This window comes from Aquarana catesbeiana, linkage group LG01 (genome assembly GCF_042186555.1).
Source record: "Aquarana catesbeiana isolate 2022-GZ linkage group LG01, ASM4218655v1, whole genome shotgun sequence".
Lineage (NCBI taxonomy): Eukaryota > Metazoa > Chordata > Amphibia > Anura > Ranidae > Aquarana > Aquarana catesbeiana.
In genome coordinates, this window is record NC_133324.1 from 627,184,986 (window position 1) to 627,761,701 (window position 576,716).

The window sequence follows — 576,716 nt, forward strand, 5'->3', positions numbered from 1 at the left end:
GTGCTGCTACACTCAGGTGAACGTGGCTAAAAGCGGTACATAAGTTTACCAGATCAAATTTAAATGTGAATCCGGCCATAGAGTAGTTGAAAACCAAACGTTCTGTCAATTGAAAAATGAAGCATACGATTGTGCCATTATTTGTTTTGTTTTTCTTTAAAAAATCCATCATGTTGGTTCGGGGACTTTTGATTGCGATGCGAAAATCGCATGTCGCAGCTGATGTGAAAAATGAACGACCTAACAATCGGCAAGAATTTTCATTCAGTTTTCGACTTGTCTATGGCCTACATAACAGTAGCTGTAAGAAAAAGGAACCCCTGCCTGCTGTTACAAAGGTGGGGGGGGGGTACTATGCTTGAACATGTTACACCCTAAATATAGTTATAAGGTATCTTGTTCTAAAAGGTGAATATATCCTCTACTACTAATGCCAGTGCCACATGGTGTGGGATCAAGGAGTAATAAGCATTAAAGTGGTTGTTAACCCACTTTTAATAAATGCTGTCATCCTCTCTGCACCATTATAATAATTGTCCCTGTGTCTGTGTTCTGTAAAAAAAAACAACTGCACGATTGTACCTGTATGAGCTCCGCTCCTGGCGCTCAGCTGATTCCTCTCCTCCCTTGTCTCTCCGGCTAACAGCTGCAGTGGGCGGGGCCCAGTCCTCCCACTGACGACAGCCAGGAAGGAGGAGGAGAGAGGAGAGAGAGAGCGCCAAGCCGCCGACAATCAGCTGAGCATTGAGAGCGGAGCTCATACAGGTACAATCGTGCATTTTTTTTAAAAACTATTTTTTAAAAATGTTGGCGTGGAGTTCCACTTAAAATCTATACCAGACCCAAAGGGCCTGGTATGGATTTTGGGGGAACCCCATAACATTTTCTTTCTTAATTCTGTAAAAGGGTTCCCCTTAACCACTTCAATACATTGTATTATATACTGTACACTGACTGCACTGTATATATATTTTACACTGACTGTATGTATATATATATATATATATATATATATATATATATATATATATATATATATATAAATATATATATATACACTCTAGACTGCTTGCACTGTATATATAGTCTAGAATGAATGCACTGTGTGTGTATATATATATATATATATATATATATATATTATTAATACACAGCCTGCACTGTATATATATTCTACAGTGTCTGTCTGTGTGTGTATATATATATATATATATATATATATATATATATATATATATATATATATATATATATATATATATATACACACACACACACACACACACATACACTAAACACGCCACTAACTAACTTGCCTAATCTAGCTCACGTTCTCTCATGGCGGCCATATGTTATGTGATATCTCCACGTTATCACACTACATATGGCCGCCATGTAAGCAGCCTTATATAGTGTTGGGCGTGGACTTAGCCCCCTGAGCCATGATTGGCCAAAGGCACCCTGCCTTTGGCCGATCATGGTTCTCACAGCAGATCGCGCTGTGATTGGCCAAAGCATGCAGGTCAGGTGCATGCTTTGGCCAATCAGCAGCCGCCAATGCACTGCGATCTCGCAGTACATTATGGGGCGCCAAATTCTCTCCATCCCTAGCTAATACATGGGGTGGTCAGAGGAGTTTTTTATCTTTGCAGAAAATAATCCTTACAAAGAATCTATTTGCTGGTATGGTCGCTATATTGACGACCTGTTGATTGTATAGGATGAAGATGGGAAGCATACATTTGCGAATCACCTGAATAATAATGACTTGATAATGCATTTCTCATTTGAATGGGCTAATAAGACCATTAATTTTTTTGGACATGACACAGATGAATTAAGTGGAAACAGGTCAGGTTTCCACCACCACTTTTCGGAAATCATGTGTTGGCAATCTTTAACTCTAATGCCGCGTACACACGGTCGGACTTTTCGTCTACAAAAGTCCAACGGACGCTGACGGACTAAAGCTGGCTGGTAATCCGATCGTGTGTGGGCTTCTCCGGACTTTCAACTGACTTTTTTAGCCTCAAATCCGACGGACTTTAGATTTGAAACATGCTTCAAATCTTTACGTCGTAAGTACGACGGACCCCGAAATCCGCTCGTCTGTGTGCTAGTCCGACGGACAAAAACCCATGCTAGGGCAGCTATTGGCTACTGGCTATGAACTTCCTTATTTTAGTCCGGTGTACGTCATCACGTACGAATCCGTCGGACTTTTGTGTGGTCGTGTGTAGGCAAGTCCGTTCGTAAGAAAGTCTGCCGCAAGTCCGCCGAAGGTACGTCGGAAGTATGTCGGACAGGCTGTCGGACTTTTGTAGACGAAAAGTCCGACCGTGTGTACGCGGCATAATAGCCTCAAGCTGTCATTCAACACACACTAAAACATCTATACCTGTTGACGAGTTTATACGAGCTAGCTCAAGTCTGAATATATGCAGTGGCGGCTGGTGCTCAAAAATTTTTTTTTTTGGGGGGGGGGGGGGGCGCAAACAAACTGAAAAATTCAGAAAAATACTGAAAAAAAAGCATCAATTGCAGCCTCACTGTGCCCATCAAATGCAGCCACTGTGCCACCAAATGCAGCCACTGTGCCCCATCAAATGCAGCCACAGTACCCCATCAAATGCAGCCACAGTGCCCCATCAAATGCAGCCACAGTGCCCCATCAAATGCAGCCTCTGTGCCCCATCAAATGCAGCCACTGTGCCCCATCAATTGCAGCCACTGTGCCCCATCAAATGCAGCCACTGTGCCCCATCAAATGCAGCCACTGTGCCCATCAAATGCAGCCTCTGTGCCCCATCAAATGCAGCCACTGTGCCCCATCAATTGCAGCCACTGTGCCCCATCAAATGCAGCCACTGTGCCCCATCAATTGCAGCCACTGTGCCCCATCAAATGCAGCCACTGTGCCCCATCAAATGCAGCCACCGTGCCCATCATATGCAGCCGCTGTGCCCATCAAATTCAGCCACTGTGCCCATCATATGCAGCCACTGTGTCCATCATATGCAGCCACTGTGCCCATCAAATTCAGCCACTGTGCCCATCATATGCAGCCACTGTGCCTATCATATGCAGCCACTGTGCCCATCAAATGCAGCCACTGTGCCCATCAAAAGCAGCCACTGGGGCTATCATATGCAGCCACTGTACCCCATCAAATGCAGCCACTGTGCCAATGAAATGCAGCCACTGTGCCCATCAAATGCAGCCACTGTGCCTCATCAAATGCAGCCACTGTGCCCCATCAAATACAGCCACTGTGCCTCATCAAATGCAGCCACTGTGCCCCATCAAATGCAGCCTCACTGTGATCCCCCTGCTCGCTGTCTGACCGGGACTTACCCCATCTTGGTGGCGGGTCAGGTAGCGGGTGACAACAGTGAACTATGGGGCGGGCAAGGCTCCTGTGTCCTCTGTGCTTCCCTTCTGCTAGGCGTCCAATAGGATCGTCTGTGCCTTCAGCCAATCAGGTGACGGGTATTAGACCCACGCTTCCTGATTAGCGGAGAAGCGATTCAGTGTTAAAAAAACAAATATTCATTTGCTTTTCTAACACAACTTAGAGTCCACCTTTTTTGAAGCCTATTAGAGCCTATGGCTCTAAACAGGTGCTTCAAAAAACACCCCACAGCTGTAATTCAGAAGCCTGGCGTTCTGAAAAGGGGCTGGATGCCTGAATAGGGAGTGGCCACGGCCGCCATGGATAGATGCAATGCATGAAACTTTCCATTATGCATATAGGGGGGTGGGGTGATAGAGGGGGCGGCGCCCTAATGGACGGGCCTCCCCTGAATATATGGTAATACAGGAAAGATTGGAAGCAAGTGGTTATTCTGACTGGTTCATAGAAAGGGGAAAATGTATCTAATACAGACAGAGGCAGTCTTTTGAATAACAGTAAAACAAATGACAAGCCCTGACTAAAACATAATATAGAGCAGGGGTCTCCAAACTTTTCGAACAAAGGGCCGGTTTATTGTCCTTTAGATTTTAGGGGGGGGGGGGGGCAGATTGTGGCCATTGGGGGTAGAAAATGTCCAGAGTCCAGCATCAGTGAAAATCAACTTGTCCTCCGGGTTGATGTTCAGTAGGGGTAAGGGTAGTGCCCCACCATTGGTATAAGTGGGAAGAAATAGTCCACCATTGTTGGTGTCAATGGAATAAATAATGCTTCATATCATTGGGAGGAATAGTGCCCCAAGGGCCAAATAAAGGCTAGCAAAGGGCTAACCCTCAGCCCTCAGGCCGCAGATTGGAGACCCCTGATATAGAGCACCATGTCACTTTTGTGACTACCTTTTCTGCTGCGTTTTGTGACATCACTAATATTGTTCATCTACTGACTCTTTATAATGACAAACAACTTTTTAATATCTTGAAAAATTGCTGTTGCTTTTCCAGCAGGAGGGTTCCCACTATAAGAACATTATTATTCCCCAGTTACTACAGATCAAAGATAGGGTTAAAAAGACTTAGCTAATTGTCAGTGTTCATATCGTTGTGGCTTTACCACTTAGATATTGAAAAGTACATAATAAAAGCAAAATGATTACTGGGAAAAAAAATCCCTATGCAATACAATAATACAATAATTGCAACACCAACAATGTAATCTATGTTACAGTGTTGGATGTGCTCTTTGTAATATGTCCGCTGTACCCTTAGGGGTGAAAGTGAGAAAATATTTTTGTTATGGAATGAAACTGAAGGTCTCATTCCCACGTTTTTTGGCAAATGTGTTTCCTTGTTGAGTTTGGGATGCCATGAACAAGTCATATTTTTCACTCATTCTGGGAACATGCACTGAAACATGAACTTTTGCACACACTCCTGGAATGCGCAAATGCCAATAAATCCTAAAGTCTAATCTCTTCAAACACTTTAAAGGATACGTTTCATTTTTCATAATAAATATGTAGCACCCTAAAGTTTAGGGAGGGTTGCTCCTAAATTTAGCTTCCAGGTGTAGTTACCTTGGCTCATTGTTAGGGATCAATTGAGTTCTCCCTAAGTCTGGAACTGCTGCACTACTTTCTTCTGCCACTAGGTGGCCAGGTACCTGGTGACATTAGATAAGACAAGAGCAAAGCAAAATTGGGAGTATATGGGGTATCTCAGGAAATGGGCAGGGGTTTTCTTCAATCCCTTGGCCTGCTGGGAGAACCTATACATTTGGGTGGAGTCAGGTGATCAGGGTTCTGTGCCACCTGGACGGCTGCCTGGGTGAACGTGTGTTGTACTGCCTGGGGCTGCTAGGTCTGAGTTTGGGCCTATCCTGGGCTCATCTGGCTGCTAGGCTGTCTGAGGGCCTATCCAGAAACAGGAGAGCAGCGTAGGGTTGGGACTGGGGCTTGCAGTCCAACCAGAAGTCATGGTTCTGCCGGCCGGAGAACCTGTCGTGGTCGGAGGTAGAGGGGAAGTTGTTGCCACTAAGGGACCAACCACCCTATTACCAGGGATCACAGTGAGTAACTGAAGCAAGTATCGGAGCAGTATTCTCACCAACCACGAACAGTGAAGAATTGGGAAACTTCAGCAGGTGTCAAGCCAGGGACCCAGCCAGCAGAGGTGATGCTTGCAGAGCAGCCTTGTGTGCCAAGCCAGGGACCGAGCAGGCCAGTGGGGTGAAGCTTGAGAAGTATCTGGAATGTCAAGCTAGTGACCCAGCAGAGAAGCAGGGTGACGCTTGAGGAAGATACTAAAGTGAAGATTGGAAGAGCTCAAGGGATTCAGTGGCAGTAAATCAGCAAGTCTATATAGAGAGAGACTGGGAGCTCAGTGGGTTGAGAACCTGCAAGAAGTGATTGTAGAAAAAGTAAAGGAATTCGTTACAACTTGTGTTAGGAACTGTTCTAAGACTGTTGCCATAGGAGACAGCATTCCTACATATGCAGATGTGGTGTCTTGCTGGATGCCTTTCCCTGCATGGCTGTCTATATGTAGAAGTCTTGGAGTCTGCCAATTAACATTGCAACTACCTAAGGGTGTCCTGGCCCTAAACACTCTCTCTCATAGTTCTGTACAAGAGAAATAAAATCTATTTGCATTCAAGAAGTGTCTGGCGCCCATGAATCTACCTTGCATTACACCCACTATGCCCTACAACCTACTCTACACAGAAGGATGTCAGCAACTCTTGGCCCTGGAAATTCTCATTAGACTAAAGGAGGCCTGGGATCTTTCTACAAATAGAAGCGTTTTCCAATGCCATTTCTGGCTTGGTCATCCCAATGTGCTTTTCTCTCACTTACCTTATCCACAGGAGGTTTAAAATCTTGTCAGTTTATTTTTAAAATGATTTTCAGATTCCATCACTTCCTGCAGGTCGTCTCTCAGCATTCACTTTCTGAAGGCCATCTCCAAGAAGCCTTAACTTCCTTGTTGCATCACAGAAGAGGGTGTGATAGAGAGTGTTCACCACTCTGGACCACACCTCCCTCATTACAATACTACCTTCCACCTACTTCCTATATCAATCTGATTGTACAATCTCCTTTAGGCCCCTTTCACACTGGGGCGGTAGGGGGCGTCGGCGGTAAAACAGCGCTAAAAATAGCGCTGTTTTACCGTGGTATTCGGCCGCTAGCGGTGCGGTTTTAACCCCCCGCTGGCGGCCGAAAAAGGGTTAAATCCACTCGTACAGCGCGGCTATAGCCGCGGTATTGCCACGGTATAGCCGCGCTGTCCCATTGATTTCAATGGGCAGGAGTGGTTTAGGAGCGGTGAATACACCAATAACGCCTGCAAACAGCCCCAGTGTGAAAGGGGTCTTAGATCTCCCATCAGCTATTTAGTACAGGGGCCTGTCTGATTTGATACGAATTGAATAGATTGTTCAGGTGTGTCCCCCAAAGCACGGTTAAATCTAAAGGAAATTTTTCACAGATTGTACAATCAACTATCTTTATACAAGTACTTAAGAGGGAGTGGACAGAGACACTCTGTTGTCAGGCCTATTCACATCTCCACGTAGCGAAAGCTTCCATTCCATCCGGCATGCATTTGTTTTGGGTGTTTTGGAGCAATTTCACTCGTCACGTATAGGGCAGCCAATTCACTTTAATGGACTGCCCTACACGCAACAATCGCCCCAGAGAAGCTCCAGAACCTTTTTTTGAAGCTAAACATGGTGCGTTACCGCAGTTTTCAGTGTGTTTGCTGCACTTGGGGTGTCTTTAACATGTAATGACAACACAAGCACAATGCACATTTGCAGGGTTTCCGAAACACATTGAAAAGTGTGCATTTTCTGTGTGGTTTGCCATGCGTTTGGAAACACACAGATGTGAATGGAGCTTCATTGTTGTTGTGTGAAAACACCAATTTCACATTCAGGCCCCATTCAAACCTAAAGTAGTGGAAGTGCATGTTTTTTGGCTAGTTTTTTTTAGTAACATACATAGGGCACTCGCAGCTCTTTCCCCTCCTCCTGGCAATCTCACTCTGGGAAATGCAGTTCAAAATCCCTCGTAGTCTCGTCTGGACTACAGTTCTCACAGTGCAATGCTGATTGACTCACTCTATTGAACTCTTCCTGTTCAGCAGCTTCCTCCTCTTGCTAATGTAGCTGTTAACCAGTTTGGCACCACAGGGCAACAGCTACAGAGAGCAGCTGCAGCTAGTGTTTCTTCACTCTTCATTCTTAGCCAAGCACCTGGCTATACACCCCCCCCACCAGATAATCTTTGGTCCGCAAAGAAGGAGCAGAGTCCATAACTTTAACAATGCGCAGCATGGCTCGCGCATGTGCAATGGACACTGGGCTGTGAAGCCGCAAGGTGTCCACCATTGAGATGCTGGCGCTGTGGACAGAAGATCGAGGGAAGGAATGGCTCGGGTGATCCTGGGACAGGTGAGTGTCTGTTTATTGAAAGTCAGAAGCTACAGTTTTTGTAGCTGACTTTAAATAAACACAAAAATGCCGTAGCTCCTCTTTAAGTTAAAATTTACACAAAACCAAATGATTTACATTTGCAGAGCCTCCCATCTGTCATAAGGGACAAGGTTGTCTTGTCCACCAGCCACCGATATTGGGATGGCCCATCTAAAGCTGCTGTAGTCAGTGTTTCTCTTACTCTCCATTCTTAGCCAAGCACTTGGCTACATTAAAACGGGATTCCAGCCAGGAAAAAAAATGTTTTAAAGTCAGCAGCTACAAACACTGTAGCTGCTGACTTTAAATAAGTACACTTACCTGTCCTGGGTGCCCGCGATGTCGGCCGCCCGAGGCCGACCCGTCCCTCGGCTCTCGGGTCCCAGCACCGTCATCCTAACTAAGGGAAACAGGCAGTGAAGCCTTGCAGCTTCACGGCCAGTTTCCTACTGCGCACGTGCGAGTGGCGTAGCATGGCGCTCTGTGAATGGCCCTGTGGTTTTCTGGGAACACACACAGTTTCCAGAAGGCAATGGGGCCGCTTACCGAGAAGCAAGACACGCCGCGGAATAGGAAGAGGCAGATTAGGAAGACTGCCTAGCAACAAGGGTTCAGGTAAGTTTACATTTTTTTTTTTTTCAAATGTTTTTTTTAAATTTTCTTTAGGATTTTTCATGCTATTTTTTATTTCAGGGTGGCCCTCCACTTTAAAAAATACTTTATAATGTTGGGCAGGATTCAGTATACTGAATAAATACACTTGGGTTGATTTGCTAAAGCAAATGGTCTTAGTGAAGGTGGTGAAATACCCAATCATTTTGCTTGCACATGACTGGATAATGAAAGTGAGCAGAGTTTCACCTCATTTACTAAACTAGGGGAAAATTCCCAAGCAAAGTGAACTGTCTATTTACCTTTTATAAACTAACCCCATTGAATTAAAGTGTAACTAAATGCAAAACTTGAAGAGTGGAGATGGATTAGAACACCTAGTTTTTATTACTGTCTGTGCCCCGATTAATTCTCCCTCTCTATTTGTCCTGTTTACCATTATCATTGAAAGTAAAAAATAAAATAAAATCCCATCAGAACAGAAATAGAAGCATATGTGTACGCATGGGGCGTACCTGGTGTGCCTGGGCATTTCCTAATCACCCTGTGCGACGCAGATTCCCCCTGCTGAAGGCAGAAAAAAGAAAATTGTAAAAAACAATAACAAATTAGCAATAATAAAAATAAAATAATAATAATAAAAATAAAAAAATTACTGTCACCATTCTCTGCCCTACTGACACCAATCTCTGCCCTACTGACACCAATCTCTGCCCTACTGACAAAGTCCACTGCCCTACTGACACTGTTCACTGCTCTACCGACTGACACATCCACTGTCCTAGTGACATCAGCCTCTTTCCTACTGACACGTCCACTGCTCTACTGACACCATCCATGGGTGACACTAGTTCTGGTGACCCTGGTGCCATCCAGGGATTTCCTCACTTTGGAAAGATTTCCTCTCACTTCTTGTTTTGGCTGTGGGGCAGGAAGTGAAAAGAAATCTCCCCTATGGGTCACCTATAGTTCTACTTTAATATTCTTATAGGAAATATGACTACATTTCAGCTTTGTTAAGGGCCATAATATTGCTTTGTGCCTATAAAGTTAGGGCAACACATGTATGTTGTTAACCAGTTTCACTTCACACATAGGCTACAAATGGCCATTTATTTGCTTTTACCTTCACCCCCTCCCCTCTTTTTTCCAGCTTCTTTAAATGAATGAAGGTTATTTGCCCTGTTGCCTAGTAATCATCCTAACAAACAATCTCTGCCTCCCCCATAAAGAGTCATAGTAAGCAGGCAATAAAGTGATAGGAGAGCATGTAGTCACACTCAATATGTACTATGGACAAAATTGGGAACTGAAAAAAAGACAAACAGAAAGAGAGGCCAGAGGTTAATTCAATTTACGGCTGCAGCACATGCATGTTCAGATGTGCAACGATTGCAACCGCAAAATCTATCAAGCTGATATCCTTGTTCTGCAAAACTAATCCATACTCATCCACTACCTAATGACCCTGTAATCTATTTTTCAAGAAATTGTTCTATACGCTGGTTATAAATACACATAGAATTTCGGCCGTTTGCAGTGCTAATGACTATTTGTTGCTCAATAGCGACTTGTCCACTAACTGACAAAATAAAATCATTTCCATGATGGAAAGTGATCAGTCAATAACAATAGCAACATACACTATATTGTCAAAAGTATTGGGACACCTGCCTTTACACACACACCTTGAACTTTAATGGCATCCCAGTCTAAGGCTCGATTCACAACTATGCATGTTGCTTTTGAGCGTTTTTGGAGGTTTTTTTTTCATGCTTGCCACGTTTTTGAGCAGCGTTTTTGTGGCGTTTTTGCCGCGATTTGCGTTTTTTTTTTTTTTTTTACAGTTTTTTTTTACAGTCTAAAAAAAAATTAGAAAAAAAAAAAAAAAAAAACCGGCAAAAACGCATCAAAAACGCTGCAAAAATGGTGCACTTGCGTTTTTGATGCTTGTCCATTGAATTCTATTACATGCAAAACACTGCATTTTGCATGAAAAAAAGTCCCTGACCCTTTCCAAAAATGCAGAGAAACAAAAAGGCATTGATGTGAACATGTTCCATAGGAACCCATGTTAAAAAATTCCCGTGCATTTCTGCAAAATGCAAAATGCATCAAAAGACGCGCTAGTGTGAATGGAGCCTTATGGCCCGTACACACGATCCGAAAAATACCGCTTTCGACGTGATTGTACGATAATCCGATTGTTACTACACAGCTTTCGAGAGCCGATCACGACAGTTCATCCGATATTATTCAATCAGACAATCACGAAAATTTTCCTCGTACGATACCAGATCGTAACGATTTTCATTTAGTCAGTACAGTTGTCGTCCAAAAATACAATACAAATACACATGACATCACTTCCAATGTTTCTTTCTGTCGTATGAGAATTTTCGTGACTTTAGTAACCTATTCAACTTCTACTTGCTACTAGTAAGCGAAAAAAGTCGGACAATCTGTCGTCCGATTTTCGGGTCGTGTGTACGGGGCATTAGTCTGTAGGGTTTAATATTGTGTTGGCCCACCCTGTGCAGCTATAACAGCTTCATCTCTTCTGGGAAGACTGCCCACAAGATTTAGGAGTGTGTCTATGGGAATGTTTGACTGTCGAATGTGGATTGCTCTTCAGAGACCAAAGCTAGTGTGAAGGAGCCCTTAGTTAGAGGAAGGAAGTGATTGTTAGAGGGGGTGAACCCCTGAGAGATGAGGCTATGGAGACACCTCTGAAAGGAGCTGTACACAAGTCCAGGAGGGAGGTGCAGTGCCATTGTTAGAGGGGGTGACACCCCTGAGAGAGGAGGCTATGGGGACACCTCTGGAAGGAGCTTTACACAAGTCCAGGAGGGAGGTGCAGTGCCATTGTTAGAGGGGGTGACACCCCTGAGAGTTGAGGCTATGGAGACACTTCTGGAAGGAGTAAGTCCACGAGGGAGGTGCAGTGGCATTGTTAGAGGGGGTGACACCCCTGAGAGATGAGGCTATGGAGACACCCCTGGAAGGAATAAGCCCAGGAGGGAGGTGCAGTGGCATTGTTAGAGGGGATGACACTCCTGAGAGATGAGGCTATGGAGACACCTCTGGAAGGAGCTGTACACAAGTCCAGGAAGGAGGTGCAATGCCATTGTTAAAGGGGATGACACCCCTGAGAGATGAGGCTATGGAGACACCCCTGGAAGGAATAAGTCCAGGAGGGAGGTGCAGTGGCATTGTTAGAGGGGGTGACACCCCTGAGAGATGAGGCTATGGAGACACCCCTGGAAGGATTAAGTCCAGGAGGGAGGTGCAGTGGCATTGTTAGAGGGGATGACACCTCTAGAAGGAGCTGTACACAAGTCCAGGAAGGAGGTGCAGTGCCATTGTTAGAGGGGGTGACACCCCTGAGAGATGAGGCTATGGAGACACCCCTGGAAGGATTAAGTCCAGGAGGGAGGTGCAGTGGCATTGTTAGAGGGGATGACACCTCTAGAAGGAGCTGTACACAAGTCCAGGAAGGAGGTGCAGTGCCATTGTTAGAAGGGGTGACACCCCTGAGAGATGAGGCTTTGGAGACACCTCTGGAAGGAGCTGTACACAAGTCCAGGAAGGAGGTGCAGTGCCATTGCAAGAAGGGGTGACCCCCCTGAGAGATGAGGCTATGGAGACACCTCTGGAAGGAGTTGTATACAAGTCCAGGAGGGAGGTGCAGTGCCATTGTTAGAAGGGGTGACACCCCTGAGAGATGAGGCTATGGGGACACCTCTGGAAGGGGCTGTACACAAGTCCAGGAGGGAGGTGCAGTGCCATTGTTAAAGGGGGTGACACCCCTGAGAGATGAGGCTATGGAGACACCCCTGGAAGGAGTAAGTCCAGGAGGGAGGTGCAGTGGCATTGTTAGAGGGGGTGACACCCCTGAGAGATGAGGCTATGGAGACACCCCTGGAAGGAATAAGCCCAGGAGGGAGGTGCAGTGGCATTGTTAGAGGGGATGACACTCCTGAGAGATGAGGCTATGGAGACACCTCTAGAAGGAGCTGTACACAAGTCCAGGAAGGAGGTGCAGTGCCATTGTTAGAAGGGGTGACACCCCTGAGAGATGAGGCTATGGAGACACCTCTGGAAGGAGCTGTACACAAGTCCAGGAAGGAAGTGCAGTGCCATTGCAAGAAGGGGTGACCCCCCTGAGAGATGAGGCTATGGGGACACCTCTGGAAGGAGCTGTACACAAGTCCAGGAGGGAGGTGCAGTGCCATTGTTAGAGGGGGTGAACCCCTGAGAGATGAGGCTATGGAGACACCTCTGAAAGGAGCTGTACACAAGTCCAGGAGGGAGGTGCAGTGCCATTGTTAGAGGGGGTGACACCCCTGAGAGAGGAGGCTATGGGGACACCTCTGGAAGGAGCTGTACACAAGTCCAGGAGGGAGGTGCAGTGCCATTGTTAGCGGGCGTGACACCCCTGAGAGTTGAGGCTATGGAGACACTTCTGGAAGGAGTAAGTCCACGAGGGAGGTGCAGTGGCATTGTTAGAGGGGATGACACTCCTGAGAGATGAGGCTATGGAGGCACCTCTGGAAGGAGTTGTACACAAGTCCAGGAAGGAGGTGCAGTGCCATTGTTAAAGGGGATGACACCCCTGAGAGATGAGGCTATGGAGACACCCCTGGAAGGAGTAAGTCCAGGAGGGAGGTGCAGTGGCATTGTTAGAGGGGGTGACACCCCTGAGAGATGAGGCTATGGAGACACCCCTGGAAGGATTAAGTCCAGGAGGGAGGTGCAGTGGCATTGTTAGAGGGGATGACACCTCTAGAAGGAGCTGTACACAAGTCCAGGAAGGAGGTGCAGTGCCATTGTTAGAGGGGGTGACACCCCTGAGAGATGAGGCTATGGAGACACCCCTGGAAGGATTAAGTCCAGGAGGGAGGTGCAGTGGCATTGTTAGAGGGGATGACACCTCTAGAAGGAGCTGTACACAAGTCCAGGAAGGAGGTGCAGTGCCATTGTTAGAGGGGGTGACACCCCTGAGAGATGAGGCTATGGAGACACCCCTGGAAGGATTAAGTCCAGGAAGGAGGTGCAGTGCCATTGTTAGAAGGGGTGACACCCCTGAGAGATGAGGCTATGGAGACACCTCTGGAAGGAGCTGTACACAAGTCCAGGAAGGAGGTGCAGTGCCATTGCAAGAAGGGGTGACCCCCCTGAGAGATGAGGCTATGGAGACACCTCTGGAAGGAGCTGTACACAAGTCCAGGAGGGAGGTGCAGTGCCATTGTTAGAAGGGGTGACACCCCTGAGAGATGAGGCTATGGGGACACCTCTGGAAGGGGCTGTACACAAGTCCAGGAGGGAGGTGCAGTGCCATTGTTAAAGAGGTGACACCCCTGAGAGATAAGGCTATGGAGACACCCCTGGAAGGAGTAAGTCCAGGAGGGAGGTGCAGTGGCATTGTTAGAGGGGGTGACACCCCTGAGAGATGAGGCTATGGAGACACCCCTGGAAGGAGTAAGTTCAGGAGGGAGGTGCAGTGGCATTGTTAGAGGGGATGACACTCCTGAGAGATGAGGCTATGGAGACGCTTCTGGAAGGAGTAAGTCCACGAGGGAGGTGCAGTGGCATTGTTAGAGGGGGTGACACCCCTGATAGATGAGGCTATGGAGACACCCCTGGAAGGAATAAGCCCAGGAGGGAGGTGCAGTGGCATTGTTAGAGGGGATGACACTCCTGAGAGATGAGGCTATGGAGACACCCCTGGAAGGAGTAAGTTCAGGAGGGAGGTGCAGTGGCATTGTTAGAGGGGGTGACACCCCTGATAGATGAGGCTATGGAGACACCCCTGGAAGGAGTAAGTTCAGGAGGGAGGTGCAGTGGCATTGTTAGAGGGGATGACACTCCTGAGAGATGAGGCTATGGAGACACCTCTAGAAGGAGCTGTACACAAGTCCAGGAAGGAGGTGCAGTGCCATTGTTAGAGGGGATGACACTCCTGAGAGATGAGGCTATGGAGACACCTCTAGAAGGAGCTGTACACAAGTCCAGGAAGGAGGTGCAGTGCCATTGTTAGAAGGGGGTGACACCCCTGAGAGATGAGACTATGGAGACACCTCTGGAAGGAGCTGTACACAAGTCCAGGAAGGAAGTGCAGTGCCATTGCAAGAAGGGGTGACCCCCCTGAGAGATGAGGCTATGGGGACACCTCTGGAAGGAGCTGTACACAAGTCCAGGAGGGAGGTGCAGTGCCATTGTTAGAAGGGGTGACACCCCTGAGAGATGAGGCTATGGGGACATCTCTGGAAGGAGCTGTACACAAGTCCAGGAAGGAGGTGCAGTGCCATTGTTAGAGGGGGGTGACACCCCTGAGAGTTGAGGCGGCTATGGAGACACTTCTGGAAGGAGTAAGTCCACTAGGGAGGTGCAGTGGCATTGTTAGAGGGGGTGACACCCCTGAGAGATGAGGCTATGGGGACACCCCTGGAAGGAATAAGCCCAGGAGGGAGGTGCAGTGGCATTGTTAGAGGGGATGACACTCCTGAGAGATGAGGCTATGGAGACACCTCTGGAAGGACCTGTACACAAGTCCAGGAAGGAGGTGCAGTGCCATTGTTAGAAGGGGTGACACCCCTGAGAGATGAGGCTATGGGGACACCTCTGGAAGGAGCTGTACAAAAGTCCAGGAGGGAGGTGCATTGCCATTGTTAGAGGGGGTGACACCCCTGAGAGTTGAGGCTATGGAGACACTTCTGGAAGGAGTAAGTCCAGGGGGAGGTGCAGTGACATTGTTGCCAAGCACAGTGCTCAGCCTTTTCCTGCATAACTCTTCTGTGGGAGAGGAAGGAAGTGATTGTTAGAGGGGGTGACACCCCTGAGAGATGGTTACGGAGACACCTCTGTGATCTTCTGGAAGGAGTTGCAGACCAAGTCCAGGAGGGAGGTGCAGTGGCATTGTTGCCAAGCACAGTGCTCAGCCTTTTCCTGGATAACGGGTCTGTGTGAGAGGAAGGAGGGCGGGATCATAGAGGGAAAGTCCCAGAAAAGTCCATGGATAAAAGTTGGAGCTAAGATGGCTGCTGGGGAGAGAAGAGGATGGTGAACCCCAGCCGTGTGAAGCCCCAGCCGCCCCCCGATCTGGACGGAGAGGAGAAGAAGAAGAGAAGGAAAGGCGATCTTGAGATGAAGACGGCGCCGTCCTCCTCCTCCTCGCCCAGCCTCCCTGCCCGGGTCATGTTAGAGATGGACGCTCTCCCCAGACAAGAGGCGCCCCCCGGAGGGTCCACCCCGTCCCCGCTCTCCTCCTGTTCTCGCCAGGCATGGAGCCGTGACAACCCGGGCTTCGAGGCGGAGGAGGACGGCATGGAGGAAGAGGAGGAGGACGGGGAGGAGGGCACGGTGGTGGAGATGGATGTGGAATGGCATCCCTCTGCTGGACATGCCCGGAGGTCTTCTTCTCTGGTCTCCTCTAGTAGTGGGGGCAGTACTGGTCTGGTGGGGTATCACCCCAATAATATGGGGGGACAGGGGCAGAGAGGGGGGAGGAGGAGGAGAGGGGAGCCTGGCACTACAGCGGGCACTGCCACCCATGGAGCTGAGCGCACTCAGGAGCTGGAAGGCTGGGGGAAGATCCTGCACACCCTCCGAGGTAACTACCTACAGTACACTCAGCTGACACATAGCTAATATATACTGTATAACCACTTCACCCCCAGGCCTCTTCTTCCACTCATTGTTTACATGTAACAATTAGCATTTTTTTGCTAAAAAATTACTTTGAACCCCCAAACATTATATATTTTTTTTTAAAGCAGGGGCCCTAGAGAATAAAAGAGTGGGCATTGCAATCTTTAGATCACACGGTATTTGCGCAGCAGTTGTTCAAACGTGTTTTGTTTAGGAAAAAATACACTTTTTTGAATTGTAACGCAAAAAAACACAATACATAACCCAGTTGTTTTTGTAAAATCTAAAAGATGATGTCACATCGAGTGACTAGATACCAAACATGTCATGCTTTAAAACTGCACCCCCCCCCCCCATGCAGCAGCGACAAATGGCGTAAAGTTTACTATCCATAGGCAATGTTTTAAAAGCCTTTAGGCTCGGTTCACACTGGGGCAACACGACTTCAGCGCGACTTTGCACGGCGACTTCGACGCGACTTCGACGCGACTTCGACGCGACTTCGACGCGACTTTAGCAAATTACAAGGCGACTTGAAGTCGCCTGCATGACAGGCGACTTTGCCTGTGGCCAATCAGCTCTCTAGGAGGGAGGGGGGGAGGGAGGGGTTTTCCCTGCAAAGTCGCTTGACTTTACAGAGAGATCCGACTTGGAGGCGACTTCCATTGATTTCTATGGTACAGGTCGCCTACCAAGTCGGATCCAAGTAGTACAGGGAGTACGCTCTGAAGTCGGAGCGACTTCAGTAGTGTCATTTAAGACGCTCCCATTCACTCTCATGTGAATCTCTTTCTGGGGCGACTTGGGGCGACTTGAGGGGCGACAAGTCGGATCCCAAGTCGTCCCAGTGTGAACCGAGCCTTACAGGTTACCACTTTAGATTTACAGAGGAGGTCTGGTGCTAGAATAAAGGCCCATACACACGATCAGACTTTTTGACAACAAACATGCAAATTAGCTGTTTTAAGGCAATATCCGACCATGTGTATGCTCCATCAGACAATCTTTTTAGTTTTTCATCGGACAAATGTTGGCTGTGCGAACAGACAAACTTGGCGGCAACAAAAGTCCTACGTCGGCTAGTCCGATCGTGTGTACACAAAACCATCGGACTTAAGTCCAAAGTACAAACACGCATGCTCAGAACCAGTTCAAAAGGTCAGACAACAATACAGAAGTTGACCAACGGGTGGCGCCAGAGAATTGAACTTCCTCTTTTGAAGTGTTGTCAGTACTTTGAAACGTCACTACGTTTGTGTTTGTTGCCTAAAAAGTCCTGCGGTGTGTATGCAATACAAGTTCACGACCACCACCCTTTGGACAGAAATTCACGGAAAAGTTTGTTTAAAGTCCGATCATGTGTGCGAGGCTTTACTGCTCATGATCTGATGTTTGTGGTGATATCTCACATATGTGGGGTGATCGCTGTTTGCGTGCGTGCAGAACAACACGCATGTTAAGCTTTGCGTGTGAGCATGGGGGCAGTTAAATTTTTCCTTCTAATTAATTTGTTTTATTTTTACACTGTCGCTTTAATTTTTTTTTTTTTATCACTTTTATTGCTGTCAGAAGGAATGTAAACATCCCTTGTGACAGCAATAGGCATGTGACAGGTCATCTTTATGATCCCTCCTCTGCCCTTAATAGCATTCAAAACACCAAGATCGGTGAGATCAAATGCTTTAAATTTGAAAATGGTGGCGTCTACTTCCAAGGAAACCAGAAGTGAAATAAGTTTATCTTGTCCAAGCTCCTATATCATAGAGATGATCAAAGCTTTTCCGGCCTTTGATTGCCTCTATGATCAGTCAGTGGAAGCGCCGGCTGATCGATTGGGACTCCTGGTAATATGGGAGATCCCGGTAAAGCCACAGGAGGAGGGGGGCGTCCCCTACCGCTGCTTGTAAAAGCAATTCAGCGGCTAGTTAGCCACTAGGATTGCTTTGATTGCTTTTACAAGAGACCAAACTGTTGACTCTAAAAAAACGGTACCAGGGTGATGCCTGCAGCTGTAGGCATCATCCCCGTGCAACCACTTGAATTCCAGCAACGTACGGTACATTGCTGGTTGGCAAGTGGATACTCTATACAGTATATATTTCTTTTTTTTAAACAATAGTTTTTATTAATAGTTTTACATGTTTACATACAACCATACTTAGAAAAAAAAGGAAAAGAGGTAGAATGAAATGTGGCGCATAGTACACCAGTAAACAATTCACATGTTACTTATATCGTACATATAGTATCTCACAAAAGTGAGTACACCACTCACACTTTTGTAAATATTTTATTTATATTTTTTCATGTGGCAACACTGAAGAAATGACACTTTGTTACAATGTAAAGTAGTGAGTGTACAGCTTGTATAACAGTGTAAATTTGCTGTCCCTTCAAAATAACTCAACACACAGCCATTAATGTCTAAACCGCTGGCAACAAAAGTGAGTACACCCCAAGTGAAACTGTCCAAATTGGGCCCGAAGTGTCAATATCCTTTACCCTCTTGGGCATGGAGCTCACCAGAGCTTCACAGGTTGCCACTGGAGTCCTCTTCCACTCCTCCATGACAACATGACAGGGCTGGTGGATGTTAGAGACCTTGCGCTCCTCCATCTTCTGTTTGAGGATGCTGCACAGATGCTCAATCTTGTTTAGGTCTGGAGACATGCTTGGCCAGTCCATCACCTTTATCCTCAGCTTCTTTAGCAAGGCAGTAGTCGTCTTGGAGGTGTGTTTTGGGTCGTTATGTTGGAATACTGCCCTGCGGCCCAGTCTCCAAAGGGAGGGGATCATGCTCTGCTTCAGTATGTCACAGTACATGTTGGCATTCATGGTTCCCTCAATGAACTGTAGCTTCCCAGTGCCGGCAGCGCTCATGCAGCCTCAGACCATGACACTCCCACCACCATGCTTGACTGTAGGCAAGGCACACTTGTCTTTGTACTCCTCACCTGGTTGCCGCCACACACACTTGACACCATCTTAACCAATAAGTTTATCTTGGTCTCATCAGACCACAGGACATGGTTCCAGTAATCCATGTCCTTAGTCTGCTTGTCTTCAGCAAACTGTTTGCGGACTTTCTTGTGCATCATCTTTAGAAGAGGCTTCCTTCTGGGACGACAGCCATGTAGACCAATTTGATGCAGTGTGCGGCATATGGTCTGAGCACTGACAGGCTGACCCCGCACCCCTTCAACCTCTGCAGCAATGCTGGCAGCAATCATACGTCTATTTCCCAAAGATACCCTCTGGATATGACACCGAGCACGTGCACTTACCTTCTTTGGTCGACCATGGCGAGTCCTGTTCTGAGTGGAACCTGTTAAACCGCTGTATGGTCTTGGTCTTTATGTAGAGTAACAATTCTTTTTTTCAGATCCACAGAGAGTTCTTTGCCATGAGGTGCCATGTTGAACTTCCAGTCACCAGTATGAGAGAGTGAGAGCGATAACACCAAATTTAACACCTGCTCCCCATTCACACCTGGGACCTTGTAACACTAATGAGTCACATGACACCTGGGAGGGAAAATGGCTAACTGTGCCCAATTTGGACATTTTCACTTAGGGGTGTACTCACTTTTCACTTTTGTTGCCAGCGGTTTAGACATTAATGGCTGTGTGTTGAGTTATTTTGTGGGGACAGCAAATTCACACTGCTATACAAGCTGTACACTTACTACTTTACTACTTTACATTTATAAAAATTTCAGGGGTGTACACACTCTGTTGTGAGATACTGTGTATATGTGTGTGTGTGTGCTCTACTGAAGCACATTATCTATACTTTCAATCGAATATGCATTAACCTGAAAAGACATAAGTAGGTGTTCACTATAATACTTGTTTAGGCATCTACACATCAGACATACTAGAAACAAAATGCCTCGAGAAGCAGCGGCCCTGCTACCTAAACATTTTTAAAGCATTTCGCCTCAGCTCTTAGTTGTGAGCAAACTTCTTGTAATGTATATAATCACCATGAGTTTACCTGTCTACCAGGGTAAAAGATTACACACACGTCTTTATACATTAATATGTATCCGCATATGTGCAGGCTCGACAACAATGTTAGCTATTTTGCAGTATTGTGAGGGACATCAATAAAAATGGGGCCAGACCAGGCACCGCCAGCTATGGTTACCATAATTTGTAAAATGTATTCGGTGTGCTCCTAGTTTGGTAGGCTTGTTGTTCTTTCAGGAGGTTGTCGTTTACCTGAATACGCCATTCCTCAAATGATGGTGGACTCGGCAATAACCATTTAATAGCAATAAGTTTACGTGCTATGAACAATAGCCTGGTAATGGGTGTTAATATCTCCAGCGGATATGCCTCCTCATCCATGCATCCCAACAAGGATACTCTGGAATCCAGGGCAACATGAGTAGAAAAAGCCCCATTAATGGTATTCACTAGCACATGCCAGTATCTGACCAGCTTGGGACACTTCTATAGCATGCGAAGCAGATCCGCATGACATTGTTGGCAATAGGGGCTCTCCCGAGTGTCCCTTCTGCCCCATTTAAACAGCTTCTCTGGAGTCCTATACGTTCTGTGTATGATGAACAATTGAGTCAGATGCTGTGCAGATGACAAGGATACAGAAGGCACTCCTAGAATGGTTTGCCAATCATCATCTGATATATCACCTAGGTATTTCTCCCACCCTCGTCTGCCCAAGCATTTGGAGGTATCTTGGGCCTTGACCATCAATTGGCCATACAAAAATGAAATGAGACCTTTCCTCTCAGAAACTTTGGCCAAAGAGGTTAGAAGTGGCATAGGACTGACATCTAATTTGACACTTCTACCCTGAGTCTGCAATGCATGATGTATTTGTAGATATTTAAAGAAATCATGGCAGGGGAGTTGGAATGCCTCCTTAAGATCCTGAAAGGATCTCAGTATATTATGTGTGTAAAGTTGTGCTACATATTGAATCCCCTGGGAGCTCCATCGTTCAAACCCCTCCAATTTACACATCTCCGTATGTTACCTGTTCCCCCACAGTTGTGTATATTCAAAGGCCCCTTCTTATTTCATTATATGTTTTATTTCTTGCCAAACTTCATCCATAAGTGTTAGGTTGGGGCCATTATGACAATGAGCAAAAGCTCCCAATTCTAGTTGCGCCAATAGATGATAATAGGAGTCGTGGCTTAGCGGCAAAGCCTGTATAGGATCCGCCCAATTCATTTCTTACCAACCAGCAAAATGCTGTAGTTGTGCAGCCATGAATTACAGCCTCGACTAAGGCAACGCCATTCCTCTCCCCGCCTTGGTTAGTTGGAGAGTAGAGAGTTTGATCCTAGGATTTCAACCTCTCCATAGTAGTATGCGGAATATCGCTTATATTTGCTTAAACCATTTTAGGGGAATCCATATGAATGAATTGTGAAGGACATATAGTATTTGAGGGGTCAAAATAATTTTTATGAGGTTCGCGCAACCAACTACGGATAGGGGCAGCTTCGTCCACACAGTACTTTTAAGTTTGAATAGTCCTCTACCTTGGGATGTATCCAAATGCCCAGATATTTAAAGGAGGACACAACTTTAATTTGCTGAGCCTCCTGTGGTACAGACAACTGGAAGTCATCGAGGCGAAACAGAACAGACTTATCCCAATTGCTAACGAAGCCCAAAAACAAGCCGAATGTTTGTATAAACGACATAAGGGAAATCAAAAACTGGTCTGCATCTACTAGAAGTAATAAAGCGTCGTCCGCATAAAGTAAGATTTTTTCACACCTGGTTCTCCTGTTAAAGCCACAGATGACATTGGATTGCCTTATAGCCTCAGCTAGGGGTTCGATTGCCAAGGCAAATAGCAATGGGGAGAGGGGGCACCCCTGCTGAGTACCCCTGAATAGTGGGAAGAAATCTGAGACTGAGCCATTTATTTGCATACGTGCCCTTGGGGGCGAGTAATGTAACTTGACCCAACATATACATTTTTTACCTAATCCAAATGACCCCAGTGCTTCCCATAGATATGTCCACTTGACGCTATTGAATGCTTTCGCAGCGTCGGGTGACAGTACGCCTCGCCTCCCTGGGTTATCCGATGGTATCTGCATGTTTAAGAACAGTCTCCTTAAATTTATCGTCATAGACATAGTGGGGATAAAGCCGGACTGGTCTGGGTGAATCAAATCTATGTATATTTCTATCTGCATATCCAGTATTATGCCTTGTACATACGATAGGATTTTTCGACAACAAAATCCTGGCTTTATTTCCGACGGATGTTGGCTCAAACTTGTCCTGCATACACACGGTTACACAAATGTTGTCGGAAATTCCGAAAGTCAAGAGCGCGTTGACGTACGATGAGCCGAGAAAAATGAAGTTCAATAGCCAGTTCAATAGCTCTTCTGCTTGATTCCGAGCATGTGTGGAATTTTGTGCTTCAGAATTGTTTACACACGATCGGAATTTCCCACAACGGATTTTGTTGTCCGAAATTCCGACGGAAAATGTACGATGGAGTCTACACGCGGTCGGAATTTCCGACAACAAGCTCCCATCGAACATTTGTTGTCGGAAAATCCTATCGCGTGTACAGGGCATTAGGGTTAATTCTAATGCTCCATGATTATGGAGGAAGGGGTGATTTAAAAGGAAGGGGTGCACCCAAAGAGTCTCTGTGGAGCGGAGTATAGTTTTCTTTATTAAAGCCCCATTTACTCTTGGGGATTGGCAAATCGTGTAGCAATTGGTGCAAATTGTGCATTTGGGTCCTATTCATTCTAAATGGCACCCACAAATGGAGTGCAATTTTGTTGTGATCATCGTGTGACAGAATCGTGCTGCAATCACAGCAAAACACGTCTTTAAAAAGTGCATCAAGCTTGTCACTCAAAAAGGATCAGGAGCTTGTTTTGGGTGACAAATGTGCATAGGGCAGCCCTATGCGTGACACGTGGAATCGCACAAAAATCTTATGCAGGAACCCAAGGTGGGAATCGAGCCTTAGGGCCAGTTCACACTGGAAAATCACACAGGAACCAGCTTTGCATTCCTGTGTGTGTCACGTGCAGTCCGCTGCGATTTCAGGCCATACATTTTGAATGAGCTGAAATTGCACCGCACCAAGTGTAGTGCTTACACTACTTTTGGAAACTCACTGTACTTCTGTACCCTGCGATCCAGTGCGAGGGAACGCATTGCGTTTGTGGCATCCTTAACCTCATATTGACACCCGCTGCAGATCACAACTGCAGTGCGTTTTAAACGCAGTGCGGAAAGCGTACACGGAACTTGGGCTTTCTGCACCCTGCTCTGGTGGGAACCAGCTCTTCTACTCCAGGCCTAATGGGATGAGCTGGGTTCAGATCCAACCCAGTTTTGCCCAAATCCCTAGGAAGCTGTCACATGATCACATCCATGCCAATTCAATGAGCTGTATGCAAGAGATTCCCCGCCCAGCAGCTACACCTAACAAAGGACTGGGGATGCTTATGACATCATTGACCTACTATGGCCATATTAGGTCAGTGATGTCATGAGCATCCCCGTCCATTTGTTACATGCAGCTGCCGGGCGAGGAATCTCCCACCTGCATTGTTTGGCAGGGATGCAGTGTCATTGTCTCAATATGGGAGTGTGTCCTTATTAGGTAAATTATGTCAAAGCATCCCGACCCTTTGTATACATGCAGAGCAGGGAATCTCCCACCCGAATTACATCAAGCAGCTGCGGGGCAGGGTTTCCCACCCACGTCTTAAGCTGGCCATAGATCGAAAAATGTCATATTGGGCTTTACCTCCACCAAACATTCCATGGGTTGCTAGGATGCTGACAGCCACCAGCATCTTAGCAACCAATAACATACTACATCATAGGTTTGTGACAGTCATGGACACTTCATCAATCACAAGGCAGGTGGACCTGATGAAAAACTAGTCTCTCAGCATCACCCATCTAGCTCCACCCACTGTCAATCTAAAGGGAAGGTGGACCTGATGGGAAACTAGTGTCTTAATTAATCCATCAGATATTGTCCACCCGTCTGGTGGACCTTCTAGTCACTGAAGAGGTTTGGCAGCTGTGCCTTTCTATGGGACAGGCACAGTGGCCAGACAGAGAGCTCAATAATGCTGAGTCTGTGATTTGTCAGCTTTGAAGTTAGGGCCCGGCTTGATCAGATGTGCAGCAGCCCTTGCTGCCACTCTGAAAAAGTAAAAAAAAAAACATGGCTAATCCTCATTTATGAGCATTTTGAGCCATAAGCTTTTATGGGAGTATAGTTTTGCTAAAAAAAAAAAAATCTAAAAATGCTGCAAAACTAATTTTACAGCTACAGCTTTCGACTGCTAACCCTACTGGCATTTTATAACATCCAGTGTGCATCAGGCCTTAAGGACCCCTAAGCAGGTTAATGGGCAAAAGCTGTGAAGCATAACTGTGTGTAACCCTGTGTCGTGCATCTGTAAAGATACACATCAGGGCTACATAAGAGAAGGGGTTTTGTCGTAGAAAATAAAGCTCTTTTTTTTTTTTGTTAAAAAAAGTGGCCCCTAACTTTTTTTCTTCTGCAGAGCCTCCCCTTACATCAGAGTCCGCAGAGCCCCCCCTTACATCAGAGTCCACAGAGCCCCCCCTTACATCAGAGTCTGCAGAGCCCCCCCTTACATCAGAGTCTACAGAGATCCCTCTTACATCAGAGTCTGCAGAGCCCCCCCTTACATCAGAGTCCGCAGAGCCCCCCTTACATCAGAGTCCGCAGAGCCCCCCTTACATCAGAGTCCGCAGAGCCCCCCTTACATCAGAGTCCGCAGAGCCCCCCCTTACATCAGAGTCCGCAGAGCCCCCCCCCGCCCCCCATACATCAGAGTCTGCGAAGATCCCCCCCCCCTTACATCAGGGCCCGGTCGCAAGTGCGACCCTGGTAGTTTCGCCCCTGCCTGGTGCCAACAGTGAATGGGCTGACAAAAGCCCAGGCACCAGGATGCAATTTCTAGTCACCATGGCAACCTGGCGCCTGGTATTTATTGAATCCTGCATTATGGCACCATTGCGTTAAGCCAGCCCCTTCAAAAATTCCATAACGCATGAAAAAGGTGCATGCGCTATTTTTAGCAACCAATTGCACCATAATGTATGGTGGTGCATTAGCATTTGTTGTGCACTGCAATACAGGTGCGTTGGGGTGCTGTTAAAAATGAATTGACCTGCAAAGCAGCAAAGGCTGAATATGCTTTTTGCCACACATTTAAGTACTTTAATCCAGCCTTAGAACAGTTCTTAGATGTAGTGGCTGTGATTTTTTTTTTTTTTTTTTTTATTTATTCTTTCTTTCCACCTGGTGATTATGCCAGTAACACCCTTCCTGTCTTAGGGTGACAATGCTAACCTGTGAAGGAGCAGCGATGTCACCTTAGGCTGCTCATTACTTATTTGCACTATAGAACACCTTCTCCTCTCCTCTTTTTATAACATAGTGGGGACATGTTCTGTAGTGTCACAGGCAAACTAAGCAGAGCTAATAACCCTGCTTGGGATTTCAGTGCAGAAGAGGAACGGCGTTGTCAGCCCACTAAAGAAAGTTATGAGCTCTCTGGATTTCTGGCAGGGTGAACATGTATTTTTCTCAAAAAGATCTAACAAAATGTTTTCCAAGGTAGATTTAACTGGCCAAAAAGGAGCAAATATGAGAAGTTCTTTAGGGTTAGGGTTCACATATACTTTAAGTGTTAATTATTTAATATATTTTCTTTGCATTCCTGTATAGGTCTTTGGGGTACAAGATACACAGAAGACCGCATAACTACCAGAGAGAAATACCTGAAGAGTGTGCTCCGCGAGCTTGTCACCTACGTGGGGTTTCTGATTATCTTATGTATTCGTAAGTATAAAGTTCCTGTATTCCTAAAAACAGTGTTACTAAACCTAAAAAATGTTTTCAGTGTCCCTGTGCCCCCTCTTTCCTGTGTGAAGGGAAAGAGGGGAGAAGAGATCAGTGCTGTGCAGGGCTGAATCTTTTCTCCCCTTACTTCCACCTTACACGGCATTTGAGCAGCAGCAGGAACTATTGGCTCTTGCTGCTGTCAATCAGAGGAAGTGGGGGGCGGGCCTAAGTCCCGCTGTGTAAGTCTATGGAGCGCAGCTCCGTAGACACACAGCTCGGGAGGGCGGAGACTACTTCTCCCCATAGCCAGCGGCTGGCTATGGTAGTCCCGCAGAAGATTTGTACTTTTTAGGCATAAAAATTAAAATTCAGCATTTTTAGGCATACAAACTTGTTTTAATGGTCTAAATGTAGCCCATTGTTTTCAATGTGCCTGTACACACACGCACGTAAACATGCGTTGTGTATAGATGAGTGAAAAAAACCTGCAAAGTACCCTTAATCAATAAAAGGTCCAATATTCATTTAACCTGGATGTGCTCAACCCATGGCCTGAGCCCTTTGATGTGGCCTGAGACCACAAACCAGGGAAGTGCATGCCCATGGTCTGGGATGGCAGCTCGGCAATCCCAGATCATGATCAATGGGTTGCCGACCCGCCATCCCAGAGCATTAGAGTGCATGAAGCTGATGCCAGCAGCGGAGGTAGCGGGGCAGCTGCAGAGGGCGCAGGAGCCCCATAAGCCGATTTTTCCTCTGTAGCGTTGGCTCCTGTCCCAGGGGGAGTGATACCAAGTGCACTTCGCCTGGGACCTTTCTAACAGCCTAGAGAGCAATGCCAGCAGAAGCTGGAAGAGGAAAAGGTCAGTGTATTAAACATCACATATACTGCACTTTTGCAATGGGCATATTAACACTTATAAAAAAGTTTTACACTGATCCCCAGGTGCTGAACAGTGCACCTGTGGTTTTCATGCAGGTTAGCTGCACTGAGCCATAGACCTCTATTATATCTTGCGAGTAACTCCTGAATATACAAACAGAAGAGAAGAGTGCACAGGCTCTGGTGCAATACTTTTTATTTTTGTAATAAAAACTAGATAAAAATGCACTCACAAGCACAAGATAAATTGGAGCTTATCAGATCTAAACACATCTCCCTACCATGCGCCCTTAAGGCTCCATTCACACTTGTAGGACTGGACTTAGGCGTGCAACTTTGGATGGGATGCGATTTGGATGTGATTTGCTGTCCCTCTGCAAAGTCGGACCCACTGATGCACCATTGTTGTATGTAAAACATTCAGGTATGCCTTTCATGCAACTTTTGAGGGTTAATATTGAAGTCTATGGCCCTCAAGTTGCATGAAAGTCGGACCAAGTAGTGCATAAACTACTCTGAGTTTGCTGCAACTTTAAATCGCACATATATGAGTGCTTATCATTGGAAAACATGGATTACAACTTGTAATGCGGCTTTGATGTCCAAAGTCGCACAAGTGTAAATGGGGTGTGATAGGAGCTCCAGCTGACAGGATATGACAGCAGCCCTGGACCGAATGCAGCTGCCGCTATGTTTGCTCACATATGCGCTGACAGTTTACATACACAGGAAGCCTCCCCGGCCCCAGACAAGCCAGCGCTGTGCTTGGGGTCACATGATGTGAGCAGCTGGCTGCTGTTGGGGTGTGTGAACTCCACCTTTACCAAAACTCCTGAATGCAAGCTATGGCTCAGTGCAGGTAAACCGCAGCTCATTAGTGTGAAAGCAGCCTTATAGTGGGCTCAGGACAGTAAGGGCTTGTTTACCTTTGCAGTTTGGGGGACAGTAAAAACCCCATAGTTTATTGTGGCCCGTGATGGTTACCAAATCACTTAATCATGGTTACCAAATTGGCCCTCGTTCTTCATAAGGTTGAGCACCCCTGATTTAACCTATTATTGTATTATGATTGTATACAATGGTAGGAGTTCTTCTACTGGACACTTCACTATTTTGTGTAAATCACAATACTCTGCTGGTATGTTATCCATGGAAACTCTGCAAGAGATGCATTCACTGCTGTTTATGGAGGTTTTTATACAATCAATGTCACTACAAGAATGCCATAAAAGAAACCTTTCTCCACAGAACAGCAGTAGTCAGCATCTCCCCTTCCAGATGTTCATGGAGTGTGAAAATGTGGATGCTTGTGTCATTTTTACACTGAATCTAATGTGTTTTTTTTATATGTATCTCGTATAAATAGTGCTCATCAATCGGGTGTAAAGATTTTCAGGAAAGGATTTCAGATGACAACCACAATTTGTGGTCAATTTATACAAACTCCTAATATACTGTATCTGAGTTTCAATGGACCTGATAGAATAGAAATCGGCAATAACTGATGTGCATAAATGCATCGTACAAATCAGCCTTATGTCATCTTTTGGGAACTGGGAAATAAATCGCAAAGCTATTCTGTGTGACTTTAGACGTGCGTTGGAAATTAAACTACTCAACTCCTTGTGTTTTTAGACATACATAAATATACATTTGATATCAGGCATGACTTTTTTTACAGCAGCATGTTTTTAACCACTTCCCACCCGTAGGACGCCATATGACGTCCTTGGGTTGAAGTGGTTATACCGGGATGAGGCTTGCACCCGCAGGCATCATCTCGGTATAAACATTTTCAGCTGGCAATTCCCTCTTCAGCAGAAGTGATTTAAAGCAGTAGTAAACCACTAAAAAAAATAAAAAATCAAACCCTGCAAGACAATAGCATAATGTGCTAGTCTGCATTGCAGACTAGCACAATATGAATTACCTTAGAACGAGGCCCCCCCAGCGCGTCCAGTCACCGTGAGGGAGCTGACATGTTCCCTCTGCGTTTTTTCTGGGATCGCTGGCTCTGGCGCTGTGAGTGGCCGGAGCCTTGATGGTGTTACGGCGCATGTCTGCGGAAGTCCTCCGTCCTGGTAAGGAGCTCTGAATTTCCGGCACGATTTGCCGGACCTTCAGAGCGCGTGCGCCTGCAGGTTTAGCAGATATTCATTTTACCTACAGGTAAGTTTTATTATAGACTTACCTGTAGGTAAAAATGACCAAGTGGGGGATACAACCACTTTAAGGGGCTGAACATCCATTCCATTCTGCGAGCAGCGGAAGGAGGGCCCCCGCCGCTGTCATCATCCTGAGCTCTGCCATCCAATCAGGGAGCAACTGGTGGTGACGGCGGCACTACAGAGAGAGAGAGATGGAGGAACTGATGTTGTTCCTTCCTTTCTGTGACCCTGGTAACCGGAAGCAACGATGATTTGGTCACTTCTTTTTCAGCTCTTTATTTACCTGGCCAGAGGAGAGATTTAGGGTCCAAATCTCTTAATTAAAATGAATTAATGTTAAAGGTGGCTAGCATTAACGCACTTTTAGACGTGCTTAAACGCGGTAGTCTTGAATTTTTTATGTAATATAACGTTTCGTTTTTTCATAGGCAGGTATGAAAATAAGTACACTGAGATGTTCTTGCAATAGCTGTCCCTTTTGAAGAAATGTGTTCTTTACAGGTCTTCCATGCTTTGCCATACATCCCTAATGGAGTAATGGGAAGCATGTTCTGAGCTGAACTGCTATCTAAAACAGTTCTCTTGCAAAGACCCCCCACGATTTCACTTAGTCTGTGCTCTCCTACTGAGCTGGTTAGTGTTTTACTACATAACAATATTAATAAGTCACTCAGGTGAAGCCCTGGAGACTTGGCATTGTTGGTCTGCCTACAAAGACTTCTCTAATCAGGGATGGGTGAGCTAAAGCATTTTTGTGGCTTTTTAGAGCAATGAACTGTATGTGAGAATGTGTTGTGTTTACCATAGATAAAAGATCAGAAGGGACAATTACAGCATGAGTCTACCTAAAAGTGGGATTTCAGTTTCGGGTAGATGGAGGTGTGGTGAACCACCCGCTTGGCTTTTTGTATGTCTCCATTCTATGACAGCAAGGTTTCTCCATGTGAGTTTCTGTGTCCTCCAACCTGTCACAGCCATTACAATGAGGTTTTATGAGATTGTAGTACACACCCATCCACACCAACACTCACTCCAGGTATAACCAAATAAATAAACCTAACTAAACTTTGGCAAATAATGGCCGTGGCACAAGAAAAACAAAATAACCATAAATTATTTATCAGCAAAACATCATAACTTTAATGATACCAAAACTTATAACTGCTTAGTTTTCAGAACTCAAGCAGCATTACCTCATTTTAATCATGTAAATAAAACGCCCCACCAGCCGGGCTTGAGCAAGACCGTGGTACTGGTCCGGCCCCACCCCAATACCGCGGCCTGTTCGATCCCATACTGTAAACCTACGTTGAAAATGTTGAGACCCACATCTGAGAGGTGGACTCCATCTTGCCTGTACAACCCTTGAATACCAGCTTCCAAATCTTCGTGTCGGTACGACAAACCACCAATTGTAGGCATGAATTTTTCCATGGCTCTATTCGTTTTCTCATTTTTTCCATGATTCTCCTCTGCACAGAGGACAGCCAGGAAAGGTGAGGAACAATTTCAGAAAATACTATGATCGTACCTGGAGAAGTAAGAGTGAAACGATATAAATCCCTCTTTATCATAAAAAGCAAATCCAATGTTTTGAAATTCCCCAAATCATTCCCTCCCAAATGTAATAACAAAACATGGGGCATAGGCCAAAACTGAGATAACCTGGATAACTGAAAATAAAGTTGGTGCGACTGTAGGCCTCTCACTCCCTTCCAGGGTACCTGAACGGATTCTGGATGCAGAGACAAATTCGTGGAATAATTACGTAGAGACCCTCTTTTATGCACCCAATAAATAAAGGAATGTCCCAGAATCCATATTGTTCGGGGCAGACCAGAGGGATTTAAACAAACAAATTAGGCCTAACATATAACTTAAAAAAATTGGATTTCCACCTCCCCATTTCTTTAATAGCCGCTTCTCCCAAACCATTCCTGGCCGCCTCTAATGTTGCTTCTATTCCAAAGGAATGGGAAGAGAACTTAAATGTATGTAGACCCAAACGCCTAAGGCATTTATGCAGGACCGCATCAAATTGATATTTGGTGAGGGGGGCCGCATTTTGATGTACCAAAAAATGCCCTTTGCCTGAGGGCCTAGCCCTAAAAAATTGCCGGACATAACAACTTATTATCCTGGGCCTTTAAGGTAATTCCAACGCCTCTCCCTAAGACATCCGTTTTGGAGTGCCCGATCCAGATGTGAACCTCCGAATTATCCATCACCACTTGCTCATAAAAAAACACCCGAACCACCCGTTTTAGATCCCAGAAGCAGCTCTGAAATACGCAAAGCCCCATGAAAAGTGATGACAAACGCAGTTTTAAACAACAGGGATTCCAATTCAGAGAAGCATACTGCCGACGTTACTTCGCAAAGCCTGCATAAAAGTTCAAACGATATCGGTCTCCACAAATGTTACCCTCTTGTACCCCTTCAAAGCCTGCTTTACTGAAAATATGGCGTGCAAGAAGGACTACCCCTTAAACGGCAGAAAAAAGAAACACCTGCCAGCGTTTTCATCACATGGCTGTATGAGAAAACGCTGCTGCATAAGTGAAGCCACAAACGCCAAATTGTCCCTTCAGACAGACTTCTGTCACCAGCCCTTACTGTGACTGCGAAAGATAACCAGCTCTTCCAGGCAGCTGAATAACTCGCCCAGGTCTTAGGAGCGACCGAACCTTGGATAGCTCTCGTTACAATATTCAGATCACGTTCCACAGGTATTCCGGACAACGAATTCCTTCCATATCTGCTTCCGGCAGCAGCTGGCGAAAACGATCCATCTGAAACCAAGATAATGAATCGGCTATGTTATTTTGAGCTCCCGGAGTGTACTTGGCTTTGAGCCATACGTTAAACTTTAAACCCCTTTATTGTCCGTCTCTACCAAAATTCTCCTGTTTGCAAATCCAGATCCCCGAAGTTCCATTGCCACCAATATTGGGAACAGTTCCAGCAGAACTACATTCTTAGTTACCTCTCGATCAACCCATTCCTCAGGCCAGGCTGCACAACACCAATGCGTTTCCCAAATTGCAGCGAAAACCTTTCGAACCTGCCGCATCTGTGAACAACCTAAAGTCCAGTGCAAATATAAAGTCTTTCTGAAAAAAGGAATGGCCATTGTAGATCTCAAGGAACCTATCCCAAACCAACAGATCCTCTTTAAGAGAACTTGTCAATGTGATGTGGGCGAACGGCGACTGTACGCCCAAGATAGCCAGATAAAGGCGACGCGAAAAAATATGGCCTACAGGCAAAATCCTGCAAGCAAAAGTCAATATGCCCAAAAGAGATTGCATGTCTTTTAGAAGCACTTTCTTCTTTATCATAAATAACCCCAGCAAGGCTTTCATTTTCAATAATTTAGCCTCTGGCAAACGGAATTCCATCCTACATGTATCAATGTGAATCCCCAAGAATTCCAAAGACGTGGTGGGTAAACACATCTTCTCTTCTGCCAGTGGAACTCCAAAGTGCTGAGAAATTTCCCTAAAAGCCTGTAACACATTATTACAAAGATTATTTGTAGGACTCTGGAGGTCCTACAAATAAAAAATCATCCAAGTAGTGAACCACGCTATTACTTCCTGAATGACAACAAACCGCCCAGTGTAGAAAAGAAGAAAATGTTTCAAAATATGAGCACAACACCAAAGACCCCATGGGAAGACATTTGTCAAAAAAATAGGCCTCTTCAAAATAAAACCCTAATGCCCTGTACACACAACCGGTTTTCCCGTCGGAATAAACTCTGAAGGTTTTTCCAATGGAATTCCGCTCAAGCTGTCTTGCATACACACGGTCACACCAAATTCCGACCGTCCAGATTGCAGTGACATACAACACGTAGGACGGGACTAGAAAATGGAAGTTCAATAGCCAGTAGCCAATAGCTTCCGTCTCGTACTTGCTTCAGAGCATGCGTCGCTTTTGGTACGTGGGAACAGCATACAGACGAGTGGTTTTCCCGATAGGAATTGGTTCCGTCGAAAAAATTTAGAACATGTTCTCTTTCTAGGTCCGTCAGAATTTTCGACATGGAAAGTCCGATGGGGCATACACATGATTGGAATATGCGATGAAAAGCTCCCGTCGGACTTTTTCTGTCGGGCATTCCGCTCGTGTGTACATAGCATAAAGAATTGAAAGCTAAAGGCGAAATTGGCAAAAGCCTAAAGGCTGATTTTATATTGGCCTTTGCCAACAACGCTCTAGGCCCAAATTCCCGTATCCTAAAAATCGCCTCTTCAAATGTCGCATATGAAACTGAGCAGAGCGCATCGTCAGTTTTCATCATTAAGAGAATTCCCTTTAGGAAAAGAGGGTACCACTTTTTTGGGTACCACTCCCAAAGGGGATATACGGAAATTAACAAAAGGAGGGTGCTCAAAAGGGCCAGCAATGCACCCCTCTTGAATTTCTTTGAAAACTTTCTCTCTAACAATCTGCGGAAAACTCTCTACCGATTTAAAATTTTTCACCATCTTGCACCCTACCCCTGAAAAAGAGGGGAGAGGGAAACCAAAAAAAAACCTATTAATGAGAAAATGCGCCTTCTCCTGGTTTGGATACCTGTCCAGCCATGGGCGCATTCTTTCCAGCCTCACTGGCGTGCAGGCTTTTTTGAAAAATATCCCTCTGACTTTGACTAACCCCAGCACTCGCATTTTTTTTATAGCACTTAACTACAAGGTGCACTCCCGCGCAATAGGCACATTCGTGCCTGAGAAGAAAAGAGCAGCGCCGCTCTAAGGGTAATAATGTGTATAAAACAAAAGCTTTAATAGTGTTTAAATTTGCACTCACATTTGACAGATAAAAACAGGCATGTAGTGGTACTCCTAAACATCATGAAGTCACATCCGGTAGTCCGCTGGGTTGTGGAGGAGTCAGACCCCGGCTGCTTCCGGTGGCGTCCGAAACTCCGAGGTATGGGTTTCCCTCAGTCAGTGCGTCAGCTGGTCCGTAGGTGGAGACGTCAGATGTTGGAGAGCCGGGGGGCGTGGCTTGTAGCGCTTGCGTTCGGAGCATGCATGCTCCCTCATCAGACGTGCCTATACTTACAAGCCCCATTCCAATGGCACTGGCTGTCATTAAAAACAAAACAGCAGCCTCGCCTGTACGCAGTCCTAGAAGGGTTAACAAGGCTTAGGCGCAACTTGTCTTTGGGGGTCAAGCAGATTGAGCCATAGCCCTAAGTCTTTCATTCCCCCAACTCAACGAGGGGTGAACTGATAACTTCTGTCGTAACGACTTGTCATAATAATGCTTGCCTATACCCCCAAAGCTTTTTTGCGCCTCCAGAATGAGGTCTAAATGCTGAAACAAACCCCCGCACCATTCAGGTTGTTTTTCCGCCATCACTCCTGCAAAGATGCAATAAGCTTGCAACCAATTTTTGAATGACCTAGGGATAGGTCTATGTCTCTCCTCATCTTGTTTCTCATCCCCTCTTTTCTCTATCTTCCCCATGAAGTCCTTATGCGAGGGTAATAGGGATAGGATATCTATAAAATCCCCCCTCCATATTTTTTCTTTAACTGTTAAGCTGAAATGGTAACCCAGGGGAGGCATTTTACATGGCATGACTTCCTTCATGCATGATTCCGGAACATTGACTCCTGCCAAAGGAACATTCCCATCACCCAACATACCCCCATGGCAACAGGGCTGTGATTTTGGGATAAAATGCCAGCAAAATGAGACCCATAGACAGGGGAAGGGGTGCGCATAGCAGCAGACACAGAGTTGAGTTGCCAGAAGAAACAACAGCAGGAAGCATGGGTGACAGTGTTTTCACTAAAATGGAGCACACTCACCCACTGCTGGAGGTTGTGCAGCCTCTTGCTGAACAGCTTCCTCCAGCAGCAAATCGTGACCTTGCACCTGACTGTGAAGCAGTGCCTGCGGCACTATTATTATTTTATTATTATTATTATTATTTTAATATTATTATTAAACTGTTATGAATAGGGTGGCCACAATCCCAAGTAAGTGGGCTCATATTGAGCCACTTTTCCATTCTCTGTTATGTTACACAGGATCCTGCAAGAGGAGTGCAACATTTTGCAGGTTTGGGCTGAGATGGGATTCCTACTAACAGGAGCTGTTAGGCCTCATTCCCACCAGCATTTTAAAACCTGCATTATTATGCATTTAGAGAACATTTCTAAACTCGTATAAATGCATGTAATGATTTTTCACTGGTACCATTCACACTGAGCATTTACCTGTGTTTAGGTGCAGTCAATTTAGCTGAGTTTTGAGAAAATAGGATTCTTTGTATCCTGGATCTGATTAGACACTCTAAACGCTTGTAAGCATGTTGAAATGTATTTTAACCTGCTTTAACCACTTCAATACAGGGCACTTATACACCTTCCTGCCCAGGCCAATTTTCAGCTTTCTGAGCTGTTGCAGTTTGAATAATTGCGCGGTCATACAACACTGTACCCAAACTAAATTTTTATCATTTTGTTCCCACAAATAGAGCTTTCTTTTGGTGGTATTTGATCACTTCTGTGTTTTTTATTTGTTGCTAAACAAATAAAAAAAGACAATTTTGAAGAAAATAAAAGTTTTGCTTTTGTTTCTGTTATAAAATTTTGTAAATACGTAAGTTTTCTCTTTCACTGATGGGCACTGATAAGGCGGCACTGACAGGCACTGATAAGGCAGCACCGATGAGGTGGCACCAATGAGCGGCACTGACGATGGGCACTGATGGGTGGCACTGATATGCAGCACTGATGGGCATTGATAGGCGGCACTGATGGGCACTCTTGGGTGGCACAGGTGGGCACTGAAAGGCTGCAAAGATGGGTTTTATGGGTGGCACTGATAGGCGGCACTGATGGCCACTGATAGGCGGCACTGCTGGGCACTAATGACCACTGATAGGCGGCACTGCTGGGTACTGATAGGCGGCACTGCTGGGCACTGATGGGCATTGATACGTGGCACTGATGGGCACTGATATGAGGCACTGATAGGCATCCCTGGTGGCACTGGCAGTGGTAGGCATTGTGAGTGGGCACTGATTGGCAGCTGCCTGTGCATTGATTGGCAGCTGCCTGGGCACAGATTAGTATTTCCCTTGGGGTCTAGGGGGGGCATACCTGGTGGTCCAGTGTGGATGGCCATCCTGATGGTCCTGGGCGGGTTCCGAGGGGGGGCTGTGCTGATAAACAATCAGCACAGACCCCCCCCCCTGTCAGGAGAGCAGCCGATCGGCTCTCCTCTACTCGCGTCTGTCAGTCTTCGGCCGATCACTGACACACCGCAACAACGATCGCCTGCTGGGGGCGCGCAGCGGCTTAATATCCTGAGGACGTCATATGTCGCCCAGTCAGGGTGTTAAAACCACGTTGCCGCCATCATTCTGCTATATGGCGGGCGGCAAGTGGTTAAAGTGATATTAAAGTCTTGTGTTTTTTTTTTTTTTTTTTTGTTTTTGTTTTTTTTAAATAAACATGTTATACTTACCTGTTCTGTGCAGTGGATTTGTACAGAGCAGCCCTGATCCTTCTCTTCTCGGGTCCTTCACCAGCACTCCTGGCCCCTCCCTCCTGCCAAGTGCCCTCACAGCATGCAGCTTGCTATGGGGGCACCCGAGCCAAACCGTTGCGCGCTCTCTCTCTCTCTCTCTCTCTCTCTCTCTCTCTCTCTCTCTCCTCATTGGCTCACTGACTTTGACATCAGCGGGAGCCAATGGTGCCCGCTACTGCCTCAGCCAATGAAGAGGGAGAGTCCCGGTCACCCGAGGGTCTCGTGTAACATCGCTGGATCGAGATGGGACTCAGGTATGTATGGGGGGACTGAGGGAGGCTGCTGCACACAGAAGGTTTTTTTATCTTAATGCATAGAATGCATTAAAGTGATTGTAAAGCCTTGTTTTTTGTTTTGTTTTTTAATAACAAACATGTTATACTTACCTGCTCTGTTGCAGCGTCATCCACTGCAGAGAGCAGCCTGGATCCTCCTCTTCTCGGGTCTCTCTTTGCTGCTCCTGGCCCCTCCCTCCTGTCTGAGCCCTCACAGCAAGCAGCTTGCTATGGGGGCACCCGAGGCGAGCTGCAGCTCTGTGTGTCCATTCAGACACGGAGCTGCCCTTCGCCCCACTCCCTCTCTCCCCTAATTGGCTAAATGACTTTGATTGATAGCCATGGGAGCCAATGGCGCCACTGCTGTGTCTCAGCCAATCAGGGGGAGAGTCCCAGATGGCTGATGGACTCGTGGATAGAGATGGGGCTTGGGTAAGTATTAGGGGGCTGCTACACACAGAAGGCTTTTTATCTTAATGCATAGAATGCATTAAGATAAAAAGGCTTCTGCCTTTAGAACCACTTTAAAGCAGGAACATCTAAAAGCAGGAAAAAATTATCTAGGAAAAATAAGGACTCACACAGGCACTAAGACCTTTAAAGGTTATATTATTATTAGTAATAATCATCTTATTATTATTATTCATATTATTATTATTTGATATATTGGTTTTATTATTGAAATTATGTTAACTTTTTCATGCAACCTTCAGAGAATGCAAATTAATTTTTTGCTGTCCTTGTATAAGAAAAAACAAAAACATACAAAACTCTTTTGTAAAATATATATCTGAAAAAGTATGTGAACCTCTTTAAATGAATTAGTTTTCTGCAGTAGTTTGCCATAAAATGTGATCTGATCCTCATCTAAGTAGCGATAGACTAACACAATGTGCTTAAAGGGGTTGTAAACCCTCATTTTTTTTTCACCTTAATACATCCTATGCAACTTCTGTCACTAACCGCCCCCCAGCCCCCCCTCGTTTTACTCACCTGAGTCCTGTATTCCCCCGCTGGAGACGCACTCTTCCTCTGTGCCCGGGGTTCTCGGCTCTTGATTGGATAGTTTGGATATACTCGAGTCGAAACATGTTCCAAATCTAAAGCCCGTCTGATTTTCAACAGAAAAGGTCCGATGAAGCCCACACACGGTCGCATTGTCGGACCAGTCCGGTCGAAAAGTCCGGTCGTGTGTGCACGGCATTACAATCACTTTAAGCTGATAACACACAAACAATTCTAATTTCTCATGTCTTTATTGAACATACCTACTAAACAGTCACAGTGCTGCAGGACAAAGTAAGTGAACCCTTGGAGTTAATAGCTGGTTGAACCTCCTTTGGCAGCAATGACTTCAAGCAAGTGGTTTCACAAGCTCTGGATCAGACCTGCACAATGTTTAGGAGGAATTTTTGACCATTTCTTTTTACAAAACTGCTTCAGCTCAGACACATTTGTAGGGTGTCTGGTGTGAACAGCTCTCTTGAGGTCATTCCACAGCATCTCTATGGGGTTAAAGGATAAGTTCACCTTTTGACAAAAACATAATAAATGCACATTTTTTTGCAGGTAAAAAATTGCGCATTTATTATTTTTTTTGTTGCAGGAGCCTGTAAAGCATTGGACCAGCAATCAGCAGATCACTGATGCCATGCAGGTCTCCTGCAGACCTGTCAGTGCATCTGTGTGCTCCTACCACAGGAAGAATCATTGAACTACCACAGTGTTCACAGAGGCCCTTTGATCAGCTGTGTCCAGTGACGCTGGCTTTGTGTGAGTATAGGAGAGCTGATAACTGGCAAGTCTGACAGGGCACGGTGAGTACATTGTATACACTGATAATCAGGACACTGATCAGTGCAGCCTAATCAGTGCCCTTCATTGCAGCCTCATCGGTGCCCTTCAGTGCAGCCTCATCAGTGCGCTTCAGTGCAGCCTCATCAGTGCGCTTCAGTGCAGCCTCATCAGTGCACTTCAGTGCAGCCTCATCGGTGCCCTTCAGTGCAGCCTCATCAGCGCACATTAGTGCAATAAAAATTACCCATTTGCAAAATGTTATAACAGAAACTAAGAAACGTTTTTTTTTTCAAAACTTTTTGGTCTTTTTTTCATTTGTTTAGCAAAAAATAAAAACCCCAGTGGTGATTAAATACCACCAAAAGATAAGCTCTATTTATGTGAAAAAACAATAACTTTCATATGGGTACAGTGTTGCATGACCGCAAATTGTCATTCAAAGTGGGAGAGCGCTGGAGGCAGAAAATTGGCCTGGGCAGGAAAGCTTTTGTTAAGCTTTGACAAAAAAAAACTGGAAGTTCATTGGTTTCCATGCAGAGGTGCACCAGATTTAGCATTCTCCAGTTTAGTAAATCAACTCCATTGTGTTTGTCTGTTGTGACAAAGATGAGGATCTGATCACATTTTATGGCAAATTACTGCAAAAAAACAGTTAATTCCAAAGGGTTAACATACTTTTTCTTGCCACTATATATAGTTTTTATTGCAACTGAAATTTCCTTGTATATTTTTTATACAATGACAAGTCTTATAAATATATTCATATTTATTTATTTTTACGTATGTATTTCTTTGTAGTATCATATGGGATGGTGTCTTCCAGCATGTTTTACTATACAAAGGCAATGACCCAGCAATTTCTGGATACACCTGTTTCAAAGTCTGAGAGGACAAATTTCAAAACCTTGATGACAAAGGAGGACTTTTGGAAGGTAAGGTACTGAATAGTATATGAAAGTCAAGTTAGATTTATACTATAGGCATGTAATTGCATGTGGTTAAAAAGGTACAGTCATTTCGGTCAATAATGAAAACCGGGAGAGTGCTGACATTGTTTTTACACTTTTTAACACCGTTCTTCTCATGCTGCTCTCAGAAACCATCCTTCCTAGTTATAAATATCAAGCCACTCATTACTTTATCCCCTTATTTTCTGAGAAGGGTTGGAGTTATTTTAAGCTAGGATCTTGTACATCTGCAGGAGGTATTTTAGGACAGCTTCTTGCACACATGTAAAAATTAGCAGTATTAGTGAGAAAAGTCAGTGATGGCAGATGCTGAGCTGGTACATACAGTACATACAAACCTTAAACCGGGTACTGAAAACCTCAACATTTTTCAAATATAAAAATATTCTAGAAATGTGAGAATATTTTTTTCTTTTGCTGAAAGAAGAACATTTCTTTACTAGATATGATTATCTGATTATTGGATACAGCATGTTTCAGAAAAAAATGTATTGGGGATTTGCTTAGCTGTGAAGTCCTCACCCAATCTTTACTTATATTTAAATTGTACTTCCAGGCAAAGCTAAAATACATATGCAGTATATCTCTGCAATACATGTACATTTCCCCATATTTTATCCCTTTAAAAGGTCCTACAAAAGGGTCCTACACTGGCAACTGCATGTGAATCGTACAAGAACGATGTGCGATTCACATGCAGTTCTGTGCAGTGCGATTTCAGCCCCATTAATTTTGAATGGGCTGAAATCGTACCACGTAGAATGTATGCTACACAGGCATATCAAAAATTACTGCACCTATGTCCTATGACTTTAAATATAGCAAAAGAGATAAATTGAGGCACTGTAAACTTTCATGGTAAGGTATGAACATATTATTATTATTATTATTATTATTCAGGATTTATATAGCGCCAACAGTTTACGCAGCGCTTTACAATATAAAAGGGAGACAATACAGTTATAATATAATACAATACAATACAATACAATAGGATTAAGAGGGCCCTGCTCAGAAGAGCTTACAATCTAATAGGACATATGACACAATGGTTTGGTTAAAAAAATTTACAAATATTTATTCAATTCATAGTGTTAAAACTTCACACAATTAGGGTAGAGAAAGACACAAAAAGTTTTTGTCCATTCAAGGACCACACAGCAATACAAATACACCGTAAAATCCTCTACTGTAAATTGGACATTAATCTCACACGCTACATGTTTCGCAGGGATACCCGCTTCTTCAGGAGTTTTGCTCAAGAGGAATGAAAATCTGAAATAAAGAATACAAACCAATAATAATATACAGGATAGAGAACATATAACTTTAACCAAAAAATAGGATACATATATAAGTGCAATAAGGCACACATACACATAATATTGACAAACCATTGCAATATACAGACCCTGAACCAATCAATACACCAGTCACAAAAAGATACAGGTATGACAACCTATCACTCCATAGGACACCAAACCGCAACCCACAGAACCGCAACGCCTGGAGAGGCAGTACCCTGGGGGAGTGTGGGAATCAGGTGAGAGATAAATATAGGTGGAAGTTGATAAACATAAACAAATACAGGTTTGTATAGGGGACTCTATCCAGGTCCACAGCACCGGGGGTACATAGGATGTAAACCCCCTACAGGCATATATCTATAGGACATGGTTAAACCATACACACCCAAAAAGGTTTTCTTTAACAGGATAACAGGGGTGGCTGGTCAACCGTGAGGCTATAGACAGAGATGGGTGTTACAGTTGAATATTTACCCAATTGAGCCTACAGATACTTAAATGAGGATAATCAGAAACCATCTGGATGACTAAATGTATAAAGAAAAACATCAATGATGAATTATGGAGCCTCACCTGCGCAGATGTGATATAGCTCATCAGAGAATGCTTATAACAGAAAGGTCCAAAACCACTGGGATTGCCAATAAAGTGGTAACTCATATGGTATTGAAGTGTTTCAAAAAGAGTCAACCCAGGGTCTACCTATAAATATATAAGGAAAGGATCAAAGGGAGTAATAACTCTGATAAGCATGTGTTAGAAACAAACGTTCAAGCAAAGAGAGATCTCACCTTGTGCAAACCCAACCGCCAGAAGGCTGTCAGATTGTTTGCAGAGGCTCACATCAGCCAGACCAGACATCCAGAAAGAAACCCAATCACCAATGCATCAACAGCAGAGGTTCAAAGAGGGTAAGAGGTAATAGATCTAATGAGGAAAACACAAACACGGCTCTAAGAACGTACATCAAAAGAACCAGCATCCCTATTAGGGCATGGATCGATGTCTGGCGCTCACCTCCACCCTGTCATAAATGGCATTGCCGGTCATTCACAAGAATTGGGAGGTAATGGCCTCCCATTAAATACACTTGGGTCCTGTTCGGCTGTCATTGTCATCAAATCTCGACCACAGCCGGCGGATGACGTCACTGGACCCAATTACGGACAGCTGTCAAGCGGCGTCCAACGGGCAGTAGATATCGCTCCCCACGGAGGCCCCTTGGCGATCTTGGTATACCAAGGCATCACCATCCCGAGGATGGAGAGGGAAGGACAACCGAGGCAACACAAGAAAGGAAATCACACACACTCGTCCTTGAGACACAGAAACACAGCCCATAGGCGGCAGAAAACGGCTGCCAGGCCCATAAAAGAATCCGAATGGGAGAGCCCAGAACAGGCCAAAAAAGAAGAAAACACACACACATATCATGAAAAAAGAAGAAACCGATATATACTGTACCAACCACACAAACAGATATAATCTACATGAAAAAGTTTCCAATTTTTTAAACAAAGCGCAAGATATAACCAGTGATATCTACGACGGTCAATGGCATAGCCACAAATGGATCTCATATTGACATATGGTCGAATTGATGGGGTAGCGAAAAACCAGAACCAGTTCTCGGTATTGTCCCAACCAGCACAAGGTTGAGTAGGGGACAAGGTCCAGATCCGAGTCCCAACAGCGCAGAGAAATGGCTTATAAGAATTGATCTTGCTAATCCCTGGGGGAGTAGTGGCCGGTCATTTTTCAATCCATAAGGTTTCGGACCTCAAAATCCGATTTATCCCAGTCCCCACCTCTTGGATCAGGAGGGACCACTTCTAAAACAAAAAGGGATATTAATGAATTGTCAAATCTATGGTGAAAGCCTATATGCCTGGCCTATATACCTTCCTATTGCCAGAGTAATAAACATGATCCCTGATTCTTTTACCAAACTTGCGAATTGTTTTGCCTATATAGAAGGCGTGGCAATTACAGATCATTAAAAATATCACACCCTGAGTTTTACAATCTGCGAATTGTCATGATTGATGCCATTGGCCATTGGGTAGGTGAATACCTCTCCCCTCAGTTACCCAGGGACAGCGGCTACAGTGGCCTCAACAATACATACCTCTGAGTGTAGTGATAGAGTTTTGCACGTTCCGGTAGTGACTTGATGTTAAGGTATCACGTAGGGAAGTAGCATGCCTGAAAACTAATTTGGGGGTTGGCTGCACATATTTAGATAGTGTGTAGTCCTCTGACAATAAATGCCAGTGTCGAGAAACACTAATGAGAGCAGAGATTGTTCATGTGCCGAATAACGGGTAATAAACTTAACAGTGCTTACATTAGTTTCAGAATTGCTCCCAAATAGTAATTCAGGTCTTGACCGTGCCTTGGCTCGATTAAATGCTTTCCTCAAAAGGGATTTAGAATAACCCCGGGCAAGTAATCTTAGTTGCAGTAGATTAGATCGGTTTGTGAAATCCTCCTCCGATGAACAGTTCCTACGAATACGCAGATACGGTATACTCCTAATAGGCGTCGCATTTCTGTGGGTTGCAGTTGGGTGTCCTATGGTGAGGTAGCTTGTCATATCTGTATCTTTCTCTGACTGGTGTATTGATTGGTTCAGGGTCTGTATATCCCAATGGTTTGTCAATATTATGTGTATGTGTGCCTTATTGCACTTATATATGTATACTATTTTTTGGTTAAAGTTATGTTCTCTATTCTGCATATTATTATTGGTTTGTATTCTTCATTTCAGATTTTCATTCCTCTTGAGCAAAACTCCTGAAGAAGCGGGTATCCCGCGAAACATGTAGAGTGTGAGATTGGAACTGTGTAGAGAGAGGTCCCTCAAGACTGGGTGGACACTACTTAATGTCCAATTTACAGTAGAGGATTTTACAGTGTATTTGTATTGCTGTGTGGTCCTTGAATGGACTAAAACTTTTTTAGTTTTAACACTATGAATTTAATAAATATTTGTATATTCTTTTAAACAAACCATTGTGTCATACCGTGCCATAAAAATCCTCAGTGCCTCAATTCATCAGTTTTTTTGCTATATTTGAAACCGCATCGCACCAAAAGTAGTGCATGCGCTACTTTTGGAAATGCATCGCAAACCAGATTGCAATTCAGTGATTCAGTGCAGGCCAACGCACTGCGTTTGCGACCTGCTTTTGCGGTGTCGTTAACTTTGCACTGACACCCACTGCAGATCGCAAGGGCAGTGCAATTGGAATGCGGTGGCACTGGAACTGGCACGGAACGATGGTTTCCCGCACAGCATTCTAGTGTGAACAGGCCCCAAAAACTCTGCAAGTAAGAAAAAAAAATACCTGTTGATCCTCCAGAAATGTACTCCGCTCCTAATTTCTCTTGATATCTTAACAGTTGTAGAAGTGGTATAAAATGGTCCTATTTTATTGTTAAGCAGTGCAATATTGTCCAGTACATTTTTTTTTTTTTTTAATATGTGTCTCAAATATTTACTTATATCTGCTCACAGCTGCTGGCTCCACATCCTCAGCACTGCTTCCCCTGAACTTCCAGGTAGTGGAGTGGATTCCCTGTGCCCTTCACATACACAGTAAAGCAGGGACAGCACAGGCTCCAGCCATGGTCAAGCATCAGCTTGAGGAAGGAGGAGGGAAGTGGCTTGCCACGGGGTCTATGAGATTCAGTGGACGTTAGAAAACTCATCCATGTAGCCAGGCAGCAGTGTGCACATAAGTGTGACTCCGTGGGTCCCTGTAGTGAGACAGTCACCCTAAGACAGGAACCAGAGAGGAGAATTTGGAAGCAGGTGCAGTGTCCATAGGAGATTGGACATGTAAACAAGACAAGTGAGGCTCTCAGCAGCCTGCTGAGAGGCTAAGCCAGGTGTCGGTCCAGGCAAATGGGTGCATCCCAACCATATGGTCAGGAACTTTTCAGAACCTGCGCTGGCTCTGTGATGTCAACCGACAGCGGGCTTTAGCCTCGGCTGAAAATGGGTCACAGGAGTGCAGAACAAACTGAACATCACTTCTGTGATCCATAAGAAAAGTATAGCCAAAAGAGCTTTGGCTTTACTTCTCCTTTTAATCTTCCTCTAATATTCTTACATTCCTCACTGAAATGCTCCATCAGTCGAGCAGTTTTCTCTTACGTTCGTTGATGGACACAGCTGCTTCTTCTTTATCCATGACCAGACAGGGTTTTGTAGCCCCACCTACAGAGGTAGGACACCACTACTAAAGAAGAAGCAGCTGTGTCCATCAATGAACATAGAGAAAGGGATTTTACAGTGAGTAGCGAAACAAAATCCCTTTTTTTTCTGGCTCTTGTAAAGTGTCCCACAGGAATGGACTTTTTAGTGTGATTTGGATGGCAGCTACTTGCCAACAATATAACATTACCAATAATGTCGGGATCCGCCCAGATGCCTGACCAGCAGCTGGCTCTGCCTCACAGCGCGCCGCTGAGAGCCGGAGCCAGCTGCTCCCGCTCCGTTCACAGCCTGGCACTCCAGCAAGTGAAGGGGCAGAGCAGAGAGCTGGGGACTGACGGTCACTGGCAGACTGAATACCGAGAACTGATCGATCGGTTTTAGAGGCAATGGGGGAACAGATGCAGTATCCACCTAGGAGAGTATGATTGTTTTTATGAAATCTTGCACTTTTTTAAGCAGGGAGTTTGCACATGGTTAGATCATAGACCGAGGTCCTGCTAATGGTTAAAGCATGTCTAACCTTGAAAATAAAAAGGTAATATATTGGAGCTTATCAGTCTTTATATGTGGTGGCCACATTAGCTATCTTTTTAAAATGAATTCTCCCTACTATATCGGGACAACAGAAACAGGATAGGAATACAGGACTGCGCCATTATCCTACTGTCTATATAGCATGAGATAGTTGAGAAATATAAATATATATATATATATATATATATATATATATATATATATATATATATCTCTCAGTATCTCACAAACGTGAGTACACCCCGCACGTTTTTGTACATATTTTATTATATCTTTTCACGTGGCAACACTAAAGAAATGACACTTTGCTACAATGTAAAGTAGTGAGTGTACAGCTTGTATAACAATGTAAATTTGCTGTCCCCTCAAAATAACTCAACACACAGCCATTAATATCTAAACCGCTAGCAACAAAAGTGAGTACACCCCTAAGTGAAAATGTCCAAATTGGGACCAAAGTGTCAATATTTTGTGTGGTCACCATTATTTTCCAGCACTGCCTTAACCCTCTTGGGCATGGAGTTCACCAGAGCTTCACAGGTTGCCACTGGAGTCGTTCTACACTCCTCCATGACGATATCACAGAGCTGGTGGATGTTAGAGACCTTGCGCTCCTCCACCTTCAGTTTGAGGATGCCCCACAGATGATCAATAGGATTTAGGTCTGGAGACATGCTTGGCCAGTCCATCACCTTTACCCTCAGCTTCTTCAGCAAGGCAGTGGTCGTCTTGGAGGTGTGTTTGGGGTCATTATCATGTTGGAATTCTGCCCTGTGGCTCAGACTCCGAAGGGAGGGGATCATGCTCCTCTTCAGTATGTCACAGTACATGTTGGCATTCATGGTTCCCTCAATGAACTGTAGCTCCCCAGTGTCGGCAGCACTCGTGCAGCCCCAGACCATGACACTCCCACCACCATGCTTGACTGTAGGCCAGACACACTTGTCTTTGTACTCCTCACCTGGTTGCCGCCACACACGCTTGACACCATCTGAACCAAATAAGTTTATCTTGGTCTCATCAGACCACAGGACATGGTTCCAGTAATCCATGTCCTTAGTCTGCTTGTCTTCAGCAAACTGTTTGCAGGCTTTCTTGTGCATCATTTTTAGAAGAGGCTTCCTTCTGGGATGACAGCCATGCAGACCAATTTGATGCAGTGTGCGGCGTATGGTCTGAGCACTGAAAGGCTGACCCCCCACCCCTTCAACCTCTGCAGCAATGCTGGCAGCACTCATCTATTTCCCAAAGACAACCTCTGGATATGACGCTGAGCATGTGCACGCAACTCCTTTGGTCAACCATGGCGAGGCCTGTTTTGAGTGGAACCTGTCCTGTTAAACCACTGTATGGTCTTGGCCACCGTGCTGCAGCTCAGTTTCAGGGTCTTGGCAATCTTCTTATAGCCTAGGCCATGTTTATGTAGAGCAACAATTCTTTTTTTCAGATCCTCAGAGAGTTCTTTGTCACGAGGTGTCATGTTGAACTTCCAGTGACCAGTATGAGAGAGTGAAAGCGACAACACCAAATTTAACACTCCTGCTCCCCATTCACACATGAGACCTTGTAACACTAATGAGTCACATGACACCGGGGAGGGAAAATGGTTAATTGGGCCCAATTTGGACATTTTCACTTAGGGGTGTACTCACTTTTGTTGCCAGCGGTTTAGACATTAATGGCTGTGTGTTGAGTTATTTTGAGGGGACAGCAAATTTACACTGTTATATAAGCTGTACACTCACTACTTTACATTGTAGAAAAGTGTCATTTCTTAAGTGTTGTCACATGAAAAGATAGAATAAAATATTTACAAAAATGTGAGGGGTGTACTCACTTTTGTGAGATACTGTGTGTGTGTATATAGATATAGATATATATATATATATATATATATATATATATATATATATATATATATATATATATATATATATATATATATATATATATATATATTCACGTTCAAAATGAAAATGATTTAAAGATAAATGCTGGAATAATTAATAAAAATATGTGCTTATTACATGATCGATTCCCATTGCACGAGTTGTGGTGGTATCCCAGATATCTGTCTGTTATCATGTTGTGCTCCAGGTTATCTGGTGAAACATGCTTTTTAAGTTTTAGATTAGGTTTGTTGATACCTTGCACACCTTACTAATTTACAAATAACTTTGCTTTCATAGTAAGTATGCAGTGGTATGGTTTTCATCTTATATGTTTACATGAAAAATCTGGCTAAAGTATAATCCTTTTATCAGTAAGAGACATTTGAGGTACATAAAAAACAAACATAAATACTCACCTTCATGCTGCAGCATCCATGTGACGCTACAGCTGTCCCACGCTGGCTCTAAAACCAGTAACTGAGCAATCACATGACCGTAGATCAGTCTGCAGAGAACAGTAACTGTCAATCACTGCACACCTCTCCACTCCCCCAGCACTCATGAGAGCGTTAGGCTGGGGAGGGGGCAGGGGTGCTGGGTCCAGTGCTCGGCAGCGCCTGAAAGTCAGAGCCAGCTGTCAATCAGGCAGCTGGATGAATCCCGACAATATTGTCAGGATCCTTCCTGTACTTGGCACAGCTCTACCCCATCAGCTGATAACAGGGACTATCCCACTATCATTTGACTCTTGGTCACAGGAGACCATACTTTTCTTTTCAGCTGCATATCGTCACATTATTTTGTAACCTATATCAGTTACACGCATTTTATACATTTTTACTCTACCTCATTTAGGTGTACTTTCTGTGGGTAGTATGATTTTGTTCTTACTATATGTTTTTGATTCAGAAATTTCCTCTAATTACAGTTTGCAGAGGGCCCACTATTGGATGGCCTATATTGGGACATTTGGTTCAACAACCGTACAATGACAGAAAACCAAAGCTTTATCTATTTTGAGAACATGCTACTTGGTGTTCCTCGTCTCCGTCAACTTAAAGTGAGGAATGGGTCCTGCACTGTGCCAGAAGATTTAAAAGATGACATCAAAGACTGCTATGATATGTATTCTGTGAGGAGTGAAGATACTGCCCCCTTTGGGCTACGAAATGGAACAGCGTATGTATCTCTGACAGTGACTTATTTTTTTTCAGTAAAACTGCTTCCTATTCATGGTTAATGGTTCCTTGAAATAAAACGCATATATGTGTCCGTTACTCATTAGTAGTTTGATATCATTGTTTTATAGTGTATATAGAGGAAAAAAGCTACAGGACTTTAAAGTAAAATATTACGTGTTTTTATTTATATGGTTCGAAGTAGTGAAGGTATTATTTTCAATACTTCTAATATGAATAAAAACACGTGATTTAACGTACCCATTTTATGACTTGGTACCTTTTTAAAGTCCTGTAGCTTTTTTTCTGTTAGGGTTTTTATATATACATACATACATATATATATATATATATATATATATATATATATATATATATACAGTAGGGATCGAAAGTTTGGGCACCCCGGGTAAAGGAAGATCTTGCTTTAACTTCCACTGTTCCTGATGACTGCCATTTCTTAATTACATTCCGAACAAAGGATATGGACATCTGAAAACGCTTTGCTATCTTCTTATAGCCTTCTCCAGCTTTGTGAGCGTCAACTATTTTCAGTTTCAGTTTTCTAGACAACTGCTTAAAAGAACCCATGGTGCTGATTGTTGGCAAGGTCAGATGAGTCTGGCCATTTAAAACCTTTGAGATTGACATCACCTGGTCTTCCCAGACAATGATTGAGAAATGATTGACATATTATAAGAATGTCTAATCTGTAATTTGATGCCATTTGGAGATTTTTCCATCTTTCCTTGGCTTCGTTATGCACATTAATACACATTTTTACCTGGGGTGCCCAAACTTTTGATCCCCACTGTGTATATGTGTATATATATATATATATATATATATATATATATATATATATATATATATTCAATTTAGGATGTGGTACCTTTTAATAACATTATAGTTATATATCCCCCCCCTTGTTTAGGATAACCTATTGTGTAATAGTGACAGTTTTCCTTCTCAAACATGTTATACAACCCTGCTCTGTGCAAGGGTTTTGCACAGAGCCGTCCCTCCCCTCCTCTTCTGGTGTGGGCTCTTCCGCCGACGCTTCTGGTCCCTCCCCTCCATTGCGTGCCCCCACGAAGAGCCGCTTTCCCTGGGGGCATGCGTGTGGGTTTGTTCCTGAGTCTCACTTCTGCGTCTATTGTCACAGACAGCGGGACTCAGCCCCCCCCCGCTTCCGTGTACTGTATTTGATTGACAGCAGCGGAAGGCAATGGCTCCCGCTGCTATCAATCTGTCCAATGATGAGAGAGACATCGGCTGAAGCCGCTAGGCTCCTGCCCATCGCTGGAACGGATCAGGTAAGTAAAAAGGGGGCTCTTTGGGGGCAGCTGCAGCAAAAAAGTTTTTTCACCTTAATGCATAGAATGCTTTAAGGTGAAAAACCCTGAGACTTTACAACCCCTTTAATCCTTAGAATTCATAAAGAGCATCTTAGACACTCATTGGAAATCTGTCTCTTGCCCGTGCAACAAATGGCGCAACATGCAGTCGATTCATGTACTCTTGGTAAGGTATAAATGAATCAGTTGCATATTTGCCTCAGAAACAAGGAAGACATGTTTGACATGGAAGAGGTCTTATTTACCTCCACTTTTCTTATTACCAATAAGACAGTATTAATGAATTTGTAAGAATGTACAAGTGTTGCATGTAAGAACTACCTCAATTTGTAACATGCTTTGGAATTATCAAGAACACTGTCACTTGGCTTTCATGAATTTGGCACATGATTTTCTACTTCCGTCATAACACCAGAAAAACGCTTTATTGAATCGCCCCCTTACTGTGTGACCCAAGGTTCCACAGAATGTGATGCGTAATTACAGAAATGACTAAAACTAAAAAAATTGAAAGTCAGCAGCTACCTCCTAAAAACAAGATACTTGCCAGTTCTCGGAGTCCAGCGATTTCTTCCTTTAGCCGGTTTTGCTCACCGCCATTCCCCAGCACCGCTATCATGGATTTGGGAGATGGCTGTGATTTCCTGAAGAATCGCAGCCAGCTCCCCACTGCACATGTGCGAGAACGCGTGGTGCAGGGAGACTGGTCCTATGGCCTCCTAAGCTGTGTGATGTGTCCCAAGAGGCTGTGGGCAGGAATGGGGTGAGTGATGTATTTCTTGCCTGGGGAAGAAATCACAAAATGGGCACTGGTGCCTGTCGAAAAAGGTACCCACTCCCCATAAATTTATTAAAAAGTGTTAGGGGAGGGGGTGGAAGGAGGATATGCGTCAGTTTTATTTGTAAGTGAAGGACAGTTTTACCAGGTTCATCCTTCCTTGGTAGAGGAAGTCAAGATTTCTTCTACTACTAGGAAAACTGTAACCTGTTAGATGAGTAGAATAAGGCAACTGTTCTATTATTGATTTCTAGAGTGGCCATGCATCGGTTTGCTTTGTAGCAGTGTGTCCAGTTTTTAAACAGTATCTTCTTTGTGCTGGTACTCATTGATAAAAGATGAGGTAACGGGTAGGAGATAACAAGAGTTGGCTCTGAATGGGAAAGGGAGTCACAAGTTTTTTTTTTTTCCAAACCTCTATTTAGCTAACTTACACTCCGAATTTTTTATTTATTTTTTTGAAAACTCGGAAATGTTTTGGCTAGAGCTCCATTTTAGCTTTGGGACATTTGGTAGGCTAATTTTTGTAGAGCAACCAGATAGGTGCTTGCATAAAACATGACACCCTGAAAGTGGCCCCTTGCATACCTATAGACATAAAAGAAAGTCATCTGACACACAGCTGATAACAGTTGGATTGGGAAATGATCTAATGTCTGTGCACTTGCTGCTAGTCTCTGTCTTTGACTGATTTGAAAAGAAAAGACCAGTGTTTCAACTGTTTTTTCATGATTATTGTCAAAGGACTGTGTAAAGTGGATCAGTGGGGTTTCCAGTATATTTTACTGTAGAGCTAGGGCATGTTGATCTTTCTAGGATCCTTGCACATTATGGATCATATAGAATCCTAGCAATATTTTATACCATGAGAATATTGTTCTGAAGATATTATGATAATACAACTGTTTTCTGTATTTCTGATTCCTTTTAGCTGGACGTACACCAAAGAAAAGGACTTGAATGGCAGTAGCCAGTGGGGCCTCATTGCCATATATAGTGGATCTGGTTATTATTTGGACCTATCCAGGGAGAGAGAAGAGGCAGCTGCGCAAGTTGCAACTTTAAAGAAAAACATGTGGTTGGACAGAGGCACCCGAGCAGTGTTTATTGATTTCTCTGTTTACAATGCAAATATTAACCTATTCTGTATTGTGAGGTATGTTTCTTAATGCAAATGTTAAATGGGGTGTCAGGCAAAAATACAAAGATGTTAACTTGTGGAAATTTATCTAAAAGTGAATGTGAGCCTGGATGAAAAAGGAAACTCATAAAAAATGTATTCCTGGCTTTTATTTGCAGTATTATACTAAATAATGCAAAGTGCCCAACTGAAAATGAACTGGCTGCATGAAATCCGATCCACAGCAGCTCACCGCTGCCCTTTGCAAAACTGTTCTCTACTACAGGGGTCTCCAAACTACAACCTGTTAGATTACCCGGTCTGCAGCACTTGTCCTGTCTTTGTGTTATATGTTTCCATAGTGCAGCCGGGCCGGCCACCAGCACCAAAACAACCAATGATGCTGCTCCAGGTTGGCAACCTCCAGGACTGCCCCAGCATTTAGAACAGGACCTGCTCCACCTCCTGTCCTCAGGTGAAAACAAACCTGCTCAGCCTCCCACCCTGTGCCATGCTGCTCCTGTGGTGCAGGTTGTAAGGTAGAGCAAGACTCTATGTGAAAGGAGGACTCTAATGTGAAAAAGGGGCTCTGATGTGAAAGAGGCGGGTTGGGGGGGGTGGTTGGGGTCTGTGGAATGAAACAAGGCATCTGGTGTGGTGGGGGGACTTCTGATGTGAAGTTATTTCTTTTGAGCAGGTTTGTTCATTCGTTTATAACTTTTTTTTTTTCAGACCCAGAGTATTTCTAAAATATATGACGTGTCCCTCGTATTATAACGTTTGGAGGCCCGTGCTTTACACTATCTGGATTGTCTTTTTGAAGTCTGTCTTTTAGAGCAGTGGTCATCAACTCCTGTCCTCATGGCCCACTAACAGGCCAGGTTTGCAAGATAACTGAAATACATCACAGGTGATATCATTTGCTGCTCAGTGATTGCAGTATTCTAGTCTGCATCTCCCCAAGGTAATACATAAAACCTGGCCTGTTAGTGGGCCCTGAGGACAGGAGTTGATGACCACTGCTTTACAGTATTTTCCTGCTGAGTGTATTCTATAAGTCGAGTGGCTGACAGACATGGAGAGCTGTCACAATACTGTACAGACGTGCACCACTAAAAGATACACTAGTCTTTGGCTGTAATGTTAACCCTCAACAATTTTCTGGGATTCATTTTATATTTAGATTACACAACTCAAATGATTTGTAATGTTGCATATGGATTTTAATGGCTTGGCAGAGGACACCTATTTCTGTCTGTCCCTCTTCCTGTCCATAGTCTAAGTCTCTTTCTAAATAACATATGATACCAGAAATGTATCTGTGTATAATTAGCTGTGCCTTTTTTACAAAAAATCTTATTTTGGTTAAATTCTTGAAAAGCAAATGGCATTTTTTATCTTTCTGATGTAAGAAATCTCGTCACAGAACTGTTTCATATTATTTGTTGAATAGAGCTAATATGATACCAATAACCTTTTTGTCATATAGGCTCTTGGTGGAATTCCCAGCTACCGGTGGCCTGGTCACATCTTGGCATTTTCAGACCGTGAAGTTAATCCATTACATTTCCACATTTGACTATTTCCTGGCTGCCTGTGAGATCGCTTTCTGTCTCTTTATACTTTATTACATGGTGGAGGAGTTCCTAGAGATCCGCATTCACCGCCTGCACTACTTCCGAAGCCTTTGGAACTGTCTTGATGTTGTGATTATTGTGGTAGGTACAACAGCTGACTGGCTAGAGAGTTCTTGAGACTTTTCTTTACACATATGCAAATAAATTGGTTGCAGAGATGTAAAGATGCATTGATTGTCACCTGACATTTTATGATTTTTGTCCTGTGACATAACTGCAGTATTTCTTGGCTGCTATGAAATAGGAACACACATGTGCACTATATTTAAAGACCAGGTTACCAGATCTGACACTTTAACAGAGGGTTTCTCAACCAGGGTTTCATAGAACCCTTGGGTTCCTCCAGAGGTTGCTAGGGGTTTCCTTAGCAATGAGCTATTTCTGCCTCTCAAATAAGTTCCCGTTGACACCATTGATCGTTCTAGCTATGTGTAAGGGGGTGATTCTTTGCAATGTCCATAAGTGTAATGTCACGTACACACGACCGTTTTTTCCGTCAGAATAAACTCTGACAGTTTTTTCGACGGAGTTCCAGTGAAACAGACTTGCCTACACACGATCACACCAAAGTCCGATCATTTAGAATGCGATGACGTACGACGGGACTAGAAAAAGGAAGTTCAATAGCCAGTAGCCAATAGCTGCCCTTGCGTCGTTTTTGGTCCGTCGGAACAGCATACAGATGACCGGTTTTCCCGATAGGAATTGATTCCGTCGGAGAGATTTAAAACATGTTCTATTTCTAGGTCCGTCAGAATTTTCGAAAGGAAAAAGTCTGATGAAGCTCACACACGATCGGAATATCCGATGGAATGATTACGTTGGACCTTTTCTGCCGGAAAGTCCGGTCGTGTGTACGCGGCATTAGGAGTATTCTTCTCACTGACCATCACACCAATGCATCATGAGTTGTAAATATAGTAAATTTTAGCAGGGGTTCCCCGAGACCGGAAAGTTATTTTAGGGATTTCTCTGTGTTGACAAGGTTGAGAAAGGCTGCTTTATTACATGAGGCCATCATATATTGAACAGGAACAAGATCTTACATTTCTGTCTGTCTATTCATATGTCTCCCTAAGAGCTAAGCATGACCTATACTTATCATTTCTGTCTCACCTGCAGTTCTCCTTGGTGGCAGTGGCAATCCGCTTATACAGAATGACATCTGTGGAAGGACCGCTCAATAAACTCCTGGCAGACATGAATTCATTTCCGAACTTTGAATCTCTGGCTTACTGGCAAAATCAGTTCAACAGTATTGTTGCTGTGACTGTGTTCTTTGCTTGGGTTAAGGTAAATCTAAATATATGCTTTACTTGTGGTCTAAATTCATTAAATAAAAAATAAAACCTCTGTAAATATAAATGATATATTAAAAAAATGTAAATGTATTTTTAAATGCAGCTGTGTCTGTAGCTTCCTGTAATGCATTCTACAATGCTGTCACTCAAATACTGTGAGCTGGCTTTCAAGAAGAGTGATGACCTGCTGCTATTCCTTTATTGCAGTGTTTCTCAACTCCAGTCCTCAAGGCGCCCCAACAGGTCATGTTTTCAGGCTTCCCATTATTTTGCACAGGTGATTTGATCAGTTTCACTGCCTTAGTAATTTAAAATAACGTAAAATAAGGGTACTAATGCGCAAACCAACAATGAAAAAAGGAGAGACTAATGAGTAGCTGCCAACATATAAGTTGTTCCCACGCTACAATAAATATAAAAGAAGAATAATGTAGAGCTTACTCTGTGCTAATAAACAATACTAACTATAATATGCAAGTTTAATATAAAGTGCAATATTCAAGGAAGAAAATCGGCATAAAAAAGTGCAAATATGCACTAACATCAAAGTAAATATAAAAAATAAAGTCAAAAGTGATAATAGTGCAAAAATCGTGTCCAATCATAAAATTCAGATAAACAGTTCATGAAGTAAAGTGCGTGTGCAAAAAACAAAAAGATCCAATTCCTCCAAGTGTTTCCACCATCCGCTGTGCCCTAATAGTTTGTCCCAGCCTCTCACCTCATACGGAGACCCCTAAGGTCAATTTAAGCCTCTATGTGGATGGAGTACTGATTCCACAGCGATCGATTCATTTCCAGAGGTATCCAAGAAAAGACGACACCAGTATAAGGATCAGTTTCCAGGCTCATCAAATGCAGATTACATGCAAAAAAAGAGGGGGAGCTCCATGGTATAGTAATCCAGTGCAATTTATTAAAAAGACAAGTAATAACTTACAGTTAAAATAGTTCAATACAGCTTCACGAACGAAGGGACTTCCGATCTCGGCCACGACCGGAAGTAACGACACTCGGCTCCTCACTGACGCGTTGCGTCACTGAACACGTGACTTCATCAAAGTACTTACCACTGCTGTTTTATCTGAGGGAAATCCTGCAAACATGACCTTTTGGGGCGCCATGAGGATTGGAGTTGAGAAACACTGGTTTATTGTGTAGTCAGCAAGCTTTGCGGGTATGTTGTGAATGGACCTTACTGATTACCCATTGCGGGGGGAAAAAGTGCTATGCGCTGTAGCAGGAGTGCTTGCATGCATGTAATCCCCGGAATTCAGCTTTAAGAAGACCAATTTAAAACAATTCCTTAAGCACGGGGAGCAGATTCAACTAAGGCCTGCCTTTAAAAGAAGAAGGTTATTACATTTTTGTAATAAAATTCTGCCATGATGTTGACCTCCAGTTGCTGCAGGTGTCTGACATTTCCCAGTGCATGAAATGCTTGCTTGCCTGCCGGCTAATCTATCCTGTAGTGACGTTCAGTGCATTCAATCTCCCCATCAAGTGTCTTTAAAAATAAAGCCTTATTAGGAGGATAACAAATGTGCCTGGCTATGTGTCTTCAGCATTATGAAATGAGATAAAGCACAGTTGGGTTACCTGCTTATTTCAGGCACTTAGGGGGTTATTTATTAAAACTAGATAGTGTAAAATATGGTGCAGTTGTGCATAGAAACGAATCAGTTCCCAGGTTTTATTGCCAAAGCTTAATTGAACAAGCTGAAGTTAGAAGCTGATTGGCTACCATGCACAGCTGCACTAGTTTCTGAGTGCTCCAGTTTTAGTAAATCCCCCCTTAATGTCTAGTGATGTGTGTTTTTAGAGTGTAACAGCATGTCTATAACGGATTCTTCTATTCTGACAGCTCTTCAAGTTTGTGAACTTCAACAGAACCATGACCCAATTGTCTACCACTATGTCTCGCTGTGCCAAGGATATCTTGGGCTTTTCCATTATGTTTTTCATCATATTTTTGGCATATGCCCAATTTGCCTACCTTGTGTTTGGTACTCAGGTTGATGACTTCAGTACTTTCCAGGACTGTATGTAAGTAATTTACGGGACGATTTGTGTGTCTATACGCAATCATAATTTGCCGCAAATTGTGAAAAGTGAAAAAATGCCACTCATGAATGTCTACAGTTTCTTATGCTGACCATATGCATTTACAGTCTGATTGTACAATCTCATTTTAGGACTACCAACAACTATATAGAGCAAGGCCCTGCCTACTTGAATTTAAAGCGTAACTCCACTTTTGTTGAGAAAAAAACATTCCCCTCTGGGTGATCTATGTACATTGCAAGGATTATAACAATCTTTGTTGCAGATTCCTACCTCTTGTTAGTCTGAAGAAGGCCCTCTGTGTTTCTCTGTATCCATGTGGGAAAATGAGTCTAATGAGAGGGGTTTCATAATGATCAATCAGCTGCTGCAACTACAGAGCACTAATGAGGAAAGCTGCTGGGTCTGCATCCCTTTAGACATGTTCCTATTGGGAAAATCTCACCAAAAATGACATTTTTGTTGCAGGGGATGCCTGAAATCTGACTTGTATGTTAGTGTAGACTTCTGGGAAAATAGGTGAGCCAATCACACAAGCAGGAAATTATGTTTCTGGGGGGTGGGCAGTACACATTCTGTGTACAGAACACCTCCAGGTAGCCATATTGCACTGCATTTTCAGAAAATTACAGCGGCTGCAAAATTGAAAGTGTGTTGCAATTGTATACACATTTTTTTCTTTATTTGCTATTGTTTTTCCCCACGAAAGTGGAGTGACCCTTTAACCTCCCTGGTGGTTTTCCCGAGTGTGGCTCGGGGTTAAATTTCAGTACCATTAGCGGTAACCTCGAGCCACACTCGGGATTGCATTGCAGGATCCTGGTGCGGTGTACTTACCTTGTCCCCAGGATCCTGCGATGTCCCCCCGCTGTGTCCGTGGGCTCTGTCCTCCGCTCAAAGCCTCTCTGTGCCGGGCTTCGTTCCCTGCGAGCGTCGCGACGCGCGGGGGCGGAGCCCGGCGGCAAATTAAAAAAATGTCAAGATCATAACACATACAGTACACTGTAATCTTACAGATTACATTACTGTGTGAAATCAATTCACATCCCTTTTATCCTCAGTGCTTTGTCCAATACCCTGCATGCAGTTTTATATGATATATACCGTTCTTTCTGCCTGGAAACTGGAGATTGTCCATAGCAACCAAAAAGTGTCCCTTTACGTCAAAAGTCGTTTTAGACCAGCTAGAAAACAGCGATAGTAAATTAGAACACTTGCAGAATTGAGCGATAGTGAATCGTAGGGAAATTTATTTTATTATTATTGTTATTATATTAATATTTATAATTATTTATAGTTATTTATTATATTATAATTTATGATTTTGTTTGGACAGATTTAAGTGTGTTATTGCTAAGAATTACAGGCCTACAATATAAAAGGCCAAATTTCTATGCAAAATAATTGTACCGCTTTGAGCCGCAAAAATCTGACATAATCATACCACCAGGGAGGCTACATTGAATGGATTGTTTGCATAGGCTTTAAAAAAAACATTGTTTTAATAATGCCTGGCACACACTGCAAGGTTTTTTTTTGGGTTGAACAAAACTGTACTAACCATCTGAAAGGCTGAGAGCGCTGATCAGGAGTCGGTCAGCTGCTGCATTTCCAGCATGCTTATCTGACAGAAGCCACCCGAACAGACCTACATACACATGGGCTGAATGTCTCCCGACATTCGGCCTGTGTGTACGGGGCTTTAATATAAAAGAAACTGTACACTTAGATTGTACCATGTTGGTCATCTTTATAATTCTGTTTTTTTTGCCTCCTTGTGGTGTTTTTACGTGTGTTTGTAGAGCTGTAAAAGTGATTAGTACAGATGCCTGTATAATTCCAAACTCCTAGATTTGAAGCCTGCAGATGGTACTGCTAAATCCTAGTGCACACAAGCCAAATATTGGGCGCCATTGGCTGGTTCAATAGAAACCAGCCAACATTCGGCCTGTGTGTACTGGAGTTGGTCCGACAGAAGCCGGCCAAATGGCTGGCTTCTGTCGAAAAGGCATAAATGAAAGAGGTCTGCTGAGTGGTTCCCAGCCAATGGCTGAGAGCGCTGACTGGAGTGTTCTGGCGGGGCCTTCCCTCTATCAGAACACAATAGCACAGCAGGAGAGATCGCTGTAGTAATGTCGGATTGTTACAACGGCTCCTTCTGAGCTGTCAGGTTTTTTTTTTCATTCAGCCTGCTGGGTTGAAAGAAAAAACTACTATTGTGTACCAGGCTTAAAAATGAGCATCTATGACCTCATTCACCCTTTAGATCTCATTGCTGTTTCAGTCTTGGAAGACAATAGGGGTTATTTACTAAAGGCAAATCCACTTTGCACTACAAGTGCACTTGGAAGTGCAGTCGCTGTAGATCCGATGGGAACATGCTAGGGCTGGGGAAAAAAATCGATTTAAATCTGGAATCAAGTTGAGAGGTCAAATCGGTTCAAAATTTAAGCAAATCGATTTTTTATTTTTTTTTCACCGCGCCGGTCCTGAGGAGGTGCGGGCAGGAGTTTTTAGGCGAGGCCGCAGCTTCAGCCTAGTCCGTGGCTTCAGCCTAGTCCGCAAGGCCGGACGCCGCGGACTAGGCCAGAGCCGCGGCCTTGCCTAAAAACTCCTGCCCGCAGCTCCTCAGGACCGGCGTGTGTCCAAAAAAAAAAAAAACTTGATTCGAATTGTGAATCGAGTTCTTTTTAAGAAAATCGCAGATTTTTTTTTTTTTTTTAGAAAATCTCCCAGCCCTAGGACATGCAAGTAAAATAAAAAACAGAATTTTAGCTTGCACATGATTGGATGATAAAATCAGCAGAGCTTCCCCTCATTTCAGATCTACCCCTCAGATTTACAGCGACTGCACTTCCAAGTGCACTTTGCACTTGTAGTTTGCACTTGTAGTGCAAAGTGGATTTGCCTTTCGTAAATAACCCCCAGTATCTACTAAAATCACCTCTAACCAGGTCTTTAAATATGACGATAGGATGCCAACTCACCCCATAATATGGTGTGGGGGATATGATCCAAATACCTGTACAAAAATATTATGAGTCCTAGGAAATGAGAACCCAGGAACACAAAAGTGATCTATCACTCCCCACGTAGCTTTTAAAAGTGATATGTTAAAAGCCACGTGGGGAGTGATCGATCGTTTTTGTGTTCCTGGGTTCTCTTTTCCTAGGACTCTTCTATTATTTTTGGAAGACCGTATTCCTAAACCGCTGCCAGCTAAAAGACAAATTCCAATCATTTGGAAATGATGATTCCAGCATTCATAGATAAAGCAGTAAATTATGACTTATTAATGTACTGTACAGGTTATGAAAAAAAAAAAAAAATCTTAGTATAGAGAAGAAAACTACTTTATGATTTGTAGCAGCAGTAAAAATGGTAATTCGGGGAAAACAAAATGTGCAGCCAAATGTGTTTCGTGGAAGCATATGGAAGTAAACAAGCGATTAGCTTGGGTTCGTGCTGTGCATATAAGCTGCAATATTGTGGTTGGGGGTTCATCACTATTAGTCTGTGTGTGGGATCTGTGTGTGGGATCACATTCACAGCACAAATAGGAAGTGTTGTGTGACAGAAGAAAGCCGTAACTCATCCAGTTTGGTTATTTTCATTGCCTAAACTGAATGCCGATAAGTGTTTGAGTCATCTTTCAATAACAACCTGCATGTTTTTTGTACGTTGTTTTTTTCTCTGTTTTTTAATTCCCAGTCAAGTCAAGTTTACATCATGTTGCAAAAGTTGCCAAATAATTTCCAGTGTGATATTGTAAATGGTATGTACAGTTTTAAAATATATTGTGTCCATTCAATCCTATGGATCTGTGTTGCTGCGAATGTGGCAATGCAAACTCGTTAGTGTGACCTGGTACATAGCTTTAGTTTCTGAAGTGAATAGATGTACACCAGACATGTAGAAACTAATTTCATTTCCACTTGAAATGCGCATATTTCTGCAGGAAAATGAACAAAGGTTAATAGGCCCAATTGGTCCTATAAAAAATCCAGGAATGTCAGGCATGTTTGAAAAAAAAAAATTTTTACTGCCCTTTTAAGAGTGGTCTTCAAGGACCAGTTCAACTGTTTTTTTTTTCTGTTTATTTAATGTGTAACTGAATGCAAACTTTTTTGTTTTAGATATAGTGGAAATGGTTTAGAATCCCTGTGAGATTTTTACTGCTGTCTATGCCCCCACTAAAGAGATTCACCCTCCTAAATGTTGATGGTCATCAGAACAGGAATAGAGGGGAAATCTCAGTTCTAGTGAGTCTTCCAGGGATCCTCTCACTTCCTGCTGAGGCTTTGGGTCAGGAAGTGTAGGGGAATCTTCCCAATAGGCATCAAAACTGACAGTGGTTATAACCCTCCCCTACTACGGTATATCGAGAATGAAAAAAAAAGTTTTCTACTATACTATATGAGCGCTCCTGTTTAGAATGTATGTGCAAAAAAATTACTGCGTTACCAGTGCTAAAAAAAATAAAAGCCACCAGCACTAAACAATAAGACCAATTGTAAACAAAAATGTGAGAAAATAAGTGCAGCGCTATACCTGTGTACTATATCCAGAACTTAACCCGGATAAACCAAAACTCAGTGATAAACACATTATGAGTGATAAACAATATTGTGAACAGTGTGAATCGAATACTAATGAAGTGCCCTAAAAACAATATAGATCAAATACTAAGTGCCCTAAAAATTTGTGCAATAATGAGATGCCAAAAAAAGTCAGTGTCTTGAACATCAGATGGTTGTAATACAACCATCTCCCCAGATCTCCCCTGACCAGCCTTGCATTCCGCATGCAGCATCTGTGGCGGGATTAATAATGAGCAGCAGGGCCAGGATTGGGGGGGGGGAGGGCAGAGTGGGCACTTGCCTCGGGGCGCTGTGTTGGGGGGGGGGGGGTGGCACTGCCAAGTTTGCTGATAGCTGCTGCTGGAGGGAGGATTCGGCTTCCTCCTACTTACAGCCTGCAGGAGGTGGAAAAGAGCCTGCGCTCAGACGGGGAGCTGTCCTCAGGGCGCACGCCAATCCATGGCCCTTTTTAAATCAAATGCAGGCTTCCCTATCATTACGCTTGTGTGGCTGCACCTTTTCAAGTTTGGGCGCACGCCAGCACAGGCTCCTAGGAAACTCAGGAGGATGACCAGTAAGAGGAGAGCTAGGATATGACATTACTTACGTCATATCGTCATATTCCTGCCACCCCTAAATCTACCCCACTGCCACCAGGCACCAGCAGGTAAGGGCAGACTAAATGTCTGTCCCCTGTCTGAAAAACAATACAATAAATAGTAAAAACATTTAAGGTGATAGTACATCCAGACTCCCAGCAAAGCAAAAATAATTGTATTAAAACTATTATTTGTTAATTAAACAGAGGGTCATCACTAAAAATAAAGTTTATGGCAGTAGATTTATTACAATATTGTATATCTCTCTTTGCCTTATATCACTACACTCAGAGTACATCATTCCTTCCTATTCCTTCTTTATTGAACTGTATTGTAATTGTACTGCCCCCCTTTATATTGTAAAGCACTGCGTAAACAGTTTGGCGCTATATAAATTCTGTATAATAATAACTATGAATGAAAATTTGCAGTAAAAGGGTACACAATTCAGAACAACATATGTTGCCGTAAAGGTGGAACTCGGCATATATAATTAAATAGTACCAGTAATGGCGTAACACACAGTCTGAGTTACACACAAATCAAGAAAAAAATACAAACAGAAGTCACACCCAGCCATACACACACACACACGTGCCTCCCCTCTTCCCCCAAGTACATTCCAAAATCCAAGAAACACCTGGAAACGGTACTTGAGGAAGTTACATCCAAAGAGGGCACCTCTTGAGTAAAGCCCGTTTCACATGGATGTTCTGCTCAGGCCTGCCTGAAAAACGGATCGGAACCCCCATTCTTCTCTATGAAGCGGCCATTTACACCTGCCTACATCCAATCCCATCCGCCAAAAAGTTCCACTTTTGTCCAGCGGATCGGATTGGAAGTCAGTTGGGTGTAAATGAACAGGCGGTCCGTTTACATCTGGCTGCCCATAGCGAGCGGTCTGTGTCTGTGTCCGCTCTGCATAAGAAGAGCAGACACAGACCTGTCATCTGCCTGCTCAGCAGAGATCCGTGGACAGAACCCCCACTGAGCAAGCGGATCTCAGCTGCAGTCTGTGAAAGGGGCCTTAGAGGCCATAGAGCAGGGATATGCAATTGGTGGACCTCCAGCTGTTGCAGAACTACAACTCCCATGAGGCATAGCAAGACTCTGACAGCCACAAGCATGACACCCAGAGACAGAGGCATGATGGGACTTGTAGTTCTGCAACAGCTGGAGGTCCGCTAATTGCATATCCCTGCCATAGAGGATTCCAGCCATGGATTAAAGATTTTCTGACATTTTTGGGGGGTATGCACCTTCTAACTGAGTCTTTGAATGGATCTCTGAGAATTACATACTGACACACACACCTAGAGCATTGAGCCACAATGAGAGATGTCTTACATATGATTTAGAGGTCTAGATGTGAGGTTAGCATGATAAAGAGAGCACAGCTTGATGGTGACATGATATTAAGAGAAGGGCTTTTCTGCACAGAATGTGGTTTGTGAATAAGAGTGTCCACTGGGCTGATTCATAATTATGTTGGTTTAGAGCCCCATAAAAGATTGAACACTTAGACTTATTATTTCACTATTTACACACGTGTTTAATTACTTGTTTTCAAGCTTTCTCATGACAAAATATATTTATATGAAATTTGAAGTAGAACCAACTAGTAATTTTTTTTTTTTTCCTTTTTTTTAGCTTTACCCAGTTCCGTCTTATTCTGGGAGATTTCGACTTTACCAAGGTTGAGGAAGCAGATCGAATATTGGGGCCCATCTATTTTTCATCATTTGTCTTTTTTATCTTCTTCATACTTTTGGTATGTGTAATAATCTCTAGGTTTGATCTGTTGTTCAACTACTTCATATCCGGAGCAATTTTTTTCATTTTTGCATACACATGGTCACATGCTAGAAAATTACCTAAAACCCCCAAAACAATTATATAGTTTCTGAAAACAGAGGCCTTGTAGAATAAAAAAAAAGTGGTTGTTGCAATTTTTTATGTTGCACAATATTTGTGATAAAATATGGGATTGCACGAGTAAACAGATGGCAAATAACTTTTAAGCCTTTAAAATTGTGTGTACCTGTGAAATGGTGAAAACCTACAGTACACAAAGTTGTCCATAGGTGATGCTTTAAAAGCCTTTACAGCTCACTCAATTTAGAGTTTACTGTGAAGAATGGTCCTAAAATGATTGATCTCACTACAACATTCATGTTGATATGTGGCACAATCACCATGTGGCACCGTCAAACCCTATTCACACGTTTGCATTTGTGTGTGTATGTGTGTTCAAGGCAAAAGGGTTGCTTTTAATTATTTACATTTTTTTTCATTAAACTTTATTGCTATCACAAGGGAGCTAACAAGTGTCCTATGTGATAGTAAGGGCAGGTGACAGGGTGTCTTCATGGAGACACGAGAGATCTGTTAGACCCCTATTGTCTCCTGTGCCACAGCCAATCATAAAAGAGGGGAAAAAAGCCACCCAGGACATGTGTAGACTGGCTCCATTGAAAGCCGGTCACACTCACATGTTGTGCAAATTGGATACGGTTAAAAACACATCCAATTGACATATATGTGAACCCAGCCTTTCTCTACACACAAGCTCTTGGTGGGCAGGGCAGCAGCAGTTTGTGGGGAAAGAAATCCGTGTATGTATGTAGAGAGAGAGAGGGTGGGGATAGATGGCGTTCTATAGTCTCACAGACAGCAGTGACAACCATTGATGAGATTTCAGTGAAGCAAGGCCCTGTGTTGTCAGCCAAAACAGAAAGCTCAGGATCCACTGGATTGCTAGCTGGATATTTTGCTGTAGTTGTAGCATTTTTAAAGGGATAAAACATGAGGAAATATACACGTCACTTTTATTTTAGTGCAATGGTACTGTTTGCTCAAAATTTGAAGATCAATAAAAACCTATTGAACAAAAACACTAGGAAATGTGCATGTATTGGAAGGATTTACTGAGTATACTTGTGGGGTTTTTTTTTTTTTCTTATCGATTTAGCCTGACATACACATTTTGGGGGTTTAGTTTAGAGATTGGGCCCACGATAGGCATAAGGTTCCGGGGTGGGTTTGAGTTAAGGATTATGTTTTGGGGGTTGCGTTTGTTAGAAGTTAGTTTAGTTTAAGTGTTTGGTTTATATTACAGTTCAGGTTTAGGGCTGGTTTTATTTGTTATAGTAATTTTATTCTCAATCACCTGATTTTTTTTTTTCCAACAGAACATGTTTTTAGCCATCATCAGCGACACATATTCAGAAGTGAAAACAGATATGGCTCAGCAAAAAACTGAAATGGAATTGGCTGATCTTATAAAAAAGGTAGGTTGTTGAAATTTTTTTAGAAGACATATTTGTACCCTGCATATATCTGAGTTAACCTCTTTGTGCCGGCGATATGCATATATGCGGCCTTTCGGCGGGTGGGCCTTAACCCAGAGAGGTTGCATGTATGCGTACCAGAATGTAAACAAAGATGTGCCGAGAGCATGCGCCCTGGGCGCTCTCCTCACAGTTACCAGCGGCTAACAAAAAGCACCCGATCTCTACTTCGGAATCTTTCCGATCATGTGACCCCTGTGACATCCAATCATGACGGTCACATGATCAGAAACCCAACCCCACCTCCCGACACCAGAAACCTCCTTAAAGGGTCAGGAGGTGCCGACGTTAAGGGGTTAACATACATCTCCTTGATGATGTATACACATAGATTTATATACAGTGTATATATGGTTATTTCTCTCTTTCACCTTCACTTAACTGTGGTTAAGAGGAATTGAAAACTTTCTCATCCTAGGACAAGCAGAAAGAATGGGCATCATCACAAAAGGCCACCTATTGTTTGTCATTTATGTGTATCACAACCTTTGTGTCACTTGTATGAATAACGTTCAGGAGGATATTTTTGTACACTATGAAGCTAAGATCAAGAGACATGCCCTCACTAGCAGGAGGAAAGTTCAAAGCTAACCTTAAAAAAAAAATTATATATATAGATAGATAGATAGATAGATAGATATATAGATAGATAGATAGATAGATAGATAGATAGATAAGTGTGTGTATATATCTATATCACTGGGTCTCTTTTATGCCATCATACTTCTACTATATGTTGTATTTTTTGCCTGGCCATTGATTGCAAATAAATGTTCTTATACATGGTATATTTTATTTCTTGCTAACACTAGCTAAGAGAAGCCATATCTAGCTTTGGTCCAGGTATGGGTGTTAGTTCATTGTGGTCACACAGTCTTGCGTAGTGAGGCTATGGGGTTGATTTACTAAAGGCAAATAGACTGTACACTTTGGAAGTGCAGTTATACTTTGGAAATGGCATTTGCTCTGTTGGCGTGGGAAGCGGGGAAGGAGGAACAGTTTTCCACCACCTGGACCTCGTGGTCAATGTTTCAATACTCTGATGACTTTTCTGTATGGGTCAGAGATGCCCCATCATCATCCACTGGCTAGCCATGCTGCCACCTTCTTCATCATCCCCTATTTCTTTTCACACTATCATTCATTTGCTTACTTTTCTCTATGTACTGAATCAGTCACTCAAACATATGAATAAAGGTCATATACCCAGAATAGTTCAACGACTTCAATACCTATTATAAGTAAATAAAAGATCCCGACAGCATATCATCCTGAATTGGAGGATCCCTCTGATAATACCAACACGCAAACCCATAAGAGTAAACATATGTTGGATCCCACACATATGTTATACTTCTCTTTTGTCTAAAGGCTTTTATATACAATACGATATTTCGTTGTTTCACCAGAGATTATATGTCAAATTGTATACACCTGTTCATCTATAGTAAAGGTTAATTTCATTATTCTTTGCATAATGTATGTTATATTCTATTGTAGAGATCTTTCTTCTTCTGTTATACTTTTATTTTGAAATAAACTAAGATTGAAAAGAAATGGCATTTGCTCCAGAACTTAGTAAATGAGGAGGAGCTTTACTACCATTATTACCAGTCGTGCAAGCAAAAATGCATTTTTTTTTCCTTGCATGAGTTTGGGTATTCTTTGCAATATGAAGCTTCACCTCATTTACTAAGCTCTAGGGCAAATGCCCTTACAGAGTGTAACTGCACCTGCAAAGTGCACAGTGTGTCTGTTTGCCTTTAGTAAATCAATCCCTATATGTACCTCTGCCAAATATTAAGAGATATAAATTAAGGACCTCTTCACCCCATAATGCTTCATGTCTAAATATCCTGTTCAGTATTTGTAGGGGGAATACTTGGCTGGTGGTTCAGTACTCACATCTGCATTTGTTGGGTACCACACAGCTTCCAGCTAATTTTGGGCCATGAACAGTAATTGACTTCCATCATTTCTTTTGGGAGAGCTTTGCATATATGAGAGGAGCGCAGTACAGGTACTAGATGTTTTGCCTGTACATCTGGTGCCCACAGAGATTACGTTTATAGAGCTGCATTTCTGCTGCAAGTGTCGCTCTCTGATTGAGATATATATAATTTAATATTTTTATTCACTTACATAAATGTGATTTCTGGTGATTTTAATGTCTGACATTTAGTACAATTCTATATTCATTCTTGGTTACACTATGGTTATTGGGGGGAAAATGAACACGGGAAGTAAAATAGTATTTTAGTTTCTTCCTTAGTTCCAGGTTAAAATAGAGATGTGATGTTTAAAATATAAAAGATAATGTTAGGTAGTAGAGGTGGTTATAGGTGAGCAGTTAGGAGATCTGTGCAGTCGGCTGCCTGTCATTGATTTGAACAGGCTGCCTGCAAGTTGCTGCACTATAGACCTGTGCGGGTAAAAATGGTATACACTGGGCACATGCTGAGTCACCAGAACCGTTTTCCCCTCTCCGCCTATTAATATTGTACCTGATTTATACACACAGGCCGGTTAGCTGATAGGGTGAAATCCTTTGTAGTTTTATCTCTCTTTCCACGACAAGAATTGTCAAACTCATTTCATTTAAATGTGCTAGCAGAACTTTGCAATTTGACTTTACCCATTGGGTGTTTTAAAATGACTGTGTCACCACAAAAAGCATGGAAACAGACGCACCTGCACAAACCCTCACCACTCTGCTCCCATCACCAACCTTCAAACCGATGTTCCCAGCCCTGATCTTACCACTGCACCTTAAAAAAAAATGGACGCTTCCCACCCTGCGCTCACCGCCACACTTGCAAACGGATGCTTCCCACAGCTGCACAAATGCTCCTCACTACTCTTTCACCACCTCACCTACAAACAACTGCTACCTACCCTGCTCTCATTACTGCACCTGCAAACAGCCACTCCCCACTCTGACCAACATACCTGCAAACAACCACTCCCTATTCTGACCAACATACCTGCAAACAACCACTCCCTATTCTGACCAACATACCTTCAAACAACCACTCCCCACTCTGACCAACATACCTGCAAACAACCACTCCCCACTCTGACCAACATACCTGCAAACAACCACTCCCTATTCTGACCAACATACCTGCAAACAACCACTCCCCACTCTGACCAACATACCTGCAAACAACCACTCCCACTCTGACCAACATACCTGCAAACAACCACTCCCTATTCTGACCAACATACCTGCAAACAACCACTCCCCACTCTGACCAACATACCTGCAAACAACCACTCCCACTCTGACCAACATACCTGCAAACAACCACTCCCTATTCTGACCAACATACCTGCAAACAACCACTCCCCACTCTGACCAACATACCTGCAAACAACCACTCCCCACTCTGACCAACATACCTGCAAACAACCACTCCCCACTCTGACCAACATACCTGCAAACAACCACTCCCCACTCTGACCAACATACCTGCAAACAACCACTCCCCACTCTGACCAACATACCTGCAAACAACCACTCCCCACTCTGACCAACATACCTGCAAACAACCACTCCCCACTCTGACCAACATACCTGCAAACAACCACTCCCCACTCTGACCAACATACCTGCAAACAACCACTCCCTATTCTGACCAACATACCTGCAAACAACCACTCCCTATTCTGACCAACATACCTGCAAACAACCACTCCCCACTCTGACCAACATACCTGCAAACAACCACTCCCCACTCTGACCAACATACCTTCAAACCACCACTCCCCACTCTGACCAACATACCTGCAAACAACCACTCCCCACTCTGACCAACATACCTGCAAACAACCACTCCCCACTCTGACCAACATACCTGCAAACAACCACTCCCTATTCTGACCAACATACCTGCAACTCTGACCAACATACCTGCAAACAACCACACCCCACTCTGACCAACATACCTGCAAACAACCACTCCCCACTCTGACCAACATACCTGCAAACAACCATTCCCTATTCTGACCAACATACCTGCAAACAACCACACCCCACTCTGACCAACATACCTGCAAACAACCACTCCCCACTCTGACCAACATACCTGCAAACAACCACTCCCCACTCTGACCAACATACCTGCAAACAACCACTCCCCACTCTGACCAACATACCTGCAAACAACCACTCCCTATTCTGACCAACATACCTGCAAACAACCACTCCCTATTCTGACCAACATACCTGCAAACAACCACTCCCCACTCTGACCAACATACCTGCAAACAACCACTCCCCATTCTGACCAACATACCTTCAAACAACCACTCCCCACTCTGACCAACATACCTGCAAACAACCACTCCCCACTCTGACCAACATACCTGCAAACAACCACTCCCTATTCTGATCAACATACCTGCAAACAACCACTCCCTATTCTGACCAACATACCTGCAAACAACCACTCCCTATTCTGACCAACATACCTTCAAACCACCACTCCCCACTCTGACCAACACACCTGCAAACAACCACTCCCCACTCTGACCAACATACCTGCAAACAACCACTCCCTATTCTGACCAACATACCTGCAAAAAACCACTCCCCACTCTGACCAACATACCTGCAAACAACCACACCCCACTCTGACCAACATACCTGCAAACAACCACTCCCCACTCTGACCAACATACCTGCAAACAACCACTCCCCACTCTGACCAACATACCTGCAAACAACCACTCCCTATTCTGACCAACATACCTGCACACAACCACTCCCTATTCTGACCAACATACCTGCAAAAAACCACTCCCTATTCTGACCAACATACCTGCACACAACCACTCCCCACTCTGACCAACATACCTGCAAACAACCACTCCCTATTCTGACCAACATACCTGCACACAACCACTCCCTATTCTGACCAACATACCTGCAAAAAACCACTCCCTATTCTGACCAACATACCTGCACACAACCACTCCCAACCTTCCTTTCAGCACCATAACTGCACAAATGCTCCATACCCTGCTCTCACTACCTCACCTGCACACAACCGCTCCTTAAGCCTCATACACACAATCAGATTTTCCGACGGGAAATGTTGGATGACAGGCTGTTGGCGGAAAATCCGACCGTGTGTATGCTCCATTGGACAATTGTTGTCGGATTTTCCACGGACAAATGTTGGATAGCAGGTTTTAAAATTTTCCACGGACAAATGTCTGTTGTGGGATTTTTCAAGTGTGTGTATGCAAGTCCGTCAGACAAAAGTCCAAAGTACAAACAAGCATGCTCGGAAGCAAGGACGAGCCGGAAGTGGTCGGTCTTGTAAACTAGCGTTCGTAATGGAGAATTAACATTCGTGACGTGGCAAATTATGAAATCTCGAAATGCAGCGCACATTCTCTTCTTCTTTAATGGGATAATAATGAAGCTGCTTTGCTGGTGATACTGAGGGAGTTATTGGAAACTAATTTTCAAAGGCTTTTTTTTTCTAGTGATATCAAGAATAATATTTTTTTTTTGGGGGGGGAAATTACCACAACACCATTATCCCGTAGTTTTTAAGATCAAAAATACTACTATGTTGGTGTCCCTTGTTAATTTTACATTGTATTTTTTTAAGTGTAACTGCCTACTCCCAAATTGTCATTTGAAGTAAAACACATAGCCCAGTATTAGTCTCCACAATTTTTTTTATTGTGCATTAAAAAAAGAAAACAAATCAAATTAGACATGCTATCTGCCAATAGAACTTAACCAAAAAGTACATTCTGTACATCCAAAAATATAACAAATCATTATTATTGAACCAAAAAAATAATGTCAAAGCAATAACTCCAAGGCCAATAATAAATAACACGTTATCTCCTCCGATTCCGCAACATGTCTGCTTGATGAACAGCCGCTCAGAAACGAAATGAAAAGCACAAAATGAAAAGCACGAATCAAAACTCACCAAACTTCTACTAACACGAAATTAGGAGAAGGAGCCCAAAGGGTGGCACTAAAGAGCTGGAAAACCATGTAGTGCGTCACTACGTTTGTGATTGTTGGCCAACAATTGTGTGCCGTGTGTATGCAAGACAAGTTTGGGCCAACGCCCTTCGGACAAATGTCCACAGTTTTGTTGGCCAACAATCTGATCGTGTTTACGAGGCTTTATCCTGCTGTCACCACTGCTCCTGCCCATGACCGCTACCCATCCCGCTTTCATCACCACACCTGCACACAAATGCTCCCCACTGTGCTCTCACCACTTCATCTGCACACAACCACTTTCTACCCCCTTTTACCACAAGATCTGCATGATTACCTATGCTCTACTGGACTGAAAAATACTTGTTCCCTCACTGTCATTGCACCAATGTGCACTTTGCACTTATTCACTTGCCATTACTGCATCAACATACACTCATTCACAGCACTGATGTGTACCAATTCACTTGCTGGCATTGTACTGATATGCGATTATTTACTCACCAGCACTAAACTGACTGGCACTTACTCGCTGCCACAGCATCAGTGTGCACTTACTCACTTGCCGCCACTGCACCAACATGCACTTCTGTTTTCAGCCTGTTCAATGAACAGGCACTCTTTTGCTAGCCTGGAATTTTAAAGAGTAACCTAAAATGCAAGTTAAGCAAAAATTAAAATAAAGTGTTACATTTCTCTAGGGCTGTAGCAAAGCATTGGTGAAGCTTAAACTAAGGAAGACTACGGTGGATGACATTTCAGAGAGTCTCCGGCAAGGAGGAGGAAAGCTGAACTTTGATGAGCTAAGACAAGACCTAAAAGGGTAAAATCACGGTTCACAGGAGGGGGGGGGGGGGGTGGCAATACTTGAGTGATATTCACACATTATTATATCTCTATGTTTGTACAGTAAATGTGTAACAGAAATCACAGCATGTATATTTAAAGTGTCTGTCAAGCCAAAAGTTCTTTTTTTAGTTTTTTATAGTGGTAAAGGATTAGAACTCCTCCTGGATTTTTACTGCTGTCTAGGATTCTATTAGAGAGAGTCTTCTTTTCTTTTGACAGCCTTTTCACCATACAAGAAGCAAGGGAGAATCTGCAACAGGGAGATAAATAAAAACCTGGCAGGGATCCTAGCCTTACCCTTCTGTGTTAAAGAATGTTTTTTTTTTTTTTTTGTCTGAGTTTCTGCTTTACATCACTTCCTGTCTGGTAAAACCATGTGTCAGCAGGATGGGACGAGAGGGGAAATTTCAGAGCCCTGGATAGCTGTACAAACCTGACAGAGGTTCTAAACCTTTCCTTTCCCAAAACTAAGAAACTGTTTTGGCTGTACATTTTAATTAGACGCTGTAATTTGCAAATATGGCTACTGCTATGTACAAAAAGTGACTGTGGGCGGGCATCTTCTCCCGCTGTCACTGTTTGGAAATAACATGGCCATGCAGGGCTCCGCCACCACGGCCATGTCATTCATTCACAGTTCTCTATGAATGGGAAACTACAAGTCAAAATTATTATTATTATTATACAGGATTTATATAGCGCCGACAGTTTACGCAGCGCTTTACAACATTAGGGCAGACAGTATAGCCTTTGAGGCTGTCAGCTTGTAGTTTCAGTGGACTACCATGGTGTGGTGCTGTTGAGCGCTCTAGTAGTTAATTCATTCTTCCTGTCCATGTGTATCTGTCTGCCTCTAGGAGGTAAGAGCAGACAGGTACAATGACAAGTCTGCAGGACTCCTGCAGAGATTAAAGCATGCAATGCTTTCCAGGCACCAAGTAAAAAGAGTAATAACTGCACATTGTTTTACCTACAAAACTATGGGGGTTTATTTACTAAAGGCAAATCCACTTTGCACTGCAAGTGCACTTGGAAGTGCAATCGCTGTAGATCTGAGGGGGACATGCAAGGAAAATAAAAAACAGCATTTTAGCTTGCACATGATTGGATGATAAAATCAGCAGAGCTTCCCCTCATTTCAGATCTTCCCCTCAGATTTAGAGCGACTGCACTTCCAAGTGCACTTGCATTGCAAAGTGGATTTACCTTTCGTAAATAACCCCCTATGTGTATTTATCTTTATTTTTTTTTACAAAAGTGAACTTATCCTTTAAATTGAAACTAGGCAAAACTTTTATTTGAGTAAGGGAGGGTTATAACCCCTGTCAGTTTTTTTTTTGCCATCTGTGTCCTATTGGGAAGATTTTTCCCTTTACTTCCTGTCCCATAGCCAAAACAGGAAGTAAGAGGAAATCCCTGCAAATTAAGGGAACCCCCCATGTCACCAGAACTAATGTCCCCATTGGAAGATTTCCCATCTAATACTTTTCTGGGCACACCCCAAAAATTGGGTTTTTATTTTATTTTCACTTTCAATAATAATAGTAAACTGGACAAATAGAGGGAGTGAGCCTCCCTACTGGAGGCATTCTAATCCCTCTCCCCTCTATCCAAAACTGAAGAAAAAGTTTTGCCTTTAGTTGTACTTTAACATTTTTTAATACAATTATTTGCAATAAGCCTATTTTTGCAACTTTTATATTGTATAGTCTGCCTGATGATGAATTTGATCTGAATTTTTTATTGAATTTTTTTTTCTACAGGAAAGGCCACACAGATGCAGAAATCGAGGCCATTTTTGCTAAGTATGACCAAGATGGAGACCAGGAACTTACTGAACATGAACATCAGCAGATGAGGGATGATCTGGAGAAAGAGAGGGTGAATAACCTAAAAGTTGGATTTACACCTCTGCGTTGTAGTAATCACCATGTGGTAATGCACTATGTGTGTGTTGTGGCACCCATTATTTTGAATGCCACCCCAATGCACTAAGAAATGTACTTGTATTGCAGCACAGGTTCATTTTTTGGTCCATTGTGGTGCATTGGCATTTAAATGGATGAGGTGCCTTAACACAACGCATGTTGACACACTGGACCACACAGATGGGACCTTAACCCCTTCATGCCTAAGCTTTTTTTCTGACACTTGTTGCTTACAAGTTAAAATCAGTATTTTTTGCTAGAAAATTACTTAGAACCCACAAACATTATATATATATTTTTAGTAGAGACCCTAGAGAATAAAATGACAATCGTTGCAATATTTTATGTCACACTGTATTTGCGCAGCAGTCTTTCAAATGCAATTTTTTTCAATATCTCTAGCTTTTTTTTACCAGTAAATGTGTCATAAAAAAGGTGCAAGTGTAAGTTCTTTGCATTTTTAGATGTGTTCGTTGAAATCTTTTACATTTTGCTTGTTGCCTTGGGTAGATGCATATAAAACTGTGCGTAGGGTATGTAGCAGAATTTAGAAATTGTACTCCTTGTGGGTTTCAGCATGCTTGGACATGGTCTTCATTAATTTTGCAGCTACATGGCAACAAGGAAAAATTCTCATTGGGTACAGTGGATAATTTTAGTGCGATAAAAGGGAGGGGAGAAAGGGCGCTCAGAGCTAAAGGGTTAAACAATGCAATGTCTCTGTATGACACAAAAAGTCCAATACTAGTGCCATTGACCATGATGAGGGTGATGATTATGATGTATCTTCAACACTTAGGGCTACGACTTACAGACAAAGCAATCTATATGAAATACAAACAGAAGAAAGGGCGCCTCTAAGTGCAGAAGTATAACAATTTAATAGTCCCCAGCGGGATTAAAAACACTTACAAGATAAAAGAATCAAACGAGCATATCATGAAGGATGGTGGTGTGGAGGGGTTCAGCATCAGGAGTGTTGACGGTGGGAGGCAGTCCCAAAGCTGTGCCTGTGTTATCCCATCAAATCCAGTGGAATCAGCAGCGGTGTGTTGCGTAGCTGGAGACGCCAGTAGAAGAGAGTGAGTCCGAGACCAGGAAGGGAATCACACGGAGATGACATCAGTGCTGTGGGACAGCAAACCAGCCTGAACCACAACCGGATGTCATAACATTTATCCTTCATGATATGCTCGTTTGATTCTTTTATCTTGTAAGTGTTTTTAATCCCGCTGGGGACTATTAAATTGTTATACTTCTGCACTTAGAGGTGCCTTTTCTTCTGTTTAATTTTAGTGTGAACCTATCATTAATGTATAATAATTGTGTTGCGCTTAAAGGGTTGTAAACCCTTGGGTTTTTTTTAAATAACAAACATGCCTATACTTACCTGCTCTGTGCAATCATTTTGCATAGAGCAGCCCCGATCCTCTTCTGGGGTACCCTGCCGGCGCTCCATGCCCCTCCTCTTCATTGGGTGCCCCTATGGAGAGCCGCTTTCCATGGCAGCACACGTGCAGGCTCGATCTTGAGACCCAATGCTGCGTCCATTGACACAGACAGCGAGACTCGACCCCATCCCCTGCTCCCGTGTCTCTGGATTTGATTGACTGCAGCGAGATACAATGGCTCCTGCTGCTATGAAGCTGTCCAATGAGGAGAGAGACAGCAGCTGGAGCCACTGGGCTCGTGCACATCGCTGGATCAAATCAGGCTCAGGTAAGAAAAGGGGGGGGGGGGGGGGCACAGAAGGTTTACAACCACTTTAATAACTAAGTGGTATATGATCAAATTCAAAACATTACAGTAATAAATCGAATAAGCATGACATTACATACATCAAAGTGATATTTCAATGCATCAGATAGTGAATAACGTTCGATTTGTGCCACATCAATGTGTGCACTACCCTGTGGTGAAACCTCTGTAACTGTATACCATGGTTTGTTGATCAGCTGCTGTTATTCAGCATACCTTTTTGACTTTGCACTTTGTAAATGCTCATGGAAACAATTGCAGGGCACTTCTCGGTCACTAAGGTGAATTCACAGTCGGGAGTTTGCTTATTACCTTTCGCATTTATAGGGCACATTTGACCCACTGGTCATTACGATTTAATTGCTTTAGGTTTAGTGTCCTTCTTTGGGACCATAGTCTTCCTTTTGTTGTTTTTTTTTTTTTGTGGTAATGAAATTCCAAGCACTAATTATGTCAATTGCTGTACTTACACTCATAAAACAAGCTAATGACTAATTCAAAATATGTGGAATAACACACCTAAATATTATCTTATCTTCTTATCGTTCCCTTTCTTCAGGGAGTATTAAGGATGAATTTTTATCTGCATGCTTTTTTCTCCACACTTGCAAAATGTATTCAGACTAGATGTTACCTCTACTGTGCTTGTTCATGTGTTAGATACTGTACTACACATAATATACAAAAAAAGTACAAAAAGTTCTTTTTTTTTTTTAAATCGGGAAGAGTTTTATTAAAAAGAAGGAAGAAAAAAACAGCAATTCCAGAACAGATCAGTATCCATAGTGAGAGCCAACCCTTTCATGTACAGAGCCAAAATCAGTTAATGATACAAACTTGGCAAATCATAGCAAAGACCACCGAGTTTATCATAAACCATGCCAGCTGCACAGTGAATTAAAGACATTATACAGCATAAGTAACTTCCTTTGTTATCCAGCCACTCAGCTAAAACCAGTAACCAGAAGGGGTATACATTAAGCTACCGGGAGACTATTCAAGACTGGGTCAAGCAGGCTCATTCTCTGGATGTCCAACCATGGTCCCCAAAGGCTATCATATTTACAGGGGCATCCCCAATGTTGGTACACTCCAGCCTTTTCGCCCATACACTGTAACCATTCCTAATGGGAAGAGGGATCAGGTGATTTCTAATGCCGTAAAATAACTGTCCGTGTTTGAAAAAGGGCTCTAGCCACTGCTTCTCTAGTGAGGGCACAAAAAGTTCTTTAGCTGCATTCCTACCCCACTGTTAGGGTGTTGTCTACACTAGGTGCTGCTGTTTGATTAGAATAGTGAGTTATGACTGTACAGCATGTGAACCACAGTAGAAAACATTATCTCTGCAGTTGATGTCAAACTAGAAAAGCATAGTGTATGTTGCCTACCTAACACTGAATTCTCTGTGTTAATTGAAATGTTCGACTTAAAAAAAATATTGAAAACAATATAGAGACAGGTAGATTGCTGGAAACAAGTCATTTGCTAATAAACCCAGTTCACAGTGTTCTCACCAGACCTCCAATCAGGCATCTTTAATTAATCTTTTTCTTATAGATCAATATAGAAACATGTCTCTTACTAACGTAAACTCTTGAAGACTTCGCGGGCAGTGACATGTTGTACCAGATGTTCTTTGAGAATCAAGTGCTCTCTATCACAGATGCTTATAATTAACATATTTGCGTACTTTAGTCCTAACACTATCATAAAATTCATTGATTTTCATTTAAAGCAAACAACAATCCTAATGCCGGCCATAGACGGTTCGACTCTCGGCCAGTTCAGAGGCGAACGGCCAAGATTCAAACCATGTATGGACAGGCTGAATGTACCCAAGTTGATCGATCAATCAACTTGTGTACAATCAGCCTGTTGGATTTTACATGCAATTATTGCTGGCGGCTATTATTATAGCCGCTAGCCATAATCACCATGTTCTCCAGGCGGGGACTGGAGAACACAATGGCTCCATAGGAGGCATTCCCCCATCAACACTGACTGTGTTGATGGGAGAAGCAAGTGATTTAATTTTCTGCAGCCTGTGGTTGCAAGGAAGAAAATCGCTCCATCTATGGCCGTCTTTGGTCAATACAAAAATGACCGCACACTAATGACGTCAAAGCTCCAAAAGTTTATTCAGGATGTGCAAACTACATTAGCCACAACCCATTTGGAGGATTGACGTCATTAGTGTGTGGGCACTTTTGCTTGGACTTGTGATATGTTGGAGCAAGGACAGACTCCCGCAGCCAGCACCTTTTTATCCTTCAGGCTGAGGGGCTGAGCGGAGGTTGGAGTGGCTCCCCACACAAAGTAACTTGTAAAAGTTACAGTCCTTGTTATATTTCACTTTCCTCATATTCTCATTTAATCCAAGTCACTTTTGTTTATTCTTTTTTGCTGATTTCTGTTGCAGAAAGGATATAATAATAGGTAGTGATGATGGCACGTTATAGACAAGCCGATATGCTAAACAACAAAGCTAAGAGAAATGCATTACTTACTGTCACTGTAAATGTCATGGGACTGTGAGATTGTCTTTATCTCTCATGATCAGCAATCAGTAGCTGCATGTTTGTTTCCCACAAGGAGGACCTGGAGCTGGATCGTGGCTCTCTACCTCGTCCCATGAGCGGTCGCAGCTTTCCACGTAGCTTGGATGACTCAGAAGAGGATGATGATGAGGACAGTGGTCACAGCTCTCGCCGCAGGGGCAGCAGCTCCAGTGGTGTTTCTTATGAAGAGTTCCAAGTGTAAGTACTCAAGCTATGGGGTGGAAAGCTTTTGTCCCTTTAGAATCAGTTAAAAGATACCACACTTAGATGCAACCATTCACCCGTTTTCAGTGGTACAAAAAAGCTTTTTTTGACAAAGTGGTTGAATAGCAGGGCTTTGATTGGATTAAGCCCTGTCCTTCCTGGACAGTCTGCAAGTGAAGTTGAAAAATCTTACAGTTTACGTTTATGAATTACAATGAACACTACATACTTCATTTTACGGTTTTAAAAATGTGCACCTTTCTGATTTTAGTTTTACCTTTTTTTTTACTGGAGCTTGGAATACAGACTCACTTTACAGTAGAATTATAGGCACAACTTTTTTTCCCATTTTGGATAGAGCAAAGAAGAGTTATAACCCCTCAGTTTTTTCCTCATCTGTGTCCCATTGGGGAGATTTGCCTTCACTTCCTGTCCCATTTCCAAAACAGGAAGTGAGAGGAAATCCCTGCAAATTAAAAGAGAAGTATGGGATTTTATTTTATCCCAGATTTATACTTGCTTAGGTGGTTGCAGCATCGGTCCGATGCTGCATCTGTCCCCCGCTGCCTCTTCACTGAGAACTGAGCCACCAAACACCGCCAATGGCTCGGTTCTCTCACTTCCCTGAGCGAAGAGCTGCTGCCTGTCATTCAGCATCTCTCCTGCTCTGCTCCTCCATACTCACTGGAGCGCTGAGCTGTGGAGGGGCAGGGAGCGGCCATCTCAGCGGCTCGCTAAGAGGCTGAGACACTTATCAGTCCAGGCACCTGGCGGATCCAGACTTCTGAAGTTGGAATGACGTGGTGCCTGGACTAATCCTGGTGATGTCGCCAGAGAGCAGACTGCAGACCGCTCTCTGCTGAAAACGGGTCACAGAAGTGCAAAATAAATTGCACTCCTGTGAACCTTAGGAGAAGCCCAGCCAAACAAGCTCAGGCTGGACTTCTCCTTTTAAGGGAATTCCTTGGGGCCTCCCTGGACAGCAGAACTAGTGTCTCTATTATAAGATTTCCTTTCTATTACTTTTATGGGACAATTCAAAATTTGGGATTTTCTGTTACTTTCAATGATAACAGTAAACAGGACAAATAGAGAGGAAGAATCTCCCCAATGGGGGCACAAACAGCAATAAAAACTCAACAGGGGTTCTAAACTCTCTCCACTCCATCCAAAACTAAACAAAAAGTGTTGCCTTTAGTTATGCTTTAAATTTACGTAAAATGCTTTGGATATGTCACTCAAGAATGCGAATTCTCAACTGCTATAAATTAGGAACTATAACTATATGTCAGATATTAACAGGCTAGGTGTATTGAGAAGGTTAGGCTAAGACACAGATAAGGAGGCTGTACTAGGACCATATGAATTGTTGATTGTGTCCACCATAATAAATTGCTGAATTCAAATTCTTGTATAATTGGCACTTTTCAGAAAAGGATGGTGGTAGGTTATGACAGCATCTGAAAGCTCCAGTAATATTCACCTTTTTAAGGCGTTTTAACTTTGACTTGTTCCAACATTTATAATACATTGCTACTATTCTCATGTTGGTATTTTACAGTCCTCGTACCATCGTTAAATTACACAAACTTCTTGGATTTAGTATTCCAAAACATGTTTCTACTATACAAATCCATAATTTTTAAGCCATTGCACTGGGAAACTGTTTCTTTTCTAGGCTTGTGAGAAGAGTGGATCGGATGGAGCATTCTATTGGGAGTATTGTGTCCAAAATAGATGCTGTGATTGTTAAATTGGAAGCCATGGAGAGAGCCAAAGTGAAGCGCAGAGAGGTCCTGGCAAGACTTTTGGATGGAGTCACTGAGGTACATATTCAACTTAGGGGGGGGGCTCTGAACAGAGTACAAACATGAAATGTTCTTGTTTCTTATAGCAAATAATAGGGCTTTTAATTGGTTTCTATGTGGTACAATATTTTTTTTCTAGCATCGTTTTATTTATCCAATTAATGCTAAATTTGACAGGCCAGATCCTGATGGCCTTTGATTGGCATTGATATAAGCAACCTGGCTGGTCCTGCTGTGTAAAAACATATAGGAGAGGAAAGTGCCACTACCCAAGTGTAGGATTTATTAAAGCATATTTCTGAAATGAAAAACAATTAATACAGTATGCGCTCACATTTACAAGGTATTAAAAGGCGTATCAATAAGTCTCCAGCAGGTGGCATCCTTCCAGATGGTCAGTGGTGAGAAAGCCCCTCCAGGTGAATGTGATGTAATGTGCTTGGAACCAGGAAGTAAACTAGGGAGACACCAGGAAGAGCCAACAGAAGCAGCTGTGTCTGTGTGTATCACATGTACGGTATATATGGATGGAACGCTAGACTAAAAAAGTCCAAATTCATTTATTGATGTTGTGTTAAAAGACAGCCAACGCGTATGGGGGGTCAATGCGTTGGCTGTCTTTTTTTTATTTTTATTTTTTTATCCTTTATTGGTATGTGTCAAAATAATACAATGTATTTTAATACAACATCAATAAATGAATTTGGACTCTTGTTTTTTAGTCTGGCGCTCCTTCCATATATGCACGTCTTTTTCCTGGTAACCTGCTGGTGTACCCACAGTAGGGTAGCCTTGTCTGTTGTGAGCAGCCTAACTTGAGCCAGTGGGCTCTTCGGATGTTTCTTACACTCTCACTACCTTGGTTAAACTCATATCAAAGTCCCATTGCCTCTTGGATGCCCCTTTTTTCCATTGTGTGTATAACATTGATGAGAACCACTGTGGACAGCAAGGAAGTGTTGTAGGCTCACAAGTTGAACGTGAAGATTACATGTTTCTGGCTGTAGCTACCTTTGTAGTGGCTGGTCCTATTACTTGCGTGTATCTCATGTAGTGCTATACTGTTTAAAAAGGAATAACTAGTAGTAATGTTTTCACCTGCAGCATAATACCTTAATACGTGTTGAGACTGTAATCCCTTTATTGAGATTAATATATACTATATTGTCAAAAGTATTGGGGTATTGGGACGCCTGCCTTTACACACACATGAACTTTAATGGCATCCCATTCTTAGTCCGTAGGGTTCAATATTGGGTTGGCCCATCCTTTGTAGGTATAACAGCTTCAACTCTTCTGGGAAGGCTGTCCACAAAATTTTAGGTTACCGCTTTTGGTTCTGGAATTCCACCCCCAAGCCACACTCGGGAATACCGCCAGGGAGGTTAAAGTTCATGTGTGTGTAAAGGCAGGTGTCCTAATACTTTTGCCAATATAGTGTATATCTACTGTATGTAGCCAGCATATATCTAAACATTATCAAAGTTAAACTTTAATTTAAGCTGTATATTTCCTCCCTAGGATGAACGGCTTGGCCGGGACAATGAGATGCACAAAGAACAAATGGAGCGGCTAGTGAGGGAGGAGTTGGAACGATGGGAATCTGATGACACAGCTTCCCAAATGAGCCACAGACTGGGGACTCCTAGCGGAACGAATTGTCAACCACGCTCCAAGACATCACGGCCTCCCTCTTCCCAGTCTACAGAGGGGCTGGATGGGGGAGGAGTGGCTACCAGTCTCTCCAATAGCCAGGTGTAATTATCAACAGCGTAATAAAAGTTGAAAGTGCACTAGAGTCTTGTGTAGGTAGCCTGTGGCTCTCTAGCAGAAGGAACTGGAGATTTCGTAAGGCTATGCCAGAAATCCTCCACCTGAGAGCCACATGTAGCCTAACAGGGACCTAGATTTTGCCTGTACAATGAAAGGTCAAGTGTTCTCCAACATAAGATCAAGAAACCCTTATTTTAAATATTTTAAATATTTAATTTTGTCATCTTTTATACTGGATATTTTTGGGTCTGAAATTTAGCCAAAAACTATTAAGAGGCTGGTCTCAAAATGTAGCATTTAGCAAGATCTGACATCATAGTCATTTTCAAAGTAAAACCTTTTATGAGAAAATTGTGGGCTGCCATTGCAGACCTTCTCCTGACAAGAGCAGTTCACTGGCTGTATTGATAATTACTAGCTTTAATGCTTTCAGTCACTTTCCCAGAACAAGAACGCAGATTAGGATAACCAGCCTATATTTCAGGGCAAGTGACTCAAAGGGGTTGATCTACTAAAGGTCAATTTTCAAGTGAATCTTTGCAAGAGAATTTTGCCTCAGCTTAGTAAATGTTGTGAAAACTCACTTTGCAAAGAATACCCAATCACTTGCAAGAAATATAAAAAAAAAAAACTATTTTTGCTTGCTCACAATTAGATGATGGAGGTGAGCAGAGCTTTCACATCATTCACTTAGCTAAGGGAAATTTTCTTTGCAAAGTGAACAGCCTATTTGCCTTTAATAATGCAACCTCAAAGTGCTGAAGCAAAAGGGTCAGCGTGACAACCAGGCAACTAGCATTTTCAAGAGGAGAAGCAAGCAAGGCAGATTTAATTTAAAGAAAACATTTTCAGAGGTCTGCTAATGCAATTTAAATGATTTAAACCAGACAACCAGAACATGTTAAGATCGGTACTTAGTCTGTCTTTAATAAGCAGTATTGTGCTGCATATTCATAACTGTACCATTGACAGCTATGACACAACGCTACAGAAGAGGAGGGAACACACAGTTCCTGTTTTGTTGGTTTTTATTCTTCCACATATGTTGTGATTGATGGTCGCATGAAAATCTTATAAACAGTAATTGCTACAATAAGGCCTTTTTCACACGGCCAGGTAGCTGCAGCCACTGGATTCCTGCGGCAAGAATTGGCAGACTCTTGTTGCTGGAATGACTGGGTTATTGAATCAGCAGCAGCATTTCAGCCCGTTTAAACTAATGGTGGTCTGACAGCAGCCGCTGCTGATTGCATAACCCGGTCATTCCAGCAACAAGAGTCCACCAATTCTTGCAAGTATCCATGAGCCGCAGCTACCTGTCCTTGGGAAAGGAGCCTAACTTTCGAGGTATGCTATAATGTTAGTTTATATGCAGAGAATGCTTAATTGAGTTGTTCTTTAATCAGAATTACATGTCAGTAATAACCCTACTGTTCAGGGAGGAAATTCAAAACTCGGCTTACATTTGTAGACCTGAACTCAGGCCTTACATGCCAGGTCCTAACGAGCCCACAGCCCCACCTCATGAGCCACACCACAGAGAACAGGGACTTTGTGCTTCCAAATGACTCCACTGATCATTGTTCGGTCACCAAGTTAACATTTAACCAGCACTTAAAACTCAGTTGTGTTCCAGGTTAGCTGAATCAACCTGTTCTACTATAATCTGATGATCTAATACCAACCAATTTTCCAACAGCGTTTTCTCGCTTTTTGACATTAATATAAGATTAGACTAATACTAGGCATACATCCCTTTAATAAACACCACCAACTGACATAAGAGCAAATATATGTTCATATTTAAATTTGTGCACTTATACAAACAGAACATTTGATAACTGAGGACAGTATTAGATCTTTGATCACTCATTTTAGAAAGTATTAAAGTGGTTGTAAAGGCAGTAGTTTTTTTTTTTTTTTTTTAATCTTAATGCATTCCTTCTGTGTGTATCAGCCCCCCTAATATGTACCTGAGCCCATCTCCATCCAGCGATGTTGTACGAGAGACTCGGCTTTGTGGGACTCTCCCTCATTGAGACAGCAGTGAAGCGCCATTGGCTCCTGCTGCTGTCAAAGTCAGTGAGCCAATAAGAAGAGAGAGGGGGCTGGGCCGTGGCTCCGTGTCTGAATGAACACACAGAGCTGCGTATCGACTCGGGTACCCCTATAGAAAGCTACTTGCTGTGGGGGCACGCAAAACAGGAGGGAGGGGCCAGAAGCTCCGAAGAGGGATCCAAGCTGCTCTGTGCAAAACCACTGCACAGAAGAGATAAATTTAACATGTTTGTTTTTTTGTTTTTTTTTACCAAAAAAAAAAAACTAGACTTTAGTATCACTTTAAAGATATTTTAAAGTGGTTGTACACACTGTACAACCACTTTTACCTACAGGTAAGCCTATATTAAAGCTTGCCTGTAGGGGCTTGAAACATCTCCTAAACCTCCACGGTTTAGCAGATATTTACAAAAGACCCGAGCGCATGCACACTTTAGAAAGGGCACGTCGTGCCGTTTCTGATAGGGGTCATGACGTGACTGGCGGCTCCCGCACGCATGCAAGGGAGTGACGTTGCGCGGCTCCGGCCAGTCAGAGCCGGAGTTCGTGGCCCCGGAAGGGAGAGGGGTGAAGATGGACGCTCCCTGCTAGTGGGGACAACAGTGACATCTCAGGCTTCGGTTTCAAGTAAGTGACACATAATGGGCTACTATGCAATGCATAGTAGCCCATTATGCTTTACCTTTGCAGGGAAATAAAGGGGAAGTAAATCCCATCAGGGTTTATTTCCTCCTTTATGTACAGATTGTGTATCCATCTGCAGTGATAATTTTTTTACCAACCCAAAATAATAAAAAATAACGTACACTGAAAAGGTAATCTATTTGTAGACTTGGATATGATTTGTAGCCTTTCTAGCCAGCCGTAATACCAATGGTGGTTAGCTGCTGCAAGTATAATGACATATACTGTATGTGCATAATTGGACGCTTTGCTCTGCAAGAATCCATTCTGAGCACTGTGAATGGAAAATCCTGACATTACATCTGCTGGAGCCCAATAGTAGCCAAGCAAATGACAGGAAGTAAAAAGTCAGTAAACGTTTGCGGATTATTTATTTGGTCATCATTACGGCTATTATGATTAGCAAACTTTCAGTGTACATAGAGAAATAAGGCACCAGAAAAAAATCTTCTAGTACATTGGTGCCCGGTAAGTGCATCAGCCCATACTAATTGTTACACTGAATATTTCCATTGCAGTAATGATTGTATTGGCAAATACATATTACTGAAATGCAGATTTTCTCAGTATACCAAGTGGTGGCATGGAATTACAAATCCATACCACATTCCAAAGATGATACAAAAACTAGAGAAAGAAACACAGTAAATATTTTCTCTTTTTATATTGTGCACTATGGTATATTAGCTGTTTAGATTAGTTACAATTAATGGTACACTTAATACATAGCACATTTTTTTGTCCGTTTTCAGTAATATTCACCATTTATAAGCAACATCATTTTTGGCTGTCTTTACAGCAGGTATTTTTTTTTCAGAGTATATATTGGCAGAAGCAGACTCGTCGTTTCGAGTTCTTTGTGCGATACTATCATAATGTAGATTTTGGCACATTCATAATTTTAGATTGTTTTGTAGGTACCTTTTACAGACACCAGTTAATGCAATTAGTATATTGGGAAGTTAGGGACAAAGGAGGTGAGTGTTGTAACTGATGTTAAGCTGGCCATTCACAATACAGTGTGGATGGACAAATCTGCAGTGCCAACTATGGTATTTTGATAGATAGCCGGCACCCTTGGCTTTCAGAATGCGCAAACAGTGCTTGCATCTGATTGGGTGCAGGACTGTTTAGTCAAGAATTTTCCATCTGGCTGCTTTGACAAAAGTCAGTTGAAGAATTGACTTTTATCAAGCTAGGTGATGCAGACACAGCCACACACAAAATACATTTTGGAGGGCTCGGCTAAAATGCAATCTGTGTGTGGCCTGCTTTAGTAACTTCGAATTTTATTTGGACTTTTATCCAGAGAATAGTACAGCGGAAGCTTTGGAATTGTATCAAAGGTATGCTTTAGAAGACATACCAGTATCTACTTGGTAGGATACATGTTTGGCTGCAGCAGGTAAAAAGAAACTTTGACTTGAGAAAGGAATGAAATTGAGATACTTATGGTAGAGTTTAAAGCAGGGGTTAGCAACCTTTTTCCACTTAAGGGCCGGATTCAATGTATGTGAATGCATGGAGGGCCGCATTCACCTGGTAATAAATGAAGATAATAATAATCCTAACATAGTAAATATAACGGTACAGGTTTACCTCACTTTAAGGTGCTTCACTAATACAAAGCCAGTCCACCCTGAGGTAGCATGTGGCAGGGAATTTGGATTTTACAGCCCCCTCCCCCATCCTGGCACCCAAGGGTGGCTGACACCAGCCTTGCCAGCCAGCATGGTCTGGAGATGGGGGTTCCTGTCCCTAGGGGAGATGGGGTCCCTGTCTCCAGGGGAGAAAGGGTCCCTGTCCCCAGGGGAGAAGGGGTCCCTGTCCCCAAGTGAGAAGGGGTCCCTGTCCCCAGGGGTAATGGGGTCCCTGTCCCCAGGGGTGATGGGGTCCCTCTGCCCCATAATATCGTCTGCCCCATAGTGTCCTATGTCCTCTGTCCCCATAGTGTCATCTGTCCTCTGCCCCCATACTGTCCTCTGCCCCCATAGTGTCGTCTATCCTCTGCACCCCACGGACACAAAAACACACACTGTGTAGGTAGGACTCTCCTAGCTTACACAGGTGTAGAGCACAGCAGAGAGCGGCTGGTATCACAGGGTTGGATGGGGGCGGGAACCGCTGAAGTAAATTTTTTACATCAACAGGCTGGTGGTTGGTTGCTAGGACTGCCCAGCAACCAATCACTTGCTGTTTAATGTAAAAAGTTAACTTCAGCGGTTCCTGCCCCCATCCAGCCACTTGCCGCTGTCCAATGGAGAGGACAGCGGCAAACATGTCCGCGGGACGGGTGGTCATGAATTAATCACGGGCACTGATGGGCTGGACAATTAGCGATGGCGGCCTGGGTGTGGGTCTCGGGTTGCCGATTCCTAGTTTAAAGCGACCCCGTCACCCAGGTATTCATTTGACTTTTCTGTGTATTTACCTATAATTTTGTAAGTTGGAGACATGGTCTCATTAAGTGTAATTCCATCCAAACTTTTTTTTGTAGTATTGGGGAGAGGGTCAGATCTTCTTTCAGTTTTTTGTTACTTTTGGCCTTGGGAATATTTACCACCACGTTCTGTCCCAGTGACAATGTTGTGAAGGAAATCTAAGATGGCCTTCGCCCACTGTACCAGAAATGTTTTTTCCTTCTGTTGGTGAGACTTCCCCCATCTTTTTGTTTTAGTGACAACTTGGCTCTGGAACAGGAAGTGTAGAGAAATCCCTACAACAAGCGCACTCAGTATTAACGCATTTAAACAAAACCAACATTTTGTCTGGGACTCTAATTGAAGGAAGCAGCGCAAATTCTAAATAAGACCAATTTGTAATCCCTATAAGACACCTAAGATTACAAAATAGATCAAATGTCAATCAACTTGTAAATAATGTAACACGTTGTTACGGTTTTATTATGTTAACAAACTTCATCTTGAAGTGCTACAAGTTTCATGGATATCCGTGTAAGTTTTATGATTGTGTTCAAGCACAACGACTATGGGTTACATATATATTTTAATATCATAGTATTAGCTGAACTTGTAATTTTTTGTATCACACAATATGCCTTGTTTTATATAGCAGTGTTTGTTTTTTGTAATCGTATAATCTACTAAATTCACACTATGCATTTTGTTGATCTGACAAAACACAAATTAGCATTATTCCTATGGAGTGGATTTTACTAAAAAGTGTTGCAGTTAGTAATGTGTTTTGCAACCAAAGTGAATGTCAATTTTTTTTTCTCCAACACAACAAATGAAATTGTAGATCAGAGGGACATGCTAGAACCTAAAGGAACATTATGTTACACCAAGCACTTTAAAAAAAATAAAGAATTTGTATCTTTTTGAAAATAGCTGTGTCTTGCTTGTTATGTCATTGTCTAAATTAGACCTAAGCCAGTAATGGACAATTTAGTAAATCTAGGGGTCTCAAGTGTGGTACTTGACATGTCTGGAGGACCATACCATAGTCTAATTTTCATAAAAGTGTTGTAATTAGTACAATGCATGGTAATGCACCCAGAAAAAATATTTGTTTTTGTAAAATATTACTGAATGGTCTTATTCAATTCTGGTAAGCCTTCCTCTGTTAATGTGGAATCATTGGGGTTATTTACTAAAACTGGAGTGCAAAATCTGGTGCAGCTCTTCATAGCAACCAATCAGCTTCCAGCTTTTTTTTTTTTTTTTCTCGTCAAAGCTTAAAGGGGTTGTAAACCCTCATGTTTTTTCACCTTACTGCATTCTATGCAGTAAGGTGAAAACATTTCTGAATATAGAAAAATGCTGCTCTAAACCCAATAAATGAAAATGAGAAACAGCAAAATCAGCTAGCACACAAACAAACCAAGTCCCATAAAGATGCAAATAAAGTGCAGCGCTAAGAATATCTAGCATGTACTCGATATACCGTATTTATCGGCATATAACACGCACTTTTTTCCCCTGAAAATCAGGGGAAAATCGTGGGTGCGTGTTATAGGCCGATCCCCGCCGATTTTGTGTTATCAGAGCGATCGCGGCAATTGCCGCGGTCGCCGCCGACATACCCAGCCGTGCGTAGATTCAAATATGGCGCAGAGACTGCAGGGATTCGTCGGAGCCGAGATACACATACCCGAGAACACTCGGGTATGTGTATTTCGGCTCCGACGAATCCCTGCAGTCTCGGCGCCATATTTGAATCTAATCTATCACAAAGCTGCACTGACATGGCTGGACTGGGGCAAAGCTGCACTAACAAAGCTGCACTGGGGCAAGGCTGCACTGGGGCAAGGCTGCACTGGGACAAAGCTGCACTGACAAGGCTGCACTGACAAGACTGCACTGGGGCAAGGCTGCACTGACACTGAAAAGCCTGCAGATGGACAGATAAGGCTGCATTAATGGGCATTTTAATGTAAGTTTTTTTTCCTTAAAATTCTCTCCTAAACTTGGGGTGCGTGTTATACGCCGGCGCCTGTTATACGCCGATAAATACGGTATATATGTAAAAAATTATGATACTGAATACACATGTGTAAAAGTGAGTATAACAGCAAACAAATGTGCGGAGCCGGCAGTGAAACCTGCTAAGATTAATCAAAGTGTCTGTAGTGAAATATGGAACAGCAAAAAGTGGAAGTCCATAAGATGTGGGGTAAAAGGGATGTCTTCTCCAATAAAAAGGGTACCATCAACCGGGAGGTATATGAGCACTCAAATGGGAAGGCGACCACAGATACCAAGGCACACAGATCTTCAATGGAAATAAATGGATACCCTTACCAGATCCGTAGGACGCACATGCCGTATAGCAGTGCGTCAAATAGGCATGGGGGGATGGTCTCCCGTGATGTGAAACCGAATGATGTCCTATAGGCCACGGTCACCGGTGAGGGGTAGTTGTCACAGGCGGAAGTTGAACCACTGTCACACACGTTCTCTGATTCCGGAACGGAATGGTCAGGAGGAAACAGTTCAAAATGGAGCCATGGAAAAAGGAAGCTCCACATGGTGTAGGTCAAAACATGGGATTTATTGGATAAAAACCATACAAAGTAAAAGTGATCACAAGCAGGTAAAAAATGGCAATGTGGGAAGCTTGAAAATGCTATCCCTACGCGACTGAACAGTCTTCAACAGGGGCAACTGACCCTCCTGACCATTCCGTTCCAGAATCGGAGAACGTGTGTGACAGTGGTTCAACTTCCGCCTGTGACAACTACCCTTCACTGGTGACTGTGGCCTATAGGACATCATTCGGTTGGACATCACGGGAGACCATCCCCCCATGCCTATTTGACTCACTGCTATACGGCATGTGCGTCTTACGGATCTGGTAAGGGTATCCATTTATTTCCATTGAAGATCTGTGTGCCTTGGTATCTGTGGTCGCCTTCCCATTTGAGTGCTCATATACCTCCCGGTTGATGGTACCCTCTTATTGGAGAAGACATCCCTTTTACCCCACATCTTATGGACTTCCACTTTTTGCTGTTCCATATTTCACTACAGACACTTTGATTAATCTTAGCAGGTTTCACTGCCGGCTCCTCACATTTGTTTGCTGTTATACTCACTTTTTCACATGTGTATTCAGTATCATAATTTTTTCACATATATATCGAGTACATGCTAGATATTCTTAGCGCTGCACTTTATTTGCATTTCAAAAAATTTCTGACACTGACCAGCCCCCTAGCCCCCCCGTTTTACTCACCTGAAGCTTGTTCGTTCCCTCGGCGGAGACGCGCTTTTCCTCTTTGCCCGTTATCTCGGCTCTTGATAGGATAGATTGATAGCAGCACAGCCATTGGCTCCCGCTGCTGTCAATCAAATCCAAAGATGCGGGGGCGGGGCTGAGTCCTGCATTCTGTATGAATGTACAAAGATGCAGGACTCGGGAGCACGCCCGCACAGGTGTCCACCTTAGGAGAGCCTTCTCCAATGTGGACACTCGATGCGGGGAGGAGCTACCAGCACCGCCGGGGGACCCCAGAAGTCGAGGATTGTTAGTATGCAGCAGCAACTTAACCATGAGATATATTCACAGTAATTCCAAATTTAAAAACAACAAAAAAAGCTGCGCTGAATGCAAAAAAAGGGGGTGAAATAAATATTCAATAAAACATAATTTCACATTATTAGATAAAGTCCACATGAAAAAATGATAATTATTGAAGAAATCTTCTGAAAAAGTTCATTAGGAAATCCGACACCAAGAATAATGAGAGTTCCTCCTGTGAAAACCACCATAGGAACGCTTACCAGATCCTATTGACTTTCTATCTCTAGAGAGGTCAAACAAGCTATGATCTTAACCATCTATGGCAGTGGTCATCAACCCTGTCCTCAGGGCCCACTAACAGGCCAGGTTTTAAGTATTACCTTGGGGAGATGCAGACTAGAATACTGCAATCATTGAGCAGTAAAGGATATCACCTGTGATGTATTTCAGTTATCTTAAACCTGGCCTGTTAGTGGGCCCTGAGGACAGGTTTGATGACCACTTATCTATGGTATGTTGTAGGTAGAAGTACACCTCTATTGAACATGACTCACACTGCTTGTCTCCAGACCAGCCACGTCAATAGCCATGGATCAAATTATATAGTGTAAAATCGCTTACTCGCTTTATTTAAAATTGCACTTACATCTGTATGCAGTAAATACGCCAATTTGTACAATCTCTTTTGCCGGCAAACAGTACACCCGCGCTTCCAAGATCAGTGTAAATGCGATGACATAAGCACCGCCCTACATGTTTCATCATAAATGACGTCTTCTAGGGCACAGGCGCCATCGCCATTTATAGATGAGTGAAATGACCAAGCCTCACTTTGATGTGTTGTCATATTATTGCTTAGCCAAGCCTCGTTTTGAATCCCAGCTCTAATATTCGACCTTAGTTAAATCCAAACAAACTAAGAACTATCTATGAAAATTATATATATGTGTACTACCTACATCCGGTAGTGAATAAAAGTTAAGAACTACAGAACGACCAGGAAAGAATTTCAGTTTCAGGTATTGCATGTAGTTATCTCTTAAAGCGTGATTCCACTTTTGTTGAGAAAAAAAACATTCCCCTCTGGGTGATCTATGTACATTGCAAGGATTATAACAACCTTTGTTACAGACTCCTACCTTTTTGTTATTCTGAAGAAATCCATGTGTGTTTGACGGTGCCTCTGTTCTGAGTGGGTCTAATGGGAGTGGTTTCATAATTAACTGTCAGGTGTGGAGCTACAGGGCACTAATGAGGAAATCTGCTGGGCCTGCATCCCTTTAGATGTGTTCCCATTAAAAGTATCTCTCAAAAAATGACATTTTTGTTGCAGGGGATGCCTGAAATCTGACTTGTATCTTAGGCAGACTTCTGGGAAAATTAGTGAGCCAATCACGCAAGCAGGAAATTATGTTTCTGGGAAGTGGTCAGTACACACTCTGTGTATAGAACAACCCCAGGTAACCATATTGCAATGTATTCTCAGAAAATTATATTGGCTGCAGATTGAAAAGGAAAGGTAATTTTTAATAACATTCAATTACAAAATGATTAGTGTCGCAATCATATGTGCTATATTCGTTTTTTCTTTATTTGCTATTTTTTTTCCCCACGAAAGTGGAGTTACCCTTTTAAGGAATTAATTTATCCCAGTGTCTGCCATCTTGTGGTTAAAAAGCAATATGGCATCCAAAAATCATTAAAGTGGAAGTCCAGTCAAAAATATTTTTTTCCTATTAATAGTATGTTAAATATCTTTATCTTTGATATTATTCATTTTCCGGCTAGCTGATTGTGTCGTTTAGAAAGTCTAATCTAAGATAGACAATCAGCTTTTCCCTGTTCTTCACTGACAACGCTATCTCCCTTTATCTGGATTTGCTAAACTGTCTTTCACTTCCTGAAAAGGTTGTCAGTCGTTCTTAGACAGGCATGCCTAGACCTGCCTAGACCTGCCCAGCCCTGCCCCCCTCCTATCCTTCACAGAACATGATCTCCTGTCTTCATTGCTTTGTTTTGGCCAGCAGCTTCTCCTGAAAGAGAGAGAAGGGGAGGGCAGGCTTAAGTATTTTATGTTTGTTAGATTACAATGCAACATGCTGCAGATTTTCTAAAGTGTAGAACCACTTGGTTGTTTCTGCATGGCACTGTAATGGCACTGTGTGCATGGTGTGGCACACGCCCAGCTGAGGGAGCTACATGTGAGTAATGGGTTTAAAGCTCCCTTTCCACTAGTGCGATTTGTCATGCGGCTTTGGACACAAAAAGTTGCATCACAAGTCACAGCTTATTGATTTCAATGGCAAACGTTCCCATCTATGCGCCTTTTAAAATCAGCGACTTTGAAAAGGTGCCTGCACTACTTTGATGCTACTTTGATCCAGAGTATAAAGTTGCACTCAGAGTCACACTAAATCGCAGAGCTTTGGAGTCGCACTAGGGGAAACATAGCCTAAGGCTAGAGTGTGACTTTGGAGTGTGAGTTTGAGTGCAGCTTTGATACAACTTTACACTCTCTGGATCAAAGTCGCATCAAAGCATTGCAGGTACCCTTTCAAAGTCCCTGATTTTCAAAGTCGCATATATGGGAATGGATGACATTGAAATCAATGGGCTGTGACTTGTCATGCGACTTTGTGTCCAAAGTCGCATGATAAGTCATATGTGGAAACAAAGCCTTAGGCTTCATGCACACTAGGAGCAGAAAAAACGTCAGTGTTTCAGCTTTAAAAACGTGGCATAAAAGGCGCGAATTGAGAGCATACTGCACAAAGTTTAGGCAAGTCTATGAGAGTTTAAGAGTATTTTAGTTTATAGGCGGTTTTTTTTTTTTTGCACTACACTCCCCTCTGCAAAAGTTTTACTCTCAAAATAAGCATTTCACAGCCTTTTTTTGCTGAGTGCCATTTTGAACAAAAAGAGCAAAGGATATTGTGAGCAGAGATTCCTGAGCCATCAACAGCCATGCCACTCTACTCTTCAATTCTACTCTTCCGAATACTCAGGGTGCTCCAGTTCCCGCTATCTCCTCCCGGGATGAATATTTTATAATTCTGTCTTTATTATCTGTGTGAGATTTATCCCAGAGGTTGGCATGTCCTTGCACAGCTGCAATCAACTGATGTTGTGTGACCTCCCTCCTGGTCATGTCTGAATGTGTTGCTCTCTCAAAGAAAGATGGAGAAGATGGGCAGGGTCAAAAGATACTTCCTGTAAAGCCAGGAAATGTTGTACATTGACAACACACCTTTTTTTAAAATAAAAAAACGTTGAAACTTGACGTTTAGAAGAGATTAGAGGAGTTTAGGAGAGACTGACGTTTTTACAGGTCCTAAACTTCTCCAGAAAACACGATAGAGAAGGATTTTTTTTTTGCTGCCTGTGAATGTCCTTTTCAGAAAACGCCTGTAGTAGTCATAATGTGCAAAGACACATAGAACATAATAGAAGTGCTTCTAGAGGCAGGCGAAAAAAAACGTCAAACGCCTGTAGAATCAACGTTTTTTTAAGTCCAGTGTGCATGGAACCTTAGTCTACGTTTCCACTATTGCGACCCCAAAGTTGCACGATTTAGAGTGCAGCTTTGATCCAACTTTACACTCTCTGGATCAAAGTCGCATCAAAGAATTGCAGGTACCTTTTCAAAGTCACTGATTTTCAAAGTTGCATAGATGGGAACGGGTACCATTAAAATCAATGGGCTGTGACTTGTCATGCGACTTTGGACACATAGTCGCATGACAAGTCACGTTTCCACTATTGCGACCCCAACGTTGCGCGATTTAGAGTGCGACTTTGAGTGCAGCTTTGATCCAACTTTACAATAGCATCAAAGCATTGCAGGTGGTGTGACTTATCATACTTTATGCGTCCAAAGTCGCCTGACAAGTCGCACTAGTGGGAACAGAGCTTTAGTGTGTTTGCCTGTCCTATGATCTTTGTAGATTGTGAGCTGAGACCCCAGAGCTCTTCCAGCTACACTGACATTCTCTACCCCCTGGGTCCTGTGTGGATGGGGCTTTTTATTTCTTAATTTTCTCATGAATTATAATGTACAATGAGGGACCATTGGGCAGGAACCTATGATTAGCTCCTCCCATCCTGTATGCGCCCACTGGCAACACAGGAACAGTGTCCCTTCCTGGAAGTCATGTCACTAGCTTTCTGTACCCACACCCACTGGCTGCTTTTACACTCAGAAGGAAGTAGAATTGAAGTCATGTGACAGCACTGGATACTGAAAAATAAAGGTTGAAAAACTGAGATTTTTTCATTTTGAGGCATAAGGCTGAACTGAGCTCACATTAATGATTACACGGGAGAATTTAAGTGTTGTGCCCCGTACACACAGTCGGATTTTCCGTCGGAAAATGTTCGATGGGAGCTTGTTGTTGGAAATTGCAACCCTGTGTAGGCTCCATCGGACATTTTCCATCGGAATTTCCGTCACACAAAATTTGAGATCTGGATCTCAAATTTTCCGACAACAAAATCCGTTGTTGTAAATTACGATAGCGTGTACACAATTCCGATGCACAAAGTTCCACGCATGCTCGGAATTAAGCAGAAGAGCCGCACTGGCTATTGAACTTCATTGTTCTCGGCTCGTCGTACGTCACCGGGTTCTTGACGTTCGGAATTTCCAACAAGATTTGCGTGACCGTGTGTATGCAAGACAAGTTTGAGCCAACATCCGTCGGAAAAAATCCATGGATTTTGTTGTCGGAATGTGCGATCGTGTGTATGGGGCATTAGGGTGGACTTCCACTCGGTTTTGATCATTCCAAACCTTTTTAACAATATAGTAAATATATGAAAGGTAAATACAAATGACAGATTCCGCTAAGAGAATTAATCCGCTAGAATTATAAAATAATTATAAAATTGAAAATGAAGATAAAAGGGTCACCACCTATCCTAAATGGAGAGTTTTGAGGCAGTATATGTATACAATTTTTAAATTATTTAAACCCGATGTCTGCCATCTAGTGGTTAGGGAGCAGGATGACATCCAAAATTTATTTTACTAAATTCGGCTTGGTCAATTCCAAACCTGTTATACAATATAGTGGATATATAAAATAATCACCATAACACATTTTCCCCTATAAGATAAGTATAAATAACGTATTCCTCTAAAAAAAAAAAAAAAGACTCAGGATAATAAGTGTCTTATTTTATTTTTGATTTTCAGTTTTCATGATTCAAGCGGATTACATTTTTTTAGAGGAATATATTATTTATACTTACCTTCTATTACATAGTTACATAGTTACATAGTAGGTGAGGTTGAAAAAAGACACAAATCCATCAAGTCCAACCTATGTGTGTGATTATATGTCAATATTACATTATATATCCCTGTATGTTGCAATCGTTCAGGTGCTTATCTAATAGTTTTTTTAAACTATCTATGCCCCCCGCTGAAACCACCGCCTGTGGAAGGGAATTCCACATCCTTGCCACTCTTACAGTAAAGAACCCTCTACGTAGTTTAAGGTTAACCCTCTTTTCTTCTAATTTTAATGAGTGGCCACGTGTCTTCTTAAACTCCCTGAGAAGAAGGTGTCACCAGCACACCAGGATCTGCAAAATTGGGTCCAAAATTTTAATCACATAGTATCACATGTTGGTCACATGCCTGATGAAGGGGTCCTGCGTGGCTCCGAAACTTCGCTTCTATTTATTTTTTTGATACTATGTGATTAACATTTTGGACCCAATTTTGGAGATCCTGGTGTGCTAGTGACACTTCCTTCTCATGATTGCAGTCGGTTCCAGCCGTTGGTCATTTCAGCACCCAATTTAAGATACAGCCTTTTGTGCAGGTACGTGTGCGTTGGGAGTATTGCATTGGAGGTTATTAAACTCCCTTCCGCAAAGAAGTTTTATCCCTATTGTGGGGTCACCGGTATGGTATTTGTAAATCAAAATCATATCCCCTCTCAAGCGTCTCTTCTCCAGAGAGAATAAGTTCAGTGCTTGCAACCTTTCTTCATGACTAATGTCCTCCAGTTCCTTTATTAGCTTTGTTGCCCTTCTCTGTATTCGCTCTATTTCCAGTACATCCTTCCTGAGACTGGTGCCCAGAACTGGACAGCATACTCCAGAAGAGGCCGGACCAGAGTCTTGTAGATTGGGAGAATTATTGCTTTATCTCTGGAGTTAATCCCCTTTTAATGCATGCCAATATTCTGTTTGCTTTTTTAGCAGTAGCTTGGCATTGCATGCCATTGCTGAGCCTATCATCTACTAGGACCCCCAGGTCCTTTTCCATCTTAGATTCCCCCAGAGGTTCTCCCCCTAGTGAGTACATTCTTATTTTTCCCACCCAAATGAATTATTTTACATTTTTTTACATTAAACCTCATTTGCCATATAGTCACCCACCCCATTAATCTGTTCAGGTCTTCTTGCAAGGTTTCCACATCCCGCGGAGAAGTTATTGCCCTGCTTAGCTTAGTATCGTCCGCAAATACAGATATTGAACTGTTTACCCCATCCTCCAGGTCGTTTATGAACAAATTAAATAGGATTGGTCCCAGCACAGAACCCTGGAGGACCCCACTTCCCACCCCTGACCATTCCGAGTACTCCCCATTTATCACCACCCTCTGAACTTGCCCTTGTAGCCAGTTTTCCATCCGTGTACTCACCCTATGGCCTGCGCCAACGGACCTTACTTTGTACAGTAAACATTTATGGGGAACTGTGCCAATTGCTTTTGCAAAATCCAGATACATCACGTTTATGGGCCTTTCTTTATCTAGATGGCAGATCACCTCCTCATAGAAGTTTAATAGATTGGTTTGGTAAGAAAGATTCTTCATGAATCCATGCCGATTACTGCTAATGATACCGTTTTCATTACTAAAATCTTGTATATAGTCCCTTATCATCCCCTCCAAGAGCTTGTATACTATTGATGTAAGGCTAACTGGTCTGTAATTGCCAGGGATGTATTTTGGCCCTTTATTTAAATATTGGTGCTACATTGGCTTTTCTCCAATCAGCTGGTACCATTCCAGTCAGTAGACTCTCAGTAAAAATTAGGAACAATGGTCTGGCAATTACTTGACTGAGTTCCCTAGGGTGCAAGCCATCTGGTCCCGGTGATTTATTAATGTTTCCCAAGTCTATTTCTAATTCTGTCCTGTGATGTATCATAAAGATAAACATTGCAGTTTTGGTTACTGAAGCCACCCGATTCCCTCGTGAAGACTTAGGAGAAGAATCAATTCAATACCTTCGCCATTTCCCCATTCTTGGTAACCAGATGTCCTTCCTCATTCTTTATGGGGCCAATATGGTCCATCCTCACTTTTTTACTGTTTATATACTTAAAGAAATTCTTGGGATTTTTTTTCTCTCCTCTGCTATGTGTCTTTCGTGTTCTATCTTAGCCGCTCTAATTGCACCCTTACATTTCTTATTTCATTCTTTGTAAAGTCTGAATTCTGATGATGATCCCTCAGCCTTGTATTTTTTGAAGGCCTTCTCCTTTGCTTTTATATGCATTTTTACATTGGAGTTAGGCCATCCAGGACTTTTGTTCCTTATAGGGGATATTTTATATATCCACTATATTGTATAACAGGTTTGGAATGGACCACGCCGAATGTAGAACATTTTTTTTTGGATGTCATCCTACATTCTAACCACTAAATGGCAGACATTAGGTTTAAAGATTTTTTTTTTTATTTATTAAGAGATACTTACATATACTGTCTCAAAACTCTCCATTGAGGATAACTGGTGCCCCTTTTATTTTCATTTTATAATTCTAGCGGATTATTTCTTTTAGAGGAAAATGTCATTTGTATTTACCTTGTAGATGAAAATATGTGACGGTTGTTAGTTTCATATATCTGCTATATTGTTAAAAAGGTTTGGAATGATCTAAGCAGAGTTTAGTGATTTTTTTGAGTTTTAATTTATTGCTTTTTAACCACAAGATGACATCAATTACTTAAGAGATAACTACATGCACATACATTTGAAACTGGAATTCTTTCCTGGTTGTTCTGTAGTTCTTAACTTTTATTGGCTACCGGATATAGGTAGTACACATAAATCTAATTGTCATATAGTTTTGTTTGGATTTAACGGTCTTTTAGCCTGGGTTCACACTATAGCAATGCAGGAACCAGCACGATTCCAGTGCCGATTTCGCATCGCATTTCTCCCGCAGGCAGTTAATACTGCCCTCTGCGAACCGCTGCGGGTGTCAATACAATGTTAATGACACCCCCAGATCGGTTCACAGATTGCAGTGCGAACTGTGGATTTGGACAGGAATCAGATCGCATGGGTGAGAACACCCATGCAATCCGATTCCAGTGCAGGAAAATAAAGTCCCTGCACCTTTTTTATGCAAATCCAATGCAAGTTCAGCCATACAACTGTATGGCTGAACTCGCATTGCATATGATCGGCACAGCAGTGCGGGTGTGAATCACTTGCGATGTCTGTGTTCGCAATAGTGGGAACCCAGGTTAAAGGTCGAATATTAGGGCTGGGATTCAAAAGGAAGCCTCGCTAAGCAATAATATGGCCGCGAATCAAAGCAAGGCTTGGTCATTCCACTCATCTATATATGGGAAAATAGAACATTGGGAGGAAGGCCTCAGTAAGAGACCCTCAAATGATAGGCCATCTAGGTCTGGTAACTCATCCTGGATGATATACAAAATGGTGGGCCCTAACAAACTAAATATAAGGACTGTACCGCTATTATTATTATTATACAGGATTTATATAGCACCAACAGTTTGCGCAGCGCTTTACAATGTAGGGAGACACTACACCAACAGTACAATTCAAAACAAGAGGGTTAGAGGAGCCCTTCTCCTGTGAGCTTACAATCTAAGAGGGGCTGGTGAAACAAAAGGTAGGGACTGTGAGGGATGAACTGATGAGGGGAGTAGAAGATTTGGTTATTAGCTGGAGGCAGGATAGGCGACCCTTAAGAGATGAGTTTTCAGGGATCACCTAAAAGTGGACAGAGTAGGAGATAGCCGGACAGAATGGGGTAGTGAGTTCCAGAGGATGGGAGAGGCTCTGGAGAAGTCCTGGAGATGAGAATGGGAGGGGGAGACAAGGGAGCTAGAGAGCAGAAGGTCTTGGGAGGAGAGGAGAGGACAGGACAGTTTGGGTGATATTTGGAGATAAGATTGGTGATAGCTCGGGGCAGAATTGTGAATGGCTTTGTATGTTATTGTTAGTGTTTTGAATTTTATTCATTGGGCAATGGGAAGCCAGTGGAGGGATTGGCAAAGAGGAGCGTCGGACACTGAACGGCTGGTAAGGTGGATGAGTCTGGCAGCGGCATACATGATATAGTCCTTATATTTCATTTGTTGTGGGCCCACCATTTTGTATATCATCTATAAATGGCGCCCGTGCCTCGGAAGACGTCATCTATGAGGAAACGTGTAGGGCGGTGTTGACATCAACGCGTTTACACTGATCCTGGAAGCGCGGGTGTACTGTTTGCCGGCAAAAGAGATTGTACAATTTGGCGTATTTACTGCATACAGATGTAAGTGCAATTTTAAATGTTTTAAATAAAGCAAGTAAGTGATTTTACACTATATAATTTGAAGAGGTGTTAAAGATCATGTGTCCACTCTGTAGCAGTACACCACAAAAATAAAACCTGGAGGACAAAGGAAATATGTTGCTCTGCTTTGCAATCTGATTAAACTGAACAGAACACTGAAGATGGGTCATGGATGGGTATTCCAGCATGACAATGACCCAAAACACACGGCCAAGGCAACAAAGGAGTGGCTCAAAAAGAAGCACATTAAGATCCTGGAGTGGCCTAGCCAGTCCCCAGACCTTAATCCCATAGAAAATATGTGGAGGGAGCTGAAGGTTCGAGTTACCAAATGTCAGCCTCAAAACCTTAATGACTTGGAGAGGATCTGCAAAGTGGGACAAAATCCCTCCTGAGATGTGTGCAAACCTGGTGGCCAACTACAAGAAACATCTGACCTCTGTGATTGCCAACAAGGGTTTTGCCACCAAGTACTAAGTCATGTTTTGTGAAGGGGTCACTCATTAAAATGCAAATCAATTTACAACTTTTTTTTAAATGCGTTTTTCTGGATATTTTTGTTGATATTCTCTCTCTCACTGTTAAAATAAACCTACCATTAAAATGATAAACTAATCACTTCTTTGTCAGTGGGCGAACGTACAAAATCAGCAGGGGATCAAATACTTTTTTCCTCTCACTGTACCAACATGTATATAACACATTATATGTCAGTGTACTAATAAAAAAAATTCCTTCATATACCAATACATAATGAACAAATAAACCATCAGTGAATAACAAATATAAATATAGCAGTTTTAATGCTACGGGGCGGCGGTTGTGCGCAGGATCGCGTATATATATATATATATATATATATATATATATACATGACCCTACACTTTCAGGTCGTGGGCTTACTACGAGAGCTAAACAGTAGGTACCATGGACTTGATGTCCGCTGGCACCCACCGATCATTTAGTACAGAGGCAGAACAGCAGTCTGCCTATGTAAACAAGCCAGATTGCCGCTTCTCAGGCTAGAGTGTATACTAACGATTGTCTCTCTGAGCCATTCCCACTGAGTTGGGGTATGAGACAGGGTTGTCCCCTGTCTCGAGGCCTGTTCGCCCTGGCCATAGAGCCTCTGGCCGCCCTCATTAGAGCGGATGCTGAGGTACGGGGTATTCAAGTTGTGACTATCCATGAAAAAATTTCTCTATATGCAGACGATGCCCTACTGTATTTGGCTGACTCATCCACCTCCCTTCGGAAAGTACTGGCCATATTTAACCTTTTTGAACTGCTCTCACTCCATCCCTCCACAACCAAACCTAACTCCCAGATGCAGCTTAAGTGGGTGGAGGAAATCAAATACTTGAGGATAAAGATCACAGCAGACTTAGGGGAATACACGGCCCGGAACCTCCAGCCCCTTGTGCAGCAGGTCACTACCAAATGTACAGCTTGGTGCTCGCTCCCCCTGACACCCGTAGGTATGGTCAACCTGCAGAAAATGGTGCTCCTACCCAAGTTTCTATATTTTTTCAGAAACACCCCGATCCATATTCCCAGGGCTTTCTCCAGGAGACTGGAGGGGCAGCTGGGGACCTTTGCCTGGGCGGGGAGACCTCCCAGAGTGGCAAAGCAGATACTACACCTACCCCTTTCCAGCGGTGGATTGGCGCTTCCCAATTTTCAAATTTATTATTGGGCAGCCGTCTTGGTCACAGTTCGAAGGTGGTTCTCCCAGCCCAAACAGAACCCGGCGGTTATATTGAAAGCGGCCATAATGGGGTCATATGCCGCTCTTAGCAACCTCGCATTCAGGGGAAGACAGGCTGACCCCTCAGTTACGACCCCCATGAAAACCACAATAAGGGCCTGGCAGGAAGCTAGGGAGATATATGCAAAACCCTTTCACATATCCCCTCACACGCCCTTATGGGGTAATCCTCTTCTGACTCATTTCAACTCCTTGCCAGATCAGAGTGGGCAAAGAAAGGGATAACGACTCTAAAACATATAGTTAAAGACAGTAAACTTATCTCTTTCCAGGACATGAAATCCCTGTATTCGCTACTAGCGAAGTGGACATTCCGATACTGGCAACTGAGCCATGCTTTCAGGGCCCAATTTCCAGAGAAAATAACACTGGAGTCAGACTCAATGGAGCGACTCTTGACCTCCAGCACAATGGGACAACCTCTCTCCTCCCTCTACCTGTATCTGACAGTGTGGTTACGACAGCTGACCCGATCCTTTGACAAGTGGAAGGCTGACATACACACCCTAGATGACAAGAAATGGGAGAAGTGTGTCTCCACATACATCCCGTCATTGATAGCAGCAAGGGCCAGATTCATACAGCTCAAATTTCTACACAGGGCCTACTTCACCCCACAAAGATTAGCCCGGATATTTCCCCAAAGGGATCCACTCTGCCCCAGGTGTAGTCGGGAAATAGGCTCATTTTGGCACATGGTCTGGACATGCCCCAAGACCCAGCCCTACTGGAAGCAAATAGCTGACACCTTGAGCGATGTGTCCAGAACTCGGGTCCCACTGGACCCCCTAACCCTTCTTCTGAGTCACTTGGAGAGGAGGTTCAGGGTGACAGATACACCAAACTATTCCTGACATTCTCCCTGTTTTATGCCAAAAGAGAAATTCTCCTCAAATGAAAGTCAGTGGAACCACCCAGGCGGGAGTCCTGGAGCCTTTCTATAAACACTGTACTATCCCTATACAGGCTTACATATGAGAGTAGACAATGCCCTGCAAAATTTGACAAAATATGGTCGGGGTAGATTGATGCCAATGGCTGAGTATGTCTAGAGCTGAACCCAGGAAGTACTCCTGGATATGTACTTAATAGCAGGGCCGGATTAAGAACATCATAGGCCTGATGCTGAGGATTATGGTGGGGCTTTTTATTTAAAAAAATAAATAAATAAAATAATTAAAAATGCAAACAATTTTTTGTTATAACGAATTAAATTAAATAGAGAGAGGGAGGATGAGAGAGAAAGGGGATAAGAGAGGGGTGAGGGGTAAGGGAGGGAGGATGAGAGATAGAGGGGGGATTAGAGAGAGAGGATGCGAATGAGCATGCATGGAAGTGACAGCAACACAGCTCCGCCAAGGCAAGTGACCGAAGGCACAGAACCCGGAAGGAAAACAGGGTGAAGATGGAACAAAAGTGTGCCCATTCTAGAGCTGGTAACATTGAGGATATTCAATATCATTTTAAAGAACTGTTTTTGTGTGTAAGAGGCATAGGGGAGGAGTATGGATGGTATAAAAGTGGGAAGTATGTGCAGGTGAGGGAGAAGAATGTGGAGGGTATAACAGTGGGCACTATGTACAGGAGAGGAGTGTGGAGGGTATGCCAGTGGGCAGTATGTACAGGAGAGGAGTGTGGAGGGTATGATGGGGGCAGTATATACAGGAGAGGAGTGTGGAGGGTATGATAGGGGCAGTATGTACAGGAGGGGAGTGTGGAAGGTATTATGAGGGTGGTATGTACAGGAGAGGAATGTGGAGAGAAATATAGTTGGCAGTATCTACAGGAGAGGAGTGTGGAGGGTATGACAGTGAGCAGTATGCACAGGAGAGGAGTGTGGATGGTATGACAGTGGGCAGTATGTACAGGAGAGGAGTGTGGAGGGTATGACAGTGGACAGTATGTACAGGAGAGGAGTGTGGAGGGTATGACAGTGGGCAGTATGTACAGGAAAGGAGTGTGGAGGGTGTGACCGTGGGCAGTATGTACAGGAGAGGAGTGTGGAGGGTATCATAGTAAGCAGTATGTACAGGAGAAGAATGTGAAGGGTATGACAGTGAGCAGTATGTACAGGAGAGGAGTGTGGAGGGTATGACAGTGGGCACTATGTATAGGAGAGGAGTGTAGATGGTATGACAGTGGGAACTATGTACAGGTGAGGAGGATGTAGGAATCTGGGGAGGAAAAATTTAAAGGTTTGTGGAAGGATGTTTAGGGACTGCGTAGTGGTTAAGCGGGCCATACATGAATTGAAATTAAGCCAATTAAGCAGAGACCAGCTATAGTCGATCTATGTATGGGCTAACTGGTTGTACACAAGTCAATCTATTGAGTACAACCAGCCTATCTGGTTTTTCCCAAAACAGTCAATGCTGCCAGCTATAGTTAGCAACACTGATCATTGTATTCTGTTGGTTGGGAAGGCTCCCCACTGGCAGAACACAATAACACTGCGGGACCCTCTTAACCCTCTTGGGCATGGAGTTCACCATAGCTTCACAGGTTGCCACTGGAGTCCTCTTTCACTCCTCCATGACAACATCACGGAGCTGGTGGATGTTAGAGACCTTGCGCTCCTCCACCTTCTGTTTGAGGATGCCCCACAGATGCTTAATAGGGTTTAGGTTTGGAGACATGCTTGGCCAGTCCATCACCTTTACCCTCAGCTTCTTGAGCAAGGCAGTGGTCATCTTGGAGGTGTGTTTGGGGTCGTTATTATGTTGGAATACTGCCCTGAGGCCCAGTCTCCAAAGGGAGGGGATCAAGCTCTGCTTCAGTATGTCACAGTACATGTTGGCATTCATGGTTCCCTCAATGAACTGTAGCTCCCCAGTGCCGGCAGCACTCATGCAGCCCCAGACCATGACGCTCCCATCACCATGCTTGACTGTAGGCAAGACACACTTGTCTTTGTACTCCTCACCTGGTTGCTACCACACACGCTTGACACCATCTGAACTAAATAAGTGTATCTTGGTCTCATCAGACCACAGGACATGGTTCCAGTAATCCATGTACTCAGTGCTTTTTTTTCTCAGATTACAGGTGCAGGAACTCCCCCCTTATGAGTCACCGTTCATCTCTGCCCCCCTACCCACCTCTGAGCACTCTCTCTTGGCTCCACCCCCTACCCACCTCCCAGTACGGCTCCTTTTAGAGAGTACAGAACCAAGTATCATTTTGTGCTACTAAATTGTATGGAATTTGATAGACCCAACCCAAGCAGCAACATACCCCACCACAGCAACAATAGATCCCCCACACACGACAGACCTCCCCCCACCAACAATAGACCCCCTGCAACAAAATACCATCCCAGCAACAATAGACCCCTACAAAAAATAGATCCCCCAGCAGTCAGTATCAATTGACCCTCCAGCACACCTTGCCATAGAATACATTCAGTGCTGGAGGTGCCAGAACTGCGTTCCCCCGTGTTCCCGCTGAAAAAAAGCCCTGCATGTACTTAGTCTGCTTGTCTTCAGCAAACTGTTTGCGGGCTTTCTTGTGCATCATCTTTAGAAGAGGCTTCCTTATGGGATGGCAGCCATGCAGACCAATTTGATGCAGTGTGCGGTGTATGGTCTGAGCACTGACAGGCTAACCCCCCACCCCTTTAACCTCTGCAGCAATGCTGGCAGCACTCATACGTCTATTTCCCAAAGACAACTTTTGGATATGACACTGAGCACGTGCACTCAACTACTTTGGTCGACCATGGCGAGGCCTGTTCTAAATGGAACTTATCCTGTTAAACCACTGTATGGTCTTGGCCACCAGCCTGCAGCTCAGTTTCAGGGTCTTGGCAATCTTCTTATAGCCATGGCCATCGTTATGTAGAGCAACAATTCTTTTTTGCAGATCCTCAGAGAGTTCTTTGCCATGAGGTGCCATGTTGAGCTTCCAGTGACCAGTATGAGAGAGTGAGAGCGATAACACCAAATTTAACACACCTGCTCCCCATTCACACCTGAGACCTTGTAACACTAATGAGACACAAGACATCGGGGAGGGAAAATGGCTAATTGGGCCCAATTTGGACATTTTTACTTAGGGATGTACTCACTTTTGTTGCCAGCAGTTTAGACATTAATGGCTGTGTGTTGAGTTATTTTGAGGGGACAGCAAATTTACACTGTTATACAAGCTGTACACTCACTACTTTACATTGGAGCAAAGTGTCATTACTTCAGTGTTGTCACATGAAAATATATAATAAAATATTTACAAAAATGTGAGGGGTGTACTCACTTTTGTGAGATACTGTATATATATATCTATATATATATCTATATATAGATATATATATATATATTGTACAATAACGTTGATGTGTATATTTCAAATATTTTAATATGGACTTTTGTGGTGAAAAAAGGGAATATCAAGTGAACTAAAATACACAAGAAGCCCTTGAGTTTAATATGAGATTAGGGAGCATTTCCTATGAAATTTATTTACAGTACCAATTATTATTATATTTGATATTGTGATTCTTTGATCAACATTCTTTAAAAAAAAGTTTTAATTATAGAAGAAGAACAGTTTTGAACCCTTTAGTCTTAATTTATATTTTAATGCTCCATTTCCTAAAAATGTCTCTTAGAATTCCTCTCGTGACTCTTGGTATATACAGTTAGGTCCATATATATTTGGACACAGGCACAGTTTTCATACTTTTGGCTTTGTATGCCACGAGAATAAAACAAAACAATCCAAATGAATTTGAAGTGCAGACTTTCAGCTTTAATTCAAGGGGTTGAACATAAATATTAAGTACACATTTTAGGAACTACAACCATTTTTATACACAGTATCCCCATTTTTAAGGGCTCAAAAGTAACTGGACAAATTAAAATAATCATAAACAAAATGTTAATTTTTAATATTTTGTTGAGAATCCTTTACTGGCAATGACTGCCTGAAGTGTGGAACCCATGGACATTACCAAAGACTGGGTTTCCTCCTTTCTGATGCTTTGCCAGACTCTAACTGCAGCTGTCTTCAGTTGTTCTTAGTTTGTGGGTCTTTCTGCCTTTAGTTTTGCCTTCAGCAAGTGAAATGCATGCTCAGGTGATTGACTTGGCCATTGCATAATATTCCACTTATTTTCCTTCAAAAGCTCCTGGGTTGTTTTTGCAGTGTGTTTTGGATCATTGTCCATCTGTACTGTGAAGTGCCGTCCAATCAACTTTGCTCCATTTGGCTGAATCTGGGCTGACAATATATCTCTAAACACTGCAGAATTAATCCGGCTGCTTCTGTCACATCATTAATAGACACCAATGATCAGTGCCACGGAAAGCCATGCATGCCTGTGTCATCAAACTGCCTCCACCATGTTTTACAGATGACGTGTGCTTTAAATAATGAGCTGTTCTAAGCCTTCTCCACACATTTTTTTTTCCCGTCATTCTGGTACAGATTAATCTCATTTCATCCATCCAAACAAAAGAATGCTTTTCCAGAAATAGTCTGGCTTTTTAGATGTTTTTTTGGCAAAGTCTAACCTGGCTTTTCTATTCTTCAGACTTATGAATGGTTTGCACCTAGTGGTGAATCCTCTGTATGTGCTCTCATGAAGTCTTCTCTTGATTGTAGACTTTGACAACGATACACCCACCTCCTGAAGAGTGTCCTTCAATTGTCTGGATGTTGTGAATGGGTTTTTCTTTACCATAGAGAGGATCCTGCGATCATCCACCACTGCTGTCTTCCGTGGACGTCCAGGCCCTTTTATGTTGCTGAGCTCACCAGTGCTTTCTTCTTTCCTCAGAATGTACAAAACTGTTGATTTGGCCGCTCCTAATGTTACTGCTATCTCTCTGATAGATTGGTTTGGTTTTTAAACTCTTACAATGGCCTGTTCACAGCAATAAATTCCAAATGCAAATACTACACTTAAGCCCCATTTTCTTCAGTTTTTTGTCTTCAGATTTACCATATACATATAACATGAGGTCAAACCTTAAGAGTTTCAATTTATATGCAATCAGGCAGGCCCTTGCAGTACATGGTTTTGATAAATCTGAATACAAAAATCTGCAGAAAATCTAATAGTGTGTATGGGGTCTTAGAATCAACCTGCAGACCTTTTACCTGCTTAATTGATGAAGAAATAATGAAGGTGTAGCCCACACCTGGCCATGAAACAGCTTTTGATTCAATTGTCCAATTACTTTTGCTATTCTTAAGAGCTGTAATTCCTAAACCCTTCCTCCGATTTGGATTTACATACCCTCAAAATAAACCTGAGAGTGTGCTCTTTCAGCCCATTATATAACTATAGCTTGAATATGTTTTGGTAAATACCTGAAAAAACTAAAATTGTGCCTGTGTCCAAGTATACTGTATATGGACCTAACTGTATATTGTATAGTACAGTATAAATTAGTTATTGGTTCTCCCCTTAAGATGACACACGCATGGCGTGCACGGCTTCACGCATGTGTCATGATGTCATTTTGCATGGCGCACGCAGACGTCATACACGATGGCCATCTTTATATCCATTTCAAGCACATGGCCCACAATGTACCGTTGTTTGTCTCTGATGCAGCCGGCTGGAGCCAGAGAAGCCGGTTCAGCAGGATTTTAGCCATTTTGCTCACATTACTATCCGGAATGTGGAGCTATGATGTGGATATAGTACCAGAAATTGGGGACTGATAAGTATACTTTACATTTCTTACAAATATCTTGGAAACTGGCTATATCCTTAAAATGTTACTAAACCCACAACTGTAAAATTAGTCTGTATATGCAGTAAAGCATGCTTATTATACTCACTGTGGAACCCAATGGGTTATCCTGTGCATTGTGTAAAAGGGCTGTTTGATCCTGTTCTCTCTGATCCTCCACAGTCCCCAATCCATCTCTTCATAGTACAGAGACTTGGGGACACTCTGCACAATTTTTTTCTTTGGAGGGTGCATGTGATCAGCACAGGGCCAATCAGCACTGTTCAGATAGAGGGTCAGGGGTCATGCAGCCTCATAGGACAGTCAGAAAAGAATGAAAACTCCTCCTACAAGCTTTAACCGATGCTCGGTCGGACCCTAATAGAAGTCACAAAACTACTATATACTGCTGATGAGAAAAGGTATTTAGCAGTTTATATTTACTAAAATAATTGAATTTCCATGTTCTGTGTACTGTGGGAGACCAAATATATGGAATGCAGGGTCCTGGGTTTAGTAACACTTTAAGGGATCCGTGTTGAGTGATGCAGTATTATGGACACACAACATGTTCATCGAGTCCATGCATTTCTTTTTTCTCTATAGCTGATACCATGACTGAAGTGCGAGAGAGGTTGAATATGGCTGTTAATTATATCATCATCCCAAGTGAAGGACATCACAAATGCTCACAATAACAGCCGGATCACCTCCTCTGGACCACAGTGACGGTTTATATTTAGGAAATCTTCCTGGATGCCTAAACAGCCATATTATTACAATATTCTCTGGATGATTTGTGGATTTATTATTTTCTTCATGATTTGCACTTTGTCGCATAATACATCTTTTCATGGTGGCTGTAATATATCATGTCTAATGCGAGGGAGGTTGATCAAAGCTGCCATCTATACCAGTGGTTCTCAACCTCAGTCCTCAAGTACCCCCAACAGGCCATGTTTTGGGAATTTCTCTTAAATAAAATAGCTGTCCAAAATACCAAGCCATTACTCCAGGTGATTGCTAAGATCATTAAGACTCGTGTTCCTTATGATCCTAAATATTGTCTGCTAGGGCTGGTGGAACAACTGTCAATGCTCAGAGCCAGGAAAATACTCATATCCCTGCTATTGTACTATGCTCGTAAGGTCGTTATGATGGAACTGGAAACAATCGTCTTCCCCCACTGTCAGATTCTGGAAAAGCTTAGTGAATGCCAGTTTACCCCTGTATAAAGCCACCTACTCGGGCAGGGGTTGTTCACAAAAATTTGAAAAGGTATGGACCTGTTGGCTAGAGGATAATACCACGGCAACTGATGCAGTAACCACTTCCTATATTAACACTATATCTCTAGTCTGTTAGTATATTGACCCCAACTACTCTCATGTTGCATTATCCTGTTGGTACCAATTTGAGCACAGATTCTCCTGAACTGAACCTCTCCCCACATTGGGGTTATAGTATAAGTTAGTTTGTTTATGTTGTATGTTGTGCCCTGTTGCCGCAGCAGAAGAACTGCCCCTGCGTGGGCTAATTTTGCATGCCAATGAAAAATTTAATAAAAAAGATTTTGCAAAAAAAAAATACCAAGCCATTGACTGATTTAAAGCACCCGTGCAAGATAAAAAAAAAACCTGCAAACATGGCCTGTTGGGGGTACTTGAGGACTGAGGTTGAGAACCACTGATCTATACCATCATCTCATGTGAATGGACTTGACTTTGAGGATAAACTTTGATAGCAGCCATTTCTCCTCCTCTTGACCACAGGGACACTCTGTATGCATTGTCCTATTAAAAGTGGAGTTCCACACAAAAATAGAACTGCTTTTCGTAATCCTCCCCCCCTCTGGTGTCACAATTGGCACCTTTCGGGGGGGGGGGGGAGCAGATACCTGTCTAATACAGGTATTTTGCTCCAACTTCTGGGCATAGATACCCGCGGGTATCTATGCCACTAGCCACACTCCCCCCCGCTGTCTTCTGGGAGACAGACGGGTCCCAGGAGACAGCAGGGACAGTGGGAACGTGCAGCAGGGAACCTGATTCCCTTACCGAAGATGGCGGCAGCAGCACTCGAGAGCCGAGGGACAGATCGACTTCGGGTGCCGACATCACGGGCGCCCTGGACAGGTAAGTCTCTATATTTTAAAAGTCAGCAGCTGCAGTATTTGTAGCTGCTGACTTTAAAAAAAAAAAACAAAAAAAAAAAACAAAACGGCGGAACTCCGCTTTAACTATTTATCAACCACACAACCAGGACACCCTGAATGCATGGTGGATCCTTTAATGCATATTTATAGATTAGTGAGTCATTTGAGGAATCTAATGGTGATGCACAATTGATCCTAGGATTTTTTTAATCCCTTGATATTTTCTCTAAGCTCCAATCATATTCTGGGAATATATATATATATATATATATATATATATATATATATATATATATATATATATATATATATATATATATATATATATAGATAGATAGATAGATAGATAGATAGATAGATAGATAGATAGAGAGAGAGAGATTAAAGCGCTTTGGAGCAATTAAGGGCATTTGGCATGGATTTAAATGTGTGCTTTTGGGTTTTGTTCCACTTTTGTATGCAATAAAAGGTTTTGGAACAATATCTGCCAGGACAAGTTTGGCTTATTAGATATGCACCATTTGAAGACATAACATCCTCACGGGTAGTAGGTAGAGCAATCAATCCATATTTTATTATTATTCAATATATTTTTTGTGGATAGCTCTCCTTCCTATGGTGGATGTTGATCTGAGTAAATAAAATCCAGTAATTAATCTAGGACCTGGAGGATGTTTTTTAGGTGAGCCTTGGTTAGAAGACAAATTTACTTTAGTGGCTACAAAGCACAGCTGAGGGTAGATGCTGTAGTACAACTCTCCAAAACACAACAGGCAAACAGTGGGGTTTATTACTAAGGGAGTAAAAATTGTTATCTTTACTAAGGTGTAAATATGTTCAGTTTGAACACCCAAACACATAGGTGAAATCAGAAGCTTGCACATGACCGGGTATTCAGAGTGAGCACAGCTTTATGCAGGCCCTACACGGAGCAAATTTTACTTTCCTGTAACCACGGGTTGCAGGAAAGAAATCGTAACCATTGTATTCTACCACCGTAAGAAGATTGAGATGATTGCGTGTAAAATGTAAATAAATCGCATGTAAAATCCGGCAGGCTGGTTGTACCCAAGTTAATCAATCGATCAACTTGGTACATTCAGCCTGCCCATAAATGGCTTGAATCTCGGCCGATTCCTGCTGAACTGGCCGAGATTCAAACCATCTATGGTCAGCCTTAGTTTGCTTAAAGACATTCCTTTTGTAAATCCACTCAACATTCCTTTAAAAAGGTAAGAGTCCTACCACACCCGTTGGCAAATAATCTTCACATTGCCCAGTGCAAACAGACTCCACCAGAACAGTTATTCATAGGCCTGCCTCAAAAAGACCTACAGACATGAGATTCTCTCTGCAAACAACCAGATCAGGAACAGTTAGCATGTGTCTATGGTTATATCATTACATTCTACACAAGTTTACTACACTTAAGCCAGGTCCACACTTTTTTTTTATGCAACCCCGCGGGTTACACGAAAAAAAACTGACTGCTCTGGTCGAGAGCCGCTGTACTAACCATGCGAGGTTAGTCCAGCGATCTCCCTCGCTGAGCTGTTGTGTTCTGGCAGGGGGACGCCCCCCCGCCAGAAAACTCTGATCAGCGCTCTCTGGCTGAGAGCGCTAATCGGGAGTCAGTCAGCTGCTGGTTTTGCAGCATGGAAAAATTGCCGGCTTCTGGCAGACAGACCGACATACACAGGGCAGAATGCTGGCCAGTATTTTTTGTAACGGTAAATGTCTGCCAGTACTTTTGGTACAGGCAAATGTCTCCCGAAATTCTGCCCATGTGCACGGGGCTTAAGGCCCCTTTTACATGGGCTAGATCCAGTTTTGCTCAGCAGGAGATCTGTCTGCTGATTCCCTGCTAAGCTGAGCAGAGCACTGGGCTGTTGTGTTCTGACAGGGAATGGCCCCCTCGTCAGAACACTCTGATCAGCGCTCTCTGCCATTGGCTAAGAGCACTGATCAGGAGTTGTTCGGCTGATGGTTTTCCAGCATGCACGTCCAACGTTCACAGGGCAGAATGTCGGCCAGTATTTTTTGTACTGGCAAATGTCTCCCGACATTCTGCCTGTGTGTACGGGGTTTAAGGTCCCTTTCACATGGGCCAGATCCAGTTTTGCTCAGCAAGGGATTTGTCCACTGATCCCCTGCTGAGCAGAATGGCCAGATAACGGGTTCGTGCCCATTCTGCATATGCAGAGCGACACGGACACACAAACACAGCCCTATCTGCTCTAAGGGCAGACGAATCAGCTGTCCGTTTAGACCCGACTGCCCTCCGATCCGGCCAGATGGGAATGGATCCCCTTCTGTTTTCTTTTCCCAGATTGGATCAGATCCGAAGGTAGCCAGGTGTAAACAGACACAAGTTTGTTTACATCCGGCACTCCATAGAGGAGAATGGAGGGTCCAATCAGGTCCGAAAAACAGCCAGCCAGACCCAATCGGACCTCTCACGTGAAAGGGGCCTTGGTACCATTGGCGTTTCTTTCTACAGGTTGGACATACATACAAATATGCATACATTCTAGGACTGTGTGTAAAAACCCATTGGTAGTTTCCACACTCTACAGGACTGTGAAAAGGGGCATGCATTTTCACTGAAACTGGAAAACCTCTTTAAATACAATAACTACATACAAACTGAAAAAGACTGTTTAAATAAAATAGACATAGGACTCTATATGGAAAAAGTTTTATTTCCATTTTTAGCATTTTATCGAAAATGGCAATTTTTTTTTTAGGCGAAATACCATTTGACAAAATAATGGCTGTCACAAAATATACTCAATCTACCATTATTATAGTGGTTACCAAAAGAGAAAATTTTAGTGGCCTGAACAAACATAACAATATTAAAAATTAGAACATTAATACAGCATGTTATAAACAATTTTGCCATAAATAAATCTTAACATTTACACCATGTAAAAGAACACTTATTACATGAAACACAGTAAAGATAAGCATTTCTTTTATATACACAAAACAGCCAAGTATCTGGTATACCAAAATGGCATTGAGCAATACCTTATAATCAAATAATCCTATAAAGAGAACGCAGATGCTTGTGCAGTCATTTGGCATATCGACTTCTAGTTGCCTCAAAAGAGTAATAACATTCAAACCAAACCCCCATTACAGATTCAGTAGTGCATCTTCAGTAACATGGAAATTATAATATATAATGGTTTTTTTGTTATCTTTACTGTGTTTCACACATTCAGATTAAGAGGTCACTTGGTGATTCAACCTATAGAACATATTTACATATACACATCTACAAGCAATGACAATGTAAAGTGCAGGTCTGCTCATGTTTAGGTTAGCTTCTTCATAAAACTCAACTTCAGGTAGGCGATTGTGAGAAATATAAGTGTCATTATAGCCAATGCCAGATGGTTCTGCCATAAGCCCCAGGCATCGTATGCGATACCTTGATTTTTAAGATGGTCATTGCCAGTCGTTCTGGAAAAAAAAGAATATTTTTAAAAGTAGGTAAATACAAGACGGTCTGACATGAAAAGTTCACCACTATATTACATGAGGATAAAGAGGAGGTAGATAATTTATTTTTTCACATTCATATGCTTTTCCGGAAGTGTGGTTGTAAAGTTTACCCATATGTTTGAGCAACACCACATTTGTGAGGGACTTACCCCTTAAACATCATAAAAAACAAAACAAAAAAACAAAAACAAAAAAAACCACATAATTTCATAACTTACATCACTAGCCAAAAAGTTTTAGAGAACTTCTGTCAGGTCTTTATTACTATCCATTGTAGGGGATTTAATCTTACTTCCAGACCAAATTACTATGATGTCGCCAAGACAGAATTCTCCAGGGACACCTAAAACACTTTTCTGTTACCCAAGGGAAAAAACTAAAACCCCTGTCAGTTGTTTTTTGGCTCCTAATTGCAATTCAAACCTGACAAGAGTCAAAAACTTCCCAAATCTATCCAACAATTTAAAAGAAAGAAATGGCTGAAGTTACACTTTAAAAAAAAAAAAAATCAGTGTGTGTATCTTCAATAGACTTGAATACTGCACAACGCTTCTGAAAAATGTAAGCTTACAATTGTCTACTGAACATTATCTTTAGTGACTGATTGTATATCTTTTTGATGAAGTGAACCACTATCATGTGAACCAGGTTGAATGTTGCGTAAACAGTATACTTACATGAGGAAGGGGCTGGTTGCATTGCAAGGATAGAAGGTGGTGTTAGAGCAAAACAGTTGTCCTGGGAATTCGTTGGCTTGCAGAGCCTAATTTTGGAAGAGAGATCGAGAGATAAAAGATGAGCCTTCCGGTTTGTTTTCTCGGACCCAAGAAGTCTACATAATGTAGCAAGACAGAGGAGTACTGCTATGCTTTACTACAATTTAAGAAAAAAATACTTCAAAAGCACTGAAATTTGCAAAACCATTACACAGAGCAGGTAAGTATGACAAGTTTGTTATTTAAAAACACTTTAAATGTAAACCCTCAAAAAAGGGCTTAAATATACCTCACATCTTAAAAAGTTTTTTTTTTATTGTGTGTTTTAAGTCAAAATACTCCATACCTCAATAGATATTTCCAACCCCAGTGAAAATACTTAAAAATAATAAATGTCTGGCACCTGCACCTCCCTCTTCCTTGCAAAGCATTGAATCCCACACACAAAATATTCAAGCCTCAATGAATATTTCAAACCCCAGTGAAAATACTCTATGTGAATGACCGACTCTCACATGTTGTGAACTGGAACCAAGGGTGCTGCACAGCTCGCCTGTGGGACTCAGTAACATGCACTAATCTGGAATATTGCTGCACTCCTTAGTATCTTTATTGAAGCATATATGAGGTTTGAGTAAGCACTGAATTTAGCGCTAAACACGTCACCTTTTAAGGTTTCTGTCTTACCTGTGATGTAATTTTAATGCTTCAATAAAGATACCAAGAAGTGCAGCAATATTCCGGAATTGTGCATGTTACTATACCACCTTTTATTGCGCTCCCTGCACTCCTTTGTGCTACACACTCACCAATATTTGTGGATTCCTTAATTCAATAAGCAGGTCTATAAGCGCTTTAACAAGCATTCCTCTTACTTAATTTCTTTTGCTAAAATCATTTAAGTTAATTTTTTTTCCTCATTAATGTACACACAGCACCCCATATTGACAGAAAAACACAGAATTGATGACATTTTTGCAGATTTATTAAAAAAGAAAAACTGAAATATCACATGGTCCCAAGTATTCAGAACCTTGCTGTGACACTCATATATTTAGCTCAGGTGCTGTCCATTTCTTCTGATCATCATTAAGATGGTTCTACACCTTCATTTGAGTCCAGCTGTGTTTGATTATACTGATTGGACTTGATTAGGAAAGCCACACACCTGTCTATACAAGACCTTACAGCTCACAGTGCATGTCAGAGCAAATGAGAATCATGAGGTCAAAAGGAACTGCCTGAAGAGCTCAGAGACAGAATTGTGGCAAGGCACAGATCTGGCCAAGGTTACAAAAAAAATTTCTGCTGCACTTAAGGTTCCTAAGAGCACAGTGGCCTCCATAATCCTTAAATGGAAGACATTTGGGACGACCAGAACCCTTCCTAGAGCTGGCCGTCCGGCCAAACTGAGCTATCGGGGGAGAAGAGCCTTGGTGAGAGAGGTAAAGATGAACCCAAAGATCACTGTGGCTGAGCTCCAGAGATGCAGTCGGGAGATGGGAGAAAGTTGTAGAAAGTCAACCATCACTGCAGCCCTCCACCAATCGGGGCATTATGGCAGAGTGGCCCGACGGAAGCCTCTCCTCAGTGCAAGACACATGAAAGCCCGCATAGAGTTTGCTAAAAAAAACACCTGAAGGACTCCAAGATGGTTAGAAATAAGATTCTTTGGTCTGATGAGACCAAGATAGACTTTTTTGGCCTTAATTCTAAGAGGTATGTGTGGAGAAAACCAGGCACTGCTCATCACCTGTCCAATACAGTCCCAACAGTGAAGCATGGTGGTGGCAGCATCATGTTGTGGGGGTGTTTTTCAGCTGCAGGGACAGGACGACTGGTTGCAATCGGGGGAAAGATGAATGCGGCCAAGTATAGGGATATCCTGGGAGAAAACCTTCTCCAGAGTGCTCAGGACCTCAGACTGGGCCGAAGGTTTACCTTCCAACAAGACAATGACTCTAAGCACACAGCTAAAATAACGGGAGTGGCTTCACAACAACTCCGTGACTGTTCTTGAATGGCCCAGCCAGAGCCCTGACTTAAACCCAATTGAGCATCTCTGGAGAGACCTAAAATGGCTGTCCACCAACGTTTACCATCCAACCTGACAGAACTGGAGAGGATCTACAAGGAGGAATGGCAGAGGATACCCAAATCCAGGTGTGAAAAACTTGTTGCATCTTTCCCAAAAAGACTCATGGCTGTATTAGATCAAAAGGGTGCTTCTACTAAATACTGAGCAAAGGGTCTGAATACATAGCACCCTGTGATATTTCAGTTTTTCTTTTTTAATAAACCTGCAAAAATGTCAACAATTCTGTGTTTTTCTGTCAATATGGGGTGCTGTGTGTACATGAGGAAAAAAACGAACTTAAATGATTTTAGTAAATGGCTGCAATATAACAGAGTGAAAAATTGAAGGGGGTCTGAATACTTTCCGTCCCTACTGTATATGCCACAGGTTAGTCTCTCCAAACACGTTTTGTGTTCATTCACACACCATTCCTATGGCTGTCCCTGATGCTGTCCGACAATGACAAAATCCATTTACATATGGTTAATCTGGATTGGAGAAGAGGAGATTTTTGCCATTTGGAGTACCCTTTGTAAATAAAGAAATAACTGGCTTTGCTAACCCTGGAGAATGGTAGTCAAGAAGAGAACTGGAGTAAGAAGAGGCCTTGGATACCACTTGTAGACCTGATTACTGAATTAAGGGATCTAAAAATATTGGTGAGTGTGTGGCATAATGCTCCTTTTACATTAGCGCACTTTCCAGTACGACTTTGGAGTGTGACTTTTGGTGCAACTTTGATCTGACTTTACATTCTCTGGACCAAAGTAGCATCAAAAGCCGGACCAAAGTAGTGCAGGAACCTTTTCTGAAGTGGCAGTGAATTCTGTAGTGTGAGTAGGAATGGCTCTCATAGAAATACATTGAATTTCACATGTCCACTCCTAAAGCAGAGTGCGGGGAGGGCAATATAAGGCGACGGAGCATGTATCGGACGAAAAGATACTTACAAACATGAACTGTCATGTGAACTTCGGAATGAAGTTAGATTTGGTCAGCATAACAGGCAATTGTTTTGAAAGAGGAATAAAAGTACAAATATTCAGCTGTATACCCATCCGGGGACTGTGCAATATTTATATGCTAACAACGTACCTTATACAAGCCCACAAATTTATGCAAGGATTTAAAACATACACATTCAGCCAACTTTGATACACATACTTCTATAGTGTGTTGTACAATCTTTTCAACATTGGTTTCCCTGCAGTATTCACCACAGCCAGATCACCAGATAAGCTGGGCAGGAGACTAAAGCCTAGTACACACTATTAGTCTTTTATCATTCCCAGCGGACTGAATGAAAAAAAAAAAAAATTGAAGAGCTCGGGAGGAGCAGCTGCACTATGTGTTGTTAGTACAGCGCTCTCCCCTGCTGAGCTACTGTGTTCTGACAGAACACACCAGTCAGTGCTCTTAGCTCTCAATGGAGGGGAGTAAACATGCCTGGGGCCCACATTCTGCTTTAATCAAGCTCTGCCCCTCAAAGTTTCAGTCAATGGGATATTCTTCTCTGCACATTTGAAATGTCAGATAACATTGGTCAGAAGTGCTAAACTGTGCTGCAAATAAGCACCCCTATTCCCAACCACTACAATATGTTTAGTAACAAGAGGAACTATCCTGCCTACCACCTCTCAGGTGGGAAGATACCCTTTCAGTGCAACAGTGTTACTTTCGTCAAAATTTTCGTCAGCTGCATTTTTACGGTGACGAAAGCTAAATGAAAAGTACACCACATTTTCGTCCACTGACAAACTATGACAAAATTCAATAACGTTTTCGTTAACAAAAGGAAATTGTGAGACAGGGATGTTTATGTACTTTGGATGGAAGAGAAGCAGAGCTATCTTAAGTGCAGTATGTGAAGCAAAAAGGAACCTTTATTAGGTTTTGCACTTACAGGAGAAGATCAAGTACATGGTATGTAAAAGATACCAAGCAGCTGGGTTCTGCGGGGTCCCACGTAGTCGGCCACGCAGGTGGTTTTCAGTGCTCCAGGGCAGTGAGCGGAGAGCGAGTATCACCAGGGAGACAGAGAGACTACGGTGGGTGTGGGTGTGGCGCGCTGTCAGAGCATGTGTGCTCCTTCCTCAGGCCTCTGGAGTGGCCATCTCAGCAGAGGTTAAATGGGGCAGCGGTGCCGGTGGACAGCAAGGCTTAGCACACCAGACTGCAGCTATAACCCCACAGAAAGAGCACAGCGAGTGGCAGCCGCCGGAACATGCCAGTGGTGTAATACAATAAATAAATGGTGGTTCATTCATGACACAAACAGCAAGGAATTATATTATAAAAGCAGAAGATCAAAAAGTGAAAAATATATAGAAGTAAAAGATAATGTCATACAATTATCTATCCATAATAAAACGGAGTAAAAAATAGGATAAAAAATAGAATAATAAAAATAAAAAACAATAGATGGGGTCTAAAAAGGTCAGCTCTCCATCCAGAGGGACTTTATTGCTTGGTCTCTTTTACATGACATGTACTTGGTCTTATCCTGTAAGTGAAATACCTAATAAATGTTCCTTTTTGCTTCACATAATGCACTTAGATTGCCGCTGCTGCTCTCCCATCCTCTTTACCTACAGAGCCACTTCTTACTCTGATGGCTGGCTGTCTATTCAATAACACATTCGATTTTAGTTGACTAAAATTATTTTATTCGACTTAAATTTACTGAAGATTTTAGTCAACTAAAATACAACTAAAATCATTGCAGATGACTTAAATAGGACTAAAACTAATATGGCATTTTAATCAAAAGAATAGAACTAAAAATAAAATCAAAATTCGATGCCAAAATTAACACTGCAGTGCAACCAATCCAATAAACACTTTTTTACTATTACAGAAGCTCAGCGAAAAGAAAATGCACAGACAATTATGTAATTCACTCACAGTCAGGCCATATCGAGGAATACTGAAGTACTTCAGCCAGGATATCCAATCCATTATAGAAGTCACATTCACCAGCAAGCCTGAAAATATCTAAATAAATAAATAAAACATTAGCAAATGTTTAAAACATAGAGGTCCACTAATGAACATCTATCTGAATGATTCAGAGGAGAACTGGGTGAAAGTGTTGTGGTCAGATAAGACCAAAATCAAGCTGTTTGGCATCAACTCAACTCACCATGTTTGGAGGAGGAGGAATGCTGCCTATGACCCCAAGAACACCATCTCAACCGTCAAATATGGAGGTAGAAATATTATGTTTTGGGGGTGTTTTTCTGCTAATGGGACAGGACAACTTCCCCGCATCAAAAGGGATGATGGACGGGGCCATGTACCGTCAAATCATGGGCGAGCTCCTCCTTCCCTCAGCCAGGGCATTGAAAATGGGTTGTGTATTCCAGCATGACAATGACCCAAAACACACGGCCAAGGCAACAAAGGAGTGGCTCAAGAAGTAGCACATTAAGGTCCTGGAGTGGCCTAGCCAGTCTCCAGACCTTAATCCCATAGAAAATATGTGGAGGGACTTAAAGGTTCGAGTTACCAAACGTCAGCCTCAAAACCTTAATGACTTGGAGAGGATCTGCAAAGAGGAGTGGGACAAAATCCCTCCTGAGATGTGTGCAAACCTGGTGGCCAACTACAAGAAAAGTCTGACCTCTGTTATGGCCAGCAAGAGTTTTGCCACCAAAGACTAAGTCATGTTTTGCCAAGGGGTCAAATACCTTATTCACTCATTAAATTGCAAATCAATTTATAACTTTTTTTAAATTGCGTTTTTCTGGATATTTTGTTATTCCGTCTCTCACTGTTAAAATGAATCTACCATAAACCTTATAGACTGATAATTTTTTTGTAAGTGGGCAAACGTACAAAATCAGCAGGGGATCAAATACTTTTTGCCCTCACTGTATCTATGGAGAAGCGGAAGTCAGTAGACACATGCCCGCTGACACCCGACGCCATCTGATCCGATCCTTTCCTCCAAAAACAGACGAATGGGGGACCTATTCCCCATCCAACTGACAGATCGGATGGAAACGAACTGGCGGCCTGTTTCCATCTTCCATAGAAGAGAGCGGGCTGTGTCTGTTCGCTCTGCATATCGGAGTGGACACGGACCCGTCATCGGCCTGCTCAGCGGGGATCAGCGGAGAGATCCCCCGCTGAGCAAGCGGATCAAGCTTCACGGAGGCGCCTGTGTGAAAGAGACCTTAACAACTTCCCGCCTAGTCTATAGCAGAATGATGGCCGGGCAATGGTTCAGTTATCCTGACTGGACGTCACATGACCTGTTTCAGGATAACAAGCCGGCACTTGCCTGTGGGGCGATCGGTGGTGCTGTGTGTCAGTCTGACACACCACATCTCCAATCATGGTAAGGAGCCTCTGACGGAGGCTCCTTACCACATGGTTAGCTGTGACAAATCACATTTGATCACAGCATGAACCAGGAAGTGCCGGTAAACGACTTTCCTCGGTTCGGGCTGACAGGGAGAGCCGATCGGTGGCTCTCCCTGTCGGGGTGGGTCTGCGCTGATAATTAGCACATTGATTATCAGCTTAGCTCCCTTCAGAGGTGCCACAACAAGGCCAATAAGTGCCCATCAGCTGCCAGTCAGTGCCCCATCAGTAACACCTGTCAGTGCACATAAAAGTGCCAATCAGTGCCCCATCAGTAATGCTGGTCAGTGCCCTTCAGATGCCCATCAGTAATGCCTTTGAATGCCCATTAGTCAGTACCTCCTCATTAGTGCTGCCTATCAGTGCCATCTATCAGTGCCCATCAGTGATGCATATCAGTGCCGCCTATCGGTATCCATCAGTGCTGCACATCAGTGCCCATCAGTGCCACCTTTTCAGTGCCATCTCATCAGTGCCCATTAGTGAAGCCTCATCAAAATGTTATAACAGACGAAGAAAAACCTTTTTTCTTTTTCAAAAATTTGTCTTTTTTTAGTTTTTTTTGCCAAAAATAAAAAATCCAGTGGTGATCAAATAACACAAAAAGAAAGCTCTATTTGTGGGGAGAAAATGATAAAAATGTAGTTTGGGTACAGTGTTGTATAACTGTGCAATTGTCATTCAAAGTGTGACAGCGCTGAAAGCTTAAAATTGTCTTGGGCAGGAGTGGTTAAAATGTTACTGCTATGAGGTAGTTGCCAGTGACACCACTCTTACCGATGACAACTCCTGGATACATTAAGAAAAGCAAATTGCAATATTCACCATGTTTTCTACATCATGAACACAAGCTGAAATGTGATGGCACCAAATTCCCTTTCTGGTAAACTGTGATGGACAGGCTGACATAATCTCATCACCCAAAAGACCATCAGCTAATTTGGCTTTTAAGAGCCTTTCCAGGAGGACTGTATAGTAAATCAAGCACAAATAAAAATAGCGATACTCTGGTAACACTTACAATCATGAAGACGAAACTTATGGTCATGAGCAGGTTAGCTACAGCAACAACATCTTGACCAGCGGCGATTGCCAGAGCCATGGATGTAGCAGTGTAAGAGATCATCATCAAGGTGAACATCATAATGAAGAAACATTCTGCTGTACGTTTAAATCCTGCAAAATGAAAATGTAAAGTCGATGAAGGCGAAAAATCAGACTTTAGGATTCCAGAAAATTTCATCAAAAATCTGTATGGGAAAAGCAGCAAGATAAACTGCTCAAGTCAAACATTTTTATTTCCTACTTAGAAGCATTCAACAAAACCTCAATAGAATAGATCACCCCCCCCCCAAAATAACCTTACCAATCATAAAGTAGATAACACAGGTAAAAATAATGCTTGGCAAGGTCCTCATGGGAATCAGATCTGCCATCAACTTGGAGAAAAAGTACGCTGATAATCTGTAGTAGCCGCTGATGTATTCATGTCTGAAACAAACAAAACATACATTTATACTCACATGGATAAGTATATAAAATATACTATACTAGATTACCATTAACATTTTGTGCTTGGAATCATAAAATAAAGCATTTGTGGAAAAACTAACTGTTAGAAAACTAACTTAAATCATCTCAGATCAAGTTTCTCACACATGTTTTATTATAACAACCTGCAACTTGTAAGACAATATGGGCCATATACACTGATCAGCCATAACTGTATGACCACTGACAGGTTAAGTGAATAACAGTGATTTTCTCATTACTATGGCATTAGAAAGTCAGAGGGATATATTCGGCAACAAGTAAACATCTTGTCTTTGAAGTTGAAGTGTTGAAAGCAATAAAAAATGGCTATTGCAGTTTGTTGTGTATGGGGCTGTGTAGCTACAGATGGGTCAGCATTGGCATCCTGACCAATGTGCACAGCCAAAAGGTGCCTACAATGGGAACATGAGCATCAGAACTGGACCACGGAGCAATATAGAAGGTAGGCTGGTCTGGTGAATCATGTTTTCGTTTACATCATGTGGATGGCTGGGTGCGTCGCTGAGGAAGAGAGGGCACCAGAAAGCAGTATGGGAAGAAGGCAAGCTGGCGAAGGCAGTGTTTTGCTTTGGGCAATGTTCTGCTGGGAAACCTTGGGTCTAGCCAGTCATGTGGATGTTACTTTGACACATACCACCTACCTAAACATTGTTGCTGACCAAATACACCCCTTCAAGGAAACTGTATTCCGTGATGGCAGTGGCCTCTTTCAGCAGGATAATATGCCCTGCCACACTGCAAAAATGGTTCACGAATGGTTTGTGTAACACAAGTTTGAGGTGTTGACTTGGCTTCCCAATTCTCCAAAACTCATTCCGATTGAGCATCTGTGGGATATTCTGGAAAAAACAAGTTTGATTCATGGAGGACCCACCTCACAACTTACAGGACTTAAAAGGCTATGCTACTGACTGGTGCCAGATACCACAGCATACCTTCAGAGGTTTAGTGGAGTCCATGCCTTGATGGGTCAGGGCTGTTTTGGTGGCACAAGGGTGACCTACTCAGTATTTGGCAAGTAGTTATAAAACGGCTGATTGATGTATGGCTACTGAGCATGTTCTATATACTACAGACCATTTATAAGACTACTACAGGCTACAAACAGGATATTTATAGGTTTTACAAGATTTTTTTTATACTACCATAGTAAATCATGCAAGCATGCATTATGAATATGGTACACATTTTAAAGGACATTATACAGGCCCCTTGGAGAAGTCTTCAAGTGTTCTAATCCCTGCGTTTACATATGATAAAAATAAAAATGACAGACTGTCTTTTTTGAGGGAGAAATCTCAGGTGTGGTAATGTAAAAGGCTTTGGAAGGGTCTGTATGGTAGTGTATTACCTTATTAAAATATACAAGAAAGAATATTCCATTTAGGTAAACATGCTACACAAGAAACCAGAGAATGTAATCATATCAAAGGTTCTGAATAGTGATCGCAATTCTCCCACTCACACTTGACTGCATTAGAAGGTAGGGTCTGCTTTATTAAAGCTGCATTATGTGCATTCTGGAAGTGGCATATCATGTGATGCTACCAAGTGATATAGCTTGATTCACCAAGGGGAATAGATTAATAATGCATGGAATTTATAAGTATAGTCTAAGTATAACATGGCCCAGCATTTATAACAGAAGCACTGCTAGTCTCTCTCCTTTAATTTTCCCCCGCTTTATTTATTTTATCATTCTTAAACAACTATCCCATACTGGGCTCCCCATCCTTAAAGCGGATGTAAAGGCAGGTTCTTTTTTATCTTAATGCATTCTATGCATTAAGACAAAAAGCCTTCTGTGTGCAGCAGCCCCACTCAGCCCCCCCTAACACTTACCTGAGGTCCCTCTCTGTCCTGCGATGTCCACGAGTGTCTCAGCCAACCAAGATTCTTCCTCCTGATTGGCTGAGGCAGAGCCATTGGCTGCCGCCAATCAAAGTCAACTAGCCAATCAGGGGAGAGAGGGGGTGGGGCCGGGTCGGGGCTCCGTGCCTGAATGGACACAGGGAGCTGAGACCCGGCTGGGGTGCCCCCATAGCAAACTGCTGGCTGTGGGGGCACTGAACAGGAGGGAGGGGCAGGAGCACAGAAGAGGGACCTGAGAAAAGGAGGACCCGGGCTGCTCTGTGCAAATCCACTGCACAGAGGTGGTAAGTATAACCACCCCTTACTGAGGAAGTCAACGCTCTGACGACATGTAATCTTATCTCACACAGCAGGGAAAGTAACAATCATTCTACCACTGGAAATTAGCAGCAGTAAAGACAGTCACTCACATAAATATCTTCTTCTCCACAATGAAGAGTTCAATTGCTGACACACTGCTGAAACACTGATTTGTAGTTATAAAGAACAAGGCTCCAACTCTGAAAAAAAAACACAATATCATTGTAAATAAGCAAAGAAATCTGGCGTTTCCACCTACATTGTTGTTTGAAATAACATCACTTTTGTGCAAAATAACCACCTATAAACTAATACTGTTAAGACGCTATGGAGAGGAATGCAATAAAACTGCTGCAACACTTTTCTGGCATTAATTCCTCTTGTTAATGTATTACACCAAATCCAGCAAGCATCTGCAACGTTTTTGGTTCTACCAGCGACTCGTGCACCAAATTCAGGTAGTTATAAAACGTGCCACTTTTACACTGTGGTGCAATGAATGCGCCAAATTCAAAATAAAATACTGACAGTTCATATCTTACGCAAGTGGAGCTAATTAAGACCAACTCTCTTTTGGCGTACAGTGAGAAACTGGCGCAGACAGGTTTTAGGAAAAGTGCCTCACGTGCCTTCTAAAAGCGGCGCAGCATGCTCCAAATTCAAGTACAAGTTCTAGACCGGTACATAAAATTTGGGGCATGCTACATCACATCACTTTTAGAATGCACGATACTTTTGCAAATTCTGTCTGTGTCAGTATGAATTCCAGAGTATATCTTTCCTAGCTTTGGGCAAGTTTAACCCTCCTGGCGGTATTCCCGAGTGTGGCTCGGAGTTAAATTTCAGTACCATTAGTGGTAACCCTGAGCCACACTTGGGATTGCGTTGCAGAATCCTGGTTCAGGTTGCTTACCTTGTCCCTAGGATCCTGCGATGTCCCTCCGCTGTGTCCCCGCTGGATCATCCGCCCGATGCTCTGTGTTCTGGGCTCCGTTCCCTGCGACTGTCGTGACGCATGGGGGCAAAGCCCGGTGGCAAATTCAAAAAGTACAAAAAACATAACACATACAGTAATGTAATCTTTAAGATTATAGTGTACTGTATCAAATCATTTCACATCCCTTTTGTCCCAAGTGCTTTGTCCAGTGCCCTGCATGCAGTTTTATATTATATATACACACTGTTCTTTCTGTCTGGAAACCAAAAAGTGTCCCTTTACGTCAAAAGTGGTTTTAGACCAGCTAGAAAACAGCGATAGTAAATTAGAACACTTGCAGATTTGAGCGATAGTGATTCGTGGGGAAATTAATTTTATTATTATTATTTTTTATAATTATTTGTTATTTATTATATTATAATTTATGATTTCGTGTTTCAAACTTTATCATACCCGGGATGTCTTCTAGACTCTTGTTTTGACAGATTTAAGTGTGTTATTACTAAGAATTACAGGGCTACAATATAAAATGCCAAATTTCTATGCAAAACAATGTACCGCTTTGAGATTAAAAAATCTGACAATCATACCGCCAGGGAGGCTACAGCCCAAGTGAGTGTCAGCACTGTTAACTGAAACAGTTAACTGAAGAGCAAGTGCTAGCCATCTGGCTGCTGCACTCTGTGCAAAGAAGCAAATTTATCTCTTCAGCTTGCCACTAGCAAATGAAGAAATGAGACAGATCACTGCTCCAAGTGAGTATAGTAATCCACCAAAAAGGAAGGGCTGGGTGCTAGCTCTGGCTTGCAATCGTGAACATGTAGACCAAGTGAGAAAAATTTGCTGCACAACAACAACCAAAGGACAAGTTTATATCATTTGAATTTAGTGCTTCCTAACCTCTTTTAGTCAAGGCACCCTTTAAAATTATTAACAATTTTGAGGCAACCCATTCTAAAATGTAAAAAACTGAATTAATCGTTTTTTACATATCACAGCAGCATCCACACACTTGGGCCAACCAACATTAGAGATGATTTATTCCTTCCCCTTTGCATTACGATACTGACTAGTATTCCAGCGTTTCTCTTCTCCCTCAGTTTCTCTTTTTGTCTCTGCTAACGTGACCCCAGTGCAAACAAGGATGCTGTGCAGGTACTTATTATCGTCCTTCTAAAATAAGGACCTTATTGGTTGTTAGGATGCTAGTGGCTGGTCTAAACTATCGCTCAAGGTTGTAATGCTGCACAATAAAAACCTGTGGCTTTGTGTAACAAAAAGGCAGGCTTGATCCACTTGCTGGCTCATTGACAAATTTGGGCAATTTTTACGCATTATGCCAAGGCACCCAGAAGGAACCCTGATTCAAAAACGCTGTTCTAATGCCAACATGGTTTACTTGCAAGCAGCTCCTGGTACTTACAGCTGTGCTCATAAGTTTACATACCCTGGCAGAATTTATGATTTCTTGGCCATTTTTCAGAGAATATGAATGATAACACAAAGACTTTTCTTTCACTCATGGTTAGTGTTTGGCTGAAGCCATTTATTATCAATCAACTGTGTTTACTCTTTTTAAATCATAATGGCAACAGAATCTACCCAAATGACCCTGATCAAAAAAGTTTACATACCCCAGTTCTTAATACCGTGCATTGCCCCCTTTAGCATCAATGACAGCTTGAAGTCTTTTGTGGTATTTGTGGATGAGGCTCTTTATCTTCTCAGTTGGTAAAGCTGCCCATTCCTCTTAGCAAAAAAGAGCCTCCAGTTCCTGTAAATTCTTGGACTGTCTTGTATGAACTGCATGTTTGAGATCTCCCCAGAGTGGCTCAATGATATTGAGGTCAGGAGACTGAGATGGCCATTCCAGAACCTTCAATTTATTCTGCTGTAGCCCATGACAGGTCGACCTGGCCTTGTGTTTTAGATCATTGTCATGTTGTAATGTCCAAGTACGTCCCATGTGCAGCTTCCTGGCTGATAAATGCAAATGTTCCTCCAGTATTTTTTGATAACATACTGCATTCATCTTGCCAACAATTTTGACCAAATTTCCTGTGCCTTTGTAGCTCACACATCCCCAAAACATCAGCGATCCACCTCCTTGTTTCACAGTAGGAATGGTGTACCTTTCATCATAGGCCTTGTTGACTCCTCTCACAATGAAGCATTTATGGTTGTGGCCAAAAAGCTAAATTTTTGTCTCATCACTCCAAATGCCTTTGTGCCAGAAGGTTTGAGGCTTGTCTCTGTGCTGCTTGACGTATTGTAAGCCGGATACTTTGTGGCATTTGCGTAGTAATGCCTTTCTTCTGGCGACTCCACCATGCAGCCCATCCTTCTTCAAGTGCCTCCTTATTGTGCATCTTGAAACAGCCACACCACGTTTTCAGAGAGTCCTGTATTTTACCTGAAGTTATTTGTGGGTTTTTCTTTGCATCCCAAACAATTTTCCCAAAACCCGAGTAATCAGGCGTGAATATAGCTATTGTAGCAGGAATCAAATACCAGCATGAGAGTACCTTGTAGGTGGTTTCAATATCTATCACATTAGGAGACCATTCTGTTTTATCTATAGTTCGATCAGGATCTTTTTCCCCATTTCACCACATAAATAAGATGGTAATTTAACATCTGAACAAGCAATGTGGAGTATATTGTTGATATGAAACCTCTGGCATGAGGGGCTTTCATGCATATGTTTTCAAACTTAGTAAAATCATCTACAGAGTCGTCAATGCTTAGAAAAGGAATACAAAAGTTCTTAGTTTGAAGGTAACAAAATATTTGGGGGAGCCCAAGACTTGAATAAGTCTGGGAAGGGACGGATTATTGTATTTAGGATCATGTGATGTAAACATGTTATACCTACTTTGGACCAAGCCCGAAAAGATCTGGAATAAGTCCATGCTGGATAAAAAGCTGGGTTTTTGAGAAAAGAAAGAAGTGGATTATGTTTGGATTGCAGACCATGAGAGATTTTGAGTCTATCCCAGATAGCTACAGAATGTTTAGTGATTGGGTTTTTTAAAGCTTTACAATCTATGGGACGTAACCATAAAATATTTTGTATGGAGAGAGGGTCACAATCTATTGCTTCGATGGTAACCCACAGGGGAATCTCAGTGTTGGAGTGATATTTTATGGATTGTGCTAGTTGAGCGGCTTTATAATATAGTGAAATGTTTGCAAATCTTGGGCTACCATGGATTTTGGGAAGAAATAAGGTTTCTCTAGATATTCGTGGTTTGAGTTTCCCCTAAGTAAATTTTATAAATTTTTGTTGTATTATTCTAAGGAAATAGGCCGGGATGTGTATTGGAAGAACTCTGAAAAGGTACAGAAATTTAGGAAGTATGGCCATCTTTATTATATTTATTTTCCCAACCCATGAAGTTGGTATAGATGACCATTTTAAAAGCAAGTTTGTAGTTAATTTTAGTAAAGAAGGAAAGTTGGCGGAAAATAAATCCAAGTGGCTGGCAGTGAGCCCATTTAAAGGGTAATGATTCGTGTACAATTAATTTTTCTGCAGTGGTTAACGAAATGTTCAGTACTGTAGATTTTTGAGTATTAACTGTACGGCCTGAGATGATCAAATAGTTTTTTAGTATATTCATAAGGTTAGGAGCTGAAATTTGAGGTGAAGATTAAAAAAAGAAGGATGTCATCTGCAAATAAACATATCTTGTGGTGACAACCTCCCATTTCTAGGCCTGTTATAGAAGGTTCCATTCGTATTCTTTGTGCTAAAGGCTCAATAAGCAAAGCAAATAATAAAGGAGAGAGCGGGCATCCTTGACGTGTGCCCCTTTCTATGTTGAAGGTTTCAGATTTGTAACCTGCGTATTAATGTACGCTTTAGGTTGCCGGTTGGCATTCTCAATTCCTTGGATATCTTTTTATATCCCTTTCCTGTTTTATACAGTACAACTACCTTTTCCCGCAGATCCTTTGACAATTCTTTTGCTTTCCCCATGACTCAGAATCTAGAAACGTCAGTGCAGCACTGGATGAAAGATGCAAGGGTCTGACAGGAGTCCAGAAACTCATTAACCTTTTATACACACACTAATTACAAGAAAACAGATGACAAGTGAGGATGGTTAGCTTTAGCCTCCCTGGCGGTTTTCCCGAGTGTGGCTCGGGGTTAAAATTCAGTACCATTAGCGGTAACCCCGAGCCACACTCGGGATCGCATTGCAGGATCCTGGGGCGGCGTTACTTACCTTGTCCCCGGGATCCTGCGATGTCCCCCGCAGTGTCCGAGGGCTCCGTCCTCCTCCGAAGCCTCTCCGTGCCAGGCTCCGTTCCCTGCGAGCGGCGCGACGCACGGGGGCGGAGCCTGGCGGCAAATTAAAAAAAATGTCAAAATCATAACACAATGATGTGAAATCATTTCATACAGTACTGTAATCTGTAAGATTACAGTACTGTATGAAATGATTTCACATCCCTTTTGTCCCCAGTGCTCTGGCCCATGCCCTGCATGCAGTTTTACATGATATACACTGTTCTTTCTGCCTGGAAACTGGAGATTGTCCATAGCAACCAAAAAGTGTCCCTTTACGTCAAAAGTGGCTTTAGACCAGCTAGAAAACAGCGATAGTAAATTAGAACACTTGCAGAATTGAGCGATAGTGAATTGTGGGGAAATTTATTTTATTACTATTTTTTTTAATTTTTTTTAATTATTTATTTTTATTTATTATATTATAATTTATGTTTTTGTGTTTCAAACTTTATCATACCCGGGATATCTACTAGACTCTGGTTTGGACAGATTTAAGTGTGTTATTGTTAAGATTTACAGACCTACAATATAAAACGCCAAATTTCCATGCAAAATAATTGTACCGCTTTCAGCACCTAAAATCCGAAATAATCATACCGCCAGGGAGGTTAATAACCATTCAAACCCCTTTGTGTCAACGTGTTTGCATGTTATCAGGCCAAAAATCACCAGGGTATGTAAACTTTTGATCAGAGTCATTTGGGTAGTTTCTGTTGCCATTATGATTTAAAAAGAGTAAACACAGTTGATTGATAATAAATGGCTTCAGCCAAATACTAACCATGAGTGAAAAAAAAATGTTTTTGTGTCATCATTCATGTCACGGAACGCCCCACTCTCCGCTTGAGTGCTTCCGTCTGTATACCGCTAAGTTCTGGAACACAAGGCCAATGGATCTGGCTATAAGAACCCCAAGAACTAGACAACACCAGTCTTGGAGTACATCAGAACTCCTTTATTTTGAGATCTCACAGACCTTTATACAGCAGGGATGACTCAAAGCTAACCTAATTAACATGACCTAATTTACTACAAAATGTACCCAGACCAGATGACAGTCTTGTGGGCACCGAGCTTCACACATTAATACAATTAACAATACAAACAACAATCTCCCCCCTCCTCAGCCTAGACCATTCGTCTATTAGCCAGGGCTGGTGGCTAATGTGATCAGCTCTCTCAATTAACATAAACACATGTTTATAACACCAGCATCTCCTCACAGGATGTGTCCCAGCAGAATGAATCAGTCTTATCAGCAGGGGGCTGCTGGAGGAATCCCCCCCTCCCTCTTCAAGGACACAAATATACAGTAAGGAGTCCCCATACAATATATACATGACTGAGTCCGATTAATACAGTTCAGACTGGATTTCTCATTCACCTCAAATGCTAGGGCCCATAATCGGTGGGCAACAGGCTTGCACACAGTCCTCTCCAACAGCCTCCGCTCTGGCCATGCCCGTGACAATTCATATTCTCCGAAAAATGGCCAAGAAATCATAAAATCTGCCAGGGTATGTAACATTATGAGCACAACTGTAAATGTCAGTCTCAATTTCTTGCATATGTTTTCATGTGCAAACAAGTGGTTTCTCTTTCCATATTGGAGTGCAAGTTTCAGTGGTTCGAGGGCGATATGCAAGAGATTGTACCCATTGTGCAGGCATTTGAAGGTGCTTGTTCAGTGTAAGTGGCATTTTGTATAGCCAACTGAAGCCTCACTATTTATTACTGTTTTTTTTGTACATAAGTGCAGCAGCAACGGTTATAATACCCTCTGAGAAAAATTAGCTGCACACCAACATCCATTCAACAGGTTTATTGAAAGACTGCCACAACGGACCAAGGGGTGACGACATTTCACACATACATTGTGCTTCTTCAAAACCCCTTTTTTTGAATTTTTGGGGTTTTGAAGAAGCACAATGTATGTGTGAAACGCAGTGTCGCAGTCCCGCTAAAAATCGCTGATCACTGCCATTACTAGTAAAAAAATAAAAATAATGAAAATGCCATAAATCTATCCTCTATTTTGTAGATGCTATAACTTTTGCGCAAACCAATCAATATATGATTATTGCGATTTTTTCCCCAAAAAATATGTAGAATACATATTGGCCTAAACTGATGAAATTTTTTTTTTGTTGGGATATTTATTATAGCAAAAAGTAAAAAAAATATTGTTTTTATTTTCAAAATTGTCGGTCTTTTTTTGTTTCGTTTATAGTGCACAAAAGCTCTTTTTCGTGGTTAAAAAAATGACGTCAATTTTGTTTGGGTACAGCGTTGCACGACTGCGCAATTATCAGTTAAAGCGACGCAGTGCTGTATCGCTAAAAATGGTCTGGTCATTAAGGGGAAAAATCTTCCGGTCCTTAAGTGGTTAAAGTGTTAATAAACCCACAACAGTAATATCAGTCTGTATATACAGTAAAGCATGCTTGTTATACTCACTGTGGAACTTAAGGGGTTAATCCTCTCATTGTGTAAAAAGGCTGTTTGATCCTGTTTTCTGTTCCTCCCCTTCTTCCACTGTCCCAAATCCATCTCCTGATAGAACAACACCTTGGGGACAAGCTGCACATCCTCAGTTTGGTGTGCATTTCTATTTTTTTTTCTTGGAAGAGTGTATGTGATCAGCACAGGGCCAATCAGCACTATCCAGACAGAGGGTCAGGGGTCCTGCAGCCTTATAGGACAGTCAGAGTAGAATGAAAATTAATCCTACAAGCTTCAACCAGACACTGATAGAAGTCACAAGACTGCTATATTGTGCTGATGAAAAAAATGGTATTTAGCAGTTTATATTTACTGAAACTATTGCATCTCCATGTTCTGTGTACTGTGGGAGACCAGATATGGCGAATACAGGGTCCTGGGATTAGTAACACTTTTAAGTTCACTATTCAGTTGAGCAGATTCTCAGTTCTCATCTACCCACCTGTTTTGTATTCCATTTTGATCATTCTTTGCATCAAAGAAAATAGCACCAACAATCAATGCAAGAACAGCAGTGACCATTATCTGTTAAAAGAAAAAAAAAAAATTTCTCCGATTAGATTTAAAAATTAAACAAAAGTGTATTTTATTACGATAAAAAAGTCAGATTTTAACCTCTTCAAGACTGCGCTACAGCTGAATGATGGCTACTGCGCGGTTGCACATTACCTGGAGGCCATCATATGAAGTCCTCTCATGATCACACTTCACAGCTGATTACAGTGTAAACAGGATTTGCCGGTTATCGACATTCCTCTCCTCATGCTGACAGCACATGAGGAGAGGAGAGACGATAACCAGCAAATCCACACAGGAGACATCTACACTGATAATCAGGACACTGAACAGTGCCCTGATTATCAGTGCTGCCAACCAGTGCCCATTCGTGCCACCTATGAGTGCCCATCTGTGCCGCCTATGAGTTCCACTGATCAGTGCCGCCTCATCAGTGTCACCCCAGAGTGCCCATCTGTGCCAGCTATCAGTGAAGGAGCAAAATTACTTAGTTACAAAATGCTATAACAGAAACTAATAAAAACTTTTTTTTTTTTAATTTTCAGCCTTTTTGTTTGTTTAGCAAACAATCAAAAACCCAGTGGTGATTAAATACCACCAAAAAAAAGCTATGTCAAAAAAAAAAAAAAAAAAAATTCATTAGGGTACAGTGTTGTATGATCGCACAATTGTCAATGTGTGACAACGCTGAACGCTGAAAATTGGCCTGGGCAGGAAGGGGGTAAAAGTGCCAGTAGGCAAGTGGTTAAAAATAAATAAAACACACACATAGAATAAAGAAGCCTAGTTTCACCTACATGGATAATAAATGTATATTAACACACTCTAGTGGATTTACAAAGTAAACTGTAGAATAAATTAGATGACTATTCATGACAAACCCAATCAAATTATTTATCAAAACAAGATTGCACCTTTTTTATTCAATTTATAAAACTAAAAACAGCAAAACAATTTTTAAAGATATTGGTGTTCTAATTTAAAAAACTGCCAACAGGCAATTAAAACTAATATTTAACACTGCTTGTAAAAATTTAAGGCCCGGTTCACACTGATGCGTTGTGATTTTGTTCTGTTTTTTGTCCTTTTTTGAGGTGCAAATTTACCGCGATTTTACCGCGATTTTACCGCAAATTTCAGGAGTTGGATATAGCTGCGATTGATAGTCTAGCCAATGGAATCATAATGTAAAAAAAAAAAAAAAAAAAAAAAGTCTTAACTTCCTTTGTACTTCCTGGTTTTTGTGGAGAGTAGTGTGGTGGAATTCGCACATATGTGAACCATCAATGCGATTCAAGAACGATTTACATTGATGTCTATGGAGACTAAATTCGCAACGCAGTAAACTCGCACAAGACCCTTTTTTTAATCGCATTCGTAGAGGAATCGCAACGCATGTATGTGAACGACCGTCATTGAAAACAATGACTTTAGGGATGACATGCGAATTTAAAGTGTTTTTAATGCATCACATTGGTCATGAGCTCGCATCAGTGTGAACCGGGCCTAAAGGATGAAATGAGTTCTCTTGCTTTATATCCAGCAAAATTAAAACACAAAAGCTATACAGTATTTACTAGTTGTATTTTTGGCATCTGCTGCTAAGCAGATCGTAAAAACTGAAAAAAAATCCAGTATTTGGAAACACTAAGTAAAGCTCACAATAAAAAAAAAAAAAAAGCTTAAGTACTTATTGAACATTTGCTCACAGCAAAGCATGGCCTATTGATGATCAAGTGGCAATGATACAGAGGAACAAAGAAGAAGATTAAGAGATTACATAAAATGATTTGACCTTAGATGCCAACTGGATTGTATAAAAGATTGGTAAAATATTTTAAAATGATTGGTATCAGGCTGATCGTTTAAGTACAAGCTGTAAGGATGAATTAGCTCCTAATTCCCTAATCACTGGGATAAGTGGGACTGTATTACTAAGAACCTGCCGAAAAGATCAAAGGGCACCGATTAGTGAGCCATTAAGCTAACTGTAGTGGAAAACAAGGATCATATCAGAACCAATTTAAGTCGGATAAGATGAAATGGTTTTAATTAACTGTGTACCACGCGTAGAAAGCCTTGAAAATCCTGTGCTAATGAGGTGTCGGGTACATTAAAGAGAGAGATGCAAACAATGCAAAATCAGGCAGGACAATTAACTCCAATATTAGGAGAGCTAATTCTTGTCACAAGGTCCAGGGTGTTCACAGCTCTTTTTTGGGTGAGAGACAGACATCCATTCAGCATCAAAATGCCAATATTCCATTCACCCCAGTGACTGTTGTGAAACATGGCTGTTTGCTGGAAGAAAGAATTACCATTGGAAGGCTTTCTGTGCATGCCCATTAAATTAAACCATTGCTTATATAAACAATCAAGTCATTTAACAGTGGTTGCTGGCTTTGACTCTCACATGCCTCAATTCTGGTTAGGGAGGCTGCCCATCAAAATGATGTTCAAATAGTAAGTCAAGGCATTTTGGCAAGGCTACTTGCCGATTGTGTTTCAGAGTCACATTTTTCAGCAGTCCTGGAATCTATGCCACAAATCAGAATAGATGTAAAGGCACATAAAGTGATGACTATATTTTGTGTCAGATTCTTTTGCTTTCTATGGCCTAAGAAAGGTTCTCTTTAAAAAGGGATACCAGGATGACAGCAACTCGTTCATAAAATCCAAAAATAGCCGATTTTTTCTTTCATGTTAACCTAGTAATCAGCAACACAAGATTAAAGAACTAAAAGCCGTCTTTGGGGCAGACCATTTTTAGATCTGCAGAATACAAGTGTAACTGTAAATGGCAATGGTAGATGTTTGAAACAGATGCTAAACTGAACTGAATTTTCCACTGCGCAGTGTATACAACAGCTAGCCTGGGTCCAGGACCAAGACAAGAAAAGTACTGGGGGATCCCACTCAATGTGGACTGCTCTTGTTAAAATTGTCCGACTTAAAATCATATGATGGAGGTAGTAGTGAGCTGTTGTATTGCTTTTGGCGCCTCTCAAAGTATGAAAGTATATCCCTGTGTCCCAGAGCATGGGGTGCAGGCTTATCCTGATACCAATCCAAAGGGCTAGTTTTTTTTTTTTAACAGAAAGTTTTTATTAATCAAATCAGCATACTCATTAAAAGATATACATGAAGTACATTACAAGTTATCACCAATTAAATCTATGCCACACAAAGTGTATATTATCCTGTGAATTACCATAAAGTCTAAAATGCAAAAATGAAGGTACAAACACATTGAGAACAATAAATCTTGTGGAATGTCCGTATTCAGTAACCCTTACCCAAATAGCAAACAAGTAAGCATTGAGGGATGGTAAATCACTAACGGGGGGAGGAAGCAGACATGGTAAGGACCCACAATGTGGTAAAACTACAGAGAGTGAGGCTATTACAGAAGGTGAGAAGGAAAAGGTGGCCCTCAGGGGAAGACAGCCCTCCCCCACACATTCTCTAGTCTAGCCACAGGCATCAATACATCCAGACCACACTTTGTCGAATTTGCCCAGACACTGCCTGCTCTCGTAGGTGAGTTTATACAGGGGCAACACTGCATTCACCACCCTCGGCCAGAATCGGGAGTAGGCGGCTCAGCCGACTTCCATTTTAGAAGTATTTCGCTTCTGGCATAAAACAGAGAGAGAAGGTTATACATAGCTTAAGATATCTATCTCCCTCAACCTCCTCTAGGTGACTTAGCAAGAGTACCATAGGCTCAAGCGGTATCTGAGTGTCAGAGTTCACTTAAGGACCTTCCCAGTACGGCCAAAGTTTGGGACAGGACCAGGTCATATGCCAAAATGTTCCAATCTCGCTCCTACATCTAGGGCAGGTCGAGTCCAGTCAGGGGTGTATACTGGCCATCCTGTGCGGGGTATAGTATGCCCTGTGCAAGAACTTAAGCTGTATGAACCTGTCTTTGGAGGGAATATAGGTTGAAACACACTCCTCCCACTCCTCATCTCCCAGGGCCGGAATGTCCATCCTCCACTTGTCCAAAATACGAGTAGGTTTAGTTTCATGAGCTATCGGTCAGGTATAAGTACAAAGTGGAAAGGGGCTTCCCCATCACGCTGGAGGTCAGCAGACGCTGACTCAAGAATTATCAAGTCAGCAAACTAAGCCCCATCAGCATGTCGCAGTTGCCAATATCTAAATTCAAAGGATCCATGTAGAGAATATAGATGTCTTAACATCTAAAACGGCACGATTCTGCCATTCAGTATCACATGTTTCAAGGTAGTGATCCCCTGCGCAGCCCATAGTGAGGGGTCTGGAATGTTCAATGAGGCAGCCTTGGATTTCCCCAGAGCAGTATGTGGGGATACATGACTGGGTTTCCTGTAAATTGCCCTAGCATCCTGCCAGACCCGTATTGTAATTCTCATAGGGGCAGTCAGGGAGCGGTGAGCTTTCATCCCCCCCAAAACACCAAATTGCTCAAAGCTGCATAGGAACCTAGAATTGCTGGCTCTAGTGTCACAGCCGGGTTCTGTTTAGGCTGGGAAAACCAGCACCGCACTGTGACAAGGACAGCCACCCAATAATACAGTTGGAAGTTAGGGAGGGCTAGTCCCCCTCCCAATAGGTGAAGATACAGGATTCGTTTCACTACCCTGGGGGGTCTCCCAGCCCAAATAAAAGGAAACAAGCATCCCCTCCAGCCTTCTGAAGAAGGCCTTAGGAATATGTGACTGGGTGTTATTGAAAAAGTACAGAAATTTAGGTAAAAATATCATTTTCAGCAAATTAACTCTGCCTACAAGTGTCAGTGGAAGAGTACGCCAAGCAGTGCATTTTAACCGTGAGCTTTTGACATAAGGGGGTGTACGTTCTTCTCCATGTATTAGTCCATTGTGCCGCTTACCCCAATACCCAGGTAGGTAAATTCATCCACCCACTGGAGAGGAGTACCTGTATCTAGAGGAGGGACTGAGAGGTGCAGCGGAAACAATACCGTCTTTCCCCCAGTTAATACATATTCCCGAGAATCTGCCAAACCGTTCAATTAGTCAGCACATTGTGAAGAGACGAGGAGGCATACTCGAGATAAAGCAGTATGTCGTCTGTGTACAGAGAAACTTTTTCCTCCAACGGACCCACTCCTATACCCTTCACCCCCTTCTCGGCCCCAAGGATGATGGCCAGAGGCTCCAGCGCAAATAATCTCCGGGACAGAGGGCATCCTTGACAACGCCCCAGAGAGACCGTGTCCAATAGGCTGCCGTTGGTGCTGACCCTGGCTCGTGGGTTAGCATAGAGCATTCTCAGCCAGGACATAAATTGAGGACCAAAGCCAAAAACTTAGAAAGAACTCCCCATAAATACCCCCACTCAACAGAGTCAAAGGCCTTCTCTGCGTCCAGAGAGGCCACCACACCCGTCGTGCTCGGTGCGCTCTGGCAACGTGCGTAAATAGTCTATAGTTAATATCCGTAGCGCTCCCCAGCATGAGCCCAGTCTGGTCCGGGTGGATCAGTGCAGATATGTCTGTTGGCCAACAGCTTTGCATCTACATTTAACAGAGATATAGGGCGATTTGAGGAACACAAGGAGGGGTCCTTTCCTGGCAGAAGAGCCTTAGAAGAGGAGAACGACTGTGGGCATTGTGTGTACACTAGTAACTAGATCCTCAGCATACTGTTTGTAAAATTCGAATGGGATGCCGTCAGGGCATGGGGTCTTACTCGTCTGAAGTGTCTTGAGTGCCTTTAAAACTTCCTCCACCGTGATGGGCCCGTCAAGCCTGTTCCGGTATGTGGAAGTCAGAACTGGGATGTCTATGTCCTCTAGATAAGATGTCAACTCCTCCTCGCCATAGATCACCCTGGAGCTATACAGAGATTGATAAAAGGAGACATAGCAGAAATTTATCTCCTCGGGGGCATACAGAAGGTCACCATTAGGGCCAAGGATATGCGGAACACTAATTCCTCCGACTGCTCCCGAGACAGCCAGGCCAGCAATCTCCCTGATCTCCCACCCTGCTCAAATATGCACCGAGACTGAGCCAGTAGTCGTTTGAGTGAGAGAGGTGCGAAGGCTGAGCACCTCCCGAGTCAGGGGCTGTAAACTAGCATAGTGTTGATCTAATATACACCTTCTGAACACTCGCCTCATTCTTGGCCCTGGTCAAGTCTGTCCTTCTTTCTATGCGGATTTTGGCAATAATGGTCTGGTACAGCCCCCTCGTATATGCGTTGAAGGCATCCCACACCACTAGTGTAATAGCCAAGCCGGGATTAACGGCCCAATAGCCCATCATCACTCCCCTATAGAGCACATCCACCGCAGCATCCAATATCCAGAACCTAGAAAGCCTCCAAAAATTATCCGCAGGGACAACAGATAGATCCAGGCTCAGAAGCAACGGTGCATGGTCTGATATACCCCTGGGTAAAAATCTTGATTTCTGTAACTCTAGGCAGGACAACCTTCCCAGAAAAGGTCAGGTCAATCCGAGAAAAGGTACGGTGGGACGCTGAATGACACGTGTAAGCCCGGGACAGAGGATGTCTCCACCTCCACATGTCTGTCAGAACATATGTCTATGCCCACGCTGCCAGTCCAAAATAATTTTGGACCAGCCGCCAACATCCTGTCCATGCCCTAGTCAAGGACCAGGTTAAAATCACTCGTGATCTGGTTCAACAATGCCAGAGAGGCCGGAGGTGGCAGCTATAGACCCACAATAGCCCACTTCAATGAGTGAACTTGTGCATAGGGAATAACATATGTGCCATCCGGGGCCAGAGTCAAGACCAGGAGTATGAAGGGCAGCAATTTTTTGATTAGGTAGAATGCTAGTGGTGTCCTATCCACGTTTTTTTTTAAGAGCTAGAGTTCTACTTCCCACATGGTGGGTCTCCTGTAGCACATATATGTGTGGAGTGTATGACTTAATAAGTTGGAACACCAGAGAATGTTTAACTGGAGAGTTCAGTCCCCTGGTATTCCAGGACAAAATGTTAAGGGAGGAAAGTTATACTTTGGGGAGCATGGGGTATAGGATCATGAGACTGAGTCACCCCTGGACAGACCTGCTGGACCCAGAAGAGAGAGCGTGAGACAGTGCAATGCTGAAAAATTAAACATCATAGGACATAAAATAACCATAAACCATAAAAAAAAACAACCAGCCCCTGTGGGGCAACATTTTCCCCACGCCACCCATCCCCCTGAAACTGAGGAGGGTCTCCAACCCAAACCAGAACAGCACGCCGGCTGCAAAGGGGGGGTCCTGTGCAAGAAGCGAGCCTACCCCCTCCGGATAGTATCTGGGGGGTATGGTAGCAGGCGAATCAGCTCTCCACAGCCCGGGCTTCCGCTGGGGTAATGAAAGTGCTGTGAAGGACATGGGATATCGAGTGAAAAGAAGAAGTAGAAGTAGTTCAATGTCCCAGCAAGAAATACGATCCATCAATAAGATGAAGTAGTAATGTTCCTCTGCATCACCAACAAATAAGGCAAAAGGAAATCTCTTTTGAAATCTCCTGACTTTGTCAGGGGCACATTACTTAGGTCCTTGTTGGCAAGATAACCAGGCACAGCAAAATCCCACCCAGGAACATGAAGGCACAGCGAGTGTATATGAAGCGACCAGCCGGTTGATAGTACCTCGCTAGCGGGCCAGACCAGTGGAAGTTAGTGGCCTAGGCCCCAGGAAAAGTACAACACAAAAGAGGAAGAGAGACTCACACATGCTCAGCGGGTCCTCAACGCTGCTTTTACATGGTCAAACTTTTTCTGGGTCCCCTCCGAGTAGTCTGGGAAGATTAGCAGTTTGTTGTTTTGGAACCGCGCAGGATCTAATCTCTATCCCGAAAGTTGAGCAGGCGGAGGACAAAGGTTCTTGAAGGTGCACCCAGGGGACCAGGCTTAGGTGGGATTTGGTGCACCCTTTCCACCGCATAGTGGGAGAACAGGAGATTTTGCAGCATGTCCTCCACAAAGCCCGTTGGATTGGCTCCCTCCGCTCCCTCAGCTAGGCCCACAGTTCGGAGGTTATTCCTCCTGTTTCTATTGTCTGCATCGTCAGCTCTGTATTCCAGAGCTTTCACCTGTGTTTGGAGAGTGCGGAGGGCAGCACCATGCTCTGTAACTGTATCCTTCGTTTGGCTCCGTTTGGCTGACCCTCGGTCTCTGCAACCCTGGATCTGAGCTTGTCCAGGTCCTGCCTCAGAAGGCAGACATCCAGTTGCATGGCCTTGATTTTGGCCGTGAGGCTGGTTTGGCAGGCAGCTATAGCCGCTATCACCTCTGCTAGCCACGGCGGCCGGGTATCAGCTGCCTCCATGGGGCTCGTTTGTGAGATTGGCGGTGAATCCTCCGGAATCTGTGGGAAGTGGAGTTTTTTTATCCTTACCGATCAATGTTCCTGAAGATCTGCGCTGCATTCAGGTATCTTAGGGGTGTAAATCAGGGAGTAAGGCACTCAGGATCCAGATAGAAGCCAACAGCCCAGCGCTGCTCTAGCAAAGGCAGCCGCTCACCATGCCATCTTGGACACATCCCCAGAGCGTTAGTTATGGCCTGTATACACGATCTGAAAATCGGACGAAAAATACCGCTTTCGAAATGATCGTATGATAATCGGATTGTTAGTACATCGCTTTCGAAAGACGATCACGCCAGTTCATCTGATATTATCCGATCGGATAAAACACAAAAAATTTTCTCGTGTGATACCAGATTGTACGATTTTCGTTTAATCAGTACAGTTGTGGTCCGAAAAGACAATACAAATACACTACAACACTTTACATCACTTCCGATTTTTTATTCTGTCGTACGAGGATTTTCGTAACTTTAGTAACCTCTCCATTTTCGATATGCGACCAGCATGCAAAAAAAAAAAAAAAAAGGACTGTCTGGTGTCTGATTTTCAGATCGCATGTACAGGCCAGAAGTGTAAAAGGGAAAGGATCATCGCTACTCCTGACCAGCCCAGGTGAATAAACGATAAGAAACGGCCTCAGACTACATGTCTGGTCAGGAGTTGCGGTAATCCTTTCCTCTTTACACTTACTAGCCCTCTGGAAATAGTAGTGAGGTTATATAAACTTATGCAGGGACTACATTTCTTCAACAGTTTGTGATCTCTTCAATTACTGCACTGCAGTATACAGTATTATTTACAGGATAGTGGGAACATCTTGAACAATGATGTGGGTATGTTATACACAAAAATAACATGTTCAGAATTGACATTTTTTTTTTTTTTAATGAGGTCAGTCAAAACAATGAAGTTTATGACATCTTTGTTTGCGGGACACAAATATGCAAATAAAGGCTCAGCGAATGCCTAGAGTCCACCATGCTAGTAAGAAAATATATTGTAGCATAGGGTCTGTATTGAACCTGTAAGCTGTCCGAAAAAGCCCATTCATGCCATCACTTTATTCAGGAGGTAGTACAGGACAGTACAAAGTCTTGTCTTTTCCTATATACCTTGTATTAACTACCCAGAGATTTCCAACATTTTTGTTGTGGGTAAATCAGCTTTTAAATGGGGATAAAAAAAGATAATCCACTTATGAGCACAAAGTTCATAAAAATACATATTCTTTTGAGTTTTAAGGCCCAGGTACATAAACGGTCAGTTTTTAATATGCCTGGGTTCACACATGTGCGATGCAAGAACCCGTGCAATTCCAGTGCGGGTTCCCGTATCGCATGTCACCTGCCGGCAGTTCACAATGCCTTATGCGAACCGCTATGTGTGTCAATAGAGAGTTAATGACACCCCAGATTGGTTCACATATTGCAGTGCGAACTGTCAAATGGTGCAGGAATCGGATTGAACACCCATGCAATCCAATTCCAGTGCGGACCAAAAAAAGGGTTCTGCACCATTTTGGTGCGAATGTGATGTGAATTCAGCCATACAATATGTATGGCTGAATTTGCATCGCACAGACATCGCGTGTGATTTGCGCAGCAGTGCGGTGCGAATCCCATACGATGTCAAACATCGCACAAGTGTGAACCCAGCATAAAATGGTGAACCTTTGAAGTGCTTTACATAATTATACATAAAATGGTAGCAAGTAAGCAGTAAAGCTGGGTACACACGGCCGACATTCAGCCTGTGTGTATGTCGGACATGCGTGCTGGAAAACCAGCATCCGACCGACCCCGATCAGCGCTCTCAGCCAATGGCAGAGAGTGCTGATCAAAGTGTTCTGGCAGGGGGCCGTCCCCCTGTCAGAACACAACAGCTCAGTAAAAGAGAAACCGCTGAACTAACCTTGCATGGTTAGTACAGCGGCTCCGACTGGAGCTGACAGTTTGTTTTCATTCAACATGTGAGGTCGAAAAAAAAAAAAATAGTACCAGGCTTGTACCAGACTTAAACCACAAACATTGTACCAAAAATTAATGTGGCACCATTTGTTTATTTTATAACAAAAGGATGGGAGGCTTTTGGGAGGAGACATAATAGGCTTACTTGGGCTACGGATGCTTGTGGATTTCCAAGGAGATTTTTAAAAGTCCTTTTAGAAACCCACTTCAACTGGTGAAAGAATGAAGTGTTATAAGTGATCTGTCTGGTAAAGAAATTGGTCTTCACTTTTTCACCGATAGACATTTTCTCCAACTCTGCCTTGGTGTCTTTGTAATAGCTGGTATTGCAGAAATCCTCAGATAATTTTTCCACAACTGTTTGAGAGCCACCATCATTTACTTCAGTACCTTAAAAAAACAAACAAATAAAAAAAACAAAAAAAACACAATTTTATTTAAAAGGCACCTTTCCTTAAGGCTGGGTTCACACTATTGCGAATTGGATGCGGATTTCCCTGCATCCAATTGGCATAGCAGGAGATTGTCACCGGCTCTCTATGGAGCCGGTTCACACATCTCCGTACCGGACCCCTGCTGTGAGCCGCTGTGTTCTTTAGTGTGAAACCCAGCCTTAAGCAGTGGTGAAGACATCATAATTATTAGTTCAGCAACTATGTAGGCAGGGAATTGAGAACTTTCACTTGATGAAGAGCTCCTTTTTCTTTTTCTACTTGTCAAACAGATTTAATAAAACAACCACTTTTAATGGTACCGTATATACTCGAGTATAAGTCGAATTTTTCAGCCCATTTTTGGGCTGAAAAAAGCCACCTCGACTTATACTCAAGTCAGTGAACAAAAAATGCAAGAAATGGAGGAGAAAAGGGGGCAGGGTCGTGCCGCTGGGTGACGCTCATGTGTTTCCCCTCCCCTAATGCTGTCAGATCACCGTGCATTATGTTTAATCACAGCTGCATAACGATGTCCCCTGTGTTACCCCTCCCTCCCATGCTGTATCAGATCGCCAGCGATGTCCTGCCTCCTCTTGTGACAGATGGCACAGTGTTCCAATGCTAGGAATCACTGTGCCGTATGTGATAGGAGGCGGGACATCGATACCGCGGCTGCACGGTGATCTGACAACAGCGGGATCTCATATGCGGTGAGTGAACTGCTCCACTACAATAAATGTATGACATGTGCAGAAATATACATGTGTAGAAACCAAATACCGATATATGTTATACCAGATAATGTGTGTATTGGGACCAGAGCTATGGTTGGTACAGGTTCCTACCTGTATCAACCATAGCTCTGGTCCCAATACACACATTATCAACAGGAGTATTATGGCCACACAGAATTTTTTACCCCAAGTGTTATTTTATCTTTTACCTATTACCTATTAATTTTTACCCCAAGTGTTATCTTTCTTTCAAAGTGGTACCGGTATTTACGGTAGATGGTTGAGACAAACTGTTTGACATTTACAATGGCTACCATATATATACGGTAATGGGCACTGGCAGGCCGTATATAATTGACACTGGCAGGCCGTATACAATGGACACTGGCAGGCCGTATATAATGGACACTGGCAGGCCGTATATAATGGACACCGGTCCATTATATACCGGTAGCTGCTGCATTTCCCACCCTAGTCTTATACTCAAGTCAATAAGTTTTTCCCATTTTTTTGTGGTAAATTAGAGCCTCAACTTATACTCGGATCGACTTATACTCGAGCATATACGGTATATTTAACAGACTATAATGGAGCAAATAAGAGAAATTTATTGTTAGAGTTTACATACACCTTACGATGCAGAGAGCCATATAAGCAAAGATAAAATCAAATGTTACAGACTGACATTTAATCACTTATGCAGTAAAACAATTCTAAGAAAAATCAAGAGTTTTTCCAGCAATTTGTATTATTGCCGCATCAGAAGTAAGATGCTGTAGCAAAGCTTTCCTAAGATATTTGCCCTCTGAACGGGAAAAAATAAAATATAAATAAAAAAAAGAACCAAAAATTCTGCAAGCAACAAACAATGATAGGCTTGATTATACTTTGGTGGACATTTTTTTTTTTTTACTAAGCTACAACTCAGCTATAACAGGAGCAGGCAAGAAGACTAGTGATGTTTCTTTTTCTCCTACAGCCACTGTATTTTTTACATGAAAACAATTAATTTTGTTTAACACGTGACCTAGGTGCAGGAACTCTTCTCTTCTGAGTCATCCTTTGTCTCTGCTCCCTACCCACCTCTTAGCACTGTCCCTTGGTTCCACCCCCTATCCACCTCCCTGTAAAGCCCCTTTTAGAGAATACAGAACCAAGTATCATTGTGTGTTACTAAGGCAGTCAGTTCGCAAAATATTGGAGAGCGGTACAATAATAAGTGTCTGCACGTAACAGTGAAGTATGGTGGCGATTCCTTGCAAGTTTGGGGCTGCATTTCTGCAAATGGAGTTGGAGATTTGGTCAGGATCAATGGTGTCCTCAATGCTGCGAAATACAGGCAGATACCGTATTTATCGGTGTATAACACGCACTGTTTCCCCCTGAAAATAGGGAGCAAATCGTGTGTGAGTGTTATACGCCAATATTGTACCTGGCTACCTCGGGGGAAGGGGGGACGAGCGCCGCATTACACAAAGTCAGGATCTCCTGTGTACTTGGCGTTCACAGTCACATGCAGTCCCGCCTACTGGACTGGCTTAGGATAAACGTCACATGTCCTGACATTGGACCAGTGTCCTGTCCATTATAAGAGCCGCCCAAGGAGGTGACTGCGAGCGCTGAGTAAACCGGAGATTCCTCTGTGTAATCCGGCACAGATCAGGCTGCATTGATGGGTAGTGGCGAGGCTACATATTGGCACAGATCAGGCTGCACAGATGGGTAATGGCGAGGCTACATATGGGCACAGATCAGGCTGCATTGATGGGCAATGGTGAAGCTGCATATGGGCACAGATCAGACTGCAATGATGGGCAATGGTGAGGCTGCATATGGGCACAGATCAGAATGCAATGGTGTGGCTGCATATGGGCACAGATCAGGCTGCAATAATGGGCAATGGTGAGGTTGCATTAATGGGCACTGGTGAGGCTGCATTGATGGGCACTGACCCTTATTTTGCTTCAAAGTACTTTATTTAAAATGTAAGTTTTTTCCTCTGAAACTTCCCTCATAAAATTAAGGTGAGTGTTATACGCTGATAAATACGGTACTTATCCATCATGCCATACCATCAGGGAGGCATGTGATTGGCCCCAAATTTATTCTGCAGCAGGACAATTACTTCAAACATACAGCCAATGTCAAATAAGAACTATCTCCAGTGTAAAGAAGTACAATGGCTCCTGGAAGTGATGGTTTGGCCCCCACAGAGCCCTAATCTCAACATCGAGTCTGTCTGGGATTACATGAAGAGACGGAAGGATTTGAGACAGCCTACATCTACAGATAATCTGCAATTGGTTCTCCAAGATGTTTGGAAAAACCTACCTGCCGAGATCCTTCAAAAGCTGTGTGCAAGTGTATGTAGAAGAATTGATGCGGTTTTAAAGGCAAGAAGGTAGTCACACCAAAATATTGATATGAATTTCTCTTTTGTTCATTTACATTACAGTTTGTTAATTAATAAAGATATATTAATATAAATATATACAGTATCTCACAAAAGTGAGTACACCCCTCACATTTTTGTAAATATTTTATTATATCTTTTCATGTGATATGTGTTCATGTTACCCTCATCTTCTTTAGCAAGGCAATTTGTAGCTCCCCAATGCCGGCAGCACTCATGCAGCCCCAGACCATGACACTCCCACCACCATGCTTGACTGTAGGCAAGACACACTTGTCTTTGTACTCCTCACACGGTTGCCACCACACACGCTTGACACCATCTGAACCAAATAAGTTTATCTTGGTCTCATCAGACCACAGGACATGGTTCCAGTTATCCATGTACTTAGTCTGCTACTCTTCAGCAAACTGTTTGCCGGCTTTCTTGTGCATCATCTTTAGAAGATGCTTCCTTCTGGGACGACAGCCATGCAGACCAATTTGATGCAGCGTGCGGCGTATGGTCTGAGGACTGACAGGCTGACCCCCCCACCCCCCCCACCCCTTCAACCTCTGGCAGCACTCATACGTCTGTTTCCCACAGACAACCTCTGGATATGATGCTGAGCACGTGCACTCAACTTCTTTGGTCAACAATGGCAAGGTCCTGTTCTGAGTGAAACCTGTCCTGGTAAACCGCGGTATGGTCTTGGCCACCATGCTGCAGCTCAGTTTCAGGCTCTTGGCAATCTTCTTATTGCCTAGGCCAGTGATGGCGAACCTTGGCACCCCAGATGTTTTGGAACTACATTTCGATGCTCAACTACACTGCAGAGTGCATGGGCACCAAGAGAAATGTAGTTCCAAAACATCTGGGGTGCCAAGGTTCGCCATCACTGGCCTAGGCCATCTTTATGTAGAGCAACAATTTATTTTTTCAGATCCTCAGAGAGTTCTTTGCCATGAGGTGCCAAGTATGAGAGAGTGAGAGCGATAACACCAAATTTAACACACCTGCTCCCCATTCACACCTGAGACCTTGTAACACTAACGAGTCACATGACACCGGGGAGCGAAAATGGCTAATTGGGCCCAATTTAGACATTTTCACTTAGGGGTGTACTCAATTTTGTTGCCAGCGGTTTAGACATTAATGGCTGTGTGTTGAGTTATTTTGAGGAGACAGTAAATTTACACTGTTATACAAGCTGTACACTCACTACTTTACATTGTAGCAAAGTGTCATTTACTCAGTGTTGTCAAATGAAAAGATATAATAAAATATTTACAAAACTATGGGGGGTGTACTCACTTTTGTGGGATAATTTTATATATATATATATATATATATATATATATATATATATATATATATATATATATATATATATATATATATATATATATATTTATTATATATATATATATATATATATATATATTATATATATAAAAGAGTGGGGACGGAGTCCTGACTTAAATCCAATTGAGCATCTCTGGAGAGACCTAAAAATGGCTGTCCACCAACGTTTACCATCCAACCTGACAGAACTGGAGAGGATCTGCAAGGAGGAATGGTAGAGGATCCCCAAATCCAGGTGTGAAAAACTTGTTGCATCTTTCCCAAAAAGACTCATGGTTGTATTAGATCAAAAGGGTGCTTCTACTAAATATTGAGCAAAGGGTCTTAGGACCATGTGATATTTCAGTTTTTCTTTTTTAATAAATCTACAAAAATGTCAACAATTCTGTGTTTTTCTGTCAATATGGGGTGCTGTGTGTACATTAATGAGGAAAAAAAATGAACTTAGCTATTTTAGCAAATGGCTGCAATATAACAAAGAGTGAAAAATTTAAGGGGGTCTGAATACATTATATATGCCTGTACGCGCCCTTCTGCCGACAGGCCCACGCCAATATACGTCGGCAGAAGGGCGCGTACAGGCATATTAACGTACCTGTACGTTGCCCTTTAACCACCTCAATACAGTGCACTTATACCCCCTTCCTGCCAAAGCCATTTTTTAGCTTTCAGCGCTGTCACACTTTGAATGACAACTGCACGGTCATGCAACACTGTACCCAGATGAAATTGTTATCATCTTTTTCCCCACAAATAGAGTTTTCTTTTGGTGGTATTTGATCACCTCTGCGGTCCTTATTTTTTGCGCTATAAACAAAAAAAGAAGAGTGACAAGTTTTAAAAAAAAAAAAAAAAACACAATATTTTTTACTTTTTGCTATAATAAATATCCAATTTTTTTTTTAAACAAATTTTTTTCTCAGTTTAGGCCGATATATATTCTTCTACATATTTTTGGTAAGAAAAAAAAAAAAATTGCAATAAGCGTATATTGATTGGTTTGCGCAAAAGTTATAGCATCTACAAACTAGGGGATAGATTTATAGCATTTTAATATTATTATTATTTTTTTTTTTACTAGTAATGGCGGCGATCTGCGTTTATCGTGACTGCGATATTGCGGCGGGCATATCGGACACTTTTGACACATTTTTGGGACCATTTACATAGTGATCCGTGCTATAAAATTGCACGGATTACTGTATAAATGTGACTGGCAGGGAAGGGGTTAACACTAGGGGGTGATCGAGGGGTTAATTATGTTTCCTAGGGAGTGATTCTAACTGTAGGGGGAGGGGGCTCACAAGGGGAGGAGACCGATCGGTGTTCCTCTGTACTGGGAACACACCATCAGTCTCCTCTCCCTTTGTAGGACGTGGATCTGTGTGTTTACACACACAGATCCACGGTACTGCTGTGTTACTGGGCAATCGCGGGTGCCCGGCGGACATTGCGGCAGCCGCATACGCGCATCGGGTCCCCAGTGACACGGCGGGCCGCGCCCCCTGGTGGGCCGGGAAGGCGAGGGCATCATATGACGCCCTCCCAGAAAGAGAGCCGCGCCGCCTGGCCGTCAAATGACAACTGGCGAGCGGCAAGTGGTTAAGAAACGGGTTGCGGGCGCCCGCTGCGAGCTCTGTGACTGTGAGCGCGGGTCCTGCGGACTCGATGTAAACAAGCATTTCCCCGTTCTGCCTAGTGACACTGATCACAGCTCCCTGTAATTGGAAGCGGTGATCAGTGTCATGTCACACATAGCCCATCACCCCCACAGTTAGAATCACTCCCTAGGACACACTTAACCCCTACAGCACCCCCTAGTGGTTAACCACTTCACTGCCAGTCACATTTACACAGTAATTAATGCATTTTTAATCGCACTGATTGCTGTATAAATGTGAATGGTCCCAAAATAGCGCCAAAAGTGTCCGATCTTTCCGCCATAATGTTGCAGTCACGATAAAAAAAAAAATGTATATATATATATATATATATATATATATATATATATATATATATATATATATATATATATTAAATAAAAATGCCATAAAACTATCCCCTATTTTGTAGACACTATAACTTTTGCGCAAACCAATCAATAAATGATAATCGCTAAAATTTCGATTTTTTTACCAAAAATATGTAGAAGAATACGTATCGGCCTAAACTGAGGCAAAAAAAATGTTTTTTTTATATATTTTTTGGGCAAATTTATTATAGCAAAAAGTAAAAAATAATGCTTTTTTTCAAAATTGTCGCTATTGTTTTGTTTATAGCGCAAAAAAATAAAAACCGAGGTGAGCAAATACAACCAAATGAAAGCTCTATTTGTGGGGAAAAAAAGGACGTCAATTTTGTTTGGGAGCCACGTCGCATGACAGCGCAATTGTCAGTTAAAGCGACGCAGTGCCGAATCGCAAAACGTGCTCTGGTCTTTTGCCAGCCACATGGTCCGGGGCTTAAGTGGTTAAAGACAGGTAAAGCAGGGTGTTGACTATATGCAAGGTCCACTAATTCATTGAAGGTCCCCTCCCTCATCCTAACTGGCTGCACGACAAATGTCAAAACACACCCATGCAGGAAAAAAAAAAAAAAAATTACCCTACTTGCCATCTCTCGGCCTCTGTACCACAGAGGGTGATGTCACCATTCCAAGATTACAAAGAAAAAAAATGTGCCCAAAGTTCACAATATGATTCACAGTAGTGTCTTTTACCAACATATGGGCTACTTGCCATTTTTTTGCGATCTCGTCAAAAGCATGGGGACATCACCTTTACCCAAGCACCACGGCAGGGGGTATATTAACTAACTTATGCTTGCTGCAAATGGGTTTTGCATTCTCATACAAGTCTATTATTTTGCAAAGCCAAAACAAGTCACAGGTCGGAAGGAGGTCAAATGCACCGGTCAATTAATTTTGAGCAATTTTAAAAGCATCTCAAACGGATACTATCAACACATGCCCAAAACCAGTCCACACAGATCCTAAAACTTAGCCACAACTTCCTTACCTAGATCAACTTCTTCCATTTTGCTAAGAGCAACAGCTGTTGAATCTCCATTGATGATGTCCAAAAAGAAGTCAGCGGGGTTGTTATGAGATTCACATTCATAACCTAAATTTTCAAAAAAGTACAATACAATAACTAATTAATTTTGCACACATGGCTTTAAGACTATTCAAAGCAGTCGTGAAATACTAAAGTTCTTTGTAGTCTGTATTTTCACATAAAATGGACTAGCGTGATGAGTGATGCAACATTTACTTGGACCTAAGAAAGGCGATGAGATGAACACAATTTCATAGCAGAAAAAGTAGACAACTTGCCACTGGTAAAACCTCTACAGCCTACACTATTATAGGCTGAATGTAACACACACGTGTCTTCATCTTGGATGGTGGGAGGAGAGTTATGTATTTTCTTTGATGTATCTTCGCCATGTGCATCCTTGGATAAGATATATCGATGATGTTTTGGTTATTTGGGGAGGGACTATAGAGGAATTACACCAATTTATCTCAGAACTGAATGCCAATGATAGAAATATTAAGCTTACTTTCACTTCTGATTTTCAAACTTTATCTTTCCTTGATCTGTCTATATCCATTGTCAATTGTAGACTTGTAACCAAGACTTTTAGAAAGCAGACCACTGCCAATACATTACTTCTTGCCTCTAGTCATCATCCTCCATCACTCATCAGGGGAATTCCTATTGTGCAGTTCCTCCGCATCCGTAGGAACTGCTCTAATGAAGTAGCTTACCACATCCTCTATTGGTCTCTAGAAGAGCTAGAAACCGTAGAGACAGTTTGGTCCATTCAGAGTTTGTGCAGACCCCCCCATGACAAAATTGGCTATCAGAACTGCTCCGCCCACACGGTATGTTTCTTTGTGGTCATTGCCACATCTGCCAATTTGTAGAATGTACAGACACCTTTACCAATGCGGATGCTCAAAACATCTATTCTATTAAACATTTCATCAATTGCAGCTCTTTGAGGGTATTATATATCCTCGAATGTCCCTGCAAGAAGTCCTATGTGGGAAAAACTAGGCGTCAACAGCGCATGCACATTAGTGAGCATCTGGCCATTAAGCGCAAGGATAAATCTGAACATACCCCTATTGCTCAACACTTTGAGGAATTCCATGGTTCATCGGTGGAAGAGCTTAAAATTAAGCGCTTTTTTGCCCTCACTCTGTCCAAACGAAAGGGGGACTTTGACATGGTCCTCCTCCGTAAGGAAAAAGAGTGGATATTTTGTTTAAAAACTATGGTGCCCAAGGGGCTCAATGCCAAGCTCAGTCTGCAGGTTTTTCTGGAACATAATATCCTGGTGGTATTTATCATTCATGATATTCCTTCCATATTTGGTTCTTGTCAGAAAAGTATGCTCTGTCTTCTTAATATAACTGAAATGCAACTGTATTTAATTTAGAAATGTATTGTTTTGGGGGGGGGGGCTCTACCCTTGTAGCTCTTCAGTTCATTTGATGGTTCTGCTGTGGAAGTCAATGTCTGTAATGTTATCTTATTTCTTTTATTTTATTTTGTTTGGATGTACGAATATGAGGTCTCAATAATCTAGATAGATAGATAGATAGATAGATAGATAGATAGATAGATAGATAGATAGATAGATAGATAGATAAATATAAAATATCTATCTAGATATAGATATAGAGTGTTATATACCTATATCTATCTTCAGATCTGTACAGCAAGAAATGTAAAGGCTTATTACACACTCATTTTGAATTTCCACATGGCATGGTTCTTTAAAGACTGAGGGAAGTGAGTGGGAGGGTTTTTAGAGAAGGGGAGGTGCTTTTGCTACCCTTTATAAACTCCCGTAATAGACTTCTGCAGTGTCATGACGAAACTCACATGATGTGAGCGAAATGCAGCGACGTCACAGCGTCATGTGACCTGGTTCCTCCATTCCAACAGCGTTTACCATCTGCCATCAGCCGTTCCATCTGACAAGCATCCAACCCGCACAGCATACATTGAGGTTTGGAGGACTTTTCAGGTGACATCAGCGTCATCCATCCACTGACTCCCGTATTCGCCCCACAGCTACCTGGAAATTCTTTGTGGAAATTGAGGAAGTCTATCGAGTAGCAGATTGCTACCACTGTGAATCACCTGTTGGAGGACAGAGCGTCAGCAGGAGATCGGGTGAGATTGTTCTTGGGACGCCATTCCCGATCTCTCATGCTATTATCCTCATGCTGTCACCACCGCCGTGTGGATGTTCCTAGATCCGTGACAAATAGGCTACAGTGATCAAAGTAACATTTCCTCTTTCCACATTCTTGGTTGTCCTTACTGCATGGCGATTAAAATATACCTCTCACCTCCAGCTTGTGCTTACCTGCACTTTACAACGCAGATTTAAAGCGGAAGTATCCCCATCGATTTGATAGTTTCAAACAACAGTTAATATTCCCAGCATGCCGGAAGTGCTAGCTGTCACATTGTTTGTGCTCTTAACCAAACTCTCAAACCATCCAATGACTGGTGTCATAAAGGATCACATGTACAGCATCATAGCAGTTGCAGAGTAAACAGAGGCTAAGATGGCAGCTTCCTTGGCTGAAAACGATAGGAGGGTTTACTTCCACTTTAAGTCCTCAGCATATTGCTGTTCATGGCCCATCTACATGGACTGTTCCTCTAGTGGCTCAATAAGGTCTTTTGATAGTCTCCCATTCACTTTGAACACTAGCCACGGCTGTCTACACCAATTGCTTAATCTTCTATTTGCTTCAGAAGCTAGCTGTATGCTTGTCAGTGGGTAATGAATGAGAGTCCGGGTCTTTTCCTTTAATTTATTCTGACAATGTTGTCACAAATGGTTTTTATCATGGTGTGGTGAAGGTTTTTGGCCTTTTTGTTTGATGAAATTTGATTTTGTACTAATAAACGTTACCATTTTTGGTAGCTACATCGCTGTGCGTTTGCCTTTGGAGTCCCTTCACTTTGGTATTCTTTACCTCAGTTAATTTCTTCCAGTCTGTCTGACTCCAGGATCCCCCACCCCACAATAGGGGCGAGACGGTGATCTGTCACATCTACCTAATTTTTCAAATTATTTTTTTCCCTTTTTTATCCAATTTTTCTCTGAATGTAGCATATAACTGAACCCATGCTCATGTTTAGTACAGAGCTGCATTAAAGCTCAGATAAAGTCAAAGATTTTTTTCTAGTTTTTGATAGCCCTGTGAAGGATTAGTACCTTTGTTGAAATTTAAACGCTGTCTGCTTCCCCTTCTGGGGAGATTTCACCTTGCTTCCTATCCAATTGATGGATTTCCGAAGATGAAAATGGGGGCACAGACACCAATAAAAATTAAGAACCTTCTTACATCTCCCATACTCAAAAAAGAAAAAAAAGGGTTTATTGATGTCCATATCTATAGTGGTGACATTTCCTTTCACATTCTGTTCTGTCTGACACCCATCAAATACACAGTACATTTGACCATACATGGTTTGAATTTCAGCCAATGCCTGGTGAATTGCCCACAATTCAAACTGTGGCCCAGCAAACACCAGCTGGCTCAATTTAATAATCAACTGGGCTGGGTGAAAAAATGAATCGACCAAACAGTGACTGCCTCCTATCAAAAGCAGTCACTGTTTGGGTATTCATGCAGCCATAGGTGCTATAGCTGTTTGAATACAATAGCGAGCAGTGGAGATTTCTCCATCCACACAGTTTAGCATGGATGATGGAATCAATTCACTGTCTCTCGTTCAGCCTGCAGGCTGAACAAAATAAATCTAGCCATGTATGGCTATGAGGAAAAAAAAGGAAGTAGAGAGCAACAGTAAGTTAACAGAAACTTGAATCCTTTCCCTCCACTTCAAACCAAACCTAAAAAAATGAAACAAAAGTTCTGGCTGGAGTCATGCTTCAACTTAACATGTCAATCACCTGAGCAGATTGGAATGTACATACTTTTCGGTCGTGCATTATATTACTTAAAAGCATTTTACAGCTGTTTCAAATCACAGTAGGGAGCAGTGTGGTATGCTCTTCAGAGCATCACACACAGCTTCCCCTTTTTTTGTAAACTTTATTTGAAGTGTACAAAAGTACACTTCATTGATGTCACTGTACAGCAGCATGATAGGCTGTGCTGCACTGCCATGCGATTCTGTACGGCGAACTGCGATAAAATGCAGCATGTCTGCATTTTATTGCAGCAATGAATGGGACACACAGGAAACAACTGTTTTCTGTGTGTCCTTGCTGTGACAGGTGTTTTACAAAAGCAGTGGGTTTGATTTACTAAAACTGGATAGTGCAAAATCGGGTCCAGCTCTGCATGGTAGCCAATCAGCTTCTAACTTCAGCTTGTTTAAATTAAGCTTTGACAAAAATCTTGAAAGCAGATTTTCTTTTGTGCAGAGCTGCACCAGATGTTTTAGTAAATCAAACCCATTATGTCACAGCACTATTTGTGAGTTAGCCCCAAATCACTTTTTGTTTAAACAATAAAAGCCAATGATCAACCCTCCATGCCCCAACCCTCATTAAGATGCTAAATATGAATTGAACACATCTATATGAATCCATGAAGCACCATGTAAGCCCCTTACCCAGCTCTCCAAAGTAATCCAGTGCATGCTGAGCAGGCCCATGAAACAATGCTCTTCCTGCAGCCAGTAGAGTGAGGCTATCAAACAGTCTGAAGATGGAATAACGAGGCTGGTGTATAGAAAATATGATAGTCTTGCCTTGCTTTGACATCCTAACAAATAAAAAAGGCAAAACACTAAAATACTACTCAAGAAAGAGACATACAATTTAATATAGCAAAATAAAAATTTAAAAAATGCTACGCATCAATAAACATGCAGGTTGTTAAGGAGCATAAAAGCCGCTCAAAGCCTGTTATTTTAATTTTCATAAGGAAAAGTGGTGAACATATTCCATTAGGTGCATTGCAGCTGATCAGCCATTTCAGGTAGGCTTCAATGCAACTGTGAATGTCCAATACAGTTTTATTTTTTTCTTCTTAGGCACAATGCAGTGATGACCTGAGACGTGTCTGATTTCAGTTGTTGCCATTTGTGCAGGTTTACAGCAAATGTTATTTTATGATAAAACATTGCATCTAAATAAAATTGTCAGCAATATAAAAGAACGGTTCAAAAATATATGAAAAAGAACACAACAACCACAAAAAAAAAACAAAAAAACAAGAAATTAAACCAATTCTTGTGCCCAGGCAAAAATAATAATCTGATGAGAATTAAAGAACAGGAACAAGTGTCATGTAAAATGCCAGGACTGCAGTGGTAGAAGATCGCAACAAGGTGAAACTTCAGCGTCAGCTAGCATTGGAACAGATAATAAAGACAGAAGTAGCTAAAACGTAGTTGGCTCCTTTACCTTTTTAGCAGCAACAGAACAGCATTGGCAGTGCTGGCATCCAAACCAGTGGTTGGCTCATCCAAGAACAAAACTCCTGGGTCAGTAATGAGCTCCATACCAATATTTGTTCTCTTCCTCTCTCCTCCAGACACACCACGGATCAGCTGAGTGCCAACCTGAAAAACCAAGTACAAGATAAGGATTGTCATTTTACATGCAAGAGAAGAAAACAGCATTCCCGTAGATACTGCAGCTTCAACCCACAGTACCTTTGCGTCAGCCACTTTTGTTAGTCCGAGTTCCCTGATGATCTGATTGATACGTTCATCTTTCTCCTTTTGTTTTAGTGATCTGGGTAACCTCAAAGCTGCAGAAAATTGAAGGTTCTCTCTAACAGTCAATGTACCCATCACAACATCATCCTACAATATAATGGAACATATTTACCAACATGCAGAGACGAAATAGAAAATATCTCCAAAAATATATTTTTATTCTATGTCTATACCAAGCCACAGTAAAAAAAGTGCTACAGTATGTCCAAATTCCACTAGATCTACCTCAATAACTAGAATGTCTAAAATCTAAGAAATAAGCTTAAAGTGGTTGTAAAGTCAGAAGGTTTTTTTATCTTAATGCATTCTATGCATTAAAATAAAAAACCTTCTGTGTGCAACAGCCGGCCCCCAGCACCCCTAATACTTACCTCAGCCAATCAGGAGAAAGAGGGGGTGGGGCTCGACCAGGACTCTGTGTCTGAATGAACACAGGGAGCCGTGACACGGGTGCCCCATAGCAAGCTGCTTGCTGTGGGGGCACTCGACAGGAGGGAGGGGCCAGGAGAGCCAAAGAGGGACCCAAGAAGAGGAGGATCTGGCCTGGCCTGTGCAAAAACCACTGCACAGTCAGTTTAAGGCTCTTGTACTGGGGCTGCCTCTGCACCTAAGAGTTAAAATGCACAGGTCTAGGGGGGTCAAAAGCAGTTTTAGGCCTCTTGCACATGGTAGTGATGTTTGAGCATCTGCTTTTTTAATGCAATTTCAGATGATTGTGTTGCATGTAATCATGTGCACAATACATGCCTAGGAAAAAATCATTAATATTTATGCTCATATGCACATATTTGCGCAAAATATTGACTGGGAACGCAGATTTTCTATTTTTTTCCCCTAAAGAATATGCAGCGATTGTTTACACACTTGTGTGTACAGGCACTTTGTAAACAATGTGCTGTATTTTAGATCTGTAAAAAAAAAAAAAAAAAAGCACTGTACTGAGCTTTTTCAAGCTGCAGTGTGCATGAGGCCCAACTCCCCAATCCAGTTAAACTCTCTAGTTTAACAATCCAATCCTCCACTGCCCCGACAGTTGGCGCTTTCCTCTTATCCCTTACGCTTTAGCAGTGGACTGTCCATCAGCGTCTTTATGTCCAATGCAGGCTTTGGACTCTGCATTGAACTTGATGACATCAGATAACCTGTGACCTCCGGAGCATAGGGGAGAAGAGGCTGCAGGGACTAGTATTACAGCATAGAGGTAGTTTGGGGGAGAGGAGGTTTGGGTAAGTAAAAGTGCTTTTTGCAGCCCTCTAAACTTAAACGAGCAGTTAACCCTTGCTGTGCGGGGGAAGTCCCACTGCAAAGGAGACTTTTTCCTTTCCTTGGAGTTTAGCTTTAAGGGTGACAAACAAGTACTCCCACAAAATGAAGACACTTAACATATGATAATGTGAATAACACAAAATAGGACCATGGACTTTACTGGAACCCCTCTGTATACAGTGTGCTGGAAACCCACAATGAGCACTCACACTGGAGTGTAATAAGGTTTTAAAGCAACCTCAAAAGCTGGGCAAAAGTTAGGCACAGAAAACAATCATATTCTGCCTCTAAAAATAAAAAATCAGTGCACCAAGTATACAGTATACTCAGCACATAGAGGGTTTTTTATGAAACTGGTTGGAAAAAAAAAAAAAAAAAAGTGAAAACCAGATGATCCCCAGCAACCAGATTTTTTTCTTTCATTATTTAAATGTTGTTTGACTGCTTATGGATAAATGCATACAAAGCTTTGCTCTTTACCTAAACAAGGGATATTGACTTTTGTATTCTGAAGTAACTCCCATGTGCCAGGAAAACCTTGTCCCTCCCCCCCAACTAGGTTTTCACAATTCGATCTTTACACTACAACGTTACAGCTACAAAAACACAGCATACAGAACTATGAGCCTAAAGCCTACACACGGTACGATTGTTGGCCAACCAAGCGTCTGATTTTTGTCAAAAAGGCGTGTGCCTGGATCTTGTCTTGCATACTAACGGCATACAATTGTCGGCCAACAAACACGAACGTAGTGACGTACTACGTGGAATTTCAGCTCTTAAGCGCCACCCTTTGGGCACCTTCTGCTACTGTCGTGTTTGGTTAACATTGATTCCGAGTATGCATGTTTGTACTTGTGTGATGGACCTGTGTACAGACGATACGAAAATCTGACAACAGACCGCCGAAAATTTACTAGCCTGCCATCCAACATTTGTTGGCCGAAAGTTGGACAACAAATGTCAAAAGGAGCGTACTAATGGTCAGATTTTAGGACAACAGTGTGTCAACAGACAATCCCCTGCCAACAATCGCATCGTGTGTACGAGGCTTAAGATCTATAAAATAGAGAGGGCACATCATAAAAGGTCCATCAGGGGATATAAAGTACTCTCTGCAGTATACTTATTTGTGGCACTATTGTGATGTATTAATGTAAAGACAAACAAACTTACCTGCACAACATAACCAGATAAGCACTTGAAGTTGGGCGGCTGTGGCTTCCCGTCTATCAGAACTTCACCAGAAAGCCCATGTGGATCTTTTCGAGCAGCAAGTACATCCAATAGCCTGCAAGTACGCACAGAAATGTTTAATTCAGTTTTCTTATGTTTAGCCCAACCAATATAATATATATATATATATATATATATATATATATATATATATATATATATATATATATATATATATATATACACACACACACACACACACACACACACACTAAAATGTATAGTAAATTAATCTCTTACACTGAAAGAATAACTGCACATCTACTTACACCAGGCTTAAAAAAAATGTTTTGGAGTCCATTTACATAATTTTTTTACTCATGTTTGAAAGTGATGTTTTATATCTAACACAATCAATATTTGTGTTAAATAACAAAAAAAAACAAACAAAAAACAAACACACGGCAAAGGATTCTCAGAGTGCTATGGTTTAGCTAAAGAGACAACAGAGCAGTAATTATCTCTTTGCATTAAGGATTTCTCTCACTGAAAATTCTTAACCCCAACACGTGATAGAGAGAAAAAAAAGCAATATGTGAAATTATTAACTTGCTGCCTATGTAAAATACAACCCACTATAATTACAAAAAAAAAAAAAAATAATTTTTAGATGACCATAATAAAGAAAATCTGTACTAAACCATTTTTTTTTTTTTTGTTTAACTTACGATGACTTGCCACTGCCTGTAGGTCCCAGAATTGCATTTAGTCCAGGTCTCATAATTCCACTAGAAGGTAAAAAGAATATTCTTTTAACTAATGGATACTTGGATTATTAAACAGATGGCATACGGAGTATATAAAAACACACACACCATATGGAAACAATAGTTATATTAACCTGCCTACTAGACCCTGCCAATATTACTTGCACCTCTGTCACATTTGTATTGTGGCCTTTGAGACAAATGCATCCTACACGTGATCACCTGCAAGAATTCCAGCAAGGGTTCCTGCGATTGCCGACGAGTAGACAGCCTCATTGAAAGCAATGAGAGGCCCCCACAGCTAATCGTGCCCACTCCCATGTAATCTCTCAAGCAGCAATTCTATGCGAGTGATCGGTCCTGGACACAGGCAGTCTGCATCCTCAAATGATGACTCCCATGTGATCATAGCATGAGCAATTGCAGAAGGAGGACAGGTAGGGGCTGTCTGCTCGCAGCTAATTGCTGGGGTTCTCGTAGGTAATCCTGTGCAGGGGAATTCGCAAGTGTTAATGCACCCTTATTAATTCCCACACATAACATTTTCAATACAGGTAGCTTTAAAAACTAAATACAGTGGGGTTTATTTACTAAAACTGGAGTGTGGAAAATCTGGTGCAGCTGTGCATGGTAGCCAATCAGCTACTAACTTCAGCTTGTTCAGTAAAGTCTCGACAAAAAAAAAAAAAAACAAACAAAAAAAACACAACAACAAAACAAAAAACTGGAAGCCGATTGGTTTCTATGCAGAGCTGCACCAGATTCTGCACTCTCCAGCTTTAGTAAATCCACCCCAAGTATTTCCTAAATATGAGATCGCTGCTCACCAAATAAAATAATGTTTTAAAGGACAACGTACATATATATTGGGGCAAAGTTTATGGAAAGACACAAATTAAGCCTCCCAGAACAAGATGGGTATATGAAATTGGGGTAATATGGTCTAAAAATAAATAAAAAATAAATAAATAAAAGCAGTTTGCCTTCCTTTAATTTATTGAAAACTAAAAGGTATTATGTAGATCATAGCTCTAAGTGTTTTCATAAGTGACAGTAGGTATGCCTTACATGTCATACTGCTCCTCCTCCCTGTTATACAACTGATAGACACACAGCAAAGGTCATAAGATGCCAAAGCAGATAACAGTGATAAGACACCTTTTACACAGTTGCCAAGATTTGTTAATTTTTCAACCTCTATAGGTAAACAATACATAAGTTTGTTACGCATGTAGTTAAATAAAAAAAATTGAAAAAAACAAAACAAATGGAAGGCAGACTCTGGGAGACAAACACAACTACTTAGAGGCCAGTGAATTAGGTTATTACATTCAAAATTTACAGTCACCAAATTCTGCAGAAAAAAAAAAAAAAGAAAGAAAAAAACTCACACAAAAGTATCGGGTAATATACTGATTCAACAAACACACTATAGCTGATGTGACACAAAAAGTATAAATGTTCCAGTAAGACTTAGAAATATGCAATGTAATATCGCATGGGTAAATAAAACAAAGACAAATGTCACCATCACAATGACTGTACAAAAATATTGCATTACTCAGCAATAACGAACATGCAAAAAATAAAACAATTTCAACTTTCCTAAATTCTTCATAATAATGCTTTGCAGATACCATCATCAACACCACGTGAGTTCCTCAGTATGAAGCCAACTAAACTTTGATGAAAGCATTGCAATAAATGCATTTAAAATTGATAGACAAAAAGATCAAATTGAAACAAAGATTGTTTGAAACCCTCAAATATATGATTTTTTTATCATCCTGTATGCCCAGCATTATAATAAATATATATATAATGCGAGAGAGAGGGAGAGAGAGAGAGAGAGAGAGAGAGAGAGAGAGAGAGAGAGAGAGAGAGAGAGAGAGAGAGAGAGAGAGACTATAAATACACCTACTTCGTAAGAATTAATAAACATGTAAAAATTTCTAATTTCTCAAATGTTATAAATACCGTAATGGTGACTCCACAATAGGAATAAAACCTTTTCCGCAAAAGGGAATTTAATAAGATGCGCCCATTCACTAAAATTAGAAGAAAATCTGCATAGAGGGTTCTTTACTGTAAGAGCGGTTAGGATGTGGAATTCTCTTCCACAGGCGGTGGTTTCAGCGAGGAGCATCGATAATTTCAAAAAACTATTAGATAAGCACCTGAACGACCACAACATACAGGGATATACAATGTAATACTGACATAAAATCACACTCAAAAGGTTGGATTTGATGGACTTGTGTCCTTTTTTTTCAACCTCACCTACTATGTAACTATATTATTGTCCTATATGGGCAATATTTGCATATATTACACCTGCGAGACCTAGAAGGCTGGATTCACACCTATGCATTTTTAGTGCTTTTTGCATTTTGCACTACAGTCCATTTACCATGGTTTCCTATGGTACACGTTCTGTAGTGCAAATCTGCAAAATGCAAAAAGCACTAAAAACGCATAGGTGTGAATCCAGCCTAAATGATTGAATTTACTGTAATTACATACATTTCTTAGATCTCATAATTATGTATTACTTGTTATGTATAACTGCATAATCATAATATATATATATATATATATATATATATATATATATATATATATATATATATATACATATACATACACACAGTGGGGACGGAAAGTATTCAGAACCCCTTACATTTTTCACTCTTCGTTATATTGCAGCCATTTGCTAAAATCATTTAAGTTAATTTTTTTTCCTCATTAATGTACACACAGCACAGGGTCTTGGCGATCTTCTTATAGCCTAGGCCATCTTTATGAAGAGCAACAATTCTTTTTTTCAGATCCTCAGAGAGTTCTTTGCCATGAGGTGTCATGTTGAACTTCCAGTGACCAGTATGAGAGAGTGAGAGCAATAACACCAAATTTAATACACCTGCTCCCCCCATTCACACCTGAGACCTTGTAACACTAATGCCGTGTACTCACGAGTGGACTTTTCGACAGCAAAGGTCCGACGGAACGAATCCGCCGAACAAGTTGATCGTGTGTGGGCTTCATCGGACCTTTGCTGTCAAAAAATCAGACAGACTTTAGAAATAGAACATGTTTCAAATCTTTCCGACGGACTTGAGTCCGGTTGAAAAATCCATTCTTCGGTATGCTAGTCCGACGGACAAACAACGATGCAAGGGCAGCTATTGGCTACTAGCTATGAACTTTCTCATTCTAGTCTGGTCGTACGTCATCACGTTCAAATCAGTCAGACTTTGGTGTGATCGTATGTAGGCAAGTCCGTTGCGTTGGAACTCCGTCGAGACTCCGTCGAAAGTCCGTCAAAAAGTCCTTTCGGAGTTCAGTCCGTTGAAAGTCTGCACGTGCATAACATGTCACATGACACCGGGTAGGAAAAATGGCTAATTGGGCCCAATTTGGACATTTTCACTTAGGGGTGTACTCACTTTTGTTGCCAGTGGTTTAGACATTAATGGCTGTGTGTTGAGTTATTTTGAGGGGAAAGCAAATTTACACTGTTATACAAGCTGTACACTCACTACTTTACATTGTAGCAAAGTGTCATTTCTTCAGTGTTGTCACATGAAAAGATATAATAATATATTTACAAAAATGTGAGGGGTGTACTCACTTTTGTGAGATACTGTATATATACAGTGGGGACGGAAAGTATTCAGACCCCCTTACATTTTTTACTCTTTGTTATATTGCAGCCATTTGCTAAAATCATTTAAGTTCATTTTTTTTCCTCATTAATGTACACACAGCACCCCATATTGACAGAAAAACACAGAATTGTTGACATTTTTGCAGATTTATTAAAAAAGAAAAACTGAAATATCACATGGTCCTAAGTATTCAGACCCTTTGCTGTGACACTCATATATTTAACTCAGGTGCTGTCCATTTCTTCTGATCATCCTTGAGATGGTTCTACACCTTCATTTGAGTCCAGCTGTGTTTGATTATACTGATTGGACTTGATTAGGAAAGCCACACACCTGTCTATATAAGACCTTACAGCTCACAGTGCATGTCAGAGCAAATGAGAATCATGAGGTCAAAAGGAACTGACTGAAGAGCTCAGAGACAGAATTGTGGCAAGGCACAGATCTGGCCAAGGTTACAAAAAAATGTCTGCTGCACTTAAGGTTCCTAAGAGCACAGTGGCCTCCATAATCCTTAAATGGAAGACGTTTGGGATGACAAGAACCCTTCCTAGAGCTGGACGTCCGGCCAAACTGAGCTATCGGGGGAGAAGAGCCTTGGTGAGAAAGGTAAAGAAGAACCCAAAGATCACTGTGGCTGAGCTCCAGAGATGCAGTCGGGAGATGGGAGAAAGTTGTAAAAAGTTAACCATCACTGCAGCCCTCCACCAGTCGGGGCTTTATGGCAGAGTGGCCCAACGGAAGCCTCTCCTCAGTGCAAGACACTTGGAAAGCCCGCATGGAGTAAAAAACACCTGAAGGACTCCAAGATGGTGAGAAATAAGATTCTCTGGTCTGATGAGACCAAGATAGAACTTTTTGGCCTTAATTCTAAGTGGTATGTGTGGAGAAAACCAGGCACTGCTCATCACCTGTCCAATACAGTCCCAACAGTGAAGCATGGTGGTGGCAGCATCATGCTGTGGGGGTGTTTTTCAGCTGCAGGGACAGGACGACTGGTTGCAATCGAGGGAAAGATGAATGCGGCCAAGTACAGGGATATCCTGGACGAAAACCTTCTCCAGAGTGCTCAGGACCTCAGACTGGGCCGAAGGTTTACCTTCCAACAAGACAATGACCCTAAGCACACAGCTAAAATAACGAAGGAGTGGCTTCACAACAACTCCGTGAATGTTCTTGAATGGCCCAGCCAGAGCTGTGACTTAAACAGAATTGAGCATCTCTGGAGAGACCTAAAAATGGCTGTCCACCAACGTTTACCATGCAACCTGACAGAACTGGAGAGGATCTGCAAGGAGGAATGACAGAGGATCCCCAAATCCAGGTGTGAAAAACTTGTTGCATCTTTCCCAAAAAGACTCATGGCTGTATTAGATCAGAAGGGTGCTTCTACTAAATACTGAGCAAAGGGTCTGAATACTTAGGACTATGTGATATTTCAGTTTTTCTTTTTTAATAAATCTGCAAAAATGTCAACAATTCTGTGTTTTTTTGTCAATATGGGGTGCTGTGTGTACATTAATGAGGAAAAAAATGAACTTAAATGATTTTAGCAAATGGCTGCAATATAACAGAGTGAAAAATTTAAGGGTGTCTGAATACTTTCCGTCCCCACTGTGTGTGTGTGTGTGTGTGTGTGTGTGTGTGTGTGTGTGTGTGTGTGTGTGTATATATATACACATACATATATATATATATATATATATATATATATATATATATATATATATATATATATATATATATATATATAACACCTTGTGAATTGCAAGTATTTTAAATTTCTCAAAAATGTGTGAAACATTATAGCTTTAAATAGCATTTGAGTACCTATGTGAGCATGCAACTTCAATATATAGAAGAGGTCACAAACTTTAGACTGATTATATCAGTTCAGCAACCAAACCTGCTAATCTGAAGATGTATGCTACAAATACCACACATATTAGGGCCTAGCTAACCCATTTATGAAGCCAACATATACCTTTTGGCAGGCAAGCATAGATATACTCCCTCTGTTCATTATGCTACATTGGCTACATGAAAGGCTCTAAAAAAAAAAAACTTGGGTAGTTTTACCTAAACCTATACAAAGCTGTATGAAAATCATGGCGGATGTATCAAGTAGCATGCCGGCTGAACTCAAATTTAGTGGGGGCTGGTGGTAATTTTTTTTTTTTTAGTATCTCTTTAAGTCTCTTGCAATCATCAGAAGTCTACAGACAACACAGAAGTCTACAGACAACACGCATGTCACTTCACTAACATGAAATCTACATCAGTACTTAAAGAGGAAGTAAACCCCAATGGGTGTTACTTCATCTTTTTCCCTCTGTAAAGTAAAAGCATAATGGGCTAGTATGCATAGCATACTATTTTTTTATTTTATTTATTTCAGGTACTTATATAGCGCCGTCAATTTACGCAGCGCTTTACATATACATTGTACATTCACATCAGTCCCTACCCTCAAGGAGCTTACAATCTAAGGTCCCTAACTTACATTCATACATACTAGGGACAATTTAGACAGGATCCAATTAACCTACCAGCATGTCTTTAGAGTGTGGGAGGAAACCGGAGTACCCGGAGGAAACCCACGCAGACACAGGGAGAACATGCAAACTCCAGGCAGGTAGTGTCGTGGTTGGGATTTGAACCAGCGACCCTTCTTACTGCTAGGCGAGAGTGCTACCACTACACCACTGTGCCGCCCGACTAGCCCATTATGTGCCACTTACCTGCAAACAAAGCCTGCACTGTCCCTGCTGGTGGAGGCATCCATCTTCGCCTCTCTTCCTTTTGAGGGCCGCAGACTACAGCTCTGCGATTGGCCGGAGTCACGTGGACGTCACTCCAGTGCATGCGCATGGGAGCCGTCAGTCACGGCACTTGCTAGTAAAGAAATAGCACGGAGGGCCGTTTCTTCACAGCGCATGCGCCGATGACATCATCAGCGCACTACAAGGTAAATATCTCCTAAACAGTGCAAATTTAGGAGATATTTACATTACCTATAGGTAAGCCTTATTATAGGCTTACCTATAGGTACAACTTCCGCATTGGGGGTTTACAACCTCCAAAATGTTACAGTATGTAGGAAAAACTGGAACTATGTATATTGATTCTACAGCTAAGACAAATTTAATCTGTTACAAGACAACCGACAAATAATTCAGGAGAGGATAGCCACATGCAACAGCCATTAAATTGGCCTAACTTACATAAACTTTTCACACAGCGTGGCTTCACATTACAAAGCACCAAAGACAACTTTGGGCTCTTTCACACGGGGCGGATCAGTGATGATCCGCCCCGTGAACACCCGCTTGCTCAGCGGGGATCGCTCCGCCGATCCCCGCTGAGCAGAAAAATGACAGGTCCATCGCTGCACACTGTGCAGCGATGGACCTGTCAGAGCGCCGCTCTCCCCTATGGGGGATCGGGTGATGATGGACCGTAGTGTCCGTCGTCACCCGATCCGATCCGAAAACGGATGGAAAAGTAGGTTTTTCCTCCGTTACACTTATCGGAGCGGAGAGGGGTCGGATGTCAGCGGACATGTCACTGTAGAATCCAGCCAACATTTGTTGTCACAGTCTGCTTAACTTGAACTGCTTAGTACAGGCCCTAAGAATCTGCACATCAGTTCTATATATAGATCAGTGACATATCCGCCCACCAATGGGCAGCAACACAAAAATGGAAAAACAAAATTAAAAAAATGGAAGACGACTTGATAAATATCTTCTTTTATCTGCAGTCTCTTCTCTACATCCGATCAAAGTCCAGAATTGGTAAAGCTTGTCTGAGATGACATTACACTCTGCAAAGCTCTGATAGCTGATTGGAGGGAAGGGACACCCTCCTCCACACAGCACACAGGAACAGTGCTGAGGCTATCAATCAGCTGGAACTCTCTCCCCTGTCACCATTTTTCTCTTGGTGTCAGGAAACTTGTCAAAAGCGACTCATGCATAAGATAGCAGAAGAATGAAGCAATAGACAGAAATGACATTTAGGGGTTGATTTACCAAAACTGGGAGCAAAATCTGGTGCAGCTTTGCACAGAAACCAATTAGCTTCCAGTTTTTTGTTTTTTTTTTATTTCAAAGCCTAATTGAACAAGCTGACGTTGGAAGGATATGCTTTATATATATATATATATATATATATATATATATATATTTTGTGTGTGCGTGTGTGTGTGTGTGTGTATATATATATATATATATATATATATATATATATATATATATATATATATATATATATATATATATATCTTAGATCTCATAATTATGTATTACTTGTTATGTATAACTGCATAAGCATAATAATGCCTCCAGTTCCATGTTAATAGCACGAAAGGTGTGCAGAGGACATCCAACTACCTAGTTTGCCAGCACAACAATATGCTTGTGTAATCTGGGCCATGCAAGTTATACAACCTGAACAGTCAGCGACATGTAAATCAACAGACACCTGTAAAGTCTGCCACTAACGGATAATTCAGAAAACAGAGAATCTTATATATCTAAGATCACCTTTACATTTTATTAGGTTTTAGAACAAACATAACTCAAGCAGAAGAGGAATATGAATATACACCCATGTTTTTAAAAAATAAAATAAAAATAAAAATATATTTATAATTTAATTTTTTTTTTTTTTTTTTTTTTTTTAATGGGGTCAAAATATACCCCTCTTTTATTTTATTCAGCAGCCAAGTATAAAAAAAAATCACTTTGAGTTTGTTGTAGACAAAATGATCTCCATAGGCACGCTGCTAGATTTTCCGGTTAAAGAAAACTCATTGAATTAGCAGGATGCAAGACACTCCTCACAACGCCTTCAAAAGATTCCATTTTAAAACAAACAATGTGACAGGCAAGTGACAAAGTTCATCTTTTTGCATAACAACAGGGTGGGACCAGAGAAAGTCACCTTTAAAATGCACCATTGTATTATCACAGTTTGCAGGTAGAAAGACATTGTCACAGCAAGGACCTTATTGCAGCGGAGAATGAAATATGACTTTCTATTGCATCCTTACTGCAAATGCAGAATTATTCTGTAAAGCAAAGCGTAATACCCAAGAACTTTCACTGGGCTTCTTTAACCACTTAAGGACAGGGCCTATTGTTCAGACTTAGACCCCTTTCACACCGAGGGCATTTTGCAGGCGCTATAGCGTTAAAAATAGCGCCTGCAATCCGCCCTCAAACAGCTGCTCCATTATTTCCAGTGTGAAAGCCTGAGGGCTTTTACACCGGAGCGGTGCGCTGGCAGGACGTCAGGAAAAGTCCTGCCAGCAGCTTCTTTGGAGCGGTGTGTTTACTGCTCCTCCACCTCTGCTCCCCATTGAAATCAATGGGGCAGCGCTAGGATACCGCCAGCAAAGCGCCGCTATTGCGGCGCATTGCGGGCGTTTTTAACCCTCTCTCGGCCGCTAGCGGGGGGTAAAAGCGCCCCGCTAGCGGCCGAAATGCGGCGCAAATCAGACGGTAAAACGCCGCTAAAAATAGCGGCGTTTTACCGCCGACGATATAGGCGGCTCGGTGTGAAAGGGGTCTTGGTGTTTACAAGTTAAAATCCTTATTTTTTTGCTAGAAAATTACTTAGAACCCCCAAACATTATATATATTTTTTCCCTAACATCCTAGAGAATAAAATGGCGATCGTTGCAATATTTTCTGTCACACCGTATTTGCGCAGCGGTCTTACAAGCGATTTTTTGGAAAAAATACACTTTTTAGAATTAAAAAGTAAAGACAACAGTAAATTTAGCCCAATTTTTTTGTTTTTTATATTGGGAAAGATAATAATGTTACACCGAGTAAATTGATACCCAACACGTCACGCTTCAAAATTGCGCCCGCTCGTGGAATGGCGACAAACTTATTGATCCACTGAGGCAGTGCATTTGTGCACAGCATGCAGGATCTCACTAAGTGTCAGCTGAGAGCTCTCCTCTGAATGCAGATCAAACATAGGATCAGGTACAGATTCCAGAGGCACTGTGTCATCTAGCCTGCCTGCATCCTCCCTGTCTGCAGGATCAGGGGAACATGCAGGGTGCTGGGTTGTACCCAAAGAGGGATCAGCAGAGCCAGACAGCTTCTGGGCATAATAGAGCATGTAAAAATTGTTACTAAAGCGCTGAAGTGAATAAATATAATTATGTGATAAAATATTAAAAGACAACCAATATTTGCTGCAATTATTTGTGTTGTGTACTGAGAACACAAAAAAAAAAATAATAATATGTGATAAAAATAGGAATTAATAATGCGCTAAATATCAACCTTCTAATATTGCACAGTGCTCCAACAAACTGATATATAAATAATAACTAAAACATAAATACTGAATAATATGTTCAATAAATATATCCTTCACCATAAAACATAATCAACACATACTCCCAGCATACTGACTGGTTTCATTGGTGAAATGTGACACAAACACCAAATAAAATAAGTGATTCCACAGTACAATACCCAAATGGTAAAATTCAAGTCTCTGCTATTGATTCACATATGCTGGACTGTTTTCAAGCCTCAATATGTTTCCGCAGTGACATGGTCAAATCAGGGTCTCTGCTACTAATTCACATATGTTAGACTAAATTCAAGCCCCGACGTGCATCCGCAGTACTCAAAAATAAAAGGAGGAAAAAAAAAAAAAGGCCATTGCGCAGATGGTATTACATAAAATTTCCTGTATAGTTAGGATAAATTTCACTCACACATTCCTGCAGACTAGATCGCATATAAATGTGGTCAGTTGCATACAGCTAGATTCTCCTCATACGCCGACAGTACACACAAAGCGCTGTGGGTGATGTCACTGGCTCCTCCCGATGCGTTGCATCACTAGACATGTGACTTTTTCAAGGGACCCTTGAAAAGGCACGCATGAACGGTTGGCTCCCTCTGTTGATGTGGCGGCCGGCCAGGGACCCCTGCTGGGACTGAGTGGGGGTGATTTTGGAGAATTTTAGGCTCAGGAGAAATCGATTAACACAATGTGATTGGTAACTATACCGATAAATGTATACCTATTATATTTTATTTTATGGTTATATTCATGAATCTCAATAAATGCAAATTTCTCTACAGCGCCCGAATCCTCTGAAGAAGACCCAGTGGGGGTCGAAATGCGTCAGATTTAACATCCTATTTTAGCGCTTGAACATTGTATATTATTGTGCCTAGTTTCATGTTATCTCCTGTACCACAGCTCCTATTTATACTATCATTGTCACCCTTTGAGATTATGCTATTAATAAAGTCCATTAACTTTTAAACCACGTTATCTTTTTACCCTTCTGCTGCCTAGAAAACCCCACATGGGGGACATTTTCCCTTTTTTTCGATATCACTCGGGGTGTGCAGCATCCAAATCTTCTCTCATTATGTGTCTTTCCCGTTCTACAGCCCATACATGGTCTGAACTGTCTATGGCCAGCTTTACACTTGTTCATTTTGCCAAGCACAATGTAAAACATCTCAAAAGAAATTGTCCTACAACCAAAGCTTTGCAACTTTCAAAGCCAGCGAGTTTGGATGGCTTCCTAACATCTAAGCAACAATTAGTCCCAACATTGATTGATGGCGAATGGTTACTACACTTCAGGGTCTTTACTGAGAAAATTCCCTAGAATAAAAAAAAAAAAAAAAAAAAAAAAAGCACTGTTGAGGCAACAGAGGGATGGTTTTAAAAAGTTCTACTGTACAGAATTGCTTTTGCTACAGAATAGACTAAATTTTACTCAGTGACCCATGCACAAGACAGAACTTGGTCTAAGTTTGGCAAAGTATATTTAGAACATTTGGGGGGACCCCACCTCATAGAGCAGGTCAATCTAGAACCAGACTCCATTCCTAATCCACAAGGAGACTGCATTCTTAAAGTGTTACTAAACCCAGTAATATGAAAATAGTTCATCTGCCCCCCCCCCCCCCGAGCTTATAAATCTTCTTTTTACATTAAAATATTGCCCCTATATACCTTTTTGGTTGGTCTGTATACCAAGGTCAGTGAAAAACTGCAGTTTCTCCAGTGCTGTTCAGGTAGGTGGAGATTTCCCCTGTAGCCTGCATACACGCCCACATGTGTGATGCCAATATCATGTGACCTGGCTATCTCTGAGAACAAGTAAATGTTCTCTCCAGCATAAAAGACAACTGAGCATGTGCAGGTTGGCTACCCTGCCTGTGTTAGCTGACCTTCCCCAGACAGTGCAGGAGGGAAGGATCTGTGCATACAGGATAAAGCAGCCTTTTTTACACAATCCAGAGGATTAACCTCTTAAGTTCCACAGTGAGTATAAGCATGCTATGCTGCATATACAGACAGCTTTTACTGTCCTGGTGGGTTTAGTAACACTTTAAGTAGCCCATACCATATTCATTCTTTTCTTAGTCCAACCAGCGACTTGAACAAAAGAAAAGAAAAGAAAAAAAAAAAAAATTACCAGATTTTCCAATCCACACACTCAAGGTGGCAGGGGAAATCTTCCCAGGTATTGTATTCTGACAGCACAGAGACCTCGCCACCGACAGAATAGATGGATCAGCAGGTGCTGATCGTGCAAAAATTTTCCAACAGGCTAGTTGTACAGAAGTTAATCGGTAGATTGACTTCTGTACTTTTGGGTACGTAAGTGTGCCAAGGCATATATACATTATCACACAAAAGTGATTACACCCCTCACATTTTTGTAAATATTTTATCTTTTCATGTGACAACACAGAAGAAATGACACTTTGCTACAATGTAAAGTAGTGAGTGTACAGCTTGTACAACAGTGTAAATTTGCTGTCCCCTCAAAATAACTCAACACACAGCCATTAATGTCTAAACTGCTGGCAACAAAAGTGAGTACACCCCTAAGTGAACATGTCCAAATTGGGACCAAAGTGTCAATATTTTGTGTGGCCGCCATTATTTTCCACTACTGCATTAACCCTCTTGGGCATGGAGTTCACCAGAGCTTCTCAAGTTGCCACTGGAGTCCTCTTCCACTCTTTCACGATGACATCACAGAGTGGGGGTTCAAGGCTGAACCCCCACCCCTTCAACCTCTGTGGTGTATGGTCTGAACACGGACAGGCTGACCCCCCACCCCTTCAACCTCTGCAGCAATGCTGGCAGCGCTTATACATCTATTTCCCAAAGACAACTTCTGCATATGACGCTGAGCACGTGCACTCAACTTCTTTGGTCAACCATGGCAAGGCTTGTTCTGAGTGGAACCTGTCCTGTTAAACTGCTGTATGGTCTTGGCCACCGTGCTGCTGCTCAGTTTCAGGGTCTTGCCAATCTTCTTATAGCCTAGGCAATCTTTATGTAGACCAACAATTATTTTTTTTCAGATCCTCAGTGTGTTCTTTGTCATGAGGTGCCATGTAGAACTTCCAGTGACCAGTATGAGAGAGTGAGAGCGCTAACACCAAATGTAACACACCTGCTCCCCATTGACACCTGAGACCTTGTAACACTAACGAGTCACATGACACCGGGGAAGTAAAATGGCTACTAGGGCCCAATTTGGACATTTTCACTTAGGGGTGTACTCACTTATGTAGCCAGCGGTTTAGACATTAATGGCTGTGTGTTGAGTTATTTTGAGGGGACAGCAAATTTACACTGTTATACAAGCTGTACACTCACTACTTTGCTACAATGTAAAGTGTAATTTCTTCAGCGTTGTCACATGAAAAGATATAATAAAATATTTACAAAAATGTGAGGGGTGTACTCACTTTTATGAGATACTATATGTAGAATGCAAACAAAGCACAACCTTGGAGTCTACAGCCTGCCACAGAACGATCACAATTCGGCTGAATTTTGATCCATCTATAGGCAGGTTGGCTGCACAGAAGTTGATCCACCGATCCTGCCTTTTTATCACTCACTGTCGACAGCTATAGCTGCCAGCAGTGATCATTGTATTCTGCTTGTGGAAAAGGCTCCCTGCCAGCAGAACACAATAGCCCTGCGGGAGGGATTACCCCCATCAACACGGACCGTGTCGATGGGGTAATCAAGCAATTTTGCAAGCAAATTACATAATGTATGGCCTGCCTTACATCCTGCTTAAAGTGTTTCTAAGGTAAACACTCCTGCCTCCTCCTCTTCATCCAGTGCCCCAATAGAAAGCCACTTCCTAAAGGGGAAATCATGCAGGCTCGCTCACAAGCCCAATTTGCCTGCGTCCTTTGACACAGACAGCCGGGCACGGCCCTGCCCCCTGCTCTCTCATCACAGAGTTTTATTGACAACAGTGGGATCTGTCCTGTGAGGAGAGACAGAGCAGAGACAGCTGCTGCTCTCATGCACAGTGCTGGATCACGATGGGGCTCAGGTAAGTATAAAGGGTGGCGGCTTTGGGGGGAAAAGCTGGGATAAAGAATTTTTTTTTTACCTTCATGCATAGAATGCATGAAGGTAAAAAACGTAAGCCTTTAGTGCCACTTTAACACAACATCATACTAAAGATTAGCTTACTCCCACTGGCTTGGGAAACAAAGACACAGACACAGGAATGTATCCTTCGTATCAAAAACTGTAATCAGCGTGTTAGATGCGAGTTATAGCCAATCGCAAATTAGCATTTTTACACGTAGTGATACCGAAAATAGACGATAATACACTCCAATTATTTTGGGGAATTAAGCGTTTCCCAGTAGATCAAAACTCAACAGTTACAGCTTAAAGCGGGATTCCACCCAAATTTTGAACAATATCTGTATGTATTCTCTTCCTTGCCTAGATGCTGACATGCCGTTTAAAAAAATTTAAATCGCCGTAATTACCGCTCTCTGCTGACGTCACATAGATCAGTTTAGGCACTGCGTCATCATGACTCCAGGGGTCTGGATCCACCAGGTGCCTGGACTGAGGGCCGTCTCAGCCTCTCAGCGAGCCGCTGAGAGGCAGAGACGGCCGCTCCCTACCCCTCCACAGCTCAGCCCTCCAATGAGCGTGGAGGAGCAGAGCAGGAGAGATGCTGACTGACAGGCAGCAGCTCTCCTCTTGGGGGAGGTGTGAGAACCAAGCAATCGGCGGTGTTCAATCACTCTGTTCTCAGTTTGGAGACGCCGGGGGACAGATGGCCAATAAATAAAACCAAAAACCAAAACATACTTCTCTTTTAATGGAGGCTGCCATTGCTGAACTCTCCTTTGAGAATGATTGCTTCCTGGCTATGATTCAGACTTGTGGGACTTAGACAAGCATACTGAAATCAGACTCAGCCAGACATCAAGCCTTTTCAGAAGGAGGACTGCAATGGTAGCCCCTATACTTCTCTCATTTTAAGTAAACCTACTTCTCTGACCTGCACAGACGTGTGAGACAACTAGAAAGACAAGTGTTAAAGCTGAGAGAACAAAAACAGAAGTAATAATTTATTAGGTGATGTGCACTGTACATTGTAGGCTTCTTCACGGCACCCTGTGTATGCTTGCAGTCCTAACGCTACTGAATTTATAAGCGTCTCTACAAAGGAAGCACATGCATTAAATTGATAGATGAGGGGCAGGTGGGCCTGGAAGCAGCCCAATCCCCCTTAAAGGAACAGGAGCACACTGGATGCCACTGTGCTCTTGCTGGGTGTCCAGTGTGCTCCTGTTCAGTAGTGTTATACCTGCAAGCATACACACCGTGAAGAGGCCTTGCAGCTTATGCATGCATTTGCAAATGCGTGCTAACTAAACCCCTGTTTTTAACACAGACTGTTGGACAGGTTAATTTGGTCAGTTGGCAGATTGGTTGGTGAGTTGAGCTATGGAATGTTCTGTTTTTGTCTTTCATGTGTTTGCCCTTCCATGTGCTCCTTGCTGTGAAGGCCAATTATAGGTGGGGGCAGGGGCCATTTGTTTGTTACATGTGCCAAGAACTGCCCAAGCTCATCTATTTTTTTTTTTTACTTTTTATGAATCAGTACAATTAACGTTTGCAAATATGCCAGGGATTAAACACACACAAACCATGTGCCTACAGGCACACTGGGAAACATGCTAAACAGGAGCAGTGAAACAGGTTAAGATGGATTTTCAACCAAACCCCTGCATACCTAGTGATGCACATTTCAGATACTCACCCAACCTGCGGATCCAGCCTTGTTCAGCTGGGATTGTCTTTTCTTCTGGCAGTGCTCTGTCCCATGCCGCCATGTATTAGTGTGACGTCATCATGAGGCTGCCAGCTGTTCCTGGTTCAGCCAGCACGCCTACCGATTTTAGGCTTCTGGGCCCACCCCCTCCTTTACTGAATGAAAGGCTAGGCTTCTTAGGATGTGACATGCATATCCCAGGAGTCAAAGGGAGGACAGTGCATTTCATTTGCCTAGGCAAGTGCCGTGCAAGGGGGAGGGGGTGTCCGGTCAATTCTTGGTGTAGAGGACCAGAGGAGGGCTAATGTTTTTGAGGGTGACAATAACTGTCGATTAATAAATTCCTTCACAATCCACAGGATCTATAGCCTAACCCTTCTATATTGTTGATCCTACCACTGTGCCATAATATAGGAGTAAAATAAATATAGAAAATATAGAAAAAAAAAGAGAAAAGGTTGGGACTTTGAATGAAGCATGCAGCAGGAAAGCAACAACGACATCCATGGATGTGACATATAGTCGTGAGCACTGAAGATAAACTGCAGTTAATCTTCGGTGATCATGACTATTTGTCACATCCATGGTCATTGTGTACGTATGGGGAGAGGTTTCAGCTGTACCATCCTCTCCCTACATAATATATATATTTTTTTACCTCTTTATTTTGATACAGTGTTCATTTATCTAAATTTTGTAGACATTCTCCTTGCATCTGCTCCTGATGAATGAATATAATGCCATGAAACGCGTTGAGCTTTTAGATGCTACATTCAGATGTTCACAATGAGCTTTCAGATAAAACATGGATTCTTAATCTATTCTTACCAATGTTTGGACAGTTTTTGCCTACATTAATCATGTTGGGTTTTATTTTATATGAGAATATGGATTGATGAATTTTGCATATTGCAAGCCCTGTACCATTACCATGTTTGTTCACTTGTAAATATATGAACTTATTTGCCATTATTCATTTTATACTTGCATGTGTGCCATGACTACGTGCATTGTTACATTGAATAAAACACATTGTTATCAGTACATAGTGTCCTTGTTGCTTTCCTGCTGCATGCTTCATTCAAAGTCCCAACCTTTCTCTTTTTGCTTTATGAATAGGGATGGAGACAATTGACTATACTGGCCTTATGCCTCATTTAAAAGTCCCAAAACTTTTTTTTCTTTCTTTGAGTAAAATAAGTGAATATCTAGCTACCACTTTAGATAAACAGCGTATAACAACAAATCTACCACAACATTCATATATACGGTAAATAGTGGCACTGTAACAAACTAGTAAAATATGTGCATAAACCTTAGTGATAATAAATTACCACCCAGTGAATAATGTCCCATTCAAATAAAATCCTAAAAAATGACAGCATATAAAATGTATTCAATTGAAGAGTCTGTGATGAATCAATGATGTTGCTTGGAAATCCGCATACCACATCCCTTGATATAGAAAAAAGCATGATAGGACCTCTTTAATGTGAGATTTGGGGTCAAAAAAGACCTCGGATCTCACATTTACACTAAAATGCAATAATAAAAAAAAAAAAAGTCAAAATTTCCCCTGTGCTAAATGTGAGTGAAATATTTGCGTTTTTTTTTTTTTTTTTTTAATTTTAACAAATTTTTGTTAAACGTTATTGCACTACTGAAGTTTTCTTACTTTGTTTCACATACATGGGAGATCTGTGAGTCACCATTAAAGACTGGAGATCGGTGCTGACTTGTCTTAAACCTTGAGGAGCACATTGCTTGATTTGCCGAGCATAAGAATGCGAGGCAATTATTGTTGCCGAGTTTATCCCTTATGGGGAAGTGGCGGCACGCTTTTCACGTTGTGTGGAAACTCCAAGCAGCATCATCACAGGTAAGGGATGAGCCGAACACTCCCCCCCGGTTCGGTTCACACCAGAACTTGCGAACAGGCAAAAAATTTGGACGAACACCGTTAAAGTCTATGGAACATGAACATGAAAAATCAAAAGTGCTAATTTTAAAGGCTTATATGCAAGTTATTGTCATAAAAAGTGTTTGGGGACCCGGGTCCTGCCCCAGGGGACATGTATCAATGCAAAAAAAAGTTTTAAAAACTAAAGTTTTTTCGGGAGCAATGATTTTAATAATGCTTAAAGTGAAACAATAAAAATGAAATATTCCTTTAAATATCGTGCTTGGGGGGTGTCTATAGTATGCCTTTAAAGTGGCTCAGGTTTCCCGTGTTTAGAACAGTACCACAGCAAAATGACATTTCTAAAAGGAAAAAGTCACTTAAAAGTGATCGCGGCTGTAATGAATTGTTGGGTCTCTGCAATATAGATAAAACTCATTGGAAAAAAACGGCATGGGTTCCCCACCCAGTCCATTACCAGGCCCTTTGTCTCTGGTATGAACATTAAGGGGAACCCCAAACCAACTTTTCTTCAATTGCGTGGGGGTCCCCCCAAAATCCATACCAGGCCTTCAGGATATTAACCACTTCAGCCCCGGAAGGATTTACCCCCTTCCTGACCAGAGCACTTTTTACAATTTGGCACTGCGTCGCTTTAACTGCTAATTGCGCGGTCATGCAATGCTGTACCCAAACGAAATTTGCGTCCTTTTCTTCCCACAAATAGAGCTTTATTTTGATGGTATTTGATCACCTCTGCCGCTTTTATTTTTTGCGCTATAAACGGAAAAAGACCAAAAATTTTGAAAAAAAATGATATTTTCTACTTTTTGTTATAAAAAAAATCCATTAAAATCAATTTTAGTCATACATTTAGGCCAAAATGTATTCGGCCACATGTCTTTGGTAAAAAAAATGTCAATAAGCGTATATTTATTGGTTTGCGCAAAAGTTATAGCGCCTACAAACTAGGGTACATTTTCTGGAATTTACACAGCTTTTAGTTTATGACTGTCTATGTCATTTCATGAGGTGCTAAAATGGCAGGGCAGTACAAAACCCCCCCAAATGACCCCATTTTGGAAAGTAGACACCCCAAGGAAATTGCTGAGAGGCATGTTGAACCCATTGAATATTTTTTTTTTTGTCCCAAGTGATTGAATAATGACAAAAAAAAAAAAAAAAAAAAAAAAATTACAAAAAGTTGTCACTAAATGATATATTGCTCACACAGGCCATGGGCATATGTGGAATTGCACCCCAAAATACATTCAGCTGCTTCTCCTGAGTACGGGGATACCAAATGTGTGGGACTTTTTGGGAGCCCAGCCGCGTACGGGGCCCCGAAAACCAAGCACCGCCTTCAGGATTTCAAAGGGCATACATTTTTGATTTTACTCCTCACTACCTATCACAGTTTTGAAGGCCATAAAATGCCAGGATGGCACAAACCCCCCCCAAATGACCCCATTTTGGAAAGTAGACACCCCAAGCTATTTGCTGAGAGGCATGTTAAGTCCATGGAATATTTTATATTTGGACACAAGTTGCGGGAAAGTGACAATTTTTTTTTTTTTTTCACAAAGTTGTCACTAAATGATATATTGCTCAAACATGCCATGGGCATATGTGGAATTACACCCCAAAATACATTCTGCTGCTTCTCCTGAGTACGGGGATATCACATGTGTGGGACTTTTTGGGAGCCTAGCCGCGTATGGGGCCCCGAAAACCAAGCACCGCCTTCAGGATTTCAAAGGGCATACATTTTTGATTTTACTCCCCACTACCTATCACAGTTTTGAAGGCCATAAAATGCCAAGATGGCACAAACCCCCCCCAAATGACCCCATTTTGGAAAGTAGACACCCCAAGCTATTTGCTGAGAGGCATGTTGAGTCCATGGAATATTTTATATTTGGACACAAGTTGCAGGAAAGTGACAATTTTTTTTTTTTTTTTGCACAAAGTTGTCACTAAATGATATACTGCTCAAACATGCCATGGGCATATGTGGAATTACACCCCAAAATACATTCTGCTGCTTCTCCTGAGTACGGGGATACCACATGTGTGGGACTTTTTGGGAGCCTAGCCGCGTACGGGGCCCCGAAAACCCAGCACCGCCTTCAGGATTTCTAAGGGCGTAAAGTTGTGATTTCACTCCTCACTACCTATCACATTTTTGAAGGCCATAAAATGCCCAGATGGCACAAAACCCCCCCAAATGACCCCATTTTGGAAAGAAGACACCCCAAGCTATTTGCTGAGAGGCATGATGAGTACATGGAATATTTTATATTTTGACACAAGTTGCGGGAAAGTGACAATTTTTTTTTTTTTTTTTTTTTGCACAAAGTTGTCACTAAATGATATATTGCTCAAACATGCCATGGGCATATGTGGAATTACACCCCAAAATACATTCTGCTGCTTCTCCTGAGTACGGGGATACCACATGAGTGGCACTTTTTGGGAGCCTAGCTTCATACGGGGCCCCGAAATCCAATGACCGCCTTCAGGATTTCTAAGAGCGTTAATTTTTGATTTCACTCCTTACTACCCATCACAGTTTTGAAGGCCATAAAATGCCAAGATAGCACAAAACCGCCCCAAAATGACCCCATTTTGGAAAGTAGACACCCCAAGCTATTTGCTGAGAGGCATGGTGAGTATTTTGCAGCTCTCATTTGTTTTTGAAAATGAAGAAAGACAAGAAAAACGTATTTTTTTTTTTCTTTTTTCAATTTTCAAAAGTTTGTGACAAAAAGTGAGGTCTGCAAAATACTCACTATACCTCTCAGCAAATAGCTTTGGGTGTCTATTTTCCAAAATGGGGTCATTTGGGGGGGGTTTGTGCCATCTGGGCATTACATGGCCTCCGAAACTGTGATAGGCAGTGAAGAGTGAAATCAAAAATTTACGCCCTTAGAAAGCCTGAAGGCGGTGCTTGGTTTTCGGGGTCCCCTATGCGGATAGGCTCCCAAAAAGTCTCACACATGTGGTATCCCCGTACTCAGGAGAGGCAACAGAATGTATTTTGGGGTGTAATTTCACATATTCCCATGGCATGTTTGAGCAATATATCATTTAGTGACAACTTTGTGCAAAAAAAAAAAAAAAAAAATAATAATTTGTCTTTTTCCCGCAACTTGTGTCACAATATAAAATATTCCATGGACTCGACATGCCTCTCAGCAAATAGCTTGGGGTGTCTACTTTCCAAAATGGGGTCATTTGGGGGGGTTTTGAACTGTCCTGGCATTTTATGCAGAACATTTAGAAGCTTATGTCACACATCACCCACTCTTCTAACCACTGGAAGACAAAGCCCTTTCTGACACTTTTTGTTTACATGAAAAAATTATTTTTTTTTGCAAGAAAATTACTTTGAACCCCCAAACATTATATATTTTTTTAAAGCAAATGCCCTACAGATTAAAATGGTGGGTGTTTCATTTTTTTTTTTCACACAATATTTCCGCAGCGATTTTTCAAACGCATTTTTTGGGGAAAAAACACACTTTTTTAAATTTTAATGCACTAAAACACACTATATTGCCCAAATGTTTGATGAAATAAAAAAGATGATCTTAGGCCGAGTACATGGATACCAAACATGACATGTTTTAAAATTGCGCACAAACGTGCAGTGGCGACAAACTAAATACATTTTTAAAAGCCTTTAAAAGCCTTTACAGGTTACCACTTTAGATTTACAGAGGAGGTCTACTGCTAAAATTACTGCCCTCGATCTGACCTTCGCGGTGATACCTCACATGCATGGTGCAATTGCTGTTTACATTTGACGCCAGACCAACGCTTGCGTTCGCCTTTGCGCGAGAGCAGGGGGGGACAGGGGTGCTTTTTTTTTTTTTTTTTTTTTTTTTAATTAATTTTTTGATTTTTTATCTTATTTTTAAACTGTTCCTTTCATTTTTATTTTTTTTAAATCATTTTTATTGTTATCTCAGGGAATGTAAATATCCCCTATGATAGCAATAGGTAGTGACAGGTACTCTTTTTTGAAAAAATTGGGGTCTATTAGACCCTAGATCTCTCCTCTGCCCTCAAAGCATCTGACCACACCAAGATCGGTGTGATAAAATGCTTTCCCAATTTCCCAATGGCGCTGTTTACATCTGGCGAAATCTAAGTCATGAAATGCTCGTAGCTTCCGGATTCTTAGGCCATAGAGATGTTTGGAGCCATTCTGGTCTCTGATCAGCTCTATGGTCAGCTGGCCGAATCACTGGCTGCATTCTCAGGTTCCCTGTTGGGACAGGAGAGCCAGAGAAAAACATGGAAGACGGTGGGGGGGGGGGGGCATTTCCTCCCACTGCTTGTAAAAGCAGTCTAGAGGCTAATTAGCCGCTAGGATTGCTTTTACATGAAAGCCGACCACTGGCTGAAAAGAATGATACCAAGATGATACCTAAACCTGCAGGCATCATTCTGGTATAACCACTCAAAGTCCAGCAACATACCAGTACGTTGCTGGTCCTTGTTGGGCATATATTGTAAACTTTTTTTTCATGCAGCCTGTGGGCTGAACGAAAAAAAGATATTGATCGGTGGGTATGCCCACCATTAGAATACCTCCCTTCATCCACCCACTTCTAATGATGGGCATACATGCACCATTTATATATGCCGAAGCATGAGGGCATCCTCCCGCAAAAGGCAGGAGCAAATTGCTCCTCCACCCACTGCCCCCACGCTTCGGCATATATGCTGAAGTATGTAACTGTGGTGGTGAAATCACCTCCGACAGCGCTGGAGTCACGGCTTTATGTATCGTGGGAGCAAACGCTGTTGCTGTCAAGATAAATAAATCCGCGCTGCAACTGAATGGCGTACCTGCTAAGCAAATGATGGTTAACAAAAAACAAAGTAACATTACAGTATAACAGTAATACTTACCATACCTGCAAAGCAAATACAAAAAAAAAACCATAGTAAAAAATAAAACATTTAACGCAACCTGTGCCTACCTAAAATATATATATGCCGAAGCATGGGGGCATCCTCCCGCAAAAGGCAGGAGCAAATCGCTCCTCCACCCACTTCTGCCCCCACGCTTCGGCATATATGCTGAAGTATGTAACTGTGGTGGTGAAATCACCTCCGACAGCGCTGGAGTCACGGCTTTATGTATCGTGGGAGCAAACGCTGTTGCTGTCAAGATAAATAAATCCGCGCTGCAACTGAATGGCGTACCTGCTAAGCAAATGATGGTTAACAAAAAACAAAGTAACATTAGAGTATAACAGTAATACTTACCATACCTGCAAAGCAAATACAAAAAAAAACCATAGTAAAAAATAAAACATTTAACGCAACCTGTGCCTACCTAAAATATATATATGCCGAAGCATGGGGGCATCCTCCCGCAAAAGGCAGGAGCAAATCGCTCCTCCACCCACTTCTGCCCCCACGCTTCGGCATATATGCTGAAGTATGTAACTGTGGTGGTGAAATCACCTCCGACAGCGCTGGAGTCACGGCTTTATGTATCGTGGGAGCAAACGCTGTTGCTGTCAAGATAAATAAATCCGCGCTGCAGCTGAATGGCGTACCTGAAAACACAAAGGTGGTTAACAATAAAAAAAACAAAGTATAAAAAAATTACATACCTGAAAAGCAAACATGATAAAACATAACAATAAAACAATGCAGAATAGAATACAGTAAAAAAGAGCAGAACAATAGAGAGAGAGAGAACAATAAAACGACAACTATTTTTGTTTTTTTTATTTTATATTTTTTTTGTGTATTTTTTTTTTTTTTTACTTTTTTTTTTTTTTTTACTTTTTTTTTTTTTATAACTGTAACTTTTAAAACTGTAACGGTTCCAGGTTTGGGTCTCTCAAAATGCGATGGCATCTTGGGAGACCCTGTGGAAGTGTGTCCTAGTGTGTGCAGTGCTGTACCCTACGCTAATACTCAACTAGTGTATGGTAGCGTTCAAAACATTCACCAATGCAAAGACCAGGATTGCCAGGACAGGAGGGACAATAATACCGGGTGTCACGCCTAAATCCGCGCTTTCTGCAGACACGACATTTTCTTTGGGGGGCTCGTTGGGTAGGGGTACTCTCGAGGACATAAGGAAAATGCCTCTCATGCAGCCGGCCTACTGCATTTGGATTGGGAAGGTGAGGTGGAGCACCGTCTGGAAACAGAAGGGCTCTGACGATCTCTTCCTGGAATTTAAGGAAGGATCCAGTCTGTCCTGAAGCTCTGTATAGCACATGAGCGTTCAGCAAAGCCAATTGAAATAAATAAACAGACACTTTTTTGTACCAGCGTCTGGCCTTACGGGCAATTAGGTACGGCGCCAACAACTGGTCGTTGAGGTCCACCCCTCCCATATTAAGGTTGTATTCGTGGACACAGAGGGGTTTCTCCACAACACCAGTCGCCGTAGTAATTTGGGTCGTCGTGTCTGCATGAAGGGAGGTGAGAACGAAAACATTCTTCTTATCCCTCCACTTCATAGCGAGCAAATTATTATACTTCAAGCAGGCTCTCTCCCCCAGCCTAAGACGGGACTCTACAAGCCGCTGGGGAAAGCCCCGGCGATTAGGTCGCACGGTGCCACATGCTCCAATCTGCTGATCAAACAAGTGACTAAAAAGTGACACGCTCGTATAATAATTGTCCACGTACAAGTGGTACCCCTTTCCGAATAAGGGTGACACCAAGTCCCACACTATCTTGCCAGCGCTTCCTATGTAGTCAGGGCAGTTGATCGGCTCTACGTGACTATCTTTGCCCTCGTAAACCATAAATCTACATGTATAGCCTGTGGCCCTGTCACAGAGCTTATACATCTTGACCCCGTATCTGGCACGCTTGCTGGGAAGGTACTGTTTGAAGGACAAGCGGCCAGAAAACTTAATCAGGGACTCATCAACGCAGACAACTTGATGGGGGGTAAACAAGTCTGCAAAACGTTGGTTGAAGTGGTTTACGAGGGGCCGAATTTTGTAGAGCCGATCGTATGCAGGGTCTCCACGAGGACGACAGAGTTCATTGTCGTTGAAGTGCATGAACCGCAAAATCTGCTCGTATCGTGCCCTGGTCATGGAGGCAGAGAACACGGGCATATGGTGAATTGGGTCAGTGGACCAATATGACCGCAACTCACTCTTTTTGGTTATGCCCATGTTGAGGGAAAGGCCCAGAAAGATCTTAAATTCGGAGACCGTAATTGGTCTCCAAGCTCTAGCAAGGGAGGACTGGGGATTAGCGGCGATGTGTTGACCAGCGTACAAATTGCTTTGGTCCACAATAGATCTATAGAGATCTTCGGTGAAAAACAGTGAATAAAAAGTGGCATAAAGTCAACTGTTTCCACCTGAATTCTGGGTTGGCCAGTGAAAGGGGGAAGTACGGGTGCTGCAGAAGTGGTGGGTACCCAATTCGGATTGGCGAATGCAGCAGGAAGGGCACTATGGGCACGACGGGCCTGTCTTTGTCTTATTGGTGGCAGCGGGACACTAGTTGTGCTTGCCACCTCGCCAGCTTGAACTGCACTTATGGGACTCGCCACGTCACCACGTGATACTGCAGTGCTGGATGTACGACCAGGGTGTACTAGGCCGCTGGTGCTTGCCAGTTCACCAGAAGGAGTAGCGGCACTAGTACCTCTCTGCTCCCTACGAGAGCCCTGCGGTTCTTGCACTTCAAGGACAGAAGAAGAAGATCGGGGTCTGGTACGCCTGACCCTAGCAGGGACCACAACTCCGTCGTCAGAGCTATCTGTCATGGAGCCGCTGTCCTCTACAGGTTCGTATTCTGAGCCTGAACTTGACAGATGAGTGACTTCCTCTTCACTATCTGTCATACTCAGAAACGTGTAGGCCTCTTCACTAGTGTACCTTCGATTTGCCATTTTGGCCTCTAAATTTAGGGGTACACTAGTGAGACTCACAGGCAAAAAAGCTCCTGACTGTCAGCGACTGATTCAAACCGCTACCAAAAAACTGTTAGCGATCGCAGGGATCAGGCCTGACTCTGCGAACGCTACAGTTATGTGTGCTTAGTGTTTTGTGACAGTTATCGATCGATACTGCACTTGGGTGGGCTGGGCTGGGCTGGGCCGAGGAGCAAAACGCAGGTGCTAGCAGGTATCTGGGCTGATCCCGCTAACACTGCGTTTTTTTGGGGGACCCTAAACTGCTGGGGAGTATAGATCTGATCGGATCAGATATCGATCCGTTCAGATACTATAGCACTAAGGGAGGTGTATGCTGCGTGCGTGGGTTTTAGCGGTACTGGCGCTAACCTGACGCTGCCTGGGGCGACGCAGACCTTATCTGACCCTAAAAACTTAACTTCTTTCACCGCCGAGCAATTAGGGGGTTAAACCTTTATAGGGTAATAAACGGCGGGTGCCCTAAAACTGTAATAAACTACAATAAACTACAAAAAACAAACCAACTAACCAGCGTCACCTGTAACAATTATATGGTGATCGCTGGTGAAAGGGTTAACTAGGGGGCAATCAAGGGGTTAAAACCTTTAGAAGGTAGTATATGGGGGTCCCTGTCGCTATAAAACACTGACAGCGAACCTATATACTTACCTCCCTAACTAGCGTCACCTGTGTCACTAATACAGCGATCAGAAAAACGATCGCTTAGTGACACTGGCGACGGGGGGTGATCACGGGGTTAAAACTTTATTAGGGGGGTTAGGGGGGTACCCTGGACCTAAAGGGGGGTACCCTAGACCTAAAGGGGGCTAACCTAACTGCCCTAACACTTGTAACTGACACAAACTGACACCAATGCAATAAATCAGAAAAAAAAAAAACCTGCTATTGGTGTCAGAGTGACAGGGGGTACAGGGGGGTGATCAGGGGGTGATCGGGGGGTGACAGGGGGGTGACAAGTGTGCCTGCGTGTTCTACTGTATGTGTAGTGTTGGTGCACTTACTTGGATGTCTTCTCTCCTCGGCGCCGGACGAAAAGACCGACTCGAGGAGAGATTACATCACTTCCTCTGCTTCTGTTTACATTCACAGAAGCCGAGGAAGCTTGTCATTGGCCAGGAGCGATCGCGAGGGGGGGGCCACGAATGAGTGGCCTCCCCCTCACCTTTGATCGACCCTGACCTCGATCCGACCGCCGCTGGCACCGGGGGGGGGGTCCGATCGGACCCCCCACCCGCGGGCAGGCAAGGACGTACCTGTAAGTCCTTTTGCCTGCCCGTGCCGCTCTGTCGACGTATATAGTCGTGCGGCGGTCGGCAACTGGTTAAGGGGAACCCTGCGCAAAAAAAAAAAAAAAAGCGAAGAGGCTCCCCCCAAAATCCATGCCAGACCCTTATCCGAGCACGACGCAAGCTGGCAGGCCGCAAGAAAAGGGGGGGGGGGAAATCGCCCACCCCCCCTCCTGAACCATACAAGGCCACATGCCCTCAACATGGGGAGGGTGCTTTGGAGTAGCCCCCCAAAGCACATTGTTCCCATGTTGATGGGGACAAGGGCCTCATGCCCACAACCCTTGCCCGGTGGTTGTGGGGTTCTGTGGGTGGGGGGCTTATTCTAATCTGGAAGCCCCCTTTAAGAAGGGGACCCCCCCATGTGAATTGGTAATGGGTACATTGTACCCCTACTATTTCACAAAAAAAAAAAAAAAAAAGTGTCAAAAATAGTAAAAAAGACAGGAGACATTTTGGGACAAGGGCTTTCGAATTTGCCGCGAACACCGCATAATGTTCGTTGTTCACCGAACAACCAAAGTTCAGCCTGAACTTATGCTTGAGCCGAACCGTTCCCCCACCCCTCATCACAGGCTCTTTAATTTTATACATTTATGTGCTGTCATTTTTAGGGTTTCATTTGAATTGGACTTTATTCACTGGGTGGTAATTTATTACCACTAAGGTTTATACACGTCTTTTACTAGTTTGTTACAGCGCCACTATTTACTGTAAATATAAATGTCGTGGTAGATTTGTTAAGAAATTCCTTCCGCAGCTGCTGTACGGTAACATTGTGACAGAATAAAACCTGCCCTGGACCTCCTCTCGATCGTGTGTGTGTTTAGAATCAACATCTGTCACATTTTGATGATAATCTGTCTTATAGCGGCCATACACGCTTCAATAAATGCCAGTTTTCTTTTCTATCAATGTTTTCTGATGGAAATAAGTGATCTATACGACAACCCATTAGATTGCTATGCGACACACGAGGAAGTAGATTCTGATTGATAGTTAAGATACAATTGTAATTTAAGATTGTAAGTTTCCATCACGTAATCTCATAATCTGATCGAAAAATTATCATATTCATAAACAAACTATCTCAGTACTGCCGACTGATGCAAACATTTTCCATCCTGGCCAACCAACTCAGTTTGATGGAATCAGATCTAAATCAAGTTAAAAACGATCAGAAAGAAAGTTATGGCTATTCAACGGTTTGCAGATCCAAACGTTTTAATCGAATCACACATCTGTTGGATGATAAAATCAAGGAGTATATGGCCACAATTTGCCTACAGTAGTAGTTCTGCCACAGACCTGGGCAAAACTGTCCTGGCTAATTAGCTGGCTAGGACTTCAGAGGCAGGGGTTGCAAATGCACAGGTGCCTCCTCAGCACCTGGCTTGCTATAGGAGGCACCTGAAGGAAGGTAGAGCTGAGAGTGCCAGCAGGGACAACCAGGAGAGGTGGATTTTAGAGCAATATTAGTTATGCAAATCATCACTTTCAGATGGGCGACTGTGAATCAGGCACCTGTGAGCTCTGTTGATGGCGGATTAAGTGGGTAGTAGCACTGAACTTTATGTTTGTTCTATTGGAAAGCTTTGTGAATATTGCTGCACAGAGCAGGCAGGTACATCTTTTTAAATTATAAAACAAAAAAACACCTTTTAGTTCCACTTAAACTAAGATTAGCACTTAATAACAAAAAGTGTAAACAAGAGTGAGGAGCGCACGGCTTTGGCTTATACACAAACAGGCATTTTATGACAATTGGCATTTTTCAATGTGAAGAAGGTGGACAAATACAAATCAATTAGAATCTGTCCCTTTGCACAAAGTCACTTACTTGACATCGATTAGGATCTGTCGATCTGTAACTTTTCGGCAACAAATTAAGCCAGTCTTCACTTTCACTCTGTAGTTGATATTGTGGAAACTTAGTGTAGCTCCTTGTAGTTTTCTTTTTTTATTGTCTGATCCTTGAACGCCATTTATCACTGGTTCCATCATCTGCACAACGGTCTGAGACTTCTCTGCCATGATGATGTGACCGCCTTCCTGGAGAGATACAAGAACACCATGCATGTACATTTATTTCCAGACTGCCAGGGTGTATATGACATATTTAAAGAGCAAACTAAAACACCTAAATATTCAGCTGCTGTATGGATGAATACTGGTGGGCTTAATTAACCAATATTCCGCAGTTAGATTCAGGGCCAGGAAACATCAGCCGATTTCCCAGCATACATGGGTCGAATTTTCGAAAGAATTTTCTTTCGAAAATCTTATCTAAAGGCTTTTCGTTCGAATTTCGCACCATTAGTGGGCTGCAGCAACAGCCGATTTTCGTGCGGCCATCGAATTCGAGTACACGGGCATGTTGGAAATGTTTTGAAAAACAAACGATTTTCTAATCAAGGATTATGATTATCAATGATGATGGGAGAATTGTGCGAGAAATGTAATCGATTCCCAGCCACAAAAATTTTTTTTCTGTAGCAACAGGAGGTGAAATTGAAGGCTTGGTTGGTCGAATTTCAAAATCAATGGTGGCACCATCGGATCACAAAATTTCTGATTTTTGAAAGAAAATTCTTTCGAAATTCGACCATGTATGGCCAGCCTTAAACCTTGGAAACACGATCGGATTTTCCGCAGACAAAGCGTCAGCCTTTTGTCCGAAGGGCGTTGGCCAGGAACTTGTCTTGCATACAAACAGCACACAACTGTCGGCCAACAAACACGAACGTAGTGACGTACTACGTGGCTTTTCAGCTCTTTAGCGCCACCCTTTGGGCACCTTCTGCTAATGAATGAGTAAGTGACTTGTATATGCGAACTGAATCGCTTCAGGGCACTTTTTGGCACCGGAGTCCATCTGCGGCACAGCGCAATCCTTTACCCATAGGTTCCCGACGTGCTTACAATGTTGGGTTTGGCAAGCATTGATTCTGAGCATACGTGTTTGTACTTTGGACTTTTTTCTGACGAACTTGTGTACACATGATCGGAAAATCTGACAACAGACCGTTGTCCGCGGGAAATTTATAAGCCTGCCATCTAACATTTGTCCGCGGAAAATCCGACAATTGTCCGATGGAGCGTACAAACGGATTTTAGGCCAACAGTCTGTCAACACACAATTCCCGTCAGAAAATCCGATCATATGTACAAGGCTTTACTCTTCCTGCTGTATTGTACTGTAACATAAATAAGAAATCCATGAAAAGAACCTGTACTGAGAAAATATGCAAGCTTCCATTGCTGACATCTCCTGAAAATGTTAGCTGCCTGGCTATTGTGCATATCTGATGCCTTTATCTTGTTCTGAAACAATTAAGTAGACTAGGAGTTTTTAACTTTCCTCTGCCATTCTAATCGGTTTGTTCTATGTCCATGAGTGAAGCTGGACATACATGGATCGAAATTCAGCCAGGAACCGAATTTCCATCCTCGTATGGCTGTTCCTGTTTCTGGGGAGTCAATCTATGGATCGACGTCTCATGAAGCGGCTTCTTGGTCAATTTCAGCTGGATCAGCACGTGTAGCCAATTGGCTGCAGTACTGATCAGTGTATTCTGACCGCAGGGGAGTCCCACTGTCAGATTACGACACACTGGGGAGGATTTTAGCACACACATTAAAAGTCTGGATGAGGAACCAGAACAGTTTTTTTTTTTTTTCCTTTTTGTTCAGCCACCTGGCTGAATGCAAAAACTGTACAATGTATGACCAGCTTTAGAAAGTATTAGAACTACAAACAGGCAACAAGATTTTTTTGAAAAGGACAGAAATGGCAGCCTCTGTATCTTTCCCAGTCTAAGTTTCCTAATAGGAATGTAAATTTCACTCATGCTAGCTCTGGTCAGTAGACAATCCTCGGATTTCATAGGCAACAATCCTACCAATGGAGTCACTAGTTATGATTTACTAAAGGAAAATAGAATGCTTACTTTGCCAGGGAGGTTGTACTTTGCAAGGGACTTTTCCACAGAGCTTAGTGAATGAGGTAAAGCTCTGCTGACTTCCACCACCCAATCACGTGAAAACAAAAATGCATTTTTTTGTATTTTCCGTGCCGATTGAGTATTCTTTGAAAAATGGAAATGTCACCTCATTCACAAAGCTCTGGGGGAAAATTCCAATGCAAAGTGTAGCTTCACTTGCAATGTAAACAGTCTATTTGCCGTTAGTAAATCAACCCCATTTGACTGCAGCTAGCTGTACCTAGATATCATTCCTGCCAGATCATCTGACAGAGACCTTGGTACCAATGCCTTAGGATTGGTCAGATGAATTAATGTAAAACTAGCATTATTACAGGACAAGGGTAAGTTATTGTAATTTCTCAATACCGTTTGAGTTATACTGTTAACCAATGTGGAAACAAGGCTCTAATTTTTACATTATGAGGTTGAATGAAATGAATAAAGGCAAATAGACTTTCAGTTCCCAAGGGAAGTTGCACTTTAGCTTTGTGAATAATGCAAAGCTCTGCCAACTTCCATCACCCAATTATGTGCAAGAAACATTTTTATTCTTTGTAAAGTGAAACTTACCCACATTCACTAAGCTCTGGGGCAAATTCCCTTGCAAAGTGCAACTTCCTGTGCAAAGTGAACAGCCTATTTGCCTTTAGTAAATTAGCCCCATGGGTCCTTCAATTAATCCAGTGTAAAATCCCACCAGCCAACAATCATCACAAAGCTGGAATTTAAATAAACAGACCTTTAAAAGTCAGCCTACGAGACTTTATGCAAGCTGCCCTTGCTGACACATGTGGTGCTCTATTTACACACCCACAAACTGAACCAATACTGCTCCCTAAAAGTTTGGGGAACATGCCAAAATTCTATACACAAGAAGGCAATATGAAAACATAGATAATTCTACATATGTATTACATATTGCACCAATTTGAATATGCAATTACCATTAAAGTGGAGTTCCAGCCTGTAAAAAAAAAAAATAATAATAATTTAAAAATCAACAGCTACAAATACTGTAGCTGCTAACTTTTAATACAAGGACACTTACCTGTCCAGGGATCCCGCGATATCGGCATTTGTCCATCAACTTCGGCTGCAGGCGCCGGTATTGCAAGCAAGGGAAACTGGCAGTGAAACCTTCAGGCTTCACAGCCAGTTTCCTACTGCACATGCGCGAGTCGCACTGCTCTTTCTGAATGGTCCCATTGTCTTCTGGGACACACACAGGTCCCAGAAGGCAGTGGAGGGAAGGAGGAGGGGCCAGACATGACGCAGATAGCCGTACTGCGATCTTACCAGGAAGTGGGAGTGGGTACCTTTCAAAACCAGGTGCCCACTGCCCCCAAAAAGTGCAAACTGTGGCAGTGGAGGAGGAGGGGGGGGGGGGTGCGAACAAGCAGAGCTTTCGCTTTTGGGTGGCGCTCCACTTTAAAATAATGCAAGCTGTAATGTTTCTAACCTGTAACGTGGCTAGGTAAAATTAGTCTATATATCTTGCGCACTTTAGACTGTGCTCAGAAACATCCCTAATGGGCTATCCAAACCTGCAAATGTGTTAGGAGTGCATGCTAGGGCAGGGGAAGACAACCTAGAGGAGATCCCACTTTACTTCCTGTCTTGTCACCATAACAAGAAGCGAGAGGAACACTTTCCAAAATAAGAAAAATGCCCTCTCAGACAGACGCCACAAGAACAAGTGTCTATTGGAGGATTCCCTCTTACTTCCTATTCTGGTGGCAACTCGAATTTTGGATTCCATATCACTTTTAGTCCTAGTGATAGTAGCCACCAGGACAAATAGCACAGGTTACTCAGCAATTAAAACTGACAGAGGCTCTAATTTTTCATACATAAAGAGTGTATATACACTTTAAGGCCTCATGCAAAAGGACAGAAAAAAAATGCCAATTTTGGCAGCAGAAGTTTTGGGGTATACACATGCAAAAAAAATATCCTCCCCCCCATTGTGTTTAGTGGAAAGTACTGTCCACCGAACTCGACCTTCAAATCAATGGTGCTGGGCCGCAACTGTTCTACAACCGTGTGCAAAGTAGGCCGTTGCTGCATGGCGGTACAACTCTTTTAGACCCCTTTCAAGCTGAGCCGCAGCCACATTAGCACTACTCGTTTTAGCGGCGCTTTAGCGCTGTTTAATTGGCACTTTTCAGCTGCTAGCAGGGCGCTTTTAACCCCCGCTAGCGGCCGAAGGGGTTAAAAGCGCCCGTGTTGCGGCACTTCCAAAGCTATGGGTTTTACACGCGTTTAGGAGATATTTCCACTACCTATAGGTAAGCCTTATTCTAAATTAAAGCCAATTTAATTTACAGTGTGTTTTCAAACCTACCTAAAACTTTTGCACAGTAGTAGTGAATATATATGAAAAAAAAATAAATAAATACATTTTTTATATATATATTATATATATATATATATATATATATATATATATATATATATATATATATATATATATATATATATATAATTATACAGGATTTATATAGCGCCGGCAGTTGACGCAGCGCTTTACAACATTAGGGCAGACAGTACAAGTACAATACAATTCAATACAGGAGTATTGACCCTCCCTCTAGTTATGCATCTTCAAGAGTGATGAAAGAGACAGAAACCCTGCTCTTTCCCTGACAATTACTCTGAAATATGTAAAATTGCCATTTGGCAGCAATGGAATAAAACTGCTACAGTATCAGTGAGAATTAACCCTCTGCAATATGTAGGAGACATTTTGAGAAGTGAGGACAGCATGAGGAATGGACTGAGCAGGATAGAAGACCTAACAGAGCGCTACAATGAAAGACAGCTCAGGGTAAAACAAACTGACCCTCCTTAGAACACTTTGATGACAATATAATTGTAGATGTGTACTAAACAGGCTGCAATGATGGGCATAGATCAGGCTGCATTGATGGGCACTGGTGAGGCTGCAGAGCACTGACCCTTATTTTAAAACGTAAGGTTTTTTTTCTCGGAAACTTCCCTCTTATGCCGCGTACACACAAGCGGAATGTCTGACAGAAAAAGTCAGACGGGAGCTTTTCATCGTATATTTCGATCGTGTGTATGCCCCATCGGACTTTTTACTTCAAAAATTCTGACGGACCTAGAAAGAGAACATGTTCTAAATTTTTCAGACGGAACCAATTCCTATCGGGAAAACCGCTCGTCTGTATGCTGTTCCGACGCACCAAAAACAACGCATGCTCTGAAGCAAGTACGAGACGGAAGCTATTGGCTACTGGCTGTTGAACTTCCGCTTTCTAGTCCCGTCATATGTGTTGTACGTCAACGCGTTCTAGACGGTCGGACTTTGGTGTGACCGTGTGAATGCAAGAGCTTGAGCGGAATTCCGTCTGAAAAACCTTCAGAGTTTATTCCGACGGGAAAACCGGTCGTGTGTACAGTACAGTAAATACGGTATATATTTATTTTTTTTCATATTGTATTGTTTTATCATTTTAATGTCTAGATTTTCACACACATTATAACCGATTGACAAACAAATGACAAACTATAAGAATGAGGGCGGGGGGGGGGGCTATTTTAAGGCCACCCGGCGCATGGGAATGTGACAGAATAGGAGTTTCAAGGCCCCCAGGCAGTTAATTGGGCAGGTGGTTAGGTGGACGGGTCTTGTTTCCTGCCAGTTAAAGTTAATAAAAAGGCTTAAGGTAAAGCTTAGGTAACCAATAAAAGGCCATATAGCCAAGGACCAGGTCAGCTGACCACTGGAGGTCAGCTGACCTTTAGGAGCACTCCAGAAGATTAGGTCACATGACCTATTGGAATGTTCTAGAAGGGTCAAAAGGTTATATAAGGCAGTGCAACAGGTGCATTTCTGCCAGTTCCTCAAGACCCCACCTGTGAGCCCCCCTGCGGCCTTATAATATTATGTGGTTTACCCCTCCCTTTCTCTTAAAGGAGTGATTAATAAAAAATTGTTATACTTTTCATCAACCTGAGTCGTAGTGGCTGGGTTGCTTATTGTAAGGTTATTTTAAGTAATTAAGTCATTTGTGAATTTATTTACCTAGCTATGAACGGTTACACGTTTACTAAAAAATAAATTGAATACCGATAATAAAGGCCACGGCCAAGTTTACTCCACTATTTTGTCTGTTGGTTTTATTTATAGCTTATTATTTCTGTCTACATTCCCATGTTTTTTAGTCTCTTCTTGGCACACTAGGTGGTCAAGGCTACAATAAAAAAGGCCAGCAATGTGCTGTAACCCATAGCAGCTCCTTACCAAGCGGCTTCTATCAAGCTAGCTATAAGTTACTAAGGACTCCTGCGCACTAATTTAACAGGTCAAATAAGGTCATATTTAGTACCTATAAGCCACCGGTGTTGTGTACAGCTGCCTGTACACATGACTTACAGGATACGGCTGTATACGGGTGTACGCAGCTCCAAGCATAAACATGCAAACGCATACAAACATACACCGTTATGCAGACAATATGTTAAAGCTTGGAGCTGCGTTTACATTCTGTACGCAAAACACCCGTGGCCCCTGGGCGCCAAAACAGTCATATTTTACGTTACATGCCCCATGTGCATGAGCCCTAAAGCTGAATAGCTGTTTGCTAGAATATATTATTACAAAAGCTCTATATTTGTATAACTTCAATCTCTAGAGCTGTTCTATCAGATATAGTGGAATTTGTAGTACTGCAGGCGCTCTCTTTTTTTCCTATCACCCCTCATTGGCGTTAATCGTGAGCGACTTGTCATTATCAATCAGCTCAACCTGCTACAACCACGAGAAAAGAAAAAAAAAAAAGGGAAGTGGATTGAACCTTGAGCTGGGCAAGCACTAACAGCTTTGCGACCGAAGAACGATAGTACAAAAATTACCATCAGCACATTGGATGTCATGACGAACGTTGTTCAAAAGTACTTTGAAAAATAAAATGTCTGTTTTTAACTTTCAATTTTGTGGTGAATGGACTTTCCAGAACGAAAACCTCATATTTGATCAATCAAGAGAAATTTAGCATCCTGCTCCTTTGCATATTCTTGTCACTGTGGTCAAAAACAAATGTTGTTTTGACCCCACTAATGATTAAAAAAAAAAAATATCGAATAAATGTTTACGAAACAAAAACTTTCGAATAAAATTCTACAAATGCATTGCCAGCTTTAGATACAGTAAGCCCTGATTCACACCAATGCGATTTGACAAAAAAAAAAAAAAAAAACGCAAGACAAGTCGCACCCCATTGCCAGCAATGGAACCATGCAAATCATTGTGACTCAAGTTGCAGCGACTTTGAGAAAAGCTCACAAAAGAAATCGGAGACGTATTGCAGAGCGTGGCACCGCATTCAATAATATTTGAGCAAAAACAGGAAAAAGAAAAAAAAAAAAGGGAGGAAAAAAAAAAAAGGACTTTAAAGGTTGCCACTAAGATCCCAAAATAGGAAAGAAAAATGGTCCCAAATTATAATAAAAATATTGTAATTTAATTTCTCTAGGAATGCGATTTTCATGTATCAGCATTATATCTGTTCTCATACATGGGACAGTGTATTTTCTAGATACAGTCATGTTTTTTTCTTATATCATGTGTTTTTAATGTGATTAGAATAAATTCAAATTTTTTATTATTATAATTGGAGACCATTTTTCTTTCCTATTTCGGGATCTTAGGGGCAACCTTTAAAGTCCTTTTTCCTCTTTTTTTTTTCCTTTTTCCTGTTTTTGAGAAAGTTTCCTGCACAACTTTTTCGAGATTACATTGTGACTTGGACTTCTGTTAAATTAAGTCGCAATGAAATCGGAAATCCAAAAATCGCACTGATCGGGCAGCTTTAAAATCGTGCTGAAGTAGCGTGACGTAAAAGTTGCACTGCTGTGAACCAGGGCTAATATATACGCTAGTAATATATACGGTATACGGTAAATTTAACTGTTTTTCAATTCTGTTCACTTCTGATTTTCTAATAAAAATGATTAAAGAGGAAGGCCACACTACTGCGACTTGTCATGCGACTTTAGTCGCATGACAAGCTGGGCAAGTACTAACAGCTTTCCAGAATGAAAACCCCATATTGGGGTAGTAGTAATAGTAATATATACGGTATACGGTAAATTTAACTGTTTTTCAATTCTGATTTTCTAATTAAAAAAAATGATTAAAGAGGAAGGCTTGGTTTCCACTAGTGCGACTTGTCACGCGACTTTGGACACAAAGTCGCTGGGCAAGTACTAACAGCTTTGCGAACGAAGAACGATAGTACAAAAATTACCATCAGCACATTGGATGTCATGACAAACGTCCTTCAAAAGTACAAAAGAAAAATAAATGTCAGTATTTTGTGGTGAATGGACGTTCCAGAACGAAAACGCCATGTTGGGGTAGTAATAATAGTAATATAATAATATATACGGTATATTTAACTGTTCTTCAATTCTGTTCACTTCTGATTTTCTAATAAAAACAATGATTAAAGAGGAAGGCTCCGTTTCCACCAGTGCGACTTGTCTTTGGACACAAAGTCGCATGACAAGTCACAGTCCACCGATTTCAACGGGTAACCCGTTCCTATCTATGCGACTTACAGTTGCGGCGACTTTGAAAAGATTCCTGCGCTTCTTTGATGTGACTTTTGATGCAACTTTGGTCCAGAGACTGTAAAGTTGGATCAAAGCTGCACTCAAAGTCGCACTCTAAATCGCACGACTTTGGGGTTGCGATAGTGGAAGCATAGCGTAAATGTGTGTGTATAGAAATTGCCACAGTTCTCACCATGCGCCAATCTTTCCCAAGAATGTAAATAAACAGTGCAGGTTATACAATTCAGAATTCATGACATTTTTTTTTTTTTTTTAAGCACAAATCACCATTAGATAATAAAAAGGAATTATCATTAGGTACTCAAATCATGGATTGATGAATAATCCTATAGGAAGAAATCAATAGCATTAGCTGCCTGCAGAGTTAGAGACATGCGGTGGATGGGTGATTGTATAAGCCTCCCACGTCTATAGGAAATGACTTACCTAACATAAAAGATAGTGGATTGGTGATGGTGTGATGAGATGTGTGCAGGCTGTGTGAGATGAGAAGTGATGGCTGTCACAGATCTCAGATCTCCATACCGTCCTATTACACAGCTCTGCTGTCACACATCAAATGTAGTGCAATGGGGAGAGCGATCTGCTGATAATACCGGGGCACAGCCATGTGCGGGGCGGACACAGACATCAGAGACGTCACCAGCCACGCCCACACACTCTGTCTTTCTGGGCTAGGGGGCATGATGTGTCCACATGTAAACCTATAACACTGACTTACATAAAGTCATCCACGAGCCTTTAGCAGCCAATCAAAAGAAGATAGAAAACTGCTAGCTGACTCCTCTGCTGCTGCTTTCTTTGCTCCTCTTGTAGTGTCAGCCTATTGTCATTTTTCTAGATTTGATTTGTCTATGTCCTAGGTTTTCTTTTACATTCTAGTGTTTGCTTTTTTTTTTCTTTCTTTTTTTTTTTTTTTTTTATTATTTTGGGCAAAAATAGAACTAAACTTTTTTAAAATTCATTTTTCATTTCAGGTCCCATAGCCAAACATGCAATAAAAGGAAATCCCTCCAAAGTAATGGAATCCCTGGAACGAGTGTCCCCATTGCAAGATTTCCCCTCTATTCCTGTTTTAGTGACAACTCAAAATTTGGGACTTTCACTTTCAGTGATAACAGCGAATAGAGAGGGTGAATCTCCCTTATGCTACTTTCACACTGGGGCGTCGGCTGTAAAGTGACGTTATTTTTAGTGGCGCTATTCAGCCGCTAGCGGGGCGCTTTTAACCCCCACTAGCGGCAGAAAAAGGGTTAAAACCGCTGCAGCCGCGGTGTGGCGGCGCTACCCATTGATTTCAATGGGCAGGGGCGCTTTAGGAGCAGGGTGTACACCTCTCCTATAGTGCTGCAAAGATGCTGCTTGCAGGACTTTTTTCCCGTCCTGCAAGCGCACCGCTCCAGTGTGAAAGCACTCGGGCTTTCAGGCTGGATTCACACCTATGCATTTTTAGTGCTTTTTGCATTTTGCAGATTTGCACTACAGAACGTGTTCCATAGGAAACAATGGTAAATGGACTGCAGTGCAAATTTGCAAAATGCAAAAAGCACTAAAACTGCATAGATGTGAATCCAGCCTTACACTGGAGTGAGAGGAGAGGCGCTTTACAGGTGCTCAGGTGCTATTTTTAGGTGTGAAAGCAGCCTTGAAAGCAGTTTTAGTGCTTTTTGCATTTTGCAGATTTGCACTACAGTCCATTTAACATTGTTTCCTATGGAACACGTTCTGTAGTGCAAATCTACAAAATGCAAAAAGCACTAAAAATGCATAGGTGTGAATCCAGCCTTAGGGCTCATGCACACTGCAGCTCCAAAAAAAAAAAAAAAAAAGCTGCTTTTTACAGGCGTCTGAGCTTTTATTTCTACCTATAAAAGCTTGAAAAAGCTTGTTTTTTTTTTTTTTTTTTTTTTTTTTATGTTCTTTCTTGCGTTTTTATTGAGCTCTTTCGAGCTTTTTTGAGCATAAGCGTTTTTTTTTTTTCACAAACCTTCCTAGAAAGTATCTTCTTAACCACTGTATAAACAAAAACAAAAAGCTGGAACAAACATTTTTAAAGCTCTTTTGAGCTCTTCAGGGCACTAGCTCCTCTCAAAAATGCGATTTTCGTGGGGGGGTTCTACCTGTAGGAGCATATGCCTGAACGCGTGACAAAGCCATAGTGTGTATGGACACACTGGTTAAAATGGAGGGGAGTTTTCACGCAGAAAAAAATAAGAGCTCAAAAGCCTGTAGGAACCGCTTCTTTGAGCTCCTTTATGCTGCAGCGTGCATGAGCCCTTACAGGCACATGGTGAGAATAAAAACCTGATAGGTGTTCTAATCCCTCTCCAAGCTGTCCAAAACTAAAACTTTGAGCCCTGGTTCACACTGATGCGATGAGGGAAACGCACAAGATTTGCTGCATTTCCCCACATCGCACTGCATAGCAATCGCACGGCGTCCATGCAATCTGCTACAGGTGTCATTGTTAGATTAACAACACTCCGAATCAGATTGCAAAACGCAGTGCGATTTCCAGAATTGCAGCGCATGGGTGTGAACACCCATGCGCTGCGATTCAGGTGCAGGGAAAAAAAGGGTCCTTCACCACTTTGGAGCAGATGAGATTTGAGCTGTATAAAATGTATGGCTCAAATTGCACCGCACAGACATCACATGTGATGTGCGCAGAAATGCATTACAATTCCTGTGCAAATCACATGCGGTGTCTGTAACGCACAAGTGTGAACCCAGGTTAAAAGCTTCAAACTCTAAAACTTTTCCCTTTAGGTATACTATAATATTTATTGAATTGCATTATTTAAAATACAGTCCCTGGAACTTCTAAAGTTTTTTAGGCATAAATAAGAAAACTCTCATAAGTTAGGGTGACAAATTCATGTACTTTTTGAAAACATGTACATGAATTTGTCACATGGAGTTACGTGGGGGGGGGGCGGCACTGAGGCCCAAGTGTCTCAGTGCATGCTCAGCTCCCGAGCCACATAGTGTACTTGGTTGCTAGAGCGGTGTCAGCAACATAGCATCACTGGTTGCTGTGACATTGTCAGCTGCATAGCATTACTGGTTACTAGGATGCTGTCAGCTGCAAAGTATCACTTGTTGCTAGGGCACTGTCAGCTGCATAGCATCACTGGTTGCTAGGATTCTGTCAGTTAAATAGCTTCACTGGTGGCTAGGATGCTATGGAGTGTGCAGCCAACAGTATCCTACCAACCAATGATGCTGTGCTCCCAACAGTATCCTACCAAACAGTAATGCTTTTCAACAAACAGCATCCTAGTAACCAGTAATGCTATGCAACTGACAGCATCCTAGCAACCAGTGTTGCTATGCAGCCAACACTGTCCTAGCAACTGAGGATGCTGTGCTCCTCAAGAGCTGAACATGCATTGAGACACCAATAACAGGTAGGATGTGGCACTCAGGGCCGCTGATAGGGGGGACCACCAGTCCTCCTGTAGTGAGCCCGACACACAGAGCGGCTCGGACAGGGAGGGATCAGTACGGCGGCAGAACTATGCCCTGTGCAGCTCTCTGCAGCTGAAAGCCTGTTTCTCCCCCTCCCACCAGCTTTCAGCTGCTAGAGGGGGAGAAATGCAAGGCATTGTTCTATAATTAACCCCCCATAGTCGGCATTCACATGTTAACTACTTAAGGACTGGAAGATTTTCCCATTTAATGACCAGGCCATTATTTTCACTGCGTCCCTTTAACTGACAATTGCGCGGTCGTGTACACAAAACAAAACTGACATCCTTTTTCCCACAAATAGAGCTTTCTTTTAGTGGTATTTGATCACTTCTGAGGCTTTTATTATTTGTGCTATAAACAAAAATATTGACAGACAATTTAAAAAATTTGCTATAATAAATATCCCCAAAAAATTAAAAAGAATTTCTTCATCAGTTTAGGCCAATATGTATTCTTCTACATATTTTTGGTAAAAAAAAAAATCGCAATAAGCGTATATTGATTGGTTTGCGCAAAAGTTATAGTGTTTACAAAATAAGGAATGGATTTGTGGCATTTTTATTATTATTTTTTAAATTTTTTTAACTAGTAATGGCGGTGATCAGCGATTTTTAACGGGACTGCAACATTGCAGCGGACAGATCAGACACTTTTGACACTTTTTTGGGACCATTGACATTTACAGCTGTGCTCATAAGTTTACATACCCTGGCAGAATTTATGATTTCTTGGCCATTTTTCAGAGAATATGAATGATAACACAAAGACTTTTCTTTCACTCATGGTTAGTGTTTGGCTGAAGCCATTTATTATCAATCAACTGTGTTTACTCTTTTTAAATCATAATTACAACAGAAACTACCCAAATGACCCTGATCAAAAGTTTACATACCCCAGCACTTAATACCGTGTATTGCCCACTTTAACATCAATGACAGCTTGAAGTCTTTTGTGGTATTTGTGGATGAGGCTCTTTATCTTCTCCAGTTCCTGTAAATTCTTGGGCTGTCTTGCATGAACTGCACATTTGAGATGTCCCCAGAGTGGCTCAATGATATTGAGGTCAGGAGACAGATGGCCACTCCAGAACCTTCACTTTATTCTACTGTAGCCAATGACAGGTCGACTTGGCCTTGAGGACACTGCTATAAAGAGGAGCTGAAGACACTGCTATAAAGGGGGGCTGAGGACATTGCTATAAGAAGGGGGTGAGGACAGTGCTTTGAAAGGGGGTGAGGACCTTGCTATGAAGGGGTGGATAAGGGGGGGTGGGGCACATTGATGTGAAGGACGGAACTGTGACGTAAAGGGTGGGGGAAACTATGATGTAAAGGGGGGGCTGTGATGTAAAAATGTGCTGCAAAGGGGGACTTTGATGTGAAGGGGGGGACTAAAGACACAAATGTGCAGGGTGGACTGTGATGTGCAGGGGGGACTGAGGACACAGATGTAAAGGGGGGACTGTGATGTCCAGGGGGGGGACAGAGAACACTGATGTAAGAAGGGGACTGTGATATAAATGGGGGGCTGTGATGTAAAGGATCTCAGTCATTGAACAAATGCGATTCAGACCTCTGCTGGAAGAACATTTTCCTGACAATGAATTTGAATTCAATACCCCTGCTCTATGAGGTCATATAATAAAAGGAGCTTGTGGGCTAAAGGGGAACCTGTGAAGACAGAAATATGTGATCTACTATTCTTATTATGTTTTTAGGGGGCCCATGATCCAAGGCTGTTGTCCGATCCTGACTTCACTAAAGCAAGCTATACATGGTTCAGTTTCTTTAGTTCAGCCAGCAGGAATCAACCAATTCCCCAATCCACACATTCGAGGTGGATGGGGGAATCTTCCCTGCTGCGCTATTGTGTACCGCCATCAGAATACACTAATCAGCACCGCAGCCACTGATTGAGCAGCTTTTTTTCGACAGGGCGGTTGAACATAAAACAATCGGTGGATCAATTTCTATTTAACTGCAGTGGCCACACATAAATCAAAATACGGGCAGTGCCTGCTGAACCTGTCAAAAGAGCCAATTCATCTAAATCTCCAATCACATTACTTCCGGTTACTCTAAAGCAGAGGTCTCCACACTTTCTAAACAAAGGGCCACTTTACTGTGCTTCAGACCTTAGGGGGGGCTGGACTGTGGCCAGCCGGAATATAATTTTATATAGTCAGTCCGTCAATCAAAGGTGAGGAAAGGCATCATGGGAGAGAACACGGAACAATATTGGGAGGTATGTAATAGTCCAAACAAAGGGTATAGTGGGGAGGAGAACTCTGTACTCCTAATGATAATAGATGTCCTCAAGTGTGAATAATTCCCATTGTTCTCATCCTGTAATCCAAGTGAAAGATCATTGTGAGATGATCGATACTGTTAGTAGATCGCTTGGTAGTGCAGGATATACTGTCACAGAGATAGAAACATCCTCTCAAATGTGTATACAGTGTAACCATATGCCGAGGTGCCCACTACAAGCAGGTGTATCCTCCAGGCTTTTGTAGCAATAAACGCTGTATAAAGATACAATTTCGGTTACTAAGAACTGGTTCACTGCCTCAGGTGACCTGGACATGACAGCAGCGGCGACTTGCAAAACGACTTCTATATAGAAGTCTATGCAAGTCGCCTCAAGTCGCCCCCAAAGTCGTACAGGAACCTTTTTCTAAGTCGGAGCGACTTGCGTCGCTCCTATTAGAACGGTTCCATTGTACAGATCGGAATGCGACTTGTCAGTTGCCTGACAAGTCGTCCCAGTGTGAACGGGCTCTTAGGCTACTTTCACACTGAGGCGCTTTGCAGGCGCTAAAGTGCTAAAAATAGTGCCTGCAAAGCGCCCCGAAACAGCTGCTCAATACACTCCAGTGTGAAAGCCCCAAGGGCTTTCACACTGGAGCGGTGCGCTTGCAGGGCAGTCATAAAAGTCCTGCAAGCCGCATCTTTGGAGCGCATTAGGAGTGGTGTATTTACCGCTTCTAAAGCGCCCCTTCCCATTGAAAACAATGGGGCAGCGCTGCAAACCTCCCAGAAAGCGATGTTGCAGCAGCGCCTTGCGGGCAGTTTTAACCCTTTTTCGGCCACTAGCGGGGGGTTAAAACTGCCCCGCTAGCGCCGCTAAAACGACAGTAAAGCGGCTCTATATTTAGCGCCGCTGTACCGCCGGCGCCCGCACGCCTCAGTGTGAAAGTAGCCTAACTGATAGCTGTATATCCTCCAAATGATTGTAGCAAACAGAAGTACATGGAAGCACAACAGAGATTACACACTGATGGTTGGTCACTCAGATATCTCTCTGATACACAGTAGGATTCAATCTGCCAGTCAAAGTACATGCTGTGAATATCCAGTTGATTATCTGTGTAGTATGTATTTCCAAACGGTGTCCCAGTACATCTGTATTTCAAAGCGATGTCTCAGTATATCTCACATGAATTAGTACCTGTCCAAAGGATGTTTATCATCCATGACCATGATATCTATTGATAGTATTGATTGTCCGTGGTAGCTCATCTGAAAATCATTAGGTTATTCATATCCAAGGTAATGTTGTCAGGTAGTAGATCAATGCCCTAACACCCACAAACAGGTATTGGCTGGGGTGGGTGAATGGCGGGGGTGCTCTCCCAGCGTAACAAGCTTACATGTTTTGTTCCCTAGTTCATGGAACTTCAACAGAGCTGTTCTCTCCCATGATGCCTTTCCTCACCTTTGACTGACGGGCTGACTATTGGTTTATTTTATTTTTGTATTCTCTGTGGTCGGCTACTGTGTTATTCTACCTAGGAAACAGCGTGAACATTTCTGCATTTGCAGAATCACACTGTCCTCTCAGGAATTTTACAGTTCGGCCCTCATCCTTAGGTAGCTGGGGGTACTAACAGGTGTAATAGGGGAGTGCTTAAAGTGGAGTTCCACCCACTTTTACAACTCTTCAACATCCCTCACTAAACTGTGCACTGCAAACGAATTGGATATTTTAAAAAAATTTTTCTTAGCACCTACTGTATATCTGCTGTATTAATTTTTCACTTCCTCCTCCCTAGCCGTGGCTCATCGCATCATTTCCTGTTTGCAATGCCTTCTGGGAAGGGGCGGCAACTTCCTCTGACACTGCCGTTGCTATGGAAACCTGACCTGAAATCTATTACACTGCTTGTGCTGCACTGAGCATGTGCGAGATCTGCAAGGATGAGATCCAGGAAGAAATACAGTCTGGCTACAGATGCCCACACTTAAGATGGCCACGGCCTGCTGTAAGTTTATAAAATAACAAACTGCTGCTATAAACGAACAAAACAGACCTTAGTTTACAGACTAACTTTACTAGAATACATTAAGCTTGTGTATTATAGGGGTATTTTTATTTAAAAAGTATAATTTTGGCCGGAACACCACTTTAATATCGGGGGAGGGAGGGCTCTCCAGACTGCGGGTTTCCATCTCTCCATGAAGGTAATTACTGCATGGATTATCTGTTTCACAGGTCATTCTTTGGGAGGCCATAGATAGATCAGTGGGGTCCCACTTAGCTGGGTATTCCTATCTAGATCTATTTATAGGGGATCTAGGGACTTTTTATTGCCTTTTTGTATTTTGCTCTTTTATAGCTAATAAAATTGTGTAGTTTAACTCTTTAGGGTGTGTTTTTGGTCATTTGGTTTGTTATTTTTTTCATTTAGGTTTACAGTTGTGCCATACTCTTACCATTTTCGGATGATGGATTGAACAGTGCTCTGTGAGATGTTCAAAGCTTGGAATATTTTTTTTATAACCTATCCCTGCTTTAAACTTCTCCACAACTTTATCCCTGACCTGTCTGGAGTGTTCCTTGGCCTTCATTTTGCGGTTTGTTCACTAAGGTTCTCTAACAAATCTCTGAGGGCTTCATAGAACAGCTGTATTTATACTGAGATTATGTAAATATAACAATCAGCGCCACACCTAACTTTCCTAAAGTGCTAAATGCAAATTAACAAATACACAATACTGTGCATTCAACCAGTGCCAGCAGCTGTACACTATTAGTGAATTCACCTCACTATACAAAGAATAAATAAATATACATATACAAAGAGCAGCGCTAATGTTGTAGTGACCCTAATATCAACAAAATCGTGCAAGTAAAATTACAATACGATCATCATAATCTCCCATTAAATAAAGTTCTGTTGTGAATATAAATATATGTGACTTCTTGAGAGCTGTAAACTACCGTTTGTATCATTCACCACCGTGCTTCTCTTATAGACAATGCTTGATTGTGCACCCTCCACCAGCTGTTATACCTGTTCACTAGGGATGAGCTTCGTGTTCGAGTCGAACCCATGTTCGACTCGAACATCGGCTGTTCGATCGTTCGTCGAATTGCGAACGATATGGGCCGTTCGCGCCAAATTCGTGTGGCGCGTCACGGCCCATAATTCACTGCGGCATCGCAGTGCATTGCTTGCTGATGATTGGCCAAGCATGCACTATGACCCGCATGCTTGGCCAATCACAGCGCCGCCTTAACAGAGAGCCGTAATTGGCCAAAGCCAAGGAGGCTTTGGCCAATTATGGCTCAGGGGATTTAGTACACGCCCCACAATATATAAGGCCGCCTGCACGGCGGCCCTGTGCAGTGTGTTCCGGTGTGCTGAGAAATAGAGAGAGAGAGAGACAGTGTCATTTCATTTGAGTTAGCTAGATTAGGCAGGACAGTCAGTCAGTTAGCTGCACTTAAAGTGTATTGTCTATATATATGCATCCCAGGTGTTGCATATATATATATATACACTGTATTCAGTTTAGCTAGATCCGTTCCTGTTATCTTCTAGACTATTTACATTTAGTGCAGTGCGTCCTGCTCACAGTGTTCAGCTAGATCCGTTCCTGTTATCTTCTTACTGACAGGCAGGCTTGTCTTGTTACAGTATTTTGAAGAAAATTACTGGTGTTCTTTTGATCCTATTAGTACCACAGTCAGGCAGCTAGACTATTTACATTTAGTGCAGTGCGTCCTGCTCACAGTGTTCAGCTAGATCCGTTCCTGTTCTCTTCTTACTGACAGGCAGGCTTGTCTTGTTACAGTATATAAAGCTACCTGAAGAAAATTACTGGTGTTCTTTTGATCCTATTAGTACCACAGTCAGGCAGCTAGACTATTTACATTTAGTGCAGAGCGTCCTGCTCACAGTGTTCTGCTAAACCTACAAGTTAGTGGGGTGCGTCCTGCTCACAGTGTTCAGCTAGATCCGTTTCTGTTATCTTCTTACTGACAGGCAGGCTTGTCTTGTTACAGTAAATACAGCTACCTGAAGAAAATTGCTTGTGTTCTTTTGATCCTATTAGTACCACAGTCAGGCAGCTAGACTATTTACAGTTAGTGCAGTGTGTCCTGCTCACAGTGTTCTGCTAAACCTACAAGTTAGTGGGGTGCGTCCTGCTCACAGTGTTCAGCTAAACCTACAAGTTAGTGGGGTGCGTCCACCTCACAGTGTTCAGCTAAACCTACAAGCTAGTGGGGTGCGTCCTGCTCACAGTGTTCAGCTAGATCCGTTTCTGTTATCTTCTTACTGACAGGCAGGCTTGTCTTGTTACAGTAAATACATCTACCTGAAGAAAATTGCTGGTGTTCTTTTGATCCTATTAGTACCACAGTCAGGCAGCTAGACTATTTACAGTTAGTGCAGTGCGTCCTGCTCACAGTGTTCTGCTAAACCTACAAGTTAGTGGGGTGCGTTCTGCTCACAGTGTTCAGCTAAACCTACAAGTTAGTGGGGTGCGTCCACCTCACAGTGTTCAGCTAAACCTACAAGCTAGTGGGGTGCGTCCTGCTCACAGTGTTCAGCTAGATCCGTTTCTGTTATCTTCTTACTGACAGGCAGGCTTGTCTTGTTACAGTAAATACAGCTACCTGAAGAAATTTGCTGGTGTTCTTTTGATCCTATTAGTACCACAGTCAGGCAGCTAGACTATTTACAGTTAGTGCAGTGCGTCCTGCTCACAGTGTTCAGCTAAACCTACAAGTTAGTGGGGTGCGTCCACCTCACAGTGTTCAGCTAAAGCTACCTGTAGAAGGTTGGTGGTGTTCTCATACTACAGGCAGGCAGTTGATTTTGCTAGCTGCAGTATCAGTACATATATATATATATATATATCCCAGCTTAGTGCAGCTACAGGCCATTAGTATGTCTGGAAGGCCAAGAAGGAGAGGCAAACAGTCACAAGCCAATAAGAGAGGGCAAGCAGGCTCTGTGTCTAGTGCTGGTCGTGGAGACGGTGCATCCTCATCAGCACGTGGCCATGGGACACGCTTGGCCTTTTTTTCGGCAGCTGGCCATGTTGAGCCGCAACATGCGGAAGACTTGGTCGAGTGGATGACCAAGCCGTCCTCATCCTCCTCATCCTCTCTCACCCATGCCCAGGGTACTTTGTCTGGCAAAGCAGCGGCCTCTTCCCTCGGCTCAATGTCATCAGTGACTCCTTCCCTAGCCCCACCATGTCCTCCTGAGGAGTCCCTCGAACTGTTTGACCACAGTGTTGGGTACATGCTCCAGGAGGATGCCCAGCGTTTGGAAGGCTCTGATGATGATACTGAGCTCGATGAAGGCAGTAACATGAGCACGGACAGAGGGGGTGCCCAAGAAGGACAGCAATCTGGCAGTCATGCTCCCCCTGCTGCAGCATACTGCCAGGTTTGCTCCAGTGATGAGGAGGGAGGGGATGATGAGGTCACTGACTCAATGTGGGTGCCTGATAGGAGAGAGGAGGAGGAGGAGGAGGAGGAGGCGGCACATCACCAACGAGGCAGGATGCCCTCCAGGGGCCAGCCTAAGGGCAGCACATTGACTGCATCACACCCCAAAGCTCCACATGTGCAGGCCGCTGCAGTCTCTGCGCGTTATTCAAAAAGTTCTTTGGTGTGGGCCTTTTTTGAGACGAGTGCATCAGATCGCACCGCTGCTATTTGCAACATATGTCTCAAGCGTATCTCGCGTGGCCAAAACATCTCCCGCTTGGATACCACATGCTTGACCAGACATATGTTGACCTGCCATGCAGTTCGTTGGCAAGCGTATCTAAAAGACCCACACCAAAGAACAAAGAGGACCTCTCCTTGCTCCTCATCAGCTGAGATTTCCAACCCCACTAGACCTTCAGTCCTCTCTGAGACCTGCACTGAGAGGAATGAAGGTGTAGAATTAGGTGTGTCACAGCCAAGTACTTGTGGGCAATCTGATTTTGGTACACCGACGTCAGATTGTACCAGGCAAATTTCCCTGCCCCAGCTGCTGCACCGCCGAAAGAAGTTTGCTCCCAGCCATCCACATGCCCAGCGGTTGAATGCTAGCTTGGCAAAATTGCTAGCACTTCAACTGCTGCCTTTTCAGTTGGTAGACTCTGCCCCCTTCCGTGAGTTTGTGGAATGTGCGGTTCCTCAGTGGCAGGTACCCAAACGCCACTTTTTCTCACGGAAGGCGATTCCGGCTCTCTACCAGCATGTGGAAGGCAATGTCCATGCCTCGCTGGACAGGGCGGTCAGCGCTAAGGTGCATATTACCGCTGACTCATGGTCCAGCAGGCATGGACAGGGACGTTACCTAAGTTTCACGGCGCATTGGGTGACTCTGCTGGCAGCTGGGAAGGATGCAGGACAAGGTGCAGTAGTGTTGGAGGTTGTTCTGCCACCACGCCTCCAAAATGCTAATGATTGTGACACACCTCTCTCCTCCACCCCCTCCTCTTCTTCTTCCTCCATGGCCTCTTCCTCGGAACCAGCGGTGCTCCGTAGTCGTTCAAGGGGCTACGCAAGTACGCAGGCCAAAAGATGCCATGCGGTGCTTGAGCTGGTGTGCTTGGGGGACAGGAGCCACACTGGGGCAGAGGTTCTGTCAGCTCTGCAGGGGCAGGTTCAGAGGTGGTTGACGCCACGCCAACTTAAGGCAGGAATGGTGGTTTGCGACAATGGCACCAACCTCCTCTCTGCCCTCCGACAGGGACAAATGACCCATGTGCCCTGTTTGGCTCACGTCCTTAACTTGGTGGTGCAGCGGTTCTTGGGCAGGTACCCGGGCTTACAGGATGTCCTGAGGCAGGCCAGGAAAGTCTGTGTGCATTTCCGCCGGTCATATAACGCCAGTGCTCGGCTGACGGACCTCCAAAAGGAGTTTAACCTGCCCAAGAACCGCCTAATCTGTGACATGCCCACCAGGTGGAACTCAACGTTGGCCATGCTGCAGCGGCTGCACACGCAGCAGAGGGCCATCAATGAGTACCTGTGCGACTATGGCACCAGGACAGGGTCAGGGGAGCTTGGTTTTTTTCCCCACGCCAGTGGGCCATGATCAGGGATGCATGCACTGTCCTGTCACCATTTGAGGAGGCCACGAGGATGGTGAGCAGTGACAGTGCATGCATCAGTGACACTGTCCCCCTTGTCCACCTGTTGGAGCACACGCTGCGTGGAATAATGGACAGGGCACTTGAGGCAGAACAGAGGCAGGAAGAGGAGGACTTCCTTAGCTCTCAAGGCCCCCTTTATCCAGACAGTGTTCCTGCGTGCCCGCCGATCACACAGGAAGAGGACGAGGAGGTGGAGGAGGAAGATTGTGTCAGTATGGAGGTGGAGCCTGGCACTCAGCATCAGCAGCAGTCTTTAAGGGATCAGTCCCAAGAAACACATGGACTTGTACGTGGCTGGGAGGAGGTGGCTGCGGACCATGTCGTCCTTAGTGACCCAGAGGACTCCGGACCGAATGCCTCAGCAAACCTACGCTGCATGGCCTCCCTGATCCTGCAAAGCCTGCGTAAGGATCCTCGTATTCGTGGTATCAAGGAGAAGGACCAATACTGGCTGGCAACCCTCCTTGATCCACGTTACAAGGGTAAGGTTGCGGACCTTATCTTGCCATCGCAGAGGGAGCAGAGGATGAAACATCTTCGGGAGGCCTTGCAGAAAGGTCTGTGCAACGCGTTCCCAGAGACTGGGAGGTTACAAACTCCTGTTTCTGGACAACGTGTTGCTGAGGCTTCGGTCAGTCAAAGAAGGAGCGGTGGAGAAGGTGGCCATCTGACCGATGCGTTCAGACAATTTTTTGGTCCGCAGCCCCAAGGTATGATCGGTTCCAGCAACCATCGCCAGCGTCTGTTTTACATGGTGCAGGAATACCTAGGGGCAAGATCAGACTTGGACACCTTTCCCACCGAAAATCCTCTGGGTTACTGGGTCTTGAGGATGGATCACTGGCCAGAGCTTGCACAGTATGCAATTGAGCTACTGGCCTGTCCTGCATCCAGAGTTCTTTCGGAACGCACATTCAGTGCTGCTGGAGGCGTGGTAACCGATCACAGGGTGCGTCTGTCCACTGACTCGGTCGATCGACTGACCTTCATAAAAATGAATCAGTCTTGGATCACCACCAGCTACCAAGCACCTGATGCTGATGTAACCGAATAATTTTTTTTGAAATCTCAGATCCCTTCAAAGACTGCCTATGCTGATGCTGAGTGACTATCCCTGAGTAATTATCCTCTTCCTCCTCAATCATCACGCTGATAGCTTGTAAGAACATTTTTGGTTCTGGGCGCCACCACCAGTGCCTAAGACACAATTTTTCAGCCCCTGTTTAACAGGGGCGTATAATTACAATTTTTGATGTAATACTTTGCAGCAGGGCTCGTTCCTGCATTCCAACTAGAGTGTCTGTGAGGGGTTGCAGTGTTGTGGCACCAGCACCAGTGCCTAAGGCCCATTTTTTCTGCCCCTGTTTAACAGGGGCGTGTAATTACAATTTTTGATGCAATACTTTGCAGCAGGGCTCGTTCCTGCGTTCCAACTAGAGTGTCTGTGAGGGGTTGCAGTGTTGTGGCACCAGCACCAGTGCCTAAGGCCCATTTTTTCTGCCCCTGTTTAACAGGGGCGTGTAATTACAATTTTTGATGCAATACTTTGCAGCAGGGCTCGTTCCTGCGTTCCAACTAGAGTGTCTGTGAGGGGTTGCAGTGTTGTGGCACCAGCACCAGTGCCTAAGGCCCAATTTTTCAGCCCTTGTTTAACAGGGGTGTGTAATTACAATTTTTGATGCAATACTTTGCAGCAGGGCTCGTTCCTGCGTTCCAACTAGAGTGTCTGTGAGGGGTTGCAGTGTTGTGGCACCAGCACCAGTGCCTAAGGCCTAAGGCCTAATTTTTCAGCTCCTGTTCAACAGGGGCATGTAATTACAATTCTTGATCTAATATTTCACAGCAGGGCCCTGTGAGGACTTACAGTGTTGTGGCCACAGCAACACCTAAGGCCCAAATTTCTGCTGAGTATATAGGGCAGGACCCTACTTTCAAACAACTAACTTACAAACGACTCCTACTTGCAAACGGAAGGAGACAACAGGAAGTGAGATGAAATCTACCCCTAGGAAGGGAAATTCTCTCCTGTAAGAGTTAATATGGGAAAAACATTTCTCCTTTCCACTGATGCTTTCCAATCCATTGGGACAAAAAGTGAGGTGAAATCTTCTGAAGAGGAGGAAAGACAGCAAAACAAATGTCACAGGGGAGATAACCCTTCCCTATGTTTTCCAAAAAGCTTAAAAAAGATTTTTTGGCTGGAGCTAAACACGTTAAAAATGTACCCGTTCAAAATTACAAAGAGATTCTACTTAACAACAAACCTACAGTCCCTGTCTTGTTTGCACCGCCTGTATACTGCTGTTCAGAGTATATAGGGCCTGGTGGCCCCACACCTTTCCTTATTTTAATTTGGGTGTGGGGTTCCCCTTAATATCCATACAAGACCCAAAGGGCCTGGTAATGGACTGGGGGGTACCCATGCCGTTTGTCTCACTGATTTTCATCCATATTGCCAGGACCCGACATTACATTAAACCCGCAAGCAGTTTTAAATGAGATTTTTTCCTTTAAAAATGACATTTGGTGCAGGGACTGTTCTAAACACGGGAAACACGCGTCACTTTACAGGCATACTATAGACACCCCTCAGGTACGATATTTAAAGGAATATTTCACTTTTTTTTTTTTACTTTAAGCATCATTAAAATCACTGCTCCCGAAAAAACGGCCGTTTTTAAAAGTTTTTTTTGCATTGATACATGTCCCCTGGGGTAGGACCCGGGTCCCCAAACCCTTTTTAGGGCAATACCATGCAAATTAGTTTTTAAAATGAGCACTTTTGATTTCGAACGTTCGAGTCCCATAGACGTCAATGGGGTTCTAACGTTCGTGCGAACTTTCGGTCCGTTCGCAGGTTCTGGTGCGAACCGAACCGGGGGGTGTTCGGCTCATCCCTACTGTTCACCTCAAGAATGAGTCAGACTCAGAAATAAATCTTTACTCCCACTTCTCTATGGACCCTCTGTCGATCAGCTGTTCACCGCCAGCCCTTCTCTGCTTCAACCTCCTCCTGTATTTCTCAATGAATACAGAGCCACTTTCTCCTACATAGAGCTCCACTCCTTAGATTTTCCTCCACTTCTGTGAAAAACACTCAAGTTTCATGCAATCAAAGAAACAGGATACATAGTGCTCTCTGCTTTAAAATTTATTATAAAGCCCCACTAAAAAAGACACTTATAGGATCATAAAATCAACCTCGCATTTGTGCAATACAAAAAGCGTCCGCTCACTCACTACCGTGGCTGCGCGACGTCACGAGCTCGGCTCCTCCCCTCTGCACGCGTATTGACCTCTGATTGGTCTTCCTCCCCCCTTCAGTGCTCACTGGATCGCTGGGCTGTGCAGGGGGTGGGAGCGGCTGGCTCAGCCTCTTAGCGGCTCACTGAGAGGCTGAGTCAGCTGTCGGTACAGAGATCTGGGTGGATCCTGAATGTAAAGTCAGGATCCTTCCCCAGCCTGGACGTGATGTTAGGTGACAGCAGGCTTTAGCCTGCTTTTAGTTGAAAACAGGTCTCAAGAGTGCAGAACGAACTGCACTCCTGTGATCCATAGGAGAAGTACAGCCAAAAAATCTTTGGCCTTACTTCTCCTTTAAATTGTATACAATATGATTTTAAGGCTGAAATCTCATTCTATATGAAAAAGTGTAGCCATACCCCCTTAGGAGCCGCTGGATTTTTGGGTCTCCCCTCCCATGCACAGTCAGGCAACAGGTATTTTTCAGCACTTGCTCAGACTTCAAGAATTAGTTCAGGGTAGTTGGTTTTGTCTTTAATTTATTCGGATATGAACTTGGATGGGGATGGGATGCCCAGAACTGTAACTTGAATGCAAAATGAGGGCTTAAAGCTGTCTTCTTGCTGCTAAAGATCATTATGCTGTCCCCTTTAGGATAAACAGATCATTTCAACTCTGAAGCCCCATACACACTATCAGATTTTCTGCTGAGTTTTTCCTTCAGATTTACCAAAACCATATAATATGAGGTCAATCCTTAGGAGTTTCAATGTGTATGCAATCAGGCAGGCCCTTGCACTACATGGTTTTGGTAAATCTGAAGGAAAAACTCAGCAGAAAATCTGATAGTGTGTATGGGGCTTTATGCCCTATACACACGATCGGACATTGATCGGACATTCCGACAACAAAATCCATGGATTTTTTCTGACGGATGTTGGCTCAAACTTGTCTTGCATACACATGGTCACACAAAGTTGGTCGGAAATTGCGAACGTCAAGAACACGGTAACGTACAACACGTACGATGAGCCGAGAAAAATAAAGTTCAATAGCCAGTGCGGCTCTTCTGCTTGATTCTGAGCATGCATGGAACTTTGTGCTTCGGAATTGTGTACACACGATCGGAATTTATGCGGACGGATTTTGTTGTCGGAAAATTTGAGATCCAGATCTCAAATTTTGTGCAACGAAAATTCCGATGGAAAATGTCTGATGGAGCCTACACACAGTCGGAATTTCCGAAAAAAGGCTCCTATCGAAAATTTTCCATCGGAAAATCCGACCGTGTGTACGGCGCATTAGAAAAAATGTTCCAAACACTAAATGCAGTGGCTGTAATTACTGGCTGAAAGAGGCTCGAAGCTGTCCCTTTGGTAGAAAGCTACCTGAGTATTCCACCTGGCTGCTTCTCCTCTGTCAGGCTCTGGGGTGTAGAGGTTGAAGTTACTCATTTAGTCCCTTAGGTGAATCCTGAGACTCAAGCGATTTCTGCACAGACCTCCTGCTGAACAGGTTCAGACCGTGCCTTTTAGGATGGCTTCAGCTAAGCCTAGCTGAGGCTGGAACGGGATGAGACTTCATCTGCTTCTGGTCTCTCTCTTCCTCTGACTACTTCCTTCTGCCCAGGGGCAGAGCCCACCAGCACAGGGGTCCCCTCCAGGCAACTGGACCTTGGACTCTGCTCCCCACATGATCATGCTCCAGATTATTTATGGTATCTCTCCACCTTCTGGGTCATCCCCACCCAGGGATTGGAGGAGACTCCATAAATATTCAGGCATAATCTCTGCTCCTCTACCCTCTAAGTTCTTGAACCCTCCAGCAGTTTCAGAAGCCAGGGAGAGATAACAGAGACTCAGTCGTTGGAGCTAACTGACAGCTAAACAAATTAACCCAGGCTCCTCTGCCTACAGAGCCCAACTAAATTTTCCTACACTGTACACAGAGGGTGCTACAAAAGCTTAAAGGACAAGGTCACTTTTGGAACATGTTACATGTTCCACTCGTTTTTTGGGTGGAACATGTAACATGCTCCAGCATCTGCAGTCCACCCATCCCTGTGGTCCATTGATTTACCGGCGCTGCAGCGTCACTTTTCGGGCCGTAGCGGGGCGCTTTTAACCCCAAAGAAGGGGTTATCAAGGAGTTAAAAGCATTTATTATCATATATTTACATAATTCCAAATGATTGACAAGTTACAGTGACTGAAGCAGGCTAAATATAACTAAAATACATTGAGAAGCCGGTTGCCATAATTTGTAATTTGGTTTTTAAAAAAATGGGCTGCTCAGCTTAGAATGCCCGGGCCTATTTTTTGTCCCAGTCCGGGCCTGCCTGTGGATCTTCTCCCCGCACCCGCTGTCACTATTTGAAAAGAGGCAGGGCCCTGCCCACACGGCTGTGTCATTCATTTACAGTTTACTGTGAATAAATCAGGGCAAGGGGAAGACAGCGCACTTCAGTGTCCTCGCTCTCAAGAGACAGCCCTGGATGGATGGTAGTCCCCTTAGGGTGCAGGGTCGCAGGACATGTTTTAAGGACTCCTCCTCTTCTTCAGGTGGCTGCATTAGTTTTCCTTTTATGGCTTTTTCATTTTTTTTCACCTGGTGATTCAGCCAGTAAGTTTTTTTTATTTTTCAACTTCCTTTAGCAGACCAAGCTATCCAGACAAAGTAGCAGTTAGAGTGTTGAGACAAACCATTTACCACTGAGAGGGGTGCTTACGATGGTCAGCTTGTAATCATTTATGTAAAACCTTTATCCTAAATGGAAAAACCGGCGCAGTAACTGCTTATAAAGTGTTTGTTGGAGTTCAGCTACAATTTGTTAGTCAAGGCCATCTAAATCTGCTAGTCTAGCACTACGCTCTCCCCAGACTGACAATGCTGCTGTCCAAAAGTGTCTGCTTTACTACTTCATCCAGAATGCAGACACCCTAACAAGAAGTAAGTTATTGGCTGGATCATCGTATAAAATAAAGGGAAAAAAATAAAACTGAAATTTAAAACAGTCACAACATCTAAGGATTGGTTAGCTGCAAAATACTACATTTTTGTCTTTGGATTTAATACTGCTTTAATATATATATATATTTGTAATATAATTAAAAAGCTGAATGCAAAATGCTACTTTATAAAGGGTGGTTCCCCCAAAAGGTGGGGTTTTCAGGCAGCAGATAATTAAGGCAAAAGTTCAAAAGTGCCTGAAAACCCCACCCTTTGGGGGAACCTCCCTTTATATTCTATCATTCGGGGTGAGCAGCCAATATATCGCTCTATATACGTATCTTTCCTTTGCTGCGAAATGCTACTTTTTTTTCCAATAAGCCAGCAAACCATTTTTTTTAGAGCAAAGGCTAAAACTCCTCTCAGCTTTCTATTGCTGTTGGGGTCCCTATTGCAGATCCCTATCTGTTGAAACCATTGTCACTATGACAGGAAGTGAAGGATATATGCACCACTAATGGAGCTCCAAATAGTGGTAAAAGCCCAGCAAAAGTTTGAATTCTTCCCCACGTCTTCTATTTTAACACAAGGACCACTGGATTTAAAAAAAAAGACAAAAAAAGGAACTTTTTTATCCTGCTTGTCTATGGTGAAATACATATACCCATGTACCCTCACTTAAAAGCAGGAAATATTCTTCCTGCTTTTCGGAATACTATGGCTAATAACTTAAAAAAAAAAAAAAAAAAAAACACTAGTATTGAAGCTGAATTTCATAAGCCTGCAATAAAAAGTAAAGAACAAAATGTTAAATATTACCAAAACTAAAGTTGAGGTCAAAAAGGTGCTGATAATGTACAGTATGTTCTGATTTTGTAACCAAGTTTCTCATGCTTTGCGTGATTGTTACACTGAAATAGCCAACTAGCTCTTCTGTTTATGACACCTGAGGATGTTTGCCATCACGTTGCTCCCAGTTAGATAAGCTTGCTGTATATTTGACTGATGTGGGTTGTATAAGCTGTTATTTATTCAATGAAGTGACAGCAGTAAGGTAAAGGTGAGTCTGGTTACCTGTACTGCCCTGTGGATTCCTCACCTCTTCTAGGCAAAGATAAGTATTTTAACATGACAGGACCGTGACTCAGCTGTTTGGGAGTTCCACATATATTGTAGCTTCCTATAGCCACAACAATACCCTTTCACATACTGATCTAAATAGTTTGTCTAATGCAATTAAACAGCTTTAAAAAGAATATTTCACTTTGCCCTACATGGATACACAGGTCACATTAAAATAAAACAAGACAAATGCGCACAATTTAAATTGATTGTAAAGTAATTAAAAAAACAAACACAACAAACACGATACACAGTGCCTTGAAAAAGTATTCATACCCCTTGAAGTTTTCCACATTTTGTCATGTTGCAACCAAAAACATAAATGTATTTTTGGGATTTTCTGTGATAGACCAACACAAAGTGGCACATAATTGTGAAATGGAAGGAAAACGATAAATGGTTTTCAACATTTTTTACAAATATGTGAAAAGTGTGGCGTGCATTTGTATTCAGCTCCCGTGAGTCAATACTTTGTAGAACCACCTTTCGCTACAATTACAGCTGCAAGACTTTTTGGGGATGTACATTTAGACAGTGTAATTTGTGCCCAATCTTTTTTACGAAATAGCTCAAGCTCTGTCAGATTGGATGGAGAGTGCCTGTGAACAGCAAGTTTCAAGTTTTGCCACAGATTCTCAACTGGATTTAAGTCTGGACTTTGACTGGGCTATTCTAACACATGAACATTCTTTGATCTAAACCATTCCATTGTAGCTCTGGCTGTATGTTTAGGGTCGTTGTCCTGCTGGAAGGTGAACCTCTGCTCCAGTCTCAACTCTTTTGCAGAATCTAACAGATTTTCTTCTAAGATTGCCCTGTATTTGGCTCCATCCATCTTCCCATCAACTCTGACCAGCTTCCCTATCCCTGTTGAAGAAAAGCATCCCCACAACATGATGCTGCCACCACCATGTTTCACGGTGGGGATGGTGTGTTCAGGGTGATATGCAGTGTTAGTTTTCCACCACACATAGCATTTTGCTTTTAGGCCAAAAAGTTCCATTTTGGTTTCATCTGACCAGAGCACCTTCTTCCACATGTTTTCTGTGTCCCCCACATGTCTTCTTGCAATCTGCAAATGATACTTCTTATAGCTTTCTTTCAACAATGGCTTTCTTCTTGCCACTCTTTCATAAAGGCCAGATTTGTGGAGTGGACGACTAATAGTTGTCCTGTGGTCAGATTCCCCCACCTGAGCCGTGGATCTCTGCAGCTCCTCCAGAGTTACCATGAGCCACTTGGCTGTTTCTCCGATTAATGCTCTCCTTGCCCGGCCTTTCAGTTTAGGTGGGCGGCCATGTCTTGGTAGGTTTGCAGTTGTGCCATACTCTTTCCATTTTCAGATGATGGATTGAACAGTGCTCCGTGACATGTTCAAAGCTTAGGATATATTTTTATAACTTAACCCTGCTTTAAACTTCTCCACAACTTTATCCCTGTATGTTGCCACTGATGGGCAGTGACAGGCGGCTGTGATGGGCAGTGAAAGGTGGCTGTGATGGGCACTGACAGGTGGCTGTGATGGGCAGTGACAGGCGGCACTGACGCTTGGCACTGACAAATGGCACTGATGGGCAGCACTGATGATTAGGTACTGATGAGGTACTGACAGGTGTTACTGCTGGACACTGATTGGCACTGTGATGGGTACTGATTGGCACTGTGGTGGGCACTGATTGGCACTGTGGTGGGCAATGACAGACTTTATTATTAGGGCACTGCTGGCAGCTGTCGGGCACTGATTGGTGGCTGATGGACACATCTGATAGGGGATGTGCTGATAATAAATGTGCTAATTATCATCACATACTCCCCTCTGACAGGGCGAGCCGCAGATCGGCTCTCCCTGTCAGCGCGAACCGAAGAATGCCATTTACTAGTACTTCCTGGTTCATGCAATGATCAGCTGTGATTGCTTCAACCTGGGGCCATACCCAGTCGTGGCCAGGTTTACCCTTTGTCGGCCTTGGAGGATAAGGCCATGGAGGAGTATGTTGTAGGTGCACTTTTTTGAGGTTTCATCTGCAAATCCTCGTCTCCTGCTGGTGCTGGTTTCTTCTTTGTGAAGAAGAAGAGTGGTGAATTGAGACCTTGTATTGATTACAGGGGTCTCAATCGTTTCACCATTAAGAATGCCTATCCGATCCGTTGATTATGGAGTTATTTGACCACCTCATGGGAGTAACGCTTGATTTGAGAGGGGCATACAATCTCGTGAGGATTAAGGAGGGCGACAAGTGGAAAACTGCGTTTAATACCAGAACAGGTCATTATGAGTACCTCATAATGCATTTTGGCCTTTATAACATCCCAGCAGTTTTCCAGGAATTTATTAACAATGTCCTCCGAGATTTGTTGCAGTTATGTGTGGTGGTTTATCTCGACAATATCCTTATTATTTCCAAGTCCCTGGAGAGCCACAACACAGATGTCTTTTCAGTGCTTCAGAAACTAAGACAGAACAATCTCTATTGTAAATTGGAGAAGTGCGAATTCCATCGTGAACAAGTTAAATTCCTGGGTTATGTCATTTCCACTGCTGGTTTTTCGATGGACCCAGAGAAACTTTCAGCAGTCCTACAGTGGCCCCGACCCGTGGGTTTATGTTCTCTGCAGCGTTTTCTTGGTTTTGCCAACTATTATTGGAAGTTTATTCGTAACTTCTCGTCTCTGGTCAAGCCCCTGACTGATGACCAGAAAGGATGGTAACCCACAGAGTTGGTCTCCGGAGTCCATTAAGGCCTTTGAGAGTCTCAAGGCTGCCTTTGTTTCTGCTTCTGTGTTGGCACATCCTGATCCTTCTTTACCTTTTATCCTTGAGGTTGATGCTTCTGAGACTGGAGTTGGCGTCATTCTGTCTCAATGTCCTACCTTTGAGAGCACTATGCATCCTTGTGGCTACTTTTCCAAGAAATTGTCACCTGCAGAGTCCAATTACGAGATTGATGACAGAGAGCTGTTAGCGATCATTTTAGCCCTGAAAGAATGGAGACATCTCCCCGAAGGTACCACTATGTTGGTTCTCAGTCTTACTGACCATAAGAATCTCACATTCTTGTCTGAGGTTAAACGCCTCTCTCCCAGAAGGGCGCAATAGGCTCTTTTCTTGTCAAGTTTCAATTACATTGTCTCATTCTTACCTGGTACTAAGAATGTAAGAGCTGAAGATTTGTCATGACAATTTTCCTCCATTTTCCTCCATTTCCAAGATGGAGTCGGTTCCGGTTCCTGTGATTTCTCTTGATCGTATTCTGGCTACTGTTCGCACCAGTCTCACTTCTCCTTTGGGTGACAAAATTCTTGCTGCTCAGGCCCATGCTCCTCCTGAGAAACCGTGTGACTACTGCTTTGTCCCAGAGAGTCTCCAGACTTACTATTCTCCCAAGGCTGCTGGCCACCCTGGGAAGAATCAAATCTTTTGGGCCATTTCCCAAGAATTCTGGTGGCCTAGTCTACGTGCTGATGTAACCACCTTTGTAGCTGCCTGTTCTGTGTGTGCTCAGAGTAAGACTTCACAACACCTTCCAGTGGGTCTCCTACAACCCATACCCAATGGAGGGAGGCCCTGGACCCACCTGTTTCTGAATTTCATTGTGGAGTTACCCAACTCCCAGGGAAACACAGTTATCCTTATAGTGGTTGACCGGTTCTCGAAAATGTCTCATTGTATTCCACTTAAAAAGTTGCCCACTTCTAAGGAACCGGCTTTCATTTTTGTTTGGGAGATCTTTCGCTTACATGGGCTACCCAAGGTGATTGTCTTGGACAGGGCTAGTCAATTTGTGTCCTGGTTCTGGTGAGCCTTTTGTGCACAGTTAGGAATTCAGCTTGCTTTCTCCTCTGTGTATCACCTGCAGTCTAATGGAGCCTCAGAAGAGCCAAACAGTCCTTGGAGCAATTCCTACGTTGCTGTATTTCTGACCATCATAACAACTGGTCAGACCTCTTACCGCGGGCAGAGTTTGCTCACAATAGTGCCTTGAATTCTGCTTCCCGATTGTCCCCGTTTATGGCGAACTATGGTTTCCAACCTTCCATGTTGCCTGACTCTTTTGTTCCACAGAGTATTCCTGCGTTAGAGGAGCATCTCTGTGGTCTTCGTTCCACTTGGGCACAAGTCCAGGAGGCTTTGCAACATGCTAATGATAGGTACAGACTCCATGCTGATCGCAGACGCCTGCCTACGCCTACCTACCAGGTTGGGGACAGGGTCTGGCTGTTATCTCACAACCTCCGACTTAGTGTTCCCTCTCTGAAGTTCGCACCTCAGTTTATTGGGCCTTTCCGTATTCTTGGCAGGATTAACCCAGTGGCTTACGCATTAGACCTTCCTTCTAATATGCGTATCTCAAATGTATTTCACGTCTCCTTATTAAAACCTTTGGTCTGCAACCACCTCGGTGCCACATCCTCACCCTGTTCAGGTTGAGAACCATGAGGAGTACAGTCCATTGTTGACTCCCGTAGGTTCCATGGGCGCATACAGTACCTGGTGAATTGGAAAGGGTACGGTCCGGAAGAACGCTCTTGGATCCCATCCTCGAACGTACATGCCCCTGTCCTCCTCCGTGATTTCCATAGATGTTTTCCCCTCAAGCCTGGTGGTCCTCTAAGGGGGAGTGGTCGTTGAGGAGGGAGTACTGTCAGGGCTGGGCCCAGCCCTTCCTACTCTGAGCTGGCCGCTCAGCTGTCAGCTAATTGCCAGCTCCTATCTCTGCACAGTGACTCACCTGTTGATGATCCTGCTCGTCGGTCCTACCTACCTAAGTCAAGTCCAGTCCAGATGATCTCTGCCTTCGCCTTGGTCACATCTCCTAGAGACACTCTCCTGTGTTCCTGTTTAAAGACTTGCTTGGCTGACATTCCTTCTGGCTCCTTGACGTTCCGGTTCCTGAACTCTGGCTATGTTTTGACTATGTTTACTCTGTTTACCTTTTTTTATTATTATTATTAAACAAGTGTGATTTAACTGTACTTCTGTCTCAGTCTGATTCAGGGGAGGTTTAGAGAAGACAGGATCAAACAGCCTTTTTACATAATATACAGGATTAACCCTTTAGGTTCCATGGTGAGTTTAACAAGCATGCTTTACTACATATGCAGACTGATTTTTCTGTTGTGGGTATAGTAACACTATAAGAACATAATGTAGACTGCCGAAAAATTTGTTAGTTGTAGTTTTCGTTTCATTTTGGGGTTTTGTATCCATTTTTCGGGTCATTCGTTATGATCGCAATTCGAAAATTTTTAAAAAATTGGAAATTCAAAAAAATTTTCAAAAACTCGGAAATTCGAAAAAAAAACAGAAATTAGGAAAAAAAACGGAAATTCGGAAATTAAAAACAAATCGTAAATTCGAAAACACGAAAAAACCCGGAACAAATTAATAATAAATAATTATAATAATAATAATAAAATGTTTTTATTATTATTATAGTCATGTATTATTATTAATTTGTTACATTCCATTCATTTAGATACGGCATTGGTTATTTCGGATAATTCGTATTGGTTAAGTTCGCTAACAGCGAAATTTAAAAGGAAATTCCAATACCTAAAATGTAATAGCTAGTAATAGTTAAGGTATTATTAGTTAGTTTTTTGATTTTTTGGGGTTTTCGAATGTCCAATTTTTTTTTGCATTTCCGATTTTTTTTTTTTTTTTTTTACGTTAGTTAAATGGGTTTTCGCTAATCTGGTTATTTCTGAATGAAAGAATTTGTCAAAATTCGTTAAAAAATAACTTTACTAACTAGCTTTATTATACTGTAAGCTTACCTGTAGGTAAAAATCACAAAAGCAGATTTTACTACCACGTTAAAGGGAATCTATCACAATATTTAGTCAATGTTTTTTTTAATATAATAATCCTAATCTTTTGTTACTTTTAAAATATTTTTTTTTATTTTTTTTATTTTACAAATAGACATTTAAAACATGGTACTGTCTAAAGATTATGTTTACATAGCATGCTAGACTTTCTTATGAAAAAAGCCTAGCACAGCCTGTTCACTTTTGAAATGCATGTATTTAACTGAAAATCCATATGGCTCCATATAAAATAACAGAGGGAGAAGGTGCATTCTTTCTCTAAACTATTTAGTTGTGCACATAAATAGACCTGATAAGCAATAGACTGACTTTACTATAGGTAGACTGTTCACAGCCTGCTAATAAAGTGGTTAAAGATCAGGTTCAAATGTATTGATTGCTGATAAATATGATATATCCAAACTGAATAGTTCATATTTACCTAAAGATCAATTTACACGGGCTCTAAGGCTCCATTCACACTAGCGCGTTTTTTGATGCATTTTGCATTTTGCAGAAATGCATGGGAATTTTTTAACATGGGTTCCTATGGAACATGTTCACATCAATGCTTTTTTGTATCTCTGCGTTTTTGGAAAGGGTCGGGGACTTTTTTTCATGCAAAAAGCAGCGTTTTGCATGTAATGGATTTCAATGGACAAGCATCAAAAACGCAAGTGCACCGTTTTTGCAGCGTTTTTGCAGCGTTTTTGGTGCGTTTTTGGTGCGTTTTTGCCGTTTTTTTTTTTTTTTTTTTGTAATTTTTTTTTAAGACTGTAAAAAAAAAATGAAAAAAAAAAACCGCAAAACGCAAATCGCGGCAAAAACGCGGCAAAAACGCGGCAAAAACGCTACAAAAACGCTGCTCAAAAACGTGCCAAGCATGAAAAAAAACCTCCAAAAACGCTCAAAAGCAACATGCATAGGTGTGAATCGAGCCTAAAAGGAGGTGTTTATCAGGCAGTGTTGCCTTTTAGACTGTGTTCACACCTATGTGAATTGGATGCAGATTTCCCTGCATCCAATTCGCATGACAGGAGATTGTGACCGACTCTCTATGGAGCCGGTTTACATATCCCCGTTGCAGCTGCGGAGCGGCTTGCACAGGAATGCTGTGCGTCTTTGGCCAAATTCAGGCAAAATTTGGCCCTGATTCATCCCTGAAAGGATACCACACTGCCCCTGCAGACAACATGGCCACTGGATATTCTTACTATAGAGTAAATCCAAATCCAGGCACAAATGAGATGGAAAAAAAAATTGGATTGTTTTTTCCAAATGAATGTTATGACTTTAATACAGTCACAAACTCTCCTGAATATAGTTTTTGCAGTTCACCGATTAATTTCATGTGTTGGCAAGAATCGTTCTTGTAGCCTCCCTGGCGGTTTTCCCGAGTGTGGCTCGGGGTTAAAATTCAGTCCCATTAGCTGTAACCCCGAGCCACACTCGGGATTGCATTGCAGGATCCTGGGGCGGCGTTACTTACCTTGTCCCCGGGATCCTGCGATGTCCCCCGCAGTGTCCGTGGGCTCTGTCCTCCTCCGAAGCCTCTCCGTGCCAGGCTCCATTCCCTGCGAGCGTCGCGACGCATGGGGGCGGAGCCTGGCGGCAAATTAAAAAAATTGTAAAAATCATAACACATACAGTACTGTAATCTTACAGATTACAGTACTGTATGAAATCATTTCATATCCCTTTTGTCCCCAGTGCTTTGTCCTATGCCCTGCATGCAGTTTTATATTATATATACTGTTCTTTCTGCCTGGAAACTGGAGATTGTCCATAGCAACCAAAAAGTGTCCCTTTACGTCAAAAGTGGCTTTAGACCAGCTAGAAAACAGCGATAGTAAATTAGAACACTTGCAGAATTGAGCGATAGTGAATCGTGGGGAAATTTATTTTATTATTATTTTTATTTATTTATTTTTAATTATTTATTTTTATTTATTATATTATAATTTATGTTTTTGCGTTTCAAACTTTATCATACCCGGGATATCTACTAGACTCTTGTTTGGACAGATTTAAGTGAGTTATTGTTAAGAATTACAGGCCTACAATATAAAACGTCAAATTTCCATGCAAAATAATTGTACCGCTTTCAGCACCTAAAATCCGAAATAATCATACCGCCAGGGAGGTTAAAGTGCACCTAGCATCAAACATGCTTTATTTTGTTCTTGATGAGTGAATGCATGCTGAATTATGTGTTCATGTAAGGCTACTTTTACATGGGCATTTAACCTATGTGCGTCCAGTCTGGGCATTTCAGTACCCGAGAGGCAGAGGGGCAGCATCCAGCCCAGCTGTCTGCAGCCTCCTAAAATCTATGGTAGGCTGAAAAATGCTGCGGCTAGAGGGGAGCTGAAAGCTGTACCGAATGGAAATTGTATACGATCAGGGGCGTATGCCTGGAACACAGATATTCTGTTTTCTATGCATATGCCCCTAAATGCATAGGGCACTAAATGTGAGCCTCTCAGCTTGTGATTTTCTGCAATCTAAAGGGGTTGTAAACCCTCAAGGTTTTTCACCTTAATGCATTCTATGCTTTAGTGCAGCAGCCCCCCAGTGCCCCTGTTTTACTTACCTGGACCCTGTCTTTCCCACACTGGGAATGAGCACACCAGCTTCAGCTGGTGCCTCATGTCCTGATTGGATAGATTGATAGCAGCGCAGCCATTGGCTCCCGCTGCTGTCAATCAAATCCAATGATGCGGGAGCCTGGGGCAGGGCCGAGTCCTGCTGTCTGTGCCAATGGATGCAGCAGCAGGACACGGGAGCATGCCCGCATGGGTGCCCCTGTGGAAAGCGCTTCTCTGTCGGGGCACTCGAGAAGAGGAAGGCCAGGAGTGCCGCTGAGGGACCCCAGAAGCAGAGGATCAGGGCCACTCTGTGCAAAACCAACTGTACAGAGGAGGTAAGAATGACATGTTTGTTTTTTAAATGTACCTTTAGGCTTGGTTTCCACTAGTTTGACTTTTCATACCGTACTGTTCATATCTGTGTGACTTCAAAGTAGTCCCTGCACTACTTTGGTCCCACTTTGATGCAACTTGAGGTCCATAGACCTCAAGAATACACAGGCATTGCTTCAAGTTGCGGCAAAATATTGCGGTAAAATTGCGGCAAAAAAAATCACGGCAAAATCGCCTGACTTTGGGGTTGCAATAGTGGAATCTTAGATACGAAAATCAGATGTAAAATTTTGTACGACAAAAGATCTGCTGATTTTCAGACCGTTATGCCCCGTACACACAATCGCACATTCCAACAACAAAATCCATGGATTTTTTCTGACGGATGTTGGCTCAAACTTGTCTTGCATACACACGGTCACACAAATCTTGTTGAAAATTCCAAACGTCAAGAATGCGGTGACATACAACACGTACGACGAGCTGAGAAAAATGAAGTTCAATAGCCAGTGCGGCTCTTCTGCTCGATTCCGAGCATGCGTGGAACTTTGTGCGTCGGAAATTGTGTACACACGATCGGAATTTAGGACGGATTTTGTTGTCGGAAAATTTGAGATCCAGATCTCAAATTTTGTGTGACAGAAATTCCGATGGAAAATGTCCGAAGGAGCCTACACATGGTCAGAATTTCCGACAACAAGCTCCCATCGAACGTTTTCCGTCGGAAAATCCGACCGTGTGTACAAGGCATAAGTATGGTGCTTTCGACAGCCAATTCCATTTTTTTGTCCGACATAAGCTGGATGTGCAGACTATAAAATTTTTGACGCACGTGAATGCAACGTCTAATTTTTGTTTAATCAGTACGGCTTTCGTCCAAAAAAAATCGTAAGAGCAAGACTACGCAAGCTCAGAAACGAAAAAATACATACAAAACTATTCAACACATGACGTCACTTCTGAAGTTGTATTCTGTCGTATGAGAATTTTCACATGGTGAGTAACCTCTTCACTTTCGACATGAGACTAGCATGCAACAAAAAACGGACGAACGGTCGTCTGAAAATCTGATTGTTTGTACAAGGCTTTACAGTCTGATTGGTAAACAAGAGTCTGCCTGCAGCAAACTGATGATATTATCTCAGCATTAGAAAAGTTGCTTACTCAAAAGCTGTGCAGTGTGTTTGGGGTTGCGCAACTGCCACTGCACACCTGTCAAATTAGAAGGTGTTCATGTGCCCATACAGCTGATGCATCCCCATTAAGCAGTGGTCTCCAAACTGCAGCCCGGGGGCCGGATGTGGCCCTTTGCTTGCCTTTATCTGGCCCTTGGGGCACTATTCCACCAACTGACATCAATGATGGAGCACCATTCCCCCTACTGACATCATTAATGGGACACTCTTCTTCTCATTGATATCAACAATCAGGCACTATTCCTCCCATTAAAATCAATGAAGGGGTACTGATGCCCGAACGTTTTCTACTCCCGCTGGCCACAGTCCGGCCCCCCTAAATCCTGAAGGACAGTAAACCGGCCCTTTGCTTAGAAAGTTTGGAGACCTCTGCCATAGAGTAACATAGGCAGCAGCATAAATAAACGGCTCATTCATACTGTACAGGCCACAACACCATGAGGCTTCATGCTATCAGCCACAAGACGGCCATACAGTGTACATCGGGGCGCAATTCTCCTCCTGTGTGTCACAGGTACAACGTATAGCCCACTGCCAATAGTCTGTCAAAATTGATAACAAGCTGAAATATGTAACAGCTGTACACAAATAAATGCATATTTGAGTTGCACTTACATAAAGGGAAGTATTATACCCGTATTTATGTGGTTTTGCCTTCTTGCGGACACATGCATAAAGCCTCAGGTACAGTTTGTTCACACAGACTTGTATAGTTACTTAAATATCCACTTTATGTTCAATCTGAATTTATTGAAAAAGGTTTTTTAACAGTACAAAAAATACTCTAAATCCACTCTAATTCATCCCAAAGGTGTTCTATCAGGTTGGGTCAGGACTCTGTGCAGGCCAGTCAAGTTCCTCCACCCCAAACTCTCTCATCCATGTCTTTAAGGACCTTGCTTTATGTACTGGTCCAAATAATTTGGTAGAGGGGGATTATTGTATGAGCTCTTTTCTTCAGGGGTCGGGCTTGGCCCCTTAGTTCCAGTGAAGGGAATTCTTAAGGTGTCAGCATACCAAGACATTTTGGACAATTTCATGCTCCCAACTTTGTGGGAACAGTTTGGGGATGGCCCCTTCCTGTTCCAACATGACTGTGCACATGTGCACAAAGCAAGGTCCATAAAGACATGGATGAGCGAGTTTGGGGTGGAGGAACTGACCTCAACCTGATAGAACACCTTTGGGATGAATTAGAGCAGAGACTGTGAGCCAGGTCTTCTCATCCAACATTGGTGCCTGACCTCACAAATGCACTTCTGGAAGAATGTTCAAACATTCCCATAGACACACGCCTAACCTTGTGCCTTCCCAGAAGAGTTGAAGCTGTTATAGCTGAAAAGGGTGGGCCAACTCAATATTGAACCCTACGGACTAAGACTGGGATGCCATTAAAGTTCATGTGCGTGTAAAGGCAGGTGTCCCAATACTTTTGACAATATAGTATATATAAATAGGCTGACAGACTGCTTCTATTGTCAGGGATCCACTTTAAAGACAAATGGACAACCAAAAAATTAGGAGTTTTTTAGGTGGGATTATTCATTACAGCTATTCATTTGCTAACCAATGGCCTTGACACAACCTGTGAAGGTTTATCATTATAATAAGATATGCTTAAATGTTAAGCAAGCCATCCTTAAACACAACAGTTATTCCATGGCTATTGTATAGTGTTTGTTATTCTTAATCAGGTGGAGAAACTTGTTTCATTGTTTCAGAAGAAGCAGGTTTTTGTTAGCATAAGTCCCATCTCCTGCAATACACAGGAAACTGGGACCACAGGAGACTTCCATCTTCTGTGTTCACTGAATTTACAAATCTCTTATCAAGATATTTTCCCCAGAACATACATCCTGTTCCCACTAGGCCTTATTTCCCATTTTTAATAAAGGACGTGTACTTACAGAATGGAATTTACTCACTTCAAATAGATTTCAAAATATTTTAAGTAAGCATGATTTTATAATATGTGCATCATAGCTTTTATTATAAAACCATACTTACCATTAACAGAGGTGTTGTTTCTTTACTGCTGCCAAAGGCTGAAGGAAAAGTACCATGAATATTTTTATTATAACAGTTACTTGCCAATAAATAAAGTATCAGCTGAAAATCTTGTGTTTGCAATATGATTTTATAAGAATATGTGTGAGAATATGTGTGAGTAAGGCAAGAAATGTTGGTTTTGTGAGTTGAGACAAGGTGGAGAAGGCTAAAGCTGGCTATACACAGGGAGATCTAACATATTCCTCCATCCGTGCTGTACAGTGCAGATGGATGAATCTCTGACTGCAGCTTTTGCATTCTGACAGCAGGCAATCAGAATACTGGAACAGCGGTTGTATCTGATTGGAGGTAGCTGCTGTTGGTTTAACAATTTTCTGTCTGGTTCCTTCAATTTTTCAATAGAAGGATGTCAGGCAGGAGGATGGAGACAGGGCCACCCATGTAGCAAACTGCAGCTGGATCATCAGGAATTGGCCACAATTCATACAGTGTACAGCCAGCCTAAAGCCCAACTCCAGGAAATCTGGAAATTCTTTTACTTACTCGATCATCTGCTCCCCTGTTCTCCAGACTGTCCCTCAGCATCATCCCATTGAATATAGGGCTATGGACCTACCTTGTAATGGTCCTAATAACATCAGGACAACTGGAGCATGGGGAAGATGACATTGTGGGGACTGGCCTAGCAGCACCTAGGAGCAAAGGTTCCCTTAGATTTAAATGAGCAGTTAACCCCATTGCAAGGCTCAATTTTCAAGTTTCCTGGAGTGGGCTTTAACTTTTTTGTGGTGACACCTTTTGTGAGAGTAAGTTGGGCTGACATGCAGAGTGGAAGATGGTTCATATATTACTTACAGATGTATCTGTGGTACTGCATGGCTGGTACTTCACATTGGGGTCAAACATGATTCAGAATTAGTTTGCTTGTGTTCTTTGGTAATACAGCTGTTTGCTTACTGTAGATGGAGCTAAAAAAAAAAAATACAAAAAGTTATAAGAAACTAATAAGAAAAATTCAGATATTGGTATCTCTACTCTGCTTAAATACAACTATAAAAATTGAAAATATTTGAAACTTGACTATTTTTTTATGCAACATATTTTAAAATGCATTAAAAACATTAGACCCAAAAAAACTTCAGATCTTCATGACATATATATGTATATGATATAAAGCATATGATACACTAGAAAAACATAAAAAGAACATCCAACTATACAATCTCATAATGTAAATCCAATACAATAAATACAATAGTATATACGGTATTAAAGTCTCAGTGGCCTTAAACCAGGATCTGAGGTAAATTGTCATCAAAACAGTAATAGAGGGAAAAGCTTTAATTGGGAACATTTGATTTTCCCTCTCCCTTGGAGAGATTGGAGAGATTCTCTCTCACTAAAACCAGAGTTTTATTGTCATCAGAATAATAATAGCAGGGAAATCTTGGGCACATTTGATTTCCCTCACCTTGGAGAGATTTTCTCTCACTAAAACCGGGGTCTGAGGTAAATTGCCATTGGAACGGTAATAGAGAGAAAATCTCCTACTGGGCACACCCAATTTCCCTCACCTTGAAGAGATTTCCTCTCACTAGAATTCTAGCAGGGTCTGGGGTAAATTGTCATTGGAATAGTAACGGAGGGGAAATATCTGAAGCATTTAGGTGGTAGGTTAGAGACACAAGATGAAAAATGATCTGCTCCATTAATTTCTATACTGGGCAGCAGTTTCCTAGACCTTCTTGTTATGGCTAAATTCTGGACAGTTTTGACAGGCAAAGCACAAATTTTGGGTAAAGCTGAAGAAGCTTGTCTCTCTGTCACCACATATTACTACCGGCATATTGATGATTGATTTTAAAGGAGTTCGCTTAATATAGTAGTGCAATTGATTAAGTTATTGATTTTAAATTTCTTCTTGCCATCAGAGTTGGCGAACACATCTGACCTATCTCTATCTACAAATTTACAGACTGCACACTTACCACAGAGATACATACCCTTCATGAGTGGCAGATCATACAGCCAGTTAGGTGTGGTTGATCTTTGATATTCAGAGTGAGTGAGGCTATCCTTAAGATTTTGGGATCACCGAGCATTCATTAAAGGATGATCCCCGACAATCTCACCAAGAATAGGCGATCCAGAAAAAATATGCCAGTGGTGGCCAAGTATGCTTTTTACCTGGTCCCACTGTGCCCCATATTTTGTGATTATCCTAATGGGTGCCTGTAATTGAGTTTTAGGTCTTGTACTTTTAGTTTTGTCAAGAAGAACTCTTCTATACGCTTGTATAGCTCTTTTTTTAGCCCTTCTAATGCATTTGTGCGAGTACCCCCTTTCCCTGAACCTACCGTATAATTCCCTTGCCTCAATCCCAAAGTCCTCTTCCTGACTTCCGATAAAGTCTAAGGAACTGGCCCACTGGTATTCCTTGGATGAGTGATCGAGGATGATGGCTAGTGGCTTGTAGCAGCGTATTGGCTGCTGTCTGCTTGCGATAGGTTTTAGTTGTGATCCTACTGTCTTTCACTCCTATGGTTAAATCCAGGAAAGGTAGGGTTTGTTGAAAAGAGAAGGTGAGTTTAATGTTTCTATTATTGAAGTTCAGTTCATTAATAAACTGAATCAGTTCTTGGGGTGTACCCCCCATATCATAAGCACGTCATCAATGTACCTCAGCCACAAATGGCTGTGGCTGAGATACAGTGGCGATGAATAAACCACCTTCTCCTCCCAGAGACCAAGATGGAGACAGGCATATAAGGGGGCCCATGTCACACCCATCAACGTCCCCCTGATTTGTTGATAATTAGCACCCAAAAATTGGAAACAATTATGTTCCAACAAAAAATCCAAGATGTCAATAAGGAACTCATTCTTAGATCCGAGAAGTGGAAACTTCTTCTCAAGGAAATGTCGTACTGCCTTTAATCCCCAATTGTGTGGGATCAACGTGTACAAGGACTCCTCATCGATCCACACGAGGATAGCTCCCCCCAAGAGAGTAGTGGTGTCCAATCAATGAAAGACATCTCAGGTATCTTGTACGTAGGAGGGAAGGTCATTTACAAGTTCCTTGATAAGGGCATCCGTAAACTTACCAATTTTTTCAAAACGTCACCGGTGTCAATTGCATCTACCATTGTCCATTGTCATTCCTTAACTGAGTTATGGACAGGGTTAACTCTCTGTGTGTGGTATCCGTGCAATATTAAGCGAACTGCTTTAAAATCATTATTGTCTATACCCACACAGAGATTCCTATATATTAATCAGTATTTGGTGGAGGTATGTCATACCATTTATAAGTGATTAGTGTTTGGTTGGTGTGTATGGTTAGTCAATTTTTGTAATAAATACTTCATATTTTTGATAAATTTGCCTGTTCCTTTCTGAAGAATTGCTTTGGGAAATTCTTCTCCCCCTTTTTTTCTATATGCTTGCCTTAATTCAGTGGAACACACCTCAGACTTCTTAGGAAGACATGTCCCGAAGGTGACGGCATGTGATGGCTTTTATGAGGAATCATCATCACGATTTTTCTTCCTAAGTACAATTATTATATATAGGTGTATCCATCATTTTTACCCTTCCCTTTGTTTGCTGTCACTATAAATACATTCATGGGTTTAGTAACACTTTAAGCACTGAACAATGGCAGGGAAATCCAGGAGCAGCGACATCACTCATATTCTCCCATATCCCAGCCATTGTTGGCTTTCCCACCTTTCTCCTGCAGCCGCCACTAACTGACACAGGGAAGCCGGGTCCTGTGACCAAGTGAAGTGGGCTGAAGATAAGTATACACCTTTTTTTACACAGGTTAGTCAGCATATAAAGCAGGAGGGGAGAGGGGACATTTTTAAGGCTGCCTAAAGTTAGGCAAGAATTCTTCTTTAACCGCTTCAGCCTCGGAAAATTTTACCCCCTTCCTGACCAGAGCACTTTTTATAATTTGGCACTGCGCCACTTTAACTGACAATTGCACGGTCGTGCGACGATGTACCCAAACGAAATGTGTGCCCTTTTTTTCCCACAAATAGAGCTTTCTTATGGTGGTATTTGATCAGCTCTGCGGTTTTTATTTTTTACTCCATAAACAAAAAAAGAGCAACAATTTAAAAATAAACAATATTTTTTACTTTTTGCTATAATAAATATCCCCAAAAATGTTTTTAAAAATAACAATATTCTTCATTAGTTTAGGCCAATATATATTATTCTACATATTTTTGGTAAAAAAAAATCGCAATAAACGTATATTGATTGGTTTGCGCAAAAGGTATAGCATCTACAATCTATGGGAAAGGTTTATGGTATTTTTATGGCATTTTTTTTTTTACTAGTAATAGCAGTGATCTGCGATTTTTAGCGGTACTGCAACCTTGCGGCGGACAGATGGGACACTTTTGACACATTTTGGGGATCATTGACATTTATACAGCGATCAGTGCTATAAAAATGCACTGATTACTGCGTAAATTTCACTGGTAGGGAAGGAGTTAACACTAGGGGGCGATCAAGGGGTTAAATTTTTCCCTAGTTAGTGTTTCTAACTGTATGGGAATAGGACTGACTGGGGGAGAAGACATATCGCTGTTCCTACTTACTAGGAACAAACGATATGTCTCCTCTCCCCTGACAAAACCAGGGATTTGTGTGTTTACACACAAATTTCCATGCTGGCTCTCGTGCCCTTGCGGGTTGTCGATGGTGATCACGTCCACTGGCCACGTGCATCGGCTCCCCGCTGTGCTGCTCTTAAAGGGAACAACGTACCCATACGTTGTTTTGAGCAGCTGTGCCATTCTGCCAATGTATATTGGCGTGAGCCAGTTGGCAAGTGGTTAAATATGGTGGCTGCATTCATTCATTTTTTTCATTTTTTCCTTTATTTCGCCTGGTGATCCAGCCAGTATCACACTTCCTGTCTTTGGGTGTCTCCACTCCGGATGGAGAAGTACAGAGCCACCTTTGGAAAGCAGAATTGTCAGTCTGGGGAGAGGGTTGTGTTAGATGGACTTGACAAACAATTAAAGTAGACCCCCAGCTAACAATGTTTAAGCTCTTACAAAAATAGTTTTTTCCCTCTGGGATATAAGTTTTAAATAGATGAATAAAAGCTTACCCTTGTAAGCACCCAGTGATAAATGGTTTATCTCAATTTTCTGATACTTGGTCTGTAACAGGGAGCTGAAAAATAACAGACTTACTGGCTCAATCACCAGATTAAAATAAAGGTAAAAAAGCCTCAAAAGCTAAGGTAGCCACCACATCTAAAGCCTAGTACACAAGGGCTGAATGTCGGGCGACATCAGCTGGTTCAATAAACGGCTGACATTCGGCCCATGTGTGTGGCAGCCAGTCTGAGAGAGGCTGGCCAAACGTGCTGGAAAACGAGCAGTCGATCAGCTATCGATCAGCGCTCTCAGCCAATGTCTGAAATGCTTGACCGGAGTATTCTGGCGGGGGGGGGCGTCCCCCTGTCAGGTCACAATAGAATAATAGAACAGCAGGGGAGATCGCTGTACCAACATCGGACAGGTAAGCTGCAGTATATTACAAGCATGCTTTTGAGTTTAGGTACGCTTTAAATCTGTCCCCAAAGGACCTGCCAAGCTGAAAGCAGTGCTAATGCTGTACTTTGATCCCCAATAAAGAAAAAGAAGGGTTGGGCCTTACAGGCATGCAGGTTTTGTAACAATCTAGAATATCTACATGTGAGGTTAAACGTAACTGCAATTTGTACTATAATACACTATTTGTACAATTTGTACTGTGGCACAAAAAAGATTTAAAATGTTCTCTGCATTCAGAATAAGTATTACATATGGTTGTGTAAATCTATGTTTCTATTACTACAGTGTTAATATGCACACTGTGCACAACATTGCTCAGTGCAGAGGTGTAACTAGAACTTTCAGGGCCCCGGTGCAAGAAACTATTATGGGCCCCCCTGACCCCCCCCTCCTCTTCGACCTGAGTCCCGGGCTTCCAGTTCTGGGAGGATGTACATGGACAGAACTCTGCCTCCCGTGTGCCCTGTGGGACTTCTGTGTCCTTTGGAAACAGCTGATTACAGATCATGGTAAAGGGCCAATCACAGCGGCCCAGTACCATGTGACCAGCTAAACGCATGTAAACAAAAATGCAGCGCAGTAGTAAAAAACTATTGCTGATGGTATAATCAATAAAGTTCATTTATTGGATGCATGCTGAGATTTGAAATTAAAAACAACTGTCAATGAAAAAATGAGATGATAAAATTATTAGTCTTTATAAGCACAACTCATTATCATGGTTGAACTAATCTGAAAATTAGTATATACGATATCACCATGACTTCCAGATGACAAGGGGTTAATGTCAGCAAGTGTGCTCCAAGCTCCGATCCTAATTGTCAGACCCAATGGCTCAATGTGCAGGGAGAAAAATAAAGGTGGAGAAGAGACACCGCTCTCTAAGTGCCGGTTCACACGGGGGCGACTTGTCAGGCGACCTAGTCGCCTGACAAGTCGCCTCCCGTTCTGTACAATGGAACCGTTCTAATCAGAGCGACGCAAGTCGCTCCGACTTAGAAAAAGGTTCCTGTACTACTTTGGGTGCGACTTGGGGTGACTTGCATAGACTTCTATACAGAAGTCGTTTTGCAAGTCGCCGTGGCAGTCGTGTGCAGGTCGCCTCGGTGAGGCGACCTGCAAGTCGTGCCGCCCCTAGTGTGAACCAAGCCTAAGGTGCACTAGGCTGGTGCACTATACCTAGCGTCCGGACTTTGATAAAGCGCAGGAGCGTGAAACATGTAAGTCACAGTCATCACGGCTACTTTGAGCTTGCGATCCGCTTAAGTTCCTGGTACTCCTCGTTTCCGGCCCTGACCCTGCCTCCCGGCTTCCGGATTCAGTGCGCGCCATCCAGAGCGCCCTCCAGCATGCCAGGTTCCAGCCAGCCTGATCAGCCAGCTTGACCGAGGTTGTTCAGAGGCGCGATCTACAATACACCTCCTGGATCACAGCGAGTCTGATATCTGGAATAAAGCCACTAAGTGCACCTTAGAGAGCGGTGTCTCTCCACCTCTATTTTTCTCCCTGCACATTGAGCCATTGTGTCTAATGCCGCGTACACACGGTCGGACTTTCCGGCATACTTGGTCCGGCGGACCAGAGTGTGCCGGACAATCCGCCCGTGTGTGGGCGGCGGCGGACTTTTCCGGCGGACTTCTTCCCAAAAGCCCGCCGGACCTAGATTTGAAACAAGTTTTAAATCTTTCCGTAGGACTCAGTTTCGGGCGGAAAGTCCGCTCGTGTGTGTGCTGGTCCGACGGAAAGCCCGCTCGTGTGTAGGCTGGTCCGACGGACCAGATACGACGCGAGGGCAGGGTATTGCATCTCGCGCTCTCTGCAATAGGAAAAACAAATTTTCCTATTGCGGTGAGCGCGGTGCATGCCAGGCCCTTAGGTCTGGTATGGATTATAAAGGGAACCCCCTACGCCGAAAAAACGGCGTGGGGTCCCCCCTAAAATCCATACCAGACCACCCAGGTCACTGGGTGATGTTGACCACGCCCCCTAAAACGTCACAGTCCCAGCATGCCCAGGGACTGTGACATCAAAAGGGGGCGGGGTCTCCGCCTATATAAGTCACAACGCAGCCCTCGGAGAGCAGTCCAGCAGGAGAGAGCGTCGTGTCAACATCTGGGGAAGAGAAGCCCAGAAGCCCAGAAGCCCAGAAGTCCGGACCTCTGCTGGCAAGAGAGCTACTTGAAGACAGCAGAGGAGCCGGCCGAAGAACAGGAACACCGGGAGAAGAGAGCGGAGAAGAACCAACCGGACGCCGGGAGAAGATGAAGCGGAGGGACCCCCGAAGCCGGAAGAAGACCCCCGAAGCCGGAGGAAGATCCCCCCCCCCCGAGCTGTTTAATAAAATATTTTAAAAACCTGTGTAGTGTGTTTTATTACTTACACTTTTTCCCTAGGTGAATGGGTAGGGGTACCATGTACCCCATACTCATTCACATAGGGTGGGGGGCCGGGATCTGGGGGCCCCCTTATTAAAGGGGGCTCCCAGATTCCGATAAGCCCCCGCCCGCAGACCCCGACAACCAACGGCCAGGGTTGTCGGGAAGAGGCCCTTGTCCTCATCAACATGGGGACAAGGTGCTTTGGGGTGGGGGGGCCCCGCAGGGCGCCCCCCTCCCCCAAAGCACCCACCCCCCATGTTGAGGGCATGCGGCCTGGTACAGTTCAGGAGGGGGGGGGCGCTCGCTCGTCCCCACCCCCTTTCCTGACCGGCCAGGCTGCGTGCTCGGATCGGGGTCTGGTATGGATTTTAGGGGGGACCCCACGCCGTTTTTTCGGCGTAGGGGGTTCCCTTTATAATCCATACCAGACCTAAGGGCCTGGTATGCCCCGCGACGGGGCTCGCAAGGTGTCAATCTCGCCGATAAAAGCGGCAAGATTGACATCCTTTTCTAGTCCCGTCGCACCTGAGTCACGTTCAAAATGAACGGACTTGTCCGTGTGTGGGCAAGTCCGTTCATTCTGAAAGTCCGCCGGAACTCCGGCGAAAGTCCGTCGGAAAGACGGGCGGACTTAGCCCGCCGGAAAGTCCGGGTGTGTGTGGGCAAGTCCGTCCGTTTTAAAGTCCGGCGCACCTGGCGGACAAAGTCCGTCGGAAAGTGTGCCGGACCAAGTAGGATAGAAAGTCCGACCGTGTGTACGCGGCATAACAATTAGGATCGGAGCTTGGAGCACACTTGCTGACATTAATCCCTTGTCATCTGGAAGTCATGGTGGTATCGTATATACTCATTTTTGGATTACTTTAACCATGATAATGAGTTGTGCTTATGAAATCTAATAATTTTATCATCTCATTTTTTCATTGACAGTTGTTTTTTATATTTCAAATCTCAGCATGCATCCAATAAATTGACTTTATTGATTATACCATCAGCAATAGTTTTTTACTACTGGTCCCATTGAGCGCTGCATTTTTGTTTATTTTTGTTGTCTACTTTTCTTCCAGAAGTTTGCAGCTGCACTGGTGTCCAGCTATTCCTTGCATAATTGTTATGACATGACAAAAGTTTCTGACTGCCAGTTTTAGCGCTTTAGAACTCTTTTTGTTTTCTAAACGCATCTAAGCAGACTTACCAGTGATCGGCAACCCTTTCCTCCCATGTTGTGTCTGTGTGAGGAAGGAGAGCATCAGTGCTGCCCATCAGTGACACCTATCAGTACCACCTATCAGTGCTCATCAATGCTGCCTATTAGTGCCAATCAGTGCTGCCTATCAGTACCGGATATCAGTGCTCATAAATGCTGCCTATCAGTGCTCATCAGTGACGCCTATCAGTGCTCATCAGTGCTCATCAATGCAGTCTATCAGTGTCAATCAATGCCGCCTATCAGTGCCCATCAGTGCCACCTATCAGTGCTCATCAATGCCGCTTATCAGTACCCATCAGTGCTGCCCATCAGTGCCGCCTCAGCAGGTCTCTGAGCTGAGAACCTCTCTCCCATACAGCCCAGAGCCTGCACTGACAGTTCCTCCTTCCTCGCATGGATAGAAGAGGAGAGAGCCGATCTGCTCCTTCTCCTCCCGCCCCTCTCCTCCTTCGTATACACCATAGGAAGTGTGAAGCCCAGCAGCTGAATTCAGCTGCTTAACTTTGCACTTCCCATGGTGCACACAGGAGGAGAGGGACAGGGGGGAGAAGGAGCGGATTGGCTCTCTCCTCTCCCATCCGTGTGAGGGAGGGGGATCTGTCAGTGCAGGATCTTGGCTGTATGAGAGAGGCGCTCTCAGCTCAGAGCCCTGCGGCTAGAAACCCTGCTGTAGCCCCCGACAGTGGCAGAGCGCCAGTGCCTGGTTGCAAGTGTGACCCTTGCAACCTTGGTAGTTCCACCACCGGCTCGGTGGCTAGCATTCCTGCCTTGCAGCACTAGGGTTTCTGGTTTTTACCCCAACGAGGACTTGACCTGTATGAAGTTTAAATGTTCCTTGTGTGCTTGTTGGGTTTCCTCACCCACGCCAAATATATGTTGGTAGGTTAATGGGATTTTACTTAGATTGGCCTCAGTATGTTAGGTTGAAATCTTAGACTTTACAGTGGAATACCAGCTTAACCCTAACTACTCTTATAACTGTATCCTCCACCCTTCTAACTCCTATGCTTGCTAACCTGTGTAAGAAAGTCGTTAACGTGATCCCCTGTGTCAGCCAGAATGGTTGCTGAGGAGAGGAGGGAGCGCTGACAATGGATGGGCCATTGAAGCCTATGGGTGACATCACCGCTTTAGGTTTTATTAGTCGTTGTCAGAGTGCTCTCTCCTTTCCCCTGCAGTGTCACTGGCTAACACAGAGCAGGTCCCGTGACCACACCAGAGTGGGCTGAGAATAGCTAAGTATACACATCTGTCTTACACAGGTTAGTAAGCATACGTGTTAGGAGTGTCTTTAGGAATAGTTAGGGTTAAGCTGCAATTCCACTTTAAGTGCATTGAGGGCAAGGACTGATCTAAATATACAATGTGTAAATCAGACCTGAGCAAATTGTTGCCCCAGTGCCCTATCCAGCCCTTTGGCTGTCCCTATCTGGCCCTCGATGCCTCCACTGTCAGCATGCCTCTCTGAGCCTGTTAGCTATCTTCCGATCAAACTCTGCACCCCAAGTAAAAAATACCATGGCATGTGAACAGCCCTCTCCAACTCTTATTTTACAGTTCAGCTGTGGGGCCAGGGGGCAGTAAAACCATGGCCCAGCCAGCCATTTTTAACACCCGCCCCGACTACCTGTCTGAAAGGGACCTATTTCATGAGCAGTTATACTTATTATACCTAGCGACAGGTGTTTGTTTTCTATATGTTTACCTCCTTATGGACCTTTCCAGGTCAGAAATTAATATTGAGGAGAATTAAGTTTGGCCCTCCACAACATGTGGCCCCTTGAACAAATGAATTGCCCACCCTGGTGTCAATTTTTGGTGCTATATGAATACAGTACCAGTAATACATAACAAAATACTGGAGAGGATTGGTATATTTATCTTGGTTAAACAGAAACATTTTCATAGCCCAGACCTGGTCCTCTGAGTTCTAAAATCTCTAATATAGCAGCAATATCGTGTCAGGTTATGTAGTTAGTTAAATAATAACCAATGTACAAATCAAATTGACCAAATTCCAATGAGGAATTCTCAGCAAATAACTGACGCTTTGTCAAATTGGAAATAATGCTGAAACCTGATACATAATATCTTTCTGGAATAAATAAATGGGTAGGTAGTAACTGTATAAATATTACTGGAAATTGCATCATTAAAAAAAAAACAGTGCAAAGTATTGTGTTAGTTCGATAACAGTTCTGCCATTTTCAATGTACTATATGTGATATGATAATGAAGTTTAGGGAGACTGTAAATTCTTCAACTTTTAAAGCTGAACTCATCATAAAACTAACACAAATAGCAGAAATACTGCTATTGCTGAATTAGAATTATTAATTGTAAATTGTAATTTCATATGCCTTTTTGTAGATGCTTATGCTTCCAATATTATTTTCCGCAGTAGCTGTGTTAAAAAAAAATACAGTACTGTAGGTGCGTGCATACTGCAGTTGCTATGTCATTACCTGCTAGGTGACCGCTTTTAGAAACTTCATAAAATGCATGCAGGTAAAAAAAAAAAAACCTTCAGCCTCTAGAACCATTTTAACACTGTCTATGGTGCTCTGGTAGAATGCAAGTTGTATAGAAATTGTCGCTCAGACATTCATTATTATTAAAGAAATGTTGGCTCTGTTTTAGATAAAGATAAAAGTGGCTAAACAAATTACAATATAATGATGCAGACATCTTTAAATTCCATATGCTAAGGTTAAGAAGGGTAAATTTCAAGAAATTTCAACCTCTTTCAAGCAAGCTTTGATAACAAATAAGATCAAATAGATTCAAGGTAAGTTATCAAGTGTTTTATGTGTACATGTCTGTGTATAGACAAGATTGATAAATTGCCTTTATCTATTTAAACAATTTTACAATCAAAAACAGGTTTAAAATTGAGGAAATGAAGAGAAATATCATCAACGGGGATGCAGAGAACAACACAAAGCTGACTGTACCCTGTCATCGTGCTATCAAAAAAAAAAAAAATTGTCCGCCATTTTAGTTTAAAAACCATATATATATATATATATATATATATATATATATATATATATATATATATATATATATATTTTATGCATGCAAAATACATCTAGATTAACATTATAAACTGACTTTATGCAATGAAAGGTTAACACTGATGGTCAATAAGTAATATTTTATTGGGGGGGACCTCCCTTGCGGTCCATAGTACCACTTAAGGACTAATCATGATTATTTTCATTAAAGTCAAGCCAAAATTTTCATGTTCTGGATAGGGAGGGGGAAAGGTATGAACCCTGTCAGGTATTTACTGCTATCTGGGGCTCCATAAAGAGACATATCCTCACCTCCTGTCCAGCTGATAACATTTAACCAGACGGGAAGTGAGGGGAACTCTGCAACTGCAACCCAGACAAAAAAAAATGCTTTATTTTTTTTGTAGAGTATGGGAAGGCTGAGATTTTTTTTTTGTCTGTGTCCCTGTTTCAGGTTTTAGACCCCTTTCACACTGAGGTGCTTTTCAGGCGTTTTAATGCTAAAAATAGAGCCTGTAAAGCTCCTGAAAAGCGCCTCTCAAGCCACCCCAGTGTGAAAGCCCGAGTGCTTTCACACTGGGGTGGTGCACTTGCAGAATGAGAAACGGGGAAAAAAGTCCTGCAAGCAGTATCTTTGGGGCGGTTTGGGAGCGGTGTATACACTGCTCCCAAAATGCCCTGCCCGTTGAAATGAATGGCGCAACACGGACGCTTTTAACCCTTTCTTCGGCCACTAGCGGGGGGGGTTAAAAGCGCCCCGCTAGTGGCCGAAAAGCAACTCTTTACCACTAATGCACCCAGGCACCAGTGTAAAAGTAACATACATAGTTACATAGTTAGTAAGGTTGAATAAAGACACCAGTCCATCCAGTTCAACCTGAGTGAGCGTGGGTGCGCGTCTACACCTGTCGCACACTCACATCAGTCCCTACCCTCACGCAGGCACAGGGAGAACATGCAAACTCCAGGCAGGTAGTGTTGTGGTTGGGATTTGAACCAGCGACCCTTTTTACTGCTAGGTGAGAGTGCTACCCACTACACCACTGTGCCGCCCTAACCTTATGCCGTGTACACACAACTGGACTTTTCGACAGCAAAGGTCCGACGGAACAAATCCGATGGACAATTCGATCGTGTGGGAGCTTCATCGGACCTTTGCTGTCGAAAAATCAGACGGACTTTAGAAATAGAACACGTTTCAAATCTTTCCGAAAGAAAATCGGTCGAAAAATCCATTCGTCTATATGCTAGTCCGACGGACAAAAAGGGAAGCAAGGGCAGCTATTGGCTACTTGCTATCAACTTCCTTATTCTAGTCTGGTCGTACGTCATCACGTTTGAATCTGTCGGACTTTGGTGTGATCGTGTGTAGGCAAGTCAGTTTCGTCTGAACTCCGTCGAAAGTCCGTCGAAAAGTCCTTCGGAGTTCAGTCCGTTGAAAGTCAGCTCGTGTGTACACGGCATTAGATTACTTTCTGTCTAGTAAAACCATTGTTATCAGGACAGGAAATGAGTGTAAATCTCTAATTGCAGTAAGGTACCAGTAAAAACCAGACAGGAGTTCTAATCCTTTTTCATTCAGTTCAAAAATAGAAAGAAAAGAAAAAAAGATTTTGGCTTGACATACACTTGAGCTTCCATTCACACCTAGTAAATGCTTATGGAAGTGTTCATATGTGGCTTTTTTTAGCACATTTGTATGTGTTTTTGGATTTTTATAATGCTGGGCTCACACTAGTGTGAATTGGATGTGGTTTCCCGGCATTGGAGCCGGTTCACACATTACGGAGCAAATTGCACAGGGGATTGTGTATCTGACTCCGTTTCAGATCCGAATTTAGGCAAAAATTCTGGCTTGATTCTTCCCTGAAACGGAGAACAGGGTCGCACTGGATCCCTGCTGTCAGCCGCATCGGTATTAGATGTGAACCCAGCCTAAATGTTTTTGCATATGTATGTAAACTTCTGGGTGGGAGGAGAAGAGGAGAACAGTTGTTCAGGTACAAATATGCACGCAAAACGCTTGTGTTGCACGTTTCCTTTGAAGTCTATGAGGCCATAACACACAACACAGTTAAAAAAAAAAGCCCATGTACATTTCTGAGCTTTCAGTGGGGAGCTTCCAGTGACTGAGAGATGTGTACAGCCTGCATTGAAAGGAATAGGATTCCTACTGTTGAGTGCTGTTGTAGGCTCGTGCACAGTATAAGAAAATTGGGCGAACATTTTCGTCCGACAAACGATCATACGATTTTCTGATAGTGTGTACACACCTTTCCAAAGCTGATTCCGACCTTCCGAACGAAAATTTCCGAAGGGACAAACTTCAAAAATGAAAGATTGTCATTTAATGTGTACCGTTTTCTTACGATTTTCATATGAAAAAAAATCAAAAGCGAAAGACTACACATGATCTTAAACAACAAAAAAAAGTAACTTTGTCGTAAGAGAATTTTCATACATTATTACCTTACTCGGTTCTGACTTGCTGTGAAACAACAAGGAAAATGGGACGTTCGCCCTATTTTCTTATAGTGTGTACCCCACAAATACACTGTCAAAGGGGCTTAAAGCGGTTGTATACCCGCCTAGAAATTATTTATTTATTTTTTTAAAAACAAAAAAAACCTGTAAGGCAAAGGCATAATGAGCTAGTATGCACCGCATTGTGAAATACTTACCTTAGAACGAGGCGTCGGCATCTGAACCTGGTCCACGCTAAGGGAGCTGACATGTACCCGCTGCGTTTCTTCCGGGTTCGCGGCTCCGGTACTGTGAGTGGCCGGAGCCACGATTACGAGAACATGCGCACGGGAATCTTCTTCCTGGCAAGGTCCAGCAGTTTGCTGGACCTTCAGCCGGGCCGTCACAGTGAATGTGCCGCTGACGTTAGCGGCTGCATGCAAAGTGAATATCTCTTAAACCGTACAGGTTTAGGAGATATTCATTTTACCTACAGGTACACCTTATTATAGGCTTACCTGTAGGTAAAAATTAAAAAAAAGGGTATACAACCACTTTAACAACAATGAACAATTTTAAGTAATTTACGTATGAGGTGCAGTCTACTGTGAGATCCATTGACGCTCTTGAAACTACTGGTGTGGTCCACTAGAAATATTCTATAGATTCAAGATATATATAAAATTTTAATTTAAAAATGTAAGATATACATATTAAAGATTATAGATATATATAAGAAAAATTGCCCATGAGTCATTCTCAGCATTTATTCAAGTGAGTTCAAAGTCTGTTGCGTGCAAAGAACAAAGACAGGTGACACGACAATTGTATAAAAGCTGTATGCAGGCTGCAGTCACAGTTACAAAACATGCAATGGCACCACGTGTGTCAGAGGATTACAGGCCGTGTGCTCCACCCCTTTTGAACTTCAAGACCTTTCAATGGATTGTTGCTGTCTTGTATCAGTGTTGTATTTGTAAAGCATGTGCACTATCATGTTACACAAGTTCAGTCACCCTTAATCCAGATTTCTTTGCTAAAAAATGTGGTTGGTTTACATTGTCCTTTAAAGTGCAAATTGTTAAAACAAGGTTTCCTGTGTTGGATTATGCTACATCCATCATTGCTTTCAGGAGATGGGAGACCGCTTTTGTAACCTGCAGGGATGCCAAACCTTTTGAAGAGCAAGGGACACTTAAAGGGGTTGTAAACCTTCCGTTTTTTTCACCTTAATGCATCCTATGCATTAAGGTGAAAAAACATCTGATGGTTACAGGCCCCCTCCAGCCCCCCGGTTTACTTACCTGAGCCCTCGAAAGTCCCGCATCGAGAACACGCTGGCTTCTCGACTTTTCTCGGCCCAGTCTTCTCAGCTCTTTATTGGATAGATTGATAGCGGCGCAGCCATTGGCTCGCACTGCTGTCAATCAAATCCAAATGACACGGCTGCCGGGGGGGGCGGGACCGAGACATACACTCTGTGTCTATGGATGCAGAGTGTATGAGACAGGAGCACGCCCGCAAGGTAACCCGAGCTTCCCGAGGGGGTTATCTATTGCGGGGAGGAGCCGAGAGAGCCGCCGTTGGACCCCAGAAGAGGATGTTCGGGGCCACTCTGTGCAAAACGAGCTGCACAGTGAAGGTAAGTATGACATGTTTGTTATCTTTAAAAAATAAAAAATGAACCTTTACAACCCCTTTAAGTGACTTGGTAACTGGTCATGGGCCACAATGAGCGGAGCAGGCACATGACAGGTCCGTGTCCACTCCGCATATGCAGAGTATACACAGACACAGCCCACTCTCCTCTATGGGACCTCTGATAAAATCTGCCCAGATGGAAAGGGATCGGTTTGGAGGTAGGTAGGTGTAAAAGGACACAAGTCTGTTTACATTTGCCGCTTCATAGAGGTAAATGGAGGGTCTGATTGGGTTGGATCGATCGTGTGAAAGGGGTCTAAGGCTGCTTTCACACTGAAGTGCTGTGGTTTACCCACAACGTGGGTGCAGAACAGTGCACCTGGGGCTTTCCTGTGGGTTAGCTGCACTTTGCCATAAACTTCTATTATATCCTGCCGCTGCAGTGCATATTCTGAAGGCGCATCAAAACCGGCAGGTAAGAACATTAGTCTATGGCTCAGTGCAGGTAACCCGCAGGTGCACTGATCAGTTTGAAAGCAACCCAGTAACCACTGCAGAACAGATATGCCCATATATACACTGTGATTTTAGTATTAAACTTACCTTTCAAAACAGTCTTACATTCGGGTATCGCCAGCTGTTGCTGTCCCAGGCAGAGTGCATTTGGTATCACTCCACCTGTGACAGGAATCATCACTATACAGGAAGCATCGGCTTATGCGGCTCTGCTCCACAGCCGCTTGCTTCCTCTACCACCGGCATCATTGACAACACTGATGCTCTGGGAACCCACAATCTGGGCTTGCCATCCCAGAGCAGGAGGTTGCTGACCACATCAGAGGGCTCTGCAGGCCAGATTTGGCTCCCGGCCACTGGTTGGGCACCCCTGCTGTATATAACGATACATTATTAATACATGATTAATGCTGAACTGCAGCAAACAGTTACGCACTGTTGGAAGTTTATATTTGTAGCTTATATTTGTGAATGCTTTTACCTGTACAAGTATGGTAAAGCCGAACCTTGGAAAAAGCAAATATTGTCCAAATACAAGAAGCATGTGCATTATTTTTTATTACTATTATTATACAGGATTTATATAGCAGCAACAGTTTGTGCAGCACTTTACAACATTAGGGCAGACAAAACAAGTACAATACAATTCAATACAGGAGGAATCAGAGGGCCCTGCTTGTTAGAGCTTACAATCTAGGAGGGTGGGATCAATAATTGAATCTTGATGTGTTTTGTGTATTTACTTGAGATTTGTGCAGTAATCAGTAGGAAAATTTGCCTTTGTGCAGGAGCCTCCTGTAAAAAAAAGACTGGGCACTGCTGCTCTCTCCGCTTGTGCAGGGTGAATGGTCTATTACCTGCCCCCTCCTGTAGTTTCTTGCAGGCAGCCAGTAGAAGGTGGGCCTGCTGAGTCTTTCCCCCAGTTAGGCTTTTGCACATGTGGCACTACTTCTGCAAGAGCCGCTGGTTATGTGGGCCTATTTCCAGCGATTATAGCATGCACAGACAGGCACACTGCATTCTCAGCATTCTTCCTTAGGCTCTAGAATCAGTCTAGTGGGCTTTCTCTTTTTGGGTTTTCATTGGGAACAGGAATTGGGATAGGGATGGGGAGCATGGGTTACCCCAAAACTGTAGAACTTGAGAACTGCTAGGCTTTGGGCTGCTCTGTACAACAGTGCAGGCTGTATTGCACAACCTCAGGCTGCACTGCATTCTCCTGGTTGACTTTTACAACTCCTGGCTGTCTTGCACAACTCCTGATTGTACTGAGCATGTTTTAACAGTATGGAACACTCCTGGCTGTCTTGCACAACTCCTGGCTGCGGTGCACTTGCTTGTGATTTAAACCACTCCACAGTCACTTCTCCTCTGTATAGCAGGATCCAGTACTCATTCAGTCCCCAGAAAGGTTGGACTTCATACATAAACTCTCCTTTAGGTCTGCTTATTCTCTAGATCAGGCTCTTTGATAGGCCCCCAGCTAAGCCTAGCTGGGACCTAGATGTCTTCAAATAGGCTCCTCTGACTTCCTCTCTGTCTCTCTTCCTCTCCCTTCCCCATGGACAGAGCTCCTGAACAGGGGTCTCTGCCAGAAGGCTGGACTCTGGAACTCTGCATCTTGCTGCCAGACCTCAGAATATTTATGGGCTTTTCCTCCACCTACTGGGCACACCTTCCCAGGGATTGGCCAGAGCTCCATAAATATTCAGACTGCCTGTTTTGCTCTCCCTCCCACTATACTTCCTGAAGTCTCCAGAAGACAGGGGAAAGTAGCAGAACAGCAGCCTGTGAGACACTAAACAGCACCAGTAAACAACCCCTGCTCCACTGTTTACAGAGGAGCTAACTAAATTTGCCTAGCAGCCTACTCTGAACTTGGAGGGTGGCTATGTACAGCACAGTGATGATATTGCCACAACTATGCATCTATGTGTTTGTCCCTCCTGTAAGCAGGTTGTCTTTGTTAGACCTGTGTTAGACTATGAAGTAGAATGGCAGGTCTATGCATGACATGGACACAGCAAGCCACTCAGCGTCCCTACAATATTTAGGGCTCATTCACACTCTTCTCATTCACATTCTCATTTACACCCATTTCATTATAAAATGCATAGGTTTTGATACAATTTGTTTAAATTTTAATGCAACGCAAGATGTATTTTACATGCATATTACATTATCTTAATCTTTATTGGGCATCCCCAGGGCCAAAGCCCAAAGTTCTGTGTTCCCCTAGAAATGGGGAGTATGGTAGCAGCCACAGGTACAAAACATCCCCCTTTTTTTTCCTCTTCTTCTTCACCCCTCTCTGTTTTTAATGCGCTACCAATTACTAAATTATAATGTGTGTTTTTAAAGAATCACACAAAGAATACAGCAAGCAGGGTGTTTTAAAAACAAAATGCACTATAGTGTAAGAACCTATTCACACAGGGGCAACACGACTTCCAGCGCGACTTTGGGAGGCAACTTGGACACGACTTGAGTATGAATCACAGCCCGACTTGGGTCAATTTACAATACATCTTGAAGTCGCCTGCAGGACAGGGAACTTTACAAGTGGCCAATCAGAGCTTATCAGCTGTGTGTGAGAAGGAGGGGGTTGGCTGTTTAGTGGAGTAAATTACTTTCTGTTTCCTTTCTGCTTCCTGTAAAGTTGCCTCAGTATGAACAGTGATCAGACTTGGAGGCAACTTCCATTGAAATCAATGAGTACAAGTCGCCTTCTAGTCAGATTGAAGTAGTACAGGAACCTTTTCTGAAGTCGGAGCGACTGCAGTAGTGTGCATTAAGACGGATCCATTCACTTACATTGATATTTTCATGTAGCGCGTCTTGAGGCGACTAGGGGCGACTTGTGGCAACTTGAAGTCGGATCCAAAGTTGCCCCTGTGTAAATGGAGCCTTAATTAAGTAACACAATAATATAAAAAGCTTCATATAGTAAAAATGATTTTCTCTGTGGTTGTATATGTTTTCTGAACCAGCTTTTTAGTACATTTATAATGCAATGGCGTGAACAGGTCCGACTAAGCTACAACATAAATGTGGGTTTATAGCTTAGTTATTGGTAGATACAAAAACGCTTGTTTCTGTTACTATGGCTAAAATGTATGACAATCCAGAGGTCAAAGCAACTACTTCTGGAGCTTTAACTTATAGTTTGCTCAGCTTTCTTCTGACAGGTACATTCAGTAAAAGATAGTAAAATTAAAATGGCTGTAAAGTTTTTTTACCTCAACATTTCATATTCCTGATATGTGTCTGTGTTACCATGTACTTTACTGTGAAAAATTATCCTGTTCTCTTTGCATTGCTTCCTTTGTGTGAAATCACTGGTGATCCTGCCAGTCCCTTTCCTATTTCAAACTGACCCTGTTAGACATGGAGCTACATCCTTCCCAGCATGTTCAGTTTTCTGGCTGTGCTGGGAGCCCATCCTGCCTGTCCTCCAATGGTCAGACTGCTGACACGCCCCTCTACACAGCTCTTTACTGGGAAGATCAGTGTACTGCTGTTTCTCGGCTGACATGCCCCTGCAGTCTCTATCCCTACCCAGTGGCGTTGCTATGGGGGTGCCCGGGGGCGGGCCGCACCGGGTGACATCCACCGGAGGGGTGACACAGAGACCGCCGCCCACCACTACATACTGTACTAAATTGCTTGTGAGCAGGGCACCAAGCCGTGCGGGGAATCTGCCTGTCGCCACTCCCCCATCTTAATGCCACCCCAACCTGCTCTATGCCACTGCAACCTGTCCTATGCCACCCCAACCTGCCCTATACCATCTTAACCTGCCCTATATCACCCCAGCTTGCCCTATGCCACCGCAACTTGCCCTATGCCACCCAGCCTGCCCTATGCCACCCCAACCTGCCCTACACCACCCCAACCTGCCCTACACCACCCCGGCCTACCCTATAACAACCTAACCTGCCCTATACCACCTTATACTATTATTTACAGGGGCCATTGAGGGGTGTGCTCCGTGACTGTGCTTTGCCTGCAGGGAGCTGGGCAGGATAGACAGGAGGGGGGTGACACCATGTTTTGCTGCACCAGGTGACACCAACCCTAGTGACACCACTGATTCCTACCTCTCTAAGCTTAGGACATATACCGCCCTAAGGGCGAATCGGTGGGTCAGTTTACCTCTATGGTTCACTAACCAATAATGTAGGATTCCTTATTTGCCTTTTATAGTCTGTACCTCTCTAAGCTCCCTATGTAGCGAAGAACAGAGGTCACAATAAAAAAAGACACTTTCCCTATTTTTCTTGGTGACCACTGTGATCAGGATTAAAAATGAAGAAAAAGACAACATTTTGAGCTGTCTGTAGAACAGGAATAGGGGAGTTGCACAACTTCCAATGGGGAGTTGCTTGTTCCAATGACAACAGCTTCAACAAAGAGCTTTTTTTGTTTGCCTGTGTTCCATCTGCCTGTTTTTGCTCTGCTGGCCCATCATTGGATTCTTTACCTACAGCTCTTGGGTGAGACGTCTCCGGCGCCCGCCGATGCAACTTTGGCACGCAGCACCCTGCATCTTTATCATGTCTATGCATCAACCACTAAAGAGACTGAACTCACGCAACATGTTGGGTCACTATAGATGCTATGACACACCTACTATGGATTATTTTATGACTCCATGTAACTATGTAATGGATATGTACATTTGGGCCAACCGTTTGGCATGTTCACATTTTTACCAGTCTTATTGCTGGCATATTCAATATATCTATACTATTTTTTTATTATTGACTGTGTGGCACTTCATCCCAATGGGCAAAACTCTGTATTTACATGTTAATGGGGATGGAGGCGCCCCACATTGTACTACCAACCATATCTTTTTTCTTTTCAACAAAGAGCTGTCGTCTCCCTCTCCCCTACCGCAATCAAATGTAGCGGTTGTGAGTGAGGTGGAGAGAAGAGTATAGGGGAAGGACACTTAGACCCTGTTCACACCTGAGCGTTTTTCAGGTTGTAAAACGCTCACCTCTGAAGCTCCAAAAAGCAAAATCCTATTCATTTCAATGGCCCCTGTTCACATATCAGCGTTTTGTCGCCTGAAGCAAAACGCCTGAAGCTCAAAAAAGTACATGAGCTTCTTTTTGGCAGATTACAAGTGTTTTTGACCCCATATACTTCAATAGAAACAACTGACTTGAGCAGAAAAATGCTTGTAAAATGCTCAAGTAGCAGCTCTATACCTCTAGTTCCCTCTCCTCCCCCCAGTGCTTTCTATTGGCTAAACAAAAATGCGTGAAACTGTAAAACGCTTTTAATACACTTCTAAATTGCTATAAAAAATCTGCAAAAAAAAGCTTAAGAAAACGCCTGAAAAACACCAGTAGATCGAACTGCCTGCATGCCTGCAGCTGTGTTAGAAAGCATGCCCTCTGCCTGAGACAGCAAGAGGGTGCTGCAGCCTGGGGAAAGGAAAGACAGCCCTGTGGTGCAGGTGGAAAGGCTGGAGGGGGGTTGATGTAAATCAGCCCTAGAACTGAGACAAGACCGTGCGGTACTACAAGTCCCAGAGGCAAACTGGGCTCTGGAGAGGAGTAAATGGACTAGAGAGGTGCATTGCTGGCACAGTCTGATGTGGAGAGTCAAGCAGCGAGTTCAGCGAGTTCAACGAGTTCAACGAGTTTAGCGAGTACAGTGAGTTCACGACTGCAGCAGAAGACTATGGTCGCTGAGGGATTGCTTACCATTTCCTTGCCTAGGTGGAATCTCACCAAAGATCTGCTGTCCAGGTCTGCGTCACCATAGGACTGCAAGGCCAAATGAGTTGCGGGAGAGATCATCTGTACCCAAAATGTCTGCATTTCATCTGGGGGCATTGCCACTGTGGTCAGGACAGGCCATCACCCTTATGCCGCGTACACACGAGCGGACTTTCCGGCAGACTTCTCCGTCAGACAATTCGATCGTGTGGGGGCTCCAGCGGACTTTTTCTTTCCAAAAGTCTGACGGACCTAGAAATAAAACATGTTTCAAATCTTTCCAACTGACTCGAGTCCGGTCGAAAAATCCACTCGTCTGTATGCTAATATGATGGACTAAAACCGACGCTAGGGCAGCTATTGGCTACTGGCTATCAGCTTCCTTATTTTAGTCCGGTCGTACGTCATCACGTACGAATCCATCGGACTTTGGTGTGATCGTGTGTGTAGGCAAATCCGTTCGTTAGGAAAGTCCATCGGAAGTCCACCGAAAGTCCATCGGATAGACCGTCAGACCAGTCCGGTCGAAGAGTCCGCTCGTGTGTACGCGGAATTACAGATCACAAAATTTAACCTGCTCTGTAGACATGTACAATTTGTTTAGTCACAAATTTGTTTTTTAACGAATTTGGACAAATTCGTTAATTCGGAAATATAGGAATTTCCGAATTTTTCAGAATATTCGGAAATTCAAAAATTCGAAAATTCGAAATTTCGGAAATTCAATATTCGGAAATTCGAAAATTCAGAGATTCGTAAATTCGTAAATCCAGAAATTCAAAAATCCAAAAATAAGAATGAAAATCCGAAAATTCAAAAGAACGAAAATAAGAAAATAAAAACAAAAATCTGAAGATTCAAAAACCCGAAAACTCGAAAATCTGAAATAATAACTAACTAATAATAACTTAACTATTACTAACTATTAAAGTATAGGTATTGGATTTTCCTTTTAAATTTGGCTGTTAGTGAACATAACTAATAAGAATTTATCTGAAGTTACGAATTATCTGTAATAACGAATGCCATATCTAAACGAATAGAAAGTAACAAATTAATAATAATAAATAACAATAATAATAATAATAACTTATTATTATGTATTATTATTTAGTTTCATTCCATTTGTTTAGATCCGGCATTCTTTATTTCGGATAATTCGTAACTTCAGGTAAATTTGTAATCGTTACAGTCACTAACAGCCAAATTTGAAAGCAAATTCCAATACCTATAATTTAATAGTTAGTTATTATTAGTTAGTTAGTTATTTAGAATTTTTGGATTTTTGGATTTTCGTTCTTTCTAATTTTTGGATTCTCCTTTCTTATTTCCGAATTTTTGAATTTCTAAATTTCGAATTCTCTAATTTACGAATTCTGAATTTTCAAATTTTCAAATTTATGAATTCTGAAATTTCGAATTTCCGAATTTCCGAATTCCCGAATTCCGAATTCATGAATTTATGAATTTATGAATTTTCAAATTTACAAATTTACAAATTTTTCTAAAAAAAACAAAAAACTAATGAAACGAAAATGAACACATTTTTCAGCAGTGCACGTCTACTGCTTAGGTATCCATTGTTACAGAGGAGGAGATTTTGTGACAGACTTCAGAGTGCTGAGAGTCCTTTGGCTATCTTTGCTATACTCCTGCTTAAAGAGACAGCACCACCGTTTTCTGGGACCCCCAGTGATCCATTCTGAGGAACATTCCCTGTTTTCCTATTGGAATTAAAAAACTTTTTTTTTTTGTTTTAATAAATTCAGTTTTTTTTAGTTTTCAAGGATAACATAGAAAAAAATAAAGGCCATTTACAAAACGCAGAGAAAGTCACAAAAAATTGTACTCCACCTCTAAACCTTCAAATAAAAACTCTGTTAAAAAGTGCTTCAACATAGTCTTGGGCCCAAATACTGGCCACCGATGGGTATACCAATGGCCAGTGAGAGGGTGATAGGGAGGGACTGGAACTTACAGCCCCTTTTGTTAAATATTTAGGGCTCCCCTTCAAGTTAGGGCCTAAAAGGTATAGACTTTGCCCCCTTAAACCAGGTTCTGTGGTTTTTGTAATATTCTGTTCGCAAACTGTGTTTAGTGAAACTGTTATTTGCCTCTGCTTGCCATTGTTTGTTATTTTGTTCCTATTTTTTGCTCTGTTGGTCATGTTGCCCAAATAAATAGTCTTTCCTTCATCCTTGGCGTGTCAGAGGGTGCAGCCTGAAGGGTGGTCTTCACTGGAATGATACTTTATATAACCTGCTTTCTTGCAGGAGGAAAGTTTTCGAAGACAAGTTAAGTTTCAGAAATACCGTAATTACTGTAATGCAATCCCAACCAAGCTTCGTGGTCGCGGGCACTGGTCCTTCCTCTCCCTCAGGGACGGATCCGGGGGGGGGGGGGGCAACAGGGAAATTGCTCCCCCCGAGAAAATATTGATGACTCTGAGGCTGAGCGCGCCCCGAGAATTTAGAGGTACGGTCGGGACAACTCACAGCCGTTCTCAGCATTAGAAATTACTGCCCACACACTCGGGACTGCACTCTCTGCCCACTGTACCTCCCCCAGCAGTTTTCCAGCCTCTCTCCTGCAGGCTGCTGCTTGAGTGGGAGGGAAGGTTTGTGCCTGACCCCGAGACCGCGCCCGCCTGGAAGAGGGAGATGTGAGTAGCTGAGCAGAGGGAGCCAAGTGACTGTGAACTTCCTGGAGGTAAACTCAGCTAGCAGTACATTGTGGATTCGTTTACAGGCACCTCTATGCTGAATCTGCTGAGTTACTGCAGCTTAGCATACAGGAGGTGTCAGCTGACAAATGGGATTGCATCTTTTCATGTGGCACAGTGAGAAATTGGGCTCATTAAAGCATTGTGACTGCCCCCTGCTGTGTGCCCTCCTGATCCCCCCCAGTGTATGCCCTCCTGACTCCCCCAATGTGTGACCTTCTGACCCTCCAGTGTGTGCCCTCCCAACCCCTCCCCCAGTGTATGCCCTCCTGATCTCCCTGGTGTGTGCTCTCCTGACCTTCACGGTGTGTGCCCTCCTGAACTCCACGGTGTGTGCCCTCCTGACCTCCCTGGTGTGTGCCCTCCTGACTTCCCTGATGTGTGCTCTCCTGACCTCCCTGGTGTGTGCCCTCCTGACCCCGTACTGTGCTCTCCTGACCTCCCCAGTGTGTGCCCTCCTGATTCTCGACTGTGCTCTCCTGACCTCCCTGGTGTGCCCTCCTAACCTCATTGGTGTGCTCTCCTGACCTCCCTGGTGTGTGTCCTCCTGACCTTCCCGGTGTGTGTCCTCTTGAAATCCCCGGTGTGTGTCCTCCTGACCTCCCTGGTGTGAGCCCTCCTGACCCCGTACTGTGCTCTCCTGACCTCCCCGGTGTGTGCCCTCCAGACCTCATACTGTGCTCTCCTGACCTCCCCAGTGTGTGCCTTCCTGACTCCCGACTATGCTCTCCTGACCTCCCGGTGTGTGCCCTCCTAAGCTCCCTGGTGTGCTCTCCTGACCTCCCTGGTGTGTGTCCTCCTGACCCCGTACTGTGCTCTCCTGACCGCCTCCCTGGTGTGTGCCCTCCTGACCCCGTACTGTGCTCTTCTGACCTCCCCAGTGTGTGCCCTCCAGACCCCGTACTGTGCTCTCCTGACCTCCCTGGTGTGTGCGCTCCTGACCCCATACTGTGCTCTTCTGACCTCCCCGGTGTGCCCTCCTGACCCCATACTGTGCTCTTCTGACCTCCCCGGTGTGTGCCCTCCAGACCCCTTACTGTGCTCTCCTGACCTCCATGGTGTGTGCCATCCTGACCCCATACTGTGCTCTTCTGATCTCCCCGGTGTGTGCCCTCCTGACCCCATACTGTGCTCTTCTGACCTCCCCGGTGTGTGCCCTCCAGACCCCATACTGTGCTCTCTTGACCTCACCCGTGTGTGCCCTCCTGACTCCGTACTGTGCTCTCCTGACCTCCCTGGTGTGTGCCCTCCTGACTCCCAACTGTGCTCTCCTGACCTCCCTGGTGTGCCCTCCTGACCCCGTAATGTGCTCTCCTAACCTCCCTGGTGTGTGCTCTCCTGACCCGCCCCCATTCTGTAAGCAACACCTTATTTTCTGGCACTGCCCCTCCCGAGACTAGACTCTGGATCTGCCCCTGCTCTCCCTCCATATCTGCAATACTATTGGCCCAGTAAGTAAGGGTTATTAACCAAAAATAATTGATATAAGGGGGGGCACCAGGAAGATTGATCAGAAAAAGCATTCCAGCACACGTAGAATTCCTCTGTGGAAGGAAGAGTGGCTGAAATGCCATAGGAAGTTTGATATCTGAAGCACACTGACCTACAGGCAGGGTAAGCAGTACTGTCTGAATATATTGCCAGCTGGTCAGCATAATGCATCCCCTTTTGACAAAAACTAAAACAGTCAAGCCTTCTGTGTAGCCAGTGTCATATTATGTTGTGTGAAAGGCTGATTTAATTTTAAAAACTTTGCCAGTCTTTTACTGAGTTCAAGAGTTTTCTTCGCTGCATGATCATTTATTAGCATTTGATATGAAGCCAACTTTATAATTGCTCCTGTATCCAGCGCGCACAGCTTGCAAAATGGAATCAGGTGTTCTTATTTCTGTCCAAAATGCATTAAAATTGTCAAAACTCTGAGGTAAAAATATAGTCACTAACGAAAATCTTTAAACTGTGTTTTAAAACTATTAATTTTTCAATGGGAATGGATATTTATAAATGTATTTGTTTATATCTTCTTGTATTTTCTGAATCTTTCCTGCTTTGTTCCAAATGTCCTACTATTTGACTAGGATCTTTAAAAACATTTTTTTTTTTTTGCTGTACTAGAAACTATCTCTCAGCCCTGGTTCACACTGGAGCGTTTTGACATGCGATCTGGCATATCAAATCGCATGTCAAATCGGCGGCAATTGCCGTCAATGGCACCATCCTAATCAGTTCGACGCCGCATCTGCGGTGCTGCACTGATTTCAAAAAGTAGTTTCAGTACTACTTTTTGTGATTTCGGGCTGCGATTTACATTGTAGTGTAGTGTCCAATGCAGGAAAAATGCAGCATGTTGTACTTTTTTTTTCTGGAACTGGAACACACTGAAACTGCAAGCACTGGTGTGAATTATGCCATTGAAAACCATATAACCTACTTTTTTTTTGATGCAGTAGAAAAAACGCACTGGACTGCATGCCCTAAGCCCAGGTTCACACTGAGCTGCGGGAATGAAGCCGTGCGAGTGTGTGAGTTCAGCTGAACTCGCACGATTTCACTCCCGCATGTCAGTCCCGATTTCAGACGCAATTTCAGAGACATCTGTGCAGGTTTCTTTAATTGTTTAATTGTTTTTAATGCTCCTTAAATAAAATTGTATATTGTTTTCTATTTTTGTCGTGGTACTTTTGCACCTTTAAAATCCCAAAACACTTTATCTTTGATATGCTATGCTTATATAAGAAATGAGGGGGATTGGGGAGGAATGGCAGGGACTTCTCAAATCAAGTCCTTCCTCCCCATCCAGAACTTTTTGGACTATCACGGTACCTCATGAAGACATACAGATATAGATAAAATTTGGATTTATTCAAAACATAAGCAAAAAAAATCTATACATACATAATATAGATTTAACAGGAGTAAATTACAATACAAAAATCGAAATAACATTTAAAACGCCCACAAGAGTGGTTGGGGGCAGTTTTGGAGTACTTGAGAACGTAACCTCGACAGTTTCGCGGTCAAGCCGCTTCTTCAGGAGGCGTCCAAGTAGATTCTCTATAAATCAGATAACCATGATTACATATACAACATAAGAAGATGATATAAGAATAATCACATAGCATTGGAGTGATTGTTAATTTCAAATAAACATGTACACTCACCAACCACTGCCCAATTCGGGCTTAGACGGCACTGTGAGACGCCCAAAGTGGGCGTTCCCCCAGGAGCGAGCAAGGGTTTTTTTTTGGCAGAGTACACTATTATGTAAAGGAAATGAGATATACATTAGGTGTTGGTATGGGGGGTCAACTAAGGATAAGTGGCAGCCACCCAGATGAATAGAGTAGGGAATTAGTGGAGGGAAAAGAAAAAGGGGAGAAAGGGGGGAGAAAAAAAGGGGGGAAAAGAAGAGGGAAAGATAAGAAAAAAAAGAAGAAGAAAGAGAAAAAGCATAAAAAGAAAGACCAGGAAAAGGAGGAGGAAAGGATGGGGGAGGGAGGAAAAGAAGGGGGGGAGGGAACGGAGAGGAGTGGGGGGAAGGGGGGGAAGGGGGGGAGGGGGGTTGAGAATGGTAGGGATGGAAGAGAGGGAGGGGATTGTGGACAGGTGAAGGAAAGAGGGAAGGGGGAGGGAAGGAAGGGAGGGGAGGGAGCGTGGGGGGGAGGGGGAGGAGGGAGGGAGGAAGGGGAAAGGATATAATCAAAGGGGTGAACAGCGCTGATCAGCAGACATAAACAGGACCCTCAGAGGCAAAGTAAAAACTTTCTAAAAAGTCCTCATTTGTCTATGAGTTTTGGACAACAGCGGTCACAGCTACATTTAATTTTTCTTTTTGACTTTTCACTTGGCCTCTGGTCTGTGTGCCTGGATTTTTGTTTTTATGCTTATATAAGGGATGTGGTACTAAATGACTTTCATATGCCCAGCAAAAATCTTTCTCCGTCGTTTGTCAGTACCTGTTGTTACTTGTTGGGGTCCTGCTTTTCACTTGTCATTTGCATCACTTGTAGGCATTGATATTTACATTTTAGAAGTTATTGATAATGCCATATCAATTCCTAAATCATTTTAGTTTGTCTCACATGCCATTTGTACAAGAACAGGTGGAAAACTCTAGGATCTACTATCTCTTCTAAAATATATAGAGAGGGGATGTGGCCAAGCGCATGGAGCAGTAGGACGTGTCCTCCTGGAGCTCCCGCACACCGGACTGATTGAAGCTCTCAGCGCTTCCTAGACCCAGCACAAAGGTTGGTAATGGGGAGGAGAGGTGGGGGAGAAGTACGCCGTACCCCCGATCCACACACTGAGAGGGAAATTAACCGATTTTTCACTTGTTTGGGATAGAATAAGCACGGCCCCCCCATCCAAGATGGCGCCGACCCGGTCTTCAGGCACACATGCGGCCTCACAAGGAGCTGCTTCACAGCGCTCCACACCCCACATGAAAACCAGACAGCGCGCCAGGTCCCCTGCAGACTCTGAGAACGGCTCTGTCCGCTCTGCCTGTCATTGCCCTGAATCGCATTTTGAAGCTTGTGTACAGAGACTTGAACGCTCTTACAAGCAGGAGATATCAGAGCTGCGCAGAGATGTTACAAGCAGGCTAGAAGAAGTGGAACACAATCTGCCTCCACACTACAGTCACATGAAGGCATTTTGCATGAACACACTCTGCAGATTTAGCAATTAATTTACCACCAGGATGACCAGAAAAACAGATCCAGACGTAACAATATATGCATCCGTGGCCTCCCTGAGTCTGTGGAAACTAAAGACCTGGTTCCCGCAGTCATCGTCATATTTAATGACCTGCTCCAAAAGGATAAAGGATATCCCCTGGAACTCGATCGCATACACAGAGCCCTTGGCCCTAAAAATCCAAACCTGGAACGTCCCAGAGACGTGGTTTGCAGAGTACACTTTTATGCGATTAAAGATGCCATCATGCAAGCAGCACGCACCCAAGAGGCCATATACTTCAATGGCACCCAAGTGTCCCTACTGCCAGACATCTCCAAGCTGACCCTGGACATACGGCGTGCTCTGAAACCCCTTACAGGAGCTCTTCAAGCAAAACATATTAAATATCGCTGGGGTTTCCCATTTAATCTTTTTGCATCTCATGAAGGGAAGTCAGCGACATTCCGCACATTGGGTGACCTTCCGAAATTCCTTGGGACTTTTGAACTACCACTGATCCCCATTCCGAATTGGCCAATCCACGCAGCAACTCCTGGATTCCAGGTCGCAACTGGCTGGCAAAAGCAGCCCAAGAAGAATAAACGTTCAAAATCGGAAGCCTCCAAAGCAGCAGATGGATGAATCTCTGCCACCTGTTATCTGACTAACTATCACTTCCTTCACAGGCACCAGACCAGAAAAGCTGTCCCGGTTTACAGTTACATTTCCGTTGGGACATTACGTTACTAATATAGTTTGCTAGAATATTCTCCTTTTTATACGTATAGGTTTTGACTTTTATTTTAGTACTATATCCTCCTCTTCCCTGCCTGTAACCATTGCTTCCCACTCTATTTCTGGTTTAATGATGTATGCCCCTAGGTCTTGACCTTCCGAATACTTATCTACAGATATGTAAAATGCACACAGCAATGCAGGGTCCTGAGCTGTTATGTTTATAAAAGAAGTTTATTACTGTTGCCCGGTGTGTGCGGGCCCCTCTGTGCATTGACCGCGTCCCCCCCACGTAGGGTTTACAGCGCCCGTAGCAGTCTAAGCTGAAATGTTGATCACATTGCTATTAATGTGGCCGTTGTGGTCTTGGTTTTCTTACTCTTTTTCTGCTTCTCTCTCTTTTCCTTCCCTTTTACTTACCTTCCATGTCTTCACCACTAGATGTCGCTCTACTACCCCTCTCTGTCCGTCCACCCCTTCTTTGAGACAGCAAGCCTCACCCATGTTAATTTTTGCCTAGCTACCAAACTATTTCCCCTATGGCAACACAAGCCTCCTTGAAAGTCTCCTCACTAAACTGCAGGGGCCTTAACATCCCGGAGAAGAGAAGGCAAATATTATATAATTTTCATAAAATCCGTACCCAAATTCTCCTCCTACAGGAAACTCAATTAGGTCTAACACGATTCCACATCTGCTCCATAAGCAATATTCCACCTGGTCTCATAGTACCAACCCCTCAGCAAAGTTCAAAGAGGTCTTTATCGCATTCCACGTCTCATTCACACCAGATGTTCTAGACACCCTTATTGATCTATACTATAATTAATGTTTATTCTCCAAATAAGCTGCAATTCCTGTCCTCGGTGACCTCTCGCCTGAAACGATTTAGCACAACCAACATGATCCTGGGAGGAGACCTCAATGCTGCCTTCGTACCTCGCCTTGATACCTCGACTGGTAAGTCCTCAATCTCCCCGGCCTCCCTGACCAAAATGCGAACACTTCTATCATACTTATTCCTAGTGGACGTCTGGAGAATACTACATCCCACCACTAAAGACTACTCATATTATTCCCCTGCACACTCTACATACAGTAGACTGAACTACATCTTCATCTCCCAATCTTAATTAGATTGTTCCCCCAACACTTCCATAGGCCTCACTCTGTGGTCTGATCATGCCCCCATACATATAAGTTTAGGGAGCATCCCTACACACAAGAAGAGAGCCACTTGGAGGTTGAATGGCAACCTACTATCTGACTCAGTCTGCACCCATGACATCATACAGACCATCAAACACTTTGTATCAGACCATGCCCATGACAACACCAACCCACTTACGAAATGGGAAGCACTCAAATGTGTCCTTAGGGGTAAATTCATCCAACATGGCTCCCGACTTAAAAGTGCACGTACAGCAGACATTACACGTCTCCTTACCTCGATAGCCACCCTGGAAGAGTCACATAAAAGATCCCCCAATGACAAATTACAACTAGACCTCACTAATGCCAGGAGAGATCTCCTGCAAATTTTTGCAGAAAGCTCTATGGTGGCGAGAGATAAGGGGTGATTCACCCACTACTCGCAAGCCAACAAGTGTGGACACCAAGCAAACACTCTCCAGCCTCGGCAAGCCCGGAAACCTATTCCCTTTATCAATTCCTCCTCTTAAGGTAAAATACTAAATAACTCGGCCATAGCCGAAGAATTTCGTCAATACTATTCCACCTTGTATAATCTTACTCCCGAGGTATCGCCACCCAGACCCCATTCGGGTAACTTATTACAAGACCTGTCCTCATATATTCAGGAATCTGCACTCCCAACCATTCCGGCCTTTGACGCGGAGGACTTAGAATCTGCCCTGTCCGAGACTGACTTCCAATTCGCCATAAAAAATCTTAAAAATGGTAAAAGGCCTGGTCCAGACGGGTTCTCCTCATGCTTCTATAAAACGTTTGCACTTTTGCTGTCTCCTTTGCCAGCAAAAGCATATAACGCTATAGATGAGACTCTTGCCCCCTCCCCCATTCTACTCCAAGCTCAAATAGTAGTTATTCCGAAACCAGGTAAGAACACTTCCGTATGCTCCAATTATATACCGATATCCCTCCTAAACATAGACTTAAAACTATATGCCAAGATCCTAGCAAACCGCCTCTCAACCTTACTGCCCGATATAATACATAGAGACCAAGTGGGTTTTGTCCCTGGACGTGAAGCCAGGGACAACACCACCAAAACCATCCACCTCATAGCATACGCCCAACGCAACCACATACCGACCTGCCTTCTCTCCTGTGATGCAGAGAAGGCTTTTGACAGGGTCAGCTGGCCCTTTCTCCAAGCCACCCTTTCCCAGATAGGACTAGGTCCGAAAATGCTTTCACACATCCTGTCCCTTTACTCCAAACCTTTTGCCATGGTTTTAGTAAACGGTACCCAATCAGGAAAACTTACGATCGCAAACGGCACCAGACAAGGCTGCCCCCTCTCCCCACTTCTGTTCGCCCTAGTAATAGAACACTTGGCCCAAGCTATTAGAGCAAATCCTGATTAGGGATGAGCCGAACACCCACCGGTTCGGTTCGCAGCAGAACTTGCGAACAGGCAAAAAATTTATTTGAACAAGCGAACACCGTTAAAGTCTATGGGACACGAACATGAATAATCAAAAGTGCTCATTTTAAAAGCTTATATGCAAGTTATTGTCATAAAAAGTGTTTGGGGACCTGGGTCCTGCCCCAGGGCACATGTATCAATACAAAAAGAATTTTTAAAAATGGCTGTTTTTTCGGGAGCAGTGATTTTAATAATGCTTCAAGTGAAACAATAAAAGTGTAATGTTCCTTTAAATTTCGTACCTGGGGGGTGTCTATAGTATGCCTGTAAAAGGGCGCATGTTTCCTGTGCTTAGAACAGTCTGACAGCAAAGGAAAAGAAAGTCATTTAAAACTACTCGCAGCTAATAATGAATCGCAGCTAAAAAGTTCATTGATAAAAACTGCATGGGATTTCCCCACAGGGGAACCCCGACCCAAAATGAAAAAAAAAATGCGTGGGGGTCCCCCTAAATTCCATACCAGGCCTTTCAGATCTGGTATGGATATTAAGGGAAACCCCGTGCCAAAATTAAAAAAAAAAATTGGCGTGGGGTCCCCCTAAATTCCATACCAGGCCCTTCAGGTCTGGTATGGATATTAAGGGGAACCCCGCACCAAAATTTAAAAAAAAAATGGTGTGGGGGTCCCCCTCAAAATCCATACCAGACCCTTATCCAAGCACGTAACCTGGCAGGCCGCAGGAAAAGAGGGGGGATGAGAGTGCGTCCCCTCTCCTGAACCGTACCAGGCCACATGCCCTCAACATTGGGAGGGTGCTTTGAGGTAGCCCCCCAAAGCACCTTGTCCCCATGTTGATGGGGAGAAGGGCCTCATCCCCACAACCCTTGGCCGGTAGTTGTGGGGGTCTGTGGGCGGGGGGCTTATCGGAATCTGGAAGCCCCCTTTAACAAGGGGACCCCCAGATCCCGGCCCCCCGTGTGAATTACCCCTACCATTTCACAAAAAAAGTGTCAAAAAGTTTAAAAACACAAGAGATGGTTTTTGACAAGTCCTTTATTAATTTCTCCTTCTTTCGGCTTCTTCTTCTATCTTCTTTCTTCTGGTGTTCTTTTGGTGTTCTTCTTCTTCCTCCATCTTCTTCTTCTCCATCTTCTTCTTCTTCCACTCTTCTTGCCCCGCATCTTCCTCCAGGCTTCTTCTCCGCTACGTCCGCACGATCTGCCTCAGTGGGAGTCTTCAGCTGTGTGACGCTTGGCTTCTTCTGACACTTCTTATACAATGGAGGGTGATCTCGCCCCCCCTCTGACAACACGGGGAAAGCCACAGGGAAGTCCTGTGAATTTCCCGTGCGTCAGAGGAGGGCGGGGTCACCGGGTGGCCCCGCCCTCCATTATATAAGAAGTGTCAGAAGAAGCCATGCGTCACACGGCTGAAGACTTCCACTGAGGCGGATCGAGCGGAGAAGAAGCCTAGAGGAAGATGAGGGACAAGAAGAGCGGAAGAAGATGAAGAAGAAGACAGAGGAAGAAGAAGAACACCAAAAGAACACCAGAAGAAAGAAGACGGAAGAAGAAGCCGAAAGAAGAAGATATTAATAAAGGACTTGTCAAAAACCGTCTCTTGTGTTTTTTAAACTTTTTGACACTTTTTTTGTGAAATGATAGGGGTAAATTTGTACCCCATTACCAATTCACACATTCACACAGGGGGCGGGATCTGGGGGTCCCCTTGTTAAAGGGGGCTTCCAGATTCTGATAAGCCCCCCGCCCACAGACCCCCAAAACCACCGGCCAAGGGTTGTGGGGATGAGGCCCTTCTCCCCATCAACATGGGGACAAGGTGCTTTGGGGGGCTACCTCAAAGCACCCTCCCAATGTTGAGGGCATGTGGCCTGGTACGGTTCAGGAGGGGGGGTGCCCTCTCTTCCCCCCCTCTTTTCCTGGGGCATGCCAGGTTGCGTGCTTGGATAAGGGTCTGGTATGGATTCTTGGGGGGACCCCATGCCATTTTTTTTAAAATTTTGGCGTGGGGTTCCCCTTAAAATCCATACCAGACCTGAAGGGCCTGGTATGGAATTTAGGGGGACCCCCACGCCATTTTTTTTTTTTTTCATTTTGGTTCGGGCTTCCCCTGTGGGAGCTTTTATGTGTATTGTCGGACCGACAATTCATTATAGCTGTGAGTAGTTTTAAATGACTTTTTTCCTTTGAAATGTCATTTTGCTGTCAGACTGTTCTAAACACGCGCCCCTTTACAGGCATACTATAGACACCCCCCAGGTACGAAATTTAAAGGAATTTTACACTTTTATTGTTTCACTTTAAGCATTATTAAAATCACTGCTCCAGAAAAAACGACCGTTTTTAAAAATTCTTTTTGCATTGATACATGTCCCCTGGGGCAGGACCCAGGTCCGCAAACACTTTTTATGACAATACCATGCTTATAAGCCTTGAAAAGTAGCACTTTTGATTTCTCCCATAGACTTTTAAAAGGTGTTCCGCGGCTTTCGAAAATTTGCCGCGAACACCCCAAATTGTTCGCGGGTCGGCGAACTTGCGAACAGCCGATGTTCGAGTCAAACATGAGTTCGACTTAAACTCGAAGCTTATCCCTAATCCTGACATATGTGGTATACAAACCACTTGCTCCCAATGTAAACTTTCCCTTTACGCGGATGACCTGCTTCTCTATGTGATTCAACCCCATATTAGTATACCGTCCATACTCGCTGAGATCAATCGGTCTGGTAGTTTTAGTAACTATAAACTAAACGTCTCCAAAACAGAAGCACTGAACCTTTCCCTTACGCAATCCACTCTTTCATCTCTTAAAGCCAATTTCTCATTCCAGTGGCAGACAAATTCCATATCCCAAAACAAACAACAGAGATATATGCCCTGAATTATAGCCCACTACTCACAAAACTCAGACGCCTTACTGAAAACGGAATGGACTTACCAATGTCCTGGTTCAGTCTCATGAACACACTGAAAATGGCCATACTCCCTAAACTACTTTATTTATTTCAGGCCCTCCCAATTGCTCTCCCATCCGCATTCTTCCGTACTCTCCGTTCTATGGCAATTCGATTTGTATGGAGGGGGAACCACCCCAGATTGAAACATAAACTCTTATGCGCCCCCACCTCTAAAGGCGGGACAGGCCTTCCAGATTTTGAGCTATATCATACTTCAGCAGTGGTCTCCCACATCCTGGAGTGGTTTCCCCGCCCTCTGATCAAAGCCTCCACCTTGGTGGAACAAGATCTATCCTCAGACGACCTCCAAGCATTACTATGTGGTTACGATCGGACTCACAAATCTCTTTCTAGGTTGTCCCCCCTAACCAGGAATGCGCTGGCAATCTGGTACCGTAGAAAAGAGAGCTACTCGCTATCCTCTGAACCAAGCCCCCTCACCCCTCTATTTGACAATCCGGCCCTCCCAGAGGGCAGATCAACCCACATCATAGATAACTACAACAGAGCCTCCTGGCCTACAGCACAACAATTTGTTAACAGCACTCTTGGCACCTTCGTGTCAGACCAAAACAACACAACCTCCAACGTAACGCGGCTAACTCATTTGCACCTGACATCCTACTGCAAAAGACTGCACAACTCCAAACAGATACACAGACCTCTGACTGGTTTCGAGCAACTTTGCACACTGTCAGAAACTGCCCGTCATACCCTATCACTGATCTACAAACTGATTTTAGATCAAACTCATGATACCCTACCGAAATACACTAAAGTTTGGTCAGAGGAACTCGGGAGAGGCATAACAGAAGCAGAGTGGGGTAAAGCCTTTCTCTTTACCCACAAATCAGCCATCTCAAATTACGCTCAAGAAAAAAATTATAAATTTGTATCTAGGTGGTATCGTGTGCCAACCAATCTCAGGATCATGTTCCCATCAACCACCGACATATGTTGGAGATGTAACTCAGCAAAACGCACGTATAGTCACATCTGGTGGGAATATGTTCTACTTCGCCCATTTTGGACTCAAATCTTCCAGATCTACACGGAAATATACGATAAACCGATCATGCCCCCCCCTTTTATTGCTCTCCTTTCCATATTACCCGGTACGGTCAAATCACAAAAAAACAACCTCCTAAAATTTTTTCTCAGTGCTGGGAGGCAATTAATCCCTAGACACTGGAAAACTACCTCTCCCCCATCCCTTATAGAATGGGTTGGCGAGATAAACAATACTATGCTTATGGAGGAGATGCAGTCTAAAGCCCTAGACAAATATGCAAAGTTTTCCTTCATCTGGAGTATCTGGAGGCATTACTCTACTTCAGATAAACTAAAGCTCAGACTCTCAGGGGCGAGTACTCCTTGAGAGGCTAAAGGGCCCCACAACTAAGATCAAGTTGGAACGTAAAATTCCCTATTGGGATGAGGCTCGCTGTCTCTTTCCCTCCCCTCCCTTGTACCCCTCCAGCCCTTTTTTTTACTATTACTTCTATTCTTCCCTAAACCTGTCTTTTTCGGCTAAGCAGAGCCACTTCATATAACCCAAAGTATTCTAATCCCCAATTATGAATACCTCAAACACCTAGGAGACTTGAGAATAAACCAATACTTGAATGCTGTTAATTCCCCATCTTTAGCCTAATTACCGTATTTATCGGCGTATAACACGCACTTTTTTCCCCTTAAAATCAGCGGAAAGTCGCAGGTGCGTGTTATACGACGATCCCCTGAGCTGCACAACTCAAAAATCGCCGACCGCGATTTGAAAATGGCGCCGCCGGCGCCGAAATACACAGAGCCAGGTCCTCGGCTCTTTCCGGCGGCTCTCGTTCATTTTCGGCTCCACTCGTAGTCCCGAGCGGAGCTATCCGAACCTACTCGGCTAGGTTCGGATAGCTCCGCTCGGGACTACGAGTGGAGCTGAAAGTGAACGAGAGCCGCCGGAAAGAGCCGAGGACCGGCTCTGTGTATTTCGGCGCCGGCGGCGCCATTTTCAAATCGCGGTCGGCGATTTTGAAGACAGGGGATCGAAGGCTGCACTGGGCAAGGCTGCACTGGGGGAGGCTGCACTGGGGGAGGCTGCACTGGGGGAGGCTGCACTGGGCGAGGCTGCACTGGGGGAGGCTGCACTGGGGAAGGCTGCACTGGGGAAGGCTGCACTGACATGGCTGCACTGACGAGGCTGCACTGACATGGCTGCACTGACATGGCTGCACTGACATGGCTGCACTGACAAGGCTGCACTGACAAGGCTGCACTGGGGAAGGCTGCACTGAGAAGGCTGCACTGAGAAGGCTGCAATGATGGGCATTTAAATGTAAGTTTTTTTCCCTTCAACTTCCCTCCTAAAAGTTTTTTTTCCTTAAAATTCCCTCCTAAATTGGGGTGCGTGTTATACGCCGGTGCGTGTTATACGCCGATAAATACGGTACATTGTTTTCCTCAGCACCCGGACGCAGCAGGATCCCAAAGGGGTGCCTGGATCGAAGGAAATTGCACTTAAATGATTGTCAGCACTATGTCTGAAAGTTGACCTTAAAGACACAATTTCTAGTTTCCAATATGTTTGAGTTGGAATTTTTTCTATGTATGACTCAACTCTAATAGACCAGAATGCCTGATGTCTTGCACCTGGTCCTGTTCTTGCTTTCTTTTGTTTAAAACATATGTTAAATACAATAAAAAAACTTATTTAACCTAAAATATATAGAGGAACACTTACATTTCTGAGTGCCTACTAAGTATTTTATCAGTTCATTATCTGTATTATGTTTCAGACACATACTAGGAGCTTCAACTGCCATGAACAAGTATGGGCTTCTAGTGTGGTGATGTACAGTTAAAGCGACTCTGTCACTTCCCCCAAAAAAATAGCATAATTTAGGGGCCTCACGAAAAGGGAAGAGGACATCTCCCTTCCCTTTATTCTTGTTAAAAGACCAGCACATTTTGGTAGGTTGCCCTTCCTTGGAATCCATCTGGGGCTTACTTTGACAAAAGGACCTCGAAATACTTTTGCCGCGTACACACGATCGGTCTTCTCATCGGAAAAAGATATGACGGCTTTTCCGACGGGATTCTGCTCAAGTATGCCTTGCATACACACGGTCACGCAAAAGTTCGCTGAAATTACGACCGTCAAGAACGCGGTGACGTACAACACTACGACGAGCCGAGAAAATGACTTTCAATGCTTCCGAGCATGCGTCGAATTGTTTCCGAGCATGCGTAAGGGATTTTGCACATCGGAATTGCCACAGACGATCGCATTTTCGGATAGGAACTTTTCCCGACCGAAAAATTGAGAGCATGCTCTCAATCTTTTGCTGGCTGGAATTCCGATGGAGCATACACGTTGTCGCATTTTCCGATGAAAAAATCTCATCGGTCTTTTGCGGGCCGAAATTCGGACCGTGTGTACGCGGCATAAGTGTATGACCAAAAATTTACCGCCCTTCTCAGTAGACGGAATACTGCACAATCTTGAAAAAAAAAGGTCACCGCCCCAAGCTTTGAGCCAGATTGCTCTTCTGGTAGAGTTAAGAGTGATAGCCCTCGCTGTGGCTTTGACAGATTCTACTACCACACAAGCCAGATATGCCACTTAAATAATAACTAGAGGTAAAACCTCCTTAATCTGGTCCTAAGGGGTATTAGATGAAAGAAGATTGCCTAATCTTCCAAACCAAACATCCAGATTTCTAGCCAGGCAGGTGGATGCCAAGGCCGGACCTTGGGAAAAAGTGGAAACATCCCAAGGTCTCGTTAATAGAGATTCAGTTTTCCTATCCATCTGCTCATTAGCATAACTTTCAATTGCCTCACTTCCTTCATCCTCCGAGCTCACTTACCCTGAGTAGCGTGGCAAATACTCCTCAATGTCCGAACATTCCTTTGGAACTCACATTTCTCACACACAATTTTGTTATAAAAGAGTCTACAAGCTTGGAACCAGTTTCTTAGGCTTAGGAGGCTGCTCTTCAGGATTATCCTATGAAAACATGCAGAGAAAAAATATGGCAAAAAAGGAGACATGCAAATTAGCCTATCCCCCCCCTTTTGACATCCCCACCATCCCACCTCAGATGAAGAAGGCTTAGTCCCAGCCAAGGATGTATTGCCTTTCCCCTTTGGGACAGTACCCTTGGTGTTCACAGCACACCCCTCCTCCATGTCAGGGCGTCCTGTGTGCTGGGGTAATGCTGTTCCCTGCAGGGCAAATGTGCACATTGCCAAAACAAGCCAGAAGTGCCATCTTAGAAAACCTCCAGCATCTGAGGTGTACCTGTAGGCTATGGCCACCAGGGGAACTCCACCTCCCAGAAATACATAATCTTGGTACACCCCAAACACCAGAGAAGACTCCTGGAGGCAGCAGTCCAGTTGGAGGGGGAAAACAATGCAGTCCAGTTGGAGGGGGAACAACTCACATGCAGAGCCCAGAAGCACAAGAGAGTCAGACCCAAATGACAGCTCCCACCACCAGAAGCTATGCCTTCATGCCATCTTGTAACTCCCCACATGGACTGCCATTCCAGAACCCCTTTGAGTTAGTAAACAGAGGCTACTGGATCCACAATATGCTTGGAGAGCAAGATCTAGGAAAGAATTGGACACTCTCAGATGAGAGGTAACAAATACCTTACCCACAGGTAGGCTTGTCCACCCGAGAGAGGCAGGCAGCCACAGTTACCCACCTAGGAGACAACAAGAAATGGTGCAATGTGCCTTCTTGAAGGGTCAGAAACACAATAAAAACTGAGGACAAGGGGGTGGGAGGGGCCTTTTAAATGTTTGCATGATTGTGTTTCCTGTAGATGATGGAGCTGATTATCCCTCATGTAGCCGTCACATAACTGTCCTGGAAGACACTTTGGAAAAAAGTTTTTTGATAGAAAAGACTTTTTATGTCTCTGCTACCACAAAACTTTGTACCCTTTCACCTAGCATTTTTTTTTTTCACAATGCCAGTGGCACATGCAGTGTAGTAGTACATTCTCAGCATCTGTAATATGCCAAAGAATGAAGCCTAGTGTTGGGACAATGCAAAGCCATTTGCATAGATGTGGGATATGCATTGATTGCCCTATGGCCAATAAAAGAGGACATCAGCAGTGGAGAAAGCATCAGTGAAGCTGGTGGAGGGGATGTAGAGAGGTGAGGGATTATACAAAACTACCACAGATAGACCAGGACAGTGGTAAGTTTGCCATAATGTGCAGGTATATTGTGCATTTGGTTGCAGGTGCTTCTTCACAAATTCCTATACTGTTTAATTGTTGATTTTAAACTGAAAATACCATACTACACAATATTAGGTGAAAGTAGCACAAATTATAGAACTGTATATATATATATATATATATTGTGACGGTATGTGAGGTCTTCGATAATCAGTATATTTCACCTCAAATTTGTTCTATTGTAAGAGACTGAACCGGAATCCGGCCCGGGTTTTTCCAGCCTCTGTGGCAGGCAGGCTAGGTTCTGGTCCGGGTGTTGTGGTCCACTTGAGTCCATGCTCAGGTGGACTTTAAATGACCAGGAAGAGAGCACAGCAGTGCTCTGGACTCAGACTCAGAAGTGAATCTGAGAGAGAGGAGCTCTGTTTGGATTGGAAAAGAAGGTTTGCTTTACCTCATGTTTTGTGGGTGACGGGGACCAGCCCCACACCGTATAGAGAGCAGTCTACTATTTAGTTTAGCGCCGGACGGCAAGGATTTACTTTACTAATTTTGTTTATTTTTATGATTTTGCAAACCACTTGTAAATAAAGCTGGCAACCCACCAGATTTTAAAGAAACTGCCTGTATGCTGACCTTCATTTCGAGAAAAGGTGATCCCCACAAGCTAATCTGCCACTATATATATATATATATATATATATATATATATATATATATATTAGATTCAACCAGTTCATTTAAAATAAACTGTCTACAGTAAGTTTCCATAAACTGCTTCATATTATTTCCAGCTTTTTAATTATTATGTAAGATAATGTATTGAAACATATTTAATTATTTATTAAAATGTCAACCTGCCACAAGTTAAAAAAAAACATAAACCTTTATTTGTAGTATGTAAAAGGTGAGTCAGATGTATTCATACTTTTAAAGCATAGGGTTCATATGAGTTCACATCTTGAACTTACAGTAAAAGATTATGTACAATTCTGAAACATTTCCTGCATGTGCTTAGAGAAGGTAACCATGTAATTTTTGTGCTTTAGAAACATAGAAATTGCGTGCACTCACGTACACACTCTATAATATACATAGAGCAAAATCTCTCTTTGGGAAAAATTGGTTATATAACAGGCCATTAGTAACAATTTTATTCAATAATTCTACAGGCAGATGCTTTTACCCACAACAAGGCCCAGGAACAACATTTTTCTGAGTATGAAAGAGCATGTGACTCACTCTATGTGAAAGTGTTGTCATTGGCATAGGGGTGTATTATCCAGAAAATAGTGCCTATGGCAAGCACTGAAGTTGTGCCTTAGTCCAAATATCTAACACGCATAGTGGATTTTAGATAACTTTATCACATTATCAATTTAAAAATTTAAATCAAGCTTGTTTTAACTAGCAATTCACTAACTCAATTCTATAAGTGCACTCTAATCCAGGGGCGGATCCCTCCTGACCCCATACTGTGCTCTCCTGACCTCCATGGTGTGTGCCCTCCTGACCCCATACTGTGCTCTTCTGACCTCCCCAGTGTGTGCCCTCCTGACCTCATACTGTGCTCTTCTGACCTCCCCGGTGTGTGCCCTCCAGACCCTATACTGTGCTCTCTTGACCTCCCCGGTGTGTGCTGTGTGCCCTCCTGACTCCATACCGTGCTCTCCTGACCTCCCTGGTGTGTGCACTCCTGACTCCCGACTGTGCTCTCCTGACCTCCCTGGTGTGTGCCCTCCTGACTCCCGACTGTGCTCTCCTCACCTCCCTGGTGTGTGTCCTCCTGACTCCCGACTGTGCTCTCCTGACCCCGTAATGTGCTCTCCTAACCTCCCTGGTGTGTGCTCTCCTGACCCCCCTCCCTCAGTTATGTAAGCAACACCTTATTTTCTGGCAGTGCCCCTCCCGAGACTAGACTCTGGATCCGCCCCTGGTCTAATCCACCTTAGTGACATTACAGTGACAGTGTAGTCACACCAGCTTCCAGCCCATTGCCTTAACATTACTCACGTTTCTGTGAGAATCATATTGTCAGTCTCACTATCTCTGCAGTCCCTGTCTCTTCACAGAAGCCCCTTTTACATCAGCAGCCCTCTTCACATTGCAGTCTACCCCCTTTCATATCAACAGCCTGTTCATATCAGAGTTCCTCCTTTACATCAGGAGCCCCCCTTTACCTCAGTGTTGTCTCTTCAGATTGTAGCCCCCCCTCCCCTCTACATCAGGATCCCCATCACATCAGAGCTCCATCTGGAGCCTCTGCATATCAGAGTTCTCGGATCGTCACATCAGAGCCTCTCACATTGGTGTCCTCAAAGCCCTTTCACATTAATGTCCTCAGAGCCCCCTCACATTAGTCTCCTTAGAATCCCTCACATTGGTCCTCAGAGCCCCTTTACACCAGTGTCCTCAGAGCCCCCCTCACATTAATGTTCTCAAAGCTCAGAGTTTCCTCTTCACATGGTAGCCCCCCTCCCCTTTACATCAGGATCTGATCACATCAGAGCTCCTTTACATCTGGAGCCCCTTCATATCAGAGTTCTCAGATTGTCACATCAGAGCCCCTCACATCGGTGTCCTCAGAGCCCCCTCCCATTAGTGTCCTTAGAATCCCTCACATTGGTTTCGTCAGAGCCCCCTCGCATTAGTGTCCTCAGAGCCCCTTTACACCAGTGTCCTCAAAGCCCCCCTAACATTAATGTTCTCAAAGCTCCCTCACATCACAGTCTGACAGCATTGCAGGGGGCGGGAGATGAAGCAGGTCTGGAAGGAGGTGGACTACTGTCTTCTTCTGAATGCTGAGGGCAACATCATGCATTTATATAGTACAGGCAGATAGTTCTACCTGCACAATGGAAACACATGATGCTGTGTGGCACTATTAAATTGAGGAGTTTGGGAAATCTTTGATTTTACAACAAAATTAGGGTGATTTAATCTGCTAATCTGGTGGGCGCTAGCAGAATTTTTGGGATGTTATAACACACCCAAGCACCTCCTTGGCGTCATCCCTGCACAGTACCCCTTTAAGTGGTGTCTGGGGCCATACCCTGTATACAGGTTTGGCAGTGCTGGAGGTGTATAGCCTTAAATCCTTGCAAACTCAGACTGAAGAGGCTCAAAACTTACACAAAGCAGACTTTTATCACTCCTCACAATTGAACAGAGCTGCAGGGGGTTTAAGGGAAAGGTATCTCCTATTTATGGAAATGCCATACCTTTTAAGGGCCCCAGAATTTTGTAACATGTAAAAACTCACTGACCCCCCAAAGACCCCTTTGACCCACCAACTGCTATGAAAAAATGAGCAACATACCATTCAGTAAATTATTATACAGTTATTTACAATTTTTAAAATTATTTTTATTTTTTTAATATAAGCTTGATAAAACATGAGACACAAAACAGAACCACAACCTACCCACTGCGGTAACAACTGAGCCAGGGCAGACGGTTGGGAAGCTGCCACTTTTCCTGGCTCTTTTGGAATGTGAAAGGACTACCTATCTGCAGAAGACCCACTCCTCTGAACCGTGCCCTTTAAACCACTGCCTCCAGTCAGGTAAGGCTACACCCCTACCCAAACACTGACCTAGCTGACCATTCCCTGACCCTGTTCCTCCTTTAGTCATGCAGCCCCTCCATCCATTTTCTCCTTCAGGTCTCACTTGACTAAAGGATTCGTCAACCAGGGTCCTTACAATTATAGAATAAAGACACAGACTGAGTGACATTGGTTTTATACGGCCCACAGCAGCCAATTTTATTAAACCAAAGAATAAAATAACATCACATTAAAACATACCAATAAGTGCAAATTCAACAATGTAATGCCCAACCACAAGAGGTCCTTGGGTGTCTTTAAGGCACAATTTTACCTGGAATCGTCCATGTCTTCTGCCACACCCAAACCAGCTCTAAGATGTTCCGACATCACACATATCTCCATATTCCCCTCCCCCATGGGACCAAGATCCTGGGAGAAACCACCGCTAACCAAGTGGAAGCGCCATACGTTCGATGGGCTCTAGAATTTTGTAACATGTAATTACTCACTGACCCCCTAAAGACCCCTTTGACCCGCCACATGAGCTTGAGTGACACCTTATTCAAGCGAATCCCCACACATCTGCAGTGCCCTCATCACCCCTTCCTGTAGGCCCAAAGACCAGATATCTGTGCCTACCGCATTCTGATGAACACCATCATCTCTCCAATAGCAGACAGACTGATCCTCCAGCTCCCAGCGGCGAACCACTATGCCCCCGAGCTTGGCAACAAACCTGCCCACCTCCCTGTTCAGCTTAATTCTCGCCTTGTTCAGGTGACCAATGGAGTGAGTAAAGCGCCAAACCTTTCTAGCTACGATATCCGACCATACAATGATGCATCCTGGAAAATCGCGCAGCAAGCGCAGAACGTCAAACTTGACATCCCTCACCAGATCCCTGGCGGCCCCATCCCCCAAATCATTTTCCCCAACCTGCAACACTACAACTTTGGGGGGGCCTGTCGACTCTAGAGTAGTAATGAAATTCAGGGAGAACCCAGCCCTACATCATACCCTGAATTCCCAGCCATTTCAGAATAGCTTCACTCTGTGGAATGCCAAGTTGCCTCCCCTCGGGCCGAGGTTCAGCCCTCACAGCCCCCCATAAAACATAGGAATCTCCGAAGATCCAGACCAGACTAGGAGGAAGATCTGAAAGAAAAACAAAAGAAAACAGAACCACGCTAAAACACACCATGTAAAAAACTGCAGACAAATTCAAAGCAAATGAGGGCGAACATAAATCTTGAAATGATCTGACTCCCACCTCCCTATAGATCTCACTACCTGAGGATCCAAACCCCATCTGGCCACCTCTGTAGCTGCCCCCACAAGAAAGGAATGAGGTCCCTGCAAAACCCAGTCAAACAATGTTGGAAAACAGCCAAAAACTGAAAGCGCGACAAGGACGATCCATCCTCGTGCAGCAAAAAGGCACCAAATGCCAACCCCCTAACCTCAACAAATATCTGAACAGAAGAAACTGGGCAAACCGAGTCCGGCAGCCCCCGAAACAATGACACAGTAACCCCCCTTCCCAACAGATCAGCATCCTGACTCTATCGTCAGCAACTGTCACATCCAAGAATCGCAGCCCATCCACACTATGCCTATTCTTGCTCACCAACTCCCCAATTCAGAAAGCCCCAAAAAACGCCAGCGAAAAAGCCACCATGAACAGCTGCACCTCATAAGCTGAGGCGCAAAACCTGGGCAACTCCACTACTAATTCCTGAAGCAAATTAAACGAGACCGGGCACCTGGTATCCGGCTTTACCTGCCCACGCCGAAATCCCTTCATGGCCTGCCTTACCATAAAGTCTTTACCATCTTTGGTCACATCAATGAGGCTATGCATCTGGAAGAGGAAAGCTAAAGTGGCCAAGGCCCTGTTCATTTTTGAAACTGATGTGCCCTGGATAAATTCCGTCCCAATAAGATACAACAGTAAAGACAATCGATCCGGAGTGTAAGAACAACCACCAACTGAACATACCAGTGTGGACCACTCACCCCAAACCGATGAATATGCAGCCCATGTAGCCTCACTAAAAGAACAACGTAACAGCTCCCCTGCTACTCCAACACCAGTCTCCACAGCTGCCCGAGGCAAGGATCCACCTCGCTACTCCGCTTCCAGTGCCAGCCTTCGGAACCTCTCCCACTGGAAACGAGACAAAGAATTGGCAATGGAATTTAGAGCACCTGGGACATGAACAGCTTGCACAAAACAATTCAAACTTAAAAACCGCAAAACAAGGTGACGCAGTAACCGCACCACCGACAGTGAAGAGGCAGACAAAGTTGACATAATTTCCACCACCCCATGTTGTCGCATTGAAAACAAATCCCGAAACTTAGAGCCCAAGATATCGATGGCTGCCAAAATTGGAAACAATCCCAACAACACTAAGTTATGAAAGAACTCAGCCAATCGCCATTTCTCGGGCAATGCCGCCGCGCACCATGCCCCCTGGCAAAAAGCCCCAAACCCGGAACCGCCCGCAGCATCTGTGTCAAGGTCGAACGCCGTCATGACCGGAGCCATCCATAATGACCTGTAATTATAGAAGACCAGAAACTCATCCCAAATCCCCAGATCGGCCTTGTGCTCGTGCGAGAGCCTGATGAAGTGATGCAGCATTGTTGCCCCTGAAGTGGAGGTGCTGAGACGATGGCTAAAGAAGCGTCCCATTGGCATGATGTGGCAGGAAAAATTAAGCTTACCCAATAAAGACTGCAATTGTTTAAGCTTAACCTTCTTTGCCGCCTTGACCTCGACAACCATCCCACGCAAATCTACCAATTTGTCAAACGGTAAGCGACATTCCATCATTTGCGTTTCAATGACAATACCCAAGAATTGCATGACTGTGGCAGGACCTTCCATTTTTCTAGGCACCAGAGGAATCCCGAACCATGTTGCAATAGATTCCAAAGTGTGTAACAATACAGAACAATCCGAGGAATCTGGGGGGCCAATACGAAGGAAATCGTAGAGATAGTGTATCACCGATCTTAACTGCATCTCCTCCCTTACCACCCATTCCACGAAGGTGCTAATAACCTCAAAATACACACAGGAAATGGAACAGCCCACTGGGAGACAACGTTCAAGAAAAAAGTGCCCCTTCCAAAAACAACCCAGTAAATATTGGTTCTCTGGGTAAACCGGCAGCAGGCGAAAAGCAGATTCGATATCTGTCTTTGCCAACAATGATCTCCAGCCATAACATTGCACCCAACCAACTGCGGCATCAAGCGAGGTATAAGACACCGCAGTCAAGTCCAGAGAAATGGCATCGTTCACCGAAGTTCCCTTCGGATACAAGAAACGGTGGATTAACCAAAATTTGTTTGGTTCCTTTTTGGGAACCACCCCCAATGGAGACACATGCAAAGACGAAATTGGCGGAAGGTCGAATGTTCCAGCCATTCTTCCAAGTTCCACCTCTTTAGACAATTTTCAGAAACCACCTGAGGAAATTGCCACGTTGATTTCAAATTCCAAGGCCATGAAGATGGAGCCACCGGCACAGAACACGGAATGCGAAAGCCATGGTGTTAGAAAAGTTTTAAATGTTTATTGCGTGACTATTAGAACTGAGACTGATTTTTAATGTGCTTCTAAGCACATTAACTTCTTTTTGTCTTTGTCTAAAAAGCTTTGCCATATATTGTAACAGATTGTACAGGAACGCTGATTAGCAAATAAAGTACATACCATAATGTACCAGGAAGCTATCAGTGTTTCCTCAGCCAATGGAATCATTATAACTGTATTAATGTAAGTATTAGGAGGGGGGCTGTACATCCCTCTATGTGATTTATGCTCCATTTTTTGGCCTGTAAGCATCACCCAAAATGTACTGGTACATTTTGAATAAATTACCTTTACTTTGAGACACCTGGAGTTCGACTGATCACAGGGGAAGAATAATCCTAACATTTTGGTCCTTCGAGCCGGAACCAACGAGGGGATCCCAGGCCGGACGGTCCGGACCAAGACCTTGGTGAGTATCGGACCTAAAAGCTCACTGAGAACCAAAGACCCCCACTCAACATTAGTGACAAAACAGGGGCTAGTTGGCACTGGGACCCAGACCCACTGTCCTGTTTCGAACCTACATGATCCAGTCCTCCGGATGTTTGAAAGGTAAGATAATTTAAAGTATTTTTAATTCTTTTCTAAAGTCTCTTCTCCGCTTTCTGTTTGATTCTGGTTTCATGAGTTATAGATGAGTTGTAATTGCCAGCATTCGGATTGATTGTATAATATCTCGATAATCCGATGTTCGAAGACAGAGGCACTTGGGGAGTTGCCTACGGTAAAATGGACGTCCCTGCTGTCCCGGACAGACAAAAAAAAGATTTGAGGTATACCAAACATCAGAGGTTGATTGCCTGATGTTGTTGGAGGTTGATTGCCCGACCGTTTAAGCGCTATTTAGCTGAGTGATCTAGAAAGATCGCAAGGCTAACTTTCTTCTGTGTGTTTAGTTCCTTTCTTTTCATGTTTAACTTCTTTCTATTGACGCTGTAACCGTATTGAACAATGTTACTGCAGAGACAAGTTTTAATTATTTCTTGATTCTCCCTATAGTGTTGGGAGTGCTGATATTTTTACTCTTCTTGTATTCCTATTGTTACTGTGACCAGAGGGTCACTATCCCAGTGTTTTATAGGTTAATGAGAGACCTGACTAACGCTGACAATGGGGAATAGTCTATGTAAAAGAATGTCTTGTGCCTGTTTATGTTGCTGTTGTGTTCCTAATGCGCCGTTAGAAGGAGATAAGAAATTTATGCACAGCAAAAAACCTAAATCTGTTAAGTATTGTACTAAGTGGAAAGGGGAAGTTTGGATTCAATGGTAAACTAACTGTGAAAGGGTGTCAGGATTTGGTGGATAAACTTAAATTGTTAGGACCCAAAGACCAAAAAAAGGTATGGGTTGATAATAGGAGTTTAAAAACTAGCACACACAAAAAAAATCATTCTTCACATCTCATGTTCTGTGTGCCTGTAAACTTGCAGTTAGATACTGGACTCACCCCCCACCCTTTGAGCTGTAGCCTGCAGTCTTAGTTGAAATTGTTTTATAGTTTTGCTCTGCAAAGCAGCCAATACCTTGCTAGCCGATTTAATAAGCAGATAAATATGTAAATTACCAGTTGCAACCTCAGTAACAGGTAAAATCTCTGCTTTTTGATTTAGAATATTAGTCAGACAGCCTCTCGACTGTACTCGAGGGAAGGGAAGTCTGATCAACTTCCGAGAGGAAAACCCAATTGGATGATAGAGCATCCTGGGTGGCCCTCAGTCAGTCAGTAATTTCGGGGTGACAGAGTTTGATGTGAATTTTGTTTGTTTGAGTGTATCAGTGAAGTGAGTGTGGATTCTGTGTGGGTGCATGTCTTAGGCGTGGGTACAAAAATATCAAGATATCCAGAACTATGAAGTTTGTGGAGAACTTATAGGTATGCTAAATGTGAAATACAAGGATTACTACAATAGCAGTTAGAACTGAGAAAGATGACCCCAAAGAATAAGAGAGTGTTATCCAATAGTCAAATTAACAGATTCATATAATGCATATCACTGATGGGTCTAGCAAAAAAGAATTAGACCAGGCAATGCAAGTGTTATCTAAATGTTTAATAAATGTTTGAGAAGCATAAGGATAATGGTATGTTTGGATGATTTGTATATTATTGATGAGAGAAGACTGCTCATTTTTTGTGCTGTGTATCTCCATGTAAGAAAGGAGTGAGGTGCCCTTCCCTTCAAATTCCTGTGTGAGAGATTGTGTCTGTAAAATGTTAACTCTTGACCAGCTATGACAATACGGAAGGGTTATATTGTACATACTGAAACTGAGTGTGAAAAGGGAAAAGGTTCCATACACTGATAAGACTAGGTTGATTTAGTATTTTAGCATGCCAGAATATTAAAGGAAGCACATGCCAGAAGTTATCAGAAGGTTATTGATGGTTTAAAGAACATGAAAGTGAATTCCACTATATAGAAAGTGAACAGAATGTTGTAGAATTATTATCAAGAGGCTTGATGGATGTTTTGATTACTTTAAATGTGTTCAGTCCATGGCAGAGACAGTAGGAGTGGATCTGGCTGACCGTAATAACGTTACTGCCATGGGTTGTAAGAATGCTGTTGTGATGGGACTCAGAGAAGCAATAAGGAAACAGTTGATGGCAGCAAAAACCAGAATGAAAATGATTTGAATGGTCTTTTCTGAGAGAAGTGTGCAGTAGCATTGAGGCTCAGGAAGAAGAAAAAAAAGAGAAAAGGCTGAATGCTTTTGTAGACCAAAATGATGGTCAAGGAGCTGTTTCTCAGAAACCAGAAAATGCAGATTATCTGACAGACATAGCAGAAGAGAGAGGGAGATGGTGATGTTTGACTAGTAGGGCGGCATAAACTTTTTGAGCGCACAGAGGATTAATTTGTGCATCTGTGAAGTGTTCGGATTTTCGGTGGGAAAGTTTGTCCGAATAATAGTCTTAAAGTAAATATTTCTTGGATATATTACTTTTAGAATTTCCAGACTTTTAAGTGTTTAATGATGCAATGCTGTTTATAATTGGGTCCAGAAAATAAGGGGAACAAAAAGGGGTTCATGTTTTATTAAATTCTGCTACAATATCGGGGTCTGAAAAAAAAGTTCTGTTAATATATATATATATATATATATATATATATATATATATATATATATATATATATATATATATATATATGTATTGAATCTATATGTCAAAGAATGAAAATGTTGCTAGGAAACAGTTTGACCTGTGATCCTGTGCTCATTTATGTTAGATGGAGAGTTTCCATTTCCCCAGCCCCAATTCACGTGCAGATATGACCCCCCCCCCCCCTCCTTCTACACAACTAAAGAAAGAGGCGAGTTCCTTTTTATGGGATGGGTGTCTACTGATTACATGAATGAGTACAAAATTTAACCTTTAGAGGTATTTTAGAGTTTAGGACATTAAATTAACGTATGAAATAATGTAGACTACACAGTCCTTAGAGACATGAAACATGTAGCACCACCTAGTGAAAAAATATTAGGGAAAACAAAAGGTTGCACAATAATAGATAACATCTACATGTCAACTGAAGGAAAACCGGTATTGCCAAAATCTTTATTTAGGTGTGCAGCAGTTTTGACACATGGAGTAACTCATGTGTCAAACAGGGGGATGATTGAGGTGTTAAATAAGGTATGTACAGCCTATGGCTTCACAAACTACGCAAAAAACTTTTTGTTCTCAATGCATTATAGACACAATGCTCAGGGAGACATAAGACCACGGAAAGGGAAGTTCCCCACACCACAATATCCATTCCAACACATTTGCATGGATTTTATTGAATTAGACAAATGTGAAAGGAAGAAATATCGTTTGGTAATCATAGACGCCCTGACCAAATGGGTGGAGGTATTCCCGACAGGAAGTGCGGACGCACAGACTGTGGCCAAAGCATTACTAAGAGATATAATTCCTAGATTTGAAATCCCTGAAAAGATCTACTGCAATAATGGGCCACACTTTGTAAATAAAACTATACAACATTTGACAGAAGTGATGGGTTTCCAAGTAAAAAACCATTGCGCCTACCACCCCCAGAGACACAGTGGAATCCTAAAAAATAAGCTGAGAAAAGCTATGGAAGAAACAGGTAAAAATTGGATGTACTGCTTACCGTTAGCTGTGACTAGTATGCATATTACACCCACAAAGGAAGGTTTGAGCCCATTTGAAATGATACATGGAAGGCCATATAGAATACCCTTACTACTAAATGAAACACCAGTTGAAGAATCTGAACGTACTTTAGCAGAATATATGTCTAACCTATTGAAACAGAAACAAATTAATGAAGTCTGTTCTATTCCAGAAGGTCCAATCCAAGGAGAAGAGAAAATCCATATTGGAGACTGGGTCCTGATAAAAGTAATAAAAAGAAAACATTGGCACTCACCCAAGTGGGAGGGACCGTATCAGGTTCTTCTCACCACTCCCACGGCTATAGGGATAGCAGAAAGGTCTACCTGGATTCACCAGTCCCATTGCAAAAAGGTTTTACAGGTAGAGCAGGGCCGGCTACAAAATGAGGTCTCACACAAGGTGGGACTTGTCTCAAACCGGTGAAGCCTCCCCCCCTTTCAATTCCCCTACCCTATCCGCTTAGAGCCCTGTAGCTGGTTAGGATGAAAGGGATAGTAAATATCCTTGGGTTACTGGTGACTCTAGGAGAGGCATCCATAAGAGGGGGTATGAGAGGAGCAGAGAAACCTTTGGATTGGGAAAGAACAGGAAAAGCATTAAATCTAACCTTTATAGAGGGAATAACTAGCACTATACTGGTAGACTTCTGTCAGATTGCAGATTGTGGGGATACAACTGGGGCCAGGGGACTTCTATGGGCAGATAAATACATTTGCTGGCTCTGGAATAGGGCAGGATGTCAAGTATGGGATCAGGCCCTATGGACCACAGCGCATCAAGATTGGTATAATCTACCAGGGCCTAAAGAGAGTGGAATAAAGGAAACACTCACAATTACAAAAGCGGCCAACTCCCCCTGCACACATAGTAAGAACTATAACCAATTATTGATGACATTAAAGGAGCCGAGGAAGGTAGATCAGCGGTTGTACTCTATGGAAGCATGGGTGTCAGGAACTGACCCCTCAGGCAAATTTTTCCTCGAAGTGTTACCACCTAATAAAACTAAACAACAGGAGAAGATACACGCAAGGGAAAAAGAGGAGGGCCACACTAAAATAGAAATTTTGAGTAAAACCGTGAGATTCACTAACTTAACTGTAGAGAATGTCATAGCCCTAGAGACAGGATATCAGGGAAGAAATTAGTGGCTAGAATGGTTGGGATATACAGTTAAAACCCTAAAAAGAGAAAATTGTTTAGTTTGTGCCGGTGCCAGGCCACATTTAGCAACAGTCCCTTTTCCTCTAGATCACAATACAGATCCAGAAGGTTTAAACCTGAAACAAATTCTACCTGTCACACGTGGAGTTTGTTGTTTCCCCCAGTACAGAGACCTCAGAAACCTCCAGCGGTTCCTGCATATCCGGGCAACTTTGCTCGTTTTGCACTACCAGGGAACAGTAGCGGGGTGGATCTTGGGTTACTACCCGATGACTACGACAGGGAGAGGATTAACAAGAGCAATGGTGACTGGGTTGAACATGACACTCAGAGAGCTGATGTCTGGTGGATGTGTGGGGATAAGAAACTGTGAGCTAGGATACCGGCCAATGTCCAAGGGGATTGTGCTATGGTCCAGCTAGCTATGCCCCTGAAGATCCTGTCAGAACACAGTGGACTAAGAGTCACAAATGGTATTGGAGGGACACCTCTCCCAAAGGGTCATTTGACTCTCAGATCTACATAGATGAGATTGGGGTTCCTCGCGGGATGCCGGATGAGTTTAAGGCCAGGAATCAGGTGACAGCTGGGTTTGAGTCTCTTCTCTGGTGGGTGACTATGAATAAAAATGTTGACTGGATTAACTATATATACTATAACCAACATTGATTTGTAAAATAATACTAGGGACACTGTAAAAGGCCTAGCAGAACAGTTGGCCCCCACATTTCTAATGGCATGGCAGAACCAAATGGCCTTAGATATGAAAGAGGGAGGGTATGCAACATGTTTGGTAGCATGTGTTGCACCTTTATCCCTAATAATACAGCTCCTGGAGGGACCGTGACCAGAGCCCCGGAAGGACTGACTGTTCTATCAAATTAATTAGCGGAAAACTCAGGTATTAAAAGGGTATTATTATATATGAAAATTATTAAACAGTTATGCCCATAGAATCTAGATAGGGCTAGGGGATATATAATTATGGATGCTACCTGGTAGTATGAACAATACACGATAGGTAAGATAGAGAAAAATGTCACGTAAGCCTATGTACCCAACCTGTGGCTACAGTTAATGAGATGGTATGCGGTAGAGGAAAAAACCTGGTATGGCGAATATAAGTATTGCAATGCTATGTATAGGAGATAAACCAATATACATACAGAACAGACGCCAATGCACATACATCAATATAACTATCACATCTATATAAGAGTATGGTATCATCCAGGTAGGACCTTGCAACCAGTGTTCAATAATCTGTACAATGGCCCCTGAACAATGGGGCTGTCAGCTGCAAACCAAAACGTCTATAGTGTGCAAATAAGGGTGGTGTGTGATAGTCCCATACACAGTGGTATCTGCATCAGATCTAAACAGCATCAAGGTGACTTTAGTGCTTAAAGGTAATTCCAGGTGACTTCTGTGCTCCCCCTTCAGAATTCCTACTACCGAATCCAGACACCCCTACAGGGGTAGTGGGCATGTAGTGCTTATTATGGAGGTGACTGCTCCCTGATGTCTTCGGTGGATGTCCCAGATGTATCCTTATTAGTTGATGGATTCTGATGTGCCCATAGATGAAATCCCTCATATGCCAAAAAAGGAAGAAAGAGCACCCATGGTGTGGTAAAACCAAAACACGTCCGTTTATTCAATTAAAAAGCATATAGAGAACAGCAAGCATAACATCCAAAAAGGCAGTGTGTTCCTAAAATCGGTACCACACATAGATAAAAGTGCATGTAATGCCGGTTCCAACAAGTAAAAAACAAACTTGTACCGAGATGGAGGATATCGGCAGCTATTGCGCTCCAGCTGCGTTCCACCCTCTTGTAAATACGGAAGTGACGTAGTGTGCGTGGCTCCGTCGTACGCATTTCATCATAGACGTCCTCAGCGACGGTGCCACACTGTTGCACGCTATGTCTTATGTAAGGATAGCGTCCATGCCTGTCCCGCCCCTTCAGGTGTAGATAGCCAATGTGAATAACAACCATATTAAAAACCAAACGGGAACCCCGAGGCAGGCAGAGAGTAAGACATGCCCATCTAAAGAGTGATCCCCAGGCAGTTTTGTCTTGAAGGATGGTTCAGTAAGTGGACTGGACTTATCACATCATGTTTGATCTCAATTGCTGTGGCTTTAGCCTTTCTGGTCATTTGTGAATGCTGCCGCATTCCCTGCATTCAAGGACTTTCACAAAGATTGATTGAAACCGCAGTCTCAAGAACAATGTATCAAGCCCTTTCTACCTCTGAAGAGGAAAAGAAAGGCGCCTCTAAGTGCAGTATGCAAAATTTAATAAAGTGCACAAAGGGTTAAAAGCACTTACAAGATCGTTGAGTGTTAAAAGACATGATAAAATCAGGAGTCCTCATCTGTGGCATGTGTCCATCCTCAGCATGGTGGTAGAAAGCAGTGTAGAGCCGTCCAGCAGCTGTAAAGCGTTCTCATATGTGTTGGAGAGAACAGCAGGGAAGCCTGTATTCACCGCGGGACATACAAGGCTGATGGTGTCAGTGGAGAGAAGGGGGTGGTAACGTGTTTCGGAGCATGTGCGGCTCCTTCGTCAGACCTACGCCCATACTCCTCAAGCTGGCTTGTGAATGGTGAGGGGGAGGAGTAAGGGGAGGAGTATGGGCAGATGTTGAATACACAATGATAAGGGAAGTGACAGGTGTATTACAAGGACGGCCAAGACAACCGTGCACCCGCAAATTGGATTATTAACGTCAGTGCTATATACAATGAAGCCCTGAAGGAATTTGACACAGGGGTACAGGGCACAGATGGCAGTGGTTAAATTGACACATATGAGAACACTTTACAGCTGCTGGACAGCTCGACACTGCTCTCTACCACCATGCTGAGGATGGACACATGCCACAGATGAGGACTCCTGATTTTATTATGTCTTTTAACACTCAACGATCTTGTAAGTGCTTTTATCCCTTTGTGCACTTTATTAAATTTTGCATACTGCACTTACAGCCGCCTTTCTTTTCCTTTTTTATATCTTCAGAGTTGCTTCTCCTCTAACCAAAGTGCTGTCAGAAGTGCCATCTCATCACTATCATCCCTTTGACCAGCTATCCACCTCCACTAGAGCGCCCTTATCTACTCTTTGTTTTCTACCTCTGAGGAGACCTATGTGGACATTGAAGCTCAACTTAATGACATACCATCCAAAAGTGCATAACACAGGGACTATCATTGAAATGTGTTGAGATAACATAGCCACACAAGAGGAGGGAATGTTAGAAAAGTTTTAAATGTTTATTGTGTGACTATTAGAACTGAGACTGATTTTTAAGGTGGCTTCTAAGCACATGTTGTATTAAATTCTTTTTGTCTTTGTCTAACAAGCTTTGCCATATATGGTAACAAATTGTACGGGAACGCTGATTAGCAAATAAAGTACATACCATGATGTACCAGGAAGCTATCAGGAAGCTATTCTCAGCCAATAGTATCATTATAACTGTATTACTGTAATGCTGTGTACACACGATCGGACATTCCGACAATAAAATCCTGGATTTATTTCCGACGGATATTGGCTCAAACTTGTCTTGCATACACACGGTCGCACAAATGTTGTCGGAAATTCCAATCGCCAAGAACGCGGTGACGTACAACACATACGACGAGCCGAGAAAAATGAAGTTCAATAGCCAGTGCTATAAAATATATAATAAAAGTGATCTCGCGCAATCCAGTCATTTCTCACATAATAAAGTGACTTAAATATATATAAAGTGCCTAATGCTGAATGACATCTCAATAAATAAATTAAGAATAAATATGTAGATTAAAGGTGTTCTCTGTTAGTGCCATAAAAGTGAAACATCAAAAATGCAGTTTCACTATTTGAATGAATTTTTTCACTTATGTTTTTGATGTTTCACTTTTATGGCACTAACAGAGAACACCTTTAATCTACATATTTATTCTTTCTTTATTTATTGAGATGTCATTCAGCAATAGGCAATTTATATATATTTAAGTCACTTTATTATGTGAGAAATGATGGGATTGCGCGAGATCACTTTTATTATATATTTTATATCGCTGTAGTGTGAACACATTTTAGATTTTGCTGCTATCCTAATTGACATCAACACATATATTATACAAATTCTTTTATTATCTTATTTTTTATTATTTATTATTCTAAGCGCATTCACTGCATTTACTCATTAGTAGCGCGAAGGACCCATTGTTTCATTGTTTTAATAGCCAGTGCGGCTCTTCTGCTTGATTCCGAGCATGCGTGGAATTTGTTGTCGGAAAATTTGAGATCCAGCTCTCAAATTTTTGTTGTCAGAAATTCTGACAACAAATGTCCGATGGAGCCTACACACAGTTAGAATTTCCGACAACAAGCTCACATCGAACATTTGTTGTCGGAAATTCCGACCGTGTATGCGGCAGTAGTATTAGGAGGGGGGCTGTACATCCCTCTGTGTGATTTCTGCTCCATTTTATTGCTACACGGGCAAAGCCATTAGCCAGAGAATTTGCCACCTCCCTTCGTGGATATCTACCTAGATACGGCACCATCGCGGGAAGGCTTACCGTGTCCTCCCTTTTGGAAGCAGACTCACCGGATTGGGACTTCCCTATCTTAAAACATTTGGCATAACTGTGTGAGCCCTTCCACGTGCTCCTTGCTGTGAAGGCCAGTTACAGGTGGGGGCAGGGGCCATTTGTTTGTTATTGGTGTATATTGGTCCGGGGACACACTGTACACCTTTGCTGTCATTGTGCTCTTGCTGGGTGTAAAGTGTGCTCCTGTTCCTTTAAGGGGGATTGGGCTCCAGGCCCACCTGCCCCTCATCTATCCATTTAATGCATGTGCTTCCATTGTGGAGACGCTTATAAATTCAGTAGTGTTAGGACTGCAAGCATACACAGGGTGCCGTGAAGAGGCCTTGCAGCTTATGCATGCGTTTGCAAATGCGTGCTAACTAAACCCCTGTTTTTAACGCAAACTGTTGGACAGGTTAATTTGGTCAGTTGGCAGACTGGTTGGTGAGTTGAGCTATGGAATGTTCTGTTTTTGTCTTTCATGTGATAGCCCTTCCATGTGCTCCTTGCTGTGAAGGCCAGTTATAGGCGGGGGCAGGGGCCATTTGTTTGTTATAACTGTGTGAGCCCCCGCAACTGGAGCCCTCATGACGGAAATGACAGGCCGGCCAAATCGGCATGACCCCTCGCTGAACTGGCAACAAACTCCTTTTTTATGAGTGGCCGACTGTCCAGCGGGACCCGAACTGCCCCCCCCCCCCCCCCCCCCCCGGATGGGGAAGACCGACCCCGGTCACAACAGGCCAATAACTCAATAACTCCCTAAAACCTGCAAAAAATGTGGCCAAAACTGGCGCTGCGCCCAGAGCCCCGACAGTAGATCCCGAAGCAAGCTGCAATGCTGGAGGCTCCTTAACCTCCCGCTGTCCTGACACCCCCTAAAAAAAACCCCTTCTTTTGAGCCCCTAAACTAACCATCTCACCCTGAGAATCAGACACAGACAGCGACTTACCGGGCTGCTGCCACGCTGAACCACGACCAGCCGTTCGTCCGGATCCCAGCTGGCTCTGCAAGGCAGGGTACCTCACCGTAGACCTCCCGTCATCATCGTCACTGGTGACGTCACTGGGTTCCACAGAAGATTCTCGCTGTGTCGGCAGCCCTTGCATCCTGTGTTCTGGCGACTCTGGCTCAGGGCTCCAGCCCGAGTCTCCGGCCTTCTCCCCCCTGGTATGCACAGGCTGCAGAGGCATGGAGAACCAGCAGAGGGTGCCCAAACCCTCCTGCTGTTTGTAGCTGATCCGTGCCCCAGCTGAGCTCCTCTCTGATCTGAAGCTCCAGAGAGAGCCGGCGGCTCCCAATCTCCGCGGCAGCAGGCAGGTGACGAAAGCGGCTGAGGGGTTGTGAAACCCCCCACTGCGTGTACCAGATTGTCTCCCACGCCAAGCTCCTTATGTCTCTCTTTTCCTGCAGGGGGGGGGGGGGCGACCGAAGCTGCCAATTCTCCTGTCTCTTTTGGAATGCGAAAGGACTACCTATCTGCAGAAGACCCACTCCTCTGAACCAGTGGCGACCCTTGCATTAAGGGCACATGGGCACGGCCCCTTCTCTCCAGCCACCCCCCTCTAGCACCAATAGATAGATTCATGCATTGCATGAATCTATCTATGGCCGCCGCTGCCACCCCCTATTCAGGTGCCCGGACCCTTTTCGGGCGCAGGGCGCCTGAATTACAGTGGCGGGGGGTGGTTTTAAAGCACCTGAGTAGAGGTTCTAATAGGCATCAAAAAAGGTGACCTGCGAGCGCCATGCTGGGGGCTCGCAGGTCACTCAGCTGTGTTATAAAAGCCAATGAATATTCACTTTCCTAACACTAAACCGCCTCTCCGCCAATCAGGTGCAATTGATGGGCACAGTGGCGGCAATTGATGGGCACAGTGGCTGCATTTGATGGCACGGTGGCGGCAATTGATGGGCACAGTGGCTGCATTTTATGGGGCACAGTGGCTGCATTTGATGGCACAATGGCTGCGTTTGATGGAATAGTGGCAGGAATTGATGGGCACAGTGGCTGCATTTGATGGCACAGTGGCTGCGTTTGATGGCACAGTGGCTGTGTTTGATGGGCACAGTGGCTGCATTTTATGGGGCACAGTGGCTGCATTTGTTGGCACAGTGGTGATGGGCACTGTGGTTGCATTTGATGGGCACAGTGGCTGCATTTGATGACACAGTGGCTGCGTTTGATGGCACAGTGGCGGCAATTGATGGGCACAGTGGCTGCGATTGATGGCACAGTGGCTGCGATTGATGGGCACAGTGAGGCTGCAATTGATGGGATTTTTTTCAGAATTTTTCAGTTTGTTTGCACCCCCCCAAAAATTTTGAACACCAGCCGCCACTGCTCTGAACCCTGCCCCTTAAACCACTGCCTCTAATCAGGTAAGGCTACACCCCTACCCAAACACTGACCTAGCTGACTGTTCCCTGACCCTGTTCCTCCCTTATGCCACATACACACGACCGGACTTTCCGGCAGAAAAGGTCAGACGGAATCATTCTGTCGGACATTCCGATCGTGTGTGGGCTTCATCTGACTTTTCCTTTCTAAAATTCTGACAGACCCAGAAATAGAACATGTTTCAAATCTTTCAGACGGAATTAGTTCGGGAAAACCACTCATCTGTATGTTATTCCGAAGGACCAAAAACGACGCAAGGGCAGCTATTGGCTACTGGCTATTGAACTTCCTTTTTCTAGTCCCGTCGTACATCATTATGTTCTAAACGATCGGACTTTGGTGTGATCGTGTGTAGGCAAGTCCGTTTCAACGGAACTCCGTTGGAAAGACCGTCGGAGTCTATTCTGACGGAAAGTCCGGTCGTGTGTACGTGACATTAGTCATGCAGCCCCTCCGTCCATTTTCTCCTTCAGGTCTCACTATAAAATGAATGTGTAGCTTTGCCCCGAAAAGGCAAAGCAAACATTCATGTTATGGCTTAAACAACTGTAAAGGAGTACCTTTGAAAAGCCTTACCAGCTTTAGATGTTTTAGAGCAGGGGTGTCCAACCTGCGACCCAAGGGCTACATGCGTCTGAAGACAGCTGTGAACGTGGTCCAATACAAAATCGTAAACTTACTTAAAAATGTATATATTTATTTTATTTATTGTTTTGGGAAAAATGCGTGTACAACTTCTAGTGAACACATGTGGCCAAAGAAAAATTTGACAGTGTCTAGCTCTTCTACTGGACTTTTATACGTTTTATCTTCCCAAAAAAAATAAATATCCCACTCTTCCCAATCAAGCCTTATTCATGTCATCCGTTTTCAGCAGCACCTATATTTATGAGCAACTTTTTTCAAGGATGACGCAAACAAAGGGCAAAATTATAACCAAAATATCTGAGAATTCATTGAGAATTGCTACTAAATCCAGATATTGATGTCTTCGTTTTTTTAAAAACAGTGTCAAATATTGCACTATTTTTATGTTGCCCTCTTTTATTTTTATAATAAAAAAAAAAAAAAAAAAAAAATTATATATATATATATATATATATATATGTTTTATTACTCAGAGAGGTACATTATCTATATCAGTGATCTTTAACTTGTGATCTGCCCGACTTTTTCTGCTCATCAGCTATCCTTATTGTTAACCACTTGACGACCGCCTCACGCCGATTTACGTGATTTGCCTTCCGCGGGTGGGGGGTCCGATCGGACCCCCCCCCCCCGGTGCCCGAGGCGGTCGTCTTTTGTCCCACGGCGATCGGAGATGAGGGGGAGGCCATCCGTTCGTGGCCCCCCCCTCGCGATCGCCGCCGGCCAATCACATCATTCCTTTGCTGCTGTATGCTAAACAGCAGCAAAGGAAATGATGTCATCTCTCCTCGGCTCGGTAATTTCCGTTCCGGCCCGAGGAGAGAAGACAGGTATGTGAGTGCACAACACTACACACACACAGTAGAACATGCCAGGCACACAAAACACCCCGATCCCCCCCCGATCGCCCCCCGATCCCCCCCCCCCGTCACAAACTGACACCAGCAGTTTTTTTTTTTTTTTTTTCTGATTACTGCATTGGTGTCAGTTTGTGACAGTTACAGTGTTGGGACAGTTAGTATTACCCCCCTGTAGGTCTAGGATACCCCCCTAACCCCCCCTAATAAAGTTTTAACCCCTTGATCACCCCCTGTCACCAGTGTCGCTAAGCGATCATTTTTCTGATCGCTGTATTAGTGTCGCTGGTGACGCTAGTTAGTGAGGTAAATATTTAGGTTCGCCGTCAGCGTTTTATAGCGACAGGGACCCCCATATACTACCGAATAAATGTTTTAACCCCTTGATGGCCCCCTAGTTAACCCTTTCACCACTGATCACCGTATAACTGTTACGGGTGACGCTGGTTAGTTTGTTTATTTTTTATAGTGTCAGGGCACCCGCTGTTTATTACCGAATAAAGGTTTAGCCCCCTGATCGCCCAGCGGTGATATGCGTCGCCCCAGGCAGCGTCAGATTAGCGCCAGTACCGCTAACACCCACGCACGCAGCATACGCCTCCCTTAGTGGTATAGTATCTGATCGGATCAATATCTGATCCGATCAGATCTATACTAGCGTCCCCAGCAGTTTAGGGTTCCCAAAAACGCAGTGTTAGCGGGATCAGCCCAGATACCTGCTAGCACCTGCGTTTTGCCCCTCCGCCCGGCCCAGCCCAAGTGCAGTATCGATCGATCACTGTCACTTACAAAACACTAAACGCATAACTGCAGCGTTCGCAGAGTCAGGCCTGATCCCTGCGATCGCTAACAGTTTTTTTGGTAGCATTTTGGTGAACTGGCAAGCACCAGCCCCAGGCAGCGTCAGGTTAGCGCCAGTAGCGCTAACACCCACGCACGCACCGTACAGCTCCCTTGGTGGTATAGTATCTGATCGGATCAATATCTGATCAGCCCAGATACCTGCTAGCACCTGCATTTTGCCCCTCCGCCCGGCCCAGCCCACCCAAGTGCAGTATCGATCGATCACTGTCACTTACAAAACACTTAACGCATAACTGCAGCATTCGCAGAGTCAGGCCTGATCCCTGCGATCGCTAACAGTTTTTTTGGTAGCTTTTTATTGAACTGGCAAGCGCCAGCGGCCTAGTACACCCCGGTCGTAGTCAAACCAGCACTGCAGTAACACTTGGTGACGTGGCGAGTCCCATAAGTGCAGTTCAAGCTGGTGAGGTGGCAAGCACAAGTAGTGTCCCGCTGCCACCAAGAAGACAAACACAGGCCCGTCGTGCCCATAGTGCCCTTCCTGCTGCATTCGCCAATCCTAATTGGGAACCCACCGCTTCTGCAGCGCCCGTACTTCCCCCATTCACATCCCCAACCAAATGCAGTCGGCTGCATGAGAGGCATTTTCTTTATGTCCTCCCGAGTACCCCTACCCAACGAAACCCCAAAAAAGATGTCGTGTCTGCAGCAAGCGCGAATATAGGCGTGACACCCGCTATTATTGTCCCTCCTGTCCTGACAATCCTGGTCTTTGCATTGGTGAATGTTTTGAACGCTACCATTCATTAGTTGAGTATTAGCGTAGGGTACAGCATTGCACAGACTAGGCACACTTTCACAGGGTCTCCCAAGATGCCATCGCATTTTGAGAGACCTGAACCTGGAACCGGTTACCGTTATAAAAGTTAGTTACAAAAAAAGTGTAAAAAAAAAAAAAAATATATGAAATTAAAAAAATAGTTGTCGTTTTATTGTTCTCTCTCTCTCTATTCTCTCTCTCTTGTTCTGCTCTTTTTTACTCTATTCTATTCTGCAATGTTTTATTGTTATTATGTTTTATCATGTTTGCTTTTCAGGTATGCAATTTTTTATACTTCATCGTTTACTGTGCTTTATTGTTAACCATTTTTTTGTCTTCAGGTACGCCATTCACGACTTTGAATGGTTATACCAGAATGATGCCTGCAGGTTTAGGTATCATCTTGGTATCATTCTTTTCAGCCAGTGGTCGGCTTTCATGTAAAAGCAATCCTAGTGGCTAATTAGCCTCTAGACTGCTTTTACAAGCCGTGGGAGGGAATGCCCCCCCCCCCCACCGTCTTCCGTGTTTTTCTCTGGCTCTCCTGTCTCAACAGGGAACCTGAGAATGCAGCCGGTGATTCAGCCAGCTGACCATAGAGCTGATCAGAGACCAGAGTGGCTCCAAACATCTCTATGGCCTAAGAAACCGGAAGCTACGAGCATTTTATGACTTAGATTTCGCCGGATGTAAATAGCGCCATTGGGAAATTGGGGAAGCATTTTATCACACCGATCTTGGTGTCATCAGATGCTTTGAGGGCAGAGGAGAGATCTAGGGTCTAATAGACCCCAATTTTTTCAAAAAAGAGTACCTGTCACTACCTATTGCTATCATAGGGGATATTTACATTCCCCGAGATAACAATAAAAATAATTAAAAAAAAAAAAAATGAAAGGAACAGTTTAAAAATAAGATAAAAAAGCAAAACAATAATAAAGAAAAAAAAAAAGCACCCCTGTCGCCCCCTGCTCTCGCGCTAAGGCGAACGCAAGCGGTGGTCTGTCGTCAAACGTAAACAGCAATTGCACCATGCATGTGAGGTATCGCCGCGAAGGTCAGATCGAGAGCAGTAATTTTTGCAGTAGACCTCCTTTGTAAATCTAAAGTGGTAACCTGTAAAGGCTTTTAAAGGCTTTTAAAAATGTATTTATTTTGTTGCCACTGCACGTTTGTGCGCAATTTTAAAGCATGTCATGTTTGGTATCCATGTACTCGGCCTAAGATCATCTTTTTTATTTCATCAAACATTTGGGCAATATAGTGTGTTTTAGTGCATTAAAATTTAAAAAAGTGTGTTTTTTCCCCAAAAAATGCGTTTGAAAAATCGCTGCGCAAATACTGTGTGAAAAAAAAAATGAAACACCCACCATTTTAATCTGTAGGGCATTTGCTTTAAAAAAATATATAATGTTTGGGGGTTCAAAGTAATTTTTTTGCAAAAAAAAAATAACTTTTTCATGTAAACAATGAGTGTCAGAAAGGGCTTTGTCTTCAAGTGGTTAGAAGAGTTGGTGATGTGTGACATAAGCTTCTAAATGTTGTGCATAAAATGCCAGGACAGTTCAAAACCCCCCCAAATGACCCCATTTTGGAAAGTAGACACCCCAAGCTATTTGCTGAGAGGCATGTCGAGTCCATGGAATATTTTATATTGCGACACAAGTTGCGGGAAAGAGACAAATTTTTTTTTTTTTTTGCACAAAGTTGTCACTAAATGATATATTGCTCTAACATGCCATGGGAATATGTGAAATTACACCCCAAAATACATTCTGCTGCTTCTCCTGAGTACGGGGATACCACATGTGTGAGACTTTTTGGGAGCCTAGCCGCGTACGTGACCCTCGAAAACCAAGCACCGCCTTCAGGCTTTCTAAGGGCGTGAATTTTTGATTTCACTCTTTACTGCCTATCAGTTTCAGAGGCCATGGAAAGCTCAGGTGGCACAAACCCCCCCCAAATGACCCCATTTTGGAAAGTAGACACCCAAAGCTATTTGCTGAGAGGTATAGTGAGTATTTTGCAGACCTCACTTTTTGTCACAAAGTTTTGAAAATTGAAAAAAGAAAAAAAAAAAAGTTTTTTCTTGTCTTTCTTCATTTTCAAAAACAAATGAGAGCTGCAAAATACTCACTATACCTCTCAGCAAATAGCTTGGGGTGTCTACTTTCCAAAATGGGGTCATTTGGGGGGGTTTTGTGCCACCTGGGCATTCCATGGCCTCCGAAACTGTGATAGGCAGTGAAGAGTGAAATCAAAAATTTTCACCCTTAGAAATCCTGAAGGCGGTGCTTGGTTTTCGGGGCCCCGTACGCGGCTAGGCTCCCAAAAAGTCCCACACATGTGGTATCCCCATACTCAGGAGAAGCAGCTAAATGTATTTTGGGGTGCAATTCCACATATGCCCATGGCCTGTGTGAGCAATATATCATTTAGTGACAACTTTGTGCAAAAAAAAAAAAAAAGTGTCACTTTCCCGCAACTTGTGTCAAAATATAAAATATTCCATGGACTCAATATGCCTCTCAGCAAATAGCTTGGGGTGTCTACTTTCCAAAATGGGGTCATTTGGGGGGGTTTTGTGCCACCTGGGCATTCCATGGCCTCCGAAACTGTGATAGGCAGTGAAGAGTGAAATCAAAAATTTACACCCTTAGAAATCCTGAAGGCGGTGCTTGGTTTTTGGGGCCCCGTACGCGGCTAAGCTCCCAAAAATTCCCACACATGTGGTATCCCCATACTCAGGAGAAGCAGCTGAATGTATTTTGGGGTGCAATTCCACATAGGCCCATGGCCTGTGTGAGCAATATATCATTTAGTGACAACTTTTTGTAAATATTTTTTTTTTTTTGTCATTATTCAATCACTTGGGACAAAAAAATAAATATTCAATGGGTTCAACATGCCTCTCAGCAATTTCCTTGGGGTGTCTACTTTCCAAAATGGGGTCATTTGGGGGGGTTTTGTACTGCCCTGTCATTTTAGCACCTCAAGAAATGACATAGGCAGTCATAAACTAAAAGCTGTGTAAATTACAGAAAATGTACCCTAGTTTGTAGACGCTATAACTTTTGCGCAAACCAATAAATATATGCTTATTGACATTTTTTTTTACCAAAGACATGTGGCCGAATACATTTTGGCCTAAATGTATGAGTAAAATTTAGTTTATTGGATTTTTTTTATAAAGTAGAAAATATCATTTTTTTTCAAAATTTTCGGTCTTTTTCCGTTTATAGCGCAAAAAATAAAAACTGCAGAGGTGATCAAATACCATCAAAAGAAAGCTCTATTTGTGGGAAGAAAAGGACGCAAATTTCGTTTGGGTACAGCATTGCATGACCGCGCAATTAGCAGTTAAAGCGACGCAGTGCCAAATTGGAAAAAGACCTCTGGTCCTTAGGCAGCATAATGGTCCAGGGCTCAAGTGGTTAATGTATTTTATGTGTGGCCCAAGACAGTTCCTCTTCTTCCAATGTTCTTCCCAGAAAGGTTGGACAGCCCTGTTTTAGAGTTTAATGTTTCTTAGTTATGTATGCTAGAAACTTGTTAGATAATAGGTTTATGGGACCTTCTTGTGGAAGTTTACAGTATTACATATTACAAAAGCAAAGTGAAAGAAAACCTGATAGAAAAATGCAGGTTGCCCTTTTCTGAAAATTCTTGCATTTGGCTTACATACCCCCCAACCATCCTGGTCCTGTTTGTTCCAACACCTGCCAGCAGATCCCTTATCAACAGTATCTGCATAGTTCCGGTGCTGAGGAGGGGCATGGTAAGTCAATAGCAGTAAACAGAGTCATTTCAGGTAAGTAACCCACTGAAACCCAACTTTCCTGACTATTTCATAGCAGCATACATATGGTTAAGGCTCCTTATCCAAAGTCCCATCAGATCTCATATCAATAAATTCATAAAGATGAAGTAACTCCTTCCTTGTGCCATAGGTAAATCCAAGACAGTTTCCACCAGGTTACCTCACCTGTGCAAGGTCCACTGAAGGTGTAAGGAAGGAACATTAGCATTTAGGGGCAAAGCAAACTCTACAGTCCCTATGGTGCATTTCATCTATTTCATTTTAATCACTCTTTAGCAACAATTACATAGTCTAATCCAGCCACAATAGCCCAATACTTACTTTTTTTTTCAAACTTTGAAAAATGTAGTTTTCCGGAATAGGGCGGCGCCATCTTTAGTATGGTTTTCTGAATCCATGTAGAATATCATTTCCGCCCTTTCATGTTTCCCTTCACCGTAATCTTGCCCATGCGCGATCTGACATTACGGCGGCAACTAAGCACCGCCACTCATAGCCGACCTATTACATTGTTTTGTGCTTTATATTTACCCGTTCTGCATATATGTTTGCCTGTTCGTCCTGCTGCAGCTGATCGCCGCTCTAGGATGCAGAAGGTTTACTCTCCGCGTGACGTCACGTGGTCACATGGGGAGTTCCAGCAAGACTGCACTCTGCAGTCTTGCGCAATTTATTAGCTGTGCCGCACGGAGAGGAAATCCCATTTGCGGCACCCTGTCAATAGACGGACTGCACACAGAGAGTCCCGTGAATCAAGGGAAGGGAAGCGAATGTGCTGGTGACGTTATTAAACAAAACAGGATGGATTACATTGCAACTAGGGATGAGCCAAACACCCCCTGGTTAGGTTGGCAGCAGAGCATGCGAACGTGCAAAAAGTTTGTTCAAACATGTGAACACAGTTAAAGTCTATGGGACACGAACGTGAAAAAACAAGTGCTCATTTTAAAGGCTTATATGCAAGTTATTGCCATAAAAATTGTGTTTGGGGACCCGGGTCCTGCCCCAGGAAACATGTATCAATGCAAAAAAAAGTTTTAAAAATTGCCGTTTTTTCGGGAGCAGTGATTTTAATAATGCTTAAAGTGAAACAATAAAAACGAAATATTCCTTTAAATATCATGCCTAGGTGGTGTCTATATTATGTCCGTGAAGTGGCGCAGTTTTCCCCTGTTTAGAACAATACCACAGCAAAATGATATTTCTAAAGGGAAAAAGTCATTCAAAACTGCTTGCGGCTGTAATGTATTGTCGGGTCCCGGCAATATAGATGAAAATCATTGAGAAAAACGGCATGGGTCACCCCCCCAGCCCATTACCAGGCCCTTTGGGTCTGGTATGGATATTAAGGGGAACGCCACAACCAAATTTAAAAAATAATGGCGTGGGGGGGCCCCCAGGCACTGTATTCTCTGAACAGAAGTGTATATACTATACAGCCTGCCCTATATACTCTGCAGAAAATTGGGCCTTAGGTGTTGGTGGTATCAGAACACTGTAAGCCCTCACAGTTACTCTTGGTGAGTGCAGAAACGGGCCCTGCTGTGAAATACTATATCAAAAATTGTAATTACATGCCCCTGTTAAACAGAGGCAGAAAAATTGGACCTTTGGTGGTGGTGGTGGTGCCACAACACTGTAAGCCCTCACAGCTACATGCATCCTTGATCAGTAGCTGTGATAGCTGTCAGTGCATGCATCCTTAATCAGTAGCCACTGGCGTGGCGAAAAGAAGCCAAGCTCCCCTGACCCTGTCCTGGTGCCATACTCACCCAGGTACTCATCGTATGCTATCTGCTGCGTGTGCAGCCGCTGCAGCATTGCCAACATTGAGTTCCACCTGGTGGGCATGTCACAAATGAGGCTGTTGGTGGGCAGGTTGCATTCACTTTGAATGTCAGCCAGCCGAGCACTGGCATTGTATGACCAGCGGAAATCAGACTTTTCTGGCCTGCCTCAGGAGTTCTTGTAAGCCTGGGTATCTGCTCAAGAACCACTGCACCACCAAATTCAGGACGTGTGCCAAACATGGAACATGGGTCAAGTGTCCCTGTCGGAGGGTGGAGAGCAAGTTGGTGCCATACAACCATTCCTGGCTGAAGCTGGCATGGCATCAACCACCTCTGAGCCTGCCCCTGCAGAGCTGACAGAATCTCTGCCCCAGTGTGGCTTCTGTCCCCTAGGCAGACCAACTCAAGCACCGCATGGCATCTTTTTGCCTGAGTGCTTGCGTAGCCTCTTGAACGCTTACGGAGCACCACTGGTTCAGTGGACAAATCTGAAGAGGCATAAAGGAAGAAGAAGAGGAGGGGGTGGAGGAGAGAGCTGTGGCAGAATCACCACTAGCATTTTGGAGGTGTGGTGGTGGAACAAGCTCCAACAATACTAAACTCTGTCCTGCATCCATCCCAGCTGCCAGCAGAGTTATCCAGTGCACCGTGAAGGAAAGGTAACATCCCTGCCCATGCCTGCTAGACCATGAGTCAGCGGTAATATGCACCTTACTGCTGACCGCCCTGTCCAACAAGGCCAAAACATTGCCTTCCACATGCCGGTAGAGAGACGGAATGGCATTCCGTGAAAAGAAATGGCGTTTTGGAACCTGCCACTGAGGTACAGCACATTTCACAAATTCACGAAAGGGGGCAGAGTCTACCAGCTGAAAAGGCAGCAGTTGCAGTTCTAGCAATTTGGCCAAGCTAGCATTCAGACACTGAGCATGTGGATGGCTGGGACCGAATTTCTTTTTACGGTTTAGCAACTGGGGTAGGGAAATTTGGCTGCTAAAATCAGATGGTGGTGTGCTGATAGCAGATTGGCTGCAAGTACTTAGGACACCTATTGCTATACCTTCATTCCTCTCAGTGCAGGTTTTTGAGAGGACTGGAGGTATAGTGGGGTTGGAGATCCCAGATGAGGAGCAGGGAGAAGTCCGCCTTTTTCTTTGATGTGGGTCTTTCAAGTGCTGTTGCCAACGGACTGCATGGGAGCTCATCATATGTCTGCTCAAGCATTTGGTGCCCAAGTGGCTGCTGTTCTGGCCACGCTTGATCCGCTTCAGACATAGGTTGCAAACAGCAACGGTGTGATCTGCTGCACACGCGTCAAAAAAGGCCCACACCAAGGAACTTTTCAAAATCAGCAGGGAGTCAGCAGCACCCTGCACCTGCGGAGCTCTGGATGCAGTAGGGTGGCTGCCCTTAAGCTGCCCCCTAGAGGACATCCTGCCTTGTTGGAGTTGTGCTGCCTCCTCCTCCTCTCTTCTATCAAGCACCCAATTAGAGTCAGTGACCTCATCATCCCCCCCTCCTCGTCACTGGAGCAAACTTGGCAGTATGCTGCAGCTGGGGGAACTTGACTGCCAGTTTCTTGTCCTTCTTGGGCACCCCCCTCTCTCTAGGCTCACCTTACTCCCTTCCTCAACCTGGGAACCAACATCAGAGCCTTCAAATCGATGCGCATCCTCCAGCAGCATGTACTCGACACTGTGGTTGAATAGTTCAGGGGACTCCTCCGTGCATGATGGTGGGGCTACGGAAGGAGTGACTGTGGACAAGGAGCCGGTGGAATAGGCTGCTTTGGCAGCTGCATTGGAAGACAAACTACTCTGAGCCTGGGTGACAGAGGAGGATGAGGATGGCTTTGTTATCCACTCCACCAACTCTTCTGCATGTTCTCGCTCAATAACATGGCCAGCAGCATAAAAAAGGACAAGCATGCCCCATGGCCACCTGCAGAGGATGCACCATGTCCACGACCAGCACTGTTGACTGTAGACACAGAGGCTGCTTGCCCTCTTTTAGTGGCCTGTGAGCATCTGCCTCTCCTTGGTGGTCTTCCAGACATGATGTATATTTTGTTTTGCAACACCACACTACACTGCATTGTGTACTGCGTACACCACCAGAAGTGTAGTAGCAACTGCACTATGGCTGCACTATATTGTGTACTGTGTACACCACCAGAAGTGTAGTAGCAACTGCACTATGGCTGCACTGTATTGTGTACTGTGTACACCACCAGAAAAGTAGTAGCAACTGCACTACAGCTGCACAGTATTGTGTACTGTGTACACCACTAGAAGTGTAGTAGCAACTGCACTACGGCTGCACTGTATTGTGTACTGTGTACACCACCAGAAGTGTAGTAGTAACTACACTACGGCTGCACTGTATTGTGTAATGTGTACACCACCAGAAAAGTAGTAGCAACTGCACTACGGCTGCACTGTATTGTGTACTGTGTACACCACCAGAAAAGTAGTACCAACTGCACTACGGCTGCACTGTACTGTGTACACCACCAGAACTGTAGTAGCAACTGCACTATGGCTGCGCTGTATTGTGTACTGTGTACACCACCAGAAGTGTAGCAGCAACTGTACTATGGCTGCACTGTATTGTGTAGTGTGTACACCACCAGAAAAGTAGTAGCAATTGCACTACAGCTGCACTGTATTGTGTACTGTGTACACCTCCAGAAAAGTAGTAGCAACTGCACTACGGCTGCACTGTATTGTGTACTTTGTACACCACCAGAAGTATAGTAGTAACTATACTATGGCTGCACTGTATTGTGTACTGTGTACACCACCAGACGTGTAGTAGCAACTGCACTACAGCTGCATTGTATTGTGTCCTGTGTACACCACTGTAGTGATATAATATATACTGGGTGATATGATGTAGAGTGGTATAGTGGGTATGATAATTAATTAGTAAGTACTCTTCCGCAGCAACCCAATTCTTCCAGAGAGATGCACTTTATTGACTTCCAACACAGAACAAAGTCCAAAGTCCACAGATGACAAAAAATCCGACGGAGTATATAATTCAGAGGCCCATGTCTTAGGTCTGTGCATTCATACACAGACAAGCCTGACTTAAACTATAGACTGAATACCCTGTTATATTCACTAGACATTGAATGGCTGAGCAATTTGATTGGCCGTCTCCATTCAGGTCTTTTATATACTTTAGTCTTTCAGACAGACAACAACTCCCAGCTGTGAACAGCTGCAGTCATAAACCACCCCAATTTGCACTCCCGCATATCAACATCAACAAGTCCCCTTAGATATATGTAATTAGATTAGATTAACAGATACCACCTGAACACCCTTTGAAATGTTCAATTAGGTTTAACACATCAAAGGGTCTTCTGTTGTCCCCTTGCTATGTTAAAATTCAGTTGGCTTGGACAAATCAACCATTGTCAATTGAATTCTGGCCTGGTCAATATTGACTGTATGTGTACATACATATAATAATATAATGTCCCACATAAATCGGTGAACATATTACAACAACCACCAGAAGTGTAGTAGCAACTGCACTACGGCTGCACTGTATTGTGCCCTGTGTACACCATCAGAAAAGTAGTAGCAGCTGCACTACGGCTGCACTGTATTTTGTACTGTGCACACCACCAAAAAAGTAGTAGCAGTTGCACTACGACTGCACTGTATTGTGTCCTGTGTACACCACCAGAAAAAGTAGCACCTACACTATGGCTGCACTGTATTGTGTACTGTGTACACCACCAGAAAAGTAGTAGCAACTGCACTACGGCTGCACTGTATTGTGTACTGTGTACACCATCAGAAAAGTAGTAGAAACAGTACACCACGGAATGCACTGTAGATGTAGGCTACACTGGATGCAGAGTGTATATACAGTCAGGTCCATAAATATTGGGACATCGACAAAATTATAATCTTTTTGGCTCTATACACCACCACAATAGATTTGAAATGAAACTAACAAGATGTGCTTTAACTGCAGACTTTCAGCTTTAATTTGAGGGTATTTACATCCAAATCAGGTGAACGGTGTAGGAATTACAACAGTTTGTATATGTGCCTCCCACTTTTTAAGGGACCAAACGTAATGGGACAATTGGCTGCTCAGCTGTTCCATGGCCAGGTGTGTGTTATTCCCTCATTATCCCATTTACAAGGAGCAGATAGAAGGTCCAGAGTTCATTTCAAGTGTGCTATTTGCATTTGGAATCTGTTGCTGTCAACTCTCAATATGAGATCCAAAGAGCTGTCACTATCAGTGAAGCAAGCCATCATTAGGCTGAAAAAACAAAACAAACCCATCAGAGAGATAGCAAAAACATTAGGTGTGGCCAAATCAACTGTTTGGAACATCCTTAAAACGAAAGAATGCACCGGTGAGCTCAGCAACACCAAAAGACCTGGAAGACCACAGAAAACAACTGTGGTGGATGACCAAAGAATTCTTTCCATGGTTAAGAAAACACACTTCACAACAGTTGGCCAGATCAAGAACACTCTCCAGGAGGTAGCTGTATGTGTGTCAAAGTCAACAATCAAGAGAAGACTTCACCAGAGTAAATACAGAGGGTTCACCACAGGATGTAAAACCTTGGTGAGCCTTAAAAACAGGAAGGCCAGATTAGAGTTTGCCAAACAACATCTAAAAAAGCCTTCACAGTTCTGGAACAACATCCTATGGACAAATGAGACCAAGATCAACTTGTACCAGAGAAGAGAAGAGTATGGAGAAGGAAAGGAACTGCTCATGATCCAAAGCATACCACCTCATCAGTGAAGCATGGTGGTGGTAGTGTCATGGCGTGGGCATGTATGGCTGCCAATGGAACGGGTTCTCTTGTATTTATTGATGATGTAACTGCTGACAAAAGCAGCAGGATGAATTCTGAAGTGTTTCGGGCAATATTATCTGCTCATATTCAGCAAAATGCTTCAGAACTCATTGGACCGCGCTACACAGTGCAGATGGACAATGACCCGAAGCATACTGCAAAAGCAACCAAAGAGTTTTTTAAGGGAAAGAAGAGGAATGTTATGCAATGGCCAAGTCAGTCATGTGACCTGAATCCAATTGAGCATACATTTCACTTGCTGAAGACAAAACTGAAGGGAAAATGCACCAAGAACAAGCAGGAACTGAAGGCAGTAGAGGCCTGGCAGAGCATCACCAGGGATGAAACCCAGCGTCTGGTGATGTCTATGCGTTCCAGATTTCAGGCTGTATTTGACTGCAAAGGATTTGCAACCAAGTATTAAAAAGTGAAAGTTTGATGGATGATTGTTAATCTGTCCCATTACTTTTGGTCCCTTAAAAAGTGGGAGGCACATATACAAACTGTTGTAATTCCTACATCGTTCACCTGATTTGGATGTAAATACCCTCAAATTAAAGCTGAAAGTCTGCAGTTAAAGCACATCTTGTTTGTTGCATTTCAAATCCATTGTGGTGGTATATAGAGCCAAAAAGATTAGAATTGTGTCAATGTCCCAATATTTATGGAACTGACTGTATATATATATATATATATATATATATATATATATATATATTAATACAGCGCCTGAAATATATTAGAAACAGTACACTACGGAATGCACTGTAGATTTAGGTTACATTGGATGCAGAGTATATATATCTATATATATAGATATATCTAGATATATATCTAGATATATCTATATATATATATATACACACGAGACTGTGTGTGTGTATATATATATATATATATATATATATATATATATAATATATATTAATACACCACCTGCAGTATTTTGGAAATAGTACACCATGGAATGAACTGTAGATATAGGCTACACTTGATGCAGAATATATATATATATATATATATATATATATACTAGACTGACTGTATATATATATCAAATACACTACCACTGACTGAATAACCTGCCTGCTTAATCTAAATCACGCTATCTCTCTGTCCACACCAACAACACTACACAGGGCCGCCGTGCAGGCAGCCTTATATAGTGTGGGGCGTGGACTTAGTCCCCCTGAGCCATGATTGGACAAAGGCACTCTTTGGCACCCTGCTTTTGGCCAATTATGGCTCTCTTAGCAGAGGGCACTGGGATTGGCCAAAGCATGCAGGTTAGGTGCATGCTTTGGCCAATCGTCATACAGTAATGCACTGCGATCTCGCATTATGGGGCATTCCACGGAGCTCAAATCACAAACGCCCCATAATGTTCGTTCTTCGACGAACGAGCGAACACCCGATGTTCGAGTCGAACTTATGTTCGACCCGAACATTGAGCTCATCCCTAATTACAACAAAACAAAACAGGTAAGGAGACAGTTACAAGCAGCAATCATTACTGTTTTTTATGAGGATTTCAATACAGTAAAGATGTGTGGGAGGGGGGGTTTACAATCACTTTAAAAGAGGGCAGGACTGCAAGTAGCAGAGACATTCAAGGTCACGTTCCAGGCAACAGTTCACGTTATTCTCACCAGCATCATTGACTGCCAAAGGATGGTTGTTGATGTAGCACCCTGATGCTTAGGCAGGGTTGCTAGTAAATTTACCTGCCAGGTATAGTTGCCTTGGTCAATTGATAGGAGATTTATTTATTTCAGGTACTTATATAGCGCTGTCAATTTACGCAGCACTTTACATATACATCAGTCCCTACCCTCAAGGAGCTTACAACCTAAGGTCCCTAACACACATTCATACATATACTAGGGCCAATTTAAACAGGATCTGATTAACCTACCAGCATGTCTTTAGACTGTGGGAGGAAACCGGAGTACCTGGAGGAAACCCACCCAGGCACAGGGAGAAAATGCAAACTCCAGGCAGATGGTGTCATGGTCGGGATTTGAACCAGTGACCCTTTTTGCTGCTAGGTGAAAGTGCTAACAACTACAACACTGAGCTGTCCATCAATTGATTCCACCCTAATTCTGGAATTGCTGTACTTCCTTCTTCTGTCTCTAGATAACCTTGTATCTGGTGGCACTAGATAAGACAAGGGCATTGCAAGGACAGATTAGGAATAGATGGGGTATCTCAGACAATGGGCAGGGATCTTCTTGGGTCCCTTGGCCTGCTGGGAGAGCCTATTTATTTGGGTGAGGTCAGGTGATGGGGGTTCTGTGCCACCTGGATGGCTGTCTGGGTGGACATGTGTTGTGCTGCCCCGGGCTGCTAGGCCAGAGCCTGAGGCCTATACCAGGGGACATCTGGCTGCTAGCCTGTCTGAGGGCCTATCCAGAAGCAGGAGAGCAGGGCAGGGTTGGGTTGCAGTCCAACCAGAAGTGACAGTTCTGCCGGCCGGAGAACCTGTCGTGGTCAGAGGTAGAGGGAAAGCTGTCACCACTAAGGGACCATCCACCTTATTACCAGGGAAATTGTGAGTAGCAGAAGCAAGTACCAGAGCAGTATTCTCAACAAATGGGGACGGTGAAGAATTGGGAAACTTCAGCAGGTGTCAAGCCAGGGACCCAGCCAGCGGAGGTGACGCTTGCAGAGCAGTCTTGTGTGCCAAGCCAGGGACTGAGCAGGCCAGTGGGGTGACGCTTAAGGAGTATCTGTGAGTGCCAAGCTAGGGACCCAGCAGGGACACAGGGGTGACGCTTAAGGAAGATACTCAGTGAGAGGATTGGAAGAGCTCAGGAGATCCAGTGGCAGTGGATCAGCAGGTCTAGGTGATAGACTGGGAGCTCAGTTGAGTGAAGATCGAAAGAGGAGATTGTGGGAAAGTGAAAGAGTTCATTGCAACCTTTGTTAGAAACTGTTCAAGATTGTTACCATAGGAAACAGCATGTCTAAACATGCAGATGTGGCATCCGGCTGGTAGCCTTTCCCTGCATGGCTGTCTACCTATAGAAGTCTCGGAGTCTACTAATTAACATTGCAACTACTAAAGGGTGTCCTGGCCCTAAACCCTCTCTCCCACAGTTCTGTTTAAGAGACAATAATTCTCTTTGCATTCAAGAAGTGTCTGGCGCCCATTGAGCTACCTTACATTGCACCCACTATGCCTCGTAACCCACTCTACACAGAAGGATGTCAGCTGTCCCTATCTCTGGAGGTCACCATTAGGCCTGGAGAGGCCTAGGACTTGGCTACATTGAGTTAAAGGTTCAGTAAAAGATTTCGCAATACAGTCTACAATTGGTGCAACAGGCAGACTGCCTTCTCAGACAGCATCTTCTGGTAAAAACCAGGAAGAGACTTAAAGCGGGGGATCCACCTATCTATCGTTTTTTTTTTTTTTTAGTTCATTCACAAACTTTTCTTCTCAGCATTACATACTCACATATTGTGTGTAATATGTTCGCCTGTGTCAGATTTCGTCGGAAAGAATAACTTATATTATTCACTGCAGGCGGTTTCCATCTTCATTGTGGGCATTTGAAGCCCACAAGCATTTATTTCCTGGATGCGGTGAATGCTGTGCTCCCAGCATTCACCGCTCGTTCCCGCACATGCTCAGTGGCATCCTGGGAAGCCGGAGACTAGCTCCCAGGAGACTGTGCGGAGTCTGGGAGAGGCTAGAAACACGCCTACTCCCACGGGAGGAGAACCAGGAAGTGCAAAGAAGAATACAAAAATAAAAAGGTAATTACGGCGATTTAAATTTTTTTAAACGGCATGTCAGCATCTAGGCAAGGAAGAGAATACATACAGATATTGTTCAAAATTTGGGTGGAACCCCGCTATAAGTGGACATGGAGTTTGCTTTAGACGACTCCGCAAGTGGAGAAGATGACGAAGAAGGCAGTGGAGCTTTGGAGTTCGCTCTAGTACAGCATTATGTAAAGGCTGTCAGCGAAGCCATTAAATGGCAGAAGGAAGAAAAACCATGTCAGAGGCAGCTAAGAAACTATAAATACCTGAACAGGAAATATAGGCTTTTCTCTTTATGCAGAAAATAGTCTGGAGGAATGGGCTGATATCATGGATTCTCCATATATAATGGAACAAAATGCCCCAATAGTGCAGTATCATTGTAAAAAGTTTATTCTATTAAAACAGCTTCAAATCCCATGAGTAAGTCGTTATGACGAAACGTCGGGATGTGGCTATACGGCAACCAGTTTTTCACACTTGACGCTATACTGGAAGTAACGCTCAGAGGATCACGATCTTTCGCTAGTGAGATTCAGTTCACCTATTCTGTGTCCGCTTAGACCACATTACACCAGTACTTGCTGCTGCAAGTGGGTGCCTCTAGACTTCATTGATTTGAGCTTATGTGAGTGCAATGTTTGAAGCTGTTTTAATAGAATAAACCTTTTACAACGATACTGTACTATTGGAGCACTTTGTTTCATTATATATGGAGAGTCCATGATATTGGGTGTCATGTCTAGATATCGGTGGATAGGAGAACTGACCTCACGGCACAGCATGCACCTCACATTTGTCTGGCTGTCCACTCATTTGACAAACTCCCATCTCAGCAGCCACTAAGAATAGTCATGTGGAGGAACAAGAAAGTGCCAAGGGCTGTCATGCAGTGCTCATCACAGCAGCTACCCAAGCATAAAAAAATTAGGTAGTTAAATGTTAGCAGTATAAAAAGCAGCACACAAAAGACACTTTTTAAAAACTGTTAACATCCCCTTTACAGGTTTACACATAGCCCTAGGCATTCGGGAATGTTTTCATAATTACTAAAGATGTCACATGAGTTTTGAAGCCTCTACTTTGATTTCACTTGGTGTCCATCAAACATGCTTTTTAACGATGTTGAGCATCCAAGCCACATGACAAAGATATCAGAACACAATGAACACTTTGAACTACAAAGGTAGAAAAATGAATATTATTCTGATCAGCCATCAGAAACTTACTTTACACTAGCCATGTGGAAAATAAAGTGGAATTGAGCTTTTTTTTATAGACTAGGGAAGTAAAACCGTATACTTTTTTTGCTGTTGTCCCATGGAGTAGAGTCAGGCCACATGATTTGAAAATGTACTGTATTTCTACTTACAGTATGCAGCCACATCAGGTTAACACCTATTTTATATTTATTTATTTTTTTATATTTTATATGTTCCCATTCACATAGCACAACTTAAATAAATATTTGAAAATTGCTGCTTAAATATATATTTTTTAATGAATTATTTATTTTAATTATATCCTCGTACAAAAACAAATTCCATAAAACCAAACATGGTTAAATTTAATGTATACATTTTAAATCCCCCCCCATAAATCCTCCCGCCCCCCCCCCTCTCTTCTTCCCCTCCCCACTCCTCCCCATCAACCCCTTATCAGATATTTCTCCATTTCTCACAATTCTCCCGGTTCACCCTATCTTATCCTCCTACAGCCTCCACATATCTCCTTGTCTTCTTAATTGACTTCCAGTCTTTCTAGCTATTTATCATTCCCTCCATTCCTTCCTCACCACAGTATCTCACATATTCCATGTTGTATGTCTCTTCTACCCTTGAACCAATCCTTTATTGTAGGGTTTTTTATTTTTTGCCAGTGTCTTGGTATCTGACTTTTGGCTGCATTGATCGAATGAGGTATCACAGATTCTTTATATTGTTTTATTAAACTTTCTATCCCGTGGAACAAGCACGTCCAGGGTTCTTCTAATATGTCTCTATTAGTAATTAATTTTATTAACTGTAAGATCTCTTTCCAATAGCTTTTTATTTATGGGCAATCCCACCATATGTGTGCCATCGTTCCCACTACTTTACATCCTCGCCAGCAATGTGGTGATTTCCCTGTTTGATATTTGCATATTTTATCTGGGGTTATAGACCACCTTGTAAGGCATGTGTAGTTCATCTCAGCTGTGTTAGTGTCTACTGCGGAGCTGTGTACCAGTCTCAATATTTTTCCTAGTTTTTGTTCGTTCCTCGTGTTCCCAATTCTTTTACCCATTTTGTTATGTATGGCGGGACCTCAAGCCCCTCCATTTCCATTAAAGTTTTATAAATCTGTGATATACTATTTTTTGTGTTTGATGCTATACTCAGCCGTTCCAGCGGCCTTAAATCTTCTACTGATCTTATTGGTTGTGGCAAAGATGTAACAAAGTGCTTCAACTGGAGGTACCGCCATTCATTGATCACCATCAAATCTGTCTTGTGTTTTAATTCTTGAAGTGTGCATATTTTCCCCTTTTCTATTATGTCCTTTAATTGTGCATTTTCATTTTTTATCCAAGCTCCGAATAATTTACCTTTTCCCGGTGTAAAATAATTTGTTTCTTTCAGTGATATTAATGGAAAATTATATTTCCATTTGCCTTGTTTATGTATTAGGTCCCAAATTCTAAGTACATCTCGTGTCATTGCGTGTGTGTTCTCACCCAGTGTCCTATATTGAGGTGGAATCCAAATGATTCTACTCAACCGTGTATCACTCATTATATTCTCAATTTGTACACATCTTTTTTCATTTTTCTCCCTTGTCCACTCCATTACTCGTGAAATTAACACATTATACGTTTTTTTAAAGTCTGGTACCTTTAGCCCACCTTGCTTTTTTTCTCTCTTTAAAGTGGTTGTAAACCCTAAAAAAAACCCCTGCAAGACAAAGGCATAATAAGCTAGTATGCATAGCATACTAGCTCATTATGAATTAATTACCTAAGATCGCAGCGGTCCTCTTTCACCGCTCCGGCGACTGAAATCACTCCTGGAGTTACTTCCAGGTATCGAGGCGCTGTGATTGGCCGGAGCCGTGATGACGACACTCCCGCGCATGCGCGCGGGAGCCACCGGTAACAGTAACGGCACAGTCTAATTGAAGCAGGCACAGTCTAATTGAAGCAGGTTTAGGGTGCAGGTTTAGGAGATATCCAATTATAGGCTTACCTGTAGCAAAAAGTGGTTGTAAAAAGTTTACAACCACTTTAATACCGAGAATGAAATTCTCGATATCCTATTCTGCCAGATAAACTTAGTTATTATATTTTTTAATGTTTTAAAATATGTCTGAGGTAGAGAAATGGACATTTGAAATTTGTACATAATTTTTGGTACTATTACCATCTTTATGGTATTCGTGCTATCCATGAGAGGGACCTTGTTGCTATTTTTCTTATTTCTGTTTTTATTTCATTTAATAGTGGGATATAGTGTACCTAGTATATTTTTCCTAGGAGTGATGTTAATCTTATTCCTAAGTATTATAATTCTGTCCTCCATGTAAATTGAAATTTACTTTTAATTTTGATAATTCTCCATAATATTTCAGGGTCTTCATTAAATTGTAATCCTTGGGTTAGAAATAAAAAATAATACATCATCAGCGTAGACTGGTATTTTGTGTTCCTCCTCTCCTATCCTTATCCCTCCTATATCTGGGTTGTTCCTTATTGTTGCCAGCAGGGGTTCTAGTGATAGTACAAATAATAGGGGTGAAATTAAAGTTCATGTGCGTGTAAAGGCAGGTGTCGCAATACTTTTGACAACATAATGTATATATACTATATATATATATATATATATATATATATATATATATATATATATATATATATACACACACACACACACACACACACACACATACAGTGTGGACGGAAAGTATTCAGACCCCTTAAATTTTTCACTCTTTGTTATATTGCAGCCATTTGCTAAAATCATCAAGTTCATTTTTTTCCTCATTAATGTACACACAGCACCCCATATTGACAGAAAAACACAGAATTGTTGACATTTTTGCAGATTTATTAAAAAAGAAAGACTGAAATATCACATGGTCCTAAGTATTCAGACCCTTTGCTGTGACACTCATATATTTAACTCAGATGCTGTCCATTTCTTCTGATCATCCTTGAGATGGTTCTACACCTTCATTTGAGTCCAGCTGTGTTTGATTATACCGATTGGACTTGATTAGGAAAGCCACACACCTGTCTATATAAGACCTTACAGCTCACACTGCATGTCAGAGCAAATGAGAATCAAGAGGTCAAAGGAACTGCCTGAAGAGCTCAGAGAAAGAATTGTGTCAAGGCACAGATCTGGCCAAGGTTACAAAAAAATTCTACTGCACTTAAGGTTCCTAAGAGCACAGTGGCCTCCATAATCCTTAAATGGAAGATGTTTGGGACGACCAGAACCCTTCCTAGAGCTGGCCGTCTGGCCAAACTGAGCTATTGGGGGAGAAAGCCTTGGTGAGAGAGGTAAAGAAGAACCCAAAGATCACTGTGGTTGAGCTCCAGAGATGCAGTCGGGAGATGGGAGAAAGTTGTAGAAAGTCAACCATCACTGCAGCCCTCCACCAGTCGGGGCTTTATGGCAGATTGACCCGACAGAAGCCTTTCCTTAGTGCAGGACACATGAAAGCCTGCATGGAGTTTGCTAAAAAAACACCTGAAGGACTCCAAGATGGTGAGAAATAAGATTCTTTGGTCTGATGGGACCAAGATAGAACTTTTTGGCCTTAATTCTAAGCGGTATGTGTGGAGAAAACCAGGCACTGCTCATCACCTGTCCAATACAGTCCCAACAGTGAAGCATGGTGGTGGCAGCATCATGCTGTGGGGGTGTTTTTCAGCTGCAGAGACAGGGTGACTGGTTGCAATCGAGGGAAAGATGAATGCGGCCAAGTACAGGGATATCCTGGACGAAAACCTTCTGCAGAGTGCTCAGGACTATAGACTGGGCTGAAGGTTTACCTTCCAACAAGACAATGACCCTAAGCACACAGCTAAAAAAATCAAGGAGAGGCTTCACAACAACTCCGTGACTGTTCTTGAATGGCCCAGGCACAGCCCTGACTTAAACCCAATTGAGCATCTCTGGAGAGACCTAAAAATGGCTGTCCACCAACGTTTACCATCCAACCTGACAGAACTGAAGAGGATCTGCAAGGAGAAATGGCAGAGGATCCCCAAATCCAGGTATGAAAAACTTGTTGCATCTTTCCCAAAAAGACTCATGGCTGTATTAGATCAAAATGGTGCTTCTACTAAATACAGAGCAAAGGGTCTGAATACTTAGGACCATGTGATATTTCAGTTTTTCTTTTTTAATAAATCTGCAAATATGTCAACAATCCTGTGTTTTTCTGTCAATATGGGGTGCTGTGTGTACATTAATGAGGAAAAAAATGAACTTGATTTTAGCAAATGGCTGCAATATAACAAAGAGTGAAAAATTTAAGGGGATCTGAATACTTTACGTCCCCACTGTATACACACACAGATGTGTGTTTGAGCTTCAGGGTGCACACCCTAATGCAATAGGCTGCGCACGCCTATGGCTAGGTGTCAGTACATATTCTTACACATCAAACCTCTAATAAAAAGTGAACATAACACCAAAAACGTGTGTTAAAAATATCAATAAGGGGACACTGATGCTAGTGTTCAAAAAAGCATAAATGTTCAGAAGTGTCCTTAAGCTTAAGGCAATAATTCATTCAAAAGTTACCTTAATGGATGTGCTTGAAAGTCTAATAAACATACTCCACACAATTCATGCAGAAAAGGGTGCTTTCCAAATAGTGCTCTTCAGTGGTTCCACACCAACCCCTCATGGGCTGTAACTCACCAGATCCTTAGACCCAGGGTTTAGGTGGGTCTAAAAGCACTTTGGTAAATTCCCAAGGTATATTTAGGGTATACCCAGCTCCCTTATAGAGCCCCTTCCCTGTTTTTGCAGCTCACAAATGGAAAATCAAACACAAGATCACTGTGCAATTAATTTATTATGATAAAGCTTAAACAAATGTAAAAAGTTTCCACTCACGTGCAACAGTGGCCAAGTCAGCACCCAGCACTGCTGGAATGCGCACCACTTTACCATATTGCCATAGCGGCGCTTGGTGGCTTGTAGAGAGATTACACTTCTGGATTCTGCTGGGTGCATGCTTGGGCACTGCTGCATGTAAGTGGAGCCTTTTTACCTTTGTTTATGTTTTATCATAATGGGTTGCAGAATGAACTTGTGTTTGGTTTTCTGTTACTGAGCTGCAAAGACAGAGAAGAGGACTATAAAGGGAGCTGGCTATACCTATACCCTGACTTAGAATTTTAAGCACATCCATTAAGGTCACTTTTGAATTAATTATTGCCTTAAGGACATTTATGGTTTTTTTGAACACTAGGATCAGTGTCACTTTGTTGGTATTTTTAACATGTTTTTGGTGCTTTGTTCACTTTTTATTAGACGTTTGATGTGTAAGGATATGTACTGATACCTAGCGCTCGTCCATTGTGGTAATTTTGGTGTAGCAAGGTCCCGGGTCCCCTTTGGTGTGATGAGAACCTCCAGAATTAGGGACATCTGACATCCTTCTGTGTAGAGTGGGTTACAAGGCATGGTGGGTATAATGCAAGGTAGATTCATGGGCACCAGACACTTCTTGAATGCAAAGAGATTATTTTCTCTTGAACAGAACTGTGGGAGAGAGCGTTTAGGGCCAGGACACCCTTTAGTAGTTGCAATGGTAATTAACAGACTCCGAGACTATAGGTAGACAGCCATGCAGGCAAAGGCACCCAGCAGGACACCACGTCTGCATATGTAGGATTGCTGTCTCATATGGCAACAGTCTTATAACAGTTTCTAACACAAGTTGTAACGATCTTCTGTACTTCCTCTACAATCACTTCTTGTAGATCTTCACTCCACTGAGCTCACAGTCTCTCCTCATTAGACTTGCTGATCCACTGCCACTGGATCTCCTGAGCTCTTCCAACCTTCTCACTGAGTATCTTCCTCAAACGTCACCCATGCTTCCCTGCTGGGTCCCTAGCTTGGCACTCGCAGATACTCCTCAAGCCTCACCCCACTGGCCTGTTCAGTCCCTGGCTTGGCACACAAGGCTGCTCTGCAAGCATCACCTCCGCTGGCTGGGTCCCTGGCTTGACACCTGCTGAAGTTTCCCAATTCTTCACTGTCCCTGGTTGGTGAGAATACTGCTCCGGTACTTGCTTCAGCTACTCACGATGGTCCTTGGTAACATGCTGGATGGTCCCTTAGTGGCAACAGCTTCCCCTCTACCTCCGACCACGACAGGTTCTCCAGCCAGCAGAACTGTCACTTATGGTTGGACTGCAAGCCGCAGTCCCAAACCCTGCGCTGCTCTCTTGCTTCTGTATATGCACTCAGACAGCCTAGCAGCCAGATGTCCCCGGGATAGGCCTCAGGCTCTGGCCTAGCAGCCCGGGACAGCACAACACATGTTCACCTAGACAGCCATCCAGGTGGCACCGAACCCCCATCACCTGACCTCACCGAAATAAATAGGCTCTCCCAGCAGGCCTGGGGACCCAAGAAGATCCCTGCCCATTGGCTGAGATACCCCATCTATTCCTAATCTGTCCTTGCAATGCCCTTGTCTTATCTAATGTCACCAGATACCTGCCCATCTAGTGACAGAAGAGAGAAATGCAGCAACTCCAGAATTAGGGTGGAATCAACCAATCTTCTATCAATTGGCCAAGGCAACTATACCTGGCAGGTAAATTTACTAGCAACCCTGCCTAACCAGGAGGGTGCTACATCGGTTTTCATCTAAGTGTTTTTAGCACTAGATAGTGGGACGAGCTGCAGGTGTAATTAGACAAAATATGGCACAATGTAAAGTATAAGCCAAAAGGATGATAGCATAGCTTCACAACAGCACAGGTTTCCACATCTGTACTGCAGTGAGTACGTAGGGTGTGGACACCAAAGCAGCACAAACACAAAACATGACAACATAGACACATGAAAAAGAAACGTACGGACGACATGTAGCAACACACAGGCAGGATGTCTGGCAAAATAATCACCTAGTTATAAAAATAAAAGTGGGAAATCCCTGTGAAAAAATACTTCATGTCTGAGTGTGGCCCCAGAGAGGGGAAACCAGCTGGTAATTGCTAGTAGCAATGGCAATGATTGGTTGAGATTGGGACGGTGATATAAGGGAGGTGAAATACAAAATGGGATATATGGTGGGTGAACCAACGTGTCTTTCACTTCTGGAAGGCAAGTAAGTACATATGGTATGACAGCCCCATAATATCAGCACTATTGCTGAGAAATCTGTGAGTATGCAATTTGTTAATCCAGATCAGTTTGCTCAAATATGGTATGCTGTGTGCTGTACTTAACGGCTGAAGATACAGTTCCTCTGAGAGAAAAAAGACTTGCTAACTGTACTGACATATATGATGTAGAATCACTCTATACCTCAATCCCCCAAACCTGCGGAATACAGGCAGATGAGGCCTTCCTCAACTTACATCATCTGAACGAGTTTCTGGTAGAACTGTTGGACTTCGCTTTGTCCAATAATTATTTCCCTATAGAAGAGGGACAACTATGTACACATATGTTTAGTAAAGAGACCGCAGCCAATACCCTCTTAAGAGCAGATAGCCACCATCCCCCTTGGTTAAAGAATGGGATCCCAGTGGGACAGTTTTTAAGGATAAAAAGAAAAGGGCACTAAAACAGGCAAATTCAGGAAGGAGGAAGCTGATATGTATAGGAGGTTCCGTGAGCGTGGTTATTCCCATGGCCAAATCTGTTATGCCGCGTACACACAGTCGGACTTTTCGTCTACAAAAGTCCGACAGCCTGTCCGACAGACTTCCGACGTACCTTCGGCGGACTTGCGGCAGACTTTCTTACGAACGGACTTGCCTACACACGACCACACAAAAGTCCGACGGATTCGTACGTGATGACGTACACCGGACTAAAATAAGGAAGTTCATAGCCAGTAGCCAATAGCTGCCCTAGCATGGGTTTTTGTCCGTCGGACTAGCACACAGACGAGCGGATTTCGGGGTCCGTCGTACTTACGACGTAAAGATTTGAAGCATGTTTCAAATCTAAAGTCCGTCGGATTTGAGGCTAAAAAAGTCCGTTGAAAGTCCGGAGAAGCCCACACACGATCGGATTACCAGCCAGCTTTAGTCCGTCAGCGTCCGTTGGACTTTTGTAGACGAAAAGTCCGACCGTGTGTACGCGGCATAAGGCTAAAAAGAAGGTAGCAGGTCGAAGTAGAGAGAGTCTTCTCTCCATAGAGACCAGTAACAAAAGTAAAGGACTGACAAATTCAAGCCCGGTGAGAATAATAACAGCATTTGGAGCACAGTGGAACACAGTGCATAGTATATTATGTTAAATAGTCCCAGCTTGGAGGCCATAGTGGGACAAACTCCCAAGATGGTAGCTCCTCGGGCAAAAAATCTGGGGGATGTGCTGATACAATAAGAATTTGTCAAAGAACCAAGCACCAACTGGCTGTCAACATACCCCAGAACTAAAGGGATGTTTCCCTGTAACAAATGTCAGGTATGCCCCTTTGTGGATAGAACCAAACTTTCCAAGACACACTAGGACAAAACAGTTATGAAACCAGAGGTCGAATTAACTGCTCCACAATGAGAGTGATTTACATGATTACCTGCCCCTGCCCGAAAATCTATATAGGGAAAACCAAAAGATTTTTAAAAGTCAGAATAGGCGAACACTTGAGAGAGTTTAATGAAAAAGACCCCGAGAAACCCCTAGTGAAACATTTTTCTTGATGCCACGGAGGATGTACAGTAGGCATGAAGGTTAAGGGGATCTAAGTCCTTAAATTACCCACTAGAAGAGGTGACTTTGACCGTATACTCCTCCAAAAAGAAAAATGGTGGAAATACAGGTTAAAGTCGCTCGTGCCAGTGGGCCTGAATACAGAGTTAAATCTCCAGGTCTTCCTGGAAAGTTGATTAAATCCTTGTTATGCTTCTGTAATAGGCCCCCTTAAGCTATATTTGGACCATAAGCGGTTTATAACATGCTTTATCGGTTCTCCTGTCTCTACCCGTGTGAAAATAAAAGGAAATATTTTTTATTATTCTGTTTTTTGTGATTTTACTAACTGTCAATTAAAACTTTACGACCTTCCTTTTTCTCTCCCTTCCTCTTCCCCCCTTTTCCCTTTTCTTTCTATAAGTAGATAAGAATGGAACAGATAATTAACTGAGAGTCTATTTTCTTATTGTTTATATAAACCCCATAGGATAATGGAAATCACCAATAACAAACAACTGAAAACATGATAAATGTCCCTTTAAATGTTTTATGGATGGGCAGTACCATCACAAAAAATCACTGTTATAAGGTAGTGATGGTTACCGGCCTATTAACGTCCAGATGAAGCTACATCTATGGTCACTAGTGACTGGACGCTCCCTGTACTGGTCTGATTTCATCTGAACACGTAGAACTTCTACCACCGAGGCCTCACGTACCTTCACCTGCCTGTATTACATCACTGGGACCCTTGCTCACCCAGGACATATACCCCAGTACACAGGGGCGTAACTAGAAATAGCAGGGCCCCATAGCAAAATGTTGTATGGGGCCCCCCTGCAAACAGCCCCCCCCCCACAGCTGCCCTAGTGTCAATGCAGCATGACCTGTGCCACATACAGCGTGACCTGTGCCCAATACAGCGTGACCTGTGCCCCATACAGCGTGACCTGTGCCCCATACAGCGTGACCTGTGCCCCATACAGCGTGACCTGTGCCCAATACAGCCTGGACTGCCTGTGCCCCATACAGCCCCACTTATGCAGAGGAAGAGGCAAGCCATCCGGATCAGCAGAGAGCGGGATTGCCCGCTGTAATAGCTTTCATTTGAATTTCCTGTCTTCCCGGGGCTCATCGTCACATAGCCCCACCTCTTGGCCTCGGCGCCTTTGATGACGTCACATGTCCCGCATTGGATCGGCGTTCTGTCTATTAAAGGCACTGGGCCAAAAGGTGGAGCTATGTGACGTGAGCCCCGGGAGCACTGGAAGTTCTAATGAAAGCTCTTACATCGGGCAATTCAGCTCTCTGTTGATACGGACAGCTCGCCTCTTCCTTTCCTCTCTCTTCCCCTGGCTGGGAGACTGTGCCGGTGGTGCTCTTATCCTCACTGTGCCCCACTCGGCTGCGGGCCCCATAGCGTCTGCATGGGTCGCTATGGTGGTAGTTACGCCCCTGCCAGTACAGTTAGCAGGAACTCTATCTTCAGGTGTTAAGTACAGCACACAGCATACCATATTTGAGCAAGCGGATCTGGATTAACAAACAGCATACTCCCAGATTTCTCAGCAATAGTGCATTTTGTATCTTACCTCCTTTACATCACGGTCCCAATCTCAGCCAATTTTTGCCATTGGTACTTGCAATTACCAGCTAGTTTCCCCTCTCTGGGGCCTCACTCAGACATGATGTGTTTTTTCACAGGGATTTCCGGACGTTCTTTTTCATGTGTGTCTATGTTGTCATGTTTTGTGTTTCTGCTTGTTTGGTGTCCACACCTATGTACTCACTGCAATATAGATGTGGAAACCTGTGCGGTTGTGAAGTTATGCTATCATCCTTTTGGCTTATACTTTACATTGTGATATTTTGTCTATCAATAAATTAGATTTTTTAGATACACTCTAGTATGATCCAATTGTTACTACAGTAACCCCTTTTTCCTGGTGCTTTACACCTGAACCTGTTTTCTGCATTACGTTTTGGTTACGGTAACTAACAACGCCTGATGTGGTGAGTGATCTGTGAGTGACCACTATATTATAGTGGATTAATTCCCTGACATACCTGTTCCTCTGTTCAGTTTATATGCAGATGTAGTTAGCAAGAGTTTAGGGGTGAATCTGTGGCGCACTGACTAGAATCATTTGTTAAAGTGGTGTTCCGGCCGAAATTATACTTTTTAAATAAAAATACCCCTATAATACATAAGCTTAATGTATTCTAGTAAAGTTAGTCTGTAAACTAAGGTATGTTTTGTTAGTTTATAGCAGTAGTTTGTTATTTTATAAACTTACAGCAGGCCGTGGCCATCTTAAGTGTGGGCATCTGAAGCCAGACTGTATTTCTTCCTGGATCTCATCCTTGCAGATCTCGCACATGCTCAGTGCAGCACAAGCAGTGTAATAGGTTTCAGGTCAGGTTTCCATAGCAACGGCAGTGTTAGAGGAAGTTGCCGCCCCTTCCCAGAAGGCATTGCAAACAGGAAATGATGCGATGGGCCACGGCCAGGGAGGAGGAAGTGAAAAATGAATACAGCAGATATACAGTAGGTGCTGAGAAAAAAGATAAAAAAATATCCAATTCGTTTACAGTGCACAGTTTAGTGAGGGATGCTGAAGAGTTGTAAAAGTGAGTGGAACTCCACTTTAATAAATTATTAACACCTCTCTTCTTGTGGATGCTGTGCTAATACTATGGACAATGTTCACTCAGCGTTTGCAGCTAGAGCAAGTCAACAGGAGCTGATCTCTGATCTGCAGGAAATGAAGCTGACTGCCACTTTCCTTGGGGTGGGGCAGCAGTGAATATTGTGCACTCCTCAGCCCATGCCATGTTATGATCTGTGACAACCAGAAAAACCTCGTATTTGCATTCCTGGATGGCTGATCTGGGCTCCAGGTCATCAAGTTTGGTGTAGAATTCCCTTTAAGGGTTGGTCCCTGTTTGGTAATAGCTGGACACAGCTATAAGTAAGTGACAGCAGACAAAGTAACAATGATAGATGCCTTCTGAGACAGAAACATTTCCAATTTGATCATCAGACAGCAGGGAAGCTAAAACAGCAGGGAAGCTAAAACATGCAAGCCTAGAAGAGGAAATATCGTAGGAACAGGAAGAGCACACATCCACCCTCAGAGTACCAAACATGGCTCTTTGAAATATAGAAAAGCAGTGACAGAAATGGACCATTTTTTTTAAACTTTTTTTGTCCGAGTATAGATCTATGTTCGTCCCAAGCTTGTTTGAATCCACTTACTGTTGACTGACTCACTACCTTTGCTGGAAGTCTTTTCCAAGCATAGCAGTGTTGCCAACCATCCGTTAATTTACGGGCAGCCCGTAAATTTCAGCCCATTTTCAGACTGCCCGTAAATGTCCATTACGGTCAGCGTTGCCTGTAAAAATATGGCTGCGTACAAGCTCGTTCATTTTCTGCCGGGCAGCACATGCGCAGTGACGTAATGGCGCCGCCTGGCACCATTTTTGAAAAGAATTGCAAGGCAGTCGGGTGATGGTCTCGGCGGCGCTATCTAAACGCCTCGCCACTTGCCACAGCAGAGGAGGTCAGGATACTCAAGGGGGTAATATAAAGTGGAGCAGAGAAGAACACTACACTACAGTGGGGGATGATCAGTGGGCAGAGGAGGATACTACACTGTTGTGGGGGGTTGAACAGTCAGCAGAGGAGGATACTACACTACCATGGGGCATGAACAGTGGGCAGAGGAGGATACTACACTACTGTGGGGGTGAACAGTGGGCAGAGGAGGATGCTACACTACCGTGGGGGGGCGAAAGGTGGGCAGAGGAGGATACTACACTACTATGGGGGGATGAAGTGGGCAGAGGAGGACACTACACTACTGTGGGGGGTGAAGTGGGCAGAGGAGGACACTACACTACTGTAAATTTACGGACAGCCCCTAAATTTCAGCCCATTTTCAGGCTGCCTGTAAATTCTGTTATGGGTAGCGGCACCCGTTAAAAATATGGCTGTCTGCAGCCTCTGACCATCTCTTGTACCATGTCCGCAGCCTCTGACCATCTTCTGTACCATGTCCGCAGCCGCTGACCATCTTCTGTAACATGTCCGCAGCCTCTGACCATCTCCTGTATCATGTCTGCAGCCTCTGACCATCTCCTGTATCATGTCTGCAGTCTCTGACCATCTCCGACTAAATGAGCCCTGCAGATTGCACCTGAGAGGAGGTCAGTGACAGCGCCGGAAGGCCAGTCTGAGGAGGGGGTCACTGATATAAGGAGGGAGTGAATCCAAAAATGTAAGGGGTCACAGATATAAATGTTCCCCCTTATATCAGTAACCCCCCCTTACCTTAGCATATTCACTCTGTGGAAGGTGGTCTCTGGTCATCAGAAATCTTCCCACATGAGAGTTCCCGGCATTCCCCATTAAATCAGAGTCTGCAGGATTACCCCTTACAGTGCAAGGGGGAACTCAGTCTGCGGACCCTGATGTAAAGGGCAATGCTGCAGACCCTGATGTAAGTGGGAATTCTGATGTAAAGGGAACGCAGGGGACTCTGATATAACGTGGTCTCTGGTCACCAGAGACCCCTTACATCAGAGTTCCCCCTTAGATCATGATTTGCAGTGTTCCCCTTTACATCAGAGTTCCCTTTGCACTGTAAGGGAGAATCCTGCACACTCTGATGTAAGGGGGAACTCTGTCCTGGCTGAGTTATATTAACCTGACCTTCAAATGTGACCTGACCTGTAAATGGAGTAATATGGTTTTCAACTTTTTTGTAACTTAAACACATTGCTAATAGCACTAGCTACATGTTTATGGTTTAAATATTGATATTTGCACTTTTTAGCACTGAAAATGGCCATTTAGGCACTTTTTGCAGTGTCATTAAAAAATGTGGCTCTGATAATATATTTCATGATTTTTGGCAGTAAAAAAATTGTTGTTTGTAAATTTTGGCATCCTGCCAGTAAATTTCACTTTGGGGTGTTGGCAACATTGAAGCATAGACTACACTTTCAGTAAAATAATACCTTCTAATATTCGTTTTGAACTTTCCTTCTGCTAGCTTGAGGTCATGTCCCCGTGTTCTTGATCTTGGCTTCACATTGCAAAATACTGCCCTCCTGAACTTTATTTACTCAGTTGATGTATTTAAGGTCTCAGTCATGTTTCCCTTTTCCCTTCCTTTCTACAGACTGTATATAAGTTCCTGAAGTCTCTCCTGATATATTTTATTGCTAAGACCTTTCACCATTTTTGTAGCCTGTCTCTAGACTTGTTCTGTCTTATCAATATTTTTATGTAGTGAGGTCTCCAGAACGGGACACAATATTCTAAATGAGGTCTCGCTAAAGATCTTTATAGGGGAAGCAGGATCCCCTTCCTCCTGCTGGTGATCCCTTTAGTGATGCGTCCTACAATTTGAATTGCTTTTCCCACTGCACAGCCACAATGTTTGCTCATTTTGCAATTATCTGAAATAAGTACCTCAAATCTTTTTCCTCTTTAGTGCTGGCCAACACTGTACCCTCAATATTGTAGTCTATTAGGGAGCCTTTTTCCCTAGGTGCATTATTTTACATTTAGAAACATTGTAATGAAGTTTCCACTGCTTTTATCCGTCTTAAAGCAATGCCAAATAATGTTCCATGTTACAGACACCTCCAGGGATGTCAACCCTATTACACACCTTTGTGTCATCAGCAAAAAGACATACATTGCCCACTAAACCCTTAAGCTGGATACACACTATACAATTTTCTTTCGATTTTTTTCCTTTAGATTTACCAAAACAATATAATATGAGGTCAAACCTAAACAATTTCAATTTGTATGCAATCAGACAGGCCCTAGCACTACATCGTTAAAGGTAAATATGAAGGAAGTCGAACAACAAAAGTTGTATAGTGTGTATTCAGCTTTAGTTATATCACTTACACCATGAGTGACTGGTCTCTGTTCTGAATGAATCCCATTTACAACTATACTCTGATATCCATCCTTTAGCTAACTGCATATTCATTAAATCACCCAAGGATAGAGATGTAAAATTTCCAGAACTTTTAAAGCCATAGGAAAAAAAATGTCCCTGTTTTTTTCCGGGAAAAAATATTTTGGAAAAATGGAAAAAAAATTCAGTGTGGAGAGGTTTTACAAGTTGAAAGTAATTTTGTTACACTGGGAAGGTGAACTGCAGTATACATAAAAGAATTATGCTTGAAATAAAAGTAGAGCTTATTCAGTAAATATAGTAAACTTGTTTTTTAACATTTTATTTTTTCTTACAAATGGAATAACAAGGACTGTATATGTTAAGAACATTTCAACTATACATCAGAACAGGTAACCCCCCCCCCCTTTCCCTTGTAATTATTTAAAAGCTCCCGAACAATATGCATTGTCAATTATTGACAATGCTGATCCAGAAGCATATATTGCTCTTGGAAGAGCTTGATCATTTTTCTCCTGATTTTCAGGTGTCATTTTACCTATGAATGAAGGGATTGGGTATTTTTGGGAGGCCTTGGTTTGTAACACTTACTTGAAGATGCTGGTGAAGAAATGCTTTGTGATGATCCAGCAGCAGAAACAGTGTTTCTGGAATGAGAATTCTGGAGGGAAAAGCTACTCGCATTTCATTATGGTCCTCATCATTTAATTCCATAAACCAATTTACTGACCAGACTATAGTTAAACATTATGCTGTGATGGTGGCGAACATCAATGGGAATCATTTCAAGGTTAAAAAAAAGATTAACTAATCTGCCAGACAAATTTACCTGTCAATTAAGGCCTGAGAGAATAGAAATGATCATCTACCATATCCCAACAATTACCCAAATGCAGGAGGTACAAAATGGAGCCCATAATGAAACTATATTGGAGCCTTTCCCCTGCAGTGCCCCCTAGTGGAAAAACACATATTTCTCGTGTTTGAGAACTGCATTGAAAAGTACAGTGTTACTTGAACTGTATTCCAGGATTTACAAAAATGTAAGACTTTACATAAAGTCTCAGAAATCTTTCTTTAAGGTCTTCATATTGTATAGTTTGAATAACATGTTATAGATATATTACTTATTATTGTAAAAGAACATATTCCACATTTCTTTTTATTTTCAGATTTTTGTGGAAAAACCAAAACCAAAAATGGCTTTGAAAAAAATGGAAAAAAAACAATTTTTCCCAATTCTTCATTGTTTTTTTTTTACATGTCTTCCCATTTCTACCCAAGGGTTAAGTCATAAGTCACAATTGTATGCAAAAGTTTAGGAACCCCTGATAATTTCCATGATTGTTATTTATAAATATTTGGGTGTTTGGATCAGCAATTTCATTTTGATCTATCAAATAACTGAAGGACACAGTAATATTTCAGTAGTGAAATGAGGTTTATTGGATTAACAGAAAATGTGCAATATGTATCAAAACGAAATTAGACAGGTGCATAAATTTGGGCACCCTTGTCATTTTGTTGATTTGAATACCTGTAACTACTTAGCACTGATTAATTGGAACACACAATTGGTTTGGTGAGCTCATTAAGCCTTAAACTTCATAGACAGGTGCATCCAATCATGAGAAAATGTATTTAAGGTGGCCAATTGCAAGTTGTTGTTCTCTTTGACTCTCCTCTGAAGAGTGGTAACATGGGGGCCTCAAAACAACTCCCAAATGACCTGAAAACAAAGATTGTTCTACGTTATGGTTTAGGGGAAGGCTACAAAAATTTATTGCAGAGATATAAGCTGTCAATGTCCACTGTGAGGAACATAGTGAGGAAATGGAAGACCACAGGCACAGTTCTTGTTAAGACCAGTGGCAGAAGTGGCAGGCCACATAAAATATTGGAGAGGCAAAGGCGAAGGATGGTGAAATCAAGATAGGCGATGTCCACAGCACCACCCTGGCCCAAAACATTAATGATATAGTGAAAAAAAAATCAGATTTATCTAATATGATCTGCCCTCAGTAAAGCCATACTGCTTTGGGTCTAGCAGATTGTATGTTCTTTTTTTTGAAAAAGTATATTTATTAACATTTTTGCACACATACAGTACAACATATACAAAAATTCCCCCTCCCCCAACCCCCCTTCCCTCCCCCCCTCCCCTGGTCCCTGTGCAACATTTCAAACAATACAGGATTACAATCCATGCTCATAGCCCTACCAATAAACATTGTTATACCTAGGCAGTATATATTACACTGACTCATCACATAACCAGACATCTACTTAGTTATCCTTTAATGGCTAGTTCACCTAACGTTCGAGTGGGTCTATACTATAGCATTCCTCACTGTAGCAGCTAGATTAACGTATCATTGGCGGTAAGCCAGCATTGTCACACTTTCTCGAACTTGTTTGGACAGTCTCTACTGAGGTATGTTGCTTTATAAAAGGGTAATGCTTTATTAAGCATGTCCTTCCAGTAGGACACTGTGGGTGGTTCAGGCTTTTTCCAGTACAATAAGATAGCTTTACGCGCAAAAAACAAAGACAAAGATATCATTAAAAAAAAGACCAGATGGCCAAACGCTGCGCTTAAACTTAATTACTGAAAGAGATATTACATAAATCGAAAAATCAACAAAATACAAGCGACCCGCCCCAAGAGTCTACAATACACAACCCAAAATCATAGAATATAAATTAGTGCAGCGCTAAAATCTTAATGCAAAAAATATGTTGGTGAGGTGAAAACAAACTGAACCAGAAAACTAAAGCAGACAGATTTAAAGTGAAAATTAAATCACCTAGTCAGGGCTTTTTTTCTCAAACAATAGGTGCAGGAACTTAACCACGGCCCCACAAAACCCCTCCCCCCACACACACCCTCCAAATCACATCAAATAGTGGGTGTGTTCAGTCAAATTTCACGAAAACAGTAGGAGGGTCTTAAAGGGGCAGTCAATACCAGGATTGCATTACATACAGAGTGCAGAGCTGTCACTTGTAAACACAGAAACCAGACTTCTATGTTTACAAGTGATTGTGCTGAGCAGGCACCAAAGGGTCTGAGCCAGAGGTGGTGGAACTCAGTTCCACAAAGTTCCCCCTGAAAAAAAGCCCTGCACCTAGTGCAAAAATACATCAGATATACATAATTAATATGCACATGAACAAAATGACAGTGATGATCCTCAGGATGTGAATCAGTACCACTCCATAGCATCAGTTTTCAGAGTGGCATCTAATGTGAGTCTGTTGATCATAGGTGAAATAAAATAACATGCGTGATAAATAAGTCCCAATACACTTGCAAAAGGAAAAGCAAGGATGGCCAGTGAATAATAAAATCAACACTGTGATGAGAGGAAGAGTCCCTTATCCAATGAAGCGGAACACCCAAGGTGAGTAAGTTGTCTCTTTACCAGCTACAAAGACCAATAAGTTGGTCTCACCAAGCCCAGGGAATTGGGTCTCCCAAAAACCTTAAGGATACTTCAGGGCTGTTGCGTCTGTGTCATCAGAGGGGATAAAAGGGACCGAGGGCTGCTCCGTCTGTGGTTGGCGATATCACTCAAAACATAAAGCAGAGAGTGCTCCCATAGTGCAGTATGTAAATAAATTTATTGAACTCAAAAAGGTATGCACTTACAAGAAGGCGGCTGGGTGAAAGCAATCACAAACAGGCATATCGATAAATCCGAACGGCGTGTCTCCCGAGGCTTCTTTCACACGCTAACCGCTATCAAACCATCTCCTCTGAAGAGGAAAGCATGATGACATCAGAGATGCAGACTCCTCCCTACGCGTTTCATCACTAGCGGACGTCGTCTGGGGATTGGCTGCAGTCCCGGCGTCATCACGCCGATCATATAAATAGTGCCGCAGCGCCATCTTAACTATGGGCTAGAAGGGCATTTAGATAAGAGATGGATAGGCGCCTCCATTTTAACTAATGGCAAACCTAAACAAGCGGAGCATAAAGGAGGAAGCTAAAAGTCTAGAGTGGATAGCAGCTCCATCTAGTGGTTAAAAAGTTTTTAACATATTGATTCCAAATTTAACAACAGAAAGGTGACTCCAGAAGCCTCAGCAGAGAACAAACCGCGGATAGCAATAAGTGCAAATTATCAACCATATCTAGAAATATAAACATACATTAATATAAGGCATGAATAATACATCCTTGATCATACATAGAATAATACTAAAATATACATAAAAATAAATAAAAATGAAAATAAAAAATACAAGAAAAAATTATTAAAAATAATTATAAAATTATCAAGCATTATTAAGAAAACAATTAATGTCCCAGTCGACATTGGGATCGAAGGGGACATAAGATTTCATATTAAAAATCCACTTTATTTCAAGACGGGAGACGGATCTAACCTTATTAGTACCCCTCCAAAGGGGTTGAATTTTATCAATAGCTAAAAATAACGTACCTTTAATCTTTTTTGTCATGGTATTTGGCATAATGCCTAGAGAGATTGTGTTTAGTAAAACCACGTTTAATATTCCCTACGTGTTCTTCTAGGCGTACATGTAAGGCTTTTTTAGTTCGTCTGATATATTGTTTTGAACATGGGCACTGAATTGAATATACTACACATTCTGTAGAGCATGTGATGAAGGACTCAAAATTATAGGATCTATTTGTCTAAGTAGAGTCAAAGGCTTCACATTTTCCCCCCTGAAGGAGTTAACTTGACAGATATTACACTTCCTGCAGGGGAAGAAACCCTTCATCGTTTGAAAGAAGGACATTTTCTTAGGGGGATCCACAACATTAGGGGCAATACTAGGAGTGTAAAGCAGGGGCCCCCCTATAAATGACTACCGGCCGGTCTGGAATAACTGGGCCCAAGATTTTATCACTCTTTAGTATATTCCAATGCTTGTTAAAGATCTTCAGAATAGTGTTGAATGGAATACCCAGAGATCATAGAGTAATTAAACCTGTCACCTAGGACCTGATGAACTTTCTTAGGGCCATAGATCATAAGATCCCTATTCAGATCACCGACTTTTTGAATGGTGTCATCAATGTCATTTTCCTTATATCCCTTGTCTAGAAACCTAGTTTTTAAAACTAAGGCTTGCTGATGGTAATCAGAGATAGAGGTACAGTTACGTCTTATTCGTTGAAAATTGGCTTTTAGGTACTGCACTGAGCCACGTTGGATGATGACAACTAGTTAATGGTATAAAGGCATTGCGATCGGTCTCCTTAAAATGAGTAGTGGTAACCAAACATCCATCCCTAACAAAAATATTGAGGTCAAGAAAATGGATTTGTGACTCACTGGTTTCATACTGCAAGGAGATACCCCTGTCATTGGAATTCAACTTGGCAAAAAAAGCCTCAAGAGACAGTAAATCACCTTCCCATATTAGGAGTACATCATCTATGCACCTTCTCCAAAGGCGCAGTTCGCTCGGGGGATTCAAGTCTATTACCTCTCATTCCCACCGGGCCATAAACAAATTCGCCAAGCTCGGAGTGAACTTGGCGCCCATAGCAACACCACGCGTTTGTAGGAAAAAGGTGCCCCCAAATCAGAAGTAGTTATGGCTGGTCAAAAGATCTACAATAAACTCTTTCTGTATGGTTGTCAGGGTGTGGTCATGTTCTAAATAGAATTTCACCGCCTCTAGGCCATGGTGGTGTGATATTACAGTGTACAGGGAGGCGACATCTGCTGTCGCCAGAAGACAACCTTCTCTCCACTCAAAGTCTGCTAGAATTTTAATAACTTGAGACGTGTCTTTCAAATGAGAGGGAGTTGCCATAACTAAAGGTTGTAAAAATTCATCCACATATCTTCCAATTCTGGCAGTTACAGAGTCGATGCCACTGATGATAGGGCGGCCTGGAGGTTTAGTTAGACTCTTGTCGACTTTAGGAAGATAGTAAATAACTGGTATGCTCGGCGCAGAAGGTACAAGATATGCTTTTTCTTTTTTATTAACAATACCTGACTGGAACGCTGGGGTTTGAAGCCAATGAAGTATAGGTCTCATTATCCGATAAGAGCCTATTCATCTCATCAAGATAATCTGTTTTATTTAGAATAACGATCCCCCCACCCTTATCCGCAGGGCGTATAATAATGTCATTGCGTGCACAGATTTGTTTCATACTCGTTTGAAAATCACTATTCTTATTAGATCTGGGTATTTTGAGAGCCACTAGATCTTTAACCACCATTTCCTTAAAAATTTGAATGGATGGGGCCACAAAGCCCGGGGGATTAAATAAAGAGGCATTAGAGAGTTTGGTGTGGCGAATCTGAGCCGCACCTATTCTCCCGTCTTCTGAAGAGGGTGAAGGCCCACCCAAATGGCTTCGATGCTGAGAACTGACAGTAGTTGTCTCACTGGACGTCGAAGTATGAGGTATACTAGTACCAACTGGATGGCTTCGACTACCAGTGGGATTCAGCAAGAGGTACCTCTTAATGTTCATCTTGCGAATAAACTTATGAACATCAATAAAAGTCTAGAATTTATTGTACGAGTGTACGAGAGGGTGCAAATTTTAGCCCTTGATTCAAAACTCTTTGTTCACCTTGAGAGAGTTGAGCCGCACTGTTTTATATATATACACATCTCTTTTGCCCTTGTATCGGGGTTATAGTGCTAAGCAGCAGGACTCCCATCACGGTTTTCTAGTTTATAACATTTATACAAGGGCAAAAGAGATGTATATATATATATATATATATATAAAACAGTGCAGCGCTGGACATATAACAAAATAAGCTATTATATTAATCAAACTAGTGTTAGTGCAATCAAAATAAAGTGATGAAGTGTTAATGAAATAGTGTAAACAGTAATAAAAATCCACCAATAAATTGCTAACAGTCAATGCAATTAAGTGCTTATAAATACCAAACTATAATATAGTGAAAATGTTCAAATAAAGTGAAAAATCCAAAAAAATGTCCAAAAATGATTATATTAAAGTGCAAAAATCCAAATGCGATACTCCACTTGATAGTGCTGCCCGTCACCAGGTGAAAAAGTTGGAGGCTTACCAGAAAGCCTGTGACCGCCCTTACTCAGGGGGGTCAATACAGGCTTAGTAGATCACCGCAGATGTCCCGACAGGATGACAGCTGGTGGTCCTCAATGAGCTATCTGGAAAGGAGGAAGGAGATCTGAGGACCACCAGCTGTCATCCTGTCGGGACATCTGCGGTGACCTACTAAGCCTGTATTGACTCCCCTGAGTAAGGGCTGTCGCAGGCTTTCTGGTAAGCCTCCAACTTTTTTTTTCCCTATGCTAGGGTCACCAGTAACATATTTGTGGATCAATGTCATATCCCCTTTGCAGCGTCTCCTCTCCAGAGAGAAAAAATTCACTGCTTGTAGTTTTTCCCCATAACTGAGGTCCTCCAGTGGTGATCAAATACCACCAAAAGAAAGCTCTATTTGTGGGAAGAAAATGATAAAAATGTAGTTTGGGTACAGTGTTGCATGACCGTGCAATTGTCATTCAAAGTGCAACAGCGCTGAAAGCTGAAAATTGCCCTGGGCAGGAAGGAGGTGAAAGTGCCCTGTATTGAAGTGGTTAAATATTGGTACCACGTCGGCTTTTCTCCAATCAGCTGGTCGGTCCATCCATTAACTGATGGATGGACGGACCAACGGACCGACCAACCAACCGTCCGGGGGGTGGCAGGTGGTTTGTTTGCCACCCCCTAAAAATGCAGCACCAGCCTTCACTGTGTTTGACCACCTTGTCTCTCAGTTACAAAGATTGTTAAGGGATCTGATAAGGTTACAAATCCCCTTTTCAGATTTTTTTTTTATTTGGGAGTAACTTTGAGAGATTCAGTGGCTGCCTTGATTGAACCTTTAGGTATAGCATGAATCTGATAGTGCCCTTTTAAAGAATGTTGTGAAATGATGCAATGCTAATAAAGACCACTAGAGGTCAGTAACACACTATTTAAAAGGCAATTATGCAGGTTAACACATACTCAGTTGATTGTTCCTGTGGGTTCAAGAATCACATCTGCTTCTTACATTTATCATAACTACAGGTAATGAATGGTGTTGCGCTGTTAAAAGCGTACACAGTGAAATCAGAAGATGTAAAACATAAAATAAATTAAATTGATTTATGATATACAGTAATAAAAAAAGAGTACTCCCACGCTATCACTAAAATGGTGATGGAGTGAAATAACTGTTGCAAACACTGATAGGTAAATCCATGACCAATGGTGTTTAAATGAGTAATGAATGGTGTTGCACTTTTAAAAGTGTACACAGTGAAATCAGAAGAACAACATAAAAATAAATAAAATTGATGACATGAACGACGCACAATAAAAAGTGCAAAAAGGTGACTCAATCCTCAAAAACTCCCCACAAGTGGTATATATGATATGTCAATCTCTGTATCATATGACCCATCACATATGACGTATCGTCATATTTGCATGTTTTACATCTTCTGATTTCACTGTGTACACTTTTAACAGTGCAGCACCATTCATTATTCATTTACACACCACTGGTCATGGATTTACCTATCAGTGTTTACAGCAGTTATTTCACTCCATCACCCTTTTAGTGATAGCGTGGGAGTACTCTTTTATTATATCATAAATACAGACTTTCAGGTAATAACTCATAAACATAAAAAATATTTTGGGTTATTGAAAAAAATATTGGAAAACATTTACACAATTTATACAGTATGTACAATATATATATATATATATATATATATATATATATATATATATATATATATATATATATACACACACACACACACACACACACACACAGTGGGGACGGAAAGTATTCAGACCCCCTTAAATTTTTCACTCTTTGTTATATTGCAGCCATTTGCTAAAATCATTTAAGTTCATTTTTTTCCTCATTAATGTACACACAGCACCCCATATTGACAGAAAAACACAGAATTGTTGACATTTTTGCAGATTTATGAAAAAAAGAAAAACTGAAATATCAAAATATGGTCCTAAGTATTCAGACCCTTTGCTGTGACACTCATATATTTAACTCAGGTGCTGTCCATTTCTTCTGATCATCCTTGAGATGGTTCTACACCTTCATTTGAGTCCAGCTGTGTTTGATTATACTGATTGGACTTGATAAGGAAAGCCACACACCTGTCTATATAAGACCTTATAGCTCACAATGCATGTCAGAGCAAATGATAATCATGAGGTCAAAAGGAACTGCCTGAAAAGCTCAGAGACAGAATTGTGGCAAGGCACAGATCTGGCCAAGGTTACAAAAAATGTCTGCTGCAATTAAGGTTCCTAAGAGCACAGTGACCTCCATAATCCTTAAATGGAAGACGTTTGGGATGACCAGGACCCTTCCTAGAGCTGGCAGTCCGGCCAAACTGAGCTATTGGGGGAGAGAGCCTTGGTGAGAGAGTTAAACTAGAACCCAAAGATCACTGTGGCTAAGCTCCAGAGATGCAGTCGGGAGAAAGTTGTAGAAAGTCAACCATCACTGCAGCCCTCCACCAGTTGGGGCTTTATGGCAGAGTGGCCCGAGGGAAGCCTCTCCTCAGTACAAGACACATGAAAGCCCGCATGGAGTTTGCTAAAAAAAAACACCTGAAGGACTCTAAGATGGTGAGAAATAAGATTCTCTGGTCTGATGAGACCAAGATAGAACTTTTTGGCCTTAATTCTTAGCGGTATGTGTGGAGAAAACCAGGCACTGCTCATCACCTGTCCAATACAGACCCAACAGTGAAGCATGGTGGTAGCAGCATCATGCTGTGAGGGTGTTTTTTAGCTGCAGGGACAGCACGACTGGTTGCAATTGAGGGAAAGTGAATACGGCCAAGTACAGGGATATCCTGGACGAAAACCTTCTCCAGAGTGCTCAGGACCTCAGACTGGGCCGAAGGTTTACCTTCCAACAAGACAATCACCCTAAGTACACAGCTAAAATATCGAAGGAGTGGCTTCACAACAACTCCGTGACTATTCTTGAATGGCCCAGCCAGAGCCCTGACTTAAACCCAATTGAGCATCTCTGGAGAGACTTAAAAATGGCTGTCCACCAACGTTTACCATCCAACCTGACAGAACTGGAGAGGATCTGCAAGGAGGAATGGCAAAGGATCCCCAAATCCAGGTGTGAAAAACTTGTTGCATCTTTCCCAAAAAGACTCATGGCTGTATTAGATCAAAAGGGTGCTTCTACTAAATACTGAGCAAAGGGTCTGAATACTTAGGACCATGTGATATTTCAGATTTTCTTTTTTAATAAATCTGCAAAAATGTCAACAATTCTGTGTTTTTTTGTCAATATGGGGTGCTGTGTGTACAATAATGAGGAAAAAAAATGAACTTAAATTATTTTAGCAAGTGGCTGCAATATAACAAAGAGTAAAAAATTTAAGGGGGTCTGAATACTTTCCGTCCCCACTGTATGTATACATATATACAGTATCTCACAAAAGTGAGTACACCCCTCACATTTTTGTAAATATTTTCTTCTACCTTTTCATGTGACAACACTGAAGAAATGACACTTTGCTACAATGTAAAGTAGTGAGTGTACAGCTTGTATAACAGTGTAAATTTGCTTTCCCCTCAAAATAACTCAACACACAGCCATTAATGTCTAAACCTCTGGCAACAAAAGTGAGTACACCCCTAAGTGAAAATGTCCAAATTGGGCCCAATTAGCCATTTTTCCTCCCCGGTGTCATGTGACATGTTATGCCGTGTACACATGTGCAGACTTTCAACGGACTGAACTCCGAAAGGACTTTTTGACGGACTTTCGACAGAGTCTCGATGGAGTTCCAATGCAACGGACTTGCCTACATACGATCACACCAAAGTCTGACTGATTTGAACGTGATGACGTACGACCAGACTAGAATAGGGAAGTTCATAGCCAGTAGCCAATAGCTGCCCTTGCATCGTTGTTTGTCCGTCGGACTAGCATACCGAAGAATGGATTTTTCAACCGGACTCAAGTCCGTCGGAAAGATTTGAAACATGTTCTATTTCTAAAGTCTGTCTGATTTTTTGACAGCAAAGGTCCGATGAAGCCCACACACAATCAAATTGTCCGGCGGATTCGTTCCGTCGGACCTTTGCTGTCGAAAAGTCCACTCGTGAGTACACGGCATTAGTGTTACAAGGTCTCAGGTGTGAATGGGGGGAGCAGGTGTATTAAATTTGGTGTTATTGCTCTCACTCTCTCATACTGGTCACTGGAAGTTCAACATGACACCTCATGGCAAAGAACTCTCTGAGGATCTGAAAAAAAGAATTGTTGCTCTTCATAAAGATGGCCTAGGCTATAAGAAGATTGCCAAGACCCTGAAACTGAGCTACAGCATGGTGGCCAAGACCATACAGCAGTTTAACAGGACAGGTTCTACTCAGAACAGGCCTCACCATGGTCGACCAAAGTAGTTGAGTGCACACGCTCAGTGTCATATCCAGATGTTCCCTTTGGGAAATAGACGTATGAGTGCTGCCAGCATTGCTGCAGAGGTTGAAGGGGTGGGGGGTCAGCCTGTCAGTGCTCAGATTTTACACTGCACACTGCATCAAATTGGTCTACATGGCTGTCGTCCCAGAAGGAAGCCTCTTCTAAAGATGATGCACAAGAAAGCCTGCAAACAGTTTGCTGAAGACAAGACAAGACTAAAGACATGGATTACTGGAACCATGTCCTGTGGTCTGATGAGACCAAGATAAACTTATTTGGTTCAGATGGTGTCAAGCGTGTGTCAGCAACCAGGTAAGGAGTACAAAGACAAGTATGTCTTGCCTACAGTCAAGCATGGTGGTGGAAGTGTCATGGTCTGGGGCTGTATGAGTGCTTCCGGCACTGGGGAGCTACAGTTTATTGAGGGAACCATGAATGCCAACATGTACTGTGGCATACTGAAGCAGAGCATGATCCCCTCCCTTCGAAGACTGGGCCGCAGGGCAGTATTCCAACATGATAACGACCCCAAACACACCTCCAAGACGACCACTGCCTTGCTAAAGAAGCTCAAGAACTAAACCCTATTGCGCATCTGTGGGGCATCCTCAAACGGAAAGTGGAGGAGTGCAAGGTCTCTAAAATCCACCAGCTCTGTGATGTCGTCATGGAGGAGTGGCAACCTGTGAAGCTCTGGTGAACTCCATGCCCAAGAGGGTTAAGGCAGTGCTGGAAAATAATGGTAGCCACACAAAATATTGGCACTTTGGGACAAATTTGGACATTTTCACTTAGGGGTGTACTCACTTTTGTTGCCAGTGGTTTAGACATTAATGGATGTGTGTTGAGTTATTTTGAGGGGACAGCAAATTTACACTGTTATACAAGCTGTACACTCACTACTTTACATTGTAGCAAAGTGTCATTTCTTCAGTGTTGTCACATGAAAAGCTATAATAACATTTTTACAAAAATGTGAGGGGTGTACTCACTTTTGTGAGATACTGTGTGTGTGTGTGTATATATACAGTATATATATATATATATATATATACATATATATATATATATACACAAGAAGAATACATGCGATTAGAGGGTACTTGGTACTTTTTTAAAGTGGTAACTGCTTTAATAGGTTTACAAATACCGCTGAATAACCACTGCATCGCAGGTATTCTGCATTCCAGGAATACATCCCTGAATGAATAGGACCTGAATGTGGTTACAGCCAGGGCCGATCCTAGGGTCAGAGACGCCTAGGTGCAGAAATATTTCTGGGGCCCAGACATGGGTGTAGTCATCTTACGAACACCTCCCCTTTACAAATGTTTCTATAGCAACGAGTCAATGGCACAACACCTGGGGATAATGCTCAACAGCTTATCACCAGTAATTCTAAATTTTTGAGTTTACAGTTGTTTCAGTAAGCCCAAACTGCAAGCATGCCAACCACATCATGAATTTTACCAGCATTAACTAATCACAGCTCTACTACTTAGCAATGTAGGGATTTGAAACAATAACCAAAGAATGTCCAGCGCTCTGAATGTCTCATAAACAGTTACCAGCAGTCCAATAATAAAGGTTAAGAGATTTAATGTTTGTGTGTGATAAAAACACTGTAATAAAAACAATAAATGAAAAGTATGTCATCCTATGTTAATAACATTGTAGGACACTTGAATAAGGAAGTTTCTGACAGCCAGAAGTTCCAATCAGCAGCAGGCAGTTTAAGACTGGAGATCCATCCAAAAAACCTAACCCCAAGCTGGGAAGCAGATGGAAGAGAGTTGGAGGGGAGATGGAAGCCCCATCCCGCCAAACTCAGGGGATCCACAATGTAAAAATCAGCTTAAGATGGAGAGGCTCACCGATTCCGGAGGACAGATCTGTAAATGTGATGTGAAGGCAGGCTGTGAATCCACCGGGAGGGAAAGGTCTCGCAGACGCTCTGTGTCAGGGGATGATGACGTCAGCCCAGCTGGAAGATGAAGGCGCGGCTTCACACAGGGGAACCGCCGGAACAACAGCTGATAGCGCTGGGCAGCTGCAATGCCGGTCTGTGTCCCCTCTGACTGGAAAAACCTCAGTGAGAGGCAGTGACACTTGGTGAAGCCGTAGTGGTGGTGATAAAACTTATCAAGAGGTGACAAGGTGGACAGGAAGCCACCAAGGGACAGGCTGGGGGCATAAACCAATGAGTCTGCCGGTTTGTGTCACCTCTGCATGGAGTAAACCTCAGGAAAAAGTGATGGCAATCAGGAAGTCTAGTGAACCACATGGGCTGCCAGCCAGAAGTAGATAAATGGAATTGGCAGGCGAATGGGAAAACGCTGTGTGTGGACCATATGAGGCTCCCACGGGTGGGTAAAAGAGAGGATGGATTCACCGTGGCGTGGTGCTGAGTGGAAACTCTGTTAGTAGTTGCCTTGACGACGCGTTTCGCGCATTTGCGCTTTTTCATAGTCCTATGAAAAAGCGCAAACGGCAGCCCATGTGGTTCACTAGACTTCCTGATTGCCATCACTTTTTCCTGAGGTTTACTCCATGCAGAGGTGACACAAACCGGCAGACTCATTGGTTTATGCCCCCAGCCTGTCCCTTGGTGGCTTCCTGTCCACCTTGTCACCTCTTGATAAGTTTTATCACCGCCACTACGGCTTCACCAAGTGTCACTGCCTCTCACTGAGGTTTTTCCAGTCAGAGGGGACACAGACCGGCATTGCAGCTGCCCAGCGCTATCAGCTGTTGTTCCGGCGGTTCCCCTGTGTGAAGCCGCGCCTTCATCTTCCAGCTGGGCTGACGTCATCATCCCCTGACACAGAGCGTCTGCGAGACCTTTCCCTCCCGGTGGATTCCAGTCAGAGGGGACACAGACCGGCATTGCAGCTGCCCAGCGCTATCAGCTGTTGTTCCGGCGGTTCCCCTGTGTGAAGCCGCGCCTTCATCTTCCAGCTGGGCTGACGTCATCATCCCCTGACACAGAGCGTCTGCGAGACCTTTCCCTCCCGGTGGATTCACAGCCTGCCTTCACATCACATTTACAGATCTGTCCTCCGGAATCGGTGAGCCTCTCCATCTTAAGCTGATTTTTACATTGTGGATCCCCTGAGTTTGGCGGGATGGGGCTTCCATCTCCCCTCCAACTCTCTTCCATCTGCTTCCCAGCTTGGGGTTAGGTTTTTTGGATGGATCTCCAGTCTTAAACTGCCTGCTGCTGATTGGAACTTCTGGCTGTCATAAACTTCCTTATTCAAGTGTCCTACAATGTTATTAACATAGGATGACATACTGTTCATTTATTGTTTTTATTACAGTGTTTTTATCACACACAAACATTAAATCTCTTAACCTTTATTATTGGACTGCTGGTAACTGTTTATGAGACATTCAGAGCGCTGGACATTCTTTGGTTATTGTTTTAAATCTGTATCTATCAGTTACGGTTAGTCCAGCTGCACTGATTTCCCCTTTCCCTTTCCCCAAACCCCCCCCCCCCCTCCCCCATTTTAAGTCTTGTCAATCTACTCAGTACATGTTATGTGTCACATGGATGACTGACTATAAGGTATATGGTATACATTTGTATTATTTGTTTATTTTCTACATGCCTTGATTGAGGTCCCTGGGTTTACACACATTGGCGCTGGATTAGTATTGTGTTTTTGCTTAATGTAGGGATTTGGAAACAAGAAATAAAGAACTTGAATGCAGTAAAAGTCTGCGGCTCCCATTGGTTCCTTCAACATTTCTAACACTGATCAAGGAAAATTTAATAATCATTTCAAAGGACATGTTAGCACTTAAATCATCCCGACACCATGCTTGATATGGTGTCAGGATGATTGAATCACATTATTTCTATTACTGCATTGTAATATATACTGAAATAGTTCAACTCACCATAATGCAGAATCGGTGGGAACCATGAGCTTGTCACTTGCCACCAAATGCAGCATGCCACCGTCACCTGCCACCAGATGCAGCGTGCCACCGTCGTCTGCCACCAGATGCAGCGTGTCACTTGCCACTAGTGATGCACCGATACCAATACTGGTGTCAGTATCTGTGCCGATACTAGGCATTTTCGCGAGGATCGGTACTCGCGAAAATGCTCCGATATCAAAAACCAATACCGGAAGTGACGTCAGCTGGGGGCGGGACACTTCCTCCTCCTCTCCGGCAGCGGGGATCGGAGCAGTACACATCCCACCAGGATGGGGGGGGGCGGGAAAATCCTCAGCCACTTACACAGGCGGAGGAGCCGGCTCCCATCACGCTCAGCACTGACTGCTCATGGTGATCGGGCAATACAAACATTGCAGCACAGTGGGAACAGTCCGGCCACACTGACACTACTGCTCCCGGCTGTCTTCTTTCATTATACAGGTCCGCCGCGATCCCCTCCTGCCTGTGTAAACAAGAAGAGGGTGGGTGATGTCATGACTCCGAGAGAGAGAGAGAGAGAGAGAGAGAGAGAGAGAGAGAGAGAGAGAGAGAGAGAGAGAGATGCCTGTTATCCAATGACAGAGAGTGGGCGGGTCAAGGGCAAGGGGCTGGACAGCATCAGCACGTGTGAGGCAGCTGTGGAAGTGTCCCTGGAAGCAGAACTGATGGGAGCAACTGGAACAAGTCCTGCAAACAGCTTAGTGTAGTATGTACAGTACAGTGTCAGCAGGATACAGACCGGTCTTATACAGTGACACCATACATTATATACAAACCAGTCTGTACCCTGACACCATACATAATATACAGACAGACCAGTCTCTACACTGACAACGTACTGTACACCATACTATATGTTATACACACACCAATTTGTATATAATGTACAGTACGGTGTCAGTGTACAGACTGGTCTGTATATAATGTATAGTACGGTGTCAGTGTATAGACTGGTCTGTATATAATGTACAGTACGGTGTCAGTGTATAAGACTGGTCTGTACCTAACGCCCTGTACTGTGCCCTCCTAACGCCCTGTGCTGTATCCACCCTGTGTTGCCTCCTCCTTCCCACCACCAGCTGTCACCTCTGCCCACATGTCTCCCAATGACCCTCCCATCCTCTTCCCCCAGCGATCACAGCCTTTTCCATCCCAACTCTCCCACCCCACAATCCCTATTTCACCCCACCCTCAACTACCCTGCCATCACTTACTCCTCTACTCCCACCCTCCCTCCTTGCCCTCACCCAAGTCTCACCCAACTCCCCAACAACCCCAAATCACCCCACCTACGTGATAGTTATCGGTAAGTGGTATCGGCGAGTACTTGCAAAAAAGTATCGCTACTCGCACTTGGTGTTAAAAGGGGTGTTGGTGCATCCCTGCTTGCCACCATTGCCTGTCACAAGATGCAGCCTGTCGCTTGCCACCATTGCTTGTCACAAGATGCAGCCTGTCACTTGCCACCATTGCTTGTCACAAGATGCAGCCTGTCACTTGCCACCATTGCTTGTCACAAGATGCAGTCTGTCACTAGCCACCATTGCCTGCCACTTGCCACCATTGCCTGCCACTTGCCACCATTGCCTGCCACTTGCCACCATTGCCTGTCATCAGATGCAGCGTGTCACTTGCCACCATTGACTGTCATCAGATGCAGTGATAACGTGTCACTTGCCACCATTGCCTGCCACAAGATGCAGCTTGTTACTTGCCACCATTGCCTGCCACAAGAGGTAGCGTGTTACTTGCCACCATTACCTGCCACTTGCCACCATTGCCTGTCACCAGATGCAGCCTGTCACTTGCCACCATTGTCTGTCACCAGATACAGTATGTTACTCATAGCCTGGCTCTCTCTCCCTCCCCTTCAGCTGGGCATGTTGGGGGCTGCAGTTTCCTCCTGGGATTGCAATGGGCCAGCCAGTCCTCGGGGTTACATGTCCCATGATCCTCTTTTCTCCTCCTTTTTGCTTATTTTTTTTCCCCTGTCCAAGCGGCCGGCTGTCCTGGCAAGCGCCTCTTCTGAGAACAGCAGCATGAGAAGGAGAGGGAGGGGGAAAGAAGAGCTGCTCACTCTCCACACAGAGACACAGCCACTCCAATCTCCTAATCTGCTGCCCACTGATAGAAGGAGGGAGGGGGAATGGGCAGGAAATAAAGCCCTCTCATGACAGCAGCGCCTCGAAATCCTATTATTTGCCAGCAGGGAGAGCAAGCAGGAGGGGTATCTGATGCACCTGAGCTTCGGCGCCCCCTCTGCCTCAGCTCGCGGCGCCTGGGCGCAGTGCACGCTGAGCTCCCACCCAGGATCGGCCCTGGGTACAGCATTCAGCCCCAACTTTTTTCAGCCTGTCATAGAGATTGACCTAGGCAGTTGGGCTGGACGCTGCATCTGTGCCTCCTCCGCACGAAGGCCTGATTTCACACTTGTGCAGGTGGTTCCTGCTTCAGGTCCACATCTGTTCCCGCAGCCACAGCCACCCACACAGAAAACGCAGGAGATGCGTGGGGGTATCATTAATCTTAATGGAACCCGATTCCCTGCATTTTCAGGAGCACATCAGCCCATTGAAATGAACGGGCTGCTGTGCCTACTCAAATTGTGGCTCAGAGAGCCACAATAATGTTAACCAGGCCTGGGATTGGATGCACAAGGGCTAAACACCCTGTGTGCAAGGGGCCTAATCAGGGCCAGATTAACATAGTGGCTGTTGGAATTGCAGCTCCAGGCCCCTTATCTTAAGATAGGCCCATTTTCCAAAATAAATAAATGAATTAATGATTGAGTTTCGAGGGTCGTAGAGACCCCAAAGCCGAAGACCTACCCCACCACTGGTCAAAATTTGGGGCTCCTAGGACCTATGGTTCCGGTGATACAAGGCTCCTTGCGCAGCCTGTCAGAAGCTACACACAGCGCGGCCAGTTTAAATACATGCTGAAACACTCTGTTTGCAGCAGACTGAAAGGATGAGCTCACAGTGCCTTTCACTTCTTGTCAGAGGCACTGAGCTCAATGGACAGCTTGGAGCCTTGGAACAATGGTAAAGTATCATTAGCCCCAGCTGTCCAATAAAAGACACATGCTCCCTTCCAGCCCAGCCCTATTAATTACAAGGAAATACATGGGTTTATGGGTATAAGATTTACCCATAATAAGTTAAGAGTGAGAATGAGAATCTTCTGTTGCCGAAAAGGTACTGTTTTAATCAAACTAAATAATATATAATTATGCTATATGTTATAACATAATAATTTATTATTTATCTATTTACTGTGAAATTACTGGTTGGAAATTATAACTTCAAAATTCAGTAATTTGTCCGTTAAGCCACCTGCTTGAGTACAGTTTTTGAAAATATAGTAAATTATCTTAAAAATAATATAATAAATATTTGTATATTACTTATGGTAATTATCCCCTTACCACCCAGGCCAATTCTGACACTTCTCTCCTACATGTAAAAATCATAATTGTTTTGCTAGAAAATTACTCAGAACCCTCAAACATTATATATATTGTTTTAGCAGACACCCTAGGGCAGTGATGGCGAACCTCGGCACCCCAGATGTTTTGGAACTACATTTCCCATGATGCTCATGCACTCTGCAGTGTGGCTGAGCATCATGGGAAATGTAGTTCCAAAACATCTGGAGTGCCAAGGTTCGCCATCACTGTCCTAGGGAATAAAATGGTGGTCATTGCAACTTTTTATGTAACACGGTATTTGCAACATTTTTTTTGGAAAAGAAACATTCATGAATAAAAAAAAACAACAAACACTAAAGTTAGCCTGATTTTTTTGTATATTGTGAAAGATGATGTTACGCCGAGTAAACAGATACCTAACATGTCACACTTTACAATTGTGCACACTTGTGGAATGGCGCCAAATTTCAGTACTTAAAAATCTCCATAGGCGACGCTTTAAAAATTTTTACAGGTTACATGTTTACAGTTACAGAGGAAGTATAGTGCTAGAATTATTGTTCTCGCTCTAACATTCGCGGCGTATGTAATCTGTGTGTATCTGGCTCTTATACTAGCCAGTGCCTCACCAGCCACTGACTACACCAAATACATTTGGACAGGGCTGCACAAATGCAGTAGCTGTGATGTTTTACTTCAAAGCTGCAACTTTTTTTTTGTAATTTCTTTAGCTGTAGCATCTTTAACTCAGCCTGCAGAGTTTGACAGGCAGCACCGCCTGAGGCTGAGTTAAAGATGCTGCAGCTAAAAAATTTTGCCTATTTTCGCCTATTGATTTCGCCTATGGACTAACTGGTGAATAAGTGAACCAAAAAAAAATAATGAATAAAATCAATTAATAAACATATGATCATTAAATAAACAAAGAAGAAGAGGGGGGGCGTGTCCAAGATGGCAATAGGAGCAGACGTGTTTGTCTGAGCTCCCCAGGACTGGACCTAAAAATCCTTCTTTACTGGGTGCAGACCCCCAAAAACAGACCTTACTGAGTCCCTCCTGACAGGGGGACCATTCTGGAACGCTTGAGGGAAGAATCGGCCGGCTGAGATCCCGTGAAAAGGTGATAAGGCCGACATCGGGGATTAGGCCGATGGCGCGGACTCGCCTAAAAATCCTGCCCGCGGCCTCACAGAGCCGGCACGGTACCCGTTCGGATGCTGAGAAAAGAATTTCCGGCGGGCTCTCCCTTTCCCTCTCCACTCCTGGTACCCTCCCCGGGGTATGCAAAGGAGGAAGAGCCAGCCCCGATCCCGGAAAAAGGCCTCGAGGCCTGACATTACAGACAAGGCCGCAGCCGGGGCCTCGCCTAAGACTTCTGCCCGGTTGGAGAACCAGGCCGAAGACACCGACAGGATGCCTGCCACGGCAGCTGATTTTAAGGCAGTTCTACAGGCCATAACCACCCTGACTGGTAAGGTGAAAAAGAGGGGGGGAGGTTGGGACTTTAAATGAGGTGTGCATGATGCAGCCCAATCACACTCACAGAGGTGCAAACATATGTATGTTTATTCAGGACCAATTATCAACATGGCATAAAAACGCATAGCAAACATTAGACATAAAATAATCGCATATAAACAATAAATCTATGTATATACAACCATGGGACATGGGTAGGTACAATTATGCATCTTAATCCCCCAAGCAAGATAAAAGTCATGTGAAGTAAAAAACATCTGAAAATTGGTCAATGTGTGTTTGATGCATCAAAGGTAGGCCCGAAGCTGCGTTTCATGGACTTCAATCCACTCTTCAGGAGCCAGATGCATCTAAATTCTATAAAAAATGTATGAAAAGCAATATAGTTTCATGGGTCTAACAAAATCAGCAGAAAAGGGGGAAATTGGGCATAATGGGCCATGCCAAAAAGGTTACTCACATGATAGCCAAAACTGGGACCGTGCAACAAAACAAAGCCAGGGGAGAGCCATGGAGCCTGGCCCGGGAGCTGAGAGGGGGACCTCAACGAGGAACACCGGACCGCACACACCAACACCCCGCAGTGAAGGGGACTTCTATAATGTAGGAAATATATAAAATGTATCTATGATGATACAAGTAACAAAAAATGAGATGGTATAAACTGCAGGTATCACCAAGGTGATTGAAAAAAAGCACCCGGAAGATTACCTTGAAAAATGCATGTGATGTTTGAAGCCACATAGATGGGAGAAGATCAGGGTGTACATAGGTTGTATCAGCACCATCTCTGAATACCATGAAGCAGGGAGTGAGATGCAGCCCCAGCATGGAACGCCAGCTCCCCCTCAGCGTCACGCAGGCACGACACAGTAGAGCAAAACCTCGGCAAACACCAGAGAAGCTCACCACATGTCAGCCCAGCTGATATACCGGACGTCTGTGTGTGCGATGCCCAAACAAGGAAGTCACATGCACAGTGCCGGGGGCGTGGTGCCGATGCACGGTGGAAAGATCCGCCCAGCCACCCACCCCCAACCCTGTGGAGGGAAGGTAGGAGGGCAGACACCAGCATGCATCGCAGCTCCCGGGAAACAGGACATCTGCCCACCCACCGACAATGAGTCACACAGACCCAGTCTGGCCACAGGGAGTAAAAAATATATATAAAGTAGTGAAAGATCAAAATATGTAAACTGTCAGTGCAGCGAACGTTCCATATAAAGCATGCTGAATTACGGCCGGACCCGGTAGGAATCCGCCATAAGAGAGCGATGGGCTACAAACATGAGCACCTCCATCCCTAATCAATGCAAGCAATGGGGGGAAAAGCGAACTTAGGACTTTAATTGGGACGCAAGGGAAAGTTTGCGCCCCCATCCTTAATATCATGAAAAAGAGGGGGGGAGGTTGGGACTTTAAATGAGGTGCGCATGATGCAGCCCAATCACACTCACAGAGGTGCACAGAGGTGCAAACATATGTATGTTTATTCAGGACCAATGATCAACATGGCATAAAAACGCATTGCAAACATTGGACATAAAATAATCGCATGTCCCATGGTTGTATATACATAGATTTATTGTTTAACCCCTTCCCCGGCTACCCGTATATAACAACCGATGCGGCTAAAAGCCGCTCGGCTGTTATACCGGAGGAGCGGGAGGGGACATCCCCCCCTCCCGCCGCCTCCCGCCGCTGTTACCGGGCCTCCCGTGCGATCGGGAGGCCCGGTGTCCGTTCGGCTGCCTTCGGCGGCTGGGGGCGGGCTGGAACGAAGCTGCGAGCGGCTTCGTTCCAGCCTTCTTGTTGTAAACGCAGAGGGCACGAACCCTACAGCCTTCACTGAATGCTTATTGCAACAGCTACTCCCTGCAGCACGCTTTTCACCATTCTTTACTGTGGAAAGGGCCCTTCGCATACCCACCACCAGGGGGCCCCAAGAAGCACCACCCCAAACCTTCATCTTCAAACTCCTTCATTTTCGGGACAGAGATGTGATGAGGGAGGCTAGGGCCCAAGGCGAACTCCGCTTCGAAAATGCTAAGCTCCTAATCTTTCCAGATTATTTGCTGGAAACCCAGAAGCAACAGCAATCCTTTGATGCTGTCAGAGCGAGGTTCCGCTTCCACCATATCAAGTACAGCATGCTGTTCCCAGCCAGGCTGAGGGTGGAGGATGGGAAGTCTGTTCAGTTCTTCATGTCCCCAGAGGAGGCCTCCGGCTGGATCGACACGCTCCCGCCGAGATAAGTGACCTACTTGATCGCCCGATTGAGCGGGCTGCTGTCGTCTACTGTTTTTCCTGCAACGTGCCTTTTCCTACACATTGGCCTGGGTCTTCCTACTGGATTCTGATACCCTACACACGTTGCGGTTTCCCACTTCTGAACCCTGAGGGTCAGACAGCTGGGCCTCGAAAGGCCTTTCGAGGCCTCATTGCTGCAAAGATGGCTCCAGGTCTGTAACCTACTTCTCCCCTCCTTCCCCCCTTTATACATCCTGGACCCAGGCCCATCTCCGAATGTGACAGCATGTACTCAGCTACCACTATCCCTATGGTTGGGAATCCAGCCCATAAGTGCCATAGCCACCTGTGGCCTTAAAGACGTGCCACTCTTATACATTGGCCCGAACAGGGCCCCTCGACCCAGATCATCCATTGAGTGCCACTACATACCCACCTTTATGGGTGACAGGGGTATTGGGAGATGATGCCCCTCAGCCCTTTTTGAGGCTGATTGAGACACCCCGAAGGGGGGATATATATGAAGGTTGACTCCTGCCACATCCCCCCCCCTTTTTTGCCACCCTATTTTTCTCCTTTGGCAATGACCGAAACAGTTTGATTAACTCTGCAACGTTAACGTTTAAGTCTGTACCTCTGGCAGCTGCTGGGAGCCTGCACCCGCTTTTTTACTAATCTGGTCTCCTGCAAGAGACTAGATGTAACATCTAACTGCTGAACTGCGGATGCCATTTTGCACGCGTTCCCCCTTTACAGGCGTATTTGCCTTGGTTCTAAATTGGGATCCTGAGCCTCCCCAAAGTTGGGGCTGGGGTTGGTGGGGTGGGGGAGTTGGTTGGGTTTATTTTGTTATAATTGGTTCTTATATTGTTTTTTTGCAAGCGATGTAAACATGTATGTCACTAGATGTTTGGGATGCCACGTCCTGACCCATATAGTGGTCCGAACCTTGCATCTAATTTTGGGTGGAGGTCCACAGCTTGAAAATGTACCAGTAGATGATTATGGCTGACTGTACTATTGTTTCATGGAACACTAGGGGTTTGAACTCCTCTGTGAAAAGGTCATTAGTGTTTCAATTTCTCAAAACTTATCATCCCCAAATATGTATACTGCAGGAAACTCACTTGACAGGCAGTAAGCTCTTGAGCCTTAGATGGCCCTGGGTGGGACATCAGTACCATTCCACATACACCAACTACTCTAGAGGGGTCAGCATTCTAGTTCATAAATCTCTACCGTTCAAGCTGCTAGCACTGGAACTAGACCCGGAGGGTCGCTTTGTTATACTCCATGCTATGGTAGACAGATTGGAGCTAGTGGTGGTGGGACTGTACCTGCCCCCCCCCCCCCCCCCCGGCTTCCACGAGATTACTTAACCAGCTTATCTCTAAAATTGCCACCTACGCTACAGATAATGTAGTGATGCTGGGGGACTTTAACCTGGCCCCGGACCCTGGGGTGGACAGACTCTCACCCGGAGCGGGCTCATTCTTAGATCTGCTCTCCTGGGCCGAAGCCTCTAACCTGACTGATGTGCGGAGATGGCGTAACCCCTCCCGAAGGGCCTACACATGCCACTCAGCTTCACACAAAACCCTATCACGCATAGACCTTGCCTACGCGGGGGGATCTGTCCTACCCAGGGTTAGGGATATCACCGTTCTCCCCCGTGGCATATCACGCCCCGCTTCCCTTGAAGCTGTGCGTGTCCTGTACACCAGGGGAGAGTCTCTGGAGATTGTCCAGGTTCTGGTTGTCTGATATTCCAGAATATCGGAACCATATAGGTCTGAGGCGGTGCAGTATTGGCGGGAATTGGATCAATCAGTATCTCTGACCATGTCTTGGGACGCATTTGAGGTCTTCACCAGGGGTAGCCTACACATATCTGTAAGATCCGTAAGGATCTGAGGGAGGAGACCCGAAAGGCTGAGGAGAGGGTGGCAGCACTTGAGGAGGAATACTCCGAGTCGGGGACTCCGAGAGCATACTCTGACTTTCAGGCAGTGTTAAGGGATGTCCTCCTGCTACGAACGTCAGCCACCTAAACTAAATTCCTACACCAGTCCCAAAGAATTTTCGAACACGGGGAGAAGACCGGCAGTATGCTGGTATGGCTGGCGAGGGAAAGCTCCTCCCCGGTGACTGTCTCGACCATATGTGACTCGGACAGGACGACCCTAAGAGATCCCTCATCCATTAATGACAGATTTGCATCATTCTACCGGGAGCTCTATGGTTCTCGAATGGAATGCATGGATGCAGAACTGACGACATGCCTCGACGGGGTGGAGCTCCCTTGCCTGACATCCACATTTAGAGAATCTTTAGCCGGTCCTATCCTATTAGAGGAGTTACAGAGCGCAGTAGCCTCCTTGCAAAATAGCAAAACGCCAGGTCTGGAAATATATTTCCCCCGACAATGGCTGAGGCAGTTATAGTGATCATCCTTAACCCTGGTAAGCCCCCTGAACAGTGTTCTTCGTATCACCCTATCTCCCTCCTTAATGTGGACGCCAAGCTGTTGGCTAAGGTGCTGGCTGGTCGATTGAACACTGTGATTACGGCACTGGTGCACGTGGACCAGTCTGGATTTATGCCAGGCAGAGGGACTGACATAAACATCCGACGTCTCCTTACGCATCTATCTAGGGCAAACGGGGACGGCCCGGGGGTAGTCGCCTCCCTAGACGCCGAAAAGGCCTTTGACTCGGTTGAGTGGCGCTACCTCTGGGCGATCCTTCGCAAATTCGGGTTTGGCCCTCATTTCATTAGTTGGGTCCAGATGCAATACTACAATCCCACGGCCCGTATACGCACAAATAATTCACTGTCCTTGACGTTTCCCTGTCCAGGGGCACCAGACAGGGCTGCCCACTATCCCCTAGATTATTCGCGCTAGCCATGGAACCCATGGCAGCTCGTATTAGATCCGCTTCTTCAGTAAAGGGAATCCAAATCGGTGTAATAACAGATAAAATATCCTTATACGCCGATGATACCCTCCTTTTCCTTAACCACTTCAATACCAGGCACTTAGACACCTTCCCGCCCAGGCCAATTTTCAGCTTTCAGCGCTGTCGCAATTTGAATGACAATTACACGGTCATGCAACACTGTACCCAAACAAATTTTTTATAATTTTGTTCCCACAAATAGAGCTTTCTTTTGGTGGTATTTGATCATCTCTGTGGTTTTTATTTTTTGCGTAACAAAAACCCCTACCCAGGGTTAGGGATATCACCATTCTCCCCCGTGGCATATCCGATCACGCCCCACTTGTCTTGAAGCTGTGCGTGTCCTGTACACCGGGGGAGAGTCTCTGGAGATTGTCCAGGTTCTGGCTGTCTGATTCCAAAATATCGGAACCATATAGGTCTGAGGCGGTGCAGTATTGGCGGGAATTGGATCAATCAGTATCTCTGACCACGTCTTGGGACGCATTTAAGGTCTTCACCAGGGGTAGCCTACACATATCTGTAAGATCCGTAAGGATCTGAGGGAGGAGACCCGAATTTTTTATCATTTTGTTCCCACAAATAGAGCTTTCTTTTGGTGGTATTTGATCACCTCTGTGGTTTTTATTTTTTGTGTAACAAATAAAAAAAGACCGAAAATTTTGAAAAAAAACAAGATTTTCTTTGTTTCTGTTACAAATTTTTGTAAATAAGTACATTTTCTTCTTCAATGACGGGCACTGATATGGCTGCACTGACGGGCACTGATACGGCGGCACTGATGGGCACCGATGAGTTGGCACCAATGAGGTGGCACTGACGGACACTGATGATGGGCACTGATAGGCGGCACTGATAGGTGGCACTGGTATGCGGCACTGATGGGCACTCGTAGGTGGCGCTGATGAGCACTCATATACGGCACTGATGGGCACTCGTAGGTGGCATTGATGGGTACTTATGGGTGGCACTAATGGGTACTTATGGGTGGCACTGATAGGTGGCACGGATGGGCACTGATAGGTGGGCACTGACAGGTGGCACGATGGACACTGATGGGTGGCACTGATGACACTGATTGGTGGCACTGATGACACTAATGGGTGGCATTGCTGGGCATCACTTAAATATAATGGCGCCAATCAGTGCCCATTTGTGGGCACTGATAGGCACAGATTGGGCACAGACTGGGCACATTGGGCACATGTGGATGGCCATGGGGTACATACCTGGCCATCCACATGTTGCCCACTTCCCTGGTGGTCCTAGTAGCGTCCCTGGTGGTCCAGTGTGGTCATCTGAGGGGGGGCTGCGCCGATCGGCTCTCCTCTACTCGCGTCTGTCAGACGCGAGTGAGGAAAAGCTGATCAACGGCTCTTCCTATTGACATCGTGATCAGCCGTGATTGGACACGGCTGATCACGTGGTAAAGAGCCTCCACCGGAGGCTCTTTACCAAGATCACTGGAGCGGTCATTAAGGTTAATTGGGGGAAATCCCTCCTTTTCTCACTGAATGCGTTAGGTCACCACCCACCAACAGGCACCCCCCTAAACTGGACATCTGAATTCAAATACCTAGGAGTAAGGACTGAGACTCCACTGTCCTCATATTATGAGCTGAACCTTCAACCACTACTTAAAAACTTCTCGCAGAAATGTTTAGCCTGGAGGACCCTTCCCCTATCACCAGTGGGTAGGGTAAACTTAGTTAAGGTTTATCTCCCCAAATTCCTTTACCTTTTTCGAAATGCCCCTTTGATCCCTCCGGCCTCATTCTTCGCAAAAATAAAAAGTATAATATCTTCCTTTGTTTGGAACTGTAGGCTCCCACGACTGGCCATTACTACCCCCCAGCTGCCCGTTACCCGGGGTGGCCTGTCCCTACCAGATTTTCAGATCTACTTCTGGGCGGCCGTCCTGGTAACGGTCAGATGGTGATTTTCCCAACTACAAGACAACCCAGCAGTGACCTTGGAGGCAGCCATAATGGGCTCATACTCTTCCCTCAGCAACGTGGTATTCAGAGGGGGCGAGGTCTCACCCTGGCATCACGGAGCTGATGCGTACAACCAACAATGTATGGAATAAAGCCAGAACCCTCTTTGCCTTCCCCGAGACGTTCTCTCCCCACATTCCTCTTTGGGGCAATCCCAACCTACCACACATGAATACCATTCCAGACCCCCAGGTTTGGGCAAGGAAGGGTATAGTCAAACTGAAGCATATAGTTATGGGGGGTAAACTGAGATCCTTCTCTGATCTCAAAAGTGCCTACTCACTACCGGGGTGGATGTTGTTTCGATACTACCAGCTTCGACACGCGTATAGGAACTCATATTGAAATCAGACTCTGTGGAGGAACTACTTACAGCCAAGATCGTAGATAAACCCCTCTCCTTCCTATATTTCCACTTGTCCATAGCTCCTTTGAAGAAGCTTGAAAAAAACCCTAGATAGGTGGAAATTAGACATCCCAGATCTGTCAGAGGAGGAATGGGAGACATGTGTATCTTCCTTTGTCACTAATATGATCTCGGCCAGAGACCGATTTATGCAGGTCAAGTTCCTCCACAGAGCCTACTACACTCCAAAGCGGTTAACAATTATGAATCCTAACACCCCGGTGGCCTGTCCTAGATGTGGTCAGAGCTCCGCCTCCTTCTTTCATATGACATGGTCCTGTCCCAGCCTCGGAGACTATTGGTCAGAGATAGCTGACACCCTTAGCCAGGTTACCTCCTTGGAATTGGGAACAGACCTCAAACTGATGCTGCTCAATGTTTTTGACTCTAGGGTAAGGGGCAAATATACTAGATTATTCCTGAATTATGCTACATTCTATGCTCGTAGAGAGATATTCCTTCACTGGAAGGACACTACGCCTCCAAGGGTATCCTCATGGCGCCTAACACTGAACTCAGTGCTGCCAATGTATAAGCTTACTTATGCCAACTGAAACCACCCTGGCAAATTTGACAAGATATGGTCAGGATGGAGAGATGCCTGGGGCACAGATGTGGCGGATGATCACTGAGATATTGCTGCTGGACCTGCCCTGCAATAGTGTACCACTGCTATGATCTACTGAATGTCTAATCATTGTTTGAGCTCTGTGAACTTAGCAAACTAGATGAGGTCCCTCCTTCACCCCCTCCCCTTCCCCTCCCAGTCTTCTCCCCCCCTTCTTCCCCCCCTCCCCCAGAACCCCCTTAAATAGTATTGCTGGAATCTACTACCTCCGAACCCATTTCCTAATGTGTCGAACTCAACAGCTCTGCACATCTTTCTCCTGTTTAAAGGTGTCGCCCATTCCTTCTGTGACAATTTATGTAACAATATCTATGTAAACAATTGTGTATATGCATCGCTTGTATTGTAAAAATCGAATAAACATTTCTTTTCTTGTGAAAAAAAAAAAAACAAAAGAAGAAGAAAGAAAGTCCATGAGCAGTTTCGTCACACCTGACGTCTTCAAAGGGGCACGGGCAACGCACTGAAACCATTGCTTAAATATCAACAGAACGGAACCAAGCCTCGTTTTGACCCGATAGCCATCACATGATAATACTTATGAGGCTCATCATGAGAGAACACCAGACCTTGATCTGACCTATGTTAAGTACGTAAAGCTCCATAAGGAGACGGCAAAGAAAATCAGACACCAAGTGACCGAAGCAATTAAAATTGGCTTGTGTATGGTATGAAACTACAATGCAAAGAGAAAATATATACATAAAAATGCACTTTTAATGCCGAAAAAGGCTAAAAAAGAGAAATCTTAAGGAAAAAATTCTAAACTCATTTCAAAAATACATATTGATACCTGTCCCAAATATATGGGCAAAAAAAAATAATATAAATAAAAATAAAAGTAAAAATAAAAAAAAAATAAATAAATAAAAGTAAAAATATAAAAAATAATGTATTAAGCAACAAGCGTAAGATAGAGGTAGGTGTTCTCCCCAACAAATACAATTATGTTTAAACAGGACATCCATAATTTAGACATAACATTTTCAGTTAAGATGTGACAACTTATGCATTATCAATAAAGACATTCATTTCTATATCCACATTTAACCCAAGGGGTCTGAGACATCTGATCTTATATATCCACCCCATTTCAAGCTTGGAGATGGCACGTCGTTTAGGTCCCCCTCTCCAAGGTAATTTTAATCTGTCAATACCGACAAATGATGTCCCCCTAGGGTCCTGGTTATGTACTTCCAGGTCTCCTGATATTCCCGATATGTTCATTCAATCTGACCTGTAACGGCCAGACAGTGCATCCCACATATTGAAGTCCGCACGGACAGGACAGAAGAGAAAAAACACCGGGAGTAGAACAGGTGATGAATGACTTTATCTGGAACTCATGAGAGGTACTATTAGAATTAAAATGTGTAACCTTCTTGTCTCTAACAGTGTTGATGGAACAAACTGCACATTTTTTGCATCTATAAAAACCAACCAGGTTTTGGAAGAACATTGGCCTATTATCAGGAGGTTTGCAGACACTAGGGGCCACAAGTGACTTTAATGAAGAAGCTCCCCTGAAAACTACCCTGAGGCTTCTCAGGGAGTACTGGCTCAAGTATCCAGTCATTCCTGACAATGTGCCAATGTTTGTGTATTAATTTTTTTATTGAATGATGTCGATGAGAACACCCTGTTATAAAAGGGCATGTAAAATCACTATTGTCCTTGTCAGCATCAGTCACCACTCTATTTACAAGCAGTTGTTCACGGTCCAGCAATTCTACCTCCAAGTTTTTTATTCAAGAAAGAGATCTCATAACCCTCCTCTATAAATCTATCCATGAGAACTTTGGATTGAACCTTAAAGTCGACAATTTTGGAACAGTTGCATCTCACTCTTATATATTGACTTTTGTGGACTGAATCGAGCCAAGACTTATGATGACAGCTGTCACGAGGTATAAATGAATTGGGGGGCGTGGCTTGGCACACAGCGTGGATGGACGCATAGGAGAGGAGCTCCTGCTGCACAAGAGTCCTGGGAGAGAAAAACGACCAACTACACGGCCAATTATGTCCTCAGAAAGGAACCCACAAAAGATCCCTCCGCTCGCTGGGCACCCCTAAAGGGAAATCTACGCCTTCTAGCCTGAGCAAATACCGCTATAGCAGCGGAGGGGGAGGACCCAAGATGGTGCCGACTCATAGAACAAGCGCTGAGAACGACATGGAGAACGATGAGATCTCCCTACCTGCTTCAGAAGAATCCAATAGAGGTAAAATGACCAGCGACCATCCCCTCACATTTGCAGACATGACTGAAATAGCTGCTGATATCAAAAATTCCCTTGCTGCTGCCATTACTGAATTAAAAACTGACCTGGTAAGACTCACAGAGCAAATGGCTGTGAACAAAAGGGCAGGGAAAAGGAGAGACAGGGCTTTAACCAGGGTGGAGGATATTGCTACCACTCACTCTGAGCACCTAATAGAGATGAACAGGAAATTGAAGATTTGGACAACAGAGGCAGGAGACACAATATTAGAGTCAGAGGTGTACCTGAGTCAGTCTCCCCTGAACAAATTAAATCTGCCTTAACCTCCATTTTCAATAACCTCATGGAAAGACCTGAGGCATTTCCACTAGAGTTTGATCAAGCTCATAGAGCTCTCAGACCTAAGGCTCCTGACAACACACCTCCCAGAGATATCATTTGCTGTCTCCCCAATTTCCCCTTGAAAGAAGAAATCCTCCAAAAAGCGAGAGCAAATGAACTAGTCACTTTCAATGGGGCTGAGATTCTGCTTTTTCAAGATCTCTCCCCCATAACACTGAAAAACAGAGGGCTTTGAAACCCCTGCTGGAAGTTCTAAAGGAAAAAGGAATCCATTATAGATGGAAATATCCCTTTGCTCTCCAAGCCACATACAATGGCAAACAATACATGCTAAAAACTCCTGATGATTTACTACATTTCTGTGAAAACCTACAAATTGCACCAGTGGAACTGCCGGAAAGGTATGCAGAGTTCCGACTACCTCCTGCTATCAACAGCATGCCATCCACCTCGGGCATTTTCCCTGAAAAATCTCCCTTCCAGTATGGCAAACAACGCAGACACATCAATAGGAGCAACTATAATTCTCCTGTAGCTAAGAGCCCAAGAATGAGAGATACAAGATAATCGCACTATACAGTATATACAAATCTAGAAATACTGCAAATCTCAGGAAAAGTTGAACATATGGTTAATGTTCGATATATAAAACTTTAACGTCTCTTTTTCAGTTACAGCGGAAGACCTCCTGCTCTTTACATTATTATTAACAGTTGATAATAATCCATATTATAGCTAAATACTGTCAATACCAACTAAACTTAAAACATACAGTAAACAAATCTTTTTCCACTAGATGGCACTTGCTCATAAGCAATACTATAACTCTCATAACTCCTCATGAGAAAACACTGCAAGGAATGAATAATGCCTCGTGATTTTTGTACCTACAAAACACACCGAATAAGATAACTAGGTACAAAAAGCTGAACATTAAAATAAGGCATACAAATCATATAAACCTACATACGAACGCTAAAGTATGCATCAACCATCAAAGCTGGAAATAATACAAATTCACAGGAAAATATGGACAAGACGACAATAGTTGCTCCTGTATTCACTGTAGTGCTTTAGATCCCTGCCTCACACATTTCCTTGGACTACCTAATGTTGTTTTTTCACACAGTTGAAACATATATTAACAGGTGATATAGCTCTGCACATCAAACCAACATCTCTGTGGATCTTCATTTCAGACACCCTGGTGGCCATCTAACTCGCTGGTGGGTAAGCTAAATGACATTACAATCTAAAGCACTACAAACAGCTTTAATGGACTTATGACCAAAAGGAAAATTGTACTACAAAGCACACTAGCTGAACTTATCCCTCTTCTCAAAGCTAAAGGCAGAGGAATATTAAGACATCACATATGACCTGACATGGCTGAAACACAAATCCAATCTCGTATGTGATCCAACTTCATTTGCTAATTATTATGACTGTTATGCCCCGTACAAACGGTCGGATTTTCCGATGGAAAATGTCCGATCGGAGCGTGTTGTCGGAAATTCCGACCGTGTGTGGGCTCCATCGGACATTTTCCATCGGATTTTCCGACACACAAAGTTGGAGAGCAGGAGATAAAATTTTCCGACAACAAAATCCGTTGTCGGAAATTCCTATCGTGTGTACACAAATCCGACGGACAAAGTGCCACGCATGCTCAGAATAAATAAAGAGATGAAAGCTATTGGCCACTGCCCCGTTTATAGTCCCGACGTACGTGTTTTACGTCACCGCGTTCAGAACGATCGGATTTTCCGACAACTTTGTGTGACCGTGTGTATGCAAGACAAGTTTGAGCCAACATCCGTTGGAAAAAATCCTAGGATTTTGTTGTCGGAATGTCCGAACAAAGTCCGACCGTGTGTACGGGGCATTAAAGTTACATGTTTGTCAATACCAAAATAGTTAAAACTGTACTAGGCTACAATGGGCTCGCTTCCGGTCAATTTCCAGCGGGAATGCAAGGTGGTCAGCCCCGATGGAGAAAATGACTGGTAGCTGGTTCAACCCGAGCTTAACCTGTTGCAAAAATATTATAGATTACCATGTTATACTATCTTTAAATAGTTCTACTTATATTAGAAAAGTTGTAAAGTTCCTACTTTACCATTATATACCTTCCATCATACAGGCCTAAAGTAAGATACTTAATTCACATGTTACATTGGTCAAAACACTTACTTTTTCATATCAAATATATTTACACACTCTTCCAGGTACTCACGGGCACTTAAGGGTCGAATCTAATATTTAATAAACTTTTAATATCTATACACATTCCACCAACACTCCTCCCACCTACCCCCAGTAGTCGACCTTGGTGTTAAATAACAATAAAACGGTTCAATTAACACCTTTTTAAGGGTCTCCTATAAACCAATACTCAACCAAGGTTCTCTAAGAACCTATCCGCCTCACTACAAGACCCTAACACACCCACCATTCCCCCTCTTTCCCTCCCCTCACCCCTTTTTTCTTTTTTTTTGTTTTGGTCCTCCCACCCCCTGCCTTAACATGGCTTATCCTTTCTTGGGAAAAGCTCCGAGCATTATCTCCCATAATGTAAATGGCCTTAATACACCTGAAAAAAGAACAAAAATACTGAAAGAATTGAAGAAATTCACTCCGTCTGTAGTGTATCTTCAAGAAACACACTTCAAAGACCAAAATATCCCCAAACTCACCAATAATTACTTCACAGCCTTCCATGCCACCAATCCTCTAGCTAAAACTAAAGGAGTCTCTGTACTTATCAACAAAAACTCCCACTTCTCCCCCTCACAACACCTCTCTGATCCTGAGGGAAGATATATATTTATCAAAGGCAAATGGGACGGGACACCAGTTACCTTAGCAAATGTCTATTTCCCCAAAAAAGCATATATTACCTTCTGCCACAAAATAATAGAAGAACTCAAATGGTTTGCTGAGGGCTGTATCACACTTGGTGGAGATTTCAACGTTCCTCTAAATCCCCACCAAGATACCTCCACTGGATACACACGTCACCTACAGGCTACTAAAACGAAGTAAGTTACTACTACGATCCCTCTCCTTAGTAGACACATGGAGATCCACACACCCCTCAGAAAAAGACTATACTTTTTACTCCTCTCCCCATAAAAGATATTCTAGAATTAACCTTATATTCATTTCCCAAAGAGACCTGATCAACCTAAAAAGAGCAGAAATAGGCATAATCTTGATATCAGATCATGCTCCCACAGCTATCACATTAAAACCTGCCTTACCCAAATCTTCCACATTTAGCTGGAGACTCAATCCAGCATTACTAACGGACCAAAGTATATGGGATAGCATTCACAAATCCATCAAAACATACTTTGAAAATAACTCAGACTCAAACACGAACCCCCTTAATAATTGGGAAGCCCACAAGAGCGTAATTAGGGGAGAACCTATAAAGTGGGACTCAAGGCGGAAAAAAGAAAGGGATGAGGAAATCAAAAAACTTTCAAATAAAATAGTTAAACTTAAAAATCAACACAAACTCTCCCGCACGGCCAAACTAGAAGACAAACTCATACATTGTAGATCCTCCCTCAAGCAAATACCAGATCTTAAAACCAAGATATCATTATTCTTTAAAAAACACATCTTTTATGAACAGGGAGACAAAAGCGGAAAATTACTTTCCAAAGCCCTAAAAGATGCAACCGTTGCAAATCACATACATGCCATACGAAACTCAGATGGATCCTTAGAACACAATCCTGAAAAAATAGCAAACATATTTCATAAGTATTACTCCACATTTTACAATCTACCCCCCCCCCCCCCCCCCAAACATAAACCTCCACATTTAACTCACACAAAAGACATAGTAATCTGGGACTTTCTCACAAATAGCAAAATCCCGATCTTCAACACAGAAGAATCCAACTACCTTGACGAACCAATCACAATTACAGAAATACAAACAGCGATTAAAGACCTAAGGCCAGGGAAGAGTCCAGGCCCAGACGGATTCACTTCCCAATATTACATGACCTATATACACCTCCTCCCCAAACACCTTTTAACTGCCTTTAACCACCTAGCACAGAATAAACACGATTCCAACTCCTTTTTATCGGCACATATAGCCATAGTACCGAAACCAGACAAAGACCACACCGATTGCACTAACTTCAGATGTAGGCTTGAAGATACTGTCCAAAATTCTCGCGAACATACTGAAACCCCTCCTCTTGAAAATCATCGGCCCTGAGCAGGTAGGTTTTATGTCCGGCAGAGAAGCCAGAGATAATATTATCAAATCACTGAACCTAATCCGCTTTGCCAGGGATTCCAAAATCGAAGGCCTTCTGCTGTCCACGGATGCAGAAAAGGCCTTTGATAGGATCTCTTGGGACTATATGTTCACTACATGCTCTTATGTTGGTATGGGTAGGAGCATGCTGAACTGGATAGGGGCACTTTATCAAAACTCAGCACAGTGGTGTAGTGGGTAGCACTCTCACCTAGCAGCAATAGGGTCGCTGGTTCAAATACTGACCACGGCACTACCTGCCTGGAGTTTGCATGTTCTCCCTGTGCCTGCGTGGGTTTCCTCTGGGTACTCCGGTTTCCTCCCACACTCCAAAGACATGCTGGTAGGTTAAAAAGCGCCCTGAGGTGATTCAGTTCGCATAGGTAGCGCTATACAAGTCACTCATTCATTCATTCAAAACCCACAAACCAAAGTTAAAATAAACAACACCTTCTCTAGCCCTTTTGACATACATAACGGTACTCGACAGGGTTGCCCATTATCACCCCTTCTTTTTATCTTAACTTTAGAATCCCTTATCAGGTCCATTAATTTAGCTACCAACTTCTGGGGCTTCCAAATAAACAAAAAAAGAATACAAATTTGCCGCTTACGCGGACGACCTCGTTCTTCCTCACACATCTCCACATCTCAATACCGAACCTTAAAAAAATTTTCTAAACATTCGGATACATCTCAAATTTTAAAATCAACCAATCTAAATCAGAAGCCCTAAACCTCACACTACCCCCAGACCAATTAAACCTGACGAAAAGCAATTGTACCTACAAATGGGAAAAGGACTCTCTCAAATATCTGGGAATTAAACTCACTCCCAACATTGACTCAATTTATGTAACTAATTTCAAGCCACTATTAAATACGATTGCACAAGATCTCAAAAAATGGTCTCCAAAACCATTTTTGTGCTTTGGTAGAGCATCAATATTGAAAATGACAATACTCCCATGACTATTATACTTCTTTAACGCCCTACCTATATTCTTCACCAAACTAATTAATATACAAAGAAAGTTCCTATAGGCAGAAAAAACCCCAGCGTAAACTTCCACCTTCTTACTCTCCCCAAAAATAAAGGAGGAATAGGTCTCCCAGACTTTAGAAAATATCATCAAGCCACCCAAATCACCAGACTCAGACTGGCATTGCCATGGAAACAATAAAGATTGGGTCCACTTAGAATCCTCTCTTAACAACCAACAATTACTCTACTACCCCTGGACGACACACTCCAAATCATCACGTAACACAAAACACCCTCTGATTGTAAACACATTAAATGTCTTTCATAAAATAGCCCACCCACATAAATTAGCATCAATTCCGGGCCCATTAACCCCAATTGCTAACAATCCAGATTTCATACCTGGCCTACTCAAAGAGAACCTTCCTCGACCCAAAAATAGCGATAAACTTCTCGCATCCCATTGTCTACTTAGGAACAAGGTCAGATTACTAGATTCCCTCCAAGAAGAGTTTGGTGAATCACTCCCTGACTTTTGGTTTCACATGCAGTTGAAAGACTTCTTGCAAAATAAAAAATACAAAGCCTCAAACTGCCTACCCACGACGGCTTTAGAATCCTTATGCTACAAGGTTTAAAAACAACCTCTCTAGCATACACATGGCTAAACCAGACGCCAATTAAAGAAAGTAATAAACACAGAGAAAAGTGGGAACTAACCCTGGGAACCAAAATGAATGACGCACAATGGGAAAAGGTCTGTATTCTAGCTCATAAATGCTCATTGAGCACAAAATTGCAAGAAACATCCTACAAAATTCTAACACAATGGTATGTGACGCCACAAAGGGCCAGGAAGTGGTTCCCAACTACCACGGATCTATGCTGGAGATGTGGCAAAGAGACGGGTACTTTTTTACATATCTGGTGGACATGTCCCCCAATCCATGACCTTTGGAACAAAATAATATATTGGATTAAACACATTACGGAAACTAAATTAAACCTTAACGCTGCTGCTTGCCTACTTCATATCTATTCTTACTCTCTAAGTAAATATAAGAAAACTCTCACAAGACATTTGTTAAACGCTGCAAAATCTTTAATTCCTTTACATTGGAAATCCACCAACATACCGAAGGTCAGGGATTGGCTGGACAAAGTACAATATATATATATATACAAAATGGAACAGATATCCGCTATGAAAGGAGAGAATAATGTTGCATTTAATAAAACGTGGCAACCGTGGTGGTTCTTTATACATTCAGATGAGTTTTCATCTGCATATGCATAAATACACCATCCCATTGTCACTCCTAACCTGGATTAATGCTACCACAAAAGAATAATGTGCCTATTCTACCCTTACCTGTTCATAAAGAAAAACCTGCACTGAAGAAGGACCCAAACATATTCAAAACTATAGAATTTAATAATGTTCCTCTAGCTCCCTCCACTATTCTTATACCCCTACTTCTAACCTTCCCAACAATTAATTTTTTTTTCTCTCCCCTTTCCTCCACCCCCCCCCCCCCCCCCCCACACACACACACTAATCCCTTTTATCTACAGAGATATTTCCTGAACTCTTATGACATGTTCCTACTCCTTATTATATAATTTGCTCTTTAAGATGTAAGCTGACCTATAACATTCTGTTCCTTTCCTATGAGCAAAGTAATTTGTCAAATACTTGTAAATGTAAGCTTTCAATAAACTTTGATTGTGATTAAAAAAAAAATGAATTACGATCTGTGGTTTTAAAATAAATGGAGTTGCATAAGGAATCACCCTCACCCCAAATTCTAAGATCCAAAAAATTGACAGTATGTTGACTGGCTTCGAATTTAAATTCAATACCCCCATCATTGTTGTTTAGGCCCTCCATGAAAGCAAGTAAACAATCATGTGTATAATGCCATAGGAGGAGGACATCATCTATATATCTGGCCCACAAGACCAACTTGGGTCTTGACTGGGCATAGATGACTTCCTCCTCCCATTTACCCATGAAGAGGTTGGCTAAGCTGGGGGGCAAATTTTGCCCCATAGCCACACCCCTCATCTGCAGAAAGAACGGATTCTTATGCCAGAAAAAATTATGCGTAGTGGCATACTCAAGGAGTTCTATAATGAAACGCTTCTGCTTGTTCGGCAATGATGGATCACTGCCTAAAAAATATTTTACCGATTTAATTCCCCAATGATGGGGGATTATGGTATACAGGGAGGTGACATCGGCTGTTACCAACCAATATCCCTCCCTGTAACCACAATCTTTGAGAAGGTTTATGGTGTGTCTACTATCCTTAATGTAAGCTGGTAGTGCTTTCACCAATGGTTGAAGAAACCCATCGATGTATTTCCCTGCCCTAGAAGTGATGGAATCTATTCCACTAATAATTGGACGGCCCAGTGGACGGAACGGATTCTTGTGGATCTTGGGCAGGTAATAAAGGAAAGGGATCCTTGAGAATACCGGAATCAAAAAAAGGATCTCTTTTTTCGTTAATATACCGGTTTCAAAACCGTGATTAACGATTTGTTCTCTTCTATATTCAAAGCGTGGATCAGACTTAAGAAGAGTGTATGTGTCACGGTCGCCGACAGTTTTGTCCAGCTCTTGAAGGTAGTCAGCTTTGTTGAGAATAACAATACCCCCCTCCCTTAGTCAGCTGGCCTAATTACAAGGTCCTTATGATTACAAAGCTGGTCAAGTCCTAATTGTAGGTCTTTGGCCATTCTGACTTGTTTTACTTTCAAACTATGAAGGTCCCTAAGGAGAACATCTCTGAAGACCCTGATCGAGGCGGACAGACCCCCTGGGGGGTTAAATAAAGAAGCGTTGGCCAAACCTGAATATCTCATACTGGTGGTATTCGCTCCCCCACTGCCAACAGGATTGGACAACATATATCTTTTGATATTTAATGTCCTCGTATATTTATGGATGTCCATATGAGTCTGAAATTTATTGAGGGATTTGGGAGCTGCAAATTTAAGCCCCTTATCTAGAATGGAGGTCTCAGCCTGTGTAAGTTTGATTTTACTCAGGTTGAAAATACCCTGGCCCCTCATTCTCTCTTCTGTTTGGCTTTTCGATCTCCGCCCCCCTCTGACTCCTCTCTTATTTCTATGGGTCTTTGGGAGTTTTGTTCTCCCCGGGGAAAACCCCAATATTGGGGTTTGTTGGTGTTCTTTCCATTGTGGGTGTTGGGGAGTGCGCCGGCCACCTTGATCCCAAGCAGAAGCGTTTCATTATAAAACTCAAGTATGCCACTACTCATAATTTTTTCTGGCATAAGAATCAGTTCTTTCAGCAGGGGAGGGGTGAGGCTATGAGGGCAAAATTTGCCCCAGCTTAGCCAACCTCTTCATTGGTAAATGGGAGGAGGACATCATCTATGCCCAGCCAAGACCCAAATTGGTCTTATGGGCCAGATATATAGATAACGTCCTCCTCCTATGGAATGATACACATGATTCTTTACTTGCTTTCATGGAGGGCCTAAACAACAATGATAGGGGTATTACATTTAAATTCAAAGCCAGTCAACATACTGTCAATTTTTTAGATCTTAGAATTTGGGGTGAGGGTGACTCCTTATGCACCTCCACTTGTTTTAAAACCACAGATCGTAATTCATTTATACCTCGTGACAACTGTCATCATAAGCCTTGGCTCGATGCAGGCCCCAAAAGTCAATATATAAGAATGGGACTTTAAGGTTCAATCCAAAGTTCTCATGGATAGATTTATAGAGAACGGTTATGAGATCTCTTTCTTGAATAAAAAACTTGAGGAGGTAGAATTGCTGGACCGTGAACAACTGCTTGTAGATAGGGTGGTGACTGATGCTGACAAGGACAACAGTGATTTTACGTGCCCTTTTATAACAGGGTATTCTCATCAACATTCAATAAAAAAATGAATACACAAACATTGGCACATTGTCAGGAATGACTGGATACCTGGGCCTGTACTCCCTGAGAAGCCTCAGGTAGTTTTCAGGGGAGCTTCTACATTAAAGTCTCTTGTGGCCCCTAGTGTTTGCGACCCTCCTGACAATGGGCCAATGTTCTTCCAAAACCTGGTTGGTTTTTATAGATGCAAAAAATTAGCAGTCTGTTCCATCAACACTTTTATGCCGCGTACACACGAGCGGACTTTCCGGCATACTTGGTCCGGCGGACCAGAGTCCGCCGAACAATCCGACCGTGTGTAGGCTCCGGCGGACTTTTCCGGTGGACTTTTTGCCAAAAGCCCACCGGACCTAGATTTGAAACATGTTTTAAATCTTTCCGTTGGACTCAGTTTCTGGCGGAAAGTCCGCTCGTCTGTGTGCTGGTCCGACGGAAAGCCCGCTCGTCTGTATGCTGGTCCAATGGACCAGATACAACGCAAGGACAGGGTATTGCATTTCGCGCTCGCTGCAATAGGAAAAACAAATTTTCCTATTGCGGCGAGCGCGGGGCATACCAGGCCCTTAGGTCTGGTATGGATTATAAAGGGAAACCCCTACCCTGAAAAAACGGCGTGGGGTCCCCCCTAAAATCCATACCAGACCCCGATCCGAGCACGCAGCCCGGCCGGTCAGGAAAGGGGGTGAGGACGAGCGAGCGCCCCCCTCCTGAACCGTACCAGGCTGCATGCCCTCAACATGGGGGGTGGGTGCTTTGGGAGAGGGGGCGCCCTGCGGGCATGCTGGGACTGTGACGTTTTAGGGGGCATAGTCAACATCACCCAGTGACCACGCCCCCTAAAACGTCACAGTCCCAGCATGCCCAGGGACTGTGACATCATAAGGGGGCGGGGTCTCCGCCTATATAAGTCGCAACGGAGCCCTCAGAGAGCAGTCCAGCCGGAGAGAGCATCGTGTCAACATCTGGAGAAGAGAAGCCCAGAAGTCTGGACCTCCGCTGGCAAGAGAGCGGCCTGAAGACAGCGGAGGAACCGGCCGAAGAACTGGAACACCGGGAGAAGAGGCCGGAGAGAGCGGAGAAGAACCAACCGGACCCGGGAGAAGAGGAACCGGAGGGACCCCCGAAGTCGGAAGAAGACCCCCGAAGCCGGAGGAAGACCCCCCCTGGAGCTGTTTAATAAATTATTTTAAAAACCTGTGTAGTGTGTTTTATTATTGACACTTTTTCCCTAGCTGAATGGGTAGGGGTACCATGTACCCCATACTCATTCACATAGGGTGGGGGACCGGGATCTGGGGGCCCTCTTATTATAGGGGGCTCCCGGATTCCGAAAAGCCCCCCGCCCGCAGACCCCGACAACCAACGGCCAGGGTTGTCGGGAAGAGGCCCTTGTCCTCATCAACATGGGGACAAGGTGCTTTGGGGTGGGGGGGGCCCGCAGGGCGCCCCCCCTCCCCCAAAGCACCCACCCCCATATTGAGGGCATGCAGCCTGGTACGGTTCAGGAGGGGGGCGCTCGCTCATCCCCACCCCCTTTCCTGACCGGCCGGGCTGCGTGCTCGGATCGGGGTCTGGTATGGATTTTAGGGGGGACCCCACGCCGTTTTTTCGGCGTAGGGGCTTCCCTTTATAATCCATACTAGACCTAAGGGCCTGGTATGACCCGCGATGGGGCTCATAAGGTGTCAATCTCGCCGATAAAAGCGGCAAGATTGACTTCCTTTTCTAGTCCCGTCGCACCTGAGTCACGTTCAAAATGAACGGACTTGTCCATGTGTGGGCAAGTCCGTTCATTCTGAAAGTCCGCTGTAACTCCGGCGAAAGTCCGTCGGAAAGACGGGCGGACTTAGCCCGCCGGAAAGTCCGGTCGTGTGTGGGCAAGTCCGTTCGTTTTAAAGTCCGGCGCACCTGGCAGACAAAGTCCGTCAGAAAGTGTGCCGGACCAAGTATGCCAGAAAGTCCGATCGTGTGTACGCGGCATTAAAGACAAGAAGGTTACACATTTTAATTCTAATAGTACCTCTCATGAGTTCTCGATAAAGTCATTCATTACCTGTTCTGCTCTCGGTGTTGTTTATCTTCTGTCCTGTCCATGCGGACTTCAATATGTGGGACACACTGTACAGCCGTTACAGGTTAGATTGAATGAACATATCGGGAATATCAGAAGAGGTTTCAAAGGGCACTCCGTTTCAAAACATTACCTGGAAGTACATAACCAGGACCCTAGGGGGACATCATTTGTCAGTATTGACAGATTAAAATTACCTTGGAGAGGGGGACCTAAACGATGTGCCATCTCCAAGCTTGAAATGGGGTGGATATATAAGATCAGATGTCTCAGACTCCTTGGGTTGAATGTGGATATAGAAATTAACGTCTTTATTGATAATGCATAAGTTGCGTCACATCTTAACTGAGAATGTTATGTCTAAATTATGGATGTCCTGTTTAACCACTTCAATACAGGGCACTTTTACACCTTCCTGCCCAGACCAATTTTCAGCTTTCAGCGCTGTCGCAGTTTGAATGACAATTGCACAGTCCTGCTGCACTGTACCCAAACTAAATTATTATCATTTTGTTCCCACAAATAGAGCTTTCTTTTGGTGGTATTTGATCACCTCTGCGGTTTTTATTTTTTGCTAAACAAATAAAAAAAAGACCGAAAATTTTGAAAAAAATAAAAGTTTTGCTTTTGTTTCTGTTAAAAAAGTTTGTAAATGAGTAAGTTTTCTCTTTCACTGATGGGCACTGATAAGGCAGCACGGACAGGCACTGATAAGGTGGCACCGATGAGGTGGCACCAATGAGCGGGCACTGACGAGCACTGACGATTGGCATTGATATGCGGCACTGATGGGCACTGGTAGGCGGCACTGATGGGTGGCACTGATATGCAGCACTGATAGGCATTGATAGGCAGCACTGATGGGCACTCATGGGTGGCACTGGGTGGCACTGGTGGGCACTGATAGGCGACACTGATGGGCACTGAAAGGCTGCAAAGATGGATTCTTATGGGTGGCACTGATAGGTGGCACTGATATGCGGCACTGCTGGGCCCTGATAGGCAAGACTGATGGGCACTGATACGCGGCACTGATATGAGGCACTGATAGGCATCCCTGGTGGCACTGGCAGTGGTAGGCATTGGAGTGGGCACTGATTGGCAGCTGCCTGGGCATTGATTGGTATTTCCCTGGGGGTCTAGGGGGCATACCTGGTGGTCCAGTGTGGATGGCTTCCCTGGTGGTCCTGGGCGGCTTCCCTGGTGGTCCTGGGTGGGATCCAAGGGGGGGCTGTGCACAGACCCCCCCTGTCAGGAGAGCAGCCGATCGGCTCTCCTCTACTCGCGTCTGTCAGACACGAGTGAGGAAAAGCCGATCACCGGCTCTTCCTACTTACATCGTGATCAGCCGTGATTTACCAGCTGATCATGTGGTAAAGAGTCTCCGTCAGAGACTCTTTACCTAGATCGGAGTTGCGGTGTGTCAGACTAACTACCGCAACAATGATCTCTGCGGTGCGCTCCCCCAGGGGCGTGCAGCGGCTTAATATCCTGATCACATCATATGACGTCTGGTCAGGATATTGAAACCACTTTGCCGCCGTCATTTTGCTATAAGGCAGGTGGCAAGTGGTTAAACATAATTGTATTTGTTGGGGAGAACACCTCCCCGGATCTTATGCTCGTTGGTTAATACTTTTTTTTTTTTATTTTTACTTTTATTTATATTATTTTTTTGCCCATATATTTGGAACAGGTATCAATATGTATTTTTGAAATTAGTTTAGAATTTTTTCCTTAAGATTTCTCTTTTTTAGCCTTTTTCGGCATTAAAAGTGCATTTTTATGTAACTTCATATATATTTTTAATTTTTTTTCTCTTCGCATTGTAGTTTCATACTATACACAAGCGAATTTTATCGCTTCGGTCACTTGGTGTCCGATTTTCTTTGCCGTCTCCTTATGGAGCTTTACGTACGTAACATACGTCAAATCGAGGTCTGGTGTTCTCTCATGATGAGCCTCATAAGTATGTGATGGCTATCAGGTCAAAACGAGGCTTGGTTGCGTTCTGTTTATATTTAAGCGATGGTTTCAGTGCATCACCCGTGCCCCTTTGAATACGCCAGGTGTGACGAAACATGTAGGGAGGTGCTACGTACTGACACCATCACGCCCCATGCAATCTTTTTGTTATATGGTGTTGGCTTTTAAAAGATTTTTGCCGGGTATTTTTATGTACTGTGTGGAGGACGCCAATCCCCACCTTTGTGTCTTTTACCCTTAGCAATAAACGTTTTTTTTTTACGATATCACACTATCGGAATTTCTTTTTGCCTCCTTACACTCGCGGCTCTTCGGGCCAATGAGTGATAGCTCCGATCGGAAGTGTCTCTTTCTGCCTCGGATCATCTCGGGGACATGAGGTTAAAAAGCTAGAGGAGTTTCATCCTGCCCGTGCCGAGGGCTATAATTGTTCGCTATTCCGAACGGAAGTGTCCCTTTCGCCTTGGGTCATCACGGGGACGTGTGGCTACGAAGTAAGTTCCTCCTAGCCTGTGCAGAGGGCCATATCTGCTTGCGATTCAGACCTCGCTATTTAGGGGGTCCACTGTTTCTGGTAAGGGCATTCACTTATCAATTGTGATCAACTGGGGATTCTTTTTCATCTCTTCTCCTACTCCTATCTTCAGTGAAGGTGCCTGACTCCTGGACAGTCGCCCCCCTCAGTGGACTTGCCTCTCCCCCATCAGTGATCTTTTTTCAAACTGCTCATGGACTTTCTTTCTTCTTCTTTGTTTATTTAATGATCATATGTTTATTAATTGATTTTATTCATTATTTTTTTTGGTTCACTTATTCACCAGTTAGTCCAATGTCATTTTGTTATTTTGAGTGTTCACTTTGTAAGAGCAACTTATAGATTTTATTTGATTTTGCACCATATGGATATTTGATGGTTTTTGTTGCAGCTATTTTTTCAGATTTTTGCTTTCTGAGCGCAATATTTTTCTCCTTTTTTTACATACTGCCCACTGTTATACCCTCCACACTCCTCTCCTGTACATACTGTCCACTGTCTTACCCTCCACACTCGTCTCCTGTACATACTGCTCAGTATCATACCCTCCACAGTGCCCACTGTTATACTCTTCACATTCCTCTCCCTCACCTGCACATACTTCCCACTTTTATACCATCCATACTCCTCCCCTTACCCACAATAACAGTTCTTTAAAATTGTATTGAATATCCTCAATGTTACCAGCTCTAGAATGGGCACACTTTTGTTAGTTCAACTAAAGGAAATCTTTTCAGTCCTCATATTTGTTCTGCCCATTATTAGTACTCATTTCATTTTGTGATTACTATTGTGATGTATAGAGGAACATAGGGGATGCCAGCTACTCTAAATATACCACTGGTAAAAAAAAAAAGTGTCCCTGAAAATATTTTTGAAATCTTGGCAACTATGCACTTGGTCACTGCCCAAGGGCCACCGGGTCAGTAGGGGGCCCCATGAGAGCTACCTGGGATCCTGTGATATTAAAGCGGTAGTAAACGTCACTAACATTACTACTTTTTAGAGGTAGGTTTTGCCATAATGTACAAGTATGCACAGCATATTAGCACATTAGGGTACACTTACCTGTCAGACTGTGCCCTCCAGCGCTGCGCTGTGATCAATCCAGTGAGTCCCAGGTGCTTCCATCTTCACCCGGTCTTCCTTCTGTGTTCTGCGACTTCGGTCACTTGCCTTGGCCGGGCTGCGTTGATGCCACTCCCACACATGCTCATGCGCATCCTCTGTCTCTCTCTCATCCTCCCTCCTTACCCCTCACCCCTCTCTCATCCCCTTTCTCTCTCTCATCCTCCCTCCCTTACCCCTCACCCCTCTCTCATCCCCTCTCTCTCATCCTCCCTCTCTCTAATTTAATTTGTTATAGCAAAAAATTGTTTGCATTTTTTTCTTAAGCCAGCCCTGGGCCTAATAACATGTTTCTCACAAGCAGCACAAAATTACACACAAAACACATTCTGCTGCTTCTCCTGAGTATTTGAGATAACCTAAAATAATATTTTAAATAATAGTCAGCAAGGATTCACAAAAGACCAAAGTTGTCAAACAAATCTGATTTCTTTTTATCAGGTCAGTAAAACCTTGGACAGAGAGATGGCTGTGGACGTGGTATACTTGGATTTTTCCAAAGTGGTTGAGACAGTTCCTTACACATGGCTAATATGTAAGATAAAGTCTACAGGCTTAGAAAATCCATTTGTAAATGGATAAAAAAACTAGCTAAAAGACCGTAATTAAGAGAGTATTGATTAATGATTTATACTCTGATAGGGCTAGGGTGGGCTAATTAGTGGTGTACTCCAAAGCACTGTGCTGGACTCTTACTATTTATAAATAATATAGAGTTTGGGATTAGAGGTATAATTTCTGTGTTTACAGATGACACCAAGCTATGCAGTGGAATAAGGTCCCTACAGGATGTTTCCAATTTACAAGCTTCAAAGCATGATTTAACGTGGCAACTTTGTGGCAAATGAGGTTTAACCACTGGACCTCCGGAAGATTTATCCCCCTTCCTGACCAGGCCATTGACGTCTTTTTTTCCCACAAATAGAGCTTTCTTTTGGTGGTATTTGATCACCTTTGCGTTTTACATTTTTTGCGCTATAAACAAAAAAAGACTGATAGTTTTAAATAAAAAATATTTTTTACTTTCTGCTATAAAATCTATCCAATAAAAAAATTTTAAAAATCTAAATTATTCATTCAGTTAGGCCAATATGTATTCTGCTACATATTTTTGGTAAAAAAAATCCCAATAAGCATATATTGATTGGTTCGCGCAAAAATGATAGTGTTTACAAACTATGAGATATTTTTATTTCTTTTTTTTCTTTTTTTTTTTACTAGTAATGGTAACTACACTAATACAGTGATCAGTGCTGAAAATATGCACTGTCACTGTACTAATGACACTGACTGGGAAGGGATTAAACATCAGGGGCGATCATAGGGTTAACTGTGTGCCTAGCCAGTGTTTTACTGTACTGTGTGGGGTGCTTTTACCAGGGGAAAAGATGGAATTTATTCACTGCTTTGCAGGACACAAATTTCATCCCCTCCCTCTTGTCAGAAAGGCGATCTGCCTTGTTTACATAGGCAGATCGCAGTTCTTTGTCTATTCCTCACGATTGGCCAGTGTCGGCAGACATCGTGTCTGTGGTAGCCACTGAGAACTGAACTGAATAATGTTGATAAATGTAAAGTTATGCACTTGGGGGATAAAGACATGCATGCATCATACATTCTATAAGGAGAACAGCTGGGAAGCCAATGGTGATCTGAGTGTTTGGGTAGATCACAAATTTAATAGTAGTATGCAATGCCAAGCTGCAGTTTCTAAAGCTAGCAAAATATTTTCTTGTATTAAGAGAGGTATGGGCTACAGGTGTTGCCGGCAATGCTTTAATTCTGAGGTTACTCTCAGTTTTGTAATTGTAATTGTACTAAATTGTTATTTAATGGCCCCAATAGCTCCAGAGCAACATGACAGAAAGGCACACAAAAGTATATATATTTGTAGCTAAAGAATACGTAAATGCTGCAGTCATTCTGAGCACTTTAATGATCAGTATTTATGCATTTTCAAAGTCAAATACAGGAAAATCAGTTGAGCAAGAGACTGTTTAAGTGAAGAAAAAACATTTGCATACTAAACCTTATGTTTCAGAAATGACAGTGATGGACACCTATGCAAAGCTTGGTGTCTAGGGATGAGCCAAACACCCCCCGGTTCGGTTCGCAGCAGAACATGCTAACAGGCAAAAAATTTGTGCTAACACACGAACAGCGCTAAAGTCTATGGGCGCGAAAGTGAAAAATCAAGTGCTCATTTTAAAGGCTTATATGCAAGTTATTAATTGTTATTAATGCTTAAAGTGAAACAATAAAAATTAAATAATCCTTTACATATCATGCCTGGGGGGTGCCCTTAGTAATTCTGTAAAGTATCGCACCTCCCAGCCAAGTACAACTCCTAGGGTTTCTGGGGACTGAAAACCATCCCTTGAAGACTGCTGCTGAGTGTTATCCTATACATCCATGCTGACACAATCCTCCTCTTCTTCCTGTGTGTTTGGAGGGCCCGCAGGAATACTGTCTGGATAAAGGGGGCCTTGAGAGGAAAGGAAGTCCTCCTTTTCCTCCCACTGTTCTGCCTCAAGTGCCCTTTCCATGATTCCACAAAGCTTGTGCTCTGGAATGCAGACTAGAGTGACAGTGTCACTGATGCATGCATTGTCGCTGCTCACCATCCTTGTGGCTTCCTCAAATGGTGACAGGACAGTGCATGCATCCTTGATCAGTAGCCACTGGCATGGCAAAAAGAAGCCAAGCTCCCCTGACCCTGTCCTGGTGCCATACTCACACAGGTACTCATTGATGGCCCTCTGCTGTGTGTGCAGCCGCTGCAGCTTTGCCAATGTTTAGTTCCACCTGGTGGACATGTCACAAATGAGGCAGTTGGTGGGCAGGTTGCATTCCCTTTGAATGTCAGCCAGCTGAGCACTGGCATTGTATGACTGGTGGAAATGACCACAGACTTTTCTGGCCTGCCTCAGGAGATCTTGTAAGCCTGGGTACCTGCTCAAGAACCGCTGCACCACCAAATTCAGGATGTGTGCCAAACATGGGTCAAGTGTCCCTGTCGGAGGGCGGAGAGAAGGTTGGAGCCATTGTTGCATACAACTATTCCTGGCTGAAGCTGGCATGGCGTCAACCACCTCTGAGCCTTCCCCGCAGAGCTGACAGATTCTCTGCCCCAGTGTGGCTCCTGTCTTCTAGGCAGACCAACTTAAGCACCGCATGGCATCTTTTAGCCTGACTGCTTCCGAAGCCCCTTGAATGCTTACGGAGCACCGCTAGTTCAGAGGACAAATCTGCAGAAGAGGCCATAGAGGAAGAAGAAGAGGAGGGGGTGGAGCAGAATTACCACTAGCATTTTGGAGGCGCGGTGGCGGAACAAGCTCCAACAACACTGAACCCTGTCCTGCATCCATCCCAGCTGCCAGCAGAGTTACCCAGTGCACTGTGAAGGAAAGGTAACGTCCCTCCCCATGATTGCTGGACCATGAGTCAGCGGTAATATGAACCTTACTGCTGACCGCCCCGTCCAACGAGGCTAAAACATTGCCTTCCACATGCCGGTAGAGAGCCGGAATGGCCTTCTGTGAAAAGAAATGGCATTTTGGAACGTGCCACTGAGGTACAGCACATTCCACAAATTCATGAAAGGGGGCAGAGTCTACCAGCTGAAAAGGCAGCAGTTGCAGTGCTAGCAATTTGGCCAAGCTAGCATTTAGATGCTTCAGCAATTGAGGTAGGGTTCTTTTTACAGTTCAGCAACTGGGGTAGGGAAATTTGCCTGCTAAAATTAATTGGTGGTGTACTGCTAGCAGATTGGCTGCAAGTACTTGGGACACCTACTGCGATACCTTCATTCCTCTCAGTGTAGGTTTTTGAGAGGACTGGAGGTATAGTAGGGTTGGAGATCCCAGATGAGGAGCAAGAAGTGCGCCTTTTTCTTTGATGTGGATCTTTCAAGTGCTGTTGCCAACACACTACATGGCAGGTCGTCATATGTCTGGTCAAGCATGTGGTGCCCAAGCGGCTGCTGCTCTGGCCACGCTTGATCCGCTTCAGACATAGGTTGCAAACAGCAACAGTGTGATCTGCTGCACACGTGTCGAAAAAGGCCCACACCAAGGAACTTTTAAAAGTCAGCGGGGTGTCAGCAGTGCCCTGCACCTGCGGAGCTCTGTGTTGTGATGCAATAGGGTAACTGCCCTTAAGCTGCCCCCTAGAGGACATCCTGCCTCGTTGGAGTTGTGCCTCTTCCTCTCTTCTCTCAGGCACCCAATTACAGTCAGTGACCTCATCATCCCCTCCCTCCCCGTCACTAGAGCAAATTTGGCAGTATGCTGCAGCCGGGGGAACATGACTGCCAGTTTCTTGTCCTTCTGTGGCACCCCCTCTCTCTAGGGTCACATTACTCCCTTCCTCAACCTGCGAACCAACACTGGAGCCTTTAAATCGCTGCGCATCCTCCATCAGCATATAACTGACACTGTGGTCGAATAATTCTGGGGACTCCTTTGTGCATGATGGTGGGGCTACTTCCAACGCAGCTGCCAAAGCAGCCTATTCCACCGTCTCCTTGTCCAAGGACTGTGGACAAGGAGATGGTGGAATAGGCCGCTTTGGCAGCTGCGTTGGAAGGCAAACTACTCTGAACCTGGGTGACAGAAGATGAGGAGGATGAGGACGGCTTCGTTATCCACTCCACCAACTCTTCTGCATGTTGTGGCTCAATAACACGGCCAGCAGCAGCAAAAAAAGGACAACCGTGCCCCACCGCCACCTGCAGAGGATGCACCATGTCCACAACCACCACTGTTGACTGTAGAAACAGAGGCTGCTTGCCCTCTTTTAGTGGCCGGTGAGTGCCTGCCTCTCCTTGGTGGCCTTCTGGACATATTTTTTGTTTTGCAACACCACACTACACTGCATTAAATACTGTGTGCACCACCTGAAGTGTATTAGAAAAGTTTACAATGGCTGCGCTGTATTGTATACTGTGTACACCACCAGAAGTGTAGTAGAAACGGTACACACTGTATTAGATACTGTGTACACCGCCTGCACTGTATCAGCAACTGTACAACGGCTGCACTGTATTGTATACTGTGTACACCACCAGAAGTGTAGTAGAAACTGTACACACTCTATTAGATACTGTGTACACCGCCTGCACTTTATTAGCAATTGTACACACTGTATTAGATACTGTGTACACCGCCTGCACTGTATTAGCAACTGTACAACAGCTGCAATGTTTTATATACTGTGTACACCACCAGAAGTGTATTAGAAACTGTACAACAATGGCTGCACTGTATTGTATACTGTGTACACCACCAGAAGTGTAGTAGAAACTGTACACACTGTATTAGATACTGTGTTCACCGCCTGAAGTGTATTAGAAACAGTACACCACCTAATGCACTGTAGATATAGGCTACACTGGATGCAGAGTGTATATATATAAGGGAAAGGGGGGGGGCGAGCAGGTGGGTTGTATAAGAGCCGTTCTCCAAGTGAAAAGAGGGGAAGAGGGAGGAGAGCCGCCACCCCGGATGATCAGAGCACTGAGAACATAACAGCTTTCGTTTCAATAGCTGTGTGTTCCCTGCACGCCATCACATACAGCCCCTCCTCTTTGTCCAGGCACTTTGATAGACAGACAGGTGATCTGTCTATCAAAGTTCCTCAGACAAGGGGGAGGGGTTTATGTGACTGCGCGCTGCGGGAATACACAGCTATTGAAACAAAAGCTGTTATGTTCCCGGCACTCTGATCATCCGGGCGGCGGCGCTCCTCTCTCTTCCCCTGAACAGGTAGGCTGCATTGGGGACACGAGTTGCATTGGTGGCACAGGCTGCATTGGGGACACAGGCTGCATTGGGTGGCACAGGCTGCATTGGGGACAGAGGCTGCATTGGCAGCACAGGCTGCATTGGGGACACAGGCTGCATTGGGGGACACAGGCTGCATTGGGGACACAGGCTGCATTGGTGGCACAGGCTGCATTGGTGGCACAGGCTGCATTGGTGGCACAGGCTGCATTGGTGGCCACAGGCTGCATTAGTGACATGGGCTGCATTAGTGACACGGGCTGCATTTGTAGACATGGGCTGTATTGGCTGACATGGGCTGCATTGGTGACATGGGCTGCATTGGTGGCACAGGCTGCATTGATGGCACGGGCTGCATTGTCGGACACAAGCTGCATTGGCAGACACAGGCTGAATTGGCGGGCGCAGGCTGCATTGGTGGACACGGGTAGGCTTCATTGTTAGGCACGAATAAAGGTGTTGTTAATATTTATTTTTTTAACTTAATTCTGCATAAAACATTTAAGTCTAATTTCATGAGATAATTTATGAGGGCGTGTTTAGGGGCAGAATTAGGGGCGGGTAGGGGTTGGGTGGGGCAACTGGTGGAGAGTAACCCTGGCTAGGCTAATAAGGCCTGGCTAGTAGTTCAGGAAGAAATTTTGAGCCCTGCACTAGACTGTATATATATATATATATATATATATATATATATATATATATATATATATATATATATTAATACACCGCCTGAAGTGTATTAGAAACAGTATACCACAGAATGCACCGTAGATATAGGCTACACTGAATGCAGAGTATATATATATATATATATATATATATATATATATATATATATATATATATATATATATACTAGACTGTGTAAATATATATTAATACACTGCTTGCACTGACTGAATATAGAGTAAACACTGAATATATAGTCTATCCTAAATGCAGTGTATATATATATATATATATATATATATATATATATATATATATATATATATATATATATGCGCGGCCTTATATAGTGTGGGGCATGGACTTAGTCCCCCTAAGCCATGATTGGCCAAAGGCACCCTGCCTTTGGCCAATTATGGCTCTTTTAGCAGAGCGCGCTGTGAATGGCCAAACCATGCAGGTCAGGTGCATGCTTTGGCCAATCATCATACAGCAATGCACTGCGATCTCACAATGCATTATGGGGCATTCCGAGGCGCTCAAATTTTCCGCAAACGCCCCATAATTTTCGCTGAACAAGCGAACACCCGATGTTGGAGTCGCAATTATGTTTGACCTGAACATCGAGCTCATCCCTAGTCATGTCCTTTTTCTGGAAGCCATTAAGCCATCTACACCAGAAGATGACTGGGCTCCTGTAATATGTTATGCTGCCAAGCTTTGCCCCATCACAGCATTCACTGTTCTTTTTTCTCCAGTTGAGTGTTTATGGTCAATCATCAAAAGCATTACTGGCAAACATCACTAATCCAACCCCCAAGCAGAGCTAAGGTACCCACAGGTGTGTCCAAAACCCTATACGTTGCCAATATTATTCCAAACCCAGTTAAACTCTGCAAGTAGGCTTTGACTGTGAAAACTGGCATACAACTTGTCCATCATTCTATCTAATGGGGCACCTCATCTGCCAATAGACAGGTATTTCCCTGGACAATGTAATGGTGGTGCGTACTTCCTAAACTACGGCAGTCTGGGGCCATCATTGTAAAATTCACCTAAAAAAAAACAATCCATATATCTTGCAGCCTAATATTCACTTTAACCACCAAATATGATGACAAAGTAAAACAGATAAAAAGTACAACTAGCTAAATCTGTAAACAGTCTAACAATGTACATAAGACGAATAAAGCATCATTCTTACCACTGTGGGGCCAAGCAAAGCTCTTTGTCTTGTTAAAGGCGGTGATAACAGCTCAGGATGTGCTTTCCTAAGTACCTGAGACACCCGGTTGTCCTAACAACCTGTGCAACCTCAACTCCCTAGTGATGTCATATGTTTTCCTTCCAATGATGTGAGCTGTAAATCAGCATACATTTAACTTGGCTCCTGGACCTATTTACTCTTCATTGTGCAAATGGAATTCATGCGTTAAAACCCATAAAGGCCAGCGAGCACTACTGATCTTTATGTTCTATGTCTGTTAGTAGTATATAACCTATTTTGTCTAATGGGAAGACATATTAGCTGATCTTACAAACCAGGCAAATAGAGTTATCTAGTAAGGGAATAAAAATGAACTGCGCTGATGATTAATTACAAATAACAGAAACCAAAGTGCAAAATAAGTGAAATTCGTGAATTGCTCTTCAGAGTCATCTGGTGACAATAACACCATTGAATGTAATTATAAAATTGAATACAGATGATAAAAAATTGTGCAATGTTGAAAACACTAATCAAAAAAAATGTGAATGCAAACCATATGGAAATATATAATAAATTGAAAGTTCTGAATAGAGACAAAAAGCTGTGAATCGCTCTTTGTAATATGTAAACCACCATTCAGAATCTGCTAAAATAAAAAATACAATTATCACAATTATTTGAAAAAAATGTGACATGAGTGTGTACTCTTCAAAGTGTGTGAATCACTTTTCAAAGTCCCCACAAGTGTAAATAACACAATTGTGTCAATCACTCTTCAAACAAAATAAATCACTTCTCAGAATCTTCTCGATGTGACAGTGACTCACAAACACGACAATCCCTCCACCACATAAACTTCACCAGACGGTAAGCTGTAAAGCGCTTGTGGCAAATAACCCAGCCTGGGCCTTTAATCACCAGTTGGAATCAGACAGCAGCTCTCATCCAGCGGCCACATACAATGGAGCCGAACAGGTGGTAGTGGATTTGAAGGCGAATCCCCATGAGATCAATCTCAGTCACCGATGATACAAAGGTGTGTAGTAACACACCACAAGCCCACACATGGGGAGAGAGGTGCTCCCTCCGGCAGCAGAGTGGACCAATCAGGGGAGGCTGGAGGAGGTTCATGGGACATGTAGTTCACCCAGGAGTGCTGCTCAATGCAAGTAATGAAGCTTGAACTCTACCCTCCCAACAAGCCCTGCATAAGAGAGGAGGGGAACTCAGGACTTTTCCTGGGCAATTCACCAGAATCTGGAGGAGAGCAGTGCGAGGCAAGAGATCACAAGGACCTGATGCAGTGCTCTGCGCTCACACCAGGGAATTAGTGTACAGAGGGACCGAGTCACTGGGAATCCTTGTTGTGCTGAGCACCGGAGAGAAGCTGTGACCTGTGTGCTTAGAGATTGAGCCACTGCCAGTTTACAGTCTTTGCTGTGCTGAGGACCAGAGCTGCCCCAGGCAACCCAAAAGTGAGCAGACATCTGACCAGAGGCTCCACTGATGCTGTGTCACTAGGTCTGGGGAGAAGGCTGTGTGGCCATAATCAGTTTGCTAATAACAGGACTGATTACGTAGGAATTGGAAATTTGACTAGCTGCCTATACTACTGCATGCAGACCTGACTGGGACTGCATTTTTGTGCAACTGTCAACATGGGCCCCAATACTAGCCAGCTGAAGATCTAGGGTATAGAACTGTCTCTTTAAATAGGCCACCCTACAAGGACTCTTGTCATTGCCCGTAGAAGCAAGGGACCACTGCAATAGATCTGGGTTATAGTCTAGACACCTCTAGAGTACACTAGCAGTATAGCACACTAGTGGCAGGAAATTATTTCAACACCATTTACTCTTGTTGTTAATGTGGTTTATGCCATTCCTTATGCAGATTAGCAGGTTATTGGGTACAAGTCCATTTAATCAAGTATATTGAGCTGTATACCAAATGGCTACAAGCTAGTGATCAAACTGTCTGGAGAATTGTGTTTGATTTACTGTACATTCTACCTGTTCAGATATGCCTACCACATTAAAACCTTACAATATAATGCGTTTCTTTATTACTAATGAGGCTGGTGTCCACTTACAGATACTGAATTAAAGTAGTTTGCAGAGCATTTATCTATGTGTTCTTAACAGTATTAGGTTATCTATTTGCTTAACCTGGTGTGTCAGAGGGGCTGAGGTTGTTCTTGGAGTTGAAGCACAGAACAGAAAACCCAATCTACCAAGCAGCTCCTTTGGGGTTAGTGCTGTATATACATTGTCAACTGTTTTGTAACCCCCTCCCGCCCAGCCTATTGTAATATGACCAGGGCCGCCATCAGGGGGGCACAGCCGATACAACTGTAAGGGGCCCTGGGGCCCGCCCGGACCAGAAGAAGCCAGGGCGGGTGAAGGGGAGCTGTGTGGTGCACTATAGAGATGATCTTGTAGCTTCTGCTGCCCTCTGTGTCAATGAGCTCAGATATCGAGCTCTTTACGGCCACCTCTGGCTATTATGTGCATGTGCACCCCTCGTGTGAGCTGCCTGTACTGTTCTCCTCTGTGTCAGCAACATATCAGCTTTGTGAAAACGAGCTGGGACTAGGTAGGGAGATTTCCTTTACAAGTAGGGGCTGTGAAGGAAAGGGAGGGGGCTGTTTGAGTACAGGGAGGGGCCAGAGGCTTGTGTGTTTATAGATTTGTGTATGTGTGGGACTGACATAAAATATATGTATATATATATGTATATATATATATATATATATATATATATACACACACACACACACAGGTGGGGGGTGACGTATATACAGGTGTGAGGGGGGCTGGCATATATACAGGTGTGGGGGGTGGGGCTGACATATGTACAGGTGTGGGGGGTGGGGCTGACATATATACAGGTGTGAGGGGGATGGCATATATATACAAATTGGGGGTGGGGCTGACACATATACTGTACAGGTGTGAGGGGGTTAACATATATACAGGATAGAGGGGGGGCTGAGTGCGTACAGGTGAGGTGGACGGTGTGTGGATTCGGTGGCATGGCCCGTCGGCAAGCCCTGGGGAATGTTGGTGGTCAGGCTTGGGGGGGGCCCAGGCCTAAAGCTGTGTAAGGGGCCCAAAAATTTCTGATGACTGCCCTGAATATGACAGCCCTATTATCCTGGGAGGACATCATATGATGTCCTCCCAGGATCGCCCCTCGAGTGTGCCCCATGGGCCACACTCTGGCGCGATCTGTCACCTGTTATGTCCGCTGGACACAGCCGATGAGAGATCACTGTAGCGGCCTGCTGCCAGTACCATGTGATTGCTGTGGCCTATCACAGCAGATCACATGACAATTGTACACAATGAAAAGCTTTGATTCATGCCTTTCATTGTGTACTATTGTTATGCATTCTGTGATTGGCCACACTGATCACATTGTACAGACAGGGCCAATCACAGCCCATCTGTACCATGTGATTAGCTGTGGCCAATCACAGCTGACCACAACAGTAAACACTGAATTAATAGTTTTCATTTTAAAATCCTGATCGCCTCCCCAGAGTAGTACAGTGCTACTATTGTAACAGTGTATTGTTCTGGTCACTATATGTAAAAAAAAAAAAAAAAAAATGTAATATAAAAGAAAAAAATTAAAAAATTGAATTTTTACATTTTTTTATTTACTTACTAACACCAGTCAGTGTACCTGACCACCGCCACACCAGTGATATGATGATGCTGTACTGCACTGGTGACAGTATGTAAAAAAAATGTCAAAAAATTTGGAGAAACAAAATGTTATTACAAAAGTTAAAAAAAAAAAAAAAAAAAAAAGAATTTTTTTTAAATTGTTGGTCTTTTTTCATTTATTTAGCAAAAAATTAAAAATTAAATACCACCAAAAATTTCATATGGATACAGCGTTGCATGGCCGTGCAATTGTCATTCAAATTGAGTCAGAGCTGAGAGCTGAAAATTAGCCTGGGCAGGAAGGGGATAAAGGTGTCTGGTATTGAAGTGGTTAAAAGGAAAATATCCCTCATTTCACTGTTATGCCCCATAAACACTATTGGACATTGATCGGACATTCCGACAACAAAATCCATGGATTTTTTGTGGACGGATGTTGGCTCAAACTTGCCTTGCATATACACGGTCACACAAAGTTGGTCGGAAATTCCGAACGTCAAGAACGCAGTGACGTACAACACGTACGAGGAGCCAAGAAAAATGCTTGATTCCTAGAATGCGTGGCACTTTGTGTGTCGGAATTGTGAACACACGATCGGAATTTGCGCAAACGGATTTTGTTGTCGGAAAATCTGGGAACCAGATATCAAATTTTGTGCGACGGAAATTCCGATGGAAACTGTCCGATGGAGCCTACACACGGACGGAATTTCTGACAACAAGCTCCGATCGGACATTTTACATCAGAACGTCCGACCGTGTGTACGGGGCATTAGTGTTGTTCTCTTTAAAGCTAAATTCACTTTGGTTAGTCTTCATTTATAAATTCTCTGCTAGGTCAGCAGGAAATATGCAACCAGACCATAAGGACAAGTAATTATTTACCAAAGATGTACATTTTTAATGATCTACATGAGCTCTGTTCTTAAATCAAACAAGTAATCTTCAGTTTCCCAGCACAAAGGGAGGTATGCATATATGTGGCTCCGTAGAAAAAAGCCCCTTTCCGTGAGTCCGCATATATGTGTTGTCGGCGTAAAGGGGTTAATGTACTTGTGAAGTTCCCCACACTTTTACTTCCTTGAATTCTGTGACACGTATTCACTATGTCCTGTGAGTAGGCACTGATGTGTCACACATTTCACAGAGCCTGCCTGGTGTGGTCGCTCTAATAACAGATCCCATTGGGGAATGCTACGGCTTGTAAAAGAACTACATGACTATACAGGTCCTCACTTTCTGCTTAACAGAATTAGTACAGAATGAGGTGATGTGGAATAGGAAATGTGCAGTACAGAGTACAGAACAAGGTGATGTGGAATAGGGAATGTACAGTACAGAGAATGAGGTTATGTGGAATAGGGAACGTACAGTACAGAGTACAAAGTGAGGTGGTGTGGAATAGGGAGCTGAGAACTTAAGGTGATGTGGAATGGGGAATGTACAGTGTAGAGTACAGAATGAGATGATGTGGAATAGGGAATGTACAGTACAGAGTGCAGAATGAGGTGATGTGGAATGGGGAATGTACAGTGTAGAGTACAGAATGAGGTGATGTGGAATAGGGAATGTACAGTACAGAGTACAGAATGAGGTGATGTGGAATAGGGAATGTACAGTACAGAGTACAGAATGAGGTGATGTGGAATAGGGAATGTACAGTACAGAGTACAGAATGAGGTGATGTGGAATAGGGAATGTACAGTGTAGAGTACAGAATGAGATGATGTGGAATAGGGAATGTACAGTACAGAGTACAGAATGAGGTGATGTGGAATAGGGAATGTACAGTGTAGAGTACAGAATGAGATGATGTGGAATAGGGAATGTACAGTACAGAGTGCAGAATGAGGTGATGTGGAATGGGGAATGTACAGTGTAGAGTACAGAATGAGGTGATGTGGAATGGGGAATGTACAGTGTAGAGTGCAGAATGAGGTGATGTGGAATGGGGAATGTACAGTGTAGAGTACAGAATGAGGTGATGTGGAACAGGGAATGTACAATACTGTGGAACAGAAGGTTATGTTACTGGCTGCAGAAAATTTTCTTCCAGAAGTAGCAAGTATGCTTTAGTTAGCTTGTGATTGACCTTAGGCTGTTGCATACTGGTAATCTGGAGGAGGATCTAAGTCACGGCCATCACTGGGAAACCAGCTACAATACCCAGTGATACCTGAGAGCTGGAGGGGTCTGATAAAAGGAAAAGCTGTGCCGAGCTGAGTTGTGCTGAGTTTCACAGAACACTGCTGTATCCTGAACCAGGTGGTTGGACAGAGTTGAGTCCCCTGCACCATTGGCTGCTCTGGTGCCTACTTTGAAAGATCAGTCCGTGACCTAGACTGTCACCTTTTAGGGATGCTGGAGAACCGCATGAGTAGAATGCCAAGGTACTTGCCATCTCGCATGCCATCCAGACAGTTCAATGCAAAAAGGAGACCGCCCTCCTTACATCCAACCAACTGCCACAAGAAAATTACAGAAGAAGAGTGGTGAGCATATCACAGACCCACAGTTAAGCTGAATCCTTGTTGATGTTGTCAGTCCTCATTTGCAAGAAACTACAGTTATGACCTTGCCACACACTGTTGTGCTAACTGCTGGTTTTGTCTCTAGGCTTGGCCTGCAGACTTGTTACCTGTTCTGCTCCCCAGAGTGCTACACCCTACATTCTAATTGCTGTAACTGTGCACACCCTACCATTTAACTGCCATTTAACTGCTACAACTGTGTAAATCCTAACATCCAACTGCTGCTATTGGGTAAGCCTCAGTCTAAAGTACTCATCTCAGCATTCCCCCAACCCTTGCTAAAGCCAACCTCTCAGGTATTATACTGTAATGCCCAGACTAAAGAAACACCACCTATTTCCCAACATCTTCAAAGGGCCCCAATATAGCCGGCAGAAGATTCACCTCAAAGACTATACTGAGATTATTTTATCCTGAGGGCAGATCTGTGTTCAACTTTAAACCTTAAATTCTAAGGCCTAAATCTAGCCCCTTTGTCAGAGCTCTCAATTGGCATAGTTGATCCATGTTGTTACTTTGTTGGTCACTTAGGGTGATTTATCTCATATGGAGAGCTACCATTTATACCCTTGGAGTCACAGGAAATTCTAGAATCTGAAGCCCCTGTAAGGGACTTGGTGAGGCAAATTGTGTATTCATTATTGTGTTTATGCTGGTTGACTTTAACATGCCAATATCCTGTGATACTTTTATTATTTTAACCTACCAATACTGTCTGTTATTCTTTTATAGAGTTGTGAATCTTATTCCTGTGTGCCTGCTGGGGTTTACAGAAAGGTATACTGGTGATGTCAGTGAGGTTGAAGCCTCACACGGGGCTGAACAAAAGCAGAGGACCCAAATCTACCAGCGGTTCCTGCGGGGGTAGAGCTACAACAGTGTACAGAATGAGGTGATATGGAATAGGAAAGGTACAGTACAGAGTACAGAAAGAGGTGATTTGGAATGGAGAGATTTCCTCTCTAATTGTCCTGTTTACTTTTATCAGAGATTAAAAGAAAATGCCAAATTTTGGGTTGTCACCAAAACAGGAATAGAGGGGAAATCTTCCAATGTGGACAGTGGTTCTGGTGACAACCAGGGACTTTCTCATCTTGCACAGATTTCCTCTAACTTTTTGTTGAAGGGAAATCTCCCCAATGGGACAAAAAAAAAAAACTGACATGGGTTACAACCCTCCCTTAACCTATCTGAAACTAAAAAAAATAATTTGCCCTCAGTTCTACTTTCACACAATGCAAGGTGTGCAGTATATGTGTGCATAGTATATGTGAATAGTATATGTGTATTTCCCCTCAATTTGCCACACCAACACACTTTAGCACATTTATATAATACACATATGTGAATGTTCTGTGTGTTTCGGTGTGCCGTAGTGCCAAAAAAAGTGCAGGTATGTTTATTTGTGTTATGAAACTCCTTAATTGCCCATTCAAAGTAAATAGGACGTGTTACAGATGAAAAAAACAAAGGTACATCTGTTCCTTTTACCCTGTATTGCTATTCACAGTGTTTGGGCACAGATACAGCCAAAAGTTAGTAATACAAAATATAAAAACTGCATTGAGACTTTATTAAAACTTAAAACAAATTGGGCACAGAGGCTGAGTTACTGCCCAAAGTAACCACATTTTTTTTGTCTAACCCCTTCCCACCGTCTAATACATATAAGTACAGGCAGCGTATGTGCTGGGGATGCATTCACTCGTGTGCCCCCTGCACGGCAATGGCACTATCACCAACAGCTTCTGGTCAAACAGTGAAGATAGGGAGCTGGTAGGATGGGCTCCTGTGACTTCCAATCACAGTGATTATATGATTGAGAAGCCCAGTAAACACCTCTGTCATTAAGAACCTGTTAAAGAAATGGCAGGAGCTGGCAGTAATTTGAAGTGTATCTAAATGCAAATTCACAAATGCAGTATAAGACACAGGAGCTTACCAATACTAAAGCCAGCTATAAACAGATCGAGATTCGACTGTCTGAATTTCGAACCATTTATGGGCAGGCTGGTTTGACTGATAGATCGATTGATTTCAGTACACCCAGTCTGTCAAGTTTTTTTTTTCGCCTGATCCCTGCCAGCCGACAACAGTGATCATTGAATTCTGCTGATGGGGAAGGTTCCCTGCACTCCCTGCCGGCAGAACGCAAAAGTTCTGCAGTAGGCATTCCCCCATGAACTCTGACTGTGTTGATGGGAGAAATGCAAACATTTTTTTGTTATAACAAATTAAATTAAATAGAGAGAGGGAGGATGAGAGAGAGAGAAAGGGGATGAGAGAGAGAGAAAGGGGATGAGAGAGGGGTGAGGGGTAAGGGAGGGAGGATGAGAGATAGAGGGGGGATTAGAGAGAGGGAGGCTGCAAATGAGCATGCCTGGAAGTGACAGCAACACAGCCCGGCCAAGGCAAGTGACCGAAGGCACAGAACCCAGAAGGAAGACAGTGTGAAGATGGAACAAAAAAGTGTGCCCATTCTTGAGCTGGTAACATTAAGAGCCCTTGCACACTGGGGCGGGGGGCGGCGTCGGCGGTAAAACGCCGCTATTATTAGCGGCGTTTTACCGTCGGTATGCGGCCGCTAGCGGGGCGGTTTTACCCCCCGCTAGCGGCCGAGAAAGGGTTAAATACCACCGCAAAGCGCCTCTGCAGAGGCGCTTTGCCGGCGGTATAGCCGCGCCATCCCATTGATTTCAATGGGCAGGAGCGGTAAGGGAGCGGTATACACACCGCTCCTTCACCGCTCCGAAGATGCTGCTAGCAGGACTTTTTTTACCGTCCTGCCAGCGCATCGCTCCAGTGTGCAAGCCCTCGGGGCTTGCACACTGGAATGAAAGCAGCGGCACTTTCGGGGCGGTTTGCAGGCGCTATTATTAGTGCAATAGCGCCTGCAAACCGCCCCAGTGTGCAAGGGCTCTAAGGATATTCAATATCATTTTAAAGAACTGTTCTTGTGTGTAAGAGGCATGGATGGTATAAAAGTGGGAAGTATGTGCAGGTGAGGGAGAGGAATGTGGAGGGTATAACAGTGGGCACTATGTACAGGAGAAGAGTGTGGAGGGTATGTAAGTGGGCAGTATGTACAGGAGAGGAGTGTGGAGGGTATGATGGGGGCAATATGTACAGGAGAGGAGTGTGGAGGGTATTATGAGGGTGGTATGTACAGGAGAGGAGTGTGGAGAGAAAGATAGTTGGCAGTATGTACAGGAGAGGAGTGTGGAGGGTATGACAGTTGGCAGTATGTACAGGAGAGGAGTGTGGAGGGTATCACGGTGGGCAGCATGTACAGAAGAACAATGTGGAGGGTATGACAGTGAGCAGCATGCACAGGAAAGGAGTGTGGATGGTATGACATTGGGCAGCATGTACAAGAGAGAAGTGTGGAGGGCATGACAGTGGACAGTATGTACAGGAGAGGAGTGTGGAGGGTATGACAGTGGGCAGTATGTACAGGAGAGGAGTGTGGAGGGTATGACCATGGAAAGTATTGTACAGGAGAGGAGTGTGGAGGGTATGACAGTAAGCAGTATGTACAGGAGAGGAGTGTGGAGGGTATGACAGTGAGCAGTATGTACAAGAGAGGAGTATGGAGGGTATGACAGTGGGTACTATGTATAGGAGAGAAGTGTGGAGGGTATGACAGTGGGCACTATGTACAGGAGAGGAGTGTGGAGGGTATCACATTAAGCAGTATGTACAGGAGAAGAATGTGAAGGGTATGACAGTGAGCAGTATGTACAGGAGAGGAGTGTGGGGGGTATGACAGTGGGCACTATGTACAGGAGAGAAGTGTATGACAGTGGATAGTATGCACAGTAGAGGAGTGTGGAGGGTAGGACAGTGGGCACTATGTACAGGAGAGAAGTGTGGAGGGTATGATAGTGGGAACTATGTATAGGAGAGGAGTGTGGAGGGTATGACAGTGGGCACTATGTACAGGTGAGAAGGATGTAGGAATCTGGGAAGGAAAAATGTAAAGGTTTGTGGAAGGATGTTTAGGGACTGCGTAGTGGTTAAGCAGACCATACATGAATTGAAATTAAGACAATTAAGCAGAGACCAGCCATAGTCGATCTATGTATGGGCTGGCTGGTTGTACACAAGTCAATCTATTAATCAACTTGAGTACAACAAGCCTGTCAGGTTTTTTCCCAAAACAGTCAGTGCTGCCAGCTATAGTTAGCAACACTGATCATTGTATTCTGTTGGTTGGGAAGGCTCCCCACTGGCAGAACACAATAACACTGCAGGAGTGATTCCCCCATCCACAGGTCAGCAGGTGAGAAGGTGTGTGGGGACAGGCTGGGGAGAGAGGTCTGTCAGCAGGGGGTGTGAGGTGGTCATGGAGGGATACCAATCAGCCAGTGGGGGGGAGTAACTGGGAGTGATATCTTTTGGAGTAATGCTTACTGCCCTCTGAAAAGTGATCTGTGGTGTATTGCTTTTCAACGAGTGGTATAGCAGCAGCTGACAGGCGTTCATGAGGTGCTACTGCCGCCTCCTTTTTTTTTTTTTACATTGCTGAATGGCAGTTTTACATTGTTGGACTATGCTGCTACTGCGAGCGAGTTTGACAGGGGGTGCTGCCTGTCAAACTCTGCAGGCTCCAAGCTATCCATTGAGCTCAGTGCCTCTAACAAGTGAGGAGAGGCACTGTGAGCTCATCCTCTCAGTCTGCTGCAGCTCCAATAACCCCTATGTTAATCTGACCCTGGAGAAACGCGTTGAGCTGTAAACACTGCTATGTGCAATCACCACAGTGCCATCACCACAGTATCGAAATCAATTGGTTTTATATACAATTGTATTTTATTGTAATTTGTTGTTATATGGACTGAATTTGTCAAATTTTAATAAATGTTAATTTCACCAAAAAATACCTAGTGCCTTAAAAGTCCCACGCCTTTACTATTTCAATAGTTTCAAAGCATGAAATATTATTAATTGCTTTAAGAAGCAGCTCCGATATTGAGCATGTTTTCTTTTCTCTAGTGGCTTACAAAATGTTTCTGAAGACATTTTCATGCATTTGTATATACAATTCCATCAAAAACAGGATACAGAAAAAAAAAAGAAAGAAAGCTAGACTTATAAGTCACAATGCAGCACTAGAGGTTCACACATAGAAACATTCTGCAAAGATATTCATAACTCCTTTCATGGACAACACAAGCCTGAAGCTATGCTATACACTGCTGCCACATGCCAGCCTTGTACATTCAGGAACTCATACATTTGTAAGTGATGTCCTTCACACAGTTTTGCCTTTCTCTAACAATGCAAATAGACCATTAGAAGGACACATCACAGTTTCAGGTATAGAAACACCAAATAACATGTACAGTCAAAGGCACGTTACCTATAAGCAGGCAGCCATGTTGCTAGAAAGAGGAATTGTACTCAGGATCTCAGGAAACCCAAATGCTTTCAGACAGCAGGATGCAAATGTTTACTACCGTTAACCCTACAGTGCCCTATGGTTTAACATAGAAGCTCAGTTATTTCTTACACTGTACAGCCAGACTTGACTTGGTTTCCTGTCTGCTGAGAAGCGTGTATTTTTGCAGGCTGCAGCAAAGCAATGCACTGAGAGGGTTAAATGTTTTAGGGCTGTCTTTGATTACTTACATGAGTTCAGAGCTACAGACAGGCTGGAACACTTGAGATAGTAGAGTCTGCCTACACTGATAGTGTTCAAATGACAGAACATGTAGGATCTAGTTATTTGAGACATGCATCTTTTCGTGACAGTACTCTAAGCACATTGTACATTAGTGTAATAGTTCTTTAAGATGGGAAAGATTCTTTGGAGGACAGCGAGTTGCAAGTTTTGGACAGACCGGACAAGCATCCCTAAACAGATCTGGGGGCCTTCAAAACCATCGGTCGGCCACATATAATGTTATTTTATCTGGGTGATTTGACAACAATTCACTCCTTCAGCTGGGTAACTCGGATTAACACCTGTCAAAGACTTCATAGTACTATGGTGACTGGATTAGGGAATAAAACAGAGTGGTCCCACATACTTCCACACCTTCTGTCATGCTTTTGGACAACCATCATCTGCCCTAACACATTACATGACACCATGATAATAGGATTAATGTAAAAGAGTTAACTGTGTGGCTTTAAATGCTGGGATATATTCTTGCACTCATAAGAGCTGAATAAGCCCCAGTAGCCAGGATTGCCCCAGAATGTTTCAGTTTGGGCAGCATGTGGAGTAATGTTATTCTTGATTTATTACCTATCTGGGTAACTGCAGTGGAATTACAGAGTGACAGCATAATTGGGGCCCAGGGCAGAGCAGCTCTGGACAGTTGGCAGATTCTCGAGGATGTGGTACTGAAGTTGGATGTTCTATATACTGTATATCTGGGGCTGCCAGACCCAAAACAAGAATTGAATTCCTCCCTGAGAACCTCCCAAGCATTGGACACAGCAGGATTAGGGGTAAGATTCGGCTTGGGTTTGAAGTGAATCTTGTGGGTTTGAATTCACCCAGGAGAAATTATTTTAAACCAAATTGTACTGCATGGCCTTTGAACTATGGCCAGCAGGCTTAAAAGGGCTAATGAGTGGGCTTTAGCATTAGCCAGCCTCTTCACTATAAAAAACGAAAGTTGCTATAGGGAAGGCTGAAAAACTACAGATTAGTAGATTAGGGTCAGTTAGGAAACTGTACTCTAATGCCCTGTACACACGGTCAGATTTTCCGACGGAAAATGTGTTGTCGGAAATTCCGACCGTGTGTGGGCTCCATCACACATTTTCCATCGGAATTTCCATCACACAAAGTTTGAGAGCAGGCTATAAAATTTTCCGACAACAAAATCCGTTGTCAGAAAATCTGATCGTGTGTGCACAAATCCGACGCACAAAGTGCCACGCATGCTCAGAATAAATTAAGAGATGAAAGCTATTGGCTACTGCCCCGTTTATAGTCCCGACGTACGTGTTTTACGTCACCGCGTTTAGAACAATCGGATTTTCCGACAACTTTGTGTGACTGTGTGCATGCAAGACAAGTTTGAGCCAACATCCGTCGGAAAAAATCCATGGATTTTGTTGTCGGAATGTCCGATCAATGTCCGATCGTTTGTACAGGGCATTATTCCGATTGCTAGCTCTTTGTGCAGTGAACCCCTTTGCTGCCATTGTGTTCCTAATATTGGGTGCTTTTTTTGTCTTGGATTTTGTTTTGCTGTTAATTTAAGGTCAGTGGTCACTGCTGCTGTCCTGTCCATAGCAAACTTTTTTCTTTTCTTTTTTTTGTTGCTGCAAGGCTTCCCTGAAAACACAGAGACGCATTGGGAATGAACTGAGATATACGGTCAGGGGTCATGTACCATCGAGAGAACAGTTATATGCGTAGAGGAGGCAAGCTAAATATCATTCCAAGTCACCTTGTCTTGGGTCCTGCCTAGAACTGCTTCCCCTTTCACCATATAGGAGAGTTTACCAGAACTCATGGTATTTCCAAAAGAGGTGTAGAGATCAGAAAATAGGCCTTTTGAATGAGGGTCTTTTCAACAGAGGCTTTCAAATGAAATCAGATTACCCGGGTTTTTAAGATGTGTCGGTTATTACTTAAATTCCCGATAGCAGGCCTTAAAATTTCAAGTCCTGAGCTACTAGCCAGGCCTTAAGAGTTACTCGCCACCAGTTTTGCTCACTCGACCCCTACCCTGCCCTGCCCCTTAATTCTGCCCCTAAACACTCCCTTGTAAAATTATCTCTTGAAAAAACACCGTTAAATGTTTTATGCAGAATTAAGTTACAAAACTAATATTAACAACTACAATTTTAACAATATTAACATAAAGCATATTTTATTGATCTGTGATAAAGAAAATAAGGATAAAAAATGATTGACTACTATAGGCACTGTAGAGATCATTATTGCCTTGTTAAGTAAATATTTTAATGCTATATTAATTATAGCATTAAAAAAAATTAAAACCAATGAATGACTCTTTCACTGATTTAGGATGCAAAGAGACTCACAGCGGAGCACAGTACTAGACAGGGGAGCAGGACCTGCGAAAGTTAACTTTTCCTATTAAGCTGGTGATTGGTTGCTAGGCGGTTTGAGCAACCAATCACCAGCTTGTTAATATGAAAAGTAAACTTTGACAGCTCCTGCCCAATCCTCCTCCCCACCCCCACCTCATCTATTTCTTTGCTGGCTCCCACTATATGCCAGGCCTTGCTAAGATAATGACGGGTGGAGGCTGTGAGGCGAATCGGCTTTCAACCAAGCCTGCCAGGGGCTGCCCTATAGCATTGCTCAAAGTGTCTCATGTGGTGATTCTCTAAACACTTTTATCTCTGTGTTTTGGGCACACCCAGGTAGTCCCACACAAAACAATTATTAGAAGGCCTTCTGTTTGTAATCAACATAGTTGAGTAAATCCTTATAAAAGTACAGGAAGTCCCACACATAAACAAGTAAAAGGATTAAGCCTGCAACGCTGTAGTCCATATAGCGATTTTAATAGTTGGTTACAAAAGGTGACAAGCAAAACGGCTGACGCATTTCAGCAACAGCATTAGTCATAGCATGAGAGCATCAGAGAGCTAGACAACAAGGCCAGCCATGGCCATTTCTATTCTTGGCACTTCCCTGCAGGCAAGTAAGCATTGAGTGCTCTCTGGACTCTTTCCAGTCCCCAAACAGAGGGGGTCTTGGCCTCACTAGAGGTGGTGAGGGTGGTCTCAGAATCCTCAAGTCCCCTGTCAGCTGGGGGAAGGCAGCCTGAACTAGCTGGTTTTTAGAGGCACTCTGGTGCTGGCTGGTCATGAAAGGAGATTGCAGTCCCTTTCTCGGGATCATCCTTAGGCATGATCGCCATCTCCTGTTCAGTATTCCCCTCCATGGGCAATTTTTTTGAGGTACCATGTGCCTCTGGCAGATCCCACTTCTAGTCCACTGGAGTGATCCTAGACTCCACTTCCCAGGAGGAGGAGATAGCCAGTCCCCTGAAGACAGCCATGACTGATGGCTCACGCGGACAAGGATGACTCCGTCTACCACCTGATGTACAGTCTCCAAGCCTTGAGAGGGTTAGGGAGTATCATATTCTCCCATGTTGGAGGCCCACAGAACCCCATGGGACAACTCAGCCACAAAGCATAAGAGGAAGGCATACTACAGTCCACATGGTGATGGTATGGAGGGGAAGCATCGCCGCAGACTTGGTTTGCTCTATCTGTTGTTCATCATTCTGCACCTACATCTTTAGGAGTTCCCCTTTTCTTCAGGCTGAGAAAGAAAAAACCAACCTGCATCTGCTATGGCCACCAGGTGATATCCATGGCTTAGGTGGTGCCTGTGACCCATGAGAGCCCCTAAGTATAGGCGGGGTCCATTTTCTGAGGATGATTCCCTTTTAGTTATTTCCTTATGGCCTTCCTTAAGGCAACCCAGTCTACATGTACTTAAAAGAAGTATGGGGACATTTTTTCCCCCATAATCATACTTTCCTAGGTGGATGCAGCACCGCCAATGGCTCGGCTCTCTCAGCTCCCCGATCAGAGAGCTGCTGCCTGTCAGTCAGCAGCTCTCCTGCTCTGCTCCCCCACGCTCATTGGAGGGCTGAGCAGTGGAGGGGCGGGGAGCGGCCGTCTCAGCCAGGCCCCTGGTGGATCCAGTCCAGGCCCCTGGTGGATCCAGACTCTCAGAGTTGGGATGACGTGGTGCCTGGACTGATCTGTGTGACATCAGCAGACAGCGGACTTCAGACCACTCTCTGCTAAAAATGGGTCAGAGGAGTGCAAAACGAATTGCACTCCTGTGACCCTTAGCAGAAGCCCACCCAAACAAGCTCAGGCTGGACTTCTCCTTTAAAGTGGTAGTGTCGGGGGGGCGTGGCCGGATGTGAGCGAGGCAGCTAGCACCTCTTCAGAGCTCCGTCTATCCTGAGCACTATCCACTGTTTTGGAGCACTATATTCCGGTCCACAACAGCTCTGGAACCTGGGGGAAGCTGAGAGGATCGCAGCGATGCCCTCCACGGCCTCTAAAATGCTACAGAAGGGGCACACGGATCAGCGCCAGACCCGCTCCACTAAGGGAACGGACAGAGGCTCCGCCCCTGCCATCTTGTCTTCCCGGAAGCCTGAACAGCGCGCTAAACACACAGCATCTAGGATGGCGCAGGCAGAGGATGCAGAGGAGCTGCTCTCTGACATAGACACGGCTGAGGAACAGACATTAGCGGTGGATGCAGGAAGCGATCACCAGGCCAATCCTGGAGGCCATTAGTGCCAGTAAGTCAGAGCTAATGGGGAGAATTGACCATTTGTCATCAGAATGCACACTGATCAGGCACGATCTGGATAAAATCAGAGGTCGGCTTACCACAGTGGAGGACAGGGTGTCCGGGGTTGAAGACACTTCCCATACCCAGAGTACCCAACTTGCTGAACTCCGTGGCCTGGTAAATTCCCTTCAACGCAGAGCAGATGACGCTGAGGACCGCCAAAGAAGAAACAATATCAGGGTGGTTGGCCTGCCAGAGGGAACAGAAGGGGATTGGCCAGCACTATTTGCTGAGGAGTTCTTTGCCAAGCTTCTCTCATTGGAAGATTTACCCCCCACATACATAGTGGAGAGAGCGCACAGGGTCCCCACTGGAAAAAGACCACCAGGAGCCTTCCCTAGACCCTTCTTGGTTAGGTTCCTAAACTACAGGGACAGGGACATGATCTTGACGCAATCCAGGAAGGCTAAAGAGTTGAAATTCGAAAATGCCAAGATAATGCTGTTCCCAGATTTTTCTGCAGCCACGCAACAACAGTGCCGCTCTTTTAATGATGTCTGCAGAAGACTGCGTGAGAAAGAGGTGCAGTACAGCATGTTATATCCAAGCAGGCTCCGGATACAAAGGAAATAAAGGAAATGTGAGATTTTTTGATAATCCCGCAGAAGCATGTGAATGGATGGATAAGGAACTTTCCTAATATCAGAGAGTGTGGAGAATTTTGCCCGGATGGACAGTTGCAGTTTGACCTCTTCAAGGGCATCACTATTTAAAGGCAAGGTTGAAAGTTCTAACACACACCCCTGCTGTTGGTGATGGTCATGAGCCACTTGGCTATTGGACGGATTCACAGGTATGATGGTGCACCCTGAAACACCACAAAATGGAGGAATGACACATGCTCCTGGAACCATCATCACACTTCTGAGGAGCACTGCCTATATCTGCAGGGCCTGCGGGTCCGGTGACTTCCATATTCAGGGTCCAGCAACGTTGGGCGGATTGGCAGAAGTCCTGATAACCTTCCTGGATGTTCCGTTCACTTGGTGCCTTACTTTTTCAAATTTGGTTCTCCTTTTTACTCTTATTTTTAATTTTCTTTTTTTTGTCCTTTTATTCTATTATGCTGGATTTTTTTTTTTTATCTTGCAAAATGGCAAGCATTGCTCCCCTTGGAGTGGAGTCAGAAGGAGGACATTATATTTCTACTTACCCAAAATCCTTCAGTTGGTTGATATCAGTGCAAGGGTTTTTATACAAGCCCCCCAATTCTTAAGTGTTTACATGCTCCATAGTTTATGATGCTCGGAGCTCAGTGAAGGTGGGAGTGTACAGGAAGAGAGCTGCCAGACTTTCGATGGATGCGGCAGATGCCCGCTGCAATTTTGTGTTTTTTGGTTTTTGGGATAAAGCTACATGCCAGACTTTTTTGTGTTTTGTTGGGGTTGTTCACTGGTATAATAGTGGGGGGGGGGGGGGGGGGGGGGAATAGCGAACTTGTCTCAGCTCAGATTCATAAAGTAGATGCAGGTTATATTATAGTATGGTCTTCAATACAAAGGTGGGAGGAGATTTCTTCTAAATGTGGTAACAAATATTTTTATCATTACAATGACTGGGATGGATAAATTGCACATTGTGTCTTGGAACATCAGAGGCACTGAATCACAAGTTTAAGAGGGCTTTGGTGTTCCAATACCTAAAGCAATCTAAACCGCACATTGTGTTTTTGCAGGAGACACACTTGGATGGTAGCAAGTTGCTGTCTTTACGCAAACCGTGGATACAAAAAGCATTCCACTCTACCTACTCCACCTTTGCCAGAGGAGTGTCGGTGATGGTTAGTAGGGCAATTCCGTGTAATATACACCAGATCATAACTGATCCCAATGGACGTTACGTGGCGGTGGTAATGGATGTGTTTTACAGTAGGATACTGCTGGTGAATGTTTACATTTCTCCTCCATTTCAGGTTCAGCTACTATATGACCTGCTGACCCGATTGGCTCAGTTTCTGCATCTCCCTCTGCTCCTGATGGGAGATTTCAATACGGTGCTGGATGTGGCATTGGACTCTTCCAACCCGGGTAGATTGAGTTCGGCGGACCTGTGTGGCTGGGCCTCCGCGGCGGGATTGATTGAGTTGTGGAGATGGAAACATCCAACAGATAGATGCTATTCTCACCTGTCATTGACGCACAGGTCGGCAGCGAGAATTGATCTAGCCTTTGGTAATAATAATATATTGCAATATGTGGAGAGTGTTGAATATCTGGCGGGGGGCCTTTCTGATCATAATCCTCTTTCTCTTGCTCTGTTCCTTCCGGCCGGGGCAAGGGGGGGGAGGATGGCCGCCTTTCGGCTAGTTGGTTGCAAAATGAGCAGGTGGCAGTCCATTTAGAGGAATCCATAAAGTCATACTGGTCAAATAACACTGAATCTGCGCAACCACCAACGGTTTGGGGTGCTTTTAAGGCAGTAACTAGAGGTGAATGTATATCAGCTATTAAAACAGTAAGAGTTAATGAAAATGAGGAATTGGACACTTTAAAACAATATGAGAGGGAATGCGTGGAGGCTCATGCGGGGTCTCCTACTGGGACCTCCTATGAATCACTGCTGGAGGCGAGAAGGCGATTGTCCCTACATGTGAAAAGTTTAACTAGTTCTGAAATGACAAAAACTGCACACATGGTGTTTGCAGAGGGGGACAAGAATGGTAGGCTCCTGGCTATGCTAGTGGCGGACCAGTTACCCACTGCTCACATTCCGGTTATTAGGAACAAGCAGGGCGCACTGATCAATGACCCGTCCGCCATAATGCAGGAGTTTATTGACTTCTTCTCCTCCTTATACTCACCGATCCCCGATTATAACACAGATGCAATGCATGAACTATTGGAAGGTTTACCCATCCCAAAGCTATCGGATGGCGATCGTCAGTTATTAGAAGCAAACATAACAGTCAAAGAGATACAGGCAGCAATATTTGCTTTCCCGCCTAATAAGCCTCCTGGGCCGGATGGGTTCCCCATCGATTTCTACAAGGCTAACGTTGAGCAATTGGCGAGTAGGCTTAATTGGCTGCTGGAGTACTGTCATCACAATTCCTCCTTACCAAGCTCCATGTTGGAGGCATATATGATCCTGTTGCTGAAGCCAGGGAAAGACCCGACGGACTGTGCGTCGTACAGACCAATAGCACTTTTGAACACAGACTTAAAGATTCTAACCAAAATACTAGCGACGAGACTAGCCACGGTAATTCCGGCCATAGTTAATATTGATCAGACGGGATTTATGCCAGGTAAATCGACAGACACAAACCTGAGGAGACTGTTCACCCACTTGCAATTGCCGCCCACAGACTCGGACACAAGGATTGTAGTATCCATAGATATAGAAAAAGCTTTTGACTCTGTTGACTGGAAATACATGCTCAAAGTGCTGGAGGTTATGGGTTTCAGTCCACAATTTAGGAAATGGATTTCTATGCTTTACAAGAATCCAAAGGTCGCCATAAGATTAGGATCTACAGTGTCTGCATATTTTGAAGTGGGTAGAGGCACTAGGCAGGGATGTCCACTATCCCCATTTCTTTTTGCTTTAGTAATGGAGCCCATGGCCATAGCCCTTAGGTCCTCTGGTGATGTGGGGGCCATTAGAGTGGGTACAATTCATGAAACTTTGGCCTTATATATGCCGACGACATGCTTCTGTTTCTTAATGACCCTGGCAAATCCTTAAGAGCGGTTTTAGATATTTAAAATAAATTCGCCCTTTTTTCAGGGCTCAGAGTGAATTGGAGTAAGTCGTCCATATTGCCTATAGATGTCAAAGCTAAGGAAGGGGCGGACCCAGATCTTCAATTACAATGGGTGGACACATTCAAATATCTCGGGGTCAAAATCACGGCGAAAGTACAGGACTACTACACATTAAATTTACTCCCACTGTTAACTCTCCTCAAGCAAAAAGTTCAGACCTGGGCTAAATTGCCCCTATCTTTGATGGGCAGAATATGTCTTTTAAAAATGAGAATCCTACCAGTAATCCTATATTTCCTCAGACATGCTCCGGTCTGGATACCAAAGGCATATTTCAAGCGTATAGATAACTTGGCAGGGTCATGTCTATGGGCACCTAAACCCCCCGGGTAGGACTGAAAGTGCTTCAAGAACCGAGCGCACAGGGAGGGTTGGCTTTACTGGACTGGCATAAGTATTATCTGGCAGGGCAAATGGTGTTTGCCCGCAGATGGCTATTGTCGGATGATGGGGATGCGGCCACAGTTTTGGAAGCGACTCATCTTGGGTCATATGAAAGCCTACGGTTGGCCTTGTTTAGGGGCACCAAAACAGATTTACCAATCACAATGACAATGATAGCCACAATTAGGGCATGGGGACTGGCGGTAAAATTAGCATCTCCTAGTTATCAAGGGATATCTCCGTCCTCTCCGTTATGGATGAATACCCTACTACCACAATTTTACATCATGCTGGACCCTGTGATCTGGGCAGTTAAGGATATTAAAACACTCAAAGATATTACATCATTTGGTGAACTTCTGACTTTTCCTCAACTTAAGGCCAGACATGACTTACCTAACTCCTACCTTTTCAGGTTCCTCCAACTCAGACACGCATATCAAAAACAATTCAAGGAGTTGAGGGTGGAGTCCCTGCCTTCAGCACTCGAATCTATGCTCTCCGTGGAGGAATTGCCTAAAATCCTCTCAGTGATCTATAAAGAATTTTTCAAGACTACTCCTAAGGCAGTACTTAATTGTAGAACTAAATGGGAGGTAGAGGTTCCGGACTTACAGGGGGAAGATTGGGATGACTTATGGTCACAACCGTTTAATTATTTAGTTTCAGCGAGAGACAGACTGATACAATTTAAATTTTTACACAGAAGCTACTATACACCGGCTAGACTTGCAAAAATATATGGCAGTGACTCGGCAAAGTGCTGGAGATGCTCCATCTCTCCAGCCAATGTGGAGCACATATTCTGGTCATGCCCGCTTATTCAAGCATATTGTAAGGAAATCACACAATGTATTTCAGAGCTGATATCAGTACCCATTCCAGTGTCAGTTAAGGTTTGCCTGCTGGGACTGGTGGAAGAGGTGGTCCCAACTAGGGCTCTAAGAACGTTACTTACCATCCTCCTGTTTTACGGGAAAAAAGCTATTTTACTTAAATGGAAGAATAAGAATGCTCCAGAGAGCAGGTTTTGGAAACAGTTAGTCAATGGAATGCTACCATTATACAAGTCCACGTATAGAGCGAGGGGATGTGAGAAAAAGTTCGATAAAATATGGAAGGTATGATGGGAAGCTACGGTGGGGTAGGAGACACTTCCATAAAATTTAGTTTGTAAAGGATAAATCCTTGTTGGGAAGGTTTAAAGGTGAACTACGCCATACTTACATAATTGAAGTGACATTTGGTATGAGGTTATAGAAGGAAAGGAGGAAGTTACTGTGATACCACAAATAGAATATGTGTGAAGATTGGGATTAATTTACGTACCTAGGTAGCATATATCCTTGAGCTGTGGCAAGTTGGAGGGGGGGGGGGCTGGGTAGTTGGGGGTATGGGTTAGGATAGAAGTGTCTATGTTAGGATTAGTTATGTTAGGCCCTGCGAGGCCAATGTTTAACTGGGATGGTGTCATGTTGACGCACCCAGCTGTATTTATGCTATTGAAAATACTTAATAAAAAGAAATTTTCAAAAAAAAAGTGTTAGTGTCCATGTTTTCAGTTGTACCTACAGGTAAGCCTAAAATAAGTAACAAACAAATGGCCCCTGCCCCCACCTATAACTAGCCTTCACAGCAAGGAGCACATGGAAGGGCAAACACATGAAAGACAAAAACAGAACATTCCATAGCTCAACTCACCAACCAATCTGCTGACCAACCGAATTAACCTGTCCAGTGTCCAACAGTCTGTGTTAAAAACAGGGGTTTAGTTAACACACATTTGCAAACACATGCGTAAGCTGCAAGGCCTCTTCACGGTACCCTGTGTATGCTTGCAGTCCTAACGCTACTGAATTTATGAGTGTCTCCACAGTGGAAGCACATGCATTCTAATGGATAGATGAGAAGCAGGTGGGCCTGGAGGTAGCCCAATCCCCTTAAAAGGAACAGGAGCACACTGGACACCCAGCACATAGCACAATGGCAGCATCAAAGGTGCCCAGTGTGTCACCTGACTAAAATAAGGCTTACCGGTAGGTACAGTGAATATCTCCTAATTGTGCACCATTTACAAGATATTCACATCTGTAGCAGCTGGTGGCATCACCGGCGCCTGCACATTGTGCTCTGCTCGAGTGTGCTGTCCATTCAGAGTGCTGTGCTGTGGCCATGACATCATAGTGGCCCGGCCATTCAAACGGCTGGAGCCCACGAACCTGAAAAAAATACTGGGTGAAGATGGAAACCTTGTCACCGGTGACAGCATGCCACTGGAAAGATCAGTTCCACAGGTAAGTCTTTCATGATGTGCTAATATGCGATGCATACTAGCACAATATGCCATTAACTTGCAGGGGGACATTTTTTTTAAAACAACTTTACTACCATTTTAAGCTAGACTTGGCAAACCCAACCCATTGCACCAGCAGCTGGGGTCCCCCCAGAGACGCGCTCTTGGGGTGTGCCAGATGTGCCTGGGCACACCTTACTGCCCTGGGTTCCCCCTGTGTTGGGCACCCATGTCATTTAACAGCCCCTTCCTTTTCCAAATGAACACAGTAAACACACTCACTGTGTTCATTCACAAACTGAAGCACAGTAAGCACAGTTTACTATGCTTCAGTGTGTTTAAGCTTTGGGGTGCACATCCTAGCGCAATAGGTTGCGCACACCTATGGGTCCTCCCCATAGTCTCTCTAGACACAAGCCTGCTATTCCGGGGGAGCAATGTCTAGACAGTCCTTGTGTTTAACCATTTACTAAAATAACTTGACTCCATAGATCCTGCCATGCTCCCGCCACATGTCACATTTCCACTGAAGAAAAGAAACAAAAAACAATGTTGCATAAATTAGTTCTAATAGAGAATGCTTAGAGAGACCTGTGCCCAACTTTAAGAGTTCTGTAGTCCAAGCATCCCTGAAGCAGAGGAATGCAGTTATCCTAACCTCTTGCAGGGGGGGCAGTCCTTATGTTCCCTCTGGAAAAAGAAGCGAGATGGGGGAACATTTGCTGATTGCATCTCTTCCATCTTCCATGCGGCAGATCCACTCAATAGAACAAGAATAATGTGCCTCAATGAATTGGCACTACCTACGCTGTCCCTTATTTATATCCTTATTCTCCCATGTACCCTGAGGGACAGGCAGAAGAGTAACATCCCAGCATCTGGCAGTTCTCATTCTCATATTACATGGTTATGCTACCCTTCACTATTGAATGTTCTTTTTTTTTTTATAAATCCATTCAGTCCAAGGAGTGAAACATTCCGCAGCATATTGCTTATTGGACATTTTTAAATAACACTTACTGTTGATTACTTACAATCTTGACAACCCCAGCTCCACATGCTCTGTACTGTTTTCATGTCACAGCAGCAGTGTTAATTTTGTCAACTAAAACTACTAAAACATTTTAGTCAACTAAATGAATACTATTTTAGTTGACTAAAATACGACTAAAACTAAAACAATTGAGATGACTAAAATACGACTAAAACTAAAATGGCATTTTAGTCAAAAGAATAAGACTAAAACTAAATTGAAATTTGACTTCAAAATTAACACTGGTCTGTAGTGCATGTTCATACCTCAATACCATAATAAATAGCTTTTTTTTCACTCCAGCAGTATATTGTAGAGAAATGTTCACTAATGCATTACAATTTAATTACACCCATTCGATTTTAGACGACTAAAATCAGTTGTAGTCGACTAAAATGTACTGGAGATTTTAATCGACTAAAACGTAGTACATTTTGGTCGACAAAAATGTACTGGAGATTTCGTCGACTGAATATGACTAAAACCAACACAATTGCAGAAGACTAAAATGGGACTAAAACTAAAATGCCATTTTAGTCCAAAAACTAAATCAAAATTTGCTGCCAAAATTAACACTGGTCAATAGGACAGCACAGGCTGAAGCTGCTCTCAGTCCATCTGTTAAGAGTCAAGAAAAGGGAGAAGCAGGGGAATGGCTTGTTGTAGGTTTCTGAATGTGTGGATGCATCCTATGTAGGAATATTGGCCAGGAGTGTACACGCAGAGGTGGCTCCATAGGACCCAGCAAGGGGATGGAGCCACCCTATAGCAGCAACTGAGAGAAAGTTATTTTTGACAGATGAAATGCAGTGCAACTACAGACTTTGAAAAAAAAAGACATAGAAAACCTGGTAACTGGTAAGGTCTGTGGCACTATAAGGTTTATTAACACTAGCTGTATCGTTTAAAAGAGCAAGAACAGATTGCATCTAAACAACCTCACATTATATCACTCACATTCACTGCACCTCCCTATTCCAATAGATATAGAGTCAGGCTTCTGGTTGTTTATCTACAAAGACAAGAGAGCAAAGTGGTTAAAGCGGAGTTCCACACAAAAATGGAACTTCCACTTTTCGGAACCCTCCCCCCCTCCGGTGTCACATTTGGCACCTTTCAGGGGGGAGGGGGGTGCAGATACCTGTCTAAGACAGGTATTTGCACCCACTTCCGGCATAGACTCCCATGGGAGTCTATGCCTCTTCCTGTCCCTCCGCGCTGTCTCCTGGGAAACACACAGCTCCCAGGAGATAGCGGGGACCAGTTACGATGCGCAGCGCGACTCGCGCATGCGCAGTAGGGAACCGGGAAGTGAAGCCGCAACGCTTCACTTCCTGATTCCCTCACCTAGGATGGCGGCGGCAGCTGCTGAGAACCAATCGGGTTCTCGGCGTCGCCTGCCGACATCGCTGGACCCTGGGACAGGTAAGTGGCCATTTATTAAAAGTCAGCAGCTGCAGTATTTGTAGCTGCTGGCTTTTAATATTTTTTTTTTTGGCGGTTTAGGTGGACCCCTGCTTTAAGGACATTTGTACCTTTTCCACACTTTAAAGCAGAGCTTACCTTACTTCCACTGGCTTTTGCTGCTGTCAATCAAATTCTATGACGTTGTTGAGTCTGTGTCTATGAATACGGGGAGCGGGGGCTCGGGATTGAGTATGCATGTGCGCCCCATAGAGAGCTGTGCCTATGGGGGCACTAACTAAAGAGGAGGAGCCAGGAGCACCAACGAAGACCCCAGAAGTGGAGGATCGGGGCTGTTCTATGACAGGGTCGAGTCGGTGTCTATGAATGCGGGCAGCGGGGCTCGGGATTGAGCATGCATGAGCACCCCCATAGGAAGCTGTTCCTATGGGGGCACTAACTAAAGAGGAGGAGCCAGGAGCACCAACGAAGACCCCAGAAGAGGAGGATCGGGGCTGCTCTGTGCAAAAACACTGCACAGAGCAGGTAAGTATGACAAGTTTATTTAAAAAAATAAAAAATAAAATTAAGGTTAAGGTTTGTGGTTGCAACTTCTATGGCAACAGATGATCACTTTATATTCCCCCTCTGTGGCTCAATAAAGTCAGCATCCGCATCATTCTCCCTGACAATCAGACAGCAGGCTCAGTGAGCAACCAGTCTGCCTCAGAATGTCCTCCTCGCATCCCTTTCTCTGCCCGGGAAGAATCCTCCTCCTTTTCCTTAAAAGCTCCAGTGCCTCTGGGATCTGTAGTTCTTTCTCTCAGTTTCCAAAGCAGGCTTAGTCTGTATAGGAGCTACATCCCCCACAATTCTCCATTACTAAATGTATATGCGACTATGCTGAGCACCTTCTATATTGAAATAAAAAATAAATACAAATGGCACGGTGATCAATATGTGACAATAAACATCTACATTACTGTGCATCCAAATGACTCAAAATTATATATCACCAGTCCGCATGCTAATAATATTTCTGTCTTCCACATTTCATTATAAATCAATAAAATAACAATAATATTAATAACACAATAAGTCCCACAAATGAAATCATCCACTGCGTGCTCAACACTTGATCCTAATAACATACGTTGTTAGGTCTAATGCGCTTATTCTTCCCTGTGGCATAAACAAGATGGTCTTTCCTTTCCAGATATCTTAATGGGTTATTGCTTTTCTTGGTGGTATTAGATGGTTGATGTCCCTTTAAATGATCCTTGGCCACTAGTGGTCTCAAAGAAACACAGGTAGGGCTCTCATGGTGTAGGAATAAATGTGTGCCAATTTTATTAAAAGAAATGCACTTACATAGAAACAGAAGGTATGTGCCTTCAAAAGATTGTGCAGCCGCGATCCAAACACTCGGTTTTGGTTTTGTGCTGCCCTAGGCAAGACTAAAAATGGGCGCCTGCCCCATTTAAATTTGTCTCACCCCAGCTGCTTTAAAATTGCAACAAGGTACACCGCCCCCCTAAAAAAATGCAGCACCAGGCAAACTTTGTATTCTTCCTTTATGTGAAATCCCTGGTGTTCCTGCCAGTCCCTCTGTTTTCCTATCAAAAACTGACCACACAAAGCAGGAGAGCACACCATGGTCAGTTCTCTAGCTTTGCTTGGAACTCAGCCTGCTCTCCACCATTGATCACACTTGTGCTGACACACCACCTGCTGCACAGCTATTCACTGGAAAGCTGTTTCTTCTCCCCCCAGCTCTTATGCAGCTGAGAACAGAGGGAATGTGATGATTTATAAAAAAAAAAGGGAAAAACGGTATTTATAATGTATTTTTTTTATCTGTTTAAAAAATGTTTGACCTTTCATTTCTATTTTAAACTGAATGGATTGTTTGACAAGGTGATTGTTTACAATCACTTTAAGCCTAGTACACACAGGTGGAATATGGGGCGGCATTGGCTGGTTCAATAGAAACCGGCCAATATTTGGCCCATGTGTACTTGGTCCAACAGAAACTGTCCGGCTTCTGTTGAAAGGGCATGACCAAAAAAAGGTCTGCCGATTGGCTCCAGATCAGCACTCTTATCCAATGACTGAGAGAGCTGACAGGCGTTTTTTGGCAGGGGGGACGTCCCCCTGCCAGAACACTATAGCACAGCAGGGAAGATCGCTGTACTAACATTGAATAGTTAGTACATCAACTCCTCCTGAGCTCTTCAGTTTTCTTTTGTTCAGCCTTGCTGGGTTGAACAAAAAAAAAAAAATGTAAGTAATGTGTACCAGGCTTTTTTTTTTTTCCACTTCAGTGTTTATCTTCGAGAGATTTTTTTCAACTTAACGTTCAAACCTTGTCTCTTCTCAAGTTCACATCATTGTGGCTTTATTGCAAACAGAAAAAAAAAATACAAGTGTCCCTTCTTTTAATTATACAAAAACTATGGAAAACTCTTTTTTTTTCCCCATCTGCCCCGCCCACCCACCATCCTCCCTCCCTAATCCCACCCTAATCCCACCCCTCCCTCCCCCTCTTGTCTCACCTTTGAATTTACCCCTACTCTCCTCGATGATCTTTCATCTTAAGATCGTATGTCTTTGAGGTTTTTCTGCCAATAACTGTCTGAGGTTTTATATCTTTCCCACCCATTCCAGACTGAGTCACATTTGTCTAGTTGCCCTTTATTTTTACAGCTGAGTAATTCCATTTTACGGTAATGATCCACTTGTTTGAACCATTCTCTTAAATCTGGGCTTTCACTCTTTAGCTAATTTTTTGGGATCTGACCCTTTGCTGCGTTTAATAGTTTTGACGTTACCTTTTTCATATATTGCTTTTTAGGAGAGTTAGCGTCATGAAACAGGCAGGTCAGTTTGTTGTTTTCTATCTTCTCGTCCGTTATTTCCTTTATACTCATAATTACTTATTGCCAGAATACACTAATTTTCGGGCAGTCCCACCAAATGTGAATCATTGTAGCTTTTTGTCCACAGTTTCTCCAACACAGTGGCGATCCATCTTGGTTAATCTTCTGGAGTCTCTCCGGGGTCATATACCAGCTGACCATGAACTTATAGTTCATCTCGATGGTGCTCATGTCCCATGCTTGATTATACCCTCCTGCAATCATTTTCTCAATTTGCTGCTCTTCTAGCTTTATTCCCATTTCTTTATCCCACTTCGATGAAAGGGGGACAACTTCGACATCCGTCAAAAATTCGTAAACTTTCGAGATGCCTCCTTTCAGCGGCATTGCTGTTATGCAGAGCTTTTCCAATCGGTTTAATCCATCTCCATCTCTGAACATGGACGGTGAAGTGGTGACTAGGTGATTTAACCGAAAATATTCCCATTCGCGTAATTTCCCACCCAATTTGATATCCAATTCTTGTGCAGATTTTATCTTCCCTCTTCTAATAATGTCTTTTATTTGTGGATTTTTTTATTTCAAATCTTCGAAATATATCTTCACACGGTGTAAAAAAATTTGTTCCCATAAGGGGAATTAACGGTGAATTGTATTCCCACTTCTGCTTCCGATGTAGTACATCCCAAATTCTAAAAACATTTTTTGTCAAATCATGTGTGTTAGAATCTAATGTGCAATATTTATTTGAAACCCAGATATTTTTGTGTAACGTGGTTTTACTTATAGTGTTTTCTATCTCTATCCATTCCTTTTCTTTGTTTTCCTTTGTCCACTCCATCATTCGTGCTAGAATTACTGCTTTATAATATCTCAAAATATCAGGTGCTGATAAACCCCTGTGCTGTCTTTTCCTGGGTAGTGCAAATTTTATTCTTGGTTTTTTGTTTTGCCAAATGAATTTAGTTACTATTTTTTGTGTAATTTTGAAAAAGCTTTGTGGGATCCCTATTGGTAGCATTTGGAATTTGTACAATATTTTTGGTAATATTACCATTTTGAGCGTATTCACCCTTCCGATCCAACATATTGATTGTATATTTATCTTCTTTATTTCTGCCTTAATCTCATTTAATAATGGAATGTAATTTGCATGATAAATTTTCTCGTATGATGATGTTAATTTAATTCCCAAATAGGGTAACTCCTTTTTTACCCATGTAAATGGGAATTCTTTTTGAAGGGCCAGGATTTCTTTTTTTCCTAATCTGAGGTTCAGTATTTCTGTTTTTATGGGGTTTATTTTGAAGTTTGAAAGTTCGCCGTACTTTTCCACTTTATCAAAATATTTTGCAGGGTCTCTCTGTGCTTAGTCACATATAGTAGGATATCGTCGGCGTATGCAGCGACTTTATGTTCTCTTTCTTCAACTCTTACTCCCTTAATCCCTTGGTTGTTTCTTAGGGTCGCCAAAAAAGGCTCCAGTGACAATACGTATAGTAGAGGCGAGAGCAGACATCCTTGCCGTGTTCCGTTGAACATTTCGAACACCGGCGACATCTTTCCATTTACCCTTACTCTTGCCGAAGGTCCGTTATAAAGATTTTTGATCCACTTCATTATTTTAGGCCACAAACCCAGATGTTGTAATGTAGTCATCATAAATCCCCAGTCTACCCTGTCAAATGCTTTTTCTGCATCAATTGACAGGAGTAGATCTGGGGAAACACTGACATTCTTTTCCCGCAGTATCAAGATTGTTTACCAGTGTGTACCAGGCTTAAGGCTGCTTTCACAATAAAGCAGTTTTTGTAGCGCTTTTGCGTTAAAAAAAACACAAGAAAAGCACAATGGTCTATTGCGCTTCTGTTGCAGTGTTAAAAATCCTGGTTGCTGCATTTTGGGGCATATTTGGTCAGTTAAAACCGCAACAAAAATGCACCTCCTCATTGAAATGCATGAAAATGAATTGCATTTTTGAATCACATTTTCTGTAAAAAACACACCACAAACGTGGTAAAATTGCGACAAAAACGCATATGCGTTTTTACCACATTTTTGCTGCGGAACAGTGTGAAAGTAGCCTGAGCTGGGTACACACTATAAGAAAATTGATAGAAAAATTTGATATGCGGAAAGATCGGTCAATTGTCCGAATGGACTGGCTTTCGCCAGTCCATTCTGACTGTTCAAACAGAAAAAAAAGGAAGATTGAAGCTCTAAAATTTTTATCATACATGAACACAACGTCTGATTTTTGCTTAATGTGTACAATAATCATGTGAAAATAATCGAATAGAGAAAAACACGCATAATCAAAAGCAAAGAACGACCTGGAAGAAGGTGGCAACAAACATAGAAATCATACACAAGAAAGAACATTAATTGTTCTTTGTCGGTTACATCATGATACACACCTTCGTGTAAAATCAGATGACCATTTGGTTTTCTCATACCCTGCTTTACTGTGGTGGTGGTATTTTTTATATGTGTGTGTGTGTGTGTATGTATGTGTGTGTTTAACCAGTTGCCGACCGCCGCACGACGATGTATGTCGGCAGAATGGCACGGGCAGGCAAAAGGACTTACAGGTACGTCCTTGCCTGCCCGCGGGTGGGGGGATCCAATCGGACCCCCCCCCCCGGTGCCTGCGGCGGTCAGATTCAGGTCAGGGGCGATCAAAGGTGAGGGGGAGGCCACTCATTCGTGGCTCCCCCCTCGCGATCGTTCCTGGCCAATGACGGGCTTCCTCGGCTTCTGTGAATGTAAACAGAAGCGGAGGAAGTGATGTCACTCTCCTCGAGCCGGTCTTTTCGTTCCGGCGCCGAGGAGAGAAGACATCCAAGTAAGTTTGCACCAACACTACACTAACAGTAGAACACGCAGGCACACTTGTCACCCCCCAGTCACCCCCTGATCACCCCCCTGTACCCCCTGTCATACTGACACCAAAAGCAGTTTTTCTTTTTCTGATTATTGCATTGGTGTCAGTTTGTGACAGTTATAAGTGTTAGGGCAGTTAGGTTAGCCCCCTTTAGGTCTGGGGTACCCCCCTTTAGGTCTAGGGTACCCCTCTAACCCCCCCTAATAAAGTTTTAACCCCGTGATCACCCCCCGTCGCCAGTGTCACTAAGCGATCGTTTTTCTGATCGCTGTATTAGTGACACAGGTGACGCTAGTTAGGGAGGTAAGTATATAGGTTCACCGTCAGTGTTTTATAGCGACAGGGACCAATATTTACTACCTACTAAAGGTTTTAACCCCTTGATTGCCCCCTAGTTAACCCTTTCACCAGTGATCACCATATAATTGTTACGGGTGACGCTGGTTAGTTGGTTTGTTTATTATAGTTTATTATAGTTTTAGGGCACCCGCCGTTTATTACCTTATAAAGGTTTAACCCCCTGATCGCCCGGCGGTGATATAAGTTACGTTTTTAGGGTCAGATAAGGTCTGCGTCGCCCCAGGCAGCGTCAGGTTAGCGCCAGTACCGCTAACACCCACGCACGCAGCATACACCTCCCTTAGTGCTATAGTATCTGAACGGATCGATATCTGATCCGATCAGATCTATACTCCCCAGCAGTTTAGGGTCCCCCAAAAAAATGCAGTGTTAGCGGGATCAGCCCAGATACCTGCTAGCACCTGCGTTTTGCCCCTCGGCCCAGCCCAGCCCACCCAAGTGCAGTATCGATCGATAACTGTCACTTACAAAACGCTAAGCAAACATAACTGCAGAGTCAGGCCTGATCCCTGCGATCGCTAACAGTTTTTTGGTAGCGTTTTGAATCAGTCGCTGACAGTCAGGAGCTTTTTTGCCTGTGAGTCTCACTAGTGTACCCCTAAATTTAGAGCCCAAAATGGCAAATCGAAGGTACACTAGTGAAGAGGCCTACACGTTTCTGAGCATGACAGCTAGTGAAGAGGAAGTCACTCATCTGTCAGATTCAGGCTCAGAATACGATCCTGTAGAGGACAGCGGCTCCATGACAGATAGCTCTGACGACGGAGTTGTGGTCCCTGTTAAGGTCAGGCGTACCAGACCCCAATCTTCTTCTTCTGTCCTTGAAGTGCAAGAACCGCAGGTCCCTCGTATGGAGCAGAGAAGTACTAGCGCCGCTATTCCTTCTGGTGAACTGGCAAGCACCAACGGCCTAGTACACCCTGGTCGTACATCCAGCACTGCAGTATCACGTGGTGACGTGGCGAGTCCCATAAGTGCAGTTCAAGCTGGTGAGGTGGCAAGCACTAGTAGTATCCCGCTGCCACCAAGAAGATGATAGATCTCTATAGATCTATTGTGGACCAAAGCAATTTATACGCTGGTCAACACATCGCCGCTAATCCCCAGTCCTCCCTTGCCAGAGATTGGAAACCAATTACGGTTTCCAAATTTAAGCGCTTTCTGGGCCTTTCCCTCAACATGGGCATAAATAAAAAGAGTGAGTTGCGGTCATATTGGTCCACTGACCCAATTTACCATATGCCCGTGTTCTCTGCTTCCATGGCCAGGGCACGATACGAGTAGATTTTGCGGTTCATGCACTTCAACGACAATGAACTCTGTCGTCCTCGTGGAGACCCTGAATACGATCGGCTCTACAATTCGGCCCCTCGTAAACCACTTCAACCAACGTTTTGCAGACTTGTTTACTCCCCATCAAGTTGTCTGCATTGATGAGTCCCTGATTAAATTTTCTGGCCGCTTGTCATTCAAACAGTACCTTCCCAGCAAGCGTGCCAGATACGGGGTCAAGATGTAAAAGCTCTGTGACAGGGCCACAGGCTATACATGTAGTTTTATGGTTTACGATGGCAAAGATAGTCACGTAGAGCCGGCAAACTGCCCTGACTACATAGGAAGCGCTGGCAAGATAGTGCGGGACTTGGTGTCACCCTAATTCGGAAAGGGGTACCATTTATATGTGGACAATTATTACTCGAGCGTGCCACTTTTTAGTCACCTTTTTGATCATCAAATTGGAGCATGTGGTACTGTGCGACCTAATCGCCGGGGCTTTCCTCAGCGGCTTGTAGATTCCCGTCTTAGGCTGGGGAGAGAGGCTGCTTGCAGTGTAATAATTTGCTCGCTATGCAGTGGAGGGACAATAAGAATGTTTTCGTTCTTACCTCCCTTCATGCAGACACGACGGTCCAAATTACTACGGCGATTGGTGTTGTGGAGAAACCCCTCTGTGTCCACGAATATAACCAAAATATGGGAGGGGTGGACCTCAACGACCAGTTGTTGGCGCCCATAAGGCCAGACGCTGGTACAAAAAAGTGTCTGTATACTTATTTCAATTGGCTTTGCTGAACGCTCATGTGCTATACAGAGCTTCAGGACGGACTGGATCCTTCCTTAAATTCCAGGAAGAGATCGTCAGAGCCCTTCTGTATCCAGACGGTGCTCCACCTCACCTTCCCCAACCAAATGCAGTAAGCCGGCTGCATGAGAAGCATTTTCCTTATGTCCTCCAGAGTACCCCTACCCAACGAGCCCCCCAAAGAAAATGTCGTGTCTGCAGAAAGCGCGGATTTAGGCGTGACACCCAGTATTATTGTCCCTCCTGTCCTGGCAATCCTGGTCTTTGCATTGGTGAATGTTTTGAGCGCTACCATACACTAGTTGAGTTTTAGCGTAGGGTACAGCATTGCACAGACTAGGACACACTTTCACAGGGTCTCCCAAGATGCCATCGCATTTTGAGAGACCCAAACCTGGAACCGTTACAGTTTTAAAAGTTACAGTTATAAAAAAAAAATGTAAAAAAAAAAATATAAAATAAAAAAAACAAAAATAGTTGTCGTTTTATTGTTCTCTCTCTCTCTATTTTCTCTCTATTGTTCTGCTCTTTTTTACTGTATTCTATTCTGCAATGTTTTAGTGTTATGTTTTATCATGTTTGCTTTTCAGGTATGTAATTTTTTTATAGTTTACTGTGTTTTAACCATTTTTTTGTTTTCAGGTATGCCATTCAGCTGCAGCGCGGATTTATTTATCTTGACAGCAACAGCGTTTGCTCCCACGATACATAAAGCCGTGACTCCAGCGCTGTCAGAGGTGATTTCACCACCACAGTTACATACTTCAGCATATATGCCGAAGCGTGGGGGGCAGCAGTGGGTGGAGGAGCGATTTGCTCCTGCCTTTTGTGGGAGGATGCCCCCATGCTTCGGCATATATATATTTTAGGTAGGCACAGGTTGCGTTAAATGTTTTATTTTTTACTGTGTTTTTTTTTTGTATTTGCTTTGCAGGTGTGGTAAGTATTACTGTTATACTGTAATGTTACTTTGTTTTTTGTTAACCATCATTTGCTTAGCAGGTACGCTATTCAGTTGCAGCGCGGATTTATTCATCTTGACAGCAACAGCGTTTGCTCCCACGATACATAAAGCCGTGACTCCAGCGCTGTCGGAGGTGATTTCACCACCACAGTTACATACTTCAGCATATATGCCGAAGCGTGGGGGCAGCAGTGGGTGGAGGAGCGATTTGCTCCTGCCTTTTGCGGGAGGATGCCCCCATGCTTCGGCATATATAAACGGTGCATGTATGCCCATCATTAGAAGTGGGTGGATGAAGGGAGGTATTCTAATGGTGGGCATACCCACCGATCAATATCTTTTTTTCGTTCAGCCCACAGGCTGCATGAAAAAAAAGTTTACAATGTATGCCCAACAAGGACCAGCAACGTACTGGTATGTTGCTGGACTTTGAGTGGTTATACCAGAATGATGCCTGCAGGTTTAGGTATCATCTTGGTATCATTCTTTTCAGCCAGCGGTCGGTTTTCATGTAAAAGCAATCCTAGCGGCTAATTAGCCTCTAGACTGCTTTTACAAGCAGTGGGAGGGAATGACCCCCCCCCCACCGTCTTCCATGTTTTTCTCTGGCTCTCCTGTCCCAACAGGGAACCTGAGAATGCAGCCGGTGATTCAGCCAGCTGACCATAGAGCTGATCAGAGACCAGAATGGCTCCAAACATCTCTATGGCCTAAGAAACCGGAAGCTATGAGCATTTCATGACTTAGATTTTGCCGGATGTGACACCCAAGGGGCGTGACCGGAAGCGGATGGAGGTGAGAGGAGTGGAGTGAGTGCGAGATCCCATCCCGCTCCATGAAGCACCGTGAACCCTGCGGCTAATGGCCTCGCCGCTACCCATCGTGCTAAGTTAAGCCCCTGTCTTCCCCCCCCGTTGTACATGCTGTACCGCTGTGTAGCCCCGCTCCTGTGTGGATCCGAAATGCTGCGGAGTGACCCTGCCCGCTGAGACTGCTGGAGCAATCACTGGCGCTGTGTGCGGGGAGGTTACTCGGAACGCCGCTCAAGGCAGTGCGAGCCCGGCAGTGATTGAGAGGGGAGCCTGGCGCTGACACCGCAAGCACCGCGAGAGTAAAGAAAAAGAACGTGAGTTCGGTCTGGCTGTCAGCAAGGAGACGGAGCATCAGGGAGAACGCTACAAGCAAGAAGCAGGTACACGATATCACAATAACTGTATCCTGCTTGAATCAATGGGGATGTCTGTTAGCCATGTGTTGTATTGAGAGATAACTAACGAAGGAATTTTGAACTGTGAAACAAAAACAAAACCTCTGAAGTCTCTCTCTGGGCTGATTACTGGCTGACCCCTGTTTGAATAACTGGATCAAAAGCACCCCCCCGGTAGTAAGGAAGAAAGACACTGAGTTGACCTTTTCTGTTGTCTGCTGGAATATTTCTGGACTACTCTGACCCCCCCCTATTGTTGGGAACTGCGAGGGATTGTACTAAGGGACTCAGGGTGCTCTGTAATAGAGGAGGGAGAGTTCTGGAAGGGGAGACCTAGTCTATAAGGATTTTGTATGATTTACGGACACCATATTAAAAGCTGGGTCTGAGGGGAAAAAGAGGTCAGATATTAGATTAGGTCTGCTGATAAGACACCCGTGTATAAGCCCGAACCTCTAGTAAATGACCAGGACGGTAATAAGGGGTAACTCAAAGAATATCAACAGTTGGTGGTGCAGTTATATAAACATATAAGAGCAAAATAAGATAACCCAGAGAAAACCAACATGACAGGGAAAAAAAAGGGAGAGGAGCATCCTAGCCAGGAAAACATGGGAACCCAATCCTTGAGGTCAGCTAAAGACAAGGAGAAGGAGAAAGGCCCACACCTTACTGTGGCAGGAGCAACAGCTGCGGTGGTGGCAGCCTCCGCTAAACTAGAGAAACTGGTCCTAGCAGCAGAACATACCCCAAATAAAGGAGGACAACAAGCGTCGATTAAATCAGTAACAGAGAGAAAAAGTCAGGGCCATGCGGGACAGTCCGTAGGTAACCCCAGTACAAAGAGTCTATCTACAAAGGGCTCAGGAACCGTCGGTAGGGAAGTGGAGACACCAGCCGCCCCAACTCCCATAATGGAAGGAGAACCCTCCCTAAAGGATATCTTTCTGGCAATAAACGCATGCAACCATTCCCTGGGATCATTGGGAGAGCAAATGAAGGGTATTAAAGAGGAGTTGACATTAGTACGTCAGGATCTTAAGATGATAACTGAAAGGGTGACAGAAGTGGAAAAGAGAATAAGTTTAATAGAGGATGACCTACTCCCCATGAAACAAGAAGCAAAGATCTGGAGGGAAAAAATTGAAAAACTCACAGGGAAAGTCGATGAAATGGAAAATAGACTCCGCAGGGACAATGTTAGAGTGGTGGGATTCCCTGAGGGGAGTGAAGGACTGGACCCTATTGTATTTTTGGAAAACTGGGTGTTGGGGGTATTTGGAGGTGAAACATTTACGCAGCAGTTTTCTATAGAAAGGGCACATAGAGTTCCGTTCAGGCCCCCCGCACCGGGAACCCCCCCAAGACCGTTTTTAGTTAAATTTCTGAACTACAAGGATAAAATAAAACTCCTACGTAAAGCTCGTGAAATGGGGAAAATCTTGTATAAAGATATAAGGATATCAATATTTCCCGATTTTTCCCCGGACCTTCAGAGACGCAGAGCTGAGTTTCTGGGGGTGAAGCGTAACCTCCAGAGATATAATGTCTCATACGCCCTTCTTTATCCAGCTAAATTGCGGATAAATGCACTAGGGGGTAGCCAGTTTTTTGAGTCCCCTGCGAAAGCGTTAGCATGGCTGGAGGATAAAAAAGATCAATTACCTAAGAAATAGGAGAGATACACTGCGAAAAATTAACGTTTATTAAGTAGATATAATTAGGATTAGTTATATTAATATTTTTATATTTGGAGCGGGGATGGTTTAGGGACACGGTAAATGGAAGTAGGTTTGAGATGGAGAGTGTTTATGGTTGATGGTGGGGGGGGAGGGAGGGAGTGGGCATGGGGGAGGGAGGGGGGGGGAGGGGGGAGGTATGGAGAGGTTGGGGGGTATGGGTCGGTCATTAAAAAAGCCCGGAGGGGTAACCTAGAGTGGTGTGGGGAGGTGGGGAGGGAGGGAGGACATGGGAGGATCTCAAGGGGGGGACAAGGGAGGGATGGGTTGGAAGGGACGGGGGAGGGGGGAGGGGGTAAAGAGCACAGGAAAATTAATATGCAATATAAGGTACCAAACAACACATTAAGTATAAGGTATATTACACTATATAAAGATATAAAGGATATGGATAATGGAAATGGTATAGTTGATATTATAACTAAGCACTAAGGTAGATTTGATAGGGGAAAAGCTTTTTTTTTTTTTTTTTTTTTTTTTTTTTTTTTTTTTTTCCTCTCTATAACTCACGGAATAAGGAGAATATACTCCCATACTTGGTCACTGAGGGGTTCTTTTTTTTTTTTTTTTTTTTTTTTTTTTTTTTCTTTTTCTCTTTATAACTCACGGAATAAGGAGAATATACTCCCATACTTGGTCACTGAGGGTTTTTTTTTTTTTTTTTTTTTTTTCTTTCTCGCAGTGATAATCTTATTTGTAAATAGCTAATGGGAATAAAGATTGGCTCATGGAACGTTAGGGGATTAGGTACTCCCCTAAAAAGAACACAGGTATTTGACCTATTAGATATACTTAGAGTAGATATTGCATGCCTACAGGAAACACATCTGACTAGAGAGACAAAACTAACTATTAAGAACAAGAATTTTCAAAACCAGTATCATGCGGTATACTCCTCTTATTCGAGGGGGGTGGGAGTGCTGATCAGGGAAGGGATTGTGTTTTCCTGTAGGCAGAGCAATATAGATGAAGGTGGCCGATATGTTTTTCTACACTGCACGATAGGGAATCAGGAATGCATAATAGCTAATATTTATAATCCACCACCTTTTAAATTAGAAATTTTATATAGCCTGTTGAAGTTTGTTATAGATAAACCGAGGACCCCTGTCATTGTAGTAGGGGATTTTAATGTAGTGATAAATAAAGAATTAGATAAATTTCCCCCAGGAAAACCGGGACAGAGCCCATGTGGGATTCGAATGGGACAGTTCCTGGAAGAGGCTGGACTGATGGACCTGTGGAGAGTGAGAAACCCTGGAATACAACAGTTCTCGTGTCACTCTAGTACCCACTCCTCCTTGTCGAGAATAGATTTAGTGTTGGGAAATGATATGGCCGCTTTACTGATCAGGGATATAACCTACCATCCAAGAGGAATCTCGGACCACACACCGGTTACAGCTATGATGGATATCGGGATAAGGAAACAGTGGGGTACCTGGAAACTGAACCCAGTGTGGCTCGAGATTCTCGAGGACCCAGAGGAAACCATGACAAAAATGAGGGAATTTATAATGTTAAATGAGGGCTCAGTGGCAAAAGGGGTGATGTGGGATGCATTGAAGGCATATATGAGGGGAATATTGATCCAGCAGATATCAAGAGTAAAGAGAGCATCAAGGGCTGTGGAAGAGAAGGCTAGGGACGAGATCCTGGTAGCAGAAAGGGAGCTAGTGGAAAATCCATCCCCGGAAAAATATCAAAGGTGGGAAAATAAGCAATCAGTATATAAGGAGATAATGTCCAGGAAAGCCGAAAACAAAAGAACATTCCAAAAACATATAATGTTTGGAGAGGGGGAAAGAATAGGGAAGATACTAGCCCATATTGTTAAAGTGGATGCCCCCCCCCCAATAATCCCTGCCATTAATAATAGGGAGGGTAAAATTATATATCAACCAGATAGAATAAATGAAGTATTTAAGAATTACTATGAAGAACTATATAAATCCCAGGGGCCAGTGGCAGGAGAGATAATGGAAAGATTTTTTAGGAAAATAGAAATGCCCTCCCTGTCTGAGCTGGAGGCTGAGGCCCTAGAGGCCCCAATCTCACTAGAAGAGGTTAAAACTGCCGTAAAACAAATGACTAACCAGAAATCTCCAGGCCCGGATGGCCTTCCGGCAGAGATATACAAAAAATATGGGGAAATACTGATACCGGAACTCCTCAAAGTGTTTGAGGGGGCGTACCAGGAAGGAAGGCTGCCCGACTCAATGACGGAGGCCACAATTGTAATGATACCAAAGGAAGGGAAGGATCCCCTGGAGCCTGGATCATATAGGCCTATCTCCCTGTTGTGCTCAGATGTAAAAATCTTGGCAAAAATTTTGGCCACTAGGCTCCAGGGGATAATTCATAGCTTGGTTCAATCGGATCAAACAGGTTTTATTCCTCAAAGGTCAACAAGCGAGAATATAAGGAGGCTATTTTTGAACTTGCAGATCCCAACAGAGAATACTGGCTCTAGAGCTATTATGATGTTGGATGTAGGGAAAGCCTTTGATAGCCTGGAATGGGGATTTATCTGGCAGGTACTGAGGGTGTACGGTTTCGGACCCTCATTTAGGAAGTGGGTGGAAATCCTATATAGCCACCCCATGGCTAGGGTTAAAACTAACAATATAGAATCTAACAAGTTCCAGCTGGAGAGAGGGACAAGGCAGGGGTGCCCCCTCTCACCCCTGATCTTTGCCCTAGCTATGGAACCAGTGGCGGCTGCTATAAGACAAAACAGGATGGTAGAGGGGTTCCAGAGAAGGACCAGGGAGGAGAAGATCGCGTTATACGCGGACGATGTCCTTATTTTCCTGGGGAACACGGAAGGGTCACTAAGACAGGTGATGAGAGTCTTTGCAGACTTCGGGGAGGTCTCGGGCCTCATTATAAATTGGGAAAAATCGGCTCTACTGCCAATAGACCCCATCAAACAGGGCACCTTCCTAGAAAAAACCCCATTAAAAATAGTGGAGAAAACCAAATATTTAGGAATCCAGGTAACAAGGGATCCAGATCATTTTTTAAATAATAACATGGCCCCATTATTGGAGAAATTTAAAAAAAAAGGTGGATATATGGAAAGGCCTTTCTCTGTCGGTAGCTGGAAGATGCAATCTGGTCAAAATGCTGTGGATGCCCCAACTCCTGTACATCTTGCAGAATTCACCAGTTTGGATAGGTGGCAGATGGTTCAAAAAAATAGATATGTTGTTCAGAGGGCTTGTGTGGAGGGGGGGGCATTCAAGGATAAGCCTACAGACCCTACAGCTTGCAATAGGTGAGGGGGGCATGGCGATCCCGCATCCACGCTGCTATTTTTTGGCTGCCCAATTGCAACACCTAAAGACAGGAGGTAGATCTATGAGCAATAATAATTCTGATATAATGACTGCAGGTGCACCACATAGATGTGTGCTGGAGGTATTGGAGGCAGATTCGTTTGCATATAAGACCCCCACAATCAAATTAATGCTAAAAGTTTGGAAAAGCATTAAAAGCCTGAAAGGTATGGAGGGAATTGCAAGAGATGTGCCTCTTTGGGATAACAAACGTCTGCAAGAATTAACAAAGATAGGAAAAATTAAGTCATGGGAGGCAAGAGGGATAACCAAATTAGAACAATTATATAATGGCAATATTTTGAAATCCTTTGCCTCCTTAGAAGAGGAGTTTGTTGTCCCAAAGCAGTCATATTTTGGGTATATCCAAATTAGGCACGCGCTGAAGGCCCAGTACGGGGAACAAGGTCCGAAATGGAGCCAATCACCCATCCCCCGGATGATAGAGAGTTTTGAGGGATCAAGAGGATTAATAGCAGAACTCTACCAGTATATCTTCAGAAATAGCAGAGAAGGATCAAATAACCTTAGGAGTAGGAGGAAGTGGGAAAGAGATCTGGGGACAATATCAGATGCCCAATGGAGGGAAATGTTGAAGGGGAGTCAACAGGTCTCAAGCTCGCCAGCTCAGAAATTTTCACACCTAATGTTATTGCATAGGGCATACTATACCCCCCAAAAACTGTTTAAATGGGGGAGAAGAGCAGATCCCAAATGCCCGAGATGCCAAATGAATGGAGATTTGCTACACATGATATGGAAGTGCCCTAAACTAGCCCGTTATTGGGTAGAGGTGGTTGAGGATATAAATAGGTTTCTCAAGCTGAGTCTTAAATTAGACCCAAAGCTATGTATTCTGGGGGTGGGTGAGGACCTGGGCGATGGGAGAGATAAAATAAAAGCAGTGCGGAGATGCTTATACCAGGCAAGAAAGGGAATAACTAAAAGATGGCAAGCTGAGAAACCCCCTTCGGTTGCTGACTGGCGTAGAGAAATCTCGGAAACAATAGGGAAAGAAAGTACAGTCTTCATAAGGGCAGGAAATTTAAAAGAATTTAAAAAAATATGGAATCCCTGGCTGATGAGTGTAGTCAACCCGACAGGCTAGCAGTGTAAGAAGAAAATGGAGAGGATATTGTTTTTAAGATTGGAGTAGAAGTAATATGCCGGATGTCCTATACAAGGAGATGAGTTTGGTATAAGGAATATAAGGGAGGGGGGGGTATAAGGGTGTAAGGGAGGGGGGGGTGAAAAATAAAACTGTATTCTCTTTTTTTTTACTAATGGTGTGAACTTTTATGCTACATCGGGTATTGGAAGATTTTTACTACTATCCGATAATATGTATATTGTATATTGTGATGTATGGTATTTAATTATGAATAAAAATTATCAAATTTAAAAAAAAAAAAAAAAGATTTTGCCGGATGTAAACAGCGCCATTGGGAAATTGGGAAAGCATTTTATCACACCGATCTTGGTGTGGTCAGATGCTTTGAGGGCAGAGGAGAGATCTAGGGTCTAATAGACCCCAATTTTTTCAAAAAAGAGTACCTGTCACTACCTATTGCTATCATAGGGGATATTTACATTCCCTGAGATAACAATAAAAATGATTTAAAAAAATAAAAATGAAAGGAACAGTTTAAAAATAAGATAAAAAAGCAAAAAAATAATCCCCCCCTGCTCTCGCGCAAAGGCGAACGCAAGCGTTGGTCTGGCGTCAAATGTAAACAGCAATTTCACCATGCATGTGAGGTATCACTGCGAAGGTCAGATCGAGGGCAGTAATTTTAGCAGTAGACCTCCTCTGTAAATTTAAAGTTGTAACCTATAAAGGCTTTTAAAAATGTATTTAGTTTGTCGCCACTGCACGTTTGTGCGCAATTTTAAAGCACTCGTACTCGGCCTAAGATCATCTTTTTTATTTCATCAAACATTTGGGCAATATAGTGTGTTTTAGTGCATTAAAATTTAAAAAGTGTGTTTTTTCCCCAAAAAATGCGTTTGAAAAATCGCTGCGCAAATACTGTGTGAAAAAAAAAATGAAACACCCACCATTTTAATCTGTAGGGCATTTGCTTTAAAAAAAAATATATAATGTTTGGGGGTTCAAAGTAATTTTCTTGCAAAAAAAAAATAATTTTTTTCATGTAAACAAAAAGTGTCAGAAAGGGCTTTGTCTTCAAGTGGTTAGAAGAGTGGGTGATGTGTGACATAAGATTCTAAATGTTGTGCATAAAATGCCAGGACAGTTCAAAACCCCCCCCAAATGACCCCATTTTGGAAAGTAGACACCCCAAGCTATTTGCTGAGAGGCATGTCGAGTCCATGGAATATTTTATATTGTGACAAAAAGACAACTTTGTGCAAAAAAAACAAAAATTGTCACTAAATGATATATTGCTCAAACATGCCATGGGAATATGTGAAATTACACCCCAAAATACATTCTGTTGCCTCTCCTGAGTACGGGGATACCACATGTTTAGGACTTTTTGGGAGCCTAGCCGCGTACCGGACCCCGAAAACCAAGCACCGCCTTCAGGCTTTCTAAGGGCGTAAATTTTTGATTTCACTCTTCACTGCCTATCACAGTTTCGGAGGCCATGGAATGCCCAGATGGCAACCCCCCCTCCCAAATGACCCCATTTTGGAAAATAGACACCCCAAGCTATTTGCTGGGAGGGATAATGAGTATTTTGCAGACCTCACTTTTTGTCACAAACTTTTGAAAATTGAAAAAAGAAAAAAAAATACATTTTTCTTGTCTTTCTTCATTTTCAAAAACAAATGAGACCTGCAAAATACTCACCATGCCTCTCAGCAAATAGCTTGGGGTGTCTACTTTCCAAAATGGGGTCATTTTAGGGGGTTTTGTGCCATCTTGGCATTTTATGGCCTTCGAAACTGTGATAGGTAGTGAGGAGTAAAATCAAAAATTTACACCCTTAGAAATCCTGAAGGCGGTGGTTGGATTTCGGAGCCCCGTTACAGCTAGGCTCCCAAAAAGTCTCACACATGTGGTATCGCCGTACTCAGGAGAAGCAGCAGAATGTATTTTGGGGTGTAATTCCACATATGCCCATGGCATGTTTGAGAAATATATCATTTAGTGACAACTTTGTGCAAAAAAAAAAAAAAAAAAATTGTCACTTTCCCGCAACTTGTGTCAAAATATAAAATATTCCATGGACTCAACATGCCTCTCAGCAAATAGCTTGGGGTGTCTACTTTCCAAAATGGGGTCATTTGGGGGGGTTTTGTGCCATCTTGGCATTTTATGGCCTTCAAAACTGTGATAGGTAGTGAGGAGTGAAATAAAAAATGTACGCCCTTAGAAATCCTGAAGGCGGTGCTTGGTTTTCGGGGCCCCGTACGCAGCTAGGCTCCCAAAAAGTCCCACACATGTGGTATCCCCATACTCAGGAGAAGCAGCTAAATGTATTTTGGGGTGCAATTCCACATATGCCCATGGCATGTTTGAGCAATATATCATTTAGTGACAACTTTGTGCAAAAAAAAAAAAAAAAATTGTCACTTTCCCGCAACTTGTGTCAAAATATAAAATATTCCATGTATTGTGGGCAATATAATATTTAGTGACAACTTTTTGTAAATTTTTTTTTTTGTTGTCATTATTCAATCACTTGGGACAAAAAAAATATTCAATGGGCTCAACATGCCTCTCAGCAATTTCCATGGGGTCATTTGGGGGGGTTTTGTACTGCCCTGCCATTTTAGTACCTCAAGAAATGACATAGGCAGTCATAAACTAAAAGCTGTGTAAATTCCAGAAAATGTACCCTAGTTTGTAGACGCTATAACTTTTGCGCAAACCAATAAATATACGCTTGACATTTTTTTTACCAAAGACATGTGGCCGAATACATTTTGGCCTACATGTATGACTAAAATTGAGTTTTTTGGATTTTTTTTATAACAAAAAGTAGAAAATATCATTTTTTTTTTAAATTTTCGGTCTTTTTCTGTTTATAGCGCAAAGAAATAAAAACGGCAGAGGTGATCAAATACCATCAAAAGAAAGCTCTATTTGTGGGAAGAAAAGGACGCAAATTTCGTTTGGGTACAGCATTGCATGACTGCGCAATTAGCAGTTAAAGCGACGCAGTGCCAAATTGTAGAAAGTGCTCTGGACAGGAAGGGGGTAAATCCTTCCGGGGCTGAAGTGGTTAAGCTAACTAAGGTCCTTTCAGCTTGCTAAGATATATTAAGGTGTGTCAATGGGGACCGACCAGGTTAAGTCATGGCAGAGAGCCGAGGACTCATCTCACCAGGCGACTCCTTTGGGCGTAGTGCTATACATTGTTAAGATCCCACACATTTACTTCATTGAATTCTGTGACACATATCCACTATGTCCTGTGAGTAGGTACTGCTGTGTCACACGTTACACAGACTCTGAGGAGAAGTTTCAGGAGGCGGAGGCAGTATAGGATTCATTGCCTGAAGGCAACAAGCTACTATGGGATATGTAGTCCTTAGAAATTGAAGGTAAACAACAGAGGAGACGTTGCAAAGCATGTAGGGAATCCAGGAAGGTGTGCAAAGAGATGGCCATCAGACAGGCAACACACAACATGAAAGAAGATTTTTCAAGTAAACATATTGGATTGTCAAATATAACTATTATTTGATGTTCTAAAATAATAGTGTTTGCTGCTGTGACCATATATTTCCTTTAATAATAAAAATAACAATAAAGGGGCAGCAAATGCATAGATATAACAAGAGGTGTATATAAAACAATAACATTTTATCCACTGTCCACCAGTTATCCATTAGGAATCTGTTCTTATAGAATACAGGTAGCTCCAAGATGGGGCCTGGTGAATGGGTTGTGCCACAAAGTCACCAGTGAAAAGATTAGGTAAAGGACTCAATCTTCAATTTGCCACAATCCATCTAGCAGAGACTTACAAGGACGCATAATTTGGTAGGACTATTGTAATGTGCCAGTGCCACCCTTATAGAGGATTTCCTGCTGCTTCCAGTAAGTCGGGAAGAACCATTTAGGGAAGAACCCTCCAAGGGGTATAGGTGTTCGCACGGGGTGTGCCTGGGCACACCCTAATTGCCCCATGGCCGGATCTAGGGGGTTGCTGGAGTGGGCTGCACCACCACCCCTGGCGCTGTGCTGGCCATCTTCCATCCCCGCACAGTACACAGCCTAAGCACGGGCACTAAGTTCTCCTCCCCCCACACAGCACGCACTGTAGCTGAAATCCGATTCCCTTACACACAGCTACGATCTGCACAGCGTGTAGCTGGCTACTGCAGCTAAGCTGTCGCTCCGACCATGGAATTTCATAGGTCAGAACTGCAACACAGTAGCCAGCTAGACACTGTGCAGATCGCGGCTGTGTGTAAGGGAACTCGATTTCAGTGTGCAGGGGGGGGGGGGGGGAATCTTAGTGCCCATGCTCAGGTTGTGTATGAGTGTATGATGCAGAGATGGGAAAAAGACCCCTGTCCTCTGCCCTGCTGAACCATGTCCTTGGCTCTGCTGACCCCTGTACACTGTCCTACAAAGTAATAGCCCCTGTACACTACCCTACAAACTACTGACCCTATACTCTGCCTTGCTGACCCCCTGTATACTGCCCTGCTAACCTCCCATCCTCTGACATTTTTTACTGCACCCCCACCTAAGACTATATATAACACACACGGACACGCACACGCGTTTTGCTGCGCACACCTATGCCGAAGGGAGAGTGCCAGTTACATTGATTTAATATGTAGATAGGGTGCTCTGACTCGGTTTTTCATACTCGTCTGTGTCAAAGTAATGTTCCTCCTGCCATCTGCTATCCCTAGTCATTAGTGGAACTTCATGCAAAATAAAATGTCACCCAGCATTTACAAAGATGAATTGTTCACTGTGTAAACAGAGAAACTGGCAAATCATTAGCTTAATAAATAGATTTAGTCACATCTGTGTTTTCCTAAACTAGTAAATACTTTAGAGATGGAAAACTAATTGCTAACAAGTACCAAAATCAGTTGTGTTGCCGTGGTGGCTGTTTTTTTAAATATTTGCTTTAAATCTCAAAGACTACTTCCTGCATCCTGACAACCAGTAACACACCTACCTTAGCAGATGGCTGTCAGGGCTCAGGAGGTCTTCCTTCTTGCTACCAGGAAAATGGGGTGCTTGAATAAGTTCGTGTCAATACAAGTAATGCATAAATAGAAGAAAGAGACCTCTAGTACAGGATCAGCACATACCAGGCATTAGGATGCTTATAGTACACAGAAGATTAATTCCGGTTTGCTTTTTCTCTACTTCTCTTATTAACGTAGAAAACGTATTTTTTTTTTTTTAGAAAACAAACAAATATTCCCAATACACACATTTGCATGGTTATGCGTTCCCAGATATCTAAACTTTGCTTCATTTTATATTGTTATTTTAATAATGTGTAGCTGGTAGCAGTGATTTTTAATCCATCCCTGCTTAGGTAACATAATAATCTTACCATATCAGCCAATGAAAACGTGTTTTGCCTTTTTTTTTTGTTTAGAAAGCACATTCCACAAATTCCTGCAAATAATGAGCACTGTGTATACACAGTTAGTCGTGAGGTGGAGTAAGTAATTACATTGGCTTGTTTTTCTAAACAATTTACTTACAGAAGGAGGACCTAACAAGTTCCCTGTTTTCCTATGTCTTGGATGCCCCAATAGTGATATTTGTGCTTGTGGCGAGGCAGATTTAAAGGAGCAGTACGTCCAAAAGTAATATATTGGTTAAAAGTGGCCTGTTCACATATGGTCTCATGCACACTGGGCAAAACCAACACCGCTTTCACAGGCGTTTGGCATTTATATTTACAACTTGTAAACATACAGTGCCTTGAAAAAGTATTCATACCCCTTGAAATTCTCCACATTTTGTCATGTTACAACCAAAAACGTAAATGTATTTTATTGGGATTTTATGTGATAGACCAACACAAAGTGGCACATAATTGTGAAGTGGAAGGAAAATGATAAATGGTTTTCAACATTTTTTACAAATAAATATCTGAAAAGTGTGGCGCGCATTTGTATTCAGCCCCCTTTACTCTGATACTTCTAACTAAAATCTAGTGGAGTCAATTGCCTTCAGAAGTCACCTAATTAGTAAATGGAGTCAACCTGTGTGTAATTTAATATCAGTATAATTACAGCTGTTCTGTGAAGGCCTCAGAAGTTTGTTAGAGAACCTTATTTAAAAAAAAAAAAAAAAACAGCATTACGAAGGCCAAGGAACACACCCGACAGGTCAGGGATAAAGTTGCATAGAAGTTTAACCCTTTCATGACTAAGCCTATTTTTGAAATTTGGTGTTTACAAGTTAAAATCCATATTTTTTGCTAGAAAATTACTTAGAACCCCAAACATTATATATATATATATATATATATATATATATATATATATATATATATATATATATATATATATATATATATATATATATATATTAGCAGAGAATCTAGAGAATAAAATGGAGATTGTTGCAATATTTTATATCACATGGTATTTGTTCAGCGGTGTTTTAAACGCAAATTTAAGAGCGGAGGGAGGCGGTGGGAGGGGGGGGACGTCCCCTCCCGCCGCTCCGGTATAACAGCCGAACGGCTTTTAGCTGCATCGGTTGTTATACCCGGAAAGCTGATCGCCCGCTGCCGAGTATGCACATCTGCGTACGCTCGGCGGGAAGGGGTTAAAGCAGGGTTAGGTTATCAAAAAATATCCCAAGCTTTGAACATCTCACGGAGCACTGTTCAATCCACCATCCAAAAATGGAAAGAGTATGGCACAACTGCAAACCTACCAAGACATGACCATCCACCTAAACTGACAATCCGGGCAAGGACAGCATTAATCAGAGAAGCAGCCGAGAGGCCCATGATACATCTGGAGGAGCTGCAGAAATCCACAGCTCATGTGGGAGAATCTGTCTGCAGGAAAACTTTTAGTCGTGCACTCCACAAATCTGACCTTTATGGAAGAGTGGTAAGAAGAAAACCATTGTTGAAAGAAAGCCATAGGAAGTCCCGTCTGCAGTTTGCGAGAAGCATGTGGGGGACATAGCAAACATGAGGAAGATGAGACCAAAATGGAACTTTTTGGCCTAAAAGCAAAATGTTGGAAAACTAACATTGCACATCACCTTGAACACACCCCACCGTAAGACATGGCAGCATCATATTGTGCGGACAATTTTCTTCAGCAGGGACAGGGAAGCTGATCAGAGTTGATGGGAAGATGGATGGAGCCAAATACAGGGCAATCTTAGAAGAAAACCTGATATGCCGTGTACACGCGACCAGACTTTCGAAGGACTTAATCCCGTCGGACTATTCAACGGTCTTCCGTCGAATCGGACTTGTCTACACACGATCACACCAAAGTCCGACAGATTCTAACGTGATGACGTACGACCGGACTAAAAACCGCTCGAGCTATTTTGCAAAAGAAGAACGGGCATCAATTTTACTCTTTAGATGTGCAAAGCTGGTAGAGACCTCCCCAAAAAGACTTGCAGCTGTAATTGCAGTGAAAGGTGGTTCTACAAAGTATTGACTCAGGGGAGCTGAATACAAATGTACACCACACTTTTCACATATTTATTTGTAAAAAAATTGAAAACCATTTATCATTTTCCCTTTACTTCACAATTATGTGCCACTTTGTATTGGTCTATCACATAAAATCCCAATAAAATACATGTATGTTTTTGGTTGTAACAAAATGTGGAGAATTTCAAGGGGTATGAATACTTTTTCAAGGCACTGTATAGGTGTTCCTGTTCACCTATGGCCTCATACACACTGAGCAGAACAAACACCACTTTTACAGGCATATGGCGTTTACATTTTAAGCCTGTAAACACACTTGTATATTAGCCCACGTGGTTCATGCACACATAGATATTACAGACGTTTCAGAAGAGGAGTATCTACTGGCTAAAAAAAAAAAAAAAACTGTGTTTAGGAGAGGAGCATTTGGGCTGGAAAGACGCGTTCTAGTGGCCAGAATATTTACATTGGAATACACTAACGGCTTTTACAACATTTTTAAGAAGCTTTTTAAGCAGCACTTAGAGGAGCTGAGCAAACACTCCAATGTTATCTTATCAGTACATGTACACAGGTTCATTTATAGTCGTTTAGAGGCTTTTTTGGAACCCAAAAAAATGCGTTCAGAAACGGCGTTTAGGGGCATTTCAAACACCAAACGTGGCTAAACGCGGCGACTCACGTTTAGCCGCGTTTCGTTTACTGGCATTTTTCATTCACGGCTATATTTAAAAAAAAATTTTTTTTTTGTTTTCAAACGCTTCTAGACGCAAACGTGGCTAAACGCGACGTGTAACGCGGCTAAACGGACATTTTTAGACGCCGGTTTCTAGCTGCCAAGTTAAATCATTCAGGAGAGGTTGAACAACGTCTCGTGTACATGAATCCTAATGCCGTGTACACACGATGGGAAATTCATCCAGCAAAAGACCAATGAGAGCTTTTGGTCGGAAAATGCGACTGTGTATGCTCCATCGGAAGAATTGTGGGAAAAAATGACAACTTCAAAAAACTCATCATGCATCTTTCTAAATACCTTGGAATGTCTTCTTTCCAAAAATGGGTCATTTGGGGGGTATTTGTACTTTTCTGGCATGTTAGGGTCTCAAGAAATTCGATAGACCGTCTGTACTTCAGGTGTGATCAATTTTCAGATATTTGCACCATAGTTTGTGGACTCTATAACTTTCACAAAGACCAAATAATATACACCGATTTGGGTTATTTTTACCAAAGATATGTAGCGGTATAAATTTTGGCCAAAATATATGAAGAAAAATTACTAATTTGCAAAATTTTATAATAGAAACAAAGAAAAATGCATTTTTTTACAGAGTTTTCAGTATTTTCTCTTTTATAGCGCAAAAAATAAAGAACCCGGCGGTGATTAAATACCACCAAAAGAAAGCTCTATTTGTGTGAAAAAAAGGACAAAAATTTCATATAGGTACAGTGTTGCATGACTGAGTAATTGTCATTCAAAATGTGAGAGCACTGAAGGCTGAAAATTGGTCTGGTTATTAAGGGGGTTTAGGTGCCCAGTGGTCAAGTGGTTAACAAGTAAATGTGCTATCCAGCTTAAGACACAACTGAGCATGGGCAGGTCAGCTACTTTGCCTGTGTTAGCTAACCTTCCCCAGATAGAAAGTGCAGGAAGGGAAGGATCTATGCATACAAGATAAAACAGCCTTTTTACACAATGCAGAGGATTAACCCCTTAAGTTCCACAGTGAGTATAACAAGCATGCTTTGCTGCACATACAGACTAATTTTACCGTTTTGGGTTTATAAACACTTTAATATAATTGTCAATAAAAGCCTTTGACACTTATAAAATGCTTGTAATTATACTTCAGTAGACCATAGTAACATCTGACAAATAGATCTAAAAACACTGAAGCAGCAGACTTTGTGAAAATTAATATTTGTGTCATTCTCAAAACTTTTGGCCACGGCTGTACTATTCAGGCCATAAGAGTTACTCACCACCAGTTCCCCCACCCAACTCTTACCCTGCCCCGCCCCTAAAAGCATCCTCATAAATTATCTTATGAAATGACACTGTTAAATGGTTTATACAGAATTAAGTTACAAAAACAAATATTAACAACAACTTTACCAATATAAACATAAAGCATATAAGTACTCATCAGTGCAGCCTCATCAGTGCAACATATCAGTACCCATCGGTGCAGCACATCAATACCCATCAGTGCAACATATCAGCGCCCATAGTGCCGCCTCATCAGTGGCAATCAGTACAGCATATCAGTACCCATCAGTGCAGCATCTCAGTGCCCATCTGTGACACAGCTTGGATCTGAAAACCAGGCCTCTATCAAAGTCCCACCTCCTTGATGGCTCCTAAGATTGAGAGCACACTGATTCAATTTCCCAGCATTGGACCAGTGTGCTGTCTATCATAGGAGCTGGTCCAGGAGGCAAGACTTTTTTTTGACAGCGGCCGGCATTTCAGATCCAAGCTGTGTCACCACATTTGGTGAGTGGAAATAAGCTGAGGGCGAGTGTGGAGCAGGGGTAAACTAGGTCAACAGTTTCCTGGCTGATCGCTTCTGGCAGAAGTGGTGCAGCCTATTTTACAGGGCATCAGAACTGTTGGCCCAGTCCACCCCTGCTCCACACTTGCCCTCAGCTTATTTCCACTCGCCAAATGCAAGTAGAATTTGAGGTTTATCTATTGCCTACGAAGGCTAATTTTGCTTTAGTTGTTGGTAGTGGAGCTGTCACGAGACAGGAAGTTCACCCCCTTCTTTTTTGCCTATTGTTACGGTAGCAAGAAGTGACCAATTCCCCCCCCCCAAAAAAAAAAACAATTAAAAAAAACCTTAAAATTATATCGCAGTGCTCAATGGAATAGATGGTGAGGGAAAAAATCTGTTCCAAACACTGCTGCAGGTACTTTCTTGTCATTTTGATCATGCATTATGGTCTAATTTCGCAGCTGATGACTGAAATGTCAGTGGTTTATTGATGTCTCTGTGCCTCAGTTGAGGAGATTCACTCTCTATTTAGCTCATTTACCATTTATCACAAAAAGTAAGATCAAATCCAGAACAGAAATAGAGGGAACTTCTATTCTACTGATCCTGGTGGCTACCTGAAATTTCCCCTAACTTTCTGTGGTGGCTATGGAACTCAGATTGAAGGGGAATCTCTCCAATTTGACACAGGTGACAAAACTGCTGGGTTACATTAACCCTTTCATGACGAAGCCTATTTTTGAAATTTGGTGTTTACAAGTTAAAATCCATATTTTTTGCTAGAAAATTACTTAGAACCCCCAAACATTATATATATATATTTAGCAGAGAATCTAGAGAATAAAATGGAGATTGTTGCTATATTTTATATCACACGGTATTTGTGCAGCGGTGTTTTTTAAATGCAAATTTTTGGAAAAGGGACACTTCCATGAATTTTAAAAAATCCAAACAGTAAAGTTACCCCAATATTTTTGTATAATGTGAAAGATGATGTTACGCCAAGTAAATAGATACCAAACATGTCACGCTTTATAATTGCACGCACTCGTGGAATGGCGACAAACTATGGTAGCTATGAATTTCCATAGGCGATGCTTTAAATTTTTTTTACGGTTACCAGGTTAGAGTTACAGAGGAGGTCTAGGGCTACAATTATTGCTCTCGCTCTGACGATCACGGCAATACCTCACATGTGTGATTTGAACACCGTTTACATCTGCGGGCGCGACTTCCGTATGCGTTTTCTTCGCTGCGCGCGCTCGCGGGGACGGGGGCGCTTTAAAATTTTTTTTTTTTTTTACATTTATTTTTAGACTTGTAAATTGTGTTTTTAAAAAAAATGTGTTTTTTTTTTTACTTTTATTGCTGTCACAAGGAATGTAAACATCCCTTGTGACAGTAATAGGTGGTGACAGGTACTCTTTATGGAGAGATCGGGGGTCTAAAAGACCTCCGATCCCTCCTCTGCACTTCAAAGTATTCAGATCGCCGAAAACGGTGATTCTGAATACTGTATATTTTTTTAAATTCGGCGACATTGGCAGCTGAGTAAACGGGAAGTGACGTCATGACGTCGCTTCCGCGTTTACATTGAGAAGGCTGGAACGAAGCCGCCCACGGCTTCATTCCAGCCCACCCACAGCCGCCGGAGGCAGCCGATTGGACACCGGGCCTCCCGATCGCACGGGAGGCCCGGTAAGAGCGGCGGGAGGGGGGGGGGATGTCCCCTCCCGCTCCTCTGGTATAACAGCCGAGCGGCTTTTAGCCACATTGGTTGTTATATACGGGTAGCCGATCGCCCGCTCTAAACAACGGTACCGGGATGATGCCTGCAGCTGCGGGCATCATCCCGGTATAACCCCGGAAAGCCGAGTACGCATATCTGTGTACAGTCGGCGGGAAGGGGTTTTAAACTGACTTTCATGAAAATGGAGAAATATGTTTGTGTGCTTTTTATTATACCTTAAACACTGTGTCAATAGCACTAGCTTCAGTACGTATTTGTAGCGTAAATATTGATTTTAGCACTGAAAATTGTAATTTTGGCAAATTTTTTGAACGGTCAGTAAAATTTTTTGATGACAGTAAATTTCACTGCAGGAGTTGACCTCATCAATCTGCTGCTGGTCTTTCACTGTTAAGTCAGCAGGCTGGGGGTGCAGCGATGACACCACTGTTCCAAATAAAGTGGTGCCATCTGCCTAGCTTTGCTCGCTGATGGGGATGGGTAAAGCTTAGTTCTGAATGCACAAAAATACAAATTCTTTAGTAGGTATAATTATTTTGTCTGTTCAGGTTTAACATGTTTCAAATAAGGAACCATTTTAATCAGTAGATACAGTGCCTTGAAAAAAGTATTCATACCCTTTGAAATTTTCCACATTTTGTCATGTTACAACCAAAAAGGTAAATGTATTTTATTGGGATTTTATGTGATAGACCAACACAAAGTGAAGTGGAAAGAAAATGATAAACGGTTTTCAAAATGTTTTACAAATAAATATCTGAAAAGGGTGGTGTACATTTGTATTCAGCCACCCTGCAAGTCAATACTTTGTAAAACCACCTTCCGCTGCAATTACAGCTGCAAGTTTTTTTGGGTATGTCTCTACCAGCTTTGCACATCTAAAGAATTACATTTTCGCCCATTCTTCTTTGGAAAATAGCTCAAGCTCTGTCAGATTGGATGGCAAGCGTCTGATCTGAACAGCAATTTTCAAGTCTTGCCACAGATTCTCTATTGGGTTTAGGTTTGGATAATTATAACACATGAATATGCTTTGATCTAAACCTTTCCATTGCCTGTATGTTTAGGGTTATTGTCCTGCTGGGAGGTGAACCTCCATCCCAGTCTTAAGTCTTTTGCAGACTAACAGGTTTTCTTCTAAGACTGCCCTGTATTTGGCTCCATCCATCAACTCTGACCAGCTTCCCTGTCCCTGCTGAAGAAAAGCATCCTCACAAAATGATGCTACCACTGCGTTTCACGGTGGGGATAGTTTGTTCAGGGTGATGTGCAGTGTTATCGGACACCAAAATTTTACTTTTGACCTAAAAAGCAAAAACAATGTGTGGTGGAAAACTGACCAGAGCACCTTCTGCCACAAGTTTGCTGTGTCCCCCACATGGCTTCTCGCAAACTGGACTTCTTATGGCTTTCTTCTTGCCACTCTTCCATAAAGGCCTGATTTGTGGAGTGCACAACTAATAGTTGTCCTGTGTGCAGATTCTCACATTCTTGCAGTTGTGCCATACTCTACATTTTCAGATGATGGATTGAACAGTGCTCTATTAAATGTTCAAAGCTTGGGAATTTTTATATATAACATAACCCTGCTTTAAACTTCCTCACAACTTAATCCCTGACCTGTCTGGTGTGTTCTTTGGCCTTCATGATGCGGTTTGTTCACTAAGGTTCTCTAAGAAACCTCTGAGAGCTTCACAGAACAGCTGTATTTATACTGAGAATAAATTACACTCAGATGGACTCTATTTACTAATTAGGTGACTTCTGAAGGCATTTGGTTCCACTAGATTTTAGTTAGGGGTATCAGAGTAAAGGAGGCTGAATACAAATGCACGCCACACTTGATATTTGTAAAAAAAAAAAAAAAAATAGAATTTAAAACCATTTATTATTTTCCTTCCACTTCACAATTATGTGCCACTGATCTATCACAAAAAATCCAAATAAAATACATTTAGGTCAAAAGTGGAAAATTTCAAGGGGTATGAATACATTTTCATGGAACTATATTCCAAAAGAACATTTAAACCATTTCATGCAATGGTAGAGAAGCTTCTTTCTAGGAGCAATACTCATATCATAACGAGTGAGGTTAATTTGCTATTGGTCAATCAATTTGAAATTGAATACAATTTTTTTTTATAGAAGTCTGTCTACAGTCAGGTACATAAATATTGGGACATCGACACAATTCTAATCTTTTTGGCTCTATACACCACCACAATGGATTTGAAATGAAACTAACAAGATGTGCTTTAACTGCAGAGTTTCAGCTTTAATTAGAGGGTATTTACATTCAAATCAGGTGAACGTTGTAGGAATTACAACAGTTTGTATATGTGTCTCCCACTTTTTAAGGGACCAAAAGTAATGGGACAGATTAACACTCATCCAAACTTTCACTTTTTAATACTTGGTTGCAAATCCTTTGCAGTCAATTACAACCTGAAGTCTGGAACGCATAGACATCACCAGACGCTGGGTTTCATCCCTGGTGATGCTCTGCCAGGCCTCTACTGCAACTGTCTTCAGTTCCTGCTTGTTCTTGGGGCGTTTTCCCTTCAATTTTGTCTTCAGCAAGTGAAATGCATGCTCAAACAGATTCAGGTCAGGTGATTGACTTGGCCATTGCATAACATTCCACTTCTTCCCCTTAAAAAAAAAAAACTTTGGTTGCTTTCTCAGTATGCTTCGGGACATTGTCCATCTGCACTGTGAAGCGCCGTCCAATGAGTTCTGAAGCATTTTACTGAATATGAGCAGATAACATTGCCCGAAACACTTCAGAATTCATCCTGCTGCTTTTGTCAGCAGCCACATCATCAATAAATACAAGAGAACCAGTTCCATTGGCAGCCATACATGCCCACGCCATGACACTACCACCACCATGCTTCACTGATGAGGTGGTATGCTTTTGATCATGAGCAGTTCTTTTCCTTTTCCATACTCTTCTCTTCCCATCACTCTGGTACAAGTTGATCTTGGTCTTATCTGTCTATAGGATGTTGTTCCAGAACTGAAGGATTTTGTAGATGTTGTTTGGCAAACTCTAACCTGCCCTTCCTGTTTTTGAGGCTCACCAAAGGTTTACATCTTGTGGTGAACCCTCTGTATTCACTCTGGTGAAGTCTTGTCTTGATTTTTGACTTTGACACACATACACCTACCTCCTAGAGAGTGTTCTTGATCTGGCCAACTGTTGTTAGGGGGGGGTTTTCTTCACCAGGGAAAGAATTCTTCGGTCATCCACCAGTTTTTTTTCTGTGGTCTTCTGGTGTTGCTGAGCTCACCGATGCGTTCTTTCTTTTTAAGGGTGTTCCAAACAGTTGATTTGGCCACACCTAATGTTTTTGCTATCTCTCTGATGGGTTTGTTTTGTTTTTTCAGCCTAATGATGGCTTGCTTCACTGATAGTGACAGCTCTTTGGATCTCATATTGAGAGTTGACAGCAACAGATTCCAAATGCAAATAGCACACTTGAAATTAATTCTGGACCTTTTATCTGCTGCTTGTAAATGGGATAATGAGGGAATAACACACACCTGGCCATGATTTGGATGCAAATACCCTCAAATTAAAGCTGAAAGTCTGCAGTTAAAGCACGTCTTGTTAGTTTCATTTCAAATCTATTGTGGGTATGTATAGAACCAAAAAGATTAGAATTGTGTTGACCTCCCAATATTTATGGACGTGACTGTAGTTCTTCCCTCAGTAATCTGCAGTCTTTGCCCCACTCATTAACAGTATGAGGAGTACAGGTTGTCCCCGGGTTACAAATAAGATGGGGTCTGTAGGTTTTTTTTTTCTTAAGTAGAATTTGTTTGCAAGTCGGAACAGATACATTTTTTTTAAGTGAAGCTCCAGCCTAAAAAAATATTTTTACATTTTTTGGATAGCATAGGGAAGGGTTAACACCCCTGCAACATTTGCTTTGCTGTCTGTGCCCGTTCAGAAGATTTCACCTCACTTTCCGCCCTTTTGACAATTGGATTTAGAAAATTTTGGGTTGTTGTGGAAACAAGGATTGGTGATAAAGCTTCAGTGGAGACACCTTTTTCCCATGATAACTCTTCCAGGAGTGAATTTCCCTTCCTAGTGGTAGATTTCCTCTCACTTCCTGTTGTCTCCCTCCTTTTGTAAGTAGGAGTCGTTTGTAATTAGGGGACCACCTGTATGTGTGTGCAGCTTACTTGACATTTTTTGAGCTATAGTCAAAGCTTGTAGGACGTTTGGGGAAGAATACATAAGAAAACAAAGTAGATATGGCGCTGTTCTGCTGCTATCACATAGTGGTATAAAAATATATCTGGTGTTTCCTTTGAAAAATCCTAGAGACGAAGAAGATATTACACCGTGTATTGAAAAGTATTAAACCAACCAAAAATTAACTTTACATTAAAGCTAAAAATCAAACAAAGCAAGTGATTGCTGGTGCAAAAAAATCCGTATATCCGTTAAGGATAAATTACTAAGCAAAATTGTGATACTTGCTGAACCAATGTAAGGTGCAATTGCAAATGATATGCTTACATAAAACTTTCCAAAGTGCTTATTATTAAAACCAAACAAGCAGATTTCCTAGGTCTGCATTTCTATAGTGTCCATTATCCATATAACAAGTGAAAAAACAAAAAGAACAAACATCAAAAAACCAAGACTGCTGGATGATGAAAATATAAAAATAGCAAGTATCACAATTTTGCTTAGTAATTTATCCTTAGCGGATATACAGATTTTTTTTTTGCCCCAGGAATCACTTGCTTTGTTTGATTTTAGCTTTAATGTAAAGTAATGTTTGGTTGGTTTATACACGTTGGTAATACTTATCAATACACGGTGTAATATCTTCTTAGTCTCTAGGATTTTTCAAAGGAAACACCCCATATATTTTAATACCACTATGTGATAGCAGCAGAACAGCACCATATCTACTTTGTTTTCTTATTATGTATCATTGCTCCACCTAGTGGTAGTAATTAGTAGAGGCAGCAGTTCTAACCCCCTCCAACCCTTCATTAACATTTAGTCCGTTGCACGGAGATTTTTCTCTATTTCTGCTTGGGGAAGAGTACTCAAACAAAGCTGCAAGAAAGTGTTCTAATTAGCACTTGGATCCAAATTGTGTTGTCTATGAATGCATAGTCTGATGACACATCAAATTCTATAAAAGTTTATTCAAGGGTGTACATGTTAAAAAGCTTCACCCAGGACAAGTGTCAGATGTATACAACCACAGTGGCTAAACCTGCTTACTGTTATCCAACAGAGAAGGTCCAAGATGTGTCTGGGTGTTGAGCCTCCATGCTGGTTTCCAGGGCGGTGGAACTATATCATGGAGCCACTCGGTGGATAAGAGGGGGCTGTCCTGAGAACCACAAGGCCGATGGATGTAACCAGGAGGATGTAAGCCAGGCTATAGAACTGTGAAGGTGCTGCCCGTGTTCGGCAACGTCAATCGCGGCGCTGAATGAACTAAGGGTGGAAGTCACTGGTGTGTGGGCACTTGTAGGGCGAGCTGGTGGGTGAAGTCCCGTCACAGTGACAACACTTAGTAAAAGCCATTTTAAAATACTACCTAAAAATTAAACAAGAAAAAAAACAAACCCCCCCCCCCCCCAAAAAAAAAACAAACAAACACACACCAGTAGTAAAGTCCACTTTATGACTTGTACCTACAGGTAAGCTTATAAATAAAGCTTACCTGCAGGTAGAAAGATGTGTCAACAGTGAACCAGTGTGGGGGGGAACTTTACTACTACTTTAAGGGTCAGTCAGACCAGCAGCATTGACCAATGCAGTCCCAACACAAGAACAAGGCAAGGGGGGGGTTATTTATGAAAAGGTAAAACCACTTTGCACTGCAAGTGCACTTGGAAGTGCAGTTGCTCTAAATCTGAGGGGTAGATCTGAAATGAGTGGAAGCGCTGCTGATTTTATCATCCTATTATGTGCAAGCTAAAATGCTATTTTCCTTGCATATCCCCCTCGGATCTACAGTGACTTTACTTTCAAGTGCACTTGCAGCGCAAAGTGGATTTGCCTTTAGTAAATAACCCCCAATTTGTCTTATGTTCTACAGTTTTAGCTTTCACACCAATGCAGAGCATGGGGGAGCACTAAAAAGATATGACATTGTTGCACTTTTATGCACATCGTAATAAGAATGGTCATCAAAGCAAGGGGAGAGAAGCTTTAAAAACACAAGCCATCACTGATATCTCTACTTGCTTATATAGAGTTCATTCTCAAACATCACAGTTGGGTTCCAGCTGGTTTCTAACAGATGAATAAGACTTACTGTACATTTTATATTCGAGGGTCACAGATGCCCAAGTTTCTGTTCTCCACAGAAGATACGTGGAAAGTAGCTGATTTTTTTGCCGCTATTCAGAATTTTCCATGACCCCTACAGAGGTGAATGAGGGTTTTTTCTAATGACTTTACAGAATACATAAATGCTTTAGTGCGCTTCATCTGGGAATAGGTTCACTCATTTGTTATTTGCAGGTCTTTTGCATGTGCAGTTCTGAGAAAAAAAAAAAAAAAAAAAAAAAAAGGCAAATGCCCCATGCAGACATACTACACCAGGTCTAAGAATGAATGCAATTACTCATAGATTTCAATACACAACTCAAAACAAGTTCCAGAATGGTTTATTAATTACAAAAACGATATTTACACAAATATACACAAAATTATATACACAATATGCCATGACCGCAAAAGCATATTAAACTGCACATAAATCGGTTATTTTGTAAAGATGAACAATGCTATATGCAGTACATTTAAGAACCAGACTGTACTATTTTATAAGCTCCTCCAAGGTCTATAGTTAAACATCTGGAATGCATGCAGTAATGGGCAATTTGTTCCCATGCATGTGTCATGTAGTACTAAGGTAAATGTAGTAGAGCCAATTGCAGTTATGCTAGAAACAGCTTTATAGATTCCAGACCAGGGAACCCTAACCTTTTTGGCAGATGAGCCACATCCATGTGCAATGCAGGTGATCAGTAGACAGACCTTTCAGTTGCCTTCTGTTATGACCAGTGAAGAAACAATGTTTTTCCTCAGTTTGTAATGACATGAAACGGCAAATCAAAAAAGGGGGATGGCACCAGTTAAAGTGTTACTAAACCCAGTAATATGAAAATAGTTAATCTGCCCTCCCCCCAGCTTATAAATTTTTTTACATTTACCCTGCTCATGACTGAGCCTATTTTTGAAATTTGGTGTTTACAAGTTAAAATCCGTATTTTTTTGCTAGAGCCCCCAAACATTATATATATTTAACAGAGAATAAAATGGCGATTGTTGCAATATTTTATATCACACGGTATTTGTGCAGCGGTGTTTTAAACGCAACTTTTTGGGAAAAGGGACAAAAGGGACCAAACAGTAAAGTTACCCCAATTTTTTTGTATAACGTGAATGATGTTACGCCGCGTAGATACCAAACATGTCACGCTTTATAATAGCACGCACTCATGGAATGGCAACAAACTACGGTACCTAAAAATCTCCATAGGCGACGCTTTAAATTTTTTTTTACAGTTATCAGGTTAGAGTTACAGAGGAGGTCTAGTGCTAGAATTATTGCTCTCGCTCTGACAATCGCGGCGATCTCACATGTGTGATTTGAACACCATTTACATATGCGGGCGCGACTTCTGTATGCGTTTTCTTTGCTGCGCAAGCTTGCGGGGACGGGGGCACTTTAAAAATTGTTTTTTTCTTATTTTACTTTTATATTAATAAATTGTGTTTTAAAAAAATATTTTTTTTGATCACTTATTGCTGTCACAAGGAATGTAAACATCCCTTGTGACAGGTACTCTTTATGGAGGGATCGGGGGTCTACAAGACCCCCAATCCCGCCTTTGCACTTCAAAGTATTCAGATCGCCATTTTCGGCGATTCTGAATACTGTATTTTTTTTTTTTTTTAAACCAGCACCATTGGCAGCCGAGTAAACGGGAAGTGACATCATGACGTCGCTTCCCTGTTTACTATTAGGAGGCTGGAACGAAGCTGCTCACAGCTTCGTTCCAGTCTGTCCCTAGCCGCCGGATTGGTCATCAGGCCACCCGATGGAACGGGAGGCCCGGTAAGAGCGGTGGGAGTCGCATCGGTTGTTATACCAGGAAAGCCGATCGCCGGCTCTAAAAAACAGTTCCGGGATGATGCCTGCAGCTGCGAGCATCATCCCGGTATAACCCCGGAAAGTCAAGTATACACATCTGCATATGCTCGGCGGAAAGGGGTTAAAATACTGCCACTATATACCTTTTTGGATGTTCTGTATACCACTGTTACATAAACTGCACAGTATCTCCAGTGCTGAGTGTTCAAGTAGGAGGAGCTTTCGACTACAGCCTGTATACACACCCATATGTGTGATGTCAATATCATGTGACCTGGCTATCTGAGAACAAGTAAATGTTCTCTCCAGTATAAAAAGACACAACTGAGCATGTACAGGACGGCTACTCTGCCTGTGTTAGTTGGCTTTCCCCAGATAGAAAGCGCAGGAGGGGGAGGATCTGTGCATACAGAATAAAACAACCTTTTTACACAATGCAGAGGATTAACATCTTAAGTTCCACAGTGAGTATAACAAGCATGCTATGCTGCATATACAGACTGATTTTACGGTTGTGGGTTTAGTAACACTTTAAAGTCATAGTAAACTCAGCTTTGTAATTGTTACCTGCAGGTAAGCGTATAATAAAGCTTACCTGTAGGTAAAATGATCATCTTCTAAATGTGCACCATTGAGGCGATATTCGCTTATGAGGCCACCAGCGCATGTGCTGTGGCCGTGACTCCCGCACGCATGCACAGGAGTGACTTCATTGCAGCTCAGCCATTCAAGCGGCTGAAGGATAGAAACCCGGAAGGGAGACCGTGTGAAGATGAAAGCCTCTGCAGCGGTGATAGCATGTTGCGGTGCATACTAGCACATTATATTACCTTGCAGGAGGAAGGTTTCTCTCCTTGAGAAGTTAACCGCTTTAAAGCTGTAGTGGCTACAAGTATACTTTAGGTCAGGGATACGCAATTAGCGGACCTCCAGCTGTTCCGAAACTACAAGTCCTATCATGCCCCTTTCTCTGGGTGTCATGCTTGTGGCTGTCAGTCTTGCTATGCCTCATGTGACTTATAGTTCTGCAACAGCTGGTCCGCTAATTGCATATCCCTGCTTTAGGTGTTGCCTTCGACAACTCAAAAGAACCGATTAGCCAAAAAATAAAAATAAAGTCCGATAAACACCAGTTTGAAAAAACAAAAATAAACACACTCAGTATTAGCAAGTTGTCATATCCGTTACTTGTGCTACCAAATTTAGTTGTCAGTGAATCAATGCTCTGTCCATGCAGGGCCCTCTCCCACTCAAGCTGCATATATATTGCTTCCCTTTGCCCCCTTACACCAGTTGCCCACATGAGCAAAGAAAAGCCATATGTGAGATTCTAATGACTCTCTGCCTGGCGATGGGCACCCCATTCTGCACTTTGGTAAAAAGGGGAATGAGTGTAATCTTGTGTTCTGTGCCAAAAGCACTGAATATTTCCCTTTACTCAGCAGTCAAAATGGAACAGCAGGGAAGAAAGGCAATCGTAAGCAACTTGAATAAGGGGCATATTTCCTATTTGTGCAAAGTACAGGTACACTGTCATAATGTAACCCCTATCCAATTATCGGTGAAGAGTTGCTTCCGTAACACTCCATTCATATTTTCAAGTTGAATGACTGTCACAAGCATCATGGCAAGCTCTCAGCCACTGGTTGGGGCTCAATGTATTGAGCACAATCTTGCAGTGTTTGGCCCCTTTCACATGGGCGCCTCCCTGGAACAGATTCTGCTTACTCGGGAGATCGCTCTGCTCATCACCACTGAGCAGGCAGATGACAGGTCCTGTCCACTTCACTGTGCAGAGCAGACAGTCGCGCTCTCCTCTATGGGGAAATCAGATGGAAACAGACCGCCTGTCTGTTTTCATCCAATCCACTGGACAGATAGAAAATAGGACCACCATCTGTCTGGTTTTTGCAGACAGGATCAGATCAAATAGCGGTGGATGTCAATGGACAGGTGTCTGCAGACATCCACCGCTCCATAGGGGAGACTGCAAGGTCTGATCAGGTCTGCCTGAAAAACTGACAGGCGAACTTGATCGGACAGCCAATGTGAAAAGACCCTGTCACCACGTATTTCTGTATCATAACCACAAAATGTATCAGGTACCCCTGAAAAAAAAAGAAAAAAAAGAAAAAACAAAAAAAAACAAAAAAACACACAAAACAAAAGTTGTGGACACTCATTTACCTATGTAAAGTAATGTAAACCTGCAAGTATCTGCCAACCAATAAATGGTGCACATACCACAGATTGGAAAACACAGATTTTAGCAGCTCTAAAATGTAGTCACACATTCTGAAGAGTTCACGCAAATGAACACCGAAGGACCGTTTGCAAAAAGAATACCACATGGTACCAACACCTGATTTTGGTCTTGGGACAGTTGAATACAGCCATAATCCATCACACAGCTGGTTCTTCTCACAATACACAAATTAGAAATACTTAGATTACATTAAAATGGAAAAGAAATGCAAACTAAAAAAAATAAATAAAAAAAGAAAAACCTGTCTGTCCAACTCATGTTCACATTTTAGAAAAATGGGCATTTAAAGGGATTGCAAAAAATGCCCAATACCAACCTTCATAAAGTACAAAAGAGTTAAAAGTGGTGTAATAGAGCCCAAAGTTATAAATAATACTAACACCACAAATTCAGAGTGTAACAGACAAATAGCCAGCATAAAGTATTCAGTAATGCAGTGCAAAATGAGCAATAAAGTGCCCTCTTACATTGTTCATGACACCAAGCTGGCCATACACACCATTTTAAGCCATTTCAGCCACTCAGACAACTCAACACATCTGAAGACAATCTACTAGTTTCTGCTGATACTAAGATATTACCAAAACCTTTAGTGGTAGGTTGTCTTTCCTATTTGGTTATTTCTGTAAAAAACTGGTTCAAAATGGCTGAAAAAGCCTGAAAATCATCATGTGTGCATAACCAGCATAAGGGCTTGCTCACACATCCCACCAGATTATCCTGCATTTTCGCAACATAGGCAAAAAAAAAAAACACTAGATAAAAAACGCAAAAAGCGGTGTGGCATGCTGAGATTTGGATGAGCAGCCTTATGTGATCCCATTCAAGTCAGTTGAATAGTATCCTTAACAAATGCAATGCAGCCCATGGAACATGTATGCAGTGCAGCCCATGGCAATGTTCCTTACTGCAATGCAAGTGGCCCATTGTAATATAGCGTAATTGAGCCCTGAAGGCCAGAAAGTTTGAACAATGCAGAGTTATATTCCCTTTCAAATTTGTGGAGCGCAGTCTAGCGGTCAGCAATCATATTACCTATTCTGTATATTAGTGTACTTATGTGTAGCATTGTATTGCCCAGCCTTCTTCTAGTTCAAAATACAGAACTAGAAAGGCTGGCTCGTATGAAGAAAAGACTGCTTGGTATAGAGTGAATGTTGGACATTTTGTGCTGTGTGTATAAACATACAGGGGCATGATTACGCCCATCTTCCACTTGATGCAAAGCCACGACTAAACGAAAAACTGACTTCAGAGCTCTTGTGCTTTCCCCAGGCCCCAAAGGGGACAACGATGGCTGTGCTGTTGTCGTCTGCCCCATACTGGATAGCCTGAAACACAATGCCATAAAAGATCATAAAGTGTTACAGTTTAATTTCAAAAGTACAAGATTCAGAACAATCCTCTTATCAGAAATGGCAACTTCGTATTACATAAACTGTACACAAAAAATAAATTGAACAGAAAGTTTTGCAAGTATTGTAAAAGAAAAGCTTGTATATTCAAAATGAAGTCTATTATAAAACACAGCTTAAGAAGAACCAATCAGTTGAATTTATGCAAAAATCCTGAATATTTGACTTTATAAATTAAAAGATATTTAACAGTTTATGCAATTTTAAAATTTACACTGGTTTAGTGTTGTATCAAACGCTTTAGCTTGAGTCAGGGGGTTATGTGTCCCCTGAGCTAAGGTCTGAAAGTTAACGCCCCCAACCGAGACTTCACACACTGGCCCACTACTTCTAAAGCCAGCCCTAGATTGAAATTTTGACTGAACCAGCCATATTGTGATCAATCTATAAAGCAGGCGGGTTGTACAGAAGTCGATCTATTGATTGCCATCTGTACATTCAGCCTGTTGGAATTTTATTTTGCTCGATCAGTGCCACCAGCTATAGCTGGCAGTGCTGATGAGCGTATTCTGACAGCCGAATCAGAATACAATAGCTCAACCGGAGGGTTTCGATTCATTTTATTTTGTTCAACCCACTGATTGAATGAAAGAATCATAAATGGCCTGCCTTAAAGCGGAGTTCCACACAAAAATGGAACTTCCGCTTTTCGGAACCCTCCCCCCCTCCGGTGTCACATTTGGCACCTTTCAGGGGGGAGGGGGGGTGCAGATACCTGTCTAAGACAGGTATTTGCACCCACTTCCGGCATAGACTCCCATGGGAGTCTACGCCACTTCCCGTCCCTCCGCGCTGTCTCCTGGGAATCACACAGCTCCCAGGAGAGAGCGGGGACCACTAGGGACGCGCAGCACGACTCGCGCATACGCAGTAGGGAACCGGGAAGTGAAGCCGCAACGCTTCACTTCCTGATTCCCTCACCTAGGATGGCGGCGGCAGCTGCCGAGAGCCGAGCGGGTTCTCGGCGTCCCCTGCCGACATCGCTGGACCCTGGGACAGGTAAGTGGCCATGTATTAAAAGTCAGCAGCTGCAGTATTTGTAGCTGCTGGCTTTTAATATTTTTTTTTTTTTTGGCTGTGTGGGTGGACCCGCGCTTTAAGTGGGGTACACACTAAGAAAAATCGGGCAAATGACCATCTGATTTTCCTCGTTTCACAGGAAATTGGAACCGATGAACAAGAATTCGTCCGAAAATTCTCGCACGACAAAAGCCTTTTTTGTTGTTTCTGATCATGCGCAGTCTCTCCTCTGATTTTTCTTGTTTTAAAAACAAACAAAAATCGCTCTGTTCCCGTACGAGAAAAAACAAAATTAGAGTTTGTCCTTTTTGTATGAAAAGTCGTATTCAGCTGTCATAAGTTGTGTAGTAACCTAAAACTGAAAAGAAATCTCTGCTTTCATCTACTTACTATGGTCAGTTTAACCCACTGGACAGGGAAGGACAAATTATCCCTACAAAATTATTTGTTATTGAAACTGTAGCCACAAAATGTTTGATATTTTGTTTAGATACCCTTGCTTGCAGTCGAGTTTGGGTTAATACTTACATGGTGGAAACCATGTAAATGTGCTAAAACAATTTGGGTGGCTACAGCGTTTCTCACTGTCCAACAGTACAAGTTCTACATACCTGGACAGGAAGTGACATCCAGGCTGGATGAACAATACTAGACATACTCCCAATTAGTAGGGACAGGTATAAATGGAAAGATTCGCTTTTCTGAAAGGGGGTTTGTGTGGGATTTTTGCTGTTAGCATTGCAGTCCAAATAGATAGTTTATGGTAAAGGAGGCCAATTTCTAAAAGGAAGGAGGCCAATTTCTAGTTATCCAACCATTTCAGCACCCCAAGCTGTATTTTAAGTTCCAGCAGTGCTATGGCACTTGAATATCATAAAAATCAGGTTAGAAACACTGGCCAGTTTGTCTGCTTTTTGTTACTCTTTACAGGGTTTTAGATTTACGGTAATCAATTTGAGCAGCAGCAAAGCAGTGGGGGAGACAGAGGCTTGCACAGAAGTTGCTACGCTGCATGTAGTATTATATCCCATGAGGTTATGCAACACTTACCTGTTCAGTAAGGACTTGCGCTGCTTCGGCAGGATCATGGCACTGATTGATTATGTCACAGATCTCTTGGCTGTTAACAATGAAGTTAATGCCATCTGTAGTTAATACTAAAAAGCCATCATCAGCATGATGCAGCTAGAAAATGGAAAACACACTGTTAAAGTCCATTATAAGAAATGTTTTATATAGTTACACATTTTAGTAGTACATTGTGCAAAATGAACTATATGTACACATGTGGCGTACTAATAGAAAGTCCAAAGACCGGAAACAAAAATGTAACAAAATTAAATGAGCAAACTTTTTTTTTTCTTAAAATTAAAGATGTCCAAGGGGGCGGAATAAAAAAAAAAAAAAAATTAAATAGGAAAATCATGGAATTTTATTCTGATAAGGCAATACTGAGCAGAAAAAAAAAAAAAAAAAAAAAAAAAAAAAGTTTATATCAAAAGGTTTTCAGATTTCATTTTGAAAATTGTAGTTTTAAACTGTGCAATTAGATGTGAATCACCTTGTGTATGTACTTTATTACATCAGCCAGCAAATCTTTTTCCTGCAGTAATAAGGCAGCGCTTTACTAAATCTACCAGTAGAGGTCAGCCTCTTCCCAAAAAGTACACTTCAAAAACATGAGATGCAAAGGATTTTTGAATACAGTAATTCCCCATATCACTTGGATGTTACAAGGATTATAAAAGATTTATGTAAATTAGCAAACAGTTCAGTACATGATCAGATCATCTATTCAGAAAAAATAAATAAAACAAAAAAAAAAAAAAAAACACCCACACACCTGCGTGTGGCAACACTTCAAGTGCACACAGTAACAAGCCACAAAATGCCAGCATTTTTAAAATTCCACAATTTTTTTCCTGGTGCCCATATGGCAGCACACCTTTGATAGAGCTCCACTTCTAAAGCACGCCCTCAGGACCAGTGAAGAGCATTCAAGGCTCCACACAGTCCCCCCCCCGCCCCTTTCACCTTCATGCACAAGTGAAGAGGTGCAGTGTCCATACCTCTGCCTAAATGTAGTTATCCTCTACTGACAAAGTCCACACCCCTGGACGTAACGCACATGGGGGTGGAGCCTGGAGCATGACTCCACTATTGGCCACCTCTTTGAATGTCAGCATACTGATTTGTGTTTTTATGCGATGATAGCTAGCACTGCTGGAGTGCCATGTATGCAAGTGCAATCACTTGTTTTTTTTAATAAATACAATCAATACAGAGCACTAGATTGTGTGTTCTGTTCCATTACATATTATGACCATGGGTTTGGAGGCTGGTTTGGCAATATAGGTGATATTGAAGCAGATACATCAGATCCACATCCCCAGTTCCCTTAAAAGGGAAACGGCATGTTTTGACCTGCCGGTAAAACAGGGGTCATATCAGTAAGGCCATTGTGTGATATATGTTGGTGGTGCACACTACTTTTCTTGCAAAATCTCACGTGGCGGAGGAGCACAGATTTTAGATGGAGATTACTGGCAGATTTACACATTCGTGAATTCTTTTATATGGACACTTTTAGGTTTGTAATTGAACACCAAGTCGTTATATTATTTGCAATTTCAATTTTAGATTGTGATAATAGATATTGCGCTACACAATTTAGATTGGAGTATTATGGGTGAAGAGTGGTGAACTCACTTAAGTGTTAGCAGCAATATACAGAATACATTATATTTCACTGTATATAAATAAGGGGGCACTAGTAATATAAGCTGTGACCATAAAGTGCTTGTGCTCAATATATCATATTATATGTGAATATATCATGCCGAGGGAAGGCAGTTATCAAGCAGCTATTTGGCCTATGATTTTTATATATTTTTTTAATAAAATGGAATTACACGGTGGTATTGCTTTTTCCATTTTTTTTCCTTGAATCAACCTACTAGCGGAGCATTTCCTGGATTATCCACTTGTTACCAGTAAGACCATCCATCACGGTCTTAACGAAGTCCCACCTGACCTTTCTTTTTAATTAAAGGGGTCATGGCGGTTTGGCAAGTAGGATACATAGGATATATTCTGACCACTTATACATAACATACATACACACGTTTTGCTTGTCCATAAATGCACATAGCACTTTCAAATGGTTGGTAGTTTTATTTTATGATGCATATGATGGTTTAGCAGTCCGGATTATGCCACACATTGTGGTGGTTTAGTAATGACTTGTCTGCAATCAGGTGCATGACAGGTCTGCTGTGAACACCATTTATCTGCTGGCTGTTTTTCTGATGCACAGTTTTGTTATAAACAGATGTCTTGTCTTCAGATTCATGTCTTTTTGAAAATTATGATGTCTTTTGTATGATGTATTCACATATAATATGATATATTGAGCACATGCACTTTATGGTCACAGCTTATTTATATACATCCCTAACTAGTCCAAAGTTAGCTCACCAAGCACTTTGAGGGGTAGCAGCTTTCTATATATTTTTTTGATTCTATATTTATTTGCACGTTTACCATAGCTTCCTCTTGAGTTTTACACCCATTTATTTTGCCTGCGCTGATTTTTATTTTTTTGGTGCTCCTCCCTCATACCATTTTACTCCCACAGAAAGCATAAATCTTGTTACAATACCTGTGCATGCTTCAAATCCAGGAGGCAGTAGTCCTGGTTCCTTCTTTGGGAAAAAAAAAAAAAAAAAAAAAAAAAAACACACAGGCTTCTACTCAACTCTTTATGGTTTCAAAAGGAAGCTGAGGATAGCGGCCGGTAAGAAAACACTAAACTATATATCTTTCTGGAAAAATTCAAAATAGAATCTCTCCATACAATAAAGCTGGATACCTTCGCTGGACCTCCACATCTCAAACTTCTGGTCTTCTCAGAAATATCTGAGGTTTGCAGTAGGACAGCTACACTAGCAATTCAGAAGCCTTTACACATAGGTCCTCATTGCAATTCTAGCCCCTCAGGGAGAAGGATCTCCATGTCCATCATTATCTGGATGATACTTTGCTTCTGGCCAGGGACCGAGAGCAGCTTCTTACTCACCGATTCTGATAACACTCTCCAGAGATTTGAGTGAATCATCAAGAAAAGTCAACTTTTTCCTGCTCAGTAGATAATCGACCTGGGAATACTCAACACTACCAATGCCTCATAATCTCTTCCACCCCAGAAGATCGAGGGAATTCTGGGAGCAACCACTTCTCTGTCAGCATACCAATGCCTCAGTCTGTGGGGCACAATGTCAGCCCATATACCGATGATCCCATGGGTCCATTGGCACCTATGTCAGTTCAGACTAGGTCAGTTTGTGATCAAACAGGATCTCAACTACATTGGATGCCGACAAGAAAGGGTGCAGAGAGGATGGGGTCCAGGGCAGGTGGAAGTTTTCAGCCAGGGGCATTATCTCAAATGTCCTAGAGATTAAGGCAGCATTTTCAGCTCCAACATCCCCGCATCCAGGCAGTCTCATTGAATGTACAACAAAGCAGCAGTCACTTACATCCAACACCAAGGAGGCATGTGCAGCAGAACACTTCTGCAGGGGGTGGAGCGCCACTCGGCAGACCTGAAAGCAGTATACCTCCTAGGCAAGATGAACATACAGCCGGTCCAAATTTTCCAGTTTCCCGCACCACAACAAGATGCTCTGGTATTTTCTTGGAACTGTAGTCGGGCTTTATGCTCTTCCTCTCAGATTCCTTTCGGAGCTTATGAAAGACGATACCTCAGTCATCGCCATTTTACCTTATTGGCCCCACAGGCCCTGGTTTCCCCTGGCAATGTATCTCAGCTTCCAGAAACCAGTTCCTTCACCTGAATCTGCTCAGACTTAATCTGAGCATAGCTTTTGAAGGGGGGAAAATTGGAGGACCTAGGCTGCTCCTCATGTAATATTGATAAGGAAGCCTTCTACTAAACAACATTTACGCAAATATCTGGGATAAATTAGTCACCTACCAGGAGGAAAAAAGACTGACATTACTTCTCCGCCAGTATCAGGGGTCCTGGATTTCCTTCAGCCTGGACTGCATCTAGGCCATAGCTTAAAAAGGTGAAGTCCAGCCTAAGCTCGTTTGGCTGGGCCTCTTCTCTGGGTCACAGGAGTGCAATTCTTTTTGCACTCCTGTGACCAGTTTTCAGCAGAGAGCGGACTTCAGTTCAGAAATCAGTCCAGGCACTGCATCATCACAACAATAAAATCTGCATCCGCCAGGTACCTGGACTGATGCTGTCTCACCCTTTCAGCCAGCTGCTGAGCCTGAGACGTCCGCTCCCCACCCCTCAACAGCTGAGCGCAGGTGGGGGGGGGGGGGGGCAGAGCGGAGAGCTGATAGTCCGCAGCTCTCTGCTCAGGGAGCTGAGAGAACCGAGCCATCAGCAATGTTCGATCGATTGGTTCTCAGTGCAGAGGCGCTGGGGGAATCGATGCTGTATACACAGAGGCAATTATAAATCGTGGGGGGGGGGGGGCGACACTCCAATTAGCAGCAATTTCAGCTGTTACAAAAATTAGGTGGGCAGAAGAACCTTTAGTCATTTGGTTTCTTAGAGCAGTGCTCTAAGAACTCAACTAACCAGGAAGAGTGTTTCTAGTGGGATTTGTCACCACTTCTGTTGGTCCAAAAGGCTGGACTGAAAAAAAGTCAGAACAATGGTTCTTATGGGACATAACATAACGCACCGATTCTTGCTACGGTGACTTGGAAAGCAGCGTCTCAAAACAGCAAGCCCTAGAAGCTTCGGGAAAGATCTCATTCTTTCCAGATAGGGTGATGTATCGGCCTTTGGAACATTTTATATTTTATTCTTAGAGTAGCAACGTCTTTTCATATGCTAGATGCCTGGGCCTTCCCTAACTTTGAAGAGGATTAGACTGGCAAATTACGTGAACTTGATATCAGAAGGACTGCAAGTACCTTTTTGCCACTGCACCATATAGATTGAAGAGACTGTCATCCCAAGCGGGGGGGGGGGTTGTGAAAGATGCTACTGACAGAATGCTGGCTAGCTAGATAAACTCATCCACAGATCAAGGAGCCTGGATCTTCCTTCAGTGGTGAGGTGACTGTGCACTCTAGAGCAGTTGCCGCTTCCCAGGTGACTTGCTCAAGAGTTTCCATGGAAACCATCTGTAAGGCAGCCTCGTAGTCATCACAGCATACTTTTCTGAGGCATTACAGGGTTAACCTAGGAATCCTGTCGACTGTGGACTTTAGTAGACAAACGATTAATGCTTCTGTCCCATTCTAATAAAAAAAAAATTGAGCATCCCCCAACTTATCAGCTAGTTATCACAGGTATGCTGCCACCAGGGAAACAGAAAACAGTTATATTCTTACTGTAATTTTCCTTTCCTGGTGCCCATCTGTGGCAGCTGACATGTCCACCCTTAGTATACAGCTTATTACAGAAAATGCAGGGGGCCTTGGTTGGTTTAGGATTTTCACTGGTCCTAAGGAAGAGTTTAGGGACAGAAAAAAAAAAAAAAAAAAAAAAAAAAAAAAAGGCAGTGGCTGACAAACTTCTATACATCAGCAGATAAGGCTGCCTATTCTGAAAGTATAGCTCTAAGAAAACTACTTCTACCGTAAACTGCTGACAATATGTTTATTACTTAATCTAAGTGGCAAGGTCAAAAAAGGCAGTGATTAGCTCCTGCAGGGAAGTGCAAATAGAACACTAACATGCAGTCACTTTGGAGCCACTTCAACCTGGAATTTGACAGCTATAAATTACTGCACCATTCTTTTTAATGCCGAGTTACTTTGTATCACATGCTCAGGGCACAGTTTAAGAATCGAGAGTTTACAGAGTAGTGAAATTATTATTTATGGTACTTATGTAGCGCTATCAATTTATGCTGTGCTTAAAACTGCTACAAGTGGAGAAATACAGGGTAAGACAACATGAGCCAATTTCTCACCTTCACTCTTTTAGTTTCAGGCTCTGCTATTACTCCCGTTGACTTGAGATCCAAATCTCCAATGCTTCTAGTCATTGCAAGTCTTCCATTTACATGGGGTTGTCCCAAGCTATTCCAAGCAACAAAGCCACCACATTCTCGAATCCTATGAAAAAAATAAAAAAAATAAAAATAATTATATAGGACATTTATTACAACATACCCTCCTAACAGGTTTTTTTTTTTTTCTTTAAAAAAATTGTCAAATAAATACATATTGTGAGTAGGTAGCCCTTCACATAGGTGGGAGATTTGGGCTGTCAAATCTGCCAGTCTTTATGGAAGAACATGAATATACAGTAGTGTATTTGTTCAATGTTTAAGGCCAATTTGCAAAAACACTTCCATTGTAAATACCTTGCATAGCTTGAATAAAGACCACACTCTGAAAGGGTCCTTAAAGTCCATGCACACTGGGTTTTTATTAAAAAAAAAGCCAGTTCCCTTGACAGGGGTTTAGGAGAGCCTAGGAATGTTTAGCATTTTTCTGCCAGAAAGCTCCAATCAATAAAAGTTTTCCTGCCTCTAAATGTTCTAACGTGCATGCTCCAGGTCAGCGGGACTTGGGGGGTCCTGTGTAAGTTCACCTTACAGATTTTTCACCAAGAGGGGAAAAAAAAAAAAAAAAAAAAAAAAAAAATTCTGATGGGGAGGAATCTCCAGCTGATTGACAGCATTAACTCTGTTCCTGTGAGAAGGGGGTGTGTCCCTTCCCTCCCATCAGCTCCCAGAGCTCTTACTGAGCTCTGCAGAGTGTAATTTCAGCTCTCTTCGCTCTTTCCCAGACAGCTCAGATAAGCTGTAGAGAAAAGACCGCAGATAAGCAGGTACAATATATGTAGTGTTTCATCTGTTTATGACCTGAGGCCAGTCACTTCACTGGGTATATGTAAGGGTTTACAATCGCTTTAACGGTTTGTACGTAGAAAGATCTCAGTAATCTCTGGCCTCATAATCAAATCAATATGAAATATTCAAACTGAGCCATTTTATACGCTGTTGGTGCTGGATGAGTCAAGCCTCAGGCCTTTCACATTCAAGCAGAAGTAGTATAAGGTAGCATCTCTTAAATTCATAAACTCTTAAAGTGGAAAGCAAGGCTTACTATTCTTAAAAATGTTCCCCCTTTCCCTCTACCTATCCTGTATACCCTACATAAAAAGATCTGTGCACTTAAAGTAGAATGTCCTTGTTGCTGATCTACCTTCAGCAACTATGCTATCATGTTCTTCTGAGCTCTGTAATTCCTCTGCTGATCTTGCTGAAAAACAGTTATTGCCCTGTGGTTTCCTGTTTGTAAGACCGCTGGCTGCTATTCCTACTGTATCCTTAGCCAGTGGTCTTGGCACTTCCCACCAGTAGTTCTGTAGAGCGAGCAAATAGAAATGTAGTAGGCGGAGGGGGATCTCACAATCCCCCGATCCGTGCCGCCCATGGAGGAGGTGTCCTCTCTCCCCCCTCCCTGCCAGTCACCGCCCCGACTCCACCCCCATCCCCGTCATCTCCGTACAGAGCGGGATCGTTATCAGAAATCATCCAGACACAGCGGGGATCTCGGGCTGTGACAGGTATTATATGTGAAATAGCGATCGCCGTAACATCACGCCGACCGGCACTGCGATTGAAAGGGCACTGTTCCAATGCCGGCGGGACATAACAGCCATCAGTATTTCACATACAATACCTGTCACAGCCCAAGATCCCTGCTGTGGCATCCAGGTGATTTCCAATAACGATCCCGCTCTGCACTGGTAGGTCACTGGTTGCTGTTAGAAAGATATCAAAGCTGCAGCAGGAGAAGGAATATTTCTAATACTGAATTACAGCAGAGTACAGTGTGTATAATATTATGGGACGTGTGTACAGTTCAGTAACGATTACATAAAGCAACTAAGGGCAATATGTTTATCTCCTGCTGTGTCTGGAGGGGAGAGAACAGACATGCTTTGCATTTATAAGGCTGTATGTAACCCATCATATTGTGGGTCACTGAGTAGTATGGCTGGCGAATGAGGGGGTGCGATTTAAGTTGAAATGGGCGCGTTCACATTTACATGTACAGGCCTAGTGTACCCCCCACATTCACTCCAATCCCAAAGATTCATGGGAGAGACAAGGATATGATGCAATCACTGTTCTAACAGATCCTCCCTGGCAGAATAGATGATGCATTTTTTTGAATTAGAAAGCTGACTTCCTGAAAATTCATTTAGAGTTTTCTCTTCAATGGTAAGGAATTTCACAAATGTAATAACTGTTTAGTGTTGTGTGGGGTGTTCTACTAATGGGGGATTTTTGAAAAATCCCGGAATTCTGCTTTAACCATTTTAAATCTGGTCTAGTCATGATCCAGCAGCTATGGCATCCCAGTGTCAGGGAGCTGCTGCAGAGGAGGAGAGACAGCGCCAACAGCTCCAGGGAATTTATAGCCAATTCACTGTGAAGCGCTCCCTAAGCCAGCCATACATGGACTGAAATTTGGTTGGTTCAGCAGGGACCGGATGAATTTCAAATCCATGCATGGCTGGGCTGGTTGTACAGAAAATCACTCTACTGATCGACTTCCGTACAATCAGCCTGTCCAATTTTCCCCACTCAATCAGAACCACTGGCTATAGCTGCCAGTCCTCTTTCAGAATACAAAACCTCAGGGGGTAGGATTCCCCCATCCACCTAGAATGTGTGGATGGAGGAACTGGGTCTTGCTTCCATTCAACACATTGATTTGAAAAAAAAAAAAAAAAAAAAAAAAAAAAAAATTCTTTAAAATTTTTACTACCACTGACAGTTTCTCTTTTCTATGCTTATTGCCCAAAGGGCCCCTACTGCCCTTTTCCAAGTTATCTGTATTAGATTTCTTTGATCAGCAGTTTCTTGATCACATTTGGCACCTTTTGTGGGGGCTGCTACCTGGTTGGATCGCACCACGTCACAAGTTTGGCCTCATTCTCCCTTGTCTTTCCCCTGCTGCCGGGCCAGTAAGAGCGCAGCACGCTTTGCGCATGCACAGTAGGGACCCGGCCGTGAACGGCAATGGTGGTAGCACCCGACAGTTGATGGAATTCAGCGATATTTCAAGGACAGGCAAGTGTCCCAATATTAAAAGTCAGCCGCTACAGTATGCGCAACTGCTGACTTAATTTTTAAAGAGAACCTTTAAAGCAGGCCCAATTTAAAAGCCTGCTGACTGGCTCAGGTGATTTAGTTTGAATGGAAAGAACAAGATGTGGCTGGCTAATATTACACTTATTAAATGTGACAAGCGCAGAAGGAACCTAGAGCTGAAGCGATGTATTTCAGCTACTCTACTTTATCCATTCAAGTCAGATTACTGTATCCAAGTTACACCTGAATAAAAGGTCCACTTTAATAAATGAATTACTGAGCAAAGGTATCAATTCAATGAACTTTTGGTAGTGTGATCTCAAGATGTGCTAAAAAATTTTGTGTGTGTATTTGGCATAAGAGTAAAGCGGTCTTAAAAGCACTGCCCAATACATTGAGATTTCACCTTAAAAAGTAAAATTGAATACTATACCTTTGTTTTTCCTCCTTTCTTTCAGGTGTGTGATCAATTGTGAGCTTCAGTGGTTTTCCCTTCCGACACAACAAAGCTCGGCTATCACCAACACTGGCCACAACTAGCTCAATGCCATCACGCAATAAAGCCACTGTTGCAGTGGTCCCACAGTTCAAGAGAGTTGCTAAAATACCATAAACAAAAGCATTATTACAACAGTAAAATTGGATGGTGCATTAAAAAGCACAATGCCAATAATAAATCATGATTCTGCATTCCTAACTTTATGCGTTAGTAGAAAATGTACACATTTGCATGCTGAATAAAACATGGCACAATACATGCATTATAAATACAAAATATGTTTCATGTAATGTAATTCAAGATTATACAGGAACTGTTAAAAGCTTAGAAAATTTCAAAATCTGAAAATACCATTCCTTTTAGAAGTGTATGTATGTGTATGCAGGATGTGTACTAACACCTGAGTGCAAGGTCAACCCCAAAACATTGTAACCCTTCCCAGCATCCCTTTTGGACCTACCATTGCCATTTTAATGGAGAAAAAAAAAAAAAAATATATAGATGGGTATATTGGGGGGGGGGGGGGGCGTCCTATAAAAGCTAGCAATCCTACTTTAAAAATGGGGGGGGGGGGGGGGGGGGGGGTCGATTTACTAAAGGCTAATAGGCTGTTCACTTTGCAAGAGAATTTTTCCCACATCTTAGTGAAATTTCTTAATTTTTATTTTTTTAAATTTCTTTTTTTTTTTTAAAAAGGTATTATTGCTTGCACGTGAGTGGATGATAAGTGTTAGCAAACCTTCTCATTCACTGAGCTCTGTGGAAAATTTCCTTGCAAATGAACAGTCTATTTGCCTTTAGAAATTTAACCCCACGTAATACATATTTCAACTATATCTCTAAGGGCCAGTTCACACCAGACGCAGTTCCGTGTGCTTTTTTTCTGCACTAAAAATGCATGCAGTGTGTTTTCCATGTATTTCAATGGCTCTAATTCACACCATGCAGTCAGTTTCTGGTGCAAAAACTGACCAGAACTGACTGTATTGGTCCAGAGAAAAACGGAACTGCATCTGGTGTGAACTGGCCCTAAAAGGATAAACTTCCAGTGTGCAGCAGGTGTCAAATTTCCTGTAATAAGCTACTTATATTTTAACCCATAGGGTCTGAAAGACCTCCGAAGAGGCACCAAGCTAGTAATAGGTGCAGAAGTCTAAGAACCTTACTATAAAATTAAAATGCTGTCGCCATGTTTGCCAAGAAGAGACATTTTAAAATTTGACAATTGCAAAAAACATGGCTGGCTAGAGAATCTAAAGTGGGGTATACACTAAGAAAATCAGATGAACGATTGTCCAATTTTCCTCGTCTCACAGCAAATCGGAACCGATAAAGGAAAATGGCTTTCTTGTTGTTTATTGTTTCTGATCATGCGCAGTCTCCCTTTTCTGATTTTACTTGTACGAAAACTGTACACATTAAAAATGAAAATTGTTCATTCTGTTCACCTACGATAAATGTTACACACACACTATAGGAAAAAAAAAAAAAAAAAAAATCGTATGATTGTTTGGACGAAAGCGCTCCACTCAAAATTGTTTTTTTTTTTATAGTGTGTACCCCACTTAAGTTATACTGTGCATCTATATCCAAAATGTGTGTTTTTTTTTTGGAGAGGGTTCATCATGAGAGCCAACTGATTTGAATAGAAGTGCACCAAAAGTCACATCATGATGATCCGACTTGTGCGCTGAGGATCTTGAAGTGGAACGTGGGGACAAGGTGCTATCCCCCCCATGTTGAGAGCATGTGTCCTGGTATGATCCAGGAGGAGGGGGTGCTCGCTCATCCCTTTCCTGACCTGCATTCTCGGATAAGGGCCTGGTATGAATTTTGGGGGGACCCCCACGCCGTTTGCCATGGGGGGTTCCCCTTTAATCCATACCAGACCTAAGGGGATCTCTCTTCAAGATCCTCAGATCACAAGTCGCACTGCAAGTCAGATCATCATGATCCAACTTCTATTCAAATCAATGGGCTCTCAAAAACAATTGATTTTGACATGTAAAAAAAAATCTTGACGCGGCTTAACAGCGTTAAGCTGCTTTTAGCAGCGTCAGACATTTTTTACAGCTCCTGAACGTACAGGCTGTCGTTTTTTTCTACTGCCCCTAAACGCTTATGCCGCCAAACCCCTCTGATGGTTTATGTGTGCATGGACACAGGCCAACATGGAGGGGAGTTTAAAAAATAAAAAGTCCGACACCCCTAACAGCAACTGTAAAAACGTCCTGTGTGCACGAGTCCTTAAAACACAGACCTTTTATGTTAAAGTTACAAATTGGCCTATAAATTGTAGAATGACAGAATAAAATGTGTAGCATTTATACAGTTTTTCCTTTATACTTCTTCACTTTTCGGCTGATAAAAAGGGTATTAAAGTTAATATGAAACCAAGTCCCAATTTAATGCCCAAAAGAGCAGAGCCAAAGCATGGCTTTGTCAAAATGTGGGCAGACCTGTCTTACAGGATAAGGGCATTTAAGCTCTTTTGCTAGCATTTTTAGCAGGAAAGGTAAGTAAATGGCATCCTTTATGTCGGGGACATGCAATTAGCGGACCTCCAGCTGTTGCAGAACTACAAGTCCCATGAGGCATAGCAAGACTGACAGCCACAAGCATGACACCCAGAGGCATGATGGGACTTGTAGTTTTGCAACACCTGGAGGTCCGCTAATTGCATATCCCTGCTTTATGTTAACAGCGACCATTCCTGCCCCCCCCCCCCAAGTCAAACCAAGGCATAGGTTTATAACAGATTGTCTTCACCATACAGAATCTGCGTGGCGACAGTGACCGTATGTATCGTGCCATGTCATAAATGAGATTATAGATGGCTAATGATTTAAACATTGTTGCTTTACAGTTATACGATTTTGCCATTCTACATTAAAGCAGGTGTTATTACTGTGAAGCCAAAAATAGGTCAAATTTGTAATTACACGAGGGGAAATTCCACACGCATTGTAACATACAGAGTCACAATTCTCAGATTTTAATATTTCCTTATTGATTTAATTGGTGCAACTAGTTCAGCAAGACAAAAAAAAAAAAAAAATATTGTGCCAACTCTTTATTTTGTGTAATGCCTACAGTATATGTGCCAACTGCCCCTATGCCGCTGGTCATGATTTTCTGACAACAGCGAGATCAGGCTTTAACAGGAATCAAGTGTGTCTTAGTTACATAGGAGGTGAGCTTGAAAGACAAGTGCATCAAGTCCAACCCACGTGTGCGGCTATGTCAGTACAACACCGCACATCCCTGCATGTCGTGGTCACCCAGGTGCCCATCTAATAGTCTTTTGAAACCAACGATGCTCCCCGCTGATACCACCACCTGGACGGGAATGCCACATTCTTGTCGCTCTTACAGTAAAGAACCCTCTACATAGTTTAAGGTTAAACCTCTTTTCTTCTAATTTTAATGAGTGGCCACTTGTCTTGTTAAACTCCCTTCCGCAAAAAAGTTTTATCCCTATTGTGGGGGTCACCAGTACGGTATTGGTAAATTGATATCATGTCCCCTTTCAAGCTTCAGTGCTCACAACCTTTCCTCATAACCAACATCCTCCAGACCCTTTATTAGCTTTGTTGCCCTTCTTTGTACTCGCTCCATTTCCAGTACAACCTCCCTGAGGACTGGTGCCCAGAACTGGACAGCATACTCTAGGTGGGGCCGGACCAGAGTCTTGTAGAGCAGGAGAATTATTGTTTTATCTCTGGAGTTGATCCCCTTTTTAATGCATGACAATATTCTGTTTGCTTTGTTAGGCTCAGCATTGGCATGCAATGCCAAGCTGCTGCTATCTACTAGGACCCCCAGGTCTTTTTTATTTTGAGAGATATATATATATATATATATATATATATATTGGGAACCAATGGCTGTTTTCTCTATTTGTACAATAGCTACTGTAGGTTATGAACCTTTAGTTCTGGATGGACAGTTTGATGCAGGGTAAATGAAAAAAGGAGCAGAGAGAAATATCTGCTGTTTATACATTTCCATTTTCAGCAGTTGTCATTAAATCAAGGGTTTCTGAAAGCTCTGGGTAAACAAACCCTGCAGTTTTAGGGACAGCCAGGGGCTAAGGATAGAAGACAAGCCACTTCCATCTTCACCCGTCTTGCTTCCAGGTTTGCGGGCTCCGGCTCTGACTGGCCGGAGCCACCGTTCATGGCACAGGGCTTGGAAGGAATGGCGCGGTGGCTGTTCCTTCAGAGCGCATGCACCAGTAAAGTCACTGGCTGCATGTAATATAAATATCTCCTAAACCTTTAGGAGATATTTACACAACCTATTAGGTAAGCGTGGATTAAAGGCTTACCTATAGATAAAAGTCAGTAAAAGAAGTTTACTTCCTTAATATCAGCCAATTGTTCTGAAGAAAGAACTATGAACAAATATAAAGTAGCTGGGCTCGCTGGGCACTAGAGTCATAGAATATCTCCCCTAACTACAGAACACATAGGAGAGATTAGAATACATAGTGAAGAACTAGTAATGGTACACTTTATTCAGTAAATATTAGGCGTAGCTGATTTTGTAGGGAAGGTACTCATTTACAAAAAACAGCAAGTAGGAAGAACGTTAGAATTTCCCGTAATTGACACATTGCATCATTCTTACATCAGAAATACGGTAAAAATGAAGGCTTCTTTGGTCAAACCAGTCCAAAAACTAGTTTAACTGGGGGGGGGGGGGGAAAAAAAAAAAAAAAAAAACAGCATTACATTTAGACCAATCTCGCTGTCAGATCAATGTAGGACCTTCAGCAGCAGGCATGATGGATAAATAGCTGCTCAGGTATTTGTTCTATTACAACCAAACTCCATAGGGTGATGTTAGAGGCTAAATTTGCATTCCAGGTTAAACACAACACCTGCTTTAATATAAAAATAAAGTATTAGCTTAAGATAAAAAAAAAAAGAAAAAGAAAAAAAAAAAGAACTAAAGCTGGCTAATTTTACAATGCTGATGGTTCATTCCTAGATTTTGGAACAGTTTCTTGTACAAGTTTAATTCAACTTTAAAATGCCCTTTGCCTTTGTAGATATTCATAATATTTTATGGTTAGAAACACAAGCAGCCAAAAAAAAGAAAAAAAAAAAAAAAAAAAAAAAAAAAAAAAAAGTTTACTTTTTTTGGTAGTATTATGAAGGCTTATTCACAAGGCTTCATGAAGTCTCTACCAAGACCAATGATAATGTGCAACCAATAAAACAATTTCACCGGTTTCACAACAGTGCATGCAAATCATTGGCAGGTAAATTAAACAAATTCATGCCTCCCCTTATATTAAATCAATGGTGTATTCTTTAGCTATTCCCTAGCTTTACACAACAACCTGCCATACAAATCACAACAGAATAAGGTATTCGGTTTACATTGTTCCAAAATCTAGAAGTGCTTCATTATGGAAGTGATCAAATGTGTCAAGTGTGCCTAATTTGTTGTCTTGCAGAAGGAAATTGTAGCTATACACAAATTAGTTTAAAATATTCTGTCCTTTCAACAGCACTATAAAACAAAAAACAAAAAACTGAGATCTTTCAGGATATATCTTAACACTCACTGGACATTTTTATTTTACGTCATGCTCATCTCAACTAATGTGGCAAAGTGGATGTTGGGACCTTCCTGTAGTCCAGGCTAGGAACCGCTGGACTCCTTCACCTGGGACAAAATATGGGAGATTCCCCTTTCCACTGAAGCCCAGCTTTATAACGTCCGGGGCCTCCAAGCCTAGAGCTGCTCACCACGTGCAGTCTCTGCCATAAATAACACGCACACAGAGGCAAATAGGAAATTCACCCGGGGGGTTATCAAACAAAACAGCACTGCAACACCAAGATGAGGGAAAAAAGCTGCAAGAAACAATGCATTGCATAAATGGAAAGAAAATGTAGAAGTAAACAAAGCTATAGCTTGATGTGTTATTCCAAGGGGACTCACAGAGTAAATCAAAGTGCTACCCTCCCATCTTTTGTTCAAAGAACTCAGACACAAGGAATTATTTACTTTCATACCCATAGCAAGACCTGGTATTTACACAGCACATCCCAAAAACAGTATAACTGAAAGATAAGAGGTTTTATTAGGCAGCCTGTAGCCAGGTTATGGCTATTCAAGAATTTGCAAATTATCAAACAGTAAATTCACCTTAAAACCAGTTCTGACTGTTCTTGCTAAAAGGCACTGTGGAACAATTTTATCCTTAAGCTCACAACAAAAGCTCTGAACTTGTATTCTCTCATCACCTCTCCCAGAGTACCTGCTCTATGTTCACAGGTTAGAAGGCTGGAAAGGCGGCCTGGTCATTGCTGAGAGAGCGAGTTTGTGTAACAGAGCTGCTGAGAGAACCTTCACAATTTCAAAGCTTCTGCTGTAAATTGAAGGAGGAATTGCTCCACAGTACCTGCAGGGATGAGAAGAATCACCCTTGGGGACAAAATCTCTCTCCTCCCAAAATAGGGGGTAATTGAAGTTGGTATTTTTCATTACAAAAGGAGAAGCATCTGTCAGATTTTACCAGGAAAACCCCCTTCAAATCTTTTTCTAACTATTCAAAGTGTGTAGATAAAACACCCTATATTTAGTGCCATTTTCACTTAAATGAAAGGCACCAGCTTTTTATTAAAGACATCCTGATTTCAACTGTATAAAAATTACCATTTTTATTTGCAGCTTTTTAGGTCTCCTTAGTGTTGCAAGCCGAGCATTTTATTTATTTTTAAAAATATATAAGATATAATGGCACTGCTTAACAAGAGGCTATGCAATAGGTCAATTATCTATATAAACAGACTTCGTAAGCTCTAAAATACACTGAACTGACAAGTGAACTTTGGTCATCATCACTAATGTGCAAGTCCTCTTATTTTTTAGAAATAAAAAATTGATACATTAGTATTAGATTGTAAGCTCTTCTGAGCGGGGCCCTCTTAATCCTCTTGTATTTTATTGTATTATAACTGTATGGTCTCCCTTTTATATTGTAAAGCACTGCGTAAACTGTTGGCGCTATATAAATCCTGTATAAGAATAAGAAGAATTATAATAGTGTGCTCTATAAGTATACCAGTGCACGTTCTAACACCACATGAAAGAGCAAGCATAAAGAATTAAAATTGGAGCAAAATAAGCAGTTAGACCCCTTTCACACTGGGACCGCCATGTTAGCGATAAAGTGCCGCTTGTTTTAGCGTCGTTTAAGCGCCATTGTTCGGCCACTAGTGGGTCGCTTTTAACCTCTGTTAGCGGCCAAAGAAGGGGTTAAAAGCACCTGTGTTGAGGCGTTTCCGAAGGCACTTTGTAAGTGCTGGCCATTCATTTCAATGAGCAGGGCGTTTTGGGAGTGCTGTATACAGCGCTCCCAAACATGCTGCTTGCAGGACTTTTCCTAACGTCCCGCAAGCAGTGTGAAAAGTCACTGAAATGAATGGGAGGCAGTTTTCAGGCACTATGTCTAGCGCTAAAACACCTGAAAACAACCTCAGTGTGAAAGGGGTCTAAATGGCAAACATGCCTATTATATGGGGAGACACTTTTTCTCAAGTCATCTTCCAGGACGGCACACCTGAGAGATGAGAGGCTCCTCCCCACAGGAAACACAATCAATCAACAGCTGTTTTAAGTCCACACCCTTCCCCCTGATCCTCAGTTTGATTGTGTTTCTCCCTACACGGCGAAACTGTTTGTTTTTTTCCAAATGACCGAAGCCTGGGGCTGGTGGTCTCCCCCTGGGAGCCGGACCAAATGCCTGGGAAGCCTCTGGGTCTGGCGGGATATATTTATAGTTCCCGGGGGGTTCCCCTATCCTTTCCTCGGGGGGGGGGGGGGGCAGCAGAAACTGGGAAAGCCCCCCTGAGAGCTGAAGGCCCTTGGGTACAGTGGTGTCCCCAGAACTTCAGGGGCCTTTATCCTGTCTCCCCCCTTTACCTGTCTGGACGTCCGTTCAGACGGGGGTGCTGGCCGTCAGTTCTTTCCAGGGGGATCGTATCCCCTGACTCCTGGGTCCCTGGTAGCTCGCGTGGGCTGCTGGGGAGGGCACCGCCTGAACGACCCGCGTTCTTACCCAGAAGGGAAGGCTGGAGTCAGCAGGAGCAGGCGCCCACATCCTCCTTCATAGTTTACTATGGTGAATGTCTGCCTAAACCACCTCATGGGAATGAGGAACGTACGGCATTGCCCCCCCGCCCCCCCCCCCCCCATGTGTATATACTGACTGTGCAGGACACAGCCTAACCTTGCAGCTCCCTAAAAAGGACAGCAGTTGTGGGGGGGGGGGGCACTTTGGCGGCTAGCCTCCTTGCGTGTGGACCATAAGGATGGAAAAGCAAGCCCGGTGGCTGTGGAAAAAGGGGAAGACAACAGTGAGTCAAAAATCCCCAATCCCAGCCAGATGGTTTCTGGGCATTTGAGATAATCTCCCCTGGGGTCTGGATTCAAATAGCCCAGAAGCTTTTGCTAAAGACACCAGCCACAGCTCCCTCCTACATCAGAGATGCTGTATGGTGGACAAGTGGTGCAGAGGAGCGAGTGTGCCTAAACCACCTCAGATGGGAAAGAGGTAGGTAAGGCATTTTTTCCCCTTCCACCTGTATTTACCGAGTGGTGCAGTGCAGGACCTGGGGTCTCCATAACAAAATAGCCCAGAAGCTACTGCTAAAAACCACCAGCCACAGCTTCCTCTTATAGCAGAGACACTGTGGTTATCACAACAGTAGGTTGTCAGCCTCTCCCTACATACCCGGTTGTGGTACATTAGTAGGGGTGAATACAGCAAAGAGGGTGACCTGGTAGAACAAAGAGTTCCTTACTGGCCAGGTATACCACTGAACAAGTTATTAAAGGGGTTGTAAAGATGTTTTTTTTTTTTAAAATAACAAACATGTTATACTTACCTTCACTGTGCAGCTCGTTCTGCACAGAGTGGCCCCGAACCTGGTCTTCTGGGGTCCCTCGGCGGCTGTTTCAGCTCCTCCCCGCAAGCATTTACCACCTTCATGCGAGCTCCCTCGCACGGTGGTGAGTGCTTGCGGGCGCACTCCCGTGATACAGCCGGCGGCTATAGCCGCTCGCTGTATCACTCGGCCCCGCCCCCCGGCGCGCCGCGTCATCGGATGTGATTGACAGCAGCGCGAGCCAATGGCTGCGCTGCTTTCAATCCATCCACTGCAGCCAATCAGCGACCAGGCTGAGCTGCAATGAAGCTGACGAGGAGCGAAGATTCGAGGCGTCAGGTAAGTAAAACGGGGGGGCTGGGGGCGGCGGTACTGTCAAAAGTTTTTTCACCTTAATGCATAGAATGCATTAAGGTGAAAAAATTTTTACCTTTACAACCCCTTTAATGGTGCAATGGTTGAAGGATTCAGGAGTAAGCTCCCTTGCTCAGCAGGTGCACTAGGTTATCTGGCCCTATTAGCCCAGCTGCTAGGAATCTGCTTAAAGTTGCTCCAAGATGCTTAAAAGCTGACCTAACTTTCAACAATGTGGCAGGGACCAAGCTTCTGTGTGGCACAGTAAGGGGTTCCCTTGTGACAGATCCTCCTTTTGGGGGTTGCTTGCTATGGGTAACTTTTCATAAGCTCCAACCTCCCACTCCACTCTTACATTGTGGTTATATTTTAATGCAGGGGGTAAGAAAAACCTTTTTGTTGGTTTGGGCTACAGTCCACTCAGTGACAGATCTAAAAGCGATTTACCATAAATCGTTTTTCCTATATCCTTTGATTAAGGATTTTCTGTGCAAATATATGCAAGAGCTAGATGGCTATATGATTGCTTCTTTAAGGGCTGCAGATGGCCATTTACCTCCAGGCTAAATTGGTAACCACCCTTTTTAGAGGTCTTATATTGGTCTCTAGGGCTGGGCTCATTGAGACTTTAGTTACTGATCAGCCCCACCCGTGTATGAGCTGGCTAGCGTTTGCTCAATCTACGGAGGTAAGGTAGGACAACAGCTACTATAGTAAGGTGTCCAACCATTTTAGGATTGGTTCCTTCACTGGTGGTGAAGGATTAGTATCTACAGCCCAGGCTATGCCTATGAAATAATTTGCTCCTGTTTGGTTATTTCATAAAGGGATACACCATGACTCCTCCTTGGCTGCTCACCAGTAGACCTCAGTAGTGAAGGTTTGTCCTTGCTGGGTTGTTTGGTGGCACAACTAAAGTACACATTGAGATTTGTGACATCTCTGCTGAAGCTTGTTGGGTGTCCTTTATATCCTAAAAGGTACTGCTTTGTTTGGCTACAGATCAGAAAATACAACAGGGAAGGTGGTCTGTACTTTCTGGTTTTGTGCTGCACGCCAGAAACGCACATCATTGAGTCTGGTGATGACATTTCTGCTCATAATTGTTATATTGCTGCACATCAGACCTACACAAGATTGGGGTCTGTCTGTGGGGTTTTTGTGTCCTGTATTACTGCCTTATTGGTTGCTTATCAGAAAGGCAGCAGGAAAGATTGATGGCAGGGGTAGTACATATACTGCCTTTGGTAATCGGTACAGCACCACAAGGTGGCGTCGTGCTGATTCAGACAGTGCTATTAACGGCAATAGCTGCCGCTTTTAGGCATGCGATTTGACATGTGAGTCGCATGCCAAATCGCTTCAATATGGATGTGCTATCTCTATTCAGAATTGTTAGATTGTTGCACATTAGAGATATACACGATTGAAGTTTGTCTGTGGGTCCTGTATTACTGCCTTATTTGTTGCTTATCAGAAAGGTAGCAGTGAAGATGGATGGTCCTGATTTTGTTGGAAAATACAAATTGAACCTGTGCCATGGGTAGTACACATACTGCCATTGGTAATCGGTGCAGCACCACAAAGTGACGTGCTGATTCAGACAGCGCTATTAACGGCAATGGCTGCTGATTTTAGGCATGCGACTTTGACATGTTGAGTTGCATGCCAAATCACTTCAATATGGATGTGCTATCTCTATTCAAGATTGTTGTTGCACATCAGACACATACAAAATTGAAGGTTTACTGCCTTATTGGCTGCATATCAGAAAGGACACAACAGTGAAGGTTGTTTGTCTTTTTCTGATTTGTTTTTGCTGCTCAGCAGGGAGACACATTGAGGGTAATGACATCTCTGCTCAGTATTGGTGTATGCTACACATCAGACATACACAAAGATTGAACATTGTTTGTGTCCTGTATGTCCTATATTTACTGCCTTATCATCCGTATATCAGAAAGGCACAGCAGTAAGTGGTGTTTCTCATTGATCTTCCTTGCTGTTTCTTAGGTATACACAGTAGGGGGTTGTTGGCTGCACTCCTCCAGGGAGCCACAGTATGGGGACCCCTTGTTTGTTCGACCCGAAAACTGCTTTTCCTGCGACCTGTGTAATCTTGAGGTCTGTGGTTCCGTAAGCAGGGACTGCTGGATACGCTGCGACCTGGAGTCGCGCAGTCACGAATGATACCCTTTGGAAGCCATAGTATGACTTCTCATGCGTCTTGCAGTCCCAAGTGGCAGGTTGGGTCGCACGGGTGTGGGAACCCTAAGCTTATCTGTCCCTTCTGGTTCAGGTTTTGCAATGCTGCAGGAATACGCATTGTGGAGTTATTGCCTTATTTTGCAGTAGACCAGAAAGATCGCAGCTGTAAAGGCTGTCTGTTTCTTTGTTTTTATGTTGCTGCACAGCAGAAGTACTCAACATTGAAGCTTGTTGGTGCTTTCTGTTTCATATTGCCTTACCTTATGGCACTTCAGAAAAACACAATGCTGTAGGTTGCTTGTGTTCTTTCTCTGTTGGTTCTATGTAACTGCACTACAGAACTGCATAACAGGAAGGATTGTCTTATAACTGTACTTGGTGGTTCGTCATAAATACGCAACATAGAAGTTTGGGTCTGTCTTCTCTTTATAGCCTTGTTTTGCTGTACATCAGTAAAACACCACTGTAAAAGGGGGTTCCCGTCCTTTCTGTATTTACCAGTTATGACCTAGCTAGCTGCACTTCAGAAATGCGCAGCATTTAAGGTGTGTTTGTGTCTTAATGCTTACATATTGGCCGCACATCAGAAAACCAGACTGAGGTTCAGATTTGGGTCTCTTCCCATATTTGATATTTTGGTTTAGCTAGTCACACTCAGATACACAACATTGATGTCTATGCTTGTGTCCTTTCTGTCTGAATCTATTGTGCTATATCCACAATCTATGTTTTTTTTTTTTATTTGTGATATTAATAATACATGTATCACCTTTTTGTATTTTAGCCTTCTCTTCCGTGAAAGGGCCAGGAGTTCTGGTGCAGATGTCACATGTCAGAAAGCCTCGACCCCTTACATTCAGGGATGCCAGAGCCATTTCCTAGGGTTGAAGCCCAGTAGAGTTATGGGTCACTGGAGGAAGGCGATAATGAATCGCCCTGTTTAATAAGAACTTAGGAAGTTCCGTTCAGAGGAGTTTTATGGCCTGAAGATGAAGTATAAACATGTATACCCGACCAAATAGGTTACAGCTCGGTGCATGGCCTTCATTTTGCCCTTCTAGCAAAACTAGATGTAGCAATATGAGTGTTCTTCTCCTGCTATAGATGTTAATCTCCTGAGTAGGCTCTCAGGCGTAAGTAAAACTATAGATTGGGCATGCCTTAAACCCAGGGATTAAGTTTTTGTTAATCTATTTCCCTTAAGTAGGTTTCCCTTCAGTCTTTGCTGACGTAAAGCTAAAAATGAACAAAAAGGGGTTGTCTGTCAGGGGCCCCCCTTTTTTGGCAGTTTTATTTCCCTGGACAGGGTTGTGTTAAGACAGGCCCCCTTATGGATCAATGTAGTGTCCTTGTCTTACAACACAGGTCTCTGATTAATCTTTTTAGTGGTTCTAAACAGCACCTATAGGCAGAATAGGCCATTGTTGGTAGATGTGTGACAGGCAACATTGATAACCTACAAGTTTAACATGTTTTCTGATTCCATCTTTAAGAGCCCACTCCACCTAGATCCTGCATCCGAAACAGAGAAGGCAGGGACACCGGTGGAGTAGACCGGCAGATCAGCCGCATGATCCAGCTAAGATACCTTCATCAAGCATATGGAGTAAAGGTAAAGCTTACTGCAGAACCGAGGTTCGCCAAGAGTCTTGCAGTGGTCCCACCCCAAGGTAGGCCTGAGGTACTTGATTATCCTCTCAGGTGTGCCGTCCTGGAAGATGACTTGAGAAAAGTACTAGTTACTTACCGGTAACTGTCTTTCTGGGAAATCTTCCAGGACGGCAGGCCTACTTCCCACCCGTTGGAGGAGGGAAAATTTTAGAACACTAGAAGGTGAGTATCTATGAGGAATTATTTCCCTTGTGAACCAGGTTCAGGAGTTACTTCTCTACAAACTGAGGATCAGGGGGAAGGGTGTGGACTTAAAACAGCTGTTGATTGATTGTGTTTCCTGTGGGGAGGAGCCTCTCATCTCTCAGGTGTGCCGTCCTGGAAGATTTCCCAGAAAGACAGTTACCGGTAAGTAACTAGTACTTTTTTTTTGCACAAAATGCAGAGGCCATAAACTGCAGACTTCCAATGTAATAGGAATACGCGCTGAAATGGTCTTTATGAGTCCTAAGTAAACCGATAGGATGAATTCCAGTTCACAGAATGGCTGCCTATACTATGAATAGCTTGCTTCCACAGCATTTGGAACAGACAAGCAATACTTGTTCCTTTTCTATATACAGCATCTAGTATAATATAGTGCAAGTATTTAAACAAATGAAAAATGGCCAAAATGAACCCCAGCAGCTTACACAAAGGGGGCCGATAGTCAATTTGACCAAACACTCTCTTTCACAACGGACACACGTTTCCTTTACAATTCTAAGATAGAGACCAATGGAAGAAGATTAGACTAGAGTTTCTACCCAGCCAATTCAACTTTAGTCTGACAGGGTATTGGAAATATCCGAACTTGGCAGAGTCTCATATATTAGCTTGCATATTAGCTAGGCAAATGGCTATAGGGGTTTAGAGACCGCATTTAAAGCTAACAAACCTATGTAATTAAGTGGTCAAGCCCACAGGGATGATGGACACACTTAGTAAGCATTATTACTTCAGGACCATAATCAATACATTTGATAATGAGGTCCATTGTGTATTGTACAATGTATTTTAGAGCATAAGAAGTTTAGAGCACAAAAAACCCCATAGCATTACTAACATTTTCTCTACCATCAAGTCTAAGACCCCTTTCACACTGGGGTGTTTTTCAGGTGCTTTAGCGTTAAAAAAAGCACCTGAAAGAAGCCTCATCTGCAATCCCAATGTGAAAGCCCGAGCCCTTTCACACTGCCAACGCCTGAAAAACGCCGCTTAAGACCCTTTTCACACTGGGGCTGGCAGTGTGAAAGGGCTCATGCCATCAGCGCACCCAGCCTGGTGGCAAAAATATGAAAGAGCTGCAAAGAAGCTGCTTGCAGGACTTTTTTTGACGCCCTGCCAGCACAGCGCCCCAGTGTGAAAGCACTCGGGCTTTCACATTGGGATTGCAGATGAGGCTTCTTTCAGGCACTTTACGGGCGCTTTTTTTAACGCTAAAGCGCCTGAAAAACGCCTCCAGTGTGAAAGGGGTCTTACAATAAAAAGCTAGCACTGGCAGAAAAAGTTTTGTTTAGAATCATAATCTGAATGGGTTAAACCCATTTTGCTCAAATCTCAGGTTTTTAATTTTAATGTGGGCAAAGGGATACACAAATACTCATATTGATTCCAACGGCTACTTAATCATTATTCAGGTAGCATTAGATGCATAGCCACACTCATAGAAGGCATCATATGTTATGGTTCAATGCTGTGTAGTACATCATAGGTTAGACCTTTGCAAAAGCATTCTGCCATGTTAAAGCCAATTGCAACGTTAAAAGCAGGCCTCAGCACATCTCAGTGTATATATTTGCGCTACTTAATTTGGGTCAATAACATCAACATATATCATCATAAAACAGAATCTGAGGGATTTCTATAACACTGTAGACTTTCTACCAACCTATTAAAACAAAACATTGATCTACAAATTATCCTTTTAATCACTATTGAGATCTCATGGCTGGCCCACTAACCTTGTAATAGATATATATTAGGACACTATAATAAAAAATAAATAATCACCCATGACAAATTAGGGAACATATGTGGAATATTCAATGCAAATAAAAGCTAGCTAGTGCTCATGTTTAACTGCTTGCCGCCTGCTGGCTGTCATGACAGCCAGGTGACGCGGCTCCCATTCTAGGAGGGCGTCATATGACGCCCTCGCCTTCCCGGCCCACCAGGGGGCGCGCGCCGCCAATCGCGTGAGCCAGCCGTGTCACTGGGCACCCGCAATTCCCCGGTAACACAGCAGGACCATGGATCTGTCCTGTCATAGGAGAGGAGACCGATGTGTGTTCTCAGTATAGAGCAACACCGATCGGTCTCCTCCCCTAGCGAGTCCCCTCCCCCTTCAGATAGAAACACTCCCTAGGAACATAATTAACCCCTCAATCACCCCCTAGTGTTAACCCCTTCCCTTTCAGTCACATTTATACAGTAATCAGAGCATTTTTATAGCACGGATCGCTGTATAAAATGCGAATGGTCCCAAAAAATGCGAAGTGTCCGATATGTCCGCCAAAAAAAAAAAAAAGTTAAATAAATAATAAAAATGCTATAAATCTATCCCCTATTTTGTAGACACTATAACTTGTGCGCAAACCAATCAATATACGCTTATTGCGATTTTTTTTTTTTTTTACCAAAAGTATGTCGAAGAATACGTATCGGCCTAAACTGAGGAAAAAATTTGTTTAAAAAATAAAAATTTGTATATTTATTATAGCAAAAAAGTAAATATTGTGTTTTTTTCAAACTTGTCACACTTGTTTATAGCGCAAAAAATAAAAACCGCAGTGATTTAATACCACTAAAAGAAAGCTCTATTTGTGGGGGAAAAAAAAAAAAAAAAAAAAAATCATATGGGTACAGTGCTGCATGACCGCGCAATTGTCATTCAAAGTGTGACAGCGCTGAAAGCTGAAAAAAGGCCTGGGCAGGAAGGGGGTGAAAGTGCACTGTATTGAGATGGTTACTATACAGTTAAGGATTAACCATCAGTGAATGACTGGCAAGTGTCACAATTAATGATTTTTACAACGTCCCTTAACATTTCTACCAGTACTATACCGTAAGGTAATATCCTTCCCTCATCACTACCTGATCATAGTTTCCCACACTGAGCCCAATGTAAATTTTTGATCAATGTAAATGGAGAACGTACCATCAACAGATTGATGAGCCTGTCTTGCAAATGCTTTATCAATTTCTAGAAAAGCTTTCGTCAGGACTTTTTCCATATCTTCTTCCTGTTTGAGGAACTCCCTGTTGGCAAAATAAGCATAGTATAAGCTTGAGCTACGTTCGACATTGACACAATACTCCATCATTAACTGAATAGCGTAACAAATAAATGCAAACTTACTTGATGTACTGTGTCATGAATCGGTTACAAAAATCTGCTGCTCCAGCCCCTCCATGCCCATCATACACAGCAAAATACAAGACATTATCGGTTAATTTGGCATAGTCGAACTGATCCTCGTTTTCCTTCCTCTTCCCTAATTGTGTAGAACAGCCAACCTTGGATAAATTAATGTGCGGAATGAGCTTGCCATACTTAATGCTGGGTGGAAGCTGAATAGGTTCATCGATTCGATTGTCCCAAATGCCAAACGAGTCCCAGGTGGCAGGACGCCCACTACTGTCAGGGTCAAAGCGTGATGAGAACGATCTGCGGCTGACACTGGAGCAGTGGCAGGCCGATATCACGCGGGTGTTCTCTTGTAATATGCGGGACTTCAGCAAGGCTCCTCTTCTTACCTGTGACCCTCCATGCCTTACAAATGTAACCAAGATCGCTGTTGACATTCCTTGTCTAAACAGAGTGTAGTTTAAAGAAAAAACTTGCGATCTGATCTCTTCAGTGTATTCAAATGGAATAAACTGCAAGTTAAAAAAAGAAAAGAAACAGACAGTTTACTTTATATACCATTGCGGTTAGAAAACAAAACGTTAAAATACAAGCGCAAGATACTTTTCGGTACCCCTCTGAGTTATTGTAGAACTTTACAATGGCCAGCAAGTTTTTATGAAATGTTACAAGAAGTTATAGACTGAGTGCTCATTTACACCAGAAAGTGGTACAAAAAAAAAAAAAACACAACACTTCAGTAGAATATAGCAGCTTTCACCCACCAACACTTAAAAAATAAATATACATGTGAATGACAGGAGAGCTGCACAGATTCATATGCTTGTGTTTGTTGGTGCAATGTGCACCTACAAGTGCCAGTTCACACTACAGCAACTTGGGATCCGACTTGTCAGACCTTAAGTTGCCCCAAGTCGCTGGACATAAGAAATTCCATTGAAGTGAATGAGGGCCGTCTTAATGTACACTACTGAAGTTGCTCCGACTTCAGAAAAGGTTCCTGTACTACTTCAAGGCAACGTCTATGCAACTTGTACCCATAGATTTCAATGGAAGTTGCCTCCAAGTCAGATCTCCATCTATATTGAAGCAACTTTACACGAAAAAGAAAATAATTTACACAGGTACTTCCCACGTTTACCCAGTAAACCCCCTCCCACAGTGCTGATTATTCTGTGATTGGCCACAGCCAAAGTCGCCTGTCCTGGAGGCAACTTTAAGTCACGTTGCAAGTCGCGCTGAAGTCACCTCCAAATCGCCTTGCAAAGTCACGCTGTAAATCGGGTTGCCCCTGTGTGAACCGAGCTTTAAATGTGAGTCATTATGGTTGAGTGTGTAAATAAACAGTTTAAAAGGTGAGGCACTACGCAGAGTTTTCTTTTTGTAATGTGTCTGAGTGGAGAGTTAAAGGGGAAAGGACTGGATATACTGGAGGTCAATTTAAAGTATTTGTAAACCCTTTACAACCACTTTAACCTACAGGTAAGCCTAGAATAAAGCGTACCTGTAGGTGCTTGAAATATCTCCCAGACCTGCATGGTCTAGGAGATATTTGCAAATCGCCGTAGGGCGATTTCTTCTGCGCATGCGTCGGACTTAAAGGGCACGCTGTGCCTTTTCTAGCTCGGGTCATGCTGTTTAAGGCGGCTCCCGCGCGCATGCACGGGAGTGACATCACGCGACTCCGGCCAGTCACAGAGCCGGAGTTCGCGGCCCCGAAAAGGAAGAGGGGTGGAGAACGGACGCTAGCTACTAGCGAGGAAGACGGGGACATCGATGGCTTCTCCTGCAGGTAAGTGTCACATAATGGGCTACTATGGGATGCATAGTAGCCCATTATGCTTTACCTTTGCAGGGAAACAAAGAGGAAGTAACAGCCATCAGGGTTTACTTCCTCTTTAAAGGAAAAGCACTGGAATACTGTGAACTTCCTTAGGTTATTATGCAGCATGTATGGTGGTGTCCAGCTGAGAGAGGATTGCTGCTGGGGATACGGAATGTATATTGATCCCATTTAAAAGGGGACACAAACCATATATGACCTGACATTTACAGGTAGGTCATAGCCGCTAGATGAGAGCACATCTGGTAAAAGTGAAGCACTGAGGTGGGGAGGAGTGGTGGTGTGCACTGTAGTGGTAAACGAGAGATACACAAGTGTTTTCCAAGAAAGATTATTCAGTTAAGTTTGATTTGATATTGGTGTTTGTTTGAGATACAAAGCATAAGGGGGCAACAAGTTAAAATTTGTAGTGACATGTTGGTTTAGCGCTACATTTTACAGAAGTACCATGCCATCCAGTTGCACTACTTTTGGTGCAGTTCAGCCCATTCAAAATGAATAGGCTCAAATCGCACTGCAAGTGAATTGCACAGGAATGCACAGCAGATTCCTGGTGTAAACTGGCCCCGATTGATCCCAAAAAAAATTGAAAAATATGCCATTGCCGTTTACACACCTTCTAAAAATGCAAAGCCAACTATCAATCTGATTCAATTGTTCTTGTGTTTTCTGAACCACCAACCTATGCAGAGCAGGAATTCTGCTTTCAGTGGTTGCATGCTTCCAGGTCAGTGTCTGCTGTAATGTTGAAGCAATAGCCAATGCATTTTCAGGAGGCCAGCAAATTTAAAAGTAATAAGTTCACCTTGATCGCTATATGATACATATTGGAAGCAAACGCGAATATCTTTGAGCAATTATTGGATAGCAAAAAAAATTATTCCACCATGGAAGCTGAGCAGTGCATACACCTTTGCCAAGATAAATGATATATTTTATAATAATTGGGCAACCTGGGTACATTTAATTTCCACTCAAGTTTAATTGCAAAGGGACACCACATTTACTGCTGACTGTGTTGCTCAGACTGTTATCAAGATGATTTTACTATTGTACCTGACTAGCAGGTCCCCCCCCCCCCCATGTGTCAACAAAAGCTTTTTTTACATAGCCCCTGCTCGTCTACCACACCCACTTTACCCATCCTCCTCACGTGGTCTACTTTTGGTCAATCCAGTTCCAACATAAAATACCTAGAGGGTATCTGTGGGGTAAACTCATATGAAAAAGGAGTGGAATTCTAAAAATACTAATTCTACAGGCCTAAACCGGTTGTCATTACTTGCTGTAAAAGTAGAATACAAAATCCGTATTGCATTTGTGATTTATATACGGATTTCTCAGCGCTTGTGAAACACTATCTTTTTCTGTATACCCAACTGGAATGCAAAAATTAAATAAAAATGATATATCTCCCTCAATAAAAAACGCTGCTAAAACGACAGTAAAGCACCGCTAAAACTAGCAGTATCGCTTTAACGGACACCAACCCCAGTGTGAAAGTACCCTCAGAGGGAATGCACTAATGATGTCGACATGCATAGTAAATATCTCCTAAACGGTGCAAGTTTAGGAGATATTTACAGTACCTACAGGTAAGCCTTATTAAAGGCTTACCTGTAGGTACAAACAGGAAAATTTTACTTCCTATCCCCCCCCCCCCCCTTTTTTTTTTTAAAACGAGACACACTGGAGAATGTAATAAAAGTCAAAGCCATTTTATTTTAGCCTGCGTATTCAGTGGCTAACTTTTGCCTGGCAGCACTAGGGTCATCGGTACAAATCCCAACCATGGCACTACCTGCCTAGAGATTGTATGTTCTCCCTGTGTGTATTTCCTCCCACACTCCAAAGAAATGCTGGTAGATTAACTGGATCCTGTCTAAATTGGCCCTACTATGTGTATGTATGAATTTCAGTTAGGGAACTTAGATTGTAAGCTCCTTGAGGGCAGGGATAGATATATATATATATATATATATATATATACACACACACACACACACACATACACATACACACACACACGTTTTTTTTTTTTTTTTGCATAAATTGATGCCTGAAACGGAAAAAAAAAACAAAAAAAAAACACACCACACACAAAAGTGTAAGGGGTCCCAAGGTTTGAACTTGCATTGAAGATTTAAGCGCAGTGATGGTAGCGGATGGGATATTCTCCCAGCCATCACTGTAAAACTATAACTGGGGACTGCCCGTATATTCCAACAGAACAGGAATCTAGCAGCAGCCCCAATCCACTCCCGAATCCTTCATGTGAAGATCTATAGATGTAAGCCTTTCAGGTCTGATCAGAACTGGGTCACCATGTCCTCTATACAGACAATCTAAATTGAAGCAGCTGTGCGCAGTAACCAATCAGCTCCTACCTTGTTTGGTTAAGCTTTGTAAACGAAAGACAGAAGCTGATTGGTTGCTATGCCCAGCTGCTCCAGTTTTAATAGATTCCCTCCAATGAATGGAGGCAATGTCTGAGATTCCATGGCGGCCAGGCTCTGATGACTGTAAACTGATACACGCAGCACTAGGGTGACCTGTTGTATAGAGATCACCGTGTCACTAAGCTGCGATGACCGATCGCTCGGAGCACCACACACAGCGATGTCCGAGGTGTGGATCAGTTACCACCTTGGAACATTCTAGGTTCCAGCAGGCGTGACGTCACAGGCCGAACGCCAACACCCACCCCGCACACAGCGCTATCACACCTCGCTCTTATCGCTCTTCTCTCCCCGCAGGCCGGACATTCCACCACACTCAGGACAACACCCAACATACACGGGAAAACATACTAAACACAGCGGGGGGGCACCTTACATGGAATGTTCACAGAAGGCCGCCTCAGGAAAGCTCAGGGGTCTCTCACCTTCTATGGCTCCAACCAGAAGACCGCAGATAAGGGTAATCCTGCTCTGACCGACTGCTACATACAAACTGAATTCTCCACAGAATGCCGACCAACCAGCTACCACTATTCCCGCCCCTCAGAGGAAGCTAGCCAATAGCCACTAAATGTTAGAGCCGCCGCCTCCACGACTTGGCTATTTACCAGAGAGCAATACAGGAGGCGGGGCGGGGGTGGGTTCCGTGACTAACCCAGTTCTCAGCGCCTATTGGATGACTGAGTCTCCATTAACCAATAGGTGTGTAGGAACGGCAGGCCCGCCCCCCCACCCATGCTGGGTCCTATGTTGTGCTTTGGGTTATTTGGAATCATTAACAATCAGTAGTGTTGTGGATGAGAACACATGACTGTGACAAGTCCTGGCGGTGTCAGTAGAGATGTGTGAGCTTAATCATCTGATTACAGAGGTTTCCTTGGAGAGGGATACATTCACAACAATACATGACAGCTAAATGGATAAAAAAAATGTGAATGTAATATATGTAAAGCGCTGTGTCAATTGACAGCATTATATAAGTACCTGTAACATATATATATATATATATATATATATATATATATATATATATATATATAGCCAGACTAAGGACATGGATTACTGGAATCATTTCCTGTGGTCTGATGAGATCAAGGTATACTTATTTGGTTCAGATGGTGTCAAGTGTGTGTGGCGGCAACCAGGTGAGGAGTACAAAGACAAGTGTGTATTGCCTACATTCAAGCATTGTGGTGGGAGTGTCATGGTCTGGGGCTGCATGAGTGCTGCCGGCACTGGGGAGATACAGTTCATTGAGGGAACCATGAATGCCAATATGTACTGTGACATACTGAAGCGAACATGATCCTCTTCCTTTGGAGACTGGGCCGCAGGGCAGTATTCCAACATGATAACGACCCCAAACTCACCTCCAATACGTCCACTGCCTTGCTAAAGAAGCTGAGGGAAAAGGTGATGGACTGGCCAGGCACATCTCCAGACCTAAACCCTATTGAGCATCTCTGGGGCATCGTCAAACGGACGGTGGAGGAGCGCAAGGTCTCCAACACCTGTGAAGCTCTGGTGAACTCCATGCCCAAGAGGGTTAATGCAGTGCTGGAAAATAATGGTAACCACACAAAATATTGACACTTTGGGCCCAATTTGGACATTTTCACTTAGGGGTGTACTCACTTTTGTTTGCCAGCGATTTAGACATTAATGGCTGTGTGTTGAGTTATTTTGAGAGGACAGCAAAGTTACACTATTATACAAGCTGTACACTCACTACTTTACATTGTAGGAAAGTGTAATTTCTTCAGTGTTGTCACATGAAAAGATATAATAAAATATGTACATAAATGTGAGCGGTGTACTCATTTTTGTGAGATAATGTATATGTGTATATATATATATATATATATATATATATATATATATAGCGATGGTAGATCTATGATCTACCATCTGCTAGGTAAATTTAGTGAATTGCTCGTTAGGGGGAGTTAGATTTGCCTCTGTTCCAGCTTGGCTGACGTTGCGTGTGATTCCACACTGAGCCGGTGGGTGTCGTTGTTACCATAGGCTGGTTTTGGAAGGGCAGCGTGTCGAAGCGTATGGGTGCTCCTCTGTCCCGGAGACAACTCGGTGGAGGTGGTCCTCCGAGTTGCATTCTGGGCGAGGGTATTTATAGGACAGACGCCTAGTTTTAGGGTTCGTTTTACAGCCACCTGCTGGCCCTCCTGGCCCACAGGTATGCATTAGAGTGCTATCTCGTGGTCCTCCATTCCGGAGACCCGCGTCGCTGCGGCGCATGGGTGGGCCCAGAAGTCTGTCTGGCGCCTACCACAGCAGCCGAGGAATGGTCCTGAGCTGTCTATCCAGAGTGAAGAAGCTGGACAACTGAGAAGATCCCAGGGGAGGACCCGTCATGGAAGGATCATGCAGAGTGCTGGTCTGGAGAGGGGCCTGGTGACTCGGTTGGAGGACGTATCCTAAAGTAGTTCTACAGCATAGTACTGCTGGGTTGGCTTAGAGGTCCAAGTACTGTGTCTGACGTTCACCGCTAAACCAATACATCCTGTGGCAGAGGATCGTACGGGTTTATTTCATTATGCGGCAGAGACTTTTGTTCGTGCTACGTACTGGCTGCTAGGCAAGTGAGAGAGGCCTATCCAGGCGAGCAAAGATTGTGTCCCACAAGGGGATTGCATCTGATTACAATATTCAATTTTAAAGGACGTTCTCAAGAATCCTAAAGAAAGGTATTTGAGCTTCCCTGCAGTTTCCCTGCTGCCTCTTTCCTGCTACTTCCTTCGTTACTTGGTTCAATAAAGCATTGAAAATGTACTCAAGTGTTGGTGCTTATATCGTCCAGAGGTAAACTCAACGGAACCCTAGACCCAGTGACAGTAAAACAGAGGTGTCAAGAGTGAAGGTAACAAGCCCGCTTAAATCAGCAGCTCCACCAAGAGTTAGTGCTACATATATATATATATATATATATATATATATATATATATATATATATATATATATATATATATATATATATATATATACATCCATCCATCACAGGTATTGAACACATCACCATTTTTCTAGGTAAATATATTTCTAAGGGTGCTATTGATATGAAATTTTCACCACATGTCAGTAACAACCAATGCAATCCATACATACAAAGAAACCAAAACAAATCAGTTCAGAAATGAAGTTATGTGTAATAAAATGAAATGACACAGGGAAAAAGTATTGAACAGGCTAACTGAAATTTATTTAATACTTGGTACAAAATCCTTTGTTGGTAATGACAGCTTCAAGCCACCTCCTGTGTGGAGAAACTAGGCACATGAATTGCTCAGGTGTGATTTTGGCCCATTCTTCCACACAAACAGTCTTTAAATCTTGAAGGTTCAGTGGGTTTCTTTTATAAATTCTGATTTTTAGTTCTTTCCATAGATATCCTATTGGATTCAAGTCAGCTGATTGGCTGGTGCATTCTAGTAGCTTTATTTTCTTTCTTTGAAACCAATTGAGAGTTTCCTTGGCTTTGTGTTTGGGATAATTGGCTTGCTGAAATGTCCACCCTCGTTTCATCTTCATCATCCTGGTAGATGGCAGCAGATTTTTATCAAGAATGTCTTGGTACATTTCGCCATTCATCCTTCCTTCCATGACATGAAGCTTGCCAGTACCATATGCTGAAAAACAGCCCCACACCATGATGTTGCCATCTCCAAACTTCACTGTTGGTATGGGGGTGTTTTTAGGGTGATGTACAGTGCCATTTGACCTCCAAACATGGTGTGTATTATGGCATCCAAAGAGTTCAATTTTGGTCTCATCTGACCAGAATATATTCTCCCAGAATTTCACAGGCTTGTCTAAATGTTTTGCAGCAAACTTTAAACGATCTTCAACATGCTTGATCTTCAGCAATGGAGTCTTGCGTGATGAGCGCGCATACAGGACATGGCGGTTGAGTGCATTACTTATTGTTTTCTTTGAAACAATTGTTCCTGCTAATTCTAGGTCTTTCTGAAGCTCTCCACAAGTGGTCCTTTGCTTTTGGTCAAACATTCCCATAGACACACTCCTAAACCTTGTGGACAGCCTTCTTAGAAGAGTTGAAGCTGTTATACCTACAAAGGGTGGGCCAACTCAATATTGAACCCTATGGACTAAGACTGGGATGCCATTAAAGTTCATGTGCGTGTAAAGGCAGGCGTCCCAATACTTTTGGTAATGTCGTGTATATACACAGTATATATACTGTATTTATTGGTGTATAACACTCACTTTTTCACCATGAAAATTGGGTGCAAATAGTGTGTACGTGTTATATGCCAATACTTCAATTTTAGCTGCCTCGGAGGGGACAGGGAGGGGGGCGGGAGGAGCGCCATCAGATTATATATTGTGAGAATCTCCTGCTTACTTGGCGGCCTCTGTAATAGGAAGCTGCTGCATTGATGGCAATGGTGAGGTTGCTGCATTGATGACAACGGTGAGGATGCTGCATTGATGGCAGTGGTGAGGCTGCTGCATTGATGGCACTTGTGAGGCTGCAAATGGGCATTAATCGGGCTGCATTGATGGCAATGGTGAGGCTGCAGATGGGCTCTGACCCTTATGTTGCTTAAATATTAAATCCTTATTACATTTTAATTTTTTTCCTGAAACTTCCCTCTTAAAATGAATGTGCGTGTTATACGCCGATAAATACGGTAATTTAGTATAAGATTTAGCTTTAAGCCCTGTTACACAATTGCTTGTTCCAAGCAGGCTTTCCTTGCTTGAAATTAAGCAGCATCTGTTGGTATTTTGGGGATTTATATTGTTTAAATTGCGCTGCTTTGCTTAGAACTCGGAAGGTAAATGTAATTTTGTATTGTGTATATACTGTATATACATAAAACCTGACGTAAATATGGGTACATCACTTATTTTGAGTTACAATTTGTTTCCTTGATCCCACCCCTAAGTCTTAAAGTGGAAGTATATCCTCCTATTGTTTTGAGACTAGGGAGTTGCCATCTTAGCCTCTGTTTAATCTTCAGCTGCCACAATGTGATCAGTTATGGCACCAGTCATTGGATGATTTGACAATTTGGTTGAGAGCACATTCGATGTGACAGTTACATTCCCGGCATTTGCAGAAATGTAACTGTTTTTTGAAAATGTTAAATCTATGGCTTTATTTCTGCTTAAGAGCCAGTTCACATCACATGCAGTCCAGTGTGGTTTTTTTTTGTGCATCAAAAACGCATAGAAAGTAGGTTATATGATCTTTAATGGTATAGTTCACACCAGTGCTTGCAGTTCCAATGCATTCCAGTACCAGAAAAAAAGTAGAACATGCTGCATTTTTCCTGCACTGGACTGTATTGGAATGCTGTAAAACACATCAAAAACGCACTGGAATGCACCAAAAATGCACTGAAACACACATATCCTTATTTAAGGTAAAGGAAAAAAAGGGGGGGGGGATGCACTGGACTGCACCAAAAACACATAAAAACCACACTGGAATGTATCAAAAATGCAGAAAAGCATCTGGAACGAATCCAGAACTAAACCCATCAGTCTAACGATTAAAAAAAAACTGTTACATTCCCGGCATGCCGGGAATGCTAACTGTCACATTGGTTGCGCTTTAAATCAAACTGCCAAACCATCCAATAGCTGGAGTCATAACTGATCATGTGTGCAGCATCATGGCAGTTGCGGATCAAACAAAGGCTAAGATGGCAGCTTCCTTAGCTCAATAGGAGAGGAGGGTTTACTTCCACTATAAGCTGGCCATAGATGGATCAAAATTTGGCAAATGCGGTAGGGACCAGCCAAATTTCGATCCATCTATGGCCGTTCCCATTTAAGAGGAGTCAACCTAGCCCCTCAGCCAACACAGCAAAGTGTCCTGGCAAGGCAGCAGCTTCTTCCTTGTATGCATGGAAAATCCAGTTTATTCCCGAAGAGAGTCCTTCCAACCGTGCATAATTGATGAATTCTTTATAGCAATCTTTCTTAAAAATGTTACAGCAAAGTAACCTCTAAAATAATTTTCAGGCCTTATTGAAACCTTACTAAACCAATTCATCAGGGGCTAATGGGATCAATGCTCCTTAAAATGGTGATGAGTAGGAAAAATACCACATTGGTGGTCAGTGGGAAGAATGCCCTCTTGCATTGGTGGTCTGTAGGAAAAAATGCCTCCCTTACATTGGTGGTCGGTAGGAAAAATGTCCCTCTTATACTGGTAGTCAGTGGGAAGAATGTCTCCCTCACAATAATGGTTAGTAGGAAGAATGCCCCCTGAACATTGGTGGTCCATAGGAAACCTGCCCCCCTTACACTGGTAGCCAGAAAGAAGAATGCCCCCCTCCCCCCTTTACATTGGTGATCAGTGAGAAGTATGGCACCCTTGCATTGTGGTCAGTAGGAAAAATGCATCCCTTACATTGGTAGTTAATAGGAACAATGGCTCTTTGCATTGGTGGTCAGGAGACAGAATGGCCCCCCTAAACTGATGGTCAGTGGGAAGAATGACACCCTTACGATAGTGGTTAGTAGGAAGACTGCCCCCTAACATGGTGGTCTGTAGGAAGCATGTCCCCCTTATATTGGTGGTCAGTTGGAAACATGTCCCGCTTACATTGGTGGCCAGTAGGAAGAATGCCCCTCCTCCCTTACTTTTTTGGCCAGTAGGAAGAATGCCCCTCCTCCTTTACATTGGTGGTCAGTAGGAAGAATGCCCCTCTTCCCTTACATTGGTGGTCAGTGGTAAAAACATCCCCTTTACAATAGTGGTTAAAAGGCAGAATGCCTCCCTAACATTAATGAGCAGTAGAAGGAATGGGCACTCACATTAGTTGTGAGTGGGAAACATGTCCCCTTACATTGATGGTCAGTAGGAAGCATGCCCCCCCTTACATTGGTGGTCAGTACGAAGAATGTCCCTCCCCCCCTTACATTGGTGATCAGAAGGAAGAATGTCCCCCCTACAACGGTGGTCAGTAGGAAGAATATCCCCCTTACATTAGTGGACAGTAGGAATGCAACCCTTACAGTGAAAGATCATTTGGTTCACTCAGTTGACTCTGCTAGGTGGTTTTGGACTATGAACCACGCAGGCACCATCAAATGAATGGTCAGCCAGCCACAGCTTAAGGAATCACCTAGCAACCTCTGGCGGGACCCCAGTGTTCCACACAACCCATGTGGAAAATAGCTGCTCTATAGGAATAAATTGGATTTTACTGCCACCATAAACATAAATTACTTTTTATGTGCTAGATGTACTGTTTAAATATACATAAATACAATATTGCTTTGTATAAGGAAAGTGTTCAATAAAAATATTGCAATACAAAATGAGTGACCTAAATCAGATTGGGAATGCCCCTCTTATAGTGGTAACCAGTGGGAAGAATGTATCCCTTACAATAATGGTTAGTAGGAAGAATGCCCCCCTAACATTGGTGGTCAGTAGGAAACCTGTCCCCCTTACATTGGTAGCTAGAAGGAAGAATGCCCCCCCCCCCCTCTTTACATTGATCAGTTGGAAAAACCCCTCCCTTACCTATGGGGTTTTACCGCCCTCCAAACCTAAAATGTAAAGGAGACCTTACTGTCCTGAGCTCCCTATAAGTCTACTTTCACACTGATGTGCTGCAGTTTACCATACTGCAGGTGCAGCACAGTGCATCTGGGGCTTTCCTGCGGGTTAGCTGCTGTTTGTCATAGACTTCTATTATATCCTGCGGGTGTGGTGCACTTTCTGAAAGCACACCAAAACCCCCGCATTCAGTTTGAGGTCAAGGGACACATAAGAGGGCTTGGAGGGTCATATGTGGCCCACGAGCCACAGGTTGAGCATCTATGCTTTACAGGCTTCTAAGAAAAAAAATAATAAATGCAATTTTTTTTACCTGCAAAACAATTATTTTTTTAAAAGGTGAACTTAGCTTTTGATAGTTAATGCATTAGATGCATATTAGATTTCTCCCTACCGTCGTACTTTCTGTTTTCCATCTGCATGTGCTTAATGTTCCAATAGGACCCAATTTAGTTTGTAATGTGACAGCAGTTTCAGGTTGTGCCCATGTGTTTAGAAGCAAGGTTTATGACACATGAAAAACCAACACATGCCAAGCACACACCCACCTTTCCTGTATATAGAGGAAAGTAATAACATAGGCGTTGTACAAGCATCACTGTGTTACTGGCTAGTTTTTACCCAATAGGAGCCAAGTTATTCAAGTCTCTCAAACTATGAAGCCTTTGCGTTCATACCGTGCCAGATCTCAATAAGTAGTCTGTGCACACAGTGGAGTGCCAATTCATCTGCTTCATACTGTGAAATAAATAGACTGCTTATGATATAAACATGAAGAAGTGACCTCTTGGAGTATTTAAAATCTGTAACATTGCTTAATTCATACAGTATCATGAAATTCATACTACAACATTATAATATGTACAGATGAGTACTTGTAATGCATATTCAAGGTCAACAGTTTGGATGTTTAATACACTGTAAGCTCAGGCTTGTTAAAAGTCTAATGCTGTGTACACACGACCGGACTTTTCGACAGCAAAGGTCCAACAGAACGGATCTGCCGGACAATTCGATCGTATGTGGGCTTCATCGGACCTTTGCTGTCGAAAAAAATCAGACAGACTTTAAAAATAGTACATGTTTCAAATCTCTCAGACGGACTCGAGTCCGGTCGAAAAATCCGTTCATCTGTATGCTAGTCCGACGGACGAACAACGACGCAAGGGCAGCTATTGGCTACTGGCTATGAACTTCCTTACTCTAGTCCGGACGTACGTCATCACATTCAAATCAGTCGGACTTTGGTGTGATCGTGTGTAGGCAAGTCAGTTGCATCGGAACTCCGTCGAAAATCCGTCAAAAAGTCCTTCGGAGTTCAGTCCGTCGAAAGTCCACTCGTGTGTACACGTCATAACTCCATGTTGAACAAAGCTGGCCATACACATAGGCTGAATGAAAGAAATCAAACAGATTTCTTCATCCAGCTGAACAGCGCAGATGGACTGATCTCCCCTGCTGGCTATCGTATTCAGACAAACAGAACTTGCAGCTGTCAGAATACCCAAACAGTTACTGCAGCTGATTGGCTGCATTCACTGTACCTCCCAACAGCACTGGATTGTGTGGGACTCTTCTGGATTTTTTCCTTACTCCCTCTGTCCCAAGCACAGTGGCTGTGTTCCGTAAAGGCTCTGCCCTTGTACACAATGCTCATTCATATGCATACCGCTGTGGGGTTTTTATATGAATAAACTGGCATATGTTTTACATATGAAGAAGCCAGGGTAGGATTTGTATATGATACAAGAAAGACTCCATGCTCAACTATGCCTAACCCCAATAACATAAATAATTAATCCAGCCAGCACTGGAAAGTATTTCACACTCAAGTTCAAAAGTCAAAACAAAATAACAGTGCTAATAACTCAGAATCAGAATAGATACCTATACCTTAACCACTTGCAGACCACGCTATAGCCAAAAGACACTACAGCATGATCATCCAGTTCTGGGAGGGCGTCTATTGATGTCTTCACAGAGCCACGCCCCCAGGGCACGCATTGGGTGTGCTCTGTGATCTCTGTGTCTTTTGGACATAGCTGATCACAGATCGGGGTAAAAGGCCAATCACAGCAGCCCTTTATCATGTGATCAGCTGTGTTCAGTCACAGCTGATCCCATGTAAATAAATGCCAGTTATCGGCATTTCCTTTCCTCAGCACTGTCACTGTGTGAGGAAAGGAAAGCTGATAACCAGCTATCCTGTGATAGCACACATTTACACTGAGAATCGGGGCACTGATTATCATTGGAGCCCCATCAGTGCCAATCAGTGTCCATCAGTGCAGCATATCAGTTCCCACCAGTGCTGCCTATCGGTGCCCCATCAGTGCAGCCTCATCAGTGCTCATTAGTGAAGCCTCATCAGTGCAGCCTCATCAGTGCTCATTAGTGAAGCCTCATCAGTGCAGCCTCATCAGTGCTCATTAGTGAAGCCTCATCAGTGCAGCCTTATTAGTGCAGCCTTATTAATGCAGCCTTATCAGTGCCCATTATTGCAGCCTCATCAATGCAGATCAGTGAAGAAGAAAAATTACTTAGTTGCAAAATTTCATAACAGAAATAGAAGGTTTTTTTTCACAATTTTTGTATTTTTTTTTCATTTGTTTAGCAAAAAATAAAAAAACCCAATGGTGATTAAATACCACCAAAAAAAGCTGTATCTGTCACAAAAAAATGGTAAAAAATGTCATATGGGTACAGTGCTGCATGACTGCGCTGTTGTCAATCAAAGTGCAATAGCACTGAAAGCTGAAAATTGGCCTGGGCAGGAAGGGGATGAAAGTGGCCAGTAAGCAAGAGGTTAAGTTTACCAAAACATAAAAATACATAAAGTGACATAAATTAATATAATAGTCCTAAAACCCAAAAGTCCATTCTTTGAATTCTATTTTCAGTAAGATTCCCAACACAAATGAGCTATTATTGAAAAGGTGTTCTCCCAAATCTATGTGTCTATATTGTTCACCTTCATAAACAGATCCCTTACAACAGAAAAGGTTTAGAAGTGCATTTGTCATCAAGGAAGGAAAAGGGGGGGGGGGGTTCCACCACTTCTCATCAACTGCAACATTCAATCTTGAAGAGATTCCCATACACTGTTTCTTCTCTAAATGACAATAGCTCAAAGAGAAGGATAAATCATAGTGCTCATTGTTGTCAGATAAAGATATATCTAAATTAAATTGTTCCATTCACAAAAATAACATGCTTCACGCAACAAACAAATGCAGTAATCCAAGGTGTTCATCAAACTGCTCTTAGTACTGTGCAATATTTGTGGACATGTTGAAGAATATGGTCTTTAAGGATCTAGAGAATTAAAAACATTTTTTAAGAAGACTACAGATCTGGGGTTGATCAGGCAAGGGATTAAAAATGTTTGAGAGCCGTACAGATGTTATCCACCCTGAATGGGGAAGGGGGTTGGTATTGTTGTCCTTAGTAAAGAGTATTACAAAAGACAGTTAAATATACTGTTGGAAGATAGAAGTACTTATTAGATTTTAGACAGAAATCCCACTTTTATATAAAAGAAATCTCACTAGATATAGAAGAGTTGCAGAAGTTGGTCAAGGAAAGGGTATTTTGAATATGAAGGAGGCTATGTGTATTGTGCCCTTCATATGTAGTATATAATTCCCATTCAATCATACAGTTTATCACCTCCCAAAAATTCATAAGGATAGTACTAATCCTCCTGGGAGTCCAATAGTCAAGGGGATTGAGTCTGTTAGTGTCTATATAGGCCAATATTTGGACTTTTTTTTACAGCCAGTGGTCTCTACTATGGAGGCTTACCTCAGGGATACAAAACATTTGTTGCAAATCCCAGAGGCTGTGAATATTGGTCACCGCCCGTGTTGATTCATTATACCCAATCATTAAGCCCCCATTCATGTCGAATGCAGCTTTGAAATCATGCTACTTTAGCGTGATTTCAAAGCCGCCGGTCAGTTCAATTTCATGTCAGCTTGCCGACATCTGTGCAATTTCATGCAAGTCATATAGTTACTTAGTTACATAGTAGGTGAGGTTGAAAAAAGACACACGTCCATCAAGTCCAACCTATGTGTGTGATTATGTGTCAGTATTACCTTACATATCCCTGTATGTTGCGGTCATTCAGGTGATTATCTAATAGTTTCTTGAAGCTATCAATGCTCCCCGCTGAGACCACCGCCTGTGGAAGGGAATTCCACATCCTTACTGCTCTTACAGTAAAGAACCCTCTACGTAGTTTAAGGTTAAACCTCTTTTCTTCTAATTGTAATGAGTGGCCCCGAGTCTTATTAAACTCTCTTCTGCGAAAAAGTTTTATCCCTATTGTGGGGTCACCAGTACAGTATTTGTAAATTGAAATCATATCCCCTCTCAAGCGTCTCTTCTCCAGAGAGAATAAGTTCAACGCTCGCAACCTTTCCTCATAACTAAGATCCTCCAGACCCTTTATTAGCTTTGTTGCCCTTCTTTGTACTCGCTCCATTTCCAGTACATCCTTCCTGAGGACTGGTGCCCAGAACTGGACAGCATACTCCAGGTGCGGCCGGACCAGAGTCTTGTAGAGCGGGAGAATTATCGTTTTATCTCTGGAGTTGATCCCCCTTTTAATACATGCCAATATTCTGTTTGCCTTATTAGCAGCAGCTTGGCACTGCATGCCATTGCTGAGCCTATCATCTACCATCCTAGATTCCCCCAGAGGTTCTCCCCCCAGTGTATAGATTGCATTCATATTTTTGCCACCCAAATGCATTATTTTACATTTTTCTACATTGAACCTCATTTGCCATGTAGTCGCCCACCCCATTAATTTGTTCAGGTCTTTTTGCAAGGTTTCCACATCCTGCGGAGAAGTTATTGCCCTGCTTAGCTTAGTATCGTCTGCAAATACAGAGATTGAACTGTTTATCCCATCCTCCAGATCGTTTATAAACAAATTAAATAGGATTGGTCCCAGCACAGAACCCTGGGGAACCCCACTACCCACTGCTGACCATTCTGAGTACTCCCCATTTATCACCACCCTCTGAACACGCCCTTGTAGCCAGTTTTCGATCCAGGTACTCACCCTATGGTCCATGCCAAAGGACCCCATTTTGTACAGTAAACGTTTATGGGGAACTGTGTCAAATGCTTTTGCAAAATCCAGATACACCACGTCTACGGGCCTTCCTTTATCTAGATGGCAACTCACCTCCTCATAGAAGGTTAATAGATTGGTTTGGCAAGAACGATTCTTCATGAATCCATGCTGATTACTGCTAATGATATCGTTCTTATTACTAAAATCTTGTATATAGTCCCTTATCATCCCCTCCAAGATTTTACATACTATTGATGTTAGGCTAACTGGTCTGTAATTCCCAGGGATGTATTTTGGGCCCTTTTTAAATATTGGTGCTACATTGGCTTTTCTCCAATCAGCTGGTACCATTCCAGTCAATAGACTGTCTGTAAAAATTAGGAACAACGGTCTGGCAATCACCTGACTGAGTTCCCTAAGTACCCTCGGATGCAAGCCATCTGGTCCCGGTGATTTATTAATGTTAAGTTTCTCAAGTCTAATTTTAATTCCGTCCTCTGTTAACCATGGAGGTGCTTCCTGTGTTGTGTCATGAGGATAAACACTGCAGTTTTGGTTACTGAAGCCCCCCGATTCACTCGTGAAGACTGAGGAGAAGAATAAATTCAATACCTTTGCCATCTCCCCATCCTTTGTAACCAGATGTCCTTCCTCATTCTTTATGGGGCCAATATGGTCTGTCCTCCCTTTTTTACTGTTTACATGCAATCGCCAAAAATAGTGCAGGAACCTTTTTTAAATCGGTGCAAGTTGCACCGATTTCACTGCTTCCATAGGCACAAATAGGGTGTGGCTTGTCCTGCGATTTTAAATTGTCAAATCACATGACAAGTCACACCGGTGTGAACGGGGGCTAAAGGAGAAGTAAAGCCAAAGCTATTTTGGCTGTACATCTCCTATGGATCACAGGAGTGCAGTTCGTTCTACACTCCTCCGACCCATTTTCAGCTGACAGAGGGCATTATTCAGCCTGTCCAGGCCGGGAAAGATTTATGCCCCGTACACACAGTCGGATTTTCCGATGGAAAATGTCCGATCGGAGCGTGTTGTCGGAAATTCCGACTGTGTGTGGGCTCCATCGGACATTTTCCATCGGATTTTCTGACACACAAAGTTGGAGAGCAGGAGATAAAATTTTCCGACAACAAAATCTGTTGTCGGAAATTCCGATCGTGTGTACACAAATCCAACGGACAAAGTGCCACGCATGCTCAGAATAAATAGAGAGATGAAAGCTATTGGCCACTGCCCCGTTTATAGTCCCGACGTACGTGTTTTACGTCACCGCGTTTAGAATGATCGGATTTTCCGACAACTTTGTGTGACCGTGTGTATGCAAGACAAGTTTGAGCCAACATCCGTCGGAAAAAATCCTAGGATTTTGTTGTCGGAATGTCCGAACAAAGTCCGACCGTGTGTACGCCCTATTAGACTTTACAGTCCAGCGCTCCCATCACTTAAGAAATTTTGGGGACTTGAAAAGGTCAAAAAACATTGCCATCGGGGCAATTTTATTAAACACCTTAGTCAGGAGTCCAGATGTTTTTTTTTTAAATGCAGGTCCTGGTCCCCAAGGGTCTGAATGTCAAGTTTAAACTCATTGTTTGATGACATTGTTTTATTAGCGATTTATTAAATTTTTTTTTGACTGTTTTATGGCTGCCTTAATTTTTTCCTCCCCTTCCCCATATTTTTTTATTTTCCCCTTTTTTTTCTTTTGTGTTTTGGTGTTTATATGTTTATATGTACAATATAATGTATATTTGTATATATGAGTGAACACACTGAATTACTACACAATGTGAAGACATTTTGACAAAGACTTTGGATTATTGCACTTGTTTGTTACATGAAGCGTGGTATTTTTGTGAGTTGAGCAATTTTATTTAGAAATATTTCTATTTGACAACAGTGAGCACTATGATTTATCCTATTCTTTTAGCTATTGTCATCTAGAGAAGAAATGGGGGATGAGAATCCTTTCAAGATTGAATGTTGCAGTTGATTGTGAGAAGTTCGGGAACCTCCTTTCCTTCCTTGATGATAAATGCAGTAATAGACCTTTTCTGTTGTAAGAGGTCTATATATGAATTATGGTTGCTTGCAAGGAAGGAGTGGATTAGTTTACCTTTAAGTGGGAAGATTGAGCTCATTGGAAGATATACCTTTTTTTTAAACTTTAGAAGCTCTGTTGGACCTCCTGTAATTTAAGGGATCATTTGCTAAAGTTGAGCAGATTTAATGCACTTGGCTGTGGCATGAACACACTAGATTAATGTATACTATGAAGAGCACTTTGATGAACACCTTGGTTTACTGCACTTGTTTCTTCTGTAAGCATGGTATTTTTTTTGTTTATGTAGATAAATTTTTATATGACAACAGTGAGCATTATGATTTATCCTTCTTTTTCAGCTATTGTTGTTTTGGGAAGAAACAGTGGATGAGAATCCTTTCCAGATCACAGCTGATGAGTGATGGAACCCCCTTTTTTTTCTTGATGACAAATGTGCTTAGAGACCTCTTCTATTGTAAGCAGTCTCTTTATGAAGATGAGTGATATAGGTACAGATATGAGTGCACCTTGTGAATATGTGTTGGGAATCTTACCGAAGATAGAAATCGAAGATATTTTTAGAATGGTGTGGACTTTTGAGTTTTGTGACTATTATAGGAATTTATGACATAGTTTTTATGTATTTTTATGTTTTGGCAAATTAAAGGTATATGTATTTATTCTGATAGAGCTGATAGAGCTATTAGCATTGCACTGTTATTTTGTTTTTAAGATTTGTGTATGAATGACCTTCACAGCACAGCATTCCACAGATCTAGATAAAGAATTCCTGTTGGTGTTGCAAATCTCCATTGCATCTTGTTAGAGTGCTTAAGGGAGTGAAGGGGTCTGTACTTGTGGGAAAGAAAGGGGTCTGTACTAGGTACATTTAAGGAGGAAATGGGAATTTAAATGAAGCGGTTGAAATGCGGAGGTGATAATAAAAATATAAAGTTTTATTCATATCAAGATAGGTGATAGAGTAATTTCTATACATATAAGCACAAGGTATAGACATGGTAGTACAAGGGTATATAAATATACACATAAATAAAGATTGATTCATGGTGATCAATTAATAATATATAACACCAATATGGCCTAAAAATGCCGAGCATAGCATGCACGGAACCTGTAATGATATTCGCATAGTAGGAATCTACAAATATTGGGTTCATGTTAATTACATCATCGGAGCATAATATGTGTCTCTGTAGCATCCAGTAGCTCTACGCGTTTCATGGAAGTGTCTCCACTCATCAGGAGCAGATGCGACAGATTCCTGTAAATTATACAAATATGGTAAACCACACTCTGTTTGAGGGTAAAAAATGGTATACCTGTGTCTCATATAAAGTCCCAAACCTCTTTTTCTCCAGTTCATACAGGGATGGAAGCGGCTGAAAAGTTGGATCAGCAGTGTTCCCCTGCTATCGACGTGTGAGGTGTACTCTCAGATGTGTACACACCCTATTCAGGGATTTGCACATCTGGGTTAGCCAAGCAATTTTGGGTATATTTTGGGTATATCGGTGTATGTATTTATCAGTTTTACTAGTGACAGCAATATATGGCATTCCCGGCATAGGTCCCACAGTTACAATCTATGTTATATTCTTTATATGATTATACAATTTACAATTTTTTTATATCCATGTGCTCCTGCCGCTCTGGCGGTGTGTGCAAGTTTGGGGTACTGAGCCCGTTCATGGTGTGTGGGGGGTCCTTTCCATATTGCGGGAGCTGCGATGCGCCTCGTGGGTCCTCCCCCTTCTCCCTGCACAGATGTGTTTAGGAGATTGGGAGGACGCCCCGCATCGGCGCCACGGTCCTCACATCAAGTGCTTGGCGTCGGCTATGATGTCACTACGCTGTCGTTGAGAGCACCAACTGCGTGACTTCTGTGGGGGCGGTTTGGCGCCAATCACAGAGCGTTTCGGCTCAGGTGCGGATGCCGCCTCCCGCCCCTCCTGTGTTCAAGCACGTGGCGTTGGTGGCGTACATGCACATATACCCTCAGTCGGAGCCGGCTGCCTACATGGCTGGTCTCTGTCTGGGGCTCCTGCACACCAGCTATCCCTTTGCTTGGTGTTGCATGGCATGCAGCTTGGGTAGGTGTCCTTTGGTCGAGGTCCATTTTTTGGTTGTTATGATTGGTTATTGCACTTTTTTGTTCACACATATTCACATTTTTTATTTTTTATCACTAGGCTCTAGCTTTTTCAGTCATTTTTCATATTCAGGTCAGCTCACCTTATGCACATTACACCATTTATATTTCACATCACATTTTTCCCCCACTATCAACACATGTGCACACATTGGGCGTATATTTATACATTATCCAATTTATCACTTCATTTCACACACACCTCACTTGTTCCTCCACACCCCCAATACTCCATTTTACACACACTTTTATTTTGTTTACAGACATTTCGATTTGTAAACTGACAAGCCAGCACTTTTGTTCATGGAGACCACCCCAGGCACTTCACCATCACACCAAGCTGTTTGTGTACAGTTACGCCACCTCAGCTCCAGTGATGTGGTTTATGCTTCCGGTTCACCGTGTCTTGCTCGCCCCATATTGCACTCACTGCCGGGGTTGGTGAGTGTACTTGGTTAACTTTTTTAATACCATTTTTTACCCTCAAACAGAGTGTGGTTTACCATATTTGTATAATTTACAGGAATCTGTCGCATCTGCTCCTGACAAGTGGAGACACTTCCACAAAACGCGTAGAGCTACTGGATGCTACAGAGACACATATTATGCTCCGATGATGTCATTAACATGAACCCAATATTTGTAGATTCCTACTATGCGACTATCATTACAGGTGCATGCTATGTTCGGCATTTTTAGGCCATATTGGTGTTATATATTATTAATTGATCACCATGAATCAATCTTTATTAATGTGTATATTTATATACCCTTGTACTACCATGTCTATACCTTGTGTTTATATGTATATATATGAAATTACTCTATCACCTATCCTGATATGAATAAAACGTTATATTTTTATTATCACCTCCGCATTTCAACCGCTTCATTTAAAGTCCCATTTCCTCCTTAAATGTACCCAATACAGGGATGGAGGCGCCTACCTGTGCCTCATATAAAGTCCCAAACCTTCTTTTTCTCCAGGGGTCTGTATTAGGGGGTTCTGTATTGGAGAAGGATCTGTACTGGTGGGGAGGGAGGGGTCTGTAGTGGAGGTCTGTACTAGAAGGATGGATGTCTGTACTTAAAGAAGGTCTGTATTGTTGGGGAGAGTGGGTTCTGTAGTGGAAAGGGGGTGTGTGCTGATGAGGAGGGAGGGGGTCTATACTGGAGGAGGGTCCGTACAGGGAAGGGGCTGGGAGGGGGGAGGTCTGTGCTGTGGGGGTGGTCTGTACTGAGAAGGGGCTAAAAGGTGGGGGTCTGTTCTGAGGAGGGTTTAGGGCTGAGGAGAATTGGGGCTGTGTATTGTATGTATTGGGGGATATGAGTTTGGGGGGTTGGGGAATGTGTACTGGGAGGAAGTGGTAATGTTTAATTGTTCCTTGGCCTGTACATTTTGTACTTACCCCTGAACTCTGCATTGCATATTCTTTACCCCTGGTTTTTATTAATTTTCTATTAATGAATACTTGTATTAATAAACAATACCTTCTTGGATGTGTTTCTGTGGTTTTGACAGCAATTTCAGGTTGTGCTGATTTGTTTAGAAGCAGGGTTTTTGACACATGAAAAACCAACACATGCCAAGCAAATACCCAGCTTCCCTGTATATAGAGGGAAGTGGCAACATAGGCATTGTATAATTACCACTGTGTTACCAGCTAGTCTTTACATACCTCCCAACATTTTGAGATGGGAATGAGGGACACCTACTAACAAACGTATGTAGACATAGGACACGCCCCTCCCCCTCCCACGCCCCCTTAAAGGGGAAATAACAAAAAAAAAGGTTAATTAAGTCCACAGGTGCTTTTTTTACCACTACTATTCTTTTATATTGGCTTTTAAAATTGAAAAATGCAGCAATTTAGAATTTGGATGAAAGGTTTAGCAGTGGGAAACACTTTTTGAAAGATAAAAAGTGCATTTTATATACAACTATATGGATCAGACCAAAATGAGGGACAAATAAGGAGGAGAGAGGGACAGGGGGACATTGCTCCAAATCAGGGACAGTCCCTCTAAATCAGGGACAATTGGGAGCTATGGTCTTTACCCAATAGGAGCCAAGAGAGAAATGTCCAAAATTCTATCTCTATATGGCCACCATAAAACCCTCACCCCCTCCCCATAGCCCTCCCCTTCTTGTTTTACATATACTAATTCTTGCAGTTTCCTGGAAGACCAATAGATACCCTTCAACTCAGAAGTGGATTGATGCTGGATCACAGAGCAGTGAGATTGCCTTTTATGTTAAACATGCTGGGCTATTTTTTTTATTTATCCCTAAAAGGGGGAGAAAGGCCTTGTGTTGATTCTATCTTATTTTAGGAGGAATCTTCCTCTGTCCTACCCTTATAAAGTTCTCTCCTTAGCTGATGGCTGGAAATTGCTTCCTGTTGTTGTAGACACTAATGTAGACGTCAAGTGATACTAAAGTTATTTTTTTTCATTAAAATAAAAAAGATGTTATACTTACCTGCTCTGTGCAATGGTATTGCACAAAGTGGCCCCTTGTTATCATTTTTGTAGTCCCTCCTCTTGTCCAAGTGCAGGCACACTCCTAATCTTGGTTGTGTCCATCCATAGACACACACAGCCCAGCTCAGTCACGCCTCCTGCTCCCTCTTCACAGGACTTGACAGACAGCAGCGGGAGCCTTTGGCCTGTATCCTGTGAGAAGATGAAGAGAGAAGAGAGGAGAGCTGTGTTGCAGGTGAGACAGCACTGGATCAATGGAGGTCAGATACCTTTTTAGGGATGGGGGGGGGGGGGGGCAGGTGGTGGAGCATTTGGGGGCAGTTTTGTAAGCCAAGAGGGCAACTTTAAAGCTGTTAGAATAGATGTTGGCAGTAATAACATCATAGTGACAGGAAAGGCTGAGACCTAAGTTGCCTAGGACACAAAGAACTAAGGGAAGGCTTTTCAGTGCTGCCTTGGCCAGCTGTTGTCTTTATGTTAGAGTTTCTAGTTTCTGTTGCATTCATGAGCAATAATCACGCAAACACATTTTTTTAGATTTAGGAACGTTTCAGTTTGTGAGAGTTAAATCACTTGGAAAACAACTAATTTGATCTATAATAGGTGTCTGTTTTTTTTTTTAACGATATGATCCACACTGGTATGCATCACTTTCACTTGTATTGGGTGCTGTGTCCCCAACTGCATGATATGGTTCCACAGAAGGTAGGACAGAAGTATGGTAGCTTCTACAGACTTCTATAGATATACCTTTACATGCGTTTGCGCACATATTTGTACATGAAAAACTCATCTCTTCCTCTAGAACTGCTCTCCTCTGCTTGCTTAGCCCAGGAAACAAACACCTGAAGCTTGAGCCCTGTTTCACACTTGTGCGGTGCGAATTGAAGCTCAGGTTTCACTGGGGAGATAACAATCTCCTGTTCAACGGATTCATTGCGTTTTTGCTCAGGATTAGAGAGCAGGGAGAGGGGGAGGGGGGGGGGGGGGGGAGGTGTAGTGAGGAGAAAGAGAAAATCCTTGTTCAGAACGCAATGCATCTGCGAATCAGATGCGTTCCCATAGGAGATAATAGGCTTGTAGTTCGCACCGCAATGCCCAAAAAACGCACACGTTTTTTGTGCAATGCGCAGTGCGAATGCAACGCACATATGTGAACCAGATGCATTCATATGAATGTATTTTAAAATGTCCTGCGAATTAGATGCGGTGTAAGCCGCATCTAATTCGCATAGGTGTGAACCCGGGCTGAAAGACATTCAAATACACTTGTAAGAAGCTTGAAAAAAATGTCCCAAAACACTAGAAAATGCTCTGTTCAGGTGTAAATGCAGGCTAAAAGCTAAGTTCACATTTTGACCATGTTTTATGTTTAAGGACTTAATTGCAAAGAAAGTTAAAGTGATTGTAAACACAACCATTTAAAAAAACAAAAGGTTTATAGGTTTATACTTACCTGTTCTGTGCCATTGAAGTGTACAGAGTGGCCTCGATCCTCCCCTTCTTGGGTCCTCCGCTGGTGCTCCTGGCTCCTCCTCTTCTTGGTGGTACCCCATAGGAAAAAGCTTTGTATGGGGGCCCATCTGCGTGCTTGTTCCTGGCTGTCTGCACCCACCCCCTGCTCTCTCATCACTGGCTTTGATTGACAGCAGTAGAAGCCAATGGTTCCTGCTGCCTCAGCAAAGCCTGTGAGACCAGGAAGTGAGGGGAGAGAAGAGCTGCACACAGGCATATTGCTAGATCAAATGAGGACTCGGGTAAGGAGGTGCACTGGACACCTTCACTGCCATTAATCTATGTGCTGGGTGTCCAGTGCGACCCTGTGACTTTAAGGAGGGGTGCGCTCCCTCCAGGCTTACCTGCCCTCAATTTATTATTATTTATACTATACAGTATTTATATAGCGTTGACAGTTTACACAGCGCTTTACAACTTGAGGGTACAGTACAACTACAATACACTCTAAAACAGAGAGCCCTGCTAGTTAGAGCTTACAATCTATCCATTATTATATATGTGCACCTACTATAGAGGCTCTCAAAATTGATAGAGTTAGGACTGCAGATAATACTGGGGTGCCTTGTCATACCCTGCAGCTTACGTGTGTATTTGCAAATGTGCGCAAACCAAACCCCTGTTTTTATGTGAACTTTTAGACAGGACAATTCAGTTTGTTGCAGGCTGGTTGGCAAGTTGAGCTTGGAATTTTTCTCTGTTTTTGTTAGACATGCATCACCCTTCCATGTGCTCCTTGCTGTTAACGGCAGTTATATGTTGGGGCAGTTGCCCTTTGTTTGTACGTAGGGCTCAGGTAAGTATAAGGTGGAGTGAGGGGGCGATACGCATGCCTAAACACCTTAACGCAAGGAATGCATTAAGGTAAAAAATGTTTAGGCTTTATAACCACTTTAAAGCCTGACCAATGACTTGTGTATTAGGCTGCCCATACACTAAACAATTTTCTTGTAAAATTTTCCTTTAGATTTACCAAAACCATATAATATGAGGTCAAACCTAAACACTTTCAGTTATGTGTATGTGTAGCAAGATCCCAGGCCTTCTTTAATCTAATGAGAACCTCCGGGGCCTGCTGACTTCCTTCTGTGTAGAGTGGGTTACAAGGCATAGTGAGTTTAATGCAAGATAGATTCATGGGTGCCAGACACTTCTTGAATGCAAAGAGATTTTATTTCTCTTGAACAGAGAGGGTTAGGGCCAGGGCACCCTTAGGTAGTTGTATTGTTAATTGGCAGACTCCAAGACTTCTACATGTAGACAGCCATGCAGGGAAAGGCATCCAGCAAGACACCACATCTGCATGTGTAGGAATGCTGTCTCCTATGGCAACAGTCTTAAAACAGTTCCTAACACAAGTTGTAACGAATTCCTTTACTTTTCTACAATCACTTCTTGCAGGTTCTCAACCCACTGAGCTCCCAGTCTCTCTCTCTATATAGACTTGCTGATTCACTGCCACTGAATCCTGTGAGCTCTTCCAATCTTCACTTTAGTTTCTTCCTCAAGTGTCACCCCTGCTTCTCTGCTGGGTCCCTATCTTTGCACTCCAGATACTTCTCAAGCTACACCCCACTGGCCTGCTCAGTCTCTGGCTCGACACACAAGGCTGCTCCACAAGTGTCCTCTCCGCTGGCTGGGTCCCTGGCTTGACACCTGCTGTTTCCCAATTCTTCACCATCCTCGGTGGGTGAGAATATTGCTCCGGTACGTGCTTCAGCTACTCACTGTGGTCCCTAGTAATAAGGTGGTTGGTCCCTTAGTGGGGACAGCTTCCCCTCTACCTCTGATCACGACAGGTTCTCCAGCCAGCAGAACCGTCACTTCTGGTTGGACTGCAAGCCGCAGTCCCAACCCTATGCTGCTCTCTTGCTTCTGGATAGGCCCTCAGACAGCCTAGCAGCCAGATGTGCCCAGGATAGGCCCAAACTCTGGCCTAGCAGCCCCAGGCAGTACAACACACGTCCACCCAGACAGCCGTCCAGGTGGCACAGAACCCTGATCACCTGACTCCACCCAAATATTTAGGTTCTCCCAGCAGGCCAAGGGATTTAAGAAAACCCTTGCCTATTGACTAGAGATACCCCATATACTCCTAATCTGTCCTTGCTTTGCCCTTGTTTTATCTAATGTCACCAGGTACCCGACCACCTAGCGGCAGAAGAGAGAAGTGCAGCAATTCCAGATTTAGGGTGAACTCAATTGATCCACAACAATGAGCCAAGGTAACTACACCTGGCAGGTAAATTTAGGAGCAACCCTGCCTAAACATCAGGGTGCTACATATGCAATCAGGCAGGCCCTTGCACTGCATAGTTGAAGGTACAGTAAATCTAAAGGAAATTGTATAAGAAAATTATATAATTTATGGCCAGCTTAAGACACTGTATTACAGACCCCTTTCACACTGAGGCATGTGAAAGCCCGAGTGCTTTCACACTGGAGCGGTGCGCTTGCGGAACGGTAGAAAAAGTCCCGCAAGCAGCATATTTGGGGCAGTTTGGGAGCGCTGTATACAATGATCCCAAAATGCCCCTGCCCATTGAAAGGAATGGGCAGTGCTTCCGAAGCGCCTGCAAAGCGCTTCCGAAGTACCGCAACAGGGGTGTTTTTAACCCCAAATAAATAAACAGAGGGAGCAGCGCTGTGAACCAAATAAAAGAAATAGAGTGATAAATAAATTCCACAAATGATAATTAATTCATAAAGTTCATAATCAGATAAGGTGAATGAATATAGTTCCAATCAGTGAAGATCTTCAAAGGGTGAGGTGGATAGGAACCAAAAATGGGGGTCCCTTTCTATAAAAAACTGGATAAACCTTCACCGCACCACTGTGATATGGATAAAATACACGCTTACCAACTGGCAAGCTTAGGAAAGCTTGTGACCTTAACCCGGTCGGGGCCTTTCTTGGAATGGAAACACCTTTAAATCGCTCCTTAGACCGTGGGTAGCCCACTATCCTCCACGAGTAAACAGCACCTGGAAGTTAGGGATGCTATACTCCTAACTAGGAGTTGTTCTCACACACAATGCCAGTTCTGAAGGCAGCTTCTCGTTACTCTCATTCGTGGGGTTAAAAGCGCCCTGCTAGCGGACGAAAGTGTGAAAGGGGTCTTATGATTATAGCTTCTGTTCGCCCACACCTCTATTTGTATAGATGCATACTTATATTGTTGGTATCTGTGTCCTTTGTAGTGATTTACAGTCTTTGCCTTCTTTTTGAATTGATTAAGCTGTAAAGTATTCAAGTTTAATATCTGTTTAAGTATATGTACTACAGTCACCAGCATGATTTATATCACCCTAGTCTTACAATATAGGACATCTATTTTTATACAATTATGTCACTAGCACATTCCAAAGAATAATCCAGGATTTATGAAATCACTGTAACCACGAGGAATGGATTATAATGTGATCTTTTATCACATTTCAATAATTGCATAAATTAAGCAAATATGTGAAAGGACAAGTTTAATGTTTTTGTAACATAACAGTGTGAAGGAAACGTATTTGCTTGCAGACTACAGATTTCTTTAATAAAACATATCTTTTCTATAAAGTATGTAGTTTTATTTGGTGAAGTCACACATGACAATGCCAAAATGACACATTAAAACTGAATTTAAAGCCCAACTAAATCCCACCACCCTCTTACCCCCAGTGCTCCCCCTTCCTCCCTGGAGACTCCCCAGTCTTTTTTTTTTTTTACCACCACCTTTTTTCACATATCTTCAGGCCAGTCACAGGGAGGGTAACCTTCGCTTTTTCCCAGTGCTGGGCGATCCTCAATGATATAGAAAGTGGAATTGACGTTATGATTTCACGGCACGTCTGCATACTTAGGAAGTAAGTGCAGGTTTCCATGATGATGCCCCCTCAGATCAAATTCATGAAGCCCTGCATTCACAGTATTTCCTCTGATCCCCAAATTAAATGATGCTGGGTGTCATTGAGCCAGAAAGACTGAGGACAACTAAAGGCAGAAAGGACTTACTACAGGGGGTGGCGCTGGAAATGAGGTGAGTATTGCAGCCAGGGCTGTATTTTTATTCTTAGTACTGTTGGGGGACAGTTAAAAAAATAAATTATGCCAGCCCAGAGTTGGGCTTTAAGAACATACAGTATGTGTTAATAATGCTTTAAAACAATTATGTTGAAGTAATGATTCAGAAAAAATGACAGAATCGAAACCTTCTTGTTTCCTTATTAACAGTTTCTGGTATATTAAAAAATAAAAATAAACCCTGGTTTAAAAAATCCATTCAAGTGTGTATTAGCTCATAAATGTACATTATATTGCATTAAGCCTTGTCAGGGCTGGGCTCAGCCCTTCCTTCTCTGAGCTGGCTGCTCAGCTGTCTAATTGCCAGCTCCCATCTCTCTCCACATTTATTCAGCTGTTCCTGCTTGTCAGCCCTGCCTACTTAAGCCGTCCAGTCCAGAGGAGCTCTGCCTTCCCCTTGGTCACATCACAAGAAACTTTTTCTTGCGTTCCTGTTTAAAGACTGGCTTTGCTGACATCCCTTCTGGCTCCAGATCCTGCTTGCTGTTCCACTACTTTGATTCCTGACTTTTGGCTTGGCTGACTATCCATTCTGGTTACTGAACTTTGGTTACGTTTTGACTACGTATGTTCTTTTTACTTTTATTATTAAACAAGTGTGATTTAACTGTACTTCTGTCTCGGTCTGATTTCATGGTTTCTGACAAGCCTCCTCCAAATTATTATTATTTTTTATTTCAGGGGTGCACCCTCTTCCTCAGAGCTAAGCTAAGGTAGCTTAGCTCTGAGGAAGGGGGTGAGCCCCCAAAACGCGGCAGATTTTACCCCTTGATGTAATACAGCACGTTTCTGCACCCACACTGTGTGGTTTTATGGCTCATTGAGAGTTGTACTTTGTGAATACCCAATTTTTTACTGTTTTTATTATTCAATAAATGTCATTGATAATGTACTAGGTGTGTGTGCCTTGCATTTTGCTTTGTTTTTTTAAATGGAGTTTATATTAAATCTCCCTTGTTGCCATACTCACTATTAGGGATGAGCCGAACACCCCCCGGTTCGGTTCGCACCAGAACCTGCAAACGGACCGAAAGTTTGTGCGAACTTTAGAACCCCATTAAAGTCTATGGGACTCGACGTTCGAAATCAAAAGTGCTAATTTTAAAGGCTAATATGCAAGTTATTGTCCTAAAAAGGGTTTGGGGACCCAGGTCCTGCCCCAGGGGACATGTATCAATGCAAAAAAAAGTTTTAAAAACGGACGTTTTTTCTGGAGCAGTGATTTTAATGATGCTTAAAGTGAAAAAAATAAAGTGAAATATTCCTTTAAATATCGTACCTGGGGGTGTCTATAGTATGCCTGTAAAGTGGCACGTGTTTCCCGTGCTTAGAACAGTCCCTGCACAAAATTACATTTTTAAAGGAATAAAAGTCATTTATAACTGCTTGCGTCTTTAATGTAATGTCGGGTCCTGGCAATATGGATGAAAATCAGTGAGACAAATGGCATGGGTACCCCCCCAGTCCATTACCAGGCCCTTTGGGTCTTGTATGGATATTAAGGGGAACCCCGCATCAAAATTGAAAAAAGGAAAGGCGTGGGGCCCCCAGGCCCTATATACTCTGAACAGCAGTATACAGGCGGTGCAAACAAGACAGGGACTGTAGGTTTGTTGTTAAGTAGAATCTGTTTGTAATTTTGAAATGGTACATTTTTAAAGTGTAGCTCCAGCCAAAAAATCTATTTTTAAGCTTTTTGGAAAACATGGGGAAGGGTTATCACCCCTGTAACATTTGTTTTTCTGTCTGTGCACCTCTTCAGAAGATTTCACCTCACTTTCTGTCCCAATAAAAAATGTTTTTTGAAAAATTGGGGTTTTTAGTGAAACAAGGATTGGTGATAAAGCACCAGTGAAGAGGAGACACGTTTTTCCCATATTAACTCTTACAGGAGAGAATTTCCCTTCCTAGGGGTAAATTTTATCTCACTTCCTGTTGTCTCCTTCCGTTTGCAAGTAGGAGTTGTTTGTAAGTTGGATGTTTGAAAGTAGGGGCCTTCCCTATATACTCTGCAGAAATTGGGGCTTTAGGTGTTAGTGTTGTCACAACACTGTAAGCCCACACAGTTACTCTTGGTGGGCGCAGGAACGGGCCATGCTGTGAAATATTAGATCAAGAATTGTAATTACATGCCATTGTTGAACAGTGGTAGAAAAATTGGGCCTTTGGTGGTGGTGCTGGTGCCACAACACTGTAAGTCCTCACAGTTACTCTTGGTGGGCGCTGGAACGGGCCCTACTGTGAAATATTATATCAAGAATTGTAATTATATGTCCCTGTTGAACAGGGGCAGAAAAATTGGGCCTTAGGCACTGGTGCCACAACACTGCAACCCCTCAAAGATGCTATAGTTGGAGCGCAGGAATAAGCCCTGCTGCAAAGTATTGCATCAAAAATTGCAATTATACGCCCCTGTTAAACAGGGGCTTAAAATTTGGGCCTTGGGCACTGGTGCTGGTACCACAACACTGCAACCCCTCACAGATACTCTAGTTGGAGTGCAGGAATGAGCCCTGCTGCAAAGTATTGCATTAAAAATTGTAATTACACTCCCCTGTTAAACAGGGGCTGAAAAATTGGGCCTTGGGCACTGGTGCTGGTGCCACAACACTGCAACCCCTCACAGATACTATAGTTGGAGTGCAGGAATGAGCCCTGCTGCAAAGTATTGAATCAAAAATTGTAATTATACGCCCGTTAAACAGGGGCTGAAAAATTGGGCCTTGGGCACTGGTGGCGGGGCCCAGAACCAAAAATGTTCTTATAAGCTATCAGCATGAAAATTGAGGAGGAAGAGGATTGTGACTCAGCATAACAGGATAGTCACTCAGCATCAGCAGTCTTGAAGGGATCTCGCATTAAAAAAAAATCAAAAAAGTTACATCAGCATCAGGTGATTGGTAGCTGGTGATCCAAGACTGATTCATTTTTATGAAGGTCAGCCGATCAACCAATTCGGTAGACAGGCGCACCCTGTGATCGGTTACAAAGCCTCCAGCAGCACTGAATGTGCGTTCTGAAAGAACGTTGGATGCAGGACAGGCCAGTAGCTCAATTGCATACTGTGCAAGCTCTGGCCAATGATCCATCCTCAAGACCCAGTAACCCAGAGGATTTTCGCTGGGAAAGGTGTCCAATTCTGATCTTGCCCCTAGGTAATCCTGCACCATGTGAATCAGACGCTGGTGATGGTTGCTGGAACCGATCAGACCTTGGGGCTGCGGACTAAAACATTTTCTGATCGGTCAGATGGCCACCTTCTCCACTGCTCCTTGTGTGACTGACTGAAGCCTCAGCAACACGTTGTCCAGGGGGACCAGGAAACTGTAACCTCCCAGGCTCTGGAAACACGTTGCACAAACCTTTCTGCAAGGCCTCCCGAAGATGTTTCATCCTCTGCTCCCTCTGCGACGGCAAGATAAGGTCCGAAACCTTACCCTTGTAACGTGGATCAAGGAGGGTTGCCAGCCAGTAATCATCCCTCCCCTTGATACCACGAATACGAGGAAGCTTCCGCAGGCTTTGCAGGATCAGGGAGGCCATGCAGCGTAGGTTTGCTGAGGCATTCGGTCCAGAGTCCTCTGGGTCACTAAGGACGACATGATCCACAGCCACCTCCTCCCAGCCACATACAAGTCTGTGGGTTTCTTCAGACTGTAAATGATCCCTTGAAGACTGCTGCTGATGCTGAGTGCCAGGCTCCACCTCCACGCTGACACAATTCTCCTCCTCCTCCTCTTCCCGTGTGATCGGTGGGCACGCAGGAACACTGTCTGGATAAAGGGGGCCTTGAGAGCTAAGGAAGTCCTCCTCTTCCTGCCTCTGTTCTGCCTCAAGTGCCCTGTCCATTATTCCACGCAGCGTGTGCTCCAACAGGTGGAAGAGGGGGACAGTGTCACTGATGCATGCACTGTCACTGCTCACCATCCTTGTGGTCTCCTCAAATGGTGACAGGACAGTGAATGCATCCATGATCATAGCCCACTAGCGTGGGGAAAAAAAACAAGCTCCCCTGACCCTGTCCTGGTGCCATAGTCGCATAGGTACTCATTGATGGCCCTCTGCTGCGTGTGCAACCGATGCAGCATGGCCAACGTTGAGTTCCACCTGGTGGGCATGTCACAGATTAGGTGGTTCTTGGGCAGGTTAAATTCCTTTTGGAGGTCAGCCAGCCGAGCACTGGCATTATATGACCTGCGGAAATGCACACAGACTTTCCTGGCCTGCCTCAGGACATCCTGTAAGCCCGGGTACCTGCCCAAGAACCGCTGCACCACCAAGTTAAGGACGTGAGCCAAACAGGGCACATGGGTCAGATATCCCTGTCAGAGGGCGGAGAGGAGGTTGGTGCCATTGTCGCAAACCACCATACCTGCCTTAAGCTGGCATGGCGTCAACCACCTCTGAACCTGCCCTTGCAGAGCTGACAGAATCTCTGCCCCAGTGTGGCTCCTGTCCCCCAAGCACACCAGCTCAAGCACCGCATGGCATCTTTTTGCCTGCTTGCTTGCGTAGCCCCTTGAACGCATACGGAGCACCGCTGGTTCCGAGGACAAATCAGCACAGGAAAAGGCCATGGAGGAAGAAGAAGAGGAGGGGGTGGAGGAGAGAGGTGTGGCAGAATCACCAGTGGCGGAACAACCTCCAACACTACCGCACCCTGTCCTGCATCCTTCCCAGCTGCCAGAAGAGTCACCCAGTGCGCGGTGAAAGATAGGTAACATTCCTGTCCATGCCTGCTGGACCATATAATATGCATATGTAATATGCACCTTACCACTGACCGCCCTGTCCAGTGAGGCCAAGACATTGCCTTCCACATGCTGGTAGAGAGCCTTAATCACCTTCCGTGAGAAAAAATGGCGTTTGGGAACCTGCCACTGAGGAACGGCACATTCCACAAACTCACGGAAGGGGGCAGAGTCTACCAACTGAAAAGGCAGCAGTTGAAGTGCTAGCAATTTAGCCAAGCTAGCCTTCAACCGCTGGGCATGTGGATGGCTGGGAGCGAACTTCTGGTACAATCTGACGTCGGTGTACCGATAGCAGGATGCCCACAAGTACTTGGCTGTGACACACCTAATTCTACACCTTCATTCCTCTCAGTGCAGGTTTCAGAGAGGACTGAAGGTATAGTGTGGTTGGAGATCCCAGCTGATGAGGAGCAAGGAGAGGTCCGCTTTGTTCTTTGGTGTGGGTCTTTTAGGTACGCTTGCCAACAAACTGCATGGCAGGTTGACATATGTCTGGTCAAGCATGTGGTGCCCAAGCGGGTGATGTTTTGGCCACGCGAGATACGCTAGAGACATATGTTGCAAATAGCAGAGGTGGGATCTGATGCACTTGTCTCAAAAAAGGCCCACACCAAAGAACTTTTGGAATAACGCGCAAAGACAGTAGCGCCCTGCACATGCCGAGCTCTGCGGTGTGATGCAGTCGGTGTGCTGCCCTTAAGCTTGCCCCTGGAGGGCATCCTGCCTCGTTGGAGATGTGCCTCCTCCTCCTCCTCCTCTTTCCTATCAGGCACCCACGTGGAGTCAGTGACCTCATCATCCCCTCCCTCCTCATCACTGGAGCAAAGCTGGCAGTATGCTGCAGCTGGGGGAACATGACTGCCAGATTGCTGTCCTTCTTGGGCACCCCCTCTCTCTGGGCTCACGTTACTGCCTTCCTCTAGCTGGGAACCATCATTGGAGCCTTTAAAACGCTGGGCATCCTCCTGGAGCATGTACCCAACACTGTGTTCAAACAGTTCGGGGGACTACTTAGGAGGACATAGTTGGGCTAGGGAAGGAGTGACTGATGCCATTGAGCCAAGGGAAGAGGCCGCGTTGGCAGCTGCTTTGCCAGACAAAGTACCCTGAGCCTGGGTGAGAGAGGAGGAGGAGGACGGCTTGGTCATCCACTCTACCAAGTCTTCCGCATGTTGCGGCTCAACACGGCCAGCTGCCGAAAAAAAGGACAAGCGTGTCCCACGGCCACGTGCTGATGAGGATGCACCGTGTCCACGACCAGCACTGTTGCCTCTAAACACAGAGCCTGCTTGTCCTCTTTTATTGGCTTGTGACTGTCTGCCTCTCCTTGTTGGCCTTCCAGACATACTAATGGCCTGCAGTGAGATGTAGCTGCACAAAGCTGGGATGTATCTATATACTGATATTGCAGCTAGCAGAAACAATTGCCTGCCTGTAGTATTATTAATATGAGAACACCAGCAATTGTCTTCAGGTAGCTTTAGGTGCACACTGTGCAGAGGACACATTACACTAACTGTAAACACTGCAGCTTGCTGCCTGTGGTATTAATAGAATCAGAACAACAGCAATTGTCTTCAGGTAGCTTTAGGTGCACACTGTGCAGAGGACGCAGTACACTAACTATAAATACTGCAGCTGCCTGCCTGTGGTACTAATAGGATCAGAAGAACACCACCAATTTTCTTCAGGTAGCTTTAGGTGCACACTGTGCAGAGGACGCACTACACTACCTGTGAATACTGCAGCTGCCTGCGGTACTAATAGGATCAGAAGAACACCAATTTTCTTCAGGTAGCTTTAGGTACACACTGTGCAGAGAACGCACTACACTAACTTGTAAATACTGCAGCTGCCTGCGGTACTAATAGGATCAGAAGAACACCACCAATTTTCTTCAGGTAGCTTTAGGTGCACACTGTGCAGAGGACGCACTACACTAACTGTAAATACTGTTGCTAATAGGACTAATAGGATCAGAAGAACACCAGCAGTTTTCTTCAGGTAGCTGTAAATTCTGTAAAAACACCTGCCTGCCTGTCAGTAGGAAGAGAACAACAGCAACGGATCTAGCTAAACTGAATACAGTGTGTGTGTATATATATATATATATATATATATATATATATATATATATATATATATATATACACACACAATACACTGTAAGTGCAGCTAACTGACTCGCCTGCCTACTCTATCTAACTTAAATCAAATGACACTGTCTCTCTCAACGCCGTAACACACTACACAGGGCCGACGTGCAGGCGGTCTTATATAGTGTGGGGCGTGTACTAAACCCCCTGAGCCATAATTGGCCAAAGCCACCCTAGCTTTGGCCAATTACGGCTCTCTGTACAGACGGCGCTGTGATTGGCCAAGCATGTGGGTCATAGTGCATGGTTGGCCAATCATCAGCCAGCAATGCACTGCAATGCCGCAGTGAATTATGGGCCGTGATGTGCCACTCGAATTTGGCTCAAACGGCCCATATCGTTCGCAATTCGACGAACGGTCGAACATGGGTTCAACTTGAACTCGAAGCTCATCCCTACTCACTATATTCTCTAGCAGCTATCTCGCCACCATCTGCAATGCTACATACAATCATGTCTGCACCTCTTCACACTACACTCCACATCAATACCATCTGCTACAATCAGCACAATGCACTTTCCGATCCCCTGAACTTTATAAGGTACAACAAGTCTGAACCTTCTGGCTGCTGCCTTTGTAACTGTTTTACATCTGAAATGATGTACTCTCTATTTTGCAAAACCTTCTCGCTGCCATAGTAGAATCAAGCTCCCAAACAGATTTGAAATTCTACCTGGCATTTCATAAATAAGCTGGAGTCCTAAATGTGCTAAGGCCTGCCCCATTCAGTAACTACAATACCTTTAGTTAAATCCAACACTTCCTTGGAAATGTGCAATGTCTGTTGCAAACAGCTAAACCACACCTTCACACTATAGGAGAAAGGGAATGAACTGTCATTCCTCCGCCCTTATAAAAGATAAATAACAATTAATACATGAACCCTTGCTTCCATCCACAATCAGCTACGTCTTATCTTGCTGTCTTTTCACTCTCCAGTCCATTGTCTTCTCTCTTTTTTCCCCATCCAAGATCATCTACATTCTACCTTCTCTCTCTCACCCGTCAAGGTAGATGACCATCTCAAGTGCTGCTTCCTTTCACTCCCCCTTGCCCATAAATATCGACTTTCTGTTTTTCCTCTTTCAGCCTCCTAGGTACTTGGTCTGCTCAAACACTGCCTTTCACTTCCCTCTATGATAATCTTCTTTCTGTCTTCTTTATCTCATCCTCCTAGTTACATAATCAGCTCACACTCTGCCTCCTTTCACTTTTCACTGTCCATGGTCATTCACCTTCTTCCTTCTCTCTCTCACCATCCAATGTACTTGATCAACTCACAATTCTGTCACCTTTTTCTTTCCCTGTCCATGATCTTCTATTTTCCTTCTTCTCTTTCTCACCCTTCTAGGTACAGTACTTGGTCAGTTCAGACTCTGCCTCCTTTCACTGCCCTTGTCCATGATCATATAGTCTGCCTTCTCTTTTTTACGCTTGTAAAACTATCCTCGTAAGAGCTGTTATGTGGATTGCCCGTGTCTTTTTCCCAGTAGCTTTTTCACAGCCAAGCACACAGTTCCAGTAACACTTCTGGCTCATTAACCAGTCTACGGGTATGCTTTTTATGATGCTTTAAATAAAACTTGGACAGGTAGTGGGTAATGGTAGGATACTCCAGTAACTCTTAGCAATGACTTAAGGACACTGAACTTTCTCTTGTAGAACTGTAAGCCAAATCCTTTCACAAGTAAAGAATGGACTAGGCTTTGTAGTTGCAACTTGAGGAGATTTATCTTCCTCTCTGGACAGTCCAAACAGAGTCATTTTACTAAGAATACAATAGACTGAACTCTTCAGGACACAGGACACGATGTCCCCTTTAAACCCTCTGACTCTAGCAAAAGAAGCATGGCAACAGAATTTCTCTCACCAGTTTGTACTAAGTCCTTGAAAATTGGTTGCCTCCTTCCCGTGCTACCAGACTAGATGCTCGGATGACAATCCTTCAGTCAGCTTTCAGCAACTTTCAGCAGCAGGCCTCCAGCTAGCCACATTGAGGCCTCGAACCCACAGACACATGGCAGTGTGGCCTAGGGGGGCAGAAGCCCCCCTCCCCTAGGCTGTGATCTCCTCCTCAGGGAAAAAGACCAGGATGCTCTCAGTCTCAGAGTATTTACACAGCCTCTCAGTCACCATCTGGGCACTTCTCTCCAGGGATTGGCCAGGGCTGTACTGATGAGAATCTTCCTGCCCACTAAGTTCCAGAACATTTTTGGACCAGCCAGGGGGAAGCAATCGATTCTGCAGCCACTGAAACATAGAACAGGGCAGAACAATCAGCACAGCCACACTGATTAGTGTGACCCAAAACTAAATTTGCCTATCAAGGAAATGCAGCTCTACTGGATACAGTGAGCAAGAACTAAATGTACATAAAACTAGCACTTCACTAGGAGGGGGCTTAACACTCTTCCCAGGACTTAGGCTCTGCCTTCGGTCTCCTCTCAGCTTTTCCTTATGTGCCATGCTCAGCCATTGCTTTTGCCCCCCCACCCCCACCCCTCTGTCCATGTTCAGCCACTATGCTGTATCCTCTCATACTTCCCTTCACTCTAGGTCAGCCATCATTAAATGGTCCAGGCATGGCCCGTGGGATGCTTCTGCCCAGGCCTCCAGTGTAGTACCAGTCATTGGTTTGCTGGGACCGCGGGTTTCCCAGCAACCAATGACAACACATGTGTGCGCCCCGCCTCCTACCCCTCATCGCGGATCTCACTCCCTCCTGGCTGGGCGTGACGTCATGCGTGCCCCGCCCCCCTGCTGCTTGCTGCTCCCGGCTCCCTGCTCCTGGCTTTCATGCAAGGTATATCTTGCAGCTTCCGCCCCCTGCAGCTCGCCAAATGTGCTCTCTCCTGCCCTCAAGGTATGTGGGGCATAATCTGTTAAGGTGCACACCGATGGGCAGAATGTGTTAAGGTGCACATTGATGGGAATGTTTTGTTAAGGGGCACACTGATGGGCACATTTTGTTGTGTCCATCAGAGTGCTCCTTAACATAAAATGTCCCCATCAGGGTACCCCTTAACATGAAGTGTGCCCATCAGAGTGCCCCTTAACATAAAATGTGCCCATTAGCATGCTACTTATTTTATGTTAAGGATCATGCTGATGGGCATATTTTATGTTAAGGGGCACTCTGATGGGCATATTTTATTTTAAGAGCAACACTGATGGGCACATTTTATGATAAGGGGCACGCAGATGGACACGTTTTGTTGTGCTCATCAGAGTGCCCCTGACATAAATTGTGCCCATCAGAGTGCCCCTTATCATAAAACGTGCCTATCAGCATGCCCCTCATTTTATGTTAAGGGACATGCTGATAGGCACATTTTATGTTAAGGGTCACTCTGATGGGCACATTTTATGTTAAGGGGCACACCAATGGGCATATTTTATGTTAAGTGGCACACTGATGGGCACAACAAAATGTGCCCTTCAGCATGCCCCTTGATGTAAAATGTACCCATCAGAGTGCCCCCTAACATAAAATAAGGGTCATGCTGATGGGCACATTTTATTTTAAGGGGACACACTGATGGGCACATATTATGTTAGTGGGGGTACACTGATGGGCACATATTATGTTAAGGGGCACTCTGACAGGGACACCTAAAGTGATGGGGCACCTGATGGAAGGGAGCACTCTGACAGGAATACCTAATGTAAAGGGGCACTCTGATGGGGACACCTGATGTAAGGGGGCACTCTGATGGGGGACCCTGATGTAAAGGGACACTCTAAAGGGCACCCCTGAGGTAAAGGGACACTCTGCTGGGGACACCTGATGTAAAAGGGCACAGTAATGAGGACCCCTGATGTAAAAGGACACTCTGATGGGGACACCTGATGTAAGGGGGCACTCTGGTGGGGACACCTGATGTAAGGTGGCACTGTGATGGGGCACCTGATGTAAGGTGGCACTGTGATAGGAACACCTGTTGTAAGGGGGGCACTCTGATGGGACCCCGATGTAAAGTGGCACTCTGATGGAGATCCCTGATGTAAAGGGGTACTCTGAAGGGCACACCTAATGTAAAGGAACACTCGGATGAGGACACCTGATGTAAAGGGGCACTCTGATGATGGCACCTACTGTAAGGGGACACTCTGATGGGGACAAATAATGTAAGAGGGCACACTCATGGGAGACACCAGATGTAAGGGAGCTGTCTGATGAGGAAACCTGAGGGGAATACCTGATATAAGGGGGTACCCTGACGGTGGCAACTGATTTATGGGGGTAGTCTGATTGGGACACCCAGTGTAATGAATTACTCTGGTAGGGGTAGCTGATGTAAGGGGAAACACTATTGGGGACATTTACATTCACAGAGTATTACCAGAGCATGTGGAGGAAACTGTAAGAAAACACCAGAGAGCGCGGCTTGCGCCAAAAAAGGGAAGAAAGACACGTACAATCGTTAATGGCACAGAATTGTGATTCGGACCTCAGGCGTAAATTTTTTTTAGTGACCGGACGGACCTCCTTGAATTTTAATTTACTACAACTGCTCCAGGTCTACCTCTATAATCATATTAGTTGAATGATACACTTAATCCAGAAGTATTTATCCAGCTAAAATATTATCTGATATAGTAGTAACGCATACCACTGTGATGAATCACAAGAGGCCAAAACCAGTTGGCATAAAAAAACCTATTATTGAGCAGGTACACATTTGCTAAAATGAATAAAACAACTAAAGAAACAAAGATCGCTATAACTAAATGGTGCCCTTTGTGTTTGTTTGCAGAATACGTGAAAGTGCAAAATGTCAACAGGCCCTTGTTTGTGTAGAGAACGGTACCACTTAACTTGTCAGGCGTGTACTGTGAAATATCCAACCAGATGCAAGTTGGAGCATTTTATTGGAAAGGCATACAGTTGCTAGGCACAGGGAAGAGTTCTGATTGTTACCGATGATGTTTACAGACTGGAAAAGAGCAAGCAACCTGGGTTTCATTTCCGTGAAGCACATCTCAATTAGTGGACTACTAATCTTGAAAGGTTTGATACGAAAACATATAGTAGAGGTTTTGCAAAACAATACTAGGACTTCCAGATTGCAAAAAAGATTGTTTAGTTTTTTACAACTACTGCTACTACTAATCTGATATAATGATGACACCACTTGATCCTAGTTGTAAAATCGTATCCAGGTGTTACTTTATTATATAAACAGGGCCAAGGATAAATCCAAGGGAAAAAAACAGGCTTAACTTACCGACCAACTCGCAGACAACCGATTAAACCTGGCTAAAAGTATGCGTTAAAAAAAGGGGTTTAGTCTGCACGCATTTGCAAATGCATGCGTAAGCCACAGAGCCATGTCACGGCACCCTGATATTTGTGGTACCTACCAGTAACTTATAAGTGTCCCCACAGTGGAGGCACATGCATTCTAATGGATAGGTGAGGGCAGGTGGACTGAAGGTGAGCCACCCCTTCTTAAAGGTACAGGAGCACACTGAACACCCAGCAAATAGCACAATGGCTGCAAAGGTGTCAGTGCGTTGCCTGACCAAGCAAACACAGCAGTGTTACAAAAAAGACACCAATTGCCCCCAACTATAGCTGGCTGTCACAGTAAGAAGCATTGGAAGGCTACATAGGATATAAACAGGGCCAAGGATAAATCCAAGGGAAAAAACAAACTAAGCTTGTCTGCGAGCTGGTCGGTAAGTTAAGCTTGTTTTTTTTAAGTTGTCAAGTTCTTTTCTGGAAGAGTTCTATTTTTTATAATTTTTTTCTTCTTATGTTTATGCTTAAACTATAATTTAAAGCAGAGTTGCACACATTGTTTAGTTTATTAAAACTCAGCAGCTTCAAAAAGTGTAGCTGCTGACTTTTAATAAACAGACACTGCTAGTGGCCAGGCAATCTTCTGGGACCTGTCACGTGTCCCAGAAGATTGCTGGCAGGGAGGGGTCGCCTAGGGGGAGAGGAGGAGTCACCTAAGCGGCCAAGAGCAGGAAGAAGGAAGTGGGACAGGAAGTGGCTTCAAAAAGTGTAGCTGTTGACTTTTAATAAACAGACACTCACCTGTCCCACGGTCCAGCGATGCGGCTGCCTGAAGCCTCACTCCTCTCCCCCTCCTCTCCGCCGGCGCCATCATATCCACTGTGGGCACTCGGCCGTGACCTCTTTCGGCTTCACGGCCGGGCGCGCACTGCGCATGCGTGAGTCTCGCTGCGCTCTGCTAGTGGCCAGGTAATCTTCTGGGACCTGCCACGTGTCCCAGAAGATTGCTGGCAGGGAGGGGTCGCCTAGGGGGTGGAACTCCGCTTTAACCTTTTTTATTACAACTGCAAGTCTGCAAAAGTTTTTAAGCTGTGCTGTGGAATGTATGCTATTAGTATGCGTTGGAACTCATTACAATGTGTTACAGTAGGGTGGAACATAAAAAATGCAACATGTCAATTTGTTTCTTTTCAGAACGTCGGTGTCAACCTAAACCATAGGACAGGTCTTCTGTTGGGGCTGCATTGGGCAACACAGCCCAACACTGCTGGTGTGAACAAGTTCTTACTGAAGATAAAGAATCAACCACATAATAAAGGGTTAGAAACTCTGTCAGGTTGTATTAAAATTGGTGTCCCTATTGGGGAGATTTGGCTTCACAGTGAATTTCCAGTGCCTCAGGATGATGATCTTAGTGGTGTTCAGCAAGAACAGAAAAACATTTGTTATGTTTGGTATTCAGTGTATGGGTTGGATCCATGGGTTCCTGAAAAGTGGTTCGGAGGGAATGAAGGTTTTTCTTCCATAAGGCTTTATTAATGGACATGTCTGTATATGGAGATGTGGAAGCCTTATATTGCAACTGTGCCAACATAATGGACAGATATGGGTAAATATTTAGTGTGAACTTACAGAGTGCAATATTAACTAAAATGAGATAACAGTTGTTTTTAAATAAAGTCATTGAAGATACAGTGCCTTGAAAAAGTATTCATACCCCTTGAAATTTTCCACATTTTGTCATGTTACAACCAAAAACGTAAATGTATTTTATTGGTATTTTATGTGATTGACCAACACAAAGTGGCACATAATTGTGAAGTGGAAGGAAAATGATAAATGGTTTTCAATTTTTTTACAAATAAATATGTGAAAAGTGTGGTGTGCAATTGTATTCAGTCCCCCTGAGTCAATACTTTGTAGAACTACCTTTCACTGCAATTACAGCTGCAAGTTTTTTTGGGGGATGTCTCTACCAGTTTTGCACATCTAGAGAGAGACATTTTTGCCCATTCTTCTTTGAAAAATAGCTCAAGCTCTCTCAGATTGGATGGAGAGCGTCTGTGAACAGCAATTTTCAAGTCTTGCCACAGATTTTCAACTGGATTTAGGTCTGAACTTTGACTGGACCATTCTAACACATGAATATGCTTTGAGCTAAACCTTTCCATTGTAGTTCTGGCTTTATGTTAGGATCATTGTCTTGCTGGAAGGTGAACCTCCACCCCAGTGGCAAGTCTTTTGCAGACTCTAATGCCCTGTACATACGATAGGATTTTCCGTTGGAAAATGTGTGATAGGACCTTGTTGTCGGAAATTCCGACCGTGTGTAGGCTCCATCACACATTTTCCATAGGAATTTCTGAGCTTGCTATAAAATTTTCCGACAACAAAATCCGTTGTCGGAAATTTCGATCGTGTGTACACAAATCCAACGCACAAAGTGCCACGCATGCTCAGAATAAATTAAGAGACGAAAGCTATTGGCTACTGCCCCGTTTATAGTCCCGACGTACTGATCGTGTGTAGGCTCCCGCTGACTTTTTTTTCCCAAAAGTCTGCCAGACCTAGATTTGAAGCATGTTTCAAATCTTTCCGTCGTAAGTCTGCCGGACTCAGTTTCTGATGGAAAGCCCGTTCATCTGTATGCTGGTCCGACGGACCAGATACGACGCAAGGGCAGGGTACTGCATCTCGCGCTCGCTGCAATAGGAAAAACAAATTTTCCTATTGTGGCGAGCGCGGGGCATAGCAGGCCCTTAGGTCTGGTATGGATTTCAAGGGGAACCCCCTAAGCGGAAAAAACGGTGTGGGGTCTCCCCTAAAATCAATACCAGACCCCGATCCGAGCACGCAGCCCGGCCGGTCAGGAAAGGGGGTGGGGACGAGCGAGCGCCCCCCTCCTGAACTGTACCAGGCCGCATGCCCTCAACATGGGGGGTGTGTGCTTTGGGGGAGGGGGCGCCCTGCGGGGCACCCCCAACACAAAACATCCTTGATTGGGACAAGGGCCTCTTCCCAACAACCCTGGACGTTGGTTGTTGGGGTCTGCGGGCGGGGGGCTTATGGGTATCCGGGAGCCCCCTATAATAAGAGGGCCCCTAGATCCCGGCCCCTCACCCTATGTGAATGAGTATGGGGTACATGGTACCCCTACCCATTTGAAGGAAATATTTAATATAAACCTCGCGCCACTAAATTAAATATACAGATATTAAAGCTGCTATCCCCCAAACTAGATGAGTTTCTAGTGCAGTGAAAAAAAATTTTGTTTATATAGTGAGGGGCGCTAATATAGTAAGCAAAATTGCATAAATGGTGATGATAAAATGAGCAACTAGGTGATATGTGAAAATTCTATATTCTATAGGTTCCAAAAAGGCGTGATTTACAATCGTGCTGTACCTGCAAAGAAATATAAATAGAAGTGTCCTGTGACAAAAGCCTTATAGAAATAATTTTTCTAAACAAAAGTACATAAAAAAGTCCATGTGCAAATAATTGCTGTATATAAGTTCCGATACAAGTAACATAAATGTGAATTCTCCACGGTAAAAAGTAAAGTTCCTTAAATCAAATGAATGTGAGATGTCTTGCTGTGTTGATAGATAGAACAACACCTTCACCAGCTGTAATAAACACCCAATGTGCTCAGTATATGGATGTCTGCTTACCAGATGCTGTTGACCCTTTTTGATTAAAAAATAGGTCAATATGAGCCTTTAGCAAGATATGGCTTGCCGCCAAGATGTGGATAAGCCTTATAGGTATCTGGTCCTCTCCCCCAGTATCACGTTAGAGAGTATAAAAAGGGGACAAAGAAAACTGGAATAGTGTAATCCCGTTTATTTAAAAGGTATTAAAAACAAAAAGCCAATTGGCTGCTTACATAAAAAGTGCCCTCGCCCGGCACAGAGTCTGTGATGCTCCTGAAGACGGATATATCGAAACGTACGTCGAGGCGTGCCTGGTTACGCATTCCCTGAAGCTCCGGTCACTGTGGTTGTCGGCGGCGGATGGTGGAGCGCACGCCAGCCGCCACGCGCAGAGCGGAACAACAACTAAGACCCATTACAAGCATCACAGCCTCAGTGCCGGGCGAGGGCACTTTTTATGTAAGCAGCCAATTGGCTTTTTGTTTTTAATACCTTTTAAATAAACGGGGTTACACTATTCCAGTTTTCTTTGTCCCCTTTTTATACTCTCTGACGTGATACTGGGGGAGAGGACCAGATACCTATAAGGCTTATCCACATCTTGACGGCAAGCCATATCTTGCTAAAGGCTCATATTGACCTATTTTTTAATCAAAAAGGGTCAACAGCATCTGGTAAGCAGACATCCATATACTGAGCACATTGGGTGTTTATTACAGCTGGTGAAGGTGATCTATCAACACAGCAAGACATCTCACATTCATTTGATTTAAGGAACTTTACTTTTTACTAGGGATGAGCCGAACACCCCCCCCGGTTCGGTTCGCACCAGAACCTGCGAACGGACCGAAAGTTCGCACGAACGTTAGAACCCCATTGACGTCTATGGGACTCGAACGTTCGAAATCAAAAGTGCTCATTTTAAAAACTAATTTGCATGGTATTGTCCTAAAAAGGGTTTGGGGACCCGGGTCCTACCCCAGGGGACATGTATCAATGCAAAAAAAACTTTTAAAAACGGCCGTTTTTTCGGGAGCAGTGATTTTAATGATGCTTAAAGTAAAAAAAAAAAAAGTGAAATATTCCTTTAAATATCGTACCTGAGGGGTGTCTATAGTATGCCTGTAAAGTGACGCGTGTTTCCCGTGTTTAGAACAGTCCCTGCACCAAATGTCATTTTTAAAGGAAAAAATCTCATTTAAAACTGCTTGCAGGTTTAATGTAATGTCGGGTCCTGGCAATATGGATGAAAATCAGTGAGACAAACGGCATGGGTACCCCCCAGTCCATTACCAGGCCCTTTGGGTCTTGTATGGATATTAAGGGGAACCCCACACCCAAATTAAAATAAGGAAAGGTGTGGGGCCACCAGGCCCTATATACTCTGAACAGCAGTATACAGGCGGTGCAAACAAGACAGGGACTGTAGGTTTGTTGTTAAGTAGAATCTCTTTGTAATTTTGAACGGGTACATTTTTAACGTGTTTAGCTCCAGCCAAAAAATCTTTTTTAACCACTTGCCGACCGCCGCACGACTATATACGTCGACAGAGCGGCACGGGCAGGCAAAAGGACGTGTATGTACGTCCTTGCCTGCCCGCGGGTGGGGGGTCCGATCGGACCCCCCCCCGGTGCCTGCGGCGGTCGGCAAATCTTCCCCGGCGATCGGAGGTGAGGGGGAGGCCATCCATTCGTGGCCCCCCCCTCGCGATCGCTCTCAGCCAATGGGATCATTTCCCCGCCTCTGTATTGTACACAGAGGCAGAGGAAATGATGTCATCTCTCCTCGGCTCGGTATTTTCCGTTCCGGGCCGAGGAGAGAAGACTGCAATGTAAGTGCACCAACACTACACACACAGTAGAACATGCCAGGCACACAAAACACCCCGATCCCCCCCCCGATCGCCCCCCGATCCCCCCCCAATCACCCCCCCCCTGTCACAAACTGACACCAAGCAGGTTTTTTTTTTTTTTTTTTTTTTTTTTCTGATTACTGTGTTGGTGTCAGTTTGTGACAGTTACAGTGTTAGGGCAGTGAGTGTTAGGCCCCCTGTAGGTCTAGGGTACCCCCCTAACCCCCCCTAATAAAGTTTTAACCCCTTGATCACCCCCTGTCACCAGTGTCGCTAAGCGATCATTTTTCTGATCGCTGTATTAGTGTCGCTGGTGACGCTAGTTAGTGAGGTAAATATTTAGGTTCGCCGTCAGCGTTTTATAGCGACAGGGACCCCCATATACTATCTAATAAATGTTTTAACCCCTTGATTGCCCCCTAGTTAACCCTTTCACCACTGATCACCATATAACCGTTACGGGTGACGCTGGTTAGTTTGTTTATTTTTTATAATGTCAGGGCACCCGCCGTTTATTACCGAATAAAGATTTAGCCCCCTGATCGCCCGGCGGTGATATGCGTCGCCCCAGGCAGCGTCAGATAAGCGCCAGTACCGCTAACACCCACGCACGCAGCATACACCTCCCTTAGTGGTATAGTATCTGTACGGATCAATATCTGATCCGATCAGATCTATACTAGCGTCCCCAGCAGTTTAGGGTTCCCAAAAACACAGTGTTAGCGGGATCAGCCCAGATACCTGCTAGCACCTGCGTTTTGCCCCTCCGCCCAGCTCGGCCCAGCCCACCCAAGTGCAGTATCGATCGATCACTGTCACTTACAAAACACTAAACGCATAACTGCAGCGTTCGCAGAGTCAGGCCTGATCCCTGCGATCGCTAACAGTTTTTTTGGTAGCATTTTGGTGAAATGGCAAGCACCAGCCCCAGGCAGCGTCAGGTTAGTGCCAGTACCGCTAACACCCACGCACGCACCGTACACCTCCCTTAGTGGTATAGTATCTGATCGGATCAATATCTGATCCGATCAGATCTATACTAGCGTCCCCAGCAGTTTAGGGTTCCCAAAAACGCAGTGTTAGCGGGATCAACCCAGATACCTGCTAGCAACTGCGTTTTACCCCTCCGCCCGGCCCAGCCCAGCCCACCCAAGTGCAGTATCGATCGATCACTGTCACTTACAAAACACTAAACGCATAACTGCAGCGTTCGCAGAGTCAGGCCTGATCCCTGCGATCGCTAACAGTTTTTTTTGTAGCGTTTTGGTGAACTGGCAAGCACCAGCCCCAGGCAGCGTCAGGTTAGTGCCAGTAGCGCTAACACCCACGCACGCACTGTACACCTCCCTTAGTGGTATAGTATCTGAACGGATCAATATCTGATTAGATCAGATCTATACTGGCGTCCCCAGCAGTTTAGGGTTCCCAAAAACGCAGTGTTAGCGGGATCAGCCCAGATACCTGCTAGCACCTGCGTTTTGCCCCTCCGCCCGGCCCAGCCCAGCCCACCCAAGTGCAGTATCGATCGATCACTGTCACTTACAAAACACTAAATGCATAACTGCAGCGTTCGCAGAGTCAGGCCTGATCCCTGCGATCGTTAACAGTTTTTTTGGTAGCGTTTTGGTGAACTGGCAAGCACCAGCGGCCTAGTACACCCCGGTCGTAGTCAAACCAGCACTGCAGTAACACTTGGTGACGTGGCGAGTCCCATAAGTGCAGTTCAAGCTGGTGAGGTGGCAAGCACAAGTAGTGTCCCGCTGCCACCAAGAAGACAAACACAGGCCCGTCATGCCCATAGTGCCCTTCCTGGTGCATTCGCCAATCCTAATTGGGAACCCACCACTTCTGCAGCGCCCGTACTTCCCCCATTCACATCCCCAACCAAATGCAGTCGGCTGCATGAGAGGCATTTTTATGTCCTCCCGAGTACCCCTACCCAACGAACCCCCCCAAAAAAGATGTTGTGTCTGCAGCAAGCGCGGATATAGGCGTGACACCCGCTATTATTGTCCCTCCTGTCCTGACAATCCTGGTCTTTGCATTGGTGAATGTTTTGAACGCTACCATACACTAGTTGAGTATTAGCGTAGGGTACAGCATTCCACAGACTAGGCACACTTTCACAGGGTCTCCCAAGATGCCATCGCATTTTGAGAGACCCGAACCTGGAACCGGTTACAGTTATAAAAGTTAGTTACAAAAAAAGTGTAAAAAAAAAAAAAAAAAAAAAAAACACAAACAAAAATATAAAATAAAAAATAATAGTTGTCGTTTTATTGTTCTCTCTCTCTTTATTCTCTCTCTATTGTTCTGCTCTTTTTTACTGTATTCTATTCTGCAATGTTTTATTGTTATTATGTTTTATCATGTTTGTTTTTCAGGTATGTAATTATTTATACTTTACCGTTTACTGTGCTTTATTGTTAACCATTTTTTTGTCTTCAGGTACAGCATTCACTACTTTGAGTGGTTATACCAGAATGATGCTTGCAGGTTTAGGTATCATCTTGGTATCATTCTTTTCAGCCAGCGGTCGGCTTTCATGTAGAAGCAATCCTAGCGGCTAATTAGCCTCTAGACTGCTTTTACAAGCAGTGGGAGAGAATGCCCCCCCCCCCCCCACCGTCTTCCGTGTTTTTCTCTGGCTCTCCTGTCTCAACAGGGAACCTGAGAATGCAGCCGGTGATTCAGCCAGCTGACCATAGAGCTGATCAGAGACCAGAGTGGCTCCAAACATCTCTATGGCCTAAGAAACCGGAAGCTACGAGCATTTTATGACTTAGATTTCGCCGGATGTAAATAGCGCCATTGGGAAATTGGGAAAGCATTTTATCATACCTATCTTGGTGTGGTCAGATGCTTTGAGGGCAGAGGAGAAATCTAGGGTCTAATAGACCCCAATTTTTTCAAAAAAGAGTACCTGTCACTACCTATTGCTATCATAGGGGATATTTACATTCCCTGAGATAACAATAAAAATGATTAAAAAAAAAAAAAATGAAAGGAACAGTTTTAAAATAAGATAAAAAAGCAAAAAAATAATAAAGAAAAAAAAAAAAAAAAAAAAAAAGCACCCCTGTCCCCCCTGCTCTCGCGCTAAGGCGAACGCAAGCGTCGGTCTGGCATCAAATGTAAACAGCAATTGCACCATGCATGTGAGGTATCACCGCGACGGTCAGATCGAGGGCAGTAATTTTAGCAGTAGACCTCCTCTGTAAATCTAAAGTGGTAACCTGTAAAGGCTTTTAAAGGCTTTTAAAAATGTATTTATTTTGTTGTCACTGCACGTTTGTGCGCAATTGTAAAGCATGTCATGTTTGGTATCCATGTACTCGGCCTAAGATCATCTTTTTTATTTCATCAAACATTTGGGCAATATAGTGTGTTTTAGTGCATTAAAATGTAAAAAAGTGTGTTTTTTCCCCAAAAAATGCGTTTGAAAAATCGCTGCGCAAATACTGTGTGAAAAAAAAAAATTAAACACCCACCATTTTAATCTGTAGGGCATTTGCTTTAAAAAAATATATAATGTGTGGGGGTTCAAAGTAATTTTCTTGCAAAAAAAAATAATTTTTTCATGTAATCAAAAAGTGTCAGAAAGGGCTTTGTCTTCAAGTGGTTAGAAGAGTGGATGATGTGTGACATAAGCTTCTAAATGTTGTGCATAAAATGCCAGGACAGTTCAAACCCCCCCAAATGACCCCATTTTGGAATGTAGACACCCCAAGCTATTTGCTGAGAGGCATGTCGAGTCCATGGAATATTTTATATTGTGACACAAGTTGCGGGAAAGAGACAAATTATTATTTTTTTTTTTTTTTTTTTGCACAAAGTTGTCACTAAATGATATATTGCTCAAACATGCAATGGGAATATGTGAAATTACACCCCAAAATACATTCTGTTGCTTCTCCTGAGTACGGGGATACCACATGTGTGAGACTTTTTGGGAGCCTAGCCACGTATGGGACCCCGAAAACCAAGCACCGCCTTCAGGCTTTCTAAGGGCGTAAATTTTTGATTTCACTCTTCACTGCCTATCACAGTCTCGGAGGCCATGGAATGCCCAGGTGGCACAAACCCCCCCCAAATGACCCCATTTTGGAAAGTAGACACCCCAAGCTATTTGCTGAGAGGTATAGTGAGTATTTTGCAGACCTCACTTTTTGTCACAAAGTTTTGAAAATTAAAAAAAGAAAAAAAAAATTTTTTTTTTTGTCTTTCTTCATTTTCAAAAACAAATGAGAGCTGCAAAATACTCACCATGCCTCTCAGCAAATAGCTTGGGGTGTCTACTTTCCAAAATGGGGTCATTTGGGGGGGGTTTGTGCCACCTGGGCATTCCATGGCCTCCGAAACTGTGATAGGCAGTGAAGAGTGAAATCAAAAATGTACACCCTTAGAAATCCTGAAGGCGGTGATTGGTTTTCGGGGTCCCGTACGCGGCTAGGCTCCTAAAAAGTCCCACACATGTGGTATCCCCGTACTCAAGAGAAGCAGCAGAATGTATTTTGGGGTGCAATTCCACATATGCCCATGACCTGTGTGAGCAATATATCATTTAGTGACAACTTTGTGCAAAAAAAAAAAAATAAATAAATAAATTGTCACTTTCCCGCAACTTGTGTCAAAATATAAAATATTCCATGGACTCAACATGCCTCTCAGCAAATAGCTTGGGGTGTCTACTTTCCAAAATGGGGTCATTTGGGGGGGGTTTGTGCCATCTGGGCATTTTATGGCCTTCAAAACTGTGATAGGTAGTGAGGAGTAAAATCAAAAATGTACGCCCTTAGAAATCTTGAAGGCAGTGATTGGTTTTCGGGGCCCCGTATGCGGCTAGGCTCCCAAAAAGTCCCACACATGTGGTATCCCCATACTCAGGAGAAGCAGCTAAATGTATTTTGGGGTGCAATTCCACATATGCCCATGGCCTGTGTGAGCAATATATCATTTAGTGACAACTTTTTGTAATTTTTTTTTTTTTTTTTTTTTTTTTTCATTATTCAATCACTTGGGACAAAAAAAATGAATATTCAATGGGCTCAACATGCCTCTCAGCAAATTCCTTGGGGTGTCTACTTTCCAAAATGGGGTCATTTGTGGGGGTTTTGTACTGCCCTGTCATTTTAGCACCTCAAGAAATGACATAGGCAGTCATAAATTAAAGACTGTGTAAATTCCAGAAAATGTACCCTAGTTTGTAGGCGCTATAACTTTTGCGCAAACCAATAAATATACACTTATTGACATTTTTTTTACCAAAGACATGTGGCCAAATACATTTTGGCCTAAATGTATGACTAAAATTGAGTTTATTGGATTTTTTTTAGAACAAAAAGTAGAAAATATCATTTTTTTTCAAAATTTTCGGTCTTTTTCCGTGTATAGCGCAAAAAATAAAAACGGCAGAGGTGATCAAATACCATCAAAAGAAAGCTCCATTTGTGGGAAGAAAAGGACGCAAATTTCGTTTGGTTACAGCATTGCATGACCGCGCAATTAGCAGTTAAAGCGACGCAGTGCCAAATTGTAAAAAGTGCTCTGGTCAGGAAGGGGGTAAATCCTTCCGGGGCTGAAGTGGTTAAGCTTTTTGGAAAACATAGGGAAGGGTTATCACCCCTGTGACATTTGTTTTGCTGTCTTTCCTCCTCTTCAGAAGATTTCACCTCACTTTTTGTCCCAATGGATTGGAAAGCATCAGTGGAAAGGAGAAATGTTTTTCCCATATTAACTCTTACAGGAGAGAATTTCCCTTCCTAGCGGTAGATTTCATCTCACTTCCTGTTGTCTCCTTCCGTTTGCAAGTAGGAGTCGTTTGTAAGTTAGTTGTTTGAAAGTAGGGTCCTGCCCTATATACTCAGCAGAAATTTGGGCCTTAGGTGTTGCTGTGGCCACAACACTGTAAGCCCTCACAGGGCCCTGCTGTGAAATATTAGATCAAGAATTGTAATTACATGCCCCTGTTGAACAGGAGCTGAAAAATTAGGCCTTAGGCACTGGTGCTGGTGCCACAACACTGCAACCCCTCACAGACACTCTAGTTGGAACGCAGGAACGAGCCCTGCTGCAAAGTATTGCATCAAAAATTGTAATTACACGCCCCTGTTAAACAAGGGCTGAAAAATTGGGCCTTAGGCACTGGTGCTGGTGCCACAACACTGCAACCCCTCACAGACACTCTAGTTGGAACGCAGGAACGAGCCCTGCTGCAAAGTATTGCATCAAAAATTGTAATTACACGCCTCTGTTAAACAGGGGCAGAAAAAATGGGCCTTAGGCACTGGTGCTGGTGCCACAACACTGCAACCTCTCACAGACACTCTAGTTGGAACGCAGGAACGAGCCCTGCTGCAAAGTATTGCATCAAAAATTGTAATACACGCCCCTGTTAAACAGGGGCAGAAAAAATGGGCCTTAGGCACTGGTGCTGGTGCCACAACACTGCAACCCCTCACAGACACTCTAGTTGGAACGCAGGAACGAGCCCTGCTGCAAAGTATTGCATCAAAAATTGTAATTACACGCCCCTGTTAAACAGGGGCAGAAAAAATGGGCCTTAGGCACTGGTGCTGGTGCCACAACACTGCAACCCCTCACAGACACTCTAGTTGGAATGCAGGAACGAGCCCTGCTGCAAAGTATTACATCAAAAATTGTAATTACATGCCCCTGTTAAACAGGGGCTGAAAAATTGTGCCTTAGGCACTGGTGGTGGCGCCCAGAACCAAAAATGTTCTTACAAGCTATCAGCGTGATGATTGAGGAGGAAGAGGATAATTACTCAGGGATAGTCACTCAGCATCAGTATAGGCAGTCTTTGAAGGGATCTGAGATTTCAAAAAAAATTATTCGGTTACATCAGCATCAGGTGCTTGGTAGCTGGTGGTGATCCAAAACTGATTCATTTTTATGAAGGTCAGTCGATCGACCGAGTCAGTGGACAGACGCACCCTGTGATCGGTTACCACGCCTCCAGCAGCACTGAATGTGCGTTCCGAAAGAACGCTGGATGCAGGACAGGCCAGTAGCTCAATTGCATACTGTGCAAGCTCTGGCCAGTGATCCATCCTCAAGACCCAGTAACCCAGAGGATTTTCGGTGGGAAAGGTGTCCAAGTCAGATCTTGCCCTTAGGTATTCCTGCACCATGTAAAACAGACGCTTGCGATGGTTGCTGGAACCGATCATACCTTGGGGCTGCGGACCAAAAAATTGTCTGAACGCATCGGTCAGACGGCCACCTTCTCCACCGCTCCTTCTTTGACTGACCAAAGCCTCAGCAACACGTTGTCCAGAAACAGGAGTTTGTAACCTCCCAGTCTCTGGGAACGCGTTGCACAGACCTTTCTGCAAGGCCTCCCGAAGATGTTTCATCCTCTGCTCCCTCTGCCATGGCAAGATAAGGTCCGCAACCTTACCCTTGTAACGTGGATCAAGGAGGGTTGCCAGCCAGTATTGGTCCTTCTCCTTGATACCACGAATACGAGGATCCTTACGCAGGCTTTGCAGGATCAGGGAGGCCATGCAGCGTAGGTTTGCTGAGGCATTCGGTCCGGAGTCCTCTGGGTCACTAAGGATGACATGGTCCGCAGCCACCTCCTCCCAGCCACGTACAAGTCCATGTGTTTCTTGGGACTGATCCCTTAAAGACTGCTGCTGATGCTGAGTGCCAGGCTCCACCTCCATACTGACACAATCTTCCTCCTCCTCCTCCTCGTCCTCTTCCTGTGTGATCGGCGGGCACGCAGGAACACTGTCTGGATAAAGGGGGCCTTGAGAGCTAAGGAAGTCCTCCTCTTCCTGCCTCTGTTCTGCCTCAAGTGCCCTGTCCATTATTCCACGCAGCGTGTGCTCCAACAGGTGGACAAGGGGGACAGTGTCACTGATGCATGCACTGTCACTGCTTCACCATCCTCGTGGCCTCCTCAAATGGTGACAGGACAGTGCATGCATCCCTGATCATGGCCCACTGGCGTGGGGAAAAAAAAACAAGCTCCCCTGACCCTGTCCTGGTGCCATAGTCGCACAGGTACTCATTGATGGCCCTCTGCTGCATGTGCAGCTGCTGCAGCATGGCCAACGTTGAGTTCCACCTGGTGGGCATGTCACAGATTAGGCGGTTCTTGGGCAGGTTAAACTCCTTTTGGAGGTCCGTCAGCCGAGCACTGGCATTATATGACCGGCGGAAATGCACACAGACTTTCCTGGCCTGCCTCAGGACATCCTGTAAGCCCGGGTACCTGCCCAAGAACCGCTGCACCACCAAGTTAAGGACGTGATCCAAACAGGGCACATGGGTCATTTGTCCCTGTCGGAGGGCAGAGAGGAGGTTGGTGCCATTGTCGCAAACCACCATTCCTGCCTTAAGTTGGCGTGGCATCAACCACCTCTGAACCTGCCCCTGCAGAGCTGACAGAACCTCTGCCCCAGTGTGGCTCCTGTCCCCCAAGCACACCAGCTCAAGCACCGCATGGCATCTTTTGGCCTGCATACTTGCAAAGCCCCTTGAACGACTACAGAGCACCGCTGGTTCCGAGGAAGAGGCCATGGAGGAAGAAGAAGAGGAGGGGGTGGAGGAGAGAGGTGTGTCACAATCATTAGCATTTTGGAGGCGTGGTGGCGGAACAACCTCCAACACTACTGCACCTTGTCCTGCATCCTTCCCAGCTGCCAGCAGAGTCACCCAATGCGCCGTGAAACTTAGGTAACGTCCCTGTCCATGCCTGCTGGACCATGAGTCAGTGGCAATATGCACCTTACCGCTGACCGCCCTGTCCAGCGAGGCATGGACATTGCCTTCCACATGCTGGTAGAGAGCCGGAATCGCCTTCCGTGAGAAAAAGTGGCGTTTGGGTACCTGCCACTGAGGAACCGCACATTCCACAAACTCACGGAAGGGGGCAGAGTCTACCAACTGAAAAGGCAGCAGTTGAAGTGCTAGCAATTTTGCCAAGCTAGCATTCAACCGCTGGGCATGTGGATGGCTGGGAGCAAACTTCTTTCGGCGGTGCAGCAGCTGGGGCAGGGAAATTTGCCTGGTACAATCTGACGTCGGTGTACCAAAATCAGATTGCCCACAAGTACTTGGCTGTGACACACCTAATTCTACACCTTCATTCCTCTCAGTGCAGGTCTCAGAGAGGACTGAAGGTCTAGTGGGGTTGGAAATCTCAGCTGATGAGGAGCAAGGAGAGGTCCTCTTTGTTCTTTGGTGTGGGTCTTATAGATACGCTTGCCAACGAACTGCATGGCAGGTCAACATATGTCTGGTCAAGCATGTGGTACCCAAGCGGGAGATGTTTTGGCCACGCGAGATACGCTTGAGACATATGTTGCAAATAGCAGCGGTGCGATCTGATGCACTCGTCTCAAAAAAGGCCCACACCAAAGAACTTTTTGAATAACGCGCAGAGACTGCAGCGCCCTGCACATGTGGAGCTTTGGGGTGTGATGCAGTCAATGTGCTGCCCTTAGGCTGGCCCCTGGAGGGCATCCTGCCTCGTTGGTGATGTGCCACCTCCTCCTCCTGCTCCTCCTCCTCTCTCCTATCAGGCACCCACGTTGAGTCAGTGACCTCATCATCCCCTCCCGCCTCATCACTGGAGCAAACCTGGCAGTATGCTGCAGCAGGGGGAGCATGACTGCCAGATTGCTGTCCTTCTTGGGCACCCCCTCTGTCCGTGCTCATGTTACTGCCTTCATCAAGCTCAGTATCATCATCAGAGCCTTCCAAACGCTGGGCATCCTCCTGGAGCATGTACCCAACACTGTGGTCAAACAGTTCGAGGGACTCCTCAGGAGGACATGGTGGGGCTAGGGAAGGAGTCACTGATGACATTGAGCCGAGGGAAGAGGCCGCTGCTTTGCCAGACAAAGTACCCTGGGCATGGGTGAGAGAGGATGAGGAGGATGAGGACGGCTTGGTCATCCACTCGACCAAGTCTTCCGCATGTTGCGGCTCAACATGGCCAGCTGCCGAAAAAAAGGCCAAGCGTGTCCCATGGCCACGTGCTGATGAGGATGCACCGTCTCCACGACCAGCACTAGACACAGAGCCTGCTTGCCCTCTCTTATTGGCTTGTGACTGTCTGCCTCTCCTTCTTGGCCTTCCAGACATACTAATGGGCTGTAGCTGCACTAAGCTGGGATATATATATATATATATATATATATATATATATATATATATATATGTACTGATACTGCAGCTAGCAAAATCAACTGCCTGCCTGTAGTATGAGAACACCACCAACCTTCTACAGGTAGCTTTAGCTGAACACTGTGAGGTGGACGCACCCCACTAACTTGTAGGTTTAGCTGAACACTGTGAGCAGGACGCACTGCACTAACTGTAAATAGTCTAGCTGCCTGACTGTGGTACTAATAGGATCAAAAGAACACCAGCAATTTTCTTCAGGTAGCTGTATTTACTGTAACAAGACAAGCCTGCCTGTCAGTAAGAAGATAACAGAAACGGATCTAGCTGAACACTGTGAGCAGGACGCACTGCACTAAATGTAAATAGTCTAGCTGCCTGACTGTGGTACTAATAGGATCAAAAGAACACCAGTAATTTTCTTCAAAATACTGTAACAAGACAAGCCTGCCTGTCAGTAAGAAGATAACAGGAACGGATCTAGCTGAACACTGTGAGCAGGACGCACTGCACTAAATGTAAATAGTCTAGCTGCCTGACTGTGGTACTAATAGGATCAAAAGAACACCAGTAATTTTCTTCAAAATACTGTAACAAGACAAGCCTGCCTGTCAGTAAGAAGATAACAGGAACGGATCTAGCGGAACACTGTGAGCAGGACGCACTGCACTAAATGTAAATAGTCTAGAAGATAACAGGAACGGATCTAGCTAAACTGAATACAGTGTATATATATATATATATATATGCAACACCTGGGATGCATATATATAGACAATACACTTTAAGTGCAGCTAACTGACTGACTGTCCTGCCTAATCTAGCTAACTCAAATTAAATGACACTGTCTCTCTCTCTCTCTATTTCTCAGCACACCGGAACACACTGCACAGGGCCGCCGTGCAGGTGGCCTTATATAGTGTGGGGTGTGTACTAAATCCCCTGAGCCATAATTGGCCAAAGCCTCCTTGGCTTTGGCCAATTACGGCTCTCTGTTAAGGCGGCGCTGTGATTGGCCAAGCATGCGGGTCATAGTGCATGCTTGGCCAATCATCAGCAAGCAATGCACTGCGATGCCGCAGTGAATTATGGGCCGTGACGCGCCACACGAATTTGGCGCGAACGGCCCATATCGTTCGCAATTCGACGAACGATCGAACAGCCGATGTTCGAGTCGAACATGGGTTCGACTCGAACACGAAGCTCATCCCTACTTTTTACCGTGGAGAATTCACATTTATGTTACTTGCACATGGACTTTTTTATGTACTTGTATGACTTTTGTTTAGAAAAATTATTTCTATAAGGCTTTTGTCACAGGACACTTCTATTTATAGTTCTTTGCAGGTACAGCACGATTGTAAATCACGCCTCTTTGGAACCTATAGAATATAGGATTTTCACATATCACCTAGTTGCTCATTTTATCATCACCCCTACCCATTTACCTAGGGAAAAAGTGTCAATAATAAAACACACTACACAGGTTTTTAAAGTAATTTATTAGACAGCTCCGGGGGGGGGGTCTTCTTCCGGCTTCGGGGGTCTTCTTCGCCTTTTATCGGTGAGATTCACTTCCTTTTCTAGTCCCGTCGTACCCGAGTCACGTTCAAAATGAACGGACTTGTCCGGGTGTGGGCAAGTCCGTTCATTCTGAAAGTCCGCCATAACTCCGGCGAAAGTCTGTCGGAAAGACGGGCGGACCTAGCCTGCAGGAAAGTCCGGTCGTGTGTAGGCAAGTCCGTCTGTTCAGAAAGTCCGGCGGTAGTCCGCCGGAAAGTCCGGCGGGAAGAACGTTGGACCAAGTCTGCCGGAAAGTCCGCTCGTGTGTACGGGGCATTAGATTGCCCTGTATTTGGTTCCATCATCTTCCCATCAACTCTGAACAGCTTCCCTGTCCCTGCTGAAGAAATGCATCCCCACAACATGACGCTGCCACTACCATGTTTCACGGTGGGGATAGTGTGTTTAGGGTGATGTGCAGTGTTAATTTTCCACCTCACATAGAGTTTTGCTTTTAGGCCAAAAAGTTCAATTTTGGTCTCATCTGATCAGAGCACCTTCTTCCACATGTTTGCTGTGTCCTCCACATGTTTGCTGTGTCCTCCACATGGCTTCTCGCAATCTGCAAATAGGACATTTTTTGGCTGTCTTTCAACAATGGCTTTCTTTTTGCCACATCCATAAAGGCCAGATTTGTGGAGTGCACGATTACATATTTACATAGTTACATAGTTAGTCAGGTTAAAAAAAGACACAAGTCCATCTAGTTTAACCAAAAATAAATAAATAATAATAAAACAATCCCATATACACAAACCTATACCCACAGTTGATCCAGAGGAAGGCAAAAAACCCCAGCAAAGCATGCTCCAATTTGCTACTGCAGGGGAAAAGATTCCTTCCTGAACCCCGAGAGGCAATCAGATTTTCCCTGGATCAACTTTACCTATAAATGTCAGTACCCAGTTATATTCTGTACATTTAGGAAAGAATACAGGTCTTTTTAAATCAATCTACTGAGCTTGCCAGAACCATCTCCGGAGTCTATTCCACATTTTCACAGCTTTTACTGTGAAGAAACCTTTCCGTATTTGGAGATGAAATCTTTTTTCTTCTAGACATAAAGAGTGCCCCCTTGTCCTCTGTGATGACCTTAAAGTGAATAACTCAACACCAAGTTCACTATATGGACCATCTATGTATTTGTACACGTTGATCATATCCCCCTTAATCTCCTCTTCTCAAGAAGTAATAGATTCAGTTGCTCAAATCTTTCCTCATAGCACAAGCTCCTCCATGCCTCTTATTAGTTTGGTTGCCCTTCTTTGCACTTTCTCCAGTTCCCCGTTATCCTTTTTGAGAACTGGTGCCCAAAACTGAACTGCATATTCCAGATGAGGTCTTACTAATGATTTGTACAGGGGCAAAATGATATCTCTCTCTCTGGAGTCCATACCTCTCTTAATACAAGAAAGGACTTTGCTCGCTTTGGAAACTGCAGCTTGGCATTGCATGCTATTATTGAGCTTATGATCTACCAAAACCCCTGGGATCCTTCTCCACCATTGATTCCCCCAGTTGTACTCCCCCTAGTATGTATGATGCATGCATATTCTTAGCTCCCAAGTGCATAACTTTACGTTTATCAACATTAAACCTCATTTGCCACTTAGTTGCCCAATTAGACAGTGCATTGAGGTCGGCTTGTAAATTGGAGACATCTTGTATGGACATTATTCCACTGCATAGCTTAGTGTCATCTGCAAAGACAGAAAAGTTACTTTTAATCCCAGACCCTATATCATTTATAAAGGTATTAAAAAGTAAGGGTCCCGGCACTGAACCTTGGGGTACACCACTGATAACCTTAGACGATTCAGAGTAAGAATCATTAGACAACTAATAGTTGTCCTGTGGACAGAATCTCCCACCTGAGCTGTGGATCTCTGCAGCTCCTCCAGAGTTACCATAGGCCTCTTGGCTGCTTCTCTGATTAATGTTCTCCTTGTTCAGCCTGTTAGTTTAGGTGGACGGACATGTCTTGGTAGGTTTGCAGTTGTGCCATACTCTTTCCATTTTTGGATGATGAATAGAACAGTGCTCCGTGAGATGTTCAAAGCTTGGGATATTTTTTTATAACCTAACCTTGCTTTAAACTTCTCCACAACTTTATCCCTGACCTGTCTGGTGTGTTCCTTGGCCTTCATTATGCTGTTTGTTCACTAAGGTGCTCTAACAAGCCTCTGTGGGCTTAACAGAACAGCTGTATTTATACTGAGATTAAATTACACACAGGTGGACTCTATTTACTAATTAGGTGACTTCTGAAGGCAACTGGTTCCACTAGATTTTAGTTAGGGGTATCAGAGTAAAGGGGACTGAATACAAATGCACGCCACACTTTTCAGATATTTATTTGTAAAACATTTTGAAAAACATTTATTATTTTTCTTCCACTTTACAATTATTTACCACTTTGTGTTAGTCTATCAAATAAAATCCCAATAAAATACATTTATGTTTTTGGTTGTAACATAACAAAATGTGGAAAATTTCAAGGGGTATGAATACTTTTTCAAGGCACTGTACATGTGTTACAGAAAGACCGTTACTTGTTATGGTTTCCCTGATGTCCTCCCATTCTTTTAGGAATTTGGTTAACCCTTGTTATTTGTTGACAACAATATTTTAAATAGGATAGGGCTGCATTCTTTAGTGAACATTGAACCTTAATACATTCTCTGGTGATTTTAAAGAAAGAAAGCAGAGAGAAGATAAAGTATGTTAGCTGCCACCAGTTCTAGATATCAACTGGAAATTCTCCAATTTTTTCTTTTACAAAAGGTTTGTACAGTTTTCACATTATACATGAATAGTAAATTGAGGTATTCAGCAACGTACAAAGTTGTCAAGTTAGGAGGTAAAAACCCAAAGGTAAAGATAAACCAACAATAGAGTCCCATAACTGAGCAGCTGTAATCAGCCATACAGAGAGAAGGGGAAAGAGTTCCAGGGAGTCTCAGAACCAACCATTTTACATATTCAAAAATGAAAAGCCAATTCTCGCCAGAGCAGTGTGCTCTATCCTAGGTCACTATTCTTGTAAAAACTTGTCATGAGAGTCCGCCAACTTCTCATTTATCATAATATCATTGACTCTGTTTTTGACAACTTCAAAGCTGAGGATGGGGGATTTCCCAGCCCTAGCAATGGTGAGTTTGGCTGCAATGAAGAGGTGTGTGGAAAGTGGAAATTCTCCTAGTTTTTCATATTAGTATTCTAGGAGCACATAAGAGAGTTCCTTGTTTAAGAGAACCAGAAGATGACCAACAGGAAAAAGGGGAGCCTATCATAACACATGGAAGATGGAAGTATCCACACATTGACATAAAGAGTTAGTTATTTATAGACATCTTCAGCGAACAATATACTTCCAATTATCTATATTGGTGTGGGAGCCAAATAAGTTCCTTACTGTTGCTCCACTAAGCTGAGACCCCAGCAAGACTCACTGAGGGTTATTTACTAAAACTGGAGCGTGCAAAATCTGGTGCAGCTCTGCATAGAAACCAATCAGCTTCCAGGTTTTATTGTCAAAACTTAATTGAACAAGCTGAAGTTAGAAGCTGATTGACTACCATGCACAGCTACACCAGATTCTGAGTGCAGCAGTATTAGTAAATCCCCCCCCCCCCCCACTGCTTTCACTCTGTGTTGAAGGACCAATATCCTGTGAGAGGATGAAAAAGTCTACATCAAAATTATTTTTCTCTCTAAACAAAATGGTTTTAGCATTGTCCCAGCGGGGTCACTGCGTGTAGTAGTTCCACACCTCACCCTGCTTGGCCAGGCATTCATTTCAGACACACTTTACCAGTCAATGAACAGTCCATTAGCTTGTTTTTTGTTGTTTTTATTTAGGGGATTAAACTTGGATGGGGAAAAGGGTCATGGGATGCCCAGATAATGAATCTTGCTTGAACAAAGATGGTGGAATCTATATTGACAGTTTCTAAAGCTCCACAGTCCTCCAGCACACTACTTGAGATCACTTTGCTTTCTCTACTGCGCAATCCTAGATTCTTGTCACCGTTAGCACATGGTTAGGCCTCACTCTGAGTATTCCCAACAGTTCACTAATAGCCATTTGCTGGCAGGGGTCTGCAGTCCTCTTTGGTGTAGCAACCAATAGTGATGAAAAAGGAGTTATGCTAACTGAAACTTGGTGGACTACTGATCCCAGACAGTACGATGCAAATCCTGCCAACCCTCCTGGCTGCAGCAACTTGACTTCAATGACACCACAGTCTCTCTCTCAATCCTGGCATGTCCCTCCAAGAGCTTCTCACTGTGCTTCTCACTAGCCGACCCCAGAATGGATCCCTCCGGAATGACTTTCCCAGCAGTGCTCCCCGCTGTCTTCCTCCTGCTCCTGTTCCAGGACACCTCTCAATGACCGTGTAAAGAGAGGCTCCCTCCCAGCTCCCGAGCTTCAGACTCAAGGTCACCCCCCCCCCCAGAAAAGGGGTTCCCTAAAGGGCCACCACAGCCTAACACTCCATCATTCAGTTCTTCCATCCAACAACTCCTCTCCCAGCAGGCTGACCATGAGTATATATAGGAGGCCTGCGCCCTGACAATCCTAGTTGGGGATTGGTCAGGGCTCCCTGATACACTCCATGCCACTCCAATCCTCCGCCCTACCTCTTTTCCAGAATCCTCTGGAAACAGAGGAGGCGCCAGAGAGATGAAGTACATGTCAGTCACCTGCTGCTTCACTCAAAACCACTCCCAGCCCCCAGATCAAAACAAACAGGCCTAGCTCACAGCTAGGCCTGCCTAAATTTACCTGCACTGGCTGTAGCAAAAAAAAAACACACTACACACTACTCTAGCAACCTACCTACCTAAGGAAGAGGCTGCTACATAGAATATCAGCTTTTAAACTAACTGGTTTGTTATTCCAAATGTAGGAATGTAGAGCTGATATGGCATGCATGAAAATATTAGACAAGCCACATAGTTGTGAATCCTATAAATATTTGTTTTGTTTTTTCATGCTTCAGTCATGCATTGCTGTCACAGTATGATCTGAAATCCCATGTCTTGTGGAAGTTCAGCAGGGTAGCTCCACATGATGTCCAGCAATGTAAAAGCAATCAAACAAAACTACAGTTGTCATAAAGATCTACTGTGTTTACATAGCAGCTACAAACGTGCTCCAAGGAGCCACCGCCTTGCTGGGCATATAATAACTAAAGAGGATGCCGGTGTGCATCGTCACATCCCCAGTGAGCAAACATCAGTACATAAGTCTGTAGTTCATCTGAGCTTGTAAGCTACAGTAGATGGGTGTCACAAACAGTGAGAATTCAGTGGGCAGAGATCAGCGCTGTGGGCACTTCAGATCCAGCACACAGCGCTGCTGCACCCGACTCCTTCCTCTCCTCACACACTGTACCGATTGGTGCGAGGAGAGGGGAGGAGCTGAACTGGACATGCTTCAGTCTGTTGACAACTGATCGTTCTGGAGTGATCACGTGGTAAAGGGCGCTGTCAATTGGCCTTTTACACTGTTCCTTGACCTGCCGGGTCCGGAGGTCACAGACATTCCTAGGTGGACGTCATATGACGGCCTCCCAGAGTTATCCGACCGCGCTGTAGATGTCATTCAGTTATGGCCCGGTCAGCAACTGGTTAAAGATGTAGAGAAAAAGGAATAACTATTGGAAGACAATACCTTGTTTGTTTTCCATAAAAAAAGCCTTGTTTGTTTTCCTGAAAAAAAATGTAACAAAGTTATTTCTGATTTAGTAGGCACACAGTAGTATGGAAGTATGGCTCTGGAGTGGGAAAATTGCTCTGGAAACTAACTTGTAAATACGTTATTCACTGATGAGACAACTTTGTGTAAAAAAAATATGCAAGTTTATCTATGCCATGTGTGAGAACTAACTTGTTAATATGACAATTTTGTGGAAAAAAATATAAAAAAAAAAAAAGTTCATTTTCCAACTATTGTGGGCAAAAAATTGTATCTTAAAAAAACTCTCTATGCCTCTTACGAAATACCTTGTACTATCATCTTTACAAAAAGTTGTAATTTGGGGGACATTTGTTCTGCCCTTTCACTTTAGGGACTCAAGAAATGAGTCCGTCAGTACATCTGGATTGATCAATTTTCACTGATATGTAACATAACTTGTAGACTCATACAGTTATCAGGATTTCTTTTAACAAAGACATGTAGCAGAATACATTCTGGCCTAAATTTATGGTGAAATTAGATTTTATTGGATTTCTTTTAAAACAGAAAGTAGAAAATATTGTTTTTTTTTTGTTTTTTTTAAATTTTTGCTCTTTTTTTCGCTTATATCGCAAAAAAATTAAAAACCCAGTAGTGAATAAATACCACGACAAGGAAGCTCTATTTGTGTGAAAAAAATGATAAAAAATGTATTTGGGTATAGTGTAGCATGACTGAATAATTGTCATTGAAAGTGCGAGAGCACTGAAAGCTGAAAATTGGTCTGGGAAGGAAGGCGGTGAAAGTGTCCAGTATTGAGGTGGTTAAGTGCCCAGTAGGCAAGTGGTTAAGATAAAAAGTAGTAAAACAATTGGATAAACTACATTGAAGTCAATTGGACTGCACTGCAACCGGAAACCAAATTCTTGTCCCATGGTGCAGTATTTTAACCACTTGCTGCCTGCCATATAGCAAAAATGACGTCGGCAAAGTGGTTTCAATATCCTGACCGGGCGTCATATGACATCCAGCAGGATATCAAGCCGCTGCGCCCCGGGGGCACACATCGCAGCGATCGTTGCTGTGGTGTGTCAGTGTGTCAGCAACTCCGATCTAGGTAAAGAGTCTCTGACGGAGACTCACACTGGACCACCAGGGATGCCACCAGACCACCAGGGATGCCCGCCACCAGGTATGCCACCCTAGACCACCAAGGATGCCAATCAGTGCCCACAATGGATGCCAATCAGTGCCCACAATGGATGTCATTCAGTGCCCACAATGGGAATCACTGATTGGCAGGCATTATTGTTTGGCATTGATTGGCATCCATCTGTACCATCAATAAGTGTACATCAGTGTCTCTATCAGTGCCCATCCATGCCCATCTGTGCCACCTATCAGTGCCCATCCGTGCCACCTATCAGTGCCCATCTGTTCCGCCTATCAGTGCCCATCTGTGCTGCCTATCAGTACCCATCTGTGCCGCCTATCAGTGCCCATCCATGCCACCTATCAGTGCCCATCCCTGCCACCTTTCAGTACCCATCAGTGCCACCTATGTGTACCATCAGTGCTGCCTATCAGTGCTCCATCAGTGCCACATATTAGTGCCCATCATCAGTGCCACCTCATCAGTGCCACCTCATCGGTGCCCATCAGGGCCACCTTATCAGTGCCCGTCAGTGCAGCCCCATCAGTGCCCATCAGTTAAGGAGAAAACTTACTTATTTACAAAGATTTGTAACAGAAACAAAAAAAAACTTTTTTTTTCAAAATTTCCGATCCTTTTTTTTATTTGTTTAACAAAGAATAAAAATCCCAGAGGTGATCAAATACCACCAATAGAAAGCTCTATCTGTGGGAAAAAAATTATAAAAATGTAGTTTGGGTACAGTGTTATATGACCGCGCAATTGTGATTCAAAGTGCGACAGCGCTGAAAGCTGAAAATTGGTCTGGGCAGGAAGGTGTATAAGTGCCCTGTATTGAAGTGGTTAATCTAAGGCCTGATTCACACCTATGCAGGTTGCAGTTTGCATATTCCAGGTGCAGTTTCCATTTTTCAATACATTTTTTTTATCCATTGAAGTCTATGGAACCAAAAACCAGAAAAAGTCCCTGGCCCTTTCCATAAAATGCACAGATGTAAACGTGGCCTATAGGAAACCATATTAAATGGACTGAAGTGTTTCCGCAAAACTGAAAACGCACAAAAAAATGCATAGGTGTGAAACAGGCCTTAAACCCCTCTTCTGATGAAAAAAAGTAAAAAAACAAAAACAAATTTCAATTAAAAAAAAAAAAAAACATTTAGGAGGCAACAGTATTGCTTCCTCAATGCCTGCAAACTCCACAGGGGATCGCTTTCCAGAAGGGCAGGAGAGATTTCTGCCCCTGTGAGTGAGCCCTAACCTTGTAAAAAAGGGATTGGAATTGTAAATAAAAGATTAAACGTTTATATGCTGACAACTTAGTTTTCCTAAAGACAGGATTTTAAAATTCAGTCTTGGCCATTCATTTAAAGTTGAGACAGGAAATGTTCACATTTTTCTCAGATAGCATTTACAAGAATAGCATCCCATAGCAGACTGTGTGCTATAGCCTTATAATGTATTTCCCAGCAGCAACTTCGTACACAATGTAGTCCAAAGTGTACAACATTAGATCTTTTGTTTCAGCATGTTTTATTGGAAAGAGTAATGCCCTGTACACACGATCGGACATTGATCGGACATTCCGACAACAAAATCCATGGATTTTTTCAGACGGATGTTGGCTCAAACTTGTCTTGCATACACACGGTCACACAAAGCTGTCAGAAAATCTGATCGTTCTGAACGCGGTGACGTAAAACACGTACGTCGGGACTATAAACGGGGCAGTAGCCAATAGCTTTCGTCTCTTAATTTATTCTGAGCATGCGTGGCACTTTGTGCGTCGGATTTGTGTACACGATCGGAATTTAACCGTTTGTTGTCGGAAAATTTTATAGCCTGCTCTCAAACTTTGTGTGTCGGAAATTCCGATGGAAAAAGTCAGATGGAGCCCACACACGATCAGAATTTCCGACATCACAATCCAATCGCACTTTTTTCGTCGGAAAATCCGACCGTGTGTACAGGGCATAAGAGTAAAATGGGTTGTTGAATACGATGGTGTTTGTTAATATCTAACAGATCCAGCATCAGAGTGAATTTGTACAACAGAAAGTAATTCAAATTAGGGTGACTTGAAGCAGGTAGGATAAGTAGTTGGATGTTTTTTACCTTAATAAAGAGAATGCATTAGGTGCCATGCACACTGGCAAATGGAGCCATATGTGAATTCATAGGCGTGCGCACAGGGTGTGCCAGGTATGCCCAGGCACACCCTAATCACCCCATGTGCATTAGTGTTATTGCTCTGTGTAGCAACAGGAACATGGGAAAGATCTCCCTCTTACTGGTTCTGCCATAAGATAAGAGTTTATGCTCTTCTCTTTACTGTGCCAGCAGGGAGATCAATGTGTGGGTCATATATATGTAGATACATACACATTCATGTGTGTTTGAGCTTAAGGGTGCACATCCTAATGCATTAGGCTGCGCACACCCATGTGTGAATTACATTTAAATCTCCCAAAAGAATGAGCTATATGCATTTTCTAAAATCAGGAATTTAGCACATTACTTGAGACTACTATCCTGTGATCTATTTTGTCCTTGCAACTCCTTTTTACTAACAACAGATTATACTGAGTTGCATTAGGCTCCATGCACACTGGCCAAAAAAAACGTAGATTTTACAGGCGTTTGAAATTTTTTTCACCTGCCTGTAGAAGCACTTCTATTGTATTCTATGGGTCTTTGCACATTATGACAACTACAGGCATTTTCTGAAAAGGACGTTTTAAAAGCAGGAAAAAAAACCCTTCTCGATCGCGTTATAGAAGTTTAGGATATGTAAAAACGTCAATCGCTCCTAAACTCCTGTTATCTCTTGTGAACGTCAAGTTTCAACATTTTTTTTTTTATTTGGGAGTTAACTTTTGCAGAGGGGAGTGTTGTTAAGTGCAAAAAACGCCTGTAAACTCAAATGCTCATAAACTCGCATAAACTTTGTACAATATGCTCTTAATTCGAATTTTTTATGCCACGTTTTTCCAGCTAAAATACAGATTTTTTTTTTCTGCTCCTAGTATGCATGGAGCCAAGGGCTCATGTAGGCTAGGTTTAAATTGCAGCGGTTGTGGGAATGCATGTCAATTTTATGCGTTCCTTGACCCACAGGTAAAACGTACTCCTCTTTAGCAGACGTGCGGGGATGCCATTAATTCCTATTGTCACCTACACGCTTCAGAAAAAAATGCGTGTGTTCAGGTGTGCAAAACCATGTGGTTCTGTGTGGCTGCCTTCTTGAAAAAAGTTCATTGAATTTTTCCCTGAATACCCCACAGGTACAGCAGCCCATTCAAATAAATGGACTGCTGTACCCACACAAACACACCTGCACGGACCTGCTACAGTGTGAACCTAGCCTTAGATTTGCAATTGGAAGGTCTTAAAAATATGCTGTTGAAACAAAGATTGCTTTTCAGTGGTGCAGCAATTTAGCCACACGTCTAAATCTAGCCTAAAACATGTATATATACTAGGATAACCAAGGGTTGCTGCAGAAGAGTTGAGCTACGGTGTTAAGATCACAGTTTCACTGTGTATGAATTATCACACTTAGAGAAGCCATAGATGATACGTTTGTCTTTGCTGTAGAATCTTCCCACGTTGCTATTGTGTTCTGTCGGTGGGGAGCCTTGCCTGCCAGCAGAACACAAGGATTACTGCTGCTGGCTATAGCTGCCGGCAGTAATCGCAAGCAAAAAATCCAAAAGGCTGGTTGTCCTGAAGTTGGTCCAGCCCTGGGGATAGAAGTGGCCTGTATCTGTGAGGCAGTGCCACTAGATGGGTTAGGATCTCTGCACCTTCTGTTCCTTCTGCATGCTGCCCCTGCCTCTATCTATCTATCTATCTATCTATCTATCTATCTATCTATCTATCTATCTATCTATCTATCTATCTATCTATCTATCTATCTATCTATCTATCCTTTCTGCCTCCTTAACCCTACCTAATCTATAGCAACTCTCCACCCTCTCTCACTCCCTACACTCCCCAGCCCCAGATATCCTTACCTGCACCCCACAACTCAGGAGGTAGTCCCTTCGCAGTCTATGGAGATTGAAGAGGAAGAGGAGCTTCAGTCTCCCCCCAAAAAAATTTTAAAAAGTCAGCAGCTACAAATACTGTAGCTGCTGACTTTAATATAAGGACAATTACCTGTCCAGGAGAATGGTGCCCTAACAGAGAAGAACCCCAAAACGGGAGATCACAGGAAGAGGAGGCAGTTCACTTACTTTTGTTAACTGCATATCTAAAGGACCAAGAAGGGCCACATCAAGGCTCAGACACTTTTTGATACTCATCACATTGAACATATGTTCACATACCTACCTCGCTGTATTTTGTATATTACCCTGATCTGTGACTACTAGTGTGTGGAGGGCTCTCGAAACATACTCCACCTTTTGATCTCGAGGGACAGTGTCAGAAGGCCTCCATTTGACGCCATCTTCCGCAGTGTTCCGCTGTTATTCCAGCTTGCATAGCTCAGTGTACATTGCACCAACACTTTGCTTACCTTTTGACAAATATATGATTACATATTCTCCTATCCAATACCCCTGAGGAAGGGCTTGAACCAGAAACGCGTCGGTACCGGAGTTTTTTTCGGAGTTTGGAGAGTACCATCATTTAATACATTTTGTATGCTTGCTATGAATTCACAATGTGTTCTTTTTGTCTTTTGTTTTGTAATGTCATGGTTTTAACTGATCATCACATGTGTGGGTGATCTATTCTTATATGTATAAAAAAAAAAAAAAAAAAAAAAAAAGCTTTTTTATCCTATATCAGTGGTGTTGCCTATAAAATCCCACACAGGGGGTTTTTCCTTTTTCTACTTACCTGTCCAGGGATCCAGCGATGTCGGCACCCAAGACGATTTTTCAATCGGCTTTGGGTGCAGGCCCCAGGCATCTTAGGTAAGGAAAACTGGCAGTGAAGCCTTCTGGCTTACAGCTAGTTTCCTCCTGGGCATGCACAAAATGTGTTGCGCTTTTTGAGTGGTCCTGCAGTCTTCTGGGACCTGTGTGTGTCCCAGAAGGCTGCAGGGGAAGTAGGAGGGCCCAGACATCGTCATAGATCGCTGCAGCAATCTGACCCGGAAGTGGAAGCGGATACCTGTCAAACCCAGGTACCCGCTCCCCCCAAAAAATGTCAAATGTGGCAGTGGAGGGTGCAAACAAGTGGAGCTTCCCCTTTTTGGTGGAGCTCCACTTTAAGTATGCACCCAGTGCAAGGCAGATTTCTGCCACAGGCTTTCAACATTGCAGCGCCCATAGATGCAGGTAAGTATATATATATATATATATATATATATATATATATATATAGAAGGGTGGCATATCACTAGCAGGAAGTATCAATAATAAAAATAATGCGAGATTAATTTTATCAATTCTAGTGCTGGTAAAGCATGGTCCGCAAAAGAAGAACATCCATTTTTATTTTTGGCAAACAAAAGGTACTTTTATACTCAAAATAACAATAATGTCATTTATTTATGCTAACACATGCCTGGCTGATTAATGTGAAGTCATTTAATAATAGGCTCCTTTTAAAGATTTTGTTTTGCAACCAAATATGGCCAGATGTAATGTACTGTATTTATGTTCCCTGTGATGTATTAGGTGATGTATGATGTAAATTAATATATTGTTTTATTCCTAATAAGTATGGTCTGTACATTATGAGAACACAAGTTTTACAAAAATGACAAGGCAGGCTCTGGATTATATCAAAGCCTTGAAAACACTTTTTTTCAGTGGGCATGTGTTGCATTTATTATGGTGCATAGCATACAACATTAGCACCACAGAGAGAGCTTGGCTCTAAACAGACAGATAACAAAATGACAGCAACAAAAAATGTTCATGACAGCAATTTAAAATGTTCATGTCAAATCTCATGAAAGTGCTACTTGTAGTTCATATTGCATTTTTAAATATCCAATTATCAAAAACCACAACTTGTGTAAAATTACAGCTTTGCAAGCTCTAGCTATGGTTCACCTGCTTCTGTTGTGGTGAAGTGCAGTCACTGAGAACGGCACACCATCGCACATGTATAGTAGGTGCCGACAGACTTACACTGGGTTGTGGTGTGCTGTGCAGGTCAGGTTTTCCTTTTGTTGTTGTGCACTAGCAGCCTTTATTAAAATAATTGTATAGTCACAGCATACACTTTTAACATCAGTATTGTATTAGTAATGCAAAAAAATAGTAATATTTGACAATCCAATATAAGATTTATTGAAACATTTCCTTACTTCCAATTTCTAAGGACTACATACCCCATGGTACTTTGCTGCCTTCAAGCAGTGATTCCTGCATTGACTTCCCTTCCCGAAATTTTGCCTCTCAGCACCTCTGTAGTTCAGAAAGCAAACTCTGAATTCCGTGGCACATCGGTGCCTACTCACAGGGCATAGTGAATATGTGTCACAGCATTCAAGGAGTAAATGTGTGAGATCTTCACAAAGTAAGTTTACAAACTTCAAGATCTTTCAGATTAATAGGAGTAGGCTAGAAATAATTGAAATTCAATGTAGAAATTAATATATGATTTTACATTTCGATGGTAGATGCACTTTATTGGCAGTCCTAATGCAACATTCACAGTTAACATGTCTGAAACCACTGCATGCAAGGAGAATACAGTCCTAATTTTCAGCTGTATCTAAGCCGTAAGCTGCACAACAGCACTTTGTCAGAACAAGGAAGGGCCAACAGTGTCAGCCAATAAGGGTTAAATTGCATGACTTAAAGTGGAGGTCCGCCGAAAAAAAAATATTAAAAGCCAGCAGCTACAAATACTGCAGCTGCTGACTTTTAATATATGGACACTTACCTGTCCAGGGAGCCCGCAATGTCGGCAGCCGAAGCCGATCCGTCCGTCGGCTCTCGGATGCTGCCGCCGCCATCCTCGGTAAGGGAATAAGGAAGTGTGAAGCCGTGCGGCTTCACTTCCTGGTTCCCTACTGCGCATGCGCGAGTCGTGCTTCTCGTCCTCTCTGGTCCATGCTGTGTTCTGGGACCTGTGTGTCTCCCAGAATACAGCAGGGGAGGACAGTGTAGGCGCCGGAAGTGGCGTAGGTCACCGCAAGCGCCACGGTGATCTATGCCAGGAAGTGGGAGCAAATACCTGTATTAGACAGGTATCTGCTCCCTCCTTCCCCCTGAAAGGTGCCAAATGTGACACCGGAGGGGGGGAGGAATCCAAAAAGTGGAAGTTCCATTTTTGGGGGGAACGCCACTTTAAAGAGGTTGTAAACCTACATTGCTAAGTTGTACCTATAGATAAGCCTATAATAAGGATTACCTATAGGTACTGTAAATATCTCCCAAACGTGCTCCGTTTAGGAGATATTTGCTGTACACTGCGCCGATCATGTTATCGGCACATGCGCTGTGAAGAAACAACCGCCCGTACCGTTTCTTCAATAGCGAGTGCTGTGAAGGGCAGCTCTGGAGTACATGCATGGGAGTGACGTCATGCGACTCCGGCCAGTCACAGAGCCCGAGTCCAAGGCCCTGGAAGGAAGAGGGGAGAAGATGGATGCGTTGCATACTAGCACATTATGCTTTTACTTTGCGGGGGAAAAAAAGGAAGTAAAACCCATGCTGTCAATCTAACACATGAAACATGCTTCCATGATAGGGTAGCACAGAGATTACCACTGGAGTTCTGCTTGTCATTCCCTGTCAGAGAGATTTAGCTGTAACAGAGAAAGTGTATGAAACACTTCAGCTGCTTGGGTTTGGTGGGATTTTGGCCCCATAGACTTCAATAGAAATGCACAAAAATCACATGTACATGTGATTCTGATGGGATTTGAAAGAAAATTCATTTTTTAAACACTCAACTCACCTCCCAGGCAAGTCCTTGGTCCCTCATACAGTGGGGACGTAAAATATTCAGACCCCCTTAAATTTTTCACTCTTTGTTATATTGCAGCCATTTGCTAAAATCATTTAAGTTCATTTTTTTTCCTCATTAATGTACACACAGCACCCCATATTGACAGAAAAACACAAAATTGTTGACATTTCTGCAGATTTATTAAAAAAGAAAAACTGAAATATCACATGGTCCTAAATATTCAGAACCTTTGCTGTGACACTCATATATTTAACTCAGGTGCTGTCCATTTCTTCTGATCATCCTTGAGATGGTTCTACACCTTCATTTGAGTCCAGCTCTGTTTGATTATACTGATTGGACTTGATTAGGAAAGCCACACACCTGTCTATATAAGACCTTACAGATCACAGTGCATGTCAGAGCAAATGAGAATCGTGATGTCAAAGGAACTGCCTGAAGAGCTCAGAGACAGAACTGTGGCAAGGCACAGATCTGGCCAAGGTTACAAAAAAATTCTGCTGCACTTAAGGTTCCTAAGAGCACAGTGGCCTCCATAATCTTTAAATGGAAGACATTTGGGACCAGAACCCTTCCTAGAGCTGGCCGTCCGGCCAAACTGAGCTATCGGAGGAGAAGAGCCTTGGTGAGAGAGGTAAAGAAGAACCCAAAGATCATTGTGGCTGAGCTCTAGAGATGCAGGCGGGAGATGGGAGAAAGTTGTGGAAAGTCAATCATCACTCCAGCTCTCCACCAGTTGGGGCTTTATGGCAGAGTGGCCCGACGGAAGTCTCTCCTCAGTGCAAGACACATGAAAGCCCGCATGGAGTTTGCTAAAAAAACACCTGAAGGACTCCAAGATGGTGAGAAATAAGATTCTCTGGTCTGATGAGACCAAGATAGAACTTTTTGGCCTTAATTCTAAGCGGTATGTGTGGAGAAAACCAGGCACTGCTCATCACCTGTCCAATACAGTCCCAGCAGTGAAGCATGGTGGTGGCAGCATCATGCTGCGGGGGTGTTTTTCAGCTGCAGGGACAGGACGACTGGTTGCAATCGAGGGAAAGATGAATGTGGCCAAGGACAGGGATATCCTGGAGGAAAACCTTCTCCAGAGTGCTCAGGACCTCAGACTGGGCCGAAGGTTTAGCTTCCAACAAGACAATGACCCAAAGCACACAGCTAAAATAACAAAGGAGTGGCTTCACAACAAGTCCGTGACTGTTCTTGAATGGCCCAGCCAGAGCCCTGACTTAAACCCAATTGAGCATCTCTGGAGAGACCTAAAAATGTCTGTCCACCAACGTTTACCATCCAACCTGACAGAACTGGAGAGGATCTGCAAGGAGGAATGGCAGAGGATCCCCAAATCCAGGTGTGAAAAACTTGTTGCATCTTTCCCAAAAAGACTCATGGCTGTATTAGATCAAAAGGATGCTTCTACTAAATATTGAGCAAAGGGTCTGAATACTTAGGACCATCTGATATTTCAGTTTTTCTTTTTTAATAAATCTGCAAAAATGTCAACAATTCTGTGTTTTTCTTTCAATATGGGGTACTTTCCGTCCACACTGTATGAAGATTAGAGTCACGTACCTTAGAGGAGACCGAAATAACGAGGTTGGCCTCTTGTATCTCCAGCCCAGGCCCCACTGGAAGTGGAATAGAGGGTACAGAGGGACAGGAGGAACACGAGTGCCAGCAGATGGTTCAGGACATGTGGCTTGTAAGAGCTCTCAGCAGACTTGAGGCAGGAACACTCAGCTGGTACAGCTGACAGCCAGGAAGGCACTCGAACAGGACAGGAAGCCAGGATCAGAACAGAAGCATGCTCACAGGAATAGCCAGGGTCATCAACAGGTAGGCAGTGAGGTACCAAATCATGAGCAAAGCCGAAGTCAGGAACAGAGCTGTGTCAGAAATTAGCGACAGGTTAGAGGCAGAACCCAAGACAAGGTCAGGAGCAAGCCAGGTCAGCAACAAGGGAACCATACAGGATAAAAGCAGGGCACAGGGAACAGCTGAAGGTCAGTCAGCACAGAACATGGGCATGAGCATCCTTTAAATAGCCTGTCTGGTGCCAACAGGAATTGTGTACGTGTGAACACACGTGAGCAAGTGTGCATTCTTGTGAACATGTGTGCGCCTGGTAACCGTTCTGTTGGAAATAGCATGTGCATGTGCATATCTGCACACCAGACATCTCACTGGGATTCCCTTATAGTTGTTGTTTTGTGGTTCAGCTGAAAGAAGTGAAAAATAGAGTGGCCATTGATGGAAGATCTAATATCAAGAATGAATTCTGAGGGATCTGATTAAAATCTTCTCCCTATTTCAGGAGAGCTTAAATCAGAGCTCCACCTAATGCTCCCACTTCAGGGTAAGTACACGGCACCCCCTCCCTCTCCCCACACTGCCAGACCATTCACAAAGCGCAGGTCGATTTGCACATGTAGGGAACTGGCTGTGAAGCCGCAAGACTTCACTGCTGATTTCCCATAGCTGAAACGTCAATGGCAGCACCCAATAATACCAACAGCCGATTGAAAAATTGGCTCAGGTGAAGACACCGCTGGATTCATGGACATATAAGTGTCCTAATATTAAAAGTCAGCAGCTACAGTTTTTGTAGCTGCTGACTTTTATTTTTTTCTGAAGGAGCTTCTTTAATAGCCTTTTATTTGGAAATATTGCAGAAAGTTTGCTGTAATTCTAAATATTTCTCTGCATGTCTTATGACAGAAATAAACAATAGACACATTAAATGGCAACTGTTTGGGGAAAAATAGAAAAGAATGTGTGTCAGCTTTTTAGACAGTAAACTATTGTAAACTTATTTATCAGCCTTTAGGCAAGCAATGCATACAATCACACTCATAAACTGAGCTCAGTGACTATACTGCTTAATGGCCCGTACACACGATCTGAAAATAATACGAAAAATACCGCTTTTGAAGACATCATACGATAATCTGATCATTAGTACACAGCTTCCGAGAGCCAATCAGGACAGTTCCTCCGATATTATCCAAATAGAAAAGCACAATTTTTTCTTGTACGATACAAGATTGTACGATTTTCGTTTAATCAAAACAGTTGTCGTTTGTAAATACAATACAAATATGCTACAACACATTACATCACTTTCTAATTTTTATTTTGTCATAAGAGAATTTTCGTCACTTCAGTAAACTCTTTATTTTTGATATGAGACTAGCATACAAAAAAAACGGACGATCGTACGTCCAATAACCTCATTGTGTGTACCAGGCATAAGGCTACATCCAAATGGTTGCACAGGGCAGCCAAGGACATTTGCCAGCAAGAATCATTAGATTCTTGCAATTATATCCAAAGGTTGCATGCGCACACAGTATGCGACCAGCAGCAGCAGTCAGCTGTAGCAATATGAATCCAGGGTCGGCGTTTTTGTGAAGTTCTGCTCACATACAAACTGGCTGCAGTTAATCTGACAGTTTTTTTGCAGCCAGCGCACAGTGTTGCTGCATCCAGAACTATCTGCACCCATGCAGCCCTGTGAATGTAGCTTAAAATGTTTGTATTCCCACCAAAAATATATTTACATACCTCCCAACTTTTTGAGATGGGAACGAGAGACACCTATTAGCAAAAGTGTGTAGGTATAGGACACACCCCCTGTCATGCCTCCTTAAAGGAGAATTATACAAAAAACATTAGTTAAACCAATATTGCGCACCCCATAGGGAGCCGCAAGTATACTGGGATCCCCCACCCTGCACAGCCAGGCACACCAAATTTTCACAGGCATGTTTAAGTCAGAGAACAGTCCGTGACTTTGTTTTTTTTTTTTTTTTGGATAGGGATGGGAGGGTATGGTATGCCCACTTGACTTCAACAATCACTTCAAGGACAACTCTTCCTACTGTATATACAGTCTATATATACACATTTGTGCTCATACGTTTACATACTCTGGCAGAATTTATGACTTCTTGGCCATTTTTCAGAGAATATGAATGATAACACAAAAACATTTCTTTCACTCCTGGTTAGTGTTTGGCTGAAGCCATTTATTATCAATCAACTATGTTTACTCTTTTTAAATCATAATGACAACAGAAACTATCCACATGACCCTGATCAAAAGTTAACATACCCTGGTGATTTTGGACTGATAACATGCACACAAGTTGACACAAAGGGGTTTGAATTACTATTGAAGGTAACCATCCTCACCTGTAATCTGTTTGCTTGTAATTAGTGTTTGTGTATAAAAGGTCAATGAGATTCTGGACTCCTGACAGACCCTTGCATCTTTCATCCAGTGCTGCACTGACTTTTCTGGATTCTGAGTCATGGGGAAAGCAAAAGAATTGTCAAAGGATCTGCAAGTAAAGGTAGTTGAACTGTACAATACAGGAAAGGGATATAAAAAGATATCCAAGGAATTGAAAATGCCAATCAGCAGTGTTCAAACTCTAATCAACTAGTGGAAAATGAGGGGTTCTGTTGAAACCAAACCACGGTCAGGTAGACCAACTAGAATTTCAGCCACAACTGCCATGAAAATTGTTTGGGATGCAAAGAAAAACCCACAAATAACTTCGGATGAAAAACAGGACTCTCTGAAAACATTTATGGCTGTTTCAAGATGCACAATAAGAAGGCACTTGAAGAAAGATGGGCTGCATGGTCGAGTCGCCAGAAGAAAGCCATTACTACGCCAATGCTACAAAGTATTCTGCTTACAATACGCCAAACAGCACAAAGACAAGTCTCAAACCTTCTGGCACAAAGTCATTTGGAGAGAGGAGACCAAAATTGAGCTAAAAAGCCAAACTGGAGTGATTGCTTACCGTGACAAAATATGGCATACACTGCAGAGGAATGGTATGCATGGGTGTTGTCCAACCATAAACGCTTCATTTGGAGAGGAGTCAACAAGGCCTATGATGAAAGGTACACCATTCCTACTATGAAACACAGAGGTGGATTGCTGATGTTTAGGGGATGTGTGAGCTACAAAGGCACAGGAAATTTGGTCATAATTCATGGCAAGATGAATGCAGTATGTTATCAAAAAATATTTGAGGAACATTTGCTTTCATCAACTAGGAAGCTGCGCATGGGACTTACTTGGACAATCCAACATGACAATGATCCAAAACACAAGGCCAAGTCGACCTGTCATTGGCTACAGCAGAATAAAGTGAAGGTTCTGGAGTAGCCATCTCAGTCTCCTGACCTCAATATCATTGAGCCACTTCTTCACTCCAGCACACACTTGCTTGCAGAACTTACCTGGAACACTGTGAGTACCTAACAGTCACTTGGTCAGATGAAGCAATGGCCCTTTATGGGCAGGAACCTGAAGCCCCTTAGTTGTGTAGCAGAATTTCAGTGCCCAGCTAGCATCACTCTTGTGGCTACTGATCCTAGCACCACCTTTTCAGGCACTGCCAACCCACCTGGCTGCAGCTGCCCCTTAAACTTCACTTCAACTACTCCCCACAGTCCTCCAGATTGACACTCACCAGTCCACCTGGCTGACTCACCGGTGATCACCCAGACGTGCTGAACTGCTCCTGTTGTCTCTCCCCTTGCTCCCGTGCCTCCAGGAAGGGTTTTCTCCATGTGTTTTAGGTAGGAATCTTCCAGCACCTGAGCCCCAGGCCCGAGGTCACCCCCCCTAGACTAGGAGGCACCCTCAAGGCCACCGACAGTCTCCTCAGCACTCCATCTCCATCTTCCACCCGACTGACCCTGCTGGCATGGCTCATGTCTATTTTGAGGTGGCCTGCCCCCTTCCAGCCCCTTTTTGCTGGGGATTGGTCAAGGCCCTCATAAATATTCCAGATAGCCCCTCGTTACTCCCACCCTCCAGCCCTGGTAGTTTCTACAAATTTCCAGACCAGGGGAAGTGTCAGAGAGAGCTGCCTAATGAGTCATCTATCCCTGACCTAAAGTAACCCTGACCCAGATTACACAGCTCAGTTACAGCCTTCGTTGGGTTTTTATTGCTTTTCCTTCTCCTATTGAGGAGATTAATTTTCCATTTCTGTTGGCAGCAGAGGCACCAATAAATATTCTGCAAATAACTTCTGTTCCAGGGTTTCCAAGAGATATAAATGTGATGATAACAGATGGATAGGTATTCTTATTATGCCACGTACACACGGTCGGACTTTCCAGCAGGAAAAGTCAGACGGAATCTTTTCAACTGACATTCCGATCGTGTGTGGGCCTCATCTAACTTTTTTTTTTGAAAATTCTGACGGACCTAGAAATAGAACATGTATCAAATTTTTCCAACGGAATCAGTTCCTAACGGGAAAACCGCTTGTCTGTATGCTGTTCCGATGGACCAAAAATGACGCATGCTCTGAAGCAAGTACGAGACGGCAGCTATTGGCTACTCGCTATTGAACTTCCCTTTTCTAGTCCTGTCGTACGTGTTGTACGTCACCGCGTTCTAGACGGTCGGACTTTGGTGTAATCGTGTGTACGCAAGACAGTTTCAGCGGAACTTCGTTGGAACTCCGTCAGAAAAAACTTCAGAGTTCATTCCGACAGAAAAACCAGTTGTGTGTACGCAGCATTAGTCACTATTCAAAAATAGTCCAAGCTGTTATAAAATATTGCTCAAAAATAGTTTGAGACAGATAGTTGCTATAACACTTGCTTGTATTGAGATTACCTTTGTTTCTCTTTATGACAAAGTAAATCTAGCAAGGTCAGCTACATAATCATATTTGTTACAGTGGAAAGCTTTGATATTTTCCTCCCTCTTTTCACCGGTTTAGATCTGGTGTCTACTGGACTTATCAGATCATCATCTTTACACTGATGTCTTTCATGGTGTATGTTAGTTGTCACAACAAATCTGTGCACACGTTCTATTCATTTGTAATTGGTCGCTAATAATTTTCAGTGTCATATCAAAGAGCAGTTCAAAGGGTGAAAAACAACAAGAATGTAATCACTGCAATATACTGTGTGTGTGTGTATATATACACACACACACACACACAGACAGTATCTCACAAAAGTGAGTACACCCCTCACATGTTTGTAAATATTTTATTATATCTTTTCATGTGACAACACTGAAGAAATGACACTTTGCTACAATGTAAAGTAGTGAGTGTACAGCTTGTATAACAGTGTAAATTTGCTGTCTCCTCAAAATAACTCAACACACATCCATTAATGTCTAAACCGCTGGCAACAAAAGTGAGTACACCCCTAAGTGAAAATGTCCAAATTGGGCCCAATTAGCCATTTTCCCTCCCCAGTGTCATGTGACTCATTAGTGTTACAAGGTCTCAGGTGTGAATGGGGAGCAGGTGTGGTAAATTTGGTGTTCACTCTCACTCTCTAATACTGGTCACTGGAAGTTCAACATGGCACCTCATGGCGATAAACTCTGCGGATCTGAAAAAAAGAATTGTTGCTCTACATAAAGATAGCCTAGGCTATAAGAAGATTGCCAAGACCCTGAAAGTGAGCTGCAGCACGGTGGCCAAGACCATGCAGTGGTTTAACAGGACAGGTTCCACTTAGAACAGGCCTCGCAATGGTCAACCAAAGAAGTTGAGTGCACATGCTCAGCGTCATATCCAGAGGTTGTCTTTGGGAAACAGACGTATGAATGCTGCCAGCATTGCTGCAAAGGTTAAAGGGGTGGGGGGTCAGCCTGTCAGTGCTCAGATCATACACCACACACTGCATCAAATTGGTCTGCATGGCTGTCATCCCAGAAGGAAGCCTCTTCTAAAGATAATGCACAAAAAGGCCCTCAAACAGTTTGCTCAAGACAAGCAGACTAAAGACATGGATTACTGGAACCATGTCCTGTGGTCTGATGAGACCAAGATAAACTTATTTGGTTCAGATGGTGTCAAGCGTGTGTGGTGGCAGCAGGTGAGGAGTACAAAGACAAGTGTGTTTTGCCTACAGTCAAGCATGGTGGTGGGAACGTCATGGTCTGGGGCTGCATGAGTGCTGCCGGCACTGGGGAGCTACAGTTCATTGAGGGAACCATGAATGCCAACATGTACTGTGACATACTGAAGCAGAGCGTGATCCCCAGTATTCCAACATGATAACGACCCCGAACACACCTCCAAGACGACCACTGCCTTGCTAAAAACCTAAATGTATTTTGTTGGGATTTTATGTGATAGATCAACATAAAGTGGCACATAATTTTGAAGTGAAAGGAAAACGATAAGTGGTTTTCCAAATTTTTTACGAATAAATATCTGAAAAGTGTGGTGTGCATTTGCATTAAGCCCCCTTTACTCTGATACCCATAACTAAAATCTAGTGGAACCAATTGCCTTCAGAAGTCACCTAATTAGTGAATAGAGTACACCTGTGTGTTATTTATCCTCAGTATAAATACATCTGTTCTAAAAAGCCCCCGGAAGTTTGTTAGAGAACCTTAGTGAAGAAACAGCATCATGAAGACCAAGGAACACACCAGACAGGTCAAGGATAAAGTTGTAGAGAAGTTTAAAGCAGGGTTAGGTTATAAAAAATATATCCCAAGCTTTGAACATCTCACGGAGCACTGTTCAATCCATCATCTGAAAATGCAAAGAGTATGGCACAACTGCAAAACCTACTAAGACATGGCCGTCCACTTAAACTGACAGGCTATGCAAGGAGAGCATTAATCATAGAAGCAGCCCAGGGAACCATGGTAACTCTGGAGGAACTGCAGAGATCCACAGCTCAGGTAGGAGAATCTGTCCACAGGACAACTATCAGTCTTGCACTCCACAAATCTGGCCTTTATGGAAGAGTGGCAAGAAGAAAGCCATTGTTGAAAGAAAGCCATAAGAAGTCCCATTTGCAGTTTGTGAGAAGCCATGTGGGTTACACAGTAAACATGTGGAAGTAGGTGCTCTGGTCAGATGAGACCAAAATTGAATTTATTGGCCTAAAAGCAAAACGCTATGTGTGACGGAAAACTAACACTGCACATCTCCCTAAACACACCATCCCCACCGTGAAACATGCTGGTGGCAGCATCATGTTGTGAGGATGCTTTTCTTCAACAGGGACAGGGAAGCTGGTCAGCATTGATAGGAAGATGGATGGAGCCAAATACAGGGCAGTCTTGGAAGAAAAAGACTTGAGACTGGGGCAGAGGTTCACCTTCCAGCAGGACAAGGACCCTAAACATGCAGCCAGAGCTACAATGGAATGATCTAGATCAAAGCACATTCGTGTGTTAGAATGGTCCAGTCAAAGTCTAGACCTAAGTCCAATTGAAAACCTGTGACAAGACTTGAAAATTGCTGTTCACAGATGCTCTCCATCCAATCTGACAGAGCTTGAGCTATTTTGCAAAGAATGGGCAAAAATGTCACTCTCTAGATGTGCAAAGCTGATAGAGACATCCCCAAAAAGACTTGCAGCCGTAATTGCAGCGAAAGGTGGCTTTACAAAGTATTGACTCGCTGGGGCTGAATACAAATACACGCCACACTTTCACGTATTTATTTTTAAAGAAAGATGGAAAACCACTTATCATTTTTCTTTCACTTCACAATTATGTGCCACTTTGTGTTGGTCACATTTCGATTTTTGGTTGTAACATGAAAAAAGTGAAACATTTTTAAGGCGTATGAATACTTTTTAAAGGCACTGTATTTATGTACATATACACACACACACATACAGTATATACAGTATCTCACAAAAGTGAGTACACCCCTCACATTTTTTGTAAATATTTTATTATATCTTTTCATGTGACAACACTGAAGAAATTACACTTTGCTAAAATGTAAAGTAGTGAGTGCACAGCTTGTATAACAGTGTAAATTTGCTGTCCCCTCAAAATAACTCAACACACAGCCATTAATGTTTAAACCGCTGGTAACAAAAGTGAGTACACCCCTAAGTGAAAATGTCCAAATTCCTTCCCGGTGTCATGTGACTTGTTAGTGTTACAAGGTCTCAGGTATGAATGGGGAGCAGGTATGTTAAATTTGGTGTTATCGCTCTCACTCTCTCTTACTGGTTACTGGAAGTTCAACATGGCAACTCATGACAAAGAACTCTCCGAGGATCTGAAAAAAAGAATTGTTGCTCTACATAAAGATGGCCTAGGCTACAAGAAGAATGACAAGAACCTAAAACTGAGTTGCAGCACGGTGGCCAAGACCATACAGTGGTTTAACAGGACAGGTTCCACTCAGAACAGGCCTAATATGGTCGACCAAAGAAGTTGAGTGCACGTGCTCGGCGTCATATCCAGAGGTTGTCTTTAGGAAACAGACGTATGAATGCTGTCAGCATTGCTGCAGAGATTGAAGGTGTGGGGGGTCAGCCTGTCAGTGCTCAGACCATACACCACATACACCACACGCTGCAACAAATTGGTCTGCATGGCTGTCGTCCCAGAAGGAAGCCTCTTCTAAAGATGATGCACAAGAAAACCCGCAAACAGTTTTCTGAAGACAAGCAAACTAAGGACATGAATTACTGGAACCATGTCCTGTGGTCTGATGAGACCAAGATATACTTATTTGGTTCAGATGGTGTCAAGTGTGTGGGGCAGCAACCAGGTGAGTATATATGCTGGTACTGGTATACTTTGCTGAGTGACCATGGTATTACTCATATTTCTAAACTGACAGCTCATATTCATAGGTGAGGGGTGACTGGCCAAATCTTTATCAACTGAGAATTGGTGACAACTTTGCTGAACTTTGCGGATTTCAGTATTATTTTTTTCCTGAATGCCAGTATTACTATGTGAGTGCTACTTTAAGGCCTCTTTCACACAAGGCGGACTCTGCTTCCACAAAGTGCGCCTCTGTCCGCCGGCTCAGCGGGAGATCAGTCTGTTGATCTCCGCTGAGCCGGCGGATGACAGGTCCCTCTGCCAGCGACAGACATGGACGTAGGGCCATCCGTCTGCTTTTAGCGGATCGGACCGGGTCGGATGTCAGCGGACATGTCTTCGCTGACATCCGTCGCTCCATAGGCTAACATGGATCCGATCGTGTGAAAGGGGCCTAAACCCCACCCGAACTTTCATTTTAAATCAGCTGAACACGTTCCAGGTGTGCAAAGTCCTAAAGTTCATTTTCTTTACAAAGCAGCCAAAGCCTGTATAGAAAAGGCCATCCCTTGCCAGCATGCATCAGAGAAGGACCCTTGCTCTCAGTGTTAAAAATCTGTCTGCAGGGTCTAGCATGCTCGTTGCCTGCCGTCCTGGGGTCAGTTCACCAATCAGCAGAGAGCATGGACTTGCTGATTGCAGAGCTACTGGTTTGAATCAACGGGCAATTTGGACCTCTGCAGAGAGACCGTTACTGTCACACAGAGAACAGTACCCTTCTTCACAGCATGCTGGCAGGGGACAAGCTTTTTTCAGACTGCTTTTTAACCACTTAAAGACCGAGCCTCTTTTTCAGACTCTGTGTTTAAAAGTAAAAACAAGTATTTTTGCTAGAAAATTACTTAGAACCCCCAAACATTATAAATTTTTTTTTCTAACACCCTAGAGAATAAAATGGCGGTCATTGCAATACTTTTTGTCACACCGTATTTGCGCAGCGGTCTTACAAGCGCACTTTTTTTTTTGAAAAAATTCACTTTTTTGAATAAAAAAATAAGACAACAGTAAAGTTAGTCCAATTTTTTTTATATTGTGAAAGATAATGTTACGCCAAGCAAATTGATACCCAACATGTCACACTTCAAAATTGCGCCCGCTCGTGGAATGGCATCAAACTTTTACCCTTAAAAATCTCCATAGGCGACGTTTAAAAAATTCTACAGGTTGCATGTTTTGAGTTACAGAGGAGGTCTAGGGCTAGAATTATTTCTCTAGCTCTAACGATCGCGGCGATACCTCACATGTGTGATTTGATCACCGTTTTCATATGTGGGCACTACTCACGTATGCATTTGCTTCTACGCGCGAGCTAATCAGGACGGGGCGCTTTAAAAATTTTTTTTTCTTATTTTACTTGATTTTATTTATTTTTACACTGTTTTTTTTTTTTTTTTTTTTTAAATGTGGGTCACTAATTTGGGTCACTTTTATTCCTATTACAAGGAATGTAAACATCCCTTGTAATAGAAAAATGCATGACAGGTCCTCTTAAATATGAGATCTGGGGTCAAAAAGTCCTCAGATCTCATATTTGGACTTAAATGCAATAAAAGAAAGCGAAAAAAAAAAAATGTTGTCATTTGAAAAAATGACAACAAAAAAAATGTGCCTTTAAGACCTATGGGCGGAAGTAATGTTTTGACGTCGCTTCCGCCCTGCTATGGTATGGAGACGGCTGGGGGCCATCTCCCCCCACTTGTCTCCATACCCAGCCATGGAAAGGTCCCGATCGACTCCCCCACTGCTGACGGCTCCGTTAAGCCTCTCCTGCCGCCGATTACAGTGATCTTGTGGCGAATCTGCCGCAGAGACCACCATTATCGTTAACAGGTCCGCTTACTGAAAAAGATGGATATCTCAGTTATGGCAGCAGCTGCTACCGTTACCGAGATATCCATCTTTAAAGTGCCGACGTATATGTACAGGAGCCGGTCGGCTTAAAGAAAAAGAACTGTCTGCTTTTGTTTTGATGTGCCTGGATATTGTTTAGCTGATCTAAATTGTCACAAAACCCACATCATAAAAACTATCAATAAATGTTGTATTACATGCTGTTCATACTCACTCAGTCACTATGAGATTCATTTTCTGTATTCTGTAGAAAAACCTGGTTGATCCTGCTGCTCTATATCTCCACCTTCTGTTCATGTCCCCAATTTAGCTAGGGATTTTTTAGCTGTGGTGGCAACTCTGCACATGCTCAGTTTTCAGTAAGTTTCTATGTTAAGGATTTCCTCCAAACCACATCTGATCAGCCCATGTGACTATAGAGTCACACATGTGAGCGTATACACAGTGGTAAATGACAGCCCACCCCCTCCCTCCTCCACCATGCCCACTAACCAGCTAAACACAATGGGGGTGGCACATTACATGTAGATGAATGGTGGCTTCACCTCCCTCTTATTCTAAGACACAGGCTGGAGGGGTGTGACACAAAATGTTATTGCCAAAAAATAAGAAAGATTTGATTTCAAATATATATTTGTATGACAATTTAAAACAGTTTATTGATATTAATTATTTATTTTTACTCTGTATTCCAAAGGCAGTTTTTTCTTTATTTGGAACATGTGACTAGCAGCAGAGGAGTAGAAGCTCCTCCTGCTTATGCTTCCCTGCAGACAGGCTGGGAAAGAGCTGGGTCATGTGACACCTGTATATCAATTAAAGGTACAGTAAAACCTCGGATTACGAGCGTTTCGCAATATGAGCTTTTTTTTAAAAAAAAATCCTTGCCCAGTTTGCGAGCGTTGTCTCCCAAGACGAGTAGGATTCAAGCCTCTGGGGTGTGCAGTACTGCATTTGCCCAGAGGTGCGGGAATGCCGGTGACGCTCGGAGCCACCCAGAGCCGCTCGGAGACACTGCGTTCCCGAGTATTTCCTAGTGTCTCCGAGCTTCTCCGATTGTCTCCGGCGCCCCCCCCCCCCTCCCCCACCTCTGGTCACATGCGATACTGCATAGACAAGTAGTGGCTGTGGAACAAATTATTTGAGTTTCCATTGATTCCTATGGGGAAACTCGCTTTGATATACGTGTGCTTTGGATTACAAGCATATAACACTTAGATGTTATATTTATTAAAATAATTACAGTGTCATCATCCACATACAAAAATAGAAAACAGTGTGTGTTTAATATCACTTTAAGCTGAACGTTCAATTGAGCTCTAAAGTCTCTACATCTTAATAAAGTAAACAAAAGGGTAACTTTAGTGTATTGAAAACATAAACACATACCACTCACATGGACAAACACACAAGCACAATGCATACGTACACTATATTGTCAAAAGTATTGTGACACCTGCCTTTACATGCACATTAGCTTTAATAGCATCCCAGTCTTAGTCTGTATGGTTCAATATTGGGTTGGCCCATCCTTTGGAGCTATAACAGCTTCAACTCCCCAGGGAAGGTTGTCCACAAGGTTTAGGAGTGTGTCTATGGGAATGTTTGACCATTCTTCCAGAAGGACATTTGTGAGGTTAGGCACTAATGTTGGACGAGAAGGTCTGGCTGGCAGTCTCCGCTCTAATTCATCCCAAAGGTGTTCTATCGGGTTGAGGTCAGGACTCTGTGCAGGCCAATCAGGTTCCTCCACCCCAAACTCACTCATCTATGTCTTTATGGACCTTGCTTTGTGCACTGGTGTGCAGTCTTGTTGGAACAGGAAGGGGCCAACCCTCAACTTTTCCAACAAAGTTGGGAGCATGAAATTGTCCAAAATGTCTTGGTATGCTGATGCCTTTAGAGTTCCCTTCACTGGAACTAAGGGGCCAAGCCCAACCCCTGAAAAGCAACCCCACATCATAATCCCCCCTCCACCAAATGATTTGGACCAGTGCACAAAGCAAGGTCCATAAAGACATAGATGAGTGAGTTTGGGGTGGAGGAACTTGACTGGCCTGCACTTCAACCCGATAGAACACCTTTGGGATGAATTAGAGTGGAGACTTCGAGCCAGGTCTTCTCATCCACATCAGTGCCTGGCCTTACAAATACACTTCTGGAAGTATGGTCAAACATTCCAATAGACACACTCCACACCTTGTGGACAGCCTTCCCAGAAGAGTTGAAGCTGTTATAGCTGCAAAGGGTGGGCCAACTCAATATTGAACTCTACGGACTAAGACAGGGATGCCATTAAAGTGCATGTGCGTGTAAAGGCAGGTGTCCCAATACTTTTGAAAATATAGTGTATATTCTGTGTTTATGTGAATGTTTAAGATGCTAATCAATACTGCTGATAATTTTGCACGTGTGATAGTGAATGCTGTTCTTTCATGTTAATTTAATTTGTGTTTAGGTTTACTTCTTTAAGAGAATTTGTCCTTGCATTTTCTTTGTGACTATTGTATGCAACTCATTGTTCTTAGCTAATTAAATAAGGTTGAAAGAGGCTGACAGCAGATCTCTGTAATGTAAATCATTAAATACAGTTGTATCATTGTCATGTAGCTGCTCAGACACAATCTGACCTCCACGATCTACTCTTTTTTTGTGTACGTGCCTTTTCTAAAACAATTTCCAAAGGCCCTTGGAGGCATAGTCACCTTACACAGAAACTGTTGTAGATATGTAAATATGACGGAAGCAGCTCATCCATTTAAGTCTTGTACTTTTCCATGTACTCTTTACAGGTTAATCTATTGTGACATTCTTGCTAAGAAGATTTAGATCCCCAGAGCCACTAACGTTTTGTAAGATGTCCTGAAATACATATACAAATTATGTACAGTGTTTGGCTACAATATTAAAATTATTAAAGCTGAATACAGTGATAAACATTAGTCCACAAAAAGCCCTATAACCAGCCATGATGGTAGAAAACCCTCCACAATCAGCCATCTTATATTCTTTAGCAACCTTAACTTGTTTTGTTCTCGAAGCATAAATCCATCCAAAAAAAGCAGTAAAAAGGATAAGAACGCTAACAATTAAAGATCCTAAAGATTCATTGCCTGACCTCTTCATGCCACTGGAAGCCTTGCTAAAACATGGAGGGTTTATTAACAGTTCTGATGTTGGAATAATCCCTATAATCGCTAGGCAGAACCACTTCTAAATAATCAAAAAAAAAAAAAACTGTACAATCTTAAATCTTTTATTCAGATGTGCCTTTGATCATATTTCTAACCATCTATGATAACTTTTGTAACTGACAATCTACTATCGTTGTTATTGTAGGCCCTATTCACTCTTCATATGCACAAAAAACACGTTGCAACTTCTTTAGTACGTTTTTGGAGTGGAAGGAGGTTCATTCAAATAAATGGTGTTGTTCAAAAAATGTGGTAACTAATGCGCAAAAAAACACCCCAAAAACGCAATGCAGTAGCTTTGCTCAAGTGTGAACAGGGTCTTAACTTGCATTATATTGGTTTAACCTCCTCCTGCCCAGCTTATTGTAATATGAGGGTTGAGCGGGGGCCCTGTTATCCATATGACATCCTCCCAGGATCGTGCCCAACACGGACCGCACTCTGGCATTATCTGTCACCTGCTGTGTCCCCCAAACAAGGCAGATGACAGATCACTGTACCGGCCAGCTGCCAGTACCATGTGATTGCTGTGGCCAATCACAGCAGATCATTGTACACAATGGAAGACTTTGATCCATACCTTTCATTGCGTACTATATTGATGAGCTCTGTGATTGGTCAAAGTAATCAAATGGTACAGATGGGAACAATCAAAGCACATCAGTACCATGTGATTACCTGTGGCCAATCACAGCTAATCACAATAGTAAACACTGAATGGATCGTTTTCATTCAGAAAAAATGGTTGCTTAAAACTGTAAAATTCACAGTTATAAGCAAACATAGAAAAAAAAAAGAAGAAAATCCTGATCACCTCCTCAGATTAGTACAGTGTTATTATGATAACACTGTATTGCTCTGGTCACTGTAAAAAAAAAAAAAAAATGTAACAAAAAACATGTAAGAAAAAAAATTAAAATTTGTTTTACGGTAGTTTTGTATTTTTTTTTTTTTTTTTTACATGCTGTCACTAGTCAGTGTCCCTGATCACTGCCACACCAGTTATATGATGACGCTGTACTGCACTGGTGACAGTATATATAAAAAAAAAATAATTTCAAAATTACAAAAAATTACAAGTTCAAAAACTCGCCATGCCTCTTACCAAATACCTTGGACTGTCTGATTTCCAAAAGGATGTAATTTGAGAGATATTTGTACTGTCCTGATATTTTAGGGTCTCAAGAAATGAGATGTCAGTATAACAGGATTGATCAATTTTTAGATACCGTTTATACCATAGTTTGTGGACTCTCCTTTTCTACGGACTAAATAATATACACTGATGTGGTTTATTTTCACTAAAGAAACATAGCAGAATACATTTTGTTCTAAATTTATGAAGAAAGATTATTTATTTGCAAAATGTTAGAGCAGATACGAGTTTTGGTCTTTTTCCTTTTATTTAGCAAAAAAGAGAAAACCCAGTGGTGATTAAACACCACCAAAAGAAAGCTCTATTTGTGAGAAAAAAATGCTAACAACTTCATATGGGTACAGCGTTGCATGACTGCGCAATTGTCATTCAAAGTGTGACAGCGCTGAAAGATGAAAATTTTCCTGGGCAGGAAAGGGGTGAAAGTGTCTGTTATTGAAGTGGTTAAAGAATAGGTGGGCAAATATAAATTTTGCAGCTATATTTGTCTTTTGCAAACATTTTACCTGTATAAAATGAATTGCATATATGACTGAAGCTCTTATTGATACAAACTACTACAAATCATAAGTTCTGAAATCTAAAGAAGATCTTTTTACACTGCAAATGTCACACACAACACACTCAACCTCAGCACTAAGGCTCTATTCACACCTCAGCGATTTAAATCGTGGGCAGAATTGCCACGATTCCAAATCATGCAATGTGTTTGCGATGCCATTGCTTCTTAATGGCACCCCAAACATGGTGTGATTTTGTTGCGATAAATCCTGCTGCGATCTCGGCAAAATCACAACGCGCAAAGCTTGTTGCTTAAAAAGAAGCGGCAGCTTCTTTTGGACAACAGTGTCGCGTGTTGCGATTTGCGGCAATTGCGGCGTGATTTTGTTGCCGTTAGGAAGTAATGGCATTGCAAACGCACCCTGTGTTTTGACGCGATTTGAAAGGTCAAACAGTTCAAGGGAAACAAACTCCAGCACAGAATCGTTGACGCTTTTTAGCCCCTATGGGCCTTACTTACATAACCATTTGAGTAAGACCCATAGGAACTAATACACGTCAACTTTTCTGTGTTGGATTATATAATCTTGGACTGTTTAATCTACCATAAGACTAGTTTAACTGCATTACATTAAGGTGCCGACTATTTTGAACATGTGATTTTATTGAACTTTCTTTTAATAAAAGTGGCCAAGAAAAGACCTAAAAAAGTTTTAATCAGTCTCCTAAAGAATCGGAGTTCATCCATGAGACGTGTTGAGAGACGAATACTTCTGATCTACCACCTATTTAGCAAATGCAATCAGTAATATGATCATCTAAAGCAAAATGGCTATAAAGCAAAATGGCTGTAATTTATGAAGAAATGTAATGGTATAGCTAAACATGTCACTATTTAGTGCTGGTAGGAGGGGGGTTTTGTGATTAAGGCCCCTTTCACACCAGCGTACCGATCAGGTCCACCTTTCTGTTTTTCAGACTGACCCGATCGAACCACTCATTGTTGTCTTGTCTTTCATTGTTCTCTATAATGCGGCAGATGTCCAGTCTGCTAAAAAAAGACGGATGGGGATACGTTCCCCATCCATTTGGTGGATCGCATGACTGCCTGTCCATTTCCATCCTACCACCCCATAGAGAACAGCAGGCTGTTCTCATAGCAGAGTGGACACAGACCTCTCATCCACCTGCTCAGCGGAGATCAGCAAGGAGATTCGCTTGACGAATTTCGGTCCGACTGAAAAGGGCCTTAGGAGTCTTAACAATTATGTCTTGGAAATATGTTAAATATTATTGATAAAAAAATACACTCATGTTAAATGTATCATTGGGGTACTTTAAAAGTCTGTTATAATTTTATCTGTTATTTATTAGTCATTTGGGATTTGGTAACCCCCCCCCCCCCCCACAATATCACACACTAATGCCCCATACACACAGTCGGATTTTCCGACGGAAAATGTGTGATAGGACCTTGTTGTCGGAAATTCCGACCGTGTGTAGGCTCCATCACACATTTTCCATCGGATTTTCCGACACACAAAGTTTGAGAGCAGGCTATAAAATTTTCCGACAACAAAATCCGTTGTCGGAATTTCTGATCGTGTGTACACAAATCCGGCGCACAAAGTGCCACGCATGCTCAGAATAAATAAAGAGATGAAAGCTATTGGCTACTGCCCCGTTTATACTCCCGAGGTACGTGTTTTACATCACCGCGTTCAGAATGATCAAATTTTCCGACAACTTTGACCGTGTGTATGCAAGACAAGTTTGAGCCAACATCCGTCGGAACAAATCCTAGGATTTTGTTGTCGGAATGTCCGACCAATGTCCGACCGTGTGTACGGGGCATTAGACTTCAGATATACAGACATGAGGCTGTAGACAATGGAGTACCTTTACAGACCAGGAAGTGGCACTTCTATTTTTCAGGAGAAATTCAAGACAATAGATACAGATTTTGGAGTACTACTTAGGCAAAGGTAACATTTCTAAATTTTCCCTATAACATATCAAATCTCTACTTTTTGATTTCAGGTCAACTTAAAGTAAGATGTAAAACCTAAAGTATATGTGAACTTTCACCTTGAAAACAACCCATTCACTTTAAAATAGTAATGCAAGGCAAAACTTTTGTGTGTGTATATATATATATATATATATATATATATATATATATATATATATATTTTATCTCACAAAAGTTAGTACACCCCTCACATTTTTGTAAATATTTTATTATATCTTTTCATGTGACAACACTGAAGAAATGACACTTTGCTACAATATAAAGTAGTGAGTGTACAGCTTGTATAACAGTGTAAATGTGCTGTCCCCTCAAAATAACTCAGCACACAGCCATTAACCGCCCTGGCAGTATTCCCGAGTCTGGCTCGGGGTGGATTTTCAGTACCAAAAGCCGTAACCCCATCGCATCACAGGATCCATGTAGAGGTTACTTACCTTGTCGCCTGGATCCTGCGATGTCTCCCCGCTGTGATCTGCGAGCTGCCGTGTCTCGCTCGATACACAGTGCCAAGCTCCGTTCCCTGCGAGCATTGCGACGCATGAAGACGGAGTTCGGCGCAAAATTCAAAAAGTAAAAAACACAGTATAGATACAGTATACTGTAATCTTAAAGATTACAGTACTGTATCAAATAATTACACATCCCCTTTGTCCCTAGTGGTTTGACCAGTGTCCTGCATGCAGTTTTATATTATAAATACTATTCTTTCTGCCAGGAAACTGGAGATTGTTCATAGCAACCAAAAAATGTCTGTTTACATCAAAAGTGCTTTTAGACCAGCTAGAAAACAGCGATAATAAATTAGAATCACTTGCAGAAATGAGCGATAGTGATTCGAGGGGAAATTCGTCATCAAACACTAAAAGTAATGACAGCGCCAATTCTGCAACTGGGCAAATCTCAGTGTTTTTGATTTGATTACATTATTGAATATTTTTTATTATTATTATATTATTATTTGTTATAATTATTTATAGTTATTTATTATATTATAATTTTTTATTTCTTTTTCAAACTTTATCATACCCGGGATGTCTACTAGACTCTTGTTTGGACAGATTTAAGTGAGTTATTCCTAAGAATTACAGGCCTACAATATAAAACGCCAAATTTCCATGCAAAATAATTGTACCGCTTTCAGCATCAAAAATCTGAAATAATCATACCGCCAGGAAGGTTAATGTCTAAACGGCTAAGTGAAAATGTCCAAATTGGGCCCAATGTGTCAATATTTTGTGTGGCCACCATTATTTTCCAGCACTGCCTTAACCCTCTTGGGCATGGAGTTGACCAGAGCTTTACAGGTTTCCACTGGAGTCCTCTTCCACTCCTCCATGATGACATCACGGAGCTGGTGGATGTTAGAGACCTTGCGCTCCTCCACCTTCCGTTTGAGGATGTCCCACAGATGCTCAATAGGGTTTAGGTCTGGAGACATGCTTGGCCAGTCCATCACCTTTACTCTCAGCTTCTTTAGCAAGGCAGTGGTAGTCTTGGAGGTGTGTTTGGGGTAGTTATGTTGGAATACTGCCTTCCAGCCCAGTCTCCAAAGGGAGGAGATCATGCTCTGCTTCAGTATGTCACAGTACATGTTGGCATTCATGATTCCTTCAATGAACTGTAGCTCCCCAGTTCCGGCAGCACTCATACAGCCCCAGACCAGACACTCCCACCACCATGCTTGACTGTAGGCAAGACACACTTGTCTTTGTACTCCTCACCTGGTTGCTGCCAAACAAGCTTGACACCATCTGAACCAAATACGTTTATCTCGGTCTCATCAGACCACAGGACGTGGTTCCAATAATCCATGTCCTTAGTCTGCTTGTCTTCAGTGTCATGGTTATGCAATAGAGTTTGTCTGTCAGCTTACCTGTCTCCATGTGTTCATCTCTAGAGACCAGCTAACCCTCACCTGACAACTTTTATAATCACTCCTCTAGCATGGCTCCACCCCAGCTCCTATCAGGGAACCCTATATTAACCTGTGCACTGCAAGCCAGCACCGGCAATCCAGTTACCGACTTTGGCCTGTTCTCAATTTTCCCTGTCTGCTTATGACCCTGACCTTTGGCGTTGTCAGGTCCCACACTTACCAGACAGATGAGTCCACTTGGGCAGAGGGTAGGCTCCCTTACGTATCCGATTCGGGGCCCCTGGTAGAGTAGACAGGAGGCCCGCGAGTGCGGAATGGTATGAGGGCCTGAAGTTAGAGTCCTGGAGCACGGTGGTCTGGCAAGCAACCGGTAGAGCTTCAGACTTAGTAGAGCAGATGCTGAGCAGGAGTTAATCAGGCTTGGTCACACACAGGCAGGGGTCGGCAACGGGCCGGCGGCAACGGTACAAGGGAGAAGACAGAAACGAGGTCAAACGAGCCGGGGTCGGGTTCAGGCAGCAGTCAAGGAAGGTCCAAAGGCAAGCCGGGTCACAACGGGTAAACACTACGGAGATACAGGAACACAGGATGATCACGGAACAAGACACAGAGCTGTTTGATCAGGCAGCACCGAGTCAGTGTAGAGGCAGGCTTCAAATAGGCTGATTGGCGCCAAAACGCCGCGCACGTGCACGTGCCGATTCGCCAAAGCGCGCCGCGCCCCCGCACGCGCCCGAGCGCGCCCCCGACACCAGCGCGCACGCCCACACTACCGGGCATGTCAAAGGCAGCGCCCACAGGCGGACGCGCGCTAGCGCGAACGCGCATACGCACGAACGCCCGGACGCCACCCCGCACGCCACGGCCGGTCAGCCCAGACACGCCGGCGCCCCCAGGGACACGCGCCCCAGCACGCACAGGGACACGAGCACCAACGCGCCCCGGCGCGCACCGGCGCCCAACCAGGTAACCTCTCTGACAGTGCCCCCTCCTCAAGGGCAGACTCCGGATGCCCAGTTGGGCCATCTTTGAGGCATGAGAGGTTTTAAAGGATTGCAGGAGTTCTCTGGCATGTAAATTGCTTTCCGGCTCCCACGAATTATCTTCGGGTCCATAGCCCTTCCATTTTACCAGATATTGCACCTGATTGTGCCTTCTTCTGCAATCTAGAATTGCCTCCACTTCGAACTCCTCCTCGCCATCAACCATAATAGGTTTGGGTGGACCAATGCTGCGACCAGAAAAGAAGTTGGGGGTGACCGGCTTCAGGAGGGACACGTGGAATACTGGATGTATCCTCAGGGAGTTAGGAAGGTCAAGTTCGTATGCCACATTGTTGATTTTCCTTTTGATCGAGAAAGGACCCAGGTATTTGGGGCCCAATTTCCTGGATGGGCAGGCCAACTTGAGGTTAGCGGTAGACAGCCAGACAGAATTGCCGGGTTCTAGAACAAGTTCCCCCCGTCTCTTCCTGTCAAAGATCTTCTTGTAATCTTCCTGAGCCTTGGTCATGGTTTCCTGCAGCAATTTGTTGTTGTTAGAGAAGAAATCCAAAGTTTTGGACACTGCAGGAACAGGACACTCGGGGAATGATCCAGGCAAGAAGGATGGATGGAAACCATAATTGGCATAAAACGGAGACTGGTTAGTAGCTGAATGTAGAGAGTTATTATAGGAGAATTCTGCGATGGGAAGCAGGGAGGCCCAATCATCCTGGGAGAATGCAGAAAAACAGCGGATGTATTGCTCCAAGGTTTGGTTCGTCCTCTCGGTTTGTCCATTTGACTGAGGGTGGTAGGCCGAAGAGAATGACAACTCGATTTCAAGAGCGCCACAAAGGGCCCTCCAGAATCTGGAAGTGAACTGGACGCCCCTGTCTGAAACTATATTGGTCGGGACTCCATGCAGTCTGACGATCTCCTTAATGAAGATGGAAGCGGTCTCCATGGCTGAAGGGGTGCCCTTCATGGGGAGAAAATGGGCCATTTTAGACAGCCTGTCTACCACAACAAAAATAGACGAAAAACCTTCTGATGGTGGGAGTTCAACAATAAAGTCCATTGAAATCATGGCCCATGGTCTCTCTGGGACTGGCAATGGTCTCAACAGGCCCCATGCTCTTGTCCGGCTAGTCTTGTTTCTGGCACACGTGTTACAGGACTCCACATATTCCTTGCAATCCTTAGTAAGACGAGGCCACCAAAAGGTGCGTTGGACAAGGTCAGTTGTTTTCCGTGTGCCGAAGTGGCCAGCAAGTTTGTGATCATGACACAAGCTTAACACCCATACCTTTAGCTCCTCAGGGACCACAATCTTATTCTTGAACCAGAACAGTCCATCTTTGGTACAGGCTTCAACAGGTGGAGACATTCCCATAGAGGCACGTCTGATTTGAGAAATTAGATCCTCCTGTAGGATTAGGAAATTTCCATAGGGGAGGATGGTGTCTGGGGACACGGTTCTTTCAGAATCGAGAAACATTCGGGAAAGGGCATCAGATTTAACATTCTTGGATCCGGGTCTGTAAGTAATATGGAAAATAAATCGGGAAAAAAAAAGTGCCCATCTGGCCTGCCGGGGGTCTCAATCTCTTGGCTGTTCTTAGGTATTCCAAGTTCTTATGGTCTGTGTAGACCAAAATGGGGTGTGCTGCACCTTCCAGGAGATAACGCCATTCCTCCAGAGCTGCTTTAATGGCTAAAAGTTCCCGATCACCCACGTCATAGTTCTTTTCGGAAGGAGAGAGTTTACGTGAGAAGAATCCCACAGGGTACAGGAGTGCTTTGGCACCCTGTCTCTGTGAAAGTACAGCTCCGACTGCAACCTCGGAAGCATCCACCTCTAAGACGAAAGGCAAGGCAGGGTTGGGATGCTTAAGAATAGTGGCTGACGTGAACAGCGCCTTGAGTCTTTCAAAGGCCTCTTGTGCCTCAGGGGTCCAGCAGAACCGGCATCCTTGTTTAGTAAGCTCTGTGATGGGAGTTATGATTGAAGAAAATCCCTTAATAAATTTCCTATAGAAATTGGCAAAGCCAATAAAGCGTTGTACTCCTTTCTTGTCAGTCGGTGCAGGCCAATCCAGAATAGCGGATACTTTCTGTGGATCCATTTTGATGCCGTCAGGGGAAATGATCAGGCCCAGGAACTGGATAGATTGGAGCTCAAATTCACATTTTTCAAGTTTGGCGTACAGCCCATGTTGTCTGAGCCGGGAGAGTACATTTCGTACGTGTTTGCGGTGCTCCATCAGGGAGGCAGAGAAAACCAGGATATCGTCCAGGTAAACAATGACATATAAGTCCAGTAAGTCATGAAAGACATCGTTGACAAAGTGCTGGAATGTCGCCGGTGCGTTGCACAGACCAAAAGGCATGACGAGATACTCGTAATGTCCGAACCGAGTACGAAAGGCCGTCTTCCACTCGTCTCCTTCTCTTATGCGGATCAAATTATAGGCTCCACGGAGGTCTAGCTTAGTAAAAACGGTAGCAGATCCTAATCTCTGAAATAGTTCAGGAACCAGGGGTAGCGGGTATCTGTTCTTAATAGTGATTTTATTGAGCTCCCGATAGTCAATGCAGGGACGTAAGGAGTGATCTTTCTTTTCCACGAAAAAGATACCTGCCCCAGCTGGAGACGTGGAAGGACGGATGAACCCTTTCTTCAGGTTTTCATCTATATAGGTTTTCAAGGTGCCCAGCTCCTGCTCAGTTAGAGGGAAGATCCTCCCAAAAGGGACTTCGGTACCTGGTAAAAGTTCTATTGGGCAATCATAGGGTCTATGTACTGGAAGGGTTTCTGCCCCTTTTTTACTGGATACATCCAGGAAATCCCGGTAAGGTTTGGGAAGATCTTGGTAGGGCTTAGTTTCTGAGTCTATGCACAGGCATTGGGATGAAGTTAATGGGGTCCCCCGTAAGCAGTGTTGTCTGCAATATTCAGAAGAAAACTGGATCTTGCCCGTAGACCAGTTGATACTAGGATTGTGAGCCTGTAGCCAAGGTATTCCTAGGATGACTGGGAAGAGAGGAGAGGAGATGACATCTAGGCGTAGAAGTTCCTGGTGTTCCGGGCCAATGGAGGCCAAAAGAGGAACCGTTTCTTGGGTGACGGGTCCGGACCGGAGGGTGGAGCCGTCCGCTAGAAAAACTGCCAGTCTTTGGGCTTTAGTTTGAGTGGGAATATGATGGGTTTCGACGAAGGTCCGGTCAATGAATCCACTACATGCTCCCTAATCAATGATGACCGGTACTGGGATGCTCCTTCCAGGTAACTGTAATACAATGGAAAATGTTAAATGGTTACCGGCACTAGGTAGGACAGGTGCACACAACGAGGAAGACGGCAGACACTTACGTCGTTTATTGGGGCATGCTCTTGCAAAGTGACCAGACTCCCCACAGTACAAGCACAGGTTGAGTGTGCGTCTGCGTGTCTTCTCCTCAGGAGTCAGAGAGGGACGGAGTACTCCCAACTGCATGGGCTCAGGGACCTCCGGGACTGGAGTAGATGAGACAAGCGGAACTTGGTTCGGGGCACTAGGGGCCCTAGGCAACATCCAGGTGAGGCGTGGGTGAACAACAGATCTCTCAGAGCGTCTCTCCCTGAGGCGGCGGTCAATTTGGATGGACAGATTGATTAGCTCCTCTAGTGTCTGAGGTACCCCCACTCGTGCTAGTTCATCCTTTAGGGGATCCGACAACCCCAGCCGATATTGGTGACGCAAGGCTGCGTCATTCCACTCCGTATCCGAGCTCCAACGCCTAAACTCCACGGCGTAATCTTCAGCAGCTCTGCGGCATTGTTGAAGGGAATGTAAAGCGGCTTCTGCCGTGGCTGTTAACTGGGGGTCCCCATACAGCTGAGACATGGCTAGGAAAAAGTCACTTAGGGAGTCAAGAGATTGAGCCTTTTGCTCCAATAGATGGTGGGCCCAGGTTTGAGGCTCGCCGGTCAAACTTTTCGGGTGTAGGTACCCTGGGCTCTGGTGGAAGCATCACTACAGAAGGCGCTGAGGCAGGGTTGGCAGATACTGCTCCTGGAGGAGAGGCTGAGAGGGCCTGGACCTGCCCTTCCAGTCTGGTATAGCCTTCCTGTAGGCTTTTAACGGCTTGAGTAAGGCCCGCTAGGTGCCTGCACAGTTCATCCATGGGGGAGGCCCCCTGCCCGAACTCAGTCATGGCTGCCTGATACTGTCAGGTCCCACACTTACCAGACAGATGAGTCCACTTGGGCAGAGGGTAGGCTCCCTTACGTATCCGATTCGGGGCCCCTGGTAGAGTAGACAGGAGGCCCGCAAGTGCGGAATGGTATGAGGGCCTGAAGTTAGAGTCCTGGAGCACGGTGGTCTGGCAAGCAATCGGTAGAGCTGATAGGCTGATTGGCGCCAAAACGCCACGCACGTGCACGCGCCGATTCGCTAAAGCGCGCCGCGCCCCCGCACGCGCCCGAGCGCGCCCCCGACACCAGCGCGCACGCCCACACTACCGGGCATGTCAAAGGCAGCGCCCACAGGCGAACGCGCGTACGCACGAATGCCCGGACGCCACCCCGCACGCCACGGCCGGTCAGCCCAGACACGCCGGCGCCCCCAGGGACATGCGCCCCAGCACGCACAGGGACACGAGCACCAACGCGCCCCGGCGCGCACCGGCGCCCAACCAGGTAACCTCTCTGACAGGCGTGTTATGTTTATCCTTGTCTGCTAGTCACCCTGACATTTGGCTTATTCCTTACTGTCCTTGTTGTTCCAGCCTGCTGCCTCCTTCCTCTTCTCCTGTAGTCTACCGTGAGCTGTGAGACCCTGGGGGCCACCACCTGGAGCCAGACTGCAGCTCAGTCCATCCTCACCACTAGGGGCTCTGGTGAACACCTGCTGGCTCTTAGACTCCGCTCCCTGGGGAATCTATGCTCTAGCTCCCAGTGGGATCTGTGTTAGTGATCCAGTAGACCTGCTTCCTGAACCTCTGTTGGAATTTAACGTGGTTTAATATTGTTAGGTGCAGTTTTCAACTTAACTGCTTCTAATTTATATTGCTTTGCCAAATTTAGCTCTATTAAAGAAGTAAGACACAGAATCAGGAGTATCTGTATATCAGCTCCGAGCCATAAAGGTCCCGTACTGTCAACTGCACTGTCGGCTCTTTATTGGGGCTTTTTATAGACTGGTTACACAAGCATCAGTTTGAGCAAATTTCCATATAAGGTAACAAGCAGTATAATTTCAACATACATGACGCTGGACTTACACATCTGGAAAGACCTAAGCTACGTCTTACAACTGACACGCACACATTATACAGAAAAATGGAAAACAACTTAGGTAGAACTCTACTCCATTATTTCCAACCTTATCAATTTCCCCCTTTGACATCATCCCCTCCACGATTCTGGGTCCTTGCAAACAAGTGAACAGCCGATACTTCAAAGAGTGCTATCCCTGACCGCGGGTTGTCAGAGGAGGATAAGTCTTCTTTATTTACCCTCATCCCTCAAATTCATACCTGCATCTTATAAGCAAAGAGAATAGAAAAGGGGTGATGTCAAGTTACCCTTTTTGTCATTAGAGTTCCTAATACCTTTCTCTTTCCATTCTGTCTGCTCGTGCCTTAATCTTCCTATATAAGATATCACGATAAGCAGTACAAAAGCTAAAATTAGAATAAGTATCGGATTGAGCATCCAATTAAGAATTGCCGTAGCAGTGGGTGACCATCCAGCAAATACATCATACCAATGATGTGTTGTTTCATCTCTTATTTGTGAGGATAAATGTATTAATTTCCCTTTATCTATAACCGCAGATATTAGATTATTTTGAAGGGTATGTTCTTGTGTCTCTATGTGTTTTCTAAGTATTTCGGACTCATTTAAGATCTGCCGTAAAAGCTCTAATGATATTATAAAAGGAGTAGTATCAGTAAGATTATCTACCGTCCATTCTAGATTAAATATTCTATGTGCATCTGGTTCAAAAAGGAAAGTGTCATTTTGCCATTTAAGCATTTTAACATTCTTTACGCATCCTGAAAAAGGGGCCATTTTATTTAAACTTTCCATAGTTTCCTGATCATTTGTGACTAAACAAATATGTTGTGGTCCTATCTCCATAAATCTGTTTCCTACACCTGCTGGTAATCTCTGAAACTTACATATGTTAGATTGATGTTTCAATAAGCAAAGTTCATAGACTGGAGAACTTCTTCCACAGACTATTCCCTTATTAGTTTTAACACATAAACTTAGATCATGAGTCATGTTTTGTGTATCTACATAGTGTCCATAAATCTCAGAATACCAAAATTCAGGTAGATCCTTTCCTATCAGGAGTGGCATCACTATTAACTTACACATTACCTGGACCTCCTCCACTTTGTATACATCAAACCTTCCAGCACACCATCTTTCCTCACATTCAACTTCTTTTCCTGGTACTTCAAACCATGTACTTTCTAAATTTAAACCCTTAAAATAGTTCATCCAAGTGCGCTTTGAATGTGATAAGATAGTGTAGAAAAAGCACATTGAGTAATGTTTATGAACTCCTGATTTGCTTTCCACAACTCCAGACTGGCTAGTGCTGTGTGATTAACCATAATATTGAGATATTTAGTTAATTGTACCTGACTAATTTGTGTTTCGAATGTTGTAGGTAACCATTTGCTTATGATTATTAAACTATCAGCTATGTGACTTCCTGCACATTTCCACTTATTTTGTATCATTTCCATCTGTATCCCATTCATTATTCCCATTCCAGTTCCTGCAGCCCCCAGAACTGTATCATACCATTCTCGGCGATACCTACATTCTGGTAGCTGGGGAAAAGTTACATTAAATTTGATTTTTGTTTTCCGTTATGATACCGAAACATTTATGCAAGATCTAGGAATAGGAATTAATACAGAGGATTCGAAGATGGTGGGTAGAGCGTCTTCTATTTTTATATTGAAACCATAATGTTGCCATTATATATATATCCTCCTGTTGTGTTTTCCCATTTCCTTACTGGTACAAAATACCATTCGTAGTAAGGATATTGTGTTATACTCTTATCCTGATTTACCCATCTAAGATCAGTACTATTTTCATGAACTGTTACATTGATACCCGGAGTCCATGTATAAACAAACATTTGAAAACATTCAAGCACTATTATCATAGTTAGAAGAATCTTCATTCTGTTTCTCTCGGTTCAAGACTCTTTTTGCAGTGTGATGCGTGGATCCAGGCTGCTTTTCCTTCCAATTTCACTGAAGTGGCTGTGGTCGAAAGCACTTGATAAGGACCTTCAAATCTAGGTTCCAATGTCTTTCTGGTGTGTTTCTTAACATATACATAATCTCCTGGTAGCAGTGTATGTGTACCTGCTATTGAGTTAGGGTCTGGAAGAGAAGAATACACACTTTTGTGGATCTTACTTAGACGTTGTTGTAATTGTATCACATATGCAGTCAAACTATCACAGTGCAATTGCATACTCTGTGTAAAGTATAGACCTAATCTAGGTGCATTCCCAAAAAGTATTTCATATGGGGATAATCCTGTTTTCCCTGTTGGAGTGTATCTTATAGAGAACAAAACCAAAGGCAAGCATTCTGGCCATGGCTTGTTTAACTCTTGCATAGCTTTTTGTATTTTCAACTTTATTGTCCCATTTACTCTTTCCACTGATCCTGAACTCTGTGGATGGTAAGGGGTGTGGAAACTTTGTTGAACCCCTAACATGGTCATCACATTCTGCATGAATTCTCCTGTAAAGTGTATCCCACTATCTGATTCTATGGTTTCAGGAAGACCAAACCTAAGTATTAACTCAGTGATCAGTTTCTTGGCTGTGGCTTTTGCTGTGGCTGATTTTACTGGATAACTTTCGGGCCAACCTGAGAATAAATCGATACACACGAGGACAAATTCAAAGGGGCCGCTCTTAGGCATTTGTATGTAGTCAATTTGCAGTCTCTGGAAGGGGTATTGGGCCAGAACCTGGTGTTTTCGTGGGGTTTTTACTCTCTATCCTGGGTTATTCAGGAGACAGATTTGGCAGGCTGCACAGTAGTTTCTCACAGTACTACTGAATCCAGGGGCAAGCCATCCTTGGTTCACAATCCTATACATGGAATTGGAACTGACGTGTGTGGGTAGGTGAACTGCCGCTTCCATTGCTGAGTACAGAGTGGCAGGTGGGCATACTTTACCTCCTTCCCTCCATACATTGTCAAGGTCTGGTGCTGCTCCCATCCTGACCCACTTATCTTTCTCGCTTTCCCCTGCTTGCTCCAGTAATTTACTCAACTGCTGCCATGTTGGTTCTGGGATACTCACCTCTACCGCTGCTAAAGTTTCAGGGCTTCCTTCCCCTAGAGCTGCCTGTTTTGCAGTCAAATCTGCAAATGCATTTCCTTTTGCCTCAATTGTTTTTGCGCTCGTGTGTGCCGCTATCTTCATAATGGACACTCGTTTAACCTTTTGAAGATTGTTCAGGACTCTCTTAATCCCTTCTCCATGTTTTACAGGTGTACCTGCTGCTGTCAGATAACCTCTAGCCCTCCATATGTGGCCATAATCATGCGCTACACCATAAACATAGGCAGAGTCAGTATAGATATTCCCTTCTCGTCCTTTTAAGTATTCTAGGGCTTGTTCTAAAGCTTTTAATTCTGTTTCTTGTGCTGACATGTGGGCTGGTAAGGGCTGTGCTTCAATCACCTGTGTATCAGCCACTACAGCATACCCTGTGTGATATTTACCCTTGTCATCAGCAAATCTACTACCATCTATGTACAAAGTGTGCTCAGCATTTAAAATTGGTGTATCTGTAACATGTACCTTTAAGAAAAATGTACTCTGTCTTAATTAACACCAGATG

General features: G+C 43.3%; 3 protein-coding genes across 7 annotated transcripts; 1 reads left to right on the forward strand and 2 right to left on the reverse strand.

Moving 5' to 3' along the window:
- The first annotated feature begins 15,284 nt into the window (after window positions 1–15,284).
- On the forward strand, window positions 15,285–88,526 carry PKD2 (polycystin 2, transient receptor potential cation channel). Of its 2 annotated transcripts, none has more exons than XM_073600823.1 (15): window positions 15,285–16,109; window positions 25,892–26,005; window positions 39,490–39,623; window positions 48,546–48,796; window positions 51,863–52,087; window positions 53,541–53,769; window positions 54,811–54,981; window positions 56,854–57,035; window positions 63,883–64,003; window positions 65,424–65,522; window positions 72,261–72,382; window positions 74,172–74,289; window positions 78,687–78,850; window positions 80,535–80,682; window positions 82,186–88,526. In XM_073600823.1, the coding sequence occupies exons 1-15, from the start codon at window positions 15,557–15,559 to the stop codon at window positions 82,423–82,425; spliced, it is 2,871 nt and encodes a 956-aa protein (XP_073456924.1). In that variant the 5' UTR covers window positions 15,285–15,556; the 3' UTR covers window positions 82,426–88,526. The 2 variants fall into 2 exon arrangements, with proteins under 2 accessions (XP_073456924.1, XP_073456931.1); XM_073600830.1 differs by having other exon boundaries at window positions 78,690–78,850.
- A 25,487-nt stretch (window positions 88,527–114,013) lies between these two features.
- ABCG2 (ATP binding cassette subfamily G member 2 (JR blood group)) lies at window positions 114,014–390,296 on the reverse strand. Of its 3 annotated transcripts, none has more exons than XM_073600840.1 (17): window positions 390,177–390,296; window positions 231,659–231,771; window positions 189,937–190,148; window positions 161,129–161,188; window positions 160,401–160,515; window positions 157,893–158,045; window positions 157,642–157,799; window positions 156,846–156,997; window positions 152,241–152,345; window positions 144,444–144,688; window positions 133,908–133,990; window positions 125,840–125,929; window positions 123,370–123,494; window positions 123,025–123,179; window positions 120,540–120,629; window positions 115,520–115,605; window positions 114,014–114,800 (listed from the first exon to the last, which is right to left on the reverse strand). In XM_073600840.1, the coding sequence occupies exons 2-17, from the start codon at window positions 231,707–231,709 to the stop codon at window positions 114,653–114,655; spliced, it is 2,028 nt and encodes a 675-aa protein (XP_073456941.1). In that variant the 5' UTR covers window positions 231,710–231,771; window positions 390,177–390,296; the 3' UTR covers window positions 114,014–114,652. The 3 variants fall into 3 exon arrangements, with proteins under 3 accessions (XP_073456941.1, XP_073456949.1, XP_073456956.1); XM_073600848.1 differs by lacking the exon at window positions 390,177–390,296 and adding an exon at window positions 378,604–378,630; XM_073600855.1 differs by lacking the exons at window positions 231,659–231,771; window positions 390,177–390,296 and adding an exon at window positions 199,109–199,567.
- Window positions 390,297–438,968: 48,672 nt separating this feature from the next.
- Window positions 438,969–477,192, reverse strand: PPM1K (protein phosphatase, Mg2+/Mn2+ dependent 1K). 2 transcript variants are annotated; one of them, XM_073600866.1, is made up of 7 exons: window positions 477,002–477,192; window positions 472,266–472,786; window positions 472,065–472,165; window positions 455,718–455,883; window positions 452,141–452,285; window positions 446,229–446,363; window positions 438,969–444,074 (listed from the first exon to the last, which is right to left on the reverse strand). In XM_073600866.1, the coding sequence occupies exons 2-7, from the start codon at window positions 472,709–472,711 to the stop codon at window positions 443,943–443,945; spliced, it is 1,125 nt and encodes a 374-aa protein (XP_073456967.1). In that variant the 5' UTR covers window positions 472,712–472,786; window positions 477,002–477,192; the 3' UTR covers window positions 438,969–443,942. The 2 variants fall into 2 exon arrangements, with proteins under 2 accessions (XP_073456967.1, XP_073456973.1); XM_073600872.1 differs by having other exon boundaries at window positions 476,953–477,192.
- Between the last annotated feature and the right edge of the window lie 99,524 nt (window positions 477,193–576,716).

What these genes read in the sequence shown, in the direction of transcription:
- PKD2 (XM_073600823.1), top strand. Translation starts at nt 15,557, where the DNA reads ATGGTGAACCCCAGCCGTGTGAAGCCCCAGCCGCCCCCCGATCTGGAC. An exon ending in TCTGATTATCTTATGTATTC is followed by an intron (nt 26,006 to 39,489) that starts GTAAGTATAAAG and finishes ATTTCTTTGTAG; the next exon opens with TATCATATGGGATGGTGTCT. An exon ending in TGGCTGATCTTATAAAAAAG is followed by an intron (nt 65,523 to 72,260) that starts GTAGGTTGTTGA and finishes ACATTTCTCTAG; the next exon opens with GGCTGTAGCAAAGCATTGGT.
- ABCG2 (XM_073600840.1), bottom strand. Translation starts at nt 231,709, where the DNA reads ATGTTTGACCCCAATGTGAAGTACCAGCCATGCAGTACCACAGATACA. An exon ending in CAGATCCTAATCGATGTCAA is followed by an intron (nt 161,189 to 189,936) that starts GTAAGTGACTTT and finishes TTTACCTTCTAG; the next exon opens with TGGAATTATGAGACCTGGAC. An exon ending in AATGGAAGAAGTTGATCTAG is followed by an intron (nt 144,689 to 152,240) that starts GTAAGGAAGTTG and finishes TGTTTTTTTAAG; the next exon opens with GTACTGAAGTAAATGATGGT.
- PPM1K (XM_073600866.1), bottom strand. Translation starts at nt 472,711, where the DNA reads ATGTCAACAGCGATCTTGGTTACATTTGTAAGGCATGGAGGGTCACAG. An exon ending in TTCATGACACAGTACATCAA is followed by an intron (nt 472,166 to 472,265) that starts GTAAGTTTGCAT and finishes TTTTGCCAACAG; the next exon opens with GGAGTTCCTCAAACAGGAAG. An exon ending in CTGAAACTAAAAGAGTGAAG is followed by an intron (nt 446,364 to 452,140) that starts GTGAGAAATTGG and finishes TCCATTTTCTAG; the next exon opens with CTGCATCATGCTGATGATGG.